The 528034-nt window shown below is 37.2% G+C and overlaps 2 protein-coding genes and 1 pseudogene across 31 annotated transcripts; 1 reads left to right on the top strand and 2 right to left on the bottom strand.

Annotated features, from left to right (window-relative positions):
* Positions 1–64363: 64363 nt before the first annotated feature.
* On the bottom strand, positions 64364–65192 carry LOC122910050 (annotated as a pseudogene).
* Positions 65193–242466: 177274 nt separating this feature from the next.
* Positions 242467–493008, top strand: LOC122908449 (ABI family member 3 binding protein). 25 transcript variants are annotated; one of them, XM_044251231.1, is made up of 61 exons: positions 242467–242647; positions 307149–307328; positions 327046–327114; positions 330767–330899; positions 341788–341969; positions 342551–342603; positions 350491–350539; positions 351561–351632; positions 352229–352321; positions 357881–357958; positions 359799–359873; positions 360599–360673; positions 361322–361393; positions 362074–362148; positions 371911–371976; positions 373137–373211; positions 373759–373833; positions 374699–374773; positions 375688–375759; positions 376575–376649; positions 381966–382001; positions 382683–382763; positions 383188–383235; positions 384307–384369; positions 384486–384560; positions 385263–385310; positions 386905–386964; positions 387771–387860; positions 389986–390066; positions 390482–390541; positions 391371–391454; positions 392911–392958; positions 395423–395482; positions 397613–397672; positions 400326–400385; positions 401114–401197; positions 402778–402834; positions 404006–404065; positions 404724–404807; positions 407699–407773; positions 408621–408677; positions 409341–409412; positions 409879–409926; positions 412998–413072; positions 425593–425652; positions 431418–431465; positions 432309–432389; positions 434487–434558; positions 439198–439263; positions 440962–441036; positions 449363–449440; positions 451571–451675; positions 453205–453333; positions 454015–454083; positions 462759–462968; positions 468533–468641; positions 488252–488331; positions 489086–489115; positions 489785–489946; positions 491354–491476; positions 492693–493008. In XM_044251231.1, exons 1-61 carry the CDS (start codon positions 242569–242571, stop codon positions 492806–492808), a joined length of 4902 nt encoding a protein of 1633 aa, XP_044107166.1. In that variant the 5' UTR covers positions 242467–242568; the 3' UTR covers positions 492809–493008. The 25 variants fall into 25 exon arrangements, with proteins under 25 accessions (XP_044107166.1, XP_044107165.1, XP_044107167.1 ...); XM_044251230.1 differs by having other exon boundaries at positions 434484–434558; XM_044251232.1 differs by lacking the exon at positions 381966–382001 and having other exon boundaries at positions 434484–434558.
* Positions 493009–494226: 1218 nt separating this feature from the next.
* TFG (trafficking from ER to golgi regulator) lies at positions 494227–527414 on the bottom strand. 6 transcript variants are annotated; one of them, XM_044251260.1, is made up of 9 exons: positions 527199–527414; positions 523185–523411; positions 519988–520071; positions 513173–513319; positions 508227–508394; positions 504779–504919; positions 498019–498117; positions 495812–495852; positions 494958–495042 (listed from the first exon to the last, which is right to left on the bottom strand). In XM_044251260.1, exons 2-8 carry the CDS (start codon positions 523366–523368, stop codon positions 495818–495820), a joined length of 858 nt encoding a protein of 285 aa, XP_044107195.1. In that variant the 5' UTR covers positions 523369–523411; positions 527199–527414; the 3' UTR covers positions 494958–495042; positions 495812–495817. The 6 variants fall into 6 exon arrangements, with proteins under 6 accessions (XP_044107193.1, XP_044107192.1, XP_044107194.1 ...); XM_044251262.1 differs by having other exon boundaries at positions 504791–504919; XM_044251261.1 differs by having other exon boundaries at positions 494961–495039.
* Between the last annotated feature and the right edge of the window lie 620 nt (positions 527415–528034).

Below are 528034 nucleotides of genomic sequence, written 5' to 3'. Positions count from 1 at the left end.
CTCAGCAGTGTACCAAGCGAGAGCCAGATCCCTGCTGTCTGTTCCAGAACTTACCGGGAAAAGATAAGAGCTACATGACAATCTGCAGAGATAAATATGTTACAATTCAGTTACTCCAGAGTTTCCTTCTAATTGCATTAAAAACATTTTGGCACTAATGCTATTTAATTTAGAACAGATGATTGGGTAAAATTATTACCGAAAATGTTCACTGTTGAGGCCCTCTTTTATCGCAGACTTATGTGAATTGAAACACAATATTTTGGGGGTAGAGGGGTAGAGGGAGGGGGGGAGAGAGAATCTTAAGCAGGTTCCACGCCCAGCATGGAGCCCGACATGAGACTCTGTCTCATAACCCTGAGATCATGACCTGAGCCGAAATTAACCTTTGGACTCTTAACCAACTGAGCCACAAAGGGCTCTTGAAACACAATGTTTTTAACCTCTCAACTTTTATATTGATTTAAGGGGCAAAAATATTGCCATTCCCAGGTTATAAAACTATTCCTCAGAACCAGAAAAGGAAGTAAGATACCTTGAGAACTCCATTTGAAGTTTCTTTTTATTATGTAGGAGACTGGAAAATGCAGTAATTCTAGCCAACAGAGGTAGTCATGAGAACTGATTTTCCAGTATTAATCCATTTGCCAAAATTTAGACCATGTACAGAACTCACAAGCCACCCAGGTCTGAAAACCTAACTCCCATCTCAGCCACCAGTGAAGTGGGAGGTACTTTTGTGTTGATGGGCACATGTAATGTCTCCATCCCAACCTCGTCTTAATGTGACTTCTTGACCCTCTGCATAAATTTTGAGTTGCTGATGGCTTCTAGCTCTGGCATCCTCTTCTTCCCTGGCCACAGTGATCTGTGTGTACTCATGGTTACTATGTGAGCTCAGTGTCTGCTCCACACTCATCACAGTCACAGAGAACTTGTGTCCGAGGCTGGCCTACACAGTGCCAAGTGGATGGGAGGGCATGTTGGGCTGAGTGGCTGGAAACAGAGACTGACAGTGCAATCTGTTGTTAAAGTAGCTAGTAGAGGTGTGGCAGATGAATAATATGACATCTTTTCCCCTAGCCCTGAAACTTGTCACTTTTAAGATGAACACTAAATAAAATCAGCAGGTCTACATGTCAGTATTGTCATCAAATTTAACTTCCTAAAGGAATAAGATGGTTTTTTTTTTTTTTTAAAGTAAAGTTATTGTTGTTCTCTTTCATATGCCTCTCTTTGGTCTGCTACTAGTTTGGGTGTCCTATGTGATTCTGGAATTATTGAAAAAGATGGCAACTTTCATTTAGCCATGGTTAAATTTTATTCCTTTCTAACAGATAGGTAGGTTTCCTCCTATTCATATATCTGGGTTTAGAGCATGCAAAATAGCTTCTATATTTGACTAATCGAAACATAAATTTAACTTTGGGCGAATTTCTTCATGAAAAGTTGCCTGTTATCTGAGGATTATCAAGCGTCTAATCTTACTCATTCCCGGGGATGTTCTTACAAGTCTCTAAACGCCTTTTCTCCAGAGAGTTTTAGAAGGGTGCAGAATAGAAAATAAACACTTTAATAATTAATAAACATTGGCTAAATAGGGAACAAAAAGAGAAGGAGAAAAAGTAGACTATGATAAACACTTTAAAAAGTTCTGGCCGTATTTGACCTAGGCTTCCCCAAAGGAGTTAAAATCATAGTTTATTGCTGGATTCTGATAACCAGGGGTTGGGGACTTGGGCAAGGAGAAGATGGCAGCGATCAGGGACATGATTTGCAGTCAACTATGCTGGTCAGAATCTGAGACACACGTGGTGGTGATGGTGGTGGGGAGGAGGTGGCAAAGGGTCCAGAAAGGCTAATAACTAAGGCACAGATAATGGTTTCAAACTTAGGATGGGCTGAGGTTAGCATCAAGACAGACAAGCCAATGGCAGTTATTTCTGAAGTCAAGTCAATGTTAGCCAGAAGTTGCTGCAAAATGCAAAAGTACATCATTGGAGCTCTGAGGTCCAAATCAGGGTGCAAGATAGAAGAGCCCATAGCAGATGAAAGAAAAAGACATCAATGAACAAAGGAACAGTCTAGCAAGGGTACCCGCAATGTGAGGAAATTTCCTGTTCCTGCTTCTGGATTTAAATGGCTCCTGAGAGGGGCACCTGGGTGGCTCAGTCGGTTGAATGTCTGCCTTTGGCTCAGGTCATGATCCCCGAGTTCTGGGATGGAGCCCCACATTGGGCTCTCTGCTTAGCAGGGAGCCTGTTTTTCCCTCTGCCTCTGTCTGCTGCTCTGCCTACTTGTGCTCTCTCTCTCTCTCTCTGTCAAATAAATAAGTAAAATCTTAAAAAAATTGGCTCATGAGAGACAAGAATTTCTCCCTTGGTGCTGCCTGGGCTCTGCTACACAAGCAGGCATTGAAGAGCCTAACTGAGGCTGGGAGGTGAGGACAAGGATCATTAGTGTGAAAATGACAATGAAAATCAAGGGTGCCTGGTTTCCCAGGGGTAGCCCTGTGGTGCTGGTCACTGAGTTACTTGGCTATTCTGAATTGTCAATTCTGAAATTTGCAGAAGGCCATTGATTTAATCTAAGAGTTCTTTATTTTGTATATTAGTCTAAATGAAAATCCTACCAAATGCATTAAAATGTGATTGGAAAGATCCCATATATGCACAAAATTCTGCCTTATAATTGTAATAACCTCTGGGCATTTTACTGAAAAATGAACATAAATTAACATCTAATCAATGGTGTAAAAAGCAAACTGCCTAATACATCTTGTAGCTCTTTTTAAAAAGATTGATCCATTTATGTTAATAGGCATTATATTTGTTGGTATTTATTTGTTTTACAAACTTATTCCTGCCTTTATTCTTGAAAGCCTGTTGTTGCTTGTTCCTATTGAATGCTGCTCTCAAAAAAGCCATGCAGTTGCTTATTTTCAGTTTGCATCTGTAATGAGACATCTCTATTCCCTAATTATGAATACCTTATTTTTTAAAAGATTAAAAAAAATATTTTATTTATTTATTTGACAGAGGCACGGTGAGAGAGGAATCACAAGCAGGGGGAGTGGAACAAAGAGTAGCAAGTTTCCTGGGCAGCAGGGAGCCTGATTTGGGGCTCGATCCCAGGACCCTGGGATCATGACCTGAGCCAAAGGCAGACAACTAATGATTGAGTCACCCAGGTACCCCTTTTTAAAAGATTTTATTTATTTTATTTGAGAGAGATGGAGAGAACACAAGTGAGAGGAAAGGACAGAGTGGGAGGCAGACTCCCCACCGAGCAGGGAGCCCGATATGGGGCTCCATCCCAGGACATTAGGATCCTGACCTGAGCCAAAGGCAGATGCTTAACCCACTGAGCCACCCAGGCACCCCATGAATACCTTATTTTTAAAGTTACCATTTACTGAGCATGTTTGGGGCCAAGTGCTTGATATGCAGTATTTCATTATTTTTATATCTGCCTTCTGCAATGTTTCCAATCTGTTCATAGTGTTAGTCTTTTTTTTTTTTTAAGATTTTATTTATTTATTTGACAGACAGAGATCACAAGTAGGCAGAGAGAGAGGAGGAAGCAGGCTCCCTGCTGAGCAGAGGGCTCCATCCCAGGACCCTGGGATCATGACCTGAGCCAAAGGCAAAGCCTTTAACCCACTGAGCCACCCAGGCGCCCCATTAAATTAGTCTTAATGCTATTCAAAATTGTGGGACTTCATAGTCATTTAGACCCAAAATTTAACATGACTGATTGAAGAATAAAAAACGAGTTGCCAAGTTTTCTGAGTTGCCCTTTTTAGAGACATCACCCAGTTAATGCTGTGACATTAATGTTGAACCCAAAGGAAGGGCTGAGAAAGTGTATTTTTCCTTCTTTAAGATAGTTTTTAAAAATACAGAGTAATAGGGGCACCTGGATGGCTCAGTTAGTTGGGTGTCTGCTTTTGGCTCAAGCTGGGATGGAGCTTGCTTTGGGCTTGCACGGAGCCCCTGCTCAGCGGGGAGACTGCTTCTCCCTCCCCCTGCTTTTGTGAGCATTCTCTCTCTCTGTCCCCACTCTCAAATGAATAAATAAAATCTTTAAAAATTTTGGAGTGTTATAAATCTTCATTTGAAGATAATTTGGAAAAATACGGAAAAGTGTAAAGAAAACAAATCATCCAGAGTTTCCCTTCAGAGGCAGCTATTATTTTGATGTCTTTCCTGCTAGTCTTCTTTCCTCTTTAACCTAATATTATGCAAAGAGCATTTTCATTAAAAATTCTTTAATTGCATATCAAAAACATTCTATCATGTAGATCAGAGGTAGCAAGCTGGTTGTGTGTGGGCCAACTGTTTGGACTTGGCAATATTAACAAATATTTGACTTAGTTGACAAAATATTTAATATCAGGAGATTTCCCACCACCTAGCCCACTTCACTTGTCTGGGTGACCTATTTGGCCACTTTGCTTTGAGAGTTCTGGGATGGCTCTACCAAAAGTTATGTTAGCCATTTACATATTGTGATTTATTTTAGGTTATTTCTGTTTTTAATAATTGCCAGAATGACTAATGGAAGGAATACCATTGTATTTTCTGAATTTCTGAATATTTCCTAAGAAAGATTTGTAGATTTATTTATTTAATTGAGGTTTCAAGTTCTTTTCTTATCATGCTTTCTTGGCAATCAAGTCATAGAACCTTCTTTCCATTTGGCCAGTCTGCTTATAGTATGTGCAAAGCAGGTTCTTGGACTGACTGCAAGGGTGTTCTCCAGACCGGGCCTCCTGCTGGCCTGGCATGGAGGGACTGTCAGCCGTCAGCATGAAAGCATGTCCAGGCTTGACTTTCCACTCACCTCTTTTGCTAAGACTTTGGCTTACGTGAATTTGGCCAGGATATCTTTTAAATTATTTTAAAAATCAAAGGTGAGTTAGTACAAGTTAGTTTTATGGTATTTGGTCACTTTTTACTCGAGTATAAGATTATTATTAAAAAGTAAATTTTTACTAGCATTCTTTAAAAATATTCTTAATTTTTTATTCCGAGTTATAAACTTTTGGGTGTTGTTCCAGTTTATCGCTTTTCTGTAATGTTTAGGAAAATACTTTTTAATAAAAGTCTCTATTGAAACTTTTAACACCTTGTTGTGGGAAAGTCAAAGATGCATGAAGCATCCTTCCTCTTGGAATCTAGTTGGGAAGACAGAACTCAAACACAGAGAATATAATCAAGTACATGACTGGATGGAGCAGGTTATTTCTATGGCTCAGGAGAGTCAGAGGAAGAGAAGATTCATTGTGGGTCAATAGGCTGAGCCAGGATGGTTAGTCCTGGGTTGAATTTAGGCTCTAGCAGACTTTATAGGTGATAGGGTGAGAGTAGCTGCAGCATGAGAGGAGACTGGCCTACCCGGGTAGAGCATTCAGGCTGGGAAGCAGTGAGGGGGTACATTTAGATGGGTAGGAGGTACTGCGGCTGTAAGGTGTGGAACACCAGACAGACCATGGTAAATGTACTCTGACGGACAAAAGGAAGCTCTTGGAGGTAAGAAACATCCTGATGGCAGCCCTTGGGGGACTTTGTTTTTCTTTCCTGTCACTGTGATTTACAGTCGTATTATTGTACTTCACTTTATGGGGGTTTGCAGATAATGTATTTTTTGCTAATCGAAGGTTGATGATGACCCTGCTTGGAGCAATTCTGGTGGCACCATTTTCCAACAGCATTTGCTCATTTCATGTCTCTGTGTCACATTTTGGTAACTCCTGCAGTATTTCAAGCTTTTTCATGATTGTCATATTTGTTATGGTGATCTGTGATAAGTGATCTTTGATGTTAGTATTGTAACTTTCAGGGCATCATGAACCATGCCCATATAACATGGGGAACTTCAGTGACAAATTTTGACTGTTCTAATGACCAGCAGTTTTCCCATCACTCTTCCTCTCCTCAAGCCTCCCTATTCCCTGACACACTGTATTGAATCTAGGCCAATTAATAACTGTGCCATGGCCTCTAAATGTCAAGTGAAAGGAAGTGTCAATTGATATGGCAAGCTTTATTGTTGTCTTATGTTAAGAAATTGCCACAGCCTTCAGTAACTACCATCCTGGTCAGTCAGCAGCCATCAACATTGAGGCAAGACCTCCACCAGCAAAAAGACTATGGTTCATTGAAAGCTTAGATGATAGTTAGACTTTTTTTTTTTTTTTTTTTAAAGTAGGCTCTATGCCCACCCAGTGTGGAGCCCAGTGTGGGGCTTGAACTCACCATCATGAGATCAAGACCTGAGCTGAGATCAAGAGTCTGACAGTTAAACAATTGAGCCTCCCAGGCACCCCGATGGTTAGTATTTTATAACAATGAAGTATTTTTAAATGAAGGTATGCACATTGCTTTTTAGACATAGTGCTATTGTACACTCAGGAGACTATAGTATAGTGTAAACATAAATTTTATATGCAGTGGGAAATTCATTTGACTTTATTGTGGTATTTGCTGTATTGTGGTGGTCTGGAACCAAACCTACAATATCTTCAAGGTATGCCTATATAATATTAGAACACAAAAGGAATGGACATAAGGAGGCCAGTTCAATGGTGGTTGTCATAGTTCAGGCATGACATTATGAGGGTAGGAATGTGGAAGATTTTATAGAAATGAATGCATTGAAGAAATTTTATATGGGAAAAGTTGACAAGATTTAAAGAATGCCTAGATATGGAGTAAAGGAAAAGAAAAAAAATCAGATAACTCTTAAATTTCAAGTTCTGGGCACCATAAACATTTTGGGGTTTTTAAATAGAAATGGGAATGCTTAGATTGTATTTTATTTTATGGCAGAAAGGATTATATGTCCAACTTTAGAAATAATTTCTATTTCTCCCTTGGCCCCCTCTGCTGCTGAGGTTTTGCTTTGTTTTGCTGATATGAGAGTATTAGATGGTGAGTTTGAGTGTGAGGAATAGTGAGTTGACAGGTTACTTTTGAAAGATATAAGATTTTCTTCTAAGATTAATGAACTATTTATGTTCCAACCTAATTAATTAATTAGCATAATGTTACCAAGACAAAAATCATGAGTTTTGTTTCCTGTTGTTCCCATGTGGACCAGTTCATTTTGACCTGCTCTTTGGCAACATACCTTGCTCTTAATTGTAAATGAACCAGTTTACAAATTCATCTGGTTAACATCAGAGATTAGGAATTTGAGAGAATAAATCAACACTAGCCAATTTCCACTTCCAAAACATGTATATACATATCTATGCACCCGTGAAGGCACACATACTGACATGTGTGTATACAAACATCCAGATCCATGCCTTTCTTATAGTGGGTTAGTGTATTTTTTTAGAGCCTTGACCGTATATTTCTTTACTGGATTATTTACTCTTTAACAGTAGATGTTAAAGGAATAAGAAATGACTAAAACTTAATAGATTAGTGTGTCTTAATTTTAAAGGGTTGAGTTGCATTGTAGAACATGGGAGAGAGATGTAAACATTACTTTGAATAATTTTGTCTTAAACACTGTAACATATAATTGCATACATTTTAAGAGAAGTAAAACTACTAATTTTGAACTCCTTGGCAAAGAAATTAACAAGATTAATTTTTTTAACAAAAAAGTCAGAATCCATTTTAAACACCATCCTAGGTTTTCAGATGAGCATGAAAGGGGCACCAAGTATCCCGGATACATGCAAGTCATAAAAGGCAGGAAAAATGATTTCTTTTTTCATGTTTGTGGATGAGATGAGCTCTCAGTTGGTCTAAGTGAAAAAGCATCATCGAATAGCAATGGTAGCCAAGTTTCCTTGGGAGGGAATAATGACTAAACAGCCCACAAACATGGCATCACCACACACTAACCTGTCTGCAGCATTGACCTCATATGACATGGTCCTAAATTCTTCTTTGTAGGGATTTGTGTTCCAAAGAAATTGCAAGAAGAGTGAGTTGAGCACCTTAGGGTCAAGTGGATCCAAAGAACAAAGTGATACTTTGAGGAGCAACAAAGATACTAAATTGGTTAAGACAAAGTCATACATAGAGTGCAAATGTAAAGAGAAGGGTGGGAGACTGAAGTGGAGCAAAAGACAGAGTGGAGCAAGAGCAAGGTAGGAATGAAACAAGGGGATTCCAGATTATGATTGCCTATGACTTGTTTTTATCAGTGGCTGGCTGAATGTTGCATGGGTAGTTTGGTTCGATTTAAAGAATGGGGTGAGTAACACAAGACCTAGGAACTTAATTATAATGAAATAGCTTTACTTTTATTTGATTCCATAGTTTCTGGTCTCCTGTGTTAAAAATAAGAAAATAGGGGCACCTGGGTGACTCAGTGTGTTAAACCTCTGCCTTCAGCTCAGGCCATGATCTCAGGGTCCTGGGATTGAGCCCCACATCAGGCTCTCTGTTCAGCAGGGAGACTGCTTCCCACTCTCTCTCTCTCTGCCTACTTGTGATCTCTCCCTCTCTGTCAAATAAATAAATAAAATCTTAAAAAAAAATAAGAAAATAGTAGATGTAGCCAAAACTGAAACAATGGGGGAGGAGTTGAGATGGCGGAGAAGTAGCAGGCTGAGACTACTTCACGTAGCAGGAGATCAGCTAGATAGCTTATCTAAAGATTACAAACACCTACAAATTCAATGGGAGATCGAAGAGAAGAAGAACAGCAATTCTAGAAACAGAAAATCAACCACTTTCTGAAAGGTAGGACTGGCAAAGAAGTGAATCCAAAGCGACAGGAAGATAGACTGTGGGGGGAGGGGCCGGCTCCTGGCAAGTTGCAGAGCAAGGGAGCACTAAATCAGGACTTTTTAAAGTCTGTTCCACTGAGGGACATCACTCCAGAGGCCAAACCGGGGTGAAACCCATGCGGGGTCAGCGTGGCCTCAGGTCCCGCAGGGTCACGGAAAGATTGGGGGTCTCTGAGTGTCGCAGAGCTTACAGGTATTAGAACAGGGAAGCCGGCTATAGAAACAGAGCCGAGGAGTGAGCTCTCAGCTCAGGGTTACCTTGAACCCGTTGCATGCTCGGTGAACTCGGAGCGTGGTCAGAGGCCAGGGAGACGGGAGTGATTGGGCGTTGTTCTCTGAGGGCGCACTGAGGAGTGGGGCCCCGGGCTCTTGACTCCTGGAAGGCCACCATTTTTATTCCCATCCTCCAGAACTCTACAGAAAGCATTCAGGGAACAAAACCTCCCAAAAGCAAACCAGAGCAGATTATTCAGCCCAGTCCCTGGTAAGGGCGGTACAATTCTGCTGGGGAAAAGACACTTGAGAATCACTACAACAGGACCCTCCCACAGAAGATCAACAAGAAATCCAGCCAGGACCAAGTTCACCTACCAAGGAGTGCAGTTTCAATACCAAGGAGAGCAGGAGAATTCCAGAAGAGGAGAAAGCAAAGTATAGAACTCATGGCTTTCTCCCCATGATTCTTTAGTCTTGCAGTTAATTTAATTTTTTTTTCAATTTTTTTCTCTTCTTCTGCTAATTTTTTTAACTTTTACCCTTTTCTTTTATTTATTTATTTATTTATTTATTTTTTTAAAGATTTTATTTTTTATTTTTTATTTATTTGTCATAGAGAGAAAAGTGAAAGCAAGCACAGGCAGACAGAGTGGCAGGCAGAGGCAGAGGGAGAAGCAGGCTCCTTGCCAAGCAAGGAGCCTGATGTGGGACTCGATCCCAGGACGCTGGGATCATGACCTGAGCCGAAGGCAGCTGCTCAACCAACTGAGCCACCCAGGCGTCCCTTTTCTTTTTTAACGTTTTTTTAACTAGTTTATCTAATATACATACATATTTTTTTCTTTTTTATATTTTTTTCTTTATTCGTTTTCTTTTTTTAACGGTTTCTTTCTTTCTGAACCTCTTTTTATCCCCTTTCTCCCCCCTCACGATTTGGGATCTCTTCTGACTTGGTTAAATCATATTTTCCTGGGGTCTTTGCCACACATTTAGTATTTTTTACTTGCTCCTTCATATACTCTTATCTGGACAAAATGACTAGGCTGAAAAATTCAACACAAAAAAAAGAACAAGAGGCACTACCGAAGGCTAGGGGACCAATCAATACAGACATTGGTAATATGTCAGATCTAGAGTTCAGAATGATGATTCTCAAGGTTCTAGCCAGGCTCAAAAAAGGCATGGAAGATATTAGAGAAATCCTCTCAGGAGATATAAAAGCCCTTTCTGGAGAAATAAAAAAACTAAAATCTAACAAAGTTGAAATCAAAAAGGCTATTAATGAGGTGCAATTAAAAAATGGAGGCTCTCATTGCTAGGATAAATGAGGCAGAAGAAAGAATTAGTGATATAGAAGACCAAATGACAGAGTACAAAAAAGCTGAGCAAAAGAGGGACAAACAGCTACTGGACCATGAGGGGAGAACTGGAGAGATAAGTGACACCATAAGATGAAACAACATTAGAATAATTGGGATTCCAGAAGAAGAAGAGAGAGAGGGGAGCAGAAGGTATATTGGAGAGAATTATTGGAGAGAATTTCCCCAATATGGCAAAGGGAACAAGCATCAAAATCCAGGAGGTGCAGAGAACCCCCTCAAAATCAATAATAATAGGTCCACACACTGTCACCTAATAGTAAAATTTACAAGTCTTAGTGACAAAGAGAAAATCCTGAAAGCAGCCTGGGAAAAGAAGTCTGTAACATACTATGGTAAAAACATTAGATTGGCAGCAGACTTATCCACAGAGAGCTGGCAGGACAGAAAGAGCTGGCATGATATTTTCAGAGCACTAAATGAGAAAAACATGCAGCCAAGAATATTATATCCAGCTAGGCTATCACAGAAAATAGAAGGAGAGATTAAAACCTTCCAGGACAAACAGAAACTGAAATAATTTGCAAACACCAAACCAGCTTTACAGGAAATATTGAAAGGGGTCCTCTACACAAAGAGAGAGCCTAAAGTAGTATATCAGAAAAGAACAGAGACAATATACAGTATCAGTCACCTTACAGGCAATACAATGGCACTAAATTCATATCTCTCGATAGTTACCCTGAATGTTAATGGGCTAAATGCCCCAATCAAAAGACACAGGGTATCAGAATGGATAAAAAAAAACAAAGCCCATCTATATGTTGTCTACAAGAAACTCATTTTAGACCCAAAGACACCTCCAGATTTAAAGTGAGGGCGTGGAAAACAATTTACCATGTTAATGGACATCAGAAGAAAGCAGGAGTGGCAATCCTTATATCAGATCAATTAGATTTTAAGCCAAAGACTATAATAAGAGATGAAGAAGGACACTATATCATACTCAAAGGGTCTGTCAATTTTAAATATCTATGCCCCTAATGTGGGAGCAGCCAACTCTATAAACCAATTAATAACAAAATCAAAAGAAACACATCAGCAATAATACAATAATAGTAGGGGACTTTAATGCTCCCCTCACTGAAATAGATAAATCATCCCAGCAAAAGATCAACAAGGAAATAAAGGTCTTAAATGACACACTGGACCAGATGGACATCACAGATATATTCAGAACATTTCATCCCAAAGCAACAGAATACACATTCTTCTCTAGTGCACATGGAACATTCTCTAGAATAGATCACATCCTGGGTCCTAAATCAGGTCTCAACCAGTATCAAAAGATTGGGATCATTCCCTGCATATTTTCAGACCACAATGCTCTGAAGGTAGAAATCAATTACAAGAGGAAATTTGGAAAGAACCCAAATACATGGAGACTAAACAGCATCCTTCTAAAGAATGAATGGGGCAACCAGGAAATTAAAGAAGAATTGAAAAAATTCATGGAAACAAATGATAATTAAAACACAATGGTTCAAAATCTGTGGGACACAACAAAGGCAGTCCTGAGAGGAAAATATATAATGATACAAGCCTTTCTCAAAAAACAAGAAAGGTCTCAGGTACACAACCTAACCCTACACCTAAAGGAGCTGGAGAAAGAACAAGAAAGAAACCCTAAACCCAGCAGGAGAAGAGAGATCATAAAGATCAGAGCAGAAATCAATGAAATAGAAACACCACCACCAACAAAAAAGAACAAATAGAACAAATCAATGAAACTAGGAGTTGGTTCTTTGAAAGAATGAATAAGATCGATAAACCCATGGCCAGATTTATCAAAAAGAAAAGAGAAAGGACTCAAATAAATAAAATCATGAATGAAAGAGGAGAGATCACAACTAACACCAAAGAAATACAGACAATTATAAGAACATACTATGAGCAACTCTACGCCAACAAATTTGACAATCTGGAAGAAACGGATGCATTCCTAGAGACATATAAACTACCACAACTGAACCAGGAAGAAATAGAAAACCTGAACAGACCCATAACCAGTAAGGAGATTGAAACAGTCATCAAAACTCTCCAAACAAACAAAAGCCCAGACAGCTACCCGGGGGAATTCTACCAAACATTTAAAGAAGAACTAATTCCTATTCTCCTGAATCTGTTCCAAAAATTAGAAATGGAAGGAGAACTTCCAAACTCATTTTATGAGGCCAGCATCACGTTGATCCCAAAACCAGACAAGGATCCCATCAAAAAAGAAAGCTACAGACCAATATCCTTGATGAACACAGATGCAAAAATTCTCACCAAAATACTAGCCAATAGGATTCAACAGTATATTAAAAGGATTATTCACCATGACCAAGTGGGAATTATTCCAGGGCTGAAAGGTTGGTCCAACACCCGCATCAATCAATGTGATACAACACATTAATAAAAGAAAGAGCAAGAACCATATGATACTCTCAATAGATGCTGAAAAAGCATTTGACAAAGTACAGCATCCCTTCCTGATCAAAACTCTTCAAAGTGTAGGGATAGAGGGCACGTACCTCAGTATTATCAAAGCCATCTATGAAAAACCCACCACAAATATCATTCGCAATGGAGAAAAACTGAAAGCTTTTTCTGTTAAGGTCAGGAACACAGCAGGGATGTCCATTATCACCACTGCTATTCAACATATAACTAGAAGTCCTAGCCTCAGCAATCAGACAACAAAAGGAAATTAAAGGCATTCAAATCGGCAAAGAAGAAGTCAAACTATCACTCTTCGCAGATGATATGATACTTTATGTAGGAAACCCAAAGGACTCCACTCCAAAACTGCTAGAACTCATACAGGAATTCAGAAAAGTCAGGATATAAAATCAATGCACAGAAAACAGTTGCATTTCTATACACCAACAGCAAGACAGAAGAAAGAGAAATTAAGAGTCTAACCCATTTACAATTGCACCCAAAACCATAAGATACCTAGGAATAAAGCTAACCAAAGAGGCTAAGAATCTATACTTAGAAAACTATAAAGTACTCATGAAAGAAATTGAGGAAGACACAAAGAAATGGGAAAATGTTCCATGCTCCTGCATTGGAAGAACAAATATTGTGAAAATGTCTATGCTACCTAAAGCAATCTACACATTTACTGCAATCCCTATCAAAATCCCATCCATTTTTTTCAAATAAATGGAACAAATAATCCTAAAATTTATATGGAACCAGAAAAGACCATGAGTAGCCAAAGGAATATTGAAAAAGAAAACCAAAGTTGGTGGCATCACTATTCCAGACTTCAAGCTCTATTACAAAGCTGTCATCATCAAGACAGCATGGTACTGGAACAAAAACAGACACATAGATCAATGGAACAGAATAGAGAGCCCAGAAATAGACCCTCAACTCTATGGTCAACTAATCTTCGACAAAGCAGGAAAGAATGTCCAATGGAAAAAAGACAGCCTCTTCAATAAATGGTGTTTGGAAAATTGGACAGCCACATGCAGAAAAATGAAACTGGACATTTCCTTATACCACACACGAAAATAGACTCAAAATGGATGAAAGATCTCAATGTGAGAAAGGAATCCATCAAAATCCTTGAGGAGAACACAGGCAGAACCTCTTTGACCTCAGTCGCAGCAACATCTTCCTAGGAACATCGCCAAAGACAAAAGAACCAAGGGCAAAAATGAACTATTGGGATTTCATCAAGATCAAAAGCTTTTGCACAGTAAAGGAAGCAGTTAACAAGACCAAAAGACAACTGATAGAAAGGGAGAAGATATTTGCAAACGACATATCAGATAAAGGGCTAGTATCCAAAATCTATAAAGAACCTATCAAACTCAACACCCAAAGAACAAATAATCTAATCAAGAAGTGAGCATAAGACATGAACAGACATTTCTGCAATGGCCAAGAGACACATGAAAAAGTGCTCCACATCACTCGGCATCAGGGAAATACAAATCAAAACCACAATGAGATACCACCCCACACCAGTCAGAATGGCTAAAATTAATAAGTCAGGAAATTACAGAAGCTGGCAAGGATGCAGAGAAAGGGGAACCCCCTTACACTGTTGGTGGGAATACAAGCTGGTGTAGCCACTCTGGAAAACAGTACGGGTAAAACAGTATGGAGGTTCCTCAAAAAGTTGAAAATAGAGCTACCCTACAACCTATCAATTGAACTACTGGGTATTTATCCTAAGGATACAAATGTAGTGATCCGAAGGGGCATGTCACTTGAATGTTTATAGCAGCACTGTCCACAATAGCCAAACTATGGAAAGTACCTAGAAATCCATCAGCAGAGGAATGGTTAAAGAAGATGATATATAGATATAGATAGATATAGATATAGATATATAAATACACACACACACACACACACACACACACACACACACACACACACAGGAATAGTATGCAACCATCAAAAAGACCAGAATCTTGGGCACCTGGGTGGGTCAGTGGGTTAAGCCTTTACCTTTGGCTCAGGTCATGGTCTCAGGGTCCTGGGATCGAGCCCCACATCAGGCTCTCTGCTGAGCAGGGAGTCTGCTTCTCCCTCTCTCTCTCTGCCTTCATCCATTTTGAGTCTATTTTTGTATGTAGTATAAGGAAATGTCCAGTTTCATTTTTCTGCATGTGGCTGTCCAATTTTTCCAACACTATTTGTTGAAGACTGTCTTTTATCCATTGGACATTCTTTCCTGCTTTGTCAAAGATTAGTTGACCATAGAGTTGAGGGACTATTTCTGGGCTCTCTATTCTGTTTCATTGGTCTATGTGTCTGTTTTATGCCAGTACCATGCTGTCTTGATGATGACAGCTTTGTAATAGAGCTTGAAGTCTGGAATTGTGGTGCCGCCAACTTTGGCTTTCTTTTTCAATATTTCTCTGGTTATTCGAGGTCTTTTCTGGTTCCATATAAATTTTAGGATTATTTGTTCCATTTATTTGAAAAAAATGGATGGGATTTTGATAGGGATTGCAGTAAATGTGTAGATTGCTTTAGGTAGCATAGACATTTTCACAATATTTGTTCTTCCAATGCAGGAGCATGGAACATTTTCCCATTTCTTTGTGTCTTCCTCAATTTCTTTCATGAGTACTTTATAGTTTTCTAAGTATAGATTCTTAGCCTCTTTGGTTAGCTTTATTCCTAGGTATCTTATGGTTTTGGGTGCAATTGTAAATGGGTTAGACTCCTTAATTTCTCTTTCTTCTGTCTTGCTGTTGGTGTATAGAAATGCAACTGTTTTCTGTGCATTGATTTTATATCCTGACTTTTCTGAATTCCTGTATGAGTTCTAGCAGTTTTGGAGTGGAGTCCTTTGGGTTTCCCACATAAGGTATCGTATCATCTGCAAAGAGTGATAGTTTGACTTTTTCTTTGCCATTTCAGATGCCTTTTATTTCTTTTTGTTGTCTGATTTCTGAGGCTAGGATTTCCAGTACTATGTTGAATAGCAGTGTTGATAGTGGACAGCCCTGCTTTTTTCCTGACCTTAGGGGAAAAGCTCTTTTTTCTCCCAGATATTTGCTGTGGGCTTTTCATAGATGGTTTTGGTGATATTGAAGTATATATCCTCTATCCCTACACTGTGAAGAGTTTTGATCAAGAAAGGATGCTATACTTTGTCAAATGCTTTTTCAGCTTCTATTGAGAGTATCTTATGGTTCTTGTCCTTTCTTTTATTACTGTATTGTATCACATTGATTGATTTGTGAATGTTGAACTAAACTTGCAAACCAAGAATAAATCCCACTTGGTTGTGGTGTATAATCCTTTTAATGTACTGTTGGATCCTGTTGGCTAGTATTTTGGTAAGAATTTTTGCATCCATGTTCATCAAAGATATTGGTCTGTAATTCTCTTTTTTATGGGGTCTTTGTCTGGTTTGGGATCAAGGTAATGCTGGTCTCATAAAATGAGTTTGGAAGTTTTACTTCCATTTCTATTATTTGGAAACAGTTTCAGGAGATTAGTTATTTATTCTTCTTTAACTGTTTGGTAGAATTCCCCTGGGAAGTCATCTGGGCTTGGGCTCTTGTTTGTTGGAGATTTTTGATGACTGTTTCAATCTCCTTACTGGTTATGAGTCTGTTCAGGTTTTCTATTTCTTCCTGGTTCAGTTGCAGCAGTTTATAGGTCTCTAGGAATGCACCCATTTCTGCCAGATTGTCAAATTTGCTGGTGTAGAATTGCTCATAACATGTTCTTATAATTGTTTGTATTTCTTTGGTGTTGGTTGTGATCTCTGCTCCTTTATTCATGATTTTAATAATTTGAGTCCTTTTTCTTTTCTTTTTGATAAATTTGGCCAGAGGGTTTATCAATCTTATCAACTCTTTCCATGAACCAGCTCCTAGATTTGTTGATTTGTTCTACTGTGCTTTTGGTTTCTATTTCATTGATATCTGCTCTGATATTTATTATTTCTCTTCTCCTGCTGGATTTAAGCTTTCTTTACTGTTGTTTCTTTAGCTCCATTACAGATAGGGTTAAACTGTGTACTTCAGACCTTTCTTGCTTCTTGAGAAAGAATAATTGAGATCCCAGAGGAAAGGCCCTTTCCTCTCAAGACAAAGATTTTGGACAGTTGTGCTTTCATTTTCATTTGTTTCCATGAATATTTTAAATTCATCTTCAGTTTCCTAGTTGACCCATTCATTCTTTAATAGGATGTGCTTTTGCCTCCATTTGAGTTTTTTCCAACTTTCTTCTTGTGGATCAGTTCTATTTTTAAAGGATTGTTGTCTGGAAATATGCAGGGAATGATCCCAATCTTTTGAGATTGGTTGAGATCAGATTTGTGATCCAGGATGTGATCTATTCTGGAGAATGCTCCATGTACACTAGAGAAGAATGTGTATTCTGTTGCTTTGGGATGGAATGTTCTGAATTATCTGTGATGTCCATCTGGTCAAGAGTGTCTTTTAAAGCTTTTATTTCCTTACTGATCTTTTCCTTGCATGATCTGTCCATTTCAGTGAGGGGGATGTTGAATTCCTCTACTATTATTATATTAGTGTTGATGTGGTTCTTTGATTTTGTTATTAATTGGTTTTTATAGTTGGTTGCTCCCATGTTAAGGGCATAGATATCTACAATTGTTAGATCTTGTTGGACAAACCCTTTAAGTATGTTATAGTGTCCTTCCTCATCTCTTATTATAGTCTTTGGTTTAAAATATAATTTCTCTGACATAAGGATTGCTGCCTCAGTTTTCTTTTGATGTCCATTAGCGTGGTAAATTGTTTTCACCTCCTGATTTTAAATCTGGAGGTGTCTTTAGGTCTAAAATGAGTTTCTTGCATACAGCATACCAATAGGTCTTATTATTATTATTATTTTTTTAATCCATGCTGATACTCTGTGTCTTTCGATTGGGACATTTAGCCCATTTACATTCAGGGTGACTATCAAAAGATATGAATTTATTGCCATTGTATTGCCTTAAATGTGACTGTTACTGTGTATTGTCTCTGCTCCTTTCTGGTCTCTTACTTTTAGGCTGTCTCTTTGCTTAGAGGACCCCTTTCAATATTTCCTGTAGGGATGTCTGGCATTTGCAAATTCTTTTAGTTTTTTTTTTTTTCTGAAAGTTTTTTTTTTTATCTCCCTTCTATTTTTATTGATAGTCTAGCTGGATATAATATTCTTGGCTGCATATTTTTCTCATTTAGTGCTCTGAATATATCATGCCAGTCCTTTCTGGCATGATATCCACATTGGTGGAAAGGTCTGCTGTCAGCCTAATATTTCTACTATTATATTTTATAGATCTCATGTCCTGAGCTGCTTTCAGGATTTTCTCTTTGTCACTGAGACTTTTAAGTTTTACTATTAGATGACAGGGTGTGGACCTATTTTTATTGATTTTGAGGGAATTTCTTTGTGCCTCCTGCATTTTGATGCTGGTTCCCTTCACCAAGTTAGGGAAATTCTCTGCATAATTTGCTCTAGTATACCTTCTGCCCCCCCATTCTTCTGGGATCCCAATTTTTCTAATATTGTTTCATCTTATGATATCACTTATCTCTCGAATTCTCCCCTTGTGGTCCAGTAGTTGTTTATCTTAGTTATTCTCTGCTTCTTTATTCTGTCATTTGGTTTTCTATATCACTAATTCTGTCTTCTGCCTCATTTATCCTAGCAGTAAGAGCCTCCATTTTTTATTGCACCTTATTAATAGCTTTTTTGATTCCACCTTGGTTAGATTTTAGTTCTTTTATTTCTCCAGAAAGGGATTCTCTAATATCTTCCATGCTTTTTTCAAGCCCAGCTAGCACCTTGATAATCATCATTCTGAACTTTAGTTCTGACATCTTTCTAATGTCTGTACTGATTAGGTCCTTAGCCATTGGTACTGTTTTTTTTTTTTTTTTTTGAGGTGAGGTTTTCTGCCTTGTCATTTTATCCAAATAAGAATAGATGAATTAGAGAACCAAATACCAAAAGGGAAGCAATGACCCCAGAAAAATAAACACTAACCAAATTGGAAGAGACCTAAAAATGGGAGAAGAAATGAAGAAAAAAAAATTAAACTGGTGAATAGAACAGAGCCAAACACTTGGTTTTGGTTGTATTTTTGTCTGTCAGAAGAAAATGCCTCCCAAAATTTTAAAGAAATAAATACTTATATGTATGTATACAAAAATAAGGGCAAACACACTGAAGGGATGGAATATAACTGTAAAGATGAAAATTAAAAGAACTTCTAAAAAAGGAATTGATAAGTACTTGGTTGAAAGAGAAAAAAAAAAAAAAAAAAAAAAAAGAAAAGGAAAGAATGTGATCAGGCTGGAAACTAGAAGAAAGCCAGAAACTAGAAGAAAGATAGATTCAGGGTACATTTTGATCTGTTAGAAGAAATTGTATCCCAAAATTTTAAAGGAAGAAAAACCTATATGTATACAAAAAATAAGGCTGAATACAATGAAGGGATAGTATAGGAATAAAAATGTAAAAAGATTTTTAAAAAGGTATTCATAAGATAAAATGGTTTAAAAAGGTTAAAATAAGAAAGAGGACACAGTTTTAAAGGTAGAATAAGAAAAAATAGAATTTAAGAAATTTAACTTTGAAAGACGAATCATGGGGAAAAAAGCCATGAACTCCATATGCTGTATTTCTGTATTTCTGAGGTTTTGCAGTTCTCATTGATTGATGAATTTGGTCTTGGCTGGATATTCTTGTTGATCTGGGGGAGGGGACTGTTGCTTTGGTTCTCAAATGTCTTCGCCCAAGGTGGAACTGTACTGCCCTTGCCAGGGGCCAGACTAACCTGCTCAGGTTTGCTCTCAGGAGCTTTTGTTCCCTGAATGCTTTCTGTACAGCTTTGGTGGATGGGAATGAAGATGGCGGCCTCCCAATGTCCAGTCCCATAGGAGGTGAGACCTCAGGGCTCCACTCTTCAGTGTGTCCTCAGAGAAAAGCAGTCAATCCCTCCCGTCTCTGGTCTCTGGCTGCGCTCCGTGCTCACCTGGCCTGTGACTGAGCATTTCTATCTCTGTCACACAGCCCTGCTTGGAGTCTCCAAACCCAGCAGATTCCTGCTGTGTGCTCCTGTGCCACTCCTCCCACAGGAGAAAGGATTGGGTCTCCTGGATCTGCCATCTGCAGGGGCCCCGCTCGAAGAGCATTGGCCCAACTGTACCTCGGATCACAGTTTAAGGTAACCCCCAGCTGAGAGTGCATCTCAGATCTGTCTCTGCAGCTGGCTTCTCCTCTCCAATCCCTGGGAACTCTGTCACACTCAGGCACCCCCACTTTTTCTGTGACCCTGTGGGTCCTGAGACCACACTGTCCCTGTTAAGGCTTCTTCCCCTGCTTAGCTTCAGGAGAGACATCCCTCAGGGGAGTAGACTTCTCAAAGTTCTAATTTTGTTCTCTGCTGCTGTCTCACTTGCCAGGAGCCAGCCCCTCCTCCCATGGTCTTTCTTCCTGTATGTTACCTTGGATTCATTTCTCCCCACATCCTACCTTCCAGAAAGTGGTCACTTTTCTGTTCCTAGAATTGTTGCTCTTCTTCTCCAATCTCCTGTTGAGTATGTAGGTGTTCAGAATGGTTTGATAACTATCTAGCTGAGCTCCTGGGACCTGATGATATTGAGTCTCCTACTCCTCTGCCATCTTGCTCTTGTACATTTAAATTCCATACTGGCTCTTTTCTTGGTGATGGAGAGATAAAATAGAGGCAGTTCAGATAAATTTCCTGATTACAAATAGCATCAACTTAAATGGGTGTGGCGTATGTGTGTGTGTGTGTGTGTGTGTGTGTGTGTGTGTGTCTGCGAATAAATATAGACTTCTATTAGAATTGAAAGTGTCTGACCAATCCATGTATAACAAATGGCAAGAGCTATAAGTTGGAGGGAGACACTGTTCTGGGAGTAGAGATAGTTAGGACTTCACTTTCAGTCATGGACCCACGGATCAGTCACAGTATAACTGTGATGTTGGTTAGGTTACCTCTCTCAGTTTGAATTCCTCATTTGAGAAGCAAAGAAGTTAAAAGATTAGCAACTCAAATGTTATGACTGGTACTTGCACACTGGGGTTTATTGTACTTGTTTCCCTACCTTTAAGTAAGTATGTTTTAAAATGTTCATAATAAAAAGTAAAAAAACAAACAAAAAAGAAACAAACAAAAACTTAAAATGTACATAAAAAGCAAAAATATCATCTCACCTTCTTCCTGTGTTTTACAAAATGAAAACAGGCTTGTTTCAAGCTCTTTTGAGTAGGAGTCTTATGCAATCAGTTTCTTCACCTGGAATGATTTTTCCAAATGGATGTTGCCTTTTTTTTAATCATATTTCTTTGGTCAATGTACCCAGAAATGTATTTGTATTTCACGGACTATTGTGGGTGGCCTCACATGATTTACAGTGATTTATAGTCCTTTCATATCAAAATCAATTTCAGGTCTCTGAATGTAGTTTGAAGGATATTACATTCATATGAACAATTTCAGAACAGGCTGGAAACAGCAGCTCTTTGGATAACCATATGATTTCCCATAAAGGACACCCTTTATTGAAAGGTGATTCATGCTCAGTTTCTGTGGAAATTTAAATTTCTCCACCAGTTTTTCTTCAGGATTCCTCTATCCACACCCAGCTTCAGATATGAGACAATAAACCAATGATTTGATCAGCTTACAAAGATAAGTTAGATAGTTTTTTTTTAATGTAAAAACTTCCAGCAAATACTGCTCTTAATATGGCAATGTCAGTGGCATCAGCAAACCATTCTACCATTTCAGGCTTTTGTGTAAGCAGGTATTCATGGACATTGAGTAAAAGACTCCACAGCAGCCTACGGAGTAGCAGAAGTGACAGAAAAAGCATGTTTTTAGAAAAAAGACCTACTAATAGTTTGATGATAGGGAAAATGTAAAGGCTTGATATTAGGATTATTTTAGAAATTCTTGCCTTCTGTGATAGCCACAAAAGCTTCTTTGTCAATCTGAGTGCAATTCTTTTCAGTATGGGACATTATTTATGAGCAGGACTCCGTGACTGTTGACATATCATGCTGAAGTCAGTTCCAACTTTATTAGATGAAATGTCAGTGGTAAGGAACAGGAGTTTATATTCATGCTCATATGCTAACCCAGATTTTAAAGTTGAAAATCTCTTGACATTTGGGAATTGTCCTCCAAGAACTGCGAAAAGAGCCTTTCCTATTAGGTAATGCTGACCTGGCAGTACCTGCCTTTTGTGAGAGGAAAATATGGTAGAAATAGAGTAGCAACAGGAAGCCTAAAAACTAGTTTTGTGCTGAGGAATGAGAACAGGTTGCCTAGTTATGGTTTAATATATCTCTTGCTTTCATCTATATTTTGAAATAGCCTATGGCTGCTTCTAAATTGAACCCTCTTAAAGTTTTCAATTGTTTCATCACTGGTCAGAGAGCACAATGTAGATAAAGGGTCAGAGAGTTCATACTCAGAGGGTATGAGCTCAAGTCTTGACTTTTTCATAAGCTGTATGATATATATTTTTAAAATGATTTATCTGCTTGAGGATTCTCTCCCTCTCCTCTCCCCCACCCCTTGCTCATGCTCTCTCTCTTTCTAAAAAAATAAGTAAATCTAAAGCAGACTCTACTCAGCTTGGATCCCAATGCAGAGCTCAATCTTACAATCCCAAGATCAAGACCTGAGCCTAAACCAAGAATTCAGCTCTAAACTAACTATACTATCTATGGGACCCAGGGTAAGTTTTTTCTTCCTGCTCCTTTTTGTTAAGAAGTTTCCTGGCTATTATTGACTGGAGCAAAATAATTTCTAAGTGAAGCATTCCTTAACTGTGAACACTCCTCACAGACTAAGAAATATTCATGTGTCCTGTGTTTGTTGTTCTACTTGAACATCACCCCACTTTGTAAAGATCCCAAGAAGAACAATCCAGAATGTTCCTCATTGGAATGAGGCCATAAAGTAGTGTATATATATACTACTAAATATAAATATAAATATAAATATAAATATAAATATAAATATAAATATTTATATATATAATTCCAATGGCTCATTTCCCCTCAATCCTACTTACCATTATTATTTGTTAATAGTATAACCAGTGTGATCCACTGGATAGGTATAGTTGACATCCAGGCTCTCCTTTAAATCTTTTTTTTCTCCCCCTCCCTTAAAATAAAAAATTGAATGACCAAATAAAGGGGGGGGTGTTGATCCTCATGGGCTGGCACTCTTTCCTTCTTTTTTATGTTTGGAATTCCTTCTAGAATACCTTGAGGAATTTGTTACCAGTTTCTATAGTTAGACTTCCTTACTAGTATGTGCACCGTGGCACTAATTCCTCTTGTAATTCCTTCCATCTACAGGAGCCGTACTGTATAAGCACATCCCCAGTTTTAGCCAGGTGAACAGTGGGGGCTTTATAATCTCTTACAAAGAGAACAGCTGGTGATCTTAACATTTTTGGTATATAGGTTCTTGTGAAAAAATGATGCGAAAGTTATCTTTACTTTGTGTGGTTTTATCACTGCAGGAGTGACTTGTACTTTACTCTTGGACATTTATGAGTACTGTTACAGGTGGCTTTGTGCTGGGCATTGTGGTTCACTATATTCTAGATCTCTCACTGCCAGGTGAATGTCTTAGAAATTCTTGACATTATTCTGATGACTTTAAAGAGCATATCTCTGTCAGGGTGGTCTCTCCTTCCTGTTTGAAACTTTCTTGCACCTGTAAGCAGAGCACTGTAACTTTGCTCAGTTTAAACAAGGATCGGTGTTTCTTAATTGAACTTCAGGTATCCTACAGTTCCTGTACTCTGTTCATGCTGCTGGCTTTTTTAGGCAACATTTATGTCAGATCTTTCCCAATTTTTTATTTATTTGTTTATTTATTTAATTTATTTTCAGTGTTCCAGAATTCATTGTTTATGAACCACACCCAGTGCTCCATGCAATGTGTGCCCTCCATAATACCCACCACCGGATTCACCCATCCCTCCATCCCATTCCCCTCCAAAACCCTCATATTGTTTTTCAGAGTCCACAGTCTCTCATGGTTCATCTCCCACCCCCCCAGTTTCCCCCAACTCCCTTCTCCTCTCCATCTCCTTATGCTCCACAAATAAGTGAAACCATATGAAAATTGACTCTCTCTGCTTGACTTATTTCACTCAGCATAATCTCTTCTAGTCTTGTTTGTGTTGATACAAAAGTTGGGTATTCATCCTTTCTGATGGAGGCATAATACTCCATAGTATAAAAGGACCACACCTTCCTTATCCATTTGTCCATTGAAGGGCATCTTGGTTCTTTACACAATTTGGTGACTGTGGTCATTGTTGCTATGAACATTGGGGTACAGATGGCCCTTCTTTTCACTACATCTGTATCTTTGAGGTAAATACCCAGTAGTGCAATTGCAGGGTCATAGGGAAGCTCTATTTTTAATTTATTAAGGAATCTACACACTGTTTTCCAAAGTGGCTGCACAAACTTGCATTCTCACCAACAATGTAAGAGTGTTCCCCTTTCTCCACATCATTTCCAACACATGTAGCTCACTGTCTTGTTAATTTTGGCTCAGTTACTTTCTACGAGATGTCATGACTGTGCAAGCCTTTTTTTGGTCATTACAAATGTCAAATTAGTTTATCCAAGTGACCCTGACAAATGAACTCTGCATTCAAGATACTCTCTTAACAGTGTTGTCTAAGAAAGTCTTTTTTACTTTGCAAAAGCTACTCCGAACTCACAAAACCCTAAATTCACTACACTAAGGAACAGGAACACAGATCTATTAAGCCTAGTAATGATTCACCATGTCTCAGGAATGGTAAATAATTGACATCAACAGAGTCAGTATGTTTTAGGATGATTACCATTTTATCTCACATTTCCTGACTTATGCTTTCAGTAGTTGTCAGAAAAGTATATAAAATTCCTTATGATCATCACTGGCCAAATGTGATAGACTGTATATAGATACTTTTGCCAGGGTATATGATTCCTCAAGAAGGATGTAAAGGGCAAAGAATTATTACAAATGACATAAAATATTAGGAAGTTAGATGGAGATGTAGATGAACACTGTCATATGAAAAGCTTTTTAAATTATTCTCACCAAAAAACATCCTATCCAGTTTATAGAAAAAGAGTGGCCTTCAAGACTATCATAAAGAAATCATAGATTACTACAGAGGAAATCAGTTCTGATCGAAAACATATGCTTTCTTGTCTTTGCAGTTTGAACAGGTTCTGTGCTCTTGGTGCTGCATGTACTGTTTGAAGCAAAAGGGAAGTTGTTGTTCTGCCATTTGTAAAAGTCAGATTCAGTCATGCCCAGGACTGGAGAGTTGAGGGCTCCCAAGTCTCTTGCCTTTGGAATATGTGAAAGAACAAGAGGTTTTGCCAAGACTGGCTTTGCTTTCAGACTTCCCCTTCAGCACACTCCAGAGCAGTTAGAGTGTGTGGTATTGAAACCAGCCCACTGTCAGGATGTTTAGGATACATGATCACATGCTGTGAGTTAACAGGATATGGCAATGAATCTTCAGCTAGTTTGGGGAGTTTTGGTTAAGTGTATAGAGAATTAAAACTTTTCTTCTACAATGAATGATAGTTGAAACACTTGCTCTAATTGCCTAAGCTATTCCATGGCTATAATTTCAGCAAATTTGGAAGCTGTCCTGTTACCTTGTGTCATGCCATCAGGATACTATTTAGTTACTCATCAAGTTTTTATTGAGTGACCAAAGGAACAGTAATATTTTGGTAAGTACTTGGACAAATATATTAAAGATTAATAAGTCTGAAAGATGTCTCAGTTTTATCCAGGGAAAAGCTTAGGCACTAGAAGAATTAGAGTTGGTAATTATGCAAACATGCTTTTCTGGTATATGAGCAGATGTTGTTAGTTTTGACATACCATGGCTAGACTGCAGTATTATACCTCTTGCCACTTTTAGAAACCTCTGGTACAGAAAAAGGAAGATGTGCATACAGATTTCCATAGGTGTGAAAAGGCAACTGTGTAGAATATGTATAAGAACTCAAAGAGCCTTCAGATCATTACATTTGTATATTTGGGGTAAATGCCTAATAGTGCAATTGCTAGGTCATAAGGTAGCTATATTTTTAACTTCTTGAGGAACCTCCATACTGTTTTCCATAGTGTCTGTACCAGCTTGCATTCCCACCAACAGTGTGAAATTGTTCCTCTTTGTCCAAATCCTTGTCAATGCTTGTTGTTTCCTAACTTGTTAATTTTAGGCATTCTGACTTGTGTGAGGTGGTGTCTCATTGTGGTTTTGATTTTTATTTCCCAGATGATGAGTAATGTTGAACATTTTTTTTCATATGTCTGTTGGCCATTTGTATGTCTTATTTGGAGAAGTGTCTGTTCATGTCTTCTGCCCATTTCTTGACTGGATTATTTGTTTCTTGGGTGTTGAGTTTGATAAGTTCTTTATAAATCTTGGGTATTAGCCCTTTATCTGATATGTCATTTACAAATATCTTCTCCCGTTCTGTCAGTTGTCCTTTGGTTCTGTGAACTGTCTCCTTTGCTGTGCAGAAGGTTTTTTTTATCTTGACGAAGTCCCAATAGTTCATTTTTGCTTTTGTTTCCTTTGCCTTCAGAGACATATCTAGCAAGAGGTTGCTGTGACTAATGTCAAAAAGGTTGCTGTGTATGTTCTCCTCTAGGATTTTAATGGATTCTTGTTTCACATTTAGGTCTTTCAACCATTTTGAGTTTATCTTTGTGTATGGTATAAGAGAATGGTCCAGTTTCATTCTTCTACATGTGACTGTCCAATTTTCACAGCACCATTTGTTTTAGAGACTGTCCTTTTCCTGTTGGATATTCTTTCCTACTTTGTTGAAGATTAGGTGACCATAAAGTTGAGAGTCCATTTCTGGGTTCCCTATTCTGCTCCATTGATCTATATGTCTGCTTTTTTCTGCCAGTTCAATACTGTCTTGATGATTACAGCTTTGTAATATAGCTTGAAATCCAGCATTGTGATAGCACCAACTTTGCTTTTCTTTTTCAATGTTCTTCCATTTATTCAGGGTCTTTTCTGGTTCCATTCAAATTTTAGGATTATTTGTTCCATTTCTATGAAAAATATTGGTGGCATTTTGATAAGGATTGCATTGAATGCATATATTGTTCTGGGTAGCATAGACATTTTAACAATATTTATTCTTCTAATTCATGAGCATGGAATGTTTTTCCATTTGTTTGTGTCTTCCTCAATTTCTTTCATAAGTGTTATGTAGCTTTTAGAGTACAGTTCCTTTACCTGTTTAATTAGGTTTATTCCTAGGGATCTTATGGTTTGGGGTGCAATTGTAAATGCTATCAATTCCATAATTTCCTTTTATTCTGTCTCGTTAGTGTGTAGAAATGCAACTGATTTCTGTGCATTGATTTTATATCCTGCCACTTTACTGAATTCCTGATTGTGGGATGGCAATTTTGGAGTGGAATCTTTTGGGTTTTCCATATAAAGTACCATGTCATCTGTGAAGATTGAGAGTTTGACATCTTCATTGCCAATTTGAATGTCTTTTATTTCTTTTTGTTATCTGATTGCTTAGGCTAGGACTGTAGTACTATGTTGAACAGCAGTGATAAGAATGGGCATCCTGTCATGTTCTTGATCTTAAGGGAAAAGTTCTCTGTTCTTCCTCATTAAGAATGGTTACTTACTGTTGGCTTTTCATAGATGGCTTTTATGATATTGAGGTATATTCCCTCTATCCCTACACTGTGAAGAGTTTAAATCAAGAAAAAATGCTGTACTTTTCAAATGCTTTTTCTGAATCTATTGAGAGGATCATATGGTTCTTGTCCTTTCTTTTATTCATATGATATATCACATTGTTTGACTGGCAAATGTTGAACCACCCTTACAGCCCAGGGTGGGCTGGGCTTTGTCCTGGTAAATAATCCTTTTACTATACTGTTGGATCCAATTGGATAGTGTCTCAGTGAGAATTTTGACATTAATATTCATCAGGGATATTGATCTGTAATTCTCCTTTTTGGTGGGGTCTTCGTCACTTTGGGATCAAGGTAATGCTGGGCTCATAGAAGGAGTTTGGAAGTTTTTCTTCCATTTTCACTTTTTGAAAGAGCATGAGAAAAAAGGTATTTGTTCTTCTTTAAATGTTTTATAGCATTCCCCTGGGAAACCATCCAGCCCTTAGCTCTTATTTGTTGGGAGATTTTTGATTACTGCTTTAATTTCCTTGCTGTAATGGGTCTGTTCAGGTTTTCTATTTCTCCCTGGTTCAGTTTTGGTAGTTTATAATAGTTTCCAGAAATGTATCCAACTCTTCCAGATTGTCTAATTTGTTGGCATATAGTTGCTCACAATATGTTCATAAAATTGTTTCTATTTCCTTGGTGTTGATTGAGATCTCTCCTCTTTCACTAAAGATCTTATTAATTTGGATCCTTATCCAAAGGGGTTTATCAATCTTATTAATTCTTTCAAAAAACCAGCCTCTAGTTTTGTTGATCTCTTCTAATGTTCTTTTGGTTTCTATTTCATTGATTTCTCTTCTAATCTTTATTATCTCTCATCTCCTGCTTGATTTAGGCTCTATTTGTTGTTCTTGATTTTATTCCCCTCCAGCTTCTCTAGGTATAAGGTTAGCTTATGTATTTGACACTTTCCTAATTTTTTGAGAGAGTCTTGTATTGCAATGTGCTTCCCTCTTACAACTACCTTTGTTGCATCCTAAAGTCATTGAACAATTGTGTTTTCATTTTCATTAGTTTCCATGAATTTTTTTAAAAATTTTCTTTAATTTCCTGGTTGATTCATTCACTATTTAGTAGGATGCTCTTTAACCTCCAAGTATTTGAGATCCTTCCCAAATTTCCTCTTATGATTGAGTTCAAGTTTCAAAACATTGTAGTCTGAAAATGTGCAGAGTCATCTCAATCTTTTGGTGCCAGTTGAGACCTGATTTGTGACCCAGTATGTGATCTCTTCTGGAGAGTGTTCCATGTGTACTGAAGAAGAATATGTGTTCTGTTGCTTTAGGATAGAATGCTCTGGATATATCTGTGAAGTGCCTCTGATCCAGTATATCATTCTCATTTCCTTATTGATCATCTACTTAGATGATATATCTATTGCTGTGAGTGGGGTGTTAAAGTCCCCTACTATTATTGTATTGTTACCAATGTGTTTCTTTAATTTGGTAATTAACTGGTTTGTGTAATTGTCTGCTCCCAAGTTTATAGTAATAGTGTTCACAATAGCCAAACTATGGCAAGAGCTCAGATGTCCATGAACAGGTGAATGGATAAGGAAAATGTGGTATATATATGTAATGGAATATTACTTAGCCCTCTGAAATGATGAATATTTACTATTTACATCCATGTGGATGGAACTGGAGGGTGTTACGCTGAGTGAAATAAGGATAATTATCATATGGTTTCACTCATATGTGGAATATAAGAAACAGCACAGAGGCTCTTAGGGGAAGGGAGGGAAAACTGAATGGGAAGTAATCAGATGGGGAGAAAAACCATGAGAAACTATAGGAACAAACAAGGTTGCTGGAGGGGAAGTGAGTGGGGGTGAAGTAATTGGATGATGAGTATTAAGGAGAGCATATGATGTGATGAGCACTGGGTATTATACAATACTGATGAATTCCTGAACTTTACATCTGAAATTAATGAATGTACTATTTGTTGGTTAATTGAATTTAAATAATCATAATAAAAAGACTCAAACAATCTATGAGTTTAGGAGGGGAATTCATAGGTTGAGAGTCCAGAATTTTTCCAAACTTCAGAAATTCACAGTATACTTGATACTGTGGAATTGGAATACTACAGGAAAATGGAGATCCACTGAGTAATGTTTCCAGCGTAATCACAAGAATTCTACTAATTATTTATTTATTTTAACATAATCACAAGAATTTTAAAACTTCCTGGGCTAAATATTGACTCAGCCCTATCCTGGAGGAATTGCTACACTGGTAGAGAAACAACCATGAGCCCAGGTTAGGCCTAAGCCCTGAGTAACTTCATTCAACAAGTAGTTGAATGCTTGCTTTGTGCAGTGTACTGGGAAGGATGAACAGGACATAAAGGTGAATGAATGATCCATAGTCTGATGTCGAGAAACTCACAGACTAGCTGGGAGGCAGACATGTTCATAATTAGCAATGAGAAACTGATAAATCCTGTGATAAGTATGTGAATAAAGTGCTGTGGGGGCACAAGAAAGAATAAGTTAAGTGCCAGTTAACAACAGTAAAGAATTTTTGCACTGGAGTGTCCTTACAGTTTACCTAGTTCTTCTCCAACCAATGCAGGACATTGCATAACATCCTGGCAGATGGTCATTTAGCCCATGCTAAAACCCTCTTCCAGAGGCAGCTCATTCCATTTTGAGGCAACTCTGTTTAATTCATTAATTAAAATGACCATTGCTTGAAACTTCGTCAGGCATTGTGCTGAGTCCTTTGTCTCTGTTACCCCATTTAATCCTTCCTAAAAGTAGTCACTTTTAATACCCCTCTTTTCACATGAGGCTCGTGGAGGTTAAGGCTCATTTGCCCAAGTTTACATATCTAATAGTGACCGGAAACAAGGTTTATATTCACTGTCTGATTTCAAAGCTGTGCTCTTCAGAGTCCATAGTCTCTCATGGTTTGAAGTGGCGGGGGGGTGGGAGGTTGGGGTACCAGGTGGTGGGTATTATAGAGGGCACAGCTTGCATGGAGCACTGGGTGTGGTGAAAAAATAATGAATACTGTTTTTCTGAAAATAAATAAATTGGGAAAAAAAAAAGCTAAAGTAAGAATTAAAAAAAAAAAAAAAGCTGTGTTCTTGACCATTCTGATACTTCCATAATTTCCTATTCTTTCCATCTTCAGAGAAAAGGAACAAATTTAATTTATCTCCCTTGTGACAGCTGTTCAAATATTTCAAAAGAACGTTCATGTGTCCTTGTGCCCCTTCTCCTATGCCCACCTCTTCTCCAGTCATTCCCTCTAAGTTCCTTCAAATGTTCCTCCAAAGACATACACTTTAGACCCTTTACCAGCCTGGTCACCTCTAAGGGCTCTCCTACATGTTGATGACTCTTCTCAGATGGAGTCTGCAGAATTACCACAGCATTCCAGAAGTAGTCCATCCACTGTTGAGTAAAATGAGAGTGGTATCTCTTTACCTGGAAAGTGTTCATTTTTAGTGACAGGTACCTCACTATTTTGGCCCAGGCTTAGTTTGCTATCAACAAAGTTGACAAAGCCTATTTTTCTCCCCAATTTTTTTTTTGGCCTTAGTTATATTTATGTATAACCGTGCCTTATTTGCAGCATTGAATATGTTCAATTCACATAATGTTTGAGTCAGACTTTAAAGAGAGATACAGTTGGGAATATTTCACCTTCACTTAGGAAGAAGTTGAGTAGGCGCATTTTAAAGATGCAGGTGGCTGAGCAGAGTTTCTTAGGGCATTCTTTCACTCCTCTGCCCCTGGAAGTTCTTCTCACATACATGATGGCATCCAGTCAACACCTGTGAGGAGTTATGTCATCTAACTTTTCAGGGAGGGCAAGGTATATTCTCCCCAGGAATTGGTTCAGGCTCTTCATTGTATTCCATTTGATCTCATCTTCTTGGAGCTCTGTGACAATAGAAAAGCTGCAGGATGAGGGATTATATTCTTCTGGCAAGAAGAACTAGGCCAAGTGTTGTGAAAGGCTTGTTCTAAATACCATTTTGAAAGATTACTTAAACATTAATTAGAGCCTTATTTGGTGACACCAGTCATCTTAATATTAATATTAGTAGCTTGTATAAATGTTTAGTAACTAAAATGTGAAAACTTGAATATCTTGTCTCATAAGTGTTGTAAGGCCTCTGGAAATCTTGAAATGCTACCTCAAGGTTGAGATAATTTAGAAAATCATAAGATTTTCAAGGTGAGCCAGATTTTAACTATAAATCCTAGATGCATTTATACTGTTTCAAAAAAACTACAGTTACTTGAAACAGTAGATTTAAGAATTAAAGTATATATTATGAGAACAAACCAAAAGTCACAGAATGATTAAGTAAGAATTTTTTATGCTGATTAAAATTTGAGGAATATAGTTAATTTTTCCAGGGCTTCCCCTGGTAGGAATGATCACCATGGAAAAAGGCTATGTTTCAAGTCAAATGTTATGCTCCACATTTGCAAGTTCTTATTTAAGCAAGCATGGAGAAACCATATTTCTGAACCATATTTTGATGCTTGGGTTTAATATTTTGACAAGTGACCTCAATAAGTTGTTTGAAAAGGTTATCAGAGGGGAGAAGTCAATCCAAATTCTGAAAGAACAGCTCTTGCTCATGTTTATCTCTGTGCTTCTTTATTGGAATAATCTCTATCTAGGTCAGTGATCATCAAAGTTTGGTCTCTGAACCAGCAGCATTAGTAACACACAGGAACATGTCAGAAATGCATATTTGCAGATCCCAACACCAAATTTGTTGGATTGGAAACTAAGAGAATGGCATCAAGCACTATGTGTTTTCACAAGCCCTGTAGGTAATTCTGATGGTTACCTTGTTTGAGAACCACTGAGCTATATATTGTTCCAAGCTTTTTAGAATTGTTCAGTAAGTATGGGGACAAATTCTAATGGAATGGGATGAGGAAAAGCCTCTATTTCCACTGTGATTATTACAAGCAGTCAGAGAAATGGTCCATTTAAGAGAATTGTACTTGGCAAGGAGAAACTTCATGCTGTTCTTCACCCACTCATTTAAAATAATGATTTTTTTTTCTTTAGGAAATCAAAGTAGATTTCCTGGAATGCCTAGAACTTATACTGTTAGGACAATGCTTAACTCAGTTGTTCAGTCAAACTCTTCACCCTAAGACAGAGAGAAATACGCCTAAGAAAAGGCATCTGAAGATGAGAAATTCTTACTCCTTGAAGAGCTGCATGAGATAGTGACGTAAATCTGTGTATCTGGAAGGAGCTTGGAGAATTAATTTCATTGTCTTTAAAAGGAACAGTCTTCTCAAATGGGTAAGATTTTTTTCTCTGATCTTAAAAACCTCCAAAGACAATTGTAATCATTTTGTTATTAAACTCAATGTTTAATAACCATAAACATCAGAAAATGCATTTTTGTATTTCCTATGCTATTTTCTATGGTAGGATCACATGGCAATTCAAATATTGCCTAAAACCATTTTTTATGGTTGACGGTTCTGACACATCAGTTGCCAATTTCTGTTGTTCCAAGTGCTCATAGCTGAGCAACAGCTTGGGAGCAGATAATCCTCCAGGGCTTATGAAAAAGGAGACAAAATGACCCTGCCCAAATCAATACAGACTCCTCTCATCCCAGCCCAAATCTCTTTAATCCGAATATTGGAAAAGAGTAAATCCTTGATGTTGGGTCATTAGTCTCTGAGTCTGTGTGTGTGTGTGTGTGTGTGTGGGTGTATATATGTGGGTGTGGGTGTGGGTATGTAAGGAAGCTGTGCTTCCTCCCTAAAACTAGTGGAGTCACTTATAAAGCCTGTACACATTTTAACAGAGTAAAAGGAGCAAGTGAAATGATTTCATATTTTATCCCTTGTCTCAAGACTGTCCAACCAACCATTTTAAAAGGCTCAAATTTTAAAGTATAAGAAAATGTCAAACAATACTCAAATAAATTTTTAGGAATGGAATCACCACATTATTTGAAGATTGCGCTTGTCCTATATACCATGAAAGTACCTAAGTACCTATGGTATATATATATATATATATAGTTATAGTCATGTGGTCATATGGTCAAGTAACGGTACATTTTATAATAATTGGTTAAGATTTATTGTTTTGTTATCAGGGAGATGTTCTGAGAACATTTTTTCCTGACCTCTTGTTAGCTGCAATGACTTCAGATAATATAAAATGTAAGTTTTGCCTGTTGTCTGGGGTAATGTCCTGTCAAGCTGACCATTCTCCCTATGTTAGAAGATTTTTCATTTACTGACGTAGTTCTTCATACTGTCTCCAGGAAAACAGGAATCTGTCATTATGAAAGTCTCATAATGAGTTTAGGGCTTTCTGTGGAGGTGGAGAGAAAAATACTATTTCCATTTCACAAGTGTCTGTTACTTTTTTCTTACACAAAAGAGTAAAAGTGGGGGGGGGAATCTGGGTGGCTCAGTTGGTTGAGTGTCTGACTGTTGACTTCAGCTCAGGTCGTGATTTCAGTGTCCTGGGATTGAGCCCGTCTGGGGCTCAGAGAGGAGTAGGCTTGAGAATTTTTCTCTGACTCGATCCCTCTCCCTCTGCCCCTCCCCCACTCATGTATTCTCTCTCTCTTTCAGATGAATATATAAATATTTACACAAAAAGAGTAAATGGGATTCAAACTGTAAAGATATCTATACTAAAAATAGACCAGGGTTTCCATATCAGGGTCTCCTAAGGACATCACTTTAATTCTACTAAATTGAAAGAAAAAATATGTTCTCTAGGTGACAGAAATATAATGAGCTATAAATGTCCTTTTAAATGTTCTAGCAGTCACATTAAAAAGGAAAAAGAACCAGTCCCATTAATTTTAATAGTATCTTTTATTTAACTCAGTGTATAAAAAATATTATGATTTCATCATGTAATGATTATGAAAAATGAATGGAATATTTTACATCTTTTTTTTTTTTTTGTAATGTCCTCAAAATTACAACCCACCTCAACTTGAACTTGTCATATTTCAAATGCTCAATAGTCACATGTACTGGGTGGCTACCACATGCAACAGCACAGCTCTAGAATCTCCTTCTTCTACCCTTACCAACCACTGGAACTCCCCTTGCCTATGCACCACAAAATGTCTTTGTGGATGTCAAGTTACCTGTCCCTGGATGTATTCAAATAGAGGCTGGGCAACCACTGTTTGGTAGGAATATTGTGAACAAAAATTGTCAAATGAATGTTTGGGTAAGGAAAGCCTTAAAAGGCCCAGAGTTCTGTGATGCTATATTACTGAGAAATGAGATATGGAAGTATGAGTTTGGAAAAAACTTCCATAGTAGCCATGCTACTTCCTGCCATTATCACCTGATTGGTGATTTACTTCTTCTCTACTTCTAATATATATTCTCAGTAAAATACAATGTATTAGTTGCTGTGCCTGGGATGCATTATCTGCAGTGGGTAGGATAAGCATGATCCCACTCTCATAGAATATTCAAGCTATCTCATTGTTCCTACACTTCTTTATCCCTGATTTCTAGAATCCCTCTTCCTTGTTCGGTATGATTCACCAGGAGCCACAATCCTACTGAAATGAAAACAGTGGTCTGACTTTGTTGCCTGATATGAAATGTCAATCCATCCCCAAAGGACAGTTTTCAGTGATGGGAGAACTGAAGTTGGGATTTCCTGCTTCACTGATGTGATTAAGGCATTAAAAATAGAGAATATTCTTTATAGCACTAAAATAAAGTGAAATCTGCTGACATTCAGATACATGTACCACCTGGAATTGTAATTTGCATTAAAAATTCCTTTGCTGTCAGCCAAGTGCCAGGTAGACACTTAATCTCCTTTGACTCTGCTGTAACTTTTTGTGTCCTATCCAAGAATTCTGAAAGAATTAAGTTTCTTCTGAGTTATGGTTCAAAAATTATGATGCTTCTGCTTTAGAGAAAGAAAAAGTACAGAACCTTCAAGAGTCAGAAAAACTAGTATTTGTTCTAATAGAAAAAAATGAGGATTTATGACCAAGGAAAACCATTTGTAGAAGTATTTTAAGGATCTGATTAAGATTCTGCCTAGTGAATTTAAAAATACTCGATCTCACTTTTACTTGGTTCTTAAAATGTCCCAAAGTATTTTGTGAATTCCATTTCTAAATTTCACTTACTCAACTTTTCTGAAATGTCTTCTAATGCCTAAATGTTACCACCAGAGAGCAGCAGAGATTTGTAGGTAGTTAAACCCTAAATACGAGAAAAAAAGGAAATTTGGCCAGTTGATTTGATCTCAACTCTCAATTAAATGGCTATGAGGAAAAAGAGGTGGTGGATTAATAATCAGACTTTCTCTCCCCTTCCCCCTGACCCTTTCACCCTTTCTTTCAGTGTGTGTGTATTAGTACATGATTTTAGTAACTTATGACATTGATTGGGAAGAGTTGATTTTGGGGATATGGATCAAAACAACTCTTATTCCACACTCATTTATACCATATACTGAACAATGACTCTAAAGGCAGTGAATCAGAAATTTGAGGATGTTTACTACTATCTTATGTAGACCAGGGGTCATAAACTACTGCCTACAGACCAAATCCAAACTCTTGCCCGTTTTTGTAAATAAAGTTTTATTAGAACAAGGCACACTCATTTGTTTATGTTTTGTTTATGGCCACTTCCATGCTACAATGGCAGAGTTGAGTAGCTGTGGCCATATGAAACCATATGGTCTGCTAAGCTTTAATTATTTACTATCTTGTGTTTTGAAGAAAAAGTTTGCTAACCCTGTTCTACACCTCATTTGTGTTTTAAATTTAAGTTACGGAAACTATGGGGAAGCAGGAGGAGTCCCAGATTGGAATTTCAACAACATTGTTCTATTCCTAGTTCTGCTACTTGGGCAAGTCCCTCACCATTTCTAGCCCTCATAGGTGTCCTTATTTGTAAATGGGAATGGGGGTGGGGGATGTTGAATTTGGTAGCATCTGAGATCCTTTCCAAAAATTCTGTGACTTTTTTGTCTTTTTTCTGACATATCTATGGTATATAGAGAACAAGTTATTTTGTGGAGGTATCATTTTTCTTGGACTATATCCCCCCAGGCTCCATTTTTAATCCCAGAGGATTTGCAACATGCCTGGGCCAGCTTGCACTATACATCAGGGAAGTCTGATGTCAGACCTACATATCCTTGAAAACTGACCTAATTTCACTTAAGAGAGCAGGAGAAAGGGTGAGGTCAATGCTTAGATTCTTTACCCTAGCTAAACAGGACTCTATTTTTCTTTTTCTAAATTCTACCCTTTGACTATATTCCTAGACTACCTTCTTTAATCTTTTTTGAAAACCTTGTTTTTCAAGTAATGTTATTAAGTGTGTACTAAATACCAGCTCAACACCTTCTACAACTTTGTTTTTTAATGTCTTATTGGAATGTCTGGTAATCTAAACTAGTATTGGTTTCCAAATGCAATCACGAAGAGAAGTATGTGAAGTAAAATTTTTAATACAACAGATTTGATTCCACACTTTGGTGTATTATTCTTATTTTGATTGATTTATCAGTTCATTAATTTAACAGATTTTCACTTAGTAATCTAATTCATGTTGGAAACACACCAGTGGGAAAGCAGAAGATGCTCACTGTGGGGATTTTGGAAAACAAAGAAAATGTGAGACAGAACCTAATTTAAAGTATTTGTACCTGTGCCTGTTTTTTTTTTTTCCCCCCAAACTGTAAGTATTTACGTAACTTGCACCCCTCAATAGCAAGCCTAATGTTTGCATTTCTTTGTTTATTTATTTCTAATTTATGGAATATTTATCAGCAAGTTGCCTTTTCAGGTTTCTGAAAAGAACTGATGAGGTTTTTATGACCCACCTTTCTGATGTCTAGAAGTTTTTACAGTACTGTTGTATATAAATGTATTGTTGCTTCTACCATCTTAAGGGCCTTCAAGTCTGTGTAGTTAAGATGCTGTTAAATTCTGCATCAAAAAAGAAGGTAGCTCATTTTAAGAGATAGACATTATGATATAGCCTTTTGGCGCTTCACATCTGAAGACAAAACTGTTGACGTCCTTAGCTGCTTAAATCCTTTTTCACCAACTTGCTGGATGAGTCACCTTACAGGTCCACTGCTTTCCTACTTCTTTCTAGGCTCAGACATATATATGAAAGATATGGAATCAGGAAAGCTGAGTTCAAATCTCTGCTCTGCTTGTTCCTAACTGGGTGGTTGGGACTGACTCACTGAAAAGTCTGAGTGTTTGTGTCCCCATCTATATGATAGAGGTAAAATAGCCACTGTGCCTATCTCACAGGTTGCTGAGAAGGCAGAAAGACAATGTGAGGTTTAAATAAAAGCATGCTCTCAAACCCTAATAACCAATGCAAATGCAAGACCAGGCTGGAGTTGAAACGAAGCCAGGCAGTCAGCATGTGGTCATAGCCCTTAGAATGGACAATTGACCTTGAGACCAACTTATTTAGCTGGGCTAACTGGCTTTGCCGGTGGGAGTTTAGTAATTCACTAACATGGACTATTGAGTTCTTACAGTTGTCAGATCAACAAATATTTGCTTGATATTAACTATAGGCATGCTGTTGGGCTTGTGTTATAGAAAATATAAGGAAGCTCTCTGTCCGCGAGAGCTTACTATTTAGAAGGCAAGGATATCAATCAAGTGTAATAGGAAAACAAACAACTTTACGTTTTCAACAGAGGGATTTATTTATTTATTTATTTATTTATCATTTATACTGTGAAAGAACCACGTACTCTAGGGATCTCTCACTTTTGAAGGCCACTTATGTAAAGTGTCCTTCATTTTGGTTTTGTCTGGTGTTTCTTCATGATCAGATTCAGGTTACACATGTTTGGTGGAAATACACAGAAGCAATGCTGTGTTCTCCTTCATGCATCTTATTATGTGGCACACATTTTTTATCTTTCCTAATATTGAGCATGTTCACTTTGATTATTTTCTTAGAAGACTGTCAGATTTCTCTACCATAAAACTCATCTTTTCCCCTTTATAGCTGCTAAGTACTTGAGGAGAGAGTTTGCTTTGGGACTATGTAAATATCCTGTTTATCATCAAACTTTACTTAATCAGTATCAGTATAAATTCTTGGTTCCATAATTTATTCAGTAAATTATAATGTTACTGTTATTATTTTGATAATAATAACAGTTTTGATAATTAAAATTGTCCCTTTTTTGGCCAGAGGCGGCCCCTTTAAGCTGGCTTCTGTGTCCTTTGGGCATGTTCCCACCTTTCTTTGAATACTTTCTTACATTCTATCCCTAAAAGATATTCCAGACTCATCTTATTCTTTCCCTGCAGTGCCCTTAAAATCAGCCATATCTGTAAGGATCTCTGACTCTTTCTAATGGAGGATGACATATTGACAGCTCATTGCTATTGGGATGTCATTGCTTTCAGATCCTGACAGAGGAGATTAAAAAAAATTTTTTTAAAGATTTTATGTATTTATTAGACAGAGAGAGAGAGAGAGATCACAAGTAGGCAGAGCAGCATGCAGAGGGAGAGGGGGAAGCTGTCTCCCTGCTGAGCAGAGAGTCTGATGCAGGGCTTGATCCCAGGACTCTGAGACCATGACCTGAGCTGAAGACAGAGGCTCAAACCACTGAGCCAGCCAGGCTCCCTAACAGAGGGGATTTAATACAGGCAATTAATTAAAGCAGTGATAGGGAAACTGGTATCAAATAGCGGTCTGTGAGGCAACCCAGAATAATCACTAACACTCTTAGACTGGAGGGACAGAAGGGGGAAGCAGTGTGCTCAGGAGGTCAAGTCATCTGGAAGAAGCTAGAGAAACGCTAGACCCGTCCAGAGGAAACTTGTGTCCTGGAAGAGAGGCAGCTGCTGGAAGTCATGTGAGGAGGAGAGGCTTCTTCCTTTCTCTTGCACTGGTCATTTCTCAGTACCTCCCATTGGCCTGGTGTGGCCAGAGTCCAGCTCCGCAGGATCCTGGGAAGAAAGCCTGAGATAGAATGCAGAGAAGAGGAAGGCTTAGAATAGAACTGAGGGCAAAAGGCCCGGACTGGCACAAAGTCACATACATCCCAGCAGACTGGTAATTGCCATTTCAACAAAGCAAGTACTTTTGCTACTTCTTGTGACTCGAGTAGCAACATCTTCTTTGATATAGCCGTTAAATTTAACATGTTCTCAAGAATCTTCACCCTGGGTATTAGAACCCAGGCAGTGACTGGGTTACATATTTCCAGAGCATAGATGACTGCACTTTAAAAATCCCAGGCTCTGAATCCCTCTTCCCTCCTCTTTTCAGACAATCTCTACTTCATGAGAAGGGAACACTTAAGCACTAAACTGAGTCAGAGAGTCTGAATCAGCTTTTTACCAGAAATATTTCTACCTTGCATGCTTGTGGTTGAATAATGTCCTCCCAAAAGACGTTGAAGTCCTGATCCCCAGTCCCTGAATATGTGTGATTTGGAAATAGAGTCTTTGCAAATGGCCAAAATAAGATGAAGTCATTAGGGGGAGCCTTAATCTAATATAGCAAGTGACCTCATAAGAGGGGAAAATTTGGACAGACACACACAGGGAAGACGCTATGTGAATATCAAGGCAGAGATCAGAATGATGCATCTATAGGCCAAGAAACGCCAAAGACCACCAATAAACCACTGGAAGCTAGGGGAGAGGTGTGGAGCAGAGTCTCCTTTATAGTCTTCAGAAGGCACCAACTCTGCCAAATTGTTGGTCCCAGACTTGTAGCCTCCAGAACCATGGGGAAATAAATTTCTGTTGTTTAAATGCTTAAGTTTGTAATATTTTGCTGTGACAGACCTAGCAAAGAAATATATTGCTATGGAGGTGGATGTTAGCTACTCCATCGTCTTTCAATAAAGTGATATGTACTTGGTCTCCAGCAGTGCAAGGTGGGGTAATGAAGGGATGGGAGGAGAGGAGGAATGCCCTGAAGACCTACTTTTCTTCTTCACATTTCTGCCTAGGAACAACATAGTCAGCACTGAACTTGCTGCTCCCCATTCCTCCTCTGTCTTCCCTGGTGGCAGGCCTGCCTTTGGCCATTATTGACAATGGCACCAGGGACTTGGCGAAGCTGATAGCCAGCTCTCCCTAAAGGTATTCAGGCCTGGACTCTGTAGCTGGTCAACAGCTGGGAGCAGGGATTACACATATTATTTTCTTTCCTCCTACTTAAGGAAGCTTGGCCTCTTGCTTCAGGCCTCAGGTTGACTTTAAGTCTGATCCTGGCTTACAACCTGCACAGCGGAGAAGAGAATGCAAGACAATGTGCTGCTGGCATGACAGTCAAAATACCACCTCTGTTCATGTGACAACATTCCCTCACTCTTGAAGATAGAAGAAGAAAAACCATTGCTATTCTGGCTCGTTAGTTTATTTGATTATTTTTGTCTAAAAATAGTCTATAAAAATAATCTTTCAAAAAATTTTTGGCTAAAGCTGAGTATAGATTTAGGTTTATATTGGCCAAGTTTCTAACACTTAATATGCTGAGGATTAATTATATACATTTCAGAAATTTACTCATCAAATACTGAAGATTAACATCACATGCCTTAGCGGATGACACATAACTAGAAGTATGCAGTGTTGCATTACGTGGTAGTATGGTATAATTCTATCCCCAGAGAATTGACCTTTAGGAAATTTGGCCTCAGTATAGGATATATTGCTGACATATGCTATGTGTTAGTTCATGCTTGTTGTAATTATATGTAACTCACTACACAATGCTTTGTTGCTATTAACCTTATAAGTTTGGGCCTATAAGGATTGAGATGATGTAAAAATTTAAGCCTCCAAGTACTTAGATGTGAAACATGTATCGCTGATGTTAGAATAGATGACAGGACAAAGGCTCTGGGTTCTTGGACTAAGGAATAAGAAATAGAGCCTAGAGCTTAAAACATTATTTACTTTCATGACCATTTTTATAGAACTGACTTAATGGGCTTTTTATTACTAAGGATGACTATTTCTTCTGTTTTCTCTGTATAAGAGTAAGAAGTGGAGTAGTTTTTAAATGCTGTCCGTCTGCATATCTATTATTTAGGGATACCTGGATGGCTCAGTCTATTAAGCACCTGACTCTAGATTTTGGCTCAGGTCATGTTTTCAGGGTCCTGGGATCGAGCCCCACATCAAGCTCTGCACTCAGCAAGGAGTCATTTGAGGATTCGCTCTCCCTCTCCCTCTGCCCCTCCCCTGCTCTCTCTCTCAAATAAATAAATAAATCTTTTTAAAAAATCTGCATATCTATTATTCAAATGAAAAAATGTTTTCTCTTTTTCTTTTTCCCTACAGTATGCTAGTCCCTTTTTCTTTTTTGAGCCCTCCACTCCATTTTTCATAGTCTCATATGTAGGTTGGATGTGTGGAGGATAACATCTTCCTGAGTTCACAGACTTTATCATCGGATATAGGTAGAGCAAAATCAAATGCCCTGGTGCTCTTTCTCTAATACCATACTAGCATCTCAGGAGGAATACTGAGCCTCAGGATAAATGTGTCATTTCCTGGTGGAGTATCAATGTTACTACGATGTCTGGGAAATAACATAAATTTCATATTCAAACACCCAGATTTATTGTGGAGTAGATAATGTAATCTGTATGATTTAAAAACATAGGACACTCTAGTGCCTGGCTGTTATTTTCAAGATGTAAACAATGAAGTGTAATATTTACAATAGACTATTTGGGCTCAGGTGGACCACTTAAAACCTTGTTAAACCTCGTTAAGCAGCAAGTTACTGGGGTGCCTGGGTGACTTAGTTGGTTGAATATCACACTCTTGATTTCAGCTCAAGCCATGGTCTCAGGGTCAGGGTCTCAGAGTCGTGAAATGGAGCTTGCCGGGGGCTCTGCATTCAGCCTGGAGTCTGCTAGTCCGTCTCCCTCCCCTTTATCCCTCTGCTCCCTTTCTCCCTCCCTTCATTCATCCTCTCTCTCTCTCTCAGGAATCTGAATGTCTTTTATTTATGTGACTTATAGCTATCAGTAGTTACATACTAGAAATCAAAATTAAATACTAGAAATAATAATTAAATGCTAGAAATTAAAACTGAGAAACTGAAAAAAAATAACAATAACAAACACATTGGACATCAACTTAATCAATTATTTTTAGTGAAAAATAAGTGTTTTCTCAAACAAGCAAATGTCAACAAGAAGAAGAGTAGCCTTATTTTTTAATTTTTGGAAATATCTTTAATGCCTGGCTTAATAGATGATAACTGGATACTAAAATCTTATTCTGTATTTAATTTGTTGTGATTTTTTTTAAACTGAGACATGCAAAGAAAACCTGGCATAATGTAGATACACAGTGGAAAAGGGAGATGTATTTTTGTTTTTGTTTTGGAGATATAGTTTAATGGCATCTTTGGGTAATTGTGAGTAGTCTTTAATACTACACTAAAATTTGAAAGTGGTAGTTTCTTAAAGGTTGGTTGTAATGTTGAATTTAAAATCAAATCAGTAAACTTTTTAGGGTGCCTGTGTGGCTCAGTCAGTTGAGTCTTGGCCTTTGGCTTAAGTCATGATCCCAGAGTCCTGGGATTGAGTCCCCCATGAGGCTCCTTGCTCAGCAGGGTGCCTGCTTCTCCCTTTCCCTCTGCCCCTACCCTTGCCCATACTTTTCCTCTTTCTCTCAAATAAATAAATAAATCTTAAAAAAAAAAAAAAAAGCCCAGCAAACTTTTCATACTTTGCGTTAAAATCCAGTTATACTTCTTGTACATTGAATAGTTACTTACCTATGAGTGATTTTATAATAGCATGCAGTGGTCTTGGGAAAAATATTGGTTCACTGAGTTAATCACTTCTTCCAAAGGTGGGTATGTTTCATTATTCAATGTAAAAAAAAAAAAAATCACATGACCAATCTCATTAGAAAGTTCTTAACTATTGAGAAAGTATTAAGTTCATTTTAGTAGACACAAGTTTTCCAACATTCTAATTTTTACGTGTATTTTATCTTTGGTAGCAAGTACCATGAGCTATTTTCCTAGAAGTGGTGGGCTTACTTTGTTGATTTTAAGAAAATACCTGCCAAATACCCCAGTCTGAATAATCATAGTTTGTTATTCATTCTTTTATTTTTATTTTTAATTTTTTGTTACTCATTCTTTTAAGTAAAAATGGTATCAACAGAAAGCAGAATAATGTGCCCCCCGCAAGATGTCCTGTTCCCTGGAACCTGTGACTCTACTACTTTACATGGCAAAAGAGACATCAAAAATATGATTCAGTTAAGGATTTTGAGATAGGGAGAATATCCTGAATTATCACGGTGGACTCAGCGTAATCACAAGTACAGAAAGTGGCAGGAGATTTGAAGATGCTATCCGTCTAGTTTTGAAAATAGAGGAAGAAGCTACAAACCAAAGAATGCAGATGGATTCTAGATGAAAAAAAAATAAATAAATAAAGATCCCCCACCCCCACCTCGAGCTTCTAGAAAGAGCTTACTGTTAACATATTAATTTTAGCCTGGGGTGATCTGTGTCAGGCTACTCACTTCCGGAAAAATGAGATATTAAAGTTGTGTTGTTTTAAGACACCAAGTTTGTGATACTTTGTTATAGCAGGAAGAGGAAACTAATACAGTATTCCATGAAAAAGCAGCTAATCCAGCTCACAAGTCAATCATATAAGTATTTTTCCAGAAGATAATATACTTGAGTAAGAAGCTAACGTGTATAACTGTACTTCCATTCATTTTCTTGCAGAATATTAAAAAGACACGTAGTCAAGCAACAAGATGTAATAAAATTAATAATTTTTACTACTTCATCAAGGACAGTCTTATGTGAACCCTTTTTTAAATTTCTTCCTGTGAGTGTATGAAGGTAAAGAATACACGACTATTAGTAAGTTTGGTGTCACTATCTTGATTCTGTGAAGGTTCTAGTGGTTTTAATCTCTTTTACTTTTACTCTTTTACTTTTGCATCATCAGTGGAAATACCAACATTCAGAAGGCAAATAATGCCTTGGGATTTTGTGAAATGGGTTTTGACCTTGTGAACTTCCTAAAATGTTTGGGAGACAGCACAGTGTCCACAGGGTGAGGACTGCTGGGTAAATCCTCATATTATAAGACATTCTCTTTTAGCCATACTGCTCCTCCCTCTTGGAGGGATGGGAAAAGCCAAGACACTCTCCACAGACTTTTGGAAAATCCCCACTCCCTCCCACCAATTCTTTTATACTGAATAGATAGGGTTGGTTATGGGATGGTGGGTGATGGTAGCAAGATCAGCTCTGGAGAGGGAGTTTGTGCCTCAGGGGTACAGAATATTTTTTTTTCCTCTAGTTTGAGGTCACTCAGTATTCAGTTGAAGAGGCTTTGAATTTTGCAATGGGGTTTAAATTGTAAGTGAAAGTTCTATTTTCAAGAGACTCCCTGGTTCCACTCTAGAATGGGTTAAATAGCATCCCAAACCATGCTGGGTTTTAAAAGCTGAATACAAATCAGGAAGCAATTTGGAAAATGTTTTCTTGTAACCCACTGTGAACACTTTATAGAAGTCCAGATGTGCTTCTGAAGAAGTGAGAAAGCACAGTGATACAAATGAAAAATACACTCAGATCCAACACTACCCTGAACTCCTGTAAAAGCAATTGTGGACCTCTGTTTTAATTCCTATATTTGGTCTTCTGCACACAGTGGGTGCCAAATACATACAACTCACTGACTGATGGAAGGATAGGGAAGAAATTGGATGAACTTGATGATGGCAAAATTTCAAGTAGGAAAAGCTGATCTATTAGCCCCTTCAGGGAAGCAGTAAGGCTACATGCCTAAACTGGGAGTTTGTATATGGCTGTAGTACTTTCATGCTGTGTGATTTCAGACAAATTAACTATATTGAGCCTCATTTTAATCTCTTGTGAAATGAACATAATAAATGTACCTAATGTTTATTATGGGGACCTAAAAAAGGTGAGGTATGTAATGGTGAGGAATATTTTGCAACATGCCATTCAAATTTTAATTCCAATATAATCATTAACCCAGATGGCATCGTTGCAAATGTGAGGGCAGTCTGATAGTGAAAAACAGGGCAGAAGAGGGAGAGTCAGGCCCAAGGGTCATGACACCTTCCTTGCCTCTCAGCACGGTCCTCAAAGTCCAAGCTGAGACTCTGCCATTTCTGTGTGACCCTGGGGATCATTTCCATATATTTTCATAGTGCATTCTAGATAGATTGGAATCACATGGTGTGGCTGTTAGATATGTAGGTTATATCTGCCTGCAAGCAGATTCTTGGTCCTCCCATCCAGACCCTCTGAAATAATCTTTAATGCTAGAGTCGAGTTTCATTTGTCAACAGGTCCTGATGTTAACATGATTCTGATGTACATTCAAGTTTGAGATCTGCTGCCTTAAGCTCTTTGTGACTCAAGTTCCTCATCCATACATCTACACATCCATATTTTATCAGATGTTGTCAGGTCTCCTGGATAGCACCAGAATGATAAATTTCAATGATTTTTTTCACGATTTAAGAAGTGTTATACTTTTATCTTCAACCAAGAAATCAGCTTATTTATTTTAAGAGTCAAATACTATATGTTGGTAAGTGAATTTAAATAATAGAAAAAAAACAAAAGTCAAATGGATAGGCAGATGGTGGAGAGTAATCAATGAATGGAAATAATGTTTATTTTTTGTGATGATTTCTACTATTTTAGAAATGGAAACATTTACTCTTTTTGCTCTGGCCAAAATGTTCATTTGGTGATGAATTAATTTGAGAAGCAAGGCACAAGATGTAACTAACAGAACTGGCAAACATGCAGAAAAGGCCGTCTCGTGATTAGGTCTGTTGGAAAGAAACCTCAGACTTCCACGGAACAGCACGACTGTACTTAGGGGTGGAAAGGAGCACGTAGTGAGCTGCTGACAGCAGATCTGGGGTTATCCTAATGCAGTCGAAGGGAACTGGGTCCCAGTAAATGCTCTGCTTCAGCCTGTGGAATCCTTCTTTTCTCATTATCATCACCAGATGATATAGTCAGGTCTTCCTTGGCACAGGATGCTGAGCTGGACCCTGTGTTCACATGGTGATCAATTTTCCTGAGACAAACTCCTGTGCTGCCAGAAGCAAGGGACAGTTTCCAGATGATGGCTATGGCTGCTCCCTCCTCTACAAAGCTCAGTTTTCCTCGTATGATGACCATATGTCCTGGGGTTCCTAACTGAGACTCAATTTAATGTAATTTTATTCTTTTCAAAAAACCATTAATTAAATTTCTAACTAAATCTGACATAATTGTTCTTCATTTATAGGAATACATGTATTATTCCTATAAATTATAATGTATTTATTACATATATATTAAAGTCATAAATCAGAAAAAAAAACTTCTTTGTCAGATCAGATTTTCCAAATTTTGGCTCAGGAATCATGGTCATCTATGAGGTCAGGTGGAAGACAGAACTATTCAGTGGTGCTATAACGAGTAGGTAGAACTACTTAATAATGAGCAAACCGAATGGATACAGTCCAGTTTGGTGTGCTAGAGACAGTATAATCTTGTATAGGCATGTATAAACATGTCTGATTTCTTTTTTTTTTTTTTAAGATTTTATTCATTTATTTGACAGAGAGAGAGAGACCACAAATAGACATAGAGGCAGGCAGAGAGAGAGAGGGGAAGCAGGCTCCCCGCTGAGCAGATAGCCCAACATGGGACTCTATCCCAGGACCCTGAGATCATGACCAGAGCCGAAGACAGAGGCTTAACCCACTGAGCCACCCAGGCACCCCAACATGTCTGCTTTCAACCAGTGTTCTTCTGAAAGTCTTTCTGTTAGTGGAATTTATTTTTTACAGCTGAGGAATTATGCATGGTTAATGTTGGCAGATGGATTTAAGAGAAGTAGTCAGACATGCCTTGCTAGTCATTGAAATGCTTCTCACAGCATCTCTTCTTGCTTCCCATCTGTTGCTTTCTTTTTCCATATTGATTTTTGTGGACAAGACTGCACCAGCCATTGTTGATCTGAGTTTCCTTTGTGCTCTTATATCCTGGACAGCATATCAAATACTTTTTTTTCCTTCTTCTTTAGATGTGAACTGAGCAGTATTTTTAAAAAGTATTTAAAGAAAGTATGGAGCACTGGGTGTGGTGAAAAAATAATGAATAATGTTTTTCTGAAAATAAATAAATTGGAAAAAAATGACTATATATAATAAAGAGGATGAAATTAAAAAAAAAAAAAAGAAAGTATTTTTAAAAAGGCCAAATCATTGGTTCCAGGTTTCAGCTTAAACCCAGTTTTAGTTCCTATCCCTCTTGGAGCATTTAGAACCATTTAATATTTTTTCCTTTTGCTGGATTTTTTAGGTGACTGTGATATGAGAACCAAAAACTGCTGTGTATGATCTGACAAGGGATATGTTTTTCTGACTTGTGCATTTATTTATATTAAATGTCTTATAAATGGGGATAAACTATGTTGGATCTCATTATCAACTTAATGAATCACTTTTTTTCCCCTGTGTGTTGGGTAAGGGGTCCATGGGGTCCTTGGCTTTCATAGGTCTCTAGAGAGAGGACTCTTGACTTTGCACATGGCCCCAGGACCCTGAAACTCTCTCAGTTGATGCTATAACTTACCTTGGGCAGAGAAATCTGTGAGGCTGTCCATGGTCTCTTCTGCTGTAGTATTCCTTCTCTGGCTTCTGACCACCACACTCCCAATCCCATTGGGTCTCTTAGGAATCAGAAAGTAGGCCCCCTTTCTCTTTTTTTTATATCCCAAGGTTGAAAGAATCCTTCTCACATCTAAGGGGCAGGGGTGAGATTCGCTTTCAAATTGCTGTTCAAGTGTTATGTCTGCCCATCTAATCTCCTCAGTCTAGAACGCAAAATCCAGAGAGGCTCATTTCTGGATTTTGCTTCGTTTGGTTCTGTTTTCTCTCCCACCAAAACTTCCTTTGAGGCAGCCAGCTGGCTGATGCAGGAAAACAATGCGCATAACACATCTTGAAATGTCAGAAGTACCACACTGCGTTGACACTCATGGGAGCTCTCTCTTGACATCTTCGAATTCCCTTTGAGTAATTATTTACAAGTAATTATATTTCCTCCCTCTGATGTATACTCTGGAAACTAAGAACAAATCTGTAGTCCTAACTGAGGCTTTCCTGAGGAATCTCCTTGCAAAGGCAGTCTGTTCACTGCCAACTCTCATAGAAACTCTTCCAGATACCATTTTCTTCATTTTGGTTCCTGGTGCAGAATTTAAGCATTTGAAAGACAATTTAAAAACAATATTGTGGGGTGCCTGGGTGGTTCAGTTGGTTAAGCGACTGCCTTTGCCTCAGTTCAAGATCCTGTAGTCCCGGGATTTAGTCCTGCATCAGGCTCCCTGCTTGGCAGGGAGTCTGCTTCTCCCTCGACCCTCCCCCTTCTCATGTTCTCTCTCTCATTCTCTCTCAAATAAATAAAACCTTAAAAACAATACTGTGAAATTTAATGGGTTGAGTTGCATCCTCCCAAAATATATGTTGAAGTCCTAGCCCCCCAGTATCTGAGAACGTGACCTTGTTTGAAAACAGGGCGCCTGCAGATATAATTAGATGAGGTCATATGGAAATAGGGTGGGCCCATAATTCAACATGATTGGTGTTCTTATAAGCACATGGCCATGTGAAGACAGAGGATTGGAGAGATGCATCTATAAGCCAGGGAATGCCAAAGATTGCTGGCAAACTGCCAGAGGCTAGGGCTAGGCAAGGAAAGGATTACCCTACAGATTTTATAGGGACATGGCCCTGCTGACACCTTGGTTTCAAACTTGTAGAACCCAGAACTATGACATAATATATTTCTGATGTTTTAAGGCACTCATTTGTGGTATTTTATCATATCAGCCCTAGGAAACATAATCCATAGTATGTGAGTCATTGATATTGAACTTAGATTTTTTTGAGTTAAAAAAAAATAAGCTATAATATATAAGAATAAAGTATGTGAATTGAAAGTCCACAAACTTTAAGTGTATTGTTCAATTTCTATATGTAAATAATAGCTTTTTAATTGAATTTTTTCTTCTGTTGAAGATTTATTTGAGAGAGAGCATGAGCTTGTGTGGGGGAGGGGCAAAGGGAGACAGAGAGAGAGAGAGACAGAATCTCAAACAGACTCCACATCTAGCATGGAACCCGATGCAGGGCTGATCTCACAACTTTGAGATCATGACCTGAGCTGAAATCAAGAGTCAGACTCTTAACTGACTGAGCCACCAGGCCCTGCATGTAAATTTTAGTAGTTTTTTAATGTATACCTATGTAACCATCATCCAGACCAATAGATAAAATATCTCCAACACTCAAGATGGCTCTCCTTGGGCTGTTTCCCAGTCAATATCATTTTCCTTGACCCTGAGAAGTAAACATTATTTTGACTTCTATCCCTATTAGTTCCACTTATTCTTGAACTTTGCAAAAATGGAATCATAAATATGTACTCTTTTTGGTTTAGCTTCTGATCAACATAAAGCCTATAAGATTCTCTCATGTTGTTGTATGTGCCTGCAGTTCATTGACTTTAGAGTTAAGAATAACATAGTTTTCCATATTACTTAGGGACAGAATTAGCTCCTTAACTTTATGATGTAAAGTTCCTCCTATGAATTGATTTAATTTTATGATATAGTTTAATGAACTAGAAATGGCTGGAGCTTTCAGCGTTAAGAGAGTTTCAATGATTCTGATCTTTAAAAAATAATTAAATATACATGTGCTGAACATCTTTTACTTGGGAGGATGGAATTAGAAATTGTAAGTGAATCACACAATGAGAGCCATGCATGTAAACTGCATGCATCATTGAAAAGACCCATGTGGGGCTCTTGCTTAATCCTGGGACATAACAGGAGAAAAACAAACATTTGTTCAGAAATCAGAGTAAATTCCTTTTGATACAGGAATTACATTTCTAAGAATTTATGTCAAGGAAATAACTAGATGTGCAAAAAGTTTAGTTAAGGGGATGTTACATTTATTACTGCTGATAGGGGAGGGGAAGAGTGAGAGAGAACATGAGCAAGCAAGAGAGAACTAAAGTGGGAGGGAAGCAGCTCAACTCTCAAACTCTCTGAATTAAGACACATCACAAAATAACAAGTGTTTCCATTTGTCAAATTTAATGCATTGCTACTTAAGCAATGAAATATTTACAGTACTTAAAAATTATCTATGTGTTTTAGAAGTATCTTTAATGATGTGAACATATTGCCTGTATATATGTTTATTGGTAAAGTTGTTACTAAACAACAAACACAGGATGATCTCATTTTATAGGAACATCATGTAAATACAAAACAAAAGACTAGGAGGCTAAATACCAACATATTATTTAATGGTGGTTACTGCTAAGGGGTAGGATTATGGGTAATTTAAATATTCTTCTTTGTGCTTTTGGTTTCCCAAACTTTCATTAATATTTTTGAAATAAGAAAACTATTTCTTAAAGAAAGAAAAGGATGGGGAATAACTACCTATTTTAAGTCAATGTTCACATTGCTTTAGATGATTTTATTTGAAAACATAGCAATTTTGGTTCATTAGAATGTCCATCTGAGATAATTTTTAACATGGCCCACCTCTATTTTACATTATTTCATACAAGCAAAGCTTAACTTTCTTTTTTCTTAATATATTTTGTGACTATCTCCAGAAAGAATCCAACCTTTTAAATGTAAAAAATTACAATATATATTCAAGTTTATGAATGTGAAACTTATGAGCAAACCCTGTTTTTCATTTTAATGTGATACTAAGAACCGGATGGGAAGATCAGCTTGCATGACTCACCCAACGGCTCTGTTTACTTTTGGAAAGAAGAGGCTGTCTCTCTGAAGCCTGGGGATGAGTGTACTTAGGTTTTTTGGGGAGAGGATGGATTGAAGGGGGTAAGGAATGAGAAGTGGGGCTTGCAGGCATTTGAACCATTCAAAGCTGGACTCCAAACCATAATTTCAGATTAGGACTGAATGTGCAAAACTGAGACCTTCAGGTCCTTGTGGAATTTAAAGCGTCTGGGGCAGAAGACTGGGGATGAGGAATAAATGAATTACAGATCAGGAAGGTGCATCTTGTTTTGAAAACAGGGGCTGTGCATTTGCACTTTGTAACTTCTTGTTTTGTGTCTTTTAGATATGCATACACATATCTATACATGTATATGTATCCTGTTTTTAGAGACTATATCTCTCTAGTCTCTTAGAGATGGAAGCAGATGTCTGCTTTGGTAAGACTTTCAATATCTGGCATTCACTACAGTTTTATGAAATTTATTGGTTTTGTTCTCTGTCCTCAAATTTAGTATATTTCCACTTAAGGTCAACAATTTTATGGATATTGCAACAGAATAAGAATATTTTGTTTTTAATCTTTCTTTGTGTCCATCATATTAATCTCTTGAACTCTCTTTCTCTCTCTTTCTCACAGACACACACAGAGACCTAAACCAGTCTAACAGAGGCATTAAAGACCCAGAAATTTTTCTATTAAATTTTATTTATAACTCCCCTCCTTTCTATTTAATTTCTTCATCAAACACTACTGTTCTTCAGATCAGGACTAAGAAGGCAGAAAACCTCTCCCCTCCCTATTCCGCATTTGTTTTGTTTGTTTGTTTTCTGCTGGTATAAACTTGTTATCTCCCTGAGGACATGCTGATTTTCATCCATTTCCTGCTGAGACAGAGGTAAGGCCTATGTATTGAGACTGGACCTGAAATGTAGGCAATGCGCTACATTATAGTGAGACATATGAAGATAAACACACAGGCACTTAGATGTGTTTCCACCATCAGAGCTCTCAAGAACCCTGATGGAGTCAGCACTTGGCTGTGTGAGACCAGGAATCTAGGGATGGCTGGCCCTATTTTTCAATGACTTCAGGTCTCCTGTTGGTATCAAGTTCATTACCTGAGCTGGTGGTTACTAGGGAGCTGGGGTCTCAGTTTTAGGGATCCTTTCTCTGCAGTCCTGCTCTTTATAAAGTGCTTCTGGCAACAAATCCTCTAATTGCTATGGTAGAGCCTTCTCATGGGTTTTAGTTATTTAGAACTCAGACAAGGAAATTTGCTTGGCTTGTTGTAGTCTTTTTTCTGTGAGTTGAATTTTTTATGTTTTTACCATTTGATGTCTGCTTTTGTAATCTTATCTCTTCTTTTTCCAATTGATTTTCCAGTGAATGTGGTCATTTTCATGATTTACAGTTGCCAGACTTAGCATATAAAAATACAGTACACGTGGTTACATTTGAATTCCAGATAAACAGCAAATACTTTTTAGTATAAGTATATCCCATGTGATATTTGAGGCATATTTACACCAAAAATTATTGTTGTTTATCTGAAATTTAAATTTAATAGGTATTCTGCCATTAATCTGTTTTCATCTGACTTAAGACTCTGTCCTTATTTAAAACCTTCTCAAAGAAGAGGGAGATCAAGTCTTTTCTGTTGGAGCAGAAAGTTAAAATTTTGGTGGAAATGAATCTTCTGGGATTATTTTTGGAATTTGATATGTTCTACCTAACCTCTGGGGCTTTGTATATGACGTTCTTTATGCCTGGAGTTGTCCCTTCCTCTTTTCATCATCCAACCCTGTCTTTGTCCTCTTGTTCCTGCTCTGCCCTGGCTGGGTCCTACTCTTTTGTTAAGTTTGTGTTTTGAGGTCATTTCTTTCCTCTGAGCAGCTTTCCTTGATGACACAAATAAGTACCTGTCCTCTGTGTGCGTACAGTGCCTTGGGCTTCCCTATCGTACAACTTGCTTGTAGCACTCAGTGAGGAGAGGACTGTATCTGTCCAGGTCATTGTTGAATCCTCAATGATGTCTAGCATAGGCTGTGAATGAATGAATGAATGAATGAGTGAATGAATACATATGGAGGACTATGAGTAAGGAAGAGTGAATTGGTAAACTGGAGAATCTTCACTAAAAAATGTGGTAGGAGGGGCGCCTGGGTGGCTCAGTCATTAAGTGTCTGACTTTGGCTCAGGTCATGATTCCAGGGTCCTGGGATCAAGCCCAGAGTTGGGCTCACTGCTCAGTGGGAGGCCTGCTTCTCCCTCTTCCACTCTCCCTGCTTGTATTCCCTCTTGCTGTCTCTCTGTCTATCAAATAAATAAAATCTTTAAAAAAAAAAACTTAAAAAAATATGGTAAGAGAAAATGAAGACACATGCTTGATTCTAGGAGAATGGACCAAAGCCGGAGGGGAAGGGTAAGAGGGATGATTTTAAATAAAGCAAATGCCTTTCAACCATATTGTTCCCTGGCTCAGACTCCATGGAGTCATGCTTAAGTCCCAGGGCAAGGTGATTGCCTGTATGAGAGCATCCATTGGAGGTGTAAAGGCTGTACCTCCACAGTGTGGCCGTGACAGTCTTAGAACAGGTGCTACATCTTTAGCAGGTTGTGATAGTGTAGCTCACAACCCTGTGGTCCTCCAAGATAGGCACTGTCACATTTGTGAGCTTGGGCAGGCCCGAGGAAAAGGCAGCTATTCATGGCAAATATAAACCAGAGTTCTTGTACCCACTGAAGGCTCCCAGCATTCTTTGAGATTTATCTGAGGGGACCAGAGTTTTGGCAGAGTTGTTGGAGAACAAAGCCAACAAATCCTGTTTATAACATATGGTGACCCTATTTTTACCCTCCAGTTGGTGTGGCCTGGGAGACATTCACTGTATCCATATTTACTAGCTTCTTTGTTTAGAATACTCATAAATAAAGATGATGGCTAATTCTTCCTCATGTACTCTGCAGCATCGTTTATAGTTTCTCTTTGCAATTAAATTTCAGGCTCTGAAAGAGTGGAGAACTTTATGAGACAGAGGAAAATCTGATAAACTGGACTTGTCCTCACTTGGAGCAGGCTTATGACCATATGTCATGTAATGGTCATATTTATTAACATTTTTAGGAGAAACTATTTGCTTCTAATAATAGAAGACCTTTCAGATAATTAACTGTGCTTGCTGCTAACTAAAATAGCATACAGTTGCACAAAATAGGAAAGCTATGACTTTTTCTCTTGCTTTGAATATGAATTTGAATAACAATGAGTGAATAACGGATGAGATTATATGAGGAGCACATTCTGATGTCCCTTAATGGTATATTTTTTTCTCTTGACTACCTGATACAAAGCTAACAGTTAACATCTTCCTGCTGAGACAGTAAATGAAAGGAGACACGATGTTGTTTACAAAAATATTTTTTATATTTGTTTTTGACCATAATTGAGAAGTAAGTAGTTGTAATGGGTGGGCAGAAGCAGGGTTAAGATACTTATGGTGAGAGTAGTTAGCATCTCACTTGCCTCTCAAATCTATTTGCAATTATGAATTTACATAAAGGCTGTGGGCTTTTGTAAAATGAGACTGGAACTGACCTGCTCCCTTCTACTCAGGTCCTCTTGACCTGGGTCATACATCATAGCTACCTGGGAACATTTAATCCCCTGATCTGAGAGTATGTCCCTGGCTAATTAAACCAGAATATTTAGGGTAGGCAGGCATGACCTTTTTGAGAAAATTTTCCAGGTGATTTTAATGTGCAGTCAGGTTGAGAACCACTATTCTGGAGTGTACAAAAATTATTTGCAGACACCCAAGTGTTAACAGTAGAGGCCAGATTTCAGGAAAAGGCTGGTGGTCTTTGAGATAGAATTTTCTATGAAGACCTGGAAGACCCAGCAAGATGGTGGTTGGTGGGATTTGTGCTAGTCAGCCATCCTTGCAGCTCTGTGCATGTGTGTAGTGTACCCACACACTCAGCAAGAGGGCCCTGTGCGTTATACTTATCTGTATGTAAAGAGGCCAGTGCTTTTTTCCCTCAGTATCTTGGGAAAGACATTTTTGATGCTTGATAACCTGTTGATGGAATGTGAATTATGGAAAAGGAAATAATGAGCCAAACCTGGCCCTTCAAGAGTGTGTGTGTGTGTGTGTGTGAGAGAGAGAGAAAGAGAGAAAGCGAGAGAGAGAGAGAGAGAGAGAGGGGAAGCATGAAGGGGAGAGGAAGGGGAAGGGAGAGGGAAAAGATGGAGGGAGAGATAGAGAAAGAGAAAACACGAGAGCTGAGACTCAACTCTTTTGAGACTCAGTTTTCCTGGGAACTTATCCTGACCAAGCATAAAATAGAGAAGAAGCACTTGCACTTTGCAGAAACACTGACACCTGGGTTAGTGGAAGGGGCAGATGGATTGTGAAGACTTCTCTGTGGGACTTGTGGAGTGTGGATGAGAAATCTTTGCTTAGCTAGTTTTTGTGGTAAGTTGAAGAGTTGTATCACCCAGGAACACCCCTTTGGATTTTTGGATAATTTGGGAGAGGCAATGACTGCTTGGTTTGTAGATCTTGGAAGATTTTATGGACCACATGGATTCCATTATACCACAGAAGGCAGGCAATGTTGTGGCCTAAGGCTGACTCAGAGAGGGAAACTTCCATGAAGATTTTATGTCTCAATAATATGTCCTCTATGGTGTCCTCCCAATCCCACCCACTTAGTCACATTACAGCTCATACTGTATTAACAGAATAGGCCAGAGGGAGAAACATCTGCTGTGCATCTTGTCCTAATGGCATCTCTGACAACTGGTCCATAACTCCTTTCTAAGTCCTTTCCTGGAGCAAGGTTAGCTTCATACTTGAAGACCTCAGGTTCCCTGTGTTTTATAGGGAATGTCATGGGTTCCTACTTGGGAGTCCTGAAAATACAAAGGTGAGAAGTTATGGAGATGATAAATTTGTCTAAATGGTTTGGGACCAAAGAAGGAAGAAATATAATGATAATTTGAAAATATCCATTCAAGACAATTCTACTCAAAGATTTAAGTGTTTCATTCATGCTTTGATCTTGAAGGAGGAATTAAAGCTTTTCTTGAGGTCAGGTTCATTCATTTTATTTTCTACTTCTTTGATACAAAACTTCAACAGCCTCTGCCTTCTGCAACTTAAATGCACCAATAATCTTCAGTATCAGTAATTACCATGATGCTATAGGAGTTATAAAGTCTTGCTGTGGGAACCTCCATAGTTCCTCTTTTTATTTCACAAAACAAGATAGGGTGACAGTAATAGATTTTGGGGTGGAAGTTTAGACTTGTGTAGTGCTTCAGGGGAATGACCTGAAATCTCAGTCATGCTCTTTGAATTGGGTACAACAGATTCAGCCTGGGAGTGAGTCTATAGTAAGATCACTGAGATTTTGCTTTTAATATTAGTGGTGCTGTAGCTGTGAGCCCCATTCTCTTGGGTTATACACTAATACAGAGTAATTGAATATATCTTTGTCAATTGCTTGGTAGTTTAAGGTTATATGGGTGCAGCATAGGAATCTGTACTCATGGAAGTTTTGCTTTCTTTAGGAAAACAAGTCACAGAAACTTAACTTGTAGGGAAAGACAGAATATAATATATATATCAATACAGACAGTTAAGATTATAAGTGGGTAAGAACAGCTGGAGAAGGTTGCTTGGACTAGGTAGGATTGAGAAAGGTTCTGAAGGCTAGGAAGGATAAATGAAAAGGTGAAGGAAATGGCATTTTGAGGTGGGAAAATAATTAAACAGATGTATGGAGGTTGGAAAGAGAATAATATATTTCAGGAACTTTGAGGAGACTATTAGCTAGAATATTCATTTCCTACGGTTGCTGTAACAAACTACCATAAATTTGGTGGCTTGAAACAATAGAAACGTATTCTCTCACAGTTATGGAGGGAGGGTAGAAGTTTGAAAGCAAGGTGTTGGCAGAGTTGGTTCTTTCTGAAGGTCTTGAGGGAGAAACCATTCAATGCTCATCTCTTAGCTTCTGGTGTCTGTCAGCAGTCCTTGGTGTTCTTTGGCTCATATATGCACTACTCCAGTTTCTGCCTCTGTCTTCACATGTCTTCTTCCCCGTGTCTCCATGGCTTGAATTTCCCTCTCCTTTCTCCACAAGGACACCAATAACTGGATTTAGGACTCACCTTAAATCCAGAATAATTTTATCCAAAGATCCTTTGTAAAGATGTTATTTCCGTAAAAAGATCATATTGATAGGGGCTAGGACTTAGACATATCTTTTGAGGGAGACACTATCACCCACTGCAGATAACAAAGGAGAGTAAGGTTGGATGAATAGGAGAAGTCTGATTGTGGCAGGTCCTAAGCTAAAAAAATATTGTAGTGAGGATTCTAGATCAAACATCTCAGTTATCAGTCAAAATAAATGTGTTTGGAGAAAAGATCATGGGCTCAGCTCCTATAGGGTCATTTGCATTAAAGACTGGGGAGAAATCATTATGAAGGAAAGAAAAATAGGGTATATATGATGGTTAATTTTGTGTGTATGTGTGCAATGGTTAATTTTTTGTGTCAGTTTTGACTGCAACATAGGGTGGCCCAATTAAACATTGGTTCTGGTTGTGTCTGTGAGAGTGTTCTGGATAAGATTAGTATTTAAATTGTTGTACTCAGAAAGGTAGACTGCCCTCTCCAATGTGGGTGGACATCATTATCCAATCCACTGAGGGCCTGAATACCGAGGTCCAGGAAGGAGAAAATCCTCCTTTTATCATTCTGCCTACTTGCTGAACTGGGGCATGGTCTTCTCCTGCCCTTGGATTGGAATTTATACCATTGGCTTTCCTGGGTCTCTGGCAGATTTTGAGATTTCTTGGCTTCCATAATCATAGGTCAATTCCTTATAATAACCCCCTTATTGGTTGAGTTTCTCTGGAGAATCCTAATATAGTACATGAGCTTAGCCTAAGAACTATAGGTCATCATCAGGGGTAAGAGGTGATTTGAGTAAATCATGGGTAGTTTTCCCAGGTTGTTCTTGAGTTTAACCCTCTCGGACCCCTATTTGGATCTTAAATCAGAGCCAGGGTGAAATCTGCATAAAGCTGAGGTCACAAGGCAGGACTGTGGTCCATTCTAGTATAACGTGCATAGATAGAGTAATGACCTCTCAGATTTTCAGAGAACCTAGTAGTGGAATATTGTGCTCTGGAAGTAATAGGGACAAAAGATTTCTCCTCAGTTACCTGAAAATTAGGATCAGGAAGGACCTGGAATCAATGTAGCTAATATCAGGAGCAAACAAGATTAACCAAAACATGGGTGTACTATGCAATAGATCAAGCAAGGAGACACCATACCATGTCCTTCCTGATGCCTGCTTCTTCCTACCTAAAAGTTTTTGTGTATGCATCTTGACTTCCCAACTATGTTGTGATCTCCACAAGGACAATAATCATGTTTTAGGGTTATATGTTGGACATACAGCACATAATTAATGACTGCTTGATGGGTGGATAGAAACAGATCACCAATTTGCCATATCATCTATCATTTCCTTATTCTTTCCAGAACCATAAACAAAGTGACATGAAAATAACTCTATACATTAAAGATGGTGAAGGAGGTTTTGTTCTAAATGGAAGGATGATATGCCACTATAGGGATTTTTATTGTCCTATAAATTTCTGGCATGGACTGCAACCACAAAACTATGGTGAACTTGATGGAATCAGGACACTGGGTATAAAGGTGAGACTCAATGAGAGTATCAAAACTCACTCACTAAAGGGTGTTACTCAGAAGCATTTCCATTCTTTTCAGAAGCAGCTAGAGAATGGAGGGTGTACAAATTGTGTGAGTTGTGGCTCTAGTTTATTAGAGCTGAGGTTTAATGTAAGACTTCACATGAAGTTCTTAACATTTTGATTCATTTAATGTTTCAGCCTTTTTCTTGAGAAAAAAATAGAAATAAATTGAGAACTAACGTATACCAAAATCTGAATGCATCTTACTCAGGAAAGATAAATTTCATATTCTTGCAATAATGGTGTGATACAAATGATACTTTAGTATTACACAAATGATATCATATAGATGATACAGTATTATTATAAAAAATTTGTCCATAACTTGTGCCATCTTGGTGTTTAATATTACATTAAAGAACAGAGAGGTTCTGGAGAGCAGAGAAAACCATCAACAAAATGAAAAGACAACCTACCAAATGGGAGAAAATATATGCAAATCATATATCTGATAAGGGGTTAATATACAAAATATATAAAGAACTTAATAGCAAAAATCAAAAAACAGCCAGTGTGATTAAAATATGGGTAGAGGATATGGATAGACATTTTTTTCAAAGATGTCCGTATGTCAAATGGCTATCAGACACATGAAAAAATGTTCATCATCACTAGCCATCAGGGAGATTCAAATTAAAACCACATTGAGATACCACCTTACACAAGTTAGAATGGGCAAAATTAGCAAGACAGGAAACAACATGTGTTGGAGAGGATGTGGAGGAAGGGGAACCCTCTTACACTGTTGGTGGGAATGCAAGTTGGTGCAGCCTCTTTGGAGAACAGTGTGGAGATTCCTTAAGAAATTAAAAATAGAGCCTCCCTATGACCCTGAAATTGCACTACTGGGTATTTACCCCAAAGATACAGATGTAGTGAAAAGAAGGGCCATCTGTACCCCAATGTTTATAGCAGCAGTGGCCATGGTCGCCAAACTGTGCAAAGAACCAAGACGCCCTTCGATGGACGAATGGATAAGGAAGATGTGGTCCATTTACACTATGGAGTATTATGCCTCCATCAGAAAGGATGAATGTCCAACTTTTGTAGCAACATGGTTGGAATTGGAAGAGATTATGCTGAGTGAAATCAGTCAAGCAGAGAGAGTCAATTATCATATGGTTTCACTTATTTGTGGAGCATAACAAATAACATGGAGGACATGGGGAGATGGAGAGGAGAAGGGAGTTGGGGGAAATTGGAAGGGGTGGTGAACCATGAGAGACTATGGACCCTGAAAAACAACCTGAGGGTTTTGAAGGGGTGGGGGTGGGAGGTTTGGTGAGGATGTAGAGAAAAGGCAATCCTTGTGCATTATTGATGGGAATGTAAATTGATATATCACCATGGAAAATAATATGGCGATTTCTCAAAAAATTAAAAATTGAATACCATATGATCAGACATTTCCACTTTTTGGTATTTATTTGAAAGAAATGAAAACACTGATTCAAAAATATATGTGCACCCCCATGTTCATTGCAGCATTATTGACAATAGCTAAAACATAGTAGCAACCTAAGTGTCCATCTATAGATGAATGGATAAAGAAGATGTGGTATCTATATACACAATGAAACATTCGGTCCTAAAAAAGAATGAAATCTTGCCATTTGCAACATATGAATGGGCCCTGAGGACATTATGCTAAATGAAATAGGTCAGACAGAGAAAAACAAATACTGTATGATCTCACTTACATGTGAATCTAAAAAAACACCCAGAACAGAGCTCATAGAATACAGAGAACAGATTAGTGATGGGGAGTGGAGGTTGGGTGAAATGGGTGAAGGTGGTCAAAAGGTACAAACTTCCAGTTATAAGATAAATAAGTCATGGAGGTATAATGGTCAGCATAGTGACTATAATTACTATATTGTATATTTCAGAGTTACAAAGAGTAGATCTTAAATGTTCTCATCACAAGAAAAATTTTTAATTATGTGTGGTATAGATGTTAACTAGACTTATTGTGGTGATAATTTCACAATATATACAAATAATAAACCATTATGCTGTATACCTGAAACTAATAGAATTGTCATATTTCAGTTACAGCTCAAAAAAGAAAAAAAGGAAATGAATAGCTCAAAGGACATTGAAGAAGTATTTTAGCAGGAGTGACCACTATAGAGATTCTGATTTTCTTGCGTCTGTTTTCTTTCTAGAGGTAAGGTTAATTTATAAACTGTTAACTTTGTAGGCTCTGCATGAACTCTTGGGAAAGTTTCAGACATGTATTGAATTTACTTTTTTTGTTTTTTAACTACCAAAGATTCCAATGAGAGGGGAGAAATTAACCAGAAAGTTTTATTACAAGAGCAACTTTTATGAATAAAATATCATTAACCATGGTTTAGAATATTAGACTAATAACTTTTTAAATATAGCTGTGTATCGTTTATGGACACCAGTCCATTAACCCGAGTTATCAATTCTATTTTACCTTCAATAACACTTAGGTTTTGAGGCAAACAATGAAAAAAACATTTTTCTCTGGCTTGTGTTTGTAAAATAACTTCTTGCAATCTGTTTTATGTGCATTTGTACATATGAAAAGAGGTAAAAACTTATTAGAGACTTTATTCTTATATTTTAACTATGTGTAATTAATTTCCTGCCCATGAAAAATATTTTTCCTTTTAGTTAATTATCATTTAGTTTCTCAAGTTCTTCTTGTAATATTCTCCTGAATTACTTTCCTACCTGCTATAAAGTTTTATGAAACCATTCATTACATGTTAGGAAAACATAGAGATTATGCTGAGTGAAATAAGTCAAGCAGAGAGAGTCAGTTATCATATGGTTTCACTTATTTGCAGAGCATAACAAATAGCATGGAGGATATGGGGAGTTAGAGAGGAGAAGGGAGTTGGGGGAAATTGGAAGGGGAGGTGAATCATGAGAGACTATGGACTCTGAAAAACAATCTGAGGGTTTTGAAGGGGTGGGGGTGGGAGATTGGGTTACCAGGTGTTGGGTATTATAGAGGGCATAGATTGCATGGAGCACTGGGTGTGGTGCAAAAATAATGAATACTGTTACGCTGAAAATAAGTAAAAAATAAATAAATAAAACAATTTATAGTCAGAATAAAAAAAAAAACCTTTTGTGCTTTTAAGGATGCTATCAAGAAAGTAAAAAGACAATCCAAAGAATGGGATAAGATACTCACAAATCATATATTTAATAAGGGATTTATATTCAGAACATGTAAAAAGCTCTTACATTCAATAACCAAAAGACAAATAACCCAATTAAAAATGGGCAAAGATTCAAACAGACATTTCTCCAAAGAAGATAGATATACAAATGACCAATAAACACACAAAAAGGTGCTCAACATTATTACTCATTAGGGAAAGGCAAATCAAAGCCACAATGAGATACCACTTCATACCCACTAGGATGGATGGTTATAATAAAAGACAGACAATAAAAGTGTTAGTGATGATTTGGAGAAATTGGAACCCTCATATATTGCTGGTAGGATTGTAAAATGGTGCAGCCACTTGGGAAATTAGATTGACAAGTCCTCAGGTGGTAAAACAATTACTGTATGAGCTAGTGATTCCAATCCCAAGTATATTCTCCAGAAAATTGAAAGCCTGTGTCCACACAAAATATATACACAAGTGTTCATAGCATTTATTATTCATAATAGCTAAAGAGCAGAAACAACCCAAATGCCAGTCAGCTGAGGAATGGATAAATAAAATATAATAAATTTGTATGAAGGAATATTGCTGTGTTGTGTTATGGACTGAATTTTGTCTCCTGCCCAAATTCATATATTGAAGTCCTATATTGATATGAGGAGGTGGGGACTTTGGGAAGTAATTAAGTTTAGATGAGGTCATGAAGTCATGAGCATGATGGAATTATGCCCTTATAAGAAAAGGAAGAGACACTAGAGCTTCCTGTCTCCACCGTGACAGGATACAGTGAGAAGGGGGCCAGCTACAAGCCAAGGGACAAATCTGCTAGCACCTTGATATCAGACTTTCCAGCCTCCAGCACCATGAGAACTAAATGTTTGTTGTGTAAACCACCCAGCCTATGTTATTTTGTTATAGCAGCCTGAACTAAGACAGGTTGTGTGAAGGAATGAAGTATTGATATATGCTACACATGGATGAACCTTGAAAACATCATGTTAAGTGAAAGAAGTCAGACACCAAAAACCACAAAAAAAAAAAGAAGAAGAAAAGAAAAGAAGGGGCACCTGGGTGCCTCAGTGGGTTAAAGCCTCTGCCTTCGGCTCGGGTCATGATCCCAGGGTCCTGGGACTGAGGCCCACATGGGGCTGTCTGCTGAGCAAGGAGCCTGCTTCCTCCTCTCTCTCTCTCTGCCTGCCTCTCTGCCTACTTGTGATCTCTGTCAAATAAATAAATAAAATCTTAAAAAAAAAAGAAAAGAAAAGAAAGAAAAAAAAAAACAGAGGGAACTGGTCCATTAAAACCAATCCCAAATCAGCTAGTGGAGATGTGATTCAGCTTCAGCATTGCCAGTCATTTCTCTCAAGACAGGTTGTAAGAGAGGTCATAACATCTCCCTTAGAAGCAGACCACTGTGCACATGCGGGACCTCCCTGTTTCCGTCTTGCACCTGTTGGGTCGGTGGGACCTGCTTAGACTTGTGAACCCGGAAGAAGTCTCCAGCAGCGGCTGAAACTGGTGCAATAGTACCTGAGTATTGGGAGCATCGCCTTTGTTTTTTTCTTTTAAACTGGTCTAGCAGTCTTGTCTTTGCTTGAAATCTTCTAGCAAGAAAAAGAATGCAAGTAATTAGACTTAATCTGATGCACTAACTTCTTACTTCTAAAAGCACTTAAAACGTAAACCTTTGGATGAGGATGGTAGCAATTCCTAATTACTGAAATCCCTTGTCCTCATTATACTGAAACCCCCATAAATGGGTAATGGCAAGTATCATGAGGTTGCCTGAAAATTTTCTCTTAAATTTATTTCTTTGATTGTGGAGACATGAACATTGCGCAAATTTGCCATTTTAACTATTTTGAGGTGTACGGTTGAGTGGCATTAAATGCATTCCCTGCATCGTACATGAGGCTACTTTTTGAAATTTATCTTTTAGTTGGTCACCTTTTCCCTTCAGAATAGGAAAGTGCACTCCAAGTCCTTCCACATCCAGTTCAGGGACATCAGTATTGTTGTGGAGAAAACCCTGACACCAATCAGATAATTCTGAATTGCTTCAACCAGTACTTTTTGGGTAGGTTGTGTGAAGTCGGGATTAGCAAATTCTGGATGAAAAAGAATGCAGGTCCTAAGGATCCATCATAACCAACGTCAGTGGAAAATTCTTTCTTTGAGATTGCCTTGATTCCAGTAGACTGTTTAATCCACTTGGCTCTCCTGTGTCATACTTGCTGATTCTTTTCCTAAATCAGGGCAGACATAATTACAGCCCTTCTTTACTTCCATAGCTTTTTCCAGGGATTGCTCTGGAGGAATTCCTACTTCTCAGCCTCTCAGCAGTTGCTGAATGAAATATGTTATAACTTGCCCTGTGATTGGAATGTGCCCTCCACAGCTGCAGATCACAGGTCCTTCAGCTCCAGGAGGGACAGGAGTGGTACCATCTTCACTATCTGGTCACCACACCAGTCACTATCAATTTTCTTACTTGTTTTGATGCTCGGGATGCTGCCTATGCAAGAGCAGCTGGCATGGCTTTGCATAAGCCTGAAGTTTTGTAGGGCTTGAATGTTATTTTAACAATGTATTCTGTTTTGGGGAGCATTTAGTGGAGGTTTAATCAGCAGAAAGCAATGACTTTCAAATTCTGCTTTACATAGTTAAAGAACACTTGCTCCATAGACCTTTCCATCAAGTGACAGTCTTCAACTATACCATACTGAGTTGGCCACTTCATGGTACATGTTGCTTTTCCTATTACTTCATGCCCAATAAAGAAATCCAGGTTCACATTGCCTTTTCCCAGGAAGCTAAGATGGCCATAGATGTCCATGTCGCAGTAAGATCCAGGCTGGACCACAGTCAGAGAATTCTGTATAATTGTTTTGAATGGAGGTTATAGGGGAAGCAAGATAACACTTTGATTTCCAGGTTATTGTTTGCATCATTATTATTCTTTTTTACCTTCTTTTGTTTCAAATTTTTATTTTAATTCCAGTTAGTTAACGTATAATGTAATATTGTTCCCAGGATTAGAATTTAGTGATCCATCACTTACATATAACACCTAGTGTACTCATCACAACAAACACCGTTTTTTTAAGAAAATACAAGTCAAAGAAGCCATGTGATGAAATGGGGAACGACAACAAGGTTTTGAGGACACTGAGCCTATCAGAAGCAGCTGGTGTGCTCCTGCCACTGGCCTGCTGCTGGAGGCATTTTCTCAGTGGAGGAGGATGGCTCTCCAGAGTAGGGGAATGGGGATTGGTACAATGACGATATAGTCTGATACAAAATAAGATCAAAGAGAAAAAGCCAAAACAGGTCCAGAAATTGGTTCAAGTCTGACTCTGTGGCTAAAGAGGCAACTTTTGTTATTTTGGCTTGATTCTTAGGAAATGAGTGTTGGTGACCAAAATGAGGATCACAGCTGGGTACTCTGTGTTTCAGTTGTGGGTGCATACAAGATGACTGCTTTATACATTTGGATATCAATATATTTATAATGCTCTATTGTAATTACATTAAATTATAGTACACTAAGGACTCCATGAAGTCAGAGACCTTGTTCATTTTGTGAACTGCTCTATTCCCGGTAGCTAGAAAAGTGTCTGGCACTTAGTAGTTGCTTTTAGATGCTCAGTACATGTTGAATGAATCTACTATTTCAAAGATGAAATTAAGCACAGCAGGAATACCTGGACCCACATGAACCCTATCACATCATTGACCCCTTTAAAGGGCACCTATAAAATTGCTGTTGAAGTTTGGTCATAAGTTAACTGTTTGTCTCCTTATTTATTCTACTGTTCTCTCTTGGAGAGAGTTAGCTTCTTAATTCTTTCTTCTTTCCAGTGAAAGTCAATTGTCATATCCTTTATTCATATTAAGTATAATGTCAAGTACTTCAAGGCAATAGTTTTCCAAAGGTAATTAAATTTTCTAAATTGATGAGGTGATAGCTTAGTATAGCATTTAAATAATAATTTTTATAATGGGGAAAGGTTTCTTTTTCTGTAATGGATTGGTTTTATTTATTTATTTTACATTCATGCATATTTTAAAAATTTATTTTTTTAAATTAACATATAATGTATTATTTGCTTCAGAGGTACATGTCTGTGAATCATCAGTCTTACACAATTTAAAGCACTCAACAAAACACATACCCTCCCCAATGTCCATACTTAGCCACCCTAACCCACTTAACCTCCTCCCCTCCAGCAGCCGTCAGTTTGTTTCCTAAGATTAATTTTTTTATGATTTGTCTCCCTCCCCAGTCCCAACTTGTTTAATTTATCCCTGCCTTCCCCCCACAACCCCCCTCCTTGCCTCTCAAATTCCTCATATCAGAGAGATCATATAACAATTGGCTTTCTCTGATTTACTTATTTCACTCAATGTAATACCCTCTAATTCTACCCACATCATTGCAAATGGCAAGAGTTCAGTTCTTTTTGATGGCTGCATAGTATTCCATTGTACATTTACACCGCATCTTCTTTATCCATTCATCTGTTGATGGACATCTAGGTTCTTTCCATAGTTTGGCTATTGTGGACATTGCTGCTATAAACATTCAGGTGCATGTGCCCCTTCAGATCACTACATTTTATCTTTAGGATAAATACCCAGTAGTGCAATTCCTGAGTCATAGGGTAGCTCTATCTTCAAAATTTTGAGGAACCTCCATCTGTTTTCCAGAGTGGTTGCACCAGCTTGCATTCTCACCAGCAGTGTAGGAGGGTTCCCCTTTCTCCGTATCCTCGCCAGCATCTGTCATTTCCTGACTTGTTAATTTTAGCCACTCTGACTGGTGTGAGGTGATATCTCATTGTGGTTTTGATTTGTATTTCCCTGATGCTGAGTGATGTGGAGCACTTTTTCATGTGTCTGTTGGCCATTTGGATGTCTTCTTTGCAGAAATGTCTGTTCATGTCCTATGCCATTTCTTGATTGGGTTATTTGTTCTTTAGGTGTTGAGTTTGATCGGTTCTTTATAAATTTTGGATACTAGCCCTTATCTGATATGTCGTTTGCAAATATCTTCTCTCATTCTGTCAGTTGTCTTTTGGTTTTGTTGATTGTTTCCTTTGCTGTGCCAAAGCTTTTGATCTTGATGAAGTCCCAATAGTTCATTTTGCCTTTGGTGATATTTCTAGGAAGAAGTTGTTGTGGCTGAGGTCAAAGAGGTTGCTGCTTCTGTTCTTCTCACGGATTTTGATGGATTCCTTTCTCACATTGAGGTCTTTCATCCGTTTTGAGTCAACTTTTGTGTGCAGTGTAAAGAAATGGTCCAATTTCATTTTTCTGCATATGGCTGTCCAATTTTCCCAACACCATTTGTTGAAGAGACTGTCTTTTTTCCATTGGACATTCTTTCCTGCTTTGTCAAAGATTGGTGGACCCTAGAGTTGAGAGTCCATTTTGGACTCTCTATTCTATTCCACTGATCTATGTGTCTGTTTTTATGCCAGTACCATATTGTCTTGATGATGACAGCTTTGTAATACAGCTTGAAGTCTGAAATTGTGATGCCACCAACTTTGGTTTTCTTTTTCAATATTCCTCTGGCTATTCAGGGTCTTTTCTGGTTCCACAAAAACTTCGGATTATTTGTTCCATTTCTTTGAAAAATGTTGATGGTATTTTGATAAGGATTACATTAAATGTGTAGATTGCTTTAGGGAGCATAGACATTTTCATGATATTTGTTCTTCTAATTCATGATCATGGAACTTTTTCCCATCTTTGTGTCTTCCTCAATTTCTTTCATGAGTACTCTATAGTTTTCTGAGTACAGATTCTTAGCCTCTTTGGTTAGCTTTATTCCTAGGTATCTTATAGTTTTGGGTGCAGTTGTAAATGGGATTGACTCCTTAATTTCTCTTTCTTCTGTCTTGTTGGTGTAGAGAAATGAAACTGATTTCTGTGCATTGATTTTATATCCTGACACTTTACTGAATTCCTGTACAAGTTCTAGCAGTTTTGGAGTGGAGACATTTGGGTTTTCCACATAAAGTATCATATCATCTGCAAAGAATGATAGTTTGACTTCTTCTTTGCCTTTTCAGATGCCTTTTATTTCTTTTTGTTGTCTGATTGCTGAGGTTAGGAATTGCAGTACTATGTTGAAGTGGTGACAGTGGACAGCCCTGCTTTGTTCCTGACCTTAGGGGAAAACTCTCAGTTCTTCCCCATTGATAATGAAATTTTCTGTGAGCTTTTCATAGATGGCTTTGATGATATTGAAGTATGTACCCTCTATCCCTACACTGTGAAGAGTTTTGATCAGGAGGGGATGCTGTACTTTGTTAAATGCTTTTTCAGCATCTATTGAGAGTATCTTATGGTTCTTGTCCTTTCTTCTATGACTGTATTGTATCACATTGATTGATTTGCAAATGTTGAACCACCCTTGCATCCCAGGAATAAATCCCACTTGGTTGTGGTACATAATCCTTTTAATGTACTGTTGGATCCTGTTGGCTAGTATTTTGGTGAGGATTTTAGCACCCATGTTGATGAGGGATATTGGTCTGAAATTCTCCTTTTTGATGGGGTCTTTGTTTGGTTTTGAGATCAAGGTAATGCTGGCCTTATAAAATGAGTTTGGATGTTTTCCTTCCATTTCTATTTTTTGGAACAGTTTCAGGAGAACTGTTTTTAATTCTTCTTTAAATATTTGGTAGAGGGGTGCCTGGGTGGCTCAGTGGGTTAAAGCTTCTGCCTTCAGCTCAGGTCATGATCCCAGGGTCCTGGGATCGAGCCCCACATCAGGCTCTCTGCTCAGTAGGGAGCCTGCTTCCCCTTCTCTCTCTCTGCCTGCCTCTCAGCCTACTTGTGATCTCTGTCTGTCAAATAAATAAATACAATCTTTAAAAAAAATATTTGGTAGAGTTCCCCTGGAAAGCCATCTGGCCTTGGACTCTTATTTGTTGGGAAGTTTTTGATGACTGCTTTAATCTCATTACTGGTTAAAGGTCTGTCCAGGCTTTCTATTTCTTCCTGGCTCAGTTTTGGTGTTTATATGTCTCTAGGAATGCATCCATTTCTGCCAGATTGTCAAATTTGTTGGTCTTAATTTGTTCTTATAATTGTTTTCTTTGGTATTGTTTGTGATCTTTCTCCTTTAATTCATGATTTTATTATTTTGGGTCCTTTCTTTTTTCTTTTGGATAATTCTGGCCAGGAGTTTATCAATCTTATTAATTTTTTCAAAGAATCAGCTCCTAGTTTTGTTGATTTGTGCTTTTGGTTTTTATTTCATCGATTTCTGCTCTGGTCTTTATTATTTCTCTTTTGCAGAAATAATAAGGCTTTCCCCCCCCCCCCCGTTCTTTCTCCAGTTTTTTTTAGCTGTAGTGTTAGGTTGTGTACTTGAGACCTTTCTTGTTTCTTGAGCAAGGCTTGTATTGCTATATACTTTCCTCTCAGGACTGCCTTTGCTGCATCCCAAAGCTTTTGAACTGTTGTGCTTTCATTTTCATTTGTTTCCATGAATTTAAAAAAAAAATTCTTCTTTCATTTCCTGGTTGACCCATTCATTCTTCAGCAGGATGCTCTTTAGCATCCTGTATTTGAGGTTTTTTTAAACTTTCCTCTTGTGGTTGAGTTTTGGTTTCAAAGATTATGGTCTGAAAATATGCAGGGAATGATCCCAGTCTTTGGTACTGGTTGAGGCCTGATTTTTGACCCAGGATGTGATTTATTCTGGAGGATGTTCCAGATGTACTAGAGAAGAATGTATATTCTGTTGCTTTGGAATGGTATGTTCTGTATATATCTATGATATCCATCTGGTCAAGTGTTTCATTTGAAATCTTTTTTTTTTCCAATTTATTTATTTTCAGAAAAACAGTATTCATTATTTTTTTCACCCCACCCAGTGCTCCATGCAAGCTGTGCCCTCTATAATACCCACCACCTGGTACCCCAACCTCCCACCCCCCCGCCACTTCAAACCCCTCAGATTGTTTTCCAGAGTCCATAGTCTCTCATGGTTCATGACAGAATGGGAGAAGATATTTGCAAACGACATATCAGATAAAGGACTAGTGTCCAAAATCTATAAAGAACTTAACAAACTCAACACCCAAAGAACAAATAATCCAATCAAGAAATGGGCAGAGGACATGAACAGACGTTTCTGCAAAGAAGACATCCAGATGGCCAACAGACACATGAAAAAGTGCTCCATATCACTCGGCATCAGGGAAATACAAATCAAAACCACAATGAGATATCACCTCACACCAGTCAGAATGGCTAAAATCAACAGGTCAGGAAATGACAGATGCTGGCGAGGATGCGGAGAAAGGGGAACCCTCCTACACTGTTGGTGGGAATGCAAGCTGGTGCAACCACTCTGGTAAACAGCATGGAGGTTCCTCAAAATGTTGAAAATAGAACTGCCCTATGACCCAGCAATTGCACTACTGGGTATTTACCCTAAAGATACAAACGTAGTGATCCAAAGGGGCACGTGCACCCGAATGTTTATAGCAGCAATGTCCACAATAGCCAAACTATGGAAAGAACCTAGATGTCCATCAATAGATGAATGGATCAAGAAGATGTGGTATATATACACAATGGAATACTATGCAGCCATCAAAAGAAACGAAATCTTGCCATTTGCGACAACATGGATGGAACTAGAGCGTATCATGCTTAGCGAAATAAGTCAAGCGGAGAAAGACAACTATCATATGATCTCCCTGATATGAGGAAGTGGTGATGCAACATGGGGGCTTAAGTGGGTAGGAGAAGAATCCATGAAACATGATGGGATAGGGAGGGAGACAAACCCTAAGTGACTCTTAATCTCACGAAACAAACTGTGGGTTGCTGGGGGGAGGGGGGTTGGGAGAAGGGGGGTAGGGTTATGGTCATTTGAAATCTTTATTTCCTTCTTGATCTTGTACTTAGATGATCAGTCCATTTCAGTGAGGGGGAGCTGTTAAAGTCTCCTACTATTATTGTTGATGTGTTTCTTTGATTTTGTTATTAATTGGTTTATATAATTGACTGCTCCCACATTAGGGGCATAGATATTTATTATCTACGGGGCATAGATAATTGTTAGATTTTCTTTTTGGACAGACCCTTTAAGTATGATATAGTGCCCTTCCTCATGTCTTATTATAGTCTTTGGCTAAAATATAATTTCTCTGATATAAGGATTGCCACTCCAGCTTTTTTCTGATGTTGATTAGTATGGTAAATTGTTTTCCACCTCCTGACTTTAAATCTGGAGGTGTCTTTGGGTCTAAAATGAGTTTTCTGCAGACAGGATATTGATGGGTCTTGTTTTTTTAATCCATTCTGATACCCTGTGTCTTTTGATTGGAGCATTTAGCCCATTCACATTCAGGGCATGAATGTGAATGGGCTAAACACATGAATTTACTGCCATTGTACTGCCTGTAAGGTGATTGTTGCTGTGTATTGTCTCTGTTCCTCTCTGGTCTGTTACTTCTAGGCTCTCTCTTTGCTTAGAGGACCCCTTTCAATATTTCCTGTAGGGATGTCTGGAATTTGCAAATTCTTTTAGTTTTTGTTTTTCCTGAAAGTTTTTATCTCCCTTCTATTTTTAGTGATAGTCTAGCTGGATACAGTATTCTTGGCTGCATATTTTTCTCATTTAGTACTCTGAATATATCATGCCAGTTCTCTCTGGCCTGCCAGATCTCTGTGAATAGGTCTGCTGTCAACCTAATATTTTTACTATTATATGTTATAGACCTCATGTCCTGAGCTGCTTTTAGGATTTTCTCTTTGTCACTGAGACTTTTAAGTTTTACTATTAGATGACGGGGTATGGACCTATTTTTACTGATTTTGAAGGAGGTTCTCTGTGCCTCCTGCATTTTGATGCTGCTTCCCTTCACCAAATTAGAGAAATTCTCTGCATAATTTGCTCCAGCTCCCCCCTTCTTCTGGGATCCCAATTATTCCAATATTGTTTCATCTTATGATATCACTTATCTCTTGAATTCTCCCCTTGTGGTCCAGTAGTTGTTTATTTCTACTTTTCTCAGTTTCTTTATTCTCTATCATTTGGTCTTCTATATCACTAATTCTCTATTCTGCCTCATTTATCCTAGTAGTAAAAACCTCCATTTTCTATTGCACCTGATTAATAGCTTTTTTGATTTCAACTTGGTTAGATTTTAGTTCTTTTATTTCTCCAGAAAGGGATTCTCTAGTATCTTCCATCCTTTTTTCAAGCCCAGTTAACACCTTGATAATGTCATCTGAACTCTCATTCTGGCATCTGACTAATGTCCATGTTGATTAAGTCCTTAGCCATTGGTACTGCCCCTTGTTCTTTTTTGGGGGGTGAGTTTTTCCCACCTTATCATTTTATCCAGATGAGAAGAGATGAATGAGAGAACCAAATATTAAAGGGTAGCAAGGACCCCAGAAATATATACACTAACCAAATTGAAGGAGACTCAAAACTGGGAGAAGAAACGAGGAATAAAATAATTAAGCTGGTGAATGGAACAGAGTCACACACTTGATTTTGGGTGTACTTTGTCTGTTAGAAGAAACTGTCTCCCAAAAATTTAAAGTAAGAAAAACATATATGTACAAAAATAAAGGTAAACACAATGGAGGAATGGAATATGATTGTAAAAATGAAAATTAAAAATGATTCTAGGGACGCCTGGGTGGCGCAGTTGGTTAAACGACTGCCTCCGGCTCAGGGCGTGATCCTGGAGTCCCGGGATCGAGTCCCACATCGGGCTCCCAGCTCCATGGGGAGTCTGCTTCTCCCTCTGACCTTCTCCTCGCTCATGCTCTCTCTCACTGTCTCTCTCTCTCAAATAAATAAAATAAAATCTTAAAAAAAAAAAAAGTTTAAAAAAAAATGATTCTAAAAAAGGAATTGATAAAACAGGAATTTGGTTGAAAAAAGAAAGGGGAAGAAAAAAATGAAAGAATGTGACCAGGCTGGAGACTAGAACATAGCCATGTGCTAGATTTAGGGTATATTTTGATCTGTTAGAAGAAGCTGTATCCCAAAATTTTAAAGAAAGAGAAACCTATTTGTATACAAAAAATAAGTTTAAATACAATGAAAGGACAGAATATGACTATGGCAATGTAAAGTAAAAAAGATTTTTAAAAAAGATATTGATAAGATAAAATAGTTAAAAATGTTAAAATAGGAAAGAGGAAAAATTAATAAAGAATAGAAAAAGAAAAAAATAAACTTAAAAAAATTCAACTTTGAAAGACTGTAGAATCATGGGGAAAAAGCCATCAATTCTATGTATTGTATTTTCCTAGCTCTGGAGTTCCACAATTCTCATTGATCAGTCAACTTGGTCTTGGCTGGATGGTCTTGCTAATCTTCTGGGGGAGGGGCTTGTTGCAGTGATTCTCAAAGGTCTTTACCTGAGGCAAAATTGCACTGCCCTTGCTGGGGGCCAGGCTAATCTGCTTGGTTTTGCTCTTGGTAGCTTTTGTTCTCGGAACACTTTCTGTACAGCTTTGGAGGACAGGAATGAAAATGGTGGCCTCCCAATCTCTGGCCCAGATAAGCTGAGACCTTGGGGCGCCACTCCTCAGTGTGCCCTCAGAGAAAAACATTCAATCACTCCCGTTTTCCTGGTTTCCAGCCATACTCCATGCTCATCCAGCTTGTGACAGAGCATTTCTATCTCTTGTGCACTCCCCCATTTGGAGCCTCCAAACCCAGCAGATTCCTACAGTGCACTCCCACAATGCTCCTCCTGGAGGAGGAAGGAGGGGGTCTCCCCAGATCTGCCACTTGCGGAGTCCCAGCTCAAAGAGCAGTGGCCCAACTATGTCTTGGATCACAGTTAAGATAACCTCAACCTGAAAGCCCCCTCTTCATCTCTGTCTCTGCAGCTGTCTTCCCTGCTCCAATACCCAGGAATTCTGCCACACTCAGACACCCCTGGTCTTTTTGTGACCCCAGGGGTCCTGAGACCACACTGTCCCCACAAGTGCTCCACCCCGGCTTAGCTTCAGGTGCGACTTCCCTCAGTGGAACAGACTTCTCAAAGTTTCAATTTCATGCTCTGCTGCTCTACTGCTTGCCGGGAGCCTGCCCCTCCCCTGTGGTCTATCTTCCTGTCGCTTCCAATTCACGTCTCTGCCCATCCTACCTTCCAGAAAGTGGTTGCTTTTCTGTTCCTAGAACTGCTGCTCTTCTTCTCTTTGATCTCCTGTTGTGTTTGTAGGTGTTCAGAATGGTTTGATAACTACCTAGCTGAACTCCTGGGACCCAAAGATATTTAGGTCTCCTACTCCTCCACCATTTTGCTCCTCCCCTAGATTGGTTTTGTTTTAAAATTCTTATTGACATTGAAAATTTTGGAAAATAGTGTGTAAAGTGATTTGACTTACACTGGAACTCTAGAGGAAGAATGAAACTCTTAGCAGAAAAGATAGGCTCTTTGTGGGCTCACACAGGATGGAATCTATATTTTTCCTTTCCTCTTTCAAAAGAATTTTTTTCCTCTTCTTTTTTTTGAAGAGGTGACAAAGAATGATTCATTTTTCACCCTGACTCTGAGGGATATGTTGTATGTGGTGGTATTCTTCCTCTTGCTCATAAAGAAATCATACTAATAGTAGCCAAGATCTTACAGCATCCTTAGTGTGTGATTTGATTTGGAGGAGAATAAACTATGTACCACTCAACATTCAAACAGCATGCAACAGTATTTGACATATTAGCCTAGTTGTGGGCAAAGTTGGCCATAAATTCCAAATATCTCATAGATCAGCCACCCAAAGAACATCTGCAGGGCACACACATACACAGGAAACCAGCACTAAAAACGCCAGCACTCAGGACCAGGTAGGTCATGGTCACCAGCCACTGGTAGGCTTTGGCAAAAGCATCTAGTTATCATTTCCAAATTTGGGGTTTGCTTTGTGTCCAGAGCCCATATCAAACACATTGTTGCAATCAAGCAGATTGTCTGTCATGGTAAGTTTCATGGAAATGTTTTCTTGCACTTCTCTGATGCATATAAATGAGGTGAAAATCCCATTTTGCTTTCTTTTGAATATGAAATATTAAGATTATAAAGGATGGTGTGATCACAACATAGTAGCACTTGAAAACATATTCTGTAGCTGAAACCAAATCATATTCTTCCCACAAATGAATTATCTAGCATTATGAGTTTCTGAAAAGCCTATACAGCCAGACTTATGTCTTCTTCTGTTGTTGTTAGTTTAAAGTTGTTGTGACATTTACTCCCTATTTTCCTTTCAAATGTAAAATTGGCGAAAATACTTTGTAAGCTGTGATGTGCCTTTCATGTGTAAACTACCATGATTTCTAAGAGTTTAAAAATTGCATTTGGCACTATTTATAAAAAGGATTTTTTGGGGGGGTTTATGATTATGTTTCTGGTTGCATTTCACTCAGCAGATGTCCCTTGTCAGGGGCATACATCTATAAGAAGCAAATTATTCCATCTGCTTGCAGTGCTACATGTGCTGAAGAAAGGGCTTTGTAGCTACCAGCAGAAGCCAGATCTAAATCTGTGATTCAAAAAATGCCAAAGGCACTTCTGCTCAGATAATTGTATGAAGCCAGGTGGGATTAATTAGGGACATTATATACTCATGACTGAAGTGCCAGCTTTGGCTCCATTCCCATGGCTCCTTGACACCACTGTTAATCTCAGAATTTTAGATACTGATAGTAGAGTCCAGACTCATCACCACCATCAGGAAACTTGGAGGAGGGTTTTAATATATCAGGGTCTATGCATCTCCGTGCTACTTCCCTTTTGTTTGTATTTGTAAGGAGTTGCTCTGGTAGGAGGAATGGGGCAGGGGGAAACCTTGTATGGAGGGCAGTGATGGTAAAACGGCCAAGTCTTTTCATGGTGGTCAGGTTGGTGGCAGCTGCTACCCCAACAAGTTCTGAGGCTTTGGGGGTTTTATCTACTTTCTTCTCCTGATCCAGCCTCAGTCCTTGAGAATTTGGACCCGAATGGAAGGAGCTAAGGCCTAACCAAAGACTTGGGGTAAAGAGCAATTTGTGTTTTGTTAAAGACAAGGTTGACCTGGGATGCCAAGAAATATCTGAATCCTGACTCCAAGCAAGGAGGTGGAAAGCCAGAACTCTGCTGTGAAAGGTTAGCCAAAGAGAATGGGAAAGATGGAGTAAGCTAGGCAGACCCTGGAGAACTCTGCTGAGGCATTGAAGAAATGATCCTTCAGTTTCTTTTGGCCTAAAATGTGACTGATGGGAAAAAAATTTGACTTTCCTTTAGATTTTCCTTGCCTATAGCTTCTTATATTTGAACTTGTTGAGCTATATGAGGACTTAGAGACCCATGGGAAGGGAGTGGTCTTTTCTGTCTTATCACCATCACCATCATCTTATCACCATCACCAGGTGATATTTTGATGCACTTGTTTAGGGAGTGTCCTAATACAGAGGTCTAGACATCAAGCTGTAGGGGTAGAAAACTTTCATGGAAATAACAGACCATGTTTGTACATTAAATGGTTATTTTCAAAGACAAGTACACATATATTGGTTCACATGTGCAGTCAGAAAAATTGGACAATGAGGAGGAAGGAGTTATTGCATCTGGACTCTGACCTAGTTTTCCTCTGACTACCAGGGAATGTGCCATGTGGGGTCGGGGAAGAAGGCAGGTAACCCTAACTAATATCCTAGACAAAATGATTCTGGACCTCCAAGTAGATACACTAAAATATATATGCTTGTAGGAGGATCCTTTCTATGGATGTCCTTGAAAATAGACGTAAAAGCTCAGGTATAAAGCAGAGATGTGTCACAAACAAAATGCTCTCTTACTCTGTAAGAGAACCCCATAAATGCTCCATTGGAGAACTCATCCATCACCCTGGGCCTAAGAACATGTGCTCATCATGAGGGGAAAGGACGTGGGGACCTCCCTTTTTGTTCCAGACTTCTTTCTGCTTTGTCTGAGACCCAGATTACCTGAATCTTTACATCAAGACAAACCCTCAATACTGTAAGCTTATTGAGTAAGAGCTTGACTTGTGATACTTTGTATTAGTTCAGGTAATCTTCAAGTAGAGAAGAGGAAACAAAGGAAATGGCTCCAAGTACACGTGTCCATTGCTTAAGATCCATTTTCTCTTAAGATCCACTTTCTTAGCTTTTTAAAATTTTGGACAATTGTACACATCTAATTTATGGAGAAGGATAAAAGAGGAAAGTTTTAAATCAGATTTGTTAAGTATTTGATGATTTTTTCTCTATTTTTTATTGTAGTAAAATATATATAAAAATTTACCATTTTAACCATTTTTAAGTGTGACATTAAATACATTCACACTGTTGTGGAATCACCATTGCTATTCATTTTCAGAACTTTTTCACCATTCCAGATAGAAACACTATACCCATTAAATAATAGGTCCCTGTCCCTCCTCCTCTAGCTCCTGGTGTTTCTGTTCTACTTTTTGTCTCCATAAATTTGCCTATTCTAGGTACCTCACTTAAGTAGAATGCTACAACATTTGTCCTTTTGTGTCTGACTTATTTCTCTTAGAATAATGTTTGCAAGGTTTATCCATGTTGTAATATATATTAGCATTTCATTCATTTTTAAGGGTTGATAATATTCCGTTGTGTACACACACCATACTTTTTTTATCCATTCATCTGTTGATGGACATTTAGATTGTTTCCATATTTTGGCTATTGTGAATAATGCTGCTATGAAAATTGGTATATAAGTATCTATGGAGTCCTTGTTTTCAATTCTTTTGGATATATACCCAGAAGTGAAATTGCTCAATCATATGATACTTCTATATTCAAATTTTTGAGGAATAATAATACTGGTTTCCACAGTGATTATACCATTTTTACATTTCCAGTAGCAATGCAATGCATCTGGATTCCAATTTCTTCACACGCTTGCCAACATTTGTTCTGTTCTTTTCTTTCTCTTTCTTCCTTCCTCCCTTCTTCTCTCCCTCTTCCTCTATTTCTTTATATTTTCTTTCTTTCTTTCTCTCTTCCTTTTTTTTTTTTTTTATAATTGTCACCCTAATGAGTACCTTAGCTACCTTTTAGCTAAGTCTCATTATTAAATAACACTATATTGTCCCTATGTGCAGCTAGTTCATCTTTCTGGGCAGCTTTGCCTCTGGAACAGCTTTGTCCCTAGAATAAAACTTCCAAGACTGAGCTGCTTATCTCTTTGGAGTTCTTTGTTAATTTCATTCCCCTTTTGTTACCTCTAGCAAATGTCTTTGGGAAATTGATGGGTAAATAATAGAGAAGCTTGCAGGGCCATATTGACCCACTAGCATAACCTCATTCAATAAAAATAGTAAAGGAACAATAAATTCACATCAACTTTCTTTACAGGCAATAAATTCACATCAACTTTCTTTCTCTTGTGTGTCATCTTATTCAGCTTTGACTAACCATGCAGATAAAGAAGGATTTCACATATTTTGCCTGATCCGCTGCTCTGTTCATTGTTCTGATCTTTTTAGTACGGTTTGCCTTCTAGACAGTCGAATGGCATATTTGTTAAATAAAAGTGACTTTTCTTTTCTTTCTTTTTTTTTGAGAGTGGGAGAGAGAGGGAATGCATAAGCAGGGGGATGGGCAAAGGGAGAGGGAGAGAGAATCTTAAGTAGGCTCTACCCCCTCCTCAGAGCCTGATATGGGTCTCGAACTCTAAGATCATGATCTGAGCCAAAATCAACAGTCAGACACTTAACCAAATGAACCACCTAGGTGTCCCAAAAGTGATTTTCATTTACTAATGAGATTATTATTATTTTGAATATAATATTCAGTAGATTATCATGAAGAATTTATATTACTGATTGCTTGAGCTATCATTGCCTTAAAAGTGCATGCACTTCTGGATATCACAGATTGTTTTTGGTTGTTTTTTTAGTAAAAGTAACATCTGCTCCCTCTAGATCTTTAGAGCCTATCTGCTTCTGTTACTGATGAAGCCCAAACATTCAGACTACAGTTGGCACTACAGTGATGGAGTCCAGGCTGGGGCCTGTTCTCCTTACTGGATTGTTGATAAAGTTGTCAGCCAGGTTGTGGGGGCAGAATGCTGGCAACACTAGTGTTCAGGATTTCTTAAGCTTTGCCAGCTGGCAATGATATCATCCAGGGGATAAATATGACCCTAACTCCCTGCTACATAAAATACACACATATACAACATTCATTTTGATTCTTCTGTGATTTACTGAGTCTATAGAAATCTCTAAATATTATCAGTTAGAGGAAGCTGAATATAATCTGTCCTTTGCTTAAGTTATCTTTTTTTTAATAGAATGATTGATGAAGATCTTAGGGTATTTTTGGCACTTTATGTAAGTGGCCAGTTTTATAAAATACATATGATGGTATTTAGATTCTTCACTTAAGCAACTAGGATCTTGAGTTGAAATCAGAGTTTCTAGAGGTATTGGTGATTTTAAGAGACTATTTTTCTAAAACTTAATTTTATTTCTTCAGTGTTCCAAGCTTCATTGTTTATGTACCACACCCAGGGCTCCATGCAATACGTGCCCTCCTTAATAACCACCACCAGGCTCATGGTTTGTCAGTGACTGTACATCCTCTAGGATCTTGCCCATCAGAGTGTGGCTGGGACCAGCAGCATCACCTTCCCCTGGGAAATCATTAGAAAGGAAAGATCTTAGGTCCTTTTCCAGACCTGCAGGAAGAAGAATTTGCATTTTAACAAAATCCTTGAGTGATTTGTAAGCATATTAAAATGGAAGATGTGATTGTCTAGAAGAGTATTTCTATTTAAATTTAGAGGAAGTTTCTTTTATATCAAGTCATAGAAGTCTAAAATGCATAAGATGCTCCTTTTCCTCTTATAACTGAGTAAAAGGATGCTGAAAGATGAATCTTAGGTACTCTATCTTTAAGTGTCTTTTCATGGGATTTTGGCAGGATTGTAACTGAAATATGATTTCCAAGCCCATCTAAGTTTCTCTATAATTTACTCTTTATCAGATGTAACCTTAAAGTGAGTTTTCAAGGATGTGGTTCTTTTCATGAAGGATGGCATGGATTATAAATTGATATACTTTTTGGGATGGTAACATAATTTCTGTTCCTCTAGAGCCTCTGGAGAAAGACTGAGAAAAGTTATGAGACATTAATAGGTTATTGCAACATCTTCTGTCTTAGCTAGTTTAACAAATATGAGGATTTTATTTATTTTAAAATTTTAGATTTTTGTATTTTTTAGGTTTTTCAGTATAGATTTTATTCATTCATTTATTTATCTACAAAGTATTAAGTAAGGGCTAGAAGATGTTTTTTCCAAAAAGAATTTTTTTCATTTTAGAAATGTTTTAGAATAGGTGCAAATAAAATTTGGGTAAAATAAATCCTAACAATTGAGGAAAAATATATTTAAAAAATATATTTTACTTCATATCTATTACTACTTAATACTGTTTTATATTGAACTGCTATATGAACTTATCATACATGAAAGCATGTAAATCAAACAAGGCAGTTTTTTAATATACCTCTTTTAAATTTTGGAAGTTTGCATTTCACAGTATTTAGAATTTTCACCCTCAGGTGCATGTACACCATTCAATGCATATAATATGAAATTTTTTTCATTTTTATTCCACAACTTCAATAAGTAGCTCTGACATTAGAACAAAGGTTTAAGTCCATGTGTAAATTCTGGCAATACTGGGGCTTGAGAGGGGGACAAGATAGCGGGGGAGTAGGAGGAGGCGCCTTTTCAGCTGGTACCCCAAAGTGAGCTGATTACCTACCAAAGAACTCCGATCACCCATGAAATCAGCCTGAGATCAGAATTATACACGTCTGGCTCTCTACAGGGGCAGAAGACACCAGTGGGCAGGTAAAGCGGAATGGGAACAGCGGACTGATACTGGAAGATAAACAAAAGGGGGAGGGAGCCACCAGAGGCCACCAGTTGGAAAGTAATACCCCAATACGAGCGAGAGTGCCCTGCGTCTGGGGACCAGCATTAACTTGGAGACTGGTTGAAAGCACTCCAAAAGAGCAAAGGATGGCGGGGGGAAATTGTGGGAATCAGGGCGGCTATGGACAGGGGCTTAAGTCCCCGGTCCCAGGACAGCCTCCCCGGCGCTGAGGCAGAGAGAGTGCGGCAGAGAAACCAGGTCCTGGTCCCTAAGCCGCCAGCGCGCAGTAGAGAATGCGTGGGTTCTGGCTCCTGAGAGGGGATGGGAGCCGCGCCGGTGGGCAGAACGTGAGCCCTACCACAAAGCTTGAGATAAGCGCGAAGGTCCCTCAAGCTCTCCTGAGTTACAAAGGCCCGGCCGGCGCTCTTTGACCCGCGCCATTGTTTCAAAGCCTAAGCCGTGCACCGGAAACTCTTCCCCTGACAGAGGCGCGCAAAAGCCCAGCCTGGGGCTTACGGACCAGCGCCCCGTTCTCAGTGCCCCAGACACGCGCCCGACCCACAGCCGCCTCTGAAAAGAGGCACGAGCAAGCCGGGCACTCCCAGCCCGGGCCAGCGGCAAAATCTCAGTGTGTGATCGCTGCTTGGAACTTCTCTGGCGGTCGGGAGCTCCCAGACAGCCGCCACTGCCTTGGCTTTGGGTATAAGCAAAAGATCCTGTGCCCCCAGGGTCTGCAACTTGGAACCTGCTCTGCCAGCGGCCAAGGGGGAAGTTATTCAGGTTCTGCACCCAGACTGAGGCTTCTCTCGAGAGGGAGATCAGGGTGCGGTTTGATTTCCTCTAATACTACAAAAAACCATCAAAGGCGGTCAAGGTGAGAGAAAAAGAAGTGAACAAGCATAAAAACCGCCAGAGAACAAAAGCCTGAAAAAAACCAGTTTCCTCAGAGCCCACCCACTTGAGGGGGGCAGGAGGACTTAACTCAGGAAACATCATTGACTGACAACCCACGTGGCAGGCCCCTCCCCCAGAAAACAAACCAAGAAAGGAAAAAAAAAAAAAAAAGGACTACAAGAGAACAACCACTACTTCGTAGGAAAACTTGTATTGTTCACTCGTTCCTACTATTCCGGTTCATATTTTTTTTTTTTTTACACATAGGTAATTTTTTAACCTATTTACCATCACAGCGAGTTGTACAGTACATCAAATTCCATAATACCTTTCTAACCTGAACTTTTTGATACATACACTTATGTTTTTCTTTTGCATTTTTATTTTTTGAATTCCTTTTTTAAAATTTTAGTTTAGTTTAGTCTAGTTTATTCTTTTTTATTTTTATCCTCTAATATTCATATAGAGTTAAACTTCAAAGTAATCCCCTTTCCCCAATCAATACTACCCCTATAGGTAAACCAATTTTTAATCCCCTTTATCTTAGGAAAGTTGAGTCCTTTTTTTTTTTTTTTTTTTAAAGATTTTATTTATTTATTTGACAGAGTGAGATCACAAGCAGGCAGAGAGGCAGGCAGAGAGAGAGGAGGAAGCAGGCTCCCTGCCGAGCAGAGAGCCTGATGTGGGCCTCGATCCCAGGACCCTGAGATCATGACCTGAGCCGAAGGCAGCGGCTTAACCCACTGAGCCACCCAGTGAGTCCTTTAACAAAGATATCAAGATACATGAGGAAGAACCAAAACAACCTTCCTCGCACACACTGAGAATTTATAAGAACTCTCCCATCTTCTTCCACCAGTGTTTTTGTGTTTTTGTGTTTGTCCTGATAGCATATAAATTTTACACTTGTGGTTCTTTTTGACGAGGTTCTTTCTTTATTTGCATATATATCTATTTTTTTCTCTTGTCATATACTTGTATCAGTATTTTTATTTCTTTTTGTTTGTCTACGTCATAAATCTTACCTTGGGGCCCATCTGGGCTGAACCTTCTTTTTCATCTTCCCTTTCTTTCCTGTCTCTCTCTCTCTCTCTTTTTCTTTTTCTTCTTTTCTTTTTCTTTTTCTTTTCTTTTGTCTCTCGTTTGGGTGGGGAAACCTGATTGCTCAGAAGTGTTCCAGGGTGCACCTTGACTGCACCAGAGATGATACATCCAGCTACATCTGTTCAGTCATCTCCCACCAAAAGGACTAGGAGGAGGAATGCCCAACAGAAGAAAAATACAGAGGATGGACCTTCTGCAACAGAGCTAACTGCTATCAACATAGACAATATGTCGGAAAGAGAATTCAGGCTAACAATTATCCAGGCAATAGCTAGGTTGGAGAAAGCCATGGATGACCAAACAGAATTGATTAGGGCCGAACTGAAAGCGACGAGACAGGATGTTCACAATGTTAGGGCGGAGCTTAAAGCTACCAGGGAGGAGGTTCACAATGCTCTCAATGAGTTCCAATCTAATCTAAACTCTCTCAAAGCTAGGGTAACTGAGACAGAAGATAGAATTAGTGATCTGGAAGGCAAACAGATAGAGAGAAAGGATCAGGAGGAAGCCTGGAACAAACAGCTTAGAAACCACGAAAACAGAATCAGGGAAATAAATGATGCCATGAAGCGTTCCAACATCAGAATTATTGGAATCCCTGAAGGGGAGGAGAAAGAAAGAAGTCTAGAAGATATAGTGGAACAAGTCCTTCATGAAAATTTTCCCAATCTTGCGAATGAAACCAGCGTTCATGTACTAGAGGCTGAAAGGTCTCCACCCAAGATTATACATTCCAAAAAAACATCATGACACCTGATAGTCAAATTGAGGAATTCTAATTGTAGGTATAATCTCTTGAAAGCCACCAGGGCAAAGAGGCTCCTTACTTACAGAGGGAAGCCCATCAGAATAACGTCAGACCTGTCCACAGAGACCTGGCAAGCCAGAAGAGGCTGACAAGATATATTCAGGGCACTAAATGAGAAGAACATGCAGCCAAGAATACTTTATCCAGCAAGACTGACATTCAAAATGGATGGAGAGATAAAGAGTTTCCAAGACCGGCAAGGCTTAAAAGACTATGAAACAACCAAGCCGACACTGCAGGAAATATTAAGGGGGGTTCTATAAAAGAGGAAAAATCCCAAGAATAGCATTGAACAGAAATATAGAGACAATCTACAGAAAGAAAGACTTCAAAGGTAACTCGATGTCAATAAAAACGTATCTATCAATAATCACTCTCAATGTGAATGGCATAAATGCACCCATAAAACGGCACAGGGTTGCAGATTGGATAAAACGACAGGACCCATCCATATGTTGTCTACAAGAGACCCATTTTGAACCTAAAGATACACACAGACTGAAAGTGAAGGGATGGAGAAGCATCTTTCATGCCAATGGGCCTCAAAAGAAGGCTGGGGTAACAATTCTCATATCAGATAAATTAGACTTCAAACTAAAGACTGTAGTCAGAGATACAGAAGGACACTACATAATCCTTAAAGGGACTATCCACCAAGGTGATCTAACAATTGTAAATATCTATGCTCCCAATATGGGAGCAGCCAATTACTTAAGAAAACTGTTAATCAAGATAAAGAGTCATATTGATATGAATACACTATTCGTAGGAGATCTTAACACGCCTCTTTCAGAATTACACAGATCATCGAAGCAGAAAATCAATAAAGAAACAAGAGCATTGAATGACACATTGGACCAGATGGACCTCATAGATATATACAGAACATTCCACCCTAAAACAACAGAATACTCATTCTTCTCAAGTGCACACGGAACCTTCTCCAGAATAGACTACATACTGGGTCACAATTCAGGACTCAACCGATACCAAAAGACTGAGATTTTTCCCTGCATATTCTCAGATCACAATGCTTTGAAACTGGAGCTCAATCACAAGGAAAAGTTCCGAAGGAACTCAAACACCTGGAAGCTAAAGACCACCTTGCTTAAGAATGCTTGGATCAACCAGGAGATCAAAGAAGAACCGAAACAATTCATGGAAACCAATGAGAATGAAGACACTTCGGTCCAAAACCTATGGGATATGGCAAAGGCGGTCCTAAGGGGAAAATACATAGCCATCCAAGCCTCCCTCAGAAAAATTGAAAAATCTAGAACACAACAGCTGTCTCTACACCTTAAAGAACTGAGAATCAACAACAAATCAAACCAACTCCACACATAAGAAGGGAAATCATCAAGATTAGAGCTGAGATCAATGAGGTAGAAACCAGAGATACAGTAGAACGTATCAATGAAAGTAGAAGCTGGTTTTTTGAAAGAATCAATAAGATCGATAAACCATTGGCCACACTAATCCAAAAGAAAAGAGAGAAAGCCCAAATTCATAAAATTATGAATGAAAAGGGAGAGATCACAACTAACACCAAGGAAGTAGAAACAATCATCAGAAGTTATTATCAACAGTTATATGCCAATAAGCTTAGCAACCTAGATGAAATGGATGCATTCCTGGAAAAATATAAACTACCAACATTGAACCAGGAAGAAATCGACAACCTGAATAGACTGATATCTAATAACAAGATTGAAGCAGTGATCAAAAACCTCCCAAAAAACAAGAGCCCAGGACCTGACGGATTCCCTGGGGAATTCTACCAAACCTTCAAAGAAGAAATAACACCTATTCTCCTGAAGCTGTTTCAAAAAATTGAAGCAGAAGGAAAACTTCCAGACTCTTTCTATGAAGCCAGCATTACTCTGATCCCCAAACCAGGCAAAGACCCTACCAAAAAGGAGAATTTTAGACCAATATCACTGATGAATATGGATGCTAAGATTCTCAACAAGATCCTAGCCAACAGGATCTAACAGCACATTAAAAAGATTATCCACCATGATCAGGTGGGATTCATCCCTGGGCTACAAGGATGGTTCAACATTCACAAATCAATCAATGTGATACAACAAATTAATATGAGAAGAGAGAAGAACCACATGGTCCTCTCAATTGATGCAGAAAAAGCATTTGACAAAATCCAGCATCCATTCCTGATTAAAACGCTTCAAAGTATAGGGATAGAGGGAACATTCCTGAACCTCATCAAATCTATCTATGAAAGACCCACAGCAAATATCATCCTCAATGGGAATAAGCTTGCAGCCTTCCCGTTGAGATCAGGAACAAGACAAGGATGCCCACTTTCACCACTCTTGTTCAACATAGTATTAGAAGTCCTAGCAACAGCAATCAGGCAACAAAGAGAAATAAAAGGTATCCAAATTGGTAATGAAGAAGTCAAACTCTCTCTCTTCGCAGATGACATGATTCTTTATATGGAAAACCCAAAAGACTCCACCCCCAAACTACTAGAACTCATACAGCGATTCAGCAATGTGGCAGGATACAAAGTCAATGTGCAGAAATCAGTGGCTTTCTTATACACTAACAATGAAAATACAAAAAGGGAAATTAGAGAATCGATTCCATTTACTATAGCACCAAGAACCATAAGATACCTGGGAATAAACCTAACCAAAGAGGTAAAGGATATGTACTCGAGGAACTACAGAACACTCATGAAAGAAATTGAAGAAGACACAAATAGATGGAAAACCATTCCATGCTCTTGGATTGGAAGAATAAACATTGTTAAAATGTCTATACTGCCTACAGCAATCTATACTTTTAATGCCATTCCGATCAAAATTCCACTGGCATTCTTCAAAGAGCTGGAGCAAATAATCCTAAAATTTGTATGGAATCAGAAGAGACCCCGAATCGCTAAGGAAATGTTGAAAAACAAAAATAAAGCTGGCGGCACCAAGTTACCTGATTTCAAGCTTTATTACAAAGCTGTGATCACCAAGACAGCATGGTACTGGCATAAAAACAGACACATAGACCAGTGGAACAGAATAGAGAGCCCAGATATGGACCCTCAACTCTATGGTCAATTAATTTTCGACCAAACAGGAAAAAATATACAGTGGAAAAAAGACAGTCTCTTCAATAAATGGTGCTGGGAAAACTGGACAGCTATATGTAGAAGAATGAAACTCGACCATTCTCTTACACCGTACACAAAGACAAACTCAAAATGGATTAAAGACCTCAACGTGAGACAGGAATCCATCAGAATCCTAGAGGAGAACATAGGCAGTAATCTCTTCAATATCAGCCACAGCAACTTCTTTCAAGATACGTCTCCTTAGGCAAAGGAAACAAAAGCGAAAATAGACTTCTGGGACTTCATCAAAATCAAAAGCTTCTGCACAGCAAAGGAAACAGTCAAGAAAACAAAGAGGCAACCCACGGAATGGGAGAAGATATTTACAAATGACAGTACAGACAAAAGGTTGATATCCAGGATCTATAAGGAACTCCTCAAACTCAACACACACGAAACAGACAAACACATCAAAAAATGGGCAGAAGATATGAACAGACACTTCTCCAATCAAGACATACAAATGGCTATCAGACATATGAAAAAATGTTCATCATCATTAGCCCTCAGGGAGATTCAAATTAAAACCACATTGAGATATCACCTTACACCAGTTAGAATGGCCAAAATTAACAAGACAGGAAACAACATGTGTTGGAGAGGATGTGGAGAAAGGGGAACCCTCTTCCACTGTTGGTGGGAATGCAAGTTGGTGCAGCCTCTTTGGAGAACAGTGTGGAGATTCCTCAAGAAATTAAACATAGAGCTTCCCTATGACCCTGCAATTGCACTCCTGGGTATTTACCCCAAAGACACAGATGTCGTGAAAAGAAGGGCCATCTGTACCCCAATGTTTATAGCAGCAATGGCCACGGTTGCCAAACTATGGAAAGAACCAAGATGCCCTTCAACGGATGAATGGATAAGGAAGATGTGGTCCATATACACTATGGAGTATTATGCCTCCATCAGAAAGGATGAATACCCAACTTTTGTAGCAACATGGAGGGGACTGGAAGAGATTATGCTGAGTGAAATAAGACAAGCAGAGAGAGTCAATTATCATATAGTTTCACTTATTTGTGGAGCATAACAAATAGCATGGAGGACAAGGGGTGTTAGAGAGGAGAAGGGAGTTGGGGGACATTGGAAGGGGAGGTGAACCATGAGAGACTATGGACTCTGAAAAACAATCTGAGGGGTTTGAAGTGGCGGGGGGGGTGGGAGGTTGGGGTACCAGGTGGTGGGTATTATAGAGGGCATGGATTGCATGGAACACTGGGTGTGGTGAAAAAATAATGAATACTGTCTTTCTGAAAATAAATAAATTAAAAAAAATACTGGGGCTTGAATTTTCCAATTATTTTTTCTGCTAAAAATGCCTGAAGATGTTGAGTTTATGAGACATCTTTACTATTATGCCTTGGAAAGCATTTCATGGTATGTTTGCAGAACAACTGCCACATCTTAGGAAGAAGACATTAGCTCATGAGAGAACATAAATTTCTAATACAGAATTGCTTTGATGTTTAACAAGATGATGATGGTGAAATTGAACACCACATTTTCTTCCTCACTTTTTCTGGTAACAATCATTGTGCTTAGCAAAATTAAGAAATCTCAGACTGTTCTTTGTGCTAATACTGTATCTCAGCCCTGAACATGTATACACACCCATGGCCTGTTCCTAGAAATAGAGAAGAGGATATGAGGTCATTTGTGATAAACATTCTGGTACCAGATTATTCCAAAGTGTTTGCTGACAAAATTCAAAATAACAGTCACTTGGCCACTATTACAGCTGTGTGTGAACTGCTTGTTTTTAAGAAAATATTCAGACATGAAACTGACACTAATTTTGAGAATTTTTTATTGTTTTATGCAATATATAAGTAGAGTCTGATGTGACTATAATTTTTGTGTTTATGAGAAGGGTTGGTTCATAAACAATCCCAAGTAGAACATCATGATTTTATTAGATCTCACAACCTTTTCTAATGTCTCTTTCCTAGAAAAAGTCAAGCACCCAGACAATTAAAATAAATTGATCATTTCATATTGTTAGACATTAACAGAAATTAATGAGCTTTCAGTTTGTACTGTTCTTAAACTACTTAATTTTTACCACATTCAAGGACCTGGGAAATCCAGTTTCTTCTAACACAGTGGCGTTCAGTGTAGAGAATATGAGGCAGTCCCATATATGAGCAGCATGAAGGAAATCTATGTCCTAGCACACAACTTTATACTTCCGGTATCATCTGATTTTATATTTATGAGGATAAAATATACTTAATACTTGTTTAGGTAATAATGAAATCATTGAGCACAACTTTTTTTTTTTTAAGATTTTATTTATTTATTTGACAGAGATCTCAAGTAGGCAGAGAGGAGGACAGAGAGAGGAGGAAGCAGGCTCCCTGCTGAACAGAGAGTCTGATGCGGGGCTGAATCCCAGGAGCTGGAGATCATGACCTGAGCCGAAGGCAGAGGCTTTAACCCACTGAGCCACCCAGGTGCCCTGAGCACAACTTTTTGACTCTTCATGTTCCGGTGGCTTGCTGGGGTGGAAGGTATAAAGGCCTGACAATGCATCAAATATGGGCTATGTATTCTCAAGTGTTCCTTGACTCAAGGTTGTACATCTCTAACCCTTGGCACATGAATATTACCACTATGTCTAATTGTATGGCCCCAACAAGTCTACTTTACTGGTCATTTCTTTGAAGAGCCATGACATGAGTGTGAGACACTTAGAGAACCATTAGGCATCTTCTTGACTGTACTTTCAAAAATGGTTTTCTTAAGAAGGTAGACATATTTCTGATAGGAACACCAGAAGTGGAAAAATAATGGGTCTGGGAGTCAAACATGTAAAGACAGTCTACAAGATATATTAGTACATCTTGTCCCTTTAGAAACATTGCCACTTTCCCCTCAAGTACAGCTCTTTAAAGTTAATATAGTTTAAAAATTGAACTTTGGGAAGGACTAGTTGGCACTTGATAGTTAAGTATATATAATGAAACAGAAAAAAAAACCAAGAAAGACATCACATTGCTTTATTTCATGGACTAACAGCTGGGATGCTCATTTACTGTCTTTTTCAGGCTAATAAAATTTTTCTAAAACAGCCTTCCAAATACCACTAGGAAAGCCAAGATTTTTTTTTTCTAGAAATCAAATGACTTCTTATAATACTATTTTATGGAATCTGCTGATTATTTTACCATTTGGGGATAAAGATATAGTCTCCAAGAGCTGTAGAAATTCAACTCTAGAAATTCAAATAACTGCTTTTCATGCTGTGCTGATACAAACATAGACTTTCATTGCATCTTCATTTTATTGTACACCAAAACCAATGCACAACTATCAGGCAAGTAGTTGTCAAATGACAGTTTAGCCTGGGTTTGCATGTCAATTTTCTGTGTATGTTTACCACTGATGTTTCCAAACCTCTGTATCCCCTCTCATCTCTTTATTCTTCCTGAAGAGACTGTTGGTGGAAGGAGGAAAAAAATGGCAGCATGACAGTTGATATTGTATTAATTAGCCCACCCAGGATTTGATGGGGAATAGGATGAAAACACTAGATAAACAAAGAGCTCTTCTTGGGGCATGAGATGAAAAGTCATACATCAGCATTTACTGATAAAGATACTTGAAAACTTTGCCAGATAAATCTGATGAATACAGATCTGGATTTTGTTACTTTTGTTTGGGATTTCAGGATTATGTGTGTAGATGTTTCTAATGAAAGTAAAAATTATAATATCTATTTCTTCTCTATATTGTTGATTTCAGCTGTGCCTTCTTTTATACATCTTTTCATTAATTAAAATAATAATAATGGTAATAGGGAAAACTGATATTTATTGAGTATGCTAACTCTGACTAGTAATTATTATATTTTCCATATATAAATTAAATAATAAATTTAAGATATTTCCACCAGTGGGTGGGGGGGGAAGGTAGTTACTATTATTACCTGCTTTGAGGAGGTGAAGAAACTGAGGCCCAGATAGGTTTAGTAGTTTTCCCCAGATTATACAGCTAGTATGGGGGTATCATCAGGATTTATTTCCAGAACCTGTTCCCTTCACCACTATGTTATATAGCCATTCACTCATGGGCAGAACACACAGTGTTTTTTTTACCTCTGGCTGCTATGTGTATTGTCTGATGGCATATCTTGGATTCACAGCAGACACTGGCAGGGAGATGCCAGTAAATAGAATCAGTTTCCTACATGATATTCTTGGAACGGATGTGGTGAAAAACTGTCAACATGGTCACGTGGTGAGTCACAGGTAGGATTTCTGTGGCTAATGGCATGCATATGAATAGTTCTGGTCCACACTGCCCTGAACAGTGTGTGAAAAATAAAACAAGTGAAATCCATGACTCATTTCCAGCCAGTCCTCCAGCTTTTACTTGGAAAAGTCCCAGGAGGACAGAACAAAGATTTTGAAATAAAAATTGTACAAATTTTAGGATTCTTTGTTCTAGCTCTTTGAAAAATGCCAGTGAAATTTTGATTGGGATTGCATTGAAAGTATATATTGCTCTAGGCAGTATAGACATTTTAACAATGTTTATTCTTCTGATCCATGAGCATGGAATGATCTTCCATCTCTTTGTGTCTTCAGTTTCTTTCATGAGTGTTCTGTAGTTCCTTGAGTACAGATCCTTTACCTCTGGTTAGGTTTATTCCCAGGTATCTTATGGTTCTTGGCGCTATAGTAAATCTTTTCAATGTACTGTTGAATCCTATTAGCTAGGATTTTGTTGAGAATCTTGGCATCCATACTCTTCAGGGATATTGGTCTGAATTTCTCCTTTTCGGTGGGGTCTTTGCCTGGTTTGGGGATCAGGGTAATGCTGGCTTCCTAAAAAGAGTCTGGAAGTTTTCCTTTTGTTTCTATTTTTTAAAACAGCTTTAGGAGAATAGGTATTATTTCTTCTTTGAATGTTTGGTAGAACTCCCTGGGGAATCTGTCAGATCCTGGGCTCTTGTTTTTTGGGAGATTTTTGATCACTGCTTCAATCTTGTTGGTTCATCCAAAATGATGGGAAGATAGACTGCAGGGGAAGGGGCCAGCTCTGGGCAAGCGGCAGAGCAATGGAGCACTAAATCAGGACTTTTAAAAGTCTGTTCCACTGAGGGATATCGCTCCAGAGGCTAAACCGGGGTGAAGCCCACATGGGGTCAGTGTGGCCCCAGGTCCCGCAGGCTCACAGAAGGATTGGGGGTGTCTGAGTGTCACAGAGCTTGCAGGTATTAGATCGGGGAAGCCAGCTACAGAGACAGAGCTGAGGAGTGAGCTCTCAGCTCGGAGTTCCCTTGAACCGGTCATAGGCTGGGTGAGCTCAGAGTGCGGCCAGAGGCAAGGGAGAGGGGAGTGATTGGGCGCTATTCTTTGAGGGCGCACTGAGGAGTAGGGTCCCGAGCCCTTAGCTCCTCCGGGCCGGAGACTGGGAGGCCGCCATTTTCACTCCGGTCCTCCGGAACTCTACAGAAAGCATTCAACGAACAAAAGCTCCTGAAAGCAAACCTGAACTGATTACTCAGCCCTGCCCCTGGTAAAGGCGGTATAATTCCGCCTCAGGCAAAGACACTTGAGAATCACTAGGACAGGCCCCTCCCCTAGAAGAGCAATAAGAAATCCAGTCAGGACCAAGTTCACCTACCAAGAAGTTCAGGTTCAATACCAAGGAGAGCAGCGGAATTCCAGAGGAAGAGAAAGCAATGCACGGAACTCATGGCTTTCACCCCATGATTCTTTAGTCTTACAGTTAATTTAACTTTTAAAAAATTTTTTTTTCTTCTTCTGCTAAATTTTTTTAAACTTTTACCCTTTTCTTTTTTAACGTTTTTTAAGTTTATCTAATATATATATATTTTTTCTTTTGTATATTTTTTCTTTATTTGTTTTCTTTTTTCAATTGTTTCTTTTTTTTTTCCTGAACCTCTTTTTATCCCCTTTCTCCCACCCACGATTTGGGGTCTCTTCTGATTTGGTTAGAGCGTATTTTACTGGGGTCTTTGCAACCCTTTTAGTATTTTACTTGCTCCTTCATATACTCTTATCTGGACAAAATGACAAGGTGAAAAAATTCACCACAAAAAGATCAAGAGGCAGTACCAAAGGCTAGGGGCCTAATCAATACAGACATTGGTAATGTGTCAGATCTAGAGTTCAGAATGACGATTCTCAAGGTTCTAGTCGGGCTTGAAAAAGACATAGAAGATATGAGAGAAACCCTCTCAGGAGATATAAAAGCCTTCTCTGGAGAAATAAAAGAACTAAAATCTAACCAAGTTGAAATCAAAAAAGTTATTAATGAGGTACAATCAAATTTTTAAGCTCTCGCTGCTAGGAAAAATGAGGCAGAAGAAAGAATTAATGATATAGAAGACCTAATGACAGAGAGTAAAGAAGCTGAGCAAAAGAGGGACAAACAGCTACTGGACCACGATGGCAGAATTTGAGAGATAAGTGAAACTATAAGATGAAACAACATTAGAATAATTGGGATTCCAGAAGAAGGAGAAAGAGACAGGGGAGCAGAAGGTATTTGGAGAGAATTATTGGAGAGAATTTTCCCAAAATGGCAAAGGGAACAAGCATCAAAATCCAGGAGGTGCAGAGAACCCCCCTCAAAATAATAATAATAGGTCCACACCCCGTCACCTAATAGTAAAATTTACAAGTCTTAGTGACAAAGAGAAAATCTTGAAAGCAGCCCGGAACAAGAAGTCTGTAACATACAATGGTAAAAATATTAGATTGGCAGCAGACTTATCCTCAGAGACCTGGCAGGCCAGAAAGAGCTGGCATGATATATTCAGAGCACTAAACGAGAAAAACATGCAGCCAAGAATACTATATCCAGCTAGTCTTTCATTGAAAATAGAAGGAGAGATGAAAAGCTTCCAGGACAAACAAAAACTGAAGAATTTGCAACACCAAGCCACCTCTACAGGAAATATTGAAAGGGATCCTCTAAGCAAAGAGAGAGCCTAAAAGTAGTAGATTAGAAAGGAACAGAGACAATATACAATAACAGTCACCTTATAGGCAATACAATGGCACTAAATTCATATCTCTCGATAGTTATCCTGAATAATAATGGGCTAAATGCCCCAATCAAAAGACACAGGGTATCAGAATGGATAAAAAAACAAAACCCATCTATATGTTGCCTACAAGAAACTCATTTTAAACCCGAAGACACCTCCAGATTTAAAGTGAGGAGGTGGAAAACAATTTACCATGCTAATGGACATTAGAAAAAAGCAGGAGTGGCAATCCTTATATCAGATCAAATAGATTTTAAGCCAAAGACTATAATAAGAGATGAGGAAAGACACTATATCATACTGTAAGGGTCTGTCCAAGAAGAAGATCTAACAACTTTAAATATCTATGCCCCTAATGTGGGAGCAGCCAACTATATAAACCAATTAATAACAAAATCAAAGAAACACATCAACAATAATACAATAATAGTAGGGGACTATAACACTCCCCTCACAGAAATGGACAGATCATCCAAGCAAAAGATCAACAAGGAAATAAAGGCCTTAAATGAAACACTGAACCAGATGGACCTCACTGATATATTCAGAACATTTCATCTCAAAGCAACAGAATACACATTCTTCTCTAGTGCACATGGAACATGCTCCAGAATAGATCACATCTTGGGACCTAAAACAAGTCTCAACTGGTATCAAAAGATTGGGATCATTCCCTGCATATTTTCAGACCACAATGCTCTGAAGGTAGAAATCAATTATAAGAGGAAATTTGGAAAGAACCCAAATACATGGAGACTAAACAGCATCCTTCTAAAGAATGAATGGGGCAACCAGGAAATTAAAGAAGAATTGAAAAAATTCATGGAAACAAATGATAATTAAAACACAATGGTTCAAAATCTGTGGGACAAAACAAAGGCAGTCCTGAGAGGAAAATATATAGCAGTACAAGCCCTTCTCAAGAAACAAGAAAGGTCTCAGGTACACAACCTAACCCTACACCTAAAGGAGCTAGATAAAGAACAAGAAAGAAACCCTAAACACAGCAGGAGAAGAGAAATCATAAAGATCAGAGCAGAAATCAGTGAAATAGAAACCAAAAAAAAAACAATAGAACAAATCAATGAAACTAGGAGCTGGTTCTTTGAAAGAATTAATAAAATTGATAAACCCCTGGCCAGACTTATCAAAAAGAAAAGAAAATGGACCCAAATAAATAAAATCATGAATGAAAGAGGAGAGATCACAACTAACACCAAAGAAATACAAACTATTATAAGAACATACTATGAGCAAATCTATGCCAACAAATTTCACAATCTGGAAGAAATGGATGCATTCCTAAAAACATACAAACTACCACAACTGAACCAGGAAGAAATAGAAAGCCTGAACAGACCCATAAACAGTAAGGAGATTGAAACAGTCATTAAAAATCTCCAAACAAACAAAAGCCCAGGGCCAGACGGCTTCCTGGGGGAGTTCTACCAAACATTTAAAGAATAACTAATTCTTATTCTCCTGAAACTGTTCCAAAAAATAGAAATGGAAGGAGAACTTCCAAACTCATTTTATGAGGCCAGCATCACCTTGATCCCCAAACCAGACAAGGATCAAAAAAGAGAGCTATAGACCAATATCCTTGATGAACACAGATGCGAAAATTCTCACCAAAATACTTGCCAATAGGATTCAGCAGTACATTAAAAGGATTATTCCCCACGACCAAGTGGGATTTATCCCAGGGCTGCAAGGTTGGTTCAACATTCGCAAATCAGTCAATGTGATACAACACATCAATAAAAGAAAGAACAAGAACCATATGATACTCTCAATAGATGCTGAAAAAGCATTTGACAAAGTACAGCATCCCCTCCTGATCAAAACTCTTCAAAGTGTAGGGATAGAGGGCACATACCTCAATATTATCAAAGCCATCTATGAAAAACTCACCACAAATATCATTCTCAATGGAGAAAAACTGAAAGCTTTTCTGCTAAGGTCAGGAACACGGCAGGGATGTCCATTATCACCACTGCTATTCAACATAGTACTAGAAGTCCTAGCCTCAGCAATCAGACAACAAAAGGAAATTAAAGGCATCCAAATGGGCAAAGAAGAAGTCAAACTATCACTCTTTGCAGATGATATGATACTATATGTGGAAAACCCAAAAGACTCCACTCCAAAACTGCTAGAACTTGTACAGGGATTCAGTAAAGTGTCAGGATATAAAATCAATGCACAGAAATCACTTGCATTTCTCTACACCAACACCAAGACAGAAGAAAGAGAAATTAAGGAGTCAAGCAACCAAAACTATAAGATACCTAGGAATAAAGCTAACCAAAGAGGCTAAGAATCTATACTCAGAAAACTATAAAGTACTCATGAAAGAAATTGAGGAAGACACAAAGAAATGGAAAAATGTTCCATGCTCCTGGATTGGAAGAACAAATATTGTGAAAATATCTATGCTACCTAAAGCAATCTACACATTTAATGCAATTCCTGTCAAAATACCATCCATTTTTTTCAATGAAATGGGAACAAATAATCCTAAAATGTATATGGAACCAGAAAAGACCTTGAATAGCCAAAGGAATATTGAAATAGAAAACCAAAGTTGGTGGCATCTTAAGCTCTATAACAAAGCTGTCATCATCAAGACAGCATGGTACTGGAACAAAAACAGACACATAGATCAATGGAATAGAATAGAGAGCCCAGAAATAGACCCTCAACTCTATGGTCTACTAATCTTCGACAAAGCAGGAAAGAATGTCCAATGGAAAAAGGACAGCCTCTTCAACAAATGGTGTTGGGAAAATTGGACATCCACATGCAGAAAAATGAAATTGGACCTTTTCCTTACACCACACACAAAAATAGACTCAAAATGTATGAAGGACCTCAATGTGAGAAAGGAATCCATCAAAATCCTTGAGGAGAACACAGGCAGCAACCTCTTCAAAACTCTTCAACCTCAGCTGCAGCAACTTCTTCCTAGGAACATCACCAAAGGCAAGGGAAGCAAGGGCAAAAATGAACTATTGGGATTTCATCAAGATCAAAATCTTTTGCACAGCAAAGGAAACAGCTAACAAAACCAACAGACAACTGACAGAATGGGAGAAGATATTTGCAAACGACATATCAGATAAAGGGCTAGTGTCCAAAATCTATAAGGAGCTTATCAAACTCAACACCCAAAGAACAAATAATCCAATCAAGAAATGGGCAGAGGACATGAACAGATGTTTCTGCAAAGAAGACATCCAAATGTCCAACAGACACATGAAAAAGTGCTCCATGTCACTCGGCATCAGGGAAATACAAATCAAAACCACAGTGAAATATCACCTCACACCAGTCAGATAGGCTAAAATTAATAAGTCAGGAAATCACAGATGCTGACGAGGATGTGAAGAAAAGGGAACCCTCCTACACTGTTGGTGGGACTGCAAGCTGGTGCAACAACTCTGGAAAACAGCATGGAGGTTCCTCACAATGTTGAATATAGAACTACCCTATGACCCAGCAATTGCACTACTGGGTATTTACCCTAAAGATACAAACGTAGTGATCTGAAGGGGCACGTGCACCTGAATATTTATAGCAGCAATGTCTACAACAGCCAAACTATGGAAAGATCCTAGATGTCCATCAACAGATGAACAGATAAAGAAGAGGTGGTATATATACAGAATGGAATATTATGCGGCCATCAAAAGAAATGAAATCTTGCCATTTGCGACAACATGGATGGAACTAGAGGGTATCATGCTTAGCGAAATAAGTCAAGCGGAGAAAGACAATTATCATATGATCTCCCTGATATGACGAAGTGGAGATGCAACATGGGGGGGGTTAGGGGGTAGGAGAAGAATAAATGAAACAAGATTGGATTTGTTTTGTTTGTTTACAAAACAAACTGAGGGTTGCTCAGGGGAGGGAGTTTGGGAGAGGGGGTGGGGTTATGGACATTGGGGAGGGTATGTGGTATGGTGAGTGCTGTGAAGTGTGTAAACCTGGTGATACACAGACCTGAACCCCTGGGGATAAAAATACATAATATGTTTATTTTTTAAAAAAGAATGATAACCTTTCATTTAAATAGAATATCATTCCCCCTTCTCCTGACCCTCTTTTTTCTCTTTTAGTTTCAATTCAGCAAAAGGTTATTGACCAAGGCTAATATAAGCAAAGTTCTGTGGTTTGAAGAGTGAGGCATAATCCCTATCCTCATGTGCACAAATAACCATCCTACAAGGAAGCCTGTGATGGAGGATATGATAAACGTAAAAATGAAACAACACAGTATGCAGATAAGGGAGAGATTATTTCTGACTTGGGAGTGGGGGACCAAAGTTTCAGGGAGAGGGTAGAATTTGGAAGCACTGAGGTGAAGAAGAAAGGTAATTTATGTAGAGGAAACAGGGTAAGCAAAGGTAGAAATTGCAGAGCAGGTTCAGGTGATGGTGCGGTAAGGCTAGAGGTGAGAAGAAGGAGGAATAGGAAAATGACATAGGGGATTAAGACAGGAGACTTTCAGTCTAAATTATATGGGTCTTTAATAGTATGTAGATCTGTTGGTAACAAACACCAGTGCAGGGGTGAGCAAGGAAGGGTTTTCGAAATCTGACTAATCCAATCCTCAAGGCAAGGAGTTTAGCTCTATGTGAAAGATGGGTCTATTCTGGAAGGTAAAGTTGAGAGCCTTTTAAAATTATTCAGAGAGAGAGACAACAAGGACCTAAATCCAGAGTACAATGAGAATGGAAAAGAAGGCATGGGTGGAGGTCAACTCAATGTGTGCAATGGCTGTGCTGGGGACTGAGTGTAGCTCCTGCTTCTTGCCTCTGAAACTTCCAGTTCTGTTGAATGAGACCCTCTCATGCAACTGACTGAAACAGAAACCAACAGGGACCAACTTATTTCGTACACCCTCCATCTCCCCTTTTCTTTTTAGTGATTTGTCATAGGGGTTATAAGAGAGAGATTATTTCTTGAAATAATCTGATGATGTTTTTCAGCTATCTATAGAATATTTTTAAAATGTTTTTAAAAGATTTTATTTATTTATTTGACAGAGAGAGGGAGAGCACAAGGGGGAGCAGCAGGCCAAGGGAGAGGGAGAAGCAGACTCCCCAGTGAGCAGAGAGCTGGACAGGGCTACATATTGGGACCTTGGGATCATGACCTGAGCTGAAGGCAGTCACTTAACTGATTGCCACCCAGACAGCCCCCTCTATAGAATATTTTTAAAGGAGCAAAGTAGAAAAGCAATCTGTAAAACATTTGCTGTTAGAATAATAAAATTAGTATGAAATAGGTGGAAGAATTCTTGGGATGTATTTGTTTTTCTTATTAAGATTAAAAAATCAACCAGTTCAATTGTGTAATGAGTGTAATAAATACTACTGTGGGTGAATTTATAATGTTTGAACTCCTTTATCTCCTTGGATCACCCAGAAGTTTCATTAATTTAATATTGCCCATAAAAATAGCTTGGGTCTGTTTTATTGAAGGAACTTTCTGACATTTTCTCAGTGCTTTTATATCTGTCCCCTATCTAAATGGGAAGGACAGAGACATGCATATTTAAAAGCAAGGGGTTTCCTTCATTTCCCAAAATTTTTCTGATATTAACGGAAGATTCTAGGTCAGTTCTTTTCTATATTTATGTTAAACATTATATTTGTTCTAAGCTGAGTAAAAATGTAGCTTTCCATTAGCACAAACTTGGCAAAGCATCTCATTAGAGATTTACTGAGGAAGGAAGTACTGGTGAGTAGAAAGAAGAACTGGTAGTAGAAACAGGACAATGCTCTTATTTGAATGAATGAAATGCTCTAGATTTCAATTTTTTGCTTGTAGGAATAACAGAACAATTGAAGAAGGTAGAACAAATGAATATTATTGAAAATTCAGCTAATTTTCACCATATTGTCCTATAATCAGACTTGATATATAGTCACATAAAGATGTGTACAAGATACTCCTAAATATTTAATCTCTAGTTTAAATAGAGATTTAACTAATAGATGTAACTAACCTATTATCTGGCTAATAGGTTAGATAACTAGAGATAACTGGAAATAACTAGTTCTAGTAGTTAGTAGCAGAACTAGTAGAACTAGCTAACTCCCATTTGTTGGCACAAATTAGTTGCTTTCCATAGAGGTAGGTAACTCGCATGCATAAATTCTTAGTTTCTTAAACTCTCCTCTCAAGATACTCAGCTTCACTCATTCTGGTTCCAGCTATATTTGAATATTATTTCATATTTACCAAGTCATATTGTATACATTTCTTTCTTACCCAAGGAATTTATTAAGGCAACATGACTTTTCTAGGATTAAATTATGTTATTATTGAAGGAAATAGACTGACAGTTTAAGAAATTAGGAAAGCCTCTTTGTCCAACACAAGAAATGCAAAATATTAAGTGTCTGAGAACTTTCATTTTTCAATTAGTATTGCTATCATTAGTTTATTTTTAAAATTATAAATGGTGTATTCTGATTTTATAGAGTGCATGTTAGAAAAATGGGCTATTATTACCAGTTTCTGGGTTTAATGTCTTTCCTCTAACAGAGTGAATGATCTTTGAGTTCTAATTCTAAATTCCTAAGAGAGGACTCTTACAGATCAGGTATGGTACCTGGTGTCCAAAGATGATCTCCCACTGAGCCATAATTCCTGGTATTCATGCCTGTAATAATTTCTTATTGCTATTGTGGCAAACTGGCACAGATTTGGTGGCTTAAACAATGCCAATTTATTAGCTTTGAGTTCTGTTGTTCATAACTCCAACATGGGTTTCAAGAGGCTAAAATAAATGTCAGTAGGGCTGCATTCCTTTCTGGAGGCCCTAGAAGAGAATCCATTTCTTGCCTTTTCCAAGCTCATGACCCCTTCCTCTATCTTTAGGCTAGCAATGACAGACTAAGTCTTTCTCACACTGCCATCTTTTTGGTTTTCTGGAGCTGGGAACATTTCTCCATTTTGAAGTACTCATATGATTGCATTAAGCATACTTGGATGATACAGGATATTTCCTTATGTGAAGGTTCATGCTGCTGCTTCTTCTTCTTCTTCTTCTTCTTCTTCTTCTTTTTAAGTAGAATTTACCCTCAGTGTAGAGTGCAACACAGGTCTTGAACTCATGACCTGAGATTAAGACTTGAGCTGAGATCAAGAGTCAGATGCTTAACCAACTGAGCCACCCAGCTGCCCTGTATGCCCATAGTTTTAATCATATTTGTAAAGTCCCTTTTGCCATGTAAGGTAACATAATCACAGGTTCCTGAGATTATAATATAAACATACCTGGAGGGCCATTTTCCTGCTTACTCTAATGCCCTTATAAGATAAGTACAGGCCCAGCTGATCTGTAGTTGTGAGTGCATGAGAGATGCCAAGTGACACTTTCTACCTGAGTCCAGCAATCCACTAAACATTGAAAGATAAATTATTGTTTTAGGCCATTAGGTTGCTACACAAAACTACATAATCATACAAATTGGAATGAGTTTTCCATCCTCTGACAAATCAACTTTGGCCAGGGGTTAAGGTCGTTGTATCTGTTAGGTGTCAACTACAAAGGGTAGAAATTAACTCAGGTTAATTTAAGCAGAGGAATAATTTCTCAGCTGCTGGCTTGGAAATTTCTGAATTTGGTTTGGTCCTCACTTAGGAATGTTTTGACAATTGTGTTTAGGTACTTTTCAGTCTTTACTTTCAATTTAACATTCCAATTTACAAAGAAGTTCAACATCTTCCAGAATTGTAATGAGGATTAAAGAAGTAGGCTTGGAGGCTAAGCAGCCAAGAACAATGCCCAAATATAATGTCCCAGAAAGAGGCCCGGTGAGAATATTGTTCCACCATCACAAGAGCCAAGTTCTAAACATGCGATCTGTATTAGTAGCACCAAAGGAGCTGACTGGATATTAAAAACAGTACTATTATTTCTCCTACCCCAGAAAGTCTATCTTACTTCAATTGCCACTCTACCAGGAAAAGTTCCTGGTAGATCTTATTTCCCTGTGTCACTAGCTCTTGATTCAAAGTCCAGAGTAAGGGCATCTAGTTTGTAGAATGCTGCCAAACTTTAGCTACAAGAAGGCCCTGCCCCATCACCCCTCACTACTCATTGAAGGTTTTGTTGAAGTCATTTGGAATTTTAGTTTGGATTTTTAAAAATATTTTTTAGAAGTCCTTTCTTAATTTTATTAGAATTATAACAATATCTCAGCATTTACATAGAATGAAATATTCCCCTCCCCCAGTTTCATTGCTGTCTGCTATTTCCTATATACCATTTTGTCTTTCTTAAATATTTTGGTAATTTTAAGCCATTTTTCTGGTAGACACTCTTAAGTAATATTTTTTTAAAAGATTTTATTTATTTATTTGACAGAGAGAAATCACAAGTAGGTAGAGAGGCAGGCAGAGAGAGAGGAGGAAGCAAGCTCCCTGCCAAGCAGAGAACCCGATGCAGGACTCGATCCCAGGATCCTGAGATCATGACCTGAGCTGAAGGCAGAGGCTTAACCCACTGAGCCACCCAGATGCTCCTCTTAAGTAATATTTTTCAGTAAGAATGAATGAGTAGCAATTTTTTTGCACATTTGAAAATTCCTCTTTGGCCCTCATATTTATTTTTTATTGATTGATTGAATTTACTTATTTGAGAGAGAGAGAAAGAGAGAGAGAGAGAGAGAGAGCAGGGGGGAGGGGCAAAGAGAGAAGACAGAATCTCAAGCAGACTCCAAACTGAGTGCAGAGCCCTACTTGGTGTTCAATCTCATGACCCTGACATCATGACCTCAGCCAAAACCAAGAGTTGGTTGCTCAATTGACTGCAACCGCCAGGACCTGTATCAGATTTTAAATCCCTTGCATACTTATCGAAAATAATTGTTTTATGAGGCATAAAACAATAAAAGCTGAGTGCTTCTGGTCAATGCTTCTGATACACAGCTAGAAATACACAGCCCTGCAATTACCTACTAGTTGATTCTGCTATTCTCTTACCATTGTTATAGTCTGTCAACATACTGGCATAGCTCCTATTTTGGGGGAAATGTCCTGTGTTAAATACTCCTTCTTCTGTGGCTTCATTAGCTTTGTATGCATATCCATATCAATATCCTTGCTATATTTAATTTTAATTTGATTTGTCTGTCTCTCCCACTAGAGGATAAAGGTAAGGACTTCTGTTTCTCCATGGCTGGTAACAGTATGCACTCAAAGTTGTTTTCATTGATCCTGTCCAAGATCAGAGGTGTTAAGTTGGACTAGATGGGTCAATAAAGCAGGGCTTTAAAGAATGGGCAGTTGGTGATGGTTCCAATGGATAAGCTGCCATTTGAAAAATGATGCTTGGTAGAAAATAAGAGGGTCTAGAATGGGGGGCTCTGAATCAGTCAGGACCCCAACAGGAAAGAGAACACTCAAATTAGGACATTTCCAGGTAGATTTCTTTACACAGGGCCTATCTTTAAAAGTGAATGTTCTGGGGTATAAGACACCATTGGAGATGATGCTTTACCCTGGGATTAGGGGCAATTGGACTTTACTGCCCTAGGCCCAAGTAGACAAGGGAAGGAACTACTCCCAGAAGGAGTCATCTAGAGGCCTTTCTGAGAGAAGTACATCTTGGTCAAGGGACACAGTGAGGCAAGTAGTTGGGGAAATAGGTACCCTGTTCTTACCGCCTGCCTCCAAGCCAATCTCTTTTTGTGTTTCCCCACTAGCTGCCCTGGTTGATCGCATTTGGAATTTGAGAGAAGGGCACCTGTTGATACAGTTTATCCAGATCAGTGCCCCAGGGTAGAAAGTAGGCTAGAGAGTAGATCTGGAGGACAAATCAAAGGTGTCCTGCATTAGACATGAGACTGTGAGTAACACTGAGGATTAAGGTTGTCACCAGATTAGAGGGATATAGGGGAGGGAGTTATTAGCTCAGTATGTTATTGCCTCACTGCAAACAACCACAAAATATAAGTGATGTAGAAAAATAGCCTTTATTTAGCTTATATGCTTGTTATTTTCCAGGTTGGGCCCAATTGTGGTGGTCTGGCTGGAGCAGCTTTGACCATGGGCTTCTTCCTCCTGGGCCATCAAAGTGATCTTTGAATGCTTTTCTCAGAGGGATGACAAAAGGGCAAGGGAATAAGGCCAATTGTGCATGTGCTTTTTAAGCTTTTGGTCACTTTACATGTGATATTATTCTCTTGGCCTGCACAAGTCACATGACCAAATTTGGATCAGAGAGAATTTGAGACTACTTCTGAACAGTAATCTATCATACCCACCAAAGATGCTCCAGCATTTTTCTTCCTGTTATCATTTGAATATTGGTTAAGGATATGTTGACAAATGATATAGGATTCTCTAATGGATCTTGCAGAGTTTTTTTCTAGCACTGTCTCTCCTCAAAGCTATATAGTTGCCTACCTAAAAAAAATTGGAATGTATTAGCAGTAGATTCTGGCTAATTCATGCACATTCAGCATCTCCATAGAACCCAAATTAAAATGTAATTCAACACTAGGGAGGAGAGTAATTTTTTTCTGCATTATTCTTGGAAATGTCCATACCACATTGATGCATATAATGTTCTAAAGCTGGCAAATAAGCACTAGAAGTGGTGTTAAAGGAATAAAAAGAATCTTTTAGGAAGCTATATGATATTTTTGGGATGCCTATGTGGTTTGATTTCAAATATAACTTGGCAAATCCACTGGATTTTAAAACTTTGTAAGTAAGTAACTGAGTTTCAGGTTGAGAATGATACAAGTGAAAATACTTTGTTTCATTGCTTTTAAAGGTAAGAATGTGTAATAAATTGGCATGCAAAGATGAATTACTCCATTTATTCATTCACTTCTTTTTATCATTTAATAAGTTGAATTTTATTGACCACCTACCAAATTCAAACCACTATTATGAAATCAGACAATGGTGGTTAAAGAGATTAACTATATGTTGGCTAACTGAACTTAATAAAAAATAAAAATAAATATAGATTTTGTTTGTAAATTTAAAAAAATAAAAAATAAAATTTCTGTACCCAAAAAGAGATTAATGAGATGTAATTTCTACTATCAATAAATTTATAATCTTGCTGGGGAGATTATAGGGAAGAATAACAAAGACTTGAGTATATATTCTTTATAGCTCACTGTAAGGTCTTTAAGAAAAGGATCCATGCCTTTTCTGTTTTGGGAGATTTTTGATTCTTAATTCAAACTTTTGTTCTTGTTTTTGGTCTAGGAAGATTTTCGATTTCTTGGATTCAAGATTCATGATCAAATCTTGGAAACTTGTACATTTTTAGGAGCTACCTTGGTTTTTCTAATTTATTTGGTTTGTTAGTTTATAATTACTTATAGTAATCTGTTATCACACTATGTATTTCTGGTATTTGTTGTATTATTTACCATTTCTTTCTATCTCGCTCTCTCTCTCTCTCTCTCTTTTTTTTTTTTTTTTGGTAAAAATGAGTCATTACTCCTAATGTTATGTCATTGTTTATTGTGGTGTCTATTTTGTTTATTTCTGATTTTCCTTTGTTAATTCCTTTCTCTACTAAATTTTAGGTAAATTTCTTTTTCTAGTTCCTTGTGGTGTAATGTTAAGTTGTTTATTTGAATTTTTTTCTTAATACAAGCATTGATAGAATAAAAATTTAAAATTAAAAATATAATTACCAAACGACCTAGTAATTCCACTATTTGATATTTACCCAAAGGAAACAAAAACACTACTTCAAAAAGATATATGCACCCCTGTTTATTGAAGCATTATTTACAATATCCAAGATATGAAAACAACCTGAATATTCATGATAGATCAATGGATAAAGAAGATGTGGTGTAGCTATGTAATATGGAGTACTATTCAGCCATAAAAAAGAATGAAACATTGCCATTTACAACAACATGGATGAATATAGAGGGTATAAAGCTAAGTGAAATAAGTTAGTCAGAGAAAGATAAATACCATATGATTTCAATCATATGAGGAAATTAAGAAACAAAATAAATGAAAAAATAAAAAAAAGAGACAAATAAAAAACCAGACTCTTAAATATAAAGAACAAAGTAGTGGTTACCAGAGGAGAAATAGATGGGGGATGGGTGAAATAGGTGGAGGATTAAGGTATACTTTCTTTGATGAGCACTGACTAATATATAGAATTGTTGAATCACTACATTGTACACCTGAAACTAATATAACACTGTACATTAATTATACTGGGATTAAAAAATACATTAACAATATTTATTCTTCCAATCCATGAGCATGGAATGGTCTTCCATTTTATGTGTCTTCTTCAATGTCTTTCATGAATATTCTGTAGTTCTTTGAGTACAGATCCTTTACCTCTTTGGTTAGGTTTATTCCCAAGTATCTTATGGTTCTTGGGACTGTAGTAAATGGAATCATTTCTCTAATTTCCCTTTCTGTATTTTCATTGTTAGTGTATAAGAAAGCAACTGATTTCTGGACATTGATTTTGTATCCTGCCACATTACTGAATTGCTGTATGAGTTCTAGTAGTTTGGGGGTGGAGTCTTTTGGGTTTTCCATATAAAGTATCGTGTCATCTGCGAAGAGAGAGTGTTTGACTTCTTCATTGCCAATTTGAATACTTTTTATTTCTCTTTGTTGTCTGATTGCTGTAGCTAGGACTTCTAATACTATGTTGAACAAGAGTGGTGAGAGTGGGCATCCTTGTCGTGTTCCTGATTTCAAAGGGAAAGCTGCCAGCTTTTTCCCATTAAGGATAATATTCGCTGTGGGTTTTTCATAGATAGATTTTATGAAGTTGAGGAATGTTCCCTCTATCCCTATACTTTGAAGTGTTTTAATCAGGAACGGATGCTGGATTTTGTCAAATGCTTTCTCTGCATCAATGAGAAAACCATGTGGTTCTTCTCTCTTCTCTTATTCATTTGTTCTATCGCATTGATTGATTTGCGAATGTTGAACCACCCTTGCAACCCAGGGATGAATCCCACCCGGTCATGGTGGATAACCTTTTTAATGTTCTATTGGATCATATTAGCTAAGATCTTGTTGAGAATCTTGGCATCCATATTCATCAGGGATATTGGTCTGAAATTCTCCTTTTTGGTGGGGTCTTTGTATCAAGATGGATGGGAATGGATGAGATTATGCTGAGTGAAATAAGTCAAGCAGAGAGAGTCAATTATTATATGGTTTTGCTTATTTTTGGAGCATAAGGAATAACATGGAGGACATGGGGAGATGGAGAGGAGATGGGAGTTGGGGGAAATTAGAAGGGGAGATGAACCATGAGAGACTGTGGATTCTGAAAATCAATCTGAGGGTTTTGGAGGGGTGGGAGGTGGGAGGTTGGGTGAGCCTGGTGGTGGGTGTTATTGAGGGCACCTATTGCATGGAGCACTAGGTGTGGTACATAAACAATGAATTCTGGAACACTGAAAAGAAATTTAAAAAATAAATAAAAATTTAAAAATTCATTAAAACATTTTTAAAGATTTTATTTATTTGACAGAATGAGAGAGAGAGAGAGAGAGAGCACAAGCAGTGGGGGTGGGGGGCAGCAGGCAGAGGGAGAAGGAGAAGAAGGAGAAGCAGGCTCCCTTCTCAGCAGGGAGTATGATATGGGGCTTTAATCCAGGACCCTGGGATCATGACCTGAGGCAAAGACAGATGTTTAACAAACTGAGCCACTCAGGTGCCCTAAAATTCGTTTAAAACAGAGGAAACACATGGCTTGGTATTCAGTACATAGTATTGGGTATTTAAAACAGTTGAGTGTGAATAAGAAATAATTTATTCCAATGGAAAGGCTTATGGTAAGTTTCATGGAAATGATATATGGACTGAATTGTATAAAGGTAAAATTTCAGTAAGTGAAAAAGATGGAGAAGATAGTAAGAGTATTTTAGTTGAGGGAGCAACATTGATGTGCAAAATTTCCTAGCATGTTTGGATAATAGTGGGTAGTTGTATATGGCACAGCATAAGTATCTAAAGAGATGTAGTGGAAAGATGGAGATAAGGGGGGAATTTTGGTAGGGCTTTGTGGAAACCTGAAATTGAGGCTTAGTTTAACCTTTGGTCTGTGAACATTGGGGAGCCACTGAAGCATTTAAAGAGGGAATATAAGCAAGTAAATGTTGGAGTTAAATGGAATATTACTCAGCCCTAAAAAGAATGAAATCCTGTCATTTGCAACAACATGGAAGGATCTAGAGAGTATAATGCAAGCAAAATAAGCCAGTCAGAGAGAAATATAAATACTATATGATTTCACTTATATGTGGAATTTAAGAAACAAAACAAACCAACAAAAACAAACAAAAAACCAGATTCTTAGATACACACAACAAACAGAGGGTTACTGCGGGGAGGTGGGTGGCAGGTTGGGTGAAATATGTGAAGGGGATTAAGAGTACACTTATTCTGATGAACATTGAGAAATATATAGAATTGTTGAATTGCTATATTGTACACTTGAAACTAATACAATACTGTCTGTCAACGACACTATAGTTAAAATTTAAAAAATTTTTTTAAAGTTGGAGTTAAAAGCAATAATATAAGCTGGGACCAGTTAGGAAACACTAGCAACACACCAAATAAAAGATTAGTGTTAGGAGCTGGATTATGGCCATGGCAGGAGCCTGGGAGAGGAGATGGGTATGGCAAATTGCACTGAAGCCTACTTGAAGAGCTTTTGCAAACACAGTCGTATTGGGTTAAGGAGAATTTCTTTGACTCCAACAGTTCAAACCTGGGTCACTGTGAGGATGCTGGTGCCATTACTGGGAAGGGAACTCAGGAAGAAAAGACTGGTCTGTTTTTTCAGTTTTGCAAATGTTGAGCTTGAGGTCCAGAGGGCACATCTATGTGGCAATAGCCTTTAGGGAGTTGGCAACTTGAGTCTGGCACTTCCAAGAGGGTGTTACAATGGGCTGTAGCCTGAAAATCTTGCCTGTTCTAAATTTGGAGTGACCAGATTATTTTTGAGAGGCAAAATTGTGAGCATTTACAGAGACTCTCTAACAAGCAATAAACTTTTTATGATATAGTATAACACTCAATCTTTTTCTCTGATTCTCTCTTGCCATGCCATTTTAATCCTTTTCTCCTCTCCTCTTTCTGCTTCCCGAAGGCCATTAACCACGGATAGAATGCTTTCCTTTCTGAGGCTTCTGCCCAGTTGGGTAAGACCCAAACAAACAATACATTAAGTACAACTTGAAAAGTTTTGCTGTGTTCTGAAGCTGAATTTGCAGGTTTGGGATCATGAATTTCTGAGGTCTATGCCTCTGCTCTAGTGCTGTCTGGGAGGTGTTATATGGCCACTGTGACTGGTGCCTCTAAAATGGGACAGCCAGACAGTGTTGCACAATCAGCTTCCAACAAAAGGATATTTTGAGTATAAAACTTTGATTTCAAAAACAGTCATGGGCTCTGTTCCTTCACTGCAGCCTTTGCTCTGAGCCATTGTCTGCCCTAAACCTGACTGTTGAAGGACTCTGCTTTCCATTTTGTACTCACTAAAATATTTTTGATCTATCACATAACTGTACTGTTCTCTTTTTAAACTGTGGCAAAAAAAATATGACATCAAGTTTCATCTTAACCATTTTTAAGTGTACTGCTCAACAGTGGTAAGCATTTTCACATTGTGGTGCAACCAACACAATCTATAGAATTCTTTAGATCTTGCAGAACTGAAACTTGTTGCCCATTAAACAATAACTCCCCATCCCCCTTCTTCCCCTAGCCCATAGCAATCACCTGTCTACTTTCTGTATTTATGAGTTTGACACCTCTAGGTATCTCATATAAGTGGAATCGTAGAGTATTTTTTGTGATGCTTTACTTGTTTTGGTCCATCTCCTTCGATGGGATTTGAACTACCTTGTGCTTTATTACTTTGTGTACCCATGGCCAAGATAAAGGCCTAGACCCCAGAATCCCACTGGTATTAGGCTGGGCCTGTGCTGCCCACCCTGAAGGAAAGTTAGACGTCACAAGAGAACACTTTAACTGAATGCAATTCCATTCGGCCCCTCATGAGATCATGAAACTCAAGGAAATCTGAAGCTTAGAGCATTCAGATCTGTCTTATGGCAATATATGCTCTCACCCACAGCTCTGGAGACAGATTAAATACCAAGGGCTAGAATCCAGGCTCCTGAAAAACAAAAGAGTCTAAGAATGGCAATTCAAAGAGTTAGAATATAGCATTGAAGATATAACCACACCAGAAGTTTGGCATTTATATTGTATTTTTCCTCTAAAGATAGTAACATGCTAACCAGATAACTATTCTTTTTTTTTTTTTAAGATTTTATTTATTTGACAGAGAGAAATCACAAGTAGATGGAGAGGCAGGCAGAGAGAGAGAGAGGGAAGCAGGCTCCCTGCTGAGCAGAGAGCCCAATGCGGGACTTGATCCCAGGACCCTGAGATCATGACCTGAGCCGAAGGCAGTGGCTTAACACACTGAGCCACCCAGGCGCCCCCAGATAACTATTCTTAACAGTGAGGCAAGTCATTAGGAAAATAGCAATCTGACAATGAAACTCCTGTATTAAAAGTCCCACTGCAGGATGACACTGATTTGAAACTGAAGATGTCACTCTTGGAGCTTGTAAAGATCCCTCAGATGTTGATGCTCTACAGTATGAGAAGAGTTTCTTTATACCACTGTCATGGTGGATCTAGGCATGGGAGTATGTGGGCACTTCAGAGCCATAGTTCTAGCAAGAATCTGAAGGATTACCTTGGTAAAGTCCACTCTGGGAGTGGAAGTGTGTATCCTATGTTTAGAGTTCTTTGGATAAAACCTTTACTACCTGAGCAATCCATTATCTTTGCTTGGTTCTCTGTTGTACCCCAAGTTCTTATCACAAGGCCTCACACACAGCAGGAATTTAATAAATATTTGCTGCATAATACATCTGAGATCATTCTTCTTTATTTTTAAATCTCCAAACCTCTCATTTCTCAACCTGCAATTTGAGCCCATATCTATCATCATTAACACTTAGGAAAGCATCTTAATATATTAAACCAATAGTATTTTCAAGATGCCAAGGAGATTGAGGAGGTGCAACAGGGCATGGGACCTGCATCTCCCATTTGAGTAACCTAGCTATTAGGATTTCTTGTGATCTCTCACCAATTTAAGAGTTTGTTTTTATTGCTTAATAAAATGTATTGTTGGAAAAGCTAGTGTAAGCATTTTAGTTTTAGGGGGGAAAAGAGAGAAGTAGAGAGACAGATAGATGGACAGAGACCTGCTTCAACTTCCTATTTTATCTATTGAATAGAAGTACGAACAGCTGGCGATATACTGATAGGAACTAGTTCACATAGAGAGCAATGACTTGCAGGGAGTCAGTAACCAGGTTAATTTTCAACAACGATATTCTCAGTATGGTCCAATCCCCAGTATGTGGGCAAAACAGTTCCCAGTGGGGACTTGGAAGGAGGTTGGAAACTGACAAGAGAGGTGTGACCTGTTTCCTGGACCACTGGTCTAGAGCCAGATTCTCTGCTTTATTCCAAAGGTGAAACTGAGCCAGGGAAGGACTCATAGGAAAGAAAGCAATCTTTTTGTTTTATTTGTTTGTTTGGTTTGTTGTTGGTGGTGGTTGTAGGGAGTGGTGATTTTTGGAGATGTGTGGCCACATATCCTCCAAGCAGTTGTTGAATGATGTTGATTATATTCTGGGTTGTACAGCAGGGCTAACACTGCTGACAGCACAGCTCACTCATTTTTCCCCATTGTCACATCCCTTCATGTGCACAGTGTTTGGAGCCACTTTCTATATCTGTGTATCATTAGTCTTCCTTGTTAGTTTGATGCTATGTTATTCTAAGACGTATTAGAGGGAATTCTTCTCTGGGAAGTATGTGCAGTTAGCAATGAGTAATAACAACTTTTATTTATTTATTTATTTAAAGATTTTATTTATTTATTTGACAGACAGAGATCACAAGTAGGCAGAGAGGCAGGCAGAGAGAGAGGAGGAAGCAGGCTTCCTGCTGAGCAGAGAGCCCGATGCGGGGCTCAATCCCAGGACCTGGAGACCATGACCTGAGCCAAAGGCAGAGGCTTAACCCACTGAGCCACCCAGGTGCCCCAGTAATAAGACCTTTTAAAAAACTTTCTCTTCTTGGGGCGCCTGGGTGGCTCAGTGGGTTAAGCCGCTGCCTTCGGCTCAGGTCATGATCTCGGGGTACTGGGATCGAGTCCCGCATTGGGCTCTCTGCTCAGCAGGGAGCCTGCTTCCCTCTCTCTCTCTCTGCCTGCCTCTCCATCTACCTGTGATTTCTCTCTGTCAAATAAATAAATAAAATCTTTAAAAAACTTTCTCTTCTTGTTTCAAGTAAATGTTTTTTAAAGGTTGATATCTATATTTCTGCACTGTGACTAGTTTTGGATTGTGGGGTTTTAAGGAGCTGAGATTGTGCCTTTGAAATTCTCAAGATATAATGGTTAATACAAAGTTAATTTATTTAATTTAAATAATTTATGTTAATTTAAATTAACAAAGTTAATTTATTGAGTGTCAATGTGAGAGGAATATAAAAGGAGAAATGACAGTCTTTGTCCAAAAGGAATTTTCATGATATTGAGGTATGTGCCCTCTATCCCTACACTTTGAAGGGTTTTGATCAGGAAGGGATGCTGTACTTTGTCAAATGCTTTTTCAGCATCTATTGAGAGTATCATATGGTTCTTGTTCTTTCTTTTATTGATGTGTTGTATCACATTGACTGATTTGCGGATGTTGAACCAACCTTGCAGCCCTGGAATAAATCCCACTTGGTCGTGGTGAATAATCCTTTTAATGTACTGTTGAATCCTATTGGCTAGTATTTTGGTGAGAATTTTTGCATCTGTGTTCATCAAGGATATTGGTCTATAGCTCTCTTTTTTGATGGGATCCTTGTCTGGTTTTGGGATCAAGGTGATGCTGGCCTCATAAAATGAGTTTGGGAGTTTTCCTTCCATTTCTATTTTTTGGAACAGTTTCAGGAGAATAGGAATTAGTTCCTCTTTAAATGTTTGGTAGAATTCCCCCGGGAAGCCATCTGGCCCTGGGCTTTTGTTTGTTTGGAGATTTTTAATGACTGTTTCAATCTCCTTACTGGTTATGGGTCTGTTCAGGCTTTCTATTTCTTCCTGGTTCAATTTTGGTAGTTTATATGTTTCTAGGAATGCATCCATTTCTTCCAGATTGTCAAATTTGTTGGCGTAGAGTTGCTCATAGTATGTTCTTATAATGGTTTGTATTTCTTTGGTGTTAGTTGTGATCTCTCCTCTTTCATTCATGATTTTATTTATTTGGGTCCTTTCTCTTTTCTTTTTGATAAGTCTGGCCAAGGGTTTATCAATTTTATTAATTCTTTCAAAGAACCAGCTCCTAGTTTGGTTGATTTGTTCTATTGTTTTTTTGGTTTCTATTTCATTGATTTCTGCTCTGATCTTTATGATTTCTCTTCTCCTGCTGGGCTTAGGGTTTCTTTCTTGTTCTTTATCTAGCTCCTTTAGGTGTAGGGTTAGGTTGTGTACCTGAGACCTTTCTTGTTTCTTGAGAAAAGCTTGTACCGCTATATATTTTCCTCTCAGGACTGCCTTTGTTGTGTCCCACAGATTTTGAACCGTTGTATTTTCATTATCATTTGTTTCCATGATTTTTTTCAATTCTTCTTTAATTTCCCGGTTGACCCATTCATTCTTTAGAAGGATGCTGTTTAGTCTCCATGTATTTGTGTTCTCAGTGTAGATAGGGAGAATAGACACATATATGAAAGTTATTGAATAAAGCTCTATAATATGAGCTAATTGTTTGGTATTGCAATAAGTGCATCAAACAAAGAAATTGATAAGGAAAATCTGTGTTCCAAGGTGGCTGACCAATCCAGCAGGGGAATCTCAGTCCGCGCCCCAGGGCTATAGCAGGCTTTCCCCTAGCCCCACTGGCTGCGGCCACAAGAGTGGCACAGATATGGAAGTAAACTACTTCCTTTGTGGTCAGGGCTCAGACCTTGAGAGATTACTCTCCTCTGGGCCTGCTGGCATGAAATAAATCTCCAATCCTCCAAGGTCTCTGAGTGCCACTTGATTGTTTTTGGCCAGGATCCAGTCCATGTTCTGTACAAAACCAGCAAACAAAATCCAAAAAAAACCATTTTGGATTGGAAACTCCACTGAGGAAGGAAAACAGGCTGGATCCCAAAATGACTGGCTCAGTATTGGTGTGCCTCCAAGGGAATTCCTGGACAGACCATTGAAACAGTGGAGATGGGGGCGCCTGGGTGGCTCAGTGGGTTAGGCCCCTGCCTTTGGTTCAGGTCATGATCTCAGGCTCCTGGGATCGAACCCTGAGGGCTCTCTGCTGGGCAGGGAGCCTGCTTCCCCCTCCACCTCTGCCTACCTCTCTACCTACTTGTGATCTCTCTCTCTCTCTCTCTGCGTCAAATAAATAAAATTTAAAAAAAAAATAAAAACTTTAAAAAGAAAGGGTGAAGATGGTCTTTCCTTCTTCCCTAAGATTCTTCCTAGGGGCCAGTGTGGGGTTCAAATTGAATTCCCAAAAGTGAAGTTAATGCATGTGTCTATTTCAATATATTTCTAGTTAATTACCATCCAGCAAAATGGCACAGGCTTACACTAGGTCTTTCCAAGAGGGAGCTAATCAAGGGGAAGATAAGTGGGAGGATGAAGGTGGGTTACAGAGTGAGAGCTTGTTACCTTCGTTGACAGAACAGGTATGTCCTGCTGCATGGGACTTTCTCCCCATAAAAGAAGGACTCAGCGGAGGTCTGAGGAATGAAAGACACAGCTGGCATTATGCACAGCTGTGCCTTTGCCCCACTCATTTGGGATTCCGTGTCTTTGCTTTGAGATACTTCAGCTCCCTATTTCTGGGGAACACAGGTTACTTTATTCTTCTCATAATCTTATTCTCATTTCAATCTCTTTCTGTACCAAGACCTCAATACTATAGGATCATCTCTTCCTCTCTGTCTTCCTATCCCTGATTTAACTGAGTGGATGGTATCACTTTTAAAGAAACATTGGCATAACCTGGTCTAGATTTAAATTGGATTTGATTTCGCCATCAGCCTCAGCCGGACTTCAGTTCTTTTATCTATCTATCTATCTATCTATCTATCTATCTATCTATCATCATCATCATCTATCATCATCTATCTATGTAACTATTACCTATCTTTCATCAATCATCTAGTTCTGGTAGCTTTTTCTTCTAGGAGTCTTTGAACACCAATTTGACCTCTTTCAGTGTAAAGCAGTTGTTTCTGTTACTTGTCCATTAGGGAGTAGATTTTTTTTTTTTCCATCCTAAACCAGTGTTTTAAAAATAGCATCAACTTCTTCAGAAACACCTGGGCAGCATATAAACAAGCACATTCCTGGCTCCCAGGCCCACAAAGATTACAGAGGAGCAAGAATGAGGCAATCCAATTGATTCTTGTTACACTACACAGTGAAAACCTGTGCCTTCAAGGCATTGAGAACTTGGCTTGGGTCAGGTTTGTCTTCAAACAGATGAATTAAGCTCTCAGTACATTTCAAGGATTTGGTGAAGCAGCTCAGAAGTGAAACTGGCTTGACATGCTATTGTGGGGCAAGGTGAGTGATAATCATATTTCGGCTACACTCATCTCACCCCAGTCATTTCCTACAGATTTAATGGCTTTCCACAAAGCTTCAAGTAGAAGCAGGAAACCATTCTGAACCTACATGTTCCCAGCACCATCTGAGTCATCTCGAAATGTCCTAACCTTTATAATAACCTTTCTGGCAGAGCAAGTCAAAGTCAGGAAGCAGGTAAGCTGCTTTCCTGCGCTGGCAAACACATATATTTTGATAAAGCTATTGCCATGGTTAATAGAATGTAATTAACTATTCAAATTCCATTTTAGTCACTGGGACTTCAGAGTTGGTTTTGGAATGGTAGAGATTTTCAGAGGTTTTTCCCTTGCCTTAAGCTCAGGATTGGTTTAATAGAAGACTAAGTGGCAGTTATTGCTGTAGAAAATCTGTGTTGCAGGAGCTAATTCATATTTGTTTAAAATGAATACTCTTCAGGGAATTGGCTTTAAGATATGACCATTAACTTTTTTTTTTTTTTTGACCATTAACTTAAAGAATACAACCACTATGGGGCACCTGGATGGTTCAGTTGGTTAAGCATCTGCCTTCAGCTCAGGTCATGATCCCAGGGTCCAGGGATTGAGCCCCACATTGGGGTCCCTGCCCAGCAGAGAGCCTGCTTCTCCCTCTCAAGCTCCCCTGTGCTTGTTTTCCCTCTCTCACTATCTCTCTGTTATCAACAAATAAAATCTCAAAAAAAGAGAGAGAATATAACTACTACTTCACATAACAAAGAGTTGAATTTTATGTAGAGCTGTCAGATGTGAAAGGTACATTTTGGAATATGAAAAGTTATAATACAGATCCTTCAGGAAGAATTAGAACTAAGCACATAGTAGACACTCATAAATGATTATTGCTGAAGGAGGAGTGGGATTTGAAGGATGAATTGAGTATCTATTGATTGAGAAACAGCTTTGTGTTGAGAATAAAAATGTCTTCTTTATCAGCTGATATTTATGATGAAAATATTTCTTGATGGTACTTCAGTGGTAAGTAATGATTGTTTATTAGTTGACTCACTTTAAACACTGTATTTTGTTTTGCTTTAGTAATCAAATATGATAAATAGTGTTGTTGTTGGACAGCAGCTGTGGTTTTATTCCCAAAAGGGATGCTTTGCTTAGATTTCTATCGTTTGTGTTATCAGCTGGTGCTGTTCGTAGATGACAAACAGAAGCAATTCCTCTTTTAATGAGTTTGAAAGTGTTGTAAGATTGAGGATGAAGGTTTAACGTTGTTGATTAGGCAAACTGTCTGACTTTTTTCTAACTCCTCTGTATGGGCGGCTGATTTTCCGAAGGCTAACTTTCGACAGAGATTCTGAGGCTCCTACAGCTCTTTTATTAAAAAAACAACAAACAAACCCCTGCTATTTAAAGAAAATGGTGTCTGGGGGAGTATATTTGTGATTTATGAAGTTGGAATGACAGATTTATGATAAATCAATGGTGGCTACCTTTCTACAAAACTTTACATTGAAATTTTAACATGGTGAAGTCTTCAAATAAAATATTAATATTTTCTTTTCATTTTGTTTTGGAAAATGTGTTTATGAAAGGAAATAGAGTGTAACACAACAGTATCTTAGCTAAGCCAAAAAAGTCCATGCGGTCGTCTGGAAACTTTCCAGGAGGTCCTGAGTCTCTGGGAATGGTGGGCAAAATGCATCAAAGTTGGGTATGAAGAAGTTAGTGTCAGACTTCACAGAGCTTCTATGCACCTCTGGAGGCAGCTTGATCTACAAATATCCATTCTCCTCCTTGGCTGTTTTTATGGAGACTGTGTGAACTGAGGTGCTGCCACACTCTTGTCATGCTGCAAACCTGTGGACAAAGGGAAGAAAAACAGGAATTAGAAAGAGGCATATGAACAAGATATTCTTCACTGTCAACTGAGGGAGGAAAACTGTATGATGTAAAGAAGTTCCTGGGTCAGGGAAGGGCAGATGCTCTTTTAGGCTGGTTATCTGTTCACAAGACATGAGGTCTAGCTTATGTCACTAGGAGTGTACATTTACAATGTAGTGAGGAGGGTGGTATTCATGGTAAAGAGTAAAATTGCCTTCAGATACTTTAGAGAAAATAAGTAAGCTCTAGCACTGAGTAGAAACCAGTCTCCTCTCACATTATCTCTTTCTGTCACCCACTTTCCTCCATCCATCAAATTAGAGAAAATGATCCTTCTTCAACCTATTTTAATGCCTAATAGAGTATTCTGTTGGACATGAACCACCAAAGAGATAGAAAGCTGAAAACTTGAGACCATAGAATACCCCTCCCTTGGTGGAAATTTGGTAGGAAAAAAAGGCTATCGATGAGGCTGTGAAAATTTCAAAACACAAGATAGTTACCTTGGGAAATTAAAATTCTATAAGAACTTTAATATATAATTTAACTCTCTGGTACATTTTTTATTGCAATTAAATTAGATTTATATATTAATTTTGGAGAAATTTGTATTTCTATGATACTCTTTTTCCAATCCAAGAACATAATATACATCTTTCCATTTCTTCATATTCTATTTTGTATCTTTCAGTAAGATGTAAAATTTTTGTACTATGGATGTTCATATAAAAGTTTTGTTAAACTTACTCCTGGGTATTTTTTCTTGTTGTCTTTAAGAGTAGACATTCCCTTTTCCATTTCTCATTGACTATTGCTAAATAGGGAATATTTGTTGATTAAAAAAAAGTTATCTCATACATAGCCTCCTAACCAAGTCACATAAATTCTCTCTCTTTTATTTAAAATGCAGCCTTATCAACAAAGGGATTAACCTTGTTTTCCAATGATTTTTACATGGCATTTAATTTTTCTAAAATGTGTGTGGCATTTGTTAGTATCTGCAAGACAGTGAACAGTAGTGATCATCTCTGTCTGGTTCTTGGTATGAAGGACAATGATTTTAGTTTTTTTATTGTTTACAGTATCTGCTATTGAAATCTAATAAATAACTTTTATTAGTTTTAAGCAGTTTCATTTTGCTTACTGTCTTTATTAGAGATGGTCTTCTTCTGAGTATCTTTTTCTGAATTTATTGATATCATGTGGTATTTCTTTTGTGATTTCTTGATATCCTTTATTATGTCAATAGATTTTCAGTTGTTGAATATCCTATCACTTTCTAAAATAAGTTCTATTTGGCTATAATGTATTGTTCTTTGCATGCATTGATAGATCCTATTTCATTGTATTTTATTAAGAAGATCACATAAAATAGGTCTAAAATAAGTATTTTTAAGCGATCCAAGTTAGAACCACTTTGTCAGCTTTACATGTAAATGTGTAAATATTTGAAGTTGTGTCTGCTTTCTTTCCCACTGCCACAGTGAAATTCTGTCTGTTCCTTGAGGTTCACCTCAGTGGCATTTCATCTGTCAAACCTGTCCTTTGTCTTGGCCCTACTGCGTGAAATCACTCCTCATGTCGAAACTTAGCAACATGTTGTGGTGTTAAAGAAAAAGATTCAAAAACTTAATATAACATTTACATAAGTACATGGTGAGCCCTTGTCAAAGATTTATTTAACTCATTAATGTAGGAGTCAGCAGGATAATAAATTGGTACAGAGGGCTTTTAAAGAACATAGAATACTATAGTTTTTTGGTGATGGCAAACTAAATAAATTGGCTAAGTTAGAGATGAAATGGTCAACATTCTAAAGGGCAATAAAGTAATGTTATTTAGGGTTTTTTTTTTTTTTTTTTTTTTGACTGAACAGAACTCACTTGCATCTCTGCCGGAAAAAGCTACAAGTTTTTACATAGCTTTGTAGAATCAATATTAAATAGCAAGTCAAAGAAAGGTACATTCTCCAAGTGAAATTAATAATCTTTGGGTGGGTCTGTGAGAGCATGTTCAAGTATGACATTGAAAGGATATATAGCCTTCCTTTTGCCAGATTTCTGTTTTGGATACTTTTTTCTTAACACTAGTAAGTATTACTTGATGTTTCAATTGTTTGTATGTCTGACCTATGGTAGCATGGTGTAGGGGGAAATACATGCATTTTGAATATGTTATGTAATGTAAGGTTTGCATATTGACTCTGCAAGCCCATCCCTTACCCATATATGGTTTGGGCTGTTGAGGAAGGGGTTTGGCATAGTAAAAATAGATTTAGGGCTTGGGAACATCAGGAAAAAGCACAGTTGGCACATCTCTGGCATTCTCATATGGTAATAACTTAATATGACCATATTTCAGCAGCCTAAGGATAAAAATGGGGTCACAAAGACACCAGGAAGCCAAAGTTCCTGTTTTTCACTCCAGTTGCCTTTGTACACCCTTACGGAGAGACCCTCCCCTCTAACATTTCTGGGTTTCCCCAAAAAGATGCCCATTTGGTCACAAATCAATATACAGCCACAATAACCCCAACCTGTTCTCCTCCATTCGTGTTGTTTGCTGTTTCTGATGCCTTTTGGAGCACCTCATGGCCATGAAGAATGTTGGAGAATGTAGAAACCAAGGGAGCTTTCTTCTGATGTTCCCAAAGCGAACAAGCTGCTTTTTCTATGCTTCCTGCTGCCTCCTTTCCTCCAACTGAGTATCCTAACAGGTCAGGTATTCTGATAAATAGGGTTTGGGGAAATTTTTTTCACCTAAGGATTTTGTACCTGGAATCACATGCCTGTGAGCTCTTGCTTTAGTGTGAAGGGGAATATTTTAAACAATTATTATTCAGCCATTATTTGAGTGCTAATTGGTTCCAATTATTATGGATAAAAATACAAAAGAACGTTCTTTGTCTTTAAGATCTAGTTCAAACTATCTAGTTTAAGTAGGATAAACACACTAAAAGGTCAAATAATTTTGCAAAAAATAAATCACTGTAGGATGTAAACCCAGCAGCCCAACACATTTGTGGTAAAGCTTTTGCGGGTAAGTAGGAATCACATTCCTAAGTCATTAGAGACAACACCAAAATAAGGATGTTTTTCTCTCCAAGGAGATACTTTGACTAGGGTTTATTTACTCAGTGAAGATGTTTTTCGGGCTTATGTATGAAATATCTAGGGTTTCATGCTGAAATCTCCCTGCCTCCCTGGCAGTTTTTATTTTTATTTTTTTGTGTATTGTGTTTTACCTGGCAAACTTGTTGACTTGAAAAAAAAAAAATTGAAGTGTTCATTGTGCCAGCATGACTGTGTGCCATTTGCTCTGTCTGATCTTGTCAGTCTTTCGTCCTGTCTTCAAAAATACAAGTATAAAGCTTCTTTAGCTAATTAGTCATTGCAATGTAATTTCATTAAAGAGAATAGATTTACAATCTTAAAAGTTAGTTACAAAGTATGGGGATACAAAGAGGTTGAGGTGAAAGAGGTTTTTAGGGTGCTGGAGAATGCCAAATGGAACTTTTGAAGTATTAACCAGGAATGAGATCTGCTCTGAAGAAAGGTGTTTCTTTACTTTCTGAATTACTGAGTAGGATTGTTTCAGTTAGAAGACTGCATTTTTTGAAGAGACAGTAAATCACTATTATTTTTTAAAGCCTTCCTATGCTACAGATTTGCTGTTGAGTAGTAAGTCACATCCCCTTGGTTTTATGATGAAATACTATGTAACTGGAAAACTAACAACAACAACAAAAAACAAAAGGTAGGCAGCCTGGGCTTTACTTCACCCGAGTTGAATTGGAATCTCTGAGGTAGGTTCTGTGCTTCCTATAGGTGATTTTAACATGCAACTAGGGTAAAGAATCACTTCCCTACCCCAACTACACCATGAGATGACACTATGTTTACTTAATTGTCTTGGAAATAATTGGGGTATGGGCAGCTCTAGCTTCTTATGGTTGTGTAACCCAGACATTAGTCCCTTATCATAGGTGGGTGGTAGAGCCAAGTAACAATTCACCTAGCCAGATCCACACATAGAATTCTGATGAATGTTGAGTCCTTTACTGCAGTTAGAGACTCTGAAATGGTTGCATTCTACTTGGTGATAGAGAATAAGTCTAGTTTACCTTGTCCCTGAGCCTCATTCATAGGAGTGACTCCAGGTGGGTATTTGTTTATGGTATCTTCTGTTGTATAGAAACATTTCTATAGTCAATTGTGTCTTTCTCAGTGTGTTGCTTTGAGCTTTGTATTATAATTATGTTTTCTTTGCCCCAAGATAATATTGACTTATACTTTCTAGTGCCACTTCTCATCATTTTTTACATCTATATCTTAAATCCTTGTGGAAAGTATTTGAAATAGTTTTAGTCTTCTATTTTCTTCCCTGAAAAGTTGGCCAATGTTCAGTGCCATTTATTGACATCTCTGTCCATTTCTCACTGATTTGAAATGACACTGGTCATTTTTTGTTTGTTTGTTTATATATGAATCTTTCTTTTAAGCTTTCTATTCTATATTCTCAATCCTTAATTGATTCCCAAGTTGTTGTTTCTGACTTTGAAGACGATACCTTTTGTGTTCAGTCATTAAATAAGACGTTGACATGGAAAGTCCGAGATTATTATCACAAGAAGGTATTCATTTTTTTCATTTCCTAAGATTTCTTAAAATCTGTAATGATATTTTGAATTTTGTAATGATATAGTTATTTTCATTTGATCAACTGATGTGATGAATTATATCAATAATGCCCTAAATAGGAAAACATTCTTGCCATTTTTTTAATAAATCCAACTATGTCATTATCTATCATTCTTCTAACATTGCGCTGCATTTTATTTTTCTAAAACATTTTACTATATGATGGAATTTAAAAAATTATTTACCACCAAAACTGGAATTGGCAATTTCTTTTTTTTTTTTTAAGATATTATTTATTTCTTTCACAGACAGAGATGACAAGTAGGCAGAGAGGCAGGCAGAGAGAGGGGAGGAGGAAGCAGGCTCCCCGCTGAGCAGAGAGCCCAATATGGGGCTTGATCCCAGGATCCTGGGATCACGACCTTAGCCGAAAGCTGAGGCTTGCCACCCAGGCACGCCCTGGTATTGGCAATTTCTATAGAAAATGTGTTTTAACGTCATAAGCAATAAGTGGGTAGTAAAGAAACAGAGGTAGTTGGCCTTAAAAAAAAAAGTGAAGAATAAAAATAAGTTTCTAGTTTAAACTTTTTCAAGGGTTAAAAATTTAACTTGTGTGTTGAAAGAGCAAAATATTTAAGGTGTAATCGGAAGTGCTATTATTCATGTGTCATTCCTCATTCAACTCCATTCTGTGAAGATAGTTTTCTCATTCTGGCTAAAATCTTGTGCCCAAGTAGTATCTTCTACTCCTATTTATTCCTATCAGTCTCATTTCAGTGAATAAAATATCAAGAATCATGAAATAGTCAAAACCAAGTTAAACTTCTCTCCTACCCAGTTCCAGCCTTTAGTGAGAGGGGTAGGATTTTTCTGGTGGGATTTTTTCCCCCCTCTTCACCAGCTCCTTTTCCCTAGTCTTTACTTCTTAGCCTCAGCTTCTGATACTTCTGGGTTTAGAATACAGAGAAAGGAAAAAAAGAAGATAAGATTGTACTTGACTGGCCATAATTTATAAGGATCTTAGCTTGTTACAGCCTTGTTGAATATTTAAAAAAAAAAACATTTTTTTATTATGTTCAGTTAGCCAACATATGGTACATCATTAGTTTTTGTTGTAGTGTTCAACAATTCATTAGTTGTGTATAATATCCAGTGCTTATCACAGCACATGTCCTCCTTAATACCCATCACCTTGGTGAATATTTATTTATTTATTTTTAAAAGATTATTTATTTGACAGACAGAAATCACAAGTAGGCAGAGAGGCAGGCAGAGAGAGAGGAGGAAGCAGGCTCCCTGATGAGCAGAGAGCCCCATGCGGGACTCTATCCCATGACCCTGAGATCATGACCCGAGCTGGAAGGCAGAGGCTTAACCCACTGAGCCACCCAGGTACCCCCACCTTGGTGAATATTTAAAGCTAACACTCACAGTGAGCTTTGTGGGCCTTCAGGAACCTCATCCCCACCAAACACTAACAATACCTCATCTGTAGTTCAGTAGCTAATACATTTTCTTCAGCCAGTTATTTAAAATTCCTCCTTTAGTCTTTAAACTTCTAGCAGTACAACTTTAGCTTTTTTGTGCTGAGGTCCTTCTTCCTCCAGGCAGCCCTCCTGGGCAGATTCTAACACCTCATCATCTCTTGTCCAGGAGAAGCACTAATACCAGGATTACAGACAATTATGGATTGAATGTTTGTGTCCCTTCAAAATCTGCATGTTGAAACCCTACTTACTCAATGTGATTGTGGAGACTTTGGGAGGTAATAAGGTTTAACTAATTACCTTATAAGAAGAAACACTAGAGAGCTTGCTTCGTCTTCTTCTTAGCATGTGAGGACAAAAAAGTGTCATCTGCAAGCTAGAAAGAGGGCTCCCACCAGAACTAGTCATTCTGGCCTGGTCTTGATTTCCCAGCCTCCAGAGCTGTGAGAAGTTCATGTCTGTTGTTGAAGCCACCCAGTTTATGGCATTTTGTTATCACAGCACAAGCTGACTGAGACATAGACTGTCCCAAATGCAGCTATCATGCCTACTCTGTCTTCAGAGTAGCGGCTCCACCATAGCCTCTCACTGTTAGCCTGGTGTCTGACACTTATCTGGAGACTCTACTGTGTGTTCCCAAACTTAAGGGATAGATACCAAGTCTTCTTGAGGACTCCCTCAAGATGTTTGAGGAGAGCAAAAGACACACTTTTGCAGGTTCATAACCCACCAGTAGTTCTTGCCAGTTTTCTCACCATTTAGCTTCCCATTCTTTTCTAAAGTCTGAAGATGTTTGGTAAGCCAAGGGTTACAAAACTGGTTCTTTGTTATCTCTTTTAGAAGGCTTGTACAACCTGAATATTGCTTGGGTGTGACAACAATAGTTACCTATTTCCCTGAGGTCTCAGTCAAAACAGATGTAAGACTCCTATTTTAACATCCTGTAACACAAAATAATATTTGTTCTATTACTTTGTATTAGGTGCTGGAGTAACGGTAGGTTAGAGACAAGAGAAGGGCCAGTTAGATAGGACATATACACTTTGAAGCTCTGAACTAGTTCAGTGTAATCTTATCTGGACCACATCAAAATCTGATGGCTTTGGCATGCACTGAATTTGTTTTCTTTTCCTTTTTCTTTCTTTATTTTTAACCAGCCACAGTATTCTCACTTTTTCTATTAATTTTTTTTCTTTTTCCAATTTATTTATTTTCAGAAAAACAGTATTCATTATTTTTTCACCACACCCAGTGCTCCATGCAAGCTGTGCCCTCTATAATACCCACCACCTGGTACCCCAACCTCCCACCCCCCCCCGCCACTTCAAACCCCTCAGATTGTTTTTCAGAGTCCATAGTCTCTCATGGTTCACCACCCCTTCCAATTTACCCAAAAGCACATACCCTCCCCAGTGTCCATAACCCTACCCCCCTTCTCCCAACCCCCCTCCCCCCAGCAACCCACAGTTTGTTTCGTGAGATTAAGAGTCACTTATGGTTTGTCTCCCTCCCTATCCCATCTTGTTTCATGGATTCTTCTCCTACCCACTTAAGCCCCCATGTTGCATCACTACTTCCTCATATCAGGGAGATCATATGAAAGTTGTCTTTCTCTGCTTGACTTATTTCGCTAAGCATGATACGCTCTAGTTCCATCCATGTTGTCGCAAATGGCAAGATTTCATTTCTTTTGATGGCTGCATAGTATTCCATTGTGTATATATACCACATCTTCTATTAATTTTTATCTGCTTTTTTTTGAAAATCCCTCTAAAATTCTAAAAAAAAATTGGAAAGACCACAAATATATTCTATTTGTAAATATATATATCTATTTCTATATATAACGAATGGGTTAACCCATTTATTCTGTAGTAGGTTTAACCCAGGAAATTAAAGAAGAAATTAAAAAGTACATGGGAGCAAATGATAATGAAGACGTGACAGTCCAAAGCTTTTGGGATTCAGCAAAGGTAGTCCTAAGAGGAAAGTATATAGCAATATGGGCTACCTCAAGAAGAAGCAAAATCTCAAATACACAACCTAACCTTTACTTAAAGGAGCTAGAAAAGGAATAGCAAACAAAGTCTAACGCTAGCAGAAGAAGGGAAATAATAAAGATTGGAGTAGAAATAAATGATACAGAAACAAACAAAATACCCAGTAGAACAGATAAATGAAACTAATATCTGCTTTCTTAAAAGAATTAATAAAATTGATAAACCCATAGCTTGACATATCAAAAAGAAAAGAGAAGAAATCCAGATAAATAAAATTGCAATGGAAGAAGAGAGTTCACAACCAACACCACAGAAATACAAACAATTATAAGAGAGTATTATGAAAAATTATATGCCAATATACTGGACAATATGGAAGAAGCAGACAAATTCCTAGAAATATACAAGTTACCAAAGCTGAAACAGGAATAAATAGAAAACTTGACAGACCAATAACCAGTATAGAAATTGAATCAGTAATCAAATATCTCCCAAAAAACAAAAGTCCAGGGCCAGATGGATTGTCAGGGGAATTCTACCAAACATTTAAGACGTTAGGATCTATTCTTCTCAAACTGTTCCAAAAAATAGAAATGGACGGAAAATCTCCAAACTCATTCTATAAGGCCAGCATTACCCTGATTCCAAAACCAAAGACCCTGCTAAAAGGGAGAATTATAGGCTAAAATCTCTGATGAAGTTAGATGCAAAAATTCTCAACAAGATACTAGCAAATTGAACCCAACAGTACATTAAAAGAATAATTTATCACAATCAAGTGGGATTCATTCCTGGGTTGCAAGTGTGGTTCTATATTCACAAGTGAATCAACATGATATACCACATTAATAATAGAAAGGATATGAATATTATGATCATTTCAGTAGATGCAGTAAAAGAATTTGACAAAATTTGACATCGATTCATGAAAAAAAAAAAACCCTCAACAAATTAGGTATAGATGGAACATACCTTAACATCATAAAGGTCATATATGAAAAACTCACAGCTAATACCACCCTCAATGGGGAAAAACTGAGAGCTTTTCTCCTATGTTCAAGAAAAAGACACGGATATCTACTCTCATCACTGTTATTTAACATAGTACTGGGAGCCCTAGACACAGCCATCAGACAACACAAAGAAACAAAAGGCATCCAAATTGCCAAGGAAGAACTCAAACTTTCACCATTTGTAGACCACATGATACTCTATGTACAAAACCAAAAAGACTCCACCAAAAAATTGCTAGAACTGATACATGAATTCAAAAAAGTCATAGGATATAAAATTGATGTACAGGAATCTGTTGCATTTCTCTACACTGATAGGGAAGAAGTAGGAAGAAAGTTAAGGAATCAATCCCATTTACAACTGTACCCAAAACTATAAGATACCTAGGAATAAACTTAACCAAAGAGGTAAAAGATCTGTCCTCTGAAAACTATACATTTATGAAAGAAATTGAAGAGGACAGAAAGAAATGGAAAGACATTCCATGCTCATGGATCAGAAAAACAAGTATTGTGAAAATGTCTATGCTATCCAAAGCAATCTATATATTTAACACAATCCCTATCAAATCAACACCAGCATTTCTCACAAAGCTAGAACAAGCAACCCTAAAATTTGTATGGAACCACAAACGACCCTGAATAGCTGAAGAAATCTTGAAAAAGAAAAGCAAAGCTGGAGACATCATGATTCCAGACTTCAAGCTATATTACAAAGCTGTAGTCATCAAGACAATATGGTACTGATGCAAAAAAAGGCACATAGATCAACAGAACAGAGCAGAAAATTCAGAAATGGACTCACAACTATGTGATAACTAATCTTCAACAAAGCAGGAAAGAATATCCAGTGGAAAAAGACAGTCTCTTTAACAAATGATGTTGGGAAAACTGGACAACAATATTCAGAAGAATGAAACTGGACCACTTTCTTACATAGTAAATAAAAATAAATAAAAATGGATGAAAGACTTAGATGTGAGACAGGAAACCAAAAAAGCCCTAGAAAAGAGCACAGTAAGTAACAGCTTCTTATTGGACGTGTCTCTAGAAGCAAGGGAAACAAAAGCAAAAATGAACTACTGGGACTTCATTAATATAAAAACTTCTAGGGACATCTGAGTGGCTTAGTTGGTTAAACGTCTGCCTTCAGCTCAGGTCATGATCCCAGGATTCTGGGATCAAGTCCCACATTGGGCTCCCTGCTCAGTGGGGAAGCCTGCTTCCCCCTCTGTTTGCCACTCTCTCTCTCTGACAAATGAATAAATAAAATATTTTTTAAAAAATGATAAAAACTTCTGCACACAAAGAAAATTATCAAGAAAACTAAAAGGCAGTTTATGGAATAGGAGAAGATATTTGTGAGTGACATATTTGATAATGGGTTAATGTCCAGAATCTAAAAAAAGCTTACTCAACACCCAAAAACAAATAATCCAGTTAAGAAATTAGCAGAAGGCATGAATAGACATTTTTCCAAAGAAGGCATAGAGATGGCTAACAGACACATGAGAAGTTGCTGAACCTCATTCATCATCAGGGAAATATAAATCAAAACCACGATGACATATCACCTCACACCTGTCAGAATAGCTAAAATTAACAACACAAAACAGTAGATGTTGGTGAGAATGTGGAGAAAGGGAAACCATTCTGCATGGTTGGTGGGAATGCAAACTGGTGCAGCCACTCTGAAAAACAGTATGGAGTTTTCTCAAAAAGTTAAAATAGAACTACCATATGACCAAGCAATTGTACTACTAGGTATTTATCCATAGTATACAAAAATACTGATTCAAAGTAGTACATGCACTCTCATATTTTATAGCAGCATTATCAACAAGAGTCAAATTATGGAAAGAGCCCAAGTGTCCATTGACTGATGAATGAATACAGAAGAGTGGTGAACACACACACACACATATACCCCCTCCACGCACACACTAGAATATTACTCAGCCATAAAAAAGAATGGAATCTTGTTATTTGCAAAATCATGGATGGAGTTAGAGTGTATTATTCTAGCAAAATAAGTCAGAGAAAGACAAATACTGTATGATTTCACTCATATGTGGAATTTAAGAAACAACAAAGGAAAACATGTAGGAAAGGGGGAAGAAGAGGGAACAAACCATAAGAGACTCTTAATAATAGAGAACAAACTGAGGGTTGATAGAGGGAAGTGGGTGGGGGGTGGGATAGACTGGTGATAGGTATTAAAGAGGGCACTTATGATAAGCACTGGGTGTTGTGTGTAAGAGATGAGTTACGATTTCTACTCCTGAAACCAATATTGCACTGTATATTAACTAACTAGAATTTTTTAAAAAATGAAAACAAAAACCAAAAAAATTTTGAATGTTAAAAAAAAGATTCAACCTTTTTTCATCATCTAAATGGGGATATTTTCATATTTGTGTTACTGTTTTGTCATATGATCCATTATGTCTGAAATTCTCCCTGGCAGAACAACATTAGAGATGTTTGGTGAGTCAGCTCTAAATCTAACATTACTTACTATAAGCCTTTTTTTTAATTAGGGTAAGACATACATAAAATTTACTATTTCAGCTATTTTTAAGTGGTCCTTTCAGTGGCATTAAGTACATTCACAATGCTGTGCAACCATTACCACCATCCATTTCCAGAACTTAAATTGAAACCCTGAACCCATTAAACAATGGCTCCCTATTACTTATCTCCTCAGCTCCTAGTAACCATAATTCTACTTTCTGTGTCTACAAATTTGACTACTCTAGGTACCTCATATAAGTGGAATCATAATATTTGTCTTTTTGGATCTGATTTACTTCACCTAGCATCATTTGTCATGCATGATGTAGCCTGTATAAGAATTTCATTCATTTTTCAGGCTGAATAAAATTCAATGGAATGCATATGCTACATTTCGTTTATTCATTCATCTGTCCATAGATATTTGTGCTATTTCATATTTTGGCTTTGTGAATAATGCACTTTGAACATGGGTGTACTAATTTAGTCCTTGTGCTATGAACTGAATTATGTCCCCCCAAATTCATATGTTGAAGCCCAAATCCAAAAAGTGGTAGTATTTGGAAACTGTATCTTTAGGAAGTAAATAAGGCTAAGTGAGGTCATAAAGGTGGGGCCCTAATCTATTAGAGCTGTGGTTTTGTAAAAAGAGGAAGAAAGCCCTCACCCTGTTATGTGAGGAAGCAAGAAGGTCATCATTTGCAACAGGAAGAGAGTTCTCACTGGAAGCTCAACCCCACTGGACCTTGATCTGGGATTTCCAGGCTCCAAATTATGAGAAAATAGATTTCTTTTGCTTAAGCCACACCATCTATGACATTTTATTATGGCAACCTGAGCTGACTAAGACATCTTGCTTTCAATTGCTTTGGATTATATTCAGAAGTAGAATTGCTAGGTCATATGGTAGTTCCAAGTTTAATTTTTTTGAGGAACCAACATAACTGTTTTACATAGGAGCTGTACCATTTTTTATATTTCAACTAGCAATACACAATTGTTTTGATTTCCTCATATCTTGCCAACTCTTTCCCCTTCCCCTCCTTTTCTTTTCCTTTCCTTTCCTTCCACAAATAGCTATCTTAATGCATATGAAGTGATATTTCATTATAGCTTTTGATTTACATTTCCTTACTGGGTAGTGCTATCAATCACCTTTTCTGTGCTTATTGGCTGTTAGTAAACTCTGGGAGAGATGTCTCTTTAAGTACTTTGCCCACTTTTATTTGGCTTGTTTGTTTTTCTGTTGAGTTGCTCTATGTCAATTTGAAAAGAGTCATATTAAAAACAAAATATTTTTTTAAACAAAGCTTCCAGTTTCCATATAATATTGATTTTCGGGAATTTCTTTGCTATGCTCAAATTTCATTTTTTCATGCTAAAACTTTTTTCATGATTGCTGGGAAATTTGGATTTTCATCTTAGCATCTGTGTTATGAAATACTGATGACTGTACTTCCTGGCATGTGCTTTTAGTTGCTAGTTGGATAAACCACTATGATAAGTTGACCAAATCATACTTTAAAAAATTTACATTTTAACAGTTCAAATTCATATTTTCTTAGTAATTTTTCAAATTATTTAAATGATGTCCTCCAAGACCTTATAACACAGAAAATTTGATGTGAGAAGAGTAACAAAATATTATGACCTTCAACTGAGAAAGATCTCATAATCACTTAGAATTTTTTTTGTTTTAGAGTACGTGACATAATAACTAAATTTATTGCCAAGACAAGATTATGAATTGACCTATGGATTAGTTTCCTATGACTGCTATAACAATTTATAACAACTTGGTAGCTTAAAGAAACACAGATTTCTTCTCTTACAGTACTGAAGGCTCAGAAACCTGAAATCAGGTTTACTGCACTGAAATCAAGGTGTTACCAGGGCCCTATTCCATCTGGAGGTTCAGGGGAAGTATATGTTTCCTTGCCTTTTCCAGCACCCAGAGGAGCATTTCTTGTGTCTCCTCTTCTCCATCTTCAAAGCCAGGAATATAGCCTCTTGTTTCCAGTGTCATGATGCTTTGTTATGCTAAATGTGTGAAGCTTCCTTCTAATTCCCTTTTATAAGAATTTCTGGGATTTAAAACAGTATAGAGTTTCCTTAAAAAATTAAAAATATAAATACCACATAAAATAATAATTCCATTGCTGGGTATTTACCCAAAGAAAATAAAAATACTAATTTGAAAAGATATATGCACCATGTTTATTGCAACATAATTTACAACAGCCAATATGGAATCAACCTATGTGTCCATTGGTAGATGAAGCAATAAAGAGATGTGGTGTGTATCTATAATGGAATGTTGTACAGCCATAAAAAAGGATGAGTACTTGCCATTTGTGACAATGTAGATGGACTCAAAGGGTATTATGCTAAGAGAAATAATTCAGACTGAGGAATGCAGATACCATGTCATTTCAATCAAATGAGGAATTTAAAAAAACCAAATAAACAAAAAGCTGAATCAGACCTATAATTGTAGAGAGCAAACTATAGGTTACCAGAGAAAAGGAGGGTGAGGGATGGGCAAAATGGGTGAAGGAGAGTGGGAGATACAGGCTTCCAGTTATAGAATGAGTAAGTGATGGCAATAAAAGGCATAGCAAAGGGAATATAATCAATGATATTGTAATAGGTTGTATGGTGACAAGGTCATACTTTTGGTGAACAAAGCATAATGGACAGAGACGTTGAATCACTGTGTCATACACCTGAAACTAATGTAACATTGTGTGTCAACCATACTAAATTTTTTTTTGGAATAGAGAATACTTGTGATTGCATTTAGGGGACACCTGGATAGTATAGGCTGTTTTTTCCATCTCAAGATCCTGAAGTTAATCATATCTGTAAAGACCCTCCCTGCTTTTTTCTCTATATATGGTCACATTCATGGGTTTCAGGGATTAGAATGTGCCTATCTTTTGAGGGACCCTTTTTCTGGTCTTCCACAACCTATATAAGGCTCTTCAGAAATTTAAAAAGAAAAGAAGGAAACTGTACATCATAGATGTTACCAAATCCTAGTTCTGTAAAAAAGTTTAATTAAAGTTTAATGCAATTCACCTGTTTTATTCACACTAACTACCTCACTTTTTCTTTTCCCATTTTATTCTTGACCTCTTGCAGTTTGGCTTCTGCCCCATGCTACAGATAAATGCTTTGAAAAGTTTATCATTGACTATGGAGCCAAATCCTGGAGCATCTCTCTTTGGTTTTTATCCTCCTCATTCTCTTTGAAGTGTTCAGCATAGATCACTTATTAGTAAATGAAACTTTCCCTTCTTTCAATGCCCATGACACTCACCTGCTGGTTCCACTTCTTCCCTCATAATCATTGTAACCAATCCTTCTTTTTTCTTTTTAGGTGAATTTAATTCTCCTAACCCATGAAATATAAATTTTTTGAGGTTCTATGCATTGTTCTGTTTGTTTCCCTTTATTTCTCTTAGGATTAGTTCCTGAGCTAATGAGACTTGCAGATCTTGATCTTCAAATGTGAATTCTACTTAAGCACTCTGGACAGCCATCTATTTGCCCTTCCACAGGTCCTGTGCTCATAGATATCCTGGTATCATTTCCAAACCACCATTTAAAAAAACAAAATTCATCTCTCATTCATCCCATCAGTTTTGTTTTTTTTTTTTCCAATTTCTGTGAAGGTCAATGACCCCACCATTATCTTAGAAATTTTATCTTATTTCTTACAACTAGGCTTTGTTATAACTTTTTGAATCTTAGTGAAAATAGTTTTTGGTTTTGTTATTTTTAGCTCAGTAGTCTGGAGCAGTGCTCCTCAGAGTTGTCCGTGGATCAACAACACGAAAATCTATTAGAAATGTAGTTTCTGGGGCACCTGGGTGGCTCAGTGGGTTAAAGCCTCTGCCTTCAGCTCAGATCGTGATCCCAGGGTCCTAGGATCAAGCCCCGCATTTGGCCCTCTGCTCCGCAGAGAGTCTGCTTCCTCCTCTCTCTCTGCCTACCTCTAGGCCTACTTGTGATCTCTGTCTGTCAAATAAATTAATAAAATCTTAAAAAAAAAAAAGTAATTTCTAGGTCCTATCCCAGACTTTCTAAATTATAATCTGTATTTTACTGTATGGTTTAGCAAGCTCTTCAGGTGATTTTCATGCAGGGTGGCATTCAGTAACCACTGTTTTAGAGTCTAGTCCAGATTGGCATTGCTACTCCAATAACTTCTTACTAGGTGATGTCCCTTATTTTCAGTCAAATATCTTATGGACAATTGTTTTCTTTTAAAATTCCTATCCTGTCTGTTAATCTTATTTCATATCTTATAGCATTATGTATTACATGTGTACAAAATATGTGGAAACCTGACTGAAGGACATGTTTAAAGTGAATAGATTAATGGACTTCTAGTTTTTCTTTCCTGTTTTGAGTGACAGGCTGTGTCAGGTGGTTTTTTGCTTTGTTTTGTTTGTTTTTTGTTATCTTTCTTTGTTTTTTTAATGCTCCTAGATCCCTAGACTTAGCTTTTTTTTTTTCTTTTTAAGATTTTTATTTACTTATTTGTCAGAAAGACAGAGCACACAAGCAGGCAGAGTGCCAGGCAGAGGCAGAGAGAGAAGCAGGCTCCCTGTGGAGCAAGGAGCCTGATGTGGGACTTGATTCCTGGACCCTGGGATCATGACCTGAGCCAAAGGCAGTGGCTTAACCAACTGAGCCACCCAGGAGTCCCTAAACTTAGCTTTTTACACAGTAAACTTCAAAACAGAAATCTTGATCCATCTTGGAAAGTTGGTGACAGGAAAGGGAAATAAGAAAGCAATGAGAGAGAGGACTGCAATCCAAAAACTAAATTTGGTTTGCAAATATGAGTGGGAATTTTAGCATCAAAGAATTGCTGAAGCTTGTCACTAGTATTAGCAGTTTTTTTTTTTTAAGGAAAATAATTTACATAAAATTTCTAAGCCTTTTAAGTTCCTTTTAGCTTTCTTCAGGCAGTTAGAATTCATGGCAATGGTTTATTTGAGCTAATCTTCTTTTCTATTTTTCATTAGCTAATGCCAAGGATACTAGGAGGTCCTTTTGTTGGATTATTGGCATTTGGAAAGAATTTGAAAAGAAGGAAGAAAGTCTCCAAATAACCTAATTACACAAATTAGAATCTGCCCCATCGCTCCTGAATATATTGATTTAGTTGAAGTTTAGTGTTCCATGAACATTTTTTTTTTTTAACCGAATTGAACATTTGCCAGTGTTGAGATATATAATGGAAACACAACACAGTGATACTTAGCAGGAACTCTCTTACGTGCTTACTGTTTTAACATAGGAGACAGACTAGTAAACAGATACTTAAAATATAATGATAATGTAAATGGCCCAAGCCCCCTCTGCTTTTTGGATGTCAGAGAAGCTCTTAATTCTGCCACACATGTATGAAAAGTTCAGCAGTGTAAAAAGACTGTTCCGAGTGGCACGTCACTTGTTCTGGAAGAGTAGAACAAGACCTGCAGGACTGCTAGTGCTGGGGAAATGGCGGAGTCAAAAGTCTCTGAAGTTGTTTTTAGTAGCAAATCTTATTGTCTGCCATATTCTACTAGAAGAAACAACAGAAGCAAGGCTCTTAGCAAATCATGTCCATTTAATTTCCCTGAATGGAAGTCTAATTTGTGTTAGCCATATGTCCCAGATAAGGGAGTTGAAATGAGGTATCAAGTCATTCATTCATTCATTCATTCATTCATATGATAATTTAGGAGTCACTCTGAACCAAGATAAGATTGTTAAAACATTTGCTGAAGTGACTTTACATCTTTGAGCATTTTGGGTTTAAATGCTATTTGAAATTGTGAACTTTCCTAGAGATTTCTTGATGAGTTAAACTGATGATTCATTCTTTTTCAGAGAAGAAGCCGGTAAGGTAATAAGAGACAAACAAATTATTTAATCAGAAGTTCCATCCTTTAATGAATAAAACTACTGATTTCATATTGTCCATTTAATAACAAATAAGAACTGCTTGCCATCTATATGGCATCTATATGGTATAAAACCATTGAGAATAATAAATAAAATTGAATATCCATGATCTAAAGAGAGTAAAAAATGTTTTTTAAATACTTCAAAACAGTTGTTTTCTTTTCTTTCCATCCTTCCTTCCTTATTGTTAAAGTGGAGGAACAAGGATTATCCTACACAAATTTCTGAATATTGGTTTAACCTTAAAGCTGTCTTGGCCATTTATTGTAAAATATGATATAGAACCAACTAATTGTACTTTTTGGTGCTAACATACTAAATCCAAGTGTTAACATGAGGCCACATTTAAAAAATTATCTCATGCACATATATTAGTAGAATCACATTTCAAGTATATCTCCCATTGATTTTAGTAACTATATTTATAAGTGAATCATCACATTTATAAACAACAGAAGAGTATACAAAGCACACTCTAGACACGTTGTACATCAATGAAAAATAGTCATTCCCTTAAATGTATAGTGTTCTTGAGAAATCTAAATTGATGTGCAAAACCATGGAGAGCATATGTTGCTGCCTGAAAATAGAAACAATAAATGAGTACTTTACTAAATAAGTAGAAAAATGAGCAAAGTTATTCTCAGTTGTGAAGACTTGAGGATAGTTCTTTGCTGTTTTGCTCTGCTGAGTATCTACTAGCTTTGTGTAAGGTGATAGAGTTCCAGGCTGATGTTTACATGAAGTTGTGTTTATATGACATTTAGGAACCATTGGCATGTATCTCTTTGAAATTTATTGTAAGCAGCATAAATCAAATCAAGTCTTCCACTAAGTTATGGCAGCTTTCTAGTTCTGGGACATTTTAAAAGCCCCATTTGCCTGTCTCAATGTAGAAGCTCTGGAAATCAAAGGGTGGTGCGTAGAGTTCCAGGATATATTAGGGTATTGTTTCAGCTCTATTTAATCTCATCCTCAACCCCACTTCATATCAATGATTTGTCTTGTCATATCCTCTTAGAATGTTTTTAAGTTCATTAATCTTTTGAAAAAAGTTAGCTTCTGCTAATATAGTGTTTTATAACCTTTCTTAACCTTCATCCCATTGTGATAAATCTTAAATCCTTCTTTAAAGTTACTTGAAATTTTAAAATAAAATACTGTGAGAGACAATAACCAAATATTCTTGTACTTCTTAACATCTCTCAGTCTCCTCTCCACTTAGGTTGGAGCCTTGTGACTATTCCAGGCATATATATGTAAAAAGATGTTTTTTGGGCTAGGGCAGTTAAGAACCAAGTGTCTCCACCGTCTCTCTCTCCCTTTTTTCTATGTAATTGGAAGTGAAGAAATGTAAGATGGTGGAGTTTCAACATTGAGGAGCCTGGGCCCCTGAGTCACTGTTTGGCCAGCTGTTGTGTACGAACTGACATGAGTGAAAAATAAACCACTGTAGTTAAACTGCTAAGATTTCAGGATTTATTTGTTACTGAGGCCTAACTGAGAATTACTTAAATAATGAATGCAATATGAATCAGAGACATGGGATAAAAGGCCACCTCACATGTCTATTTTACAACACTAAATGGGGTTTGGATTTAAATTAGTGAGATTCTGGTTGGCATTTGAGGAACACTTCCAAAGAATGAAGAATTTTCTGCCTGTGATGAAGATTTAAATTGCCTAAGGAATACTTTCTGCACTAATTTTTTTTACTATATTGGAGTTCCATAATATTGATATGGAAAACTTCTGTTATTAAAAAGTAATTTTAACTATGGGTTAAATAATTGAAGCTAATTTTTCAGATTTGTTTTTCATACTTTTTTTTTCTGATTATAAAATGAGCGAATGCTCACTGTGGGAGAGAAAGTTTAATAAATACACAAAATAAATAGAAAATGCTCCAAATCCCTCATAATTGTAAACAACAAGATTTAAATACTAATATTATTGGGTAGTGTTTCCTTCCAATCTTGTTACTTCATGTAAGTACATGTTCTTATTTTGAAGAGTTACAAGTATTATATTGTTTCCTCTTGGTTTTAACCTTTATTTATACCATTTATACCACCTTTATTTCTCACGTTAAAGATCCCTTGTAAATCTTGTTTTAGATTTTTTGTTGTTTGTTTTTTCCATTTTAACTAGGGCTTCCTTGAAATAGATTAGTTTTTGGTTAAGACAATTACTTTGTGTGAATTTCCAATCTGTTTATTTGTTGGATTGGTCCTGAAAGCCGCATTGAATCTGTGAGAACAAATGTATGGAATTAAGACTGTGTGTGTACACACACCGAAGGGATTAATTTGACAATTCTAGCTGTACAACCACTTTTAAAAAGTTGACTTTTATTTTAGAAACAGAGTAACTTGAAGAGCAGTAGAGGGTTATTATTTTAACTGAAGAAACACTTACTAAGCACTAACTTACCAAAGTATTGTAAATTGCCGAAGATCAGAAGATGATCATTCCTGCCCTGAGAGAGCTTATGCTCTAGATGAATTCTTAAATAAATGGGTTCTTGGCAGCATGTCTGTTACACATTTTAGGTAAATTACACGAGATACACCTGTCTGAGGGATACAAAATGAAGTTAGTACAGTTAGACTACTCAGCAGAGATTCACAACATTTGTGAGAGAAGGCACAAATCTCGTCCTGTGATGGGAAGCACCAGTGGGCATACAACTGCAAATGGTGATATTTGATTGTGTGAGGGTCCACTGTACTACAATCACTTTTTGTGTTACAACCTAATTCATAATGTTGAATTAGGCTACTGACTATCTCATCTGGGCAAGGTCATCTTCATGGGTGTGTCACCGGGGCAGTTGCACAGTACCCATACTCCAAGGTAAACTCTGAATTCAGAGTTTAATGCTCAGTTATTAACATCCTAAATTCTTAGTAATTTATCTTTGAATTTGTGTTTTATAAGTAAAGTCTGATGGCAGAATGGAATTTGCACTGGGGGCTTGGAGCTTTAATTCATGGGAGATCCCACTTCCTGCCACTTCCCTGCCTGCCTGCATCACCATATTGGGTTCTCAGCAACTTGCTCCTCTGCCCCATTGAGCAATTACTGTTGCCTATCACCCCTAGTGGGAACATGGGCATGGGAAAGTCAGTTTGGGGCACTTATATTCCACTCAGTCATAGGGATCGGTGATACCCCACAAGTTATCTTTTCATCCAAGATAGAATAACATTAAGTAGCAAAATAGTAAAAACAAAGAACCATCATGGGAGGTCAATGGAGAGAATCCAGAAGGAGGGAAAAAGTTTTTATCCCTCCTTCCACCCCAGGTTAAAAAGATCTGACCCCCAATACTCATCTGAATTCTATGAAATAGCACCAGAACAAGGACCAATAAAATTACCCACGTCTCTGAATGTCATACAAACAGGCGCTTGGTCTAGCACTTTGACATTATCTAAGGGCATTAACAGGCCCTTAGTCTAGGATCTCTTTGGCATTATCTAAAATTATTAGGTATGAAAAATCTGTATTTATGTCGTTACTATTCTCTGTTGATCTGAAATTAAGATAATATATTCACGAGGACTATAACATTTCAGTTTTGTGAACTATCTTTATGGCCATGGTACATAAGAAAAAAAATAACACATTGAAGCTAAAAAATTGGGGAAAATTAGGTATGAACTGGCATGAGGAATTGACTTATGAGCCACATGCTTATTTTTAAAACAAATATGCTATTTATTCATTTATTGAGTACTATATAGCTAGAATCTGGATATAGGAGGGCAAGCAAAAATGATGTGGCTCCTGACATCATAGAGCTCACAGACTAATGGGCAAGAATGGCATTCATAAAAGAACTACATGATTGAATGTGTAATTACAAACTGAGATGAATGCTGAAAGAAAGGAACAGCCTGTAAAAGCAGATAAGAAAAGAACCCAACTCAGCTTTGGAAGCCAAGAGATGCTTTTCTATAAAGGTAGTGGTTGAGGAAAGCTGAAGAATCGTAGATAACTGAGTGAAAAGGACTGGGGGAAGGGAAGACATTTGCAAAGGTACTAAAGTGGGGTGGGAGTGAGGGGAGCATGAACTGTTTGAAGAATTAGAATGTCAGTTGGCAGAGCTTAATTAGTGAGAGAGGAGAGTTGTGGGATGTGAGCTGGAGGAACAGACAGGGACCAGAGCATGCAAAGGCTGGTAGACCATGCTAAGGATTTTGAGCTGTAGCCTAGGAACAATGAGAAGACATTGAAGTGTTTAAGAAGGAGGTTGGTAGAATTAGGATTTGTGCAAGATCAGATTATTATTTGTTAAAGGTGACTTTGCCTGCAATAGGGAAAAATAGTTTGGAAGGAGTCTCAGGTGAACGTGGAAAGTCTTGTTAGGATACTGGTGCCATAGTTCAGATAATAGGCAGCCTGGACTAGTGGGTGATAGTGGACACAGAGACTAATATGGATTCAAGAGATGTGTGGAGAACAAAATCAAAGACAAATTGAATATAGGACGTGTCAAAGACAATTTCAAGTCTTGTTGGCTTGCATATTTTGATTGTGAGTCTATTCATTGATAGAGGAAACCAAGAAAATCAGGTTCAGAGGTAAGTATTATGAGATCAATTGAGATGCCCCAGACATTCAAGAATAAATGTTGAGGAGTTGTTTGTATATATGGGTGGGTAATAAGTGGGTAATTGAAACCTGGGCTTATAAGCTTATAAAAAATATAACAATAAGTGGGTAATTGAAACCTGGGCTTATAAGTTTATAAAAACAAAGCAAAACAAAACAAACAAACCTGGTAGATTATTATGTTCCTGCAAGGTGGACAGAAAGAGAGCTCTATCTTGGAAACAAGGGAAAGGAAGTGTTTCAAGAATGAAGGCACTGATTCACAATATCGAATGTAGGGTAACAGATGAAATCGGGAGAGCACTGAAACATCACAGTCTTGACTTTAGCAAGAGCTTCTTGGACAGAGTGATGGGAAAAAAATTGGGAAAGTTGGAAGTACGAAAATGAAGACCACTTTAAGTATCTCTGAATATACGTGACCATTATAGAGAGAAGAGAGTAGACAATAGCTGGAGGGGGATGTGCATGGTAAAGTTTTAAACTGAAGCAGCTTAGACTGATGAAGCAAATGGGGAGGTTTTGATACTATCATTGAGAAACAAAAATATATGCGTTTATAATTTATGCACAAAGCCCATTGATTTCCTTTTCAAATGCATATTTTTTCAACCTTTAGATTGTAACTTGAGATCTTTCCCCTAGTAAGCATTCTTTCAATACTAGCTCCATGACACTTGTCATAGCATGCTTTCTCTCTGGAGATCCAAGGTGAACAACGCGCAAAATTTCATTTACAAATAAGCAAAATGTGAATATTGCCAAATTGTTTTCATAACAATGCTGTCTGATGTAATTCCCAATGGTTACATTGCTGGGTTTGAAGAAAAATTGGCTTTAAGCTTTTTGTGATTGCATGTATTCTTTCTCCCAAAAGATATGTTTTTGGAGCAGGTCACACTGGATGAGTAATATTTAGAATAGAATAGACTTGGCAGAACATGTTTTTACAAGTGTTGTGCAGTTAAAATCATAAATAGCAATATTTTTTTTCAGTTATGTTAGTAAAGAGTCAATTATAAATAGTGAGGAAAGCCATGGATCAGCTTTCAGTTTCCATGTGCCTATTTTGGGTATTATCTGTGAAGGCCACAGGCAACTTTGCAATTTCTTCTCTTTTTATTATAATTGATAAGTCTGTGTTTATAATTGTGAACACATTTTGGTGAACGTTCTCATTCTTTGGGCCCCATTACACAATGATATTTTTCTCTCATTTTCCCCTTGCTACCCTTTCTCTACAGGTGTTTTAAGTTTAACTGAGAGGATTCAAAACTTTTTGTTGTTGTCGTTCTCGAACTTTTGCGGTATCAGTTCACTTCTTAGATTTATGCCTTTCAAGATCATATTTTACCTCGGATTATTTTCACTTACTTAACTTTGCATTTCCTAGTGTCCTTATCTTCCTCCCTCAGACCAGTTACCATCTTCCTCCCTCAGACCAGTTACCAATTTCCTGTCTTGGGTTTTTTTGGTTGTTTTTTTCCTGTGAGATAAGTTTCCTAATTGTTATTATTTTTTTACATTTTTATACGATTTTATTTATTTATTTGTCGGAGAGAGAGAGAGCACAAGCAGGGGGAGCACAGGCAATGGAGAAGCAGGCTTCCCGCTGAGCAAGGAGCCTGATGTGGGACTTGATTCCAGAACCCTGGGATCATGACCTTAGCTGAAGGCGGATGCTTAGCTGACTAAACCACCCAGGTGTCCCCACCTTCCCAATTATTTGGGCTCACACAAGGTTAGCCTTTATTCCTTTTTTCTTTGTCACCAATCCAATGAGTTGTAAAGTTCCTAACTTACCCCTTTTAAATAAACTAATTCAAGTACGTGGTATCATATCAATAGAAAACAACTTCTGAGAAGCAATAGTTTTCTGCCTCTCCCTTTCCCACCTGCACTTCCATTCTCAGAGGAAATACACTTTAACTGTATTTTGTTCTCCTAGTGGTCTCTTTGAAAACTGTAGATGATGTACTTACACTTGTATTTGTTAATTGATCAAAAAACTTCATGGCTGTTGACTCCCAATATAAAAAATAAATCTTTTGATTTTTTTTTACCCTTCCTCTTCTTTTGATGTTCTGATATTTATATGTGTAACTTTACTTCCTTTTTAAAAATTTAACCCATCTAAGCATCTGTTTCTTGTCCTTTAACTCTTTATATTATTTCTTGATCTCCTCTTTGTAAAATGAGACTATCTCTTCTCTACAACCATTTTCAAGTTTTGTATTTATCTCTAAAAGTTTATAATCCACAAATATTGCCTATACTATTATAATCTTATTATAGATATATCCAGAAGTTGGCCCCCATTGCATTTCTTTCTCCCTAGATTCAATGTCATTATCCCCATCTGTATGTGTCTTTATATTTAAAGGAGTTTTTTTGTAGACAATATATAATTGGGTTTTGTTTTTTAATCCACTGTGACAATCTCTATCTTAAAATTGGTTTATTTAGGCCATTGATGTTCAAATTGATTATATATATTTGGATTAATATGTCCCGTATTAGCTAGCTCTTTGAATTACTGTTCTTTCCCTTTACTCTCATTATTGTCTTCCACTCCATTTTCTGCCTTTTGTCATTTTAATGAGAATTTAATAAAATTTCATTTTCTCTCCTTTCTTAGTGTATCAGTTACATATCTTTTCTTTTTTCTCTTTTTCTCCCTCTCTCCCTTCCCTCCCTCCCTTCTTCCCTTCCTTTCTTCCTTCCTTCCTTCCTTCCTTCCTTCCTTCCTTCCTTCCTCTTTTGTTTTTAGTAGTTGCCCTAGAGTTTGCAATAAACATTTACAATTAATCCATGTCTCAAATAATACTCGTTGCTTCATGGATAGTATATTTTATTACAAAAAAAAATCCTAATTCCTCCCTCCCGTATCATTGCTGTCATTCATTTCACTTGTTTATAAGCAGACATAAGCATGCATACAATATATACATAAATGTACATGATTGAATATATTGTTGCTATTTTTTTAGGGAAATATTATCTGTTAGATCAATTAAAAATAAAAATTTTTATTTTACTTTAATTTATTTGTTCTCTGATGCTCTTCCTTTTTTATGTGGACCTGAATTTCTGACACATGATTTTCATTCTCTCTGAAGAAATTTTTTTTTAAAGATTTTATATATTTATTTGACAGACAGAGATCACAAGTAGGCAGAAAAGCAGAAGGAGAGAGAGGAGGAAGCAGGCTCCCTGCTGAGCAGAGAGCCTGATGCAGGTCTCTATCCCAGGACCCTGGGATCATGACCTGAGCTGAAGACAGAGGCTTTAACCCACTGAGCCACCCAGGCACCCCATGAAGAAGTTTTTATTAAAACATTTCTTTCAAGGCAGGTCTACTATCAACAAATGACATTGTGTTTTGTTTTTTTTCTGAGAAAGTCTTTATCCTTCACTTTTGAAGGATAATTTCACAAAGTACAGAATTCTAGATTGATTGTTCTTTTCTCTCAACACTTTAAATATTTCCCTTCACTGTCTTTTTGCTTGCATGGTTTTTGAGAAGTAGGATATAATTCTTATCTTTATTTTTCTATAGGTAAGGCTTTATTTTCCTCTGGATTCTTTCAGGACTTTATGTTTCATTTTCTGTTGTTTGAATATGATATGCTTGAGTGTAGTTTTGTTTTTGCTTTTGGCATTTGTCCTACTTGTAGTTCTCTAATATTCCTGGATCTGTGGTATGATGTTTGACATTTATTTTGGGGAAATTTTCAGTCATTCTGTTTCAAATATTTCTTCAATTTCTTTCTCTTGTATTCCCATTATGCATACACACCTTTTGTAATTGTCCCATGGTCCTTGGATATTCTATTCTGATTATTTCGGTCTTTGTTTTCTTTGTCTTTTAGTTTTTGAGGTTTTTATTTGTATATGTTCAAGCTCAGAGATTATTTTCTCAATCATGTCCAGTATACTAATTAGGCCATCAAATACATTCTTCATCTGTTACAGTGTTTTGATCTCTAGCATTTCTTTGGGTTCCTTCTTAACATTTCATGTATCTTCTTACATTGCCCATCTTGCATGCTTTTTTTTAATCCATTAGAGTCCTTAGCATAGTAATTGTAGCTGTTTTAAATTCTTGTTTTGATAATTAATTCTGACATCTTACCATGTCTGTTTCTCATGTTGGCTCTGTCTCTTCAAATTGCATTTTTAGTCAGACATGATGTACCTGGTAAAGGGATTTGCTATTAAATAGACCTTTAGTAATGTGATAAGGTATAAAGTCAGGGGAGTCATTCTATAGTCTTAGGATAATTTTCAGTCTTTCATTGAGACTGTGCCTCTGGAATGTGAACTTTACCAATGTGTCTTTCTCTTTTTCCCCTACCTTAGGTAGAACAGGATGGCTTGAGTAGTCTGGTGATGGGTATTTCCCTTCTCCCTCATAGACAGAGAGAGAATTGGAGCTGGGTATTTCCTTTCTCTCATTTGGAAGCCTGGGTCTGGTTGGTGTTATGTATTTCTCTTCTTCCAGGACAGTTAGGCTCTGATAAAACTCTAGCAAGTTAGACTCTGATTAGTTTCTCCTGAGGGCAGACCTTATATTTTGGGGTTTTATTTGTTTTTAAGTTTTTATTTTAATTCCAGTTAGTTAACATACAGTATAATACTAGTTTCAAGTGTACAATATAGTGATCCAACTCTTCCATGCAACACCTGGTGGTCATCACAAAATGTGTACTCCTTAATCCCCATCACCCATTTAACCCATCCCTCTCACACACCTTTCCTCTGGTAACCATCAGTTTGTTCTGTATAGTTAAGAGTCTGTTTTTCTGGAACCTCCTGAGTAGCTCAGTTGGTTGAATGTCTGTCTTCGGTTTCGGTCATAATCTCTAGGTACTGGGATCGAGCCCCACACTGGGGAATCCCTGTTCATCGGTGAGCCTGCTTCTCATTCTCCCTCTGCTGCTCCCCCAGCTTATGCTCACTTGCTTCCTTTCTCTCTCTGTAAACAAAAAATAAAAAAGCCTGTTTTTCTGTCTTGCCTGTTTTTCTCTTTGCTCACTTGTTTTGTTTCTTAAATTCCATATATGAGTGAAATCGTATGGTATTTGTCTTTCTCTAACTGACTTATTTCACTTGGACTAATACTTACTAATTCCATCCACATAGTTGTAAAGGGCAAGATTTCATTTTTTTTGAAGTCTGAGTAATATTTCATATTTCTTGTGTGTGTGTGTGTATAGACACACATACACACGGACACACATATCACATCTTCTTTATCCTTTCAACAATTGATGAACACTTGGGTTGCTTCTATAATTTGGCTATTGTAGATAATGCTGCTATAGACATCAAAGTGCATGTATCCCTTTGAATCAGTATTTTTGTATTCTTTAGGTAAAATGTCTAGTGCTATTGTCAGATCATGGGTTAGTTCTATTTTTAACTTTTTGAGGAAACTCCTTACTATTTTTCAGAGTGGCTGCAACAGTTTGCATTCCCACCAACCATGCAAAAAGGTTTCCCTTTCTCCACATTCTCACCAATTTCTGTTGTTTCTTGTGATGTTAATTTTAGCCATTCTGACAGGTGTGAGGTGATAGCTCATTGTAGTTTTGATTTGCATTTCCCTGATGATCAGTGATGTTGAGCATCTTTTCATGTGTCTGTTAGCCATCTGTATTTCTTCTTTGGAAAAATATCTGTTCATGTCTTCTGCCCATTATTTAATTGGATTATTTGTCTTCTGGGTGTTCAGTTTGATAAGTTCTTTATAGATTTTTGGATATTAACTTGTTATCAGATATGCCATTTTCAAATATCTTCTGCCATTCCATAGGTTGTCCCCTCATTTAATTGATTGTTTCCTTTGCTCTGAAAGCTTTTTATTTTGATCAAGTTCCAATAGTTTATTTTCACTTTTGTTTCCCTTGCCTCAGGAGACTTATGTAAAAGGAGGCTGCTACAGCTGATCTCAAAAAGGTTACTACCAGTGTTCTCCTGTCTTTCATCCATTTTTTATTTGTTTTTGTATATGGTGTAAGAAAGTGGTCCAGTTTCATTCTTCTGAATGTTGTCTAGTTTTCCCAGCACCATTTGTTGAAGAGACTGTCTTTTTCCTGTTCTTTCCTGCTTTGTTCTTTCCTGCTTTGTTGAAGATTAGTTATCACATAGTTGTGGGTCCATTTCTGAGTTTTCTACTCTGTTCTGTTGATCTATGTGTCCTTTATTGCATCAGTACCATATTGTCTTGGTGACTACAGCTTTGTAATATAGCTTGAAGTCTGGAATCATGATGCCTCCAGCTTTGCTTTTCTTATTCAAGATTCCTTCAGCTACTCAGGGTCGTTTGTGGTTCCATACAAATTTTAGGGTTGCTTGTTCTAGCTTTGTGAGAAATGCTGGTGTTGATTTGATAGGGATTGTGTTAAATGTATAGATTGCTTTGGATAGCATAGACATTTTCACAATACTTGTTTTTCTGATCCATGAGCATGGAATGTCTTTCCATTTCTTTCTGTCCTCTTCAATTTCTTTCATAAATGTATAGTTTTCAGAGGACAGATCTTTTACCTCTTTGGTTAAGTTTATTCCTAGGTATCTTATAGTTTTGGGTACAGTTGTAAATGGGATTGATTCCTTAACTTTCTTCCTACTTCTTCCCTATCAGTGTAGAGAAATGCAACAGATTCCTGAACATCAATTTTATATCCTATGACTTTGTTGAATTCATGTATCAGTTCTAGCAATTTTTTGGTGGAGTCTTTTTGGTTTTGTACATAGAGTATCATGTTTGCAAATAGTGAAAGTGTGAGTCTTCCTTGGCAATTTGGATGCCTTTTGTTTCTTTGTGTTGTCTGATGGCTGTCTAGGACTCCCAGTACTATGTTAAATAACAGTGATGAGAGTAGACATCCCTGTCTTTTTCTTGATCATAGGAGTAAAGCTCTCAGTTTTTCCCCATTGAGGGTGGTATTAGCTGTGAATTTTTTGTATATGACCTTTATGAGATTTGAAGTATGTTCCTTGTAAATCTACTTTGTTGAGGGTTTTTATCATGAATTGATGTTGTACTTTGTCAAATGCTTTTTCTGCATCTATTGAAATAATCATATGGTTCATAATCTTTTATTAATGTGGCATATCATCTTGACTGATTAGTGAATATTGAATCATGCTTATCACCTGGGGATAAATCCCACCTGATCATGGTGAATGATTTTTTTAAAATGTATTGTTGGATTTGATCTGCTAGTATTTTATTGAGAATTGTTGCTTCCATGTTCATTAAGGATATGGCCTGTATTTCTCTCTTTTAGTGTAGTCTTTATCTGGTTTTTGTATCAGGGTAATGCTGGCCTCAAAGAGTGAGTTTGGACGTTTTCTTTCCTTTTCTGTGTTTTGGAATAGTTTGAAAAGAATAGGTATTAACTCTTTTTTAAATGTTTTGTAGAATTCCCCTGGGAATCCATCTGGCCCTGGACTTTTGTTTGTTGGGAGTTTTTGATTACTGACACCATTTTTTTTTTCTAGTTATCAGTCTATTCAAGTTTTCTATTTCTTCCTGTTTCAGTTTTGGTGGTATATATGTGTCTATAAATTTATCCATTTCTTCCAGGTTGTCCAATTGATTGACATGTAGTTTTCCAGAATATTCTCTTATAACTGTATTTCAGTTTTGGCTGTTATTTCTCCTTTGCGATTTTATTTATTTGGGTCGTTTCTCTTCTTGGTAAGTCTGGCTAGAGGTTTATCTCTTATTTTATTTTATTTTATTTTATTTTTAAGAGAGGGAGAGTGATAGGGGTGGGGAGGGTCTGAGGGAGAGGAGAGAATCTTAAGCATGTTCCATGCCCATCATTAAGCCCAATGTGGGGCTCGGTCTCACAAATGTAGGATAATGACCTGAGCCAAAACCAAGAATCAGATACTTAACTTACAAAGCCACCCAGGTGCCCCTAGAGGTGTATCAATTTTATTTTATTTTTCAAGGAACCACTTGCTGTTTCCATTGATGTTCCATTGTTTTTAAATTTCTATATCATTTATTTCTCTTCTGATCTTTATCATTTCCTTCCTTCTGGATTTAGTCTTCATTTGTTGCTCTTCTTCTACCTTCTTCAGTAATATGGCTAGGTTATATATTTGAGATTTTTCTTGCCAATTGAGGCAGGACTGTATTACTATATTCTTCCCTCTTGGGACCACTTTTGTTGCTCCCAAATGTTTTGAACTTTGTGTTTTCATTTTCATTTGTTTCCATGTATTTTTAAAATTCCTGGGGATTTCCTCATTGACCCATTCATTGTTTAGTGGGTTGTTGTTTAACCTCCATGTATTTGTGGTCTTTCCATGTTTTTTCTTGTGGTTGATTTCTAGTTTCATAGCATTGTTGTCAGACAAGGTTCGTGGTATGATTTTAATCTTTTTGTATTTGTTGAGGCCTGTTTTGTGACCTAATATGTGATCTATTCTGGAGAATGTCCCATGTGCTCTTGGGAAGAATGTGTATCCTGCTGTTTTAGGATGGAATGTTCTGAATATATCTATTAAGTCCATCTGGTCCAGTGTGTCATTAAAAACCATTGTTTCCTTGTTTATTTTCTGTTTAGATGATCTGTCCATTGATGTAAGTGGGGTATTAAAATCCTACTTTTATGATGTTATTATCAACTAATTCCTTCATATTTGTTAGTATTTTTAAAAATATTTATTTGGTTCTCCCTCTTTATGTGAATAAATATTTATAATTGTTATATCTTTTTGTTGGGTTGTCTCCTTTATGATTATAGAATGCCTTTCTTTGTCTCTTATTACAGTCTTTGTTTTAAAGTCTGATAGAAGTCTTTGTTTTAAAGTTTGATATAAAGTCTGATATAAGTATTACTAGTCTGGCTTTTGACATCCATTTGACATCCATTTGCATGATAAACTTTCTCTACCCCCTCACTTTCAGTCTGCAGATGTCTTTAGGTCTAAAATAAGTCTCTTGTGGGCAGCATATAGAAGAATCTTACTTTTTAAATTTTGGGGGGGTTTATTTTTTTTAATCCATTCTGACACTGCATATCTTTTGATTGGTTTATTTACATTCAAAGTAATTATTGATAGATATATATCTGTTGCCATTTTATTACTTGTTTTATTGTTTCTGAAGATTTTCTTTCTTTGTCCTTTCTTGTCTTTGTTACTTTAGATCCCTCCTTTGTACTCAAAGAGCCCCTTTAATATTTCTTGCAGGGCTGGTTTAGTGATTAGAAACTCTTTTAATTTTTGAGTGGGAAATTTTACCTCACCTTCTATTCTGGATGATAACCTTGTTGGATAGAATATTCTTGGGTGCAGATATTTCACATTCAGCATATTGAATATAGATAGCATGCCATTTCCTTCTGATTTGGCAAGTTTCTGTTGAAAAATATCCAGCTGGCCTTAGGTGTTTTCCCTTGTAAGTTAAGAACTACTTTTAAGACTTTTTCTTTGTCACTATATTTTGTAATATACATATTGAAATTACAATATGTCTTTATGTTGGCCTGCTTTGGTTGATTTTGATGGGAATTCTTCATGGAGGGCAGACCTTGTTAAGAAAAACAGAGTATTCTGGTATATATTTACTGTAAGAACCTGGTCGATGTCTAGAGTTAAAACTCATAAAAGTATGACCATGTGACTGGATCCTCCTGGAACTTTTTTTACTCTCAAATGTTTCTACTCTGAACTTCCAGCAGTTCACCAATTATAGTTCTGATTTTCTAAGCTCAGTAATTGTTCCTGTAGAGATTTCTGCTTGTGTCTGCTCCAGTAATTTGTGGTTTTCTGAATTCATTTGTTGATCTTTGTAATTGGGTGGGGGGGAGCAGTTTGTTTTGTGTCCTCAGTTCTCTTGTGAATCTAAGAAGAGTAGTTGATTTTTTAAATTGTTTTGCTTTGTACTTGTTAGAATAGAGTGGTGACTTCCAAGCTTCTTATATAATGAACTGAAAAACAGAAATCTTGAATTCTCTCCTCTTTTACATTACCAATTATTTAACATAATTTCCCATTTCTGTTTTCTGTATATTTAGAATTTAACCTTTTGGGGGGGAGGGAGCTTAGTGATACTTTTATCACACCAAAAAGAAATACCTTTAGCAGTCTTTCCACATTGCTCTTTACTTCAGACCCTGGCAACCATTAATCTACTTTGTTTTGGATTTGTCTATTTTTTTTTTTTTTAAACATAGCACCTGGGTTTTTTTTTTCTTCAAGATTTTATTTATTTGTTTGACAGACAGAAATCACAAGTAGGCAGAGAGGCAGGCAAGGGGGAGGAGGAAGCAGGCTCCCTGCTGAACAGAGAGCCCAATGCAGGCGGGGCTAGATCCCAGGACCCTCAGTTCATGACCTGAGCCAAAAGCAGAGGCTTAACCCACTGAGCCACCCAGGTGCCCTGGATTTGTCTATTTTTGAACTTTTCACATAAATAGAATCATACAATATGTGTGTTTTTGCATTTGAATTCTTTGACTTAGCATTATCTTTTATCCATGCTGTCACAGGTTCATCTGTATTATAGCATGGATCATTCATTTTGTGTGGCTAAATAATATTTCATCATATAGATGGAATACCACATTTAGTGTTATGTTCATAAGTTTATGGAAATCTGTTCTTTTTTGGCTATTATGAATATTGTTCCTATCAATGTTTGTACAAGTTTTGGTGTGTACATAGGTGTTAGTTTATTTTGGGTATGTACCCTGGAATGGAATTGCTAAGAATACAATAACTCTACTTTTAAACTTGGAATAATGGTAACTGTTTTCCAAAACAGCTGCATCATTTTACATTCCCTCCAGCAATGTATGAAGGTTCCAATTTCTTTGACTCTTCACTAATACTTGTTATTTTCCTTTTTTTCAGTTATAGCCATCCTACTGGGTGTAAAGTAATATTGTGTGAGACTTTCCATAATAACTGCTGACACTGAGCATTTTTTAAACTTATTTGGACATTTTAAGATATTTGGAGAAATATCTATTCAGATTCTTTGTCTATTTTTTTTCCAATTTATTTATTTTCAGAAAAACAGTATTCATTATTTTTTCACCACACCCAGTGCTCCATGCAAGCTGTGCCCTCTATAATACCCACCACCTGGTACCCCAACCTCCCACCCCCCCGCCTATTTTTTTTAAATGGGTTGTCTTAATGATGAGTTTTAGGAAATTAAAAAACGTTCTAGAGAAAATATATTCTGGATATGTGATTGTGGATTGTGATATGGATATGTGATAGCAGATATGTGATTTTCTCTTTTGTGGATTGTCTTTTTACTTTTTTGATAATGTCTTCTGAAGAATAAAATTGTCTAATTTTAATGAGGTCCAACTTATCCATTCTTTTCCATTGTTGTTTGTTAACTATCTTTCACTATACAAATTGTTACAATATTATTGATTATATTTCCTATGTTGTACTTTACCTTGTGGCTTATTTATTTTATAACTGGAAGATTGTACCTCTCAATCTCCTTCACCTATTTCACTCATCCCTCCATCCCCCTCCCGTGTGGCAACCACCAGTTTTTTTCCATATTTATTAATCTTTTTCTGCTTTTTAGATTGCACATATAAGTGAAATCATATGGTATTTGTCTCTGTCTAACCTATTCTCTTTGTATAATACCCTCTAGGTCCAACCATGTTATCACAAATGGCAAGACTTCATGCTTTTCAATGGTTGAGTAACATTTCATTGCATATATATACACACACATATATAAACATATATTATATATACATACACACATATATATCACATCTATATCTATCTATCTATCTATCCATATATATAGGTGTGATATTGAGATAGACATATCTTTATCTATCTATCTGTCTATCTCAATATCACACCTATTCTATCCATTCATTTATTGATGGACATTGAAATTGTTTCCATATCTTGGTTATTGCAAGTAATGCTGTGGTGAACATAGGAATGGATGTGTCTTTTCGAATTAGTGTTTTCATTTTCTTTGGATAAATACCTAGAAGTGGAATTGCTAGATTTTTTGGTAGTTCCATTTTTAACTTTTTGAGGAAACTCCATATTGTTTTCCACAGTGGTTACACCAATTTACCTTCCCATCAGCAGTGCATGAGGGTTCCCTTTTCTCCATACCCTTGCCAATACTTATATCTTGGGTTTTTTGATAATAGCAACTCTAACATATATGGGGTGATACCTTATTGTGGTTTTGGTTTGCATTTCTCTGAGACTTAATGATGCTGAGTCTTTTTTTCATGGACCTGTTGGCCATCTGTATGTCTTCTTTGGGAGAATGACTATTAAGATCTTTGGTCCATTTTTAAATTGGATTGTTTGGGGTTGTTTTTTTGTTTTGTTTTGTTTTGCTTTGTTTTGTTTTTGTCTTTTTGTTGTTGTTGTTTTTGCTATTGAGTTGTATACATTCTTTAAATATTTTGGATCTCAGCCTCTTATCAGATAGATGATTTGCAAATATTTTCTCCCATTCAGTATGTTGCCTTTTCATTGTGTTGATGTTTCCTTCACTGTGCAAAAAACATTTTAGTTGGATGTATTCCCATATGTATGTTTTCACTTTTATTGTCTTTACCTGAGGAGATAGATCCAAAAACCTATTGCAAAGGCCATTGTCTAAGAGTTTACTGCTAATGTTTTCTCCTAGGTATTTTATGATTTCAGGTCTCACATTTAAGTTTTTAATCCATTTTGAATTTATTTTTGTGTATGGTGTTCTGAGAAAGAGGTACAGTTTCATTCTTTCGCACATAGCTGTTCAGTTTTCCCAACACTATTTATTGAAAAGACTGTCTTTTCTCATTGTATATTCTTGCCTCCTTTGTTATAGATTAATTGGCCATATAATTGTAGGTTTATTTCTGGGCTCTCTATCCTGTTCTGTTGATCTATGTGTCTATTTTTGTGCCAGTACCATAACATTTTGTAGTGTATCTTGAAATGTGTATTGTGATATCTCCAGCTTTGTTCTTTTTTCTCAAGATTGTTTTGGCTATTCAAGGTCTTTTTTGGTTCCATACATGTTTTAGAATTATTTGTTCTAGTTATGTGAAACACACTGTTGTTATTTTGATAGAGATTACATTGAATTTGTAGACTGCTTTGGATTGTAAGGACATTTTAACAATATCAATTTTTCCAATCCGTAAGCACAATATTTTTCCATTTATTTGTCTTCAATTTCTTTCATCAGTGTATTATAGTTTTCAAAATACAGATCTTTTAACTCCTTGGTTAAATTTATTCTTAGGTATTTTGTTTTCTTTTTGATGCAATTATAAGTAGAATTTTTTCTTAATTACTCTTTCTAATAGTTCATTATTAGTGTATAGAAACACAACAAGTTTCTGTATACTATTTTTGTATCTTGCAACATTACCGAATTCATTAGTTCTAAGTTTTTTATGGGTTTTTATTTTTTGGTGGGGGCTTTAAGGGTTTTTACCTTTCACTTTTGTTTGATGGTTTGGTTAAGTACTGACTTTGAGGTTTCAAACTTTCCCTCAGGGTTTTGAGGACAAAACCTTGATCTTTTATTTTCTATCTGTTATCTAAAGCCATAATCATGATGCATAACAAGGTATCCTAAATTCAGTAGCTTAAACAAATCCAACCATTTATTGTTGCTCCCAATTCTCTTGAGTTGTCTGGGTACCCTTAGGGTCCCAGATGAGTCTTTGGTCAGCTGAGAGCAGTTTTGCAGCTGCTGATTTTTACTGGGATCACATATATTTGGAAATTGGCTAGCTGTAGGCTTGTCTAGGATGACTTCATGTAGAATGACTCAGCTGTTTTCCAGGTTACTCTCTTATCCTCCCAGTAGGTTAGCCTGAATATGTTCTCAGAATAGTGGCAGGGATCCCAGAGAAAGACTGGAAGAAAGACTGGAAGTACACATGTTCCTTTTCATATCTCTTTTACTAACACTCACTGGTCAAAGCAAGTCATATGCCTGAACTCCGAGTCAGATGAGAGAAAACAATAAAGTTATAAGGCAATGGGTTCAATATGGTGAGATCATTATTTTGGGTCATTAATACACTTAGTTTGCCAATGTTCTGTGATGTTGCTGATGGGATGGTTGGTACCAATCTAATTCTTATTCTTTGTGTTTAGGATTTACTCTAATTCTTATTCTTTGTGTTTAGGATAAATTTTTTTGGCATAAAATTTCATAATGGTGTGGTGTAACTAAAGTATGTATTTTTATGTTTTTTGGAAATAATTTCAATGTAGAGTTGGTGGATCTTTCAATCTGAGGATTCATTCTTATACCCTGAAATTATTCCCTTTGATAAATTTTTCTTGCCATTTTCTTTTTACTCTTTGAGGTTTCTGTTAATTGAATTTTTTGGATCAGTTCTCCATTTTTCTTATTTTTAATATAATCCATGTCTGTCTTCTTACTCTGGGAGATTACTAAATTTATTTTCCAGTCATCCTATTAAACATTTATTTTATTTGGCCATTTAAAAAAGCTCTTTCTTATTCTCTATTTGTTTTTCATTGCTTTCTGTTTTAACATTGGGGATGTAATTTCTAACTCTAAGTAAGTTATACATTTTCTTTTGTCTCTTAAAATTTTTTCTTCTATGCCTTGCTATTTGTTTCCACCAAGGTCCTTGTTATTTATTTTTATTTATTTCTTTTTGGGGAGGAAGGAATATTTGTCTTGTATAATGTTGGTTCTCCTCATACATAAAGATCTGGTAGTCCTTGGTTGTTCATTTACATTCATGATTACCTCATAATCATAAGTCATGATTATGACTTATGTGCCTTCTTTGTTATTTTACAAACGACTTTATTTTCTAATTTTCCTGAAGGTAAATTCTTACCACGAGTCTATGTGGAGTGACTAGTTTTCCTGAAGAACCTTGCTTAAAATCAGAAGTTAGGGTAAGGACCATTCTGAAGGATGGAATAGCCCCTACTCAAGCACATAATAAACTTATTATCATCCCTAGTGTATATTTGGGCACTTTACTGCTTTGTATAGTTAAATCTTCCTGTCCCTTAGGTCTCTAACTTGATTTCACAGTAGGAATTCTATTATACACATACTTTACCTCACAAAATCCTACTTTGCACAAGAGACTTGTTTAATAACATTTATTAACCTGTTTTCAGAAGACTTTATTATTTGAGCAAGTTTCCTTTTTCTGCTATAAAATGTTACTGATCCTAGTTGGTTAATAATAAAAAAACCTCACTTCCTGTTTTTCTAAACCATTTTCTTTACTAGAATCCTATAGTTAATACACTTCCCACTCCAATAACAGTTTATTTTGTAGCTTCAGAGATTCCTGAGATTTCCCATTCAGTCATAGATATCTCCAGGATCATCTGGGAAAATCTTTGAAGTCAAGTAGAAGATGATGTGTATGAACATCTACTGAAATTCTCATAATTTTTAATTGTGGTAAACTTCCTGATGTATAGTTGGGATTTCAGAAAGCAGAGTTGAACTTTTGATTAAAAAATTATGCTTCCTGTGGATAAGTCAGCTGCCAATCGAATACTTTTACCATTGTATGTTACAGACTTCTTTGCATGGAGCACTGGGTGTGGTGAAAAAATAATGAATACTGTTTTTCTGAAAATAAATAAATTGGAAAAAAAAAATTATGCTTAAATCCCTAAATGATATGTAGCCATTGGGATCTTAAAATAAATATTTTCTAAGTTGTTCTTATTTCTCTTTTTTGTAAATTTTATTTTGGAAATTTTTTTTTAAATTTATTTGATAGACAGAGATCACAAGTAGGCAGAGAGGCAGGCAGAGAGAGAGGAAGGAAAGCAGGCTCCCTGCCGAGCAGAGAGCCCAACGTGGGGCTCGATCCCAGGACCCTGGGATCACAACCTGAGCTGAAAGCAGAGGCTTTAACCCATTGAGCCACCCAGGCGCCCCTATTTTGGAAAATTTTAATAATATACACATGTAAAGTATTATCATTAACTTATATATTTTTCACCTAGAATTATCAACCATTCCTAATTATATTCCATCTCTGCTCTGCCACTGTTTTTCTTTTGGAGTATCTTAAAGCAAATTTTAGTCATCATTTTTAAATTAACATGTAATGTATTATTTTTTTCAGAGGTACAGGTCTGTGAATCATCAGTCTTACACAATTCACAGCACTCACCATAGTATATATCCTACCCAGTGTCCATCGCCCAGCTACCTTATCCCTCTACCTTCCCCCAAACAAGCCCTCAGTGTGTTTCCTAAGATTAAGAGTCTCTTATGGTTTGTCTCCCTCCCCAGTCCCATCTTGTTTCATTTTCCCCTCCTTTCCTCCCATGACCCCCTACCCTGCCTCTCAAATTCCTCATATCTCTTTCTCTCAAATAAATAAATAAAATCCCTTAAAAATATCTGAAGTACTAACTAATTTTTGATTGTCCACATTAACCAACTTTTACTTAAAACAGTTAACTAATGGTTCTGAGTGTATCACATAGGAGAGAATCTAATGTGCTTTCAACCAGTCTCATTACATAAACCTTTAGTCCTAATTGGAAAATAAACAGTGATGCTGAGTTACTCACTTTTCTTAGACAAATTTTTATAACACCAGTCCTAGAGTTTGTTTGTTTATTTTAAAGAAAATAATATATAACTGTTCAGTCCTTGAAAAGGAAGAAATTAGAAAAGGCTCCTCTCTCCAAGTGCCGTTGTGGATGTGCCATTGTTCTTTACTCACAGCTGATGCACAGAGCACTTGGTTCCAAATGAGCAGAGCCAAGATATTTGTTTTAAGATTTAAAAATGTTTAAGAATCAATAAGATCGATAAGCCACTGGCTACACTAATCCAAAAGAAAAGAGAGAAATCCCAAATTCATAAAATTATGAATGAAAAGGGAGAGATCACAACTAACACCAAGGAAGTAGAAACAATCATCAGAAGTTATTACGAACAGTTATATGCCAATAAGCTTAGCAACCTAGATGAAATGGATGCATTCCTGGAAAAATATAAACTACCAAAATTGAACCAGGAAGAAATCGACAACCTGAATAGACCGATATCTAATAACGAGATTGAAGCAGTGATCAAAAATCTCCCAAAAAACAAGAGCCCAGGACCTGACGGATTCCCTGGGGAATTCTACCAAACCTTCCAAGAAGAAATAACACCTATTCTCCTGAAGCTGTTTCAAAAAATTGAAGCAGAAGGAAAACTTCCAGACTCTTTCTATGAAGCCAGCATTACCCTGATCCCCAAACCAGGCAAGGACCCTACCAAAAAGGAGAATTTCAGACCAATATCACTGATGAATATGGATGCTAAGATTCTCAACAAGATCCTAGCCAACAGGATCCAACAGCACATTAAAAAGATTATCCACCATGATCAGGTGGGATTCATCCCTGGGCTACAAGGATGGTTCAACATTCGTAAATCAATCAATGTCATACAACAAATTAATATGAGAAGAGAGAAGAACCACATGGTCCTCTCAATTGATGCAGAAAAAGCATTTGACAAAATCCAACATCCGTTCCTGATTAAAACGCTTCAAAGTATAGGGATAGAGGGAACATTCCTGAACCTCATCAAATCTATCTATGAAAGACCCACAGCAAATATCATCCTCAATGGGAAAAAGCTTGCAGCCTTCCCGTTGAGATCAGGAACAAGACAAGGATGCCCACTTTCACCACTCTTGTTCAACATAGTATTAGAAGTCCTAGCAACAGCAATCAGACAACAGAGAGAAATAAAAGGTATCCAAATTGGTAATGAAGAAGTCAAACTCTCTCTCTTCGCAGATGACATGATTCTTTATATGGAAAACCCAAAAGACTCCACCCCCAAACTACTAGAACTCATACAGCAATTCAGCAGCGTGGCAGGATACAAAGTCAATGTGCAGAAATCAGTGGCTTTCTTATACACTAACAATGAAAATACAGAAAGGGAAATTAGAGAATCGATTCCATTTACTATAGCACCAAGAACCATGAGATACCTGGGAATAAACCTAACTAAAGAGGTAAAGGATCTATACTTGAGGAACTATAGAACACTCATGAAAGAAATTGAAGAAGACACAAAAAGATGGAAGACCATTCCATGCTCTTGGATCGGAAGAATAAACATTGTTAAAATGTCTATACTGCCTAGAGCAATCTATACTTTTAATGCCATTCCGATCAAAATTCCACTGGCATTCTTCAAAGAGCTGGAGCAAATAATCCTAAAATTTGTATGGAATCAGAAGAAACCCCGAATCGCTAAGGAAATGTTGAAAAACAAAAATAAAGCTGGCGGCATCACCTTACCTGATTTCAAGCTTTATTACAAAGCTGTGATCACCAAGACAGCATGGTACTGGCATAAAAACAGACACATAGACCAGTGGAACAGAGTAGAGAGCCCTGATATGGACCCTCAACTCTATGGTCAATTAATCTTCGACAAAACAGGAAAAAATATACAGTGGAAAAAAGACAGTCTCTTCAATAAATGGTGCTGGGAAAACTGGACAGCTATATGTAGAAGAATGAAACTCGACCATTCTCTTACACCGTACACAAAGATCAACTCAAAATGGATAAAAGACCTCAACGTGAGACAGGAATCTATCAGAATCTTAGAGGAGAACATAGGCAGTAATCTCTCCGATATCAGCCACAGCAACTTCTTTCAAGATACGTCTCCAAAGGCAAAGGAAACAAAAGCGAAAATAAACTTCTGGGACTTCATCAAAATCAAAAGCTTCTGCACAGCAAAGGAAACAGTCAAAAAAACAAAGAGGCAACCCACGGAATGGGAGAAGATATTTGCAAATGACAGTACAGACAAAAGGTTGATATCCAGGATCTATAAGGAACTCCTCAAACTCAACCCACACGAAACAGACAAACACATCAAAAAATGGGCAGAAGATATGAACAGACACTTCTCCAATCAAGAAATACAAATGGCTATCAGACACATGAAAAAATGCTCATCATCATTAGCCCTCAGGGAGATTCAAATTAAAACCACATTGAGATATCACCTTACACCAGTTAGAATGGCCAAAATTAACAAAACAGGAAACAACATGTGTTGGAGAGGATGTGGAGAAAGGGGAACCCTCTTACACTGTTGGTGGGAATGCAAGTTGGTGCAGCCTCTTTGGAGAACAGTGTGGAGATTCCTCAAGAAATTAAAAATAGAGCTTCCCTACGACCCTGCAATTGCACTCCTGGGTATTTACCCCAAAGATACAGATGTCATGAAAAGAAGGGCCATCTGTACCCCAATGTTTATAGCAGCAATGGCCACAGTCGCCAAACTATGGAAAGAACCAAGATGCCCTTCAACGGATGAATGGATAAGGAAGATGTGGTCCATATACACTATGGAGTATTATGCCTCCATCAGAAAGGACGAATATCCAACTTTTGTAGCAACATGGACGGGACTGGAAGAGATTATGCTGAGTGAAATAAGTCAAGCAGAGAGAGTCAATTATCATATGGTTTCACTCATTTGTGGAGCATAACCAATAGCATGGAGGACAAGGGGCGTTAGAGAGTAGTAGGGAATTTGGGTAAATTGGAAGGGGAGGTGAACCATGAGAGACTATGGACTCTGAAAAACAGTCTGAGGGGTTTGAAGTGGCGGGGGGGTGGGAGGTTGGGGTACCAGGTGGTGGGTATTATAGAGGGCACAGCTTGCATGGAGCACTGGGTGTGGTGAAAAAATAATGAATACTGTTTTTCTGAAAATAAATAAATTGGGAAAAAAAAAAGAATTTTCCATATCTCTTTTTGAGGCTGGTTTTTGAATATTTATATTCTTGTCTCCTCATATATTCTGGTTTGTGCAGGAGTGAGCTGCTGAGCAAAGGTTCTGGTTATATGCTTATGGTCCTGAGAGATCGAAGATTCTCTTGGCCAAGGACTTGGACTTAAAAGAAATGATTATGTGATGCATAGTGTTCCATAATGCCACTTGTCTCCTATTCTCCATGTAGCTCTAAGTAACACCTACACAGGTATTTGAAAATGTGCTGACCTGTGATCTGCTTACTTAAGTAACAGAAAGTTTAGGAGACTCATAGCTAAAACCTTTTAATGATCTGAAACAACACTGGAAAGATTTTATCTTTGAAAAACAAATACAAATGCCAGGTACTTTTTCCTCATGACGGAAATCAGAGGAGTTTCTCTAGTGCTTGAATTAACTTTTCATAGGCTATAATATCACAGTTTTGAGAATTTCCAATAGCCCAGATGACAGCACAGCTGCACAGTTCAGAAAGCAGCTGCTTGAGTGGGATGGATCTTGCTATGCTTATTTGAAGAGATGTTTGTGCTTATTTACAAAAGGAAGAGCTTAGTCAAGGATAAAGCTTTTTATTCTGTCTCTCCCTTCTCTATATGTGGCCTAATATTTTTATTAGATGACTCATTTGTTAATTATGACTTGGTTAAAGTTAAAATAAACATAATTTAACACGTAACTGGACAAATAGACTTTTTCCTCTATGTCCTTTATTCCCCGTGGGGGGGGAAAAAATCAAAGCAACAAGAAGCATATCCCTCTGCAATCATCATAACCATTACAACTTTTACAGAGGAGAAACTAAGATAGCATAGTAGGAGGACCCTATGCTTGTCTGGTCCCTTAAACTCAGCTAGATAAATAGCAAATCATTCTGAATACCCAAGATGTCAATCAGAGGACTGAAAGAACAAACTGCATAACTAGAGGGAAAGAAGAATCCATATTTTGGAAGGTAGGAGGTGTGGAGACATGATTTGCATAAGAAGCAGGTCACAATGCTGTGGTGGTGAGGGAGCCCTGGTGACAGAGAGAAGTGTGAGAGAGAGGAGCACTTAGGGGATCATATAAGGAAAGCACTTCCACAAAGCCATTGACTGGGAAAATAAAGAGGGGCTGATTTTTGTGAGTTTTTATAACCACGGGGCTCAAAGACTGGGGTTTTGGAGGTCTGTGGTGTGATAGGTGTGGAGCTCACTGGACACTGCAGTACACCTGTGGAGAAGGAGGGTAGATAGCTCAGGGGCAGTTGGCATGATCTGAGTATCCCCTGGGATGCACTGGGAAAGATGATAACCGCTTCTTGGAGCATATCTGAGAGAGGTGGCATTGCCTCTCCAGGGACAAGGGAGCTAGCAGGTATCATTCCCCTCCCTAGCCCCTCAGCATAAATTAACTTCAGTGTCAGCAAGTGCTAACAGTGGCAGCAAAAACCACTTACACCAAGCTCTGCCCCCACTGAGCTCTGCAAGTGCTGCTTTTCTTGGCCAGTGTATCTGAGAACCAGTGCAGTAGACCCCTCCCCAGAAGACCAGCACACACACATGCATACACACACACACACACACACACACACACACAGCTTTCATGCACCACTACTGATCATAGAGTTCTACAAAGCTTCAGCTCTAGTGGAAATAGCATCAGGTCTCTTTTAACAAGCCAACCAGAGCACACCTAGTTAAAACTTGCTGCACTCAGTTAAAGTCCAAACTCTCCCCACAGGTGAGGAGAAACTGCAGAGGACTGACCTGAGCATAAGAGCAGCCAAAACACAGAAGCAGAGTGCACACAGCATATACCAGAGACACCTCCTGAAATGTCAAGCCCTGGATAATATATGACCTCTTCTTAATATAGCCATTACTCTCAGGAGCATAAAACATAACAGGCTTTCTTAACTAACACACAGAAGACTGAGACCTAGACAAAACCCCAAGACAGAGAAATTCATCTCAAAAGAAATAATAAGAAAAGGTTACAGCCAGGAATCTAAGTACTATGCCTGATCCAGAATTTAAGGCAATAATCATAAGGGTACTAGCTGGGAAAATGATATAGATGATAAAATTTTGGGAAGTAATAGAGCTGAAAAGAAGAGGGAAAGAAAAATATTCGATCATGAATGTAGGCTTAGGGAACTCAGTGACTCCCAGAAGTATAATTACATTCCTATCATTGCAGTCCCAGAAGTAGAAGAGAGGGGAAAAGAGAGAATAAGTTTTATTTGAGGAAATTCTAGCTGAAAATTCCCTAATCTGGGGAAGGAAATAGGCATCCAAATCCAGAAGGTACAGAGAACTCCCATCGAAATTCAACAAAAGCAGGCCAACACCAAGACATACCATAGCTACATTTACAAAATACACAGATAAAGAAAAAAATCTTAAAAGCAGCAAGAAAAAAGAAATTCCTAACTTACAAGAAAAGACAAATCAGGTTTGAAGCAGATCTCTTCATAGAAACTTGGCAGGCAAGAAGGCAGTGATATGATATATTTTAATATGCTGAATGGGAAAAATATGCAGCTGAGAATACTCTACCTAGAAAGACTATCATTCAGAATAGAAGTAGAGGTAAAGAGTTTCCCAGACAAACAAAACTAAAGGAGTAGGTGACCACTAAACCGGCCCTCAAGACATATTAAACAGGACGCTTTGAGTGGGAAAGAAATCTCCAAAATGACAAAGACTGAAAAGAATCAGATTAAATCTCCAGACAATGACTTAGCAGGTAGTAACAATGGCACTAAATTTATATCTAACAATAATCACTCTGAATTTAAATAAGTTAATTCTCTAATCAAAAGACATAGGGTATCAGAATGGATAAAAACACAATATCCATCTATATGCTGTCCACAAGAGACTTATTTTAGACCTAAGGACACCTGCAGATGGAAACTGAGGGGATGGAGAACCATCCATCATGTTAATGGATGTCCAAAAAAGCTGGAGTATCCATATTTATACCAGATAAACTAGATTTTAAACTAAAAACTATAACAAGGGATGAAGAAGGGCATTATATCATAATAAAGGGGTCTATACATCAAGAAGATTTAACAATTATATTTGTGCTCCATGCTCCAAACTTGAGAGCACACAAATATATAAAAGAATTAATAACAAACTCAAAGGAACTGATTGATAATAATAAAATAATAAATAATAGTAGTGGACTTTAACACCCCACTTACAGCAATGAACAGATAGTAGAAGCAGAAAATCAGCAAAGGAACAATGGTTTTGAATGACACATGCATCAGAGAGATATAACAGATATATTTAGAATATTTATCTTAGAGCAGAAGAATATTCATTCTTTTCAAGTGCACATGGAAGATTCTCCAGAAGAGATCACACACCAGTTCACAAATCAGGCCTCAAAAATTACGAAAAGATTGAGATCATGTTATGCACATTTTCCAGTCACAAGACTTGAAACTTGAAGTCAATACAAGAAAAAAAATTGAATACAAAAATACTTGGAGATGAAAGAACATCCTACGAAAGAAAGAAGGGGTTAACCAAGAAATTAAAGAAGAAATTAAAAAGTACATGGAAGCAAATGATAATGAAAACATGACAATCTTTGTGATGTCTTTGGGATGCAGCAAAGGCAGTCCAAGAGGGAAGTATATAGTAATACAGGGCTACATCAAGAAGCAAGAAAAGTTTCAAACACACAACCTAACCTTACATGTAAAGGAGCTAGAAAAAGAGCGACAAATGAAGCCTCAAAAGCAGCAGAAGAAGGGAAATAATAGCGATTAGAACAGAAATGAATTATACAGAAACAAACAAAAAAAAAAAAACCCAGTAGAACAGAGCAATGAAACCAGGTGATTGTTCTTTGAAATAATTAATAAAATTGATAAACCCTTAGCCAGACATATCAAAAAGAAAAGAGAAAGAACCCAAATAAATAAAATCATGAATGAGAGAGGAGTGATCACAATCAACACCACAGAAATACAAACTGTAAGAGAATATTATGAAAAATTATATGCTAACAAACTGGGCAATCTGGAAGAAATAGATAAATCCCTAAAAGCATATAAATACCAAAACTAAAACAGGAAGAAATAGAAAACTTGAACAGACCAATAAACAGCAAAATAAAGTTGAATTGGTAAACAAAAATCTCCCAATAAATGAAGTCCAAGGCCAAATGGCTTCTAAGGGGAATTTTACCAGACATTTTTTTTTTTTTAGATTTTATTTATTTATTTGACAGAGAGAAATCACAAGTAGACGGAGAGGCAGGCAGAGAGAGAGAGAGAGGGGGAAGCAGGCTCCCTGCTGAGCAGAGAGCCCGATGCGGGACTCGATCCCAGGACCCTGAGATCATGACCTGAGCCGAAGGCAGCGGCTTAACCCACTGAGCCACCCAGGCGCCCCTTACCAGACATTTAAAGAAGAGTTTATACCTATTCTTCTCAAACTGTTCCAAAAAATAGAAATAGAAATAGAAAATAGAAACAGAAATAGAAAACCCGTTCTACAATACCAACATTACCCTGATTCCAAAATCAGACAAAGACCCTACCCAAAAAGAAAATTACAAGCCAATATCTCTGATGAATATGGATGCAAAATTTCTCAAGATACTAGCAAATTGAACCCAACAGCACATTAAAAGAATCATTTACCACGGTCAAGTAGGATTTATTTCTGGGTTGCAAGTGTGGTTCAATAGTCACAGGTCACTCAATGTGATATATACCACATTAATAAAAGAAAGGACAAGAACCATATGATCTTCTCAATAGATGTAGAAAAAGCATTTGACAAAGTACAGCATCCATTCTCAATAAAAACCCTTCACAAACTAGGGATAGAGGGAACATACTTCAACATAATAAAGACCACATATGAAACACCCACAGCTATTATCATCCTCAATGTGGAAAAACTGAGAGCTTTTCCTCTATGGTCAGGAACAAGACAGGATTTAACCATTTAACGTAGTATGGGAAGACTTTGTCTTAGCTTCAACAATCACACAATAACCAACAAATAATAGGTGTCCAAATCGACAAAAAAGTCAAAATTTCGCTATTCATAGACATGATACTCTATGTAGAAAATCTGAAAGACTCCACCAAATAACTATTAGAACCAAAGAGTGAATTCAGCAAAGTTGCATTATATAAGATCAATGTATGGAAATCTGTTGCATTTCTATACAATAGTAAGGAAGAAGCAGAAAGAGAAATCAAGGAATTGATCCTATTGACAATTGCATCAAAAACCTTAAGTTACCTAGCATTAAACCTAACCAAAGATGTAGAAGATTTATACTGTGAAACTACTAAACATGAAAAAAATTGAAGATGACATGAAGAAATGGAAAAACATTTCATACTCATGGATCGAGAACAAATATCGTTAAAATGTCTATAGTACCCAAAACAATCTACATAAATTCCTATCAAAATACCACCAGCATTTTTCACAAGGCTAGAACAAGCAACCCTAGAATCTCTATGGAACCACAAAAGATCCCAAATAGACAAAGCAATCTTGCAAAAGAAAAGCAAAAGCAATGCTGGAGGCATCACAATCTGTACTTCAAGATATATTACAAAACTGTGGTGATCAAGACAGTATGATACTGGCACCAATACAGACACATAGATCAATGGAACAGAATAGAAAACCCAGAAATGGACCCACAACTATATGGCCAAATAATCTTCAAGAAAGCAGGGAAGACTATCCCATGGAAAAAAGACGTCTCTTCAACAAATGTTATTAGGAGACTGGACAGCAAAATGCAGAAGAATGACATTGTACCACTTTCTTACATCTTAAACAAAAAGAAGTTCAAAATGGGTGAAAAATCTAAATGTGAGTTAGGAGACCATCAAAATCCTAGAAAAAAATCCTAGAGGAGAACACAATAGCAACTTCTTTGAATCAGCCATAGCAACTTCTTACTAGGTATGTCTCTGGAAGCAAAGGAAACAAAAACAAAAATGAATTATTGAGACTTCATCAAGGTAAAAACCTTCTGCACAATGAAGGAAACAATCAACAAGTCTAAAATGCAACCTTTGAAATGGGAAAAGATATTTGCAAATGACATATCTGGGGATAAAGGACTTACGAAACTTATGAAAATAACTTATGAAAGTCAACACCTGAAAAACAAATAAGAAATGAAAGAAGACATAGACATTTTTCCAAAAAAGACATCCAACTGCCAACAGACACATGAAAAGATGTTCAGCATCACTCATTATCAGGGAAATACAAATCAAAACTACACTGAGAACAACACACATCTGTCAGAATGGCTAAAATTAACAATACAGGAAGCAATAGATTTGGTGAGGATGTTGAGAAAGGGGAACTCTCTTACACTGTCGGTGGGAATGCAAATTGGGGCAACCACTGTGGAAAATAGTATAGCGGTGTCTCAAAAAGTTAAGAATGGAACTACCTATGATATAATCATTGCACTACTAGGTATTTACCCAAAGGATACAAAAATACTGTTTCAAAGGGTATTTATTTACTACTTGTTTATTGCTTGATAAATGGATAAAGATGTGGTAGATACACGAGTGTGTGTGTGTGTGTGTGTGTGTGTGTGTGTACAATAGAATATTACTCAGCTGTGAAAAAGAACAAAATCTTGTCCTTTGCAATGTTGTGAATGGAGCTAGAGTGTATTATGTGAAGTGAAATAAGCCAGTCAGATAAAGATAAATATGTATGATTTCACTCATATGTGGAATTTAAGAAACAAAACTCCCAGATGAACATGGAGGAGAAAAAGAAACAGGTAAACCATAAAATAGACTTTTAAATATAGAGAACAAACTGAGGTTTGCTGGAGGGGAGGTAGATGGGGGCATGGGTTAAATGGGAGATGGGCATTAAGGAGGGGACTTGTGATGAACATTGGGTGTTATAAAAGTGATGAATCACTAAATTCTACTCCTGAAACCAGTATTACCCTGTACGTCATTTAACTGGAATTTACATTAAAAAGGGGAAAAAAAGTAACTTTTATAAACAAAATTTTAAAAATCTGGTGATTACTATGATATATTAAAGAATCAAAAGAATAAAAGATGAATTTATAAGGAAAAAAGATGAATTTTTTATTGGAAGAATACAAGAACTAGAAAGGAAAGTTTAGTGTTAGCACCCATGCTATTCTTAAAGGGCAAGGCATCACAAAGTAGGTTAGTTCCCCACTAGTTAGAGTACTAGTTGGGAGACAAACAGTAGTTCCTGAAGCTTATATCTTTTCTAACCTCAGCTTCCTTATTGATAGCCTTGGAAACAAATTCTTATTTGCCCTCAAGCCAGGTGATGCTTGGTGGTTGTGCTGTTAAAATCTAGGGACTTGAGATCCTCAACCTAGCTGTGAGTACAATTTAGGTACATGTCTAATGTGTGTAAACTAGTTGGTGGGATGAGGTAGAGGAGATCCATTTCTTGGGCCAATGGTAGACCTGCTTACAATTTATTTTATACATTGTTGTAAAAAAATGAAATATGGTATTGTTTCACAAGGTAAGTAGATAATTATGAAAACAGTTTTTATGAGCTGGCTTTTTTTCTTGAGAAAAATGGAAAACAAATGTGTATTTTTGCATGCATGAGTGACGGCATTTGTCTCATCCCTTGTACTTCCTCCCAAATAGGGTTACACCTTTAATTACCTTGTCCTGTGATCCTAGTTTCTCTAATTAGGTACTTTACAATGTAATTTATCTATCTCGAATCTCTACAGCCTCATACAAAATTTGTAAGCATCCCTACTTCACCCTGTTTTCTCCTCCACCTTGTTGTCTTCACACCTCATTCCCAAAACTAATCCCACTTCCCACCTCATATTCTATTAGTTACATTATATTATGGCTGTTGGTTTAGCATCTAGCTTAAATTGGCCCCAGAAAATTAGACTCTTTACTGCTTTACCCTTTCTTCAATGCTTAGCACAGTGTGTGGCCCAGACACAGTAGGCACCAAATATTAGAATGGAGAATGTTTTCTGTGAGATAGGGGCCTCACTATCTTCCAATGTGTGTATGCACTCAGAGTGTCCTAATATGTGCATATGCACATTGGTCCTTATTATATTAACTTTTTGTGACCATAGGAAAAATGCTGAAATTCTTCCTAATTACTTGCAGTACATGAAATATCACTGCTTATCAAAATCTATAAATCTTGTATCTCCAAGTTTTCTTTGTTATGTTTGTTTTTGTGAAAAAGGAAAAAAGTGTAAGTGGGATGCTTCTATCAGTCCTTGAATTAGGAGAACTGAATTGGAAAGTTAAAGTACCAAGCTAATTCAGAATTTTAAAACATTTTATAAATAGTATAGCATCCCAATGGTATAGTGGAAATTTTGTGCTAGGTTTAAGGGTGACAGAGGTGATCCTACAATATGTAATTCCTAAGCTGAAGACAATACATTATATTGTCATTGAAAATTATAGTAAAACCTCTCAGGAAGCCCCTTATTAACAAAGAGATGATTAACCCCCAGTTAAGCTCATGATATTGACTTTGGCAGCCTCCACCTTGTGTACAACACAGAGCTGGCATCTATAAGGATGTTACACCTATTCTTAGCAGTGTTTTCCACAGAGTTCTATGACTATGCAATGATTTAGGGGAAAATGGCATGTGGGAAGGATTCTTAACATTTATTATCCTAGACATAATAATTTTTTTCTAAAAATTAATTGGTCAAAAGATTTCCCCAGTGTCTTGTTTATTTTCAGAGGCAAGGGAAGAAGCTGGTGACCTTTCTGTATTCTCACATCAACAGCCACGAGGCATTTTAATTTAAGGGGAAACAAAATCTGTGACCCACTTTTAAACAATTGAGACTGATTAACCTTTGTTTAAATTCATTTAACTTAAACAGTCTGGAAATAAGTTCTTGGACATTTTTCAGTAGGAAGTAGAGAAAATGGTCATGTAAATACACAAAGTGAGAAGAGATGTTAACTATACAGTTGCTGGTGTGAATTGTGGGAGAATTTTATTTGAAAATCTCTATTGGCTTTTAATGTGGAAATCATATGTTCATCTGTACTGGTTTAAAAAATGGGTTAGTTTGGCGACTGTGGCCATTGCTGCTATAAACATTGGGGTACAGATGGCCCTTCTTTTCATGACATCTGTATCTTTGGGGTAAATACCCAGGAGTGCAATTACAGGGTCGTAGGGAAGCTCTATTTTTAATTTCTTGAGGGATCTCCACACTGTTCTCCAAAGAGGCTGCACCAACTTGCATTCCCACCAACAGTGTAAGAGGGTTCCCCTTCCTCCACATCCTCTCCAACACATGTTGTTTCCTGTCTTGTTAATTTTGGCCATTCTAACTGCTATAAGGTGATATCTCAATGTGGTTTTAATTTGAATCTCCCTGAGGGCTAATGATGATGAGCATTTTTTCATGTGTCTGATAGCCATTTGTATGTCTTGATTGGAGAAGTGTCTGTTCATATCTTCTGCCCATTTTTTGATGTGTTTGTCTGTTTCGTGTGGGTTGAGTTTGAGGAGTTCATTATAGATCCTGGATATCAACCTTTTGTCTGTACTGTCATTTGCAAATATCTTCTCCCATTCCGTGGGTTGCCTCTTTGTTTTTTTGACTGTTTCCTTTGCTGTGCAGAAGCTTTTGATTTTGATGAAGTCCCAGAAGTTTATTTTCGCTTTTGTTTCCTTTGCCTTTGGAGACGTATCTTGAAAGAAGTTGCTGTGGCTGATATCAAAGAGATAGCAGCAATGGCCACAGTCGCCAAACTATGGAAAGAACCAAGATGCCCTTCAACGGATGAATGGATAAGGAAGATGTGGTCCATATACACTATGGAGTATTATGCCTCCATCAGAAAGGATGAATACCCAACTTTTGTAGCAACATGGACGGGACTGGAAGAGATTATGCTGAGTGAAATAAGTCAAGCAGAGAGAGTCAATTATCATATGGTTTCACTTATTTGTGGAGCATAACAAATAGCATGGAGGACAAGGGGCGTTAGAGAGGAGTAGGGAATTTGGGTAAATTGGAAGGGGAGGTGAACCATGAGAGACTATGGACTCTGAAAAACAGTCTGAGGGGTTTGAAGTGGCGGGGGGGTGGAAGGTTGGGGTACCAGGTGGTGGGTATTATAGAGGGCACAGCTTGCATGGAGCACTGGGTGTGGTGAAAAAATAATGAATACTGTTTTTCTGAAAATAAATAAATTGGAAAAAAATGGGTTAGTTTTACATGTGAATGAAACCAAAGAGGATCTTAACAAGTGTCTGTATTTTACATAAGTATATCTTTAAAGGAGGCAAAATATATTTATTCTTTGTGGAAATTGGGAATAATCTCAGCTGCTTCTTCCAAGTATAGTGAATCAGTGTTAAATACACAAAATACTGAACAAGACTTACTGAGGCTTTTTAACCTGAACCCTCCAAAACCTGAATTCTCAGTGGAATTTGATAGTGTGTGACAATATAGTGCTTTATTTTGTAGTTTTGGGCTATAGTGGTAAGTAGAGAGCCCTATATTATGAGTCAGGAGCTTGAATTTGCAAAGAACTAGTTGTATGACGTGGGCATGCTATTTAAACTCTCTATGCCTCAATTTCTACTGAAGAATAGAAGAAGGGAAACTGCCTTTGCTGAGGCAAAAACTGGATGTGAGCCTATTGTGTTTTCAGTTATATATTTCTATTATATCTCAAGTAGAATTAAGACATCAACATTGTAGAGGTTGGCTTAGGTGGTGATGCTGTTAAAAATTTCCATGGCCACAGGGCACCTGGGTGGCTCAGTGGTTTAGGCCTCTGCCTTCAGCACGGGTCATGATCTCGGAGTCCTGGGATCGGGCCCCACATTGGGCTCTCTGCTCGGTGGGGAGCCTGCTTCCGCCTCTCTCTCTGCCTGCCTTCTGCCTACTTGTGATCTCTCTCTATCAAATAAATAAGTAAATAAATAAAAATCTTAAAAAAAAATTTCCATGGCCACAAAACATACTAAGCTTTATTTTTAAAAAACTATTACATCCATAAATTAAATGCCCTTAGAGGATAAACAATTATGCATTTTATTTATTTATTTTTTGACAGACAGAGATCACAAGTTGGCAGAGAGGCAGGCAGAGAGAGAGGAAGAAGCACGCTCCCCGCTGAGCAGAGAGCCCTATGCGGGGCTCGATGCCAGGACTCTGGAATCATGACCTAAGCAGAAGGCAGAGGTTTTAACTCACTGAGCCACCCAGGTGTCCCAGTTATGCATTTTTTTGGATAGAACAGTGCATTTATAATTCTGTGAAGAGTCTTTTAATTAGTGTGTGTGTGTGTGTATAGTGAGTGTTTATCAAACATCTAATAAATTTACTCAATGACTGGAATTTTATATCACTAATATGATTGTTTTTCTGTTCTTGTTAGCCACAATTGGTTTCAGCTTGAGATCAGGAACTCAGACTGTTAAATATTGACTTTAAAAGAATATTTTGGGCCTTAAGTTACTTTTTCCAATTTTCCTTAGATGAATGTCATTTAACCAAAACTATTATAGGTTTTTCTTCATAAATATTTTAAAATGTACCTTTTGTTTTATTTTTTTAGAGTTTTTATTTTAATTCCAATTAGTTAACATACAGTGTTATATTAGTTTCAGGTGTTCAGTATAGTGATCCAACACTTCATATCACCCTGTGCTCATCATGGCAAATGTCTGTAATCTCCATCACCTATTGTTTTTAAATCTCTTTGAAACTCCACAGACTTTGGAATATGACAACAACATATGACAAATTCTTAGTACTCTATTGATAAGAGAAACATTGATAAATTGATGTACTCTATTAAAGGAAAAGATGGAACTTATATTTTTAAAAAAAAAGGCAAAGAGGAGATGAAGACTGGGATCCTTCAGAACAACAAATTGTTTTCCTTTCCTTGGGCAAAATGTGGGTGGATTGGTAGTGAGCCAAATTTTCGGTTGCTTGTGGATTTTCTTTTCAGTTGCTTGTGGATTCTCCAGAAGATACAATAACGTCCATAATTAACCAGGAGCTTAAAACAAAAGCATATGCTACTATGACATATCATAACTGATAATTATACCTTTTATGACTGAAGTTCTAAGGCCCCTTCACAAAGTAGTTAAAAAGTACACAGTAGACTTTAGAAGACTGTTCCAGTGAGATCCATCAGTGAGATCATAATGCGTTTTTACTTTCTTCATGGGCCTTCATTTATTCACATGTGCATATGTTTATTGGTTAGTAATTACAATGCACAAACTATGTATCAGGTCCTGCCCTCATAGATGCTTACAACAGAGGTGGAAGATAGCTATTAATGAAGTTATGACCTCTAGTAGTAGATGTGATTACAGATAGCAATGCTAGGAATGAGGGGAGAGTATAAATGGAGTTCCTAACCTAGTGTGGAGGGTGAAGGTCGATTTCAGAAGTCATTTAGGGAAATAGTGAAATGTTCTTAGTAAAGAACTGGTTCACCTTTAGGTTTTGGCATTCTAGGCATTTATGCCATGAGAAGACTAATTGTAAATAACTGTCAATAGCTGCCCCTGTTATTCTATTGTAGGGCATTTTCCATTGACAACCTGGGTTATGAGTGAATTTTTCTTGGCTTTCAGAAGTCCATCTGTGGTGCCATTTTTAAGTAATGATCTGATGACCATAAGAAAGCAAGAATGCTCTTACTTCAATGAGTATCAGGTGGTCTGATGAGAGGAGAGCTCTAAATCTGAAACTGCATCGGCTTCTCAGATTACTGCCTCGGTTACTGACTACCTAATTTAAAAACAACAAAAAACAAACAAAACCCCAAACAAACCAAAAACCAAAAGAACATTCAGTTCAGAGACAGTGCAAGAAATGCTGGACTTCTTAAGGCAAGTGTTTCCTATGGAGTTTTTGCTCCATTAAAGGCAATCATGGGCTGGTATAAGGATGCCTTCCCTAATGTCTAAGAACTGTTGAATTCCAATTATTACTACATTCTAAGGAATGCACACCCCTCTGCACTGATGTCCTTTGGTTTATGGTATTAGAAAGGTCCTTGACTACAAAATGGTATTTAGCTTTCAGACCACAATTGCAACATGACTTTTGTCACCTTCAGATTTGCTTATAAATGCTAAGTCCTAGATGTTACCTGGGATCTCTTTTCATGGCCATGTCTTAATAAACTATAACTGGTTCCAGATTTCATTAAGAGTGTTTTGTTTGTTTGTTTTTTGTTTGTTTTAGGGTATACCTGTGACTTTTTCCTTTTTTGTTTGTTTTGTTTTGTATTATTTATTTATTTTTACTTTATTCTTTATTGCACTACAGCTCTCGAAGCTTTGGTCTGGGTTTCTGTTCAGAGACATCTGTCACTGGATTATAGATTTGCTGCAACTGACTCAAGAAGTTTGACCATAATAGAACCTCTCTTAACCACCTCTTCAGGGTGATACATTGTAAGGCTGGTTATCTGTGGACTACTGGTTTGAAGAGCTAGATAATAGACGACTAACCAGAAAGCTTTCAGAAGAACCTATGCTTTTATAGACTGTACTTACTTTTACAAATGATGTATTGTGGGGAAACAGTCTTGATATTCCCACAGTAGCTTCTGTGTTAACCATATAGGGTAATTATTTCTATAGGCTTTGTTGTTAAATGTTTGTTTTTAATCTATCTATAGTTGTGTAAAAGACTAGTTTAGGGACGCCTGGGAGGCTCAGTGGGTTAAGTCTCTGCCTTTGGCTCAGGTCATGATCTCAGGGTCCTGGGATTGAGCCCAACATCCAGCTCTCTGCTCAGCAGGGAGCCTGCTTCCCCCTCTCTCTCTGCCTGCCTCTCTGCCTACTCTGTGTCAAATAAATAAATAAATAAACCTTAAAAAAAAATACTTGTTTAGATTATTCCATGTTCCAGAATAGATTTTGTTTATTGAGGAAATACCATTAAGGCAAACTTATGTTTTATTTAAGCCTAAGAACCCACTTTTATTATAAACTTTTTTACCTTTGTGAAGAAAATTTTGCTTCTTTATTCTTTATTTCTATAGTGGTAGTCTCAGATATGTATCTCCATGAAATTAAACAAATATAATTAAACAAATAATTAAAGAAGTAAAAATTTAGATGAACAATTTAGAAGTTTCTAAAAAGGAGGTTTCTTAAGGTTTCATAAACTTTTATACAAGTTACTTACTATTAGATAAACATTCATAGGGAGTGTTTTTCTGAAGTTATTTTGAGCTCTAACATGCTGCTTCCTGGCAATTGCTTGAGATTATGAATTTGACATATCAGACTGGGCTATTAAGGAATTTATAATAGCTTTATCACCTTGGGTAGGTGGGAAAATTAAGAAATTTCTTATGTCAAATGGCAAATGACTTGATTTTATTCTCCTTAGTCTTGGCCTTCTTACAATAAAGTAACAAACATATACATTTCTAACCACAAGTTTGTCTAGGGGAAATGCACAGGGTTTGTTCCTAGCATCTTGTGCTCATTTTCAAGGAAATTATTGTTCCCCATAATTTATTAAGATATAATTTACAAGTAAAATTGTATATATTTAAATTGTACAACATGATGATTTGGAATTGCCAAAGCAATCTAGAGGAAGAACAAATCTGGAGGCATCCTGATTTCAGGAATGAAATCATTCCTGATTTCAAACTATATTACAAAGCTATTGTGATCAAAACAGTATGGCACTGGCATAAAAACAGATACAATGATTAGTGAGGAGGAATAGAAAGTCCAGATATAAATCCACATATATGTTAAAGCAATCTTTGACAAGGATGCTAAGAACACAATGGGGGAAAGATAGCTTCTTCAATAAATGGCGTTGGGAAAACTGCACAGCTACATGCAGAAGAATGAACCTGGATCCCTATCTTACACCACTCACAAAATCAACTCAAACTGGATCAAAGTCTTAAATGTAGGACTTGAAACCATAAACTTCCAAGGAGAAAACTCCTTGGTTTCATGATTTTATATGTGTATATATATATATATATATATATATATATATATATGACCAAAAATACAAAAGCAAAAATCAATAAGTGGGGCTATGTTAAAGTAAAAGGTTTCTGCATCTTCCTTATCCAATGGATAAGGAAAATGTGGTCCATATACACTATGGAGTATTATGCCTCCATCAGAAAGGATGAATACCCAACTTTTATATCAACATGGATGGGACTGGAAGAGATTATGCTGAGTGAAATAAGTCAAGCAGAGAGAGTCAATTATCATATGGTTTCACATATTTGTGGAGCATAACAAATAGCATGGAGGACAAGGGGACTTAGAGAGGAGAAGGGAATTGAGGGAAATTGGAAGGGGAGGTGAACCATGAGAGACTGTGGACTATGAAAAACAATCTGAGGGTTTTGAAGGGGCGGGGGGTGGGAGGTTGGGGGAACCAGGTGGTGGGTACTGGAGAGGGCACAGATTGCATGGAGTGCCGGGTGTGGTGCAAAAACAACGAATACTGTTATGCTGAAAATAAATTAAAAAAAATAAATTAAAAAAAAAAGTTTTCTGCACTACAAAAGAAAAAAAAATTAGCTAAGGGACAATCTATGGAATGGGAGAAAATATTTCCCCCTACATCTGATAAGTCCTACATCTGATAAGAGGTTAATATCCAAGAATGCCTGGGTGGCTCAGTCAGTTATGTGTCTGCCTTCAGCTGTCATGATCCTGGGGTCTTGGGATGGAGTCCCGCACTGGGCTCCTTGCTCAGTGGTGAGCCTGCTTCTCCTTCTCCCTCTGCCTGCCACTGTCCCTGCTTGTGCCCTCTCTCTCTTTCTATCTCTCTGACAAATAAATAAATAAAATCTTTAAAAAAAAGAGGTTAATATCCAAAATGTATCATGAATATATCAGGAACTCAAAACACAGTGACAAAAAAATCCACATAAAATGTTTAAATAAATTAAAATAATTAAAACAGATTTTAAAGGACTTAGACAATTCCCAAAGACATGCAAATGGGCAACAGGTAAAGGAAAAGGTGCTCAGGGAAATGCCAATCAAACCCACAGTGAGATATCACCTCAAACCTGTTAAAAAAAGACCCCAAAAGAGAACAAATCTTGGTGAGGATGTAGAGAATGGGAGTTCTCGTTCTCTGTTTGAGGAAATTTAAATTGGTGCAGGCACTGTGGAAAACAGTATAATAGTTCCTTAAAAAATTAAATACAGAAGAACAATCCTACATCTGGGTATATATCTGAAAGAAACAAAATTAGTATCTCAAAGAGATATCTATACTTCCATGATATTGTGGCATTATCGTAATAGTGAAGATATGGAAACAGCAGTAGTAACTACACTTATTGTGGTGAGCATTGAGTAATTATAGACTTGGGTATAATATATAATTTTATCTATTTATTTATCTATCTATCTAGTACACCTGAAACTGATAAAATATTGTATGTCAATTATATGTTAAAGAAGATATGGAAATAACCTAAATGCCCACTGATCAATGAATAAAGAAAATATATATCTTTTGTTTAATGCAATATACAGTAAGCACATGCCACTATAAAAATTACTGGTTTTGGTCTATAATGAAAATTTAAGGGTTGTATCCAATTTGACTCTTAGTACACTCTCCTCACCTGCCTGGTTCTGTCTCTGTAATCCTGCAACGTTAAGTAAAAGAAGATTCTCTCCTCGAGCTTCAGAAGTAAGGTATGTCACAGTGAGATTTAGAAGTGCTACTGAACAATACTCTGTTTTATCAGCTAGGGTTCAGGCCCTGATGAAATCAAGAACAGGATTCTTTTCGGTAGTGGTTTGTTGGTTGGTTTGGTTTTTAACGTTTTGTTTAGAATACTCATCTGTACCAGGAATGGAGCAGTGATGGTTGAGAATGTGTCAATAATCTCAAACTTATAAGTTGCACAATAAATTTAAGTGAATAACTTTGGCATCTTGGAAGGCACTTGTCCCATATTAATGTGAGGAACTGGACCAGACATTCCGAATTTTTAATAAGAAATGAAAGTCTGAATCTTTTATATGAAGTGTACTATTGTTTAATATTGGCAATGAACTAAATCAAAACAATGCAGACCAAAGAAAACACAAGTGCAAAACCAGCTGCGAGATTGAAACCTCTGGAGTAAAGGACATCTACGTTCCTTCCAGCTGTAAAAAATGTCTAGTTAATGAATTACACTCACCACTCTATCATCCTGTTCTCATTGTCTCATCATTTTATTAAATAAGATGCCAAGGTGTGTTATATAAATAATTGGAGTATGTCTTTTTCCCACAGAAACCTAGCTTTGATGTTTTGCTTTAGAAAAATGATACTGATAAATGACTCTAGATTTTTGTATAAATGATGCTAATTAGAGCTTTGGAATTTCTTTTGATCAGATACTTTAATATCATTGTCAGAATAAGTACTAAACTGAGTATGAATTTGTACTTTATTTTGTTTTTAAAGATTTTATTTATTTATTCGACAGAGAAAGAGAAATCATAAGTACGCAGAGAATCAGGCAGAGGGAGCGGGGAAGCAGGCTTCCCCACCGAGGAGAGAGCCTGATGTGGGGCTTGATCCCAGGACCCTGGGATCATGACCTGAGCTGAAGGCAGAGGCTTTAACCCACTGAGGCACCCAGGCACACTTGTAACTTTAAAGAACTCTGTTGTATCAAGTCGGGGATTAGGTTGTCAGCCATCATAGACCTCACTGATAAAATAAGCCAGGAAGCACAGTGACCTTTGTTTCAGAATTTTTGGTTAAAGAGCTTGGTATTGGAGCACCTGGGTGTCTCAGTCGGTTAAGCATCTGACTTTGGCTCAGATCATGATTTCAGGGTCCTTGGATCACCCCCTCTCTCACTGTCTGGTTCTTTGCTCAGTGGGGAGTCTGCTTCTCCCTCTCCTTCTGCCCCTCTCCTCCACTTGTGTTCCCTCTCCCTCTCTCAAATAAATAAATAAAATCTTTTAAAAAAAAGACAAAAAAGAAAATTTGGTATCTGACTCTTAATCATAGGGACTGTAATACTTCTTTGGGGGAAAGTCTGATAAAATTATAAGGGGACAAAAGTAAATCAGGATTTCAACATTTAAAAATAAAATTACAGATTTTCCTCAAAATATTTGGCATTGGTGTTTGACCTTTGTATTGGACCCTCTATTAGAAATACATGTAACAGCTGAATATAGAATAAGAAAAAGCATGGCTTCTTGGTTAGTTTTAAATCTTCACTGTTGTATGGAAGATTGTTTTCAGAAAAGCCCTGAAACGCCTGAGCAGAACTCAAAGATGCCCTTCGGTGGCTGTGTGATGCAAAGATTTGAGCCCTGACAGATTTCTCTTAGTATCAGTCATTAACATGTGATTCTTCTAGATTCTTCCTGGAAGGTATTAAGCAAGGGGAATTATATGGATATAGGAGGAAAGTAGTTGGCAAGGGACACTAGGGAGCATTCTGTGAGACATACTTCAATTCGTTTCTAGATTTAACCGAGGCCATTGCTGCTTACTTGATAAAGTGGTGGCCTTTATTTTATGTGGCCTTTCTCTATTCGATAAATCTACTTAAATGTAAAATCATGGCAACTCAGAAAGAGCTGTCACAGAAAAGGAAATTGACCAGAGATTTGTACGTTATACGTGGATCTTGAAACAGCGAAGGAAGGAAAGAAGAAGATAATGGTGTCTCATAGAGCAGTGAAAACTAGTGTAGCTTCTCTCTGAGCTAGATTTCAAAATAATGAAAGCAGTTGAACATGAAGTGGAGGCAGGTCATAATGGATAGAGTCATATGGGAAAGATCACCCACAAAAATATTCAGTTGTTTCAGCCTTGGTGAAGGACTTCCAGAGATTGGTGTTCGGGTAACAGAATTTTGGACTTCCATTTGAAATTAGACATGCTATTTACTTATAAATGACAATCAAAATCCAGTTTTTCCTGCATGAAGCACTGGGTGAGGGGCATAAACAATGAATTTTGTAACACACACACACACACCTAAATTTTTAAAAAATCCAGTTTCTCAAAAAAAAAAAAAATCCAGTTTCTCGGGATGCCTGTGTGGCTCAGTGGGTTAAGCGTCTGCCTTCAGCTCAGGTCATGATCCCAGGGTCCTGGGATCGAGCCCTCCATCGGGCTTTCTGCTCAGCGGGGAGCCTGCTTCCCCCTCTCTCTCTGCCTACCTCTCTGCCTACTTGTGATCTCTGTCTGTTAAATAAATAAATAAAATCTTTTTTAAAAATTTTTTTAAAAATCCAGTTTTTCTTAGAGTATTGAGAGAAGAGAATATACATAGGACATATTCCCTGAAAGAATTCCCTGAGAAATTTGTGGAAGAGTGCCTGTTAGTCATTTTGTTTTTTTCTGCTCTCCAGCATTTTACCTCCTTTCCTATATGTTGAAATTTCCCCGCTACAAATGTACTGATGGAAAGGAGAGCCCATTGCCCACAAGAGAAGCAGAAAATTCCTTATCACCATAGAAACAGAAAATTCTCAGAAATTGTTTCTCTGGTTCCTATGAAACTAGGTCAGTTGGAAATAGTGGCCAGGAATGTTCCCCCTGGAGTTCTTCTGGCAAAGATGGAGTCATAGATAGAAAGGGGCTTCCTGAGGGCAGCAGCAGCAGGAGTGTCTCGGGAATGGGGTCCCAAGGGGAGGTGGCTGGGGAGAGGCTGCAGGTCCTCACTGGGGGCAGTCGGTGCCACAACTCTGGCTGGTGGCTATGGCTGCAAAGCTTTTCTTTGTTCCTAACTATATGGAGCTTGATTTTCCACGATCCTCAGTAAATGTGAGATGTCAACATCCTTTGGTATTATTTTTTCTGCTTCAATTAGGTAGAGTTGGTTTCCTTTTTTTTTTTTGCAACTGATTTATAATACACAAGGCAATCACAAAACATTTTTCCAGTTAGTCCCTGAGGAAGAAAACTTGATGGTGTTTAAAGAGCTGAATGAAATTGAGATTTAAACTACAGAGCTTTCAAGGCTAAGCACCACTGGGGAGGAGGAGGGAGAACATGGCTCCAGGTAAAAATCCATGAGCTCTGAGAAGGGCAGAAGGCAAAGGAACCTGGTGATGCAAGACTGCATGCTACTTTCCTCATAGGGTCATTTATGTCATTTATGTCTTCTTTCATCTACTTTGCTCCAAGTTCTTTCTTCTCTTGTATTCTGTTGCAACCTCTGGTTCTAGAATGGGGCTTGGCAAAGAGGAGTTGCTACAGGATTTGCTCAGTCCATTTTCCTGGTTCTGCAGTTTCTTTACTTAGAAACAGGTAGTCAAAACAGTTTCAAAGAATGATGTGTTTTTGGTTTATTTCTTTCTAAATGTTGTAAAATCACTCCCTAATTAGAAAATAGACTTATTTTTCATGGATTCTTAAGGAATCCCTTTGTATATCTTTTCCTTTTCAGAGAACTCATTGCTACTACAGACTTATTCCTTGTAGTTTTATTTTTGAGTGATTACATGGGGATAAGGGAGGCTTTTTGAAGATTTTACTTCTGAGTTCTTAATGTAAATACACCATTGCAAGAACGGCTTTAGGAAGAGTTCTGAAGCTAGATAAATCTTAGTAACTTGGGAGCAAAATGGCAGGACTTTGTTTTAACTCCCAAAAGAAATCCTTAAGGCATCGTAATTGGAGCTCAGTGTACTTGGAACCAGACAGCTTGCCCTTGGCCTTGAAGGCCAACAAGCTGATCTCCAAACATCACAGCCTCAGACAGCCTTGCAGTCAAAGAGGAAAATAACTGAGGGAAACTTTGGAAAGGCACTAGTTTCCTTTTATGTCCTTTCCTTTGTCTACTACTTGGTAATAATAAGACTTTACATTTTTCCGTAGTACTTGGAGTGGGTTTTTTTAAACCATAACATTTATCCTTTCTCTATATACATATCAGCTAAGTCTTATAAAGAGGACTATAGAGGATCAGTGTAATATTTTATGTAGCCCAATATTTAGCTTTTAGATGGTGACATTAAGCTATTACCATAGGAGAGTATGACAGTTACCCTCACTGATACAATTCTCCAAAGCAAAACGGGTGCATCAGAAACGTGTGATTCTTGTTTAGCTTCACATATAATTATGTGAAGTTGAAGTTTGAAGCATGGAGTTAAACAATAGCTGAAATAAACGAAAAATAAACCATTTCCTGTTTTCATGAGATTATCTGAAATGGCTAGTTTTACCTTTCAGCTACTTATCTCAGGATATGTGCTTATTCTGAAATTTTGCATTTGGTAATTAAGCATAAATACTTTCTGTGACTAAGAGGATATATGATTTATGGCCCTAAAATATTAAATATGATGGAAAATAGGTTTATAAGTTAATATAAAAGAAGTTTAAAACATGTAAATTCAGGGGCGCCTGGGTGGCTCAGTGGGTTGGGCCGCTGCCTTCGGCTCGGGTCATGATCTCGGGGTCCCGGGATCGAGTCCCGCATTGGGCTCTCTGCTTGGCGGGGAGCCTGCTTCCCTCTCTCTCTCTGCCTGCCTCTCCGTCTGCTTGTGATTTCTCTCTGTCAAATAAATAAATAAAATCTTTAAAAAATAAAAAAAATAAAAAACAAAAAACAAAACATGTAAATTCATCCCTAAATTAGAGATTCTCATCCTTGGCAGCACACTGGAATCACATGAGGAATTTTTAAGAATCATTGATGTTTTGGTACCACCACAGGCTGACTTATGTTGTGTGTGCCCAATCTATCAGGATTTTTAAAAGCTGGTGTACGTAAAACTGCTTGACAGATGGGAATATATTAGAATTGATTGACTTTATCCAGGTGTTACATAGATTCAAGTGTTTAACTTGATATTGTTTAATATCAGATCAAGTATAGTCATCAGTTGGTCAGAAGCAGCATGGTATCTAACCCTGGTTCTTTATTTAAATTTAATTAGGGATTGTGTGCTTTGTTTAATGGCTATCATACCCTCTAGACTATAAACTCTCTGAGGTCAAGGAACATTCCCATGTTATTTTCTCTGGTATATCCTCAAGGCTTTATTCAGTGAGGAGCATATGGTTGGCCCTCAAATATTAAAGAATGAATAGAGACATACTTAAAAAGAAACACGTATAAATGCTCTTTGGAAAGCATCAGATAAAGCAAATGTTCTGCCAATATTTCTTTCATGGGCCCAATTTGCCTTTAATTCTTTAAATTCAGAAGTTAAGAAAATGTGCTAAGCTACCCATTTTTCACATTTCAGTGTCATGTAAAAATATGAGGTTCATAAGGGCAAAGACTGCTTTGTTCATTGCTCTGTGTTCTATGCCCCCAATACTAAGATAGCAAATATTTGTAAAAATAGAAGATTACACATTTTTAACTGCATTCCAAGGAGATTAGAACTCTTTAGATTTGCCCCAAATTTTGGGGATGGGAGTGGTATATGAAGGAAAGAGAGAGACTAAGCAGTTGTGCTAAACTGTCCATGGTCACTTCAATTAGAGCAACTTTTATTCCTTAGGTTTTCTCATTTTATTTTTATAAAAGCTTGAGTCACTAATGCACTATTTCACAGGAACATTTCCTTAAAATATTATGTCCCTAAAGGTTTATTTTAAAGAGCAAAACAAACATTTTAACCTTAAAATTATAGTGTAACACACATATATGAAAGTGTTGGAAACATATGTACTGCATTTATATCGCTAAACAAATACCCACATAAACACCAAGTTCAACAAGTAGAAGACTGCCAGCATCCCAGAAGCCTCTTTCAGGTTCCCACTCACATACTTCCTCCTTCCCCTTAAAGAAACTACTATCCTGACCTGTAACCCTCTGGTCTTGCCTGCTCTAAAATCAATCAAACAAACAAACAAGCAAAAGAAAAAACCCAACAACAACTAGTGTGTGTTATTCTATTATATGAATACACCATGATTTATTTATTCATGTTGCTTCTAATTGATCACTCATTTGGTTTATAGTTTGGGCTACCATGACTAATGTTGCTGCTTTAAATATTCTTGTACCTATTTTGATGTACTTGTGCCTGCGTTTCTGTTAGGTTCATAATGAAGAGGGAAAGTGCTGGTTATGGGATATAAATGGATTTAAATAAACAGCTTTATATGATGCTGCCAAACAATTTTCCAAAGTTATTATTTCAACTTATAGTCTCACCAGCAATATATGAGTGTTCCTTTCCCATTATTCCTTCTTCACACCAATACTTGGTATTTTCTTTCTCTTTAATTTTAGCCTTCCTGTTGGATATATAGTGTAACTCATTATGTTTTAATTTTCATTTCCTCAACTACTGAAAAGTAGGCCATTTGGATATTTTCTTTTTGAAGCACCTTTCAATTTCTTGTTGATTTTACTATTGGATTGTCTGTTTGTTTTACTATTGAGTTGTCTCTTTATTGGTTTTTGTGAGTTCATTGTATAATCTGAATATAAACCCTCCATTTATGATATGTATTACAAATGACTGCTCCCATCTGCAGCTTGCTTTTTCATTCTCCTAGTGGTGTCCTTTGATGAATAGAACTTTACATTTAAAGTAGGCTGTTGATCAGGTCTTCCCTTTATGATTAGTTTCTTTGTGTGTGTATGTGTGTGTATGTATGTTTATGTATGTTTATGTACATGTGTAAGTTCTGTTTAAATAGTCTTTCCAGGGGGACCTGGCTGGCTCAGTCAGTTAAGCATCCAACTCTTGACTTTTGGCTCAAGTCTTGATCTCAGGGCTGTGAGACTGAGCCCCAGGTGGGGCTCTGAGCTAGGGGAGAAGCCTGCTTAAGATTCTTTCCCTCCCTCTGCCCCTCCTCCCTTGTGCTCACATGCTTTCTTTTTCTCTCAAAAAAATAATAAATTAAAAAATAAATTCTCTTTCAATGCTGAGGTAATAAAGATATTATTATATTCTAGAGCAGCACTGTCCAATAGAACTTTTTACAATGATGACAATGTTCTGTATCTGCACTGTCAAATACTATTTTTAAATGCTGTTGAGCACTTGCAATGTGGCTAGTGTGATTAAGGAACTGAATTTTAAGTTTTATTTAATTTTAATTAATTTAAATAGCTGGTTATAGCTACTTAAGCTACTGTGACAGAGTAACTTTACAAGTTTTATTGCATTGTCTTTTATATTTTGATCTACAATCTAGCTGGCAATCATTTTGTGTATTTGTATGATGTGAGGTAAGGTTCAGGCTTAATATTTTTTCCTCTTATCCAATTGCCTAGAATAATACAATAAAGTGATTACTTTATTCACTTCTCTAGAGTACCACTTTTATCATAAATTATCATATCATAATTAGGTATATAGACACTTGGGTTTGTCTTTGAGTTCTTTATTCTCACCTATTTGCATATTTTTGTGTTAGTCCATATGATTTTAATTTATAGATTCATTAATATGTATAGTATTTGTAAGTTTTTCCTACTTAATTTTAAGGGCCTTTGTATTTCTACATAAATTTTAGAATCAGCTTGTCCAATTATACACACACAGAAAATTCTGGTTTTTTGTTTTTTGTTTTTTTTAGATTATTTATTTATTTATTTGACAGAGAGAGAGGGGGGGGGAACACAAGCAGGGGGACTGGAAGAGGGAGAAGCAGGTGCCTTGCTGAGTAGGTAGCCTGATGGCAGGGCTCGATCCCAGGACTCTGGGATCATGACCTGAGCTGAAGGCAGACGCTTAATGACTGAGCCACCCAGGCGCCCCTCTGTTGGGTTTTGGTTTGGATTTTATTGACTACTCTATAGGCCAGTTTGGGAGAGAACTGACATCTTTATACTATTGAGTTTTCTAAGAAGTGTCATACCCCTTATATGGTTTTTGTTTTATTTTGTTTTGTTTTTAGTTAAATATGGTCAACTTTTTACAACTTTTATTGAATTTACTAATAGAGATCTAATATTTTTGATATTATTATAAATGTTATCTCTATTTCATTTTGCTTTTTTTGGTATAGAAATGCAATTGATTTTTGTTATATTTATCTTATAATAAATCTTGCTAATCTAGCAATCTTGCTGAACTCACTTATTTATTCTAATAATTTTTTAGATTCTCTTGTATATTCTATAAGCAGATCATAAGCAAATAATGACTGCTTTATTTCTTCCTTTTCTGAATATCAAACCTCTTCTTTTTTTTTTTTTTTTTTTTCAAACCTCTTCTTTTTATTGCCTATCGTACTAAGTAGAGCTTCCAGTGCATAGTTAGAGAGTAAAGAGAGAGGAACATTGATCTCAGGGAGAAAGCTTTTGGTGTTACACCATTTTGGATATGCCGTCTACTGTGATTTTTTTCTTCACTAGATATCTTCGAAGAAGTTCTATGTCTTGTTTGCTAAAAGTTGTATATAGAATTTTATCAAATGCTCTTTTGTGTCTATTGAGATAATCAATTATGTTTTCTCCTTTTTTCTACTAATGATTACTAATGATTTTTCTACTAATGATTTCTAATGATTTACTACTCATGATTAATGATTTGACTTTTGACTATTAAGTCAACTTTTAATTTATGGAATACCCAATTTAGTCATGATATGCTATACTTTTTCTATATTAGTTAGCTAAAATTTCATTTAGAGTTTTTTGCATCTGTGCCTTTGAGCAAAATTGGACTATATCAAGGTTATACTGACTTCACAGAAAGAGGGGAAGCATTTCTTCTTTTTCTGTTCTTTGGAAGTGTTTGCATAAAATAAATGTTATTTCTTTTAAATTGTTGGTAAATTTATTAATAAATCTATCTGGGTCTGGAAATTTTGGGGGAGGAATAAAGAGGTTTAAAATGACAAATTAGATACACAAATTAAAGGAGGTTAATAATTCAGAGATTCTATTATTGGGTCAGTATCAGTAAGTTATCTTTTTGTTTTCTGGGAATCTGTCATTTCATCTAAATTTTCAAACTTAATAGCATAAATGTTTATGCTATTTTTTTAATTTTTAAAAGATTTTATTTATTTATTTGCCAGAGAGAGAGAGAGAAAGAGAGAACACAAGCAGGGGGAACAGAAGGCAGAGGGAGAAGCAGGCTTTCTCCTGAGCAAGGAGCCCAATATGGGACTCAATCCCAGGACCCTGGGATCATGACATTTGTAGAAAGCCAATGCTTAACAAACTGAACTGCCCAGGCATCCCAGGGTTGGTTTTTTAAAAAAAATAAATTTGATAAAACTCTAAGTAGAGTTACCAAGATAAAAAGAGAGTACTCAAATAGATAAGATTATAAGTGAACTAGGAGACATTGCAACTGACACCACAGAAATACAGAATATTGTAAGCAACTACCATGAACAATTATATACCAAGAAATTGAACAACATAGAAGAAATAGATAAATTCCTTCTGCATCCTGAAGAAGTAGAAATAGAAAAATCGGAACAGGCCAATAATGGGTAAAGAGATTGAATCAGTAATTGAAAACTCTCCAACAAAGAAAAGCCCCAGACCAGATGGCTTCACAGCTGAATTTTACAAACATTTGAAGAATTAATGGTAATTTTCAAGCTCTTCCAAAAATTGAAGAGGGAACACCTCCAAACTCATTTTATGAGGCCAGCAATACCCTGATACCAAAGCCAGGCAAGGACACTACAAGAAAACAAAATTTCAGACCAATGTATCCCTGTGAACATAGATGCAAAAATTCTGAAAAAAATACCAACAAATCAAATTCAATAGCATATTAAAAAGATCATACACTATGATCAAGTGAGATCGATCCTTAGGCACAAAGAAGTTCAACATATACATATTAGTAACTATGAAATACTACATTAACAGTTTAAGGAACAAAAATTACATGATCTCAATAGATGCAGAAAAAGCATTTGACAAAATTCAACATCCTTTTATGATAAAAACTTATAAAAGGTATAGAAGAAATGTACCTCCATAAATAAGACCATATATAGCAAACCATTCTTAATAAGGAAAAGAACTAATTTTTAACTTATTTTTTTTAATCAAACAAAAAATTTTAATAAAGCAAACTGCTCATTCAAAAGTGATCAAGGAACAACTCAAAATATAGAGCAATGAATCTTGGAACACTGCATCAAAAACTAATGATGTATTTTATGCTGACTAACATAACACAATAAAAATTTTTAAAAATACAGAACAAGAAGGATAAACATCTCATTGGCTAATAAATTGTTTCAATTTTCTCACTATATGAAACTCAAACTTTTCAAGGTTAACTGTAACTTCAGTAGACAACAATACAGAAAGATTTTATCACCTACTAGTTTCCTTAGTCAATTACTTTTAACTGTCTCCATTGGGATAGATGCATTTACAGAACTAGCTGTGCTTGAGCTTTCTTTTTAAGCAGCATTGGCTTTGCAATGTACTTGGCAATTGTCTCCTTTTCCTGCTGTGTAGACATGGTCTGCACCACATGCTTCTCCACCCAGTATATCATGTACCCTTGCTCCTTTTGATGCACCATGTTCGGCACAGAGATATGATAGTCCAGGCAATTCTTCACCTCATTGTACACCCTATTTTGCTGTTCTGGTAAGTAAAACTCCAGTGTCATGGCAGTCTTGTTCATCTAGACATCAAAAAGGTAATGGCATTTTTAAAGTGAAGAGATATGAGATAAGCCCAGTTGCAAGCACATTAAGGTCCTGTTACCCCAGTTTTGGGATGAAGGAACTGAAAGAATTCCTTGGGGATCAGTCCCAAAAGAACTTTTCCTCCATATTCAGGAAGAGGTGGTATAGGGGCAAGACTTGTTTACCCTGTGCAAAAGATCCTTATTGCCTGCAATACCCCTGGACCAAGGAGGGTTGGGTTTTTTAGACAGGGAGTGGCTATAGAAAGTGCCATCTAGGATGGCATAGTCAGCAAGGGTCCATGCAGTAGTCAAGAACTAATTTTTTAGTTGTTTGTCAGTTATATCTGTCAATTCGACTTTTTAAAAATAACTTCATTGCTTTATTTGTATCTATCTAATTTTGAGTACATTATTCATTTATTCTCACTTTTCAAGGTTAATATTTTTAACAACATCTAAATCAATAACCCAGAAGTTTTGGCCTATAGCGATCTAAATTTTATTTTGCCTAACTAATCTCTTGCATATTGGATTTTTATTATTGATATTTTAATAATGTAGGGAATTTTTAAAAATATGACTTTCTTCCTTTTCATATCTTAACTGAAATCCTGGGATGTTTACTGTGGTCTCCCCATGGGTGGGTCATGAATTCCAACTTCTGTCTCTCTAGCACTGACAGACTCCTGGAGTCTTGGCTTTACACTTTGGCATCTCAGTTAGGGTTTTTTGGTTTGGAATTTCAAGTCTCACTCTTCATTGGAAAGACTTAGGAGTTGGAAATTCCTTAAGGGCAAATTGCTGCTGCATTGTGGGTTATCTTGTTGTTCCTTTCTTGCTGTTATGTTTTGTCCCCTTTGGTCTGTGTCTCTCCAGCCTGATAAAACTGCTGTAAGCCACAGTCTACCACTTGTGTTTAAAAATGATGGTCCAAATTACCAGCGCCTCTGTGAACAGCTAGTCATCGAAGTGGGTTCATCTCAATCTGCCCCTCTTTTCTGTGGGGTCTTTGCCCCTCAACTCCTGATTGTCTTGGTTGATCTCTAATGCCTTCACTGATGCTTTCAAACTTTTAAAAAATGTGTCTGACTCAGCTTTTATAATTGTTTTTGGCAAGTGAATTGGTAATGAGAATACAAGATTTTCCCTTTGATACATTCTTTTCTTATAATATTCAATTCCTTCTTAATTTAAAGCTTAGCCTTTATTCTAGTTTATTCTACTTGAAGCTTATTTCTTGACTTATGTTTCAAAAGCTCTGCTTTCTTTCAATTTTATTAAAAAATACAAAGTTGATAATTTCTAAAAAATATCTTTGTTTTCTTACAGTAAATCATTTTATGTGTGTGTCCTGTATCCCTAAGGGACTTCCTTTCTTTATGTTATTTAGTATTGTTTTACACATTCTGGAAAGAGAAGAAATCTCCCCAGGTTCTGTGTTTGGAAAAAGTAATTTGAAATTTCTCTGAGTTCCCTGTATTCTCCACTTGGGTATGGAGTAAGTTTTTCATTCATTAAACTGAAGGGTTTTTTGGTTTTTTTTTTGAAGTGATTTTTTTTTTTTTGCTTTATTCTACTTTTTAAATATGCATTTTACATAATTTACAGTAATTTACAGTAATGTTCTGTGTATTTTGTGTTTTTCACTCTAATGTGTACATGGAATTTTCATTTAATTACTTCTGTGTTCTCTACTCACTCTCAAACTGATCTCATCTAGCCCTGTGTCCTTAAACACACCTACATTAAATATTATATATACAACTGTGGTTTCTCTCATGACCTTTACTTATATATAAAAATACCTATTTGACATCATCATTTGGATATCTGATAAGCCTCTCAAAGTGAGCATGTCTAAAACAAATCTGTTGTTCTTTTTTTTTTTTTTAATTTCTTTTCAGCGTAACAGTATTCATTGTTTTTGCACCACACCCAGTGTTCCATGCCATATGTGCCCTCCCTAATACCCACCACCTAGTTCCCCCACCTCCCCCCTCTCCCTGCGCCCCCTTCAAAACCCTCAGGTTGTTTTCAGAGTCCATAGTCTCTCATGGTTCACCTCCCCTTCCAATTTCCCTCAACTCCTGAAGGGGGTTGTTTTTATTAGATATCTAACTAGCCAGATTTTCAAGGTCAATGAATCGTTGGTTTAGAATGGCTCTGTTAGAGCATCTGTCTTATAGCTAAATTTACTGACTCAGAGGGAATTTATTCCTGAATCCTTCGAGGACAACTGCGGTTCTTTTACTGGGGTAGTCCTTGAGAAGTAACAATCCCAAATGTCCTGGCTTCCTTGCCTCTTCTTTTATTTCACCCATTCCTTTTAGGGACTTCACGTTAAAATGTGCAATGTAGTTCCACTTATGTGTCTTTGTAAGTTACAACTACCTTGGACTACAGAGGGTTATAAAAAAAGAGACTTTGGGAAGGAGAATGTCTCAAAAATTGTTCTTGGATTGTAGAGGAGTGGCTACCAAGTGTAGGATAAGAGAAAGAAAAGAGCTTTTATGTCCAGCAGTGCTGGGTTTTAATACTGGTTACCCCACTCTCAAGCTACTCAATAGTGGAAAGGTCTAAACTTTTCTCTATGGTGGTAAAACTAGTATGACAATATACCCTCCTGAAAGGATGATCTAGGGACAAACTAACAAACAACAAAATTAGCATGCTCTTGGTAAAAAGAGAATGCTCCAAATACCAGCTATTGTTACTAATTTTATTATTATCATTATTTTAATATTCATTACTAACTTCATTTTGGATATAAGACTCTTTGAGAAATCCATGTATTTTGTACATTAAGCAAGGTTCTGTAATATTTTTAATTTGGTGAGGTGGGGGACAGGCTCACATGAAAACTAAGGCGTGGCAATGAAAAAAAGCATTCTTGTGGGAAGTTGAAATTTAGGCCAATCTTTGCAATACGAATAATGCAGCCCAGTCATCTAGGAAGCAGGGATTTCCACATCAGAGCCTGTGCTATGTCCTGTTATACTTCTCTATGTCTCCCAAAGTTCTGTTGTCTCTGCCATATCTAGACCTCATTTCATTTTGAAGGCGAGGTGACCTTTGAGTCACCTTTTGAAGGTGACTTCAATGTATTATTCCAGCCAGAACTCAAACCATTTACTCTCAGATACTCCAAGTTAGAATCATACCCATCAGTTGTGATATTCCTTGACTATATTAACTTTTTTCCTCATCCATGCAGATTTTCATACTATTTTCCCAGATTGACTAGGCTTGAATGCCTTTTCTGATTTGTTATTGTCAACAGTAATTCTTCCTGCTTCATGAGTCAGCAAAAGTATCTTCTTCCTAAGAGCTCTTCCCTTACTCCTCACTACTCTTAGGGTTTCTGCATTTTGGAAGCATATGTACTATTCTTCACTCTCCAAAGTGTAATTCTTTGGAATTGTGTCTTATTTTTCTTTACATTTCCTGGCAATGAGGTACAATTTTTGTAGTAGGAATTTGGTAAAGGCCACTTAAAAATGAACCCCAGTATCTCTTTTTTTTTTGAACCCCAGTATCTTAATTAATGATAATATTTTCATTTAGACACTACTGGTATAAAAGATTGTACTTAGACAAACAGGAAAGAGCTACTTTAAAAAAATCTGTTAGTTATAATTATATTTGCATGTATAGTCAACTGTGAGTAGATGCTTATTTAAACTAATATTGCTTTCATTTCTATGGTCCCAGTTGTAATCACTGAGTCAGAGAACTACTGTTATTAATCATAAAAGACTGAGTACTTCACACTGCACAGAATACCTCTAAATTTCCTTCATAAGATCAAGTAAGCTTTTTTTAGATTTTTATGCCCTACTGGCAGAGTTGTTAAATGAAGTACTCATTCTCTTCCTCTCAGAGTTAACACCTTTTTTTTTTTTTAAAAAAAGATTTTATTTATTTATTTGACAGAGAGAGATCACAGGTAGGTAGAGAGCTGGCAGAGAGAGAGAGAGAGAGGGAAGCAGGTTCCCCGCCGAGCAGAGAGCCCAATGTGGGACTCGATGCTAGGACCCTGAGATCATGACCTGAGCCTAAGGCAGCGGACCAACCCACTGAGCCACCCAGGCACCCCAGAGTTAACACCTTTTTAATCTTGGTCTTGGTGAATGATATCACGAGCTTTCCAAGTCAGAAACTGTAGTGTTTCATCCAGTCTTTTCTTTCCTCTATTCTATTTATAAGCTCTATGTAAATCTTCCAATTCATTTAAGTTTCAAAATAAAATAAAGCTCTTCTATTTGGTCATTATCTTTCTTTCTTGGAATGAGTAGCAATAATTCCCAACTTATATCTTTGACTTTACTCTTTCCACTCTGTCTTAAAAATAGTTGAGCATTTAATCAATGCCGGTTTTCAAAATGATTGTTCAGAAATACCATCTATGTGATTTGAAAATGTATTACATTTAAGTGGCTAAAATTACTTAATTGAAACTTCTCATCTTTGACTTAATCGATCTTGTCAACCTCATCTTGTACTATTCCTTTCTGTGTAGTTCAATTCTAAGAACACAATGGATCTTTTAAGACTCTGTTGACCTCCTTTGCTGATTCTCTGCCTAGAACACCCTTCTTTGCTGGCAAGTTCCTACTCACCCTTAAAGATCTAACAAAATATTAATTCCTAGGTAAGAAGTTGCTTTGTTATTGGGGCTTTTCAGCCTTTTGCTAATCTTTCTTCAGTAGTTAATGCATGGGTAGTTATTTATTTGTTATCTTTGTCTCCCTGGAGTATAAACCCCAAGAGAGCAGGATTCCTAAATTACTTGTCTTTGTAACCTCAGGGATGGTACAGTACCTAATAATGGTAGGGACACAAATTGCTTTTCTTAACTCTGGCTCTAAAATTTCAGCCACATGTTTAAGGTATAATGAAAAGGACCCTAGACACAAGTTAGACCTGAGTTCTAGTACTGGGTCAGTTATCAATAAGCTGTATAATCTTGGGTGTATCACATCATCTCTTTGTGCTTTGGTTTCCTCATCTGTACAGTGAGGAGATTGGACTTGATGTTGCCTGGGGACCTTCCTGTTCTAAAGGATGGCAATTCTAGGTGGGGAGGTTTATACATTGATTGATTGAGATCTGCCAATGATAATGTTCTAGGACACATTCTTTTTTTTTTTTTTTCAATTTATTTATTTTCAGAAAAACATTATTCATTATTTTTTCACCACACCCAGTGCTCCATGCAAGCCGTGCCCTCTATAATACCCACCACCTGGTACCCCAGCCTCCCACCCCCCCGCCACTTCAAACCCCTCAGATTGTTTTTCAGAGTCCATAGTCTCTCATGGATCATTCTTAATTTATAACTATTCATTTCATTTCTAACCATCCACTCATTCTGATTTAATGAATTTGATTTCAGAGTGAGACATTAAAGGTTCACAGGGTTAGAGTTAGACACATGATCTCAGAAACACATGGGGTCCTCACTGTACATGGTGCACACAAAAAAGCTTTTAATTAGACACATGAAATGTATTAGTCACATGCTCTTGAGAAAACTATGAAAAGATCCCATCCCAAGTGCAGATGTGGATCTGCATCAGAAGAGGAGGGGTGAGAGTTTCAGCTGTGATTACTCCCATCTGTTGTCTTTGAAACAAACAAACAAAATGAAGTTCCCTAAATAAACACTAGACGTGGGAAAAATTATAAGAAGCTGATATCAGACTTGGACTGAATATGTAAAATATCTTCATAGTCCTAAATTTTGAGATGGGACTTTCGATTTCAGATTTTGTAAAAGTTGCAACTGCTTACCCCTTCTTTTGTTCTTTGATCTTTGAATTCATTTGATGCTTCTGTGATAAGTCTAGAGCACACTATATATTATGGTGGATAAATCTGCTGCATGGAGATAAGCTTGATCAGAATTTTTCCAAACATAGTTTTGAACACATAATACATTGATCCAAACATGTATGGGGAACAGGGATACCAATTATCTTAACTCATTTAAGGATCAGAGAATAAGTACAAGTAGAGAGAATTCAGCTAAATGCATATTAATCAATTTAGTTTCAATAAACCACCACTTAATTTAATAAAGAGAGACAAGGTAGATTTTAAATTATTAGTTACTCTGTTACATGTTCTGAATGGCAACAGAGTTTCAGATAGTGTGTACTCTCCATGACTGTTGGCATTACTAAATAATCGAAGGAACCAATTAGATTCTTAAAGATATATTAATAAAGTATGCAGTTGGTGGCTCGAGATTGTTGAAGACTGAGGTGCTAAGAATATTTCACTCTGATTCAAATTTCTAATTTGTTGCTGTTCTTTATAATTTGGGATCCTTCTGTGAATTTATATAAGTCCAAAGAAGATAACTTGTTTGTGCTTAACCTTTCTAATGTATTTAAATGTATTTAATGTAACATATTTAAAATGTTTTAATGTATTTGTTCTACATAGTTGAAAACTATCATGAAGCTTAATAGCAAATAATAATTCCTCTGAGATATTTTGAACTCTGATTAAATGTGGAATCTTTGAATATTTTTAAATGTGTAATTTTTAGAGACATCAATATATTAAAAATAACAACTAAATATTGTATTTTCTTCATGCAATCAGATTAAAAAAACACATAAATACAATAAGTTTCCTTTTCTAGTTCCATCTAATAGTCAAATTTAGAGACTTCATTCATTACAGCTGTAGAGAATCACACTAAAAGCTGTTGCATCAAGTTATGGAAAATGTGAACAATTTCAAATAAATTAGGTATTCTTTCCAAAGCCAGTTTATAGGAAGGATAAGGATCATAATTAAGCTACTGAAGCAATTTTGTCCTTGTTTGTTTTTCTTCTTATTGTAAATCTGAGGAAATGTGATATAATTTGTTTTTGTACATAACACATGCATGTGTTCCTATGGGATATCTGAAGTCAAGAGAAAAATCTTTGTATTTCCGGGGACAAAAAATATGCACACCCCTGGCACAAAATGTGCTGAGTGAGTGGACCAATAAATGACCAATGACTTTAGTATTTTCTGCTGGACCAATGATACCTCTCCAAATGTCATCTTTTGGAAGAGATGTCTTCCAAACTGAAGCTGATCAGGAAAGTGCCTCTCCCAGCACTCAACTATAGAATATTTGGGAAAATTTGAAGGAAAAGCAAGAATTATTTTTCTCTCTCAAAGTAGTTACAAAATTAATGCAATCTCATTCACAATTCCAGTAGGATTTTTCATGTAATGAGACAGATTCTAAAATTCATATGGAAGGATAGTGGTCAACTCCCAGGGATACTGTTCATATTTTGTTCTATGGAGAAGTCACCTGTTTTAGCAGTACAAAGGCCAAAAATAATCAAGAATTTTGAGCAAGGACATAAATTGGTACATCTATTCTGCTAGATACCATGATTCGTTATAGAACTGTGGTATAGAATTGGTGCAGGAATGTACAATGGAGCAGAAGACAGAGCTGAGAGAAGATCCAAGCATATATCAAACGCTTGTAATAGAGGTGGCATTCAAATCATTGGGGAAATCATTATTGAATAGATGGGTATGCCAATTGGCTCTCCATATGGAAAATAGAAAAGTAGATCTCTATCTCATATTGCATATCAGAATGTAAAAAAGAAACTTTAGAACATTCAGAAGTAAACATAAAAAATTTTTTTAAAAAGAAGTAAACAAAGAATATCTTTGTGAACTTGGGGTAAAGAAGAATTTCTGAAAGAAAAGATAAATACCAAAAGTTATGAAATAAAAGATGAACTTGTCTAAATTAAAACAAAAACCTTACAAAAAAACACAACACAAAGAAATTTAAAAGTCAAGTGATAGATGAAAAGAAGAGATTTGCAACATGAAGAAGGTTAGGATCTGGAATAATGGATAATGAATAAAATAAATACAAATAAATGATGACATCTAAGGCCATGTTTATTTCTCAAAAATGGCTATTCAGAAACAGAGCTTATCTGAAATATATGAACAGCTTAAAACCACCCATTCAGTGATACTTTTGCATTTTGTAGAAGACTCAGGTTAGAATTGGTTAAAACAACAAAATAAACAAGTGAAATGATAAAAAGTTTTTTTTTATTTCTAGGATTTTTTATTGACTTTTTTTTTCCAATTTATTTATTTTCAGAAAAACATTATTCATTATTTTTTCACCACACCCAGTGCTCCATGCAAGCTGTGCCCTCTATAATACCCACCACCTGGTACCCCAACCTCCCACCCCCCCGCCACTTCAAACCCCTCAGATTGTTTTTCAGAAATGATATAAAGTTTAATATAGATTATGTATTCCTGGGAAGTGACCAGAAATTGCAAGGGCTAGTTTTATAGGAAACAAGCCTTCTAAAGATTATTTTAGGGGCACCTGGGTGGCTCAGCGGGTTAAAGCCTCTGCCTTCGGCTCAGGTCATGATTCCAGGGTCCTGGGATTGAGCCCCGCATCGGGCTCTCTGCTCCTCCTCCTCTCTCTCTGCCTGCCTTTCTGCCTATTTGTGATCTGTCTTTCAAATAAATAAATAAATAAATAATCTTAAAAAAAATTTTTTTAAAATACCGAGATCAGTCAGTTTCTCATTGGGAAACTGGTGGCATTTTAAAGTTAGGACAATTCAAGGCTGATTTATTAATCAAAAGACTAATTATAAAATGTGGTGGGAAATGAGGGAGGTGTTAAGGAAAAGTAGAAGAACCAAGGCTAGCAGGCCCAGAACTCTGCCCCCTTCTAGGTCTGCAAAGTAAGGGAAAGGACATGTTTTTGGACATAGAAGAAGAAAATCATGAGGAGAAGGGAACCTTGAGAGGAGCAATGACCTTCTGTTCAGTGATGCAACCAAACTGGGCTGATGTTTAAGAGAAAGAGCCAGAGAATAAATACCCCAACCGCAGTCTCTGTCCTTCGTCTCATCTCCTGTTAGACTTTCAGAGGCTGACCCTAGCAGGAAGCCTGAGATCAAGGCACTGGGGTATCTGGTCCACATAAGTCAGCTTTCCAGGGCAGAAACTAGGCTGGAGTAGGAAAGGGAGTGAATCTGAATGTAGAAATGGCAGATAACCAGCAAAAGAAACAATATTGTCCATGATCATATTGTGAAAATCATGAATAGAAAATGGTATTTGGTAGCTTGGAACAAGTCTTCTGAGTGTATTAAACACAGTTTCACAATTTATTTGAATAGAAGTGAAGATATCTGCTTGAGAAAACTGTAAATGATGTTAAAAAGTGGCTCAAAGATGACAAACCCTGATGCTGGACATACTTATTAGAAATTTGCATTAAATTGTTTAAGAAATGTAAAGGAGAAACAATATTTTAAAAATATTTTATTATGTAATGTATGATAAAATATGCATTTGAAATGGCATTAATATGAAATGTGACATGACATTTCATGATTTTATCTTTATGCATAAATATTTTTATATTAAATTTGTACAAAACTTTTTGTATGTTTTCATTAGGAACAGTGGGAGATAGCCTTATATCCGGGTCACCTTAGGGACAGACCCATATGGTATGTAAAGAACTATGGAGAAAATGACAAGGGAGTATAAAAGTGGACAAAAGATATGAACCAGCAGTTCAAAGAAGAGATAAGCCAAACAGACAATAGATATAAAAAGGATGGTTAATTTAGCTATCAATATAATAATCAGGGAAACTAGTGTCAGGGAAAAAGATTAAAATGAGATAATATTTCATACCCTATTTGGCAAACAAGTCAGATGTGTGTAAAAAAGATCTCGACCACTGCTGCTAAGAGTGTTGATAGTTCCCATCACTTTTTGAGACATTTGCTAGTGTCTAGTAAAATAATAGCTTAAGACTCTCTTAACCTAGATCTAGAATGATCTAGGTTGATCTAGAACCTCTTGCTCATGCATATAGGAAAATATGCAAAATATCTTCGTTGTGATATTTTTATAATAGTGAAAACTGGAAGATATTTAATATTAAATAAGAGAGGAATGAATAAAGTATAATTTTTAATATATTAGAAAATTAATAGCAATTAAAACAAATTAGAGCTGTACATATCAATATAGAGAAATCTTAAAATCAAAGGTGGATGAAAAAAAATTTTAGAATGATTCATATTATAGAATAGCATTTACATATATTAAGCCCAAAGTAACACTATATATTGTTTTTATATTAATAGATGTAGCATAAAACTTGGATTGGAAGGGGTATTCGCCACACTCCTTTTAGCATCTGACTCTGGGTAGGAAGGGTGAGGAGGATGGAACTAGACAGGTATTGGTAGCATGAAAATATACAATGCTTTAGCTTGAAATACCTGGATATTTGTTTATATTCTGATTAGATTTAGACTCCATTCCTTTTATGTTCTGAAACAGTCTGAACACATTTCTAAGAATTGTAACTACATTCAATACAGGTTTTATTATTTGGAGGCAAATGGAGATTTGTGTTCTTAGTGCTGTGATTTTCAGGGCAAGTTATAAAACTGTTGATTGGAACGATTATAACCATTTTCTAGAATTTATTTCTCCACTAGCCTATAGTCCAATAGGAGAACTTTAAATGGAAGAAATTGATCTTAGCTAATGGAGTAGTAGGAAGACAAATATAATTGTCCATATGGTTAACTGAGAGCAGATTGTTTAAAATTGATGAGTCTTCTTTTTACCAGTATAAGAGGTGACATGCTTCTATGATGGCAACAGTGTATAGGAAGAACATGAAAGACTCGACCAACTTTTCAATTTGTATTGTCAATTATATTGTGATTTCTTTTTGATTAAATATACAATTTACCTGTATAATTATCACCCCTAAGCAGGAACTGAACAAATATATTTTAAAATGCCCACCACTGTTTGTTAATTATGTGCACTCACTCTTGTCCCCATTTCCCATACAACTATTTTTATCTGTTATTTCCGAGCTACAGTGTTCTCTTCCAGTTTAGTTGGGTTCTCTGAGAGCTCTATTTGAACTGAATCCTTCTATTCTGTTCCTTTGTAATTGTATGGAGCATTCACTGTGTGTGAATTTCTCACTCCCTATTCCCCATCTCTTTAGATAGTTTTACATTCTTATGAAGTTGTAATAAATGAACCCCTCCAGCATTTTTCCCCATTTGACTACTTCCTACCATTTATACTGCTGCTGTAGTCATCGCATTACACTGAATGTATTCAATTTGCACATACTGCCTTTTCTGGATTAATTAACAAGCACTGTGGCAGCTTGCCAGAAATATATGACATTATCATGGGGACAGAAGTACTAATACACTATTCACTAATGGCCCATCAGTTTCTATTTTCAACCCTTAACTCTCTTCTGAGTTGCTGCCTTTTCAACAGACTATTTGGATGTCTCTGAGTAAATCAAACTTAACAACATTCCCCCTAGAATTATTCCTCCCACCATACTTTCTTTTTAATCAGTGGCATCTCCATCTGCCAGGATGTGTAAGTTGGACTGTCACCCTGTTCCAAGATCTTATTCCTCATATCAAAATTTTTTCCAGCATATGTCAATTTTGCTTTCTATGTATCCTACAAACCCACCTGGATTTAAGCCACATACTCACACTAGCCATCTGGACTATTGCAGTAGACAGTCTACTGATGTCTCAGCTTTTTCTCTTGCATTCTTTGGTGTATTCTGTACACTGCATCTGGAAGGAGATTTTCAAAGATGCCAAGGCAATCATTTCACACACACTGAAACCCTCAACCTCTGATTGCTAATAACCCAGTCTATAGGCTAAACACCAAAATCCCTTATGTGACCTGTAATGCCCCATAAGGTCTGGTCCCAGTTTCCCCTAACAGCCTCTGCTTCTCCCACACTACTATATAATATCCTTTCCTTTTTATTCTCAGTGCCTAAATTGCCTTCTGTCATACCCTACTCTCTTGTTACTTCCTTAAAGTTTTTCCTAACCTTCCTGAATTGGTCAAATCCTCCTATTATTAGTTTTCAGAGTGCTCAGGACCTACTGTTTCTTAGCACCTAGCACAGTGGTAATGTTACATTTATTTGATTCAATTATTTTTTCCACTAGACCCACACTGTCCATACATTAACCACTAGCTTAATTATTTAAATTAAATGAAATTATAAATTATTTCTTAGTTCCACCAGCTACATTTCAAGTACTCAAGCATCATAGACAGCTAGTAGCTACCATATTGGGCAGTGCAGAATAAAGAACATTTCTATCATCACAGGAAGTTCTATAGGACAGCAGACACCATACTCTAAGTTCTTCCAGGAAGATACTCTTTCTTTATTCTTTTTTATTCTGTCACCTTTCTATCTTTGTCTTTGCATGTATTCCCAGGGCCTAGCAACATGTCTGGCCCATAGAAGACCCTCCAAAACATTTATTAAGCAAATGAAAAAACGAGGCAATGAATAAGAACCTCAGAGTCTTGTGAGGACAAAGTAGAGCAGTCAAGAATGCCCCCCCACTGTGAAAACTTTCTCTGAGGTTGGTATTTGCACACCTTTGCTTCCTGAAGCCTTAGTACTTTATGCTCATCATGCACTCACTTAGTGACCTATCTACACAAAGCTTCGTTTTGCTGTCTCAAAATTTTACTTGGCAAAACATGGTCTGGAGATCCTTCATGAACATTTTGTGAGAGTTCTTTGTGGAAATAAAAACGTGTCTGGTTGAGGCAGTATACATGTTCGCAAATGTTTATCAGATTTTAGCAGTGAAGAATTGTCATATTTGTGATGAGTTTTTATGCCTATAGCAATATGCCAAATGCTGTGAGGGATCACATTTCTTGTTTTACTTTGTTTTATTTTAGTTTAATTTTACCTTTGTGAAGGGGAGTGTTAATGAAGTATAGTCTAAAAAACAGTAAGGAGGGGCTCTGGTTTCACAGAAACTATGATAAAGCTGCAAAACACCACAAAAGTTTCTAGTGTTTTAACTGAGGGAGAAGCAGGGGTGCCTGGGTGGCTCAGTCAGTTAAGTGTCTGACTTCAGCTCAGGTCATGAACTCAGGGCCCTGTGCTGAGCCCACTTTGAGCTCCATGCTCATGGAGGCATCTGCTGGTCCCTTTCCCTCTTCCTATGCCCCTTCCCCCACTCTTTCTCTCTCTCTCTCTCTCACACACACACACACACACACACAATCTCTCTCTCTTTCTCTCAAATAAATAAATAACATCTTTAAAAAATAATTTATGGAGAAACAAATTAAGGCCCATGGGCCAAATCTAACCCCTTGCCTGTTTTTGTAGATAAAGTGTTATTGGAACAAAGTGCCACTCATTTATTTGTTCATATATTGATGTTTTCTCTATGGCAGCATTGAGTAGTTGGGACAAAGACCAGGTAGGACACAAAGTCTAGAATATTTACTATCTGGCCCTTTACAGGAAAAGCTTGCCTACCTCTGCTTTAACTCCTATAGTAGCAAAAGTTTCTTTTTGGGGGGGGGGGCATAAGGATAAAATCATGGACAGCAGGTGTGAAGTAAGCTGCCCCTTGCTATGCTGTGTAGATTTAGATGTTGGTGTGAGAGAAACAAGAGGTTGGCCTGAAAAAAGATAATGGGTCAGTCAACATGCCAATGAGAGATGAAAGCTGAAAAATGAGAGGCTCTGGAAGTGAGGCCCATGAATGTAGGCTTGGAAAGAATGGGGGTCCTAAAAGGCAAATTAGAAATGGAGAAAACCTTTGTTTTTATTTTTATTTTTTTAGAGTTTAACACTATTAATCTTTTGATATATTTATCTTTTTTTCTATTACTTTTTTTATATAAACAAATCAAGCTGATTATATAATTATATCATTTGGGTTATCTCATGTTACAACATAAAAAAGTTTCCCAAGTATCAAAGCATTAACAACAACAAGATCTTTAATTAGCTGCAGAATATTTTCATCATAGAGCTGTATCATATATTTTATGTGACCAATCCCTTGTTATTGGACATTGAGGCTTTTTCTGAATTTTTTTCTTTTGCTATTATAAACAAGGGTCACTAATTCTCTTTTTAAAATCACTGTCTGGGGGTGCTTGGGTGGCTCAATCAGTTAAGCGTCTAACTCTGGATCTCAGCTTAGGTGTTGATCTTGGTGTTGTGAGTTCAGGTCCTGCATTGGGCTCCATGCTTAGTGTGGAGCCTACCTGAAAAAAAAAAATGTCTAACTTTTAGGTAGTTATGTGCACAAATTGTAAGGCTATATAATTTGTTGAATTTTCGTATGTGTATTCACCTATGTGACATCTAGAGTGATTAATTTTTTTCAGGTACTCTTAACAAGTGGAAGTCTCCAAAAAGAAGCCTTTCAAGAACTGATGCTGGTGGTTTCTGGCTTTCAAAATTAGAAAAATTCTGTGTCACAGGCCTTTAATTCTTTTCTTAAAAATACATTTTTATTTAAAATGTATTATATATTTTATATAAAATGTTATTATATATTTTATATAAAATGTATTATATATTTTATATAAAATGTATTATATTATATTATTATTATATTATATTATATGTTAATTAATTAACATATAATATGTTATTAGTTTCAGAGGTAGAGGTCAGTGATTGATCAGTCTTTTTTTAGATTTTATTTATTTATTTGACAGATAGAGATCACAAGTAGTCAGAGAAGCAGGCAGAAAGAGAGGAGGAAGCAGGCTCCCTGCTGAGCAGAGAGCATGATGGAGGACTCAATTCCAGCACTCTGGGATCACGACCCGAGCCGAAGGCAGAGGCTTTAACCCACTGAGCCACCCAGTCACCCTGATCAATTTTATATAATACTCAGTGCTCATTACATCACATGCCCTCCTTAATGTCTATCACCCAGTTACCCCATTCCCCATGTGCCTCCCCTCCAGCAATCATCTGTTTTTTTCCTATGATTAAGAGTCTCTTATGGTGTATCTCTCTCTCTAATTTTTGTCTTGTTTTATTTTCTCTCCCTTCCTCTATACTCCTCTGTTTTATTTCTCAAATTCCACATATAAGTGAAATCATATGATAACTGTGTTATCTTGCACCAGTGTTTCTCTGATTGACTTATTTCACTTAGCACAATACTCCCTAGTTCCATCCACATTGTTGCAATGGCAAGATTTCATTTCTTTGATGTCTGAATATATATATGTATATTGTATGTATACACCACATCTTTATCCATTCATCTGTCGATGGACAACTGGACTCTTTCCATAGTTTGGGTATTGTGGACATTGCTGCTATAAACATTGGGATGCACGTGCCCCTTCGGCTACATATGTATCGTTGGGGTAAATACCCAGTAGTACAGTTGCTGGGTAGTAGGGTAGCTCTATTTTCAACTTTTTGAGGAACCTTCATACTGTTTTCGAGAGTGGATGCACCAGCTTGCATTCCCACCAACAGCATAGGAGAGTTCCCCTTTTCTTCACATCCTTGCCAACATCTGTCGTTTCCTGACTTGTTCATTTTAGACATTCTGACTGGTGTGAAGTGGTATCTCATTGTGGTTTTGATTTGTATTTCCCTGAAGATGAGTGATGTTGAGCATTTTTTCATGTGTCTGTTGCCCGTTTGTATGTCCTCTTTGGAGAAATGCCTGTTCGTGTCTTCTGCCCATTTCTTGATTGGATTATTTGTTCTTTGGGTGTTGAGTTTGATAAGTTCTTTATAGATTTTGGGTACTAGCCCTTTATCTGACAAGACATTTGCAAATATCTTCTCCCATTCTGTTGGTTGTCTTTTTTTTTTTCACTTTTTAAATTAAAAAACATCTGCATTTATTTGTTTATTTTTTATTATTATGTCCAGTTAGCCATCATTAGTTCTTGATGTAGTGTTCAATGACAGAGAATGCCTTTATATCAACTGTTAGGAAACTGACTCTGACAGCTGGGCCCAAGAGGGAGAAATGAAGTCAGAAAAACTCTATGGACAGTTTCTGGGGAAAGTCAGGAGTGAAATGGTCATAAAGAGATTAGGTTTGAACTAGGACTGAGAATATCCTGATGTAGATAGAAGCTGAATCTAGTAGAGGCAGAGAGGTCCAGAGGAGCCCATTACTTGATTTTACCTCTGCAAGAGGTTATATACAACATCAGTGAGCAACACTGGCATGTTTGAAAGAAGGCAATGGTAATTAAACTTTAAAAAAGTTTGACTGTGTGCGTGTGGGTGTGCGCAAATCTAGGAAGCCATGGAAAATACAAGTGACAAGCCCAGTAGCATAAACTTTGCAGCCAGGCCATTTTTGTTCAAATTTTGGCTCTGCCATTTACAGGCTGTGTGATTCAGACAAGTTTCTTAAACTTTCTGTGTCCTGATTCACTCAGCTCCAAAATGAAGATCATAATAGCACTCCCCAGGGTTGTTGAGAGGAGTAATGGGCTTACATTCATGAAGTGCTTACAAATGGGCCTGACATAATGGGTGCTCTAGGAGTCCATGAAATACTAGTGGCCTCTTTCTCTCTTCCCCTTTGACTTGCCCTGGCTAGAAGTTGAACTAGATACAAACTTTGGATATGACCTTAAAATGTCAATTCATATGGGCACCTGTTTCTGACAGACTATATAAGTGTTATTAAAGAATTCATATCCTTTAAATAGATGGGTATTAAGTTTGTCAGAGGAATGAAGGCTCATTTTTTGGATTTTTTCCCCCTTTGAACAGTTTGTAAAATAACATCTGTGTGGGAGTTGCATCTCATTGACCCAAATTCCTACCAGCAAAAGATCATAATACTGGGCAGAAAAGAAAGTGAAAGGGTTGGTAAAGGTGGGGGAAACACACCTCATGCAGGTAGTTTTTGTTTGTTTGGTTTAAAAGTGTGGTGAGAATATATAACATAAAATTTACTATCATAACCATTTTAAGTGTACTACTGAGTAGTACTCAGTACATTCATATTATTGTGCAGCTAATCTCCAGGACTCTTTCATCTTGTAACACGGAAGCACTATACTCAATAAAGAACCCCCATTTCCCCCTCCCCCATCTTCTGGTGACCACCATTCTATTCTACTCTCTGTTTCTATTAGTTTCACTCCTCTAGATACTGCATGTAAGTGTAATCATACAATATTTATTTGCCTTTTTGTCGCTGACTCATCTTACTTATTATAACGTCTTCAAATTTCATCCATGTTGTAGCATGTGACAGAATTGCCTTCCTTTTTCAGGCTGAATAATATTGAATTTTATGTATTTACCACATTTTGTTTCTCCATTTATCTGTTGATAGACTCATGGGTTGCTTCCACATTTTGGCTGCTGTGAATACACTGTTATAGACATGGACACACAACAGCCAGGGTCTTTATGACATTCTTCTGTGGTGTGGCTTCCTTGGATCCATGGCCCCTTTGGCCCCCAGAATATTAGAAGAAGTTTGGGCTCTAAACCAGGAAGGCTGGGATTATAAGAAGATTCACTCCTTACAGGCTCTGCAGTCTTGGGCAAGTTACTTAAATTCTTTTTTTTTCCAATTTATTTATTTTCAGAAAAACAGTATTCATTATTTTTTCACCACACCCAGTGCTCCATGCAAGCTGTGCCCTCTATAATACCCACCACCTGGTACCCCAACCTCCCACCCCCCCGCCACTTCAAACCCCTCAGATTGTTTTTCAGAGTCCATAGTCTCTCATGGTTCATCTCCCCTTCCAATTTACCCAAAAGCACATACCCTCCCCAATGTCCATAACCCTACCCCCCTTCTCCCAACCCCCCTCCCCCCAGCAACCCACAGTTTGTTTCGTGAGATTAAGAGTCACTTATGGTTTGTCTCCCTCCCTATCCCATCTTGTTTCATGGATTCTTAAATTCTTTGACCTTGTTTCATTTTCCGTAATAAAAGAACAGTGATATTTAAATACAGAGTTCTTTTAGGAGTTAAGTTAGACCATGCACAATGTTTGTTACATTGTAAAAGTTCAATAAATTCATTTCCCTCTTTTCATTCAAATGTGCCATTTCTTCTCAGATCACCTACAAATATCTCCTTCTTTTACTCTTGTTTTATTACAAGGAGAGCCACAAACATATCCATGAGGCCCAAGGTTGGCTTGCGCATTAATACTTAAAAACAAAAATGTGCTACAGGGATTCTAGTAGCATTGGGCCAACCTTGCTTAACTAAACAAACACTCCTTAGAGTTTCACGGTTCTTTTGAAAAAGCATTGAACTATCCAAGAAGCCTTATTATCCTAAGTTGCCTTTCTTACTTAAAAGCAGGAAGTAGTATTTCTCTTTTTTCAAAGTAATTTTAGATATTTGAATTCAATTCAACACAAACTTTCAGGGAATGCCAGATTTGACCCACATATGTTCCCTGATCCTAACTCTTTTGGGTCCACTTATTTGACCCTGATCTAATAAAGAAAATAAGACCTTTACATGTTTATGTTGGCAGCAAGTATTTGATTTCATTTTCCTTTGGGGAGTGTCATTGACATAAATGCTTCTGTGTGGTACACCTTAAAGAACATTACAGTATGGTGACTATGCCAGTAATGGTCTGTTTACTTAAACTCAATTCAGTGGTGTAAATATTACTTTAAAATGTCAGCAGAAATGTATTTTTAAATATTTGGAAAAGCATACAGAGAGAATTTGTGATTTTAGATCTTGGCAAAAAACTATAAAGAAATAAGGTGCCAGATATGCTGTGCTGGAAAAATTAAGCTTAATGATTATTTTGTTTTGAGAGAAAAAAAATTAAGAGAATGACTTGAACTTTGAGGAGGAAAAATAATATAGAATAAAAGAAACTTGGTAGAAGTGACATGAAACTTGGACAGATGGATACAAATGATACTTGCTTCTAAAATTCCACATAGAAAATAATGTAAAATAGTATTTCAATATCATGATTCAATCTGACATTAGCTAGTACTAAAGAGGGTAAACATACACGAGGCTATTTATTTTGAAGTTCTTTTAACTATCGAATCAGAAAATTAGGTTAGATTTTTAAAATGTTTTGCTTTGGCAAAAACAAACTCACACATGTAGAGATCATGGTCACTGTTGGATTTTTATTGTTTGTGAATGTTTAGCATAACATGCTTCCAGAGTGAGTTGAGGAACCTAAGAAGTGTTCTTTTTTTTTTTTTTTTTTAATTTTATTTATTTATTTGATAGAGAGAGATCACAAGCAGGCAGAGAGGCAGGCAGAGAGAGAGAGAGAAGGAAGCAGGCTCCCGGCTGAGCAGAGAGCCGGATGCGGGGCTCAATCCCAGGACCCTGCGATCATGACCTGAGCCGAAGGCAGAGGCTTTAATCCACTGAGCCACCCAGGCGCCCCCTAAGAAGTGTTCTTAAGAGCTCTGGGAGTTTGAGTGTCATCTTCTCAAAGGCAGAAGAGCATTTCGGTCTCAGGATAAGAGTGAAACAGGGCTAAGGTGAGCAACATTGTCCCAAATTCAATGACTCCTATAAAGTGTTGTGTTAAGAAAAAGTTCGAGTCTTTGAGTCTATCATTATGTGAGTAGAGTCCATCACCTACCTTGATATGGTGGACATTGGAAGCAACTGAAGGTGTTAAGTCAAGGCTTTCAGTGCTTATTATCTTCAGAAGAAGCTGTGGTGCCAGGTATTGGGGGTGAGGCTGCTGGCACGGCACTGGCAGTATTGCAGCCACTTAGTTGTAAGGAAGTTTCATTTAGATCTATTGTTGCTGAGGTCCCACGTAGTATTGTAAGTCACATTTCCTCCATTTATCCAAAATAAATGTTTTTTTTTTAAAGATTTGTTTATTTATTCTAGAGAGAGAGAGAGAGAATGAACATGAATGGGAGGGGGAGAGAGAATCTGAAGCAGACTCCATGCTGAGCTCAGACCCTGAGACGGAGCTCCCATCTCATAACCTTGAGATCATGACCTCAGCTGAAACCAAGAGTTGATTGCTTAACTGACTGCACTACCCATGCATCCCCAAAATAAATGGTTTGAGTGATTATTGTTTTCTGAATAGCATTTAAGACTTAGCTTCTCAAGATTATTAAGTATACTTGCCCTCAAAAACCCTGAATTCCCAGAATTAGTAAGTGCACAATTCCTACCCACAATACACAATTCTGCCTGTTCGATAATGTGTACAATGTTCAGTTGTGTTCACTGGTGTCCTCACTATCAAGTTAGGGACTAAAGTCAAAAGATGAGTGCACACCTGAGAAAGGCAGTCCTTATATAAGGGGCCTTTGACCCATAGTTTCCACAAAGCGAAAGTCAAGGAGATGGAAAGGACGGATTAGTGTTGGTGTAGGCTACTACCAGGAAGAGTGTGTCAGGGAGAAGTACAGGATGGTTTAGAATTGTTTAATAGCCTGTGAGAGCTGAGGGGACCTGACCTGTCACCTAATTAATCCATTCCTTTTTTAGCTCAACAAGTTGAGCCTATAGGCTGAACACAGATGCTTTAAAGAGAACAATTAGCCTTTTTTGTGGCATAGATACTCTTAAAATATCCATATTTTATAGGGATGTCCATATTTTATTTTAGGGATAATGCCTATGCTGGTGACTTCATTGATCTTTCTAAGATCACCAATGATTACATTTCGTCTAAATTTACCCAGTGTTTTTCATTGATCTTGTCTAAGTGATCTCATGACCATTTGATGCTGGTCACTCTTTCCTATTTAAAACTTTGACTTCTTTGGTGGCATTTTCTCCCATTTTTCTGACCAGTCTTTTTAGTTTCTCTTCTTTGGCTAATCTCTACATCCTGTTTCCTGGGGTTCTGTCCATCCTTTCTATTTTTACAAATCTCACAGTATTTGAATAATCTGATCTACTGCCATGACTTTACTTTCTGTTTGTAAGTTGAAAATTCCCACACACATCTCAAGCTAAGATCTGTGTCCTAGATTCCAGGATCTTATTTCAGAAGCCCCTTGAATGTCTCCACTTGGCTGTTCCATGTGAGCCTTAAACTTAATGAACAAAAAACTGAAGTTACCATCATCTCTCTCCACCCTGACACTGTGTCCCCAAGCCTCTTCCTCTTCTATTCCCCATTTTGCTGGATACCATGAGAAACTCCTCAGATCCAAGGTTCATTTTTTATTCATTCTCATATTCTTTTGAACATTTTTTTTACCTGTTTAATTGCTTTCTTCTCTATCTCTACTGCTATTAGACTGAAGGACCATCCTTTTCCACCCAGCCCCCTAAAACTCATTGACCTCCTTGCCTTCACACTTGTCCACCCCTAACCACGAAAACCCAAAGGGATCTTACTGAGGGGAAAAACTGAATCTTAACATTTTTCTGCAAAATTCTCTCTGAAGGCTTCCTATATCACCTGTAAAGGCAAAGTTCAAAATCCTTAGCATAGCAAAAAGCTTTATGTGACCTACATTTAGACTTTGCATTTAGACTTTCTTTTAGGTTTTGGTTTCTTTGGAGTTTTGTATTGTTTTGTTTTGTTTTTGCTCTTTGTTTCATTTTTGTTTGTTTGTTTTTGCCACTCCATCCTTACCTTTGCCTCTTGGCATTTCAAATTACCTTCCATTCCTTGAACTTGCCATACTTTCTGTTTGCCTTTTTACAAAACCAGGGATGCTTTCCTCACCACTCTGGTGCATTCTGGTTCATCCTTCAAATCCTAGCTCACATATAATCTCATTCTCAAATCCTTTTCTCTCCCTGGTCTGAGTGGTGCTCTTCGGCAGTGCATCTTTGCCATCCTATGCTCGTTCCATCCCAAAATTTCTATTCTATTGAAGTTCTGTGGCTTATTTGTTAGATCCTTCTTCCTCACCTCTAGACAGAGCTTTCACTGAGAGTAGGGTTTGTGGTTTCTCTGTGTACTCAATCCTGGTAGAGTCTATGGGAGGCGCCAAGTTCTCATAATTAAACAAAAAAGAGTTATTTTTAACTATGTTATTTTAAATCAAAGTGGGAGGCAGAAACATGTGGGGGTCATCTGGAGAACTTAATTAAAGAATGTGCCCCAATCCTACTTAAAGCATGTAAGAACTTTTTGGGGGGAACTATGCAAATGATAGAAATTAAGATAAACCACTAGTATTATAATGATACATATACATACATACATATATATGTATATATACATATATAAATATATTAAATATATTTAAATATGTGTCTATTAATTAATTAATTAGTATATTTAATTAAATAATATATAAATAAAAATAAAAATACTATGGTGAGTGCTGTGACGTGTGTAAACCTGGCGATTCACAGACCTGTACCCCTGGAGATAAAAATATATTATATGTTTATAAAAAATTAAAAATTAAAAAAATAAAATAAATATAAAAATATATATTTCCATATTTATAAAAATATAAATATAAAAACATATATTTATATAAATATATATTATATATATATATTTTTTTTTTTAAAAAGAGAGAGAGAATGCATGCTTATGACAGAAGTTGAGCAGAGGGAAAGCAAGAGAGAATCTTAAGCAGTCTCCCTGCCCATCGTGGAGCCTGATGTAGGGCCCAGTCTCATGATCGAGATCATGACCTGAACTGAAATCAATAACACTTAACTGACTAAGCCACCCAGGTGTCCCTAAAAATATGTATTTTTAGAAATCTAGCAATATAAGAAAAAACCAAGTAAATATGAAATGATGCTTGTTTACAATGAAACTATTTTATGCCCCTCAGAGGAGCAAAAATGAAAAATGTGACACTTTCAGTGTTCGTGGTAATATGGAGACATGGGAATTCCAACACTGCTGGTGGTCTTTTGGATGGGAGACTTAACAATAACTAGTAAACTCAGGGCTCCTGGGTGGCTCAGTGGGTTAAAGCCTCTACCTTCGGCTCAGGTCACGATCCCAGGGTCCTCCAACTAACTCCCCACCCCCGCTCTCTTCCTGCCTCTCTACTTGTGATCTCTGTCTATCAAATAAATAAATAAAATCTTAAAAAAAATAACTAGTAAACTCAAAGATATATGTATCCTTTGACCAGTGATTGGAACTTAAATGTCCATACTCTAGATAAACCATAGTACATGTACATAAGAAGAAGTGCTTGGAAATAATGACTGCAGCTCTGTGCAATAGCAAAAACATGTAAACAACATGAATGTTCAATAGGAGAAGAGAAAAAAAATTTGAATAGGTGTTCCTTCTGGGAAGAAAAGGAGGAGAACGAGATTAGGGAAATTACCTGTATTGTTTCATTTGAGACAAACTATTATTAAGAGGCTTAATGACTTTGCCAAGTTATACCAATTAGCCAAGACTCCAATAGGATAAAAAGGGTAGAAATAGTAAAGTTGGGGTTGAATCATTAAAAAATAAAAACGTGTTTTTGGAAGGGATAAGAATCAAAACAAACTCAATGCCTTATGTAATTGTGGGTGGGTACATAAACAATTTTTTATTTTGGCCAATTCACAAAGACTTGTCTTGATTCTATCAGAGAAGTGTTGAAAACATTGTCTACTCTGACTTCCTGGATATGCCCTACTTGAGTGGTGCCATGTAAATAACCTCACTGGCATTTCCAAGGGGAGTTGTAATAGGAAGGCATCATGTGAGAGAAATTCTGTTATGTTTCCTTGCTAGTCCATTCCTTTTCTACCTGACCTTTAAATGTTTTAGTTTGTCATGACTCCATCGCCTTAACACTCCGTATTCTCTATCTAAGTGACTGCAACTATTTCTACACTTAAATGTCAAGTTCAGATAGCTCATCTAAGCCCTAGGCCTCAAATAGCCAACCACTCTCTCAGCATCCCACTGGGAGTCTTATAGACAACTCAGAGTTCAAATCTAATACTGAATTCAATCTCTTCACCCACCTTCCCCAAACACCTTCCTGCTGTATTTCCTTCCCCAGATAGAATATCACCATCTACCCAACTGCACCTACCAGAAAACGAGTAATTTTGACACCTCCCTCTCTCCTATCCTTTATATCCAACCCATCACAAATTTCTGTTAATATTACCATATAAACATACCTCAAACACATTGACTTTTCCACAAATTCTTTACAGCTCATAGTTTTTCTGGCTTTTACTTCCTCACTGACCTACTTACATGTGTCAGCCTCCCCCCTATACTTGATGAGCCTCCATCCCACAAAGTCATTCTCCACACTATATACAGAGTGACCTATTTAAAATGCAAGTCTGAATGTATCATTCCTGCCTAAAACAGATTTGCATTATTTTGAGGGTCCATCCCAGAATGCTTCACAGTCTTTACTGGACCTGGTCTTTCTCTCCCCATGCTGGAAGCTCATCTCATTACAGTTTTCTCTTTTCACTCCTCAAATCCAGCCTCCAGTCACACTGTCTCTCTTTTTGATTCCTGAAGTGGTCAAGCTTCTTCCCAGTTCACAGCTTTATCCCATTCTGTTCCCTCTGCTGTAAAACTGACCCCAGTCACTACTTCCCAATTCTTCTACCCAGGAGATGCTGCTTCATTCTTCAGTTCTCAGCTCAGACATGACCTTCCCAGGAAGCTGTACATGACCACCACAGAAGGGATTATTAGTTCTATAATTATCCAACCCTGCACTTATTAATAGCATTTAACTGAAAGTAACCAGACACTCGATTGCATAGTTGTCTACCCACCACACTAGATAGTAAGTTTCACAGGAGCAGTAGAGTGCTTACTGTTCACTGTTGTGTGCCCAGTTTACAGCCCAGTGTAAGTAGTGCCCGAGTGAAAGGCTGGCTTCTGGAATGTCTACAGAGAGAAGGAACTGGAGGGAACTACACATTATTTGGAAATCAGCTCTTTTTTATTATTTTAGAAAACTAGTCTGGAATAATAGTTTTAAAACTTGTATGGAATTAAATATGTAGCTATGTCTTTATCTGTATTTGAATATTTTCCTAAGCTGAAGTGCATTTCCTTGAAAAAAGTGATAAATTAGCATGTCAGATAGGCTTGGTTTCAGAGACTGTAGTGTTTGTGTTTGGGAATCACACTAGAACACTCTCTAGAGTGAACCCTCAAATAATCCTTAGCCAAAGAGTATTATTAACTGTGGGCTGGTGAGTAAGGAAAAGAAGAAAGAATGATTTTTCCCATGAATGGTGTGAATGTTTTGTCTCTGATATTGAAAGAGAATAGATTTTAGATTCAGATCTGAGTCAGAATCTCAATTCTTCCACTTAAACCTTGGCTAAAAATTTTAATTGCCCCAGCTTCAGCTTCTTAATTTATGTAATTGATTCTGTGTTACCTTCATGTGAACATTTATGTAAATTCCATAGCTTTATTGAGATAACATTAATCAAGCCCTTAGCCTAGCGCCTACTCCTGGTAGAGACACACAAACTAGTTTATCTATCCTTTGGCATCTAGGGCCTCTGATAATTAAAATCAGAGTTTGAACACTTGAGATACTCCCCTTCTCAGAGCTTATTCTAAGAAACTATTTTGATAGACAGACTGTATGAAAGATTATATGATCATAGTAACATAACAGTCAAGGTACTTTTATGTATTTGGACAAACAAATAATGATGTAAGGAAGAAAGATTTTGAGCAATATCGTGCTTTATTGTAAGAAGGCAGTGAAGCCAGTTGGTCTCCCCAGGCTGGATGTCATTTAGTTGTGACCTTCTTAGAATATAGTAATAGGTGTGTTGTAAAGAGTAGCTGAAAGGACCAACATGTATCTTCCCGCATTGGAGAGGGATTCATTCATCCCTCAGCCCGTTTATCTTACAAGTATCTGAGGGCTCAGGATATGGCAGGCACTGTAACTGCATCAGAAGTCCAACAGTAAACAAGACCCAGTTCTGCTCTGGTGTAAGGCAGGGAGAAGGAAAAGTAAAAGATAATAACCAAATATATATGATAAAGGTGGTGATAAATAGAATAACACATAAAAAAGAACAAGGAGAAAGAGAGGATGTGTGTGTGTGTGTGTGTGTGTGTGTGTGTGTGTGTACAAAGTCTTTAATACAAGATGGTCTGTGAAAGCCTCTACAAGGCATATTAGAACAGAGGCTTGAAGATACAGAGGAAGGAGTACTTGTGGGGAATTGGGGGGATGGATTTCCAAGCAGGGCAGGGGTGACAAGAAGAATGAAGGTCCTAAGCAGCATGCTTGGTGTATCTAAAAAAATGGCAAGGGAGCTGGGGCCATAGCAAACAAAGGTGAGAGGGAGTGAGGTCAGAGAGGTGATAGGGTCCAGGAATCCCATACTGAGATTGTTGGCTTTGAATCCTAGAGAGTTGAGAAGCCATGGGAATGCAGGGTTTGAGCATGATCTTATTTACCTTTTAACAGGATTATTCTGGCTGCTCTGGGGGAATGGGCTGTTGCAGGGCATGGGTAGAAACTGGGAGACTGTTTAGGAGACTGTTACCAAAGCTAGATCAGAAGTATGATCCCTTCAGTATGAGCTGTAAAGTTATATCAATAAAATATACCTCCATGTGGCATTCTTTCACACACAAAAAATGTTCTTTCTACTGTCTACTGATTACCCCATTAAGTGTAGCCTGTTTCTCTTTGTATATTATTTTTATTTCCTTCTATATACTATCCCTAAAATATTTAAACCAGAGCAATAATAAAAAGGCTGGTGAAGTGTAGTTGGATTTTGGATATACATCGAGGTAGAGCTGACAGGATTTGCCATGGATCCGATGAAGGGTATAAAAGAACTCAAGTCTGAGTAACTGGAAGACATGGGGTTGACTAAGAGAGGGACAGATGTGGGGGATGCCTTAAGGTCTTTTTTATTGTCTAAGCACCTTCTATTCCAACACGGTTTCTGGAATCCAAACTTAATACCTGTCAGCCATCATCTGCCTGTGGCTTTGTTGACTGCTGAGGGCTGAGTTCTCTGGGATACAAGAGAACTGTCTGGCGCGAAGGGTATTCCATAAAAGAAGTTGGGAGGAGTATAAAACAAAGATTGCACCTATTTGCTGCTTAGCCAAGGGCTAGCCCTGTTTATTAAAAAACATTCCAACTGTCTCCCTAGAGGGCCAAAGCTGGAGTAACAGCTGGAGGTGATTCCCAGCTTGGCAGAGGTTGCAAAAACCATTAAATCTCCAAACAATGAATCTTGAACTTTTCCAAGTTTTAGTCAGTGAAATCATAGAGCTAGAGGAGGGAAGCCTGAAAGAAGGCTGAAGTTAGAAGAGATGTTAGCTAGAGTCCAAAGCAAGACTCAGAGAGGCATGAGACTCTCTGAGGTTATACAACTTTTTCCAGGATGTGAGACTGGCAGAGAAAGGACCAGAACCTGGGTCCCTGACTCCCAGAGCAGTACTTTTCTTGCTGTACTATGCTGAAGGGAACATGGCAGTCCCAGATCTGCACTGACTTGGAGCAAATCATCCTTTACTCTAGGGAGGCTGGAAATCATGAAGCCTTCATTATGCTGCTCTAAATCCCGTGGCTTTACCCTGACACAGAAACTGGAGTTAGCTGCATTTCCTGGTCTAGGCAAGGAAAGAACAGTCATAATAATCCTTGCTTTCTGCTGGGGATCAAATAGTATAAACATCATGGATTATAAGTGTAATGATCAGAAAAAAATAGTGGTGTAATGAATGATGTAGTGAACCATGCGTGTGGATAATTAAAATCCATTTACATATAACTACTGTAAAATAAGTTTGTAGTGTTTCAATTTCCTTGCCTTATCAAACTGGCAGGTGAAGGCAAAATGGTTTGCTTTGAATTTCAGCCATCTTTTTTAGAATATCGAAGGAGCTGCTTAAGGGTAGGAAATGTTCAAAGTGGAAAGAAAGAAAGGTGATATGAGTAGTTAGTCTCTGAGAAACTGAGATTGGTTTGTTTGTTTCTATTCAAATACTTTGAAAATCCAGGTGAAAGTTTGTGAATAGCTCCTCAGTAGGATCAAGACCATCTCTAATTACTACAAAGTTATTACACCACCATGTCATCAATGGTCGGTACTTATACAAACTGCAGTCGTATTCTCAGCTTGTGTGTGTGTGTGTGTGTGTGTGTATGTGTGTGTATCTGTAAAATCAAGTAGAATGGGACAGTCCAGGCTTTTGATGAAATTTTGTCATTGTTTTAGCTATTATGCTTGATATCTAAGCACAATATCTACTTGATTTCCCAGTTCAATAAATCTAGACATTACTAAGATTTAGGGACCCAGTCAGTTCTGTATCCATTGCCTAATACCTGATATTTCTAATTCTTTAAAAAAAAATTATATATTTATTTATTTGACCCAGAGAGAGAGCACAAGCAGTGGAGAGCAACAGGCAGAGGGAGAAGCAGACCCCCTGGTGAGCAAGGAGCAGGACGTGGGACTTGATCCCAGCACCCTGGATCATGACCTGATCCAAAGGCAGATGCTTAATGGACTGAGCCACCCAGGCACCCCTATTTCTGATTTTTTTTAAGGGAAAAGTTTTCATAGCTTATATTTCTCACTCTGGTATATTCTAAAATGGAATATTTCTTTTATTTCATCCTATGTCATTGTCCTGAGGTCTTCTTCCTTTTGTTTCTGAGACACTGATCCCCAAGGATTCAGGAAGAATATTCTTCTTTGAAAGCCGAATGTTGGATCTCTGATAGTTAAAGACAGAGAGCTATTTTTCCATGAAGTCATATGACACTGTTATTTCTGTCCTTAATGTGGCAGCATCTGTAGGAAGACCTCAATTAGTTGCATAAAACATCTATAAGTTAAAGTTAGAGTGATTTTCTTCCCTGTTAAATGTGGTTACACTTTATTCTTTCTCTTTTCATATTTGTCTATTGTGCTAATTGATTAAGCTCCTATCCCCTGCCTGGGAGTATATAAACCCCCCAATGAGCATGGCACATTTTTCTTATTCTAAGATAAGGAGGAGGTGGTGAGGTGTTGGATTTTTACATTCCTAAAGATTTTGTAAACCACATATAGAGGTAAAATCAGTGAATCCTTCCTTTCTGCTTTCCTGTGGAGATACTGAAGACCAAATAGGGGAAAAAAATGATGGTGTTTTTTTTTTTTTTTAAGATTTTATTTATTTATTTGACAGATAGATCACAAGTAGGCAGAGATGCAGGCAGAGAGAGAGGAGGACTCGGGCTCCCCGCAGAGCAGAGAGCCTGATGCGGGGCTCGATCCCAGGACCCTAGGAACACAACCCGAGCTGAAGGCAGAGGCTTTAACCCACTGAGCCACCCAGGTGCCCCCAAAAATGGGTTTTTAAGATAAAATGCAAACCTAGAAAGTTCTGAGTATGTTACAGAGTGCTTCTGGCTAAGGCCAGGCTTCTAGTTTGTTATTCTGGGCCTTTAGGTTTCTTCAGTGAAGTATGAGGAAAGCTTTACCATGTTTTCTCAGTCTCAACAATATTTTATACTGCCCTAATAATTGACATACCAAATTCTAGCTGCAGAATTTATTGCTTTTATTTGCCTCTATTTGCTCATTTGGCAAATGAGCCATTCATTCCCCCTTTATAAATAGTTCCATTTGCTCCCCCTTTACAAATAGTTAAATGCATTTTGTTGGGAATGAAACATACAAGTATCAATTTTAAAGGCAGTACAAAAGTCATTCCTTCCATCATCCAAGTGAATGAGCTGCCCTGTTTTCTCCATTCTAAAATAATTCTTCTGGTATACTTTTAAAACTCTATGTTCTCAAATCAACTGTTGGTAACCACAACGTCCAGCAATCAGCAAAAGCAAGTAGCTGTATTTTATATTGCACTGTTGTTTCATGTGTTTTTTCTAATGCTCTTTCAAGCAGTGTTGTTTGTTGCCAATGACTAAATTTCTGAAATGAGAAGATGGGCCATCTTTGAGATCCACAGATTTGGTGGTTCAGTCCATAAACGAGGTTGATCCTATGCCAGCAGAGTGGTGTCCTAAGAAAGGTCACAACAGCATGACAACAGCACACAGAACTTGATAAGAATTAGGGCTGATCTTATAACCGAAGCCACCCCTACCTCCAGATTATACTAACACAAATCTGTTTCCATGGAAAAGCAGAAGGGAGAAACTGCCTAGTCTGATTATTGCAGACTCCATATCAGCTAGACTGTGCTTGTGTAGGTGGTAGTTGCTTAGAACCCTTCCCTCTTAGTCAAATAGGCATTTGTTGCCCAACCTGACTTCCTACTTGCAGCCAGTTTCAGGGAATTTTAGGCATTATCTTGGATCATCTGCAGTCCTTCAGTTGCTTTCTAGAAGGTGTTGTTGCAAGTTTTTGTTTTGTTTTGTTTTTTTTTGTATAGTATCCTCAGCTTGGAACAGGGGTGTTGATGTTCATAGATAGCTGACTCCTGATGCCCAGACCCACACAGAAGTGGCTTTTGCTACCAGAAAATGTGTGTGTGTGTGTGTGTGTGTGTGTGTATGTGTGTGATATTTAAACACACATCCAGATACACATATATAATAGAAAACACTGAACTAGCGTCATAATTCAATGACTCACTTGATAGAACATGAGAGGAAAAACTACTTGGAAAAAGAAAATGAAATTTCAGTCCAAACGTTTCTTGATGAACAGGGGATCTGAGTAAAGGAGAAGCTTGGCATCTTCGTGCAGACATGACTTGGTAACATACTTTCTCCAATCTGACCCATTCCCTATGAAGGCTTGAACCTCCTTTTCCCTGTGAGGACAGGCAGATAGGCACAACATAGTTATCCACGTTCTCATTCACTCCTATTTTGACTATGAGAGACTAGAAAATATTTGCTCTTCATGACTTGCTTTTTTTTCATTTCTACCCAGATTTGTAACATGATCTCAACTTGTTTCAGACACATGATCTTAGTGATTTGTGTAAGTATCTAAGGAAGTGCCTTAATCTTACTGGCCCAAGACCAGGTATCTCTAGACCAGGTATTCTCTGATCAGTATGTCAGGCAAGGTGGCTTGCTATCACTATTGGTGGAAGCAATCTTATCCTTAGTTGATTAACCTTGAGGTAATACATGTTTTTCTGCTAGACCTAAGTTTCCAGACTTCACTTTCTGAACTTGCTCTATATGAATGGTGCTTACATTAAAATATTGATTATGTTATATTTTTACATACGAAACAGTAGGTTACATATGTAAGTTCTGAAGAAATATCATGAACATTCATGGATTTACAGTGAAACTGAGAATGGAACATTACAATGCTGTTCTGTTTTGCCTCCAATATGTAGTAATTATTATCCTGAAGTTTATGTTTATCGATCTCATCCTTCTTTTTTTTTTTTTTGGCAGTTTTTATATGTATGTAACCCTTAAGAATACTGTGTTGAGTTTTGTTTTTTAAGTTTTATTAAAATGCTACCATTCTCAATATAATATTTTTCAATGTGCTTTTGTCACTCAATTTTCTAATTCCTTGGTGTTCCATATAATTATCATTCACTCATATACACTGGTTACATTATATGGCTTTGTGAGGCTATACAAAATGTGTCTATTTCCTGTTGAAGAATTTTTTTTTCCCAATTTATTTATTTTCAGAAAAACAGTATTCATTATTTTTTCACCACACCCAGTGCTGCATGCAAGCCGCACCCTCTATAATACCCACCACCTGGTACCCCAACCTCCCACCCCCCCCCGCCACTTCAAACCCCTCAGATTGTTTTTCAGAGTCCATAGTCTCTCATGGTTCACCTCCCCTTCCAATTTACCCAAAAGCACATACCCTCCCCAATGTCCATAACCCTACCCCCCTTCTCCCAACCCCCCTCCCCCCAGCAACCCCCAGTTTGTTTCATGAGATTAAGAGTCACTTATGGTTTGTCTCCCTCCCTATCCCATCTTGATTCATGGAGTCTTCTCCTACCCACTTAAGCCCCCATGTTGCATCACCACTTACTCATATCAGGGAGATCATATGATAGTTGTCTTTCTCTGCTTGACTTATTTCGCTAAGCATGATATGCTCTAGTTCCATCCATGTTGTCGCAAATGGCAAGATTTCATTTCTTTTGATGGCTGCATAGTATTCCACATTTAATGCAATTCCTATCAAAGTACCATCCATCTTTTTCAAAGAAATAGAACAAATAATTTTAAAATTTATATGGAACCAGAAAAGACCTCGAATAGCCAAAGGGATATTGAAAAAGAAAGCCAAAGTTGGTGGCATCACAATTCCGGACTTCAAGCTCTATTACAAAGCTGTCATCATCAAGACAGCATGGTACTGGCACAAAAACAGACACATAGATCAATGGAACAGAATAGAGAGCCCAGAAATAGACCCTCAACTCTATGGTCAATTAATCTTTGACAAAGCAGGAAAGAATGTCCAATGGAAAAAAGACAGCCTCTTTAATAAATGGTGTTGGGAAAATTGGACAGCCACGTGCAGAAAAATGAAATTGGACCATTTCCTTATACCACACACAAAAATAGACTCAAAATGGATTAAGGACCTCAATGTGAGAAAGGAATCCATCAAAATCCTTGAGGAGAACACAGGCAGCAACCTCTTTGACTTCAGCCACAGCAACATCTTCCTAGGAACATCGCCAAAGGCAAGGGAAGCAAAGGCAAAAATGAACTATTGGGATTTCATCAAGATCAAAAGCTTTTGCACAGCAAAGGAAAGAGTTAACAAAATAAAAAGACAGCTGACAGAATGGGAGAAGATATTTGCAAACGACATATCAGATAAAGGACTAGTGTCCAAAATCTATAAAGAACTTAACAAACTCAACACCCAAAGAACAAATAATCCAATCAAGAAATGGGCAGAGGACATGAACAGACGTTTCTGCAAAGAAGACATCCAGATGGCCAACAGACACATGAAAAAGTGCTCCATATCACTCGGCATCAGGGAAATACAAATCAAAACCACAATGAGATATCACCTCACACCAGTCAGAATGGCTAAAATCAACAAGTCAGGAAATGACAGATGCTGGCGAGGATGCGGAGAAAGGGGAACCCTCCTACACTGTTGGTGGGAATGCAAGCTGGTGCAACCACTCTGGAAAACAGCATGGAGGTTCCTCAAAATGTTGAAAATAGAACTGCCTTATGACCCAGCACTTGCACTACTGGGAATTTACCCTAAAGATACAAACGTAGTGATCCAAAGGGGCACGTGCACCTGAATGTTTATAGCAGCAATGTCCACAATAGCCAAACTATGGAAAGAACCTAGATGTCCATCAACAGATGAATGGATAAAGAAGAAGTGGTATATATACCTGTTGAAGAATTTTTAGATTGTTTCTTTTTCTTTTCAAAATTATGGTTTTGCTACCATGAACATTCTCACATTTGGCTTTGGGGATGGATGCTGAATTGCTAGGTCACAATGTATGATAATTTTCACAATGAGAAGATAATGCCCAGTTGTTTTCCCAAGTGACAGCTCAGTTTCCACATCTCAGCACATATGTAAATTCCTTTTGATCCATGTCTTTGCCAGTACTTTTATTCCAGGCTTTGTAATTTTTGCTAATCTAAGGGGCATAAAACGACATCTTATTAGTAACCAAGAAATGCAAATTAAGATGCCAAAGAGGTTAGGTATTTGTGATATATAATACCCACCACCTGGTACCCCAACCTCCATTTCTACTTTCTGTTTGTGAAATAGCTGTTCAAGACTGATATCCATTTTTCTAATGGATCGCTTGTCTTTTCCTGACATGTGACAGATTTTATAGAGTTACTTGGCTTTTTGTCAGTTGTATGTGCTACAGTTAAAGCCCTTCTAGTATGTGACTTGTCTTTTTACTTTGCTTATGCTATCTTTTGATGAATAAAGCATTCTTAATTTTTTTTGAAGATTTTATTTATCTATTTGACAGAAATCACAGGTAGGCAGAGAAAGGGAGAAGCAGGCTCCCTGCCAAGCAGAGAGCCCGACACAGGGCTCGATCCCAGGACCCCGAGATCATGACCTGAGCTGAAGGCAGAGGCCCAACCCTCCAAACCACCCAGGTGCCCCAAAGCGTTCTTAATTTTAACAATGATGAACTTGATAACTTTTTTTTCCATGGCTAGTGCTCTAATTGTTAAGATGACCTCCTCTACCCTGAGGGTATGTTCTCCCAAATCAAACATCTTAAGATTTTGCCGCCTATTTGATGTCCTTAATCCATCTAAAATTGATTTGATTTTTGTGTATGGAATGATATGAGAGGTTTAGTTTTATTTTCTTTTCCTGAGGGAGAATCATGTCAGTCAGCACTATTTATTAACTAGTTTCCTCCTTTCTTAGTGATCATCAAGGTAACAAAATATTTAAAATTTCTATATTCATGTCTGTCTACTTTGGGGCTCTTCATTCTGTTTGGAAAAAAAAATGCTTAAAAACAAACACACAAAATCTTTTGTTATGAATTTGTATTGAATTTTATCAAGTATTTTTTTTTCCTAGAAGTTGAGATCACATTGTTCTTCTCCAATAATTTGTTAATATGGTAAAGAACATCTATAGATTTTCTATTAAACCACCCTTGATTTCCATGATAATCTCAATTCAGTCATGATATTATATGTATTTTTTTAACTACTGGATATGGTTTGTTAAGATTTTGTTTGTAATTTTTGCATCTTTATTTCTGAGTGAAATTTGCCTGTGACATTCTTTTTTAAAGCTATCCTTTACTAGTTTTGGCATTAAAATTGTATTTGCTCAAAACACATTGTGGAATGTTCCTCTTTTTCTCTTCTCGAGAAGAGCTTGAGATGATTCGTATTTTGAAAGTTCATAGAGTTCACCTTAAAAAAAATCTTTGTCTTTTTTTTTTTTTTTAAATATGGTGAAGAAGATTTTCAACTAATAATTGAATTTCTTTCATGGTCATAGCATATTTAGGTTTTTTATAATTATTTGATGCAGTTTAAAGTTTTGTTTCTTTTTTTTTTTTCCCTAGGAAAACTTTCTTAGGATCTCAGTCTTCATAGGAATCTCAGGTTCAGTATCCCAGTCTTGTTGTTGCTCCAAGACTCCATCTCATGTTTTTAGAACTATATCCCTCACAAAAAGCACTTTTAAAAAGTAATTTTCATAAAGGCACTATTTGGTTTTACATTTGCCTTGTATATCATATTGCTGATGTAGGCATTTGGCCTTAGGGCAATCTCTTTGTTATTTTATAAACCTTAACTCTCAAACTGCTTGCACTTTTTTTTTTTTTTTTGGAGATATCTGGGAAGATTCTGATTTTGGTTTGCCTGATTTGTGTATGTCCCAAATGACAGGAGTAGCACCCTCCCCAGTCTGCCCCCAGGGTAAATATATCTCACTTTAGGAACCCTAAAAACTCATCTCCCTCTCCTTCCAGTTAGGGAAGATTCCCTCACAATAAATACCTCATGAAGTAAGAAGCAATTTGTGGCATGTACATGCATGTGGCCACACAGTAGTTATAAGGAATCAGTTTCCTTCACTATAAACACAATAAATTGATGTTTATTATAAAAAAGAGCATATGCATTAAATTGGCATTTTGTGCATCTGAAATACACCTGTGTTTTTAAATGTTACCTGTGTCAACAATAACCACATAGGGAAACCCTAGTGGTGTCATGTACCTTTTGTGTCTTTGACCTGCTTCTCATTTTATTTGCAATCTGCTAAAGTTAGAGGAAGATTCAACAACAAAGCAAGTTCTCCCGCCTTTGAGGAGTTGGAGTGAGGTTGCCAAAAGCTTGTTTGATTAGCTCTTTTCCTCATAATGGCCACATACATCTCTGCCCCTAACCATCTCTCCTTGTAAATTTTAGCAAGTGTCTGAAGCTGAGAAGAAGCCTCAAAGGCATGTTAGTCTGTGTTCAGATTTTACTGAGTGGAAAGATTTCTAGGGAGGAAATAGTGAGATCTGATGACTAAGCTTTTCTTACCCTACTTCACCTCTCCCACCCCCACCTACTCCCACAAGCCCTAAACTTCTCTTTTTAATGATATCTTGCCAGCAAAGCTCATTATTAGTTCACAGGAAATGCTTCTCTCAGGAAACTAGTTGGACATCCAGTTGTTATCCTGTGCCTGTTCTCTTCTAAAGCAAAAATAGTGTGCCTGTTGAAAAAAATGTATTTTCCTTCCTATATACAAGTCATAATTGCATACTACGTTTGCTGCAATCTTAAGAATGGAAAGGAAGAGGTGTTTTAGAGTAGGAGTTTACAAATTTTTCCGTAAAGAGCTAGATAGAAAAATATTTTTAGCTTGCAGGTCATGTGGTCTCTGCCGCAACTGCCCATCTCTGCTGTAAGAGCACCAGAGACAAGATGGCAGTGTATAAACAAATGCACATGGCTGTGAGCCAATACAATTTATTTCCAAAACCGGCAGTGGGCCATATTTGGACCATGGGCCATAGTTTACCAACCTTTTTTTCAGACACACTGTTTTAAAGGGACTTTTATCAAAGTTTGTTGCACATAGTTAGCTATCATTCATTAATCTAGAGCAGAGTTTCTCAATGAAAGTACCATAGACATTTGGGGCTGGTTAATTCTTTGATATGTGTGATTATTCTTTGCATCATAGGATGTTTCGCAGCATCTCTGGCCTCTACCCACTAGATGCCAGTAGCATTTCGTGACCTGTGATAAACAAAAATGTCTCCAGACATTGTTAAATGTTCCCTGAGGATAATATTACTCCCTGTGGAGAATCACTGATCTGAAGTGATGAGAGTGACATGTCACAATTGGAGACTGTAAATTGTTTAACTGTCTGAACATAGAGCAAAGGAGGGAGTATGAGGGATTGGGGCCAAGAGGTACTCAAAGGGAAATCATTCAGAACCATTTTGACTTCCTTTTGAAGGCAGTTGGATGCCATTAAAGGGTTTTACAGAGAGGAGTGTGGTTGTGCGTTTAGTTTGATGTTTGAGAATGGTCATTGTTACATGAGAGAAGAAAATGAGTCAGGCAGAACAGGAAGGCAAGGAGGTCAATAAGAAGACCCAGTTCTCAACATTTTGACTGGTATGTCTTGACAATCTTGGTCTGGTTGCTGGACATTATTACATTCTCATAAAATTCATGTAATGTTAACCAAATCTACAAAAGACTAATTAGTGACCATCAAGTCAGTCTATAGTTTATTTTAGATGTGCCTGATCTTATAATCAAGCTAAGTTGTCTTAGAACACTTGTTTTCATCTACAAGGAAAATTATCTTAGAAAAAAAAAACCCACCTAAAAGCTTTCTCAACTGTGACTATAGAGCCAGAGCAAGGATGCTGACCATCATTATGGGATATACTCACCAAGCTGTTGTGGACAAATGACTAGGCTAACTCTGTTTTAGGGATCAAGAATTAACTCTTGATTTGGAGGAAACCAAAAGTCCAATGTTCACTGAATACATTTATAACATCACCTCTAATTGGTTATGACGCCTTTATTAAACAACTGTGATGGGATGTGGCTCCCAGGAAGCTCAAGACATTTTGTAGTCTGTAATTATTAGATAGCTCTTTTGTTTCTTTTTTAACTTCTATAATATACTAGGTATTTAGCATTTCTTGACAAAGATCTGGAATGGTTGCCTTGATGAGTGTCCTCTTTCCTGGGCAGTCTTGGGAATGTAGACAAATGCTCATCCTCAAACTCTCCTTTGTTACATTCTGCCCTTAATTCCAGTTATTCTCATAAATGTGATATCCAATTGTAGTTATCAAAGGTATCCAGTCTATAGGTACCATGGTAGGTAGTGGGGATAACAAAGATGAGAAGACAGTTTCTGCTCACAAAGAGCTACAGTTCCATGAGAGAGGGAGGAGGGGCTTCAGTCATTAAAATAGCAAGTACAATTTATATAATTCACATAACATGATATATTCTTCATCATTATTGATGAAGAATTATTGATGATTATTGATATGGTGAAAACCATATCATTATTGATGATTATTGATATGGTGAAAACCACTAAGTCACTCTTTAAAATTAAAATTCCCCCCTTTTCCCTTCAAAACTTGAAGTTTCAACTTTATTTCAGGAAAACATGATTCCAGCTCCACTTCTTTAATAACAATTCTGTTTAGGTTAAGTTTATCTCTCTTTTTTTTTAATTAACTTTATTTATTTTCAGCATAACAGTATTCATTATTTTTTCACCACACCCAGTGCTCCATGCAATCCGTGCCCTCTATAATACCCACCACCTGGTACCCCAACCTCCCACCCCCCCCCACTTCAAACCCCTCAGATTGTTTTTCAGAGGCCATAGTCAAAATGTACAAGTCACAGAGGTGCTCAATGTGTTCATACAGAAGAGGTCACCACTCCTATCATTAGTCACCACCAGAGAGACATCATTATCCTGATAACTTAAAACTATGAAGACCCCTAAGTGGGGGAAACCTCAGGACTGAATGATTTCAGAATACATGGTTTATTCTCTAGCAAACTAGGAGATGAGCTTAAAGATTTAAAAAAGCCTTCGTTTCATATATGATAGTTTAATTCCTTTTGTGTGGGCTTGACATCATATCCACCAACCTCATCATCCATATTTTGAAAATCCAATGAAGTAACAGAGACAAGTTCCTTGAGGTATGCACTAATGACCATTGGTTTAAGCCCCACTGTCTATCTTCCAGTAAAAACAATAAGTTAAGTACATTAAGCTGGAAGATGGATAAGAGTTGTTATGAGATTTTTTTTTTTGCTTCTTTTCTCTCACCACCTGCCACATACTTTGCTGATAGTGTAATGCTTTGGATAAAATTCAGTAAATTTGGTAAACTTAAGGGAAACTAAGGTGAGATTTTTTCTTTTAAACAGCTATATTTTTCAGTAGTATAGAACCATTATAACTAGTGTTTAACAGAAGCATGCCCTTGCCTCTAAAGACATAGAAATATTATAAGATTTAGTTGTGTAAACTTAAGTACTCTAAGTTTTTAAAGTCTGAAGATGTAGCAATTCATCTCTAAGGAGGCATGTTATTTGACCTTAATGAAACAGAAGAAGTGTAAATTGGAAAACAAATCACTTAGCTTTGTATATATAAACATGTTTTTTATCTCCAAACTGAAAAAATAATATTTGTTGCATTAAGAAAGGAAAAGCTGGGACGCCTGGGTGGCTCAGTTGGTTAAGCAGCTGCCTTCGGCTCAGGTCATGATCCCAGCGTCCTGGGATCGAGTCCCACATCGGGCTCCTTGCTCGGCAGGAAGCCTGCTTCTCCCTCTGCCTCTGCCTGCCTCTCTGTCTGCCTGTGCTCGCTCTCTCTCCCTCTCTCTCTGACAAATAAATAAAGAAAATCTTTTAAAAAAAAAAAAAAAAAAAAAGAAAGGAAAAGCTGTTCTTTTTTTCCTAGTAAGAATTACATGAAAAGCAAAAAACTTGTTAAAACACTTAATCCTTCTTTTCTTTGTGACTCACGTTTTCCTTTTTGCTCCTGACAACATAAGTATCTTTGTTTCTGTGCATCAGCCTGCCTAGGGCTTCATCTCCTTCGGTCGCTCAAAGACAGAATTCCAAGAGTCAGCTAAGGAGAACACATACACTTAAAACCCACACCTGTTAATCCCCCGTCTTTTCCAAAAGAGTTTCTTATTCAATATTAGACTGAGAGCCTTTGTGAAGGCGTCCAGAATATTTTAACATTTCCTGCTTCATTTACAACTTAGAGCCAAAAGTATAGCCCCAGTTTCTTCCAAGATGTTTTATGAGAAGAGAGTCATGTGCTCTGTAATCATGCTAAGTTTAAGATGCCTCAGGTTTCGTGCTTTGGGGATAGAGAAGGAAAGCACATTTTCTTCTGACACTTGTGGTCCATGGGATATATGTTTTGGAATTCTCATTTTTCAGCTGGATTGTGATTTCCTGATCACCAAGTTGGAATGTTGCACTAAAATGCATATGGGGCATGTGGGTGGCTCAGTCAGTTAAGCATACAACTCTTGACTTTGGCTCAGGTCATGATCTCAGAGTTGTGATATCGAGCTCCATATCAGGCTCTGCACTGAGCATGGAGCCTGCTTAAGATCCTCTCTCTCACTCTCCCTCTGCCCCTCACCCCTGCCTCTACTTGTACATGTGTGCTCTCTCAATAAATGAATAAATAAATAAATAAATAAGTCTTGATTTGGCAAATGACATGTTACTGTGTTTATGTTTAAGACCAGCTACAAGCAAAATAGTGTAATTAATTATATGTACTATCATTACCTCTGTCTGCTTCTATTTCCCAAGCCATTTCTTAACTTGAGGCTGCCCTCCCCTGGGGTTTCCAAGATGTCATCCTTATAATTTTTTGCTTTTCCTTTCTATCAAAATGGGTTGTGAATAAAATATTAGTAGTTCACTCACATGGAGTAAAAACAGCATAACAACTCCCCCTCCCAAGTAAATTTACATTTAAACAAATCCCTAAACTAAATTTAATGTTTTCCAGTAGATTGAGATGGAGGCCAGGGCTCTCCACCAGACAGTGGTCTAACCTTTATCCTAATTATATGTTTTATGATCATCACTGGGCTGATTCCACATTAAACATCTTTTCCTTTTCAGATCCATCAGTTCTTTCATCCATGAAGTAGAATGGGACAAAAATAATCTCAAGAAAGTTATTCTGTATTACTCTAAAAGTCATAATTTGTTACTTAAGCATATCACATATCCATTATGCAAATGAATATGCAAAAACAAATGACAAATACTTAAACTGGAAAGATAAACTGAAAATAAAGAGCAGGAGCTAAGCACTAGTGATTGGAACAGACAACAAGACTAAATCGGGGGAGGAAACAACAGACTAAGGCTGTGAGATTTAGGGAATTTTTGTTGGATTTTTTAGTAGAAGGAGAAAACTGGCAACAGTTTAGAAACTAGCAACAGTGAAGCAAGAATGAAGGGAGGCTGTACACACACACACTCGCACCCTCATATACATTCATATGCCCCCTCCCCTATACACTCAGACCCACACACTTACACACACACACACACACACACACACATTCATACCCATACCCTACCCCCAACCCACAGAGGTGACTATAATAGAAGACAGTGCCTTTCCCTTCTCTTTGCTCCTTTTCCATGTGACGGTTGGAAGTGGGGGATCACTGAATCCCATTTCCCAGTGATTGTATTGTGGGGGATGAAATATAACAAAGATGATTATGAATGTCTGCAGTGGATTTGGTGCTGGGCTTTCTCAGAACAGCCACTATCAACACCTCAGTTCGGAAGGAGGCCTTCTTAGGCACCACCCCTCAGGGTAGTGTCTGAAGCTTATCATCTTCATCTAAACCTAGGACAATGTAACAATTGTGCCTTGACTGATGTGGATTTTTTAAAAGATTTTATTAATTTATTTGAGAGAGAGAGAGAGAGAACGTGGGTGGGGATGAGGAGAAGTAGACTCCCCACTGAGCAGGGAGCCTGATCCCAGGACCCTGGGATCATGACCTGATTCTAGATTCTAGAAATTTAGAATCTCTCATGGTTTGTCTCCCTCTCTGATGTCTTCCTATTCGATTTTCCCTCCCTCTCCCTGTGGTCCTCTGTGCTATTCCTTATGTTCCACATATGAGTAAAACCATATGATAATGGTCTTTCTCTGCTTGAGTTATTTCACTTAGCATAAGCTCCTCCAGTTTCATCCATGTTGATGCAAATGGTGGGTATTTATCTTTTCTGATGGCTGAGTAATATTCCATTGTATATATGAACTACATCTTCTTTATACTTTAACCTGGTATCACACAAACTTATTATAACTGCCAATTAGGTCCAGGAATTTTTGGGTGATTCTTTCAGATTTTCTACATAGAAAATCAAGTCATCTGTAAACAAATACAGTTTGGCTTTTTCCTTCCCAATCTGTATATCTTTTATTTCCTTTTTGAGTTTTGTTGTGTAAGCTAGTGCTTCCAATATGTTGTTGAAACAGAATGGTAACATGGCCTGCAGAATGGGAAAGCTTCAAGTTTTTCACCATGAAGTATGATGTGAACTGCAGGATTTTTTATAGATTTTTTTTTTAAAAATGGGTTTAAGGTAGTTTCTCTCTGTTCATAATTTACTGTGAGTTTTAGATCATGAATGGTTTTGGATTTTGTCAAATGCTTTTTCTGCATTTATTGATATGATCATGTGATTTTTTTCTTTAAGTCTATTGATGTGATGGTTTACATTTATTGATTTCCAAATATTGAGCCAGCCTTGAATACTTGGGATAAACCCCACTTTGTTGTGGTGTGTAGTTCCTTTTACACATTGTTGAATTTGATTTGCCACTATTTTTTAAATCTTTTTAAAGATTTTATTTATTTTTTGGACAGAGAGAGATCACAAGTAGGCAGAGAAGCAGGCAGAGAGAGATGGGGGAGAAGCAGGCCCCCTGCTGAGCAGATAGCCCAATGTGGGACTCAATCCCAGGACCCTGAGATCATGACCTGAGCTGAAGGCAGAGGATTAACCCACTGAGCCACCCAGGCACCCGATTTGCTACTATTTTGTTGAGGATTTTTGCATCTAAATTCACGAGAGATACTGGCTTATAACTTTCTTCTCATGTAACATCTTTGTCTTGTTTTGTTATTAGGGTAATGCTGGCTTCACAGGATGAGTTAGGAAATACTCCCTTTGTTTCTATTCTCTGCAAAAGATTGTAGAGAACTGGTATAATTTCTTCTTTAAATGTTTGGAAAATTCACCTGTGAATCTTTCTGGGCCTTGCACTTTCCCTTTTGGAAGGTTGTTAATTATTGATTCAGTTTCTTTAATAGAGATAGACTTGTTCAGATTGTATGTTTCTTTTTGCATGAGTTTGGCAAATTGTGTCTTTCAAAGAATTTGTCCATTTCATCTAGGTTATCAAATTTATGAGCATAGAGTTGTTTATAATATCCCCTTATCTTTTCAATGTCTTTTGGAGAATTCTATTCTTTATATGCCTAAAAATGACAGTCTGGATAACAGAGAAAAACTTTTGAGACTTGGAGTCTGGTGATGGTACCCAAGCTCTTAGATTGGGGACCAGATTGATTTGAAGGGGTTGGTCAATACAGCACATCTTGTGCTGGCGAATGGGCTGGGTCATTTGGAATAAGAAATTCTGGCCTTCTGGGAATAACTCAGAGCCCTTTCAGCATCATCTCATGTGATTGGCATTCTTTGACACAATTTAATGTCCTGCCTGAGCACTGGTGCTGGGAATGAGACATTTCACAAGTCAAAGGGCACGAATTTTATGTTCAGGCTGCGACAGCTGGTGATACATAGAGTAAGAAGTTGCCACATCTCACCCCATTGACTCTCTATCAGACCCTCCCTGTTGCTTTCTCTGTGTCTTTGTATTTTAAGCCCTTGTTCTTGGAATTAATGTCAGATGTTTGTAGTGAATCATGTAATTTCAAGGAAGGCTGTTTTCTTTCACTTTAGTGAAGAGAAGTCAGGGAAAAGATGTTCTCAGTATTGGCCTGGGATATTAATTGAGAAGAAATTTCCCAAGTGTTTCTATTCTTTTCCTTCACTAGACCTGAGTTTCTGCTTGGTGATGAATAGATAGCCTATGGCCTAAGGACAACTGATGTCACTGTATCAGGTGGGACCTTGAAAGCTGAACTTCAGAAAGTTTGTCTTGGTCCACAGGTGTTCTTGAATTGAAGATAACTTGGGGATGCCTCAGTGGTTCCTTGCAGCTATTCCATCATTCCTTAAATTCTTGGGGTTGATGCTTGAAGAAGAATGTGGAACTAAAAACAAGCTAGAAGGAATGGATGGTTCAATGTATAGATGGATTTAAAAGAGAAAGGGGTGGGAAAGCAAGGTCCTCTTCACATTTTGATGTCCTTTGGATTCATGTAGGCCTGGATTCCACTCAGATACTTGGAATGATTCTGATTTTCCCTTCCCACCTACTTTTCCAACTTCTTCCCATTCCTCTCAAGAACCTAGTCCTTCCTTTCTCTATCTTCCAATCTGTCCTGAATGTCTTCATGAGCTTTAAGGTTTAATGGCTGGTAATATGCTATCTCATAATGTTACCCCTCTAAGGGATTCTCACATTTTTTCCATCAGCCAAAATAATTCTCTGAAATATAACTTCAGACATAAGATAGTGAATGAGAGAAGAAATTTTATGTTTTAATACCTCGGATTATGATCCACAGTAAAGTTTGTGAACCCCCTGAGTTACACCACTGACTCACTCTGCTTCTTGAGCAAGTCTCTTAAGTTGCTGGAGATGCTTTCTCCACCTCAAACTTTCACAGAGTTGTTAATGAGGATGAGACAGTGTAAAAAAAATGCATGGATTGGGAAATAATTTAAAAATCGAGCACTCCCAAGGGAATGCTAGAAGAATAAGTAGATCAGGGTTTGGGGGTTTTTTGGTTGTTGTTTTGGGGTTTTTTGTTCATTAGTGAATGAGTTTTGCAAGTGGTAATGAGAAGGAGACTAGCTCTTTTAGAAATAAACTGGGAAGAAAAATTTTAGAAAAAAGTGTTGAACATTCAATAAACAATAGCTGCGATTTGTCAAAATCACCATCACTATCATCACTATCATCATCATCATTCCAATTAAACAGATGCTAAATTCTGCTTTGATAGTCTTATTCTGGCCAATACTTTCCTGTTAGTTTCCTACTTGAATTACAACAGAAATCCTAGATATTGTGTGTTCCACTGAGCAATATCAGAATATGTATTCTTTTCAAGGGCACAAAGATAGACCATATTCTAGACCATAAAACAATTCTCAATGAATAGAAGAGGATTCAAGTCTTTTAAAGTATATTTCTCAACTATAATAGAATTAAATTAGAATTAAAAACAGAAAGACTCCTAGAAAAATCCCCTGAATATTAGGAACAAAATAATGTACTTCTAAATAGCCCATGAACAAAGAAGAAAGAAAAATAAAATAGAAAATTTTTAAGTGAATGAAAATTAAAATCAGATATATTAAATCTTGTTTGAGTAGGACAGAGAAGACACAGATCAGTACCAGGATTGAGAGGCAACATCACTGTAGACTCTACAGATATTAAAAGGATGATATGTCAACACATTTGACCACTTATGTAAAAGTTGAAATTGCTTGAAAGATGCAAACTAAGAAACCTCATTCAAGAAGAAATAGATAATCTGAATGTTTCTGTGTCTATTAAAGGAACTGAATTTTTAGTAAAGCAAACAAACAAAAAATATCCCCCAAACCTAAAACCTTCCTACAGAGAAGACTTCAGGTCCAGAGGGCTTCACAGGCAAAGTAATACTACTTGATTTTAAGACTTATAAGCTGAAGTATTCAATATAATGTTTTATTGGCATTAAAATTGGACAGATAGAGCAATGGAACAGAAAAGAGACTTCAGAAGCAATCTATGTAAATATGGACAAATGATTTGATGAAGGTGTAAGGTTGATTCAGTAGAAAATTGTCTTTTCAACTAATGGCACTGGAATAATTGGATGTTTGTATGCAAAAAAAATGTGAATCCATATCATTCATCATATGCAAAAATTCAACTTAAAATGGATCATAGATTAAAATGTAAAACCTAACACTATGAAATCTTCATGACCTTTGATTTGATAAAGAATTTTTAGCTATGACACCAATAACATAATTTTTAACAGAACATTGTACAAATCAAAGACTTTTGCACTATGAAAGACACCAATGAGAGAATGAAAAATGAAACTACAGTTAGGGAGAAAATATTTACAAAACTTGTATCTGATAAAGGACTTACAAGAATTCCCCAAACTTGGTAATAAGAAAACAATCAATCCCTGCCACAAATAAGTGGGCTAAAGGTTTTGGATACAACTCCCCCGCCCTGAACAAAGTCAAACAGATGACAAATAAGCACATGAAAATATCTATCTATAGCATCATTTATCACTAGGGAAATAAAACCTAAAATCAAAATGAGGTACTACTATTTACCTATTAGAATAGCCAAAATTAAAAAGTTTGACATGTATGTGTCAACATGGATGGGGAAACTGGAACATACGCCGTTGGTATGAATGTAAAATTATACACCCACTTTGGAAGAGTTTGGAAGTTTTTTAAAAAAAGTTTTAAATGAAAATCTATCATATTTTCTACCTATTCCACTCCTAGGTATTTATCCAAGAGAAATGAAATCATGCATCCTTACAAATACATATTTGCAATTATTCCTAGTAACCTTATCTGTACTAGTCAAAACTGACCACAGCCCAATGTCCATCAGCTGGTAAATGGATAAATAAATTGTAGTATATCTATGCAGGGAATATTACTCAGCAATAAGAAGGGATGAACAACTGATGTAGGTTACAACATGGTTGACTCTCATTATAATTATGCTGGAGGAAAGAATCCAGTCAAAAATAGAGTATATAATGTATGATTCAATTTATGTGAAACCCTCAAACTGCAATCTAAATTATTGTTATAGAAAGCCAATATGTGGGTGTGAGGAATGGGGGGGGAGGTATGGAAAGGAAAGAGGGTGAGATTGAAAAGAAGCACAAGGATTCTTTTGGATGTAATGGATATGTTCATTATCTTGATTGGGGTGAGGGTTTTCCAGGTGAAAACATGTCAAAATTCATCAAAATGTATAATTATGTGCAGTTTATTTTATGTCAATTATACTTTAATGAAACTATTGGGAAAAAAATAAAAATGTAATAAAGTAGGGAAGGGCTTGGTTTGAGGAATAGTATACCCACACACATTTGACCCTTTTTAAGGTTATTTTAGACATGGACTTGCTATTTTGAACTATTTAAGTATTTTCAAGATACTGGATTTAGGGGAGTGAAACTAAGCTTAGAGGGGGCCTAACACATAAGATTCTGTTGAAAATACAACTTTTGAAAATGTGACTATTTGAATGATAGTTTCATTTAGTGCCCCAGTCTATGATAGCAAATTAAATGCTCTGAAAAGGAAATTTCAGAGAAGTTAGTTAAATTTTTTGTATTCACTTCACACCAGCAACCAATAGTAAGTGAGAGCTTGCTCTGGGACAGGCACTGTTCTAAGCATTTTACATATATTAAACCATTTACTCATCACAATAACCCTATAAGATAGAGAATGTTATGCCTATTTGTAGAATAAATTTAAGCACAAAGAGGTGCAAATATCAAATTATCTGGCCAGGCCTGGCTTAAATAAATACACTGTTGTTTATTTATTGTTTAACCTCTCTGTAACCAGTCCATAGACAGAACATTCCAGGTTGGTCTTAAGGTCAACAGCATAAGGGCCAAAGGTGAGTTTTTTCATGCTTTTCTAGGTCCTTCTCTTATGTTAGCTCATAAGTTGGCTGCCATATCTCTAAGCATTCTTTTCTCATTTAATGATAATTAGTTAAATAATTAATGTAGTAGTGCTAACATTATTAATAAAGCGGAAAAGGGAGTAAGAAGGAGTCATCTTCTTGTAAGTTTCTTTTAATCAGAGAAATAAATCTTTGCTACAAGTCCTTTGGCAAAATCTACTAAAATTTATGGGCCAGAACTAGGGTGTCTGGATGGTGCAGTCAGGTGAGGATCCGACTCTTGGTTTCTACTCAGGTCATGATCTCAGGGTCATGGGATTGAGCTCCAAGTCTGGCTCCCCACTCCACTGGGAATCTGTTTGAAGATTCTCTCCCTTCTGCCCCTCACCCCACTTGCACACATGTTCTCTCTCTCTCTCTGGGCCAGAAGTTATTCACATGGGCCTCCCAAGGTATCTTCCCTGATAGGAGGCAAGTGCTGTCAGAAAGAAAGAAGGTACAAAGAATGGTTTTGGGGATGGCAATCAACAATGGCTGGACCACTTTGGTATATCCTGCCAGAAACTCAAGATCACATTCTCTCAGTGATTGTTCCCTGACACTTTAGGAGCTGGAAATTTTTAGAAGAAATTCCTTTGTCTTTTGTTACCTTCTGTTTTTTTTTTTTTTTCCCCTTTGTCCTTTGTTACTTTCTCAGTTTGAGAACTTCCTATATTAGTTGAAGTTTAATAATGAAGAATAATAAAAACATATTGTATTTATTTTGAAAAGAGAGACAAAGAATCAAAAGAGAGTGATTCATTCATTCAGTCTTTCATTCATTAATTAAATGACAAGTCAATGCTAGCGGACATGGTCAAGATCAATGTTGTACTACAGAACTGCAATGATGGAAATCTTCCACACCTGAGCTGTCTGATACAATAACAGTAGCCACAAATGACTGAGCATTTGAAATGAGGCTAGAATGATTGAGAAACTGGATTTTTAGCTTTAATTAATTTAAATTTAAATAGCCACATATAGCTAATGGCCACTGTACTAAACAGCAGAAGTACAGAGCAAGAAAATATTTTCTTTTCCTTTTCTTATTTCTGTTTATTCCCTCATTAAAGACATTATTACATGATGTATTTCTCAACCTTGATTTTTCAATATCCTTAAAGTATTTAATTATTACATAAAGTATTTAATTATTACATTATAATTATTACAAAAATTATTATTTTCTTCCTTAACTTCAAATACAATTGTTTTTAAACTGGAATAGAGATAGAGATTAGAAAATTAGAGTGTCACAAAGTCAAAACACAGAACATCACAAATTAAAATTTTGTGTACTTTTGTCCTTGTCAGTGATTGTTACTTTCAATACTCAAATTATTCAACTATTAGAAGCTGTCACTTTCTAAGAAAAAATTATTATTCTCCGTTAGCCTCATTTACTGCCTCTTTCTTTCCGTATCAATATTTATTTTTCTAATTGGATTTGAAATGTGTTCTTTCCTTCAGATTATTGTTCTGTACTTTATTTCAGTGGGTAGCTATAGCCAAAAGGGCTCACAAATGTCTATACTGCTAGGGAGAAGTGCCTTCAGATTTGCTTCATGATGTTCCTTTTTATTTCTTTATTTCTTTTTATTCTCTCATTGGAGACATTATTACATGATGTAATCCTCAACCTCAGTTTTACAATATAACAAAGCATTGGATGTCTTCTGCTTGCAGCCTGGTTGTCACACCCAAAAGCAATGTAAACAGAGCTGGGAAGTGTCTAGAGAAGTGTCCCTTCCATTAAATAATAAGCTAAAAAGATCTGGGATCTATTGCTTAAGAGATTATGATCATGACTATTCCACCCCAGGCTTTAAAACATATCCACCATCCTCTGACTTGTTTCATCTGCTGCTGCCTCCTCACATTCCCCATGCTCTCTTGGACTCCCTGATGCTGTACTCTAACTTTCAGGACCCATTTCTGACACATCACTCTGATTTAAAATACCTACTCTGGTTGTGGCCATTATCAAATTTGACCATTATCAAAAAGACAAGAAAGCAAAACATGTCAGTGAAGATGTAGAGAAAAGAGAATCTTTGTGTATTGTTGGAGAGAATGTAAATGGATACAACAAATGAGGAAAATAGTATGGCAGTTCCTCAAAAAATTAAAAATAAAAATTTCATATGATCCAGTAATTATACCACTGGGTGTTTGCCCCCCCCCAAATAAAAATACTAGAAAAGAATTATGCACCTCTATGTTTATTGCAGCATTATTTACAATTACTAAGATGTGGAAGCAACCCAAATGTTCATCAATAGTTGAATGAATAAAAAAAGATGTATATATACACAATGGAGTATTACTCAACCATAAAAAAAATAAGATCTTGCTATTTGTGACATGAATAGACCTAGAGGGTATCATGCCAAGTGAAATAAGTCAAATAAAGACAAATAACTTAAGATTTCTTTAATATGTGGAATCTAAAAAACAAACCAAAAAAGCAGACTCTTAAAAACAGAGAAGAAATTAATGGTTGCTAGAGGGGAAGTGGGTGGAGGGATGAGTGAAATAGGTGAAGGAGATGAAGAAGTACAAACTTCCAGTTATAAAATAAATAAGTCATGGAGATGGAGCGTATGGCAGAGGGCATATAGCCAGTGATATCATAATAACATTGTACAGTGATGGATGGTGACTACACTTACCATGGTAAGCCTTGAATAATGTATAGATCTGTTAAATTCTTATGCTGTGTATCTGAAACTAATATATGTCCACTAAACTTTAATAATTAAAAAAATAGAATTTAGACAAAACAAGGAAGGCAAAATTTATAGCTCAGCTTAATAGAAAAGATTCTTTATATTCTTTTATAAATACACATTACTTATTACCTCAAGGTTGTGAAGCCAAAAATCTGGTGGTCTAGATGCCTTTAGACAGAATGAAAAATGACCTACAAACTTAGGCATTTAAGGAGCAGTACTTCCCTGTGCTATAAAGAGCATCATGGAGGAGAACTTCTTGCCCAGGTCAAATGTATCCCCATTGGAGCAGGATACTTCTACAATTGAATCATGGGTCTCATTCAGCATAGTAATTACAGAAACAACATTTGGGCTTAAAATATGGAACATTGGGATACCTCTTTCAAATATGCATCATAATAAAAACTATTTTTATTAGCATCCTATAGAAAACCCCAGCATATCTTTGCATATTATGAATTGTAGATATATAAGCCTTTTAAAATGTGCTACCATAGAACCTAAAGAAGGAGAGACTACAAACTGTGAACTGATTGGTAAAATGACTGCATCGACTTTACATCCAAGATTAGAAAGATTTATGAGTTTTAGTGGGAGGATCATTTGAAACAATGGAATTAATATTGAATGCTTCAAAGTCCAAATGTGAAATGACTGAAAAATCTGACATGTGTTTAGCGTAGTGTTCTGGATTTCATCCTGTCTTTTGTCTACTTTGCAAAGAGAAAATATATATAAAGAGGTGATGCCATATGACTGTGGGATCAGAATTCCATCAGGGTTTACTGTTGTGTAAAAAGGAAAGCAGAGAACAAGTTCTCAGATTTTCACTTCACATATTTTGACATATACTTTTGATACAACTCCTGCATGTGGAGTTTGTGTATCCTTCACTTGGTTCCAAAACAACAATGAAAGCAACTTGTGAAACCATATAAATTAAAACTCCAAGTAAAATAAGCAATAAATAAGGGTGGGATGAAAAACAAAGCCAGGAATGATGCCAAAACATGCACACCACAAGAACCTATACACTTAGTATGGGTGGGGGACACGTTTGGCTCTGGTTTCCTATCAGCCAACACAGAAAGAAAACCTGGTTACAATGTCACAAAATAAACACAGTTGCTCAGGAAAAATATTAGTCTTTTTTTTTTTTAACATAGAGAACAGACTTCCCCCCCCCCAGAGTTTTAATAGAGGCTACTTTATGATTTATTAAGCAATGTCTAACAATACTCTTACTATGCACAACAGAAAATGTTTCATTGTTGATTCTTATGGTGGACTTGAATGTTGATGATGGCATTATACCAAAGTCTATCTAAAAAGATATTTTGGAGTGCACCAATCCTATTGTCAAGAAATGTGAAGGATTGGGAATTTACCCTATGTTCACGCTAGAATGCACAGTTCACTTAATGCTGGCAGGAGACACAAGACTCCAGGGTCAAAGACAAAGGACAGTTTATTCACTCACAACAACAGCATTAGCCAGATTATCAGCATTTGTTCCCATTCTAGGAGCTTAGATTCCCTCAGGGCAATGCAAAGAGGTATGGGTGATTCCTACACAGAGGGCAGAAACCCTGAGTTTAGGGAACTTGATTCTTTGTTAGTAGGATATGAGCATGTGTTCCCTTTTCCCCAGAAGGAAACGTTACCTTTTATTCTGAGGGACAGTTAAAAAACTTCTATCTTCCAAGGCTGTTTCCTATATAAACGTCTTTGAAAAGATAGTCTAGAGCACAGGAAATCAATACTTTTGCTTATAATATACACAGAAACATGAAGGTCCCTTGGAGAATTGTCCCCCAACAACTGTGCATTCCAGGGCATGGTTTGGCTTTCCCTAGCTTAATCCCTTTAGACTATTTGGAGGAATTGATGGATTGTTTCATTTGACACTTACTCATCATACTGCATCCTTATTATCTAGGCACCGGCTACCATGACAAACAAACAAGCATGGATTATCCCTTCACAGAACACAGAGAAAATACAAATATATTTTATGTGTTTTTCCAGGAGTTATTTCTGAATGTCCTCCCAACAGAGATATTTGTTTTAGGGAATCGATTTTATTTTTGTAGAGCAGTTTAGGATCACAGCAAAATTGAGTGGAATATGGAGAGATTTCTCACATACCTACCCCTGCACATGCAGAGATACACCATATACACTTTGCCCTCCTCATTATGAACATCCCACACCAGAGTTTGTTACAAATTGGTTACAGTTGTCACAACTGATGAACTCACACTGATACATCATCATCATCCAGAAATCCTATTTGACACCAGTGTTGCTCGGTGTTGTAAATATTGTTAGTCTGTGAATATTGGTGATAATTCAATATTGTCCTGGAACTTCATGGTTTTTTGTTTTGCTTTGATTTACTTTTTAAAATTTACTTGTCAGAGAGTGGGAGCACATTCAGGGGGAGTGCCAGACAGAAGAAGAGGGAGAAGCAGGCTTCCCAGTGAGCAAGGAGCCCAACCTCAGGACTTGATCCCAGGACCCTGGGATCCTGACCCAAGCCGAAGGCAGATACTTAACTGACTGAGCCACCGAGGTGTCCCACACTTTCCCCCCCAAAGATTTTATTTATTTGTTTGAGAAAGAGAGAGAGAGCAAACACAAGCAGGGGGCAGAGGGAGAAGCAGGCTCCCCGCTGAGCAGGGAGCCCTATGCGGGGCTGGGGCCCTATGCCAGGCTCTATTCCAGGACCCTGGGATCCTGACCTGAGCGAAAGGCAGACATTTAACCCACTGAGCCACCCAGGCGCCCCATGGAGCATCACATTTTTATATTTATGGATAAATACAGACATAAGTGCCTGCAGAGACATTTGAACCAAGGCTTAATGTCAGCATTCTTAAGAGTGCTTCTGGAACATTTGTACCTCCTCTTTATGTGGGGACTCTGACAAGACCACAAATTTCCTGTTCTCTGCAAAAAGTGGACAACCTCCTTTGACACGGTCCATTCTTGAGGATGTTCCTCCTCCCTGGTCTGAGGAGACCTCTAATGCCTTAACATCTGCATTGAATGCTCCTTGTCTTACTAGCTAAGGTAATTTTTCCGGGCAAAACAGTTGGAGATTGCCCTCTATTTAATTAGCCCCCAGTCAGTTCCAAACTGCCAGTACTGGTTGCTAACGATGGGACTTAGCCTGAGGGCCAAGTAGAGGCTGACTCTTGAATTCCATTACCTAACTCTGGGACCGGCCCCTCACTGTTGGAGGAACCGGCCTTCTTTTCAGAATTTCTGCTGGTTTTTTCTCCCCCCCTCTCAGAAAACCTGTCGTTTCCTGCTAGCACAGTGGCCTCACTGGCTTAAGTTGATGGCACTGGCATATAGAAGCCAAGACTGCCGTGCCAGCTGGATGAATGTCCAAACTTGGGTTTGCGAGAGCTGCCTATCCAAGTGAAAAATTAGAGATGAAAAAGACCTGTTAAATAACCCAATCCCTTCCGTAGCCGGTGCCAGAGCATTCCTATGGTGAGAGCTTAGACCTGGCTGGCTCCAAATGACTTTAACAATGTGCCTTCTCACGCTTTTTTTGGAAGATGGGGCTGTCTCTTCAATTTTTCTTTTGGTAACTTTTTTGAGTAGAATTTTATTTGACCAGCATGATTCCACTTCCCACTTAGTGTTTGGGTTCAGCTACAGCAAACCCATGAAACGAGCTATTTTCAGAGTCAATATAAATGTTTGGGTGGCATTTCGAGTACACTATTAACCCATTTGTTCCTGTGACGTGTCTAGATTGCGGGTGAGGGAGAGAGGAACTGTGCGGCTTAGAGACCGACAAGTCCAGTTAGAATCATAGTTCTCCTTAATTGGGGGCTTTGTTACTGTCATTATTGGAGTTTTCAGTGGCCGTCCTTTATAATACGCTTTTTGTATACCAGGTGCTATGGTAAGTACTGTCCAAAAGTCCTTCCTGCTAGCAAATTTATGAAATTGATACTACCATCTCTGGTTTAGAATGGAAAGAATGGCCATTACAAGCGGAGGCTCTGGAGTTAAATTGCCAGATTAGAACGCCCAGTTCAGTTGCTGACACGCACTATGACCTCAAGCCTTTCACTTAACCTCTTTGTGCCCCATTTCTCTGTCTGGAAAATGCAGATGATGACAATGCCTGCCCGTTAGGTTCTTTTGGGGGAAGAAATGGGTGAATATGTGTGAATTGATCAGGTCAGTGCCTCACAAGGAACAAGCCCTTGAATTTACACAATATTGATGAGATATAGATGGAGAAATTTGCTCAAAGGCACAGAGCATCCAGATTTAAACTGCAGTCAGTTCTGCTCCAGAGCCCCCCAAAATGATCAGCCATTAGAATTCCCCGGTGTGGTCTGGAGACTTAACCTCTCTGAACCTCAGTTTTTCTCACTGGTAAAATGAGAATAACACTGTGTCTCCTGTATAGCCACTGTGAAGATTACAATGCAATCATATAGATAAGAACACTATTCCAGAGGCTGGCCCAGAGCTAGGGATCGTAGCGATTTCTCCATTTCTACATCCAGATCTCTAGAATAGACGGACCTATGTATCTGTGTGTGTATATACACTTATATACATACATGTGTTATGTATAACGAGTTGCTATCTCACCAATGACTTACTCTTTAAAATTTCTCGTGATATTGGAACTTCGGAATGGTTCAAAGTGTACTTTTACAAGTTTACTCCCATTTAAAAGAAGAATTGGATTGTTTTAGTAGATAATTAAAAACAGTTTCCTTCTTAATAAGGCTTTATTCTGTTCCAGTGGTTTGGGGTATGCCTTTCTAGATTTTTAAAAGTAGTTCATCAAATGGTTAAGAACTGCCTAAGTACTTTTTCTTTCACATATATAGATTGATGAAAATTTCAATGTTTATATCACAGAGAGAACAGACAGTGACAACCTAGCAGAGAGAAATGTGATGGTATGTTTTTGCTGTTGTGCCTTTTTTTTTTTTTTTTTTTTTTGGTATGTGTGGGAAAGGGTGTGATGTCATTTTGTCTCCACCCCCTGTGAGTAAGCCCACAGCAGAGCTAAGTGCAGCCGCCCGCCTCTGTCACTGGGAGACAGTCCACTTAAATGCGGCTCCAGGGTTGCGGGGCGCCCACCAGCATCACTCCCCGTGTGAGGTGGCAAATGCAACATGCTGTCCAGCTTGGGGTGTCTGCTTTTCTGTGGAAGTATTGCACTAGCCCTGGGAAATGCACAGAAATTGCCAAAAGGCAAGTAGCTCTGCTGTTTTGTGTTTTAAAAATAATTTTTGAGAGATACTCGTTTTTAAATGTCAAAATTAAGTGTGATCTGCTTTACCAGGTTGGGGGGTGGGGGAATACAGTTCTTCTGTGGAGAGTCAAAGTTCAGATGTGTGAAGCAGTTGCTTTAACTTTTACCTTTTATTTACCCCCTCTGCTATTTACTTTTCAGTTGAATCTCTTTAATGCAAAGATGAAGACCAACTTCTTAGGTTTAACAGGTTCACAGTGGCTTGAATGCTGTAGATTGAAACTATAGTATTTGTATATTGAGTCTTGGTAGATGGGTATGGTAGTCTATTAAAAAGTGTTGTTTGGTGTTTTTATTCCCCTTCCCAGAGATTAAACCAGTACTGGCTTTAGGTATAAAGGGAGCGGATTCTGAAACTTTGGATTGTGTAAACCTCACACATACTTGCTAACTTGGGGGTTGAGGGACTCGAGCAGGGCACACCAAAGTATGATCATGTGCTAATGTGTAGACACTTCTCTCCAGGGGAGTTTGGAAGAGGGTTTGATCTGCTGGATGGGACACTCCCCCTTTTCCCGGCTAAATTGCTCTCATTTTAGTGTTGGTATTTTGTTTACAAATGCCATCAAAAGAAAATTAACCTTTCTAAATTTAGACCCTAAAAGTCTTTTGCGCCTATCAGCACTGCCACAAGAGTTTGCCTCTCTCCTGTCTCCGAACATAAACATTGCATGTACTCTTTTGTTCATCTGCAGAGGCATTTTCTAAGCCAACTGCAGGTCAGGGAAGGCTTTTTATGGCTGCAGACTGTCGTAGTCAGCAGGGTTATGAAAAACAGGCTGAACTTAATACACAGTTATGATGGAAAATATCAGAGGTAATGCAGAGCCACAGGCTTGTCAAAAACCTGGTGTGCACAGAATCAGAAAGGAAAGTTGTTAGTGTCAGATTATCCAAAAGATCCTTCTTGGGTCCTCCCTTTGGATAGTTTGTTCCAAAATCATCCTGTCTCAAGTGAAAACTCTTCTCTCCTCAGTGTGGCAAGTGAAACTTGAATCCAGAATGTGAGGGCTGGAGGCCTTAGCTAGTTGCTATTTCGCTTGGTGATGTAAAAAGCAATAAAAAGGGCTGAGGAAACCTTCTTAATGCTGATCAGATAATTATGTAGAAATAAATAAATAAATAGTAAAAACATATACTATTAGATCTTTTTCGTCTATTAAGAATTTTGTTGCTTGATCATAGTGAAAGTGTTTAAGTAAGTCAATTAGGAGGCACAAGCATTTAGAATTAATTGTTCCTTCTCCTGAAATATTTAACAAGGACACATCATTGGAGAGCAATTGGGTTTTCTCAGGCTCAATACCTACAGATGGTTTTATTTTACCTAATGTTCACTGTGTAGGGATTAGAGCCATACTTTTTTTACTACAGACTTCTGCAAATTCCAAATGTTTTAATTATCATGTTGCAATCAGTGGATACAAATCTCTTGACACAGTTTTCCTTTATTTATTGTGGTTAAAAAAAAAAAATAGAAAAGTTGCCCAGAATGGCCACAAAACTTTGTCTGGTTCGTTGCACTTTAATTTGAAGAATTCTCATCCAGGTTTCTTTTGTAATTTTAAGAAATATCCATGGCTTTGGTAGTTGTTAAAAAGCCCTGTCAAATTAAAATAATTGTATTATAAAATAATTGGCAATTTTCTTGTCTCTGGTGCTATGTTTTTTCTCTATTATGGAAACTACTAAGGAACTTTCTTTTAGCTGAAGTCACCTTTCTCAAACTATGTTCCAAGAATAGGTGTACTGTCCTCAAAAGAAGTTGAGCAAGCATCTGCTCTCCACCAATAACTTAAGGAGTGTTCGTGCTTTGTTGTCTTCTGGGGAGTCCCAACAGATGTGAGAATTTCACAAGGTCTGAGAATCACTCAGTAAAAAAACCTGCAGAATATTTTTAACCCATTGTTTCTCAAACTCAATCCATTTCCTAGTGAAATAGCTATAATATAATAATTATAATAATAAAATTATAATATAATATATAATAGCTATAATATTTTGTTCATTTCACAGAACACATTTGGGGAAATGATGAGCTAAACAAGAATGGAGGTGAGGGGGAATAAAAGCATTCTCTTCTTTTTCCTTTCCACTTTAGAGTTAGTTTTATATCATCTGTGATTTAAGAAGAGGCTAGAATTTTGAAGCTGGACAGGACATTAAGGGTTAATTGAGTGGTGGCCAGACCTTTTGATTTATGAACTGGTAAAAAGACAGATATACTTTCACTATCAGGGTTCCATTCCAGAGGACATAGTTGAATTGTTTGAGGATGTTCAAAGAGGATACAAAATCCCCATTGTTCATCACAACAAGGCATTTTAACATATTTATAAAATAAATGAATTTATACAAGTAAGTCTATTGTTTTTATTTTTCTCTTTCACCATCAACTAATGAAAATTTCATCACAGGCCACTATTTGGGAGCCAATGCCCTAGCTTAACTGTTTATTTTGTAAATGAAGACACCCAAAGGCAGGAAGCTTAGTAACTTTCCCCTCATTGATGGCAGAACCAGGACAGGATTCAAGTCAGAATTGCATGTCTTGCCTTTTTTCCCACCTGGTAAACAGATTTCTCTACCCCAAAGTACTAGTTATATTGTGCAGTATATGTGTGGATGCTACCCTTCTCGTGAATACAATTTTTCTTGCAAATATCATAACCATTACCTTAATTTCACATTTCCCCAAGAACATGTCCTATACACATACATACACAAATTATTGTAACTATATATCTGTTTAGTTGTCATATATAGTTGAGAGATATATATTTTTCTTACAAATAGCTATATATATATTTTTAAGAAAAATATTTTTCCTAAAATTTTTTAAGAATAGCCATATATATATATATATATATAATAAGAAAAATTATTTGTTAAATAAGATTTTATTTGTCCCTGTCTTTGCTTATTTGCTTACCTAGCCACATACTTTGTTATAGAAAATAAGATATTGGAAGTGTCTTTCTTACTTTTCAAAAGCTTAAAGTTAGAGACTATTACTAATGGATCTCTTTTCCTTGCTACCACTTAATGAGTATGTGTTTTTGTAAATGATTTACCTTTGCTAAACCTCATTTTTCTCATCTGTAAAAGGGGAATAATGATAACTATCTCATAGTGTTTTAGAATTAAATGAGATGAGATATAATGTTAATTGGGTCATAGAAAAATGGATCAATATTTTAAAATATGTGCAACTATAATTTGTGATCTTGGGTCCAAACTGACAAATCTCTTGAAGGGCAATACATTCAGGCATCATGTTCTTGGCAGAAAGGTGGGGCAAGGGAGTTAAGGGTTGCTCTACAGACAATGAGAGAAGACCTCTCCTGGGCTCTAGCTTCACCATCATCAACCAGTGTTTGATTGCCAAGACCAAACATTGTTCTTTTCTATGGAAAGCTGCACCTTTGCCTCAGGATCAGCTTTCCCTGGGGATTGGTAAGGCCTCACAGTGCTTCCTGGAGAGATCCCCTTGTACTTGTTTTTCAGGAAGAGAATTAAGCCACAATGTACAGGCCCTGAGAAGAATCACCGTATTGTTTAAACTTTTGAAAGCCCCTGTGCTCCAGCTACCTCTTGGAATCTTTATTCTTGGCACCACAGAATTTTTCTTCCCCTATTGCATACCAGGCTAAGATAAAAACCACAGAGAACAATATGTAGTGAAGGAAGCCAACAAAAGCTCATGGTGGGACATGAGGGGCTTGACATACCTCTTTGCAGAAACTCCTCTGTGTGGAAGATAGTAATCAGCAAGAAGGCAAGGCTACTATTTCTAGCTAATGCTATCAATCCTGAGGCACGTGTGAGGAAAATCACAGGGGAACATCCAAGATACAAGTGTAATCAGATAGCCTGAAGGCCTAAGGCTCTTGGGTGTGACTCTTGGCATGTGGCAGAGCAAAGAGGCAGCTGGCTCCTTGCCTCAGGTTCTTACCTGACAGGGTAGAAATCACGGATTCCCAGGACCAAAACCAGGGGCAGATGGTAATAATAACAATAATTCTTACCAACATTTTTGGGGCTCAGATTGCCTGTGGTAATTTAGGGCTAAATATCTTGAATGTGGAAAATCTAAACTCTCCAAGGTCCCTATAAGCAGGTATTCTACCATTCTTATTTTACAGAGCATAAAATTGTGTTCAGAGTGTTTAAGTGATTTGCAGTCACACAGTCAGCAAGTGGCCAGAGGCTATACCCTTAACTTCTGTGTAATATCAATTTCCTGCTTTATGGGAAGATAAGCTAATTTATTCATAACAATTATGAATTTTTATGAATTATATTATGAATTATTAATTGTTATGAATTATATTATTATATTCCATGTATATGCAGAGCACTGAGGCTAGGAAGACACAGCTTGGCACTTGTCTTCAAGAAGCTGACCAGTTAATGGAGGAGACAGGGATGTAAAGAAATAATTATAATAGAGTGAGATTATCCTCCAATTTGGGTGAAGCACAAAGAGTTTTGAGAACAGCCATAAAGACCCAATCCAGCCTGGAGGGATCAAGAATTAGGAGAGGATAAAGTACTTAGTAGAGGCCTGGAAGACAAATAGAAGTTGGGGCAAGGAAGAGGATGGCTGAGAGGTGAGAGACCTTCCTGACAGAGACAGCTGCATGGCCAGATGCCAGGTCACCCCCCAGGTGCCTGTGCTCAGCTGGGTGTTAAAGGACTCAGAGAAGAAGCCAGGACTGGGAAGTCCACACAGGATGCAACTGTGTCTTCCTTGTCTCTTTCTGCCCTGACTCCCCAGGATTAATTACAAAGAGGGAATAGAAGCTTGTCTTTGGAGAGGAGGACTCCTGTGTCTTGCCCTATAAACCTTCCCAGACACGTGCCTGGGGTCTGGTTCTCACTCTCCATGGATTCCTCCCAATCTCACTTTGACAAAATTTCATGTGTTGCTCAAGTGGCCCAGTCCATTTCCCCCAAAGGTGACTGATACTTGAAAGGGGCTGAAGAAGATCTCTTAAATCTCAGGGCAAGGATGTTGCGGGGGCGGGGGGAGGGGAGGAATGGTGTGGAGTGCAAAAGAAGCCTAATGGGTAGAACTCTGCTTTTAGTAAGTGGTATGTATTTATGCGCTGGTGTCACTGGAAAATAGTGCATTGGAAAAAATGGCTCCCCTGCTAAAAGGAAACAAAAAAAGTTTGAAAATCATGGGAGAATTATTTTAGCGTCTTTGAGAGCTCTAAAGTTTTATGGCAGTTTTATTGATTTGTCTATTCAAATAGTGTTTATTAAGCATCTACTAAGTAAAACTGAATAAAATCCAGAACTTGCTATAGAAGTAACTTATATTAAGAATGTAAAAGTTGATTAAATTTGTTTCTATGCTGAGACTGTCATGTTTAGAATCCAGTGTTTGAAAATAAAATTCCCTGTGTTCATTACACATTCACTGGTTTCATTCAGCTTTGCAGACTGCTATATCCGACTATGAGACACCGGACAGTAAGGAATTTTAGCTTCTTTCCCTCTTTCAAGGTAATGGGGTCCAGCGAACAATCAAGAATAAAAGAATTTATCTATACTGTATCACAGAAAAGACAGCTAAAATGCTTTTGTAGGTTAATTTGAGTTGACAGAAAGTTTGCCTAAGGCAAAATTAAGGTGTCTAATAAAGAGAGGGTCATTCAGGAAACGTCACCCCCCATTCTATCTGGGTGCCTATCCTCAGAAAGATTTTCCTTTTTCTTGTTTCCTGATTGTCATTATAAAAGTAGGTATAAAAGAATGTTGAAATAGATGAACTTAAAGTGATCTAAGAATAAATATAAAATTAAAATATAAATAGGATAATCTAAAGTGAGAGATAATAGAATAGTAAAATAAAAGTGAAAAATAAATAGTATTAGCTAAAGAAAGAACATGCTAAGAATAGAAAAGCAATGGTTTCAATACATACATCTGTTAGTATGACATATTAAAAATATGATAAGGGGCACCTGGGTGGCTCAGTGGGTTAAAGCCTCTCCCTTCGGCTCAGGTCATGATCCCAGGGTCCTGGGATCAAGCCCCGCATCGGGCTTTCTGCTCAGTGGCGAGGCTGCTTCCCCTTCTCTTTCTGTCTGCCTCTCTGCCTACTTGTGATTTCTCTGTCAAATAAATAAATAAGATCTTTAAAAAAATAAAAATAAAAATATGATAAGAGGGGCACTGGGTGGCTCAGTTAGTAAAACTTCCAATTCTTGATTTCAGCTCAGGTAATGATCTCAGTGTCTGGAGATCGAGTCCAATGATGGGCTCCATACTCAGTGGGATTCTGTATCCCCTCTCTTCCTTTATCCCCTCTCCACTCATGTACTTTCCCTCTCTCAGATAAGTAAATTAAAAAAAAAAACTGTTTAATAAATACAAAGAAGATGATAATCATATTACTCTATAGCAGACTTGGTGTTTAATGCTAAGTGTTTAGATAAATCATCTCATTTTGTCCTCATGCTTATTAAAGATATGTTATTATTTCTCCCATTCCACAGATGAGAAACTAAGCCTAAAGAGTTTGTTAGTTATCTACTGATGCATAACAAATCACCACAAACTCATCAGTTTAAAACAACCCACATTTATTATCTCACAGTTGCTTTAAGAAGACTGAGTCTGGCTTAGCTGGGGCCTCTCCTTGGATGTGTTTCACAGGCTGAACAGAGAGTTGGCCAGAGCTCGTTGTTGACCAGAGGTCACTTTGGGTCTTTGCCACGTGGGCCTTTCTGTTATGGCTGCTTGCTTCATCAAAGTATACAAGCGCAGATGAGTCTGCTGGCAAGATGAAAATTATAATCTTAGCCTAATCATGGAAGTGAAAGCCTATCACCTTTTCCATATTCTATTGGTTAGAAAAAATTCATTTCCTGTCATATAAGGTGATTACCCCCAGAGAATGACTACCAGGAGACAGGGATTATTGGTAGTTGTCTTAGAGTCTACCCACCACAAAATGGTCAATGGGGTCATATAGCTAGTAAGTGATACAGTGATACAGTGCAACTATGAATATAGGAAATCTAATTCCAGAGAATATACTGGTTTGAGCATTAGCACCCATCCATTTCCCATAGAATCCAGCCTTTAGTGGCAGATTCTCGTTAGACACATTGCCAATTTGTCTCCCTCCATGGTTGAGATCAAGTCTAGGAAATTGCTGAAAATAAAGATAAATATGATAAGTGCAAAGACTTAAGGTAAATATTTGTGACACAATTTTCTGTATGCAAGAATCCAGTCAATGCCTAAATTCCTCTGCTGATTTCCTCTGTGGCACATCAAATGACCACATCTGTGGTCAGTCCCATGTAGAGGGATATGCAAAGTAAATTCTCCCCAAATAGGAGCTCTGCTTTTAAGACTTAGATGCCACTATCTCTGAAACAGAAAACGAAAACACAAGACAAAGCAAAAATTTTCTTTAACAAAATATATAAATATTAAGAAAGTAGCCCCTATTGAGTTGATGACATAGTCCCCATAAAATATGCTTCTGAAATATCAGTGGGTGGTTTCTCCAGTAAATGGAGGAGTTGTTATAAGGTCAAATTAAATTTGTGTTTGGCAGAAGAAAGTATTCTTGTATTAGTGGATGTGACGAAGACAACTGGATGAACTAAAGGAGCTTCTTTCAGATCCCTTTTGCTATTTATAAAACAATTCTTCCATATGCTCTAGGAATCAAAACAGAATTTAGGTTGTACACAGGATATATGCTTAACATGTTTTCTAGAATGTTTAGTGCTAGAGTATCCTGTGTGTGTGTTTTTCTCTAGCCCATGGTCTCTTCTTGTGTTGGGATTATCCTAAAGGTCCAGGAGGTGCATGGTAAGAAGGGTAAACTTCTTACTTAGTCTACTTTGTTGAAGTTCTGCGGACAGGAAGACTGAATCAGGGCTCAGCCTGCCACTCAAGTTAGCTTGGGGTCCCCACCAAGAACCTTCCACAGTGAGAATTTTAGGTTGTATTGTAAGTTTCCTTGATCTAAAAAAAACACTGACTTGTATTCCCAGTGATTTTGGTAGAAAATTGGGAAACTTAAAGCTAGCCTGAGGGTTTTAGGCTCTCTTGGTATAGCAAGCTATGCAGTCAGCTAATGTTCCTCCCTGTGGAATTCTGAAAAGGAGGTAGAAGATGTGATGCTTTCATAGGAGTTTCATTATTGTTCTCCAGTCACAGACTATACACCTAAAATCTATACATTAGAAAACCAAACCAAGTCCACCCACATCAAGCATCTGCTGGTCAGATTAGAAATTAATTTTACATAAAGTTGAGGTCCAGTTCAAACTTCACTGATGATATAACCATTCAGTGTTTTCTTTTAAAGTAAGTTTAGCTCTTGGGGATCCTGGGTGGCTCAGTCAGTTAAGCAGCTGACTCTTGATTTCAGCTCGGGTCATGCTCTCAGGGTTGTGAGATCAAGCCCCATGTCCAGCTCTACACTCAGCATGGATACACTCAGCATGGATTCTACTTGAGATTCTCTCCCACTGCTGTGCTCCTTCTACTCCTGTCCCCACTCATGCCCTCTCTCTCTCTCAAAAAAAAAAAAAAAAAGTAAGTTTTGCTTCTTAGTACAAATACTGTAACACCTATCCTGATAATTGTAACCCTCACTGTACATTAGAGTAACTGAATGTTTTCAAAAGTATCAGAGCTGCTGTGCTTCCCTACTCATTTATGATTTGATTGGCCTGGGGTGGGAGAGTTTTTAAAATGAGGTGACTGAGTCAGTTAAGCATTTGCCTCAGGTCATGATCTCAAGGTCCTGCGATCGAGTTCCGCATCAGGCTCTTTGCATAGCAGGGAGCCTGCTTCTCCCTCTGTCTGCTGCTCCTCCTGCTTGTGCTCTCTCTCTTCAAATAAATAAATAAATAAATAAATAAATAAATAAATAAATAAAATTCTTCAGGTGGTTCCAATGACCAGAGTTGAGAACTACTGAGCTACAGTTTTGGAAAATTTGTGTGTGTTAAGTGCTTGATAAATATTTCATAGAGTAAAATTTAAAAGTTAGAAGAAAAGCATTTTGCTATTTAAGTTTTGCATCAATTCAAAGATGATTTTTATTTTTTTGCTGCTTTGTTCTAGAATTTTAAAGCCCTATTTGGAAAATTTCTTGAGACTCCCTTCTCACACTACATAGAACAAGGAAATGTTTCAAACTGAGATTAACAGTTGTTTTTGGTGTTAGAAAATAAGTGCTAATCTCTAGTTTCATAAAATATCAGAAACTAGATCTGAGAAACTATGGTGGATTGTGTTTTTCAGGACTGGACTTAAATTTATTCTTTCTGTTATTCAACTGACATTTTTAAAAATCAATATTAGGATTACAAAGATAAGTAAGACAGTTCCTGCCTTCAAGGAGTTTGAGAAAGTTGTATTGAAAACTATTTGGCCACAGAAAAGTAATTTTCTTTTAGATGAAACTGTTGGTGTAATTCTTTATCCTTATTTAGCAAAAATTTGTTAGAGTTGTGCTATTCCATTGTGTTGTCATGCACTAGCTTTAAGCTATATAGATAATAAATATATATTTAAATATATAAATCTTAAATACATAAAGATAGATATATAAATGAATTAATGTAATTTATTAAGAAAAACAAAAAAAGCACTCCATGATCCTAGTTAATGCAAAATGCAGGAGTTAAACAAAGGTACAATGAATTTCCCTGTTAGACAGTCCAACTTCTCTGAATCACCTTCGGGAATGGTTCCTTTAATTGGGCCCGTTTACCGTATGTATTCCAGCTCATCTTCTTTCTATTTTATGTTAAGGATACTTTGTGAGCACATAGAATGGCTCATAATCTGAAACATCTTTGAAATGTATTCGATTTCTTTCTAATAAAACAAAGGGTCTCTCCTCTCTGAGGGGAGAACACACTCTTTCTAACCAAGCTTGGGGTATTTTGGTTCCGACAAGATGCCCGAATAGAGTCACGGATTTCCTTTCTCCTTAAATGCCATTCTTTGATTTTTTCCATTCTGTTAACTGATAAGAAAACGTTCTGGTTTCCCAAGCGCCCTGCTGAAAGTCCACGGTGCACACGTGTGCATGCGAGCCCTAACAGGCCTTCCTTTTCAGAGAGCAGCAGATTCTGTCATTGAAGGAGGAGTCTGGGGCAGCTGCCAATATCATGCTGGCAGAGAACTCTGGAATTCAGTCCTGTTACAGATACACCAGCAGGGGATACAGGACCAAGTTTCTTCTCCTTTCATTTCTCCAGATGGAGTTAAAGCGTCTCTAGGTAGTCAGTGTAGGACAAGGTATCAGATGATCTGAAGAACAGTCCCTCCTTCCCCCAACTGGCTCATCATCTTCAAACATACCACTGATCCTCTTGCCACAGAACAATTCCCTAATTACTTATGTTTTAACCAGAATTAGAAGTACAATGATGCTAGCCATGTTCTTCCATTGAGGTTTAGTCTGGAGTTTCACCATGAATTGAAGTGGCAAATACTGGAAAATAGCAACAGGGGCTAGTGGGCGAAGTACAGGGGGAAATGCAAGTCTGGGCAAATGGTCTGACCCTGCTGAAATCAGATTTGCTTCTCTGAGAAAAGGGTATAATAAACACAACAGTTCAATTAGCTTCCACTAATAAATAATGGTAGGGTGACTTTGGTTTCATTTTTGGTAGGACCTTTCTTAACTGAGAGGGGATGTGAGGGGACACCTGGGTGGCTCAGTCAGTTAAGTATCTGCCTTTGGCTCAGGTCATGATCCCTGGGTCCTGGGATTTAGCCCCACATCAGGTTCCCTGCTCAGTGGAGAGCCTGCTTCTCCCTCTGCTCCCTCTGCCTGACACTCCCCCTGCTTGTGTTCTCTCTTTCAAAAAAAAAAAGAAGGAGAGGGGATAATCCTCTAGCTGTGGCAGCTAGAGGAAGACCACCTGGAAGCTCTGCTCAAGTGCACCTTCCTGAAAGGATGCTGAGCTGCCAGAGTGCACCACTGCTGGATGGCAGAGTTTTCTGAGCCTGGGCCTGTAGTGGGTCAGCCTCACAGGGACACAGGGACTGAGGAGAGGAACCATAGCAGTGTGGATTTTTTTTTAAATTTTATTTATTTATTTATTTGACACAGAGAGAGAGAGAGATCACAAATAGGCAGAGAGGCAGGCAGAGAGAGAGAGTAGGGGAAAAGCAGACTCCCCGCCAAGCAGAGAGCCCGACTCAGGGCTTGATCCCAGGACCCTGAGATCATGACCAGAGCCAAAGGCAGAGGCCCAACCCACTGAGTCACCCAGGCGCCCCAGCACTGTGGATTTTTAAAGCATAATTCTTGCCATCAGCGTCCTGCTCCTGTTACTTTGTCCAACTCACTGAAGGTTGTGGAAGGCCCTGCTCAGAGCAGATTTACCTTTCATTGTGAAAGATTTGGGAGCACGAGTTGTGGTCCATGGTCAGTTTTACCCCCACATATCCTTGGGATGCAGTTCTGCTTAACTTGAAATTCCCCTGGATGCCTGCTACCCTCTGTCTAGCCAACTCTCAGGTACTGTGCTGGTCTGATCAGTCACATAATGAGATTTTTTTCCCTGCCCCCTTTTTTTTGTTCCTAATCTTCCTTTCTTTTCACCCTCCTTCTCTCTCCCTTCTTCTCCTACTTCCCTCCTTTCTTATTTCTCCCAATCTTAATGCCAAAGGATTCCTCAGAACATTCTCCGGACTTCCAAGCCCAACCTTTTCTGCAGGCCATTTAGACCCTCATTTTCACTTTACAGTTGACTTTTTATCTGTTCAGTTAGAGAAGGAATCATCCATTTGGAAGACAATGCACACTTCATAATTTTTTCGAGGGAATGGTGGGTGTTTGTGTGTCATGCTAAATGTTCCACTTGACTGAAAATATGGCTTCCCACTCATTTATCTTGACATCAGCAAGCTTGCAGAAAGCACAAATTTACATTCAGCTGATAAGCTCTGTGCCTATCAGATTGGACAAACAATAACTGTATATTAACACCATAGTTCATTCTTAAATGGTTTTGAAGATGGCCTAAGTTACTACATCTCTTAAACTATGGCATGATAAAAGCCAGATACTACAGTGATATTTTGTAAGGTCACTTTTCTCTTTATTCCTGGATTTTTGTTCCATTGTCGTTGTTGGGGTTTGATGTTTTGAAGAACTTGCAGAGAACTTTGCTGTTTTCCAGGGGCTTGTTGATATAGATCTTAAGTTCAAATGCTATGTTTCTCTTCATTTCACTGGTAGCCAACATTTCCTTGAAACTGAGTTTCTGTATCAAATGTCCCTGAGAAATGTGATCCTCAAATTGGCAACCGGATCACAGTTGCAGGCATTTAATACCATTTCAATGTGCCAGCCTCCCTCTTTGATCTCTGCTTCTCCAGCTCCCCTTTGTTTTGCTATACTCAACAGATGCCTTCCAAATCTTTCTTTCTTTCCCGCCTCTTCTTTTCTGCCTTCTTGTCTGTTTCAAGTTCTAACCCTTGTGCTGGAAGAACTCCAGTATCTCTGCCACAGAAACTTTATATAGTCTCTTGGCTTCTAGACCTTTTCAACCATGACCTGCAGTAATAATGACTAGTGAAAAAATATGTACGTAAAATTAGGTTTCCAGATTCAGGTGGTGTGTGCTTACACACGTGTGTGCTATGCTGCATTATTGTGCTAGTTCTCCTTGAGATGCTAACCAAAAACCAATAAATAAGAAACAGATGAAAGACCTAGAAATGGGTTAAACTTAGGGTGGAGAACCACTGGATTTTGATTGATTAACATACTAGTATTACTGTGGTTTAGGGTTTTGCTCTTATATGGAACAATCTAGTTGAAAAATCTTTATAAGCAGTATTTCACTAGAGCAAGTGACTATTTTTATTATGCTGTTTTGGAAGACAGTAACTCAAATTTTAAGTATTGATATTAAACTCAATCTCCAGAAAGACTAATTAAAAATATCCTTAAGTCACTTAAGGAAATAACGATACTTCATACTCCCAGTTAGTCAAAATCCCTTCTCCACATACTCTTGGCAAGAAATCTCACTTTCACAATTTTTCAGCAACGTGTCAGTGCTTTTTCAAGTACTTTCAGGTGCCTTTCACAGCTCTTTACAAAGAACACAATTTAATGTTATAATCCCTAACTTTCTCAGCTGAATTACATTATATAACACTTGTTCTTAATCGGCCATTCATTCTAAGCATCTGTTTTCACTTATGTCAGAAAATTAAGACAACAAGTATTTACTGTAGTGTTTTCCAAAATCGTCATAAACCATGCTCACATGTCATCTGTAAGGTTTTTGTGGTATCCCAGAAACATCCATTTCAAACATTCCTTTTCATGGCTGGAGTTTCATAGGCCACAAAGGGACCACAGGCGTTAACACTAAATAAACTTCCTGTAAATTACATTATCAAATGATTTAAAAGGCATTAAAGGATAAGCACTAACAAAGTCAAAATCTTTTTAGGGATATTTCTTTCTAGGCACTTTCTTATTTTGTGAGAACATTTGTCCCCCCTCCCCCCCCTTTTTTAAGGGGAAGAACATTATCTCCATTTATCTGCTTTGAAACTAAAGTCTCTCTCCCACTTACTTTCCTCCTTTATGGTACTTGCATCCTACATCCATCCACAAGCTCTGGTTGTGGAAGATGGGAATAGGAAAATAAACCTATGAATTTTGATTTATTGATAATAAATGGAGATATAATTCTCAGACTATTAAGAGCAAGGAACCACTAAGAGTAGTGGTCTTCAAGCTTGAGTGAGTATCAGAAGCATCTGGAGGGTTTATTAAACTTCAGAGTGTTGGGCACCATCCCCAGAGTTTCTGACTCAGTGGGTCAGAGATGAGGTGGCCTGGAGAATCTGCATTTTTCACAAGTTTCCAGGTGCTGCTGGGACCACATCTTTGCAAACCACTGACTTAGTGAATCTCAAGTATTCAGAGCCCCACCTTCCCCATCCCCTCCCTTCACACCCCCTACCCCTTACTACACTCATACCAGATTCTGATATAGTAGGTTGGTCATCTGCATGTTTAGCAACAATCACTGTTGAGTCTGGTGAGATTAACTGTGTCTAGAGAAATAAGACTGATCTTTTTATATAATCAGCACCAAGTCCTGAGATACGGCTTTAAAGAAAGTGATTAAGAGGAACTTAGCTAGCTTATTGTAGCTCTATAAACTTGGAGAACCCATGGTTTCTATTGTTCAGTAGAGGAGACATGTCTGCAGAAAAAAAATTAGCTTGAGACAGTAAGTTCACCACTGATTCTTGTGATGAACTTCTGTCTGCCCTTATTCCTAGAAACAACCTTTTTTTCCATACCTGACTGGAACTCTGAGCTGCATTTGCCATTAATGTATACTTGTTTGGTAGTCAGTAATGTTTAAAACTGGGGTTGCAAGGTTTTTGGTGACATTTTGAGGTATTAGTGAGAATAATTTGCTTGTGTATATATATGTTAAAGTTAATGCTTAATATTAGCCTGAAGCATCTGTTAAGTGTAACCCAAACTCAAGAAATCCTAATGAAGTATAAACAGTTTTCCAGGTCAATCAAGAAAAATAGCAACTGTGAAATTAAAGATGAACTTGATATTTTGCATAAAAGTTCTTTGCTATTTTTACTTACATAGACTGTTGGCCAGCCCCTTGGCTAATATTGGACATAAACCCATTATTGAGCATTAGCTATGATATTCATATTTGGCAGCCAGCTGAAAACACTGTGTAGGTTAGACTTTCTTTTCTTAGCTCTGGGAGTCCATAAAACTCTTGCAATTGTATGTAAAGTAGTTTACTTATGTGTACATTTTGGAGGGTATTGGCCCTGAGGTGTTGAGATTCTCAAAGATGTCTAGAAGCCAATAAAGTTAAGAGATATATGTCTAAACAGTTGCCTTTTACTGAGTTAGAATTAGGATGTATCAAGTAAGTGGCCAGAAAGATTACTACTATGTGCATAGAACACATAGAAAGGGCTTTGAGATGGTTTGTGAAAAATCTCAAACTTCACAACTGTGAAAGACACAAGTTTGTTTTAGGCTGTTAGTTTTGTTGTGGTGCAAAAAAATTAAATGTAGAAATATAGTATTCAAATAATTCTCAAAGATCCTCCTCTCCTGGTATTCATGCCTTTTTAGAGTTCCCTCACATACTGAAACATGGCAGGCCTGCGCTCCATTAGCATACAGAAGAAGTGAAATGAAGATGTGTGACTTCTGAGGCTAGGTAATAAAAGACAATGCCATTCACACCTTGCTCGTGATCTTGGATCACCCAATCTGAAGAAGTCTTGTGAGGAGGGCTACATGGTGAGAAACTGAGACTTCTTCCTCCTCATAGCCAGCACTAACTTGCTAGCCATATGAAAGAACCATTTTGGAAGTGCATCCTCCAACCCTAGTGAAGGCTTCAGATGACTATAGCTCGGGTCAATATCTTGAATGCATCTCATAGAGGTTCTGAATTGTAACTACCTAGCCAACCTGTTCCCAAGTTTCTTCCTAATCCATAGCAACTGTATGGATAATAAATGCTTTTTGTTGTTTAACTATCTAAGCTTTGGGTTAATTTATTATGTAATAATAGATAAAACAGAGAGTGACTTTTTTATTATAATTCAAATGATGATTTAAGTGGAGTTAAAAATAGAATGAGAAATACAGATCATTTTATTTATTGGCATATGGCTTTGATAGGCAAAAGATAAGTGGAAATAAATTCTGGAAGATAATTTTTAGATCCATTACCAAAAAACCTGGGCATAAATGCTCACCAAAGAGTGACTGAAAACATGTTATTACATTTGAAAACAATATGTAAACAAATAACCTTCTAAAGTAATCACAGAATATATTTGATAGGTTAGAGCAGTTTAAAGACCATGTCTTCTGAGGACTTAATAGATGGCCTTGACTTTCATTCCAGAGGCCATTTCAGGACTGGCCCAAGGCCAAGGGTGAGTCTGTATTGGACATGCTATCATTTAGGAAAGTTGACCTGTGCCCAAGAGAGCTTAAAGAGAACCAGATCAAGATCCACCCTGTAGCTGACCTACATCCCTGAATTCCCCTGAGGAACAAATGGGCCTCCGGGGACAAACCTGGATCCGGCCAGGCTCTTATCTCTTTAACCTTTGGCCTTGGCTTTGACCTCATGCTAAAGTTTATGCCATAACATTCTTCATTAATTAGATCTCCAGGGTAGGCATTTGTGAAATTTCTTGTCTCTTATAGAAAAAGACTTTATAAGCACCTAACTAATGTTGGGAAGGATAAAGATATAAAGAAGAACAATGGTTACGGTTCTTATGAAGTTTATATCCTAGCAAAAGAAATAAATGAGCTATACAGGATACTACAATATAATAAATGCTCTACCTATATCTGACCTCTAGTGTGACTTCATTAATGAATGTGATTAGTGCTTTAAGCTGACTTCATTTGCTCCCTTCAAAAAAAATACCATTGTTTATAAAATGATTACAAAAAAAATGAGACACTTATCACCAGTTACTAAGACCTTATTAACAACACAAGTAACAAAACATAAAATTGGGTAAGCAGTTTCCAGCCAGTTGGCCTGTTCCTTGGCCAGTCAATATCTGGGTCTCTTGGATGATATAGGTCACAAGGGATAAAAAGTCTTCCTGCTTAGTTCCTCTTTTCAGACCAAATTCCAGTCTAGATCCCAAGTCTTTTTTACCATTGTGTATCATTGTTCAAGGAATCACAAGGCTCCATGTGGTCTCTTGCTTTCATGCAGGTTGAAAGCACCACAGACTTGACCTTCCCCGAGCGTCTTATCAGAGTTGCCAAGGAAGGGCTGTTTTAGCAGTAAAAACAGCTCATTTCCTACCACTCCTTTATCCACTGTTGATGAACACACCTAATTAAGCAAAACATTCAGGCTTTTGAAGCAGACTTGAGTTGTGAGGCATGCTGTGGCAAAGAAAAAAGTAAGGAAGTCCAAAAAATTGAATAAAATCTGAAACCATCATCCAAGCAGGCAGTGTGCCATGGGAAGAGTCACAACTGTGACTGGAGATCACTGTCTTAGGATCTTTTCCCCACTCTGTCCTGAGAAATGAAGGACCTTTCATCCTCACTGGCTCTTCTCTTCCAGGGCAGCAGTGGCATTCAGTACTAAGTGACTGTTCCTTGGACTCATGTATTGCTTTTAGGTTTCATTTTGTCATCTTGCTTTACCATTTTATTACAATATAACAAAAGAGGGAAGAAACTTCTAATGATTAAAGGCTTTTATCTACATTCAAATGAAACATTTGTACTTTCTCAGTATCTCTCCCTTTTTTCTAAGATAACAGGATTATAACCATATTCTTTAAGAAGTTCTCTATATTGTTTTTAATATATCTAATTATTATATGAGATCAATTTTCTTAGAAACCACCATCTTTTCTAAAAGATAGTAGGCAAATAAATTTCTTATTAGATAAGGTAAAATATTGGAATTGGCTATATTTGCCTGGTACAGAGGGAACATTCAATGAAGTCTAATCTTATCTCCCTCCCTCCCTATATCTTTTATTCATGAATCATCATAACTCAGACATTAAAATTGCACCACCTAAGTTGAAGTGTCATGTAGTCTTTGCCCCTTTCAGCTTCAAAATTCAATTGTAGCTGTTTTTCGTATTTTTTTAGACGGTATGTATTTATTTATTTTAAAGAGAGAGAGAGAGAGTGTGAGCAAGGAGAGAAGCAGAGTGGGAGGGAAAAAGAGGGGGAAGGAATTTCAAGTAAACTCTGCATTGAACACAGAGCCCAACATAAGCCTTGATTTCATGACCCTGAGATCATGACCTGAGTGGAAGTCAAGAGTTGGATGCTTAACTAACTGAGTCACCCAGGCGCCCCTTTCATATTTTAAAAAAAGATGCATTTTGAAAGAGAGTCCGTTAGTCTGAGTAAATCTGGCCATCCCATGCTATGTGTAAAGCAAAGCCTTCTCTAGATCCATAATTAAGGTGAGATTGTAGAAAGGGGGTATTAGGCAGAAAAATGATCATTGGACTTGGAAATAAACCACCTCAATTTTAGTCTTTACCTACTTCTAACTGGGTGGGTGACATTAAAGGAAATGATTTAGTTTCTCTGAATCTTATTTTTTCTCACCATAAACCATGGACCACAATACAGTTAATTCTCATTACTCACAGTAGTTATGTTCTATAAAGTTGCTGCAGACACTTTATTAGCAAACATTGAGCTATTCCTTTTAGGCGAAATACAGGGTTAGTTTCCTGAGAGTCTCTGATCACATTTTTGTCAGCCAATCAATATTTAACCTTGTTTTCGTATGTTTCTATTTAAAAACAATGAATCTGATATATGTTGTTGCTTCATTAGCATTAAACTCGAGCCAAGGGCACTATAGCTCATGCCTGAACAGAACCTATCTGATATACATATTTTATACTCTGTAAGGCCACAGGACAACACCTCAGCTCTACACTTTAAACAAGGGCCATTTTAAACAAGGAAATCAGCAACAAAAAATACAAATATGGAAAAAACATAGCACTAAACAGACTGTGTAAAGGACGCTTGTTTACAGTCTGAGAGCTGAAACAAGGAAGCAGTGGTGCCGTTCAGCCTCAGCTGGAAATACGCACATCAGGTAGCTCACATTTTTTTGTCTCTCTATGCATGTCCACAAATGACCACAAAAGTGCTGGAGGTATTGATTTTGGAGTTACAAATAAAGTACGTGAGTAGGAAAAATTTACAGAGTCTGCTAATGGTAAAGGTTGATTGACCATATTCTCTATTCCTGTCCCACAGGGTGGATCATGTATATTGTTTCAGTGAGTGGACATGGCAATGCTGTCATTATGGTTGAGCATGAGTGTTTTCTCCAGCCAAGGTCTAAGAAATCTAGCATTTATGAGGAAGAAAAAGGAAATCTTAGTACGTCAGTATCTCACTGGGCCTCAAACACTATAAACAGGTTAGGAAAATGTAGAACCTAAGGAATTTAAAAATATGCATTAACATATGAAGACAACATCATGTCAAAGAGCCTTGACTGGCAAAAAGAATAACTCCATTGTTTGATAACTTTAAGGTGGGCGAACACTTGTTGGAACCTGATTGCTCTTATGCACATTTGCAGCTGCCTTGTAGGATCCTTTTTAAACTGAGTGGTCAGCCATCATGTGTCTTCTTGGCCCAAAGAGTGGTTTTCGCATCTCAAAGGTGTTTTATACATATTTGCAGTTTATTTGTGGATTCCTTTCAGTACAGATAGATTTTTTTCACACAAACATTTGATTTTGCTTTGTTTTCTAAAATGTAGTACAGATGTTGTTTGAATAGCTATGCTAGCTCTATTTAATCAAGGAAACTCTAACTACAGGGATGCACTGAACTACTGAGGTGAAATTACCGACTCGCAGAAATGTTTCTGTGGGAATCTGGTGCTTAAGGGAATGACATTCCATTCCCAGTTGCCCTCCCTTCTACCTCTTTTTTGGAAGGCACACCCTTCTCAGCCCACATTTCTATGATTCCTTCCTGACAAAGTGCTAGCTGATTTGACTGGCAAGAACCCTCACACCTCTTTTCTGTTTTAATTTCCATTTAAAAGATCTATTTTTAATGACCTGATTCTTGATCCACTCATGTAAAAAAAAAAAAACAAAAAAAAACAAAAACCTGTGGTTTTGTCAGGATGAAGACAGACAAACACGTTGACAAGCAGATGCTTTAAATTCAATTTCTATTAACATCTGCTAAATTTTTACCATATATCAAGCTCTGTACTTGTCAGTTATTTCCATTTTTATTGTGTGATATAATCCTCTATAAGGCAGCTTTAAGGGGGGAAAATCCAGAATGGGTGGTAGGCATCAACATGCCTTTGGAACCTACCCACATTCTTGGTGTTCTCCTCTCCTGAACTTAAAACCTAAAGACTTCTATTGCCCCACTCCAGACTTGCCTTCTCTTGGCAGTACTTTCAGCTCCAGAATACCCATCTATAAAAATTTCTCTAGTCACTGCCACATCTCTGCTAGCCTACTCCTTGAAAATAATCTTGTATTTTCATTCATAGTAAGGTCTTGTAAGGTCTTAATGGCTAACAGCTAAATGTCTTAGTTCTCTGAAATATTTGACTTTTTTTCTAAAGATGTTTGTACAAATAAAGCAATAATGCAAGAGGATCTATATTCTCTAATGGGAAGATTTCCACCAAGTAGGATTTGAAGGGAAGAGTTTGTTAAATCATGAGAGTCCTCCTTATGTCTTTTAAATCGTGTCAGATAAGAGGCAACCTATTCTGTTTACCTGTTCAATGTGTCCTGGAAAGGCCACTGAGTAATACCTTTATTGTAGAAAGTCCTCACTGTACTACAGTGTTTGTGGTGAACTTGCCAGGCATGTTGGGAGAGGGCTGTATATTTAACCCGCAAAATGGTATCATCAACCACCAAAAGTTCTTGAAGCAGTTATAATCACCAAGAAAGCAGCTTTAAGGTCTCTTTGCTTGATGAACTCCTTGGAGTAACCCACTGTTTAAAATTAGGATTCAAAAGAAAAACACCTGGTGTGGAGCATGTGACACGAATACCTGGAAGGGCCACCTCCCAGTCTTTTTTTTTGGATACTGAGATGGAGTATTAATAACAGGAGGGACTTCACAGCCCTCCCAGTCTCCTTTGCCCACTTGTGTTTGTCCACCTTCCCCACTCCCTATGGAGGGGAGCAATGCTACAAGCACAGAGGAAAGCTTTCAGCACAAACTGCTGAAAGGCCCTGCTCTAGGAGGGCAGGATAACAAGCTAAGGGTGTAGGAACCCTCAGCCCTGAGGAGAGGGAGGCAAGAGAGTAGCAGTATCTGATGGCACAGATGAGAGAAGTCTAGTCATGTGACTAGACTGGGCACTTCCTCTAAAGTGAGTGAGAACAAGTAAATTTAATAAAAGTTGCTGGACTTCAAGTTCTTTGGTTCTTTTCAACACTTGTGAGAGGCATTGTAAGACCTGCCAATCAGCGTCCATATATCTCTAAATGTGACACTACTCTGCAAGTGGATAACTGAGTTAGGCTCCATGTGCTTGGTCATATATATTTTAGTGGGTTCACTTTGGAAGGAACTACAACTACTTCCCCAGATGTCCAACTAAACATGCCATTTTTGACAGAAGCAAAACCCAACCCATGTTAAAGCCAGATGGATGCTCCTGATTTTGACACTGAGCATTTTTATGGAATAAGGAGCCTAGTTTCTGCTTCAAATCAATAAGAATTCATTCAACAAATACTTATTAATTACCTTCTATAGCCTAAGCACTATCAGAGATTGGGCACAGTCAAGAGTGCACTTCGCCTTTTTTAAAACATATACTTAAAGAGCTCCAGAGGCTCTTGGCCATCCAGGTGTGTGGCCATAAGGGAATTCAGCAAGACTTTAGAGAAATGGGCAAGATTTGGCTAGATCTGTACCCGAAGGGATACTCCCATGTGAGTACTGTATTGAAAGAAATGCAGTAACTCCTTATGTAATATGAAGTTTGTAAATAAAGACCAGCTAATAATCATTTAATTTGAAGAATTTTTGTAATACAACTTTCTGTTTGAGGCTAACTTTATATGAGCCAGGGTGGGAGAAGTATATATTATTTTAGAAAGATGTATTTTTTTTAAAAAGTCTTTAAAAAATATTTCCTTTGCTGAGATTATTGGGGATTTCCTCGGACTTTTGGCAAATGGTTTACAAAAATGAGTTAACACCCTTAAATGCAGACACTTTCTACTCCACCCTGAGTCTATTCCAGCAAAATCCATTCTTCTTTTTCAAAAAAGAATTTTTTTTTTCTTCTTGATGACACAGATCTGCTTTTCTGTTTTAAGCTATGCCTTGAGATTTGAAGATCCTAGAGATTCTCTGGCTTTCTTTGTAAATGCACATTCTTGGGACTAGTTGCTATTCTGAGTACAGCTTTTATTATATATTGTGATTTCTGGAGAATTTTTTTTTTAAGTTTGTAGTAAAATCCAGAGTCAAGGATCTGCTGCTGGCCATGTTTATTGAGTGCACCCATCTCTTTGGTACTCGGCTCTGTTCTCTCTGTATGGGGCAGCATGGGGAGTGTGCTATGGGGTTGACTGCTAGTCAGGAGGGTTTCCGTTCTGGCAGTGCCACTTGTTAGCTCCAGAGCCCTACATTAGTCTCCTAACCTCACTTGGCCTCAGTTATCTCAGTTTTTAAAAGAAATGAAGAATATGTTCTACAATCTCAAAACTCCTTTCTATCTCTAAAATTCAGGGTGGTGCACTCTATAAGTAAGACTGGGAATTGCCTCTGTGGCTCATTGCGGCTGCATGTGTGGGCGGCTTGGCTCTCACTCTAGTCTGTGACCTTCTTGCTTCATGGTTTGCATTACTAAGACTATGTGTCTCTCTCCCCGCCCTTTGTGTCAAACGCTGTATCTGTATAACATGAGGCTCCAGTGACTCTGCTGGTGAAGTGCAAATAGATAGATGACTCCTGTGAGTTTTAAAAAGCTCAGTAAATCCCAAAGGGAATCATGCATGAAGCCTAAGTCTGCAGGAAAAACTAACAAAGGATAATCTATATTTCTTTTAGAGAAGCAAATTCAAGATCCTGAAATGGATCATTCAGGACTTTTTTAAAATGGGATTCTGTGATTCAAAGCTGTATATTTTACAAATAGAATAACAGAGTGGAAATATCTTCTATCATATGAAGAATCTGGGTCAGGTATGGTCACATTGTCCTATTAGAACTCCCTGAGATCATCGATGGCACCCTTTGCCTGTATCTTCCACCACAACATAGCCCTATTTTGATACTAATTTCAACCACCTGATACTTGGCCCCTTTCCAACTTCATTCATTGTATGGCTAATAACCTGAATAACTACAGTTTTTTTTTTCATGTATGTGAATGTACATATTTATGAATACTAGGCTACACTGAAAACTACCAGCTAATGGCAGATTAAAATTTTACCTTATCAAATGTTCATTGAGACATTTGTATTCCTAGACTAGTATAAATAAAATTTAAATGTCAACTTAGTCATAATCATTCTACTTTATAAAACTATTTTTTCAATGATTGAATTTAGAAAATTGCAGAGACTTGACTATATCACCATAAAATTAGAATGATTATTTTTATTGCATATTCACTGGATCAATTGTCCTTTGTCATATCGGTGCTCCAAGAGGTGAAGCAGCCCAACATATCTGAGGCAGCATTAATCTCAGTATTTGGTTTAACAAAATTTCAATACGACAATAATTTAATCTGTCTCTTGGAACTGATGGGAATCAAAAAAGTTTTGCCCCTACTGGTCATAGAGTTCAGAGCCCAAAACCCCAGAAGGTATACAGTTCAAGCCCTTCCTTTCACAGATAAGAAAATTGGGGTGTAGGAACATGGTTCCTAGGTTTAACCGCAATAACACTGCTAGTCAAGAACAGACTAGGTCTGTTATATAACTTTCCCATACCTGAGTAATCTTTAAAAACACAGCATGTGGTTTTATAGGAAGGTAATCATGAACACAAAGTCATCAAACATGATATATAAAATAATAGTTTGTGTCTTGAAAGAAGAACAACATTCTCAGACCAATCTATTCTGTGCATGATGGATTAAGAGAGGTTTATTTGAGTTTTTCCATTCACAAAATTCTTATTGTTTAATCTGTATTATAGTTTTATACATTTAACTAAGGAACTGTATTAACAAATTACCAACTTTTCATTTGTAATCCAGCTTTATGATAACGAAGAATCTGCCTACATTTTTGTTGTTATTTAATTGTGTCACTTTAGAGGAAGGATCAGTGAACTTCTCAGGGTAAGACCAGATAGTAAACACTTTGGCTTTGTAAGCCATATAGTATTTCTCACACTCAATTCTGCTGTTTTCACAAAACAGATGGCACACTGGATTTGGTCCATGGACCACAGTTTATACTTTAAAGCATGAAATTAAGAGATAATGTTGTCTTACTTGCTTCACTTCACTAAAGAGAAGTTTGCAAAAGCTATGCTGTTGGATAAAAAAAGTCTTGCCTGGTTTTCTAGATGATGAAGTTAGAGATACTGAGTTTATTGATAGCAGATCTCCTGTCTGTGCTCATAGTCCACACATGAAGTCATGGTTCTCCATTTGTGATAACAGCTGTGCACAATGGAAAAAATTAGTGTTGTGAGTCCAATGTGACCACTTAAGGTTGGAGAACAGAAGCATTCTCAGGCTTATAAAGTCGATCCTACTTTTTTGATGTAGCTCTTTTAGGATTAAATTAGAAGGAATACTAAGCTAGTCACAAAACTAGACTTGGTTTATGGACATTTTTTGGCCCATCTTTGGCCTTGGGTGAAGTCCTCTCTTAACTGAGAGACATGACAGACGCATGCATTCATGCATTTTAGACACCTCTACAATAATGGTAGCATTTACCTTTTGTAAAGATAATTTAGAACACAAAATTGAGCACATTGAGGATAGGGACTTTGTTTCCCTCCTGTGGTATCTTGGCAGAGTCATGTCACTGATGTGAGCTTCTGCTGGCTTCACCTCTTAGATCCCTAAGGTGCTTCCATCACTAGCACACCATGATTCCATTCTGCAGAACATCCAGAATAAGGCTTGGCACACAGAAATTATTCAATAGACTTTTTTTTTTTTTAAACAAATAACATAGAAACTCAGTTTTAAACTCAAAAAAGGTCTTTCTCATTGTTCTGGTAATAAACTGAATACACTTTCTGCTCTTTTGCTTTATTTCATCTAGGGTAACGTCTTTCCATGTTTTTATGTCTTTACTTTTGCAACTCTCCTAGAATGTACTCTGGTCCAGCAATACTTGGCCATTTTGAAAGATATTTGCTAATATTTTAGAATTGTATTTCAGAAGTTAGAGCACTTGATGGTTTGAATTACCCAGAATTCTGTCACAATATCTAATGAGGTTTCTGAATACTCTTAGACCTTGAAGCAGGAGAGATTAGTAGGAATTGAAATGAGTGTAGGAACCTGTTTCCTAGTTTCAACCATGATAACACTGCTAGTCAAGGACAGAACTAGGTCTGTTAAAGTAACTTTCCTATACCTGAGTAACCTTTAGTATTATTAAAAAAAAAAAAAAGCCTTTCATATTCTTGAGTTTGTCTGTTTATCATAGACCCTAGGGTAGATTTACCTTACACTCATGATTCTGCTAGTTCAGATGTCTGAGGTTTGGCTTTATTTTCATACTGAAAAGTGTTGTCTATGTGTAGAAGAGGAGGTAGGCATGGGAAAGAAGGTGCAAACGACCAGCAAGAATCCTCCACCCCCAGACTATCTCTGATCATTTCAGTTACACAATTAGAACTTAAGAAACCCCTTAATTCTTTATCAATCTTTCTGCCTTAATAGAAATGAGATCCTCAGGTCTCCTCCAGTGTGATAGTTAACCAGCCAGAGCTTTAAAAAAGACATGCTGACACAACAAGTGAGTGTGGAAAGGCTGGCAGAAACCAGAGTTAGGGTAACTGTTTTGAAACTAGAGATAGAGGGGGGCTAAAATTTTTGTCTGTAGAAGTTTATCCCCCTCTCGGACTGATGATGTGGAAGCTTGCTGCAAATGGTTATCCTTTCAAAATGATTTAAATGTCTCAAAGTTCTTCCTCATTAAAAATAAATCAAGAAGAGGGGTGCCTGGGTGGCTCAGTGGGTTAAGCCTCTGCCTTCGACTCAGGTCATGATCTCAGGGTCCTGGGATCGAGTCCTGCATCGAACTCTCTGCTCAGCGGGGAGTCTGCTTCCCTCCCACTCTCTGCCTGCCTACTTGTGATCTCTGTCTGTCAAATAAATAAAATCTTAAAAAACAAATAAGTTTTTTATTTAAAACTTAAAAAATAAATAAGTTTATTTATTTATTAATAAATAAATCAAGAGGAAAGAGAGAAAGAGGAAAGAAAAGAAGAAAAGAGAAGAGAAAAAAAAGGAAAAGAAAAGAAAAGGGAAATAAAAGAGAAAAGAAAAGAAAAGACAAAGGAAAAGGAAAGAAAATAAAGGAAGATAGAGAAACCTCTGATCCAGAAAGCTTCGGAGATGATATCTAACCAACTGAAATTTCTAAGTTATTGAAATGCTTATTGTGTGTCAGTACCCAGGCATTGGGGTTACCAAAGTGAACAAAAGTAAGACAGTTATGCTTTCATGTAACTGAAATGATATTCTGATTGGTAAAAAGATGTTAATTATATAATAGTAAACTGAATGAATAATACAAATAGAGATGAATGTTCTTCATGAAGCAAAAACAAGTCTAGACTGGGTTGTCAGGGAAGGTTCCATAAGGATGGAACTCTTAAGTCAGGTCTGAAAGATGGATAAGAGTTATCCAGGTAAGGAGAGGAGTGAAGCTCAGAGCCTCCTCAGGAGAAGGGCTGGCTCTGAGCAGGTAGCTGGAGGAAATAAAAATGCTGTGGATGGAGCAAGTAAGTTTGAGGAAACAAAAGCCAGTCAGTGTGAAGAGGAAGCAGCTAGTAACTGCAGAGTGCTGACAGATGAGGCTGGAGAGAGAGAGGTACAAAGGCTAAATCACACATTGGGTGGACAACTACATTACAGTTGTTGGTCATCATCTCAAGAGTAATGGAAATTTTGAAGTGTTCCCTGCCCAAGTAATATAAGCAGAATTATGTTTTAAGACAACCTCTCTCTTTGGAGTATGGAGTCTGTTTTAGCAGCTGAAGTAGTTTGGATATATGCAGTGATTTAGTTATGATGAATAAAAAGGAATGACTTTGTGAGAAGATGAAAATACACAGATTTGAAAACAGATAAAGAGAAGAGAAAAGAAAGCATCAAAAATGACTCCTAAGTTTCTAGCCTATACCTACAGTAAACACAAAAAAAGGTAATGGTTGAGAATGTGTACCCTCACCCTGTCTATGTTCAAATATTAAGTAAGTAAAGTTTACTTACTTACTTAAGTAAGTAAGTAAGTAAATATCAAATATTAGTAAGTCTGCCACTTACTAATGGTATGATCTTAAGGTGACTCTTAACTACCCTTTCTCATCTTTGAGATGGAGATAATATTGTAGCTATATTATAGAGCTGTAATGAGAATTAAATACATTATTATATTTTAAACAACTAATCAGCATCACTAAAAGGTAATGGTCAATCCTTGGGAAAAGAAATACTAGAAAAGGGTAGTTATAGGGCTAAAGAACCTGAGTTCATTCTTAGACACGTTGAGTCTGAGGTCTTTTTGAGACTTCTTGGTGAACAGTATTGAGTAGGGAGTTTCATATAAAACTAGAATTCAGTTCTATTTTCAACATTTTGAGGAACCTCCATGCTGTTTTCCAGAGTGGTTGCACCAGCTTGCATTCCCACCAACAGTGTAGGAGGGTTAGAACTGCCCTATGACCCAGCAATTGCACTACTGGGAATTTACCCTAAAGATACAAACGTAGTGATCCAAAGGGGCACATGCACCCGAATGTTTATAGCAGCAATGTCCACAATAGCCAAACTATGGAAAGAACCTAGATGTCCATCAACAGATGAATGGATCAAGAAGATGTGGTATATATACACAATGGAATACTATGCAGCCATCAAAAGAAACGAAATCTTGCCATTTGTGACAACATGGATGGAACTAGAGCGTATCATGCTTAGCGAAATAACTCAAGCGGAGAAAGAGAACTATCATATGATCTCCCTGATATGAGGAAGTAGTGATGCAACATGGGGGCTTAAGTGGGTAGGAGAAGAATCCATGAAACAAGATGGGATAGGGAGGGAGACAAACCATAAGTGACTCTTAATCTCACGAAACAAACTGTGGGTTGCTGGGGAGAGGGGGGTTGGGAGAAGGGGGGTAGGGTTATGGACATTGGGGAGGGTATGTGCTTTTGGGTAAATTGGAAGGGGTGGTGAACCATGAGAGACTATGGATTCTTTAAAACAATCTGAGGGGTTTGAAGTGGCGGAGGGGTGGGAGGTTGGGGTACCAGGTGGTGGGTATTATAGAGGGTGCGGCTTGCATGGAGCACTGGGTGTGGTGAAAAAATAATGAATACCGTTTTTCTGAAAATAAATAAATTGGAAAAAAAAACTAGAATTCAGTGACAAGGTCTGGACTAGAGTTATAATTCAGGAATCACCAGTGTGTAAATGACAGTTGAAATAATAGAATTAAATAAAATCACCATGAAAATTCTTCAGAGTGAGGTACAAAGGCCTCTAGGTGGAGGAGCCTGAGTTTACAGAAACACAAGGGAGCAGTCAGAGAAGTAGGAGAATGTTTGAAGGAGTGTGGTCAATGGTATCTGATGCTGCCAAAAGGTCAAGTAAGGGGCAGGGTAAGTGTCTATGGAATCTAATGATCTAGAAAATGCAGTCACTGCTGACCTTGGGGGGACCATTTTCATCTGTGTAACTGACACAGAAACTACATCATATTGAGCTGAATGGTGGGGAAATAGAGGAAGTAAAAACAAAGTTGAGAAGTTTGGTTATGAATAAGAGGGGAGAGAGCAGGAACTGAAAGATAATAGGTCAGCTGAAGACAAAGTTTTGTCACCATTTTTTAATAAGACTTTTTTTTTAAAAGCAGTTCACAGCAAAACTGAAAGTACAGAGATTCCCATATATCTCCTGCACCTATGCATAAATAGTCTCCCCTGTTATCCCCACCAGAGTGATACCTTTGTTACAGTTGATGAACTTGCACTGACACATCATAATCACCCTAATTCCATAGTTTACATTACAGTTCATTCTTTGTCTTATACATGGGATGGGTTTAGACAAGTGTATAATGACATGTATCTGTCATTATAGTACCATACAGAGCATTTTCACTGTCCTACAAATCCTCTGTGCTCTACCTAGTCATCCCTCCAGCTACCAAACTCTGGCAACCACTGAACTCTCTATGGTCTCCTTAGGCTCTTTGGACTGGCTTCTTCCATGTAGTAATATGCATTTAAATTTGTCCATCTCTTTTCAGTGCTCAATAGTTTATTTCTTATTAGCATTACTATTCTTTATCTAGATAAAACATAATTTATCCATTCGCCTACCTAAACACATCTTAGTCACAAGTTGGCGATTATGAATAAAGCTGCTATAAATATCCATATACAGGTTTTTGTATGGAAATAAGTTTTCATCTCCTTTGGGTAAATGCTAAGGAGCTGGATTGCTGGATCAAATGATAAGAGTATGTTATCATTGGTGTTAAGAAACCACCAAACTGTCTTTGAAGGTGGTTCTACCATTTTGCATTCCCACCAGCAATGTATGAGAATACCTTTTGTTTCACATTCTTGCCAGCATTTGGTGTCAGTGTTCTGGATTTTTGCCATTCTGATAGGTATGTAGTAGTATTTCATTGTTGTTTTAATTTACATTTTCCTGATAACTTATGATGCAGGGTATCTTTCATATGCATATTTGCCACCTGTGTATCTTCTTACTGGGTTGCAAATATTTTCTTCCAGTCTATGATTTGTCATTTTACTCCTTTGACTGACCGGTGTTTCTTATTTTTTTTTTTTTTTTTTTTTTTTTTTTTTTTTTTTTTCCCAATTTATTTATTTTCAGAAAAACAGTATTCATTATTTTTTCACCACACCCAGTGCTCCATGCAAGCTGTGCCCTCTATAATACCCACCACCTGGTACCCCAACCTCCCACCCCCCCGCCACTTCAAACCCCTCAGACTGTTTCTTATTTTAATAAAGTGTAGCTTATCACTTTCCTTTGATGTATTGTGCCTTTGGTGTTGAATCTAAAAAGTCATCACCTTATCCAAGATCGTCTAGGTTTTCTCTTATGTTGTCTTCTAGTTTTGTAATTTTGTGTTTTACATTTAGATCTGTGATTCATTTTGAGTTAAATTTTGTGATGGATGTAATGTCTACATTTGCTGAAAAGATCATCCTTGCTCCATTGCATTGCTTTTGCTTCTTTGCCAAAGATAAGTTGACATTATGTATGTGGATCTATTTCTGGATTCTCTATTCTGTTAGATTGATTGATCTATTTGTCCACTCTTTTGTTGTATTGATTACTGTAGCTTCTCTGTAAGTCTGAAAGTTAGGTAGCATCAGACCTCCAAACTTGCTCTTATTCAATCTTTTGTTGAAAATTCTGGGTCATTAGCTTTTCCATATAACTTTACAACCAATTTGTTCATAATCAAAAAATAACTTCCTGGGATTTTGAATGGAGTTTCATTGAATCTGTAAATCAAGTTGAGAAGAATTCACATCTTGACAATATTGACTACTCCTGTGCATGAGTGTGGAATATCTCTCCGTATATTTAGTTCTTTAATTTTGTTCATTAGAGTTGTGTAGTTTTCCTCAAATACATCTTATACATATTTTGTTAAAATTACACCTAAGTATTTCATTTTTGTGGGGTGCCAATGGATCGTGTTTTTAACTTCAAATTTCACTTATTCATTGCTGTTATATAAGAAAATAATTGATTTTTATGTATTAAACTTGTATGCTATAATTGTGTGTGCTATCATTGCTTATTAGTTCTAGGAGTTTATTTGTTCATTCTTTTGGATTCATATAATCTGTAAACAAAGACACCTATATTTTATCCCCCAACCTTTCTTATCATTGCATTAGCTTAGGACTTCCAGTATGATATTGAAAAGGAGTGGTAAGGGGGGCATTCTTGCCTTATACCTGGTCTTAATGAAAAAGATTCAAGTTGGTGTGAGCTATAGTTTTTTTGGTAGCTAATTTTAATGAAGTTGAAGATGTTCACTGTGTTCCAGGTTTATTGAGTTGTTTTTTTTTTTTTTTTAATCATGAATGAGGGTTGGATTTTGTCAAATGCTTTTTCTGTATCTATTAATATGATCATATGATTTTCCTTTGCAGTCTGTTGATATGTTGAATTATATTAACTGATTTTCAAACATTGAGCTGGCCTTGTACATTTGGAATAAATCCACTTTGTCATGGTATATGATATTTTTATGCATTGTAGATCTGATTTGCTAATATTTTATTGAGGATTTTTACATCCATGTTCATGAAAGATAATGGTCTGAAACTTTCTTTTCTTGTATGCCATTTCTTGTTCTGGTATTAGGATCATACTGGCTTTATAGAGTAAGTCAGAAAACATTTCCTCTGCTTCTATTTTCCAAAAAGGATTGTAGAGAACTGGTATAATTTCTTCCTTAAATGTTTAGTAAAATTCACACCTGAGTCCATTTGGTCCTGGTGCTTTCTGTTTTGCAAGGTTATTAATTTGCTATTAATTACTGATTAAATGTCTTTATTATTTTTTATTTAATGTCTTTAATAGACATAGGACTATCCAGTTCTTTATAGTTCCTGGATATCAACCTTTTGTCTGTACTGTCATTTGCAAAGATCTTCTCCCATTCCGTGGGTTGGCTCTTTGTTTTCTTGACTGTTTCCTTTGCTGTGCAGAAGCTTTTGATTTTGATGAAGTCCCAAAAGTTCATTTTTGCTTTTGTTTCCTTTGCCTTTGGAGACATATCTTGAAAGAAGTTGCTGTGGCTGATATCGAAAAGGTTACTGCCTATGTTCTCCTCTAGGATTCTGATGGATTCCTGTCTCACGTTGAGGTCTTTTATCCATTTTGAGTTTATTTTTGTGTACGGTGTAAGAGAATGGTCGAGTTACATTCTTCTACATATAGCTGTCTAGTTTTCCCAGCACCATTTATTGAAGAGACTGTCTTTTTTCCACTGTATATTTTTTCCTGTTTTGTCGAAGATTATTTGACCATAGAGTTGAGGGTCCATATCTGGGCTCTCTACTCTGCTCCATTGGTCTGTTTTTATGGTGTCCGTTTTTATGCCAGTACCATGCTGTCTTGGTGATCACAGCTTTGTAGTAAAGCTTGAAATCAGGTAGTGTGATGCCCCGTTTTATTTTTGTTTTTCAACATTTCCTTAGCGATTCGGGGTCTCTTCTGATTCCATACAAATTTTTGGATTATTTGCTCCAGCTCTTTGAAAAATACCACTGGAATTTTTATTGGAATGGCATTAAAAGTATAGATTGCTCCAGGCAGTATAGACATTTTAACAATGTTTATTCTTCTGATCCAAGAGCATGAAATGATCTTCCATCGTTTTGTGTCTTCTTCAATTTCTTTCTTGAGTGTTCTGTAGTTCCTCGAATACAGATCCTTTACCTCTTTGGCTAGGTTTATTCCCAGGTATCTTATGGTTCTTGGTGCTATAGTAAATGGAATCGATTCTCTAATTTCCCTTTCTGTATTTTCATTGTTAGTGTATAAGAAAGCCACTGATTTCTGTACATTGACTTTGTATCCTGCCACATTGCTGAATTGTTGTGAGTTCTAGTAGTTTGGGGGTGGAGGCTTTTGGGTTTTCCATATAAAGAATCATGTCATCTGGGAAGAGAGAGAGTTTGATCTCTTCATTGCCAATTTGGATGCCTTTTATTTCTCTTTGTTGTCTGATTACTGTTGCTAGGACTTCTAATACTATGTTGAACAAGAGTGGTGAGAGTGGGCATCCTTGTCATGTTCCTGATCTCAACAAGAAGGCTGCAAGCTTTTTCCCATTGAGGATGATATTTGCTGTGGGTCTTTCACAGATAGATTTGATGAAGTTCAGGAATGTTCCCTCTATCCCTATACTTTGAAGCGTTTTAATCAGGAATGGGTGCTGGATTTTGTCAAATGCTTTTTCTGCATCAGTTGAGAGGACCATGTGGTTCTTCTCTCTTCCCTTATTAATTTGTTCTATCACACTGATTGATTTGCGAATGTTGAACCATCCTTGTAGCCCAGGAATGAATCCCACCTGGTCATGGTGGATAATCTTTTTAATGTGCTGTTGGATCCTGTTTGCTAGGATCTTGTTGAGAATCTTAGCATCCATATTCATCAGTGATATTGGTCTGAAATTCTCCTTTTTGGTAGGGTCTTTGCCTGGTTTGGGGATCAAGGTAATGCTGGCTTCATAGAAAGAGTCTGGAAATTTTCCTTCTGCTTCAATTTTTTGAAACAGCTTCAGGAGAATAGGTGTTATTTCTTCTCTGAAAGTTTGGTGAATTCCTCAGGGAATCCATCAGGTCCTGGGATCTTGTTTTTTGGGAGGTTTTTGATCACTGCTTCAATCTCATTACTAGATATTGGTCTATTCAGTTCGTCAATTTCTTCCTGGTTCAATTTTGGGAGTTTATAGTTTTCCAGGAATGCATCCATTTCATCTAGGTAGCTTAGCTTATTGGCATATAACTGTTGATAATAACTTCTGATGATTGTTTCTACTTCCTTGTTGTTAGTTGTGATCTCTCCCTTTTCATTCATAATTTTATTAATTTGGGGTTTCTCTCTTTTCTTTTGGATTAGTGTGGCCAATGGTTTATCGATCTTATTGATTCTTTCAAAAAACCAGCTTCTAGTTTCATTGATATGTTCTACTATATCTCTGGGACCCATCCATATATTGTCAAAAGAGACCCATTTTGAACCTAAAGATACACACAGACTGAAAGTGAAGGAATGGAGAAGCATCTTTCATGCCAATGGGCCTCAAAAGAAGGCTAGGGTAGCGATTCTCATATCAGACAAATTAGATTTTAAACTAAAGACTGTAGTCAGAGATACAGAAGGACACTACATCATTCTTAAAGGGACTATCCACCAAGATGATCTAACAATTGTAAATATCTGTGCCCCCAATATGGGAGCAGCCAATTATATAAGAAAACTGTTAAGCAAGATAAAGAGTCATATTGATACTAATACATTAATAGTAGGAGATCTGAACACACCTCTCTCAGAAATAGATCATTGAAGCAGAAAATCAATAAAGAAACAAGAGCATTGAATGACACATTGGACCAGATGGACCTCATAGATATATACCGAACATTCTACCCTAAAACAACAGAATACTCATTCTTCTCAAGTGCACATGGAACCTTCTCCAGAATAGACCACATACTGGGTCACAAATCAGGACTAAACCGATACCAAAAGACTGAGATTATTCCCTGCACATTCTCAGATCACAATGCTTTGAAACTTGAGCTCAACCACAAGGAAAAGTTTGCAGTCAAATGCTCTACCACTGAGCTATAGCCCCAGAAAGGAAAAGTTTGGAAGGAACTCAAACACCTGGAAGCTAAAGACCACCTTGCTTAAGAATGCTTGGATCAACCAGGAGATCAAAGAAGAACTGAAACAATTCATGGAAACTAATGAGAATGAAGACACTTCAGTCCAAAACCTATGGGATACAGCAAAGGTGGTCCTAAGGGGGAAATACGTAACCATCCAAACCTCCCTCAAAAAATTTGAAAAATCCAGAACACACCAGCTGTCTCTACAACTTAAAGAACTGGAGAATCAACAACAAATCAAACAAACTCCACACATAAGAAAGGAAATAATCTCATAAATCCCAGCTCTAATCTTGATTATTTCCCTTCTTATGTGTGGAGTTGGTTTGGTTTGTTGTTGATTCTCCAGTTCTTTAAGTTGTAGAGACAGCTGGTGTGTTCTGGATTTTAAAAAAAAAAAAAAAGATCAGAGCTGAGATCAGTGAGGTAGAAACCAGAGACATAGGACTATCCAGATTACTTCTTTTTGTATGATTTCTGGCAAATTGTGTCTTTCAGAGAATTGGCCCAATTCATCTAGGTTATGAAATTTGTGGGTATAGAGTTGTTCACAGTATTCCTTAATTATCATATTAATGTCCATAAGATCTGTAGTGATGTCTCCTCTTTCATTTCTGATATTATTTATGTATCTTTCTCTTTTTTTCTTAATTAGTTTGGCTATCAGTTTATCAACTTTATTGATCTTTTAAAAAACCAGGTTTTAGTTTTGTTGACTTTCACTATTGATTTCTTCTTCTCAATTTCATTGATTTCTGCTCTAATGCTTATTATTTCTTTTCTTCTTTTTACTTTAGCTTTAATGATTTAATTTTCTCTTCTCTTCCTCGTTTACCAAAGTGAAGATTTAGACTATTGATTTTAGATCTTTCTTCTCTTCTAATACATACAGACAATACTATAAATTTTTCTACAAGCACCACATTTGCTGCATACCACAAAGTTTGATAAATTATATTTTCATTTCCAGTTAGTTAAAAATATTTTTCAATTTCTCATGAGATTTCTTCTTTGTCTCATATGTTATTTAAAGTGTATGGTTTATTCTCCATGTATTTTGGGACTTTTGATTCATCTTTCTTTTATTGATTTCAAGTTCAGTTCCACTGTGGTCTAAGAGAAGACTTTGTATATTTCTATTCCTTTAAATTTGTTAAGGCATTTTTATAATCTAGAATGTGGCCTATCTTGTTGAATGTTCAATGTGCTTGAGAATAATATGGACTAATATATCTATGTCAATTATATCCAGCTGATTCATGGAGTTGTTCAGTTCAACTATTGTCCTCACTGATTTTTCTGCCTTTAGGATCTCTTCATTTCTAGTAAAGGCATCTTGAAGTCTCTAACCATCATGTTGGACTCACCTGTTTCTCCTTGCCTACTATTGGTTTTTGCCTCACATAATTTGAACCTCTGTGGCTAGGCACATATATAGTAAAGATTGTTATGTTTTCTTGGAGAACTCACACCATTATCATTATAATGCCCTTATTTCTTACTAGTACCTTCCCTTTCTTTGATGTCCACTCTAGTCTGAAATTAATATTGCTGCTTTACTTTCTTTTGATTAGTGTTAGCATGGTATAGCTTTCTCTATTTACTTTTAATCTATATATGCCTTTATATTTCTTGTAGACAACAGATAGTTGGGTCTGGTTTTTTGATCTACTGTGACAGTGTATCTTTAAATTAGCTCATTTAGACTATTGATATTCAAAGTGACTATTGATATAGTTGGATTTTTTTCTACCATAGGTGTTACTTTTTTTACATGTTTCTCTTGCTGTGTTACTATTTTTGTCTTCTACTCTTTCTCTGCCTTTTGTCATTTTAATTGAGCATTTTATATAATTTTATCTTCTCTCCTTCCTTTTTTTTAAAGATTTTATTTTTATTTATTTGACAGACAGAGATTACAAGTAGGCAGAGAGGCAGGCAGAGGAAGGGGAAAGCAGGCTCCATGCTGAGCAGAGAGCCTGAAGCAGGGCTAGATCCCAGGACCCTGAGATCATGATCCGAGCCAAAGGCAGAAGCTTAACCCACTGAGCCACGCAGGCGCCACTTCCCTCCTTTCTTAGAATATCATTTATATCTTTATTTTAGTGGTTGCCCTAGAATTAACAATATAAATTTACAACTGACCCAAGTCCACTTTCAAATAACACTATATCACTTCATGGTGCTCACTTCATGAGTACCTTAAAATAACCAAACAATCTTAATCCCTCCCTCTCATCCCTTGAATCATTTCTGTCATTCATTTCACTTATATAAGCATATATAGGCAACACACACACACACACACATACACACACACACACAGAGGCATATGTGATATATACATGATGGAATATATTGTTGCTATTATTTTGAACAAAATATTATCTGTTAGATGAGTTAAAAATAATAAAAATAAAAATTTTTATTTTACCTTCACTTATTTCTTCTTTAATGTCCTTCCTTTCTTTATGTAGATCCAAGTTTCTGACCTATATTACTGTCTTTATTTGCCTTTTATTTCCCTTTTAAAAACAATTTTGTAGGCCATAGAATTCTGGGTTGATGAGCTATCTTTTTTTTTTTTCCTCAACACTTTAAATATTTTACCTATTCTCTTCTTGGTCGCATGGCTTCTAAGAAGTCAGATGTGATTATTCTCTTCATTCTTCTATAGGTAAGCTGGTTTATCCTTTGGGATTTTTTTTTTTAGGAATTTTTTGGTTATCTTTGATTTTTTTTAATCTTTGATTTCTCTCTAATCTGAAATAATATGCTTAAATATGGGTTTGTTTGTTGACATTTATCCTGATTGATAGTCTCTGAGCTTCCTGGGTCTTTGATTTGCTGTCTGACATTAATTAGAGGGAAATTCTAAGTCATTATTGTTTCAAATATTTCTTCTGTTCCTTTTTCTCTTTCTTCCCACAATGTATATGTCACACCTTTTAACTGCCCCATCATCCTTGGATATTCTGTTCTGTTTAATATTTTCTGTCTAATCATTTTGCTTTTCAGTTTGGGAAGTTTCTATTACTATACTCTCTGGCTCAGAGATTCTTTCTTCAGCTATGGCCAGTCTATAAATAGGCCCACTAATAAGTCAGAATTATTCTTCATTTCTGTTATCTTTTTAAAAATCCATTAGTGTTTTCTTTTCACTAGCATTTTTCTGTGGTTCTCCCTCAGGACTTCCAAGTCTCTACATTGCCCATCTGTTCTTGCATGCTGTCTACCTTATGCATTAGATCCATTGGCATATGAACTATAGTTGTTTTAAATTCCCATTCTGATAATTTCAACATCCCTACCCAGTCTGGTTCTGATGCTATCTGTCTCTTCTAATTGTGTGTGGGGTTTTCCTTTCAATATACCATGTAATTTTTTTCCCAATAGAATATGAAAAACCAGACAAAAGAAACTGGTGTAAATAGGCCTGCAGTGGTGAAGTGTGGAGGGAGAAGCAGCATTTTATAATCTCGTGATTAGGACTATAATCTTGTAGTGAGCCTACAGCTCTAGACTATGAGCTTCAAAAGTTGTTCTCAATACTTTTCTCTCCCTTGAGGAGGGACAGGATGGCTAGTGCAGGCTGGAGTTAGGTATTTGTCTTCTCCAGGTTGGTTAGGCTCTGATGATACCCCCAGCTTGTTAGGCTCTAGCTAACTACTTTCCCCTGCAGACAGGCCTTATTAAGAAGTACAGAATGCTCTGCTGTATTTTAAAATGGTTCCTTTTCCCCTCCTTTTGCCTGAAGGTGGAAGAGATTTTTCTTTGACATTTCCAATTAAAACCTGGTTGATTGAACAACTGGAGATAAATCCCATAAAGTTTTTGGTGGGGGGGGGGGCTACGGGGCTACGATTGGACTTTTTAACTCTCAGAGTGGTCTACACAGAGCCTTCAGCAATTTGTCAATCGCAACATTGGTTACTACAGAAGTTCCTGATCATGAGACTCTGCTTAGGTAAGCCAAGAGTTTCTGTTTCCACTTGTCTCTCTCTCCAGTCTTGGGGACAATGGTTTGCCTAGTGTCTTCCCCTCTCTTACATATACTAAAAGGGATGTTGATTTTTCAGTCTGACCAGATTGTTACTTACTGTTAGAATAAGTGCTGAGCTCCTTACATAGGGAATAGGAAACCATAACTCGCTATCTTTTTTTAAAGATTTATTTGTTTGAGAGAAAGAATGAATAAGGGGAAGTGCAGAGGGACAAGCAGACTCCCCACTGAGCTTGAAACACAACACAGGGTTGGAGTCCAACATGGGTCTTGATCCAAGGACCCTGAGATCATGACTTGAGGGAAAGTCAGATGCTTAACCCACTGAGCCATCCAGGCACCCCATAATTTGCTGTTTTTTTTTAAAGATGAGAGTTTGCATATTTTATCTGTCAAATGTAAAGATCAAGTTGAAAGAAGTAGGTTTGTGCAATTTCTCCAAATAAAAGGAGAATGGAAAACATGCAGAGTATGAGTGGAAAAATTACCTTTATTTTTTTTTTAAATTAAATTTAGATAAAGGAAAAGATAATTCCCATTATGCCAGAAAAGAAAGATGATGGATGCTGATGTAGACAGGTATGTAGATTTAGAAGTGGGAATTTGAGATTGCTTCTGTCCAATGGTTTTGATATTCCTGTGAAGAGATGATGTGCTCAGTGAGGAGACAAGTTGAAGTAAAGGGCTGAACATTTGACAAAGTTGTCAGGGAGGATGGAAAAATAACCTGGCCAGAGGAATAAGATCCCACTTGAAATTAGTGACCATGAATGTATAGTGATGCATTCTACCCTGTTGTGTAATGTTTTCTAGTGTATTTGCTACACATTGATAAGGGCCATAAAAGCAGATTATTAGGTTCATCCAGGGTAAAGTTATCACCAGAAGAATATTTTGAGGGAAAAATGTGGCCTAAAGCTCTTTGGAGTGTGACAAGAATATTATTGCTGGGATGGGTATCTAATGCACCACAGAAGAGGATCCTAGTTTGGAGAAAAGTAAAAGAGCCCAAGAAGATGGTCTTCCAATGATACCTAAGAAAGACTATAGTGGAAGTAGCTTAATATGCAAGGAGAATAAATTGCAGTTAGAGTCTGGGATTCTTGAATTAGTAATTCTAGAGGTAGAACAGATTTATTGATGGTATTTTTTTATGTTCAATTAGCCAATATATAGTACATCATTAGTTTTTGATGTAGTGGTCAACAATTCATTAGTTGCATATAACATCCAGGGCTCATCACATGTGCCCTCCTTAATACCTATCACCTGGTTATCCCATCTGTCCACCCCACTCCTTTCTGTAACCCTCAGTTTGTTTCCCAGAGTCCAGAGTCTCTGATGGTTTATCTTTCTCTTTCTGATTTCTTCCCATTCAGTTTTCCCTCCTTTCCTCTATGGTCCTCTGTGCTATTACTTATGTTCCATGTATGATTAAAACTATATTGATGGTAATTTCAATGCTGATTTGAGAATATTGTGAACAAAAAGCTCTGAGTTTGTAAAACCTAAATTTTGCAAAGAGACTTTGGCCTTTTGCACTATAATGGGGCAATGATATTTGGATCTTGCCATACCACTAATTGTGAATTAGGTTGTTTTCTCCCACATGTCACATTTTATGCTCACTCTGGTAACTAGGCCTACTGCTACATCCAAACATTCCTCTCATGCTACCATTTCTCTTCTTTCTATGCCTTTAAATAGTGTTTGTTGTTGCCAACATCACCCCATTCTATAGTAAAATATCATTTCATAATATGTGAATTATAGCTGAGCCCCGGGAGGAACCATGCCTTCTTCATCTTCAATTTGTTAGTGACACAAGTATCTTCTTTTTCTAAGATTGACTCTGTGATTCAAAATTGGAAATTCAAGTGCGATGATGGGCAGTTTGTGTGAGGTATATTCAATGGGTAGAGTGTTTCAGTGTTTGAAACAGGGTCCCCATGATTACTTCTTTGCTTCCTTATTATATTGAATAGTTAGAACTAGGGCTGTCTTTGTCAGTCTCTGCTGTTTATGAAGACTGCTTTTGAGTGGACTGATATAAAAGCATTGTATTTGTTTTCTATTGCTGCCATAATAAGTTACCACAAACTCAACAATTTAAAATAACACGTTTATTATCCAATAGCCTTGTAGATCAGAAGTTTGGGTGTGCATAGCTGGTCTTATGAGACATAAAGGTATTGGCTCATGTAGGCTCTTACCTGGAGGTTCTGGGAAAGAATCCACTTTCAGACTTATTCATATATTTGGTAGAATTGAGTTTCATGTGGTTATAGGTCTAAGACTGCTGTTTCCTTTCCGGAGGTTGGCTGAAAGTCATTCTCAGTATCTAGAGGCCACTCATATTCTTTGTCCTATGGCCCTCTTCCTTCATCTTCAAAGCCAGCAACTGTGAGTTGAGTCCTTTGCATGCTTTGAATATGTAGGACTTCTCTTTCTGCCTCATAAGTCCTGCTCCCGGACAGAGAAAGTTCTCTGCTTTTGAGGAGTCATGTGATTAGATTGGGTCCACCCACATAATACATGAGAATATTCCTACTTTAAGGTCCACAGCCTTAATTATATCCACAAATTTCCTTTACCATTTGCTATATCTTTGATATTCTGTGTGTAACGTGTCTTTTTGCCCTGGTTGCTTTCTAGTTTTTGTCTTTGGTTTTCAGCAGTTTGAAAATGATATGTCTAGCTATTGTTGTTGTTGTTTGTATTTATTCTGTTTGGTAGTTTCTGAGATTCTTGGAATTGTGAATTGATTATCCATCATGGATTTACAAAAATTTCACCATTTCTCTCTTCAAATATTTCTTCCATTCAATTCTTTCTTCTTCTGAGCTTCTAATCACTTGCATGTTGAGCTGGTTCATATCATCCTTCTTGAATGCTCCACTTTTTAAAAATGTCACTCTTTACTTCTCTATTAGCATGCTTTTCATTTCTGACATTTCAGTATGATTTATTCTTATCCTTTTCTGCTTTCTTCTGAAATTATCATCTGATCACACTTACTGTCCACCTTTTCCATTAGAGTCTTAAACATATTTGTCATGGTTATACTTTTCTGTCTGCTAATTCCAACATCGTGGATATTGATCTGGGTCTGCAGATTGCTTTGTATCATGTCAGTGTTTTTTTATTTTTCTTGTTTCTTTATATATCTTATAATTTTATTGTTTTAAATTTAAAATCTTTTAGAACAATAGAGACTAAGAAAAATAGTTTTTTGAATTTTGAGTATAATTTACACACAATGCTTCAGTCTACAACATAATGATTCAGCATTATGTTATGTTATGCTTACTATAAGTATAATTACCATCTTTAATATACAATGCTTGAGGAAAATACATTTTATGCTGGAAAATTAGTATGCATTTTCTTTTGCTAGGCTCTTAGGTTGAACAACCATTTAATTAGTTGAGCTGGGCTTGTATATTTGTGGTTGCCATGGTTATTCCAGTGTACCACAGGTTTCCTATTCCTCTAGCTGCCCTTGTAAAATCAGAATTAATGTATGAGAGGGTATTTCTTAATGTCTTCCCTTTGAGCCTACAACTCAGGGAAGGTTTCTCCTCCTGTTTTTGATGTTTCCTTAGCATTAAAATGCTGTTATTTGTTACTCAATTCTTGTTAGCTTGTTGCTAGGGGGCCCAAGAGGGTTCTCTCTGTTCTGATCCAGACTCAGTCTTAGAAAAGTATACTTCCCTTGGTCTTAGGAGGGGCATCTTCTCAGTGATCCTGCCTCACTTCCAGTGGACGTCTCTAATCGTCTGGACCTAGAAGGTATTTTTCTCCTTCTTCCAGGGATAAAGCATATTTTCCTGTTACTTTCTACCAGCTCCAGTGGCTCTTCACCTATGATCTAGGGCATTAAGGTCGTCATGTTCCCTATGAGGTTAGTTTTGTGTTCCATAGGGAAGATAAGAGAGAAGGATATGGGTAGTGTTTTATGACTTTCTTACAGCGGCTATTGTTTCTCTGGTGCTTGCTCTATAAAAAGAGGCTTGCTTAGGACTCTCTTGCTGCTTATAATCTTTCTTGTAAGCAACAATGAGATTCCTGAGGAAGAGCCAGCAAGTGTGTGCAAATGCTCATGTCTGTGACTCCAGGGTTTTTATATTCTCGTGATAGTCCACACTTGGCCTTTAGGAATTCCTTAAAATTTTCAAATGGGGCACCTGGGTGGCTTAGTCAATTAAACATCTGACTCTTGATTTCAGCTCCAGTCATGATCTCAGGGTCATGAGATCAAGCCCTGCCTCTGGCTCTGCCCTCAGTATGGAGTCTGCTTGAGATTCTCTCTTTCTCCCCTTCGCCCCTCAAATAAAAAAATTAAAATCAAAGAAATTTTTTTCAATCAAATTCTTCTTAACTAGTTTCAGTGACATCCAGTAGCATCTCTCTTGAGCTGCGCTTGTGTTTTTCTTGGATTTCAAACTTCCCTGCAACCTCAAGTTTTTGATTAGTTTAAGAAAACCTGAAAATTTGAAGATTGTTTGGGGTTCTTTTCTGGTTATTATAGGATAGGAGTGATTTTTTTTTGTAATATGCTACATCCTAAGTGTAAATCAGAAATTACGCATGCTCCTTTCATTAGTTTTCTGAGATAGTACATCAGAAGATATTTGTCCTATGACAGAATTGCCCTGGATAAAAATATTGTATTGCTTGTCCTTCCGGTGAAGTTTATCCTCAAATTTCATTCTTTTTGATTGAGTGAAGCTACAAAGAAAATGTTTATTCCAATTGTTGCTTTGTCTCTTTCTCTCTCTATAATGTTGTCTTTGTCTTCTGTTTCATTTCTTAGGCAATTTATTGTTTGTAGCACCAGTCATATGTTTTCCTGTTTGGACTATTATTTGCAAGATATTCCACAAAAAATATTGTGCAGTTATGCTGATTTCTAGCACAGTCTCCCTGCACTATGAACTGAGCTGTGAACAATGGGGCCCAGGATCACAGTGAAGGCTTGGTTCTCCCTTGGCAAGTAACTTAACAGTTTTGGGGTTTAGTTTCTTCTTATCTGGTTTTCCTTTTTCTCACTGGCTGCTCCACAGTCTCTTTGGCTGATTCCTCCTCATCTCACCAATCTCTTAAACTGGAGTGTCTCAGGAGTGAGTCCTTGGATAACTTCTCTTTTCTATCTCTTCTCCCTCCCTTGGTGATTTCATAGCTGAAAGTCTTTAAATATCATCTATATACTAACAAGTTGAAAATTTTTATTTCCAGCCCTGACCACACTGTCAACTTTAGACCGATTTATTTAAGTCCCAACTGAGTAAATATGCTTGACTTTCTCGTAGACACCTAGGTTTTAGCCTGTCCAAAACTAAATGCCTTCTGTCCTAAAGTCTTTCTCAACTCCATTTAAGACAACTTCATGTTTTCACTTAGGTATAAAAAACTGGAGACATTTGTAACTCCTTTTTTTTCCCCTCATAAATCTCACATTTGGTTCATCAGCAAATACTTTTAGCTCTACGTTTGAAATTTATGAAGAATTTTTATGTCTCTATTTTTCTTTCTCACATTTTCTCTCATCCAGATTTAAGCTACCATTGGATCTCCCATTCAGATTGCTGTAATAATGTTCTAACTGATCTCTCTGCTTTCACCTCTTAGAATATTCTCAACAAAACACTCATCCTTTTTAAATAGGAATCAAACCTTTTCATTCCTCTGATGAAAAACCTCCAATAGCTTACTGTCTCAGAGTAAGCACTCAAATTCTCCCTAGAAGGGCCTATATATCTACTTCACTTATCTCTGCCTTTACCTTTTACTCTTTTCTGTCTGCTCATCTTTCTACAGCCACAATAGCCACACATGTCCCTTTCTCTGGGCCTTAACACTTAGAGTTCGTCAAACTAGTAATGTTCTTCCCCCAGATTTCTGAATGACTTGCCACCTCCCTTTCTTCAGGTCTTTATCCTAAAGGAAAAGCTTCTTTGTCCTCTGAGATTGTTACTCTTCCCCACCTTAAAACATTCTATGTGCTTCCCTGCATTACTATCTTCCACAGCATTTATCACCATCTGTATTAGTCAGCATAGGCTAGGTGATGCCTCAACAACAAACATCCCCCAAATCTCAAGGACTTTAAAATAATAAAACATACCTGTTGGTCAAGTACATAGTTACTGATTATGATCAGGGGTCTATGTTCTTCGTAGTCTTTGAGGACCCAGGTTCCTTCTGGTTATTTGCTTCCCTATAGAAGGGGAAAAACAGATTTAGAGGTTAGAACACCAAGAGTCTAATATGTTGGTGTGGATGTCCCTGTTGCCCACAAGCTCCTGGTGAGAATTAAGTACATGATTATGATTAATTTCAATGAAATGGAAACATACACTCCTTTCATGTGCCCAGAATAAGAAGGGAATTGGATCACCAAGAAACAGCAGTAGTATTTGTCCCATCATCTGACATACATATATCTTATTTATGATTTATCTCTTCTCACTAGAATGTAAGTTCAATGAAAACATGGCTTTTTGTGTGTTTTGTTCATGGCCATATTCTCAGCTCATAGAAGAGATTTGGGCATATTCTATATCCTTAATACATTTGTTGAATTAATGAATGAATTAATGATATAATGTTTAAAAATCTACCATATAGGTATGACAATAGATGCAAAAGATCCCATGTGTGAAGTATTGTCAATAGTATTACTTATTATTTTTGTATAATTCTAATTAGAAAACATTTGTGAAAAGGAAAGTATTGAGAAATTATGAAAATAATGGAGGATTCAAGCAGAAAAGTCTAACTTAAAATCTTATGAATAAAGAAATAGATCAAGCATCTGACCAAATATGGCCCCCAGGAAGTTGATAAATGTAATGGAAATCTAATATTATTTATAGGAAGGGTGGAGGTGAGGTCACACAGTGAATATGTTACAAAGGAGAACTGGATCAGCACAGTCACTCATGACAGTAAAGTTTATCTTCATTTTTTAAAAAGTCCATTCATCATCTTCAAGGAAAGAGAGTCTCTAGGGCCAGTCCTTTGCCCCACCCTGCTCAGATGATGCCATTGTGACAGTTGTCTGACATGCAATGAGTGTACTTTTTGGCCTTTTTTCAGACCTGGAGCCTTGTTTCTTTCTTGGGCTAAATCTGTTGTTTGCCTGGGCAGACAGCAAACTCTTTGAGCTAGAACTATGCAGCATGGATTCTCCACCTCAAAACTGCCACCACTCTCTGCCTGATGACACCTGTTTATTGCTGCAGACTTATGGAGAACCTTTACTAAGTTTATAAGGGAGACATGTCCTGGTTTCCCTGCCCAGTCACTTGTCAGACAAGCTATACAATTCCATAAAAAATAAAACCAAAGTTTTAAAAAAATGGAAGGAATGACAAACACATTTATTTTACTTTTGCCCTGGGCTTTGTGGAAATGTGCCATTTCTGATAACATTGAGAGGCGCTGATAGACATTTCCATGTGTGCTGTTGGGTCGTGTGGATTTTTATGACAATTTATCTGGCACTTTAATTGGGGCCAGAAGTGTGGAAGAAGGGAGTTCACTGTGCCTTGAGCAGTAACGCAGACAACTAATGTTTTTTGGCCCCCTAAACGGATTAAAATGTTCATACTAAGATTATTGCGTGCAGGGTACCTGGGTGGCTCAGTCCATTAAGCGGCAGCCTTCAGCTCAGGTCATGATCCCAGGATCCTGAGCCCACATCAGGCTCCCTGCTCAGTGGGGAGTCTGCTTCTCCTGCTCCTTCTGCTGTTTCCTCCACTTGTGTTCTCTGGCTCTCTCTCTTTCTGTCAAATAAATAATCTTTTAAAAAAAAAGATTAGCTGGTACAGATTATTTACTAAGATTACATGTAATATAAAGGCTTGTGGATCTGTGGGTTTTGTGATGTCTCTTACTTCCTTGAAGAGAGCAGCTAAAACTTCTACCATAATTCCTTACCATAGCCAGTTTATTGCTACTTCATTTATTTTGTTGCATAATTCATATTTAAATTATAACAGTGAAGGACAGAGGAAAGGAAAAAGAATGAAAAGAGGTTCTTAAGGAATGTCCATTCTAAAAATAAATATAGCAGAGGGAATTTAGGAAGAACATGTAAATGAAAATGATACTTAAATTGATTCGAAGTGATTCCGTGACCAACAGCTAGCCAGTGAAATTCTATCCAAAGGGTAATTCCAACATTTCATGATTCCCAGCTCTCTTCAGCCTTTTTATAATTTTGCCAAAAAATCAGAGTTGTTGCCTTTTTGGCTTGAAGTTAATGCTTCCTGTTTGTATTGCTGGTTCCAAAGTTTGGTTAAATATGTCACAATAGAAAATAGCAATAAGTCTTTGAAATGACCCCCACATGGTTTCTAAAAGGCAAATATCCCCTGGATATCTCAATACTGTGTTTGAGAGGAAACTCTTCTGATGAAAACCAGAAATGCAGTGCCTTGGATCACTGTTTCTGGGCCTTTTTTAGATGAACTAGTGTTTAGCAGGGAGAAAGACTCTCAGCTCATCCTAAGAACTAATCCACAGCCTGGCTCTGCTGTATCTGTCTAGTGTCATTGTGAGTGAGCAAGGGAATTGACACAGTTGCTTTAAAGCCCCTTCCAGTTCCAAGATTCCAAGGAACTGTGAACATCATACTTCTCTTTCAATCAAATTGGCCTATTTGTAGCTATAGGCAGGGTTTGTAGTTTAATAAGGGTTTCTGTTTCTGTCATTTCCAACCTGAAATGCTCTTCTAGATTCTACTCTTCATTTGACTCTTATTTTTGAGGCTTGGTTGAAGTCCCCCCCCCTTCCCCATGGACCTTTCCCTGGAGAGTAATCTCTATTTCCTGTATTCAATACATGGTAAACATTGCTTTGTACAGCAATAGCCTCTCCAACTGTCTGGTAATCTCAAGGGCAAAAAAAAGTAGTATTACTTTCTCTAAGATGTGTTTCTGAAAGTGTCTTCGTTCATGCCTCAGAAAACTCTTTTCTTCCTTTGCAAATGTAACACTCTGGGCATAGCTTTTAACGTCCTTTAGAGTTAGCACTTAGAGATCAGTATCCCTCATTATTGAAAATCCTTCATTTCTGAAGTGCAAGATGGAAAATGTCTTACTCATCTTTGCATGCATACTATTCAGCTTGTGCCTGGGATGTTATTTTGTCAAAGTCTCTCTTCTTTCCCATTTATGATGATAGTTTTATTTAACTTCTATGCTGCGAGCATTCAGGAGTCGTCTACTGTTTTTGGTGCTAGTGGTAGAAGGGGTGAAGGGGTAGCATAACAAAGCAGGATTGCATGATTATTCACCTGGAAATATTAGGAAGGATAGATGGGAGAGGTGGTGAGTTTGGTAATCACAAAAAATGGGTAATATTGGATGGTGTTTTCAGGCTAACTCTGAAAATTCTGATGAGGCCACCCTACGTGGGGGTCTGGGAGAACTATATTTGAAGAATGAGAAAAACGTGATGCAGATGCCTGAGACTATGGCAGAAGAAGGGGAGTAGGGAAAGCAGAGAAGCAAATTAGTTTTTGAAGATTCCGGCAGTTGGGTTTTGGTGTCCTCAATGACCATATCAGTAGTCCAAGAAGTCCGGAGGACTAAAACTGAGTGAGTATTCAGAAGTAGAGTAGCAGATCTCAGGGTAAGCTAAGTTACATAGTAGTTAACGGTTGTCTTATTGAAGACTTGGGTGCAAAGGAGTTGTCTGCAGGAGCAAAATATTCAATCTAATGAATTGCCAAGTTATGAGGGTTAGAAAAGGAAGAAAAGTAAAGGAGAGAGATGGAGAAGTGGTAGAAAAATCAGATTGAGAATACCATTGTGTCACACAGTGAAACCAAGGTGGGTGCATGGGTGGTTATGGGTATGGCTGGCTGGGTGTGTGAACACTTGGATGCAAATGTGAAAGCACATGCATTGAGGAGGTCAAAAGTATTAAATGTTACAGAGAAATTATGGAGAATGGTAACTTAAATGTCTGAAACAGGGACTTCTCCAATCTGTATTAGACTTGTCTCAAGACCTTTCTAGAATCACTGAAACCACTGAAACTGTTCTAATGCTACTGTGGGAAATAACAGATTTTTAGCTGCTCATAAATGAATAGTGGTTATCAAGGTAAATGGGAAGAGTTAGTCCACCATTGCTCATTAGAGAGAACCGAGGTGCATCTCTTCATCTTTAATGGGGGTCAAATTTAGCATGCTTGGTTTAGCATCATGACCTCTGGCCATGCTGTCCCAGCCTCATAAAACTGGGCATCATGTGACCCTGGATGACTAGTATGAGATGCCTGGAATAGGATGGATACCACAGAACTTAAGCGAATATATTTTTTGATGTTTCGAACCCTTAAAAATAACTCACCACTCAGAAGAAAGATTTCCATGTAGAAATGATATGAAATGGCATCAGATGTTTATGACCTTCTATTAATTTTAAATTAGAAGGTGGATGGAAAGACTGTTTTAAACAAGAGGTTTTGGTAGCACAGGCCATATCCAGTGTCTTGGGGAACAGATTATCACAGACATCAGCATATAAACACACCACTTTAATTTTTATTGGTTTGACATTCTCTTCCTCCTGTTTTCTGGACAAGACCTTCTTGACATTCAAGACTCGACTCACTTGTCATTTTTCCTATAATGCCATTCTTGACCCTTCCCTTTCTAATCAGTCAGCATTCCTCTGAATTATCTCAGCTTGAGGCTTATTCCTCTATGTAGAATTTATTGAGTGTATTGAGTAATTGAGTGTGAGTAATAACTCTTGCAAGTTCATATCCTCCACTATAATGCATTTTCTTTGAGGAGGCTCATTTGTATACTAGCAATGATTCCTATCAAGCACAATATTACTCATTTAAGAACTGTATTGTATGTGTCTGTTCATTCAAAAAAATGTTCATTTTTTTCTCTCTCTTTTTTTTTCTCAAAAAAATGTTCATTAACTATTCTCTCTGTGCCAGTGACCATGTCCTTGTGTAGTTTAGAATCACATGTAAGTTATGTCTTTATTTACAGAATGAATATTTCGTTGAAATGCAAAGAACTTCAAAAATCTAAAGTAGAGCCAAATTGAAAGGAAAACAAGAATCAGGTCACATCAGTAACAACTATCACTGAGTTGTACAGTCGTACTTGTTTTCTTAAAGAATTTTCACTAATCTTACCAACAACTCTGAGACAGTAGCTGTGTAGGATTAATACTATTTTATAGGGAAGAATGTGGCATTCAGCCGTTAACTATTTAAATAACTAGGGCAATTGTGGGTTTAACTTGGAACTTGAACAAAGGTATTCTGACTCCAAGCCCTCTGTCTTCCCACTAACAGTCCTCTCTTCCTAAAATACCACTCTTGATAGGAGGAGACAGAGAATCTCAGGGACATAAAAATATCATCATCCCCACAGCCTGAAAATGTTAGCAGTAATCTCACAAACAATACAATGAGTTTATCTAATTGTAAATGGATTAAATATGACAGATCTCAAATGTGATTAGAAACAAATAGGTGCAAACTAGTTATACAAACTTTATAAGATCAAGTCCTCATCTCTAAAATGAATACCAAATTTTGCCAAAATAAAGCTAATTGTGAAATTATTGAAATAATAAATTCTACTAACTCACAGAGCTGAAATGGCATGTTTATCTATTATCAAAGGAAGATTCCTCTAAATAATTAAAAGTAATGTGGTCGGTAAAAATGAGTATACAGAAGTATATTTATGTTAAGGAAAGTGCAGGTTATAAAACATCACTCAAAATATAATCTTATCTTTGTAAGTTGTCATATTTGTCATACCATGGAAAATGTATCTGGAAGGAGATACTAAAAATCTTTACCGAAGTCATCACTGTGTATTGGATAATGGGTAGTTTTTAAAACAAATTTTAAAATTTTAAAAAACAAAAGTTTTTAAAACAAATTTTTAAACAAAGTTTTTAAAACAAATTTTATCTCTTTTGCAACTCTTTAATTTTGTTAACTAGAATAAATGTGTATCATCTGTATAATTTTTAAATTAAAAAATCCATGCAGGGATTATTACTGGGGTAGGTGGGAAGGAGATGAAAATATGACAGGCAGCGGAATAGGAAATGTGCTACCAGCCTGGAATAGAGTGTAATAAAGGAATAATTTGGGAAACACAGAATTATAGTAAGTTGTAATTCTTCTCAGGCATACTTCTCGGGCTGTTCCTGCCAACAGAGTCAATTAGAGCCAGTTGCTTGTTTTCATTTAGCTTTTGGCTAAAGAATAGAATTAATAACAATTGCCTTTTTTGTTTGCTTTTTTAAGAGAGGTAAGCTTTTATTTCCTTGTCTCGCAAATAAATCTGGCTGAGTTGGTCACAATAACAAATGATTTTAATAACATATCTGATGTTTGCGGGAGGGACCTGTATTAATGGCAGTCCAGTTAAACTGTAATCTATGTGTAAAATATCTTTGATTTCTTTCCTTAAAAAATAGCATATTTTTTCCTACTTAAAACAAATTTTGCTCTGAGCATTTTACTTGAGTTGCTTGTTGCTAAGGGCATGTGAGACAAGATTTCTACCATGTGGATGTATTTTAGAAGTGTCTAAGATTTAAATTTTGTATTATTATTCATTCCTCAAACTGGGTATGTGCTTGTGTGTGTGTAGCTTAGTGAAAGAAAATACTTTAGAATTGCTTTTAAAACGACAGCTCTTTTAATGTGGCCTATAGGGACCTCTTTCGTCCTTTGAATTGTCACTGTGTGCCTCGTGTCCTAATACTTCCCAGCTGCACTGACCTTCTTTAGTATCTCTAATGGTACCAATTACTGTTTCTGCCCTCTGTCCTCACCCCAGATGTACATAGAAACTTTGACTAACTTCTACCCACCCTTTACCTATGTCACTTCCTTGAGTCGTAGGAGTTGGGGATCTCTAGAAGGGCTGGGCACCTCTGCAGTGCAACACTAGTATCCCTTTTGTCTATTTCCTGGTACCAATAAGCTACCTTGTCAGGTATTTTTTTCTTTTTTATCAGCTTCAGAGCTGCTGTTACCTCACAGTTTACTATCTCAACTTCAACTTACTTTGGTTCTTGATTCTGTCTCTTGGCCTCTTTTCCTCTACTTAAAACCAAATGGATTCACCCCATGCTAGGAAATGGTGTAACCAGTGGGAATTGACCTATTTCCATTTTCAGTGTCTACAGGACAATCTCCTGTGCATAGTACTTGCAATACTCAAAGGACAATCTCACTTCTTCGTCTCCCAGTTTAGAATTTGGAATGGAGTGGGAGCAATTCATCACATCTCTGAAGCTCTAAATGAAGGAAAAAGAAAAAAAAAAGTCACATAAAAAAGAGTTATGAGGAAGACTTTCTTTTTATTTCTACAATTTTAGGTCAAGATTTTACCCCAAATAGTGCATTCAGTTAAATTTTATTAACATTTGATAAATATTACGGAATCCTATTTTAAGTGCGACTTGAACTTGAGTCCCATCCACCATGCAGGCTGGGATATTTTAATAATGTCAGACTGGAAGGCCATGATTTCAAGGCAAGTTGGTTTGCTTTTTCTCACCTAGAAAATGCTACATGAATCACAATCTACCAGAAAAGTTAACAATAAGGCATATTTTATTAATACTGAAAAACATTTTAGAAATTCAAAATGTTTTAGTTCTGTACAAATTTTAATTCATTGGAAAAGAAACAATGACAAATATTATCAAAATAATAATACATCCCCAGTTACCATAGGTTGTACTATATAGGTTCTTCTGACTATGTAGATAAATAGCTAAGTCATTTGGTTCACAAGGCCAGAGTTGATAACTAATTTCACGTATAAATAGGAATAAAGTCAGTCTCTCCAAAACTGGTTAATTCTCTGGTTGACAAATATTTGCATAATTGGTATTGGCTAAGAAATTCTTAAAGTGGAAATGTCTAGAGACAGAAGACAACTTGGTAATTTATCCTGTATCGTAGTCATTGCTATGAATGTCAGTAACTATCTTACTATTTTGCAAAAAAGCTCATGTCTTGCATTTGGGATAAATTAAAGTTGCTATATTTTAAATAATTATTGTAACTGGTTAAGTGGTCTCATTTCATTAATGACTACAGATAGAAATCTCAGAGTTTATTGATTTTATTATAGAAAATATTATGTAACATATATTTAGTGATGGCGAAAAACGATATAGCTCATTTTCTGTATGTTCACAACTTGGTGTTGGCCTCAGGCAAGAGTAATATTTATAATCTTAAAATATTACAAAAATGGAAAATTTTGCCAATTTATTAAAAATTTAAACATAAAGTTACCATACTACCCAGCTATTTTACACCTAGGTATTTAACCAAGATAAATGAAAACATATGTCCACGCAAATACTTGTAGCATTACTCATAATAGCAGCATTATTCATAATAACCCAAAACTGGAAGTAATCCAACTATTCATCAACTGAGGTAATGGATAAACAAAATGTGACCCTCAAAATGAAATGTTATCGAGCAATCAAAAGGAATGAACTAATGATACACCATGGCTGAATGAATCTCATAAACACCGTACCACCTGATAAAAGCCAGACACAAAGACTATATTTTGTATAAATCCATTTATATTAAATTACAAGAAAAGCAGAAAGCAGACCAGTGGTTGCTTGGAGCTAAGAGTGGGAGTTAAGGGTATGCCTCTTGACTACAGATGGATACAGGAGAAAGTTTTAGAGTGATGGGAATGTTCCGCAATTGGATTGTGGTAGACTTAATAAATTCTAAAATTTTACAAAAATTACTGAATTTTTAAAAATTATTTACAATAGGTGAATATTATGGGGCATGATTATATATACCTCACAAACTGTTAATAATATTTGTAACAGTCACCTACATTCTTTCTATATGTCTGTGAAACTATTTTCTTTTTCATATTTGTTAAATTTGGGGAGTTATATAAAAAATAAATATTACCTGGAAATTATTAGCATAGTGTTTCTATAAACAAATTCATTTTCTGTTTTATTTTCTGCATTTTAATAGGAAGATATTATTTTGTCTGGATGAAGTGTTAGAGATATCCTTGAACATAAGATTGAAAATGGATTTGGGATTCTCTAATTAATTAGAGAATTAATTAGATTAATTAATTAACAACCCAGGTCAAACACAGTGAAAGGCAAAGTTGATGTCAGAACCCCTCTAGCAGAATGGAATGACTTACTTTGGGGTCGTTAGGAAGGGGATCTTCCCAGAGACTCATAAGTCTCATGACCCACCCTCCCGTGTTCATGAGGCTACCTGATCAAACTGTCCTGATGGTTTAGCCATTGTCTTCTAGTATATGGAAGGCTTTTGAAACTGTGAAATCTCAAAATAAGCAGCTGTATATCATCAGCATTTGGTATTTATTAACTGAACAAACTAAAATTCATGAAGATTTCAAACGTCTAAACAATGATGGCAAATGAAACCGTTTATTCTAGCTACATCTCTTGTTTTTATTTACAAGACTTTGCAGTAAAAGCAAGATTTATCTAAGAAAGTTTTATTAGTGCTTAGACAGTTTTTTATGAGATGGGAAACTTCATTTTTATCCAGAGTATTTCTGATTTACTCCGTGAGACAATGTTTTCACAAGGGAAATATGTGATCTTGTATGTGGAGGATTTCCTACAGTGCGGGTGGAAGTTGTACATTTTCCACTTTGCCCTGTAAAGTAGTACTTTGATTAAACTTGATTTCTACTTAGTGGAATTTAATGTATGTTAGTACTGAAGTTATTGAGAGTAAGGAAAAAAAAAAAAAAAAAAGAGTATGGGTCCTTTTGGAAAATTGACCAGTAGAGGGAAAATAATACAAATGACCGTTTATCTATTTTTTGGTACTAGATCATTTTGAGATTGTTAGGACAAGCAATTTTTTAAATGGCACATGTTTAAACTTAACCACTTTTGTATCAGTGAATAGTACTCTTAGACATAGGAAAGTCAGTATTACACTTTGTTGTCAAAAGGTGACTGGTGGGAGTACCTCAGTGGCTCAGACATTAACCGTCTGCCTTTGGCTCAGGTCATGATCACAGGGTCCTGGGATCGAGGCCCACGTCAGGCTCCCTGCTCAGTGGGAAGCCTGCTTCTCCCTCTCCCACTCCCCCTGTTTGTGTTCCCTCTCTCACTATCTCTATGTCAAATTAATAAATAAAATCTTGAAAAAAAAAGAAGGTGCCTGATACTATGCAGCCATCAAAAGAAACGAAATCTTGCCATTTGCGACAACATGGATGGAACTAGAGCATATCATGCTTAGTGAAATAAGTCAAGCGGAGAAAGACAACTATCATATGATCTCCCTGATATGAGGAAGTGGTGATGCAACATGGGGGCTTAAGTGGGTAGGAGAAGAATAAATGAAACAAGATGGGATTGGGAGGGAGACAAACCATAAGTGACTCAATCTCACAAAACAAACTGAGGGTTGCTGGGGGGAGGGGGCTTTGAAGAAGCGGGGTGGGGTTATGGACATTGAGGGGGTGTGTGCTGTGGGGTGTGTGGACCTGGCGATTCACGGACCTGTACCCCTGGGGATAAAAATATATGTTTATAAAAAATAAAAAATTTTAAAATTAAAAATAAAAAAGGTGCCTGGCATTTCATTAGCTGGGAGTGAGAGGGAAAGATATCCAAGATACTGTGTATCAGTAACTAGTATTCAGCATTCTGGTGAAGATGAAATCATTATATAGTTTTATCTGCATTTACTGTTAATAATTTAAGTCTTAAAAATTAAGCAGCTATCATAAATAATAGAGTATAGTTTTATCTTTCTGGCAAATAGTATAAGGTAAATAAATATCTGGAAAGAAAAAAATATATATATAATTTTCCTTTGTTCTCAGTGAAAATTTTATTATAGTATAATCAACATTTAAAAAAACAGTAAATCAAGAAAGGTTGATACTCTGAAAACACAGGAATATTTAAAAATATTGACTTTAATAATTATCTGAATAGTGCTCAGTGAAAATAACAGCAAAACCACTACTGATGCGTGCAATAAAACTTACAAATCTCCAAAACATTATGATGCAAGAAGTCACTTGAATTAAGTGCAAGAAGCCTTACCTAAGAGTACATATCATAGGATTCCATCTCACTGAAGTCTATAACAGGTAAAATTAATCTATGGCTTTGTAAAAATCAGAACAAAAGTTGTTTTGTTCTGGGGTGGAAGCATGGGGTGTAAATAGACCAGTAGAGGAATAAGGAGACTTTCTAGGTGAAGGTAATATTCTAAATCTTGTCTAGGTTTGGGTTGCATAAATATATGGCAGGTGGAAAAATCAGCCATGTAGAGTTAATATTTATGTATTTTCTTGTATATAAATTTTATCTCAATAAATGTACTGAATTCTAGTTAATGATATACCTACTGAATTTGAGGAGTGAAGAATACTGAAATATAATTTATTTTGAAATCCATTTAATAATAAGATGGATTGATGGATGGATAGAGAGGTAGATAAATATGATGAAAGAGATAAAGATTTACATCATTGTCTCTGGACGGTGGCTCTATGGATGTGTATTGCATGATTCTTGCAACATTTCTCTGTTTGAAATTTTTTTTTAAGTTTTTTTTTATTCATTTGACAGACAGAGATCACAAGTAGGCAGAGAGGCAGGTAGAGAGAGAGGGGGAAGCAGGCTCCCCACTGAGCAGAAAGTCTGATGTGGGGCTCGATCCCAGGATCCTGAGATCATGACCTGAGCTGAAGGCAGAGGCTTTAACCCACTGAGCCACCCAGGTGCCCCCAAATTTTTATAATGTTAGCTCATCATACTTCTAAATCTTTAAATAGATTGGTCAAACACATATAAAACCCTATAACTGATGTTAGAAGCCAGAGAAATTTTCCAAATATTTTTAAATATTTTACCTTACAAGTCTCCAGAATTTATAATTCTAGAAAACTCTAATAGTTTGTTCACAGATCAAAAAATATGTATATTCTCATGGTAGGAAATTTAATAGCTTGGCAGCTGAGGTCTTTTTTTTCTCTGATACTGTGTATCTGTAAATCTCTTTCAAAAGAAATTGGGCCCATGAATTTTATTTATTTTCAAAGAGTTATGGTTCCCAAATCTGAGTATGTGTCGGAATTATCCAATTTGCTAAAATACAGATTGCTACCTCCATCCCAAAGTTTCTGATTCAGGAAGTCTGGAGTGGAGTCTGAGAATGTATACTTCTAGTAAGTTCCCAGCTGATGCAGATGCTCTAATGTGGGGAGGGGTGGAGGGGGTTCTTTGAAGAATCCTGGTCTGGAACCTATCCTTCCTTCCATCCAGAATACCAATGGTTATCACTCCTTACTTTACATAGCAAGAGAATTAAGCAGATCAACTCCAGAGATTTCATGAACGATCAGAAAAGAGCAAAAAAGAAGAGAAATGAGTTTTATTGTCTTTTAGCATGTTTGATTTTTTTTATTTTATATGTATTAAAAATAATAAGAATATATGAATTATCTAAAGTGGTAGGTAAAGTATTATAAAGTAGACTTTGAGATCTACTTCCCTACTTGCATTTGGCATATTTTCATGTAATGAAAACAATTTTTGTCACTAGTTTAACAAAGCTAAGGGGACACTTTCCTTGTACATCCTTTATCCCTCTTCCATCAGATTTAGAGTTCCTCTGTTGTAGCCACATGGTAGTAATTGTAGGAATGATGTTGCACTGAAATCATTGACTTACCCATCTGCCTTACTTACTAGACTGCTTAATCTTTGTGCTGTGACAGTCATATTTGAATTGGTATCACTAATGCCTAGTGCCTGGTAGTGAAGGAATAAAGTCAAAAGCAGATGAATGGATATACATATTTCCCAAGGCAAATGCAGAATTTATTTAGATTTTGTTGAAGCTAACCATGTCACTGCCCCCCTTTCCTTATAGCAAATATGTGATTATTTGTTGCATATGGTTGCCCCCCACTCTCAACATGCTCCAGAGTTTAAAGAATAATTTTAGGATAATTAGATAGATGGTGTATATGCAAGTGACAACAGCATATATCTCAGGATGAGATTATTCCCTAAGAGTGAAAGGCTGTTGATTTAGAAGGTAGTCTATGAAAAGTAATTTTCCTGCTTGGCTATTGGTTGGGTTACAAGGTAGGTAATGAAATTATTGCTCCTTTGGTAAAATTATTAGTCCTGCCAAGTGGCGCTGAAATGTTAACGTTGGCAGGTTCAGTCTGTCTCATTCAGTCAACCAAAGTCACCAGACGGTGAAGTATTGGCCTGAGGAATCAGGGCACTGGGAATTCTGACCAAGGTGGAAACTGTGGTTGTTTTAGCTGAAATGGAACTCACTTATACAAGCAGCTAGGAAAACAGAAATAAAGTGCTCTTAGGAAGAAAACATTTTCCCTCTCAGATTTCTAGCAAAATGTCATTCTTTCTAAATTCAATAGTAAACATTCTCCAGGTATTTGGTGACCATAATACCCTAATAAAGTTAACTAGTCAACACCTGGGAGTTATGGCTCAATGGCAATTGTTGGGTGTGGCTTTCTAAAGGGAGCTCTTCCGGTGAACCAGGACTTTTTATTTCCTAAACTCTGAAAGTACATGTTACATGCAGGAACATGTCTTCCAATAGCAAACTCCCCACAAGGCACTGGAGAGAGAACACGCTATTCTGCTTGCACTAGAGCAGAGATCACGAATCTTTGTAGGTTGAGCTTTGGGCTCACATCAAGTGTGTATGTGTCTAGTTCAGAGTTTTTTTAAAGGCCCCCATTCCCACACTCCGGCAGCTGTTCATGTGCCTTATGGGACTTCTACTCAGTTTTTTCTGTGCTTTTTAAAAAATGACATTTTTTTCTGTAGTTTTATAAAAGTCTCATTTTATATATATCTAAACTATTTTCATCAGGATCTTCCCCTTGTGCTTTTAGACTTGAGTTAATAAAACACAAGTAGGGATGCCTGCTGTTCATCTCTAAAACTGGGTGTTACTAACTCACCATTTCCTGAATGCCCCAAATCTCTTTTAATCTGTTGTTCTCATTTAGATTTCTGATTCATCACCTGAATTGTATATATTGAAGGATGCAATTTCATTTGTACATCATAAACCACAATGTCCAAAATGTTTGTGACTGAGCTCCTATCCACTTTACATAAGGCATCCTTGCCACCCATATCCCTTATTACCTGTGTCAGCAGAATCAGAGGGCAGGGAAGATATAAATCAAAGGCCTGAGGTAAGAAGTTTGGGCAGGAGCAGTCTGAGGCCTATAGGAAGAATTTAGAGAATTTCAAGATAGTTACCCTTATCAAATCACCCATTTTTGTAAGTAGCAACTATTTCTGCATGGTCTTTGCAAGTGTGGTTAATGTATAGGGCCATAAATAGAAGATGGTTTGAATGATGCCATTTAGAGTTCTGCAATGCACGACTCAAGCAACTGTCAGTGGCATCCCTATTTCTGGAAGATGTGTTATAGAACTGCCACGTGTTTACTGCACACTAGCTCATGACCTGAGCCTAAGGCAGAGGCTTACTTAACCCACTGAGCCACCCAGGTGCCCCTTAAAAGGACTTTATAGGAATTATTTTGTGAGTACATTTAATTATATTTCTGCATATACACAACCAGGACAAGGCAAATTTAATGCCTTCTACCTATCTTGTCTGGCATGCCATCATGTCACTGCAGAATGGGTCATGCCTTTCTTTATCTTCATAACCACTTTACACAGACTCTCTTCTAATGGAAAGCTGTACAAGCATCTTGCTATTACAGCACTAGTGGAAGTAGTTTTTTTATAATGTCTAATTGTATTTAATTGATGGAAACATTTAATCTTTATTCTCCTTAAAATATTTAAAACTGTCATCCTTTTTTGCTATGGAAAGTTCCCACTCATATCACTGGCTTTCAGTTTGTTACTGTTTTTGGTAAGAAAATCCATGCTATAGACTACAGATAACACGTTTCTATTCAAAGATCAGAAACAACTGAAGGTTCTTGTATAATTGACTTTGGCCACTCCCTTCATACTGTGGTTGCCATAGGAAAATTAATGAGACTCCATATGGATATTTTTCCCCTTCAACACATTTCCTTGGATCATAGTACCAGGAAAGGGAGTCCTTTGAGTACCACGCCTGTTATACGATCTCTTTTTGGCTCTCTAAGAATTAAAGCATATATTAAATTATTGTCAAGTCTTATGTTAAAATTATGTTTTGTATAACTTAACATTACAGTTTAATTAAATATAATTTGTGCCATCAAATATGGCTTTTGGAAGTTTTTGAATGCATTGTCAGACAGTGACTTCTCTGCTTAATATGTAAACTGAAGATGTGACCATAAAGACATTGGAATGTTTTCCACCTGCAATCCATTATGTAAGAAGAATATGTAATATATTTGAAACTTTGACTTGTCAGTTCTAGGAAGATAATCATGGCTAAAAAGGACTGCTGATTTTATATATGTACCATTTGCTGAATATAAATAATAATATTAGGCACTATTAAAACTATTTCACTAGTTGCTATAATGGCAAGAGGATTGAAGGACCTTCAATCAGAGGAAAGTCTTTCATCTCTGAGAAAGGCTTGCTACTTTGTGATGAGAAAGGTCCTGCCCATGCTACAGTGACATGATATCATGCCAGACAAGAGATTCACCCATGGTGAATTACATAAGTAATTTGTTCTGTTTTGTTGTTGAGTCCTATCCCATTGTATGGGTAAGCCATACTGTGTTTATCCCTTTAACTACTGATGGACATTTGGGCTAGTTGCAGTTCAGTGGTGCTTTGAATATCTGCATACAAGGCTTAGCATAGCATTATTTTTCATGTTTTCTCAAAAATACCTAGGAATAAAACTGATAGGTTATTTGGTAGTTGTCCAATAGTTTTCATAAATGGTTATACCACTTAACATTCACATTAAAAATGTATGAGGGCTCCAGTTATTTCAAATCCTGCTTAACAATTGTTATGGACAGCCTTTTAATTATCCATTCTTGGGTGTGTGGTATCCTACTGTAATTTTAACTTGCATTTCCCTGAAGGCTAATGATGTTGAGTAGGAGTTGGTAAACTGTGACCCGGCAGCCAACTGCCAATTTTTACAAGTACAGTTGACCCTTGAGCAATATGGGTTTGAACTACACTTGGTCCACTACACACAGTTTTTTTTAATATATAAATACAGTACTATATATATGTTTTCTCTTCCTTATGATTTTCTTAACATTTTCTTTTCTCTAACTTTATTGTAAGAATACAAATATAGAATACATACCACATACAAAATATGTGTTAATTGACTGTTTATGTTATCAGTAAAGCTTCCAGTTAATAGTAGGCTATTAGTAGTTAAATTTTGGGGAGTCAAAACTATATGCAGATTTTTGTCTGTGTGGTGGGTTAGTGTCCCTAATCTCCATATTGTTCAAGGTTCAACTATACAATTTTATTAAAACACAGACATGTCATTTTAATGCTACAGGGCTTGTATTTATTTTTAAAAATTAAAAGAAAATTAATTCTAATTGGATTTTGAAAGACGTTTTCTTTTCTTTTGTTATTTCACAACAGCCCCTTGAACTATTTAGAGATACCCTGGGATGTCGGAAAAAGAGGATTAGAAATAACTATCATGGATCCAAGGTTCTACTTGATCAATGTGCAATCTTTTTTCAGCCATAATGGTGGTGGTTTCCTGAAATTTTCACATTCTTTATTTAGTCTCACTCTTGATTGGTGTAGGCTTTATTTCTCATAAGATACAGTAAAATATTTTTCTAGTATTCTTATTACTCTGTACTCTGGGGCTTTTCTGGACAATATATCTGCCATTTTACCTATAAATGTTTTCCTAGTTAAGCTTATATCATATTATATTATTTTTCTATTAACTCTACCTATGTCATTCACCAGAGGTTTTCATACTAACTGAAAGATAACTGTCGTCACATGAATAGTGTTCTAAACCATTAAACTGGAATTACTCAGAATGAAGAGTAACTTATCCAAGATTAAAAATTATTATAGGATGCATGGAGATATACCCTAAAATATCAGGGGAAATTGTCCAGTAGTATAAAATTGAATACTAGTCCAAACATTCATTTGAAGGAATGTTTGACAAACTTAATCAGATTGAAAGGGAAAAAATTGCTTCACCTTTTTGCTGAGCACCAAAAAGACCAGTGGTATAATTACTGAGTAGGTGAAGGGGTATAGAGAAGACAGACAGAAGATAGAGGGAATCTATATTGGGTCGCAATGTGAGCATAGGTGAAAGTGCATTGCCGAATGTGAGAAGATTATACTGGCCAAAAAGAAATAAGATATGTTGAGAAGTAATAAAGGAAGAAGTAATGTGTCAGGAAAATGAAGGGGCTTGAATTTCCAGCTTCAGAAGCAACTGGGATGATAGTCTCAAAATATTAAGTTTGTGATGCTGCTTTAAGGTAAGATTTGTTTGTGTGCATCTCTCTCTCTTTTTGAGGACTTTTAAAAGTTTAGCTCCCGAGAGTAGTGTGAATTAGAATTTTGGAGAAAGTGGGTAGTTAAATGCCAATTCACTCAAAAAGTTACATGATGTTGATGTATTTGCTGACATAAATCATTAGTGAAAAGGACAAAGATTAGAGTCATGAAAATTCCCATGTGGAGGAAATGAGAACACTTCCACTTTTGTTGGTCAGTAATTCTGTTTACAACCTTCATTTTCCTCACTTGGTGCTGCCATCCTTTCCACTTTCCAAGTGGAAGAGTAATGTGGTACATCAGGCCAAATCCTATGAGCAAAGGTCGAAAGTGATGATGCTGTGACTCTTGGCTCTTAGTCAAACATGAGTGCAGCCTAAGTGCACTAATATTCCGTATTCTCTGCCTCCCAACAAGGGGTGGGTAACAGACCAGCTGTGTTTTAATTTACTGTGGGACTTAACAATCTTCTAAAGTAGTGTGGTGACTCTAGGGTCACTACACTAGTGCCTAGTGACTCTAGGCACATAACTAAGGAGGGAAAAAGTGGCTTGGACAAAATCTATATTATAGCTGAAGAATAAATCCTCTCTTCAAAATCTAATGAAATTAGGACAAAACATTAGCAGTTAGCATCATTTGAGCATTATGGTTTCAGGGTTGGCCTCTCCTTACTCTATTGGGTAATGATGACATTCTCAATAAAAATAGAGCAGGAAGTGCAGTTGGTGCAAACTGAGATCCAGTTTTGATCTTGCACTTAACTTGCAGAGTGACAGAGAACAAAGGGCCCTCAATTTCATTATAGTATGAAAGATTTGCACTGGGTGAGCTAAACTAGATGAATCTTCCTTACATTTGGATAAAACACCCAGTATCTCTGGGTTTCAATTTTGCCAGAAATGTGAGAATAACACTTTGAGAATCTTGAAGTTTATGAAAATTTCATCAAATACTTGGAAGTATAAAGAACTATGTACATACCCGGAAATAGTAGTACTGGCTGCTGAGGTAAGACAGTAGTTTCCAAAACTTGGTATCCAAGAAGGGGCTAGCTGTATTTTTTTCAATATAGCTAGTTTTATGTAGCTATATTGAGGCAGACCAGGCTAATTTTGACTGGAATAGTATAAATTTAGTGTGATGACTTTGGGAAGCCATGCTGTTCAGAGGTACTAACTGGTATTAATGAAGTATAAATCTTATGAATATAATCGATATAAATAAAATTAATCATGAGAAATCAAATGTGGATTATTAAATTAATAAATGCAATCTTTCTAATGGGAAAAATGTTCTAAAAATATTAAATCTCTATAGAATAAAGAAAGAAAATAATTGAGGTCTATAATTTGTATCTAAAACTCTGGGGCCAGACATGTTTCAGAATTTAGAAAATCCTTGGATTTTAGAAATGTACTGGGTTGTCTGGACCTCTTCAGTGGGGGCTTGGCCAGCACCCCTTAATTAAACGTATTAATATTCCTACAATTAAATATGTGAATCATTACACGTATTATTCCGTGAGATTTGAGAAAGACTTGGTGGCCTCATATGGTTCAGATTGGGTTTTCTTACCAAATTAGTTAAATACAAATTTACAAAAAAATCTTACAAAGCTGTTTTGGATTTCTGTCTGTGGCTTAAATAAGTATCCAATTATTGAGCAATTACTGTGTGCCAGCTTCAAGATAGTGCCATTTGCACTAATCTTTGTAAACAACCCATCAAAGTGGACCAGTATTCATAATTTACAAATCAAGAAATTCAGGGCCAAGTATGTCCAGTGAGTAGCCAGAGGCGTCACTGGTAATTAAGTTGGAGAGCTGGTATTTGAACTCTGCTCCTTCTGGTCCCAAAGACAAAAGACAATGTTGTTTACTCACCGCTTGGTCAAGACTTCTGGTTAGTGTGATAATCTGTCCTTGTTGCCTACATAGTTTAAAAAAAAAAAGAGCCTTGGAAATTTAATTAAGTTTTCTTTCCTCATTCTGCACAATCTCTCTGGGGAAGTTCATCCAATGATTGTTAAGAAACTGATGACATCCAGATGGATCGGTGTTCTGTTACTGAGCATCACACTTGATTATTCAACCTCCTGGGGATCATTTCCATGTAGTTGTCTCATTGACCCTGTGGGCACCAAAAGAGACCTAAAGATCTTTCTCTTCCGTTTATCTTCTCTCAGAACTCCCTAATCTCCTTAAACTGACCCCCTCCACCTGTGTCCCTTTGTTTCCAACTCTCTATGTAAATCACTCTCTTGTGGGGATACAGCTGGAGGGCAGCACTGGTGAGGCTGGGGGGTTTCAAAGTGCAGTAGTTAAATTTACTGATATGAAATTTCAGATCCTTTGAACATTCCCAGATGATATGTATCCAATGAAGGTTTTGACTATCATGGATACCCAAAGTAGCCTTAAATGTCATCTACCTGCTCAATAATAAATTACCAAATATTAAATCCTAAGATTTTACTTTGTGTTCTAGACTGCTTTCTGTGTTACTTAGTTTGATTTTTTTGGATCTCAGAATTACCCATGTTTTAGCAGTTTGGGTAGATGTGTTGGAATATTCAGTAGCTAAGTAGATAGCATGTTTTCCAGTAACAATGCCTCTAGCAACTAACCTTTGCCCAAACTTGCCCTGGGTTACTAAAGTGGTAAAATGACAGCCCTGTGTTATGTGTTCCCATTTTTAGGTAAAAGGCCAAGCCTGAAAGTCCACATCAATACCACGAGCGACTCCATCCTCTTGAAGTTCCTACGTCCAAATCCAAATGTAAAATTAGAAGGTTTTCTCTTGGGATATGGCAGCAACTTGTCACCAAACCAGTACTTCCCTCTTCCAGCAGAAGGGAAATTCACAGAGGCTGTGGTCGGTAAGATGTTTGGGTTTCAGGCGTGGGAAGAAGAGAGGTCACAGGTAATGGGTACCACGTGAACTATAAATCTTGAAGGCAAACGCCCTTTCTTCTACATCTCAGCCAAACCAAATGCCAGAGTTACAAATCATCTACACAATTGTTGTAACCTACATAGCATAGTGCCTCTTTGTGGAAAAAATACAAAATGAGAACTTGGTAGGCAGAGAGGCAGGCAGAGAGAGAGGAGGAAGCAGGCTCCCTGCTGAGCAGAGAGGCCAATGTGGGGCTCCATCCCATGACCCTGGGATCATGACCTGAGTCAAAAGCAGAGGCTTTAACCCACTGAGCTACCCAGGGGCCCCAACATTTAACATTTTTTAAAAAGGATAACATTTTTTAAAAGGGGATCATCTATTATGAATGCCTTCAAAGGCTTTCTGAACGGTATCAGATGATATTTGTATGTTGCTCCATTGCTAGGATTATTGCTGCAGGGCCTTTCCATGAAGTTGCTGTGTTTAACCCTGTCACTTGGACTATCGTAGATCAGATCTGGCATTCATGCGTATAGGCAGGGAGTGTTAAAGAGAAATGTAGTTTGTCCTGCAGCCCTTTCGTCCTCATAGAGAAGCCTGTTGTACTCTAAAATTAGACAGGAGAGTGACATTATTACTTAAATGTGTAGACTAGATTTTTACCTATGATCATTGTTTTAAAACAAACACATTACAGTTTGTTGCCAAAAAAATTTTTGAGAATTATGCATTTCTGACCAATGTTACAACACTAACCCTGTCCATGTAAACGAAAGAATTTGAAGTTTTGCAAGTACTCCCCCACCACATTCACCCTTTACTACAAAAAGGTCCCAGAAGCTATAGCCCACATGCTAACAGAACTGAGTCCACAGCTCCTTTATTTATTGAACAACAGAAGTAATATTTAAGATAGTTTCTCCCCTTGGTTCTTTCGATTGAGAATTTGCTCAGTTGTAAACTACCTTTCCATCAGAGGGGGAAAGTGTTCAGTAAGGGGTAGAGAAGTCCAATTGCTAGTAAATAATACGCATAGAAAAAGAAAGAAAATTTCTGATATAAATATACCAACCTTTCAGTAGCTCAATGATGAGGGTTAATCAGATGGACCCACTACACTTTTATTTACTTACAGTTGTTGTCCTTTAAGTTTTTTTTATTATGGAAAGTTCAGACATCCAAGAAGAGGAAATATTACAAGGGTCCTCTCGTGTTTCCTCATGCAGCTTGAATACAGATCACTGTTCTGCTGATCCTGGTCCATGTTTCCTTCATACACACAGTTTTCTTATTACAGGATTTTACAGCATAACTGGACACTGTATGTTTAAGTCTGTGAACCCTTCAGTATACTTCTCTAACAGATGAGAGATATTTTGAGTAATGTTGTGCCTTTATCACATTATAATAATAATCCTACAATATCATTTGATACCTAACCCCATATTTAAATTTCCCTGCTGATCTTAAAAATGCCTTCTTTGAGTTGTTTCTTTTTTGGATCAGGATCCAAACAAGGTCTCCATGTTACCTTTTGTTGTTATGTCTTTTAAGTCTCTTTTGTCCTATGACAATTCTCTCTCTTCTCCTCAAAAATGTCACTGATTTGCTGGAGCACTTGGCTCATACATCCTGGTCCATGTTCTGCATTTAACTGGTTTCTTCCATTCTGTAATTTTTAACTGGTTCCTCTACATTCTGTATCACCCATGGAAAAAATATGTAGATTTGGAAGCTGTGTTAAATTTGGATTCAGCTTTTTGGGGGAAAAAATACTTCATAGATGGCACTGTGTATTTCCTAACAACTCACGAAAAGAGACACTTAAATCATGGGTGTCAGGTCAGTGATGATAAGACTGTTCAGTGTATTTAGGTGGTCTCAGTTGGATCCCTCCACAATAAAATTCACCATCAAATTATCACTTAGTAGTTTTTGCATGTATTGCTGATTATTGTACAGATCCATTCTTTTATACTGGGCTTCTAAAATGGTAATTTTTAATATTCTAGATATCTTCTAAATACATTCTAGATACAATCTAATTCTATCATTCTGCCTTTTTTAGCTGAAATTCTATAATAAAGAGTTTATTTTTAAACAATTTTCCTTACAGAATTTTAGGAAGGTTGGGATAAATTCTCATTGTAATAAATTGGTGTTCTGATGGTCTCTGGTGGAGACTTACAATATTATTTTATGATCAATAAGAGTACATTGATTTTTATATATCTAATGAGGTTCAATCAATATATCATGTACCCAACCCTTATGATTCTTCTCATTGTCTAGCCTGCATAGGGTTTGCTGTTTACCTTGGTTCTCTACGAAACTATGGATTTCTTGAAGTCAGAGTTTATGTTATTCTTTGGTTATTCATAATAGAATGATTTAGATTGAGTGGAGAGGCAGAAAATAATTGTGGTATTGAATTGAATGGACTCAAGTCTGTGTAGAATATTTTGCCCAGAGGAGGCCAGGAGAGTATGTCTTGTCTCAGCCCTTGTCATCAGGCGAGTATATATCTAAGCCATCCAGGGTAGATAAAATCCATCACTCTGTATCTTAAGATCTCTAGGGACAAAGATTCCAAAACTTCTCCTGGAAGGCTATTCCAAGTAGCCTTTTAAAAACTCTTACCTCATCCTTTAGATAAATGTGTTCTTTTTATAGTTTCCTTTCTCTTCTGGTATTCCAGTGGAAGAGGAAAAAAAAAATTTCCTCTCACCTCTTTCCTTTTCCATCTTTCTTTATGCCAAAGAATCTGTGTGCTTCTACTTTTATTACTTTAAAATGGGCTTGCATTTCCAAGTTAAATGTTATTCTTTCATTGCTTGAGTTTATTCTTTATAGTTTTTTAAATGGCTGTTTGTATCAATTACTCCTAATTGATTAAGCAACTATTAGTTTTTGATAGCTGCTATAACAAATTACCATGAATTTGGTGGCTTAAACATTACAAATTTATTATCTTACAGCTCTGCCTGTCAGAGGTCCTACCTGGCTCTTTCTGGGCTAAAAATCAAGGTGTGGGCAGGGCTGCATACTCTCTTGGAGGCTCTGAAGGAAAAATCTGTTTCCTTGCTTTTTGCAGCTTCTAGAAGCTGCCACATTCCCCTTCCACCTTCAAGCCAACAACAATGAGTCAAGTGTTTCTCATTCCACATCGCTCTGAATTCATCTTCTGCCTCTCTCTTCTACTTTAAAAGATCCTTGTGACTGACTATATTAGGCCCAGCTGGATAATACATGATGTCTCCCTATTTTAAAATGAGCTAATTAAAGACCTTGTTTATATCTGCAACCTTAATTCTCCTTTGTCATGGTGCCAAACATATTTACAGGTTCTGGGAATTAGGATTTGGGCCATCTTTGAGGAACCATTATTCTGAGTTCCACAAACTGTTGCTTGAAATTTGTGTCTTGATTCTTTCTGCTACCAGTTTACTGTATGATCATTCTCAATTCTGCTCATCTGTAAAATAGCAATAAAGTCTATTTTTCACAGATGTGCTGAGGGCGCATTAGTGAATTCATGATTATCAAGTGATGAGTTGAAATCCCTTGAGTACAAGCTGTTCTACAATAGCAAAGAATCATTAGTTTGTGGGAAAAAAAAAAATCACTTAAAGCCTCTCCTACTTTCTTCTGTAGTAAGATAGTAACTGTTCAGTTGTACTGAACTAGACCCACAGAGAGTAACTTATTTTCATTTTCCAAATAATATTGTCACACTATTGTCCCACACTTTTGACTTGTTTGATGTGTTTAAAAGATTCCACCATTGAAATGAGAAGGTGTTCTATTATTCAGAAATATTGAAGTTAGCATTTAGTGACCGGCGGATTAAACTTCTCTTCCTGAATAATCACTTCTAAGTATTCCTGTAGTTATTTTCATATTGGTCTATCTATTGAAAAAGGCATTTTCAAAAGTTACATACTGGTCTTACATATAAAACTGAAAAACAAAATATTCCATCTTGCTATTTTGGAAAATGAGATTCATAGAGAACTACTGCAAAAAAAAAAAAAAAAAAAAACTTATTTCAGCAAAATCTTCTAAAATTTTAATAGATTAATTGGAGAAGTAGAAAAAGTACTATTATCTCAGGTGACTATGAATAACTATTAACAGCTATGAGATTCTTGCAATAATGGGATAAAATGTGATTCATATTTAGTAGATCTAGGTTCCTATATCCTTTTTTTAAACCCCTACCGTAAATGTTCTCATTTCTGGTTTACACATCCTGGCATTCCTTTGTCACTTTTAAGTTCAGCTGTTGGACATTTTGCAAATGTCCAATAAAGTAAAACATGAGAATTTTTTGACATTGAATCTTTATAGACTCACGCTTTATGATGTTCACTTGACATCGAAAGCAACTCTAATCAGTATCACCTGGGCAGGAAAGCGTCGTATTCCATCAATTATGTAGTGCAAGTTAAGGAGTTATTTTTAGTATCCTTACTGCAAGAAAAGCTTGAATTGAAAGTAAATCATATAGTTACCACTCGCACAAATTCTGACTAAAGAATTAGTCTTCCAGGGGTATGTGGTTGTCCAGTTTTCCCAATACCACTTCTTGAAAAGACTATCTCTTCCTCATTGTGTATTCTTGACTCCTTTATCATAAGTTAACGTGTATGTGTGGGTTTATTTTTGGGCTGTGATTTTGTTCCACTGATTTATATGTCTGTGTGTTTATGCTAATATCATACTGTTTGCTTACTATAGCTTTGTAATGTAGTTTCAAATAAGGATGCATGATACCTCTAGCTTTGTTTTTCTTTCTCAGGATTGGTTTAGATATTTGGGGTCTTCTGTGGTTCCACACAAATTTTACAATTGTTCTACCCCCTTGACATTCTACCCTTAGTTTTTATTTTTGTGTAGAAAACGAGAGGAAATGCATGGTTTTTTTCCTTTCAGCATTGCAAACTTTAGAGTTTCAGTAATTTTTTTTTTTTGGTAGTTTCTCATAAAAAAGTCTAACCCTGCTGTACTCATTGTTATGGAAGTAGGGTGAAATGTAAGGTAATGGAGATCGCCATTTATTACACTGAAGAGCAAATATATCCTCTTAATGACAAAAAAGATTGAACTTTTATTAGAAGTGTCACAAGAAAGGTGGTGGTGGATTCACTGAAGAAAAATAGCTGGAAGTCGAAGTTGAAAATAACTGAAGAATTATAGAGGGAATTAATTAAGTTGACGAACCATGAAAGAGGAGCAGGATAAATGAATAGCAGGAAAAGATGAAGTGCCAGCCATAGCAACCAGTTCTGTCTCTCTCTCCCTTGGCAGAATACTTGAGGATTAATGATCTTCAGCAAGAGGGTGTGAGGGGAAACCACAAAATAGCAGCCAGCAATGAATATAGGACAGTCCCCAAATGCACAGTGAGGATGCTGATTAGACTGGGATAGTGAGTCTTCTTAGTTCACTTGTACACACAAGGAATTGGATTTCTAAGAGTTTTAAGTTAACTTTCTAAAGTTCATTACGCAGCTACTAAGTGGCAGGTCCAAGGTTTGAACCCAAGAAGTCTGGTTCTAGAAACTGAGCTCTGAAACACTCTGCTGCCTCTGAAACTTTGGGAACTTTATCTGTTCTTCTACAATAGACAGTCTATAAGGCCCTGATATGTTGTTTCTATAATGTCTTTCAAACAAATAAATAGGGAAAAAAGACCATATGTTCTGGAAGGAGCCATCGGCTATCTAAGGAATTAAGTTAAATTAAGTTAAATGAGCTAAAATATGTAAAGCACCTACTGTGTCCTTAAAACTTGTTCTACCCAACCCATTCCACCACCATCACCATCTCTGTTTGTTATGAGTTCCCCATCTGTTAAGCCCTACTTCCTCTGCTCTCCACTTGACCATTTTTGGTCAAGGCAGTCAATATTTATGTCCCTCTCTATGTATATCCTAGAGGCTGAGTATTTTCTTTTACCATCATTCTTAATAAATGGCTATTTGAATTACCTTTATGGATCTTGTGTGCTCCTATATTCCATCCAGCTAGAAAGCCCCTAGCAGCCAAGGACACCCATTTTTACCTCAAGTATTGTCACAATGAATGAAAGAATGAATGGCAGAGAGGCAAAGGAGAGACCCAGGAAGTCTAAAACAGTGGTAGGTCACATTTAAGATGGTTTCCTCTTTTGTTTAGAACTGTCTTCAGAATGTCATCTTAATTCCTGCTTTATTCTTTCTCTGGAAATTGTTTTCCCACTTGGGAAGTATTTGGCCTTGAATCTTCAAGATTAATCCAAAATTTTCATTTAAAAAATAGAAATCTCACAATCACTTGATTTCCTTCTGAGGTGCAAAATTTAGCAGAGCTTAAGTAAGCTTCAAAAGAGATTTTTTAAAAAATTGGCCTAGCGGGTATCAATTTCTTAATAAATATTATGCCATTATTAAGCAATTCGCCATGAGTTGACACCAGAAAGGCCTGGTTTCGTAATAGATAACCATTTCACTGTGTTTTGACGCAGATAAGATCTTTTCAAAGTTCTATTTTTTCTATTGGATTCAACTATAATGTTTTCATGGTCTTCCTGACCCCACCAAATAATAAACTGTCTCCAACTTTATCTTTTCTTGGAAATAAAAGAAGTTTATAATATTTAAATATAAAGCATGACAATCTTTTTTCATATATATTTCACAACTCACTGAGACAAAAATCTACTTTAAAAAAAAAATTACTCCTAATTGTATCTAAAAGGGTTCCCCAACATAGCTTATGGCCCTTTGTTCATAGACCAAAACAAAAGTAAACCCTATTCCAGATTTGTTGCAAGAGGCTTGCTGTTAAGATCCCTTAAATGGAAAGACAGCTGCTAGTAGACTGATAAATTGGAGGGTTTTGTGGGAAAAGATATACAACATGTAGACTGCAAAATTTCTTTTACTTTTAGGAATCCATCTCACAGTTAAGGAAGACAATCAAATCCCAGTCTCCTAATGGCCCACTTATTTCCTTACACCTTTTCCTTTCCCTGGGCATTTAATGCCTGGCACTTAAGGATCATACTTCAAGTGTTATGTCATAAAGGCCAAATGTTTCGTTATATTCTGTTTTGGATTGTACCCTGTTTTTGTTTGTTTTGCTCTGTGTTCATTTATGTCCTGTCTGACCAGCTACATAGTGAATTCCTTGGGGCCAGAGCTGAGTCTTACCTTCCTCCACATACTCTACAATCAGGGTCAACAGATGTCTGGGTCTAGAAGTTGACTACAGAGTTTGATTGGAGGTTTGCTGGAGAGTCTTCCAGTCAACAAAATAAAACATCTCTGTTTGTCTAGAGTGGTCATCTCTGGGAGAAAAACCAAAAATAAAGTAACCAACTGAGTTAATGCATTGGCTTCACCCTATTTCTCAGGCATAGTTACAGCTTACACCTTCTGTTCTGAACAATTAATACTCCTCCCCTTTCTCTCAAGTGTCCCAGTTTAGTTAAAAATTATATGCTTAATATACACTTGAGAGAAGGCCTTCGATTCTTAGCATGGACCCCAAGTCTTTCACCATCTGATTCCAAGCTGGTAGCCTCGTCTTTTCTCCTGCAACTGGGGTCATTCCTCAATGAGAAAAGAGGAACAAAATCAAGAAGAGGTTTGCTACAGGTCTGGCTCTGATGAATTCCATTCAGAAGCCTGGCATGCAGAGGTTGCTCACCAAATGCTGGCATAAACATTCTTACCAGCCTGTTTACCCATGATTTAATGTTGTGGGGCACCTATAATGTTGCCGGGCAAAGGGCTTCACAGAGGTTACATTCTCACAGCTACCCTGGGGACCATGAGTTATTATAACCCTCATCTTCTCAATGAAGACAGCAAATCCCAGAGAAGTTGAGAAGTCTAAGTGGCAGGCAGGTTCCAGAGGCTGTGCCTTGATTTGACCACTGTGCCATCATATCTTCCCCATGACACTGGAATACTGTGTCCTTTGAATCCAATGTAAAGGCTCCTCTTGTGAAGATTATCCTTGACCCTGTCCCCCTACACGGTCGTGTCGACTACATCATTTAAAAAGAAAGAAAAAACCCTGCTGGTTGGAGGACTGACTTTTTACCTGATAGCTCATGTGACCTAGCTTTTATTATTTGAGAGAAAACTATCCAAATGGAATCCTGATTTTTTTTTATAGTACTTCCTGTAGAGATAATAACGGAGTGATAAACTCCCTGGAAAATGTGTGCGCGTGTTACAGGCTCCCCTTCCAAAGCAAGCCCTGGCCAAACCTTAGACCAGTTCACAGACAACACCCTACACTAAATTTCTCTGTGGGGTGCACATATAAAACACAGGCAAGGAAAAAAACCACAGGCAATAAAGTCAACAATTTTAATGTCTAACAGGTCTGCTAAACTAGAAAATGATGTGGTCTGGCTGTGGGGGCAAGTGGGTAAGAGAAATCGTTGATTAAATATTTGTTTCCAGTGTCCGGGAGAGAATTTGTCAGAGCTGGAGAGTAAGGCCGGGTTATCTTGGGACAGTGGCTGGATGCGATGCTCCAGACCATCTGCCAGGACCGCAGGAAATTAAGAGCGACCTGGTACCTCACAGTTGTGCTCAGTATGGGGGGATTGGGGAGGGAAGGGTCAGGTTAAGGCTGACTTCGTGGGCCTGTGACCCATGCACTCAGAAGGGCCCTGCTTTTGAAGTTGAATGCTTTGCTGTTGCTGCTGCTGTTTTCTCAGTGAGGTCAGATGAGACAGGGGCATACGTACTCGGGGCTAAGTGCCTGGGCTCCTGTGCTGATCTCCCAGCCCGGACTCTGGTTTGTTTCAAAGCCTGGTCCCCTCCTGCTCCCGCTGCTAGACCTCCCCACCCAGACTCAGTGATTGCTGCTGCCCTTTGCCTTCAGGAGGGACTGGGGGGTGGGGGGTGAATGCAGGGAGGTTTTAATGTGCGCAGCCCCTTGGTGATGTCCAGCAGGACCTGGCTGCAGCAGTCCTCACACAAGCTTGCACTGACTCATGCATTCCTGGGGTTCTTAAGCAGGTGCAAACCCCTCTCCTACCCCCGTTCAGATACACAGGCTGTCTCGGTTCACAGACTACAATCCTGTGGAGTCCATGGGTTGGGATGGCAGACCCGTGGGAAGGGAAGATTGACTTTTCAGGCTTGGGGGGTGAGGTCAGAAGTACTGGGCCTCGCTCCTGCTGCTGACACTGATGGGGGAGGGTTCCAAGCAGTCAGGCGGGACAAGGGAGAGTCTGCTTTCACCCACAGGTGCAACATTAAATAGCCCATACATACCATGCCAAGTGGAAGAAGGAAATGTTTTATACTTGGCCCTTGATGTCACTTTACCCCCGCTTATAAAAACAGGGGTTTCGTCTTTTGATGATTATTATTATTTGCATTGATTGGGCCTGCAGAGAATGTTGCTGGCGCTGGCTGACATGTGTTTTCTACACATGGTCTCCCAGATTCTCACTGAAATTAAAACTCTCAGAAAAAGCTTCCAGCAATGTCTCCTCCATGGAATGTGCCTTTGAAATGTTATTCTGGAAAAAGGATGCATTTTTCCTACAAGACAGTTCTGAGCAAGCTGTGAAGAGTGCAGGACTGTAGCAGAGCTTCTGGGAATACATATTATTGTGTTTAGGAAAAGCCCTCATTCCCCCTCCAACCCCTTCCATCCACCCCTTCCTTGCCCACATCCTGTCTTCCAACCACAGCTGCATTCTCCTTTCCTACCATGCTCAATGCACTACTCACTGGGGGCTGGGAGTGGGGAGGTTGCTTTTCCTCACTGCCATCAGTTTCAAACAAGTCTGAATACCACCTATAGTAAACATCCCAATAGAAGCTGTCCACTCTCTTCAGAACAAATCTTTGATAGAACATTCTAGAATCCCACCAGTGGAGGCTCTTCTTGTTCATTTTTGCATTAACTATACTGTAGTATTGTTCAGCCCTTACCATTCTCCCCCTGCCTGGGGGATGGGGGGGTGGGCAGGACCTGGGAGCCTCCTCAATGGCTGAGAGTAGCCAGACCTCTGAGCCCCCACCGGGGGCCATAGCAGAACGTCCTGTCAAAGTGAGGATTGGTCCATATTTAACTGATTTTGTAAAGGAAATAATTACTGAACAGTGTAGGATGTGCTTTAAAAATTTGCTTTAAACTTTTCTGGTGAAAGAGGGATAATTCTTACATACAAACCACGTGTTAATTTTAAACAAAAACTTCAAAGAAAATATTTCTACAGATAGGCTTATCAAAGAGTAATTCAGCAATTACAGCTCACAAACTTAAAAAAAAAAAAAAAAGATGATTTGCTTTTGCTATATCCCAAACCTCCAATTATTTTTTCCTTTCTTCTTGAAAAGCCTCAGTTCCTCCATCTTTATTCTCGTCCCTGGCAATAAAGGCATGGAAGAACAGATTCATTATTTCAGAAAACATTTGTTGTGTAATTACTGTTTCTAGGTTTAAAAGTACAGAAATGAACAAAACATGAACTGAGTCTGGGCCAGAATCGATGTCAGGCTCAGCCTACCACATCATCCACAGGGACTTAGAAACCCTCCGAAAGTCAGAGGATTTTTATTAATTTGTGATTCTATAGACTTTCATTTTTATGTGCAATTAAGGGCAAAGTGCTAGTAATCTAAGTGAATTGTTAGAAGTTAGTAAACTTTTCTATTCATAAATAAATTAGTAAATTCCATGCACTCCTGACGTGACTTATAACTACCGTCTTCTGTTTGAACTTCTGGGTGTCATGAAGCTTTGCAAAACCACAAGTTTGCATGCACTGAAGCAGACATCGCTTTTGCCTCAATTTTCTAGAAAAATGTCCCATCAGTGTTTTTCTGAAAGGGGCACGGAACTTTTTGAAAGGATATCAGTGGTATTCCTGAGTGGGTCAAGTCTATCAACTGCTGCTGTTTTAGTTTTTTATATGCCATTACTCTAGGGTCCCTTGATGATGGTGTTTTGTGATGAGTTCTTTTGTTGATATTACCCCCAGGAGGGATGCATCCACCATATGTGAGCTTCTAGTTTTCCAGTGATGTGGCTTCAGAATAGATGTGGACTGCAGTTCAAATATGAATCCTTTATACCTCATAGCCGAAATGGAGTTGATGGAGTGGTATCCATGGGTGGTGGTTATTATTATTATTTTATCACTGGAAGATGAGAATGGGTGGAACAGGTAGGGAGTAAGGTTGGTTACTCCACTGAAATCTTGAAGGAGCAACGAGGGGCCTTTCAAGAAATGAGTAGACAAGTAGCATTTACTGTCTTCAAACATTCCAACCCCCCACCATGTTACACCTCTCTCTTTCTCAGTGAGGCTCCCCTTCATGGACCAGAGGGTGAGGGATAGTGTCTGCAGGTTTAGGCAAAGGCAGTGAGGTAGGACTACAGAGTGGAGGACCCTGGCTGGAGCTCTGTTTGCTTCTCCCTTCCATGGCCACACTCTGGATAGTCTTTTATTTTTATTTTTTTTCTTCAGAACTGACTGGTGGGTAAATGGAACCCTCTGCCTGGGCTTCAAACACAAAGAGGATTTTCAAGGGGATTTTTCAAACAGACATGACTCAGTGTTAGTGTTGATGATATAAGGCATAGGAGCTGCCTGCCAAATGCTGAAAGCTAAAGGGTATACTTAATTTGGAGTGTGCCCTTTCGGGACAGATTACAGCCAAGTGTGGCATGTGGACACTTGCAGATGCAAAGGAGGATTGATAATATTTATGCATGGTTACTTCCCTGGCCATAGTTTTCTTCTGTTTTAGGTTTTGTCAGTGATTTTATTCTTAATTTATTAGTAGTCTTATGAGGTGCCACACTGACATCTCTTAAAAATAGTTACCTTACTAAAAAAAAAAAAAAAAAAAAAAAAAAGTTATCTTACTTTATCAAACTTTATCAACTTAAGCTGTAAATCACACCACTCTTTCATATAAAAGTAAAAAACAATAAAGCTCTTGATTAATGCATCCCTTCGGCCTTTATTTTGTATTTATCGAAACAACGTCCTTGGTATCACTGATACATAATGATACATAATATGATAATATTATCTATTTTTTGTAAAGAGATATGATTTTATTTTTTTAATTAAGTCTTTGCCTTAGCTTTAGATTTACAGAAAAGTTTCTCATATAGTACAATTCCTACATACTTGACATTTAAATTCTATTCTTGACATGTTAATATTGTGCATTTGTCACAACTAATGAACAAATATTGATATGTTATTAACTGAGGTCTGTACTTTGATTTCCTTAGTTTTTATTTAAGATCCTTTTTCTCATCCTGATTTCATGCGGGATACCGTGTTACATTTTGTCATGTCTCCTTTGACTCTAGTGGTCAGTGTCTTGTTTTCTCGACTTTCTTTATTTTTGGTGAAATGTTCTAGTTAGATAGTTTGTAGAATGTCCTTCAGTTTAGTTTTATCTGTTGTTTTTCTCATGGCTAGACTAGGGCTGGGACCGTAAGCAAGGAAAATAACACTTTAAAAAATTTTAAAGTAAAATAAACAACAAAAAAGTTCAGTAACTGTTAAATATTCTTGACCTTGAGAGTCTGAACCTTCTGTTTCACCTTTTGATTCTGATTTTCAATAGCCTTGTTTTCCCACACCACACCACTCACTAGGCCAGCAAGAATGCTAGTGACGCAGAAGCTTTGCAACCCTTCTCTACTGAGTTTTCTTCCAAATCACTGACCTTCTTCTTGAAACTGTCAATTTCTTGACCTTCCTAGGAAAGGTCTCAGTAAGAACAACAAAGTCACAACTGCCCCTGAACAATGTAAGATACCACCAATCATAGAATGCATTTGAGAAATGTTAAAAGCTAGGGGACAGTATGCCTTAGAGCCATTGAAATAGGGCTTTGAATTTTTAATATGCCATTTCTTATAAAACAGCTTTATTTATAATATTGTTAAGTTATCATTTGGGACTCAGATAATACTATGTTGCTTTTATGTCTCCAAATCAAATTAAAACTCGTAAAGTCTCACTTGCTAGATTAGAAGGAAATCAGATTTCTTCCCTTTGGATTCTATTCTTTCCTCCCTCCCTCCCCCCAGACCAGTCTTGCAACCCCTGAAGAGCTGGTGGAGTTCATTTGGAAGCCCATTCAACTTCTGCACATCATGAAAGAGCCCAGGGCTCCATTCTCCCCCTGCCTGCCCCAAGATCCCTGTTTTTTGTTCTTCCACCTTCTGATCAGGTGCCTAGTGGCCAAAATCCCAGCGAGGGCCAGCACAGCTGTTCAGAGGAAGCCCCTCGTATGAACAGGGCTCTAGCTCAAGCTCAGTGCCCACTGTTCTCCTTGCTGGGTTTCTGCAGCCCACTTTCTACATCTCAGAAGCCTTTCTACAGCCCCGGTTACCTCCAGAGAGCAAGAGATTTCATTCAGCCTCTTCCACTGGGACCCAGAGGCAGCCGTCTCTTCCCCTCTCTGGAGGTGAACCAAAGGTCAAGCATCACTGTTCTTTTCAGATCTCCAAATCACAGGAGGGATAATTCTACCTATTCAATGAATTTTTTTTTTTTAACATCAAAAATCTAGTTACTGACAAAGGTGTTCATGGACAGTCTTTAAAAGACTCAGAGTCAGGGGCGCCTGGTTGGCTCAGTGGGTAAAAGCCTCTGCCTTCAGTTCAGGTCATGATTCCAGGGTCTCAGTATCAAGCCCCGCGGGCTCTCTGCTCTGCAGGGAGGCTGCTTCCCCTCCCCCCTTTCTCTCTGCCTGCCTCTCTGCCTACTTATGATCTCTCTCTGTCAAATAAATAAAATCTTTAAAAAAAAAAAAAAAGATTCAGAGTCAACTCAAAATTCCAATTTCATCTTGAATCCCTTCCCTGAACCCTTGAAGGATATCTGAGATGATGTTCACCTTCCCTGACCCAGACCTTTAAAGCACCACCATGTTAACTGTTCACTGCCTGGGCCCTCTCCTACCAGAGGAAAGCCTGCACATTGTCCTGTATGTATTTAGTAGAGGATATGTGCTTTGCTTTATGTCATTGAAATAGAATGCGACCTGAGCAGAAGCACTGTATTACCATGAATCCACTCACAGTAACTTGCAAATGGCGACTTTTGTGATCCTGAGAACAAGTGAAAATAAGCTTGAATAATAAATAAGCCGTACTCAGTAAAGCAAGGAGGTACCTCAAAGAGGGAAATGGACATAGAAACTTAAATCTGGGTCTTTGTGAGCAAGTTTGTTCCAACTTGCAATTCTGGTAAGCTGGTCTCATGTGTAAATATTCCAATAACGCTTCAAACCCACCATCTCATTTTAGTCCCCCAAAGAACACGTGATATAGTTGGTTATATTACTTGTGCTTGTTTCCCTAATAATCTGTGGGCTCAGGTACTCAATAGAAAAGCTGAAGCAGGTTATAAAATAGAATCCTAGGATAACATATTTAAAAATAAAGCAATAAAAGGGAAATAAAAATGATAGTTGAATGTTCTGATAAAGCCAGGAAGAGCTTCTCAACAGGAACATATGTGTAGGGTGCTCTGTATTACAGAAAGTTGGGTCAGATGTCTCAAAATCTATTTTATCATATTAACGAAAGTGTCCATTCATTCCTTATTTATCACATAAGAATTAGTGTTGAATGTTGTGAAATGACTTTTAGTACCTGTTGAAATAGGCTTATTTTTTTTCTTTGTATGATACATTTCTGGAATAAACCTACACTTGGCCATAATATATTATTGTATTATGTGCTGCCAGATTCTGCATACCAGTAAATTTTCTAGGATTTTTGGATTGATGTGAATATTATGAAGGAAAAATTTATTCAGTGGCATTTGTTAAAGATAGCTGGGAAGACTTTGTTTAAAGGTAGGGACTATTGCAATAGGCATAGGGACCACAACAATGGGATCTTGCAGTGTGGGAGAGAAACTGAGCTTAACTCTGAATACAACAAGGAAAAGTGGGAATTTATAGCCAAGAAGCAGGTGGGAATACATGGATGGAAAATGACAAAGAAGAAACATGAGGATAAGCGGTGGGGGAATCTGGCTAAACTAACCTGGCAAGATTCTTGCTGAAGACAGGCCAGGGTGATCAACGGGTGGTGGAGGTTAAGGATCCTCACTTGTGATCAGGTATGTGATCAGGTGTGGAAGATAGGGGTTTCTGGCTAAACCATTTTACTAAAACGCTTGATAAAGTTGGACCACAGAGAGATGAACACAAAAAAGCCTGAAAGAGCTTATAAGAGCTACTTAGTCCGGTCAGGACAGAGATCTTTGTCTGTATGGTGTTTAATTTTATTTTTGTGAAATTTTTGCATTTTGGACCCTGTGATAATTGCTTAAAAAAAAAAAAAAAGGCTTTGAACATTTTCCTTCCTTTTTATAAGTCCCCAGGGACTAACGACACAAATTTCTGCTTTCAAAGAATCCCTTTATTGTCATGTCATCTTTATTGTCATGATAATAGCTACCATTAACTAAGCTCTTTCTATGTGTTAGGCACTGTTACAGGTTAATCATCACTAAGATTCTTGTTGCAGCTAGGTACTGTGATTTTTTTCCCCCATTTTGCAGGTGAGGAAACAGATGTGCATATGTTAAGCACTCACCTTATATAAGCAACTAACAAGCAAGATGTAATTCCAGGCTCTAGAGTATATGCTTTTGTGTTGAGAAATTTAGTTTGATATGAAACCAACTTGTTAAAAAGATGGCAGGGGTAAATCATTATTTTTGTTCAAGACCCTTACATGATTTCCTGTAGGAGCATCCTGGCTTATTAATTTTTATTTTGTGGAAATTTGCACTGCAGAAATGAAGCTCGTTATGACTTCATTCTAGAGCAGTGTGGTTTGCAAGGTGGAGGTCCTCTAATAAAAACGTGAGAATTGGAATTTATCAAACAGAGCGATTATGGAAGAATTATTTGCATTACCAAAAACTCTAGCACTTTATAAAGAATTTCAGTAGTAGATTTCCTTAAACAGTAAGCTGTCGCAATCTTTCACCTCAGGGCATTTGAAATATTAAGAGAATTAGATGTAATCAGTCTGCAACACAGTATAGGCTTAACTGTATTCTACACAAATTTGCTGAAATGGACATTTTAATTATATACATTTTCTAAATGAAGAACTAGTGTGTTTTGGCATATGTGAATAGAATGACTGACCAAGCTACAGTGTGTGTATTTCCAGGCTACTACAGATCTGCAAAGAGTTTCAGAGTACAGAACAGAAATAGATATTTTGGTTTTTAGTTGTTTTATTTTCCCATGTTTGCATTCCAAATTGAGCACAAAGACTGCTGAAATACATGAATGTTGGGAGTTTCTAATGAGTAGCGAGAGGCCTCCTATCTGCCCCCTGTTCCCGACATCTGTTCTAATTTGTATCTGGCTGTCACAGCCTAGGCTTTATGCAAAATGACTGATCATAACAGAAATTACTTTTAAATTGCTCTTATAACCTGTCTTGGATCATGGCACTATCTCTGGCTTCCACGCATGTTATTTTTCTGGTATTTCAGGCCTTTTTTTAAAGCTGCTGAGGCAGAATTGAATTAATGTGCATCAAGGAAGGAAGTGAAAAGCTAAGAGACCCTGCCACAGTGAGGGTAACTTAAGAAAAACAGAGATTTAGTTTTGGTTTCTAGAAGTAAATTCAAGACAGCATATGATTTGCACAGCCAAGTTAAAAATAAATGCAAGGCCCTTGTTTCAAAAAGCAGGAGAAAATTATCATTAAAGATCCTAAAATATTTCCTTTCTTCCACAGGTTCCCAGCTTGTGATGGTGTTATTTTATTTGCTATCCAATGGCATTAAGTAAATTAAAATTTTAAATTATTAACCTAAGTTTTGCCATTTCTCTTTACATCATGCAAGGCCAGTTTTAAAGGCCAATATGGGCCTTCAACACCAAAGCAGAATCACAGATCACACAATTTGTAATTTGTCACTGATACGTGCATGTGTATCTCCTTACCCAAAGAATGGAAATGCAAAACACTAACTCTCTGTCCTTCACTTCTTGACATGTGGACAATTCTGTAACTCTGCCTTTGGCTTACTTATGAGTGAGGAAGAAGGGAAAGGCAAGGGAATTGGGGGTTGGTCCAGCTTCCCTTTTTCTTCGAGATAGTCCTTTTCGGCATAAGTGGTTGGCAAATACAGAGAACTAACAGGAACAATAGGGGACGCTATAGGATTGCTTGGTTGTTTGGGTTACAATGCCATTGCCTTCTGCATGGAAGCAACTTTTGTTTTGCTTGAACAGTGAGTGTGTCCTCACAGGTCCCCTCTATGCCCTCTTCCTCAGCCGGAGATGCAGTATGCTTGCTCTGTTTGACCTTGGAGTCTTGCTGAACCCCCATGTGTCCTGGGTCCCTGGGAACGCTATGCTGAGAGGGCATCTCAACCAATATGGGTGGGAAAGAAACTGCAGCCTATCTATTGCTCTGGCTCCTCTGCTCCCACACAGGCTTTATTGGCCCTTCACTGCCCTTACCAAACTCAGATGCAAAGATAAAAACTATTAAGAATTTCAGCACGCTGACAGCAGGGCATTAAACCAAGCATGGGACGCTTCTGAACATGGGGCCTGTGTGACAGGGTGTGTTGCCTGCCCATAAAGCTGACCCTGCCTCGGTGACCTCCTCCACAAATGTGCCATAGTAGTGTGTATCAAGTAGGATTGCCATGAGGAGTAATTAGTCACAAATGTAAAGTGTTTCATAAGTGCCCTCCACGAAGAAAGTACTGACTATGTGGTATATTCTTAATACTTATATTACTTTAGATCCCAAATACAATCAGGGAATGTATTATATTCCTACTAGGGACCTTTGATTTAGGTTCAATCTTCCTTGTCTAAGCCCCACTAAGGAAGCTATGCCTTCAAACACGAGACTCTGAAACATAATGAACTTTCCTTTAACCATATTGTGCTCATGAGGCAATCATCATAAAGGAGACAAAGTTCTGGGGTCTGTTGGAGAGGTTACCTGGTTTCCTTTATGCGGTATAGTTACTGTAGCAGGTTATAGCAAATAAGGCTGTGTGGGGTGTCCAGTAAAAGACAAAGGCACAAGTCATTGAAAGGGCCTGAATTGCCAGGTTGTATCCAGCTGAAGATGAGGTCAGCTCTGAAAGCCTTGGGGAAAGAAGGCCTCTGTTCCAGACTCATAGAGGGGAGACATTTAAATCCAGAATGAAAGCAAAACAAAGACGTAAGTTCTGTCTGAGTGAGCAGGGGAGAACTCTTGTTGACTACAGGATCCAAATGAGATTTGATGCCGAATGAACTTCAGGATCCAAAGTTACTAAAGAATTATTGTAGATAATAGTCACCAACCAGTTCAGTAGAAGTGCTTATGAAATACTATTCAGTATGCCCAATTACATTTGTCTTATTTATGTATATTTAAATCAACCATCTCGGAAATACCAACTCAAAAAAGAAGATGATTGGAGAAATTATTAGCCCCTGATTTAGTGCATATCAATGGTTTAAACATCATTTTATTTAAAACCTAAATTTTTTTTTAAAAAATCTTACCAATTTATTTTTACATAGAGAGCACACAAATGGAAGGGATAGGACAAGGGAGAGAGAATCTCAAGCTGGCTCCATGCTGAGGGCAGAGCTGCAGGGCTCAATCCCATGACCCTGAAATTATGACTTGAGCCAAAATCAGGAGTTGATGCTTAACCAACAGCACCACTGCGCACTGCGGCTTCACTAAAGCCTAAATATTTTTTAAAGGTTTCATTTATTTATTTGAGAGAGCGTGCAAGAGAGAGAGCACAAGAGGAGTGGAGAGGCAGAGGGAAAGAGAGAGAAACAGACACCCCACTGAGCAGAGAGCCTGAAGTGGGACTTGATCCCAGGACCCTGAGATCATGACCTGAGTTGAAGGCAGATGCTTAACTGAATGAGCCACCCAGGAGCGCCAAAGCCTAAATATTTTTTTCCCATGTAAATACACATTTATTTTTTTTAATTAGCATATAATGTATTATTTGTTCAGGGATATAGATCTTCAAATCATTAGTCCAGATATTTTTAAAAGAGATTCTCTTTTATTTTCCATTGGCATATTGTAGATGAAGAGTATACCACCTGAAATTGTGACTTAGTTAAACATTGCTCACAAAAATGATTGGCTGAATATGATAACAGGCTGAGAGATTATGCAAATAGGATGAAAATAAAGAGGACATTATGAATATTCATATTACTGTGGAAGTGAGCAGTTTCAGATCATAAGGCAGCTGAGGTCCTGTTGCATCTCATGGGTCTTAGGCAAGTATGATTTTCCTTCCCTGCTTCTGAAGCATCAGGATGACTTCTGTGAAGAGTAGGACGACAAAATGGGTATGATCAGATTTTTTAAAAATCTCTTTGCAGTGGGAAGGCTAGATGAAAATGTGGCACAAAAATCTGTGTCTAGCAAGATTCAAGACCTCTCCCCGACTCCCATCCATTTGGTTTTGAAAATCTGGATTTAATTTTCATTTCAAAAACTTAATGGACTGAATTGTCTCAGGGAGTATTCCTGGGTCCTCTCATCCATGGGTGAGATGGTTACAATGATTAAGGCCGGGGAACATTGAGTCAGGACATGGGTTTGCTGTCATGAACATTCATTGCTCCCTCTCAGAGAATTTTACTGATAAATAATGTTATCGTTTCCAGATGCGGAGCCTAAATATCTGATCGTTGTGCGGCCTGCTCCCCCTCCGAGTCAGAAGAAGTCCTGCTCAGGTATATTTTGTTCATTTTTCAGATTTTATTAACTTTAAACCATGCTTTGTCATTTCTACCCATGGAAACCAATTCCTTGGGAATGAGTTAGGAATGTAGATTAGAACATGCAACACAGCAGGCCCCAGCAGATAACCTAGCTTGCAAGTACCATGATCTGGTTATAGAGACTGCTTGGGATCTTATCCCAGCACCACTACATACAAACCTGAGGAATTTAGACAAATTACTGAACTTCTCAGTGCCTCCTTTCTCCTGCACACCAGGGTTGTCGTGAGGGATAAATGAGTTCATGCATGTGTGGCCTTGCAGGATAGGGCCTGCCCCATAGTATGTGCTCACTTAGAGTTAACTCCTGTTAGCCTGAATCTACTTCGCAGTGTGTCAACTTGGGCCTTGTCTGGTGTTTTCCAGATTTTAAGGGCAAAATCTGATGTCTAGCCTTTGTTGAAGGAGACTGTTCACATTTTAAAAGTGTCACTTTTTTCTATGCATGGTAAATGGGTTGGAACATGGGTTCTACTTTATTCCTCCTCTTTCCTCCTTTGGACCGTCTTCTATTTAGTCCAACATGAGAGCAAGGACCACTTTCCTAGAATAGCAACACAATGCGGAGACTCCCAGGGAGAGGGAGACTGGAAATATGAAAGTAAATAACCTACGAATAAATGAGTAGAAACATTTTCTACATGACTAAAGAAAGATTAAAATAGTACATTGTCCCAATTTCACTTTTAAAATTTCTTCGCAGATCAAATAAGTAGGCCATTGCGGTCAGAACCTAAAAAAGATGGGACTATGCCTTTACCATCCAATCTCACATCTCCCTGACTATAGATTATTGATAAAAATATTTCGCTTTTCTTTGGCATTTACTAATGTGAACTGGTCTTAGTATTTCATAATCATGTTTATCTTTTGTAGTATACTAGATGTCAAGCAAAAGGGATCTCTCTTGTTTGTTCTGTGTTTCTAGAGCAATGATATGGGTTGGGGGAGTGCACAGATCTTCAAATACATGTAGCAAACAGGCCCTTCGCAGCTGTGAATTGTGTCTTCTGGAGGCATTAGCCAAGCCTGTAACCAGAAATTTGTTGCCACGGTCCCCTCCCCTCCTTCTGTTCATTTTCACTTCTTTTTAGGGACTTAGTAAGCGTTTTGAAAAATACAAATTCCTTTTCCTGGCCTCCCAAATTCTCCCAAAGCAGGAGGGAAATTTCAGTGACTCCTTATAACTTATAATGAAACTTTATTTCAAGACTTTTTTTCAAAATATTTAATAAAGTCAGGAAGTATTAGTATGGGTCCATGGGATTATGGCTTCATGTTCTCATCAAGCTATTTCTCAAAACAAACATAAAGAAATGTGTAAGGGACATCAAAAGAGGGTTTACACCTTAGTCACTCTTTGTAACTTCATTTGGGAACTTCTAGGACACTGGACTTGAAATTATTTTTCCCTTTGTGATGACCAGCTCAGGAAATTATTTCATCTTGATCAGGATATAATGCCCCACCTTTCCTCAGGCAACGGATGTAATTTTTTTGTAATCTGCATTTGAGAATGATACAATGACTAATGCATTAACTTCAATTCAATTTATATCTGCATCTGCCACATAAATTTTAATCACTTTTATGTTAAGATCCAAGTTTATTGAAATAATTTTTTTATGGCCATGTAAGCCTTAGGTTCCTTGGAGAAAGGAAAATGTGTATTTTGTCTCTAAATGGCATAATCTTCATATATCATGAGTATGTCAATGAGGTAGTTAAAAAAAAAAAAGAAAGAAAGAAATATAAGAAAGGAAAAAAACTAGATTACAGTTCAGAAGAGAGAAATTTAAGTCTTGACCTTGCTCTTGGTGTGACCTTGAAACTTCTCTGGGCCGTATTTTTCAATTGTAAAATGAGATAGTTGTATTACTTAGTGAAAAATAACTCAGGAGTGAAAAAAGGAATATCAGAATCCCTTCAGGCCTTTGTCAAACTACATAAATCCCTTAGCCTCACCAGGTTCTATTCTACCCTTTTGGGGAGTCAGACTTGTGTTCTTGGAATCATGATCATACAAGGTAGTATTGCAGGTGGAGCTGGAAAATTTTATGGAAAAAGATAAAAACACATTTACAAACAAGAGAACAACTATCCTTGACAGTTATTTTAGATAGCTTTTTAAAAATTCAGTTGTGTTATGGTGAGTGCTGTGAATTGTGTAAGACTAATGATTCATAGACCTGTATCCCTGAAACATATAATACATTATATGTTAATTTAAAAAATTCAGCTGTGTTACCATGAAACAGTTGGCCACCACTAGGATTATATGTTCTGGGATGAGAAGGTTTTTCCACCAGAATAACAACTCAAAGAACTGAAATCTACCAGAAGCAGCAAGGATGGCACAATTTTAAAGGACATTGGGTTCAGGTAATTTCCACTAAGCTCATACAAGAGGTAACTTCCTACCCATTAGTTCCTACCACATTAGATCAAAATAACACAAGTTCTTATAGCAAATACAAGAGGGATGGTCTCATGAAATGAAAGACAGAATCCAGTGGAAATAAAAAGAAGGTTTTATGTTCTGCATAGTTTTATTTGATATCTTATTGCACTTTTATGTTATGTACAGACTTTTTTTTATAAGCCAATGTTGGTTTCCATGGCAAAGGATCTTCACTGCTCTTTTTCACTGATCCCACTCCTGAAGTTCCAAATATTTTTGAAAATGCAAATACTGCTCCCCCCAATATACTGGAAAAGAATCTAAAGCGGTTTGTTATCATCACTTGGTATTGCCCAAATCTGATTCGTCCCATCTAAACAAATGTTCTTCCTATGTCATCCCTACTCTTCCAACAGTATTAGGAATGTAAGAAAAAGAATGTATATGCATTATCCATTTAGACACTCACTGCAAGAAAAGGGGGGTGGCTTATTATAATAGTATGATAAGAGATTTTACACTTCTAAACTGGTTTTAAAATAGAATATAACCTACAAGCCAGATGTTAAGATTTCTTTTCTCATCTTTGATGTCCTTTCACACTATTCATAGTCTTTCTTTTACATTATCTGTAAAAGAAATGAAGTGAGCAACGCACTCACATTATTTCTTTCATTGGTAATAGCCACAACTTTCATAGCTATCCCTAACCCATAAGAAAATAAAACCCAGGGGCACCTGGGTGGCTCAGTGGGTTAAGCCTCTGCCTTCGGCTCATGTCATGATCCTAGAGTCCTGGGATCAAGCCCCCCCATCAGACTCTCTGCTCAGGAGGGAGCCTGCTTCCCCCTCTCTCTCTGCTTGCCTCTCTACTTGTGATCTCTCTCTTTGTCAAATAAATAAATAAAATCTTAAAAAAAAAACCCTAGGTATGATTGTATATAATTTATATGCATGTACTACCCATATACACATACATATATGTGCATAAACATATGCACATAAATTTCAAAATGATATTTTGTTTGGTTTCTGCTTAAATTTATGGGCAAAACATTGATAATATTTGTGTACTCCATCAGAAGAAAAGGAACTTGATGCTTTCATGCTCTTTATCATCTTCCTAAATCATTATTGTGCCTTCTACCCCAATCATAAAAATCTACTGTGTTACCAGAGTTAACCTGCATGTTACCTCCCTAGGTAAATCACGCTCTCGCAAACCCCTCCAGCTGGTGGTTGGCACTCTGACACCAAGCTCTGTATTCCTGTCCTGGGGTTTCCTCATTAACCCACACCACGACTGGACGTTGCCAAGTCACTGTCCCAATGACAGGTAATTCATCCTAACAAAGGATTTATTTTACCTGAATATTCGCTCTTGCTTTTAGTAGGATCTGTACATGCTTGGAAGAATGTCTACGTATCAGAGATATTAGCACATATTGATCACTGACTAGCTCTATAGCTTGTTCTGGGTATGAGAGGAAGGAAGATACTAAGTGAGGGTCCCCACCCTTGAAAGAGTCATCACCTACCTGAACAGAAAACACATGCAAGCATTTTTTCTTCCCAAAGAAGAAAGTACAGGAGAGAATGAGCCCAACAGCAACTGGGAAGAACCTGTAAGAAGAGTAATAAAATCTCAGAGGAGGAGGCCCGAGGCTGTTCGGAAGGTGGTTAAAAGTAGGAAACGCTGACCTTTGGTTGGAAAGGAATGGAACTTTGATGTGACAGTTGAAGAAGTGCTAGAAGCAGTAATCCTCAAAGGGTGGCCCCAAACCAAGCAGCATCAAAATCAGTTGGGTTCCTTTCTCAAAGCCTCCCCAGATCTAGTGCAGGAGAAACTCTGAAGGTGAGGCCCAAGAATCTGTGGCTTCACAAGCCCTCTGGAAGGTCCTGATGCCCAGAAGTTTGAAAATCACTGGTTTAGAAACCTGGAAAGATACACACAGGATGAGATGCAGACAGAGGAAAAGTACAGGTTTGCAGGACAAAAAAAGGAAAAATCTAAGTATATTTTTAAATGATGGCCATTCATCCACTCAGGGCATATATTCAGCATGGTCTATGTGCTAGGCAGTGTACAACCTGCTGAAGCTGGGAAATAAAGTGGTTGTTTATCATAAATATTTACTATGTTATCTTTACTTTTTTTAAGGTTTATTTATTTATTTGACAGACAGAGATCACAAGTAGGTGGGGGTGTGGTGAAGTAGGCTCCCTGCTGAGCAGAGAGCCTGATGCGGGGCTCTATCCCAGAACCCTGAGATCATGACCTGAGCCGAAGGCAGGGGCTTAACCCACTGAGCCACCCAGGTGCCCTTATGTTATCTTTAGAATTCATAACTGCATCTGACAAGCATTTCAAATTCTCAAGCCTTAACCAAGGCATTTCTTTTTTTTTTTTTTCAATTTTAAAAAGACTCAAGGTGATTTTTAAATTGTTAAAGTTTTATTTCCTTTCTAAATAAAAAATATATTGTTGAGGTATAATTGAAATCCAGTACAATGCCCAGCTTGATCAGTTACAAAAACAAAAAATGCATAATTATGTATCTTGTGCTCCAACAGGAAAAAGAACACTGTCATCCCTCCAGACAGAGCCTTCTTCGAGAAGCAACCATTGATTTGAGTTCCATCCCTGTAGATTAGGCTGCCTAATCTATAATTACATGTAAATAGAATCATACAGTATGTTAGTTTTTATGTGTCCATGTGTTTGCGTTGAGTTTCTATTTATGACATTGCAGATATTAATAGTTCATTCCTTTTTTTAATTCTTGAGTAGTATTCCATTATGTGAATATTCCAGCATTTATTATCTACTCTCTTGTCAGTGGACACTTAATTGTGTCTTTGGGGGGGGGTTATTGTGAATTTAGACTTTATAAACGTTTTTGTATAAGATATTGTGGATATAGCTTTTAATGTCTCTTAGATAAATATCTAGGAGTGGAATTTCTGGGTCACAGGGCAAATGTATACTTAATTTTGTCTTTTTGCCTGACTTCCATTTACACTCACATAGGCATTTTGGGAGTTCAGACTGTTCCCCATCCTCACCAGCATTCCATGCTATGAGTATTTTGCATTTTCACTGTTCTAGCATAGCAGCATCTTGTGGGAGTTTTAATACACACTTCTCTTGTACTGACAATACTGAGCACTTTCTCATACATTTTTTGTCTTGATCTCTCTTGTGTGGTATTTTATTTTTGTCTAAATTGAATTAGAAAGAAGGACCTTCTTTAAAAGTGTTTGTAAGTTCTCAATAGTACCTTTCATATGATTTTGATTAGGAAATCTAGACTAAGAACAGTAATGGATTTTCCTTCACATGTTCATAGTTCTGAAGGAAGAAATTATTGGAAAAAGCCATGTAGAAGATATTGCCAAAACCAATTTTTTTTTTTTTTGGAAAAATAATCTTGAGATGTTTCAAAGTATCTGAACTGTTCCTTTATCACCCACCACTAAGTCCATAACTTATTTTGTTTGGAAAATGGACTCTTAAAAGAACATGTTGTTTTGTGATAATTCCAGCTTTACTGGATTGGTCCAGAATGCCAGGGCTGAGAAAACATTTATGGATTGCTTTCTTATTCCTTTTCATTTTCTTTAGTCTCTAATTTGAAAAGACCAAAGGGGAGTGGGAAGGAAGAAAGGAAATTTGGTGCTCTTGCAGCAAAATGCAGCTGATTTTAATACTAACTTGATAAATTCATGAAGTTTGGTGATGTACAAATTCATAGAGAAAGCTTTGGACAGGATTTCTTCCCATCCTCAAACTTTTCCTTCAATTTCACTTGGTCCTACCCCTTCATTAAAGCACTTATCTGACACTTATTCTAATTGAGAGATGTTGTCGTAGTTTGACAGCATACGGAGATAATAGGGAGAAGGAGAGGAGCAGATGATCTGGTAAAGCTAGGATATTAACAAGGCAGTTGATTAGAAGACCCAAGCTACTCAAACTAGGCATGCACCTCTCCCTCACCCCCTTGCTCACATACCCTGGCTTTGCTCCATCAAATTGATGGAGTCATGCCCATCAAATCACACTAGTCAAAATCATAATTCTACTTAGAATAAAGTTTTCTTAAAAGATTCAATAATAGTATATCAAGATGCTTATAGATTTTCAAACCTGAATGAGTGGGACAAGCAAGGTACCCTTGACAGAAATAGTAGACTCTTAGGACATAAGGAAAAGGGAAGAATTCAGTGGTGATGCCTGGAAAAAAAGCACTTGGTGTACTTGTGGATTTCATTTACACATGGTTCCCTTCTTCCTAGTTAATACTGTTAATAAAGAACTGACATTTAAAGTCTTGCTGGAATCTCAGAAAAAAAAAATAGTAGCCCTTATTTAAAAGTTCTGGAACTACTGTTCACATTATAAACACCCAAATAAATCCACCAGGAGTCTAAATCAATGTAATTAGAAGCAGATTTGGAGACGTCTACCCCTACATGATGGTAGGTTGTTTTTTTGGTTTGTTTTGGTTTGTTTTAGAATTTCAACTAAACCAGTAGGTTAGAATAAGGAATAGTAGCTATAGGGAATGATCACTTCTTGAAAACTGGAAGATTAAGACGCTGAAGTTTTTCTTCAGGAGTACCTTTTTAAAAAAATCATTGGAATCTGAAGGCCCTTGGCTTGCTACAGAAACAGCAATTGATATCATTGTAATCCATTGGATTCTATATTGGCAACCGGTGTAAAAGCTCTGATTCTAAAAACAAAACAAACAGCAAAAAAACAATCACTTCCCATTGATTCATAAAACCCCATTTATACTATGCAATACAAATAATTTATTGGAAATAATTTTCTTTATACGTTGATTTTGGGCTTTCTGTATCCAAGTCCTATGTAAACTGCTGTGCTTCATTTTGTTTTAAGTTTGGGAGTATTAATGGAGTATCACGTATCCTTCATGACGTGTGGCTCTATTCCTGTTTGTACAGGGTCCATACTGGTATCCATGTTCTTAAATCCTTTTCTGGATTTGCATTGGAAAGTAGATGTGCTTAATTATAGTTTTTATTATTAATAGACTGCAAATGGAAGAATGTACACATTTGTCCTCAATATATCTAAGGTCCAAAGAAAGCTTTCCAAATTGGCCCAAGTGAAGACTAAAACATGTTTTTAACCAGAATTTATTTCCTCATTAATAGCTTATTTTTTCCTTTCCATGTTTCCAGCTTGTTAAAGTGTTCAAGATTGTTTTAGTATTCACAGTTTGCCAACTTATTAAAGCTTTCTGATTTGTTAAAAATCATTTTCACATTTTTTAACACTTTCATATTGTACTTATTTACTGTTAATGTAGAACAAGGCCCCACTTTTCAGCTGGTCCAGAGCAGGCCCTTGCCTTTCTCTTTGTTCCCCCGCCCCCTAGTTTTTAAGAAACAAATATTTTTATGTCTGTACATTTTCATTTGATTGGTCCCAACACCTGGTTATCCTTTCTTAGTACTTTCCAAACTACATTAATTCTTCCATTCATTCTAACTTGAAACTTGATTCATTTTTTATTTGTCCTCTCCTATAGCTAATGATCCTCTAGGTTTTCTGGGTTCTCTCTTTGGGAAGCACTCACATTGATGTCTTCTATTTCTCCATGTTCATGCCAGTGATCCTAATTCAGACCCTTGTCACCTTATCCTGGTTCCTGGGAATCACATCCAGGCTACTTTTCCTGGCTTCTTTCCTTCACCGGTCCATCTTGGCTTCTGCAGTGCCAAGGAAATTAAGATTATCCACCATCAGCTCATTCTTTCTTCACCCCAGATTCCTCTGCCTTCTCTTCTTTCCAAGGAACCCATTTCTGACCTTAGACAGTGCTCATCATCCCATCCCAGCCATGCTTTGTAAATCTGTACTCTCATGATGGCACCCTCACTGCCACTAGGGTCCTGCCTCCGGCTTTCAAACATGTTCAAGATTTCCCTACCCCAAAACAATATCTGTTGATCTTATTCTCTCTTCCAAGCAATTTTTCAGTCTCTTAATTCCAGAACTTCTCAGACTGGTCTGCTCTCTTGTTCCCAGTTTCCATACCCCACCCCCATAGTCTTTATTCCCTTTCAGTGGCTTCCCTTCTCTTACTAACACCCCACTGAAATATCTCTTTGTGGCCATAAATGATAAATTAGTTGCTAAATCCAGAAGAGTTTTCTCAGTTCTTACCCTTTTAAACCTCTCTGTGGAATTGGTAGCAATCTTCCTTTTTTGACATATGTATATATATTTAAGTAGGCTTCATGTCCAGTGTGGAGCCCAATGCCAGGCTTGAACTCATGACCCTGAGATTAAAACTTGGGCTGAAATTGAGTCAGACGCTTAACCTACTGAACCAACCAGGCACTCCTTTTTGACGTTTTTATTTAGATTATCCTCTTAGCCTTTTCCTCCTCTCTTGTGCTAATTTGTTATCCTACTTCCGCAAATGGAATAGAGTTTTATCCTTGGATCTCTTGTCTTTGTTTCCCCCTTATCTCATCTGTGCTGTCTTGAACTATCTCTTCCAAGTAGAACAGTGCTTCTCAATCTTTGTGCACACAAATCATGTAAAAGACCTTTGCAATGCAGATTCTGAGGAAGAGCCAGAGATTCTGCACTTCTCCAAGGTCACAGGAAGTGCTAATGTTGCTTTTGTCCTGAGAGTGTTGGGAGTGACAAGGGTGTAAATGACTTCCAGTGCTGACATCTGACCTTGACTTGTTTCCTAAGTTTCTAAGACCTTATTTTTAGTTGATGGAATTCTCTTCATTAGAGGAGCCAAATAATGGTGGCTAGTACCTCAGACTCCAACTAGATTCATATCTTCTATAATACCAAAAGAACTCCTCTTCATTACTTTAATTGCCTTCAAGTTTAGAAATTCAGTTTTCATTTGTATTTACAATTTTCTTAACATCCATATCCCATAAGGAATCTAGTCTCATCAGTTCTTTTGTAAAGATAGAACTTTGATCTATTTTCCTTTTGTATCTTCCATGATTCATTCCTTTGTTCTCTCATATCTGGACTACAGCATTGAGATGCCTCCCTCTAATTTTCCTCTAATTCTTCCACGGCTGGTAAGTCTAGCCTCCTTTGTCACTGCTCAACTTCATTCACCAGCTGAAGAATATCCACCAGCTCCCCACTGCCTAGTGAAAGAAATCATAGAATCTCTCAAACTGTCTATCTCCAAGAATATAGGAGTCATGCTCCTACCATTAGTTTTAAATCTGGACTGCTTGGTTTTCAGCCCAGATTTTATGTTGAAAGAAAGCAGGGATAAAAAGGGAATATTTGTTTTATTTTTTGTTAGAGTGAAAAATATTTAAAGAGTTGTTTAGCACAGAGAGTGAGCGAATGGAATAAGGAAATGGTATAAAATTACCAAGATGCTTATGTGTTGGCAGAGGGAGAACTCTGGAATCAGAGGGAGTAGGGTGGCAGGGAGGGAGTGATGGGGAGAGACACTTTGAGAAGAATAGTGTGAGGGCAGAATTTATATCAACAATCACAGTCTCTGTAAGGCAAGAAGCAAAAATATTGACAAAGGGGATGTCAGTAAGTGTCCTTTAATACAAAGAGAGAAAAAAAAAGTGCAGAATAGGTGTTTTACGAAATATAATGGTAGTTAATTACAGAGAAACAAAAACATTGCTGAAAAAAAGCATAGAAAGCCCAAATGATAGCCAAGCACGTGTATCAAGCCAGGCTAGTTTGTGAAAGGACTAAAATTATCTTGACATTACTCAATTTTTGCTCTTGGTAAGTCACTCCCAGTTATTTCATAAATCTTGTTTATGGGGTTTCTATCCTGTGTTCTGTCTCTGTGCTTTATTGGAATAAGGTGCCTAATATGCAGCTACAGTCATCTTTTAGGAACAGAAAGGACCTCAAAGATTGTCTAGTCCACCCGCATTCCCTTTTGAGGGAGAAAAGTGATGAATAAGTGGGCAAAGACTCCCATGAGAGCAGGTTACTGGTTTGCAGCTGATAAATGTCCAAACCAAGCCACTACTTGTCTTCTCCACATGTCGAGGAGCTATGGATTTTATTTAGCTACAATAACCATTATTGTCAATATTCATACTATCAGGGACATAAGCAGAGATAATGGTACTTGAACGGAACACTACCTCCAACAGTTCCTTACCACTTAGGACGTGAGATGTTTTTGTTCTTAAAGTCCAAGTTACTAGAGGCAGGCTTTCCAGAGGTCTGATCTGATGACCTTCACTGACTGCTACCTGTATCTTTACTAGATTGTTGCACTTGTGTCCAAATTTAATCATCAACAGAAAATGGCGGGATCAGCGTTTAATCTTCAGTGTCTTTAGACAATAATGGGAAGTCTGTGACTCTATGTTACGGTAAATACACAATGAAATAATAAAACTTACATAATGTTAAAAGGAATTAGGATTGTCCTTTTCCTTTCTGGGTCATTTTACCTATCTTTTTTTCCATCTCCTTTTGCCAAGCACCATACTAGAAAGGCAAGTGCGATAGTAAAGGTATTAGCTTAGGAGTCAGAAGACAGCCATTTGCCTGTCATTGATTACCAGAACTTAGACACTTATCATCTCTCTTTTTCTCCTATAATAATTCTTATTTTCCCTTCAGAGTTTATTGTATGAATAAACTGAAACACATTTTAAAATCTTAAGCCCTCTGCAAATGTTCGGTGTAGACATTTATTGTATTTTCCTTCAGTTTGCTCTGATTGTTGAGGAGTGTTGAGTTTGGTAAGTGAAATCTTACATAATGACACATTGAAAAAGATCACTGAAACTTGATTGCTTAGATCAGTGTTTTTTTGGTGATGGAGTTATTGACCGTTTAGAGTATTATATTCTTTTTTTTTTTTTAAAGATTTTATTTATTTATTGACGGACAGAGATCACAAGTAGGCAGAGAGGCAGGCAGAGAGCGAGAGAGGAGGAAGCAGGCTCCCTGCTGAGCAGAGAGCCCGATGCGGGACTCGATCCGGGGACCCTGAGATCATGACCTGAGCCGAAGGCAGTGGCTTAAACCACTGAGCCACCCAGGTGCCCCTAGAGTAATCATATTCTAATTTGAGAATGACCCCATGAGCACCTTAGTGTCTGTTCTATTCATTCCACAAATATTTATGGAGTACCTTCTGTATACTAGGTTTCAGCTTTGTTTATTATCATAAGGCCTAAATCTAGCTTGAAAATCAAGGAAATGTAACTCATTACTTTACACCAAATAGTCTTACTGACTCTTTTAACACTTAGAACTTGCCTGTATTATACAGTTATCAATTAAATCGCTGTTAACAAAGATAACCTCTCTGAAGCAGAAGAGAAAGGTTAGCTGTCTGTATGTTTATTTTGCCTGACAAACTTGGTATCAGAGAGGGTATTTCTTTTTTTTTTTTTTTTAAAGATTTTATTTATTTATCAAAGAGAGAGAGGGAGAGAGAGAGAGCACAGGCAGACAGAATGGCAGGCAGAGGCAGAGGGGGAAGCAGGCTCCCCGCTGAGCAAGGAGCCCGATGTGGGACTCGATCTCAGGACCCTGGGACCATGACCCGAGCCGAAGGCAGCTGCTTAACCAACTGAGCCACCCAGGCGTCCCCAGAGAGGGTATTTCAAATGCTTTGTGAGCCAGGTAAAAAATTTGCAGGATGGATTTTTTTTTTTTTTTTAACATGTGGTTAAGTTTGTAAAGCATTTTTATACCATTTCATTCCTAGAAAGCTGATGTAAAATCAAGCTATAGGTAACCCTGGAATCTGGCCTTTGGTCATTATGTTAGCTATGCCTCCCCCATTACATGAGAAATTGAGGAATTGAGACAATTATCCAAAGTAGAATTGCATAATTGATGTAGCCCATCTGGTCTGATTGCAGCTTCTCTGCACTTCTCTGACATCATGTAATATCCAAGGCAAGGAAAAAAACAGTAAAAATTCCAAGCAGTATACTTGTCAATAAATGTTTCATAGATCTGTGTTGATGTTTCAACTCACAGGCCACAGGGGATTACTATTCTATAATGTTTGTTCCCAGTAGCAGTTTATATTTTGGCTGAACAGTCTCCTTCACTCATTCTGGCTTTTGCTCCTTTGAAATCAGAAACTGGAGCCCTGACAGTAGTTTTACTAGAAGGAAGGAAGATAATGAACAACTCCAAGCATTTCAGTAGGTTATAATGAGTAGGAAAATAGGCTGAATATACAAATACGTTCAAGGTACAAATGTACAGAAACATAGAAAATGACCCCTTCTCTGTATTTGTTAAACAATACGGCCCCTCCTGACTTCACAGACATTCAATGTGTGCATTTGCACAGGGTCCCCTACTTAAAAGGGCACATGCTTGGTTTAATGCTCTACTGTCTTTGTCTTGAAATTGTCTTGAAATTCTTAATCATTTTTGAACAAGGGGTCCCATGTTTTCATTTTGGAGTGAGCCTCATAAATTATGTAGCCTGTCCTGGCCTTTGTTTCCAGAGATTCTGGATAATTGTGTTTGTGTAACATCGACAATTAAGAGTCAGCACAGTAAACGTTTTTTAGCACGAGTGTATGAGTGTCTTCGTAAGGCTTTAAATAAAAGCAACTAGCCTGAACCTTTGCCCATTAACTTATGCTACAGTGGGGTGTGGGGGAGAGGTACTAAATTTTTTAGAGAAAATTTAAAATAGAAGAACCTAAAATAGTACATCAAACACCTATGTTTCCATATCATACTCTACAGGTATAATTTTATGTACTGAAAACGTCTATTCACAAGTAAAAAGCAGATGAAATCTACCTGTTGGCCCCACTTCTAATCTCACTTATCTCACTGGGAACTAAAGCTCTAATACAAATGTTGGATCCTTGCAATATTTGTTGTCCTTTTATACTGCCAGGAATCATACATGGAAGCATAGTTTTTTTGTTGTTTGTTTGTTTGGGTTTTTTTTGTAAGCGTTTCAGTATTTGTGTAAGTCATATGAGACTATATGTATCATCTTGTAATTTGCTATTTTCATTCAATATTTTATTTGTAAAATCTGTTGATATTGATACACATAACTCTAGCTCATTGATTCTTGTTACCGTGTGCAGAAAATCTCCTGTCCTGATCTGCTGCCCTCTTTGTGAGGCTGTTTAGAGCAGAGTCAAGGAGTGTTTGTATTCTGGTTCTGCCACTGGTTAAAGTCACTAGGTGGGTAACAGTGGGCAAATTAGGTGATCTTTCTGAATCTCTATTTTCACATTTGTAAGATGGGATTAATAACTTCTACCACTTAAGATGACTTTAGGACATTTAAATGAGATACTATATATAAAACCTCACGTGTGATAAAAGTGCAAAAAAAGTGGTGAGGATTTTCATTACTTTACCATAGGTATGACTGAATATTTTGAAGCCCTAAGCATATACGTGACCATGATCTTAAATTTGCATTTTTTTTAATTGTACCCTTAGCTTGGCTTTGTTCCTGATTCTATTTTTATGATGATAAGAAAATTTTACCCTTAAAGGGCCGTCCTCGATGCATCTTAGAGTTTAAGTCTCCCTTTTCACAAAATTGAATGATACTACCTTGATGGACATTCTGTGGCATAAACCCATACAGTTCTAGGCTTAACCTCATACAGCTGAAAGAATACAGTATGACACACTTGGAAAATTATGTCATACATGATGCATAATTGGAAAAAAAATGAACATCCAGCATTTTCCAACTTTCCTTTTGCAAAGTAGTAAATAACAGAACTGACAGTTCTGAATTCTATCTGTAAGTACACTGCTGCATGCTCTCCAACTTGGAATTAGAAATTAAAAACAAGTACACACTGAGCAATTTTTTTCATGTTCTCTGCAATTTCTAAAAAATAAAAAATAAAAACAAAAGTCAGTATTAATCACAGTCTTTGAAATAGATGGGAGTCTGTGATGTATTAGAAACTTGAAATAGCGGGGTGCCTGGGTGGCTCAGTGGGTTAAGCCTCTGCTTTCAGCTCAGGTCATGATCTCAGGGTCCTGGGATTGAGCCCTGCATCAGGCTCTCTGCTCAGCAGGGAGCCTGCCTCCCCCTCCTCTCTCTGCCTGCCTCTCCACCTACTTGTGATCTCTCTCTCTCTGTCAAATAAATAAATAAAATCTCTAAAAAAAAAAAGAAACTTGAAATAGCATTCTGAACCTCCCTGTGAATTTCAAGTGTCGTATTTTGGTTATTCAACAGATACTATACAATTCGCTATAGAGAAAAAGATAAGGAAAAAAAATGGGTTTTCCAACTCTGTCCGGCCACCGAAACAATCGTGGAAAATCTAAAACCCAACACAGTTTATGAATTCGGAGTGAAAGACAATGGAGAAGGCGGAATTTGGAGTAAGATTTTCAATCACAAGACTGTTGTTGGCAGTAAGTACCTGGAACTGCTTCAGTGAGCTTTCTGTCATTTTTACCACCCCCCCCTTTTTTTTCCTAAGTACTGAATTTTTAATTATTTTATTCTTAAGTATGAGATGAGTTAGTTGCCATCCTCTAGTACTTAAAAAAATACAAAAGTGAACAGAATTTGAGTATTGGTATTTCAGACTCTTTTATGTTAATGAATTTTTTTAAACAAACACAAAAAAGATAAGCCGATGTTTGATGCTTCCATTGATAACAGTTCTTTGGCCATTGTAGTATTTTAAGTCAGTCTCAGATCTATGAGCACCAACTGAGTGAAAACAGCAGTAATGTGTGCAGTTGCTCAGAATTGAAAGCAGGGCCAATAGAAGTGAACATAAAAAGACTTCAGGGGACCTGGGCTCTCTTCCTGTGATCCCTTCATTCAAACTGCATTGGACTCAATGTTTCAAATGAGAGCAAACAAATAATAGGATGAACGTGCTGGACTTAGAACAGGAGTTCCAGTTCTTCATAGTGAATAGGAAGAATTAATTTAGGAGCACAAAGAATGAAAATAATGTTATTTTCCCCTTGTTTTTTGTCAGGTAAAAAAGTAAATGGGAAGCTCCAAAGCACCTATGACCAAGTCCACACAGTGGTAGGTACCAGGTTATTCTCAGGAATGTTTTTATTGTTGTTGTTTTATTTTGTTTTTATCAGGAAATCAGTGGGTCTGTTAGGAAGTGCTGAAATGGGATTAACTGAAGGGCTCGGGGGCTTCCGTAAAGTCGGTAATGTTTTCAGCATTTGCTTCTTTTTCAGAAAACGGAGGTGGAAGTAGGGGACCAGAAAATCTAATATGTTTAAAGGTCTAAAATACTGGTATTCAATGTAGATGTAGTTACCTAGGTATTTCCATATCCCAGGTGATTTGAGGTTATACTCATTATCTTCTGGGCAGTGGATTGTTTTTTAGAATAACACGTTGCCAGAGTGAACTTGGACATGCTCTGTTTACCTCGGTCATTATTCATTTCTGTCCTCGGTCCTCTTCCCTCTATTCTCTCACTTCCTACTTAGAAAAGCCAATCTTTTCAAAACAATGAAGCAACTGGCTTGGGTTATTTTTACTGTGCCTAGCCTCTCTTGAGTTCCGTAAATACCTGCACATGTTATGTGCTTGACAATCCCCTCCATCTAGACCCCCCACCCCTCACTACAGAAACTCAGTCCTTTGTTCCCTCTTTCCCCGCACTTGTCAAAATCTCTTCTCAGGAAGCACCATACCAGGTATGTACTACCTGTTATAAATGTAAACCATTGTTACAACCCTCACAGAGATGTTTGCATTTTAAGTCACATGCTGAATTATAATGCGAAGGCCGTTATGTCCTGAGCAGGTAGAGGAGGCATTAACATTTTGAAAACTTCCTATTATTTATGATCAAATTTCTTTCTGGAAAGGTTGTGCCACTTCACAATCTTGCTACCAATGTATTAGAGTTATCTTGCTATAGTGCCCCGATTATCAATGTTCTATATTTCCATCACTAAATTTTCAGCTAATGTAATAGTAAAATGGTTTTTAAAATGTCTATTTCTCAGATTTCTAAAATAGCATGACTTTCTTCACTTCTTATTAGCCATTTGTATTTTCCATTTAATGACCTTTTGGGAGTCTTATGGGTTTTATTGAATAGTTTAGTTCTAAAATTTCTTTATTAGGAGTCTCAAAAGTTTTATTGTATAGTTTAAAGACTATCAATTAAAGAACATCAACTCTTTGTGATATCAACTAGGAACATTATTCTCACATTTGTTACCAATTTTGTTTATGGGAATTTTTGAAAAAGGCAAGTCTTATAATTTGTTTAATCAAATTATTTGTCTTTTCCATTGCCATATTTTCAATTGCATTATACTTTGGAAAGCTCTTGCCTATCCAGAGAGCAGACAAATATTTCCTTATTTTGATTTTAGTTTTATAAGTGGTTTGATTTTATGATAATTAAACTCTATATGAGTTTTATTTTGCTATCTTGCAGTTAGTACGGCTATAGATTGGTTAAGCTCCGAAATTTTTTTTGCGAACAATCATTTGGCCAGTACTAAGTATTGACTTGTGTCATTCCTTATTAATATCACTTTGGCTTTGTCTGTCTTAAATCCAATCACAGGGAATAGATTTGCTCTTTTTTCTCTTCTAGAACAATCCTCAGTCATGTTGTAAACGGTTACCTAGGAGACATATCTTATCTCCCACCCTCTTGGCTGGCCTGCTTTGTCTTACATGTGACTCAATGATGTCATTTCTTTCATTCCTTTTTATCAGCAATCATATTCCAATAACATCTTGTGGCAGAATATTTCATCTAGTGAGAGTTACTCAGCAAAATTGGGAAAGATGCTTGATGTTTACTCCCAAGGAACTTAATTTCTTTTTCATATCACAAATAGCCATGATTAGAAGGTCCAGGAGGAAACTTTCTGCATCTATGACCCAAAGCCAGATATTTTATCCCTTCAAGCTGTGAGGCAGAGTACTCCCCAACTCCAGCCAGCTGAGACAAGCTGTGGTTTGAAACTCTTGGCTCTTTCCAGAGGAAAGCCCAAATTCACTGAAAAGCTATTTTAAGTCTTCTCTGTGAGACTTTCTTCATTGTCACCTTCTGAAAAGCCATCTGTGCTCTTGGGTAGCTCTGGAACATAGGAAGTTGGAAAGGAACCAGTTGAGATAGCCTTGAGCATCTTACATGGCCACTTAGAATTGATTCTGAAAACAGATTTGGTATTTTAGAGGTATATTTTAATCCAAATAAAGTCAATATCAATCCAAATATTCAGACAGACATCTCTGAGATTGCTTTTAAAAGCAATATTTTAAGAGCTATGAAATAAAGTTACTTTTAAAGTTTTAAGCAAAAGATACATTGAGAAATGTTTTCATTCACCTGTACATGCTTACACCTAAAATTTCCATGCAACAAAAACTTAGCATCTTCTGGGGCACCTGGGTGGCTCAGTGGGTTAAAGCCTCTGTCTTTCGCTCAGGTCATGATCCCAGGGTCCTGGGATTGAGCCCTGCATTGGCTCTCTGTTCAGTAGGGAGCCTGCCTCCCTGCCCCTCCCCTCCTCCCCCGCCTGCCTCTCTGCCTACTTGTGATCTCTGTCAAATAAATAAAATCTTTAAAAACAAAAACAAAAACAAAAACAAAACAAAACAAAAAAACCTTAGCATCTTCTAAACAGAGATATTTGAAAAGGTATAAACTTTAGATGATAGCTATTTATGTTAAAAATGCAGATGTTAAAGAAGTCTGATCTTAAGCATCTGGTCACATTAAATAAGTAATTCTTGTATCTAATCACGTGTTCTAGTGGCAAGCGGCGGTGCGCTTGTGCTGGGAAGTGTAGCAGAGGTCTCTTCTGATTGGTCGGTGCCTTTGTTCTACCACATGTCGAACACTTTAAGTATCATCCCTACCTACCTATACCTCAGAAAAATAGGGACAAGGTGCATAAACAAAACAGTGATTCTTTCTATATAAATTGTATTACTTGAGATCCGTGATCTTGTGAAAGAAAAAACACATTTATCGTAATTTTGCTGTTTCACTCATGAGACTCTAGAACACTCTTTATGGAGGTGAAACCTAATGTTTACTATTAGGTTTTATTTTATATTTATATAATATGTACATAATGTAATATCATATATATATAAAATGATTCAATCTAGAACAATGGCTGAAAGGACCTAATTTTAATACGTTATGTCTATATTTTTAAAAAGCATATTTATCTTATCAGTTCACTAGCTAAACAATCATTTTTTTTTTAAGATTTTATTTATTTATTTATTTATTTGAGAAAGAGTAAGAGAGCAGGAGCAAGAGGGAGCAGCAGAGGAAGAGGGAGAAACAGTCTCCCTACTAAGCAGGGAGCCCAATGTGGGGCTCAATCCCAGGACCCTGGGATCATGACCTGAGCTGAAGGCGGGTGTTCAACCAACTGAATCACCCAGGTACCCCTAAACAATCTGTTTTTGAAGTACTTTGCATTTAACAGAAATTTTAAAATTAAAGTTTAATTATTTAATTCCAGTCTTCTTAGAAAAAGTGTTCCCATAATATATGACATCTGTTTTCACCCTTCCATTTTTTTCCATCAGAGATCCACCCATCTTTTTAAAGGCATGCCTATTATTGGCAAAAAGAGAAGTGGTGTCAATTTTTAAAGTGTAACAGTTACCAGATGAGTGGGGTGAATAGGGAGCAATGCCATGTGGTCCCCACCCATACCTTAAGATTGTGTACAATTAATATATCTGGTATCCTTCCATTCTTAGCAATTGCTGTCTTAAGCAGAAACTTGAAAAATTTATATCTAGACCAGTAATATTATCAAAGGTGTATTCTGACTCTTTCCTAAATGACCAGAAATATGAAGACTTTTGCAAGTAGGACATTAGATTAAATCAATATGTTTCATAATTTTCATTAGAACATCCTAAAAATGAATTAAAACCACAGTGTAACAGGCCCAAGTTCTTCTCATGTGGTTTGGCTCTTAAACCATTGAAGTCTGATTTTGAGCAACCCTTGCCATGCCCCAAATGGCCCCAGCTTTTTTATCTTAGGACCTGAAAATAAATCTGTAGTGAATATTCTGACACCACAAAAATATCAAATAGACAAGACTGTGAAGAAGAGCCTACAAAGAATAGTGTTAACACTACACATATTAAAGCTAATTTTCAAGATAATATAAGAAGAAAGTTAGTATAATGCAGAGTGAATAGGAAGTCTCCCATCCCGTATGGTTACTACCATTCTGGTTATTTCTAGGTAAGCACAGGCTTTCCCTAACAAGGACTAAAATCAGCTGACTCGGTCTTCAGTTCATTGCTGTTTACCATACCAGCATCCTCTCCCCATAGAATTTCCCCACTGGCTACTCAGCCACATTGTCCGTGGTAGAAGTGAATTCCCTTAACTAGTTCCCCAGCTCAGGATATAGTACAACCTGTTCTTCAGGAACAGGTTATCTTAAAAGTCAGGAAAATAAAATGCCACATTTCTTCTAGGGCAGGAGGTAAATAATGCTTACTTCCTGGCATACAGTAAACACACAGAAAATAGTGACTCAGTGAAGGGAGAATGAGGGCTGTGGAAGGAAATGGTGATGAAGGCTTGCAACAGGAATGGGAGTCAGCAAAATCTGCACAGAAAAGAGAGCCGGCAGGGACAAGGCATAAGAGCAAAACTAGGATGGCGAGGAAGGGTTACTGCACCGTTTTGAACACTGTACATGAAATAGTTTGATTAAAATTGTGTTGCAGTTGGTTAAACGCTGTTAACTTGGAAATTATCACAGTATTTCCTTTCTCAGTGGATCCCAGTAGCACATGTTGCCTTACACTTTTATAAGAAGACATAGGGAAAGGATGCACAGTGCCAACTTCTCATTGGCAATTTAGAGCCTTCAGCATAGACATTTTAGGCAGGAGTATTTTCCTAATGCTCCTAAAAACCCTATTTACAGAGAGGCAGCTACTTGCTCAAGAATCCAGTCCTGATGAATCTTTGGATTGCAGATTAAGCAAGAGCATAATTATAGGTCTAAGAAGAATTGGACCCTGCAGCTAAATTATTTCCTCGTTTTTTGGCAGCACATACTGTACATATAGTCTTGTCATCATCTTAATAGAACATTGGTAGATACTCAAGTTAGAGTTCAAAGAGAAACTTCGTGCTGTTCATGTGAAGAATGGGCTATTTCCCATTTGTCTTTGTCAAAAATTGTTTAAAAACAAATCATCACAGCAAAGGAACTAAAAATTGAAATAATGAAATTCCAAAGCAATCAACACAGCAACATGTAGGTGTTTCTGCTAAAGAGATGTGTCTGAAAAACTTACCATTCTGTAAAATGTGCACTAAATGGCAGGACTCATGAGGATGGAGAACAAGCCATTCAAAAATCTTTGGAACTGTAACAACAGCTCTAACAAAAATGGTTCTTAGTACCTGGAAAGGCAATGTGGTTCCTCCTGTAAGCGGCTCCCATGTGGCTGGAGGTTGGCACAGCTGGCATTTATCAATTCTCAAATGAGGGTGCCTGGGTGGCTCAGTTGGTTAAGCGACTGCTTTCGGCTCAGGTCATGATCTTGGAGTCCCAGGATTGAGTTCAGCTTTGGGCTCCCTGCTTGGCAAGAAGTCTGCTTCTCCCTCTGACCCTCCCTCTGTTTGTGCTCTCTCTCTTTCTCTCTCTCTCTCTCAAATAAATAAATAAAATCTTAATAAATAAATAAATAAATAATAAGAAATCCTCAAATGATTCTCAAAGGCCACATGCTGGCAACCCTTTCTCCCTAGAGCAGGACAGGTGAAAGCAAGGTGAGGCAGAGCCCCTCTGGGAAAAGATCCTGTGTACAGGGGCTCCTGTTTAATTTTCTTATGATAAAGCCAGGGTCCTGCAGCCAGGGTGACATCCAAGCTAAGAATGTTTTTCCTCTTCCACTGAAGGTTCTACTACTTCTGCTATTCCCTTCTCTTTTGCCTAGGAAGAATTGTGTCTAAATTATACTATGTATCCTCCTATTTACCAATAGCACATAAGCTATGCAGTACACAAGCGTGTGTAGTAACTGTATACTGTTGACCGAAATATCTTTTCTTAATCAAAATGTAATTCATGCTTGTAAAGAATCAGGAAATACAGGAAAGTATACAAAATTAATCTGTTTATAAAAAATAACCACTGCCAGAAAACCCTATGATCTATCTCTTTCTGATAATTTGTATATACATACTTGTTATAAAATCAGGTTATGATGTGGATATAATTATAATCTTTGTATTTATTTATATTATGCACATTTTCCACTTTGGTAAATAGATGTAAAATTTGAAACATGGTTTTTATTTAATAAAAGCCCTGCTTTTGGATGATGTAGTTGTTTTGCACAGTGGTGATAATTTATATGTAAGGGTGTTTATCTTTGATTATTTTCTTAGTTTAGAATCATATTAGATTGGGCTAGATTGTTATAGAGGAAAATACTGGGTGTGTTAGTCCATTAAGGCCGCTATAACAAAATACCATAAACTGGGTGCCTTAAACAACAGACATTTATTTGTCACAATTCTGGAGCCTGGGGAGTTCAGGATCAAGGCGCTGGCAGATTTGGTATCTGGTGAGAGCTTGCTTTTTGGTTCACAGACAGCCATCTTCTCACTGTGTCCTCACGGGGTGGAAAGGTAGAAGGACTTCTCTGGGGCCTCTTTTATAAGAGCACTGATCTCATTCAGAGGGTGGACCCGTCAGGACTTAATCATTTCCTCAAAAGCCCTACCCATAAATACTATCACAGTTGGGAGTTAAGTTTTAACATATAAATTTGGGATGGAGGGGATATAAGCATTCAGTCTGCAGCACTGAGTCTAAAGAGCTATAAATAGTTTGAAAAATCTGATAATAGTAAACTTCTATTTTTTGTGGTTTTTAGCCATAAGGGCCTTAATACAATAAGAAAAATATCTCACAGTAAGCTTGGTATTGTGACCCTTATTACGGGCACATTATTCACTAAAATGGGAGCATGTTTTAAGTCTCTTGCTCACGACTATGAACACCTATGTGGTAAGTATCTCACCCAGCATGTCCTGGATTATTAATAGGTCTGGTACATGAAGTCTCTTTATCATATATACAGGTTAATTCAAGCAACAACAAATCAATGTCATGCTCCCCTCTTTAACTCCATCTAATTCTTCCTTATATATTTGCTTCCCTTATTTTGTTCCCATGTCTTTCCCTTAGCTGTCTTGTCCTTGGCTCACAGTTCTGTCCAGTGATGCTTCTGCTTTCAAGTTAACACTAAACCTGTCCCTAGTTCAAGCCACTCCACGACATCAAAACTTCCTGTGGGATGTCTGAGGCAGTTTGGGAGAGGAGAGCAGGCACAGCGTCCTGGGATGCCTTTCTACGTTGAGGTTCTTTGTGCATAAATATGTGCAGAATGGTTTAGAGTATGGGATTTGGGGGTAGAAATGTCTGGATCTGAGTCCCAGCTCTGCCTTCTTGGGCAAGTTCAAAGGTGATCCTTGGTCTCAGGAGTTCATGGAAGTTGGGTCATCTGTAGCAACAGCAGCAGTGGCTGAGCATACTCACATCATAGACATGAATCAGTTTTAAAAGATAATCTGTAGCTTGGCATCTTTTTGAGAAGAAATGTAAAGATAATTTGAGTCACATCTCAAACGAAGTGAGAAATCACCTGGTAGTCTATTTGCAAGGCTTAGCTCCTTCCATTGCAGTTTCCAGGTCAATTAAAATAATGGGAGTTCTGCTGAGACTGCTTCTTTCAAGCCTTTGAACACTTGTAGGGAAAACCAAATGAGTCCAATAGAATACAGGTAGATATATGCACTAAAGATCTTTCCAGCAACTGTAGATTACACAGGGCTATTTCCAGTTCTTGTATCTTTATTTTTTTTTAAAGTTAACACTAACTAAAAAGCTCACTGTCTTCTCTCTTCAGCCAGCATATGTCCCAAGGAAGCTAATTCCAATAACAGTCATCAAACAAGGTAATTTGTATGAGTCTGTTCTGGATGCATGTTTTGACCTATTTTTTTGTTTGTTTGTTTCAATTCTAATACAGTTAACAGTTTAGAACTATTTTTCATATACTTTTTCACTGAGATAATTAAATATAGCACTTTTCCCCCTCAATTTCTCCAATCATTTTAAAGCAAAAGTGTGAAGAAGTAAGTATCTTCTAGCAAATTAGAAGTTAGTAGAAAATTTTGGCTCTTGTACCAATAGGCCAAGTCTTGGCAAGTCACATTGGTTGTGTTTTACCAAAGTAAAACTTTTGGTACAAAGCAATCACAATAAGTATTACATTTTAAAATCCATCTGAATATGTGTGGCTTTGTTCAGGGTTAAGTTGGCATACGTGAAGAAAATCATTAACAGGATATTTGAATTAGTGAAATAAAAATTATAATTTAGTGCTCCTTTTGGGGAGAGTAAAGACCTACAGTTTTCAAGAATTATGTCCATTTTATTTCAGTATCCAGTTGTTTTTGTTTTGACTTTCAGTTTTTTACATTATTAAAATGACTCTATTATTTCCAGAAAGTTCCTTGGTGGAAGAAATTGGACACTTAAAGTAATTACACATTTTAAGAAAACACAGTCTCAAGTGTATTCTCAAAACAGTGTCAGTATTGGACTAATTGAGATTCTTTGTTTTGATAATATACATTTTTACTTTTTAAGATTTAGTGTATGAATTGCCTCATTTTGTGCTATTTCTCTAACTTGGGAAGTCATCAGAGAATGGAGATGAGGAGGGAAATATTCATCTCATTTAAACGGAGCACTTTATGATAGAATAATAACCTTTCATTACTTGAAGTCATAGGTGTGAAGGTGAGATGTGGCTTCCAGTCCTTTCGTTGACTGTGTAGCAGTCCAAAGAGTTAATTTATATTAAATGAAAAGTTATATTAGGGCTTCCCCAGTGCAGATGTCTTCACATTACGGCTATTTACTGCTTCCTATTTTCTTTTCATCATACTGTTACCTTTTGTATTTCCACAGTGATTCAGAATGTTACTCACAGGGCTTCAACTAAATCCCCAGATAAGACTCCCTTTGGAGGAACAATATTAGGTGAGTGTATCTTGGTATCTGTACTTAGAGTAAGCATGTCAGGCTACTTTTGGTTAATAGGGCACTTATGGAATTTTACATTGTTAGAAGATCTATTAAATTGATATTGGTTCATTTCCTTTTGATATTGAGCATTCCGGCTTGTGTCCATGCCTGGCTAGTAGCCAAGAGATGCTACCTCTATAAGTGTGTGTTAGAGAAACAACTCTAGCCCACGTTTAGTGGGAATGATGGCACCCATCTTACTTGCCCCATAGTGGTGTTGTTGTTAGGAGGGAGTCCTTACTGCATCAAACTGCTCTTTTAAAAGTTATTATTAATAATGGCATTTTGTTCACTGTATATGTTAAACAGCCATTTTACTATTTTTGAGTCTATGGATTAAAAGCTGGAGCATTTTGTAGTTCAGTTCTGAACATTTAAAAAAATCTTTTTAAAGTACAGTCATTTTTTTTTTTAGGTTTGAGTTAAAATTGATGATGCCATATAAGTGCGAAGCTTTAATTTTATTATTTATTTATTTTTTTTAACCTGGTGCTCTGAGCTTTATGTCATGATGCATTTACTTTCTCTTACCCTATTATATTTCCTTGCAGTCCATCTTATTATTCCAGGCCTTAATGAAACCACTGTTAAACTTCCTACATCCATAATGCTTGAGATTTCCGATGCAATCAAGACACAGTTAGGTAAGCAGCAATGTTCCATTTTTGAACTCGGTAGTGACTAAGTACTAGCACTGATGATCCTAGGATACCCAAGGAATCTAGCAAATGAGCTATTGGGGCATTTCAAAGTAAATGGTAAGGGACAGGCATGTTCACTGTTGATGGGAATAAAAAATGGTACAGCTGCTGTTGCAAAAAATCAGACATAGAATTACCACGCGATCCAGCAATTCCACTTATGGGTATAAAACCAAAAGAACTGGGAAAAAGTTATCAAAGAGGTATTTGGAAATCTATGTTCACACTAGCATTATTCACAATAGCTAAAGCATTGAAGCAACTCATGTGTCCATCAACAAATGAAGGGGTAGGCACCCTGATGTTTATAGCAGTATTATCTACAATCACCAATTTATGGAAACAGCCCAAGTGTCCATCAACTGATGAATAGGTAAAGATGTGATCTCTATAGACAATGGAATATTACCTCACCACAAAAAAAGAATGAAATCTTGTCATTTGAAACAACATGGATGGAGCTAGAGGTATTATGCTAAGTAAACTAACTCAGAGAAAGACAAATACCATATGATTTCACTTATGCGGAATTTAAGAAATAACACAATTGAGCAAAGAGGGGGAAAGGAGAGAGAGAGAGGCAAATCAAGAAACAGACTCTTAACTATAGAGAACAAACCAATGGGTTACCAGGTCGGTGGGGGGATGTTAAATGGGTGATAGGGATAAAGCAGCACACTTGTGACTAGCTCTGGGTGATTTATGCAAGTGTTGAATCACTATATTTTAAACCTGAAACTAATACTATACAGTATGTTAACCAGAATTTAAGTAAGAGTTTTAAGAATTTTAAAAATTTTTTTTATTTTTTTAAATTTATTTTTAGCATAACAGTATTCATTGTTTTTGCATCACACCCAGTGCTCCATGCAATCCGTGCCCTCTATAATACCCACCACCTGGTACCCCAACCTCCCGCCCCCCCTCTTCAAAACCCTCAGATTGAAAAGAATGAATGGGTAAGCAAAATGTGGGTATATATGCAATGCAATATTACTCAACTGTAAGAAGGAAGGAAGTTCTGACACATGCTACAGGACGGATGAACCATGAGGACAGTATGCTAAGTGAAATAAGCCAGTCACAAAAAGACAAACACTGTATAATTCCACTTACACGAGGTACCTAGAGCAGTCAAATTTATAGACAGAAATATAATGGTGGTTGCTAGGAACTGGAGGGAAGAGGGAAATGGAAGTTAGTGCTTAATGATAGAGTTTCGCTTTTATAAGAAGAGTTTTGGGGATGGACAGCGGTGATAGTTGCACAACATTATGAATGTATTTAATATTACTGAAGTATACACCTGAAAAGGTTAATTAAGATCATATGTTCTATGTTATGTGTATTTTACCATGATAAAAAAAAAAAAGCAGGGAGGGGCAGAGAGATTGGAGTGCTGGAAAAATTTATATAAATCACATTCTATAGGTAAATAGTTATTATATATTGTATATATTAATATATATTATATAATGTATGTTTATATATTTTTTAAAGTGAACATTTATCAAATTATCCAAAATACATGTATTTATCTAGGTAAAGTTTTCAAATAGAGTGATTGTTAGAAAATTGTTATACTGTACTGTCAAAGGGTCATGAGATGTTTTCAATGAGAGCTAATGTAGAGTTCAGGTGTGTTCGAATTATTAATTACTTGAGACTGATACTGCCTCTCACTTGTAGAAAGAGCTTGATAAAATTTCAGTGTTTTTGAAAACACAAGAGAGGTGCCTGGGTGGCTCAGTGAGTTAAGCCTCTGCCTTCAGCTCAGGTTGTGATCTCAGGGTCCTGGGATCTAGCCCTGCATCTGGCTCTCTGCTCTGCATGGATTCTTCCTCTCCCTCTCTCTCTGCCTGCCTGTCTGCCTACTTGTGATCTCTGTCAAATAAATAAATCTTTTAAAAAAATAAAAAATAAATAAAAACATAATGATTTATTGGGAATCAAACCCAACAAAACCCTTTAATAGGAGCCCAGGGAATAATTGCGGTGCTCACTGGGGTAAATTAGTTGCTGCATTGAATATCAAATTAGTCAGGACCCTCGTGATGTATATCATAGCATCTCAAGCTTGATGGAACATAAGAAGCCTGGTGGGCTTCTGAGCCCAGACTGCAGGACCCACCTGCAGAGGCCCTGATTCAGTAGATGAGGGGCAGGACCCGAGAATTTGCCTTTCAAACTAGCAGCCAGGAGATACTGAAGCCACTTGCCTGGGAACCATACTTTAAGAACCACCCTTCCATAGTCTTGGGAGATGGTCTTGTGCTATTGATAAATACGGAAGGAGATGGCATGATGTGGTAGACATTGAACTAGACTAAAAAATGCTGAATATTTTCTCTGAATCAGTCACTAGAGAAGAATTTTCATACTTCCATAAATGAATGTCCACCTTGTGTGGGGGATGCAGAAATAGACCCCTGGGCCCCTGTGTGGCTACATTCAGTCAACACATAATGACCAAGTGTTACTCTCTGGCATAACTACAAATTATTAGTCCCAGAGTGAGTTATCTCTGAGAATGTAGATGAGTGACTTTAATCATTTCTTTAATTTGTACATCAGACTTGATCATTTTTTTTTTTAACTATAAAACTGCCACCAAACCCTGCAATATCTGAATGCTGTGCTAAAATCTGGGAACCTTCCAAATTAACTTTCCTCACTAAACTTATGTTCGGAATCCAGTGCTTAGTGTTCTTGTGCTCCCCTGTTCCCTGCCGGGAGCCTATATGCCTTGCCCTGCCCTGCCCCTGGGAAAGTCTTGTTTGGAAGGAGGGGGCAAAAAAGGAACTGACCAGTCTCTTGCTGATGTGATCCATTATCTATCCAGCAAAACTACAAAATACAGAATTTGTGAAGGAGGTTGAAAACGAGCAGTTTTACCCAGACCACCACTGTCAGTTTTGAACTGGAGCATGTTGTGTTCTTTAGTCTTGAGTGGTATTTCCTAAACTTTTGGGGTTTTGCTAAGTTCCAACACTACCTTAATACCCATTCAGTCTTTCTGTTTCCTTTAGGGAATAAAACAGTGCATTTGCTTTATTTAGTTTTTCCTTTTATCTTTCTGATATGATTCACTAAACACTTTCAGGATTGAGTGTGATTTCAATAAAGAAAAATTGTATGCAAACAAAAAATATCTTTTTTGACTTGTTTTTCTGTGGAAATACCATCTTAAATTTAACACATGACAAATTTCTTATGCATCTAAGAGCTTAATAGCTAGTATCTTTGAAAATGCCCAGCAAATCCATAAAATGTGCCACCGTGACAGACTGCATTTAAAAATTACATTTTAAGTTTACTGTTTTTAATGGAAAGAGATACTGTTAAATAGTTCTTTATACCAGCAAGGAAGAAGTCAACTTACCTGAAGTTATTTAATACTGCAATTCAGAAAAGTACTATTTTTTGAGGGGGTAAATCCTAAAAATAATATCCTCATTCCAGCAGGTCCCATCATGGGACATCAAGAAATTAATAGCTTTTGTTCTAAGAACACATGGTGTGAATAATGAGAGAAGTAAACAAGAAAGCTAGTATTACACACACCCCTCCCTGGGGCATACAAAGTGTTTGCCAAAGCCAAGACTTAGCCTGCCAAAAATGAAAGGAAACAACTGTGTTGAAAAAAAGGTACAGAAGAATCAGAGAGGAAAGGGAATTTCCTGGGATTTAGACCATATTCTTGTGGCATTTTACTCCGCTCTTGCCAGAACTCCAGTGGGCTATAGAAAGTGTAGGTGAATATTCATGGGTTGGTAAGAGACATGAAAGTTCTCTCATGCAAATATCTTCCCCACCTACCAATTTTTCTGACATCTGAAATAATGTATTTAGAAATATAGTATGCCTTTGTAAGGAATTGGTGATGTGTAAAGAATACAAATGTCTCTTGGGAAGGTAGCTTACCTCCCACCCACCCCCAGCCATTAACAGCCCAAAAGGCTAATGTGATTACTGGCTAAGGGCAAAGTAATTAAGCAAAGTAATTAAGAGCATTTGTTTGAAAGTATAGGATCTGCTAATATCTTCCCTGCTATTCCTTATGTTCCACAAATAACTGAAGCCGTAAGATAACTGACTTTCTCTGCTTGACTTATTTCACTTAGCATAATCTCTTCCTGTCCCATCCAAGTTGGTGCAAAAAGTTGGGTATTCATCCTTTCTGATAGCTGAGTAATATTCCATTGGAGAGTTTAGAAGGGAGGGGTGTAGGGGAATGGCATAGCTCAGTGATGGGTATTAAGGAGGGCGTGTATTGCATGGAGCACTGGGTGTTATATGCAAACAATGAATCTTGGAACATTACATCAAAAACTAATGATGTACTGCATGGTGACTAACAGCACAATAAAAAAATTAAAAAAATAATAAGTAAGTGTTGAATCTCTAAACTGTACACCTGGAACTCATATTACACTATATGTTAACTAATTGGAAACTGACTAAAAACTTGAAAATAAATAAATAAAATTCAAAAAAATAATAAGTAAATAAAAGAGGATTCAAAAAACAAGGTCAGATCAGTAACACAAGAATCACTAATAAAAAAATAAAATATAGGATTTGTAGGTTAAAATAAATAATAGTCCTAGTCAGCCAAGGAAACAACTGAGAATGTAGGCTGTTACACAGGAAGGACAGGATTAACAAAGATGTCTTAAGAGAGAAGAGGACCCTGAAGGAGAGCACTAAAGAAAAACCTTATAATCTCACACTTAAAAAACAAAACAAAACAAACAAGAAAACACTTCCCATGGTACACCTTGAAAATAACAGGACCAATGTTCATAAAAATCTGTAATCTGAATTTTTTTTTCCTATGCTAACAATCATGATGGTTCTAAACAAAAGCTGTGACTACAACAGAAAAAAAATGTTGATTAAATTTAGATATTTTAAGAATGGAAATCACCATAAATTTCTACTGGACTTGTTTTTTCGTTATTTCAGAGTCCCTTCTCTTTATGCCCTGCTCAATTAATTTGAACAATGTATTTAACATTTCTGTTGGCCAAAAATGCTGTGCAACTTCATGTACACATGAATTCAAAATACACTGTGACCGTTAGACATGGCAAACACAGTAAACACCTGCGACACCTGTGTCTAGCATCTTAAAACACTCCCGAAAATAATCAGCTTTATGGAAAAATCTGTCGTAGACTTCCATAATACAGACTGAAAACTGATTTGCTTCTATTATCATTGTGAAAGGGATGACTTTATAATTGTCTTTATGTTGTGATTTTTTTTTCTTCATCCCAATACCCATTTAAATCTTAAAGAAGTACCTAGAGTTCATGAGATGGAATTCCAAAGAATCCCTGGTGGAAATGCACAATAAATTTGTTGACTGCCTGGTGGGAAGAATTAAGAGCAAAATTGATTTTTTGAAATAATCTGTTACTTGATGTTTTGAATGAATTCTATTTGGGCACTGTGTTATGAAGAAGTGAGGTGATTGATTGTTCTCTAACTTCTTAGCTAAGAATGAAACGTTGGCATTACCTGCTGAATCTAAAACACCAGATGTAGAAAAAATCCCAGCACGGGCCATAACAGGTAATGAGATCCCTATGTTGTTAACTTCGAGGGAATAAATATTTTGAAAAATGATAAATGGTTGATGAGTTTATACTTTTTTCTGGTGAAGGACCACAAGGAGATTAATTTTCATCATAAGCACAAACGATAAGAGATTGTAGATTCTTAATTTCACATTTGAAAAAACAGCTGATGTGGAAGGAACTATGGAATCATATGACCCAATATATAATATGGAAGCTGTATTTTTCACACTAAGTAAAGTTGTCCCCTCAATGTTTAGGATATTTTTATGCTAGAATGTAATACTATGGTTCATGTGCTTTCCTTTCTTATGAAGATGTGAGCTCATTTTTCATTTCTTTCACAAGTGGTCAGTTTAGCAAAATGCCATAATTCCTTTGAAACTCATTAGCATGATAACTATGAAAGTGCCCTACAATCATTTAGGACAATTATATTAATAGTTCTATGGAAGATTAATCTATAGAAGGTTAATAATCCTATATAATAGGATATATAGGATATATAATTCACTGAACTATATAATAGTTCAGTGAAAATCCTTTAAAGAATAAATGTGGGATACATTTTCCCCATAGTTTATCAGCCTTTACTAACAAACATTCAGCATTTCTTCTTTGAATGAACTGCCTAAGTATGGCCCACCGGGGACATGATACTCTCTGAACCACAAAGTTTTTGCCAGAGCAGTACCACCTCATCCAGGGCCTAGTAAACAAACATTTGTCCCGAATTTCCCCAAATCCACATTTAGCAAAACATCTTCAATCTAAAGTGAATTTTTTAATCCACAAAACTGCCATAAGTTGAAATATCAGTGATTATTTACTTTGCACTAAACTCTTGGATTCATAACTGGTCCAGAAAAGATAAAGATTGATGGGGAAATAGAATAACTTGATCTCAAGAAACCTATCCAAGTAGGACTGTTTCTGACAGAGTAAGAAGTCTCGGCTCCTACCTACATGGAAGATGGACCTTCCATCCCCACTTTCATGGGTGTTAGGACAAAGGTACAAACTATCTAAGCTGCTAGAATATTCTATTCAAACAAAATTCCTAGGTAATTTTTCTAATTTCAATATAATTTGTTGGCACCAAGAAAAACATAGGAATGACCCAGTAGATGACTCCAAGTTCTTTTCTGCCCCAAAGATCCAACCCATTTTTCCCATTATACTTTCCTCCCTCGGCACAGCATCTGATGGGAGCATCTACAGATTTTTTCATTCTCAGCCAAACCTTCTTCAGAATTTTCCTATTCAGAAACACTTAGGTAAACACTATACCTGATTATTCAGTGTTGTGTTTATTTTGTGTCTTGCGACTGAGCGTTTGATTCCTTACCGTAATTATAATCCAGTTCCAAGCTTTGCATGCTGACTGCCATTTAGAAGAGAGAAATCTTTAATGTAATAGTTCTCAATAAACCTTTCTGCCTTGGGTCATTCTTTAATTTGCCCATTTATTAATTCATTTAATATTTGTCATATGCTTGCTGACTATACCTCAGACATTGTGCTGAGCCCTGGAGATAATAAGAAAGCAAAAGACAGGCAAGGAAAAAAATTATGATTAATAAGTGCTTTCACCAAGGTCAGCTCACTGTGCTTTTTGGAACACAGGGAAAGTGGACCAAACTCAGCAAGGCAGTGTTGGAAGAAGTGTCAGCTCAGGCATCTGGGGCAAGCCAGGGAGTCCTTAATTAACTTGAAAAGAATTGGTCAATTTATGTGTCAGTTACTAATTCTAAAGGGCAACAAAAGCACCTTATGATCTTTGGTTGCTTCATTATTTTATCTGAATTTTTAAAGTTGTCTTTTTTACCTTCCAGTGACACCTGAGTCAATGCCAAGGACCACAAAACCTACTGTGTCTAGTGCACTAGACTTTTCAGAAAAAACACTAGGTAATTTCAACATTTTTTTTTCTTAACTCCCAACACTCATAAAAACAAAAAGTAACCCCAAGGCCTTAGTTCCCCCATTCCTTTTATTTCCCGCCTTTATTGGCAGTTGTTATTCACCCGTTTCTTGGGCCAATTCCATTAGAGTTAACAACATGCCTTGATCCTGGTGACTGATATTCTAGGCAGCTTGGGATGCTAGATGCCGACTACACACACCTTTTACCGGTCTCTTGGGATGTATAGAAAAAAACGAGAATGCCAGCCTTTTAACCCACAAATCTTAGAGGGGTTGGGGAAACCTGGAAGTCTTGACTGTGTCTGTGCTTTCTGTTTCAATAGGCTTCCTGAGGCTTCTGTGCACTAAACTTGAGGAGAATCCCCAAAAGTGTCCTGCTTTTTAATAAGAATTTCATGTCATGCAAGTTAGCTGCATCCTGGCCCAAGAGAGTCTTGCTTTGTTGTCTTCTGCTGAAGAAAAGGAACAACATGTCTTTTGTTGTGTACTTGTGATGTTGATCTCCCATGCCATGTCATGCCCTCTGAAACTATACCTTCACATTTTAATAGCTATGTGAAGCTTTTCCTGGGGGAGCCAGCTATTTCCATGAAAGGCATCAGTTGCCTTGTGCACACTGTGTTATGAGTATGCTTCCCATGATTAAGTGTGAGCCACAATGTCAAATCCTGCCTCAAGGAGTTGCTGACTGGATTCTTCTTTATTTTAGTTCTCAGCGAAAGGACGCCGGAAATCCTGCAAACTATTCTAATACCTAGGTTTGAATTGCCCCTGAGCACTCTAGGTAAAAATTACTCAACATTGCAGCTTGTTATTGCCTTGGAAGTTTTATTCATGCTTTAAAGAAATCCTTAGGCTTATTCATTCAAATTTATTTCCTCATAAGAAAGAAGGGACACATGGTTTCTAGAACAATAAGATCCCCAACATCAAGCCTTTAACCATTATATTTCACAATTTAGGATCCTACAGAATCTTTATGACAAATAATTTGGTGTTTTTTTCTTTTTGGTGGTCACATTCTGATATTCTATTTGATTCTTTTTATTCAATGGACTTTTTTTTTAGTTCAGATGTGTTTGCTGCTTGATTTGAGTTAAAATGAAATATATGATTTGAGTTAAGATGAAATATATCTAAGGGCACACATACGCAGGACTAAAGAAATTAAGACAGTAGTTAGGGTGAAAAGAAGAACACAAATTCCTCCAATTTAGTAGCTTGATTATAAAAAATAGAAATAGAAGCACTACTATAGTATCCAGCATCAAAACCACAAGAGTAAGAAATACTACTAACAATACCTTACTTGACATGAGTAATTTGCTTTTTTGTGTTTGTTTTTCTGTTTTTGCAAGCTTGAGATTTTGAAAAATCTCTTTTCTCTTACTTGTACCTCAGGTCATAACATTTGTTATGTGTTTCATTGCAGTTCCGAAAAGGCTTCCAGAATTTCCTCAGGCAAACACACCCTTCCCCTTTGAGAAGCCTGAGGGCACTCTGGGTAATAGCAGCACCTTAAAGCTGGCATTAAGATAGGGGTAGTGATGGCTTAATTAACTCAGCCAAACAAGGGGTTGATTTAAAAACAAACAGAAAAAAAAGTCTGTTTGTCTCATTACATTTTCTACAAATACAGTAACAATCATCAGTATGTTAATTTTATACCGGTTTGGGGTTTATCCTGAAAAACTGTTGAAAGTATGACACTGAACTATGGTCTCTCTCTTTTTTTTTAAGATTTATTTCAGTGAAAGAGAGAGTGCCTGTGTGACATGCATGTGCACAGGGTGGGGGGAGGGGGGAGGGGCCAGGAAGAGGGAGAGGGAAACTCAAGCAGGAGGCACTAAGTGGGGAAGCTTGAGGAAGAGCGGGATCTCAGGACCCTGAGATCAGGCCGGAGCCAAAACCAGGAGTTGGGTGCTTAACCGACTGCGCCACCCAGGCACCCCCCCCAAATCTGTTCTCTTTCTGATCACTAATCAAATGATCTCTGGATAGATGCATATTGATTTCTTGATATAAAATAAATTTGGATTGGATTAGCACTTGTCTTTATTGCAAGCTTCTGGTAGCCACTTAACCATACCAACAACCTATTTCTGTCCCTTTCTCTTCTCCAAACAAAACAAGACAAAACAAAAACAAAGAAACCTCAGTGAATTCCATTTCTTTTTGCTGTAGCTTCAAGTGGAAAGCCATGGATTGTGCCTACAAGTAAAACATCAGAAGATTCCAAACTTCTCTCACCTCGAACTGGTAATTTTATTCTTTGTTAAATAATAGATTGGACCAACAATATTGAATAACTGCTCTTGTATTTATTTTTATAGATTCCCTAGTTGGTTATCAAAATACTTGTAGTAAATGGTAAAGCTATAATCCATTCTTGATACTTAGAGCAATGTCATGTTTTTCTCAATGCAAACACATAATAGTTTTATTTTTGTTTTAAAAATCTGTATTTTGGTGTCTGGATAGATAATTGGAAGTGTTGCTAAAGATGAACTGTGAATTGGCTCATGGATATTCTAGAGACATCTTTTATGACATTGAGAACAGTATCAAAAACAGCATATCATGGGTCTGAATTAGTATTATCAGCATAATGTTACACATTACATCTCACAAAGCAAAGTAAACTAGATGAACTCTTAGTTCATTTCATCTCTCAGCTTTTGGGTTATTAACCTTGAGGGCATAGGGTCAGTTAGGTTTCCCTTGAGATTTTTATCTTCCTAGGTTTTTTTGTGTCTATAATTTTCAAGAGTGAACTGACCAAAACCTCCTCAAGGAAACCATTTATGAAGTGTTGATGCCTAGGACATGAACTATATATAAAACCTGAATTGATCCAAGCTTTAGGTAGTGAGGAGAGATGTTGGGAAGTGAGGATTGTAAGGCTCCAAAGAGACAAAGGTTGAGGAGATTAAAGATCTTAATAAAGGAAAGGTTCCTTTTGCCTTCATTCCAGAAAAGGAATATTCTGGTCTTGCTCTGACAGAGTATGAATAGCGGCTAATGCTGCAGGAAGCACTTGCACTATCCAGTTACCTCTCTACAGCCAGAGCAACCTTGGGCTGCCAGAGAGCTTGCAACTATTGACTGCCAACCCCTTTTTGGATGAAGTGTTGAGGCTTGTCATGAGCTGTAACAGTTCAGTAGGTAATGATTTCAGGCATGAGCATTGGCTCTAGAAACTTCCTGGCCTTCCCTCACAACATTTAAATTTTATACTTTTGCTTCTTAGTATGACCCTTAGACCAGAAACATTGGCAACCCTGGGGACCTTATTAAAAAGGCAGAATCTTGGGGTCTACTCCAAATCTTTTGAATCAGGATCTGCTCTTTAAACAAGATTTCCAGGTAATTGGTATGATCAGTAAAGTTTGAGAAGCACTACCTTATCACTAGTCAATACTGTTTCACACAGTGTAGGCAAGAATCATCAAAAGTGGTCAATTATAGTGTGAGAGTCTTCCGGTCTATAAGATTAGTTTCTCAAAGTGAGTGATTAAGTAGCTCTTGTTTCTACTAATGCCCACAATGCCTCTATCTCTTATATAAAGGTTCTGTGACATCTTCTTTCATGTTAAATTTCAAATTAAAATTTATTTTAATTTGAATTAAATTGAAATTTAATATTGTGATTGGATATATTGATATATTCATACCATCCTTCCATTCATTGCAGCCTTTCCTGTTTCTTGTGATTGATTTTGTGTGAACTTATACATGTACTAAGTTTCTATTTCCTATTTCGTTTCAGTGTATATCATTACTTTACTTTCTGTTTACTCACCATGGTTTCCTAATGCAATTATTTTTGAAATTAAGAAGAGAAGTAGAGATAGTATTGGAAGTCTGGTCCATAAAACCATTGGTCCCATTCTTAGTTGTATCCTTTGAAGAAATGATATATTGTAGCTGGTATGAACGAACAAAATGAAAACTTTTTGCTTTCTCTGTTGGGATACAGTGCACCTATACTTGCTGTATCAATTCCCACTGGCCAAAGACCACTAGAATCATACATGTTTTTGAACAAAGTTAGGTGTTTTACTCATTGCAACAATAGGGAATGCAGAACATGAGAAATCATGGGATCTCTTGGTAAGAGGGTGCTAGAAAGGACTTATTGTAGAGGATGTGGAAGGAATGGCTCTGGAATGGCTGCTGCCAAAAAGTGGGAGTAATTCTATAACTGAATATCTTAATCCTTAACTAGAAGTGAAGAACAGAGTGAAGCAAAGTTGTGCTTGGTAAATTCATATTAACCAGAATGTGGGGACAGAAATTTTTGTGTTCATGCATTTGTGTTCAACACAATCACAGAGTGATATGGATTTCATCTTGATCCATCTTGGTCGCCACGTGGTCTTGTGTGAAGTTGGTATCCATACCAACTGTTGATGCTTAGCAGAACACCGCAGCCTAGCTGTGGGTGCCAGGCCAGCTCCTGGATGCCAGAAACTGCTTTTCTCTTTATCAGACATTAAGTGTGATTTATCAACACCTCTTGTAAAACTCCTTTTGCTTCAGCACTTGCTGGATTTGTGTTTTCCACATTTAGTTCATATTTTGTATCAACTCATCAGAATGCATGCTCTCAAAAAGATGTCAATGTTATCTTTGGATATAAAAAGCTGTATGGAAATTCTAACTTGCACGCTGATTATTGAAATCCCTAGATCATTTCAATAGTTGATGAAAGGAAGAGTAGGACAGGGTATATGGCATTTGGAGTGTCCCAAAAAAATCTGAGAAGTGTAGTCATCAAACATACTCTTCCCCACGTTCAGCTTATTTGCCCTAATCTTTCATTAGTGCTGAATTTTGTGATCTTATTATTTGGAGTTCTATTTTGTATTAAGCCCTCTCTAGACTATGCTTAAGTAGTATTGATTGATTTTTTTTTTAATTCCCTTGGAAAATCCAATTTATCTTAAAGTTTAGAAAGGAGATGGTTTAAAAAACTGCTTTATAATTATACACCACAATATATACTTTTTAAAAGATTTTTTAAAAGATTTTGTTTATTTGAGAGAGAGAGAGAGAAAGAGAGAGAGAGAGATTGTGCATGAATAGGGGGAGGAACAAAAGAAGAGGAATAAGCAGATTCTGTGATGAGTGAGGATCCCTAAACCCTGAGATCATGACCTGAGCCAAAAAGAAGAGTTGGACACTTAACCAAGTGAGCCACCCAGGTGACCCTGGAATATATACTTCTTAAAATGAGTTCTATGTTAAAAGGAAGTTGGCTACATTTTAGAAATACTTAAGTGCTTGTTACAATGGTTCAGAAAAGTACATTTTTCTGATGATGCAATAGAATAGTCTTAAGTTCTATTGGTAAGTGACCAGTTGACTTTGATTTCTGTGTTACTCTAGAGTGAGTTCTAGAGGAGCTCTCAGTAGCTTCCACTCATCACAAAGAATTATGCATTTGCTTGCATGTGCATGTACTTGTTGGGTTTATCTCTTCACTGGAATAATATAGTCTTGTATTTGGACAAATTAGTATTTGTTTTCTATTAAGAGATTCAAAGGGTTGTATGTATACCATCACATTGATCCTCCCAAAGTCCGTGGAAGTAAAGGGAGCTATCATTTTCTTTTAAGGAGGTTAAGTGAGAGGCTTGTCCCTGAATGCGTAGAGGAGCAAAACAAGATCCTCATTCATTTCTTTCCCAAGCTTCTCTTTAACAAAGCATTCCAAGTTAAGAGGGAAACAATGTCATACAGCTTGCTTTGAAATTTTTTGTTGAACAGAGTTAATTAAATGTTATTAGGTCCAGGTGCCTTCTAGAATTTTAAGAAACATTAAGTGGTCTGTGGGAAAGGTTGGCCAGTTTCTGAAGTTCAATCTTATTGCAAATGCGATCACTAATCTTTGAACTACAGAGTGAGACAACGCTGGATTAATAACTAACTCAACTGTCTAGCGGTTATGTGACTATAGACAAGTGATTTAACCTCTTAGAGCCTCAGTTTCCATATATACATTTTTCATTGGATTGTTATGTCTTAGAACTAATGTTTAAAAAGAAATAGTGTGTAAATCACTAAATCTAATTCACAGATTCACACTACATGAGAGATGCCCTATAATCTTTTCCTTAATACAATGGACTCTTGGAATGAATGCATCCTCTGCCCACCACACTGTCCATGCCAACCTTCCTGAATTGCTGCAGACATCCAATAGTAATAATAATACAATAATAACAAAGTACCAAAAAGAAATGAATGAAGGAAGAAAGAAAATAAAAAGACTCTAAGCTCACATATAATGATTTTTGAGTCTTCATTTCACTTGTTTGAATGCTTTTTTATGAGGAATGGAAAGGATATGTGCATTGTTATATAAAGAGACCCTGCTTCTCATGGAATGGTCTGATGTCCTATTCCAATGGCAAGAAAGTATCACACAGCTACACTGTTGTGTTAGAGTCACAGCCTGAATCATGCTATAAACTCTGAGACTCTTTCTAGACTCAGGGAGTAAAATGATGCCTGTCCAACTAGTTGTGTTTTTCCATGGGCATCAGAGATGGGAGAAGCAGCATAAATGCTGTGTCTATATCATCCCACAGCTGGGGCACATGCATGATTTCTAACGACCTTTATATCATTGGAGGGGGAGGGTGGAAATCAGCTTTTCGTTTCTGGCTTCATAATGTCCTCAGTGTTAAGCCTCTTTAACGTCCTTGATCATCACCTTAAGAAGACTTAGTCCCAGGAGAGATTTAAAGCCCAATTCATTTTTTTTTTTCTGAAAATAAATAAATTGGAAAAAAAATGTAAAAAAAAATGTAAAGCCCAATTCAAACTAAGAAAATGGTTTCTTTTTATAACCCAAGATGATTTGACATGTTTACTTTTATCCTCAGAAAATTCTCCTGCCTGTTCTTTCCCCAGCATATCCAGACTAAATGATTTTTCCCTCCAAATGTACTTTGAATGAGTGCTAAGATGACTCCTTCTTCTGACATAATTTCTTCCCCTTGAACAACAAACAGTTCTCTTTAGAGGCTCGCCCTTGACAAGAGAGTCCAAACTGGAAACAGTCAGCCTCAGTCTCTTCATTTGAATCCACTTTGGGAATCCACTAATTACTTTCCGTACTTTGTAGAACTTCAGTAAATTACAATATGCACTTCAGCTCTCAAAATCATTTAAAGACCTGAACGCTGAATGACCAGCACCCCCTAGGAGTGGTATAATGGTTGGAATGTTGTGGCCACAGGTGGTTTGCTCAGAGTGGTTGAAAAGAGATGGAACTCTCTGCATTTGGACCCTACTGCCTCTCTGTGAGGTGATGATGAGCATGGGATCTGGCCCACCCAGCTAGATGAAGCCCTAGAGAGGGAGGAAAGTAGGGATGAGTGGTGGTGTTGATGCTCTGAGAGTCAGAAAATAGGATTCAAGGGCAGCAGATGGTTTACAGATTTACTTTGAAATTTACAGCATCAGTGTTTGGTTTTGCTTCAGGAACATTTTCTTGTAGGCACTGTTTTCACAAATTTCAAGGCCAACCAGAGAGGTATTTTATTTTTCCACGAACTGAGGAAAGCATTATTTATTTATTTCAACGGTCCTGAGAACTCTGTGTGTGGTGTTCCTAAATGATTTTCTCGTCTGGCTGTTTATTGATAGCCCTATAGTATTTTCCCATTGCTCCTTCATATATGTTCTTAGATTCTATTTCCATGGCAGGGGATGGCCACATAAGCATGTGGCAGGTAATTAATTGTGTAGTAGAGGAAGAGATCTGTGTGCGCATGTATGTGTATCGTAAGATAATTAAAGGGGCCTATTCATTTATTTTCATTTGTCCCCACCAAGAACATAAACTACCCAACTGTCAAACCCACTGTTATTTGTTCACTATAATGGCCATCTTGCAGGTCAACTCTATTAATTCTGTTAATTAATAGAATGATTATTTCTTTTAATTTTATTGAGTCTCTACCATATACCAGACTCTTGGGCAAAATAAACCTTGGGGTGCCTAATGAGCATGACTGAGGTAATCCCTGTCCTAATGAGATCTTTTATCTAAGAATTTGTTTAAAAAGGAAAGTCTTCACATAGTTACCGGTATTCATGGAATTTGAATAAAATACATTGATAAATTCTTGATAATTGGAAATGCCTTATCTGTGTGCCATCATGTTTCCAGAGCAATACCAGAGCATTTTTATGATAGAATTTGCCTCTAATCAGTTTTTAAAAACTAAAGCAACCAACAACATAATCTAGCAGTGTGGTTTTAGAAAGTTGTGAGCAAATAAGAAAATGGTACTATGCCTTATTTTATACCACTGCTTCTTCTGAAAAATACAAAAGTAAAATTTGGTTATTAGCCATTACTTTTTCTTTTAAAAGAAAGTTAATAATTGCTTTTTCTCGGGGCGCCTGGGTGGTTCAGTGGGTTAAAGCCTCTGCCTGTGGCTCAGGTCATGATCCCAGAGTCCTGCATTGGGCTCTCTGCTCAGCGGGGAGCCTGTTTTCCCCCCACCCCCGCCTGCCTCTCTGCCTACTTGTTATCTCTGTCTGTCAAATAAATAAATAAAATCTTTAAAAAATAATAATAATTTCTCTTTGTAACCTTTGAATTGAACTACCTATTTTACTTGCATTAGATTGGTTCTGCAAATTTTGGTCCAATTTCTGTTCTGTGAATGCAAGATGAGAGAATCTGCTTAATGTCACATAGGAGCATTTCATCCACTGAAGTAAACATTGGTGATAGAAGGTGTTTGCCTAAGGCATCATAGCATGTAGAGTGTCCAACAAATAGAAAGGTTTACTTTTTACTCTTAGCTCTCTATCACTTTCATAGCTAGAGTAGCATTGTAAAAAGCCAGGTATGTCTAACCATTTCATACATTTTATTCTGGTACAGAAATACATGTATAGTACATTTGGAAGGCAGCTATGCCCACCACTATACCACCAATGCAGACCGTATACGAATTTTGTAACAAAATCAAGAGCTGTTGATTTTTAGGGAACTCCATTTCTGACACTGTTCTTTCCTCAAACATCTATACTCCAAAGTCATAAGAACATGTTCAACCCATGAGCCAAGCGAGATGATAGTATGTCTCTCAAAGCTGCCCAAAGAGCATAAAACTACCAGCAAGCGGTGTCTGTGAATAGTTAACTCTCTTGTTCTTAACTTACTCAACTCTCAGGAACTCCAGAAATGGAAATAGCAGGGACCAAGCCTCCTGGCAGATGTGTTATTTTAGTCTTAAGTATATTTGAAAAAAATGTTTGGAAGTTAGAGGTCCCTGACATTTGGGAGGTTCCCAACATGAACCACAATGGCCATCGGATGCTGGAAAGCGGGTTTCTTTCTTTACTATACACCTTCTAGGAATAACATGAGGGAAGATGGCAGCCTGGCTTGGAACCTCCAGAATGAAAGTAGAAAGAGGGCAAATAAATACCTCTTGGGACAAAAAGTACAGAATCGAAGAAAGCTGGTTCAGTGTTACCAGATAATAGGGGAAATGTGGACTTCATGTAATAGACAGTTGCCTTTTTCAAAAGCAAGCAGCAATATAAATAAAAGTCAAACTATTTAGTCATAATTTCTGGTATGAGAAATTGAAATACAAGTTGGTAAAGTTTTCCAAACTTGTTTAGAATCAGATAGAGCTGACTTTGCTAGATCCATGACTTGAAATTGGCTTAAAGCAAGCCTCAGATCAACAACTGCCAACATTTTTTATCCTCTAAAAGGTCAGTCATTCTTGGGGTGCCTGGGTGACTCAGCCAGTTAAGCAGCTGCCTTTGGCTCAGGTCACGATTCTGGAGTGCTGGGGAGCCTGCTTTTCCCTCTCCCTCTGTACCGCCCCCCACTCATGCCCTCTTTCTGTCAAATAAATAAATCTTCAAAAAAAAAAAAAAAGTCATTTATTCTTATCTGACCCTTTAAAATTGTAGCTAAACACAAGAAAACCTTGCATCACAATGTAATAGAACTTCTCTTAGAAAGTTTACATGACTCATAATGTTCTTTCCATTTTTTGAAGATTTTGCAAAGGAGTAGATTTTCCTTCACAAAATGAAATCTGTTTCCTGCTTCTTTCGTGTGTGGTGCAGTATGGATGGCCTCTCTGTCTTAGAGTGTGTCCCACAGTGTGATATTATCATTCTTAAACCTTCAACTAGCACTGGTTCAAAATCATTACAATGTCACTGAACTACAAGTTAACTACTGAGTAAATTTTCCTGTGAATTTCCATATAGCCATTCTGAATGGGGAAGGAAAGTAACATCTACCTCATAACAATTAATGCTTTGTGTACACCTCTCATTCTCTTAGTGACAGCTCTTTGTGCAGAAAAGAGAACATTTTTATTTTGATGCTGTTCTTGCTTACAGATTCTGTGCTTACATGGACATGAAATGTATCCCTTTGTTAGAATCAACTGTTATTTTTAAGGTCACCCTGCTCGCTTTATTTTATGTAGTGTGTGAACTTGATCCTGAAATCCACCTAGACTGTAGAAGGACTACAAGGAATATAGGAAGAAAGTTGCTTCTAGGTAAAGAGGCAAGAGGTGCGGTGCACGAGGAAAAGACCGGGTCTTAACTCGGCTCTTTCTGGCCCTGTTAATGGGATGAAAAATATGCTGAGCTTGACAGTCCCAGTGTGGGACCACCTGCAAATGTCTTCACCACTATGAATGTCAACTTTGTTGTCTAGGAAACGGAGAAACACCCCATTATCTAGAAAGTGAGGATGATGCCTACCTCACCTGTTTCTCAGGGATGTTGAGAGGGTTAAATAAGCCTATCAGTGAGAAACTGCTATGTAAATTGAAAAGTGCGGTCCCAACATAAGATTCCATGATGGTAACTTTCACTAGGTAGAAAGACCAAGCAGTAGACTTGATGAGGGAGTAGGAGGCTGGCTGAGAACAGAGCAGGGGCTGGCGCCTTGCACCCCCTCTCCACCCACTCCCCTTGGTAATATGTGTGGCATTCCACAGGCATCTGTGACTGCCCTAAAAGAAGAGCAAATGGTTATCTTGCAGAGATCACAGTCCTGCAAGGCAGGAGTCTCTCTTGGTTTACAAATGTCCTTGAGATTTACAACAAAGAAGTTACCTTATCAATAGCCCAATTTCCAAAGACACATAACTCAGTTCCTCAAGCCCTAACATCACCCTCCCCTCCATAAAAAAACAAAGGAGAGGGAGGTAGAAGGAAAAGTAAATAAAGTTAAATTTCTTTTAAAACCTAAATCTCACTAACAAGGACGCTTGATAGCAGCAATGTAACATTCCACCAGGAGACTCCCAATTGTCTTTATGTTAGTGCCTCATTACAGGGAAAGTGGCCTTGGCTTGATAGTAACCAGGCCTTCAATATCCTGACAGTCTTCTTTACCCCAATTGCCCTTCTGAACACCCCTTTGTCCTCACCTACCCAACTCCTGTGTATATAACCAGCCACTCCTCACAGGCCCTGGGCAGCCGCATCTCTGCCTGCCCACGGGTCCTGTCCCCGTGCTCCAGAGATGTCTTAAGAATTCTTTCTTTAGCCGTCGGCTCCGAACCTCACCCCACTGAACCTCACCTAGGTTCGAGAACTTCATCAGATTCAGTGCAAAAAGCTTTAATGTGACCGCTTTTTCCTTCTTTGGAAATCTCTCCTCAAATTGCTTCTGGCTCATATATGTTTATACTCCTTGAAGCTCTTTGATTTAGAGCCGGTACCACTTCATTATAAATACATAGCACGATGCACACATCACCCTTGAGACCACTGTCCAGGTTCACTTGGGGAAAGCCTTTAGTTCGGGGCAGGGGTGGGGGCTGATGAGGGAGACTGGAGGCAGTGATTATGCATTAGTGACAAGATAAGTAGCCCAGAGCTAAAACTCACTCACATCTACATGAGACTCCCTTGTAACCAGCATTAAATTATGTCATGAAATCTTTTAAAATTCATCAAAATTAACATCTTCTCTTTTGTTTTACCTTTTCTTTTTAAAAGCCACTTATGATGTTTTCTCAAGCCCTGCGACATCAGATGAGCCTGAAATGTCAGAAGCCCGCACAGGTATATCCAGCTTCTCAGGGCTTTCTTTGGATGCCAGACCATTCTGACAGCACTATACCTAGTTCCCACTTTAATTTTGCAGAGGGAGGAAGCACACTCTTCGGAGCTCTGCAGGGGAATGTGGCAGTCTCCATCCGGGAGATGTATCCCACCCATTTCTCTGTTGAGCCATTATCTCTTTATCACCATCAGTAATAAGCTCTGCCCCGTGTGGGAGATGCAGATAGATTTGGTTGCTACTGAGCCAAAGTCATGAAATGGCCCTATTGCTCTATTATCAATATCATTCCAAAAAAGTTTCAGATTCTTAGAGAGTTTTCTGTAGAGCAGTGGTTCTCAAATGCGGAAGACTTCTCTAGGCATTTGGCAATGGCCAAAGATATTGTTCGTCACAACTGGGGAAGGTGGTACTGACATCTAGTGGAGGGAGACCAGGAATACTGCCAAACTCCTGCAAATATACAGGATAGCCTCCCTACACAACCCCCCACCCGCAACAAGGAATTATCCAGTCCTAAAGGGCTATGGTGCTGAGGTGAGAAATCCTGTTCTAGGATGACAAATGTCATTCATTTGTCTGTGGAAGTCCAGTTGGGTCTAATCTTTGACATTCTTTTACTGATCCTTCTACAAATGAGTTTAACTCAATCTAATAGTTCCTTCTAGCAAGTGTTCATTAAGCATCTACTAAACTAGGTACTGTGAGAGATTCGGAGTAAATAGGACTGGTCTCTGCTAGACATAGCTATGTATCTGATATTTTTTGTATATTTAGCCTCATAATAGCATTTTTTTGTGCCATGATAAAGGTAAATAATTTTGAATAGCAGCAGAAAATAAGGGGGGAAAATGAAATAGAATGCTGAGTGAATTCAGCTAGTAGTTCAGAAACAAAAGTGAGAAATCAGAAAAACCAGTTGAAAACAAGTTAAATATATACAACATTGTTTTTATCATGGTTTTTATTTAAAGTATGTATGTTTTTTAAAAGTGAGTTGCTCTTCCGCTCCTAATGAATCACTAGTTTAAAAATGTTGGTCCACTCTCTTTCAACTGTTTTTGATACTTTTTCCCATATGAGGCATAATTCATTACTCATGAATTTGTATTTTATTCTTGGGGCTTTCTCCTTTTATAAATGTTGACATTTATTCCAACAGCAACAAGTGATCCATTTCTGGATTCTGTCCCACCTAAAACTTCTAGAACTCTTGAACAGCCAAGGGCAACACCGGGTAATGTTTTTAACAGAAAAATCCTACTTTGTTTTCCATCAAAAGAAAATCCATGTGAATGCCATTCTTCCAAATGACCATTTCATCCTATCACATCTAATCATTTATTTCATTTTTACTTCTGAATGTATTTTTTTTTTCTTGTAATGCAGACATCTTATGTTGCATTTGGGGCATTCTCTCTCTCTATCGAACTATAATAGATCATTTTTTTTCCATCCTTAAAGGAATGAAAAGCTTTGAAAATTGCATGGACCTCTTCATCATCCATATCATCCCATCTCATTCATGTGTTTGTGGCCTGTATCACCTCTCTTCCATGCATTGACCCTGCCCAGGGTCTGCCACTGAAAAATGGTCATTCTGATCTTTTCTCTTCTTTAAATCATTATTTCATCTACCAGCTTTCAAGACTATATGCATTTTTCATTCTTAGTCATGTACATGTAGCATGTGCTTTGCAATACCATCTAAAAGCATGTTAAAACTCTGAAAACACCTCATTTTAACTGGAATTACTTGGTGGGTGGGGTGTTTGTATTTTCAGCTCCAAGTGAAACACCATTTGTTCCTCAAAAATTGGAAATCTTTACAAGTCCTGAAATGCCACCTACAACACCTGGTAACAATGACATTTTTATGGTTGTGTACTTTGAAAGAACAGATAAAGTGTCAAGAGAAGAATCAGTTTTGTTGGATTTCCAGAGTATTTTCATAGTAAACATTCCCTTTCATTCTCTGTCATGAAATTCTTCCAAAAACTGGGTTATCTGTAGGACTGCCTTGTGATAATTCTCAAAGGATTTCCATAATCTTGGTGTCCATGTATTTAAAGAATTACTTTCTTTCTGTAATCCTTTCCACTTTGCTTATCAGAAAGTTGCAATGGAATTACAGATGATAATTATTTTATAATATATTCCTTCTATGTAGCCCAAATCAATACCACCTGGTCAGAGTATTTTTCTCAGCGTAGTTTAAATATAAAGAGCACCATGTAGGTTCTGCAATGAGGAAAGATGGGTAAGAGAAGTAACACAGTCTATATGCTATTATAGAAAATTATTTGAATAATGAAGTTCATTAACTCTTGCTGAGGTTAGTCATGAGCTACAGAATTAAAGCAGTTCTGAACTTCCGTTCTCTAAATCCCAAATGTTTGTGCTTCTCCTCTATTGTTCAGTAAGTTATCTTTTGAGTTCTTAACTCTACCTTGTGTTCTTAAATCCCTTAAGAGTACCCTCTTCCCAGTACATTTAGCTCAACAATGTACCTTTGGTTTTTATATGGACAGCTAATTCATCTTAGCCCCCAAACACCACATTTATTGAGCCTCTACTGTGTATAAAGCACAGTACTGGGCATTCTGGAGATACAAAGAAATAAAAAGTAGTTCTTGTATTCAAGAAGTTTATGAATTTACAGTTATACCCTGATTGGTCCCTGCAAAATATTATTTATCAAAGCTATATTAAATCTTCTTTCAGCTGCCCAGCAAACTACGTCTATCCCTTCTACACCTAAACGACGCGTCAGGCCCAAAACACCAAGAACCAAACCTGGTAAATAACTGCCTCTTTAACCTCTCAGGATTTTTAATTCCAAATAGAGAATGTCCATCTCCTTATCATAAAAAGAGGTTATGTGATTCTATAGATTAAATGTCTATGGGTCTTTACAAAATTTGAAATTAAGTGAAGATGAATAAATCAAAATAACAGAAATCAATTTTCAATACTTCATAATTTAAAATTATTTCAGTGATGTTCTTACATGTGGATTTTGGTATAAACCCAGAAGCAGGTACTAATGTCACTGTGTTAGAAAGTAAGATTTATAATGAAATTTGTTTCCTTGGTATGTATGTATATTTAGCTGTTTATTAGGCTGACAGTTCTTGTTTTGTGTGCCAGCAGTATTTTCAGCTTTGAACTGGGGCTGTGGCTCACAGGAGAGACCATGACTCCCTCTGTCCAATTGCTTATCCTCTTAGAGAGATCATACAGCATAAAGAGTGAGAATCAACATGAAACTATACAATCTGCTTATGAGGCTATAATACTTGTGTGGAAGCTCAGAAAAAAGAAAGAGTTGAGGATGTAAGTCTCAAAATATGGGTAGGGTTCAGACAAATTTGAAGGTGGAGGGAACAACATAAGCATACGTTATGGCACAGAATTTGCATGGTAATAGCTTCCCTGGAGGTAATATTTTTCATTGTCAGATAACACACTCAGAATCATGCTCAACGAATCAAGTTTTTGCCTATTCCATGGTAGAATAAATACAGTTTTTTATAGCATTTACTACTATGACTGAACTTATAAATTCTTTCCCAAAACTTGTACTCACTGTATTTGTAAACACTGACAGCTAAATATGGCAGGATTTCAAAAGGGTCATTCGGTTCTTCTTGGGTTGATATCTTTTTATTGCCTCTAGGAATCTTAATTTTGTTTTTCCTTTCCATCACCAGAAAGAACCACAAGTCCTGGGACAGTTACACCTAAAATTCCTAAAATCCCTGAATCTACACAGACAACACTGGGTAATGATATGTCCTTGGTAGATGGGTTACTTCATTTTGACATGAAAATTCAATGCCTTAGCTTTTGTGTAATGTCTCGGTCTCTGTTCTAATTAGGTCATTTTAACACTACTGAGAATCTCATAAAATACAACAGCTTGGTGGCTTTTGTGATTTTCAATAGTTGGTCTCATAGCCAGCACATGTGAATTCAGCATCCATATATTATCCTGTACCTTGGAAAGCTGACAAACCACTGCTGCCTTCTCTTCTTCCATCCACCATTGTACGTGAAGTGGAGTCTTAGACACAGTCCTCCACTTTTTTTTATTTTTTATTTATTTATTTTTTTTGAGGGAGGCCCTCAAGTTCAAATTCAGACTTCCTTGGCAGGAATAGTACTCTATTATGATGTTAGTAGAATTTCTTTGTACTATAGACCATGGCATTTTACCTATCAATGATTATTCATTTTAAAACATGCCTAAAATCTTGGATATGCCTGAGAAATATGGAGTAAGGGTACAAAGTTATTATACTGATTTTTTTTTAAACAATGGATTAGAATAATCTTCTTTGTGTAGTTATTGTGGCTATTTGTAACAATGCTGTTTCTGTTCAAATATACTCTTGAAATGCTTTTTCTGAATCAGATGCAAATATATCACTGTTTCCCGTTAAATACTTGTCTGTGAAATATTCTTTCAATGGAATATTTCCAAAAAACATCTAAGATGATGGGTTCATTTCACTTAAAGTATAGGTTTTCCTTTTGATGTTTTAGATACTGAAATGCTTAAATAATGATTTGTCAATTATTTTCTTTACTTTTCCAGCTCCCAGTAAAACACCATTTATTTCTTTGAAACCTAAAATTCCTCTCACCCCAGAAGGGACACCCACCAAACCTGGTAATAACCCAAACCTTTTTTTTTTTTAATTTCAAAAGTAGGATTAAAAAATTGTTTCATGTCACTCTTTGGAGCAAGAACTTCTGATTTGTATTTTGTTATTTGATACAATTTTTCCACGGAAAGTGCAAAAATGAAATGCAATGATCTCATTATAACCAGCCCCTCTGATATTATCATAGTGTTGCCCTGAACTTTTGGGTGGACCATTCTGTTCATGACCATTACAGAGAAAATACAGAAATAGAGTGATGGGGGTGATTGAGGACTCCCTTGTCTAGGACTATGAAATAATTTCCAATACCAGAGTGGACTGGAATTCTGATCACACTGAACAATAGCGTTTCAGCCTGAAAGAGGGGAAGTGTTTTCATCCCCTAAAAACTCTGCCCTTGTTTTAAGACTTCTCATTCTCCAGCTGCAAGATTGGAAAGGATGGGATTTTCCCAATGCTCCATGATTTACTTTCTGAAATGAAGCTGATTTCTGAATACTGACTTTTGTTTATTTCTCAGGTGTAATAATGGTGTTTTGCTGAAGAGAAGAAGGCTCTTTTACAGGGAAAGGTTATTGCATTTGTGTAATTAATAACAGAGATATCCCCTGTCTTTAGATGGCAGGACATACTGAATGACAAAGTTTTCTTTTTTTTTTTTTCTGTTTATCCAGAGTCTGTACAGCCGTTTAAATGTTGACTTCTAGAAATCCCCTCATACTCAGGAAATCTGTCAATGCAAATCATTTTCCTCCAAATTTTAAACTTATCTTCAGGGTTTTTCTCACTGTCACATTCTATGGATTTTTCACTAATGGGTGTTCACAAAGTACGATCATTAAAACAAACAATTTTCTACATAAATGGACATGATTTATTTTTTTGCAGTGAAATGGGCAAGGAAGAAAAATGTAACTGCTCAGAAAAAAGAATTCTCAAGACTCCCTTTAAAGAGGCAGTGAGATTTCCAGGTGTAGGTGTCAGACTAGAGGAAATTAGGGATTAAGCAAAAGGAGTGTAGTTGATGCTGTGACCATGGGTGAGGTCTCCAAGTCAGAGAAATGGAATGAAGTTTCACTCTTGCCCAGAGGGTTTATTTGGAGAAAGAAGTATAGCTAATGAAACTCAAGAGCTCTAACAGTTTAAATCAAAGAACTTCGACAGCTATATGAGAGAAGGGCTTAATGTACATTTGTTTAAAAATCATGCTTAGAGGGCTTTGGAATTAGGTTATAACTGTTATGCTGTACTTTGGAGAGAAGGTTATTATCTAACAGATTGAAAAATATTACCGTGTGTTTAGACCACCAAATTTAAATAAATGTCTCTCCAATCTAAGTATTTCTGTTATTACAAGATAAAATTTGAAAAGACAAAAAAAGCCTTCGGATGTTCTTAAGAGTTTAAACTAGTTAGTTACATTAGTAATTTCATTGGTTTCTAAAGAAAGATTTATAAGAAATTCACTCATACAAGTAAGGGGAGAGGATGAGTTCTTATTCTAAGCTCTTCGAGCAAAGAGACTTCTTTGATTCGACATTTTCTTTTAACATGTGGCAAATTATTTGGAAGCCAATGAGTTTTATATTCCTCTGATTTCTACCTTCTGATCACCTAAGAAAAGCCATGCTTTCCCCCCTCATATCAAGTATTAGGACTTCGGAATCTGCACCTACATTTACATCCACTTAAGTTGACCACCAGTGGTCTGAGGCAACACAAAGTAATGGATCTCTGCAAAACGGTGCTTGGGTTCTAGCTTTTTAAAATGTATTTATTTTTACTTGAGGGCAGGCCACCATTATAGCTCTGTGGAAGATTTCTGTCACTAGCCAAGGTTCAGGAGAGCAAATAAACCACCAAAACCTTTTTTATTTGAGTGATTCATTGCCTTCCCCAGCCCTCTCCTCACATGCTGCTATTTTTCCATCTCACTTTCCCTGCAAATTGCTTGCTTTTCCTTTGGTTTTCCTTGTGGTTACACTAATGAGTAAAAACCCACATTGGGTTTGGCTTGTTTTATAAGCATAATCCACCACTTTCTTGAAAATCCCACCTTGTACCATGTCCCAAATTGTCTGCCTCGTCCAGCGAGAAGTGCTTCCTTCACAGTTAATCTTTAAGATGGTGGTGACATTGGGCTCTTCAGGCTTTTAACAGACTGGAAAAAGAGAGAGACAGAGAGAGAGAGAGAGACAGAGAGATTGAGAGAGAGAGACCTCCAATTATAGGTGTTTTTTTTTACACAGTTCTCTGACACAGTGGATAGAAGTATAAATTTTTCTCACTGTTAGTCACAAATCTGGAAGCCAGGTGTATTTTTCTTTTGTGTTGAGGTGAGTGGTATAGTTATTTGCATGCCACTTGACATTTTTATTCCTTTGCCCATAATACCTTAAAATTGTTAATTAGAGGAAATCTTGTCAGAAGATGTATTTGCTTTTAATAAACCCTGACATTAGTATTTCTAGGTACAGGTGAATTAGATGCTTAATTGAGGGCCTCCATACCTATTTGGTTTCCATTTCAGTGAGGAACTCAAAAATACAGATTTTTGTTTATAAAATTCATAAGACCACATTCTTTAATCTTTGTAAATTCTAAAAGATGCTACAAGTAGCAAATTTTACTTTTTCACAGTTAAGAAGGCAACTTGGTAGAAATTAAGACATGAATTACATCCTCAAAATTTCAAAAAGAATTTTTGTTTCCCATTTTCAGATATGGACTTTTTTGATATTTAATGTATTAATGTACTACTTATTTAGCCTATCTCCTGTAGAATCTGAGACACCCAGACTCCTCCCACCCTCTCTCTCTTCTCTCTCTTTCTCTCTTACACACACACACACAGAAACACACAGAAACACAATTTTTGCCTAGCTATGTGTACTTTAGTCTGATAAATCACTGCGGCTTTGCAGTTTATCTGTTTTTATCTATTTCTGGATAAGTTCTTGAGGAATGAAAAAAAATTTTTTTTTTTTTTGGTCACAGACATGCTAATGAACAATGCCACCTTTTATAACACCTTGTATCTATTATACATTGCTTTCAGAATAAATGAAAATTCTCTACCTGCAAAATTTTTTGTTGTATGTTCTATATTTTAGATACTAAAGAGTCTCTATCTACTTCTCCAAATCCTTCCACAGCCCCTAGTCCAAAAACATCATCTTGGTAAATGTAGTCTAAAAAATAGAACTGACAAAATGATTTAATTTCTTTTAAGCTGGTTGGTGGGTGCCATGTTAATTACTTTTTCTGTAGGAAAAAAATGACAAAGAATCTTCACTTTTTTCTTCTTTGAGATTGAGTTCCTTTTTTATTTTCTTCTTGAAAGAAAGAATTCTTTTTGTTCTGTAGAATAAGAAATCTATTGGATAATCTTTTTTCTTTTTTTAAGGCCAAATACTCTTTTTTTTTTTTTTTAAGATTTTATTTATTTGACAGACAGAGATCACAAGTAGCAGAGAGGAAGGCAGAGAGAGAGGAAGGGAAGCAGGCTCCCCGCTGAGCAGAGAGCCAGATGTGGGGCTTGATCCCAGGACCCTGGGATCATGACCTGAGCCGAAGGCAGAGGCTTTAACCCATTGAGCCACCCAGGCGCCCCTTGGATAATCTTTTTAAAAGCACAAACAGATATTGTAACCAAACTATATTCAGCACAAAGTATCATTTACTTACTGCCAATTTGAAAAACATTGGAAGGATTGTTATCTTTCAGAATATTTAAATAATATTGTTATTTAATTTGTTCAGTGTTTGATGAAATCTGAGATTACTTTTTGACTTCTTTGATTTGCTAACCAGAATGAAATAAATTTCATATGTAAACCAATTTGCTCACCAGTAATAAATACTAGTAAATATGAGGAACTATATGAACCATCAAGGCCCTTTTTACCTTTTTAGACCATATATTCAATTCCTTTTTTTTTTTTTTTTTTTTTTTTAAGACTATCAGATCCAGCCAGGCTGAAAAATCACCCAAAACTAACAAATCTCAGACCTGGCTATAGGTCTGTTGGGTCTTTTGCCTCTTCCTACTTCCTTGGACAAATCTGACCATCCTAACTGAAAACAAATCGGCAGGTGATGGGACACTCTGGCCAGCTTTGGAGAGGCTACCCTGACCTTGCTTTAAAGCTGTATCTCTTCAGGCACTAGGAAAAATCTTCAGAATATTAGGTAGTGGAGAAAATAGCTGAAAATCAACAAAAACCAGAATTCTCAATTTTTACTTTTATTGTGGTTTGTTGAAAAGGATGTGGAGTGATCTTTAGTGTAATAAGCCATAGAACCCGATTTTTCACCAGTGAGAGAACAGCTTTGAGAGTAAAGGACATTTAATTTTTCTGTCTTTAAATGGTGATCTTTAGCATCGGCTTTGATAATAATTATTTTATTGCAGCCCCAGAACCTCAGACTCTACCACCATCACAGTCAACTCTAGTCAACCACCACTTACAGTCAACACAGTCAACTCTATTAATGAAATTTCCTTTGATGAGTGAAGAAGAAACCTCTTCCTTAGGACCCTTTATGTTAAATTTTGTCCTTACCTTGGGCTTTTTAAAAATTTGTCCTTCAGATCTTCATTTCAGCCATGTGGTCAGATGATACACTCTTTGTTTTTGCTTAACTAAGCAGAGGCTCTAGAAGCCGTGCTGATTTTGATTGAACACATGCTCTGTCATCCTCCTTATATTTGAGCCGTGTGTCCCAAGCTTGTTTTAACCTAGTTGTTTCCAGTGGAAGACCTTGGCTTCCCTCTTTTTGCAGACATTTTTGTGTTTTCACATTCAGAGGTGTTTCTCTTATTTTCAAAACTCTGACATTCACAGATTTTCTTGAAAAGTAGTAGGATCTTTCCAGATCTAAATATCCTGATGTGTCACTGGGCAATTCATTAAGAGAAATAGAAAAACTAACCCCAATATTTATAGCTTTTTCTTCAGAAGAGCAAGAAATGTGTTCTGCTGGTGCCATCCTGGCCAATTACCCATATTTTCCTTCATAACACAAGCTGTTGGTCACTTTAGGGCATTCATGTCTTCCTGAGAACCATGCCTTCGTTTGCTTTTTTCCATTTCTTCTTCCAAACTTAACTGACAAGACTACATTTTTTTTTCATTTTGTCTAAAAACGTAGGAATCTATTTGAATAAAAAAGGACTATCTCACATGGATTAAAGTTTCACTGTTTATATATAATCACTCAACTTGGTAATTAGAAATCAAGGATTTTTCATATCTAAAGGTTTTATCATTTTTTCCTTTGATTTTGATTCCTTCCGGATGGTTTTCATGCACTCCTAGCACCTGGAACTCTGGAAACAAAACCTTCAACATTAGGTAATGCAGTTATGGAGCAAGAGAGCTTTGTTTCCTCTTTTTTTGTCTGTTGGTATCTTTAGTAACAGGCTCACATTAACAGATTCATCCATTGATATCCCTTTGTGTGTCTGTGAACTTTGTTCTTACTTGCAGAGAAAAAAAAAAATTCTTCAGTTTTATAAACTGTATCTCATTTTTAGAAAGCATTCCTTGAAATAATTTTTGAATTTAAAACCTCTTTCTACATGCTGTTAACTTTAAAATTTTTAATGCTAAATGAAAAATTCCTTTTGAATCTTGGGCCAAATAAAGTTTAATTTGTATCCCTAGTGGCTCCTTAAAGGTGTCTTTCTTATGTTCTTGTTAAACATACACCTTCAAAACTTTCAGGAGACTGTCTTCTCTAAGCTTTACAAAGTTTTGAGTTTTCCATCTCAAAATGGAAGAATAAGATCTTTAACATACACATATATATATGTTTTATATATATGTATATGTATATATATGTATATGTACATGTATATATGTATATGTTAAAGACCTCATTTAACTGGGTAAATGGTGATAGAAATTTGCAAAACAGAAGGATACATACCCACAATAAATCAAAGAACTTAAATATGCTTTTAAGATATATTTAGTATTATCAGTTTTTAGAGCTACTGCTCTTGTATTAACTAGCTAATTTTCTTTCTTCAGCTCCACCAAAGACCAAACGACCAGGTCGTCGTCCCCGTCCTAAAACCACACCTGGTCCAGATGTGCCCAAGTCCAAACCTGGTAAATGTGATGTTCAGGGTTCCAGTAAGCATAGAAAATGGAATATGGTAGCTTCTGATATGATAGCTTCCTACTACCCAAGTAGCTGGGCTTTAAGAAACAGTATAGTTGATTTCTATATTTAAGCATCTATCTTTCCTTTGTTTATGATATACTGTTATTTTTTATTTGTAACTATTAGGTACCCACAGCAATAGGCTGGCCCACAACTGGATTATTAAAGTAGGGCACCCTAAAAGTCTCACTTAGGATGCGTCTTTATGGCAGTGGGGTGTGGGAAAGCAGGAGGAAGGGGGTGAAGGGGAAAAGTAAAAGGGAAAATCACATTCAGAAAAAAATAGGGCTTAAGAATGAGGAGTAATATTTCCTTCCTCAAGATGCTGCTTCTTGATATAATTAGTGTTCTTGCTTTTTGCTTCCATAGTTCTGGAACCTGCTACAGTACCTCCGGAGCTTTTGGTGCCCACAATCGGTAATTCTACTGACCTCCACTTGCTTTCACGGAATGTCACTTTTGCTTTTCCAATTTTCCACCCAGGCATGACTGCAGTTTCACCACACCATCATAATTTCATTCCATGCTTTTCCTTACATTTCCTATCTGGGTCTTAAGAGCCTGAAGATAGGAGATTTCTAGAAGAATCCTACCTGTGTTCTTCTTTAAGGAAAGTCTGTGGTCTTGGATGCAGCTTCCTGGCTCTGCACAAACCCTTTGTCCTTCCATGTCCTGTTGAGAAAACCTTTTCCTCTTTCTCACACAGGGACTTCTGTGCTCATCCTGGACTTGGCAAATGGTGAAATTTTATTCCAGTGCCATGATTATCATTTCATTGCTTTACTCATTCAACTTGTAAGATCTTTTCCCTCTTAAAAAGCTGCATGAAATAATGGTTTCTTCAGCTTTCTGTTTCTTTGAAGAATGTTTTTGAGTATATTTTGATAATGAGAGGCATAAACACCATTCTTGTTCCAGGGTCTGATAGGAAAATAATGTGGTCTTTGTAACTTGAGAACATTAGTAGTCCCAAACTTGTTTTATTGTTTTGGGTACTAATGCTATTCGACTATTACTCTTTCATGAAAATTTCTCAGCATTCACAGTAAACCTGCTTTACTTTGGAAAATTCCAGAAATCTGTAGCCATGTGAAATTCTGTATCATTTAGAGTGTTTATGGATTATTTTCTAGGTCTCCTACTAAGCAAGTTTTAAATTTCCACTTAATATTTTTATGCTGAAAAACCTTAGAGTTAAGAAATAAAACTATTATACTTGTCATCCCTGAAATTACTTACGTAGAAAAAAGTCTTATCATCGTTCTCATTTCTTTGCTCAAAGATACACTTTGAGCATTTCCTAAAGATTTTTCCTTTCTGAAAAATTAGGAGAAATGGATATACTTCCCATCCTTCCCATACCCCATAAATTAATTTTGTTGTATACCCAGTGAATTTATACAGGATCTTTGCTCAAGCCTATATGTCTTTAATTATGACAGTTACGGCCATGACGATTATTGCTAATTTTTAAACCTTTCTCTTTAGCATCAAAACCATCCAAAAGACCTAAAACCACACGTAGACCAGATGCACTTCAAATCCTGCCTGGTAATCACTACTTTCACTGCCTTGATCTGTAACTAGGAAAATGATGTGTAAGTAACACTAATCTTGACATTCACAGCTCTGCTATGACACTAATTACAGGAACTTTTTTCCTTCAGATTCAAAACCACCAAAGCAATTACTTCCTAAACCCCAAACCCCAGCACAACCAGATACGCCACCAACTAAACCCGGTAAACAAAATTTCCAGTGCTTTAATTTAAAAAGCTTTTTCTTTGAGAATGTTGTTGAAAACTTTTATAATTTTCCATACTGTATGAAGCATAGAAACCCAAATATGATTTTGTTCATTACCTTTTCACAGTAACCACATTAATTGTTAAATGAACAAACCAATATGTAGAACGTTAGTCAGTTTCACATCTGATAGTCTGACAGTTTCCACTTTCTTAGGATTTTTAGACTTTGTTTTCTGAATTTGGGTATGTAATGAATAAAAGCCTGATTTTTCTATGTCTGGAACATATTTGAAAGTGATTTTGACATTCACCACTAGATAAGACTGGAAAGGCTGGCACAGCGTTCATGCTTTGTAGGCAATAATCAGAGATTGGCTTCCTCTAAAATACCTTAATGGCATTTTAAACAGCAACAATTACCTAAGTGATTTCCTATGAAGTAAGAAGATATTTATATAATAGTTCTAAAAATTCAACTGCTTTGCAATTGAAAATTTCTCCTAAGGTTCCAATTAGTACAAAATTTTGATTTAGTAAGAGAGTATCTCTTATAATAAATAAGCTTATAAAGAAGGTAATTTATATCAACTTAGAATAAACCACGTTCTGTATCTTATGATTAAACATCAGTAAGCACCAGAAAGCTTGGACTTTTTTATTTTTCTTACTTCTATCTGTTTATTTTTTATGATGCAGTCTTTGAGCCTGTTACACTGGAGACCGAAGCTCCCTCCCCAACCATAGGTAATGAGGTCTTCCTTCTTGGTTGATGTCTCTTTGAGTTCGCCCTTCTCATCTGTCATTAACTGTATCCTCTTATGTATATGATGCTCCTTGATCATTTTTTCATTCATTTCCAAAACATTGTTTATTATTTTTAACAGGGAACTTTTTAACATCAAAAGGCATTCTTACTTCTGTTGCTCACTTTATAACCCCTGAATGTCATTCTTCCTTTGATCACCTTCAGAGGCATTTAGATTGCTTGCAGCAATGGTCGCTGTCAAGGATTGCAGGGGCTGAGAGCACATCCATCCAGGAAACCAGCAATCCAGGAAATCTTGGAGATTTCTGCTTTTATGTGTCTGTAATTTATGGTTATGGGAGAGGAGCAGTTAAAAAGCTGGTTGGGGCTAGAGGCAATACCCAACTGTCCCTTTCTTGCAAAAGTCCTTTCCTCTTTGATCCTGTACTGTTCAAATGCACCTGGACATTTCTGCTGACAAATTCATCTTGAGACACTGATTTCCCAAGCAAAACAAGGATTTCCTTTTTTGTCTGAAGGCAAACAGTTTTGAATATTGTTACATCCTGTTGTGCTCACTTTCTCCACCTCTCCTGTACGCCATGTTTTCCATTAATTTAGAAGATGTTGTCCGATGTGGCTTCAACCAACTCTGCTGTTATGTCTTAGTCAGCAAAAGAAAATCTCCATACAAATGTTTACAGTGTCTTCATGATAAGATCTTTAATGTTACATTTAGTCTTTTGGACTTACTGAAAAATAGAGATACCCGTTTAAATTCAAGGAGTTACAAATCAGAATTTCATATCTATGCATAATTCATTCATTTCAGAATATTATAGAATTCTAGGAATCCTAGACAAAAAGTTGAATTATTACTCTTCAAACTTTTTTCTTAATTATTTCTGTTGCCCACTTGAATAATTATTTTCTAATTTTTCATTTCAAATAAATGAATAATAAAAGGAGAAATAGTAAGAAATAATACCCCATTTATTATGGAGAAAAGCCCCAAGTTTATCTTTTGTGTAACTGTCACACATCTCCAATAAACAGGCTAATTGAGAACATTTTTAAAGATTCTCCTCACCATCACAGTTCCTCAAAACAAATACCAGTGGTGGTGAAAGCCTTCCAAATACTAACAGAAGCTTTTGCAGGTTTTTTTTTTTTAAGATTTTATTTATTTCACAGACAGAGATCACAAGGAGGCAGAGAGACAGGCAGAGAGAGAGAGGGAAGCAGGCTCCCCGCTCCCTGCAGGCTCCCAAGCTCCCCTGCTTTTACAGCTTTTAATAGTAATTTAAATATTAGACAACAGAGATGTTTTTGGAACCAAGTTTCCAATGTAGTTGGAATCAGATAATTAAATACAGAAAAAAGGCCTCATAGGGATGCAAAATATAAAAGGTATGCCTATTTTGTGAGATAAATGGATACCAGAGTACAGCCAGTAATTAAGACCAAATACAATTTTTACGGTGTTCAGAAATGCTTTTTAATTATTACAGAGTAAAGAAGATTCATTTTCAAGATAATTTTCCTTCTTTTTGTACAGTTCTTAAATTTCTGTTGTTTATTGCTTTTGGTCAGTTCCTGCCACAGAACTTGAACCTGTAACTCTGAGAATTGAGACTCCCATGACAACGTTGGGTAATGATTTTTTTATGTCTTAAAGCAAGTGCATTTTCTGTCCATTATCTAGTCCGTTCTGCTACTATCTTGGTCAAGGGATTCTCTTTTTCTAAGGTTTTCCTCATCGCCCTCTCTTGTCACTCAACTATATTCTTCACTTTGAATATTGAAGATGTTTAAAGTAAGTTACTTGGTTAAGTCTGTATGCAGCTGGTATAGAGCATCTGTCTTCCACATTATCCAGTTTCTTAGTGCTTTACAGAGCCTCCAATTCTGCTCAGTGTTCTGTGGTAAAGCTAAATTTCAAATACAATTAGGAGTGGCTGCTCTATAACATCAATTTTAATTCTGTAGACATTGACAGAAGATTGTGTTAAGATAGGCAGGGCATTTTTATTGTCTACCAATGATTTTAAGAAATGAAAGGTACTTATTCTAATGTTTAATGGGAGGTATGTCTAAGCCAAATAATTTCTAAGTACAATCTTCCCAAAGCAGGTAAGCCTGGGTCCCTCTCTGATACGAACATGTTATGTTTCTGGGGTCAGTATCCTTTTTGAAAATCTGACACCAATAATAATAAGCTTTTTGGATTGTTAGAATAATGTTATATATTCTTCGTCAAAAGAACTGTCAGTGGACCAGATCCCCCCAAATTTTCTTGCATATAGATGACAAAATTCCCAAACCAAAGAGACAAATTTATTAAGTCTTGGAAAATCTAGCAAAACTTTAACAAAACTTTAGAAAACCTAGACCCATGTATCATCCGTTCTTGAGTATCTGGAGTTATAAGACAACATTAACCAGTTTCCTTTCTTCAGCTCCAAAAACTTCACAACGACCAAGGACACGTCGTCCACGTCCCAAACATAAATCCACACCGAGCCCAGCTACATCTCAGAGCAAACTAGGTAAATATGTGGTTCCTGATGCCTGTGGAACCCCATGGGATATGATTTTTGGGTGCAGTTTAACTCACCAGCTAATAGCTCCTGGGACCCTTCAGTGTGAAGGCCTGAGTAACAAGAGCTCTGGTTAAGTCTCTGTGATTTTCTTGTGCTTCTCGGTGTCTTCTTGGTACCTTTGTATTTGCTTTCTCTGAAAAATTATATTTTCTCTTTGATTCTGGTTTATCAAAAGCTTACTTAGTTAAGTATATAACAAGCATATTTAGTTCACTTAGTCACACATTTTATTAAGTGCTACATTAGCATCTGTGAAAAATAGAAATAACAAATGACTTCGTTGAGGAAGGAAATTTCTCATGTAGAAACCGTTCATAAATAGATATAAAGGAATATGGGCAGAAGCAACATATTTATTGAGTTTTACCAGCTGTCAGGCATGTAGTTAATTGTTAGAGAAGTGAAAGCTTATGCTGGTATGCATAATGAAGACCTCGAAATTTATACAGCTTGTGGATCGGTTGTAGTGATAGACAGGACTAATAGAAACAGAGGTGGGGTGGTACCCGATGTGTGGATGGTAGCAGAAGAGTAGGAATTAGAAGGGCAACCTGATTGGGAGAAGAGGAACAGACAATGTTCACTTAGCAGATGCTCAAAAATTTTGGTCAATAATGCTACTTTTAGATGGGTCCATGAAGAAGACTTTGAATGATTGATTTCAATGATAGGATTAACAGCATACTCTCCTATCCTCCTGTCAGGTCTTTTCTGCCCTGATAACAGAGAAATGACAAGCTTTGCATACTGAATGACCCTCCATATCTTGTTCTTTTATATGACTTCAGTTGGACAGAAGTCTTGGTCTTTTTCCAAAATGGACTTTCAAAAAAAAAAGCATCATCTCTTCCGGTTATTCATTATAATATCTGCTTAAAAATATCAACTATTTCATCCGTCATGATCTAGGGCCCTTTTTTCCCAATAAATTATACTTTCACATTCAATTCTCATAATTTTTAATCATAATGTTACTAGAGAGATGCCAAAAGATTTTTCTAAGCAGGGTTTTTTGTTGTATTATCAGATAATATAAAAACAAGAAAGGCTTGGAGACATGTGGAGATACTAAGGATATAACCATTTTATAAGAACAAATATCTTTGTACCCTTACCTCAGAACTTTAAAATTTTTGCCTTTTGGCTATAAAAACAGTGGCACACAGGTGAAGTTAATTTTAAGAGAGTGTGAAGACTTTTCTCATGGGTTTAACATTTCTTTTTTCAATTACTTTTGATCATTACTTGCTACAGACTCTGAACCCATTACTCCTGGGACATATTTAGGTAATGATCCCTTATGTCCTTTAGCAAGTGCTTTTTCTTATTCACTGTCAAAGTTCTCTGTGGTGTGATATCGATGATGTTGTCATAATTTGTTATCATCCCATTACAGTATTCAGCTTACAATATAAAAGCCTTTCTAACAGAAATGTGTACAGACTCAGTAAAGACCACTATCTGCCCACATCCCAGCTTGAGACTGCATCATGTCAGTCTCAGTCTGTTTAAACAATGCTGTTGGTTAGAGCTAAGGTCCGAATATGGTTCTCCATACATCCCTTCCTTAGGCCACCAATGCATTATCGATTATGATACCATGAATTTTCTTCAGGCATCTTACTTTCTGTATTTGAAGTTCTCCCTAACTTTTTACTTCATGGTGTTTCAGCTCATTTTGTATGCTTAATCTAGTGAGTTTACCAGGTGGAAAATTTGCCCAGGCTTAGGAATTCTAAATTATAATTAGAAGTGAATACTCTAATGTGCTTTGAACTTCTCTCTCATCATCATATTTTAGGAGCAATTTGTAACCAGTTTTGGATTAGGGACAACTTTCAAAGAAATGATGGCTCCTCATCTTCACTTCTTAAACACAATTGTATTGTAACTTAATCTTTGACAAACTCTCAATTTTAAAAGAAAACCTATTAATATATCAAAGGAGGAAATATCAAACCAAAGTAACAAAGCTTTCTCCACTCAGACTGACAGATTTTAGAAAGCTTAGCCATATCATCTTATTCAGAGTTATGGAACATTATATTAACCCTAAATTTTCTTCCTTCAGCTACAACAACAAAGAGACCTCGTCGTCCACGCCCCAAAGCTAAAACCACACCCCATCCAGAAGTACCTCAGCCCAAACTGGGTAAATATGTGGTTTCCAGTTTAAGGAATTCAAGCAGTCTACCCCAATTGGGAACCTAAATTCTGAGGACACGAGTCTAATATACCCACAAACAGAGGTTCTTCCTTACCTTTTTATATCAATGCCAGTCTTTTCACTAAGGACTTAGTCTCTCAGCAAATGTGTATTAGCTTCCTTTTAGCAATCTGTAGTATGTGTGGTAAACAGACCCTAGAGTGACCCGCTTTTCCTCACCCCTCTTTCCTCCCACTCCCATAGTTCTGCCTCTTGGTATTAAACACAGTGTAAGACATCTTTTCCCTGCTCTTTCCCCCTTAGAAGGCGTAGAAGCATTATTTTTACTGGGAAAATGAATTTTCTGACATTTCATGCACTCACAAAAATCTATTTGGTTTCTCTCATTGATTTTGGTCAGTTCCTACCACAGTCTTTGAACCAGTTGTACTTAGAACCGAGGCTCCAGTGACCACACTAGGTAATGACACATTTTGTCCATCAGCATCTTCTTTTCATGCTCATTTGAAACCCATTTCATCACCTTCATAACCACAGCTGCTTCTGCTTCACAAGACTCGTGTGTCATCCTCTATTGTCATTCAGTTGCTTCTTAATATATTGAAGAGCATTAAAACCACTCATTTATTTTTAAAAGAGCCAAGTATGAACTAAGTCTAGCATATGTGTCTGCAATGTAATGCATTTGAATTTATAGCATCTCACCTCCATGTAACCTATTAATCACATTTTTTTGTTGTTGAGTTTCAAATATATGGGGTTTGGGATGAGGGTATCTATACTTGATCTAAATTAAATATTGTCACAGCTCTTACAGTGTGACATAATTCTTGTGGAGATCTAAATTCTTACATTTTTATTTTGTGCATGATTTTGTTTTTTGTTTCGCCATTTTAGGTAATGATGTGGTCTTCTTTCAGTAAAGGGTGAAATAGAAAACGTGCTCAATGCTAATAAATTTAAATTACAAGTGCCATCATTAGTTTAAATTCACCCTATACTTTCTCTACCACCACCATAACTCAGTAAAGGTTTGGAACTTTTTTTCATCTAGAGATCCTTGTGAGAATATCCTTGGTATATAAATGCCTATTTCTGTGTGACTTTTGTCTTTCATAATAGTGTAATAGTCTTTCATAATAGTGTAAATCACATTAAAGGCAGTTATTGTAATGGAAGCACGTATTTTAACCTCGAAGGAAAAATTTTCTGAAACTTCAGAATTGAGAACAAGTATACTTCTATCCACACTAAGAACACTCTGTTAACCTGAGGTTTTCTTTCTTCAGCTCCCAAAGTGTCTCAGCAAACTCATCATCCACCTCCCAAACCTGAAACCACAGGGAGTCCTGAAGCCCTTCAGACTGAACTGGGTAAATTGTACAGATCCTGGTGAAGCCCATCCCATAGGGTCCAGAGAAAGTGAAGGAGGAATTTAGAGTTAACAGCCACTTCTACTCTAGAGTAGCCAGGGAGAACATGGTTGGGGGGGCTTTAGGTGATAGTATGAAGGATATTTCTTATGCTTGTGAATTAGAATCTTCTCTCTAAATGTTTGACTTCTCATTCAGTTTTATTCATTTTTTAAATATGGAAAGTATGTGATGGAATGAAATAGCTACAGAACAAATTATGTTTGGGTAAATAGAAAATTGGTGTTGTTGTTGTTGTGTTGTTGTTATGTGCCAGGCACTATAGTTAGTCCTTCATTTTTTTTCCCATTTTTTCCCACTTTTTACAATTTGAATTCAGTTAATTAACATATAATGTATTATTGGTTTCTGATGTAAAGGTTATTTCTTGCTAATTACAAAGCGAAATCAACACTAGGTAATGAAGCTCTAGGGCAGGAGTTGGCAAATATTTTCTACGAAGGGTAAGATAGTCAATATTGTTGACTTTGTGGGGCTTTGTGAACATATTTGCATATTTTGCAAATATTATGCAAATATTTGCATATTTTTCTTTTGTTATTTTACAACCACTTAAAAAATGGAAAAAATCGTTCTTGTGTGGGGTATCTGAAAATGAGCTGTGGGTGAGACTTGGTCTATGGTCCATTGTCTGTCAACCCTTGGTTTAAAGAAACAATAATCAGGGTGGGCCAGTAGTTAGGAAGGACTGAATGTTGTAATCACTGTAGATGTGCATGGCTGGGGAGGAGGCAGGTGGAGAAGTACAAACAAGTAGGACATATGCAGAGGGCCGGTGAGGAGAAGCAGAGGCTTCCTTGAGCAATTGAGGCTGTCGGGCTTCTAAGTCTTGATCAATACATCTCACTGAGGCTGCTGCAGCTAAATGGGCCCAAATGATCAGCTGAAAATATGTTGAATGTTGCACTTAGGAGTTTGGATTTCATGTAGGTCTCAACCAGAATCTGTATACGGTCATGCTTTCCCTGCTTATCCTGCTATAGCTCAGACTGAGTGGCCGTCCCTTATCCTGCTGTTTTAAGAGCCTAATCCTAATCCTAAAAGCCTAATCTTATTGACCAAGTTCTTTGTCTCTTTCCAAAAATGAGTTTTCAGCAAGCTTGGTATGGTCTATTTTGGTATATTACTTATACTAAGATCATGAAAGAGTGAGACACGTCTGGGGCACTTCACAGGGAAAATTGTCTACTACAGAGATAACACTTACTAAGTAATAAATTGATACCCAAGTGCAGAGAGACTCCATGTCCCTCAGCTCAGAACATTAGTAGTTTTTGCTTGGTACTCTAGATGCATTATTACTTAGGTACAATTATTTTTGCAGTTCTGAGATTGTATAAATGTTTAACACTTGATTTTTGTTTTTTTGGTTATTTTTGGTCGGTTCCTGCTACAGTCCTTGAAGCAGTCACTCCTATGAAAGAGGCTCCAGGGACTGCATTTGGTAAAACCACTTTCTGACCTTCAGCAAAAACTTCCCCTGCTCATTGTCAAACTCATTCCACTCATAGCCATTCACTTACATTCTTTATCTTTGGAGTTGAACATGCATAAAACAAATGACTTCTTATTCTTATGAGAGTCACACCTGAATCTAGTTTGGGATATCTTCCCTCCCTGTAACTTAACTTTAAAATTTGATGATATGATAATTTTCTTCTTCTGATTAATTTATTTCGCTGAGTATAAAATCTTCTAGTTCTATCCACGTCATTGCAAATGACAAGATTTCAGGTTTTTGATGGCCGCATGGTATTCCATTGTGTATATATATATATACCACATCTTCTTTATCCATTCACCTGTTGATGGACATCTAGGCTCTTTCAATAGTTTGGCTATTGTGGACATTGCTGCTATAAACATTGGGGTGCATGTGCCCCTTCAGACCACTACATTTGTATCTTTAGGGTAAATACCCAGTAGTGCAATTGCTAGGTCATAGGGTAGCTCTATTTTCAACTTTTTGAAGAACCTCCATGCTGTTTTCCAGAGTGGTTGCACCAGCTTGCATTCCCACCAACAGTGTAGGAGGGTTCTCCTTTCTCTGGTTCCTCGCCAGCATCTGTCATTTCCTGACTTGTTAATTCTAGCCATTCTGACTGGTGTGAGGTGGTATCTCATTGTGGTTTTGATCTGTATTTCCCTGATGCTGAGTGATGTGGAGTACTTTTTCATGTGTCTCTTGGTCATCTGGATGTCTGCTTTGGAGAAATGTCTGTTCATGTCTTCTGCCCATTTCTTGATTGGATTATTTGTTCTTTGGGTGTTGAGTTTGATAAGTTCTTTATAGATTTTGGATACTAGCCCTTGATCTGATATGTCATTTGCTAATATCTTCTCCCATCCTGTCAGTTGTCTTTTGGTTTTGTTGACTGTTTCTTTTGCTATGCAAAAGCTTTTGGTCTTGAAGTCCCAATAATTCATTTTTGCCCTTGATTCCCTTGCCTTTGGCAATGTTTCTAGGAAGAAGTTGCCATGGCTGAGGTCGAAGAGGTTGCTAAGGCAGGATGTATTTGCAAATTGAAGATTTTGGGGGTATTGCAACATTAAATGTTAGACTCATCATATAAGGTCTTAAGGAAGTAAAGCATCATTTTGGAGCTTGGTAGATCAGGGAAGGAGTTTAAGTCTTGACGTCACATTGGAATTTGTACAAGTGGACAGGTGAGAATGAACGAAGACAAGAAAAAAAATGGGATATATATAGAGGAAACCAGAGGGGCAGAGGATCTGCTTATTTGAAGTGTCCATCAAAAGCTCTTGTTGGTAACTCCACATTTGGATAATACCACAGAAAATTGAAGGAGGCTTGAATGTTCTATTCAGGAGTCCAATATTGTTCTTATGAGCTTCAGAATCATTTTCTTTCCACACTGGATGATGTTTTTTTGGTACTGATAGTGTATGGGTGCTTTACTGAATGCCACAGACTGTGAGTGGGTCCTAGCCCAGTCCTCTTGAGAACCTTCCTTTGGGTACAGGTCACAAGATCTTTCCAAAGCTGAGTTATCAGCAAGGTCATCATACCCATTTTTGGTTATTTGTGTAATGGCTGCTCGGATCTTTAGGAACTTTTTCTACAACCATAATGTGATAAATATAGTAGATATCTTCTTTATTCAGCACCCACTAAAGTGGAAGTCAGTATTTTACTTGCTTTTCAAGATGATTAGGGATGTATTTAAGTAAAAGCCTAAAAATGTCCTAGAGTCCACCATATAGATTCAAATAATCAATCGTGAACTAGTTGAACTGTTTCCCTCTTAACAGAGGTAAATGTTCCCTCTTAACTGTTTCCCTCTGCTTAACAGAGACTACAAGTAATAACTATCTCATAAGATGAAGAAGTCCTCAACTATAGTTTAGCCAAGTCTGGACCAAACAGTTGGTTTCCCTTTGTATTAGCTTATTAAGACTGCCATAACATCTTTGACTGAGTGGCTCAAACAATAGAAATTGATTTCTCACAGCTTTGGAGGCTGGAAATTTAAGATGATGGTTTCAGCAGTTTTAATGTCTCCTGAGGCCTTTCTCCTTGGCTTGTAGATGGTCTCATTTTGCTGTGTCCTCACATGGCCTTTTCTCTATGTGTGAGCCTTCCTTGTGTGTGCCTCTATTCTTATAAGGTCATCAGTCATACTGGATTAGGGACCTACTCTTACAGCCCCATCTAATCTTAATTGCCTCTTCAAAGCCCCTATCTCCCCTATCTCCAAACACAGTCACATTTGGGAGTTAAGTCTTCAACATAGGAATTTGGGGAGACACAGTCACAGTCCCCTTCATCAAGAAATAAAGTAGTAGTTCTAGATGAAATGTTACACTGACAAAAGACATCTTGAAGTGAATTTCATAACCCTTTATACATTTTTTAAAAACCTCTTTTGCTTATTTTATTACTTCAGTTCCTGTTACAGACCTTGAACCTGTTACTCTTAGAACGGAGACACCTGGGACAACATTAGGTAATGATTCTGTGTCATTCACCAAATGCCTTTGTTGCTCATTGTACATTCCATTCAGTCTCCATCTCCTGGCTTTCCCTCTCTCATAAGACAGCCACCATCATCTTCTGTTGCCATTTAGTTACTTCATCTGAAATCCTGAAGCCTCTTAAAAACAAATTTTCTATTGTTTTTATGAGAGCTGATCTTAGCTTAATTCAAAACATTGCTTTCACTGGTACATTTCCATTGTCATGTTATCTCATGCTTTGTTGAACAGTGCTCTCTGTTAAAGCCAAGTTTAAAACAAATTGGGATCTTTTTCTTATCTAGGCTGATCAGAGGTAATAGCCATTCTTAGGGTCCTTTGTACATTTAGGTTGCTAAGTCTTTAAAAAACTATTTACATGGTATGTTTGTTTCTTTGTTGGTGCTTTAAGTAATGACATGTTTTATTACTAACTTGACATATAGGAAATTACCTAAATCCAAAATTTTTAAATTATAAGCCTTTTCCTCAGTGTGACCCTAACTGCCCCTCCCTTGCACCAGAGTTGAGCCTTCCTTCTCATTTTTTCCCCAATGAGGAAATTCTGTGTGTTTAATTGCAAGTGTTAATCTTCATGCCTTGAATGAACAACTCAACCAGACACATGAATTTGCCTCAAAGTACCACCAATGATAAAAAGAAGACACATTGGCATAAAAAGATTAAAAACATTAAATAACGGAAAATTTCCTGTAACTTTTGAAAATCTGACAGCTCTTGGAAAAACCTCTCCTCAGAACCCAGAACCTTAACACCTAGAGTAACACAAAGCTTTTCTCTCTTCAGCTACTAAAACAACACAAAGACCCCGTAGTCCATGCCCCAGACCCAAAACAACACCAAGCCCTCAAGTACCTCAGACTGAATCTGATAAATGTGTGATTCTTTAGTTTAAGGGTGAACCCAAGTAGTCTATCCCCATGAGAACCCCAAACAGTGCCAACCTATTAGTGGCTCAAAGTGTGAGGTCATGACATGGTCAGTAATGTCTGCTTTGCCCAGGTGTCAGAGAATGTGGCTGGGTGCGATATATTTGGTGCTACAATATATAAGTCCCTTGCATATTTCTGGACCAATATTGGCAATTGTGGGTGATATTCCAGCTGTGGGAGATTTTCTAAAACAGTAGAGTTGGGTACATGTTTGCATGATACATTAAATACTGACCTTGCAAAGGAAAAGATCAAAGTCGATTAGACTTGGACCTTGGGCTTACTACAGGATTTCAGTGAATGGAGGGAAGAGTAAACCATGGCAGAAGGGCTATACATGTAAGGTGGTAGGGGGTTAGCCACAATGACAGTCCAGCCTGAAACAGACTGTCTTACTTCCAGATGGCCAAAACAAGTTTATTGATGATGCTGCATTTGGAAGAGTCCAGAGAGCCTACTGAAAGAGGATTTTGAGGACCTGATTCAGGAGCTTAGATTTGGTACAAAGACCTCAGTGGTCTTTGATTTCTGCTTTATCTGGTCTTTAGCCAAACAGATGCTCTACTGAGTATTACAGACCGAATGACCATCTTTATTCTGGTCTCTTATGTGCCGTGGTTTGGAAAGAGTTCTCAGACTCTTTCCATAGATGACTTCTCAGAAAGATCAACATAGTCCACTTCAATGATTAAATTTTATATCTGTTTCAAACTTAAAAACTGTTTATTGTATCCATGTTTACTTAAACATAGTAAGTACACATTTTCAGCTTCCATAGAAATACAGATTGAGCTCAGATTTTTTTAAAAAACAACTTCCAAATAAATAAATTGGAAAAAAAAAAACTTCCTTCCTAAGTGTATTTTAGGTCAATGAATAAAAATATTTTCTAGTGCAGAGTTATCAGAATCCATTAGCTAAAACCTAGGAGAATTTCATGCTGACTTCTTTAAGACAATCAAGATAGTTCAAAGGCTAAACTAAGACCAAGACTATAGTTTGGCCAAATCTTCAAAGAACAACCATCTACTCTTTCCTTCATTTAGGAGGTTAATTTTTTTTCTTTGTTTTTGTAGAAAGATTGATACACAAGTAGATTTGTTTAGATGTGAATGTTCTTACTTTTCATGTGTTTTAAAATTTCTTTGGTTTACTGTATTTTGGGGTCAGTTCCTGCTACAGTTCTTGAACCTGTCACTCTTAGACCTGAGACCCCAGGAACAACATTAGGTAATAATATATTATCTTTTCAACAAGACTTACTCTGCTTTTGTCAAACCCAGAGTTTCATTTTGCTTTATGTGACCATATGTTATTCTTCTTGGACATTCATTTATATTCTTAAAATTATGAAAACTCTTAAGTTTACCTGTCATTTTAAAGAGAACCAGTCATACATGAATGTACTTCAGAACATTTATTTTCCAGGTAACCTATTTGAAATTTTTTCACATTATTTTTTGTTTTATCTAAGCAGTGTTGGTTAAAAATGGTTCTCAAACATACTATAGCTTCCTACCTCTTCTCCAGACAGATAAAGCCAAGAAATAGCAATCATGGGGCCAGGAAGATCCATTTATTTCACATTTTGTTTCCAAATTTTTTTCTATTTGTGTGATCTTGTTTTGTTTATATTTAGGTAATAACGTGTTTTTGTTTTAGTAGTTACATAGAAAGTGTGGAAAGATAGGAAAACTGTATTCTAAATCTCGGGTTTAATATGACAATCCTTCATAATACATTAAAATTTAACAGTGGTTCTTAACCTTCTATTGACAAATCAACCTGCTCTATGACACTTTGATTATAATTACTAATATTTATTTCTTGAATTAAAAAGGGATTTTTTTCTTCAAAGAAACTTCTATAGTACAAGAATTATATACAGAGTATACATGACAAAAATCTCAAACTAGAAGGACACATGTCTAAAAGTTGTAGAAAATCTAGAACCATATTTTCACCTCTCATTGCTTCCAGAACAGAGGTAATGTAGTTGTGTGATAACCCTAGAATTTCTTCCTTCAGCCTCCAAAACATCACAACAGACATGTCGTCCACGTCCCAGACCAAAAACCCCACCAACTCTTGAAGAATCTGGGTCCAAACCACATAAACAAGTGTTCCTGGTTTAGAGTTGCAGTAGCCTAACCCAGCAGGAGCTCAAGAGTAATCCCAATATATGGAAGTAACAAATAGGCCCCATAAAAGTAAAGATAGAACTTGTGTTCAACAGCAGTTCCCACTGTAGAGATGGCAAAAGGAACACAGCAGGGGAAAATCTGTGGAGCAACTGAATGCTTCATTCTTCTAGAGTGAAGTCTTCTCTGTCACTGTGCATTTAATTAATTTCCATTTATATACTGAAAATAAAACTTTAGAAAAATTGGGCATATTTAGTTCAAATTAACAACTAATATCTTTAGTATCCCTGGGTAATATTAGCAAATTTGGGGGTATAAATTAGGTGTGGGAGACATGTTTTAATCCTCAAACATGCAATAAGTTGAGAACAAAAGCCTTCATAAATAAGATAGAAGATGGCACTAGACATCATGTATGCAAAGACAAGATCAAGATTGATTTCTCACTGCTATCAACAAAATGTACTAGGTACATAAATATGTAGATCTCAAAAGTTAGATTAAGAAACTTAAATGGTGCCTTGAAACCACCGTAGTACATGTATAAGTAGAAAGGTAGGAATATGGAGTGCCTGAGTGGCTAAGTCATTAAGTGTATGCCTTGGGCTCAAGTCATGATCCCAGGGTGCTGGGTTTGAGCTCTGTGTCCTACTCCCTGCTCAAAGGGAACGTGCTTCTCCCTTTCCCACTCCCCCTGCTTGTATTCCCTCTCTCCCCCTCCCTCTGTCAAATAAATACATAAAAAAAATTTTTTTTAAGGTAGTAATAAAGGGACGCCTGGGTGGTTCAGTTGGTTAAGCAACTGCCTTCGGCTCAGGTCATGATCCCAGCGTCCTGGGATCGAGTCCCACATCAGGCTCCTTGCTCAGCAGGGAGCCTGCTTCTCCCTCTGCCTCTGCCTCTGCCTGCCATTCTGTCTGCCTGTGCTCACTCTCTCCCCCTCTCTCTCTCTGATAAATAAATAAAATCTTAAAAAAAAAAGGTAGTAATAAAATCAGAAAGAGTGAGTATAAGTAAGACCAACCAAAGGAGAAAGTCTAACTATCGTACTAGTAGAAAAGATGTCTGACTAGAGATAGTCAAATCCTTCTGAATCTTCATTGGTCTGTGGATTCTCACAGTGGAGATTCTTAGGCATCTGATGGAGTAATTGAGATTTGATCAAGCGGACATCAGTAAGCTCTTTGTTGCACATGAAAGCATATTTCTTTGCTTAGAATGAAGGGGTAACCTGCTCAATTCATCATGCTGTAGCTCCACTTTCCTCCCAAAGTTGTTAGCAATACATACACATCCCATTTTGATTTATTAGTTAGAATCAGATCATCAAAGGAATAAGAAAATCGTTAACTCACTTAGGTATGGCCAAATTTTAGGAAATCAGAGGTCTACTTTTTTTTAGTTGAATAGTTTTTAGAAGGGAGTTGAGGGAAATTAGAAGGAGAGGTGAACCATGAGAGACTATGGACTCTGAAAAACAATCTGAGGGTTTTGAAGGGGCGGGGGGTGGGAGTTTGGGGGAATCAAGTGGTGGGTATTAGAGGGGGCACGGATTGCATGGAGCACTGGGTGTGGTGCAAAAACAATGAATACTGTTATGCTGAAATAAATAAATAAATAAAAGAAGTTGCTACATAGTTCTAGAAAGTATATGATTAAGAAAAATTTTGAAATAAATGTTTTCAGGGTTTTTAACATTTTAAGCAATCATTTTGTTTATTTTTAATACTTGTGGTCAGTTCCTACTGCAGACCTTGAACCGGTTGTGTTGAGAACTGAAACATGGGTAACAACACAAGGTAATAACACATGCTCCTCAGTAAGTGCTGATTCTCAGACTCACTCCATCAACATCATAGCTACATGTTCTGTTGCTTCATAAGGACTACATTGTCCTCTGTTCTTCATCCTAAAAGTTTTGAGTACACTGACTCTTAAAACAAGTTGTCCCTTGTTTTTAAGAGAGCCATGCATAAACCTAACTCAGGTCATCTGTTGTACAAGTAACCATCTAAAATTGTTATGTCATCTCATGTGCATTTTAACCATGTTTTATTAAAGCTGGGTTTAAAAAGCAGTTCTTTTGACTCTACTGACTGTTATGGTATCAGGAAGTTTCTTGGTGCATCTGCAGTCCTACCTTTTTTTTAAATTCTCTAATATCTGTCCTTCGATAAACATTTTAGTTAATTATATGGCCTTATCTTAGTAAACTATCAGAGTTTGTATCTGACCATGGCTGCCCCATAATATTTCTGCAGCAGGACTTACCTCTTTTGTTCAATAGAAGAGAACTACGAACACTACTTCACTTCTTGAATTAATAACTTAATTCTGTATGACTCATTATCAATGAAATTGCCTTTATAAAAGAATGTATACTACTAAGGGTGAAAGTTTCAAATTGAAAGTTTGAAAAGACAGATTTACTAATGAAGTAAGTTTAGAAAATCTGGAGTCATGTGTCATGCTACCTTTAGCTTCCAAACTGTGGACTCTGTAGTAACCAAAGGTTTTCTTTCCTCAGCTCCTAAAACATCAAAACGGACCCGTCGTCCACGTCCCAAACATAAAACTACACCAACTTCTGAAGCACCTAAAAAAATACTGGGTAATTGTGGGTTTCTGGTTAAAGGAGTAGTCTTAGAAGCTCTTGGGAGTCTAGGATTGATGCCAGAGGGAGAAGAGATAGCCCTTGTGATCCCAGTATTGGTGAAGGCACTAGTTGATCTACACTGATCCCACCATTGACTTAACAAAGGAAAACATTGTTTGGGAGACATCTGGATGTCTTTGGGAGGGAACTAGATTCCTTGTATTTTGTGCATAAAGATCTTCAGTTTTAGTATATATTTTATTTACTCTTATTTCATTCCATACTTCTCTAGAAGACAAAATGTCTTAAATAAAACCAATCATTTTTATTTCAAGAAACACTAAGTGCCTTTCATTTCCCCCTAGAGCTACATCAACAGCTGTGAGGATATCACAGATGTATATGGCTTCTTTTTACTTCTCAGTCTGTAGTATACCCAAAGTCAAAACCTGCCCCAGTAGGAAACATTCAAAGATTGAACCAAGGCAATGTGTCTGTGCCAATCAAGATTACTTTTTGCAGGTTTTATGAACATCTGTGCATTTAAAGAGAGAGAAGTTTGTGAAGGACAGGAATAAGGAGTTAGGAATAAAGTGGGAAATCTTAGAATTGAAGGGGAGGTGAACCATGAGAGACTATGGACTCTGAAAAACAATCTGAGGGGTTTGAAGCGTCGAGAAGTGGGAGGTTGGGGGAACCAGATGGTGGGTATTAGAGAGGGCACAGATTGCATGGAGCACTGGGTGTGGTGCAAAAACAATGAATACTGTTATGCTGAAAATCAATTAATCAATTAATTAATTAAAATAAATTTTAAAAAAAAAGAAAGAAAGAAAGCAGGTATTGAGCCCAGCTAGAGGACACAGGTCTCCTGGAATAAGGGAAGTTCTGCTTCTAAGTGGTAATGATAGTAGTGAGTTTAGAAGGGCCCGTAAGAGCAGTGAAGAAAGTTCTTGAAAGTATGACTCAGAAGTTTGGATCTGAACCTAGAAGCATTAGTGGTCTTTCCTGTACCCACATATATAGGGTACAACATTTTTTTGTGTAGAGCAGAGAGCTGCTCTAGTTGGCACCACACACTGAGTGGTTGTTCCTTATCCTAATTAGCTGAATACCTTTGCATCATGTGAGTTCTAAGACTATTTCTACTCACAAGTTCTAAACAAGATGAACATAGTTCACTTTGCTTTGTTCTTTTCTATGCCTCCTTTCAAACAAAAAACCATTTACTGTATCCATCTTATTTAGACATTCTATCTCCTTAAAGCTTCCACAAAAAAGCCAACAATTGCCAGAACACTTTTATTATTATATATCTGGTAAAATGTTTAAACAAGTTTCCTAGGGCAATAGTCGGAATTAGGTACTTAAACAACTAAGAGAATATTGTATTGACTTTGAGAGGCTTACCAGGTTATGTAGACTATCACTATTTCCTAAAAAAAAACATTTACTCGGTTATAGGGTGACCAAATCTTTAAGTACTTAATTTCAGAAGAAAATTTAATTGCTATACATTTATTGAAGCAGTGTTATACTGGTTAGAATCAATTTGCTGACTTTTCACAAATGTTTATTTCATTGCTTTTCATTAGCTCCTACTACAGATCTTGAACCTGGCCCTCTTAGAACTAAAGCTCCAGAAATCGTGGGTAATGAGAATATGTGTCCCTCAAATAGTGCTTTTCCTGCTCATTGTCATACCACTGTAGCCACGGGTCCTACTGCATCCTTAAACCATTTTAACACCCTCTGTTGTCTTCCATTGCAGTCTTCATCTTGAAATTATGCTAAACTCTACATCAAGTTGTGTTTAAGTTAAACTTAAGAAAATTCTATTTTCTTAATAGAATATGTGAATATGTGAATATGTGAATATTCTATTTTCAAGGCACCAAACTGCCATGTAACTTGTTCATTGTTGTTTCATGCAATCATATGTATGTGCTGAAACAGGACTGACTACTTTAAGCTTTATTTCAAACATGAATTTCCACCTATCCCTTATATGCCCTGCTTATCCTTCATTGATTGCAGAAATACCATATTCTTTAATCATATTACTTTTTATTGTATTAGAATTTGTGTGATTATATATATGGATCTGTTTTTTCCAAAAATGATGTTTTTAGTTAATTATCAAAATTATAATTGTGCCTAAGTCTTGAAAGTTTAGATGATAGGCTTTCATTATAGAGTAGGATGCTTCTTTCTTCTTTGCTAAGAGGGTTTTACAGTGAAGGGAAGCAAGGCCAAAAATGAACTATTGGGATTTCATCAAGATCAAAAGCTTTTGCACAGCAAAGGAAACAGTTTCTTAACTTTTCTTGAGTCAAAGACTACTTTGAAACATCGATGATCACACTGTTTTATGTACCGATCCTCATGCTCTCAAATAAATAAGTTCATTATTATATCCATGATTATTTAAATAATAAGCATTTGTCTCAACTTGTACAGAAGTACAAGTAGACTGACACTTTTTCCAGTAAAGTTAGAAAAGTATAAATATATATAAATGTGTAAAAGTTAGAAAGGTATAAATATATATAAATGTGTAAAAAAGTTTGTTTAGCAAAATTTTACATATTAAAAATAATCAGATAATCAAAACTTCTAGGAAAACTTCTTAATGATCACAGTGTTATTAAGCAGAGTACAATGCTGTACCTATCTTGTGAGATTAATGGGTGCTTTGCCAGAGTGTGGTCAGATCTTCAGAGTGCTCCTTTTCTGTCAGATGCGAAGCTTAAAATTTGACTTTTGCAGTTAGTCTTCAAATGAATTTTTAAAATATCTTTGGTTTATTATTTTTTTTACTAGTTCCTCCTACAGCCCTTGAACCCATCACTCTTAGGACAAAGGCTCCAGAAACTACATTAGGTAATGATATTCTGCATTCTTCAACAGTTCTTTCCTGCTCATCATCAACCCACTCTATCATAATCATAATCACTTTGTCACCAGCTTTATAAAACTGTCTTTTCATCTGCTGTCCTTCAACTTTATTTTTTTTTCTTCTTAAGGGCTTTTAAAACTCTTAAAAGAAGTCTTCTATTGTTTTTGACAGTTATGCATGGACCTGGGAATATCTGTCAACCACGTAATCTTGAACTTGTATCATGTACTCTTGTCTAAACTGGGTTCAAATTTAAACCCGAGTTTCAAAGTCGGTAATGTTTGTATCTTCTCCTGACCAAACAAATCATGACAGCTCACATGGTATTGCAGATTCTTTGGGAAAGTTCTATTTCTTGGTATGAACCTACAACCCTACTACCTACAGTGTGGCTAGAGTCCTTACCTATTTTTAAATCTAGACAGTTATGAGATTGCTCACTCCTTGACTTGACTCTGTGTGTGAGATTTGTCTCTCCAGAATCTTCAGTGTTTAAAACAATAGTTAACAAAATAAGAGAAAATATTTCAACCTTGAAATATATATGCCTTGAACTTCAAGGCAATATAATATATTTTAGAAAATTTTGCTCTTACTTCCAAAACTGTCTTCACTGGAGTAATCTGAAGTTTCATTCTTCAGCTCCTAAACCAGCACAACGAACCCGACGTCCACGTCCCAGGCCTAAAACCACATCAAGCCCTGAGGCAACTCAGACCAAACAGGGTAAATATGTTATGTCATGGTTTGAGGGGTGAACCCTAGCAGTCTGTCTCAGTGGGGTCTCAAGGAAATGCCTCTGATGGGAAGTAATAGTCTTCATGTTCCCTAAAAGTCAAAGAATGAGTTATGGTTAGCAACTAATTCTTGACTGAAATTTTTCATCTCTTTAAAGATGTGTTAATAGCAAGATTGACATAATCAATCATAGTTATTTATTGCTATATCTGCTCTTAAAAACATGATCTATTTATTGTGGTCATGATTATATAAGCATAAGTATCTTTTTCAGCTTTCAAAAACTGCAAAAAGTTACTTTCATGCATATTTTCATATCTATTGCCTAAACAGCATTTCCAAAGCAAGTTTTCATATTGGTTAGAATCAGAAAATCAAACACCTAGAAAAACCTCATGCAGAATTTAAAGTTTGTGACTATCTTCTAGGACGAATAGTCCCCAACTAGTATGACCAAATCCTCAAAAAGAAACTGTTTCTGTCAATTCAAAAGTTAATGTTTGTCATTTGAAACTAATGTTTTGAAAAAAAATTAGGATTTTCTATGTGTGTTTAAACTTTCTCATGTTCATGTTGTCGCATTTGGTTAGTTCCTGCTACAAGCTTTGAGCCTCTTATTCATAGTTCTGAGACTCCAGAAACAATGTTAGGTAATGATTTTTGTGACTACATTATAAGCTTTTTTACTCATTAAAAACCTACTCCATCATTGTCATGGCTAGGGTTACTCCTGCTTCCTTAGACTGCTGTTGTTCTGTTTCATACTTACCTTCTTGGTAGTCAAGATTCTTAATTCAAGTGCTACCTATTGTTTTTAATTTTTTATTTTTTAATTAACATGTAATGTATTATTAGCCCCAGGGGTACAAGTCTGTGAATTGCCAGATTTACATACTTCACAGCGTTCACCATAGAACATACCCCATGTGAGGAAATCTATCTGCCATGAAACCCCCTTTAAAATTTCATTACCTGGTCTGGGAATACAAAATGCTGATAATTAAAGATCATGAATATTTTCTGAGCAACTTACTTTCTATGAGATTTTTGAGACACTCTCATTATTCCCTTCCTATTTTAAAAGATGATTTCTCTTCTTAAATTATCCCCCCTGCAAAAAGAAATGCTTCCTAGAAGTGCTAAGCCTAGTAAATATAAGTTACAGGCTTTCCTCACCATGGGTGAATTTTGTTATTCTATATCTTCCACCACAGTTTAGTATTGGTTCTTAATCTTTACTAAGTAGGAATCTCTGAGTATCTAATTATATCAGTATCTATTCCTATTCCTTAATTAATAATTTTTTATATTATTTTGGTTCTCAAAATACCCTCAGTAGTGATACGAAGCAAATTAGATTAGTAAAGTAAAAATTTTCAAACTTAGGTAATAAACTCAAGATAATTTAATATGTTTTAGAAAACATAGGCCTATGTACAATGCTTTTGATGGTTTCTAGACCTAGAAACACAATAGCAACCCAAGATTTTCTTCCTTTAGTTTCAAAAACATGAGGGAAAAATTCATTCTCCTCCCAAACTTTAAACTTTCCAAAGTTTCACAGTTGAAACCAAGAAAGTCAACGATTTCTAATTTGAGTCCTTCCAGCTTATTGCAGCTGGATCCCAGGATTGACAACGTGACTTGTTAACTTTCACTTCCCAGCTCTATGCCTTCTAAGAGAAAAGAGATACAAATATTGATTAGCATATTTACAATTGCACATTAACCAGAAGGTTCATGGTTAGGGAAGATCGAGGGTAGCCAAAATCATCATGTGCCCTGCATAAAGATTGTCTCCAACAAAAGATGCATCTCATTCTATTCTCCTACCATTTCATTTATCTTTTTAAAAATTAGCAATACTCCTTTGGCTTAGTAAACAAAAATTTCCTTGCCTTCTGTGTTCCTGGCACCATATTAACAGTTGAGTGGAGTGAGGTGAGGTGAGGAACAGAGGTAGAGATCAAAAGTAAGAACATGTTTTACTTCTTGAAAAGGAAACAGTATAATTGTGAGGAAACCTTGTTTCCAAAGGGTTTCTGTTGCTTTTTTAGATATAAGGCAATTTGCTTACACAAAAGCAATTTGTTTAATTGAGTGGTAAAAATATAGAGAGAAAATGCTTAAGTCAGAGTTCTGTGTGGACTGATAAGAGTTGGGCTTTAAAATAACCAATTTTTTTTTTTTTGCGTTAGTAGATGGAAGGGTAGGAATAACAAAATAAAAACTCAATACCTATTGAGGTTACCCAAGGGGGGTTCAAATTATAACACAGAACAAAGCACTCCTAGATGGTACTAAATATTTTGGTAATCTCAATATCATAAAATCAGTGATAGGAAGCTCTTAGAAAGCCCTTGTGGGAATTCAGATTCAGATATAATAGTAAGAACCCATTTTATTTTCAAATTTTTATGTAACGATGTCAGATTGTAAATCTTTTATACTTTGTAGGCCATTCAGTGTCTGTCACAACTACTTGATTCTAATGTAGTATCTCAAGTGAAGGCAACCAAAACCAGTATGTAAGTGATATGTAAATATACCTTGAATCATATTAGTTTGTGGGTGTGGTTGTGTTCCAATAAAGCGTTACTTGGATTTTATATAATTTTCACATGTCATAAGATATTACTCTTAATTTTTTTTTGCATCATTGTAAAACACAAAATCCATTCTTAGCTCACAGGTCAGGCAAAGGGCTGGATTAGGAGGACCATAGTTTTCCAATTGCTGCTTTAAATAATAAATACTCCACATGGCTCTCCATAACCCTATGATTTTGAAAATCTATGCATTTCAGTTCATTGCTACCTTTATCTAAAATCTGTGAAATATCCAAAATTACTTTGACAATTTAGATGCTCTTCTTTCAGCTCCCACTGAACTGCAAACTCTTATTTTGAAACCAGTGACATCACCAAGCCTAGAAATGACACAGAGTCAACCTGGTAATTAGACTGTTTTATCTGTCTGGGTACATTGTAAGCTTCAAGGGACATATTCCAAGTGTTGATTTCCAAATATAAAAAAGCAAATAATACATTTAACACCTCCATATATTGTACATGCTCTTTCCATGACTACCTATTGGTATTAACTTAGTAATTTATTTATAATAATTGCTATTCAACTGCTGAATATACTTATCTTCATTTTATTGTATTTACTCTGTATCACATAAAGAATAATCAAGTATGTGATTAAGTAGTCAGTAAACCACTAAGAAGAACTGATTTTATTCTTCTTATTTTTCACTAAAGATTACAAACTTCCTCTTTAGAAATAAATTAAATTTTTGTTCTGCTATGTGAAAAGAATTCTAGTTCAGTTGCAGCCATCAAGGAAAGTGAAAGTGCTCACTTCAGTAAAGATAACAAAACCAACCTATACAACATTGCCTTTCAAAATTAAAAACAAATATTTTAAGTTAGCAATGAGGTTGCTACCCCTGACATATATTTTGAAACATAAGATCTTACTTTTATCTAGTATAGGATTATAATTTCTTCTCATCTCCTTTGTGCATCCTGTAATTAGTTAAATGGCATTTGGGGGCTCATGAACAGTACAAGGTATGATTGTTAATTGTTACCTACAACACTTAGAAAATCGTGACTTTAATTCAGTTATTGGAGCTTCCCTTAGTATTATTAATAATATTGTTATTATCATAACAGCCAACATCGAGCATCTATAAGTGCGAGACACTTTTCTAAATATTTAGTTTGCATGCATTCATTCAATGCTGGCAATAACCCTCCTTGATCAGTTGTATCATTTTGTGTTCTTTGCTAGTTTCTGAAGTCCTGGAATCGATTACAATAAGCACTGAGTCATCAAAGGAAGCTCTAGGTAAAAATGTTTCCCAATGAGAAGCCAAATATATGTGCTTTTCCATCTCATTGCAGAAGTCATCTTTGGATGTTCTCACAGTTTGTGAATTTCATAGCTCCTCACATCTTGTCTGGGCTCATCCAGTGAATCTTAAAAGTCGCATGTTACATACAGCACATTGTGCAAGTGCCTGCTGTATTTCTATGCAAGTTTCACAATTTCCTTAACTCCCTTTCACTCTGAATGTAAGATTTAATTTTTTAATATTCTAATCATTCTTTAAATATGAATATGCACATTTTAGTTTTCATGTTTATATTCTATTTAGGATTCATCCCTATGCTTTTCAAGGACTCACTCTTTGTCTTTTTCTTACTAGAATCCTTAATCAAAATATGTAAGGAAGCGACCTTACCTGCTTTGCTCCAGGTAGAAATTGCTGAAGACATTGCCTGTTTTGGTGTGTGTGTATGTGCCCACACTGAACACTGCCTTGATTTTCTGCCTTCATCTCTGCCCTCTTAAATTGCAGACATCTTCTTAATCTACCTGAGTGTTATGTATTCTCATAAACGTATTAACTTAAGATAACTTACCTCTGTTTTCAAATTAAATAGTGTTCTATGACAGTGTGTAATGCCCTGCCCATCACTAACCAGCCATTCCCTGTTTATTCTGTAGCACCAACTGTAACAGATTATCTGTATCCCTCTGCCAAAGCACCACTCAGTCCAGAGGAACCAAAGACTGGAGGTGGTAAAAATTTTCATGCTTTGATTCATTTATTCAAGAAAGTTTTAATTAGCATCTGTTATGCCCATGGAACATGGAAGTTCAAGCTGTGGTACTTGTTCTACAGTTGAATTCATTTGAAGAGCAGTAGCTTCCATGGTCCTTGGAATCTTCAAACTACAATGATAAGTGATCTCTGAATACAGAAATTCTGGCTTCTCTGTTGTATCAAAATATTGAGGCATAATAGCTTTTGACAGCCAGTTAATGACAATTAAAACATTAATATTAGTTGGAAAATTAGTATGACAGAATAGGATTTTCCCTTTGGTTCTCTCTTTTCTTCTCTAAATCCATTGTCCTAGCTGTAAAAATATAATGCAGATTCCTAAGAGAATGAGGTGTGCTGATATCCAAGAAGGAAATAGTCGACTATAGCTTAGCATCTTGAAGTTTTCTAAAATTGTTCTCCTTTGTTTTGATACAGTTGTGGAATCTATTACAAATGTGTCTGAACCACCTGAGACCACACTAGGTAATGACACACCTCAGCAGCCTTTGTCCTCATCACCACCATCACCTGACAACCTCAGTTTCTCTTTCTTTGTGAATTCATGTTGCAACATCATTCTTTTTCATGGCAGTTAATTTTCTTTCTAGGTGCTTCTATTCATAACCATTGTCCAAAAAGTCTCTTCTGTTTTGTATCTAGATGTTGGTCTTTTTCTGTACTTAAGTCAGTGAAACTGTTGAGCCTAAAGCATCTTTTTCCTAACATTAAACATTCTGCCAGCTTGTACTGTGTTGAATATTTCCGTTTTCTTTTTGTATGGTGATCCATTTGATACTTTCTGCCCTAGCAAAATACTTTCCATTAACACTCATTCCATGACATTCATTTACATCTTTGACTTTTTTTTTGCTCTAATTTTAAGTGAAATCCAATGCTTCTTCACTGACTCATGCTTTAACATTTTTTAATACTTTGGTTTTCCCTTTAAGGTTACTACTAAATACGTCTTTCTAGGATGGTTGAGGAGGTATTAGTTTGAAGTGAGGATTTAAAAAGTAAGGAATATTGCTTACTTTGAGAGAATTTTGGAATCTAGCATCTTAGCATTTTTTTTCCAATTTATTTGTTTTCAGAAAAACATTATTCATTATTTTTTCACCACACCCAGTGCTCCATGCAAGCTGTGCCCTCTATAATACCCACCACCTGGTACCCCAACTTCCCATTCCCCCGCCACTGCATCTCAGCATTTTTTAAACTAAATGCATTATGAAGAATTAGGAATGCTATTTTGCTGCAGAGTTACAATTTTCTTTCTTTGTTTTTAATTGTTACCATCCTTTCTGTCATCTATCTGTACTCAAACTTTGTGATCACTATCATAGCCCCAGGTACTTTCCTTCAATTACCATAGAGACATCTCCTCTGCCTTCCCAAACCATAATCCTACCCAGCCCAGATGATCCTTCCACCGAGCCAGGTAAATATTATTTTGTATTTCATGTAGAAGGTGAGTGTTTTTTGCAGAATTTATAAGAATGGAAAGACAGTATGGGCACTACAGACATCAGAAAGCCCAAGTTAATTAATGTGCTCACATTCTTTGATAGGCGATCCTATTTTTCTGATGCCCGACTTCTCCTACCCATAAGCTATAGCCATTCACATGGCAGTATTGTGAATATTCTTCAGGATATGTCCGAAAAACCATTCTCTGCTACTCTGCAAGTGTTTCAAACAGGACATAGTAATGTTTCTGGGGAAGAACATTTATATACCATTTTTAAACATAAATATATATCCTAATTTTAAATACTTTATCATCTTGACTAGAACTTTTACAAGTTCTGTGGTCATGTACAGAATATCTTAAGGTACCTACGTTGTGTTTGAGATTAAGAGAAACCTCCAGAAATAGATTTCACTGTGCAAAACACATAAAGAAGTACAACTGGCCAATCACTTTATCATTACTCAGGTCTTCTATTTCTTTCTAGTCCTCTTCCTGCAGCAGTTTGGCCTTTCTGCATGTAAATAAAAGAAACTAAGTCAAACCATCTAATTGGCAAGTCATAAAAGCAAGTTATTTGATGGTGGAATTTAAAATATGAGGCAATAAATCACCAACATGAATAACTAAATGTGCTGCTTCTTACAAGAAAAAATCCTCTCAATACCTATAGGCTTTCTTGGACTGATAGTTTATTGAAAATAAGCCCAAACTTTCGTTTTGATTATCATTAAACTATTTCACATGGGTCTATTTCCAAAAGAGATATTAATCTTAATTTTATACATTGTCCTTTAAAATATCTTATTAAATTTTGCCTATTAAACTTCACAGTTTTAATTTTTATTGAAATTTCACACTAACTGTATTAACTACATGTGTACCAGTTACCTCTACCTTTTCCAAAGTTTCTTAAATAGCTGTATTAATGGATACAATTGAAATGTTTAATTGGGAGTACTCTTAGTGATACCTACCTCATACCCTGGGAGAAGCAAAGCGCCCATCGGGAAAGTCAGTAAGGAAGCTGAGACTGAAGAAAATCAAAGATTGAAAGAAACTCTAGAATCAGAATTTCAAGACTGGAAGAGCTCTTATAAGAGTCCTGTTATTTTGATGGGGAATGTGAAGCTATAGACTGAGTGATTAGCAAAGGGAGCTCTAAATCTTCAGGCTCCTAGACCAGTAAAATCTCCTGCATATCTTGGTGTTCATTTCTCCACAGGCAATGCCACTGAAGATTTCATGAAAACCACTGCATGCAGACTTTTTAGAAATTTCTAGTATCTAAAAACTCTTATTTTCAGCAAGCTTTCTTTAAGGTGCCTGAAACTTGGTGACCTTGAAAAAACATTTTTTTTCTCCTAAGCTATTTATATTAATCACGCTTGAGACAATCCAAATGAGGTGTTTCCACAAACTACAATCCCATGTTTGATTTTTCATTTCCTCCAGCAGAATATACTTCAAGTTTTCTTGATAAAGATACAATTGGTTGTTACAGTGAATGTCCTAGAAGTACTTTAGGAATTGTCTAAGAAAGGAATAACTTTCTCAGGAATGTATCCTTTCATTTCTTTTCAGTTTTTCTTCCCCAGTCTGACCAATGAGAACTGTGTTTTGTTTAATGAGATTTTTCCATTAGCACTGCTATTAAAATGCATTTGTTTTCTAGGTGTGTTTGGAATATAACTCACTACCTTTGTTTTTAGAAGAAATTAATCTTTATCTGCACTTAAAATATACTGGGCTATTCTGGTAAAATGGTATAAACTTGTAATAAAGATGAATTCTTGTTACCATAAAATTTATTTTTAACCTATTGAAAGGTATTTGAAGTAGATATTTCTAAAATTCCAACAGTTTCATTTGTCAGCTGAGTATCTTGGACATCATATAATGTACTTTATGTTTTGCTTTCCATTATAATAATATATTTATATTCCTGTATTTTGTGGTTCTTTGGGAGCTTTAATTACATTAATTGCTGTGTGTCTAGGTCTTCATCTTTGAGATCCTAGAGGCTTAGATGCTGTAATTCTTGACGTGCTCAAGACTTCTAAACCTATATTTTTTCTTTTAGCTCCCAAGCAAGCACCACATGCTCCTCCCAAACCAAAAACATCACCACATCCAAGAATCCCACAAACCCACCCAGGTAAATAGATATTTTAGATTCTGACCTGAAGAATTTGATATTAGTGGAATTATTCTGCTGAATTATGGTTTACAAGAGTTCCTCTTGTAAAATGAATCTTCCTTTGAAACCTAAAAAATAATTTTGTTTATTTTTGAACTTCATTAAGTATGTTATTGGAATAGCTTATTTCAGAAAGCTTTCCTATGGTTACATTATTGGAAGAGGGAGCTGGAGAAAATGGAATTTCTTAAAAGAGTAGACTGCCTATTCCCATTGCCTCTCTGAGCTTGAGAACACCTGTCCCCTCCATGGTCCTTGAATTTGCCTCCTCCTGCCAATCACTTTTTTTTTTTAACTTTCAGTAGATTTTATTTGGCAGTATTTATTTATTTATTTTTAACTTTCATTAGATTTTATTTATTTATATATAGACATATGAAACAAATCATGAAAATTTTTTTTTCCAATTTATTTATTTTCAGAAAAACAGTATTCATTATTTTTTCACCACACCCAGTGCTCCATGCAAGCTGTGCCCTCTATAATATCCACCACCTGGTACCCCAACCTCCCACCCCCCCCCGCCACTTCAAACCCCTCAGATTGTTTTTCAGAGTCCATAGTCTCTCATGGTTCATCTCCCCTTCCAATTTACCCAAAAGCACATACCCTCCCCAATGTCCATATCCCTACCCCCCTTCTCCCAACCCCCTCCCCCCAGCAACCCACAGTTTGTTTCGTGAGATTAAGAGTCACTTATGGTTTGTCTCCCTCCCTATCCCATCTTGTTTCATGGATTTGTTTTATATGTCTATATATTCTCCCCTATAATACAATGTTTATATAATATTTCTTTGGTGCTTTTGCTGTAAAAATTTTGGCAAGGATCCAAACAAGAGTCATTATAAACTATTTTGCATTTTTTCTAAGAGGCTCTTATTTGAATGATCAATCTAACCCAATTTCTTAACCAAGATCTTATCCAGTTTCTCCAACTGCCTTGGAGGATCTCTATTGGGGACTTACGTGATCTTGACATACCTCAAAACAAGTTTATCATCTTTTCCTCCTTTCAATTTGTCATTTACATCCCTGGCAGGTTCTTGTTATTTTATATCTAATTTTTACTCCTCTTCCTTATCCAGCCTCTGCAGTCCATTTATTAATAAGTATGATGCATTCAATTCTTCCAAACATTTCTAGCATTGGTACATATGCCAAGCATGTGCTTGGTCATGCCTTATTTGTTGTCATTGATCTCCTCTTTTCTCTAATTTCAAATAATATCACCCCTCAATGTTTAAGCAATTAATTCATCTCATCAGGTAGCCACTCAACAAATATTTATTGCCTGCTGACTATGTGCCAGACACTGCGGATGTGAGACAAAATTGTATCTTTCTAAGGTCAAGGAATTTACAGGCTAGCCCTATTGCATAAATTTAAAAATATCATTTATACATGGTCTACTTCCAAAAAGTATTAGGGGTATACCTCCCCAGTTTGGAAGCAAAGGAATTTTCTCTACCACTTATAGTCTGGGGAAAGAAAAATGGTAGCAACATCAAAATTATGCTCAGCAAGTTAACAGTTCTGAATTCCTACCACTAATCCTTTAATCATATGTCAGTATTCCTACTGAAAGAAAAAACTGTAAATTTGGGCATAATCTTTAATATCTGATTCTGAGAGAAATTTTGTCTGTCACTTTTTTCTTTAAAGGAAAATTCCTTAAAAGACTTTCTATGTTCTACATCTAGCTAATGATTTTAAATCTGTTTTAACATATTTTTAAATCTGTTTTATTTAATTATTAAAGTTTTGCTATGAAAATAATATAGGTACTATACATAGTGTATTAAAGGTACCAAGGCAAATATCTCCTGGAAGAATAACAAAGTTAAAATAACAGTAAATACACTTGAAACATTAATCCATAAGAAAATAGTTTGAAAAACAGTGATTAGAGAGTAAGTAATGATTAATGAATAGAATAGGAATAAAAACAGGAAAACAAGTATATAAAATTGATAGAAAATTAAAATCTGATTTTAAAAACACAACAGATAAAATCTCCCGGCTTTTTATTTAAATGTAAGGCATAAAATAGAAGTAGCAGAGAAAGGAGAAATCAAGAGAAGAAAGAAAGCATGAAAACTTGTTGAACGTTGGAAAATTAGAAATGAAAAGTAAGAAGTGGTGAGAATTAAGACATTGGAAATATAAATTATTGGTTAGTAGAATTTTTAAAAGTAAAGGAGATATGAGGTAACAAGACATTCATCATTTTCTTTTTCAGCTATATATTCTGTACTTATAAAAATACTTATGCTCGGGGGAGGGGGGTTGGGCGAAGGGGGGTAGTGTTATGGTTATTGAGGAGGGTATGTGCTTTTGGGTAAATTGGAAGGGGAGGTGAACCATGAGAGACTATGGACTCTGAAAAACAATCTGAGGGGTTTGAAGTGGCGGGGGGGTGGGAGGTTGGGGTACCAGGTGGTGGGTATTATAGAGGGCACGGCTTGCATGGAGCACTGGGTGTGGTGAAAAAATAATGAATACTGTTTTTCTGAAAATAAATAAATTGGGGAAAAAATGTCATCATAAAAAAATACTTATAAATCAGGATCTTTAATTTCCTATTATTATAGTATATTCTATAGTTCAAATTTGTTTAATTTTGATTTAGACTTTGGTTAACTTTGCTCAACAATTTATGTAACCAGAATGGATAGATTCATGTGCTCAAGGCATTCTACTCTCTCACCCTGAAATTTGGTGTGGCCGCCTGCCTCTAACAAGAGAGCCTCTGATTCTGTCCCAGTTGAGGCACCTCTCAGCCCATCAGTAACTCCCACAGAAAGTAGCTGCAACCCACAAACTTTTGGCTTTGTTAGTGCTACTTAATGCAAAAGAAAGATTTGGAAAATGAATCATGAAAAAGAAAATAAATTCTAATTACTCTTCTTAAAAGTGGGTGAAATTAGAAATCCCCTTGCCTAGGGGAATGAGCTTATTCAATTTATCCTAGCAATACAGAAGGTCTTTATAGTCTTTTTTTTTTCAATTTATTTATTTTCAGAAAAACATTATTCATTATTTTTTCACCACACCCAGTGCTCCATGCAAGCCGTGCCCTCTATAACACCCACCACCTGGTACCCCAACCTCCCACCCCCCCGCCACTTCAAAACCCTCAGATTGTTTTTCAGAGTCCATAGTCTCTCATGGTTCACCTCCCCTTCCAATTTCCCCCAACTCCCTTCTCCTCTCTATCTCCCCATGTCCTCCATGCTATTTGTTATGCTCCACAAATAAGTGAAACCATATGATAATTTACTCTCTCTGCTTGACTTATTTCACTCAGCATAATCTCTTCCAGTCCCGTCCATGTTGATACAAAAGTTGGGTATTCGTCCTTTCTGATGGAGGCATAATACTCCATAGTGTATAGGGACCACATCTTCCTTATCCATTCGTCCGTTGAAGGGCATCTTGGTTCTTTCCACAATTTGGCGACCGTGGCCATTGCTGCTATAAACATTGGGGTACAGATGGCCCTTCTTTTCACTCCATCTGTATCTTTGGGGTAAATAACCAGTAGTGCAAATGCAGGGTCATAGGGAAGTTCTATTTTTAATTTCTTGAGGAATCTCCACACTGTTCCCCAAAGAGGCTGCACCAACTTGCATTCCCACCAACAGTGAAAGAGGGTTCCTCTTTATAGTCTTTTAAGGATGTTTTGTATAGATATTCAAATCTTAGTACCTTCTCCCTTACCTTGGTTAGCTCTTGTAATTTCAAAAGGCCATTTGGGTGGGAGAATGTCCTGTGCATCAGATAATACCAAATGTAATTTATTACTATTTTACTTTAGAGGGATTCATGACAGTAGTGAATATAACTTCAAGTGCAACACAGTGTGTCCATCCACTACTTTTCTCAGAATGATATTTCACAATCGGGCATACCACCTTTCTTCCTGTTTATGCTTAGATGGCAAGATTTAAATCTGTATTTGGCATTTAAGGTCAAAGTGGAATAAAAAGTTTGGTACAAATCATCAAGAGTATTTTGCCATTGAATAAAGGCTTGATTTTTAGATTACTATGTTCATAGGTAATAGTCAACAATCCAATTAATTTTATACCTAGAAATCTCATAACCATCAAAACTCTGGGTGCTTCTGGCTTGTGTGAGGCAAACAATATGAGCAATATGGGCAAACAATATCAAAATATACTCAGATGTCAAATTTGTCAAACTTGTAAAAATCAGTGTCAAATTTATAGAAGTCTTGTAGAAGTGGAAAAAAATTATTATAGTCCTATAGTTTTCACATCATTTTGACATTGCATATTTAATTCTCCCAGCCACCCTTTGGGTTAGGACAGGTTTATTCACCTAAAAGATAAGAAACAAGTTAAAATGTGACCTCAGTGCTGGGATCCAGAAATCCCAACTCTTTGGAACTAGTGCTCATGTCTAGACCTTAGCACTTAGTTCCAGTCTCATCTCTATACTTAATTACTGTGTAACCTCAGGCAGACTGTCACTAACGCAAACCATTAAAATGGAGCTCATAATTCCTTCCTTCCCTCATTATGGTAAGGATCAAAGAGCATAGTTCTTCTAAAACCACTTTTGAAATTGTAAAATGAGCTATAAATAAATTAGACTTTTTTTCTGGTATCTGCTACATTAACAACTCATTACTCCAAAGAAACAGTTGTGGTAAGACCATTTTAGTTTATGAACTTGCTCATTTAAGGATTTATGTGGGGCCTAAGAATTTTAGGGGGTATAGAATGTAAGCCTGCCTACTCTGGCCCCTCCTGCTTCCCTTTCTGCTGTTGCCTGAGCTGACTTTAAGCTTGTTTTATGCATGCTTCATTGCCTTCTACTCTCACTTGACTAAATTCATCTTCATAGAAAGACATGAGACTGGGTTTGAGGAGTCAAGCAAACATCCAGAGAGGAAGAACACATCTGCATTAATTTGTTATTGCTTCAAAAAAATAAAAATAAAATAATTATCTCTTCTGAAAAGATTTCAAAAAAAAAAATCCTCCATCTTACCCTTATGCTTAGTCATATTTTGTGGTTTCTCAGACATCGTTTTTCTAAAAGCATCTGGAATTCTGAGAAATGTTAAAGTTTATTTTTCTATCTAGTTCCCATTTCAGTACTTTTCTTTTTAAGTCAGGACTGGGAGATGCTGAAACAAAATGACTCATGATCTAAGTTCTCTCTTTCAGCTCATGAGGTGTCCTAGCCTATTACTTCAAAGCCAAAAGCATCACCAAGTCCAGAAGTATCATATACTCTGCCTGGTAAATTATTTATTTCATGTTTAAACTAAATTCATTCCCCTGTCACACTCTGCTGCAATGACACCTGAGAGCTGATAGGTGTAAGGGCAATATTTCACTCATGTTCTGACACCATGTTGAATCATCCATGATATGACCATCTCAGAGGTTCCATAGGTTATCTATTTGCTTGTATAATAAGTTACTGATTCAATCAAATGTCAGAGAATTATGCCAAGAGTAGACATTTTCTTTATAACTAAATTTCTCATATTTTCTGTCTTATAAAAATAAACCTACCAATGTTAACTAGACTATGTTCAAATGGTTCACCAAAATAAGATAAAATAAAGAATTTCAGGGTTTTTTCCAATAAAAAAGTGATAAAATGTTTTGCAAACAGAGGAAGTGATGTTTATCCATTATCTTTGATTCCATAATTTTACACACCCAGCACTGAGGGGTTTTCTTGGTCAATTTCTACTTTATCAGTTCATGTAGCAACAACTTGGGTTGAGAAATAAGAAATTTCACATACTTAAAAAATTTATTTAGCTACAAATCTGTCTCTTGCCTATCATCTGAGAAGGACTTTTGTCCGTTTACGGGGAGAATAATTTTATATTGGTAGGAGTAGTTGGTGTGGGAACTACAAGGACCCAGATATTTCCTGAGTTTTGCCACCAATGTTCTAGATCCTCAGTGACTTTAGGAAGCCACTGTAAGAGGAACAGTTCTCTCACCAAACAAAGCCAATTTTTTTTCCGATTTATTTATTTTCAGAAAAACAGTATTCATTATTTTTTCACCACACCCAGTGCTCCATGTAATCCGTGCCCTCTATAACAAAGCCAATTTTTATCTAAGGTATCTGGAAAAGGTTATAATTTTTCTTTCTTTTTAATGGTCCAATTATTATAAATTTCTACATGCTCCTAGAAGCCTACAGAACATTCCTAGAACCAAAGGATTTCTAAGCTGCAGCATGAAATGATGGCATTTTGGAAGCAAGGCTGAATTCACTTGCTGTAAATGTTTTCCAGACTTGTAAGCAGGGTTACCACTGCTATGTAAGATAGTCTGGTTGTTGCAGGTGGCAGTAGGCCAGAGAGAGGCTCCTTTGCTCTGAAGTCTAGAATGTCAATTTGCACCACTAAATGCAACAGCCAGTATTATAAACAGCAACAAGAAAAAAGTTGATCTTCCCACTTGCAAAAGGTCAACTTCTCATTTTCATTTGCAGGGGTAAAAATGTCCCAGAAATTGAGTCATTGATGATCACCATAGTAGGTTTGAGTGTTTTGTGTGCTTTTCCCTTTTGTTAGAGTAATACTGTTGGTTCTAATGTGACTTAATATCCTTAAACCATATTGAATACTAAACTCTATCTAATTGTTAAATATTTTTCTTTTTAAATATCCAATATTTGTCTTAATTTCACCTTATTTTTTCATAGAAATTTGAACCTTAAGTTTGAGCACTTGAATACTGGCACAAACTACCCCCTGGTGCCTCCATTGGGCTTATTCTGTTGACTCTCCAGTTCCACATGTTCATTTAGGGTCCCATCTCTAAACCTGGTTCTCATCCCACCATTTATTCATCAGGGGCTCCCCTGCTGCTCCAGGGGTGTGGTGCCTATAAGAATAATCATTGGTTTTTCTCATGAGTGTTCAAACAGACTAGGTTCTCTTGGGTTCAGTTTCTAGGTCATATCTAGATGCAGGTTTGCCTCCTAATGAACCCAAGACCTTGTTTACCAGCTCCTAAAGGTTCTATATCAGAAAGCAGAGGAGAACTTACACATAGGTTTAATATGTACTGGTATCCTAGAGAAATAGATGCTCTGTAAAAGTCTAAAAATATCAAATGTAATGCTGAAATCAAGACAGTTATATTTTATCACAAGGTTTATCTCAAAATTTATTCTGAGAAGTATCAGAAGTAACAAACTTGAATTTTTCGATCTGTATCCATTAAGTTAGTCTAGGACTGGCCACACAGATCTTCCATTCTATAGATTCCTAGATGTAGCACAAGTCTCATCCACTTAGGCTTTTAAAAAATGTCTTGCAGCCACTCAGTTGAATTCTCTCTATACCATTTAATGAAGAATCTAAACAAATTGAGCCTACATGCCATGTCCAGAACCAACACAGAACTGGCTTTTCTTCAGATCTGCCTCGGGAATGATTTCAAATTCAGAGCAAGGACTTATCCTGATACCTGGCTCAATAGAGCTGTGCTTTCTTTGTAGATATATTTCTAAACAAAGAGCTCTCGCCTTCGTGGTGATTCTTATGTCCCACTGGTATCTGAATATACCTCAGTCATTGGAAGTGAACCAGACAAATTTTGGCAAGTTATGCAATCCTCACAAATGTTGTATGTGACTACTTTCTGGTAAATTCCAGTTCACAGGGACACTTAAGCATTTTCAATGGTAGGAAATGAAGGAAGAATGCTGAAATGCCTTTAGAAATAGAATCACTTGGATGTAGGCAATGACTCTTGCTATGGAGAGGAGGATGATACTGTTGCTTCTAGCTTGGGCAAGTAGTAGGTGACGATGCCCACTAACTAAGGCGGAGGACATAGTGGCGAATAAGCACTTGTGTTTGTGCATACTGGGTTTGGAGGGCCCGTAGGACTTCCAAGTGGGGACGTCTAACTGGTGGTCAAAATGTATTTAGAGATTTCTAAACTGAAAATATGGGATATAGCTGTGGGAGTCACTTGTCTACATCAAGCAGGTTATTAAATTTTGTGTGTGAATGACATCACCCAAATGAATGAGAAGTTAGAGATCAAAGACTTGGGGGAAACAGTTATATTTAGGAAATGGATAGGGGATGAGAAGCCAGCAGAAGTTGCAACCAGAAATATAGTAGAGTATCAGGAAGAAGGGCTTCCAGAGGTAAGGCAGGGAAGTGTGGTCCACAATGACAGTTTGAAAGGGATCAGAGGAGATGCTGGACTTGACAGTTCAGATCCAGAAACCCATATCCAAAACCTGTAGGCCTATTAAAATCCAACAGTTTTAGGTTTTAGAAAGGCAAAACAGAACATACACCAAATATATTACTATGTCTGCAGTAGGAGGTATGAATAGTTGTACCACACCAGATGAGTAAAAAGTGTTATTAGCCTTAGTCAGGTCTAGTCAGGTTTTTCAACCTAATTAGTGAAGAAAAAGGCTAAGTTTTTGGAGCCTTTGGACTTGAGAGCTATGGATAAAGCACTGTGGACCTCCTGTTGCAGGAGGTCATTGAAGAGGAAGACAGACCACAGCAGATGAAGATACAATTGAGAGACCAGAAGCAAAGGCAGATGAAGCTTTTCGATTATAGGAATGAGAACAAAGGAAGGGTGGTTTGAAAGGGAAGGCATATCAAGGAAATGATTATTATTTTTAGCATGTTGGAGCATTTGGACTGTTTTATAGGCAAAGAGAGAGGAAATCATAGGTAAGTGGAAATATGGACTAATGGAGAAACATATAAGATAATAGAAATAATGGAAGGTAAAGGCTCTGGAAGAAGGGGTGGCCCAATGGCACAGGTAAAGTGCAGAGAGTGGTCTCCACACAGATGGAGACATGGTCCCTGCTAGACGGGACCTAAAGGTACAAGGTTAGAATAAAGACCAGAGAATTCAGAGATTAAAATGGTGTACAGTCCATGTGTATTACTTTTCCAAGACCATCAGTCTCTTTGTAGCTAACTGTGGAAGTAAATATCATTGAAAACATATTCCAGGGTGCCTGGGTGGCTCAGTCAGTTAAGTGTCTGCCTTCAGCCCAGGTCACAATCCCAGGGTCCTGGGATTGAGCCCCATGTTAGGCTCCCTGCTCAAGAGGGATTCTGCTTCTTCCTCTCTCTCTACCCCTCTCCCCAGCTTGTTCTCTCACTTTGTCTTTCTCTCTCAAATAAATAAAATATTTTTTAAAAGAGAACTTCATATTCCACCATCCTTATCAGAGAATAACAGAATAATTTCCCTCATCTATTCTAGCAAAACATTCATGTTCATTCATTTACATTTGTCCAGATTAGACATTTCCATTCATAAATGTCTTAGTTAAATTTTTCTTTGGATTGGTGCACTTTATTAAAAAAGAGAGTAATATAATTGGTGAATATAAACGGTAAGTTGGCTAATATGATTGAGTCTAAAGATATATAATACCAGTATTATATGTTAACTACACATAGTTATTATAAAAATATTCTTATAAGGAAATCAAAACTACCTTCTCATATAAATTGTCATTATTAATACACAAAATTTCTCCCCACATGGAAGATTTAGCTTTTAGAAATCATGCTTTTGTTCAATTTAATATCTGAAGGAATGCCACACAGGAAAAAAGCAAAAAAGTTTCACTTCTTGGAGCTGCTGTTGACCGAGTAAGAGGATGATTCATATCCCTTTCCTGTGATATTTCTCTTTCTTTCCTTTCCACTGATTTCACCTGCTTTAGAAAGTCTGCAGTGACAGCTTATTAAATCATCACTTCATGGTTAAAAAGTGCCAATTGCAGCAGCAGGAATCCACATTACCCTGGCCTACATTCCACAGTAAACGAAAGCAGGCAGCAAGTAATGTATTTACAGTACAGAGGATTTATTGGTAGCACATTTTTTTCTCTGCCTCTCCTTAATCCAGCTGTCTGTATAGCTAGGAACTGTAGCCTTTTAGGGTATTTAAAAACCACAGGCTGCTTTGTATGGCCATGATCTTCACACAGACAAATCAAAGTCTTTCACCTTCCAGATAAACATTTAGTTTGATTTACAACTGGGAATTTCCCATATTTTACCCTTCGGATCCCGAAAAACACTACCTAGCAAAGGTCAAATGTTCACTATTGTAGTAAGTTTTCTCTAATTTTTGTGGACCACTCATCTTTTTGAAAATTTTTTTTTAATTCAAATTTTCGGGGTGTCTGGGTGGTTCAGTGGGTTAAGCCTCTGCCTTCAACTCAGGTCATGATCCTGGAGTCCTGGGATGGAGTCCCACATCAGGCTCCCAGCTCCATGGGGAGTCTGCTTCTCCCTCTGATCTCCCCTCTCATGCTCCCTCACTCTGTCTCTCGCTCTCAAATAAATAAATAAAATCTTTTTAAAAAATTCAAATTTTCAAGTTTCTGTACAACTTTTAGTTCATAAAAGTTCTAATTGAATCAAGATCCTACTCTCTGTACCACATTCCACAATTATAACTTCAATGGGACTTAGAGGCCTACACTAAGATACTTGTGAAATGCAAGTTAAATATGATCTCCAAAAGCAGTACAAAGAGAATGTCAGTTCTTTATAAACTACACTCTACACTAATGGGTACAGTGTGTTTGGTTACCTCATGGTGCAAATCTTTCCTTGTGTTTTTCTGAAGTAGAATTCTAGCATGAACCCCAATTTTCCCCCAGCATCATTTAAGATGCAAGAAAATTACAATGTCTACCAAAGAGATTCTGGTACTTGCCACAACTTCATTGAGGTAGGAAAACCTTTCAGCAAGTGATTTGGACTGATAAAGACCTCTTTATGGGGAAACTGAGCCAAGGAAATACTTTACCTTGTTCTTAGAAGGAGACTTTGTCATAGAAAACTGGTGCTAATAATAGTCAACTTACCCTGGTATTTTCCTCAGATTTCCTCAGGCATCAGATTTGCAGCCTACTGTTTTGTTTTACCAAAATTCTAAAAATGTACGGGGTATCAGGGACCTACTATAAGTAGGTCTCTTTCAGCTGACATTTTTGTCCCTAGTTGTCATACTCTTATCTGTCAGGAGGCCCTGAAATGTAAGGTACTGGAAGCCACATCACTAAGAATGACAAAAATGGCAACATTGATCTAGCATTTACTATGTTACAAGCACTTTCATAAACCTTACATGTGGTAGCTTCTGATGATGTGTAGATTCCTCTTGCTCCATTTCCTCCCCCAGAATAACTATGAGTGCCTTTTAGAGTAAAGCTTTGTTCTCTGCTTACATATTCAAGAATTTGCCTTTCTTGCTGTCTTTCTCTTTTTTTTTTATTAAATTTATTTATTTTCAGCATAACAGTATTCATTTTTTTTTAAATTTTTTTTTAAGATTTTATTCATTCATTTGACAGACAGAGATCACAAGTAGGCAGAGAGGCAGGCAGAGAGAGAGAGGAGGAAGCAGGCTCCCCGCCAAGCAGGGAGCCCGATACGGGACTTGATCCCAGGACCCTGAGATCATGACCCGAGCCGAAGGCAGCGGCTTAACCCACTGAGCCACCCAGGCGCCCCCAGTATTCATTATTTTTTCACCCCACCCAGTGCTCCATGCAATCCGTGCCCTCAATAATATCCACCACCTGGTACCCCAACCTCCCACCCACCCCCGCCACTTCAAACCCCTCAGATTGTTTTTCAGAGTCCATAGTCTCTCATGATTCACCTCCCCTTCCAATTTCTCCCAGCTCCCTTCTCCTCTCTAACTCCCCATGCTGTCTTTCTTTATTTTTTTTTTTTAAGATTGTATTTATTTATTTGACAGAGAGAGATCACAAGTAGGCAGAGAGGCAGGCAGACAGAGAGAGAGGAGGAAGCAGGCTCCCTGCTGAGCAGAGAGCCCGATGCGGGACTCGATCCCAGGACCCTGAGATCATGACCTGAGCCGAAGGCAGCGGCTTAACCCACTGAGCCACCCAGGCGCCCCCCATGCTGTCTTTCTTAATTTATAGGACATTTACATATACATTATCTAGGATAATACATTTTCTTTTCCTCTCAGTGGACTTTTAGTATGAATATCAAATGGTAACTAACCACCTCAAGCAAAAACTAACTTTTTCCTTCTTTTTTTTAAGACTTGATTTTTCAAGTAATCTGTATACCCAATATGGATCTTGAGCGTACAACCCTGTGATTGAGAGTCACATGCTTTACTGACCTGAGTCACCTTCTTGTGTTTAATGCCATTACTTATTTCCACTTCCCTGCCCCCCTCCCAAGAGAGGATTCATAAAGAACTGGAACCAATTTTATTTAACTGTCACCAGAACCACCTTTAACAATGACTTTTTTCATTTTGAATAAAACAGTCATCTTCTTGGCTTTACTTTTTAGCCATTGTGAAAATACCTTTGCTTTATTCATGTTTTCCAGGATATTCTATCTGTGGGTTGGGTTTCACTCCAGATGTGGCATTTAGAGTACAGTGTTTGATATTCTTTTTTCTTTCAGTTCCAAGAGATGTGCTCCTTCCCCCTAAACCAGACCCTGAAGTCTCTCAGAGCGAACCTGGTAAATAAATTATTCTTTTTTCCCAGTTAGGAAGTATGTTTTTTGAAAAAATTTCTTGAGATAAATACATTTTTAATCATTGTGATATGGAAGAATTTTGGAGAAAATTATGGATATAGAATGTATATTTCCTCTTTGTGAAGATTTAATCTTATAAACTGCATGAATTTTTTCATTTTCATTATCATTTTATTCCTTATGCTACACAAGTAAGTGAAACCATATGATAATTGACTCTCTCTGCTTATCTTTTTTTGCTAAGCATAATCTCCTCCAGTACCGTCCATGTTGATACAAAAGTTGGATATTCATCCATTCTGATGGAGGCATAATACTCCATTGTATGTATGGACCATATCTTCTTTACCTACTCCTCTGTTGAAGGACATCTTGGCTCTTTCCACAGTTTGGCAATTGTGGCCATTGCTGCTGTGAACATTGGGGTACAGATGGCCCTTATTTTCACTACATCTGTATCTTTGGGGTAAATACCAAGTAGCACAATTGCAGGGTCATAGGATAGTTCTATTTTTAATTTCTTAAGGAATTTTTTTTCCAAAGTGGCTGTACCAACTTGCATTCCCACCAACAGTGTAAGAGGGTTCCCCTGTCTCCACATCCCCTCCAACACTTGTCGTTTACCGTCTTGTTAATTTGGCCATTCTTTTTTTTTTTTTTCAATTTATTTATTTTCAGAAAAACATTATTCATTATTTTTTCACCACACCCAGTGCTCCATGCAAGCCATGCCCTCTATAATACCCACCACCTGGTACCCCAACCTCTCACCCCCCCGCCACTTTCTAACTGGTGTGAGGTGGTATCTCAACATGGTTTTGATTTGAATCTCCCTGATGGCTAATGATGATGAACATTTTTTCATGTGTCCATTAGCCATTTATATGTCTTCTTTGGAGAAGTGTCTGTTCATGTCTTCTGCCCATTTTTTGACATGATTATCTGTTTTCTGAGTGTTGAGTTTGAAGAATTCTTTATAGATTTGGATGTCAGCCCTTTGTCTCTAGTGTCATTTGCAAATATCTTCTCCCATTCCATGGGTTGCCTCTTTGTTCTGTTGACTATTTCCTGTGCTGTGCAAAAGCTTTGATTTTTATGAACTCCCAAAAGTTCATTTTTGCTTTTGTTTCCTTTGCCTTTGGAGAATGTCTTGAAAGAAGTTGCTATGGACGATGTCAAAGAAGTTACTGCCTATGTTCTCCTCTAGGATTTTGATAGATTCAGACCTCACATTGAGGTATTTTATCAATTTTATCTTCGTGTACCGTGTAAGAGATGGTCAAGTTTCATTCTTCTACACAGAGCTGTCCAATTTTTCCAGCACCATTTATTGAAGAGACTGGCTTTTTTCCACTGGATATTATTTCCTGCTTTGTTGAAGATGACTTGACCATAGAGTTGTGCGTCCATGTCTGGACTCTCTACTCTGTTCCACTGGTCTATGTGTGTGTTTTTGTCCCAGTGCCATGCTGTCTTGGTGATCACAGCTTTGTAGTAAAGCTTGAAATCAGGCAACATGATGCTCCCAGTTTTGTTTTTCTTTTTCAACATTTTCTTCGCAATTCAGGGTCTTTCCTGCTTCCATACAAATTTTAGGATTGTTTGTTCCAGCACTTTGATAAATGTTGGTGGAATTTTGATCGGGATGGCATTGGAAGTATAGACTGCGCTGGGAAGCATAGACATTTTAACACTGTTTATTCTTCCAGTCCATGAGCATGGAATGCTTTTCCATCTTTTTGTGTCTTCTTCATTTCTTTCATGAGTGTTCTGTAGTTTCTCAAGTACAGATCCTTTACCTCTTTGGTTAGGTTTATTCCAAGGTATCTTATGGTTCTTGGTGCTATAATTAATGGAATCGATTCTCTAATTTCTCTTTCTGTATTTTCCTTGTTAGTGTATAAGAAAGCAACTGATTTCTGTACATTAATTTTGTATCCTGCCACATTACTGAATTGCTGTATGAGTTCTAGTAGTTTGGGGTGGAGTGTTTTGAGTTTTCCATATAAAGTATCATGTCATCCACAAAGAAAGAGTGTAACAACTTCTTTGCCAATTTAATTTCTTTTTGTTGTCTAATTGATGTTTCTAGAACTTCTAGTACTATGTGGAACAACAGTGGTGAGAGTGGGCAACCTTGTTGTGTTTCTGATCTCAAAGAGAAGGCTGTCAGCTTTTCCCCATTGAGAATAATATTCACTGTGTATTCTTCATAGATAGATTTTATGAAGTTGAGGAATGTTACCTCTATCCCTATACTTTGAAGAATTTTAATCAAGAAAGGATGCAGTATTTTGTCAAATGCTTTTTCTGCACTAATTCAGAGAACCATGTGTTTCTTCTGTATTCTCTTATTGATTTGTTCTATCACATTGATTGATTTGTGAATGTTGAACCACCCTTGAATCCCAGAGGTAAATCCCTGGGATTATCCCTGGTCATGGTGGGATTATCTTTTTAATGTACTGTTGGATCCTATTAGCAAGAATCTTGTTGAGAATCTTGGCATCCATATTCATCAGGGATATTGGTCTGAAATTCTCCTTTTTGATGAGGGTCTTTGCCTGGTTTGGGGATCAGGGTAATGCTGGCTTCCTAAAAAGAGTCCAGAAATTTTCCTTCTGTTTCTTTTTTTTTTTTTTTTTAAGATTTTTTAAAAAGATTTTATTTATTTATTTGACAGACAGAGATCACAAATAGGCAGAGAGGCAGGCAGAGAGAGGGGAGAAAGCAGGTTCCCTGCGGAGCAGAGAGCCTGATGTGGGGCTCAATCCCAGGACCCTGGGATCATAACCTGAGCTGAAGGCAGAGGTTTTAACCCACTGAGCCACCCAGGTGCCCCTGTTTCCATTTTTTGAAACAGCTTCAGGAGAATAGGTATTATTTCTTCTTTGAATGTTTGGTAGAACTCCCCAGGAAATCCATCAGGTCCTGGGCTCTTGTTTTTTGGGGGAGGTTTTTAATCACTGTTTCTATCTTGTTAATAGATATTGGTCTATTCAGCTTGTCAGTTTCTTCCTGTTTCAGTCTTGGAAGTTTATAGATTTCCAGAAATGCATCCGTTTCTTCTAGGTTGCTTAACTTATTGGCATATAACTATTGATAATAATTTCTGATGATTGTTTCTATTTCCTTGGTGTTAGTAGTGATCTTTCCCCTTTCTCTCATAATTTTATTAATTTGGGTCCTCTCTCTTTTCTTTTGGATTAGTTTGGCCAGTGGTTTATCGATTTTATTGATTCTTTCAAAGAACCAGCTTCTAGTTTTTTTGATGTGTTCTACTGAATCTCTAGTTCTAACTCATTGATCTCTGCTCTAATCTTGATTCTTTCTCTTCTTGTGCATGGGGATGGCTTAATTTGTTATTGATTTTCCAGTTCTTTAAGGTGTAAAGAGAGTTGGTGTATTGGGATTTTTCAATTTTTTTGAGTGAGACTTGGATGGCTATGTATTTCCCCCTTAGGAATGCCTTTGCCATATCCCATAGGTTTTGGACCAATGTGTTTTCATTCTCATTGGTTTTCATTAATTGTTTAAGTTCTTCTTTGATTTCCTAGTTGATCTGAACATTCTTGAGCAGGATGGTCTTTAGCTTCTAAGTATTTGAATTCCTTCCAAACTTTTTCTTTTAGTTGAGTTCCAGTTTCAAAGCATTGTGGTCTGAGAACATGCAGGGAATAATCTCAGTCTTTTGGTATCAGTTGAGCTCTTATTTGTGGCCCAGTATATGGTCTATTCTGGAGACAGTTCCATATGTGCTCCAGAAGAATGAATATTCTGTTATTTTAGGGCGGAATGTTCTGTGTATATCTATGAGGTCCATCTGGTCCAATGTGTCATTCAATGCTTTTATTTCTTTATTGATTTTCTGCTTGGATGATCTGTCTGTTATTGAGAGTGGCATGTTAAGATCCCCTACAATTAATGTATTCATATCATATGACTCTTTATTTTGAGTAACAGTTGGCTTATGTAGTTGGCTGCTCCCATGTTGGGGGCATAAATATTTACAATTGTTAGATCTTCTTGGTGGATAGACCCTTTAAGAATGATGTAGTGTCCTTCTTTATCTCTGACTACAGTCTTTAGCTTAAAATCTAATTTATCTGATAATGAGAATGACTACCCCAGATTTCTTTTGGGCCCATTGGCATGAAAGATGGTTCTCCATCCTTTCATTTTCAGTCTGAATATATCTTTAGGTTCCAAATTGTAGACAGCATATGGACGGGTCCCCTCGTTTTATCCAATCTGCAACCCCGTGCCATTTTATGGGAGCATTTAGGCCGTTCACATTGAGAGTGATTATTGAAAGATACGTTTTTATTGACATCATGTTGCCTGTGAAGTCCTTGTTTCTATAGATTGTCTCTGTAGATTCCTGTTCTGTGTCACTCTTGGGTTCTTCCTTCTTTTATAGAACTTCCCTTAACATTTCTTGTAGTGCTGGCTTGGTGGCCACATACTCTTTTAAACCTTGCTGGTCTTGGAAATTCTTTATCTCTCCATCCATTCTGAATGTCAGCCTTGCTAGATGAAGTATTCTTGGCTGCATATTCTTCTCATTTAGTGTCCTGAATATGTCTTGCCAGCCCTTTCTGGCTTGCCAGGTTTCTGTGGACAGGTCTGACGTTATTCTGATGGTCCTTCCTCTGTACATAAGGAACCTCCTCCCCCTAGCTGCCCTTAAGACCTCCTGTCTGAAATTATGATTCATGAATTTCACAATTAACTGTCTGGTTGTCTTTCTAGACTTGTTGATCTTAGGGGGTGTCCATTCTGCCTCTAGGACACTAAAACTTGTTCCATTCCTCAGATTAGGGAAATTTTCATCCAGAATTTGTCCAACTATATCTTCTAGTCTTCTCTCTTTCTCCATCCCCTCAGGTATCCCAATAATTCTGACATTGAAATGTCATTTATTTCCCTAATTCTGTTTTCATGGCTTCTACACTGTTTGTTCCAGGCCTCCTCCTGATCCTTCTTTTCTATCAGTTTGTCTTCTAGATCACTAATTTGATCTTCTGCCTCAGTTACCAAGCTGATAGAGTATTTAGATTAGATTAGATTGGGTCTCATTGATAGCATTTTTAATTTCTGCCAGATTGGCTCTCACTTCCACCCTTAGAGATTCTATGTTGTCACTAACGGTCTTCTCCAACCTAGCCATTGCTTGGATAATTGTTACACCTTTCTGACATACTGTTTATGTCCATATCCAATAGTTCTCTAGCAGAGGGCACAGTCTCTGAGTTTTTCCTCTGTTGGGTGTTCCTCCTCCTAGTCATTTTGGTGAGAGGTGGTTGAGGGGATGTATAGCTGAATATATCTACCACAATCCAGGCAAGGTGCACCCCAAAGCAGAGCCCAAGAGCACGGTGGCCCAGGCATGAGTGGTGCCTGCCTGCAGTTGTGGTGCCAGCACGCTTGGCCAGGCCAGTCCCACTCCCGGCATGCTGCGAGTTCCATGGGTGCCTGGACAGCCTGGCTCATGTCTCCGGCTCATGGCTCCTGTTCGTGGCTCCACTTTGTAGTTCCCACTCCCTCTCCAGCTCTGCTCTCTGAGACCTTTGAAGTTTTAGCTGAATTTTCCTAAGTGTCATCTAATATGTAGAATTTTCTTATATTTATTATGATTCTTCGAGAAAGTTTAAATGTTCAAATAGAAGCATAAATACAGAAGTGATGTTTACTTCACCAAGTAGTAATTTTCATAAATATATTTCCTTGATTTGCTTTTGGCCTAGTTCTGCAACCCGTTACCTTTAGAATTGATCTACCAGAGACAACAATAGGTAATGGTTTTCCTCTACAAACCACCTCTAATTGTTTTCTTTGCTATCGTCCAATTGCAGGTCTTTCTCAATTTGTCATATTGAATCATCATCTCTTCTCAATCCACCTCATCATCTCATTCTCATTACTCTTGCTCTTTGCAAAATACAATAGCAATGTCTTCACTGTTCTAAAGACTTTGTTCTGAAGACCAACTTAAGACCACTTCTTACTGAGTTCATTTGTATCTACTTCATTTACTTCCATGTTCAGAATGAGTCCACATGCTCATGCCCATCTAGTTAACATTTTCTGCATGTTTAATGGTTCTCAGCTGTAGTACTACAACACACTAGCACATGACAAGTTAGGAAAGGTTCTGACAAGTAATTATTTTTAATGTTGATCAAAATACTGAACTTTGCCAATGGTTTACTTTTCAAAATAAACTTGAGGAGACTTCAGATGACCACTGCAATAATGAATATTTTGACTCACTTTTGTAACCCTGTATGTTCTCTTGAATGTGAGGGAGAAAGAGAGCTGTGGTTGACAGGCCAGGACTGTTTCTAACTTATACCCCATCTTAACCAGGGATGGTCATGAAGTGTGTCAAGCCCAAGAATGTTATTTCTTATCTGTCCTGGTTGGAGGGAGAAAAAAAAATAAAACAGTTGAGAACCATTATTCTTATATTCCACAGTCATTTTCCTGAAGGTTCTGTGTACATCTAACTTTCTTCTTCATGACCCATTTCATGTTTTCCTTTTTCTGTGTCAAATGAAGGAATCTCATGTAATATTCTGGTCTGGTGCTGGCTTTTGCATCTAAAGATTGACAACACTCGTGCTTTTCTTTTGCAGCTCCTTTAGAGACACGAGGCAGCCCTTTTATACCCATGATTTCACCAAGTACTGGTGAAGAGGAACTGCAAACCACTCTGGGTAAATTTAGTTTTCATATTTCAGCCCAATAAGGACCTATCTTTCAGGGATTGCTTTTGAAGTAGCCATGTGTGCATTGTGTATATCAATGATTCTAAACAGTAGAGGGTCTCTTTTTTTACCATTATAAAAAAATCCATTCACTTGATTCTTTTACATTAACCATATATTTGTCCTTCTAATATTTATGCTGGTTTTCAATTGAAAATGAGAATATTTTAAAATATCTCAACAAAATTTTAACTGTTCAAAGAGAGGAATGTTCCCAAAGTGTATCAGTGCTATACTTTTTGTTGCTTTTTTCCCATATTTGAACCACCTTTGGGAAGAAAAATTTCATTCTCAATTTATTGAGCATTTTATGGCTGTTGAGTGAAATGTTAAACAATGGGAGTTCCAAAAAAGAAACTGTTTTTAAGGGGGAGTCCTTTCTCTGAAGAGCTCAGCATCTAATATGAAAACACAGGATTAGTGATAATAGTGCTTTTTCATTGTCCCCCAGTGCACTATGTGTAATGTTTTCATTTAAATCCCACAATGCTGAGATAGATTCTATTACTTGCCCCATTTTATAGATTAGAGAATTGAGGCATAAAGAGAATTAAAAATTGGGCTAAGTCACACAGCTAATGTCAGAGCTGGATTGGAACCCGCATACTCAGTCACCAGAGCTCCTGGGATTCACCTTAGTGTTATACAAATGAGTGTGATAGAGAAATGAGCAACATGTTAAAGAAGCCAAATACTGGGTGCATCAGGGGAGGAGGCAACATTTACACCAGATTTTCAAGCTGGAGTGAGAGTTGAAGTTAAAGATGTGAAGGGTTCTTTCAGGTTAAAGACAGATGGGAGAGAGGAATTTCAGAGAATGGTGTTCAGGCTAATATGATGAGCATGTGACTCTCCTGGAGAAAAAAGGATGGCCAGATGCATCTGGAAGGTTAGTGGGGATGAGTGAGCCATGCTTTCAGTTCAGTACCAAACTTTCACAGCATGGAAAACCCCGGTTTGCCTGACCCTAGATTAAAAATGAATCAGAAAACAAGAATTCCCAGCTTGTGTTTGTTGATTCCTTTGCCCTGTCCACAATACATCTAACATGGCTGTGTTTATTTAAATCCGTGGCCTTATTTTCCTCCCTTCATCCCTTTTCAAATAAATCTGTCCTTTGTGTGTGTGTACTGAAATGAAGTTACTGATCATATTTCAAAATGAAATCCCTTTTAAAGGAACAAATTTAAAACTGAGCAAACACACCCTAATTTTCAAATATTCATCTTTTCTAGCGATATCCACAAAGTGAACATCATCCATGACCGCAAAGTCAAAAGTACCTTTCAAGAACCATTGCTAGATTTGCTATGTAGCTTCTACACCCTATTTATTTTAATATACCTTGGTTTATTGAAGCAAGAGCCATCGCCTGCCAATGGTCACAAGTATATCTGTTACGAGCAGAATCCATATTATAAACCAGGGCAGGAAAAAAAAGACAACAGTGTATTCTATGCCCCAAGTACTTTCTTGGACATAAGGTGTGGTAAAGTGGCAAAGTAATTTCTGTGTCTATGTGATGCTGTGATGACTTCAAGAAAATATGGAAGTAGAAGCAGTGTCACACTTGGTTTTCTTATTTTGCCAGAAAAATATGTCAATAAACTTTGACTCTCACATCACATAAATAGAAGACTATTTATTCTTATACAGTGTAAATTCACCTGTTTTCATACTCTGTATTTCTTTTCACATAAATAACTTGTGGAGTTTATGACATAGAGGGGAGGCATGAAGACAGTAATATATAAAAACAGTTGTGAGGCACAGTTTGGAACGGCCATGTCCAGGATCATGAAACAGTAATCATGAACTTAAAGTTTTTGGAAATCCTTACAATAATCATTAAAAGAATAGGGCAAGAAGATAGCATATATAATAAATGAGTTATTAAAATGTACCTTTAACCTTGAAATTTTTTGATGACAAGGCATACTTATAAATGTAATTTCCCCTGGGGCAGAAAGAAATGTGGGGTTTTTTGATATGTTCATGATCACAATTACTGAAAGCCACCAATCTTACTGTGTTTTTCCCCAGCAGAAACCGACCAATCCACTCAGAAATTCTTCACAACTAAGATTCCACTAACAACTGAATTGGTGACAACTCAGGGTAATGCTATATCCCCACTTCTGTATAGTAAACTATTTATTTTCATTTTTAATGAGGAAAGAAATTTTCTTTTTAGAATGTCTGTTTTCATCACAGTGAATTAATATAGGTGCAGAATATCAGCTGAATAAGAATATTTATATGTACACCACTTGAATGTAGGAAAGGCAGTTTATTTAGTTAGAACGTTGCTTTTGAATGTAGGGTTGACCATGTGATACTGAGAACTAAGAATGAAAGCCTCCTCCCACCATGCTTTTTTAGTTTGTTTAATCTTCATTTGTTTCATTTTCCACATCTGATAAATAAGAATCCATACTAGCTTTTTTATTCCCCATTCTTCTCCCTCTCCCCATCCTTCCTTGTGCTCTCTCTCTGCCTCCCTCTGTCCCATCTCCTCTATTACATAAGCACATTGATACTGTAGCCTGAGGAAGGAAACTAGTAAGGAGAAGAATCAATTTTTTAAGACAACTTATATTGAAATATCAAAGGAAGGTTTGGGGGCTATTTCCTTTTATTTCTTCCTTTCTACTTCTTGGGAAACTAACTTGCCTACACAAAGCTCTATCTCTATGTTCTCAGTAGTCTATCCTTTATATATTTTTCTATCCTACTTAGGTTATAACCAGCTGTGGATTTCTGGTATTTTGGATTTTTTTTTCTTTCTGTTCTAAATGATCCCTTTTGTTCACCTCTACATCTTTCATATGGCAAGATGCCCAAAAGACAAAAGTAAACTTTTTTTTAAGAACTTGGAAAACACATTGATTTTATTTATTGTCAGTTATAATTAGTGGAGAATATTTGGTATAAGAAATTTGAAATAAGAAAAATTATTAAAAAATCTGATTTTAAGATATTTTATAATAAGTAGAGCAGTACATATTCTAAATAAAGATGACTAGAACACTTTATGGCATAGCATAGTTCTTATAAATGTTCTCAATCTTCTTTTACTAGTTTGGTTTCATTTTTTATTATGTTTTAAATGTTTATTACTTACCTTATTACCCTCCTGTCTATTAACTTTCTATTTATTTATGCATCCACACAGAAGAAACCTAACATAATGACAGCCCTCCCACGTCCTCATGACCAGCTTCCAGTATTAACAACAGATGGTCAATCATGTCGCATCCATAACACATCCTCATTTTTGTAGGCTTATTTTTATGTTTTTGCTTAATAGAAGCAATTAATGTCTTACTTTATAGAAGGTAGTTGGATTCTCATAATGAAATACATTGTTTTTGCAGCAAAATATGTAAACATTTATAATAAGCAACATAAAAAAGACTATTCAGTTCAGGTTATGTTGCCAGATAAAGAAAGGTTACAGCTTTTTAAAGCTTTATAGATTTCAGAATTGAGAATAAAAGATTAAAGGCCTATTTTTTCCTTGCTTTGTTTTTTTTTTTTTAACTTCAATGGGAATGTCAGTACTGTATCACCATTACTAGTGTATGTGGAATTTTTATCAAATTCTTTCTAGAACATGGTTCTATCACATAGGAATTTCATGGCTGAAGGGGTGTATATCCAGGATCTGATATCATTATATGAACTGTCTTAACATATTTATACAAGGTCCTGTATGTTCTGAGGATCATTAGCTTGAGCCTAAATTGTGCCACCCTCGGGTTCCTACTTTTCAAGGCTTGGACCAAGAATCTTTTAAAGTGAACTCACCAGACCTTCGCTGATATGAGGCGACAAAGAACACCCTAGGAAAGAACCTATCATAAGGACGGGAATAGCATTCACCACCTGATCCAGCCCCATAGTCCCGCTTTATCATCAGGGCCCACTTTCACAAAGCCATGCTGTGCATCACTAGGGTCACCCTCATAAAACCCATAAAAGTGTGCCTGAGCTCTGTGGAAGAGGTAGTCAATCAACTGTTTTATCATATTGTATTTTTAACATCATGCATTAGAGGCATAAGACAGCACATGGCATTTTGAGAAAGGTGCTGGGGGGTGAAATGGTTGCTCATGGTCTTTACACTCTCCCCATGCATGGACCAACACCTGTGTGGCTCTTTGATCTCCCAACCTCCATGATGAGACCCAAGGCCTCCAAAAAAACTTTGTGTCAAAAACCGACAGCATGAGCCTGCTAGTAGAATCTCCAACCGCATTTCTCTGTGACACCCTTGCTCCTTTGCCTGCTGAGACAATTCCCTGCAGCATGCCGTAACCAAAACCCTGAAATACTCATGCTCTTCTTTGCCTTTCTCAAACTGTAATAGAAACTCACTTGACTAGAGATATTTTGGGTACCCTGTTTATTTTACTTATTTCCACTCCCTTGTCCCTCTCCTCCCCCACCCCAGGGAAAGTTATGTCTTCCTTACCCTCTCTCTGTGCTGGGCAGAACACGACACCTTCAAGGTGTTTCTCCTATAATCCTATTTGTTTAGTTTTGATATTAACTTCACATAGTATTTTTAAATGCTCTTCTTAAATAGATTTTTATAAAACTAGGTACAAAAGCATCCTTTTTTTTATTTAATTTCTTTTCAGTGTAACAGAATTCATTGTTTATACACCACACTCAGAGCTCCATGCAATACGTGTCCTCCATAATACCCTCCACCTGGCTCCCCCAACCTCACATCCCTGCCCCTTCAAAACCCTCAGATTGTTTTTCAGAGTCCATAGTTTCTCATGTTCGTCTCCCCTTCCAATTTCCCTCAACTCCCTTCTCCTCTCCATCTCCCTATGTCCTCCATGTTGTTTGTTATGCTCCACAAATAAGTGAAACCATATGATAATTGATTCTCTCTGCTAGACTTATTTCACTCAGCATAATCTCTTCCAGTCCCATCCATGTTGATACAAAAGTTGGGTATTCATCCTCATATAGCATTTCTTAATGCTCTCCTTAAATATATTTTTATAAAACTAGGCACAAAAGCATCCTTTAAAATTATTAGTCATTAAAAGCTATGTGGATGTATGTTCACAAAGCTCCTTTTCTTTTCCTTTTTTTCTTTCAGTTTAAAATTAAAACCCTAGAGCAGTTTTCTTGAGGCCATGTGTTACTTAGTGATAAACTCTATGAGTAACTCACAGTCTAAACTGAAGTTATATTCCAGCACTGGTCTGAAAAAGTCTGTCTAGATTTGAGTAAAGATTGTGGGGGAAAAAAATAAAGCAAAAATTCTGATCCTAAGACTTTGAAATACCAAGTGTAGTCCGATTGTTTCTGTGTTCTACTTTATATACCTTTCCTGTCTAAAGTTTAAAAATTAATATTTGTCCTAGAAGAAGACTAATAAGAACCATGATCCTTGTATTTCTTTGAGCTAAAACATTTTAACATTGAAGAAATTAAGATGAAAAACTGAAATAGATTCAATTCACAGGTAATCCTACCACTATCAAAGAGAATCTTGAAGAAAAACATTTGCAAATCATCATGACACCATTTGAGGTTGTGATGAGAATTAATTTTTTTATAATATCAGTGCCTCTGCTCACTCTAGCTGCAACACTTTGAAAGGCCCACAATAAACCTACAAGGAACTTCAGTATGTGTCTGCTGTTTTTGGCTTGAAATGTGGCAAAATTCTGCTCATCAGTCTTCACACTGGAAGCTTATAAATGAGCTGCATTATAATCTATTTCACAGGTGTATTTTTTTAACTTGGTAGGAAAGGCATTGCTGATTTATGATTATATAAATACCCACTTAAGATGTGAACAAATTCATCAAAACGATGTAATCTACTTACATAGTTTGCAAGAAAAATTTTTTCCAGTCTTAGCTAAAGCATTACCAGGAGGGTGGTGTTAAGGAGGCAGTGTGGTATGTTGAGGGTGAGGAGAGGAGGGAAGGGAAGAGGGGGGGAATTCCAGGATGAAAGTACACTTTAAAACCTTAGGAAGTAAAAGGATTTCAGCTTAGTTTCTCGTGAGTTTGCCTGCTACAATGGTCGTTCATTTTTAAAATTTATTCAGCAAGTCTTCATTAGGAGTCCTCACCATGCAGGCCTGAAGAACAGGACCAGGAAATGACAAGGTGGTGTGTTGCTTCCAGGATTTGCCCCAGTTTCTTGCTCCTTGCTCATCCTCTCTTGATAGAACAACAAAGACCATTGTCTCCCATTCCTAAAGCTTTAATGGATAGGACTATGAATATTCATTTCAGGGTTATGAGCTAGGACAGTTTGATAGAGACCACCATCCCTATTCTTTTAACCTACCTAAAAATACTTTTTTAATTTTTGAGATTACCTGTCTTCTTGGGCAAAATAATGTTCCACTATGACTTCCTAATTGAGAGATGTAGATGGATGGATGGATGAATGGATGGCTAGTTGGCTTATATGTTTAGGATGTTAACAACCATTGCATAAAATAAAATACCTTTGAGAAAGATGGACTAAATGAACACTAATCCTTGACACACATTACAAATGACTTAGCTCACTTTGTGCTTTTATTTCCAGTCATGAATATGTATGCTTGCTTTATTTTCCTTTAGCAGCAATGCTGTAGTGCATAATTGCAGTTTTCAAAACATCCTTTCTACTTCCATGCAAAGTGTATGAGTTGCTAGTCCCTAGGATGCTAACTCCCCATTTAATGGAAAGTTGGTGATTAAATACAAAGCCTTTCCTCTGTTTCAGCACCACACAGATTGTATACTACTCCTGTGAGGCCCAGAATACCAGACAAAGCACACATCAGACCCGGTAAGTTGTTTCTCTTTCCGATGACCTAAATAATCAGCACACCTGAGAAGGTATAAAATGTGTCGAGATAGTAGCATACACCAAGGGAGGGATATATATCTCTAAATGGCAATAAAGGATGTACAGAAATTCAGATCCTTGTGGAGAGGTAATAATGAATCTATGGTAATGATAAAGTGTGACTAAGGTTTTTAAGGATGACCAGATATAAAGAGTCCTATGGAAATTTATCAATAGAGAAGTATTTTTAGAATAGCATCTGTGTGTAAATCTCACACATACACAGTTTTCCATGGCAATTATAGGAAAAGAATTAGAGTTAGCTATTCAGATATTACTAGCTCTCAAATAATATTTAAGAAGAGATGGTCTATTCTAGTATAAAAAATGCTTGTTCTGGGAGAACATATTTCCTTGATTCCTTCAGATAATAAAACATACACACATATACACATATTTTATAGGTAATATACAGTAAAAATGATAAGCATTGGAAAATACTTTACATTTATTGAATTCTCCAAAAGTTCTAGGATCTCTGTCACTGGAGCTTGTTAAGGAAAAGTTAACTTGGAGAGGCTGATCTGATTCATGTAAATTGTTCCTGTGCTAAAGCACAAGATGTACCAAAGACACTGACATTCTGTTGCTGCAATTCGAAGTCAACTTAAAGTTCTAAATAATGAAGCTGTCTTATAAATTAATGTTCTTCATCTCCATCTCTCTGGGCATAGGGGAAAAGAAATCATTTTATCCTTCGGTTTCTGCGGATTCCATGTGATTGTGTGTGTGTGTGTGTGTGTGTTCTGTGGGGTGGGTTGACTGTAATCTTCCAAGACCCGAAGGTAATAAGGCACAGACATCTTTTATAAACAAATACATCTCCATGTGCCCTCTGTACCATGAGCTTGATGTGTGGCTGGTTACAGTAAAAGTTTATACACAATAATGAAACCATAAAAACAATGGCTAGCATTGACTGAGGGTTTGCCATGTGTCTTGTGGGGTACAGTTGAGGAAGCCAAAGCATGAAAAGAGGTAGGAAGTAGATTTGAAGGCAAGCAATTCTGGCTCCAGAGCTTGCTCTCTCAACCACAATATACTTTGTGCTTTTCCTTGAAGAGTCTTCCAGAGGATATGACAAGTGACCTCTTAAAGCACTGGCAATGTTCTGGCTCTCCATAAAGCAGAAGAGAAATTAAAATGATTTCATCATACTCCGTGTTCAACAGTGAACTTGTACCAGATTAAGAGGGAACACCTGTATGTAGAGACCCCTGCAAAAGACCCACCAACTTATGAGTCATGAATTAAGGCCTTGGCATGTAAAGATGCTTCAAGTTTTCATTGGGTATATATGTAGTCCTGATCTTTCTTCAGTTCTGTTTTGAAATGTATCTAGTGCTTAGAAATTAACTGAGGGATTTCCCATTTAGATCTATAAATTCCCTTGCCAGTTAGTTCTTCAAGCCAGTGATCACCTCAGAGTAAAAAATCAGGTCACTTGTCCCACATTCAAGTCTATGATTTTTAAACCAGAATTGTGGTTTCCATATTTTAAACAATAGTTTTTAGTAAGCGTTCATTTTTCTGTTGCCTCGTTAAATGACTTCCAATTCTCTGGGAACTTCTTTTTGCCTTGATTGCAAGGTTTTAACAAGAAAATTTCTAACCTATTTATTTCCCACTTTATTGTAGTTCTGAATAAGACAACTACAAGACCTAGTAGACTCAAACCCAGTAGGACACCCAAAGGGAATGGAATGGGAACAGGTAATGATCACAAATTTACTTCTTTTTGATCCTCTCCAAACTATAAAAGTGTTCATTCAAAATTTGTATTTTTATTGAATTCACACTTCAAATTTCTTTTTCACCAGTTTTCGAAGCTCTTAATGTAACTGGAATTGGAAATTGTAACTCATTCTAAAATCAAAATTTCCATTGTCTGAAAACATAGAAAAAGAATTTTTCTTTTCTAAACTCAGTCCATAAAATCAGCTACCAGTATAGTCTTGATTCTTGAAAAGATCCTGATTAATATGTATAATATGTATTATTGAATAAAAATATCAAAATAACTGTTTTCTCTAATTTCAGAAACACTTTCCATACTCAGATTGTTCCATACATAGGCTCAAACTTCAAGACTATAATCACTTTGTTTTTTGTTGGTAGTTTCACCAGTACCATTACAATTTTTTTTATAAGACCTGCAACTGTTGGCAGTGTGGAACATGATAGTCTAACAAGAGCAACTAACAGCTAATCATAATAGCTACAGGCATAGTAACATTACCAAAACATTCAGCTTAACTTGGGAATTAAATGACATTGCCCTAATCCAACCAGATCTCTGGAAGTAGGAGTCATGCAGATAACTAAGACAGTTAACTGATTAAAGTTCAAACACCTAACTCACTAAGTGGATAAATGGTAGTATTTAGATGCCTTAATATGGGATTGCATCATTTCTTTTCTTTCTTTCTTTTTTTCTTTCTTTCTCTCTTTCTTTCTTTCTTTCTTTAAGGTGGGGAAGAGGTGGGACAGAGGGAGAGAGAGAGAATCTTAAGCAGGCACCATGCCCAATGCAGAGCCCCATATGGGTCTCGATCTCACAATCCTAAAACCATGACTTGAGCCGAAACTAAGAGTTCGACACAACCAACTGGGCCACCCACGCACTTGCAATATTTTTTTAACAGTACAAATCATGTGCGTGCTTATGAAAAAAGCATGTTAATAAGAATTTTTAAATACACATATAAATAAATCCATGATGGTTCCCTAGTGAGAGTGAGATATGAATAATACCTGAAGATATTTGGTCTAAAAATCATTTAGATTTTTTTAAATTTATTTTTTATTTATTTTCAGCATAACAGTATTCATTGTTTTTGTACCACACCCAGTGCTCCATGCAATCTGTGCCCTCTCTAATATCCACCACCTGGTCCCCCCAACCTTCCACCCCCCCCACCACTTAAAACCCCTCAGATTGTTTTTCAGAGTCCATAGTCTCCCATGGTTCACCTCCCCTTCCAATTTCCCCCAACTCCCTTCTCCTAATTCCTCATGTCCCCCATGCTATTTGTTATGCTCCACAAATAAGTGAAACCATATGATAATTGACTCTCTCTGCTTGACTTATTTCACTCAGCAAATCTCCTCCAGTCCCGTCCATGTTGCTACAAGAGTTGGGTATTCATCCTTTCTGATGGAGGCATAATACTCCATAGTGTATAGAGACCACATCTACCTTATCCATTCGTCCATTGAAGGGCATCTTGGTTCTTTCCACAGTTTGGCAACCGTGGCCATTGCTGCTATAAACATTGGGGTACAGATGGCCCTTCTTTTCACTGCATCTGTATCTTTGGGGTAAATACCCAGTAGTGCAATTGCAGGGTCAGAGGGAAGTTCTATTTTTAATTTCTTGAGGAATCTCCACACTGTTCTCCAAAGAGGCTGCACCAACTTGCATTCCCACCAACAGTGGAAGAGGGTTCCCCTTTCTCCACATCCCCTCCAACACATGTTGTTTCCTGTCTTGCTAATTTTGGCCATTCTAACTGGTATAAGGTGATATCTCAATGTGGTTTTAATTTGAATCTCCCTGAGGGCTAGTGATGATGAACATTTTTTCATGTGTCTGATAGCCATTTGTATGTCTTCATTGGAGAAGTGTCTGTTCATATGTTCTGCCCATTTTTTGATATGATTGTCTGTTTTGTGTGTGTTGAGTTTGAGGAGTTCTTTATAGATCCTGGATATCAGCCTTTTGTCTGTACTGTCATTTTCAAATATCATCTCCCATTCCGTGGGTTGCCTCTTTGTTTTCTTGACTGTTTCCTTTGCTGTGCAGAAGCTTTTGATTTTGATGTAGATTTTTTTTAAAGTTTTTTTTCTATAGGTTCTTACAGTGTGTGAAGTTCTAGGAATACACTTTTCTTCAACCTAATTAATGAGGCAATTACTATAAACCCCTGACTCGTGAAAAGCAAGAAAGCATTCCAATATCTATTTGTGCTCAGCTGTTCTTTTTTATTATTCCCAACTGTGGGATTAGGCAATACATAGTTTCTCAGTTTGACATAAACAATCTGGGTCTAAACGAACCACCTTGTTAATAGTCAAAACACTTCCCTGGAGTTTGACTAAGTGAAAATAGAAGAAAGTATTTGTGTCAACAAAGCAAATGAAAGAACAGGTAGCTATGGTCAAACTTGAAAGTTATTAACTTTTAGTGTAATCAAGCATTGGTTCTCACTAGGAAAAGGCTAATTGTTTTCCAGAAGAAATAAAAAGGCATTATTATAAGTCTATTTGCAATACAAACATTTTTTTCCAGAGCCCCTTGTAACACAGACTGACATCTATTACCCTTTTTTGTAGATGAAATCAACTTTGTAGTATTAATTCATCTAGTTAAACTGTGGAAGGATGTCCTCTTAACAGAGCTTCTTCATTTTATGACCCTGAGATCATGACCTGAGCCGAAGGCAGCAGCTTAACCCACTGAGCCACCCAGGCGCCCAGCTTCTTCATTTTAATTAGTTGTTCGCTAGTAGAAATGGGTTGGTGAGCACAGGTAGACAAAGCTGAGCTCAGTTTCTGCTTTCCTTGCTCAACTTCCATCCCCAACCAAAATGCATTGCGTATGTTCTATCATCTGATAGAATTCCCCTTTGGGGAATGCTGCCCATCTGCAGGGAATGAAGTCTGCAGACAGCATTCTCTTTCAGTTCCTTCAGAATCAGCCTTAGCTGAGAGAGCCTCACCATGTCAGGGTGATGCATTTCCAGATCTACTACAATATCACATAACAACCAAATGATATTTGCCTCAAGAATGCAAGGTTGGCTCAACATCCAAACAAATTTATATAATTCATCACATTAACAGAGAAAAGGAGAAAAATCATACCACCACCTCAATAAATTAAAAAAAAAACCATTAGACAAAATCCAAAATCCATTCATAATGGAAACTCACAGAAAACGAAGAATAGAAGGCATTTTCCTCACTCTGATAAAGGACATATCTGAAAAACCTGCAAATAACATCATACTTAATCATCTGAATGTTTTTCTCCTCACATCAAGAGCACAAAGATTCCTACTTTAACCAGCTATGCTGAAAAGAGTAGTGGAGTATCTACCCAATGCAATAAGGCAAAAAAGGAAGTAAATGGTATAAAAATTGGAAATCATAGATGACATGTAATGAAAAGAGTAGTGGAGTATTAACCCAATGTAATAAGGCAAAAAAAGAAGTAAATGATATCAAAATTGGAAATCATAGATGACATGTAGGATATAATGAATGGAAAATTTAATAGCTCTCAGACTATTTGCTTAGGGAATAAGGTTTTTAAAAATTCATGAGAAGAGTGTCTCAAAATCTATTCTCTCCAGATTAATGAATTACATGAGTCCACCTTACTTTGATTCTGCATAATTTTTTTCTGGCTTGTTTACTAAATGCAGGGTTTTTTTTTTTAAGTTCATTTTCTCCTCAGATCCAGTCCACTATCTCATCCACACTCACATATAGTTTCTATGAAATCTTAATGAGACTTAAGATTTCTACTGATTTCTGTGTCAACTAATTTCTAATCAAATGTGACATCTTGCCCAGAATATTTATCTTTATTATTCATCCATCTCACATACATTTTCCCATAGTTTTTCTTGCTGAAATTTTCAGCCCAGATATTTTACATTAAAAAGAAAAATCAGTTGATAAAGGAAGTGTTTAGGATTTATAGGACATATTCCTCATGGTTTTAGGCCACATAAGATTGTGCCCTTAGGTCTTAAAACTATGGACCTTTGATTATTTAGGCCTCTATAAAAATCTTGCAATGATTTCATAAACCCAAAGATGATTTCATAAACCGTCTTGAGCCAGGTTTCTTATTTCATGAAATCATTACAGATATTTGCCTAGCTTTATATGCATTTCTTAGCTACATTTATAAATATGCCTCCACCTCAAAGTCTGAAAGTACCCTACAGAGGTTGTGGTTGTAGGTGGGTCATTTTCCAGCATTCTGCTTTTACAGGTTTTCCAGAGATGTGTTTCAGCTTCAATGATGTGTTCTAAAAATTACAGCCAACTTCATATCTACACTGCAGAGATGCAACAAGCATGCCCTGGACTAGGAGGTCACACAGACTATAGTCCCACAGGCCAAATCTGGCTTATGGCCTATTTTCATGAATAAAGTTTTGTTGAAACATAGCCTGCTTTCACAATATAATGGTAGAGTGAAATAATTGTGACGGTGACAATATGGTCCGCAAAGCTGAAAATGTTTGCTGTCTGTCCAGCACAGAGTAGGCTAACTTCTTCTATTCTCCAACTTTCTCCCTATGGAAGGAAGTTGCTGAGCTATACAGGTCCTCTGTTGAGGGTCCATTATGTGTCACGCAAAATATAGTCTGGAAACCAACTTGACACATGTGGTTTAGCTGATATGTTACATACTTGAACCTGAGACTCCTCTCTCTGCCTCCTAATGAGGAATCCACACTTGACTGCCCCCATATAGTGTGCTTGACAACCAGAAACCAGACTCCTCCAAGATGAGGAATGTGTTTTTCTGGGCTGTGGCTAACCCTTCCAGTCTGCTGGCTCATCACTCCTGGCTTTTTAGCAAGGTGCTGAGATTTGGAGACAAAGGCACAGAGACCAATCATGCATAAAGACCACCCTTTTTTGGTCACAGGAAACAGTGTCTAATACATTTGGAAATGAATTTTCAGTTTCCTGTGTTTGTGTGCAACGTTTTTGTTACCATGGTTAAAAATCATAACTTCATTTTTGACAATAAACTGCTAAGGAGTAAACTATGTAAATCCCAAGATTTTTGGAGAACTCCCATATGGCAAATGGGGGCTCATGCTAAAGCTGCACTTGGTACTTCCAGAGCCAGTTTTGCCCTTCTGAAAATATGTTGATTAATCCTGCCTGAGGGAAAAAGAATTCAGGTCACAGCCTGGGCCAGACTGGCTGATTAAGTGCCAATTCCTGAGAATTCCTTCTCCATAGCATCTCTCTTCCTGGCTTCCTCCTTTGCCTTCCTGTCGCCTCTCTGCTACCTCTGGCCTTCACGTGCTCTCTGATTCAGAGCAAAAGAAGTTCACTGGAGTGTGGGCCCTGGTGCTCATATTGCTACCTGGCTGACATGCAAACCACAGTAAGATGTAGGCATGGCCAGAACCGGAGTTCATCCCCCTGTGCCCAGTTCAATGCCCTGTCCCTTTCACAAGGCTCTTAACAACATTTTTCTACCCTGACAACTTCTGTTTCTGAAGGCTGAAGAAAGTCCAGGTTAGCTGATGATTGATTTGGGTACTTATATTTAATAGTAAGATGCTTCTGTCTCTACCTATAGAGAAGCTGACACAATAGGTGGTTTCTGCTGATTTTTCTCTTAATTAGAAAAAAAGCCAGGGAAATTTTATCTTTGGTCTTACTCATAAAGTAGGCCTGCAAAGTTTTGGATTCTCTCCTATATCTCCAATTGACGAGCCCCTGTGGCTCAGAGGACCTGTCCACTGTCAGAACTGTCAACTGTCAGAATCTGCTATTCTCTGAGTCCCACACCTTAGTGGCATGCTTGGATGACACATGCTTGCCATCCAGGGCCATTTACAGTGGTGATGCCTCAAACCACCCAAAAGGCAAAAGATAGGACTTTAAAGCTAATGTCCCTTAGCCTCTTCGTGAGGAATGACAGAAGCAAGAAGCTGACAGTACACTGTGTTATGCCACTTAATGGTTAAGAGCTAGGCTTTGCTAGGCGCATGCCTGTCTGAGTCCCATCACTTCCTAGCTTTGAGTTGCTTAATCTTCCCCTGCCTTGGGTTTTTTCGTCTGTAGGATCTGGATGGTATCTCCCACACAGAAGGGTTGTATGGATCAAATAAGGCACTGAATATGGAAGGTGCTTTGAGCCAAAATGCTTTGTTTTTGTTTTGCAGTTAGAAAGATTTGGGAAAGTATTGTGAAAAAGAATGACTACAGGCACACACAATCTACTAGCCTTCTGGAACACACAATACATTTTTTAGTCTCAAAGAGTAGTGGTAAATCAGGTTCACCAAACCAGGTTATCTCACAATGGAAGTACTTTCCATTCCTCTATGCCATGAACAAATGAGTCCTTTTCCAACAAAAACACCCAAATGAACACATTACACTGAGAGTAGGTACAGGAAGAAGACTAATGAGCCATTTGTTTTTGCCATGCCTGTGGGATTAGCCACAAAATAACCATTGACCTCAAAAACATTCTCCCTACTACAAATAAGCAACATTTAATTCATGGCTCCCTATAAACATTTGCCATGATTTTATATATACTCTCTTTTTTCTTTCTTTCTTTTTTTTTATTAAATTATTTTATTTTTTATAAACATATATATTTTTTTATAAATTTTTTTTATTTTTTATAAACATATATTTTTATCCCCAGGGGTACAGGTCTGTGAATCGCCAGGTTTACACACTTCACAGCACTCACCAAAGCACATACCCTCCCCAATGTCCACAACCCCACCCCCCTTCTCCCAACCCCCCTCCCCCGAGCAACCCTCAGTTTGTTTTGTGAGATTAAGAGTCACTTATGGTTTGTCTCCCTCCCAATCCCATCTTGTTTATATATACTCTCTTAACCAAGCAGCAGAGAATATGAGATTGCCGTACCAGGATTTATAAATTAATGTTTATTATAATTATTATAGTATTAATAATAATGATAATGTTAATAATTGTAATGCTATTTCTACATTATTGATTTATAATAATTAATTTCATCACTTAATGTGCTAATACCTGATTTTTGGCAAAGTTTCTCCTGTATTTTAATCAATATTATTTTAATATATCTGCCTGCACAGTAAATGAGATTGAGTGTGTAAAGTCTCTATATAGTCCCTAGAACACAGTGAATACTCAAAACAAGGTGGCGATTTTGGTTGTTCTTGTTCATTTATGGACTAGTATACTAAATATTCTGATTTTTTAAGTATGTGAATTACAGTCAGGTCCTTAGAATATAGAGAATTTTTTTATTATTATCTTTTGTTAGTCACCATACAGTACATCATTAGTGTTCCATGATTCATTGTTTGCACATAACACCCAGTGCTCCATGAAATACATACCCTCCTTAATACCATCCCAGGTGAACCTACCCACCCACCGCACCCCTCTAAAACCCTCAGTTTGTTTCCCGGAGTCCACAGATTCTTGTCTGTTTGCATGCATAATGTCTGTTTCTGTTCTTTCTTAATGATGACTGTCAGCGACATTGGGGAAGATTATTTTATAAGGTAAAAACATAATAATTCAAAAACATAATAATTCAAAAAAATAAGACAAAACCTAAATTGGTTCCCCCTCTCTTTAGGATAGATATTCAAACTCTTAGCATGGGTGTTTAGGTCAATGACTAATAACCACCAGATTATATTTGAGAGACTTAGGAGATAAAATTTCACACAAAACAATTTTCAGATCAGTTTCTTCCAATAGCAATTTGGAGCTCTCTGCCTGCCCAGGACTAATTTACAAGTCTCAAAGTTAAAAGTGCAGTACGTGGCCTAACAAGCGTGATAGCCAAGGCTTCTCCAGGAATATTTTTAAAGTCAACTTACCAAGGATAAATCCAAACACATTGGAATTTTAAGAGGCTTTAGGGAGGTGGAGGAAAACGTTTTTTAAAACCGCAGAATGTACTCATGAATATTGACAAAAAATGGCCAGTCACTGAATACGAAGTCTGCCTGGTAAGACCATACCACCCAGGAAGGCAGTACAGTGTGGGCATCATGGAAAATTAAGACAATACCATGATCCATAATTAAACACTAACTCTTGCAAAAAATTATTACAGCTAATGAATATAGTGCTCTGAGTATTTTCTATATGCAGACAGGAGAAGCCAATTAAAATGTCTGGGCACAAAAACACCAGTGCCACTGTTCTGCTTTGAATGCACATTATCACCGATTACCAAATTTCTGCGAAAAAACACTTAACACATTTTTGCTATTTATTCACTTCCTTTCATTCCGTCTACTCATAGGGGTCAAGCAAGCCCCAAAGCCATCAGGTGCTGGTAAAAATGTGTCCATGGACTCTACCCACTCCACCAAAAAACCAGGTAAGGAATAAGATACTGACTCCCTTACTTTGCTCTTCAATGCTACTTGGGCAGAAACTGCAGTGTCAAAAGTTGTAGCAAACGCCTGGGTGGCTCAGTGGGTTAAGCCGCTGCCTTCGGCTCAGGTCATGATCTCGGGGTCCTGGGATCGAGTAATGCATCGGGCTCTCTGCTCAGCAGGGAGCCTGCTTCCTCCTCTCTCTCTCTCTGCCTGTCTCTCTGCCTACTTGTGATCTCTCTCTGTCAAGTAAATAAATAAAATCTTAAAAAAAAAAAAAAGTTGTAGCAAAAACAGCATCCTTACAGCTCTCAAAGAACCATGCCAACAGTACTCCTAGATCAACATTCTAAAATAAAATATATTTTTCAGAATGTTTCTCTAGAAGTACCCAAAGGTACCCTTTGGGGCACCTGGGTGGTTCAGTTGGTTAAGCATCCGACTCTTGATTTTGACTCAGGTCATGATCTCATGGTTGTGAGATGGAGCCCTGCGTCAGGTGTCAGGTGTGGAGTCTGCTTAAGATTCTCTCTCTCTCAGCCCCTCCTCCACCCTGTGCATACTCACTCTCAATCTCTTCCCCCCCAAAATTAAAAATATAAAATATTATCTTTGGGAAAATGAAAGTGCTCTAAGCACACATCAAATATTTACAAGAGCTTCTGATGGGGTACTAATTCAAGAATCACTTTGTATAATGTTCTGAAGGGTCACAATGGACAAGTGCTGAAGAGTCACTTTGGGTTCTAGCTTTCACCGTGTTCAAGTTTTATTCTTGTGTAAATTACTACAACATCCTTTTGCCTGATGGGATTGATGTTCCTAATTTAAGACTGTGTTCTATATAATAGGCCAAAATGATGAAGCTGGTGACTTGGAAAGGTTTGCATTAAGAATTCTATGCCTGGGTGGCGCAGTTGGTTGGACGACTGCCTTCGGCTCAGGGCGTGATCCTGGAGTCCCGGGATCGAGTCCCGCATCAGGCTCCCAGCTCCATGGGGAGTCTGCTTCGCTCTCTGACCTTCTCCTCGCTCGTGCTCTCTCTCACTGTCTCTCTCTCTCAAATAAATAAATAAATCTTTAAGAATTCTATGCCATTTACAAGGTTGCTATGAAACCTACTCTGGTGTACTAACACCTGGGCTACAGATCCATACTCTTGTTATCCCACTCAATCCCCTGCACACGCCCAAGTGTACCCTCACTAGTCTCCCAAAGAGAACTTAAAGTCACAAGCCATTTTCCTAGGTTGTCACTTTTGCTTCAAGATTTTTAACCAATATATATCATGCAAAGAAAGAGATGAATTTTCAAGCTGTAATACAAGACTTAAAATTTGGGTTAAGGTGGATTACTCTAGGCACCTGTAGCCTTGCCAGCCTTTGTGCAAAGTATGAAAAGATGACTTGTGCATTGTATTAAAAGGTACCTCTTCCCTCTGCTTTTTAGGCAGACTCTTTGGTACAATGTGCCCTTCCTCTGGGTGGGCAGGCTTGCACCAGGGCTCACATATGGGTGAGCAGAGTGCATCTTAAACTTCAGCTCCAACTCACGTATCCCTTGCCAAGGGCCCTTGTGCAATGCACAACTGTCCATATTGACCCTGCTCTCCACAGGCATAGGCTTATTGCTTCTGCTGTCAAGGCTGCTTTGTTGTAATCTTTTGGAAAGTTATGAAAGCATTTTTTCAGTTATAATGATATAGTAGATTTTGGTGGTGGGATGGAGCATCCACTAAAGGAGAAATTATATCCTTTAACAATTTAAAGCTAAAATGACTTTAGAAATTGTAGTCTGAAGATCAAAGGCAATGGGAGACAATGAAACTCAGAAATACTATTGTGCCTACAGAGAAACTAAAAATGTTAAATTCTCTACATCTGTTGAGTTTCAAAAGGCAAACAGACCTATGATTAGAGGATATTTTTCCACATGTTAATGGACTTCATTGTTCCTAGGTATATTACCAAAATTGATTTAGATGAATATCAGAATATATTACTCATAGACACTTTTCTGTGGAATCTCTTCTCTGTCATCCAATTGTTACTTACCAAATGTTGTTTTTTAAAACCTGACATGTTTATGGAGCAAATCCTTATACCAGCTTTATCTGTAATACAATCTCATAGCCGCAGTCCCAGGCACTCGCCGCCCACACTTGCCACCTAGACCTGTGCCCCCACGAAGAAAACCTTTACCACCAAATAATGTCACTGGCAAGCCAGGAAGTGCAGGTATGTTGGTCATATACCTTCTCTCTCTGTGATGTTCATTTTCCTGGGCAACCACAAGCCCTTCTTGGCAGGCTAGGTTAGGCAATAGACTAGTCTTTGGAGCACGGGACACATGCTTGTGTTGGCCCCCAAAACTGGACACTGGGCAGTCCAGTGGACATTGGGCTTCTGCCCTGATTCTGGATGGGTGAGGTCCCAGAAACCATCCCTGTACCCCTAGGCCAGTTCACTTCTTTTTATAATATAATTTCTTCAGTGTTCCAAGATTCATTGTTTATGCACCACACCCAGTGTCCATGGAATATGTGCCCTCCTTAACACCCACCACCAGGCTCACCCAACCCACCATTCTCCTCCCCTCAAAAACCCTCAGGTTTTTTTTCCCTCAGGGTCCACATCTCTCATGGTTTGTCTCCCCTTCTGCTTCCCCCCAATTCACTTTTCCTTTTTAAAGGTTGTGAGACAGAAGCTCACTCAGGCCTTCAACAAGGGCATTATTTTGAATGAGGTACTGTACATTGCCAACCTAGTAGGGGTAATGGAAAATGTGAGGTCCTGTCATCTCTTTATCATTATCTCCTGAAATGAAATCCTGTACCTTTCACTGAAAGCTCCCCTGTTCACCAGCCTTCATGCTGGCCCCAGTATTATGGTACTAGGGGAGAGACCGAGGGCTAAAACATTAGCAGCTCTACCTTGTGCAGCAGGGCAGGAATATATTGTAGAAGTCAACAGAACAGATGTTATAGTAAGCATCTTTTCCTTCTTCTCCAGCCCGATCCATGCCTGCCAGTTACTCTCCAGGTCAAGCCATTCCATCTCCTTGATAGCTTTCCTGTAAAACATCTTCCATCTAATCCCACTGCTCCATATGTAGTTCACCTGTTCTGCCTTTGCCTTCAACAACTACTTTCATCTTTTGACTTCCCTCTTGGCCACCAGACTTGCAACCTGACCATTCATCCCCTTCTCATCTCATTATTTTCCTAGTAAAAATCTTTCAGTGGGTCCTTTTCCCCTAAAAACAATGCCCAAATCTGTGGTATGGAAGGCCCTTCACGATCTGACCTTTCTTGTCCTTCCACAGTCAGCTCTCATTGCACCCCAAAGTATCTCAGCTCTCACCCCTTTAAATTAAACACACCAGGTAGTTTTGTGCTTCTCTGGCTTGGTTCTTCCTGCAACCTCGGCCTAGAATATAGCTCTCGTACCTCCCTGCTGATTATGTCACTTCTTTATTGGCACAACTTCTGTGAAGGCATTCCTGCCCTCCCCCCACCGACCCTGCATCTTTTCCCATAGACATTATTACTCTGTCTGTTTTCTTTCTCTGTGACTTTATCCAGTTTTTTCACCATATCTATAATGCTTCAGTTTATTTTGCTCACACATCTATTTCAATCAAAGACACTGGTTTTGTTTTGTCTCCAAGCCTGGCATATAGTGTAAGTGCTGAAAAATATTTATAGAATAAATGAGAACTTGGCAGTGCTCCTATAAAGCCTGACTACTTTGGCTCCACGTTATAGGAATCATTTTATCAGGCCGAGTAACATCTCCACCACTGAGGGCCACACTCGGCCCTACTGAAGCCCCTTCAGAGAGAACAGAGACAGATGAAAAGCAACCAACAGCTCCTGCATCAGGAGAAGATCTTGGTTAGTATGTCATTCATTTCACACTGGATGCTTAGCTATGAAGTACTGAAAGATTTCAAGTTAGGGGGAAGTGTGTCTCAGTTCTGGATTATCTGCTTTGTTCAAATTTATGGTCAATATGAGTCTTTTTAAATTTTGAAATTATACTCATGTTTAAAGCTTTGAGATAGAATATGGTCCTTCCCTTCATAAAGAAGAAAGTACCCAAGTTTTTTAGAGACATCTTCCTGAAAAGATCTAGATTACTCAGTGCTTCTCACTAAATCAGATGTCATTATTATTGACATATTTTGGGGTGGCCGGCTCAGTCAGTAGAGGAGCCACTCATGCTCTACTGCCTGATCTCAGCTGATCACTGCCCTAATCTCAGGGCCATGAGTTCAAGCCTCACTTAGGGAATGGAACCTAATTAAAAAATAAGTCATACATATATTAATTTGTTACTGAGTATTGCCTACTTTAATCTTCAGATCATTTTTTAGTATACTCAGAACACCTGCAGCAGGACACAATTAAAGACCTTTTATTGTGGATAGTATGTATAATTATAATAAAGGAAATCAAGATCACAAGCAATTGGCCAGGAGGCATATTAAATATTTAGAGTTCTTAATACTCTTTTATTTTATTAAGAAACTTTTTTATATTTTGCTAAAATAATTTCTTATCTTCTGTTCACAGTTAATATAACTGACTTTAGCTCAAGTCCAACAAGAGAAACTGATCCTCTTGGAAAGCCCAGATTCAAAGGTATGTACGATCGGCTCCAAAGTCTCCATTTTGACAAAGCTGTCTTTGGTGCAACTATCAGTTAGCTTTTGCTGTGGAATAACTGCAAAATCTTAGTAGCATAGTCTAATAAGGATTTATTTCTCATGTGTCTCCAAGTCACCTGAAGGTCAGCTGATCTCAGCCGTGCTTGACTGGGTGGTTCTGCTTCTAGCAGCAGGTTCAGCTGGGCCTCCTGTGGCTTGGGCGTAGCTATACTCCACATTTTTTCATTCTGGTGCTGAGGATCAAGGACAAATAGTGACTCAGAAGGAGCCATTTTGGTGACAGTACAAAGTCAAGGGTGGTGAGTTCAAAAGCACAACAGCATTTCAAGTTCCCCCTTGTTTTATACCTGACACTATCCATTGGCCAAAGTCCCATAGCCAACCTCAAATCAAAGACTGGAGAAGTATACTCCTTCCATGCACACAGAAAATATTTTTGAACAGTATCAAATCAACCATAGTAAGAGAGCAATGATATAGAGCCCAGTATTTTCTTTTGTAATATTTTTTTCTGAAGTGTAGAATTTGATAAATCTTAACATACATATACACCCATGAATCTATCATCACAATACATCTACCACCTCCAAGAGTGTCATCATGTACTTTCACAATTCCTCCATTTCATTCCTCCCACCAAATCTCTAGTTCCTAGATAAACACAGATATGCTTTATTATAAATATGTATGCATTTGGTGGAATTTATGTACATGAAAATATACAGTATGAACTTTTTTTGGTCTGGTTTCTTTCAGCATAATTATTTTAAGATTCATCCATGTTGCAACATGTATCAATAGTTCGTTTCTTTTATTGCTGACTGATATTCTGCTTTATGGATATATAAGTATTTATTAAACCTGTTTATGACATTTGAGCTTTTTCTAATTTTTTTACATTGCCAATAAAGCTGCTGTGTATGAGTGTTTGTATAGATATACGCCTTCATTCCTTTTGGATGAATGCCTACAAGAGCAGTGGCTAGACTATAACATTTTAAGAAACTAGAGACTTTTTCCACGGTAGTTGTGCTGTTAACTCTTCTGTCAGCAGTGTATGAGACTTCCAGTTCCTCCACATCTTTACCAACACTTATGTGGTATTTTCAATTTCAGTCATTTTAACAGGTGTGTAGTGGTATCTGATTATGATTTTACTTTGCATACCTCTAATGACTAAGGATGCTGAGCCACCTGTTTTGGTGTGTCTGTTCAAATTTTTTGTCCATTTTTTAAAAAAGATTTTATTTATTTGACAGACAGAGATCACAAGTAGGCAGAGAAGCAGGCAGAGAGAGAAGAGGAAGCAGGCTCCCTGCTGAGCAGCGAGCCTGATGTGAGGCTTGATCCCAGGACCCTGAGATCATGACCTGAGCCAAAGGCAGAGGCTTTAACCCACTGAGCCACACAGATGCCCTTTTTTTGTCCATTTTTTATGGTACTGCTTATTTTCTTATTGTTGAGTTTCAGAGTTTTAAAAGGTTTATTTATTTTAAAGAGAGGAGAGAATGGAAGAGTGCATGCATGAGCGGGGGGAGGGTCAGAGGGAGAAGAAGAGAATCCTCAAGTAGACTTCTCACTGAGTGCAGAGCCCGTTGCAGGGCCTGATCCCAGGACCCCTAGATCATGACCTATGTGGAAATCAAGAGTTTAATGTTTAATTGACTGAGCCACCCAGGCTACCTAAGATTCTTTGTATTTTTTTGGTAGAAGAACTTTTTCAGATACATGCTTTGCAGATTTTTTCTCCTAGTATGTAACTTCTGTTTAATTTTAATGAATCTCAGTTTATTAATTTGGTTTTTTTACACACTGTATTTTTGGTGTTATATTTAAGAAACCATTGACCAACCAGAGGTCACAAAGACCTCCTTTGTTTCCCTTTAGAAGTTTCTCTGCTGTTTTTTAGATATGTTTTACTTTTACATTTAGGTCTACAATCCATACTGTGTATAATTTTGTATATGATACAAGATGTGAAACAAATCAGTTAACTTGCTTGAGGATATAAAATTGTTCCAGCATCGTTTGCTGAAAAAAACTACTTTTTCCACTGAATTTCATTTCTGCCTTTGTCAAAAATGAATTGTCTACATATATGTAGAAATGTTTTAGCTCCCTGGTCTGTTCCATTGATCTATTTATCTGCCTTTACATCAATACCACCATGTTTGTATTATTGTGGTATTGGTATTGTATTGATGATTCTGGGTACTCTATATCTACATCTGAATTTTAGAATCAGCTTATCAATGTCTTAAAAGTAGCCTGGTTATATTTTTATTAGAATTTTATTATATTAGAGTTGCATGGGTCAATTGGGAAAAATTGACAGCCATACCATGGTTAAGTCTTCCTACCTATGAACAATGGTATACTTTACAATTTATTTAAGTCTTCAATTTTTCTCACCAGTGTTTTTTAGTTTTCAGTGTACATAAAACCATAAAAACAGTATTTAAATTTATAATTATTCATTGCTAATATGTAGAAAAATTAATTTTTATATAATTATCTTATGTCCTGAAACCTTGTAAAACTCAGTACCTTTCATATAGCTCCATTAGATTTTCTACATACAGAATCATGTCATCTGAGAGTAAAGTTTTACTTCTTCCTTTCTAACTTGGGGGGCTTTTTTCATGCCTTATTATACTAGCAAGACCTTCCAGTAAAATACTGAATAGTTACAGTGAGGTTGGGTATCCCTTTACTTATTCCTGATTTTATGGAAAAAGCATCCTCTCACCTGAATGTAATTAAGAATAATGTTACCTCATAGGTTTTTCAGAGATGTCCTTTATTGTACTGAGAAAATTCCCTTCTATGTCTACTTTGGTGGTTATCTGAAATGAGTGCTAGATTATGTCTAATGATTATTCTGCCTTCATGAAAATGAACCTTTTTTAATTAGTTTCTTAATATAATGAAGTAGTTGTTTTTGAATTTTCAACTCTTCATTCCAGGGACAAACTCCACTAGGTTACAATGTATTCTCATTTTAATATGTTGTTGGATTTAATTTGGTAAAATTTTGTTTAGAATTATATTCACTAAGCATGATACGCTCTAGTTCCATCCATGTTGTTGCAAATGGCAAGATTTCACTTCTTTTGATGGCTGCATAGTATTCCATTGTGTATATATACCACATCTTCTTTATCCATTCATCTGTATATTCAGTGAAGAATATTGGTCTGTAGTTTTCTTTTTTGTAATGTCTAGGTAAAGTTTTAGTTTCAGAATAATGCTGAACTCTCCTCAGTTTCAGAGTTTCAGAATTGGGATTGCTTCTTCCATAAATGTTTAATAGGGAAGAAGAGTATTTTCTCTTCCCTAGTAAGTTTTGGTAATTTTTATCTTCAATTTATTAGTCCATTTCATCCAAGTTGTCAAATTTGTTGACATAAAGTTGTCCTTAATATTCTTTTATTATTTTAATATCTGTAGAGTCTTTAGTGATGTCAACTCTCTCATTCCTGTTATTGATAATGTGTAAGTTTTCTCTTTTACCTGATTAGTCTGGCTGTAGTTTTATTATTTTTTTTATCTAAAAAAGTTGACTTTCTGTTTCATTGATTTTGTCTACTTACTTTGATCTTTATTAATTTTTTCTGCCTAATGTGGTTTAATTTACTCTGAAAGTAAAATATGTGTTCTTTGATTTGATTCATCTCTTCCTGAATATGAAATTTACTGCTACAAAATTTCCCCTAGATATTATTTAAGCAGCATCCAAAAATTATTGTTATATTGTATATTCATGTTTACTCTATTCAGAATATTTTTAATTTCCTTTTGATTTGTTCTTTGACTCACTGATTATTTAGAAGTATATAATTTAATTTCTAAATATTTTGAGATTTTCTAGAGATTATTCTGTTACTGATTTCCAATGTAACTCCATTGTTATCACATGCTCTATAAGATATTTAAATCCTTTTAAATTTATTGAGACTTTTTTATGACCCAGAATATGGTCTATCTCGGTGTATGTTTTGTGTGTACTTGAAAAGAATGTGTATTCTGTTATTCCTTTTTTTTTTTTTTTTTTGTATTCTGTTATTCTTAAGAGGAATGTTGTATTTGTTTGCTAGGGCTTCCATAACAAAATGCCACAAAGGTGGTGGTTTAGACAACTAAAATTTATTTTCTCACCGTTCTGGAAGCCAAAAGTCTGAAATCAAGGTATCATCAGATTTGAGTTCTTTTGAGCTCTCCCTCCTTGATTGAAGATGGTCACCTTCTCACTATGTCCTCATATAGCCTTTCCTCTGGATGCACACATCCTTGTTGTCTTTTCCTCTTATTAAGGACACCAGTCACAATGGATTAGAATCCCACCCCTATGACCTCATTTAATTTCATTTACTTTTCTAAAGACCCTAACTCCAAACAGTCACATTGGGAGTTAGGGCTTCAACATGGGAATTTTGGGGAAATAATTTACATAGCCAGTATTATATAGATGTCAATTAGGTCCAGTTGTTTAGTTTTATTGTGCAATTCTTTTATATCTGTGGTAATTTTCTATCTACTTGTTCTATCAATTAAAGACAGAAGAAATTGAAATCTCTGACTATAATTGTGAATATAGTTCTACTTACATTTCTATCAGTTTTTGCTACATTTATATTAAAGGTCTTTATTATATACAGTTAAATCATATTATACTAAAATTAATTAATTCAAATTAGTAATTAAAATAATAATAATTAATAGCAATGATTATATTATATAATATTAATTATTAATAATAAAATTAATATTAAAATTATTTTATATACTAAAATGTATTATATACACTTAAATTGCTTAGGATTCTAAAACTGATCAATTGATCCTTTTTCATTATAAAATTATCTTTTCTATTTATGGTAATACTATTTGCTCTGAAATCTAATTAGTTAATACTGCATATCCACTCAAGCTTTCTTTTGATAAGTGTTACCATCTATCTCTTCTTTCCATCCTTTTGGTCTTAATCTGTTAGTCTCTCTATATTTAAAGTGTGTTTCTCATAGGTATCATATAGTTGGTTCTTGCTTTGTTATCCTATCAAATAATCCCTTCATTTTATTTTGTTTAGAACCTTATACTTAACATGACCAATGATATAGATAGGTTTAAATCTATCTCATCTTGCTATTTGTTTTTAGTTTGTCTCCTCTATCTTTTGTTCCTCTTTTCCTCTTTTCCAGCCTTCTTTTAGATTTTTTTTTCAGCTGAAGTGTAGTTGACACACAATGTTACCTTAGTTTCAGATGGGCCAACATAGTGATTCAACTTTTCTATACATTATGCTATGTTCACTACAATTGTAGTTACTGTTGTCACCATATATTATTATAATATTATTGACTATATTCCCAATGCTGGACTTTTTTTTTTAAAGATTTTATTTATTCATTCGACAGAGAGAGATCACAAGTAGGCAGAGAGACAGGCAGAGAGAGAGAGAGGAGGAAGCAGGCTCCCTGCTGAGCAGAAAGCCCGATGCGGGACTCGATCCCAGGACCCTGAGATCACGACCTGAGCCGAAGGCAGCAGCTTAACCCACTGAGCCACCCAGGCGCCCCAATGCTGGACTTTTTATCCCTATTTAGTATTCATTCCATACTGGAGGCCTGTATCTCCCATTCCCCTTCATCCATTTTTTGCCTATCCTCCTACCCCCTGGCAACCATAAGTTTGTTTTCTGTGTTTATGGATTTGCTTCTGCTTTTTGTTTGTTCACTTGTGTGGATTTTTTTTCTAGATTATACATATAAGTAAAATATAGTAGTTGTCTTTCTCAGTCTGACTTACTTCACTTAGCATAATATCCTCTAGGTCTATCTATGTTGTTACAAACGACAGTCTCATTCTTTTTTATGGCTGAGCAATATTCCATTATATACATGTACCATTTTTCTTTATCCATTGATTTGTCAATGGACACTGGGGTTATCCCCATATCTTAGCTATTGTAAATAATGTTGCAATAAACACAGGGTTGCATATATCTTTTCAAATTAATTCTTTCATCTTCCTTGGGTAAAAACCTAGTAGTAGAATTACTGGATCATATGGTATTTCTGTTTTTCATTTTTTGAGGACACTTCATACTGTTTTCCACAGTGGCTGCACAAATCTATAGTCCCACCAGTAGGACACAAGTGTTTTCTCCATATTCTCCAACACTTAGTATTTCTTGTTTTTTTGACTCTAGCTATTCTGACAGGTGTAGGGTGATATCTCATTATAGTTTAGATTTGCATTTCCCTGATGATTAATGTTGTTGAACATCTTTTCATGTGTCTGTTGGCCACTTGAATGTCTTCTTTTGCAAAAATATGTCATGTGTCCATTTTTTAATTGGAGTATTTGTGGGTTTTGGTGTCAAGGTTTATAAATTCTTTATATATTTTGAATATTAAACCCTTATCAGATATATCATTTGCAAGTATCTTCTCTCTTTCAGTAGGTTGCCTTTTTATTTTATTGATAATTTCTTTTGGTGTGTGAAAGTTTTTTACTTTGATGTAGTTCTGATTGTCTTTGTTTTTGTTTAACTTGCCTGAGGAAATATATCTAGAAAAATGTTGCTAAGGCTGATGTCAAAGAAATTACTGCCTATGTTTTCTTCCAGGAGTTTTGTGGTTTCATATCTCAAATTTAAATTTTTAATCAACTTTATTTTTTGTGTATGGTATAAACAATTGGTCCAGTTTCATTCTTTTGCATGTAGCTGTCTGGTTTGCCCAGCACCATTTACTGAAGAAACTGTCTACCCTATCGTGTATTCTTACTTCTACAACTTCACAAATAGTGCAAGAACTTTACCTTAGTATGGCAAATATTCTCTCCTCCTGGCCTATCATTGTTACACATTTTACTTTCACATGTTAATATATCACATTAAATTGTTATTTTTTATACTTAAATGGTAAATTATCTTTTAGAAAGAAATAATAAAACTATTGTACCTACATACATATACTATTGTTACTATTTTCAGTGCTCTTTATCCCTTTGTATGGATTCATATTTCCATCTGGTATCATTTTCCTTCTGCCTGAATGTCCTTTGATCTTTCTTGTAGTGTGGGTCTGTTGGTTTTGAATTCTGTTGAATTTTGAAGGTATCATTGGATTTGAGTTCTTTTGAGCCCTCTCTCCTTGATTGAAGATGACCACCTTCTCACTATGTCCTCTCACTATATCCTATTTCACTTTTCTTAAAAAAGGATATTTCCACTAGTTATAGAATTCTAGATGATAAGGTTTTTTCCCCCAGTGTTTAGAGACATTGCTTTACTGTCCTCTCACTCTCATTCTTTCCACTGAGAGATCTGCCATAATCCTTATCTTTGTCATTCTATATATGATCTGTCTTTTATGCCTCTTTAAAAAAATTTTTCTCTTTTTACCATTGGTTTTGTGAAACTTAATTATATTAGTATAGTTTCTTCATGCTTGTTGTGCTTAGGTTTCTTTGAACTTTTTTGGATCTGTGGGTTTAGAGGTTTTATTAAATTTGGACATTTTTCACCATTATTTCTTTGAGTACTTATTCTGCCTCTTTTCTACTCAGATACTAAAATTATGTGTATATTATATTGCCTGAAATTATGCCACAACTCACTGATGCTCTGTTCATTATTTTTAATTCTTTTCTCTCCACTTTTATTTTGGGTAGTTTTTATTGCTATGTCTTCAAGGTCACTAATATTTTTCTGCAATATCATCTCTATACTACTATCATCCTGTGTGTTTTTCATCTTACACATTTTAGTTTTCACCTCTAGAAATTTGATTTCAGTCTTGTTTATATCTCTCATGTATTACTTTTTTTATCGCATGCATTATAGTGATGATAATGTTTTTATTGTCCTTGTTTGATGACTAACATCCATTCAAGTTCTAGATTGATTTCCACAGTTTATTTTTCTCCTCATTATGGGTATTATTTTCCTGTTATTTCACATTGGTGTGCTGGATATTTTTTTTTTTAAGATTTTATTTATTTATTTGTCAGAGAGAGGGAGAGCGAGAAAGCGAGCACAGGCAGGCAGAGGCAGAGGGAGAAGCAGGCTCCCTGCGGAGCAAGGAGCCCAATGTGGGACTCGATCCCAGGACACTGGGATCATGACCTGAGCCGAAGGCAGCTGCTTTAACCAACTGAGCCACCCAGGCGTCCCGGATATATATATTTTTTTAATCTAAAGTATTCTTGAATTTCATCCTGGACATATTTAAATTACTTGAAACCACTTGACCCTTTTGAGTATGGCTTTTAAGGTTTACTAGGTTAGACCAGAACTCTGTTTAGTGTAGGGCTAATTATTCACCACTTCTAAAGCAACACCCTCTCAAGTACTCTTTCCACTGCCCCATAAATTATGCAATTTAAAATCCAAATTACTTTTGGATATTAGCATAAGTGAAACCTATTTAGAAAATTAAACCAGCTACAACATCTAAATCATGTTTCTCAGAGACACGAATTCTAAATTTTCACAAGTTTGAACAATGCACAGCACTACCTTCATCTATCTGTTTATAATGTGAGACCGAATGTCTTCATACAGATAAATAGATTTTAGTTTACCTCCACCTTCTATACATGCTCAAACAAGGCTAAATGTCAGAGTCCTCTCTCTCTTAGGTCCTCATGTGCGATACATCCAAAAACCTGAAAACAGGCCCTGCTCCATCACTGATTCTGTCAAACGGTTCCCCAAAGAGGATGCTACTGAAGGGAATGCCACCAGCCCACCGCAGAACCCACCTACCAACCTCACTGTGGTCACTGTGGAAGGGTGTCCCTCATTTGTCATCCTGGACTGGGATAAGCCACTAAATGATACCGTCACTGGTAAGATACTTTGGTGGGAAGCATTGATATGTGAATGTGGTACCTGGGTCAAACTATGTCCTGTAAGGTATATCTCAGGTGTAGTGAGTCGTAGCAGAGCTGTATTGCTAGAAGTGTTATATGATGGGAAAAGACCATCTATGTCCTCATTATGGGCTTTCTGTTAATTTAATCTCTTTAGGTTGCGTTCCTTCCATCTCCCCTCAGAACTCTTTTTCATGGTATAAAGATAGATCTGATCTTTCCATTATCAAGAAAATGACAAATAACATAGAAGTTGGCAGTGCTGATGATATTTACACCAGTTTGCATTTCATAAAACTAATTTCTAGATTGACCTAGAAGTTTCCAGTGGGTTGAAAGTTATTCAGTTATTTTAGGAGAAATTTTTTTTAGAATTCTAATCCTGGTCATTTTTCCGCTCACCTCAGGAAATTTTAGTTCTGCTATCACTCACCTAATCCCTCTAAAAGTGACTGTGAAAAATAAGAAGGGAGTCATTCTTTGAATTTATTATATGGGAATTTATTTCTTCATAGTGAACAGGTTAGTCAAACTAGAGAGGAGGGAGAAAAGATGAAGAGGCTGAATCAGCTAGAGGAATATACCCAATAGGGGGATTACTCAGAGCTCCTGCCGTCCATGTCCTACTATGCGTGGACAGGTAGACAGGGTCTAGAGGGCCCCACTGAGAGGCTGTCAGGATGGAGAAAGGAAAGTACATAGGGTAAGTGGGGAGTGGGAGATTCAGCATCTGACAAGTTTTCTGTGAATAAAGAAGAAAACAGCAGTTATTTCTCCTCAGACAAAACTGTTTGGTCTGGGAAACTTCTGCTGAAACAGCCTATTTTGCTTAGCTGGACTTTTTTTTATTTAACCATATTTTGTGAATTTTATTTTTCATGAAGACCTTGCCTTTGTTTTGAGAAAGAATCAGCCATTGTTCATATTTCCTGGGGATTTGCCTAGTCCTGCTTCTTCACTTGGGACTATGCCAGTAGGCGCTACCATCCCAATATCTAAAAAACAATCTCTTGAGTATTGACTATCTCATGGATCAAAAAGTCAAAATTTCCAATTCATGTAGTGTACTAATAAGGAGTTCTCATGACAGACTGAAACTTAGTTATTATAGAACCATAGAACCATAAAATTTCTTAAAGATGTGGGACTTCAAGTTGGAATTGGTTAATATATCTAATAGTCCAATACATATAATACATATTCCCTTTGGTGTCTCAATATCTGATTTAACTTTTTAAGAGCAAAAGGATTTTCCTTTCTGGTTCATCATGTAACTTTTTTTCATTGTAGAAACTTGTAATCTCCAAAAAATAATGAATAGGGTGTACTTTCTCTATCTAACCAATTACATTTGTAACATTGTTACTAAATGTTAATGGGCTGCTTAAGATCCTTCATAAGATACTGGACTTAATGATAACAATTTTCATGGAAATGGACTATATCTCTTCAGCTGCAATGTTTTCTAGATGGAAATAAGTCCATATTTCATCATAACCTAGTGTATATTTAAATGTTGGACCATATATCCTAACAGTCTATTCTACTTTTTGCACTGTTTATTTTTAGTGTTTTATTAAATACCACTTGATTTCAAATGTAATCTTTTAGAAACCAGCAGATCAGGTAATGCAGAGGTTAATTCTCTCAAATCACTGGAAATTCTTTCATAAGAAAGGATTGAGAACGATTGCAAAAAGAGAGTGAAACATATTCTTTATTCCCTGAATTGGCTTCTGTCAGTAATCTGTCTTTTAATTGACAGGAATGTATTACCTCTAATAAATAACATCCAAATTTGGTTGCTTCTACATGTCCCTTCTACGTTAAGGTAAAAATAGATACACCTAAGAAATTGGTCATAGCCTGGGTCCTTTAAGTTAGTTATGACGTGGTGCTTTGTGATATGCCAAGAGCATATGAACATAGATTTAAATCCCAGACTGGCTATGTTCTATATATGCAAATTGAGTATGCAATTAACCTCTTTGTTTTAGTTTCCTTATTTGTAATAACAATAATAATTCCCACTGTTATCAACTTATGAGGATAATTTTTTAGAGAGGGAGGAGGAAAGGGCAGAAGGAAAGAGAGAAGCTTTTTTAAAGGTTTGTTTTATTTATTTATTTATTTATTTATTTTAGGGAGAGAGCTTGAGCTGGGGGAGGAGCAGAGGGGAGGGAGAGTGTAGGGAAGTGGGTGAGTGGTAGGGAAGAATCTCAAGCAGACTCTCTGCTGAGCATGAAGCCTAATTGGGGGCTCAATCACACAACCCTAAGATCATGACCTGAGCCAAAACCAGGAGTTGGATGCCTAACCAACTGAGCCATCATGCACCCCCAATGAGGATAAAATTAAGCAATGTAAATGTGTGCCATGAGTCAGAAGCTGTTAAATTAATGTTTGTCAGTAGCAGCATTAGTAGGACTGGTAAAAACAGTGTCACCATTATTATTTTCATGCTCTGTTTTCATGGCCAGACTCTAATTTTCCAATCTATATAATAAATGGGATTTTTTTCTGTTAAGTAAATTTTCTCCTAATAGAGCAGTAATACCCTCTGAGGGGATAAAATACCAATTATTCAGTGCTAGTTTTTTATAGATACTTTATATCTTTACTGTTAAGGAATTTATAAATCCCATATTTTAAAGTAAGAAATATGGACACATACTAAGTGGTTATCTTTGCCTTCTGAAATATACTCAGAATATGGTTATAGATATTCATTCTAAACATTAATATTCCATTTTTATGGTGTTGGCGGACTTACAAAAAAGTTATGATTGCTTTAAAGCATTGCAAATGAAGATTTTGTAAACCTTCATTACAAAACCCAAGAGAATACATTCAAAAGCCAGAATTCTGAGAGAAATTCCAAATGTATTTTTTTTCCAATTTATTTATTTTCAGAAAAACATTATTCATTATTTTTTCACCACACCCAGTGCTCCATGCAAGCCGTGCCCTCTATAATACCCACCACCTGGTACCCCAACCTCCCACCCCCCGCCACTTCAAACCCCTCAGACTGTTTTTCAGAGTCCATAGTCTCTCATGGTTCACCTCCCCTTCCAATTTACCCAAATTCCCTACTCCTCTCTAACGCCCCTTGTCCTCCATACTATTTGTTATGCTCCACAAATAAGTGAAACCATATGATAATTGACTCTCTCTGCTTGACTTATTTCACTCAGCATAGTGAATGTATTTTTATGAAGGTAAATTCTATATCCATTTTGAAAACTTGGATCTTTCAGGATAAAAATAGTATTAAATAAGCATTTTAAAATGAGTCAAAAGAGGAGTGCCTGGGTGGCTCAGTCGATTAAGCATCTGCCTTTGGCTCAGGTCATGATCTCAGGGTTCTGGAATCAAGCCTCACATCAGAGAGGCTACTTCTCCCTTTCCCTCGGCCTGCCACTCCCCTTGTTTGTGTTCCCTCTCTCTCTCTATCTCTATCTCTGTCAAGTAAATAAATAAAATCTTTTTAAAAAAATGAGTCAAAAGAAAATTAGAGAAGATATGTGGTAAGAGTTTCTAGTACTAAGAGCCTGGGGTAATATTAAAAAGAATATTACACAGTCAATGAGAAGTATCCTAAGCCTAAGATGTTTTTTGAAAGTGGTTGCTTTCAGGCATAGTCAACTGGAGTGTGATATAATTTTTTCTTTGGGTGACTAAGAAGCACTTGAATCTTTCCAACTGGCATCTTTCCAACTTTTGTATCTTTCAAGTTTTTGTATCAAAACACAGTTCAGGGATAATAAAAGCAATAGCAATAATAGGTACCACCTGTTGAAAAAAAACATGCAAAATACTATTAAGCACTTTGCATATATTCCTAATTTAATCCCAACAAACAATACTATGAAGAGATCTTATTGACATTTTATAGATGAAAAAACAGACTTAGATCAAGGCAAGTGACTTGGTCTGTTTCTTTTCATTGAGTCATAGCATCTCCTTTTTTTTTTTTTTTTTCAGGAGGGAACTAACTAGCCTGCCCCATGCCCTTTAATAGAAAAGTCATGAGTGTTTTGGGTCCTTTGTATCAGAAACACATCTAAACGTGTATCCAACGAGAAGTTTCCATTTTTAAAAAGATCAATTTTACTTACATTTTGATTACTCCCATCTTTTTCTAATAAATATTGCTTCACAGCTGAGAAAAAGATATAAAATGGATATATTTGAATTCAGGGCCCTACCCTTCCCTCCCTTTCCACCCTCTGTAAGAACAAAGAGCCAGCTGAGAGATGGATTGGGAATAGAAGAGTCTGAGAAAGGAATACCAAATACTAGCCCTTAGTCCTTTGGTAGCTCTGTTAATGTGTCCAGTACAATGGCCATTGTCTTCTGGTTTAATTTTGTGAATTTTTGGAAGGATGGTCATACGAAATTATTAGAAAGAGCTATCCTCCTTTTTTGATTTTTAAAATATACCATTAAAACTCCTTCCCAAATTGAAATTGGTTATTATGTCTTCCCGAGTCTTTCATAATTTTCGTTTTATTTCCAGTCTCCGTCTCCCATCTTTGGTCTCAGTGCTAATAGCAGAAATCCCTAGTAACCCGCCACCTCCTTCACAGCCTTCCCACTTTCCCTGATGGCTGACTTGTGTATTTGGAGTGGGGTTTGTTGTTGTTTTTTGTTTTTTGAGTTTTTAAACAAGTTTAAAAAACTTGTTTAAAGTTTTTTGAGTTTTGACAAGATCTGCATGATCTTGTCACATACATTAAACTAAACCCCAACTGAGGGCAGGGAAAACCAACTAACAACTTTATCAGTTATGTTCTTAATCTGAAAGTCTTTCTCTTGATTAGTCCTACAAGTTCATAGAAACATGCCTCTAAGTGAGATTTATGGAGATCTCTATGCAAACTTAAAGGTCATAATTTTTTTTAAAGGATGATTATCCAGAAAGCATATGTAAGCAATAGGTATAAAACTTTTATAACTTACATAAGCAGTAGGTACAAAAATCCCATAATTCTGTAGTTCAAAATGATAAACTGTCATTCATTATTTGGTTAACTGTTATTTGCTGCATGATTTTAAACCCAAAGTTTTTTGGTAACAGCACTATGAATGCAGTGACCTTTTCCCCAGCTATATAATAAAGCTCCATACAGAAGAAAACATAGTTTCTACTCAAGTACCACTTCTCATACAGTGCTTTCCTCATACTGAGCATTCCAACAAGAGCAGACCAACTGATTTGCCTAGCAACATCATTGGCAACCAGTTCAAAGCTACCACGGGAGTGTTATCAGTCTTCATAGTTAGCAGGCCTTCATGTTCCAGTAAAGGGAAAGCAGAAATGGCCAATGAGCAACTCCCAAAATGCTTTGGGACCTTCATCATCCACTGACCATCCCCATCTGGGAATTGCTAATGTGTAAAATCAGTACGCTTCAAGGACTGCAGGCTAAATTGCTCACTTTTATGAGAGTGACTTTATGATGCTGTTTGCCTTAAGAATAATGAAATCAGCCAGGATGTAAAGACAAGTATTTGTTGGCTTTTTCGCTTTTCAGAATATGAAGTTATATCCAGAGAAAATGGGTCATTCAGTGGGAAGAACGAGTCTGTTCAAATTACAAATCAAACCTTCTCCACGGTAGAAAATCTAAAACCAGATACAAGGTAAGCCACCTGTGCTATTATAGGTGAATTGTGAGAGTGCGAAAGTCCTAACAAAGGAATGAAACGACGTCATCTGTCTTTGTCTTAAGGGACAGTCTAGTTTGCATTTCATTCTTTGGCTTACTGTGCATAGCAGTATATACCTCTAAAATCATGTTTTGCAAATACACAAGTTATTGGTGGGACACAAGAGCTGACGAGGTGGTCTTGTAAGTTAGCACGCTAGGTGAGAACATTGAAAAATAGAAGATCGTTAATACCACATGTTGATAATTAAGTACCAAAATTCAGAGAAGGAAAGTTTTGTAGACCAGACACAACTGGAGTGTGTATGTTGTAAATTCAATTTGAAAATGAGAATTTGGCTGCCATGTTGACAAGAGGAGAGCAAGGAAAGGAAAGCTATGTAACAGATATAGATGAAAGTTTGTGATAGATAATGCTTCAAATAACTACAGACCATTCCCAGGCACAGCAGTCCTTTGCTTTTGGGATCTTTTTATCACAAACAAATGAGAATCAATTTTTGGAAACAGAAATATATAATATTAACAATACAGTAAACAACTTTTCTTGGCATCTCCTATTACACATTCGTATCAGGTTGTTTATATTATTGTGTGGTTTTTGTCATCTCTTTTGAAATATAAAATACCCAATATTTTATTATCTCATTGTATTGCAAGAAAAATAAGGGCCTTACACATTTCTAGATATGTAATAGAGAAGGTTTTTTTTGTTTTGTGTTGTTTTGTTTTACATGGATAAATCATCAAATTTACTGTTCAAGGAGATTCTCGAATGATACAGCCAAGAATTTCCTTAATAAAGACAATGTACTAAACTCATTTTGGGACTAAATATCACTCTCTGGAAAATCAGTTTCCTTTCTCAAACTCCAGAACACTGTTTGATAAGCTATCTATGCATTCAGTTAAAATGAAAACATTCCCACATCTTAAGTTATAGTAAGCCAAACAAACCAGGTCACTTTTCAGAAAGACACAACCAGGAGTTTTTCCAGATTGAATATTTCATAGCTTGATAAAGTTTCTTAGCATTTAAAAATCAGCAGAGGCAAAGATTGGAACACTAGCATTAGAAACTTCTTCATAAATTTTACTTATATCTCTCATTGTCATGAGTTGATTAAATTGAATCAGGTATTGAATATGACACACAAAAGAGTCTTTTTATTTCTGATAACAAAGAAGCTCTTTTAATGTTTTCAGGAAAAAGAGAAGTATCTAGTTCATTCTAGAAGGTTTGCTGTGTATAAACTGTAGTCTTATACTGCAAATATAATACTTTCCGCAAGCATTTTTTTTTCTTTAACGTCTCTATTTTAAGCTGTAATATGGAAAATTTTACAACTGCTAATTTTTTAAAGGCTATAAGTTAGCCAAAATAAGCATTTATTTTAGTAAAAGCCCATTTGATGATCTTGGTTCTGTTTCCTTAGGGAAATTAACAGAGAGAGAGAAACTATTTTTAACATAATTATTTTAAGAAAAGAGTAAAAAAGAAGTTATTTAATTTGGCCTTTTTAATAGGTGGATTTGGGCTTACAGAATGTAGATGTTTTACAGTTTCTTGCTTTTTATTCCATTTAATACATTGAAAACCATTTTGAAAAGCATCTAATTTCTAAATGTTCATTGTGTTCCTTTTCTGAATTAGGCAATCCTCAAATCTTCTCAGAGTTCACCTATTAGTCATGATCAGAAGTAGAACATAATTTTTTCAGTGACATTTTTAAGCCTGACTTGTTTATAAAAGATTTATGTTTCCATTCAGTTAACATTTGTCAAGTGCCAACAGTGTGGTTGGTGTTGTGACTACAAACATGAATAAATGTGGTGCCCGCCCTTGAGAAGCTTGAGGAAGTGGGGTAGTAACCGATAATTAGTAACTGATTATTCTATACAAAGTGGTGAGAGTTCTGGTAAAAATATCTACAAGTTGCAAGGAAAGTCCAGAGTGGGTGGCACTTTACAAAGTCTGGAGAAGTTAGGAAGACTTCCTGGAGTAGGTGACAACTGGGCTGAGGCTTGAAGAAAGTATAGGAAGGAGTTAGCTGGGTAACTGTAGGAGGGAAAAGAAATACCAGAGAGAATAGTTTATGTCCATGCAGAGGCCGAATGGCATGGTTGTGTGCAGTGAAGAGTCAGCTACTTTCACCAGTGAAAGGGGTGAAAAGTATAGGAAGGAGTTAGCTGGGTAACTGTAGGAGGGAAAAGAAATACCAGAGAGAATAGTTTATGTCCATGCAGAGGCCGAATGGCATGGTTGTGTGCAGTGAAGAGTCAGCTACTTTCACCAGTGAAAGGGGTGAAAAGTAGACGGAGGCAGTAAAAGCAACAAGAGGTGGGGAGGTGAGGCTATGGAGGGCCTTCTGTCCTAGATGAGGAAATTTGGTCAATAGATGGGGACAACCAGAAAGCTGGTAACTGGAAATGGCTTGCTACAAGTTTCATTTTAGTATTGTTATGATTTTGATTTAGATGGAATAATCACTTTTGATACTAAAGCAACTTATAATGAGTAACATTTGGTAGAATTAATCAAACAAAAACTTTTAGTTAATGTCTTGCAAGAGTGCCATTTTGGCATCTTGCCTAATTGGCCAAAGAGGCACATAGGAGAGAAAAGTACCTTTGGGCTAAGCTGCATTTCATTCTGGAATTATAGGACTAATGAGTCCTGGAGTTTATGTCTAGCTTCTGATTATAGTTGTTGTAGGACTTATGCTAATTGTTTCTGGAGTTTATAGCCTTGCCCCTTTCACCCCGCCCTAAGGTATGTGTCTTGCTTGTTACTCCTGTCCTGATAAAGGCCTGATGGACCTTCTAAGCAGGGACCCCTACAACTACCCAAATCTCAAGACAAGCAAAGCCCAAAGGAGGCTCTTTCTGGACATGTCTCTAAGAAAAAAAATAATATTAAGTTTTGGAATCCCTGAAATCAGAATCCCATGCCAAGTTTTGCCAGATGCCATAAATGTGGGGCCACTCAGTGTTTCTATTTGCCTTATTTTACATTATTTTTAGAGTTTGATATGATTGAATGAAATCCATTCATATTGTTTAAAAAGAAAAAAAGGACTTTCAATATTCATAGCTATGATCTGACCAGGACTGTGCTAATAGTCCCTGATGGGTCATGATTTAAAGGTTGTATATTAGCAGTTTGAAAACATTTCCTCACTGGTGACAGATATGATACACATGGATATAAAGGTGCTCTGATGAAAACTGTTTAGTCTACAGTTTGTGGAACTTTGTGGTGACCAAGTAGTTCAGCAGATCCCAGTCCCCAGCGAGTGGGAATGCATTCTGTGCTATCTTAAAGGTAGGCTAGAAATTAATGTGTTTATTTAATAGGCAAAAAACTGTTTTCAGCTGACATATTATGCATTGAAACCCCTATTAATCAAAATAATGAGCTAAGGAAGAATAAAGTGAAGTTGAATTATGGCATTTAATTTGAGATTTCTGAAGCCTAGAAGCACCTGGGGAAACAAAAGTAACACCCATGAAACAATGGGAAAGCATGGTAAGACAGCATAAAAGGTCACATAGAATCTACCCTGAAGTCCTGCAATTTAAAGGAGGGAAAGCCTCACAGAATACTCGAGACTAGACCTTGGTGATAAAGGATATAATTGAACGGGGCAAACTGGCAAAAAAAGAAAGAGCACCAACAGTATTGTTCGTTCAGATCAAGGCCACGTGTATGACTTGGGTGAATTACAAGTAGTCCTCTGACTTACTACTGACAGGGTTACAGTCAAATTAATAAAATTGTGAGTGCCAAATATAGGTTGGTTGGCTTTTTCTTTTTTTTTAATGCAAGCTTTTTCCATACTATCTTATGTTCTGAAGGCAAGATATCTTTCCATTATTTTTTTCCAGCCCCAACCATGATCCAAGATTAATGCTAATAAGAGACACGCTATAAAATAAAGAGGAAGTACGTACAGGACGCAGCCCCCAGCTGGTTTTTATTACCTATACAGAATGACTTTAGTCACATTTCACTGTTCAGGGAAAATTACATCCCCAACAGACAAACTAAATTATAGTTGTTAAAATCCACCACCACCACTGCTGCCAGCCCTCTGTGAGGCTCTGGAATTCCCTATCTGGAAAACTAGGAGATAATAACTTTTGAAAGAATTACAGTAGCTGTGTTCCAATTCCAGGAAACACAGGTATATAATGTATTTCACTATCATTTTCCATCATTCATCTCGACTGAAAAACATGAGATCTAAAATAAGGTGATAGGGGCGCCTGGGTGGCTCAGTGGGTTAAGACGCTGCCTTCAGCTCAGGTCATGATCTCAGGGTCCTGGGATCGAGTCCCGCATCGGGCTCTCTGCTCAGCAGGGAGCCTGCTTTCCTCTCTCTCTCTCTGCCTGCCTCTCCATCTACTTGTGATTTCTCTCTGTCAAATAAATAAATAAAATCTTTAAAAAAAATAAATTAAAAATAAAAAAATAAAATAAGGTGATAATTACTGGCCCACCCTTTAATACACCCTGGAAAGGGAGGAGTAGAGCTTGGCCATAGAACATTTAACCGAAAAGAATCAATGCAGAGAAAATAGATCTCCAGGGCTGTTAGGTTAAAAATGCCAAGTGGTCTAGAACCAGAAGTACAGTGGACTCCGTTACCTTTTCTCACCGTGTATGCCTGTCTCCTCCCCGCCAGTTGTTACGACATAGCCAGATTCTTATCTCCTCCATAGAAGCTCAAAAGACAGCCACAGGGAGGGACCAGCCAGCAGCTCTCTTGCTGCAGGAGAGTCTGGAGGGCTGCGTACCTGGTGCAAGATGCCTCTGTTAGAGAGTGGAGCTCCGTGGCTGTTCTGGGGCACCTGGTTGCAGTTCTTTTTTTTTTTTCTTTCTTTTTTTTTTTTTTTTAAAGATTTTATTTATTTATTTGTCAGAGAGAGAGGGAGAGAGAGCGAGCACAGGCAGACAGAGAGGCAGGCAGAGGCAGAGGGAGAAGCAGGCTCCCTGCCGAGCAAGGAGCCCGATGTGGGACTCGATCCCAGGACGCTGGGATCAGACCTGAGCCGAAGGCAGCTGCTTAACCAACTGAGCCACCCAGGCATCCCAACCTGGTTGCAGTTCTAAAGGGGACACAGGACGGACTCCCCCAGACTAGCCAAGAAATGCTTGCAGCTCCTGTGGGCTTTGGTCATAACTTTGCATGGGAAGAGGGGCCATGGGGTGGAGTCATAGCTGTTTTAGTCAGGTGCAGCAGGAGAGATGAGCTGGCAGAGGTGCACTGCGGTGCCACATCTCGTTCTCTTTCTTTTCAAGACTCCTCGCTCACCCCCTAGCCCTAAAATACTAAGAAAATATCAATATGTTGAATCAATACCCAAATAGCCCACTCCCCAATGTTTATTTTCCATTTATTTCCCCCATGAAACCTCAATGTGTGGCTCTTGCGTGGCTGAAAGAAAAAGAAAAATACAAAGAAGAGCCTCTCCTATCTGCAGCCAACCACCTGGTGTGCAAAGGCCACTATGATTATTTTTAGTTCTGTGAACAGAAGGACTGATCAAGTATCTGTCCAACAATAAGTCTTGTACCCCTGCTTAAGGGGACTGGAAGGATGAAGTAACTAATTGATCTCAAAGTCTCTCTTGCTTCTAAAATGATGCAGTCTTGTGATATCCAAAGACATCACAGAATCAGTGGGAAACTGGAACTGAAAATAAACCCCAAATCTAGGTTAAGTCTTACAGCAAGCTTAATTATCCTGATGAACCATTTTTCTTTGAGTTTATGTCTGTGGTCGGTAATTGGCTTTCAGGCAAACTGTTTCTAGCACACATTTGGACAATCCATTGATAGGCTAGGTTCTTCCTGATGAACAGGTTGGACAATATAGATGGACACACACAACTGCTATACAGAAAAAAAAAGAGAAAAAAAAACAGCCCATAATCTCTTCACATGAGCCCTTCTATCCTAACTTGACTAAAAAGCTAAAGAATCCATTGTGTGTGCCAGATATACATGTGGCCCAGCAATTTCCTATGGAAAATGTATTCTGTCTGGTGATTAAGATATAAATCAATTTCACTTAACATATTTATGTGCTTCTGTCCTCTGTAGCCTGGGAGATTTCTGGGGAACAGTTCTTCCTCTAAAACTAAAACATACTGAAGTTTCCTATAGCTGACAAGCAAAGACAGTTTGGGGTGACCGTTTATGTTGTTAGATTTAATAAAATCTTGGTGCTAAAAGTAAACTGGAATAGAGGCAGCAACTTCTCATAAACTCTAATTCTGGCTGAACAAAGCAGGCATGTGGAATAGCCATTATGCTCTTATTCACAGTATTTTTGTGAAATTCTGGCCTCTGCAGATTCTGTATTAATTTTCTACATCTTTTCTCATGGGTTTTATAGAAAAGAATAAAATAAACTAACAGAGCATTAGGCACTTTGCTGAGTTTCCTTGTAGGTGTGGGTAGCAGGACAATTGCTTTATCATTAAGGAAGAAAAAAATTTAGGGGATTGCTTAGTTTTGCAAATTTTCTCCTGGCAGAAGTAGAGCTAAGAGCATGGAACTTCACTAGTCTATAAAGAGAGCAATTACTCATTCACATAAATATATTATTTTCATTACTTTTCACTTAGAATTCCATAGTGGGGGGGTGTGTGCCAAAAATGTACTGTAATACTATAGACTTGGAGTGCAGCCCAGATCTGGAATTTCTTGTTCCTGTAGAAATGGGAGATACAGGAATGTCCCTGAGGACATACTGGGCCGCTGGTTGATGATACCTGATGGCTGCTGATGCCTTGCCCCTCTGCCCTCTGTCCCTGATCAGAACTTATTTTATCCTCTAATAAATGTCCTTGCAGCTCTGCCCTTTTGCTCCTTATCTGTATTCCCAGGTCAATACAAGGTCTACATGAGTCAGGTGTCCAGAAATGCCTGGACAGCTGATTGATTGGATTTCTCATTCCTTATTGGAGTGCCTGTCACTCATTTTTTCATATTCCACTTTTCCATTTCTCTCCCCCTGACTGAAGCCTTATCTGAAAAGGGCTCAAATATTTCAAGGCTACCTCGGGGTAAAATTAGCTAACCAAACCACTCAGACCAATAAGCAAGTACAGGGTGGCTTTTTTATATAAAAGGCAGGTTGCTTGAACTTTGAGACTTTTGCTATAGTGGAAATCAACTTTTTAAATCAATGGGAATATATAAGTAATAAGTTCACAAATAATGAAAACTATAGTTTAGCTCTATTGTAAGCAAATTAGAGGGAAAGTTTTATAGAAACAAAGGGAGGGAAGGCAGCAAATGACAGAAAAAATGGTCTATCCTAACCAAACTTGAAGGTTAGCTCAGATTAGATCCTACAGTTTGGAGTGTCCCCATCTCTGACAGTTTTGCCCATAAACTATAGACCCTACTGTTTGACACCCTAGTTTTTTACTTTTCTATGAGTTGGTATTTAAATCTTGTGCTGATTTTTACAGTTGTTCTTGAACACTACCCTCTATTACATACTCCTCTGGAATAATGTTTTAGCACTTTCTAGACTCTTTATTGAACTCCTAAAACTTTTCATTATTGTTTTTTCTCAGCCTCTTAGCCAGCCAAAATAGGGAGATATTTTGATGGCAGGCAGAAAGATTCATCTGCTGAATTTTTATTCTTCCCAATAACCCCATAGCTATACCCTTATTGTAAACTTCACAATCTCAAACGCGAGTATGTACATAAAGAAGAGTTCTGCCTTGAGAATTCTATGGCAGTGTTTGTCAAGTTCCCTGATAATAAAATCATCTTTAAAAATTATACTAGAGAATATTTATAATCACTTACTATGTACCAGACACCTTGCTTTTATATATGTTATTTCTTCATAAAAAACTCAAAAGGTGCTTTTATACCCTTAAATAACATTATCCTCCTAGGAAAAAATTGAGATTCACAGAGTTGAAGGAATGTACCTTAAAGTCACATATCAGTGAGCTGTGAACCCAAGTCTTTGTGGTTCCACAGCCCAGGACCTTAGCCACAGCCCCTTGCTGCTTTCTGACAGGGAGGCTCAGGAAGACTGGTTTTGTTTGGATCTATTCCCACCGGGGCAGAACCTGGCATGGCATTCTGCCAGTGGTGTTTGTTACTCACTTGGCTTGTCCTTGGAGAGACAGAGGCTTGACTACAGTCATCATCGGGACTGTACTCCATTTAGATACTGGTTTTGATGACATAGGCCTTATAAATGGCTTTTTTAAATTCCTTTTTTTTTTTTTTTTAAGAGACAGAGTGAGTGTGAGAGAGGAGAAGGGCAGGGAAAGAGGGAGAGTGAGAATCTTAAGCAGACTCCATGCTTAGTGCAGAGCCTGACCTCACAACCCTGAGATTATGACCTGAGTGGAAATCAGAGTCAGATGCTTAATTGACTGAGCCACCAAGGTGCCACAAATTAAATTTTCATTTTTATCTGAAATATATGTATACAGTTTTAAAAGTCAAATGCTACAAAGCTCTTCATTACTCTTCCTAAATTCTACTCCCCAGAAGCAACAATTTTCATTTTTTTTCAACTTTATTATGGGAAAATTGACCAAACTGTAAGGTATTTTAAGTACATACAATTTGATGATTTGATATACATTATGAAATTATTTCCTCCCCCCACAGTCAGGTTAACTAACACAACCATCACCTTGTATATTAACCTATTTAGAGGTTGAGGGTGACAACATTTAAAGTCTAGTCTTAGCACATTTCAATCATACAATACAGAGCTATCAATGATAGTTACCGTATTCTACATTAGATCCTCAGATCTTACACATTTTGTAACTGAAAATTTGTACCCTTTGCGAAGATTTGTTTCCCCCAATCCCTGGCAACCACTTTCCTACTCTTTCTGGGAGTCTGACTTTTTTTGAGATTCAACATATCAGGGATACCATGCAAGGGTTCCCATTACTCCACATCCTCACCAGCACGTATTCTTTACCTCTTGTCTTTTTGTTACTAGACATCGTAACAGGTGTGAGATGATAATTCACTGTGCTTTTGATTGGCATCTCCCGGACAGCTAGTAATGTTGAGCACTTTTTCATACCTGTTGTCCATCTGTATATCTTCTTCAAAAAAATTGCCTATTTAGGTCCTTCGCCAAGTTTTTAATTCAGTTATTTTTGTTATTGAGTTGCATATGTTCCCTTTATATTTTGTTTATTAGCCCCTTATCACATACATGTTTTACAAATATTTTCTCCCATTCTATAGGTTGCCTTTTCTTTGTGTTGATGGTTTCCTTTGCTGTGCAGAAGGCTCTTAGTTTTATGTAGTCTCATGTCTCTTAGCTTCTGTTGCCTTTACTTTTGGTATCAAATTTAAAAAAAAATCATTGCCAAGTCTGATGTCAAGGAGACTACCCTCTAGGTTTTCTTCCATAGGTTTTCTGGTTGCAGATCTTAGAGTCAAGTGTTTAATCCATTTTGAGTTAATTTTGTATACGGTGTAAAATAGTGGTCCAGTTTCATTCTCTTGCATGTTAACTGTCCAGTTTTCCCAACACCAGTTATTTGAAAAGACAGACTATCTTTTCCCCCAATTGTGTATTCTTGTCTCCTTTGTCATAAATTCACTGTGTAGGGGTGAGTTTATTTCTGTGTTCTCTATTATGTTCCACTGATTTATGTATCTGTTTTTTATACCAATACCATACTATTTTTGATGACTAAAGCTTTGTAATATAGCTGGGAATCCAGGACCATGAGGCCTTCAGCTCTATTCTTCCTCAAAATGACCTGGGCCATTCTGGGTCTTCTGTGATTCCATACAAACTACAGGATTCATTGTTGTATTTTTGTGAAAAATGCCATTGAATTTTGATAGCAATTGCATTGAATCTATAGAATGCTTTGGCTAGTAGGGAAATTTTAATATTAATTCTTCTAATCCTTTAACATGGGATATCTTTCCATGAATTTATGTTTTCCTCGGTTCCTTTCTTTTTTCTTACAGTTTTCAGTGTACAAATCTTTTACCTTCTTGGATAAATTTACTCCTAAGTATTTTATTCTTTTTGATGCTATTAGAAATGGGATTGTTTTCTTCATTTCTCTTTTTGAAAGTTCATTGTTGGTATATGAAAACACAACTGATTTTTGTATACTGATTGTGTATCCTGCAACTTGACCAAATTGGTTTATTCTAACAGTATTTTGGTAGAATCTTTAGGGTTTTCTATATATAAAACCATGTCATCCACAAATAGAGATAGTTGTACTTCTTCCTTTCTGATTTGGATGCCAGTACTTGCTTCCCACCGCCCCCACCCCCAATTGCTCTGGCTAGGATTTCCAGTATTATGTCAAATGAAAGTGGCAAGAGGCGGCATCCTGGTCTTGTTCCTGACTGAGAGGGAAAGATTTCAGCATTTCACTGTTGGGTCTGATGTTAGCTATGGGCTGGTCATTTATGGCCTTAATTATGTTGAGATGTGTTCCTTCCATACCAGTTTTTTGAGAGTTTTTGTCATGAAAGTATGTTGAATTTCATCTAATGCTTTTCTACATCTACTGACTTTATATGGATTATCCCTCATCTTATCGAGTGGTATACATCACATTGACTGATTTGTGGTTGTTTAACCACCTTTGTATCCCTGGACTGAATCCCACTTGTTCATGTTCTGTTCAGGTTATCTGTTTCTTTATCGATCAGTCTTGGTAAGTTTTTTGTTTCTAGGAATGTATCCATTTTTTTTCTAAATTACACAATTTGTTACAGTATGATCTGTTATAGTAGCCTTTTATTTGGGGGGAATCAGTTGTAATGTCTTCTCTCTCATTTCAGATTTTATTTATTTTAGTCTTCTTTTTTCTTAACTGAAGTTTCATCAATTTTGTTTATCTTTTAGAAAACGAGCTCTTAGTTTCATTGATCTTTTTTATTGTTTTTCTGGTCTCTATTTCATTTATTTCTATTCTGATCTTTGTTATTTCCTCTCTTCTGCCAACTTTGGGCTTACTTTGTTCTTTTTGTAGTTCTTTGAGCTGTAAAGTTAGGTTGTTTATTTGGTGTCTTAATGTAGGTATTCGTCATTATATATTTCCCTTTTTGAATTGCTTTTGCTGTATCTGTAAGTTTTCATATGTTGTATTTCCATTTTCATTTGACTCAAGATATTTTTGACTACTCTTTTGATTTCTTCTTGGATCCATTGGTTGTTCAGGAGCATATTGTTTAAACTCCACATATTTGTGACTTTTCCAGTTTTCTTCATGTAAGTGATTTCTAGTTTCTGACCATTATTAGAAAAAAATCTTGATATGATTTCAGTTTTCTTTAGTTTTTCAAAACTTCATTTGTGGCCTAAAATATGATCCATCCTGAAGAATGTTACATGTGTGCTTAAGAATATGTATTCCAATGGAATGTTCTGTAAATGTCTGTCAGATCTTTCTAGTCCAAGGTGTCATTTTAAGTCCAGTGTTTCACTATGATTTTGTCTGAATGGTACCCCACTTTCTTTGCTCTCCATCTGAATGGTATATCTTTTTCCACCCCTTCACTTTCAGTCTATATGTGTCGTTAAAGCTGAAGTGAGACTCTTATTTACTCTTATTTACTTGGCTCTTGTTTTTTTTGTTGTTGTTTGTTTTTTTTTTTTTAAAGATTTTATTTATTTATTTGTCAGAGAGAGAGGGAGAGCGAGCACAGGCAGACAGAGAGGCAGGCAGAGGCAGAGGGAGAAGCAGGCTCCCTGCCGAGCAAGGAGCCCGATATGGGACTCGATCCCAGGACGCTGGGATCATGACCTGAGCCGAAGGCAGCTGCTTAACCAACTGAGCCACCCAGGCGTCCCTGTTTGTTTTTTTCTTTGAGCCACTCTCTGTACTTGGATTGGAGAATTTTGTCTATTGACATTTGAAGTAATTATTGGTAGGTTTGGACTTACTGTGGCTATTTTGTTCATTGTTTTCGGTTATAATTCTTTTGTTCCTTTATTTCCTCTTTTGTGCTCTTTCCTTGTGATTTGATGATTGCCTGTAGAGGTTTACTTGATTGCTTTCTCTTTATCTTCTATGTATCTACCATGGGAAACTGCTTTTGTTAACGTGAGGCTTACACAGACCATTTATGACAGTCTATTTTTTTTTAAGATTTTATTTATTTATTTGATAGACAGAGATTATAACTAGTCAGAGAGGCAGGGAGAGAGAGAGGAGGAAGCAGGCTCACTGCTGAGCAGAGAGCCCAATGTGGGGCTTGATCCCAGGACCCTGGGATCAGGACCTGAGCCGAAAGCAGAGGCTTTAACCCACTGAGCCACCCAGGCGCCCCGATGACAGTCTATTTTAAGCTAGTAACAATTTAACTTCAAACGCATACAAAAGCTCTACACCTTTACACTCTCCCCTCCACATTGCTTTTGCTATCACAACTTTTTTTACATTGTTGTAATCCTTAACAAATTGTTACATCATTATTTTTAATACTCTCCTCTTTTAACCTTCACATTAGAGTTGTAAGTTATTTGCCCAACTATGATTACATTAGAATGTTCTGAATATAACTATGTATTTATCTTTACTGGTGAGTTGTATACTTTTCTGTTTTCTTGTGACTAATGGGCATCCTCTGTTTCAGCCAGGACACTCTAACCTTTCTTGTAAGGTCAGTGTAGTGGGGATGAATTTGCAACTTTTGTTTGGGAAACTCTCCCTCTCCTTCAATTCTGAAGGACAATTTTACTGGGTAGTTTTTTGTTTGTTTGTTTGTTTGTTTGTTTTAACTTCAACATGTTGAATATGTCAAATCCACTCTCTTCTGGCCTGAATGTTTCTGCTGAAAAATCTGCTGATAGTATTATGGAACTTCCTCTGTATGAAACAAGGTGTTTTCCTCTTGCTTCTTTTATTTTTTTTTTTTATTTTTTTTTTTAAATTTCTTAGTTTTTTTTTTCCAATTTATTTATTTTCAGAAAAACAGTATTCATTATTTTTTCACCACACCCAGTGCTCCATGCAAGCTGTGCCCTCTATAATACCCACCACCTGGTACCCCAACCTCCCACCCCCCTGCCACTTCAAACCCCTCAGATTGTTTTTAAGAGTCCATAGTCTCTCATGGTTCATCTCCCCTTCCAATTTACCCAAAAGCACATACCCTCCCCAATGTCCATAACCCTACCCCCCGTCTCCCAACCCCCCTCCCCCCAGCAACCCACAGTTTGTTTCGTGAGATTAAGAGTCACTTATGGTTTGTCTCCCTCCCTATCCCATCTTGTTTCATGGATTCTTCTCCTACCCACTTAAGCCCCCATGTTGCATCACCACTTCCTCATATCAGGGAGATCATATGATAGTTGTCTTTCTCCGCTTGACTTATTTCGCTAAGCATGATACGCTCTAGTTCCATCCATGTTGTCGCAAATGGCAAGATTTCGTTTCTTTTGATGGCTGCATAGTAGATTCTCTCCTTGTCCTTAACTTTTGGCAGTTTAATTATAGTGTGTCTCAGTGTGGATATCTTTCGATTCTCCTATATGGAACTCCTTGGACTTCTTGGCAATGGATGTCTGTTTCTTTCTCCAGGTTAAGGAAGATTTTAGCCAGTATTTCTTTACATAAGCTTTCTGGCCCTTTCTCTCTCGATCCTCCTTCTTGGACAGGGCCCTATAATGCGTATCTTGGTCTGCTTGATGGTGTCTGGTATGGCTCTTAGCTATTTTCACTTTTTTATCTTTTGGCTCCTCGGATTAGATGAATTCCTCTAGCCTGTCTTCAGGTTTGCTGATCCTTTGGTACAGGTCATCTAGTCTGCTGTTGAACTCCTCTAATGGATTTTTCAGTTCAGTTATTGTATCTTAAGCAAGTGATTTGTTTGGTACTTTTTATTTTACTTTTTTTTTTAAGATTTTATTTATTTATTTGACACAGAGAGAGAGAGAGAGAGAGCACAAGCAGGGGGAGTAGCAGTCAGAGAGAGAGGGAGAAGCAGGCTCTCCACAGAGCAGGGAGCCCGATGTGGGGCTTGATCCCAGGACCCTAGGATCATGACCTGGGCCGAAGGCAGAGGCTTAGCCCACTGAGCCACCCAGGTGCCCTTGTTTGGTACTTTTTAAATAGTCTCTCTTCATTGAAATTCTTGCTTTGTTCAGGAATTTGCCTCCTGACCTTGGTAAGCATCTTTACAACTATTACTTTGAATTCGCAGGTAAATCACTATCTATTCCATTGAGATCTGTTCCTGTAGATTTTCCTTGTTTTGTGTGGAGCATAGTCTTCTGTTTCTTCAATTTCCTTCTTTGTTCATTTCTGCACATTAGCGAAAACAGCCACCTCTCCCAGTCTTGATAGAATGGTCTGGTGTAGGAAATGAATCTCTTGAATCAGTCCACCCCAAGGTTCTAGCTGTCTCTCAAAACTCTGAGCTTGTCCAAAACACCTGCTTTGTTATTAGTGGCTCCATACCTGAGGGTGCTCCCAAACCCATCAGAGTCCCAAAGGAGAACTTGCAATCAGCACCTGGATGCAGCCTAATTATAAACTGGACTCTCAGCAGCTAGGATACTATATACTTAATCCCTCACCAGAGAGACCCTGGAAGATGGGCATTTTTGCCTGCTCCCTCTGTGCTGGGCTCAGAATATAGCCAGCAGGAGAGCTCCTGTAACTGTTAAAAAAAAAAAAATGCTTTGTGTGCTACAGTATTATGGGACTTAAGAATGCAAGCCCAATCAGTTTGCAGAGCCAAGCAAGTGGGGACATCCCTTGAATAGCAGCTACAAAAGCTAAGGTGCCAGATATTTGTACACTCCTTCCAGGGAGATGCTGTTGACTTAGCTGTACTGTTGCAGCAGGCTGGAGGGAGGGGACAAGGAAGGTGCCAACAGTTTCCCAGCCTCTGGTAAAGATTGCAGCCAGCCAATACATATGTGCTATAGTTAGAAGCTTCACCCTCAGATAGCAGGGGTTTTTAAAAAAAATTTTTTTAAATACAACTTAGTTAACATAAAGTGTATTATTAGTTTCAGAAGTAGAATTTAGTGATTCATCAGCGGCATATTACCCCCAGTGCTCATTACATCAAGTGCCCTTTTTTTTAAAAAAAGAAGATTTTATTTATTTGCCAGAGAGAGAGAGAGCACAAGCAGGGAGAGTGGCAGGCAGAGGCAGAGAGAGAAGCAGGCTCCCTGCTGAGCAAGGAGCCTGAAGCAGGACTCGATCCCAGGACCCTGGGATCGTGACTTAAGCCGAAGGCAGTGGCTTAACCAACTGAGCCTCCCAGACATCCCTCAAGTGCCCTTTTTAATGTCTATCACCCAGTTACCCCATCCCCTCACCCATTTCTCCTCCGGGAACCTTCAGTTTGTTCCCTCTAGTTAAGAGTCTTTTGTGGTTTTTATCTTATTTTTCCTTCCCTTCCCTATGTTCATCAGATAGCAGGTTTTTCAAGTATAAAAATAAACCTCTTGGGGAATACTGGTATAGGGTGGTTTTGCCTATTCCCTCTGTGCTGAGCCCTGGGAGGTTAGGTGGTTAAGAACTGCTTCTTGGCTACAGGTCTGAGGGACTTGTGACTGGAAGCCCTATTGGCTTTTAGAAGTAGGTGTTTATGGGCCTCATCCCTCAGGTGGGAGTCTTAAAAGTTGGGGTATTAGATGTGCTGTCCATACACTATGCTCCTCATGGAGAAGCTGGGATTTGGGGATTTGCTGCCAATTAGAGGACACTATGCCAGGAGCAGGGTTTATGGCAAGTGTGTCTCAGCCTTTCCTACCCATTTCTTTTTTTTTTTTTTTTTTAATTTATTTATTTATTTATTTATTTGACAGAGAGAGAGATGACAAGTAGGCAGAGAGGCAGGCAGAGAGAGAGAGAGAGGAGGAAGCAGGCTCCCTGCCGAGCAGAGAGCCCGATGCGGGACTCGATCCCAGGACCCTGAGATCACGACCTGAGCGAAGGCAGCGGCTTAACCCACTGAGCCATCCAGGCGTCCCATTTCAATGTGGGTGTTCTTCCATTTACCTGGGGTGTATGAGCTGCTGGGCTAGTTTCTGGATCTTTCAGAGAGAACTCCTCCGTGTGCAGCTGTACATATGATGTGCCTGTGGGAGGAGAGGAGCTCAGGAGCCTCCCTATTTCCCCATCTTAGTCAGCTCTCCTCCATGTTCAATGCTTGCACTATTTCTTCTGTTAATTAAATCCGTATTTCTAGACTGACCAGTTCTCAAAAATGCAAAATACTTCATTTCTTCGTTCCATGTATTTGTGTTCCATAACTCCTAGAATCCCTCACCATCCTTTTGTCCCCATCTCCTACATCCTTTTCATTTATATCCTTTGTCTTCTTTTACTCCCTTCCTTTGTGGCATTCCTTGAGAAATACATCTTTAGTATAGATGATTATGGAAGAGGATGTTTTTGAGTTCTTCTATGTCTGGAAATAGCCTTTCTTTTACTGATGGTGTTGTTTAGGCGGACAGACTTTAGAATGAAGAGAAGACTTTTGAAGGCATTGTTCCATTGTTTTAAGTATTTTCTTTATTTTAGAGATAAAGAGGAGAAAGCAAAGGGGAGGAGCAGAGGGAGAGGAACAAGAAGATTCCACACTGACAGCAAAGTCTAACATGGGGCTTGATCTCACAACCCTGAGATCATGACCTGAGCTGAAATCAAGAGTCAGATGCTTACCTGACTGTGCCACCCAGGGTGCCTCTGTTACATAGTTTTCTGACTTCCATTGCTAAGAAGTCAAATGCTATTCTGAGTCTGGATCCTTTGAATGGGACCTATTTTCTTCTCAGAAACATTTAAGATCTTGTCTCTAGCCCAGTGATCTAAAATTTTTCAACTTGTCTGCTTTGGTTAGTCTTTTTTTCTTTTTTTAACTTTTGCTGAGAGTATAGAGCTTTTAAATCTAGAAGCCCATGTCTCTCAGCTCTGAGAAATTATTTACTTTCTAGGATAATTGTGCACCCTTTTCACCTCCTCTCTTTTCTGGAATCGACTAGTTAGGTGTTACAATCCCTAGAAAAATCAGATTTCCTTATTTTTGCTCACTTTTCATCTGAGTTTTTGTCCTAGTATTTGTAACATTTTAACTCGATCTTCCAAACTATTAAATGTTTTATTCTTTCAAAAACAATGTCTTTTATGAAAATTTTTAATAGCATGCTCATTCCCTACGTGAAATCAGTATCTTCTGAAACATCACTCTTAGACCTAGAGTGTCATAAATTTCGTGATATAATGTGCTACCTGAGAAAGATTTTGCCACTTCAAGTATTTTCTTTGTATAGGGTTTGAACACCCAAAAATATATGCCTTTTAAGTTTTCCTGTTAATTAATTTTAAATGATTTCTTCAAAACTTGTTAAGTATCATAAAGTGTTGGCAAGAAACAGAGAAAGTAGCTTATGAACATCTGCGGCATGCTACAAATGGAACTGCAGTGTAAATAACTGTGAAATAAAAAGACATGGAGATGGTTCCAGCAATCAGACTTGGCCAAAGCACAGGGTTTTTGGCAATGGCTTCGAATGTGGAATGCATTGCCCACTTAAATCAAGGTCCAGATGCTCGTTCTTTCTTTCTTCCAGTTTCTATTCACCATAATAGGTGTGTGTGTGTGTGTGTTTTAAGGTCTTCAGGCCTCTGAGCAAGAATTCAATCTTTAAAAAATGTTCCATGCCCAAGCAACATCTTATATACATGCCATTTATTTAAATGAGTGACATGGATGGTTTTATATCGGCATTCTTATTGCAAATGATAATGGTACCTTGTATCAGTTGATTACATTTATAAAATGCTTTGATATGTAGTCTCTCACTAAAAACCCTGGGAGCTTTAATCCTCATTGCAGTTTGTAAAAGCAGACGGTAATAGCACAATGATTAAGAATCTCATTGTTCTTGGGGCACCTGGGTGGCTCAGTGGGTTAAGCCGCTGCCTTCGGCTCAGGTCATGATCTCAGGGTCCTGGGATCGAGTCCCGCATCGGGCTCTCTGCTCAGCAGGGAGCCTGCTTCCTCCTCTCTCTCTCTCTCTGCCTGCCTCTCTGCCTACTTGTGATCTCTCTCTGTCAAATAAATAAATAAAATCTTAAAAAAAAATCTCATTGTTAACTGAAAAATAGAGTAATACTGATCTTGTAGTGTTTGTATATTGTTACTTTATATATGTACAATTAATGTGTTTTGATATATAGCACTCAAAAAGTGGTTGCCGTTGTTGTAATGCTAGAATCTGTCATCTTATAGATTTTAGCTGTATTATAATGCAATGCCTCAGTAGTCAAGAATCTGATTTCCTGGAGCTCCAGAAAGTTCTGTTACTTCTCCACTTAGTATCTTCTGTACCAAGTAGAGCTGTCATCCTTCTGTTTTTCACTCATTTATAAAATGTATTTCCATCTTTTGTGTGTTCTGCATTCTAATTCAATTACAAACTTCTCAAAAATAGGAATCATCTCCCAAAAGTCTTGTACAAATTTGAGATTCAAATTTGATAGTCAGCTATCAGCTGACTCAAGTTGGTTTTAGACTCAAAATTATTTTCCTGCTAAGTCTGCTTTTGGAAAGAATGCTTAGCTTCAGGCAAATGGCAAACAGCTTCACTGCTTGAATTTCTTAAAAGGATTTGTTCTAACTATTCTATGAATGCAGTGTGTTAAATATCGCATAGCAAGTTAATGCATAATTCTTAGGATCAAACATACTTAGAACACCAGGGCATCTAGGTTAATTTTGTGTTTTGTTTTTTAATGTAAAGAGTTAAGGCCTAGCCTATAAGAATCTGATTTGTATAGGAAGAAAAGTCCGTACTTGTGCCCATGCTCTTTAATGGTCATACTACCATTTCCCTCTTCCGGAGGTATGGCTTCCTGTGATCCACAGAACACCGGAGTTCCAGGAGACAGAAACGGGAAATCCTTGCATAGAAATACTTTCACAAGCACCTATTCCCCTAGCTTCATCCAGTAGGTCTCAAATGTCCATGGGTATAGGATTCACCTTGGGAACTTTTTACAAATTCCTACTTAGACCCCCTCAAAAAATTGATTCAGCAGCCAAGATGAAGCAAGAAATCTGTTTTAAACAAACTCTCCCAAATGCCCCTCTATCATGTGATTCTGACATACATAGTTCAAGCCCCACAAGGTGAAACATTGCCTAAGTCTGAGGCCGTGTCCAGGGTTGGGATAATAAGAAATAAAAGCCAACCTTTCCATTAAGTAGCAAAGTCACAAAAACATTTGAAGGAGAGACTCCTGGTTGCTGGAATGAGCCTGGATCCACCATATACCTCTTCCCTTTGTGTTCCTTACCAACTTGCCTAGTTGTTTCTACTAGCTAGCTGTCTTTTTAAAAACACCAATTTTTTTTTTATTAACTTAATCCTTATACAAAACATCAGACAAGGTGTTTGATAAGTAGAGTTTATTTCCCCATGCTGCTTCTCAAATACGTGTGTACTCACCGTCTCATGATTTCAAAATAGAATCAAGGATTTCAATATAACAAAGAAAGATTGTTTCCTACCCCTGAAGACTGTATTACAATTTTTTAAAAAAAATTTCTCTCCTACACAGCTATGAATTCCAGGTGAAACCCAAAAACCCACTTGGAGAAGGTCCCCCCAGCAACACAGTGGCATTCAGCACTGAATCAGGTAATCACATCAGCAGTAAAGCCCATCCAGGATATTACCAGGCCACAGTGTTTTGCCTAAGGAGCTTCTCTGAAACACAGCTAAATGAACAGTGTATAGTGTTTAATTTTGAGAAAGCAGATTGATAAAAAAGAGCCTTAAGGAGACATTACATACATCTTTTCTCACTTATTTTGATGTCAGAAAAAAAAAAAAGACATACCAGTTTAAAAGATAAAAAGTGTATCAATGTATACTCAAAAAACTAGTGAATGAATACTCCCTCTGTATGCTTAGAATCAATGGCCAGAATCAAAATATCAGACACAGTCATAGTACATCCAGGAATTCATTTGATGGTTTTTTGATAAACAGCTGTGAAAATTTCTGACCTCCTATACTCCAATTTCTTTAAAAGATACATCTGTACCCATAGCATTAGTGGTGTCATTTTTACACCAACTGCACTTCATGGCATTCTGGTGACTTTACCATCAACAGTTTCTGTCTGAATCTGAAAGAGGAAGCTTTAAAATGGAGTGAGAGCTTGAAGAGCAACCAAGATTCCAAAAGATACAGCTGAGTACCTGGCAGGAGACTGTTCAATGGAAAATAACTCTAAAACAAAACACACTTTAGTCTTTAGCAAGAGTGTACCATTTTGCAAGTCAGACTTTTAACTGTCAGCATCCAACTTCTTCACGGTGCTGCTGGCACACTGGGACTTACTTACCTAATGTAATGTCTGACTCTTATGTTTGCTGTTTCTCTTCAGCGGACCCAAGAGTGAGCGAGCCAGTTTCTGGTAAGTACCTGTCTCCGTGTGAACATAACTATATGCTTTTCTAAACGGATTCCACTAAACAAGCATGGCGGCATTTTAGTCATGATTTCATTTTAGTCCACTTTGTCTTAGGCTATCAGGCAGGTGGGAATGCTTACCTAGAACACTCCCTCACATTGAGAACCTGTAACGTTTGTGGGGAACAAGTTGTGTATTTTGAAACTTGCTTTCATTCATGTGCCAGGGCAGTTCGAAATTTCAGTTATGCAAGTCAAGATATAACCTCCTCATTTCCACTTTTAATGACAAGTCACATTAAAGAATCTGTTTAAATTATATACTATGCTACCAAAAACAAACAACCCCCCCTCCCCAAAACAAAACAAAACACAACCACCTAAATTTGCCGCTAAGGGAATGCTGTCCACATGTAGCCCTGCACAGGTTACTTGAAACCTAAACATACTGCTTACTCACTACTGACAGGAACTTCGGTGGGAGTTTATATGTTTAAACTCAATACATTATTTTGGGTCCAATATTTAGCACTGGAGAAAACCAGGTTATCAGCAGGCTGACAATGAACTTTGCAAATGACTTTTTAAAAAATATTTAGTATTTTTTAGCTAAAAATATTTAGCTCTTCAGCACCCAAATGCTAAACTCAAGGCATGTGTTTTCCTTATGCAGCAGGAAGAGATGCCATCTGGACTGAAAGACCCTTTAACTCAGACTCTTACTCAGAATGTAAGGGCAAACAGTATGTCAAACGGACGTGGTATAAGAAGTTTGTAGGGGTGCAGCTGTGCAACTCTCTCCGCTACAAGATTTATCTGAGTGACTCCCTCACAGGTAAGCAAGGCTACCGGCTCTCTTTCAAACCTTCAGGGAATGCTTCACAGCATTCTGTAACCTGGCCTTTCCTACGGATGGCTCCCCACACCAAGGTGTGATAGAAACTGTTCTAAAATTTTGAGCAACATGTTACTGGAATACTCAGCCTGAAATTAGAGGCATGCGATTAGAATGTAAATAATGAAAATGCAGTGTGAAACAAAATCGTCTGGGCAAACTTGCATGTGAAGGCATTTGCCACACTGAAGCTCACTGTGTCACAGCCACCAGGCACAGAGAGCCCACTGATGATAAAATGAGTGTATGTAACAGTCATCATGAAGGAATAGGGCATACTTAAGATTTAAGTCTGCCAGAGACAAGATCAAAACACCTGACAAAGAGGGTGATAACTCCTTGCTCCAGACTCAGTGGTAATGTTATTTTCTCTTCTGTATTCACACAATAAAATTTTTTTTACAAAAGAAAAAAAAATTTAAACAAGGCTGGTCACAACACGGAAAGGTAGACATTTGGTCAGTCATTCAGCAAATAGCTACTTTGTTCAGAGGCTTTCTAGGTGCTAAGGACAAAGCGGTACACAGCTTCTAATTTAGTAGGGACAGACCACAGATATGTAAATAAAAATTGCATGCAGTGCTCTGAAGAAAAATTAAAAAGCGTGAAAGAAAACGTTCGTGTGGAAGCTTCTTTAGTTAGAATGGCCTCTCTGAAAAGCTAAGGGTTTTTTTTTTTTCCAATTTATTTATTTTCAGAAAAACATTATTCATTATTTTTTCACCACACCCAGTGCTCCATGCAAGCCGTGCCCTCTATAATACCCACCACCTGGTACCCCAACCTCCCACCCCCTCGCTACTTCAAACCCCTCAGATTGTTAAGGTTTATGCTAAGTAGAAAACTATGAGAAGGAACCACCCCAGCAAAACTCTAGGGATGAAGCACTAGAGGTAGAGAGGAGAAAAAGCAATGGCCCTGCTGGAACGTGCCTGGCCAGGGCCACTGGTGTGGCTGAGGCTTCGGAAGAAGAGGGGCAGCCAGGCAGACAGGTGTAGAATCCTGTGGGACTTTAACACCAGGTAAGGATTTGGGGTTTTCTTTTGAATATACTAGGAGTGTGCAGGGGGGATTTATGAAGAGTAACATCTGAGCTGCATTTTAAAAAGATGTCTGATCTCTGGGAGGAGTGGAGGGATAAGGGAGTAAGACAGAGAGAAAGGAGTAAAAGCAGTGGTGGCAGCTGAAGACTTCCAGTGTTCAGTCAAGAGACACTGGTGGCTTGAACTAGGGTGAAGGGGGGGGGTAAAAATAGAAAAGACTATCAGAAAAAACTGGAATATTTCAGAATTATCCTCTATCGAAGATAGTAACACTTCATGATCATTTAAATTTCTCGCTCCTTAGGAAAATTTTATAACATAGGCGATCAGAGAGGCCATGGAGAAGACCACTGCCAGTTTGTGGACTCGTTTTTAGATGGACGCACAGGACAGCAACTCAGTTCTGACCAGTTACCCACCAAAGAAGGTATGTTTTCTGAGCCTCCTCCTAAGCAAGGGGATTTTTCAAATTAACACAAAAAGAATTCAAGCTAAGGAAAACAATCACTTTAAAAATAATTCTACAGTACTACTGGTCTAATTATCTGACTAGGAAAAAAAAAAAAAAAACGACTTCATGTAAGACCTTAATAGAAGTTTCTCAACTTTCTACCAGTCCTTAAGACTTGATTCCTTAGAGTTAGAGAAATTCCACAGACCTCTACAGACATTCCACTTCAAGAAAACTTCACTTTGCAAAAACAGCTATAGAAGAGTAGTGTTTCCCAACCTTAAATCACTCCTGTATTACCTTATACGTACACAGAGCACACAGCCATTTTTTAATTCCCTTATTATTTGCCACATAAATATAATTAAAGTCAAACAATTCTGGTGAGTAATGAATAACCACTGTAACTTGCTAAAGACATATTAGCACTAAGCTGCTCCATGAGGATTTTAAAAAGACTGAAAATTTAATCCTTAGCCAGGCAGGGCAGTAGAGAATAAACTAAATGTCCATGTTACTCAGCAATCACGGAGAGGTTTCTGCATTATTTGACTAGTCTTTTCAGCAACATGTTTTGTTACAGAGCACTTAAGTCCCCTTTTATTATGGTTGGTGTTTATATCTGTGAACCCAATGAACAGGAAGTTGAAAGTGCTGCCACTCAGGCATTGGATATAAAATATACTGTAAATTGTGTACACTGCCAAAACATTTTACATCTGTAGCAAAAATTTAAATCATTTATTGTAGAGTCCTTGAAGGAAGATTTCACCTAAGTTTAATTATCAGAAATTTAGCATTCCTGCCATTGTAGTAACTAGCCCTTTACTTGGTCAGTTCTTCATAGACCATGCCTAGTCCATACAGTGCAGACTACCGAACATGCTCAATCACACTCAAACCACAAACCAGCTCCCGACCCTGACTCCTGCCCCTTTTCAGCTTTGTCTCCCAGATGCTACCAACCAGCTTATTCCACCTCGTTAAGGCACAGGTCAGAGGAGTTTCAGGCACCCCTCATGTTTAGCTAGCCAGTAAAACCTCAGGGAGACACCAGGCTCTCTGGTATTCTCCATTTTCTAAAATACTTCACTTCACCTACAGTAACATTCAGTCATACAAGGACACCCTTCCATCTGGAAGGGTGCTATTTTAATAGCAGCTATTAAAATAAAATTATTTTCCTTCTTAGGCTATTTCAGAGCAGTTCGTCAGGAACCTGTCCAATTTGGAGAAATAGGTGGTCACACCCAAATCAATTATGTCCAGTGGTATGAATGTGGGACCACAATTCCTGGAAAATGGTAGATGCTACAATCAGAATCAAAAGTGCCTTCTGTTTTATCATGGCAAAAAAATAATTGGAAACAATATTTGTCACATTCATTTAAAGCTGTTATGTTTACTATGTATTAAAGTTTAATAGCAATAGTAGATGTTTATTAGAAATATTGCTGAGAATATTTATCAGGTTTTACAAAATCATTTTAAGAAAACAAGATATTGACATTAACAGAATAACATTTTTAGGGAAGCTGGCTCCCTACTCATGGTATTTTAAGAGATCATTTGTATATTATTTATCACTCTGTTGTAATGATGTTTTGAGATACTTTTATAACAAATTTAACATCAAAAACTAATATACTTTTTAAAAAAATATTTCCTTTTATTCAAGTGTATTCTTCTTACTGGTGAGTTAATGCCATAAATCTCAACTTGGTTTAACTTATTAGATCAAATTATCTTGAGCATTTGCATCTGGGAGGAATAAAGGTCCTAATATTCATGTTTATTTAAACTTTAAATTTTAAGCAATAGCTAAACAGCTTTTCTGAAGCATTTCAGTAGTTAACCATTCATGCCAATATACATTTCTTTAAATCTGTGCAAATTACTAAAAAGCCTGCTTGAATCATTATATTTGATTTCAGCTGCAAACCGAAGAGAATACCTGATCTGTTCAAAATATACATTTTGTTCTTTCTCTACCCATAAATATGCTACAATGTCTGAATGTACTTTGTCAAACTACCCTTTAACCAGGGATTTGTCTTCATACTGTTAATAGAATTCTAATGAAGCTATACGTAGAGACAATGTGAAGTCTGAGCACAAATACCCCTACATTTTACAGGTACTCCTGTTTTTAGACCTCTAGGAATGAATGTATTGGAGAATGTTTTCGTAATTTTGTCTAACTCAACCTGTAATGAAAATCTGAAAAAAAAAAAAAAAAAAGTCCTTCATTTGGGGAGGGACATGGGAATGCTGCATTGTTGCCCTCTTTCTGAAAGGACCTTTCCTCTGCTTACCCTTCAACATGCTTCAAGTTTATCAATGCTACATTTTGTATTTTTCAAGCAAGTATAAACTCTGCAATAAAGAGATGTAGTTTTTTTAAGACTGAGTTCTTCATTTCTGAATGATTCATCTCTATAAGAAACATCTCACAGTTATTCAGGAGCTACCCAAAACCCCCTCGTTAACTGTTGTGTTTATATGTAATGTTAATTTGTCTCCCTCTGAAATCTATTTCAAAGAAGTTTCATCGTTTCAAACCAATTATTATTAAATGCATTTCTTTCAAAGTCAGGACAAAATTTCTTAGAACAAAAAACTCAAGTTAAAATGCCTATACTTCATTCTGAGATCAAACAGCAAAAAGAATTTCTATTTCTTCTTTTTCTCATGGAATTTAGTCATTAACATATACAAGACCACTATTGGATTCAATTATCTTTATTAACCTATCAATGTTACATTTTATACATAATACCTAGTTGTCTTCTCAAAGGGGTCTATTTTAGTACATCATGTTAATAAAAAGCCAAGTTAAGATGGCTAAACTTCAACCTAGCATTTTAATATCCTCCAGACAAGGCAAGCTAGAAAGTCTATCATTTTACACACATCAGAGTAGTGTTCCAAAATAACTAGGCAGCTGCTACACTTTTAAGCAAGGGAAGAAAAAAACTTTTCATTTTGGTCTTTTTGTATTCCAGCAAATTATACTTTCAATTAACAGCAACAATGATATCATAAAAAATGCTCTGCTTTTTAAATTTCTGAACTTCAATACAAATTAAAATAGTAGTATTGGAGTCTTTTGGGAGGCAAATAGCTAGCAGCTACAGTCATCCATGTAGCTGAGCCTCTCTATCGATAACCAGGTCCAGGTTGGGTATAGCCCTGACCAAAGGGCGGGCGGGTGCGTGCATAAGGGTTAGGCCCACTGGGAGGTGGAGTCATAGTACTTCCGGGAGGTGGAGTAAAACCTGGTCTCGGTTGATAGGCCCCGGGTTGGCTTGGAGCCATTCCAGGTTGTGAGGCAGGGGCCACAGTGTAATTGGCAGGCTGAGAAGTTTGGGTAGTGTACGTCTGTGGAGGGTAACTGCCCGCCTGGTACTGCTGTGCTGGTTGAGCAGGCAGCTGCTGAGGCTGGCCAGCAAAGGCAGGAGCCGGCGCCTGGGAAGCTGGTTGCTGGCCATATCCCTGGAACTGCTGAGGTTGTTGGGGTCCAGTCTGCTGACTATAGCCTGCTGAAAAGGCAAAATAAAGTACATATAGATCTTATTTTCTTTTGGTGAAAGGTTTTCCAGAGAATTAGTCTTACTGTTATGGACCAAAAAAGATGAGAAATTTAAACTCATTCCTAAGTATTCATAGAACAAGTAGGGTAATATATAGTCCATCATATAATATTACTTCAAAACCAAGTAGTATCAAAAAAAGGTTATTTCTAAACAATTTTTAAACCCTCTAATCTAAATTGAAACCACTATATATTTCTTCATTACAAATGTTTCTAGACTACATAATCCCTAAGAGCAAATACCTGTTCTACCATAATTCCTAGTGTAGAATAGATGCTCAAATGCTAAATGCAGGAATTAATGTAAAGCTAGTCATTAACCTGGTGTAGAGGGGAGGCCTACTTAACAGCTGTACCAAGTAAAAACACATTGAGACAATGAGTATTTTTAAATGAAGCAATGATGCTACAAATACATCTTATTGTGCTAATGAGATGCTTTTAGGTTCACTCACTCTATAAAAACCAAGCCATTTAAGAATAAACATTACGTACCCACTTTCACAATCCTTAAATTCTTTTAGATTTGGTATCTGATGTTTTGCCTTTATAACTCAGAATTCTGACTTAGTAGTAACAGCATAACACATAAAAAGCACATGATATTGCCCCACAATATCAACATCTATATGCATTATTTACTAGGATTTTTTTTTAATTTTTTTAAAGAACAAGTCTGCTTCACTAAAATCTTTTATCTCTACCATGAAACACACCTGCAGCTACTTGCAATGAAACCTCTCCAATGACTGGAATCCTGTCAGCATTAAATACCAGATACATAAGAAAATAATTAAAATATGTACAACCCTGCATTTAAATAAAAAAAAAAGGATTGAATGAATTTGAGTATATTCTGAACTCACCTTGAACCTGGGTTCAAAATTTACTCATGAAAGAAACCTTTCTGACATAGTCCATGAGTAAAACTGGAAAAGCAGAGGGAAACTGCCAAACCAACAGTGTCAAAAATGGTCCAATGTTACCACCACCACTTACAGTCTCTCCAAGCAGAGTATTTAGTTGACTATTTCCACATCTCCCAATCAAATTCAAGTTAATAGGACTAGTGGGATCAGAAATACAAAGATGATGATTTGAAAACTAAATTTTACTCGAGTGAAGACGCTGACTAAAATCATTAATAACAAGCTTAACTTTTAATAAGTAAATCAAGCATCTAAGGCATTTTACTTACGGTAGCATCCAAATACTGAAGTCAATTCATGATAAAATCTTGAATGTCATACAACTTCTCCTATTCTCTACATTAAAATTTATTTGCTTCATTTTTTTAACTGTAAGTTTTTGAAGAAACAAAACAACTCAGCTTTTACACTGAAAATGTCTATACAAGTTAAGACTCTGAGCAAAATACTGCTGCCATTTCATCCTGGCAGCTGAAATCCAGACTGGCTTTTTAACTGAGGCTGGGAACAACCAAATCCTTAATTATTTCTCAACAGAGGGAATAACTCCTACGGGCCTAATGCCATTTCATTAACAACCTACTACTCTCTGATCATAATGTGGCAGTGCTTCCATTCCTAACCAATTGAAACAAAACATCTGGGAGTAGCGCCTAGGCACCTTGAACTTTCAAAAAAAAGCTCTCCAGGTGATTCTGAAGCACAAAGGGAGTTGAAATCCCCTGGATTAGAATGATGACTAGGTCTTTTCAGCTCTGATATCTATTATTTCTACAAATTTTATAATTTATAACACTCTGACTTTAAAGGACTGCAAACCTAAAATAATCCTAATATCATAATCCAAGCTTAAATTCATCCTACCTATTTTACATAATTAAAAACTAACAGCTATAGGTTAAATCACTCTATAGCAAATACAATCCATATGAAAACTGCTACATGCGCTAAAATATGTCCAAACTTCAATTAAAGATGGAATTTTATGGACTTGTGCAGAAGTCATGACACTTTTTTTGGACAGCCTAAGAGTAAATATTCTAGGTTTTGTGGGCCACACAGTCTCAGCTGCAACTACTCAGCTCTGCCACGACAGAGCAACAGACAGCACAGAAATGAACAGGTGTAGATGTGTTCCAATAAAACTGAATTCACAAAAACTGGTGACATGCCATATTTGGTCCATGACTATAGTTTGCTAATTCCTGCTATCGTTGAACAATAAAACTCTGTAAAACAGAATTTTAGGCAAGATTCAACTTAGATAAATTATTTTTAATTATATGAACTTTTGATACTTAAATCTTTGGCTGTAAAACATGAGTTAAACATAAACTCCCTCTCTGATACAACAAATATAAAGTGATCTGATTTATAATGATTACAGTCAAAGCTACACTAGAGATTTCATATTTAAATATAGATAATCTTCAGTGGACAGAAGGTAAAAGAAAATACCCAGAATGCCTACATTCAATATTCTTAGCTGCCCGGATTACATTTGACACAAGTTTATTTTTTTGGCCTATTTTTGTATTCCCACATACTCCTGGAGATTTAAAAACCTAAGTAGCATAATTTGGTTCTTATTTATTAAGATTGCCTTTTCATGTATGAGGAAAATGTTAATATTTTTACAATACAATGGAATTACATGTGACATACAATGGTTGAAAAAATCTTGCATTTTTGCTGTTCTGAGTCACCCAAGAGGTAAGTAGATCATATCAGTATAAGATAGCTTGTGTTACAAATGTTTTCAAACTAAGTTATTAAAAATCATCTACTGTGACTGTTGACTGAAATGCTAACTTAAATATTAATGCAAAACTTTAAAAATAAACAAATGTATTTCCTCCCACAAAGAAATACTTAACACCTCCTATGACAATGTAAGTCCTACAAATCAAGGAGTTTAGAGGAAAGGATCAAAGTGTAATGAGTACAGAAACAGCTCACAACCAATGAGTCACCTCCCTCTGGACCGCGCTCACCTGAATACTGAATCCCGTACTGCTGTGGCGGCTGAGGCGGCGCCTGCGGGGGCTGGGCCCCGTAGCCGGCCTGCTGCGGGTACTGCTGGTACATCGGACCTAAAAAAGACAAGACAAGGGAAAGAAGTAGGTTTCATTTGGCAGAGAGAAATATTTTTAAAGCACATTTAATGTCTCTCCCTACCCAAACACATAAACACACTCAGCAACAAGACCCAAGGATGTGTCTGTTCCCGCTGAAGCGCTGCAAAACAAAGAACAAACAACTGAACAGACGTAGCTGCTGTGCTGTGGACCGACTGCAGGAAACTCGGCAGCAGCAGCATGGTCACTCAAAAATTCCAGAAAAACAAAAGCTTTCAAACCCCACTGCCAACAGACAGGTACTGCTTATGTTCTGTAAAAATCAACCAAGTCAAAAATCAAGAAATAAAAATCTGAGGAAAGGAACAAATACAATTGATAGCTTCTACATCTCTCCCTAAACACTGTATTTATTCTAAAGGTTTGAACCTTTGTTACAATATGAACAGACTCTGGTAACAAGGAACTATGAGACATCTTTCATGGCCGACCTCAAAGACACCTGCAGCATCTGACAACAGTGTGCTTTTCCATCATCTGAACGTCCTCGCCCATCATGTGAAATCTGATAAAGTCTGAATGTTCCCTCACTGTACACTTATTGAGCATGGCCGACCTGTTTAAGACTGGGGATGTATACTGGAAAATGAGAGTCCTGTTTGGGGGTCAGGTGATCACAGTTCCTACAGAAAAACCTCTGGACACTGTTACCACTTGTGTGCTTTCTGAACAACCAAGGATTTATTGGTCTACATCTTTCTCATCTCTACTACTTTATTCTTGTCCTGACAGTGGATTCAGCTAGATCTAATACCTAGACTAGCAATAAAACTTGCATTCTAATAGCTAGCTAATATTTAAATCTTCAATTATACACTGGCTAATTCTTTCATAAATATTCAAACTACCTGCTGTTAATTAAAAGATTATGCATAGATAGCCTATTTCTGGCAGAAAGGGACAAGTGAAAAAGTCCCATTATCTTAGTGCCACCACTCAAACTGAGGAACCACAGGCAGCTAGCACTCACAGCCTGAAATCAAGGGACAGAGCTCACTCTACTGGGCTCCCCACTCAGCCCTACGTACTGCGGCACTGAATGAGATATGCCCATATTTATAGCCAGCTTTTTTCCTAGCAAGCAGTTGTCTGCTTTTTATGATAGAAATAAAATCTACTTAAATATATATATATATATATATATTTAAGTAGATTTATTGTTGTATTTGGGAAAAGAATAGTTAAGTGTGTGTGTATGCATATATATATAAATATATATATTTGTATATATATAAATATGTATTTGTATATATATAAATATATATGCATATACACACACACACTTAACTATAAAGTGTGTGTGTGTGTGTATATGCATATATATTTATATATATACAAATACATATTTATATATATACAAATATATATATTTATATATATACAAATACATATTTATATATATACAAATATATATATTTATATATATATGCATACACACACACTTAACTATTCTTTTCCCAAATAAAACAATAAAAAAACTGACAGAAGTTTCTTAAATGCTTTCCTAATGGTTTAAGACCTACAGAGAGCACAAAAGGTCGCACAGGAGTTAACTACCTTGGAAGATACCACTTTAATGCTAGATTGTAGTTCATAACTAAATTTCAGAACAAAAGTAATCAGAATCTGGTACAGAAATATAATCAAAAGGGAAAAATATATACAACAGTATGATAATAGGTTCTAATTCTGAGAAACCAAAATGATTACCTCTACAGTACAAAAATGAGGAAAGAACAGAACAGGTAATAAGTACATGGCGGTGGGGATAGTAAACCTTACTAGCAATCCCTATTGCAGGTATAGAAAAATTAAGCAATTTACCTGGGGTCAATGAAGCTAACATGAACCCTCACTGGAATGCAGGCAAAATTCTACAGCTTTAGTTCAAAAGAAGTTCTGTATACATTATCTCATTTAATATAAATATTAACTTAAGTATCATCAAAAAAGCTGAGATTAAGGCTACATGTAATAGGCTGTTGTCATTAGTGATTTTACAGCCTAATTGTTTTCCTCAATAAAAACTGACAGGTAATACTAACTATTCTTAATGCAAGCACATATTCTATTTTTTTCCTAAGCTCCTATAAACCCATTACGAAAATGCCACCTCTGGGGTTAAAGGTTCCAGGTTTATTACTATCTCTTTTATTTACGTCATTCAAGTCCAAAACAGACACTGTCACAATATGCTAAAAGTGTAATTAAGAAGTCTGTGTTTACGGAGGACACTGGGAGAAGGAGATGAGAAGTGAGTAGGGGGAATCGGAAGGGGAGATGAACCATGAGAGCCTATGGACTCTGAGAAACAAACTGAGGGTTTTGGAGGGGGGGGTAGATTGGGTGAGCCTGGTGGTGGGTATTAAGGAGGGCATGTATTGCATGGAACACTGGGTGTGGTGCATAAACAATGAATCTTGGAACACTGAAAAAAATAAATCGATAAGATTACAAAAAAAAAAGTCTGTTGAGTTGTAAAAACAGAGGAATAACTTCACATACTCATAAAAAGAGAGCTAAGGAAAAGAGAAGAGAACTAAGGGATAGATTATTAAGTGAAAAAGCAAGGTAGAGACAGTTTAGAGTAAGTTGTGTTTTGAGTAATATATACGTGTGTGTGTGTGTGTGTGTGTGTGTGTGTGTATGTTTTATGAATTATATTTTCAGGAAGAATCACTAGAATAAAGTAAACATAATAAAAACTACTACCTAAGGGAAGAAAGAGATTAGGGTGAAGCAGAGTCTTTGTGACACTCCTGGAACTGCATTTTGTTACGCAGAGTGGTACCAGCCTCTGGGATTAGCCCCTGCCCATCAGAGCACTCGCACAAGACTCCTGCCCATGTATCCTTTTCATTTTTAGAAATGCAAGATTAACTTCAGAATACAAAAAGAGGGGTGGGAGGTTGGGGTACCAGGTGGTGGGTATTATAGAGGGCACGGCTTGCATGGAGCATTGGGTGTGGTGAAAAAATAATGAATACTGTTTTTCTGAAAATAAATAAATTGGAAAAAAAAAAAAAGAATACAAAAAGAGCAAAGAATAAGCCATAAACCTATGAGCATTCACTGCCCTGTGTAATCTCCTCCTCGCACTCAATAGGGCTGACCTGCACACTAACAGAATATTGCAGAAATCATGACATTTCTGAGGACAGGTCATAAAAGACAGCTACCCTAACTCTCTCTTGCTCATTCATTTACTCTCTGGTGGAAAGCACCGTGGCATGAGGTCACTTAAGCAGCCTAGGAGAGGTCCCTGTAAGGAACTGAAGCCTCCTGATGACTATGTGAAAGAGTCATCTTAGAAGTAAGTGCATCCTCTAGCTCAGAGTAAGCTTCTGAGGACTGCAATCTCAGGAGACTTGGGAGACAAACCAAGCTGTTCCCAGATCCCTGACTCTTTCAAACTACATGAGATAATAAATAAATGTTTGTAGTTTGAAGCATCTGTTTTGGGATAAATTGTTACATAGCAACAGATAATTAAAATACATAGTTTTTAACTTTGGAAACATGTAGCGGTGACAGCTCCTGGAAAATAAAAGACACATACTCAAATGAAAAGTGTAAATCTAGTTATATTCCTGATGTGAACAAGCCATCGCTGTAATGGGTAATTATGAGAGAATTAAGGAAATTCAAATACAGACTACTATGTAATGACATTAAGAATCACTTCATTTTGTTAGATGAATTAGCACAGTTGTTATGTTAAAAGAAAGGCTTATCAGTACACATGCATACTGAAACAGTTGAGTGAAATAAGGTGTAGGACTTGATTTAAAATACCCCAGCAAGTTAAAAAAGGAGGGCAGGGCAAGAAGGATAGATGAAAAAAGAAATCCAAAACATTGATAAGTGTTGAGGCTGCATGATGGATGCACAAGTTCATTATTTTAGTTCCACTTCTGTTTAGGTTTCAAAATTTATGTAATAATCGTGATTTTAAAAGACTCTTCAGGTCATATTATCTTGTCACAGGATTTTACATATTTTAATTATATCCTTTTCACCTTTTTGGTTTGTCAAACAGCAATACCTCCTGGTCTCTGATGATTTTTTTAATGCTCTTCTCTGTGTCCTCAACACTTACTTCCATGTTTATGGCAACTACTCAACTGCACATAGTTTTCCAGTAACAGAGGTACCTGCTTTATATGAGAAAGGATAATAATGTCCGCTTTGTTTCTTTTCATGATGCTCAACATTCTGTTAAATCTTTTTAATCAAACATATTAACACTTAAATCCTTGGGCGGAGGGGAAGTTACAATTCCAAGATCCTTTTTATGGTATTTAAGTAAAATAATTCAGATTTGTTTTTAGATTATTTCGTACTCTATTCTACAGAGATTGTTATGTTAACCTATTATTAGCAATAGATTTTTGGTAAATATTCTATTCAAATTCTAACCAGTAGCTGATCTAACTGGTGATGATGTCAGGGACTCACTATATACCAGATGTCAAAAAGTATTCATTAAAATAGTATATAATTTATCCTGTAAGTAACTGACCTCTTAACCTAGAGCTGTGCTATCCAATACAACAGGCAGCAGCCACATATGGCCATTAAGCACCAAAATGCAGCTAGTCTTAACTTAACATACTGTATGGGTTTTTGAAGTGTTTCTAAGTGGTGTCACACCCTAGATTTCCAATGTGCAGTACAAAAAATAGGATGTAAAACATTAATTTAAACTTAAAAAAAAATTAAAAACTTCTTAATAATGATGACATGTTGATACACCAGATACTGCATTAAGTAAAATGTATAATTAACATTAGTTTTAGCTTTTTAAAAACTTTCTTAAATGTGATAAATTAAAAAAAAGTACTTATGACTTCCACTGTATTTCTTCTGGACAGCACTGCTCTATAGATTCACCTCCCGAAAGCTACCGACTGACGTCACCTACTAATAACTGTACAATTTTTATAGTGTATGTTTTTATAGTGTATGTTAAACTAAAAAAAAAAAAAAAAAACAGTTTCAGCAAGGCACACAGTTAATGCCATCCTAAAGGAATTCAGTGCATAGCAAACAGTGTTAACTTGATGCTTCCAGAAAAAGGAACCTGGTTGCTAGAGATCAGAGGTGGCATAGACAATATTTAAAATTTCACTGTTCAACCTCTTATATTTTAAAATTTTTACCTATTTGAAAATAATTTTTAATTAAGATAAACAATAAAATAATGTGAGACATTAAGAGAGAGCATTAAATCTCATTCCTTTATAAGTGAATAAGCAAACATTATTTGGTACAACTATCCTTCCAACTGTCATTCTGCAATAGTATATTCCACTTAAGATGGGATTAAAAAAAAAAAAAAAGAAACAATGTCAGTTCACCTGAAGTGAGGACATATTAAGATTAAAGTTCTTAGAAAAAATATTTATAATTCCAAGCCCCTTTTTATGGAATTTAAGTAACAACTTAAGTCCCATCATATCCAAACTCTGCTTTGCCTCCGCTTCAGCCTACATCTGCTTCAGTTCCATTTATTCCGGTTTGGGCAGTTTCACCTTAATACAAAATGAAAACTATAAACTTGGTTGAGAAGAGGCTGAAGCAGTAAGACATTCCTCCCACTTACCAGCAAACTGCCACCTGCTAGACCCTAAGCCTAGAATTCATCCAGCAGGACGACTCTAAAATATAGCCACAGAATGATTAGGACTCTATTACGAAAGTGCTCGTTCATTTTAGACTATAAATTTTTTTTTTAAATATGATTGATAAACTCGGTCACTTATTTCTGATGCTAAAAAAACACTATACCACCACTGGTCCCTTTATAAAAGTTAAAGCACCACCTGGTGTTTGTTTTAAAGTAGAACGTATATAGTTTTTAAACTTCAGTGCCTGCTGTACTGAGCTTGTGGCCTCTCAATCCCCTTCAACCATGGTAATGAGCCTTTTACCTGTTTAAATAGTGAGCTTTCAACTATATTTCAATCGGCACTAGAGACATTCTTTTAGTACCACTAGTTTTGTCTAATTTTCCTAATTGACAGTAAGAGAACATTAAAACCCAGAGAGACTGAATTGTTCATCCAAGGACATATCATTTAGAAAAAACAAGTTTGATTTAAAATACACTGCTTTTTTTTTTTTCCACAAAAGTCATATTGCTAATAGCACAAAAATTTAAAGGGCTATTTATCTTACAAAAGAACTACACTTAAGTTATGCTCTACCCCTATTTTCAAAATCTTTCCAATTATAAAAATAATAAACATGCAAGAAGGGAAGGGATAAAGAAATAAAACAGCACCGTAAGTATTAGGCAAAATGAAATGCCATGTCAGTGGGTCACCTCTGGCCCCCTGGTTACCACTGACTGGTGACTGGTAGGACTCCTTCCTGATCTTCTGCCATGTATTTATATTCACATAAGCACCTTTTCGGGTTTTTTTTTCTTTTCAATAATCAGAAGCATACTGACTTTTAACCCAAAAGCATTCCATATCAGTAAATCAAAAATTTTTACAATCATACTCATAGCACGAATACTTATGTAAGCTCTTTACCATCACCGACAAGGCTGCCATAAACATCTCTGCACATTTACCTCCCCAAAGAGGTGCTCTTATTTCTATTTTACCTTCATTCTGACCTGCTTGTGTCTGAGCTCCTGTATACGGGGGCTGCTGTGGCTGAACTCCTGGCGGGTGAGCTGCAGAGGAGGAGGAAGCAATGCTGTCGGGTGTTCCTGAACGGTCTTCTGCAGGAGCACTGGGTGGCCCTAAACGGTCATGACAAGCCAGTTTAGTTTCTAATACAAGACCTTTCGGCAGCAAGCTCAATTAATAAGTTTGCTTGAAAGATACCAAAAATGGAAAGTACTAGAGAATAAGCATAACCACAAGTGCCGCTTTTTACAGTGTATGTGTGTATACTTTGCTTTTTCCTTTGCTCCACTCTCTTAAGAATCCAAAACTACAACTGGAAACCCTTCCCTCTAAAGTGTAGAGTATTACATTCCTAAATCCTGAACTCCCCCTGCAAAAATCAAAACTCATCTCTGCAATACCACTATCCTCTACCTCATGCCATCTAATTTATTTTGTAGATCAACCAAAAGTATTTCATTCTTCAGTGGGTCTCCATTGCCCATAATCCAGTTCAACCCTCCAGTTTGGTATTCAAGGGTCCAAACATTATATCTCACAATTCCTCCTCCTATAAGCCTCCTTCAGCTGAAACTAATCTATTCCCAAGTCCCACAGTATATTTTTTTCTCCGTCCATGTATTACTGTTCCCTACACTCTCATTTTCATGTTCTCTAAATTCAATGTTCTTTAAATCGCAGGTACTTACTCCAGTAAGCCTTCTTAACCCATGAATACTTTTTTCCACTTGTGAACTTCCATAAAGTATACTTTTATTATGACCCTTACAACTTCTACTTTGTATCTGTGAATAATTCCCATCTTTCCCTTAGGTTATACAAGCTCTTTGAGCCAGGCTCCTTTCTGATTCTTTTTGTCTGTCTTTCAAAGACTACCTCTCAAATTCCTGGAGTCACTCAAATTCTTCTCAAGTAATGAACAAAGAAGTAAATGGAAAAAGTTAGCTACAGCTCCAATCCTGTGACAAAGACGACACTCCAAAGACAACTACAGATAATGTTTACTCCTGTAAGTTCTCTCTATTGGGTAATACAGAAGAGTGGTTAAAAGCTCAGACTATGGAGCCAGACTGCCTAGGTTCAAATGCCAGTGTTGCCACTTAGTAGCTCTCAGATTCTAGACACACCATCTCTTTCTGTGCCTCAGTTTCCTCATCTGTACAAAGAAATAACCCACTTCTACTTCATTAAGGATCAGGAGCTAACAAGTGCTTATAGCAAATATTTATGAAAGTGATTATATCCTAAGAGCTTATGAAAGTGATGACCATTTAGTAAGTTCCCCATAGGGACTTGTTATTACTAGCTAAGTTCCCTGAGAGTAAACCTCTATCCTCTGCACTGGTAGATCCCAGAATTTAGCACTGTATTAGGCAATTGTGTAGCTGGCCAATGGTAGTCCAGGTACTGATGAGAACTGAACTAGGTGAACAAACTGGTAATGCAAGAGAAACTGATGGGTTACCAGAGTAAAATGGCCAAGCGCTCATGTTACTGATATTTACATAATGTACATACACACATCTAGTCTCCTACAAAAGACACTGCATTACTGACCTGAAACAGTACGTTATTTTGATCCCTCTTTTCTCTCTTGTATGTAACCTATTAATTAATGCTGCCCATCCTATCTTTACAATATTCTATTCCTCCTTCCCATGTCCTCATTCACTAGGACAGTCAAGCTTTTCACAACAGCAGACGTGAATAATCAGAAAGCATCCTGGCATTTTCTATGTGCACAGTTTTTCTTACTTCAACATCCATGGCTACTAGAAAAATGTCCTTCAAATAACGTCAATCATATTAATCATGTTATTCTGGTATGGCATATACTATATTCTAATCAAAATTTTAAGCCTGACTATATATACAAAGTTGCTCTAAAAATTTCAGTTGCTCTAAAAAGTGTTTTTCAGATGTATCACTTGTGTGATGTCTTCATTCACAAAGAACATACCTCATATACACATTTTTCTTTCCAGAATTTCACATAATTCCCTTTAGTGAATAGTCACATAAAAGTCTCAAAGAAAAATAAAATTAATAGACTGAATCCTATATTTCCAATTACTAATAATGGCAAAGTAAATGGTCAGAGGTAACAACAAAAGCCCTAGACAAAACAGAAGAAAACAACTATTTGAAATCACTGGAAGTCAACCAAATGTCAGCAGAAACCAGAAAAGTTTACCCCTGGTGGAATTACAGTGACTAAGAATTGTAAGCTCTGACCTCTGCAGCCCCAACAGCAGAAAGCCAGAGTGTCAACTTCATGGCTGGCCAACTAGCTAGAAATTTGAGGGGAAAAATCCCTGGATTAAAAGTGCCACCAAAGGAATGAGACCTACAAACTACATATAAGCTCTGCCTAAAATCCTCAGCAGGCCACAAAATTCAGAGGTGGACACATAAGAGGGTTCAGGGAAAAAAGCAGCACCAAGAGTTAAAAGGGCTGAGCAGAGATGTTAGCTGCTAGATTCCATGGGGACAAAGAATGAGTAGTTTGAATCCAAACGAGTTAACTCCTTGCCAGAGCGACGTAATAAAAAATCAGTCACTAAAACATATTAACCATCATGTCCAGTTTTCAATAAAAAATAATCAGATATGCAAAGAAACAGGAAAACGTGACCCATACTCAGAGTAAAAAGACAGGCAAAAGAAAGTGTACTCCGAAAAGGCCAAGATACTGGATAAAGCAGACAAACACTGAGCAGCTATTATATTTTTTTTTAATTATAAATATTTTTAAAGAATTAAAAATGCAGGAGTTAAAGGGATACAGTCTTAATGCAAAGGTAAGGAATCTCAAAAAAAATAAACTATACAAAGATTCAAATGAAAATTACAGAGCTGTATGTGTAATCAGAATCTAAAGAGAGAGAAAGCAGAAAACATACTAAAGAAATTATAGCCAAAAATAAAAAGAAGCAATCATAGTATAGGTACTGTTTTAAGGTTAAAACCACTCAAATAAGAGCAGTTTCCACACAAAAGCACTTTAACCAAAATCTACATTTAAATTTAAATTTCTCTAGTTTCATATCCAAAGAGAGAAGACATGAAATACAATTTAAATCCTACAACAAATCTGAAATAAGATTATGAAATGGTTCAGATTTTTTTAAAAAATTATAAACTTTCTGAATTCCTCTTTTGATAAAATTTACCTACAACCAACAGTGGTTATTCTTTTAAGGATAGGGTTCTACCTTAAGAAAGCTTTCCAGGTGCTGGAAATCATCTAGATCTTGATCTTACTTGGTGTTTTATATAGGTATATACAAAAGTAGAAATTTATTGAACTGAACCTTTAAGATATATGCACATCACTGTAGCTATTATCCTATTACAGAAGGAAAGGAGATGGAAGGAAGGAGAGAGGGAATGAAGGATGGGAAGGAGGAACTAACTTACCTGAAACTTGATCATCTGTTAAGCCAAACGCTGACATGACATTTTTGTTGATTTCATCTTGGTTTTTTAAAGGATCAAAAGCTGACATACTTGCTGCCATAACCTGAGTAGACTGTTTTCCAGAAGAATCAGAAGCAGCAGGCTTTTCATCCCTACCATCCACAGTATCTATGAGAGGAATAAACAAAAATTTGTTTCCATTTTATCTATACTTAGGGAAGCCTAAAAAAAATACAAAATAGGGAAAAATATATGTGTATACAGTCCGAAATGTTCAAAAGTATCTCTGAATATAGCATAATTGTTCATTTTACTTTCCTCTTTATACTTGGATTTTTAAAATCAGAAAGAAGGATCAAAAAGATATTTTAAAAACCAGTTTTTTCAAAAAAATTTTTTCTCCTTCCCTAAGAATTATTAGGTGAGGAAAAAAAAAATACAAGCTCCATAACAGAGAAAAACATTTTGCCCCTTCTTTTGGAGCCCATGACCTACATATATCCTACAATCAGATATATACTGAACACTAATGCTTAAATTTGCAAAAGGATAAAGAAGCTTAAATGAAGTTATGAAATGAACTCTTATGTTTTATTTCTACTTGTCTATTTGTTCATTATTAATTACATGGAAACCTCAAGCCCATCAATACATTAAACACATCCTTTTAATTTGCTACATCTCCTTAAAATACTTTACAGTTGAAATGGTATGTCTGAGACTTGCTCAAAATAATAGGGGCGGAAATGTATGGGAGTCTAGATGACGGATACTATGAATTGATAATTACTGAAGTTGGGGGTGGGTTCTCAAGATTCATTAGAGTACTATGTCTACTTTTGCGTATCTTTCCATAATGAATTATTTTTTTTAAATAGAAAAATAATTTAAAAAAAAAGAAAGAAAAAGAAAAATAATTTAAACATGAGCATGATAAATTTAAAACCATGTTTTTCTTCTAAGGATACTAAAGTACTCAACATGCATCTGTACAACTACATTGTGAAAGGTAAGGGATTCAAGTAAACCCACAATATATAGATAGGAACCTGAAACCAAAAAGGTAACAAAAACTTTTTTAAAAAGGTATCAAAGAAGACAAGGGGTGTTAGAGAGTAGTAGGGAATTTGGGTAAATTGGAAGGGGAGGTGAACCATGAGAGACTATGGACTCTGAAAAACAGTCTGAGGGGTTTGAAGTGGCGGGGGGGTGGGAGGTTGGGGTACCAGGTGGTGGGTATTATAGAGGGCACAGCTTGCATGGAGCACTGGGTGTGGTGAAAAAATAATGAATACTGTTTTTCTGAAAATAAATAAATTGGGAAAAAAAATAAAATAAAATAAAAATAAAATAAAATAAGTAAACAAAGAGGAATATTGCTAACCATTTACTCAGTAATTATCAATTTTCTTCTGTTATCACACAAGTATGAACATCAGTTATTATCTCTATGATCAAGACAAAATTTATCTTGTTTGAAAAACTGTTAAGTACCAAGTAGAATATAAGCACACATGGGCTTGTAGCTCATATTCATTCCTATCATTTCGCTGGTTACACTAATATTTCTTCCACTGCTGGAAGAAAACTTCTAGTAAGTACTCCTTTAAAATAAGTTATTCATCTTCCTCACCAATTTTCTTCCTAATTCCTAATTCCAAGGCTACATGCCAAAAGCATATCACACCAATCTGTAAGCTATCCCCTCTCACACTACTTCCTTCCACTACCTGTGTACCCTTCCACTTACTACAAATTAAATCCATCAGGAAACACAATACTAGAGGCACACTAACCTACTAGTAGCTCCTACTAGCCCATCTGCTGCTATAGCTACTGCAATAGGTCAATCCAGTATCCAAGGCAGCCTACATCATGATCCTCAGAGAGGAAGCAAATACCCAAAAACCTGCAGAGGTAGACCACTGAAGAACATGGGAGGAAGACCATTGAAGAACCACATATTTCTGGGTAAGGGCAAGCCACATTGTTCTAAAGAATACTGACAACTGATTGGCAACAATGTTTTCTAGACCAGACTTGCAGTTTCTGGTGTAGGATTTTTCTGGTTTATTCAACACTATTTTCCTGATTGTTAAGTCAGGATATGTTCTAAAAGCTTAGAAGCTTCAAAGAAGGCAGTAGATGGTCAAAAGGTAAATGATCTTCCTAAGCACAGAAGAGCAAACAAAAAATAAATGACAACCATCTGTAAAATTAAAGCACAGAATGTATTACTCACTCATTAGATAACTACAACAGGATACCCTGACAAGAAAGGAGGCCAGACACAGAAACTGTATGTGGTATAATTTACAAAATGCTGAGAGGAAACCAGTTTTAACATCTTTTACATTAACATAGGTGAAAAGTTAATAATAAAACATATGAAAATAAAGGGTTAATAAAGAGAAGTAGTAAATATACTGGTAAGAAATATGTGAGAACAGAAAAGTTGCTTCACCAAACCTAAAAGCTTATAATTCTATCCCTTATAGCAGAACACAGGCTACTACAGGTAATTTCTGCACAGTACTGGCTACACTTGAATTTTCATCTAAGTTTCGTAACATTCTACAGATGCTTAAATCCCCTGAAATTATCCGCAAATGCTGTTGTGTCAGCAACTATGAATTCTTCTGACAAAATGGTCAAAAGTTTTCTTCAGATTCTTGACCTTTTTTTCTGGAGCTTTTTGTCAGGCCATTTGCTTTAATCTAAAATATAAAAAGTTTCATGATTAAAAAGGCCACATAGGTTTTATTATAGAATTCCAGCACATCTCCAATATGTTCTGAAATACAGAGGTGGAAGGAGAAATTACTAATCACTAAAAATTTATTGAGAATCTACTATTAGTAAAACTTCACATAGCTGGAGGGAGAGAGGAAGAATAAAATTATAGAAAATGCAGCTTTATTTACAATATACCTAAACTAAGAAAACTCCAAAATTTAAATGGAGCCAAAAATACAATCTCTAAGAATCTAATGGCTGCAAGTGATTATAAAATGCTACTTTCCCACAAAATCATCTTCTATTAAGCCCCTTATATACAGTCATCCAGACTCTATTTAAAAATCACTATTTCATAATATTTTAAGCATATAATTTAAATGCAGACACAAAATTTAAAAAAGACAAAAACACAGGAGATTTTTAAGTGCAGCATCTAAGAATATTAAAAATTGAAGAAAGCTTGGGACGCCTGGGTGGCTCAGTTAAGCATCTGCCTTCAGCTCAGGTCATGGGTTTGAGTCAGGAGCCTTGCTCGGTGGGGAGCCTGCTTCTCTCTCTGTCTGTCCCCCTCTGCTTGTGTGTGCACTCTCTCTCTGACAAATAAAATATTTTAGAAATGGGGGTGGGGGACACTCCTGGGTGGCTCAGTCATTAAGCGTCTGCCCTTAGCTCAGGTCATGATCCCAGGGTCCTGAGATTGAGCCCCGTGTCGGGCTCCCTGCTCAGCAAAGTCTGCTTCTCCCTCTCCCACTCCCCTCTACTTGTATTCCTTCTCTCCACTGTCTCTTTCTCTGTCAAATAAATAAATCTTTTTTAAAAAATAAATTAATTTAAAAAGTTGAAGAAAGCAGTTTTTTTTTTTTTAATCTACTTTCAAGTCCTAATACATAAACTCCAGTCTATACTGTTAAATATATTTGGTCCAAAAACATTGTCAGTTCCAAATTTGTCAATAAATCTTGCTTTAATATAAACAGTACATGTCTGTAAAATGGGGGAAAAAAAGTTTATCTTTGCATATGATTAGAAATTACATTTAAGATAAACTTTATAGGGGTACCTGGGTGGCTCAGTGGGTTAAGCCTCTGCCTTTGGCTCAGGTCATGATCTCAGGGTCTTGGGATCAAGCCCAGCATCGGGCTCTCTGCTCTGGCAGGGAGCCTGCTTCCCCCCTTCTCTCTGCCTACATGTGATCTCTGTCTGTTAAATAAACAAAATATTTAAAAAAAAAAAAAAAAAAAAGATAAACTTTACAATATACCATTTGAATGTAGTGATCTTAAATTATTTACTTAAAACTACTTCAAAAAAAAATAAATAAAACTACTTCATATGCCCCATAAACTCATGAAATGATTGCAATTCCTAAGATGCATTGATTATTACAACAGAAACAGTTCAAGAGTCAAAGGTGTTTGAAAACTGACCTATTCATAAACCCAGGGTTGTTGGTTTTTTTTTTTAAGATTTTTTATTTATTTGACAGAGATCATATGTAGGCAGAGAGGCAGTGGTGGGGGCAGGCTCCCTGCTGAGCAGAGATTCCCGATGTGGGGCTCGATCCCAGGACCCTAAGATGACCTGAGCCGAAGGCAGAGACTTAACCCACTGAGCCACCCAGGTGCCCTAAATCCAGGGGTTTAAGACTAGCTATAAGGAATCAACCAGATAGCACTTTAAAAATGGGATTCCTAGGCCCTGCCCTCTAGTAGGTCTATGATGAGATCCAAAAATTTGCAAAATAAAATCTCCTAACATAGAGGTAAGAATAAGAAAAGGTAACATCAGGGGTGCCAACCTACTCCTACTTAAAAAGTAAAAAAAAAAAAAAAAAAATCTGCAAACAAAATGTGAGTTTACAGAGAATAATGTTAGGCAGAAAAAGTCAAAGAAAGATAAATACCATATGATTTCACTCATACGTAGAATTTAAGAAAGAACACAAATGAGCAAAGGAAAAAAAAAAAAAAAGAAACAAAAATTTTAACTATAGAAAACTGATGGTTACCAAAGGGGAGATGGGTTAAACAGTTGTTGGAGATTAAGGAGTGTCCTTGTCATGATGAGCACTGGATGATGTATGGAATTGTTGAATCACTATATTGTACACCTGAAACTTATATAATACTATAAACTTTATTAGAATCAAAATAAGCCAATTTTTTTTTTAAAAGACAGAAGGAGAATAAAAGGGATTCACAGTCTACCATTTTCAGGAATACTGGTGGAAGGTCCAGGTTCTCCAGGTGGTTCCAAGCTATCCAACAAGCGATTCACTTTATTTCGCAGTTCTATCAGCTCTCGACGAAGATATTTTACTTGACTCGATTCAAGGGGTCTTGGTTGGCCATTAACTGGAACAAAAGCATTAATTTGCTTAAAATTGGGCAATGTTCTTAAAATAATCTATCAACACAATTAAAGCAATAAGGAAAAATAAATGTAATTTCTTTAAAAAGTAAAACAAAATCAAACAAGACACCTAATGATGTCATTTAAATGATAACTCTTTTTAAGGATTTATTATTGATAATTTACTTTTTGGAAAAAATAAATATTCACCAGTCTTTGTTGATGCACATCTATGGCCCATGATCATACTGGTTAAAAAAAAAGTTCTATTAGGATAAACTACAATAAACTAATTTAAGTTTTTAATGTATTTTTAGCAGAAATTATGTACCTTCAAAAGCTCATTTTTCTCCCACACTACACTTCTGTATTCTTGAAGTAATATTATAAACACCTAAACACCTTATTCTATACATATATGTTGAAAGATGCAACATGACTGATAGATCTGTCATCCCTCTTGCCTATTTTTGACCTAAAAAAAGGAAAAAAATAGCACCTAAAATAACTGACCTAAAAAGTAACCTATTTTTAAAAAAATGCAGACTTCATGAATCCAAATCACCAATGTCCTTCACAGTAGTTACTTCTAAAAGCAGTATATAAACCACAAAAAGTCAGAAATTATTTAATTATCATTGGTTTGGGGTTTTTTTTTAAAGATTTTATTTATTTATTTGATAGAAAGAGACACAGCGAGAGAGGGAACACAAGCAGGGGGTGTGGGAAAGGGAGAAGCAAGCTTCCTGCTGAGCAGGGAGCCCAATGCGGGGCTCGATCCCAGAACCCTGGGATCATGACCTGAGCCGAAGGCAGACGCTTAACCCACTGAGCCACCCAGGTGCCCCGGTTGTTTTTTCTTTTTTAAATGAAGGCAACATTACCTCAGTTGGTTGAAATGACTTTCAGCGGACTTAAAATTATTTTAAAAAGGAATAAAATAAAAGAAATCCTTCATCCAGGGGCACTTGGGTAACTCAGTGGGTAAAGCCTCTGTCTTTGGCCCAGGTCATGATCTTAGGGTCCTGGGATCGAGCCCCGCATCAGGCTCTCTGCTCATCGGGGAGATTGCTTCCCCCTTCTCTGCCTGCCTCTCTGCCTACTTATGATTTCTGTCAAATAAATAAATAAAATCTTTTTAAAAAGAAAAAAAGAAAAAGAAATCCTTTATCCAGCAACAAAGACAATCACCACTAAGTTTACTTTAAAAAAAAAAGGTAAGACAAGGCTCTGAGTGCAAGCTTCAAGACAGGAGTCCAAAATTAAACTTAACTAAAAGGCTTTATGCATTGCCAGTATACATATATACAAATTCCCAAGGCAACAAATTAAAAAAGGAAATCCATTTGAAAATAAAAGTTCCAGGATTCTTCGTTAGGTAAGTTGCAAACATCAAACCATCAATGTAAGTTTTCTGAAGACAACCCTATTTTATGTACTCTCTATATAATTATGAGGAAGTTCAATACAATCTCCTACCTACATCAATTACTTGTTTAGGGAACTACTGGGTTTTCTCTAATATCTAAAAGGGAGAAAAGCACTCTTGACAAGCAGGAACTGGCCTAGTCTTGTAAGACAGCCCTAAGTGCTGCCAGAAGCTGGCCTGGCGGGCACTCACAAGTACGCTGCGGTGTTCTCTTAGTGAACATGAACAATTTCAAAGAATACCAACAAGTCAGAAAAGATCACTCTGTGACTGTGATAGATGAAGACAAGAACAGAGCCACTGCATAATCACATGAGAACTCAGACAAAACAAGAGCAATGACCAAACCACAAAAATGACCAACATTCCCCTGGCTAAAGTGAGTGACTGCTGCTGTTTTACCAATTGAAGCTTAACCCTCAATTAATTCCTCCACCTTCCGCATAAGACTTAGTAAGATACCCAATCATAGGACCATCCCCACCTCCCAAGAACATACAATCTAGGGCAAGTTGCACTTCCTTGAACCTTATCCAAAATCATGTAACATAAACCCAAGCTATGATAAATCCTTTCCAAATACTTTTACTGAGACATCCCATTGTTCATGGTGTTCATTCTCCCTCACTGCAATTTGTAGTATGCCCCTTTTCATCCCTCATATTGTTTATTTGTGCCTTCTCTCTTTTTAACTTTAATCTTAAAAGAGGTTTGCTACTTTGTATCCTCTCAAAATTATTGGTCCTATCAATTCCCCAACTTCTAGCTCACTTCTGCTCTTTATTATTTCTTCCAACTTATTTGTCCTTCTTGTATTGAATGTTACAAATATCCCTTCAAGTTTACCTTTGCACACTCTAAAATAACTAATTACTTCTAATTCCAATAATAATTTCTTCTTTGACTTGTTACTTAAAAGCATATTTTTATCTTAAAAAGTCCCATAATTCGTGTTATTTTTGTCCCGTGATTTCTAATGAGGCCAAAGAATATAATCTCTAGAATATAATCAGAGAATAAATATCTCTTCTCTGGTATTTATTGAAATTTGTTGGAAAAACCACTACATGATCAACTTTTATAAATGCTCACATGTACTAAAAAAAAATTACACTCCCTGATTGCTAGATGCGTAAGACCAAGCCTGTATTTGATTTGTTCGAATTTTCTGTATCCTGACTAATTTGGACCCTTCCTGATCTACCGGTTTCTAAGAAAAGAGCATAAAAGCTCTCCCATGATTGTGAATTTATTTTTCCCTAGGGAAAAATCTAAGGCTATGCTGTGTTAGTGTTCAGAATTGTTATATATTCCCAGTGAATTGTACTTTTTATCATTGTAAGTGACTACTACTAATGAATTTTTCACTTAGAGTCCATTCTATTATTACCCACTAGCCTTGAGTTTGTCTAGTGTATTTTTTAGCCCTCTGCTTTCAAACTCTGCATAATATTTTACTGTGTTTTTTTAACTAAAATTCAATTAGCCAACATATAGTGCATCATTAGTTTCAGATGTAGTGTTCAGTAACTGATCAACTGCATATAATACCCAGGGTTCATATCACATGCCCTCTTTAATGTCAATCACCCAGTTATAATCAGCATGTAACTAAATTTTGTTTAACTTCAGGCAGAGTCTATCTTTTGGCATGCACATTTTGTCCATTTATATGTATTGTTAGTATTTCATGCTTTCTACTTATCAAGTTTTCTCCCTGCTTATTTTTCTCATCATCTACTGAACCAACCAGGTATTCTTTCCTCCTTTTCCTCCTACTGGTTATTTCTAGTCTTTCTTGAATCACTCTTACATTTCAGACATGTATACTTCAATTTTTAAAAATCTAATTAGTATCTACTTCCCAAACAATTTTAAAATATTTTAATTCCTACCATCCCCTCCTGTCTTGCATATAATCAGCATTTTTGTCCCATCTTGTTTTTATATTCCTAAAACTATTAATTTTCTTTTTATAATCAGTGCTCATTTAAATTTATGTATTAATGAGTTTATGTGCTCACACTATCTTGCATGTTTCACCATTCTTCTGGACTCAGTTTCCCTCTTGCTGAAGAACTATTTTAAAAAATTCTTTTAACAGGGCCCACGAGTAGCAAATTCTCAGCATTTATTTAAGATTTTTATTTTTATTTTTTTGAGAGAGAGCACATGAGTATGGGGGGAGGGAAGGGAGAGAGAGAATCTTAAGCAGACTCTACACCCAGTAAAGAGCCCAATGCAAGGCTGGATCTCCTGACCTGAGCCAAAATCAAGTCAGTCGTTTAACCAACTCAGCCACCCAGGAGCCCAGAAAATGTTTTTATCTTCCCTTATTCCTCAAGCTTACCAGACTATAGACATCTACTTTTCCAGTTCTTTATTTTTCTTAGCAGTCTGAAAATTGTTACTTTACAGTCTCTAGCTCCAATTATTACTATGAAGATGTCTACCAACAGTCTAATTGCTTGGTAGGTGATCAGTCTTATTCTCTCAGGCTACTTTTTAAGATCTTTTTGCCTAACATACTGCCCAGTTTTGTGATAGTATGTCCAGTGGAGTTTTATTTTTACTTATCCTGCTCAGGACTCACTGTGCCTCCTGAATCTGATAGTTTACTTCTTTTATATAGTTCTAAAAATTTCTTTAGCCATTACCTCCTGAAATATTTCCACTCCCCATTTCTCCTTCTTTAAAGTCTTAATGCGAAAAGGCTGGACTTTCTCATTCTCAAATTCTCTCATATTCTTCATCTCTGTTTTTGTGCTTGATTCTGTAACTTTTTTCGACTACCTTCCAGTTCACTAATTCTCTCTTCAACTGTGACTAATCTCTGTTGTTCTACCTCCCCACTTTGTATTTAATTTTAATGATTATTTTTTTCATTTCCAAAAGTTACCTTGATTTGTTTTTAAAATCTGTTTATTGGGGCGCCTGGGTGGCTCAGTGGGTTAAAGACTCTGCCTTCGGCTCAGGTCATGATCTCAGGGTCCTGGGATCAAGCCCCACATTGGGCTCTCTGCTCAGCAGGGAGCCTGCTTCCTCCTCTCTCTCTGACTGCCTCTCTGCCTACTTGTCAAATAAATCTCTCGCTGTCAAATAAATAAATAAATAATCTTTAAAAAATATAAATAATAATCTTTAAAAAAAATAAAATGTTTATTCCTTTTACATAGTGCCTTGTTCTTACACTTCTTTTTTCTTTTACATCTCAACTTTTAGTCCATATTTTATATATGAACATTTCTATTAACTAAATTTCTTAGTCTCCTCCTACTACTAGCTGTGGCCATTGTTTCTTGCTTACATGGACTGTTTCACATGTCTTACTTGAACTCTTGTATTTATCAACAGGATCCTGTCTAGAAGCCTGTGACTTGGATTGAGAACATACTCCTTTTAAGAGACTTCTGCCTTTGCTTCTTACTGTTTTTGTTTTGGTTTTGTTTTTGGTTTTGTTTTTTTTAATGGTAGTATATGGGCTTGCAAGTTCTCAAAACTATGCAGATAGTTTAAACTTAAACCCAGGACCTAGGGAACACAGTTAGAAATCCTTAAGGGATACTTCACAAACCCAACAGCGCTAGGGTACGAGAGTTTCTGGTATCAATTCCTTGACATTTCCTGTATCAATGAGGAGGTATTTTTCTTTTACAACTTTTAGAGTATAGTTCACTGAGGGTCTAGGACCCAAGGTCTCTACCATGTAAACACCAAATCATTAGTCCTTAGATTATGCAGAATAAAACCTTGACCATCACGACCAAAAGTGCACCAAGTCTCAGCTCTTGGGTCCTTCTCGTCCTGGTTTTTAATTCCATCTATCTTTTGGCCCCTCGACATTTCTCTTAACTCTCTCAATCAAGTCAAGTATACACTTCAAAAAACACATTTGTAATAGTTGATCTAGCATGTCCTCAGTATTTCTGGAAGGAAGGTTTTCAGTTTATCAAACCTTCCTGATAGCCAGGCAACAGTGGGTAACTACCTCAGACCCAATATTGTAAAATGATACCTTTTATCTAAAAAAATTTTTTACGCAGTTTTAATTTTTTTATTAGCATTTTAAAATCTGAATCACATTCAGCCTTCCTAGATGGAGATGAAATAAATACAAATTAAACCAACTGGCCAACATCATGTTCCATGGAACTATAAGGTTCAGTGCCATGTAACTTTTCAAAAATTTAAACAAAACATCCAGGAAAAAAGCCTCGATTTTATTTTTCACATAATCATACTACCACTTTAACTCTGTAATCATTTCAATATTTTATCCCCTTAAGAGTTACCCTCAGGGGCACCTGGGTTGCTCAGTGTGTTAAAGCCTCTGCCTTCGGCTCGGGTCATGATCCCAGGGTCCTGGGATCGAGCCCCACATCAGGCTCTCTGCTCGGCAGGGAGCCTGCTCCCTCCTCTCTCTCTCTTTGCCTGCCTCTCTGCCTACTTGTGATCTCTGTCTGTCAAATAAATAAATAAAATCTTTAAAAAAAAAGTTACACCTCACAAATTTGTTAATGTCAATAAGAAAACAAAATATTAAGATTATAATTAATCTTATATTCATTTTTATCAAAACTACTTATAATTTACTCTTTAAGTACTCCTGAAAAAATACTGTGTACAGTATGAGCCCTATATGTTAAGTCCTGAGAAGTAAAAACATGTTATAAAAGGTAATTATCTATACTAAGAACTTAATAATAAAATGAATAAACTTAATAAAACTAAAACTTAATAAATATAGTTTTAACCCTGTATTATTTTCAAACCTGTAAATACTTCTATAAGTGGCATCCGCTGCTACATATGGTACTGAGCCGATGGGAGAATTTAAACATACCTACTTTCTATTACTCTTCAAATCTTCTATTAATCGTCAAATATATAGTTAGGCCTAATAATTCAAAATTTCAGATATAACTGAAAAAGTTATCACTTAATTCTGAGTCTTTAAAAGGAGTAAATCTGGGTGCTTGCATGTCTCAGCCAGTTAAGTGTCTGCCTTCAGCTCAAGTAATGATCCCTGAGTCCAGAGTATCCTCTATCAGGATCCCTACTCATTGCGGAGTCTGCTTCTCCCAATCCTCTGGCCCTCCCAACCACTTGTGCTATCTCTCTCTCTCTCTCAAATAAATAAAGTCTTTTAAAAAAATAAAAACAAAAGGAGAAAAGCTAAAAAGACTTCAATAAAAATACAATGGACAATACAGTAAATTTATTAGAAGGTTTACCACTTACCAAATAATGTCAGTTTCAGTATTCTACTACATTGAATTGCAAAAGAAAGGTCAGAACTATCAAAAATTGTTATAAGATCTCCATCTGGAATTTAAAAAAAGTTTCAGATTTGTGTCAGTATAAACCAAGGTATACATTAAATTAGAATCTAAATGAAGATTACAGAGCATAATTAGAATCTACCATAAAAACTTTAAATAAACACTAAATGATCTAGGTAAGATGCACTTGTTCAAAAGAATACCATATCAATTTTGCTTATTACTTTTATAGCAAAGTTATTTATCATATCCCCATAAGAAGAGCCAAAACATAAAGATTAATATATTAAGTCATCTTTTACAAGTCACCAGGATATTCATGATAGCAAAATAACAGATTACTGGTGTAGACTAAAATCTTTGTTCCAAAGAATTTAAATATATTTACCAAAAGTTAAAGAAATACAGATTCTTAAGGTTCAAATTTTAATCCTAAGTACAAGAAAACACCACTAATATAAAGGGAGGGGAAGCTATTATAATAGTAACTAAAAGGATCACTGACCATTTTGATACTAAGATGAAAACTATGAACTCTCCCTAGAAAAAAATATTCATGTTATACACAAGATTCTGTAATCTCCTAGATCTCAACGGGCGCCTGGGTGGCTCCGTTGGTTAAGTAACTGCCTTCAGCTCAGGTCATGATCCTGGAGTCTGGGATTGAGTCCCACATTGGGCTCCCTGCTCAGCAGGGATTCTGCTTCTCCCTCTCATGCGCGCTTGCTCTCTCTCTCTCTCTCTCAAGGAAATAAATAAAATCTTTAAAAAAAAAAAAGAGTATTATAATCAGCTGCCTGTCTCAAAAGATTTCAAAGGGCCTGGAGGAAAATGTTCTCTAGAGAGAACAAGAACAGAAAAGCAGCCACAGGCAAGGAGCTAATCAGAGTCCTGTGCCAGGTGTCTTCACAGACATAGGTAAGTTGGGGGCTTGAGGATGTCAGTTCTGTCCTGGGAGGCTGCTCCAAGGATGCTCTGCTACACCAATTTTAACACTGATTACAGATTTATTTTAAACAAAAGTGGCAACAAATGGCGTAACTGAGAATTTTATCATTGTTTTTAGATCTTTATAACCAGACCCATTTCTTATAACGTATCTCATGTTCAACTTCAGGGATTCTAAACATATTTTTAATAAAGTATATATATAAAAGGAAACCTTCTCTAACTATCTTATTTTCTGAAACTCACAACAGAAATAGAATATACATGATAGCAAAAACTTTACCTAAGCCAGTCCTCCACCCTAGTACCCAAGAGTTTCTGGAATACAAATTTGTACAATTTAAAACACTTAGAAACACCCTGAAAAAGAAATTCAATGTGGTAACTGGATGTGGAGAATATTCTTTCAACAATGAGGATACTCTAAGCAAGGGGTCCACAAATTGAGACCGATGGTCAAAATTCTTCTTTATAGGACTGTGAACTAAGCATGGTTTTTACATTTTTTAAAAGGTTTTAAATAGGTGAAATACTGGCCTTAAATGACCACAATGCTAAGATTTTATCTGATTTTTTAAAGAAAAGTTTGGCAACCCCTGCCCTAAACAAAAATAAGGGAGTTAAGAGAAAGCCAGATAAATAATGAAGTCAGTTTAAGTTATACCAAGTATGAAGTAAATTAAGGCACACATTTTCAAGTTAGAAATGAAAATCAATGTATTGTTAATAGATGAGATTATACTAGGGAAGAAAACAGGAAGAAATTGTCTCCTTTACTGTCCTTTAAAACAGATAACTCTCAAAATTAGGTTTGGGTAATATTAGATCATACTTTATAAAAAAAAAGAATTACACCTGTAGTTAAATGGCCAACTTAGCTGATCATCAGTGATTTATACTCTCCTTCCACAGTGTAGGTTGTTGGAAAGTAGGCCAACCAGGGACATACCCCTAGCCACTGAGATCTCAGCAGAGCCACATGACTGGGGTCTGGCCAATGTGATGTGAGGAGAAATGACATACATTACCTTAAGGCCTAGAGACTAAAATCCCCCCACCTAATCCCCTACACTCTGTCTTCCTCCATCTGCCTGCTGGATGTTAATGCTCAAGGTGAACTTATAAGCCATGTGTTGAACACAACAGAGTTTCTGTCAATCTGGGTCTCTAAATGATTCACTGAGTGTTAAACCACTGAAATTTTGAGATTTCTCTTATCATCAGCTGGCATTACTTTAAGCCAGCACACAGAGACACAGAAAAGCAGTTGTCAGTGATAAGAAAATTAGGACAGCAGTGGCAGAGATGTTTAGGAATATGAGTATTTTTAAAAAGATGGTATAGGTGGGCGCCTAGGTGGCTCAGTGGGTTAAGCGTCTGCCTTTGGCTCAGGTCATGATCTCAGGGTCCTGGGATGGAGCCCCGCATCAGGCTCTCTGCTCAGCAGGGAGCCTGCTTCCCCCCTCCCCACCGCGGCTGCCTGCCTCTCTCCTTGCTCTCTCTGTCAAATAAATAAATAAAAATCTTTAAAGGAAAAAAAAAAAAAGATGGTATAGGTAGCAATGCCAAGTACTGAAAACAAGGGGAAACAGACTGAAATTAAATTCAATGGTAAGAAAGAAGTCAGTAACCACCTAAACACCATTTTTCAGCAAAGATGTTTACAAAGAAGACAGGTATAAAAAAATGAAATAAAGATCTGTTGTGTTTGATGCAACATCAGTCATGTAAAACCCACTGCTGTACAAACTGTTTTGTGGTCAAATGAATCTAGGACACTGCATACTATAAACTGACAATGTACACCAGCATATTACACATTCTAAAGGTTGCTGCAGTAAAGAAACACATTTCTGTTTCAACCAGCTTTCTCACTTAGTTGGCCACGAAAGTCTTTTTCATTCAGTACCTACTGATGAGTGAAAGTGTGGTTTTAAAAGCAAAAAAGGAAGCCAGAATTGCATGAGCAAAAGAGAAAATAAAATGCTTGTAAAAATATACATGAAAGTTCTATCACTTAAAGCCCCATTTCTAATAATAAATCATATAGCTATTTAACTTATTAAAGAATTATAATTAATTACGTGAACATCCAATTAAATTAAGTGGGTACTCAATTACTACAGAAGGGAACAAAATTTTTATTGAGATAGTTCAACAAAAGATAGGCAAAAAAATCATAAGTAATACGCAGACTTTTAATCTTACCTTCATCTTTATACTTTATTGTAACTTCATCATTACTCAAGAGTTTTCCTCTGAAAACTCGCTGCATCATTAGCACTAATTCATCATAAGTAATATCTTCATTATGAATGGGAATTCGTCGAATATCTTCCCCAAGTTGAGCTTTGATGATTAGCTTCCCACTTAGGTCCAACTGTCCATTCATGATGGACTCCAGGATGTTGTAGGTATACAATTCTAGGGAAAGACTGATAAAATGGTTTTGATGATTAAACAGCTATAAAAACTTATCTTAAAAAGTTGAAAAGGAAATCTACTATTAGAATCTTTTAAGAAACTCTGGCCTTCAAAAGAGGTTTACTGTTCCAGTATTACCAGGTTAAAACGGTCTGGAGATAAGTTTATTTTGTGCCTAAAAACAATTTTTAGCATTCACCCACATACCTGCTTATCTCACATTACCATTTAGATTTCTAACTTAAGATATCTAAAAACAAATTCCTGATCTTCCCCCCAAAATCTGCTTCTCCTGTAATATTCTCTATCTCAGTAACAATTTCTTCCTTCTAGCTGTTCACGATTTTTTTTCAAAAAGTCCATGAAATACCCAAAAATATGGTTGCCACCACTTCTTAAATCTCTACATTCCAATCCCTTCAGTATCTCTACCGCTACCAACTTGATCCAAGCCACTATCATTTCTTGCATGCATTACTGCAAAAGACTCCTATGTGGTCTGCCTGCTTTTTACCTTTGCCTACTTTTAATCTATCCTCAACATCAGAGTAATCCTGTTAAATAAAATCTAACATACCTCTGCTTAAAATCTCCCAATAGAGTCACAGCTCACTTCTAGTAAAGGACAGGTCTACAAGGTCATGATCTGGCCTTTGGCCCCTAGCCAAGTATTTAACCTCATTTCCTAATTTTCTCCCTGATTTCATTGCTGCACCCATATTTTAAGTAAATCCTCAATGTAAGGCTTTGCACTTGCTGTTCCCTTTGTCATAAGTCTTTTTCACAATTCCCATATGATTCAGATCTCTGATCAAATGGTCACTTCTTAGAGATTTGTCCTGACTACCTAAAGCTAAACTAAAATGGATCTTCTTTCACTTTCTTACCCTGCTACAATTTTCTTCAAATCACTTATCACCACCAGGCATTATGAATTTATTAACTTTGCATTGTCTTTCCTACTAAAAAATAAAGAAGTAAATGGTTTTGTTCATTGGATTCCTGAGTCTAGAACAGTGCCTAGTAATGGTTCTCATTGAATTTTGTTACATGAAGGACAAATAAATACTGGCTTCCACACTATTAACCTATAACTAAACGATAACCCTGAAAAGCATGTGTGAACACTAAAACAGAGTCTCAAATTTTTCTCTCTAAAGTAAAAAAGACCACTAGTATTTTTTCTAGTTTTCCTATTTGGGGAACTTAAGGAGAAAAGGCAAATGAGTGACATCCTCCAGAACTTTCTAATAAGACCGTGCACTATTGTCTCTTAATATTCTGTAACTCACCCCTCCCCAAACCTTAGTGGTATGTATGATTAGATTCCCTATTTATGTCCTTCCAAGTATTCCTTAAATGAATGTCTCTAGTCCTCCTTGCCATATTCTGAAGAGATTATATTTATTAATAATATTTTTCTTTCCTTTTTATCTTATAAATACTCTTTTTCCATAATGCACTGACCCACGAATCACATACTGACAGCCTGGAAATAAACTTCCCAATTGTTGTAACAGATTTTAAAAATTCTGCCATTTAGTGAGGACCCAAAGTCAGACTTGAAGGCCTATATCCTCAGACTCACTTTTTCAGCAGGATGAAGTCCTAACGTTATTTAGCCTAACGTTAAATACTCTTCACGATTTGTCCTTCCCCTTGTTTTTTTCTTACTCTTCCCATATGTATATATATATATATATATATTTGTACTGTCCTATTTTAGAGCTTATATTAATAATATATTTTAAAATGAGGCGTTAAATACTGAATCTAACACTCTTAGGTCAGTTCAGAACAGAGTGGATTGTGTTCCTACATATGGATGTTAAGCTTGTCTTAATGTAAAACAGAATAATTTATCTGCCAATGCTCGCAATGGATTTCTCATAAACACTGTGATTAATTGAAAGAACCTCTACACCTGTTAGCCAAACTACCCTCTTCATTCAGGAAACATTTACTTAATACCTACTATGTGCTAAGCTCTAAGTATAATCTCTTCAATAAAATGGTAGACTCCCACCTTGTTTACCTTACAGTCTGAAAGAAATAAAGAACTTCAGTAAATCAAAGTTATGTTACATATCCTATCCATAGGATATGTAAACCAGGAATAACATAGCTAAGGACCACAGCTTAGCTTCAGCAAGGTATCATTATCTACTCTTAAAAGCACCTAGAATAGTGCCTGACATATAGCAGGTATTAAAAGACTTGTTTTTGTTGCCCAAACCAAAGATGAATGAGAAATAATAAAGTTCTGATAAGGGATAGGGAGAAGAAAAGTTATACTGTTAGGGTCAGTTCCTAAGGCAGCCCTTCACACACTGTACCTCTTTTATGTAACTAGAAGTGACTCCCCCAACAAACATACTAATTAAAAGAACTTTCAACATCTGATGTAATGAATAGTACATCCTTTTGATGGTGGGAGGGTTGTTCAATGCAATTCCAATGGATCTGACAACATTAGTCTGTTTTACTTTATATTTGCCACATTTGCCTGCAAATTCATTTATTCCTTGGTGCTTCCCATGCACTGCAAACTCCTTGTGGCCAGGAACGAGGGCTTCTTTCATAAGCCAGTTTGTGCAGCCATCTCCTCAAGACATGCATATCATCATCACAAAACTAAGGACATCAAAAAATCTTTCCTTTCTGGGAACATCCCATTCTCAATTTTCTTATGTAACAGAATTCAGGTCCCCTTTTTCTCTAACTCCAGTCACCAGGTAGAGACTGGTATGAACAACTAGCTGCCAGGACTGCTGGTGAGATCCTTACAGCATTTTCTTCTCCCATCTTGTCCATACCCGGCTCCCTCTGAAGTCCAGAAATGACACAGCCACTAATTTACCAAACCCTCCAACAGGAACCCTGTTTTTAGCACTTGGGAATAAAATGACCTGACCAAAGGGACATAAAAATCCTGCCTCTTGAACCAGAATCCAAGATCAGTGGCCAAACCTCCAGTTCCACTTTCCCTGTGGGTAGAATCCGGCTCGAATTCAGAGGGGCCTGCTTAGGCACCTCCACAGCGTAGCAATTTTAAGATATTCAAGCAAAATCAACCCTTGACTGTTCCAAAGAATCCGAGGAGCCACAAATCCTGCCTGACCACTAAGACAATAAAGATTTCTACAAGCCCGGTGACCTTAGGCAAGTACCTCTCCAAGCCTCACTTTCATCATACGCAAAGTAAGAATATCTAAATTTAAAGAATCTTTGTGATGATTATCATGCATCTAAAATACTTAGCACAGTTAGTAGTAAACTTAAAAGTTCGCTATCATCATCACTATAAAACTGGGTTGGGCCTCCAGCTGGCGCTTGATTAAGCCCTGACACAGCTAAGGAACAAGGTTCCTCTCGGGTGACCCCAATAAACTTATTCCAACAGGCGCTATTCTTCAACCTCCTCTGGGGGGTTAAGTGCTCGACCGCCCCAGGCCTCACAAAGTACCTCCCCTCTCCTCTCCATCTGGCAGTCCAACCCCATGGAACCAGGCGGACTCGGAGAGAGAGCACTTGCTGGCCCAAACAATCCCTAGAGACCCCCGAGGCCCGCCTCCCTGCCACCGTGGCCAGCGGGATTCCCATCCCCTCCCCCTCCACAGCTTCCCCTCCCCCCACCCGACGCCCCTCCCGGGCCCCAGACCCTTCCCACGGCCCCCTCCGCACGCCCCCCCCCCCGCCCGGTACCCGCCGGTTCGAGCGAGGCCCTGCCTGCGCTTCCTCGTCTCCCGGCCAGCCTTGTCGGGAGAGCGGCCGCACCCCCGTCCCCAGCAGCCATACCCGCTTGCCGAGGCTGCCGCGGCCGCCTCCCCGCGGATCTCCTCTGACCCGACCGGTGCGAGGCCGACGCCCGGCTCTGGGGCGTCGTGGAGAGGCTGCGGTCACGGCCCACTCCGGTGCCCTCCGCCGGCGCCGCCGCACCTCGCTAACAGGCTCGCGCGGGCCCCGGCCAATCGCACGGACGCACCAAGCCTAGCGAGATCTCGGGCCCAGTACGTGGCAGGTGGGGGAAGAAGAGGGGCGGGAACAAGAAAGAAAAAAAACTGTCCTTTCGCTCCGCCTCTCAGCGAGAGGCCAACCTATAACGCATGCGCAGCGGCAGAGGCACGGGTGGGGGCTGACTGTTCTAGGGCCTGCGTGGGCCGGAGTCTCTGCTTTCTCACTGGATGACGGAGTATGGCAGTGGTTGCCGAACGGAAGCACGCATGCGCAAGGCGTGACCAGGCACTTCCGGTTTTCCTGAAAGCTTGAGTTTCCCGTGTGTCGCTCGTGGGTGGGGCGTGGCTTGCTGCTCTGGACTCTGAGAGCCCGTCGGAAGTGGGCATTTGTCCAAGTTTGGGATTTTTTTTTTTTGCGACCACTGTAATTCTCCTAGTTCTGTCTCGAAAAAAAACAATCTTTTATCCCCGGCTTCTTTCCACAAACTCATTCATTCATTATTCGGCGCCTACGCTTCAAGTACTGTGCCGGGAATAGGGATGAATCAGTTTGTGAACAAGGAGTTTCTAATAGCGTTTACCAGACAGAACAAACCTGCGAGTGTGTAAAAGGAAAGAACTGGAAAATTAAGGCTACTAAGAATTCCGGAAGCCTTTTTGGGCGATAAGGCGGCGTTG

This window comes from Neovison vison, chromosome 6 (genome assembly GCF_020171115.1).
Source record: "Neovison vison isolate M4711 chromosome 6, ASM_NN_V1, whole genome shotgun sequence".
NCBI lineage: Eukaryota > Metazoa > Chordata > Mammalia > Carnivora > Mustelidae > Neogale > Neogale vison.
Note: the sequence above shows the minus strand (reverse complement) of the source record. Positions and strands in the feature narration are given on the sequence as shown.

Excerpts from the sequence above, each read along its gene's own strand:
- LOC122908449 (XM_044251230.1), top strand. The coding sequence starts at position 242,569 with ATGCTGTCCAGCTTGGGGTGTCTGCTTTTCTGTGGAAGTATTGCACTA. Across the intron at positions 374,774-375,687 it reads AACACCAAGAACCAAACCTG|AAAGAACCACAAGTCCTGGG; the intron begins GTAAATAACTGC and ends TTCCATCACCAG. Across the intron at positions 383,236-384,306 it reads GCTTTTGGTGCCCACAATCG|CATCAAAACCATCCAAAAGA; the intron begins GTAATTCTACTG and ends CTTTCTCTTTAG.
- TFG (XM_044251257.1), bottom strand. The coding sequence starts at position 523,368 with ATGAATGGACAGTTGGACCTAAGTGGGAAGCTAATCATCAAAGCTCAA. Across the intron at positions 520,072-523,184 it reads AATAAAGTATAAAGATGAAG|ATGGAGATCTTATAACAATT; the intron begins GTAAGATTAAAA and ends TTTAAATTCCAG. Across the intron at positions 495,043-498,018 it reads GTACGGGATTCAGTATTCAG|CAGGCTATAGTCAGCAGACT; the intron begins GTGAGCGCGGTC and ends TTGCCTTTTCAG.